The 407489-nt window shown below is 38.1% G+C and overlaps 30 protein-coding genes and 2 long non-coding RNA genes across 52 annotated transcripts; 21 read left to right on the top strand and 11 right to left on the bottom strand.

Moving 5' to 3' along the window:
• Window positions 1-22017: 22017 nt before the first annotated feature.
• rtn2b (reticulon 2b) lies at window positions 22018-31677 on the bottom strand. 2 transcript variants are annotated; one of them, XM_039688223.2, is made up of 7 exons: window positions 31513-31677; window positions 28550-28757; window positions 27764-27902; window positions 27305-27374; window positions 27111-27157; window positions 25422-25480; window positions 22018-23375 (listed from the first exon to the last, which is right to left on the bottom strand). In XM_039688223.2, exons 1-7 carry the CDS (start codon window positions 31523-31525, stop codon window positions 23285-23287), a joined length of 627 nt encoding a protein of 208 aa, XP_039544157.2. In that variant the 5' UTR covers window positions 31526-31677; the 3' UTR covers window positions 22018-23284. The 2 variants fall into 2 exon arrangements, with proteins under 2 accessions (XP_039544157.2, XP_088979873.1); XM_089123747.1 differs by lacking the exon at window positions 31513-31677 and adding an exon at window positions 31193-31498.
• A 1532-nt stretch (window positions 31678-33209) lies between these two features.
• Window positions 33210-41047, top strand: ppm1nb (protein phosphatase, Mg2+/Mn2+ dependent, 1Nb (putative)). The gene is made up of 6 exons (XM_039688222.2): window positions 33210-34614; window positions 34949-35520; window positions 37346-37463; window positions 37606-37720; window positions 39903-39966; window positions 40084-41047. Exons 1-6 carry the CDS (start codon window positions 34203-34205, stop codon window positions 40108-40110), a joined length of 1308 nt encoding a protein of 435 aa, XP_039544156.1. The 5' UTR covers window positions 33210-34202; the 3' UTR covers window positions 40111-41047.
• kcnk12l (potassium channel, subfamily K, member 12 like) lies at window positions 41037-47947 on the bottom strand. The gene is made up of 3 exons (XM_089123540.1): window positions 47814-47947; window positions 46599-47423; window positions 41037-45701 (listed from the first exon to the last, which is right to left on the bottom strand). The coding sequence occupies exons 2-3, from the start codon at window positions 46942-46944 to the stop codon at window positions 44692-44694; spliced, it is 1356 nt and encodes a 451-aa protein (XP_088979666.1). The 5' UTR covers window positions 46945-47423; window positions 47814-47947; the 3' UTR covers window positions 41037-44691.
• Window positions 47948-51616: 3669 nt separating this feature from the next.
• Window positions 51617-53767, bottom strand: LOC120490830 (uncharacterized). Its single transcript, XM_039688300.2, has 4 exons — window positions 53658-53767; window positions 53508-53553; window positions 53229-53360; window positions 51617-52086 (listed from the first exon to the last, which is right to left on the bottom strand). The coding sequence occupies exons 1-4, from the start codon at window positions 53750-53752 to the stop codon at window positions 51964-51966; spliced, it is 396 nt and encodes a 131-aa protein (XP_039544234.2). The 5' UTR covers window positions 53753-53767; the 3' UTR covers window positions 51617-51963.
• Window positions 53768-53985: 218 nt separating this feature from the next.
• On the bottom strand, window positions 53986-56231 carry sdhaf1 (succinate dehydrogenase complex assembly factor 1). Its single transcript, XM_089123619.1, has 2 exons — window positions 55536-56231; window positions 53986-54527 (listed from the first exon to the last, which is right to left on the bottom strand). The coding sequence occupies exon 2, from the start codon at window positions 54463-54465 to the stop codon at window positions 54217-54219; it is 249 nt and encodes an 82-aa protein (XP_088979745.1). The 5' UTR covers window positions 54466-54527; window positions 55536-56231; the 3' UTR covers window positions 53986-54216.
• Window positions 56232-58577: 2346 nt separating this feature from the next.
• Window positions 58578-65598, bottom strand: qpctlb (glutaminyl-peptide cyclotransferase-like b). 4 transcript variants are annotated; one of them, XM_039688296.2, is made up of 8 exons: window positions 64267-65598; window positions 63780-64029; window positions 61682-61825; window positions 61204-61497; window positions 59867-60046; window positions 59494-59593; window positions 59079-59195; window positions 58578-58966 (listed from the first exon to the last, which is right to left on the bottom strand). In XM_039688296.2, the coding sequence occupies exons 1-8, from the start codon at window positions 64338-64340 to the stop codon at window positions 58821-58823; spliced, it is 1305 nt and encodes a 434-aa protein (XP_039544230.1). In that variant the 5' UTR covers window positions 64341-65598; the 3' UTR covers window positions 58578-58820. The 4 variants fall into 4 exon arrangements, with proteins under 4 accessions (XP_039544230.1, XP_039544229.1, XP_039544232.1 ...); XM_039688295.2 differs by having other exon boundaries at window positions 61682-61828; window positions 64267-65596; XM_039688298.2 differs by having other exon boundaries at window positions 61682-61828; window positions 64390-64802.
• A 395-nt stretch (window positions 65599-65993) lies between these two features.
• rictorb (RPTOR independent companion of MTOR, complex 2b) lies at window positions 65994-93583 on the top strand. Of its 3 annotated transcripts, XM_039688104.2 has the most exons (39): window positions 65994-66106; window positions 66233-66280; window positions 67614-67711; window positions 69067-69131; window positions 69951-70082; window positions 70498-70561; window positions 71523-71649; window positions 71738-71907; window positions 72062-72129; window positions 72238-72305; window positions 72626-72708; window positions 73154-73241; window positions 73358-73448; window positions 73551-73617; window positions 73890-73970; window positions 74065-74165; window positions 74276-74441; window positions 74522-74623; window positions 75542-75588; window positions 75681-75816; window positions 75992-76191; window positions 76293-76419; window positions 76543-76707; window positions 77015-77091; window positions 78240-78318; window positions 78508-78617; window positions 78711-78798; window positions 78884-78976; window positions 79298-79404; window positions 82397-82668; window positions 84310-85345; window positions 85773-85844; window positions 87150-87327; window positions 89244-89328; window positions 89398-89601; window positions 89846-89998; window positions 90090-90213; window positions 90413-90551; window positions 90787-93583. In XM_039688104.2, exons 1-39 carry the CDS (start codon window positions 66043-66045, stop codon window positions 90865-90867), a joined length of 5256 nt encoding a protein of 1751 aa, XP_039544038.2. In that variant the 5' UTR covers window positions 65994-66042; the 3' UTR covers window positions 90868-93583. The 3 variants fall into 3 exon arrangements, with proteins under 3 accessions (XP_039544038.2, XP_039544039.2, XP_088979576.1); XM_039688105.2 differs by lacking the exon at window positions 85773-85844; XM_089123450.1 differs by lacking the exons at window positions 87150-87327; window positions 89244-89328; window positions 89398-89601; ... (2 more) ...; window positions 90413-90551; window positions 90787-93583 and adding an exon at window positions 86686-87114.
• A 439-nt stretch (window positions 93584-94022) lies between these two features.
• lifrb (LIF receptor subunit alpha b) lies at window positions 94023-105928 on the top strand. Its single transcript, XM_039687992.2, has 18 exons — window positions 94023-94194; window positions 98094-98190; window positions 98308-98483; window positions 98557-98707; window positions 98818-99066; window positions 99445-99571; window positions 99683-99807; window positions 99893-100029; window positions 100141-100294; window positions 100661-100722; window positions 100802-101012; window positions 101101-101289; window positions 101466-101567; window positions 102791-102958; window positions 103058-103171; window positions 103281-103374; window positions 103469-103532; window positions 104052-105928. Exons 2-18 carry the CDS (start codon window positions 98118-98120, stop codon window positions 104454-104456), a joined length of 2601 nt encoding a protein of 866 aa, XP_039543926.2. The 5' UTR covers window positions 94023-94194; window positions 98094-98117; the 3' UTR covers window positions 104457-105928.
• A 1207-nt stretch (window positions 105929-107135) lies between these two features.
• Window positions 107136-112453, top strand: ccdc61 (coiled-coil domain containing 61). Its single transcript, XM_039687993.2, has 13 exons — window positions 107136-107334; window positions 107974-108149; window positions 108238-108320; window positions 108979-109139; window positions 109217-109369; window positions 109722-109923; window positions 110021-110103; window positions 110210-110433; window positions 110543-110621; window positions 111025-111231; window positions 111675-111708; window positions 111825-111891; window positions 111976-112453. Exons 2-13 carry the CDS (start codon window positions 107996-107998, stop codon window positions 112068-112070), a joined length of 1542 nt encoding a protein of 513 aa, XP_039543927.2. The 5' UTR covers window positions 107136-107334; window positions 107974-107995; the 3' UTR covers window positions 112071-112453.
• Window positions 112454-113358: 905 nt separating this feature from the next.
• On the top strand, window positions 113359-121691 carry itpkca (inositol-trisphosphate 3-kinase Ca). The gene is made up of 7 exons (XM_089123449.1): window positions 113359-114068; window positions 116386-116485; window positions 116788-117001; window positions 118857-119061; window positions 119186-119287; window positions 120249-120320; window positions 120415-121691. Exons 1-7 carry the CDS (start codon window positions 113709-113711, stop codon window positions 120619-120621), a joined length of 1260 nt encoding a protein of 419 aa, XP_088979575.1. The 5' UTR covers window positions 113359-113708; the 3' UTR covers window positions 120622-121691.
• A 2899-nt stretch (window positions 121692-124590) lies between these two features.
• On the top strand, window positions 124591-136430 carry LOC120490664 (uncharacterized). 2 transcript variants are annotated; one of them, XM_039687990.2, is made up of 11 exons: window positions 124591-125086; window positions 125166-125266; window positions 125364-125476; window positions 126377-126672; window positions 127210-127728; window positions 129925-130087; window positions 130223-130361; window positions 130501-130641; window positions 131593-131713; window positions 131827-131905; window positions 131989-136430. In XM_039687990.2, the coding sequence occupies exons 1-11, from the start codon at window positions 124989-124991 to the stop codon at window positions 132133-132135; spliced, it is 1917 nt and encodes a 638-aa protein (XP_039543924.2). In that variant the 5' UTR covers window positions 124591-124988; the 3' UTR covers window positions 132136-136430. The 2 variants fall into 2 exon arrangements, with proteins under 2 accessions (XP_039543924.2, XP_039543923.2); XM_039687989.2 differs by having other exon boundaries at window positions 124593-125086; window positions 131824-131905.
• Window positions 132728-137654, bottom strand: meiosin (meiosis initiator). The gene is given in 10 exon segments (XM_089123448.1): window positions 132728-132872; window positions 132953-133042; window positions 133137-133369; window positions 134963-135045; window positions 135682-135899; window positions 136259-136358; window positions 136465-136677; window positions 137301-137490; window positions 137492-137639; window positions 137641-137654. Coding segments are annotated over 10 exon segments (1434 nt in total).
• A 3003-nt stretch (window positions 137655-140657) lies between these two features.
• On the top strand, window positions 140658-144574 carry ftsj1 (FtsJ RNA 2'-O-methyltransferase 1). Of its 3 annotated transcripts, none has more exons than XM_039688406.2 (11): window positions 140658-140775; window positions 141022-141162; window positions 141310-141379; window positions 141484-141583; window positions 142434-142512; window positions 142866-142918; window positions 143468-143521; window positions 143636-143738; window positions 143825-143908; window positions 144032-144135; window positions 144236-144574. In XM_039688406.2, the coding sequence occupies exons 2-11, from the start codon at window positions 141042-141044 to the stop codon at window positions 144437-144439; spliced, it is 972 nt and encodes a 323-aa protein (XP_039544340.2). In that variant the 5' UTR covers window positions 140658-140775; window positions 141022-141041; the 3' UTR covers window positions 144440-144574. The 3 variants fall into 3 exon arrangements, with proteins under 3 accessions (XP_039544340.2, XP_039544341.2, XP_088979876.1); XM_039688407.2 differs by having other exon boundaries at window positions 140706-140779; XM_089123750.1 differs by lacking the exon at window positions 140658-140775 and adding an exon at window positions 140915-140933.
• A 1030-nt stretch (window positions 144575-145604) lies between these two features.
• LOC120490635 (uncharacterized) lies at window positions 145605-147366 on the top strand. 2 transcript variants are annotated; one of them, XM_039687941.2, is made up of 6 exons: window positions 145605-145958; window positions 146049-146078; window positions 146296-146503; window positions 146609-146716; window positions 146864-146925; window positions 147110-147366. In XM_039687941.2, exons 2-6 carry the CDS (start codon window positions 146073-146075, stop codon window positions 147221-147223), a joined length of 498 nt encoding a protein of 165 aa, XP_039543875.2. In that variant the 5' UTR covers window positions 145605-145958; window positions 146049-146072; the 3' UTR covers window positions 147224-147366. The 2 variants fall into 2 exon arrangements, with proteins under 2 accessions (XP_039543875.2, XP_039543874.2); XM_039687940.2 differs by having other exon boundaries at window positions 145610-145958; window positions 146225-146503.
• Window positions 147367-150927: 3561 nt separating this feature from the next.
• Window positions 150928-234884, top strand: ank1b (ankyrin 1, erythrocytic b). 6 transcript variants are annotated; one of them, XM_089123789.1, is made up of 45 exons: window positions 150928-150960; window positions 151177-151709; window positions 175252-175332; window positions 181675-181776; window positions 194128-194226; window positions 195814-195912; window positions 196010-196108; window positions 196185-196370; window positions 196591-196689; window positions 196775-196873; window positions 198214-198312; window positions 198414-198611; window positions 199050-199148; window positions 199732-199830; window positions 200004-200102; window positions 200193-200390; window positions 200893-200991; window positions 201099-201197; window positions 201337-201534; window positions 201700-201798; window positions 207623-207721; window positions 207822-207920; window positions 208211-208303; window positions 208485-208557; window positions 209523-209543; window positions 211033-211156; window positions 211277-211340; window positions 212203-212315; window positions 212546-212770; window positions 213297-213451; window positions 213635-213846; window positions 214142-214346; window positions 214623-214719; window positions 215145-215373; window positions 216017-216145; window positions 218335-218454; window positions 219931-220015; window positions 221269-221343; window positions 221444-221575; window positions 222303-222461; window positions 228558-228627; window positions 229942-230227; window positions 230335-230415; window positions 231577-231668; window positions 231834-234884. In XM_089123789.1, the coding sequence occupies exons 2-44, from the start codon at window positions 151584-151586 to the stop codon at window positions 231643-231645; spliced, it is 5292 nt and encodes a 1763-aa protein (XP_088979915.1). In that variant the 5' UTR covers window positions 150928-150960; window positions 151177-151583; the 3' UTR covers window positions 231646-231668; window positions 231834-234884. The 6 variants fall into 6 exon arrangements, with proteins under 6 accessions (XP_088979915.1, XP_088979914.1, XP_088979910.1 ...); XM_089123788.1 differs by having other exon boundaries at window positions 150929-150960; window positions 227979-228627; window positions 229942-230095; XM_089123784.1 differs by having other exon boundaries at window positions 150929-150960; window positions 227979-228627.
• On the top strand, window positions 185529-190555 carry LOC148970809 (uncharacterized). Its single transcript, XM_089123982.1, has 3 exons — window positions 185529-185870; window positions 185993-190482; window positions 190547-190555. Exons 2-3 carry the CDS (start codon window positions 186631-186633, stop codon window positions 190553-190555), a joined length of 3861 nt encoding a protein of 1286 aa, XP_088980108.1. The 5' UTR covers window positions 185529-185870; window positions 185993-186630.
• Window positions 190563-192565, top strand: LOC148970808 (uncharacterized). Its single transcript, XR_016147691.1, has 2 exons — window positions 190563-192042; window positions 192165-192565. It is a non-coding gene; the product is annotated as an uncharacterized LOC148970808 (long non-coding RNA).
• Window positions 234885-236162: 1278 nt separating the features above from the next.
• eif4ebp1 (eukaryotic translation initiation factor 4E binding protein 1) lies at window positions 236163-240140 on the top strand. Its single transcript, XM_039688243.2, has 4 exons — window positions 236163-236348; window positions 236451-236652; window positions 238153-238347; window positions 239423-240140. Exons 2-4 carry the CDS (start codon window positions 236514-236516, stop codon window positions 239452-239454), a joined length of 366 nt encoding a protein of 121 aa, XP_039544177.1. The 5' UTR covers window positions 236163-236348; window positions 236451-236513; the 3' UTR covers window positions 239455-240140.
• A 110-nt stretch (window positions 240141-240250) lies between these two features.
• ndr1 (nodal-related 1) lies at window positions 240251-242931 on the bottom strand. Its single transcript, XM_039688364.2, has 3 exons — window positions 242161-242931; window positions 240686-241434; window positions 240251-240582 (listed from the first exon to the last, which is right to left on the bottom strand). Exons 1-3 carry the CDS (start codon window positions 242432-242434, stop codon window positions 240430-240432), a joined length of 1176 nt encoding a protein of 391 aa, XP_039544298.2. The 5' UTR covers window positions 242435-242931; the 3' UTR covers window positions 240251-240429.
• A 14948-nt stretch (window positions 242932-257879) lies between these two features.
• Window positions 257880-259773, top strand: LOC120490669 (uncharacterized). Of its 2 annotated transcripts, none has more exons than XM_039687996.2 (2): window positions 257880-258110; window positions 258460-259773. In XM_039687996.2, exon 2 carries the CDS (start codon window positions 258568-258570, stop codon window positions 259108-259110), a length of 543 nt encoding a protein of 180 aa, XP_039543930.1. In that variant the 5' UTR covers window positions 257880-258110; window positions 258460-258567; the 3' UTR covers window positions 259111-259773. The 2 variants fall into 2 exon arrangements, with proteins under 2 accessions (XP_039543930.1, XP_039543929.1); XM_039687995.2 differs by having other exon boundaries at window positions 257881-258110; window positions 258454-259773.
• Window positions 259774-264420: 4647 nt separating this feature from the next.
• On the bottom strand, window positions 264421-265880 carry htr1ab (5-hydroxytryptamine (serotonin) receptor 1A b). Its single transcript, XM_039688154.2, has one exon. It carries the CDS (start codon window positions 265757-265759, stop codon window positions 264518-264520), a length of 1242 nt encoding a protein of 413 aa, XP_039544088.1. The 5' UTR covers window positions 265760-265880; the 3' UTR covers window positions 264421-264517.
• On the top strand, window positions 265195-276518 carry rnf180b (ring finger protein 180b). Of its 3 annotated transcripts, XR_016147886.1 has the most exons (8): window positions 265195-265283; window positions 272191-272289; window positions 272417-272509; window positions 272614-273249; window positions 274613-274826; window positions 274914-275039; window positions 275136-275424; window positions 276383-276518. XR_016147886.1 is itself a non-coding variant. In XM_089124038.1 (7 exons), exons 1-7 carry the CDS (start codon window positions 265239-265241, stop codon window positions 275327-275329), a joined length of 1407 nt encoding a protein of 468 aa, XP_088980164.1. In that variant the 5' UTR covers window positions 265195-265238; the 3' UTR covers window positions 275330-275531. The 3 variants fall into 3 exon arrangements, 2 of the variants coding, with proteins under 2 accessions (XP_088980164.1, XP_039544087.2); XM_089124038.1 differs by lacking the exon at window positions 276383-276518 and having other exon boundaries at window positions 275136-275531; XM_039688153.2 differs by lacking the exons at window positions 265195-265283; window positions 276383-276518 and adding an exon at window positions 271599-271738 and having other exon boundaries at window positions 275136-275531.
• LOC120461488 (uncharacterized) lies at window positions 266160-267872 on the top strand. Its single transcript, XR_016147656.1, has 3 exons — window positions 266160-266359; window positions 267276-267343; window positions 267660-267872. It is a non-coding gene; the product is annotated as an uncharacterized LOC120461488 (long non-coding RNA).
• On the top strand, window positions 276510-279554 carry rgs7bpb (regulator of G protein signaling 7 binding protein b). The gene is made up of 6 exons (XM_089124039.1): window positions 276510-276775; window positions 277359-277525; window positions 277633-277763; window positions 277982-278126; window positions 278721-278791; window positions 278876-279554. Exons 1-6 carry the CDS (start codon window positions 276626-276628, stop codon window positions 278965-278967), a joined length of 756 nt encoding a protein of 251 aa, XP_088980165.1. The 5' UTR covers window positions 276510-276625; the 3' UTR covers window positions 278968-279554.
• An 842-nt stretch (window positions 279555-280396) lies between these two features.
• Window positions 280397-290432, top strand: c6.2 (complement component 6, duplicate 2). Of its 2 annotated transcripts, none has more exons than XM_089124035.1 (18): window positions 280397-280545; window positions 280977-281151; window positions 281270-281426; window positions 282894-283038; window positions 283189-283336; window positions 283464-283593; window positions 284120-284230; window positions 284334-284574; window positions 284723-284845; window positions 284943-285109; window positions 285269-285494; window positions 286173-286341; window positions 286693-286810; window positions 286900-287032; window positions 287150-287344; window positions 287491-287578; window positions 289638-289879; window positions 289993-290432. In XM_089124035.1, the coding sequence occupies exons 2-18, from the start codon at window positions 281006-281008 to the stop codon at window positions 290172-290174; spliced, it is 2721 nt and encodes a 906-aa protein (XP_088980161.1). In that variant the 5' UTR covers window positions 280397-280545; window positions 280977-281005; the 3' UTR covers window positions 290175-290432. The 2 variants fall into 2 exon arrangements, with proteins under 2 accessions (XP_088980161.1, XP_088980162.1); XM_089124036.1 differs by having other exon boundaries at window positions 280476-280568.
• A 104-nt stretch (window positions 290433-290536) lies between these two features.
• LOC120490749 (complement C7b) lies at window positions 290537-363736 on the bottom strand. The gene is made up of 18 exons (XM_089124037.1): window positions 363683-363736; window positions 363213-363262; window positions 363042-363117; window positions 362811-362952; window positions 362589-362724; window positions 361878-362016; window positions 361652-361786; window positions 360982-361225; window positions 360125-360238; window positions 359036-359202; window positions 358700-358928; window positions 292418-292589; window positions 292245-292332; window positions 291990-292122; window positions 291449-291637; window positions 291278-291371; window positions 291001-291182; window positions 290537-290822 (listed from the first exon to the last, which is right to left on the bottom strand). The coding sequence occupies exons 2-18, from the start codon at window positions 363260-363262 to the stop codon at window positions 290653-290655; spliced, it is 2460 nt and encodes an 819-aa protein (XP_088980163.1). The 5' UTR covers window positions 363683-363736; the 3' UTR covers window positions 290537-290652.
• Window positions 363737-364681: 945 nt separating this feature from the next.
• LOC120490750 (succinyl-CoA:3-ketoacid coenzyme A transferase 1, mitochondrial) lies at window positions 364682-369656 on the bottom strand. Its single transcript, XM_039688152.2, has 17 exons — window positions 369461-369656; window positions 368661-368772; window positions 368352-368442; window positions 367943-368078; window positions 367649-367798; window positions 367424-367530; window positions 367195-367255; window positions 366977-367084; window positions 366750-366864; window positions 366552-366646; window positions 366420-366468; window positions 365892-365964; window positions 365698-365773; window positions 365511-365600; window positions 365338-365418; window positions 365143-365244; window positions 364682-364848 (listed from the first exon to the last, which is right to left on the bottom strand). Exons 1-17 carry the CDS (start codon window positions 369557-369559, stop codon window positions 364813-364815), a joined length of 1581 nt encoding a protein of 526 aa, XP_039544086.2. The 5' UTR covers window positions 369560-369656; the 3' UTR covers window positions 364682-364812.
• Window positions 369657-372470: 2814 nt separating this feature from the next.
• ghrb (growth hormone receptor b) lies at window positions 372471-382198 on the top strand. 2 transcript variants are annotated; one of them, XM_039688092.2, is made up of 9 exons: window positions 372471-372827; window positions 374140-374230; window positions 377361-377496; window positions 377694-377866; window positions 378781-378965; window positions 379203-379344; window positions 379436-379526; window positions 379784-379853; window positions 379941-382198. In XM_039688092.2, exons 1-9 carry the CDS (start codon window positions 372825-372827, stop codon window positions 380802-380804), a joined length of 1755 nt encoding a protein of 584 aa, XP_039544026.2. In that variant the 5' UTR covers window positions 372471-372824; the 3' UTR covers window positions 380805-382198. The 2 variants fall into 2 exon arrangements, with proteins under 2 accessions (XP_039544026.2, XP_039544027.2); XM_039688093.2 differs by lacking the exon at window positions 372471-372827 and adding an exon at window positions 373926-373955.
• A 101-nt stretch (window positions 382199-382299) lies between these two features.
• On the top strand, window positions 382300-384970 carry ccdc152 (coiled-coil domain containing 152). The gene is made up of 8 exons (XM_039688096.2): window positions 382300-382925; window positions 383039-383144; window positions 383421-383489; window positions 383920-383984; window positions 384171-384273; window positions 384430-384557; window positions 384644-384739; window positions 384842-384970. Exons 1-8 carry the CDS (start codon window positions 382863-382865, stop codon window positions 384965-384967), a joined length of 756 nt encoding a protein of 251 aa, XP_039544030.1. The 5' UTR covers window positions 382300-382862; the 3' UTR covers window positions 384968-384970.
• A 1889-nt stretch (window positions 384971-386859) lies between these two features.
• nim1kb (NIM1 serine/threonine protein kinase) lies at window positions 386860-390964 on the top strand. The gene is made up of 3 exons (XM_089123456.1): window positions 386860-387136; window positions 388190-388458; window positions 389023-390964. The coding sequence occupies exons 1-3, from the start codon at window positions 386860-386862 to the stop codon at window positions 389776-389778; spliced, it is 1302 nt and encodes a 433-aa protein (XP_088979582.1). The 3' UTR covers window positions 389779-390964.
• Window positions 390965-391748: 784 nt separating this feature from the next.
• gadd45gb.1 (growth arrest and DNA damage inducible gamma b, tandem duplicate 1) lies at window positions 391749-393327 on the bottom strand. Its single transcript, XM_039687898.2, has 3 exons — window positions 393002-393327; window positions 392685-392892; window positions 391749-392566 (listed from the first exon to the last, which is right to left on the bottom strand). Exons 1-3 carry the CDS (start codon window positions 393142-393144, stop codon window positions 392453-392455), a joined length of 465 nt encoding a protein of 154 aa, XP_039543832.1. The 5' UTR covers window positions 393145-393327; the 3' UTR covers window positions 391749-392452.
• Window positions 393328-395559: 2232 nt separating this feature from the next.
• LOC120490601 (growth arrest and DNA damage-inducible protein GADD45 gamma) lies at window positions 395560-397271 on the top strand. The gene is made up of 3 exons (XM_039687899.2): window positions 395560-396203; window positions 396321-396522; window positions 396626-397271. Exons 1-3 carry the CDS (start codon window positions 396103-396105, stop codon window positions 396737-396739), a joined length of 417 nt encoding a protein of 138 aa, XP_039543833.1. The 5' UTR covers window positions 395560-396102; the 3' UTR covers window positions 396740-397271.
• Window positions 397272-407489: the final 10218 nt, after the last annotated feature.

Here is a 407489-nt window from a genome sequence, read left to right as displayed (position 1 = left end):
GCTTTCTCTTGTCTAGTGGCCTCTTTTAGAGACGAGAGACGAGCCCTTTTGGTTATCTGCATCATAAACATTTGCCCTTTTCAAGGACGTTTCTCCGTTTCTTTCCATTGCCCCACAGACAGTAATTCACAGTAATTAAGACTCATGGGTCGCAACAGAAACCCTTTCCGGTCCAACACAGACAAACTGCCTACCTGCACTCCAATATGGCGATCAGGTGTCAGCCAGCATTCCCCATGTAACATTTACCAGAATGCATTGTGGGGCTTCTTCCCAACCCAGCTCCTGTTATCAAATACCCGCCGAGAGTGTTGAATGAGTTACGGGCTGTCCGTGTCCGATACGACAATCTGAGACCTATAACAGTCAGCCTAGAAACACCTGATCCCTTTAATCAGGTTTAAAGATGCCTGCCACCCCTGAACCAGCTCTAAGCGAGTGTGAACTCATTTAATCCTCTGGGATCACCTCTGGGAATTTCTCCATCAGTCTCCAGGAACCTTAAATCTGCTTGGTAAACATCTTTTAGAAGGAATGGAAGCGCCTTCAAGGGATACGGTTCAAGTCTTGGCTCACCTGTGAAAGGTCTTAAGTCCAGCGGGGTTAAAGTGAGCCACCAAAATGGCATCTGAATTATGGAGAGGGCACTTTAGCAGGACAAAACAATTGAAGAGGGACCAACAGATGTTTGTGGAGGGTCGTAGAGAGAAATTAGGTCATGGATAAGGGGAAAAAAAGCTCAAAAGGGATTGTGCGGTTGTATTGACACTGACAAAGTCGACAAGTAGTCGTTCATTTAAGCCATTAGTCGGTTAATAGCAGGGTTATATTAATTTAATTATATACAGGAGGCGGAATTATAATAGCCTCGCGCTCAAGCGGCATAAAGCTTGCCGCAAAACCCTGGCAAAAGTAATGATTATAAATGTGCTGTAAATGCGCTTTAGCTTCCAAACTCCATTTGAACTCTTGGATGTGCACCTAATAGCGCAAATCTATCTAAGTTAATGTTAGAGTGGACGGACATGTAAAGTTGCTACTACGTTTCAAGTAAGTCGTATTTGAGGTCGATGGATGATAGGCGAACGTTTGGATTTCCTGCCCAACTTCCTGTGGAGTTTTTTCTTTTTCTGATACTAACCAAAAAATAACATTTTGGTTGACTAAGCCTCTTCTAGTCTACTAACGTTTAATTGATTATTAGGAGCAGCCCTACACAAAAATAACAAAAAATTGCAACACTATTTACAGTTTGCTTTTGTATAATCCAATAACCCTTATAAAAAACTAATAATAGTTATATGTGGTCGCACTTGTGGACCATGTTAAACCTTGAAATAAATAAATAATCATAAAAAAAGAAAAACTAATAATAAAAGGACACTTATGTGTACTTAAAGAGAGTATACTTTCATGATTGTTTCCACACTTACGTTTTTTTTTATCAAAGTGCACTTTGTAATGTCAAATAAAAATTTTTACTTTAAATAACATTTTAAATCATTATGTTTTAATCAAGTTTTGTCAGATTTAAAAGTACAGTTATTTTGATGTGTTGACTAAAATGCTAAAATACTTTTATTTACTATTTACTACTCTTTACTATTTTAACATTCATTTTATAGTATTACTTTATATTTTGACATTAATTAAATTTTAGATATAAAAGATATAAAAGCTGTTACTGGGGTGAAACCTTTTCAAAAAGTACACTTTTGTTCAAGTCTACATATTAGTACTAAAAAGGAATAAAAGTGTACCTTTGGAAAAAGTTACCGCTCCAGTTTACAGTTTTTGTACCTTAATTTTTTTCTGAGTGTAGCAGTACATCCGGCAGTACACTTTAACCATAATTCAAAGATGATCATGGAACTGCATAAAGAAAAGAAAAGGTAACGCTTTCTTTTACAGTCCAGTTACCCATGTACAAATGTACTTATTTTAGTAACTAATTACTGGGTAAAAAAACACTCCTAAAGTGATTAATTCTATTTAATATGAATTTAAACTATTACATTTTCATTTAATTTCAGTTAACATGCAGTTAAGTTCAAAAACTTTGCACTTAAGTAGGCTGTTATTTTTAATCTGTAATAATCACTCTTTTAAAGTGTCTTTTTTTTCCACAAGGGAAATCCTACAATTTCTTTATATGGATTTGGGGGTGAATAAATCAAATTGTCTGTTGCTTTATTACTTGTAATATGTGAGGTGAATATTGTGCAGCAAACAGACAGCTTTAACCCCTTGCTGAATTGAACTGAAATGAGGGTCTTGTGACTCACTGTGGGGGGCCCATCTGTGCTATTACACGCCAGACGGTAGAATGATCCCCTCTCTCCTGCCCCCTCCGAGCCCTGTCACCAAACCCTTGACCATTGTTCCTGTACACTGAACCACATATAATCCCAAATGAAGTTAAACCTTCAGAGATAAATATAGACATGCTGGACTGGATGCTAAAATATGTTATTATGTGATTGTTATTATCCATAGGATGCTAAATGACTGGATTTTGCCCATGAAATTTAACAGAGCAATGGTAAATGTGATCACACCTTACCATGAAGTCTAGTTCTTTATAATTATGATGACTTCTGTTTGTTGTGTGTATTTTTTATTATTATTATTTTTTTTTTTTGGTAGCTGTACAGCAATCAAAAGTATGCAATGGCTCATAACTCCTAAACCATCTTATCTAAAGTGTCTTATATCAATGGAATCCTCGGACAGAACGAACGTCTCGGAGTCAAAATGTTTGTGTATTTTTGATTTTTTGAAAAAACACAAAAATGATACATAGTACACAACAGTCTGATTGACTTGAAAACTGGCATGTGGTGTCTATGTCTAATAAGATGCCGTAATTGACTGTGAGGATATTTGCGTTTCTCAGAAAACATGAAGTTCAAGCCGCTGTCAGACAAGGTTAACAGAGTCTGATTGAAACTCACTGGGCCTGTTTGATTCAACTTTATTATTGGAGATTATTTCAAAAACCTACTTGCAAACTTTTTGGCTTGAACTCAATAACTGTTTTAAAAAGCTTTAAAACATATTTCCTTTAGTAAATTCCCTGTTTTGGTTATGAATGCCTTTTCCATCTATGGTGGAAAAACCATTTAGGTGGTTAAAGGCTTCATAAATAAAACATAATGAAAGGCCTTAAAGCATGTGGACCATGTTAATTGCCGTTTGCAGCTATATTTATTATTATTACCATTATTTTTACTATTATCTTGAGGAATATCATACAATGATGATGAACTGTATATTTAATCAATGTTTTATTTTATATTCAGTAAGTTCGGTTGTGCTGCATGCACCTGATTTGATATAAAATAAAAAATACTTTTTAAAATATTGATTAAATGGTTAAAGTTTTTTTCATTTATTTCATTAGACTTCATTTTTGATGCTTCATTTGTATTCAATGATAAAATGCAAAATAGAAAACAGAACTTTTTTTGAGGCCTTAAATGAAAAGGTAGTGCATGTATTTAGATTTGTTCTTGAGATCTAACAAACACGGATTGCATTTCCTTCCCCTTTAATGGTATAAAATATCAAATGATTGTGATAATTTTGGGCCATATCACCCAACCCTGTGATGCTAGTGGTACAAAAATTATACGCTTCACTTTTAACTCTTCACAAGCTGGAGAAGTCATATTTTTATTACACTGCCTTCTGATGCTGCCGTATGGACTTGCTGTGCAAAGATCCGTCACAAGCCTGGTAGAATCACGACTGTGCCAAACCTCCAATTCAGTGCCAAACTTTTTAATAAGACTCTCTATCCCAGCTCACATTGGCGCTTACAGTCCCCTATAGCCACAATCCCCTCTCCTCATATTCCCTCCCTGATCTCCTGACACCTTACGCCCTTGACCTCCTGCTCTCACTGTCTTTATTCCTTCACTGCCAGCTTCTCTCAGCCCCCTCATGAGCCGGACGTGTGCTCAGCAGGGCAAATATTTACCGCTTGCTACACTTAAACAATCACTATTGTATGACTTGTGACTGAACATCCTGTTCTGTTCTTCTGTGAGAGCAGAGGTGAGCTGACAGAAACACCACTGTGGTAATTATTGGGTTCTCGGCCATAAAACCTTAGGGGAAAGCACTCGATAATACAGTCAATTGATTTGTTTAAGGGGAAAAAGGACATTGTGATTCTTCTTTTTCAGCATGCCCAACATCCTCAAACTGTGGAGTTTGTTGGGTAGTATGGTGTCGTTGTTCCACACTCTTTGCCAAGAAGTCTGTTGATCATCCAAAGGGGCAAACTTTGAGTTTAATTAATCTTAATTAATGGATGTAATCCTTTTGCTGAAGTCCCGTTGTGGGGATAACAAGCTTGTGATCTCGTTGATTTTGGTGAACATGCTAAATGAAGTTGCGCAAGAGTGTGAAACTCACCGTAAAAGCGAACAAACGAGGTAGTAATGACAGAGAAAGAGAGTGGAAGGGAAAGCTGGAGGAAGGAGTGCAGCAAAGCATAAGAGCACTGCGGGGTGGGAGAGACAGTAACAGCAGGCTTTAAAGGAGGGCAGCATGAGGTCCTAATTACTGAGCCTTAGAGATGGCTGACTACAGCTTGCCCCTGCCAACCGCTGCACAACCCACCCATCCACCTGACTCTCCGTAACAACAAACCATTATTTCATACAGTCTGACTCTTGATTAACAATTAAATCCAGGACAGATGATGTGCACTTTAAAATACCAATTTAATCAATCTTTTTCTGTCTTACTTTCTGTATGTGCATTGCTATTTTTAACCCATTTTGGTCCTTTTTTAGCACATTTGAGAGTAAAAATAAATTACAATTAAGAATGGAGCTGAGAAGATGCAAGCTTGCTTTAAAAAAAGCATCAAATTACCTTTTTCCATTATTTTCACTGAAATTTACAGGTTTTTTTTTACATTGGTATAACATTTGATGATGGATCACATGAAACCAGGAACATGCACTTAGTAGTAGGGACATTTTTGATTTCATGCGGACTTTAAAAGAAGTAAAATGTACTTCAGATGCCAAATTACTATTACAGTAGCCTAAATGTATAAATAAAATAAAGTGTAACCAAAATCTCCATAGGAAGGTTGGGGGGAAAGCTTATACTTATTTTCTCAACTCAAGTCATGCAGGGCTGCATCTGAAATAAGCCTACTTACTCTGAGTATGCATTTCTTTTAAATAAGTACTGTTTAAAAGGGTATTTTCGGTCACACTTTAGAGATAATTTAGGTCTAATTTTCACTAATAATAGTTAGCAAGGTAGCTGTTTAGTTTAGGTATTGGGTTGGATTAGGGATGTAGAATATGACCATGCAGAATAAGGCTTTAATATGTGTTTTATAGAGTATTAATAAACAGCCAATATCCTTGTTATATCAATGCATGCTAATAAGCAAATTTACCCTAAACTAAAGTGTTATCGTATGTATGAATGTGATTGATTGTAATATGGATTTATTTAATTCGTCATGTGACCTACCAGTATCAGTTGCGTCACTTTACTGCATTCACAAATTCTCTCCTATGGCCTAATGGGATAGTAAAGTGTCACTTGAGAATTGCCCACTCTTTTATGAATACTGTGACATTTAACATATATTGGGGAAATTGGCTATGCAAGTTACTATCTTCATTTTGCTGTTCAAGTAAATGTATCTAGTTTTAATGATACTTTTATGTATTTGCTAAACACTTCTGACTGCATTGCTTACTCTGTCCTCACGATTGGCATTGTCGAATGTGTATTCCTTATTTAACAGAGCTGTCTTGTGGTCTCTTGCTGTTCTGTTGGTGATCTACATCAACACATGCTGAGCTTAAGTCTGTTACATACAGTTGTTAGTTGCTTTCACAGGCTGTGCTTTGCTGTTTTGTGCTTTTTGTTATAATTTGTGGCATTTAGCAGTTCTGTGCCAAGATCAGCCGTGTTTTTGTCTTGAATTGTAACACGCTGATGATAATTTTAGTGGAACTTGATGTAGCCTACCTCCAACAACGTTGGCCATGTTTATTTGGTAATTAGTTTTTCTTTTTTCTCACTGTGTTGTGGACGCCTCTCAGACATGTCTCAGAAGCAGATGACATCCTCCATGGCCATTGCTGGGGCCGTGATGGGAGCTGTGCTGGCACTCTTCCTCATCACCGTCTTCACCATCGTGCTCCTTACAGCACGCAAGGCTCCCCCAACCACATACTCAGATAAAGTGTGAGTACATGCAATATCTTCACCTATACAGATAACCTGACTTTTAACTAATAACATGCAGGATGAGAGCACAAATACATTACAGCCACAATGTGTCACAGTAAGCAACAGCAAGCACTCTCAGTGTTTTGTAAAGGTTCTCTCAACAGTACGAAGACTTGTTTCTTAAACACTTTTACCATTATTGTTTTAAATAACTAAGGGTATGTTTACACGGCAACGATGTACTAAAAATGGAAAAGCTGGCGATGTCACATTACATCATAGTTTTCACAAAAACTTGTTTTTTGTAGTTTACAAGGAGACTAGAACGGTATCATTTTCAAAAACTTGCATTTTGAAACCCGTTTTCAAAAGTTTGTGTTTTCAGGCCACCAAGACGTCATTGACGTTAAATGAATGGCTAAAACGCATACAGTAAGTTTCTGTTTTTAGTTGGTGTTTTTAAAATGGTGTTGTGTAAACTGCCCTTTAATTCATGATTTAATAAATCAACTATTTAAGTTTAATTTAATAGAAGAGTGATTCATTTTAATACTTTATTTTCTTGAATAATTTAATTATTTATTTATGTTTATTTTATTAGATTCTATTTTTGCCCAATCCTGTTTAAAATTTTGCACCTTTAGTCTTACTGATGTTTGAAACTGCACTTTTGTGGACAATATCACTCACTTAACCATTTTATATATTAACAAATACAGGGCATGTCTATAATGAAAAAACAACAACAAAGCATTTGCATAAATAAAGAAAAAAATGTCCCAAACACTTAAACCAGATGTTTTTGACTCTCCAAGAACATTCAGAAGTTGCATTTTAATAACTTGAAGAGGAAAGCATTCTTGTTTGCATGGGTACACTGTCAGACGTCTGAGATATTTTGACTCTGAGTCATTTGCCACACGTAGACCTTCAGCTGGGGCGGTGCATGTGCACTTAATGTACCTGGTGAATTATTTAACCATTAGCCTACCATGCTTCCTCAGCAACTCCCTAACCTTCCTTTGAACTTGGACTGACAGAATAAATCTTTAACTATCGTATCACCAACCTACATTTCAGTGAACTTACAGACTTGTACCAGATTTCTTAGTACCGTTTCATTGATGTGTTCATGTGTTACAGTTTTGGTCTAACATGCCAAACCGATTTACTCAGTCACATATGTTTAAAATGAGTTTATTGAAGTGAATAGTTTATTGAAGAGTTTATTTTTCCGGTCAGGCTATCATTAAGTACATTACACTCCGCTTCAGCACTGTCCGGCTCACCTGTTGGCCTGTCAGAACGAGGCATTTCACGCTACAGCACCTTTTTATGGCTTAACCTTTGCTTCATGCCCTAACTGTAATATGTTTTGTCTGGTCAATTATTACTGAGCCCAGAATCCCAGTCAAGGTGGTTTTATTTTATTTCCTGGAAAGGCAACTGCATGTCATCACAAAGAGATACTATAGCCACAATGGACTACAGTTGTGTATTTGCTTTTGCAGTACACAGAGACTACCACACGATACATCATTTTAGGATTTGTGTGGGTAAAAGAGCTTTAGATAGCTCCTTTTGACAAAGCATGTTGATTTTTCAGGGTTTTTTTCTTTCTTTTGGTTCATGCTAAAAGAGCCACTTCATTGTCCTGTCAAGAGTTTCTCTAGATGTGATTTCAGCCAACCCAGAGATATCCCTTTTCCCACAGCCTCCAAAAAGGCAGCTCTTCTCATAGACCTTCACATGGCTTTTCACGCAGCACTTAACCCCGGGTTATCATCTTTTTGATCTTGGTTTGAGGCCACTAATTAATCTCTGGTAAAGTGGCATTTCACAATTGTAGTTTTTAAAGTGTTAGCATTGCTTTTTAACCCCTGGGTAAGCACCGCTTTTATGGTGCCAAAAGTATGCAAGCATCTTACAGAGAGTTGTTTAGCAACCAATAATAATATAATATAGTATTAAACTGCCATTGTGATGGTATAAAATGAAATGGGAGGGGAAATTATATCTCTTAATTGTATCTCTTAAATAATTTGTTTTGGTAATTATTTGTGTCCCCTCAAGAAACTTTGCAATTGTTTGCAAAATGGAAATAGTATAAGGGTGAGGGGGAAAACGTATTAACTTTGGGTGAGAACTCAAATGTTTCGCGATGCAGCACAAAGTTTCACCATTGAACGCAATACTTTAGTGAGAGAATGCAAAACATTGTACACTTGTTGAAACTTTCACACGCTGTTTAGTTTCCGTAGCGGGTAGAAAAATGACTGTTGACTGCCAAACACATTGATCAAACGGTGATGCAAGCGTGTTGACCGGAGGAAATAAATTGTTACAGTATGTTGCTTTTGAAGGTTAAAGTGGCTTAAAATAGTTTGTCAATCTTGACAAGAAAGACTTATTAGCTGAGATGTGTTCATCCAATTCATGTTATTCGCCAGCCCATATAAATATGCAAATTAAAATGGTAACCCAGGTTTACAAATGTATTGTGCCCACATAAGACCCCATACATTTGTTGTAGATGTTTTTATTCTGTCAAGGACCCACCATCGTTAGTTTGCCACAGGTTTTTAGTGTTTGTGTCAGCAAAAATAACACTGAATATGGAACGTTCTTCTTGTATTCTATAAAAGAAGAAGCTAGTGTAAATAAATGAATTTAAATAGTTCAGCAAACATAGCAAAAAAATCTGTTTCTTAGAGCCATAGTGATGTATGCAGTTCTCATGAGGATGAGGTCACATCGGAGACTCGCGTGATACAGCTGTTCACAGGGAAAATTATATCGGGGAACAGGGGAAATGCATCAGGCAGACAATTCTCAGCGCTCAAACGTCTGGCCTCCATATGATTTGTGGACCTTGAAATTTGTTTCGGAATTTTCTCTTTTTCTCAAATCTTCCATTGTAGTTTCTGCTGTAATATGACCTGAGCTTGTTATCCAAACATGACAGCTAAGGATACATTCTGGAGTTAGCTGACTGTTTTGAACGTGCACAAAATGAACTTTTAGCAGATGTACACCACTATTAACACTTGTATTCAGCAAGGATGCATTCAATTTATCGAAAATGAATTTGATGCTCTAAAAAGGTGTCATGGTTTCCCCCAAAACATTAGGCTGAAACTGTTAAGCAGAATAATTTGTGAAGGTTCATGTGATAGGCTACTGAAGATTGGAGAAATGATGCTGACAATACAGCTTTGCCGTCACGGGAATAAACTACATTTTAAAATATATTAAGCTAGAAAACCATTATTTCAAATAGTAATAGTTATTTATGTTTTAACTGTATTTTTGGTTAATTAAATGCTGCCTTAGTTAGTGAGCAAGAGACTTCTTTCAAAAATGTCCTCTAAATCTTACCTCAAACTTTTGAGCAGTACTGTACACATTTAAAATTTTAATTTTCTCTCTGACTAAAATATTGTTAATATTACTAAAATATAATAAAATTTCAATTAAAACAGCTAGAAATGAATGCATCCTGTCTAGGTTTTCAAATTTGCAATTTGTTATTTATTTATTATATGTTTTTTTGCTGTGCTATCTTTATCCACTTGAAGTGAGCCCTCTCTGAAACTTCTTAGCAGTGCTGTCAGAAGCGTCACTCTCAGAAGAGGTGCAAGAGGCACTCTTATCTGTTTCGGCTGATTCCTGTTCAGCCTCTGTGTGCCTTGGCTCAGCTTTACTTTGGCTGCAGGCTGCATGCAGATCAGTGTGGTGGGACAGCTGGGTTTGGTCTGATGGATGTTGCTGCCACTGCGCTGGAGACAGCAGGGAATCTGCGAGAGATAAGCAGCATTTGGGATGCTAACACATGGCGCTTATGCATGAATGAAAGCCAAAATGTCCATATAACTCTTGACATTTAGATCTGATTGCACCCAGTAGTCAACGATTAGAAAATGTGCTTCATTCAAATGCTTTAGGTATTTATATATATATATTTCTATTTCTTTCCATTTTTCTAGCTTTCCACTTTCATTTCCGAGTCGTGATGATTTTGTGCTTGGTTTTGTTTTGATAGCTCTCATTCATCTATTGGCCTTGAATTTATCCTTCACAAGATGATGTGGCAGTCTTTAAAGTATTAGTTTGTATGTCAAGGTCTTGGCTTAAAATCAAGACAATTGGAAAATGTTCCAGGCTCTCTGAGGAGGAAAACAAACTAATCTGACCTTTAACTGTGCATTGAGTACATGAGAGGAGTTGAAAAGAGAGAAAACTACACGAGGACAATGCAATCTCATTCCCACTTTGATTCCCACTTTGATTGTTTGGTTTCTTTGGACATCCAGGTGGAACCAGTGAGAGTATCCAGGCCTGTCTGCATCTCTTCCTGCTCATGCTATACAAATGCACTCACCGTATCATCTTTCTAGTCCATGGATGACATCTCCTGCTTTTAATCCTCTATTTCGGTCATAACTTTTCATGGGAAATGCTAATGTGAGTCCATATAGACTTTAATGAGCCATAAAACACTGTTGCACACTTTTCCATCTCCGTCTGATTTAGACTTTATGTGGGGAGGGCAGGGGACACATTAGACAGAATGATAGTCCATTGAAAATCAATTACACAAAACAATGTACTACTAATGGTTGGAGATTAATGTCCACAGGAAGTGGAAAAAAACAAAGACAAAGTTGATCCCTTGAGGAATGAGGAGCTTATGGATGCATATTGGGAAAATATATGAGGAGAGGTCACAGTTGACATGTTTTCCCTAAAGGGTTTTTAACCAAGAGGTGTGAACGAACTCTGTATTTTAAGAGCTTGTTCTCATTGGCTGTCAATGCAGAGCTTTTAAAACTAGTGAAGTGAAGGCTTAAGATTCCTTATTTGTACACTAATGACTCTAGGCTATCTGACATTCAGTAGATGACCTTTATGGCACACACAGCAGTATCTAAATCCGGGGAACGAGAACAGGTATATTAGGTATTCTGGGAATTCAAGGTCAGGGCAGGGCAACCCTCTGGACCTCCCAATGCATATGGATATACAAAGCAGAAGCTAAATAGCCATTAGTCCATCAGAGCCCAAGTTAAAGGGATGTGAAATCACTCCTCTTAATTGCTAGTTATTTTAATAAGCTTGTTTTAGCACTATATATTAAATATTGTACCTTGTAGAAGTTTAGGAAATCAAACCATGATGACTTGTTTAAATGACATGATTGTTTGTTCACATTTTGTGTGTTCGTATAGAGTCATTGCAATGATTCACAAGTCAAACAAGAGGACAGAGCCATTTGTTTCCATTTCTCTCAGTTTTGTTTGGAGTTTTAAAATGGGCCCCAGTTGTATTTATGTATATCACTAATATACACCTCCACCCACATGTGTACCCACACAAAGTTACTCTAGACGGGGTCTATTGTGGCCTGCTGGTGTTTGGTTTAGAGGTCCAGAGAGCATGAGAAAGTATGTCTCAGTGTGGCCGTAGGGGCTTGAAAACATGGAGGCCATTTTGAGTGGCTGTGGATTGAGTCAAAAGTGACACCTTGCATGGGATTCATGGACTCTCAGATTCGTTTTAGCCTTAATAATTAGATTATGTTGGATATAAAACAGAACAAAATTTCCATTCCATTCCCAGAACTAAAGGAAGGTGTGGTTGTTATTGTTCCTCAGACTAAACACATGTCATACTTTTGGCTCTTGACCATTTCCTCCATCTACTGACATGAATACAAACAGTGACTCTGTAAGTTTTACCATCGAACAAACTTCTGTGAAATGTTTAGCCTGAAAACAGCTCCTAAACAGTAAAGGCTGATTTATACTTCTGCGACGGACCTACGCGTTGGTTTTCATTTATACTTTTGTGTCGTTGTCCGCGTTGACGCGCAATGACACATGCATAAGAAACGTGAAACCTGAGGGAGGGGTTCTAGCAGACCAATCACAGTGCTTGCGTCCACGTAGAATTAACGCATTGTTACATTTTTGGAGAGGTGTAGGTTAGGTTACGCCGAAGGTTTCGCACACTACACACAGCCTACGACGTAGCTACGGCGATGCAGAATTTTAAATTGGGCTTAACATCATTCATACATTATTTTATTTTGGCTTATGTATTCATATATTTTGGGGTCACTGCAAATAAGATTGCGAATCATGCAACATGTCAGTGATGTACTTATTCCAACTGTTGTTGGTTTTTGTCCCTCTACAGAATTGACCTCCCTCCAACTCACAAGCCTCCTCCCCCATATACAGAGAGCCCTCCTGTCATCCCATTGGCCTCTCAGGCCCCCCAGGTGGCCTCATTTTCTCAGGTAAACCTAACACTACTCTGTTTACACTGTGGGGGTCCCGGCTCTTTTTTCTGATTTATTTTCCTTCTGTGGTACTTTATAATAGAGCTGCATTCGAAGGATGACTACTGGCATGTTTCTTATTATTTAAGGAGTGATTATATGCTCTCTTTTAGCTCACTTTTTCCAGGGTTTTTTTTTTTCTCTCTTTGTCTTTCCTGGCGTTTTTACCCATCAAAAACATAACACTGCTGAAAAATTCACCAGCCTCAGGTGGTTTGCTGGTCTTAGCTGGTTTAAACTGGTCTCCCATCCAAACAAAGTTGGTTTATTATTAAAGTTGGTCTGACCTGATAAAAAACGCTTTTTTTCATTTATGTATTTATCCTAAATTCAATTGACAGCCCCAAAAAAACCCCACTGCATTCTATCCATCTAATCGCATTAAACACTACATTTCAGTGGAGCTGCTACTAATACTGGATATAATATGCATTGTTTATGTTCACTGTAAAAAATAATCCTGTAAAAAAAAACGGTAAACTACTGGCAGCTGTGGTTGCCAGCATCATACCGTAACAATACGGTGTGTTGCTGTTTTTGTGTTACAGCATATAGCTGTTACATTAAAAGTTGTATTCTGTAGCTGACAATACGGCGCTGTTAATTTTTAAAACAGTAACACAGCTGCCAGTAGTTTACTTTTTTTTTACAGGATTATTTTTTACAGTGTTGTGTCATTTTAAAGGCTCGTCGGATGGAGAGGCACTACGAACTGGCCGAACGGGTGCCTGGCAGAATGGCTCGGAGAGACCTCCACAGCCCCACTCACCATTCACTGTCCTATCAGGAGTGGATCTGTCATCAGAACGGGGCGGACCGAGTTTACATCAACCATAGAGAACACTACGTGTGATGACGTCCTCGTGTCAACTGCAGCCCACTGCCAGCCCCAAAGTGAAAACTGTTTACGAGAATACTGGGAGCAAAACAAAATCACCGCCATACAGTAATTAGAACATTGAACTATTACTGGTGTATATACAAGGTCTATATAATGCGCAATGAAAACCCTGGCAGTATGTATTATTATTCTGGCTTGTTTAACATTTACAGTATAGTCCAATATAAAATAAATGACATATGAGTCTCATTGTTCACTCATATTATGAATCTAGTGGTCAAGGGTGACTATGGTTGACATTACCAATACTGTAAAAAGTTTCCTATAGGGATAATTGCCTTTTGATTGTTTTACGCAAGGACTTTTTCCTCTGTAAAATCCAATTTTTATTCACTGTAGACTGGTTGTCATTTTAGGTGAGATTTTTGACAGGCTGAGATTTGTTTGCTTATGACAGATAGTGACTGCTAGAGTTCATTTGCCATAAGTTTTCTTGTTTACACTGTGATGTACAGTAGATGTGAAATGGCATCATAAGGCTCATTCTTATTTGCCCTTGCTTACAGTATGTGTGTAGATATTATGTATCATGTAAATATCTGAGCTCATAATATCAGTGTGGCTTTTTGTTTGTATACGCTCAATTAGATCATTTTTGGTTGGTTTAGTTAAACGTGAACTTTGAATTTCATAACCAAAGCAATCTGTGAATTACAGCATATTGATAATCAAATAAAGCGATGTAACCTGTACACATGAGACGCATGAGGTTTTATTGTGCAGCACATTTAAAATGACATCATTTTTCATATTGGTTTGCAAAAACATGTCTAATATAACTACAGTGCTACTTATTAAGGGTTTGAGAGTCAATATAGGTTGTAAAACCTGATGAATACCTAAAATGCTGCTCTATAGTCATCAAGACTGCTATACAAACTTCCCCCAGTCGATGATGGAAAATTTCAGACCGCAAAATGCTCTCTGGGAAGGCGCGAGAGACAGTGAATGGGGGCGGCGGGAGTGCTTGTAAGCTTTTCGGCACAGACTTCTGTCTGCATGTCAACTTATGACTTGTGTTGTAGGTAAACAAACTGGTTATCTGCTGGGCAACTGGATAGGCAAGGCCATTAAACAGCAGGCTTTTAATGAGGTGGCGGCCACCAGGGAGCAATCTATACTATTTTGGCCTCACCGTTTGGGGAAATGTCAGCCAGGGGACCCCAAAACACTCAATGAGAGCATTGTTTATTGCATCAGTGAGTTAACTCCCTGGAATGCATCCACCATCGCTATATAAAAATGTGTCAGTCCCACAATGAAGTATAAAGTTGGACTCATCCAGGATAAATCCATTTAGACTAATAAAGATTCTCAGTCCAAATCTATTACAGAGTGCACAATAACATAACAGCTCTCTCATCACCTTACACAAACCAGAGATGAGCCATGCTTTGATTTATGTATACTCTTCTACTGTTTCTTGACAGAGCTTGTATATCCTTTCATGTTTTGTCTCCTGATCACTTGTTTGAGTGTCTGACCTGTGGTGGATCTGATATTTCACCGCATTAAAAAGCCACCTGAGGGATTTGAGGTGCTGAGGTCTATAATTTTCACCTGAGAGATTTCTTATTTGTTCTGGATGAGCAAACGTTCTGTCGTTCCAGCAAAGGTCTCAGTTTTGCGAGACTCTAGACGCAATGTGGAATGTTGCATAAATATTTTTGCAATACGGAGAACGAAACCTTTGGGAGCTTTATAATATGTAGACACTGAGATTCTCGCAAAACTGGTCTGAATTATTACATGAATAGTTGAGCTGAAAGTGTATGCTAACTTACAGATTCAAAAGACTTGGTATGGCTGTAATGAGCAAGAGCTATGGACTTCTATGACACTTTCAAGTACTGGGTCACCGTGAAATCAAAATTGACCATTCTTGCTTTTTATGGAATATTGCATTATTAACAATGATTTATTCGTGTTTGATTTTACCCTCATAATCTCAAAAATAAAATAAAAAGGGATTTCTTGATTTTGTGTATTTTTAGCATTTTAATTAAGTTAATTTTATCTCAATTGATTAATAATAATGTTAATTTTAATTATACAAATAAAAATAATGTTATAATAATGATAATAATAAAAATCTGAATAACTTTAAAGTCGTTATGTGGCCACTTTGGATGTTTGTTGAGGCCCCTTATTTGAGAGCTACCGTTTTAAGATGCTTTTTTGTCATTTTTCAATCTTTAATGCTTCAATCACCAATCATTACAATTGCAATTAATTTTGATGTTTGAATTAATTAATTATACAGACCACTTTTTAGTGTCTGCATTACATTAGCCTATAATCCTGAATATCTCTGTGAATTCCAAAAATCAGCCAGGAATGCTGGAAAATTCTTTTAGTTGCCTGTGAAAAGTCATTTGTCAGTGTAGATTAACGCGGACCATCGCTGGCACAGTGCTGGGGTATAAAGTAGGGCCATAAAGTGTTATTTTAACAGCAAAGTGCATCCCAAAATCCTGTCGTGCAATTGTTATCAGGAGACTGGTTAACTTTATTATAGTGGAACAATCTGCTATGCTGTCTGTCTGCCTGCATTTCTCCTTCTCTTGCATTCTGAACCCATCATCAACGGTGACACATAATGGAGATGCAGTCAACGGCAGCCATATTGGACACCTGCCACGCTGTACGGCCATTAAACTATTAAGTCAGTCGGCCCCAGAGTGACCGTCGTGCGCAGATTTACAGCCCTAAAGGAGACAAGGGAAAAGAGGAGAGGGGGACAGTGGGGGATGGTTAGCACAGAGTCCAACATTACAGATTTATGACGAAGGGGCAGAAGGTGCTACAGGCCTCCTCCTTTTCTTCTCGTTTCTCCTTCAGAGCTAAAAGTCACCCTGATGTCTTTAAGAGACAAAGCTGACGTAAGGAACAGGGATATCTGAGGTAGCTCTGAGAGCACATGGAAGCAATTGTTCTTGACAGAAAAAATGTCAGGATAACATCAAATAAGACAAAGCGTTAAGTCTTTATTGGCACTATGTGGTAATTTTTTTTTCATTTGCCCGGTGGAAAAGCACATTTTAAAAAGAAAAAACTCAGTACGCTACATTGTCATAGATTAGCTTTTGCTTTAGAGGTTTACCATGCAATCAGATTTATTAACTTCACTGTTAATCTAAAAAAAAAAAGTATAAAAAAACTTATCTCTGTTGATAGTCATTCAAAAATACTTTAATCAACACTTCCAATATTTTTTTTTAATTATTATTATTTAATGTTTTTTTTTTTCTTTTCTAGCAGGAAAAAAATATTTTCAGTAGGCTATAAAACATGAACCTACATCAAACGTCTTGATGCGCGCTAAAATGCTGTGGTAAATCTTTCTTTTTAATACAGGCGCTGTCTGTGTGAAACGTCGGTATTAGTACTGTGCAAAACACCGCGCGAGTGTCTATGGTGTCACTTCCGGAAGCAGCAGAAATGGTCGGTTTTCAACCCGTCCTCCTCCCAATGCAAGAGGCAAAAAATCTCGCAGCCGAAGCCGAAAACACCTAGACCTAAATTGGCATTATCTTGCACAACACCTGAATTGACAGCCTTTGAAGCGAAGATGACAGCATCGGGTCGGGCCGAGCAACTTAAGAAATGAATGTGAATGCTAATGGATGGCCTTCTCCAGGTAGGCTAACGTTAATACTTCCTTGATTCAGTATGACTTACATCAACATCAGTATCAATCTCATATAGGCCTACATTTCAGTGGACAGTGAACATTCCTCATAATTGCTGAGTCATATTTTCTATTGTCTAATGAGATATCAAATGAAGATAGATGGAAAGTTATGCGTCCTTTATTCATTCCCCCATTGATTTGTGTCAGTAAATGGGACACTGTGGTTCATCATAACTTCCTAAAGAGATTATAAAAGGAACCAGAGAGCTGCAGCAGAACTTAGCAGAATCAGCCACATTTATCTCACGTCTAGATGAAAACCATCTGTTTATAAAGCCTGTCACCAGTAAGTGCCTGTTGTCTTTTGGCTATAAATATGCAATAATGGAGAGACACAATCTGCCTAAAAAAGCGCAGTGTTCTCAAGAATGTCATGAGTCAAACAATGAGGCAAATGACTCTTATGAACTAGTTATTTTAATGAGTCAATTAAAACGATACACGAAACATACTCAGTTTTGCTAATAGTGAGTCGGTTGTTGGAATCTGTGGCTGTCCCAATACCCACTTAATCACTTACGTTATATTGTGTTTGGTTCAAGTGGGTGTGAAGAACTGTCTGAGAGTCTGAGTAGAACTTTTAATTGCTTGATGGGACACGACAAACATCATAACTCTATTTACAAATTTATATTTTTAATATTTAAATGTCAGTTCAGTATTCCCTATGTTATAGATGACTTCTAATAAGAGATAAAAAGCAGCTGTTTTACAAAATACACATACTCATCTATGCACCAATAAAATACGCAACACTTGCATGCTTTATTACCAAATTAAATGTAATAGCCCATGCCCATCTAATTAATTGAACTTACATTGTAATGTTTTTCGACATTCACAATTTCAGGCACGTTATGATGAATGATGGGATACAATTTGCTAAATTGTTTAATAACATATATCCGATTGTATTTAATTGCGATTGTATTTAAAAATCCGATTGTATTTAAAAAGTGATAAAAAGCATTACCAAAGTACAAAAAGCAAAATAACTGTGAATTTTCATCAACATAACGATCACTTGAGGTGAATCAACATATGCATAATGATTGATCTGTCACGTCATATAGGCCTATGTATCTCTCATTGTTTATAAGTGATATTATGGACAGTTGCATGTGTTGCAAGGAAACACAGATACATCCTTTTGTTTATGTACATTTGCTCACCTGTCTAATGAAGTATATGCAAGAACAGTGTTGCTCCAAGTTAGTCGCAGATGTGGAGCTCTCGGCATCTCGAAAACCTCACGGCGAGAATGATCCTCATTTTAGTTCTCTTTTTTTCCCAAAGTCTGCTTGCCATGATCCATAATGATTGAAAAAAAAAAAAAACCGCGTGCCGCTAAACGTTATGCACTACATAGTTGTCCACGCCTGTCGCCATGGTTACGTTATGGCTATGGCAGTATGAACGGAAACCAACATTTTTTTCCGGTACGGCCACTTATTTAAAATTGGAATTTCTCTGAAATAAAAAAATCTTTGGAGACTTTTGGGATATTGTAAGTAACTGCAGGAAATATATTACACTGTACAAGTGATTTTTGGATATTTTATTCCAAAATTCCTACATATTGTACCTTTAACTGACTAAGATTACTAACTTCCTTTTGACAACACGTAATTAAAGATACAGATTCGTAACGTAATAACACAATGTTATAATATCTAGGAAAAACATGTAAAAACAATATTCACAAGAATATTACTGGTTATTGTTTAATAAGACAAATGGATATACAGTATATGGTACAAATACAGCCAGGATCACTAGAGTGGTAACATAAAAAGTATTATACAAATAGAAAAGCACAATATAACATGTGAGGAAAAACCTAAAGCAAAATCTGTGGAGAATCACTTCAGTATGCTATGACTTTGCTGTATATAAATCAATACAAAATGTTGCGCTTTACTGTATACCACTGCGCTGTGTCTTGCTTTCCCAGACACCCTTGTGACTTCCCTGCACTACCCTTATTGGATTGAAACTGTGAGACTGTTTCACCCAACTGCTCTTCCTTTCTAATCATTATTTATGAGTTTTTTTTTTCTTGGTTCCATTCTGGTCGTTGGAAGAGAGAGGCTTTCTTTATTCTTTAATTTTTTTTAGTATTTTTTTTATAGGAGCCCAAAAATAGCCTACATTTTTCTTTGTTAGTGGATGTCTAGGCAATTCAGGCTCGGACACAGAGATTGTGGAGAATACATCTGGTGTTATAAGGGAGAATATGTGTATGCAAGTGTTTTGTTAACACCAGGGGGATCAAGGTGCCCTACAGAGGGGGATGGTCACGTGAACAATTGATTCTGCTCAATGTCTCAATACGTCATCACCCTCTCTCTCTCTCTAACCCTCTCTCTCTCTCACTCACTTAATTTTCCTGCTATTTCTCCATTTGTCCATCCATTCCCTGAAGGTTGCCACAGCACAGGCCTCTATAGCTGTTTTTCTCTAAAACTATTTTCACAGCTTCCTCAGTTATGTGGATTGCATATCTGTGATAGTGCTCCATTTGACCTTCAGTGCAAAGAAAAGGGTATCAAACCCAAAGAAATTATATAGACAGACACTCTGGAATGATAAAAATGAGGAAAAACAGCTGCCCCATACAGCCGCAGTATGATTTAAACATTAGTGAACCTAACCTATCCATGTTGGTTGTATCCCTGTGCTTCCCTTCTCCCGACCTCTTCCTCTTGTCCAGATACCCAACCCATCCAGACTCACTCGCAGAAGTTTCCTTGAATAATTTCCCTCTCTCAGGAACAAAGGGATTCTCTCTTAGTCTGTCCCTGTGATTATCTGGGGCCATTGTGGCATTTCGCCTCAGTGAATGAGATCATTCAAGTGGCTTTCACAAAGGCAAAAGAAAAAGACTGAGAGGAGAGTTTAACTCTTAATTGAAATGGCTCGCTATAAAATTACAAGTCAAAAAGGTCAGTAGTTTGCGAACTTTATGAAAACCTCTATTTGTGTTTCACGTGTGTGTCTAAGTGAGGCGGGTAAATGTACAAGAGCTCTCAGAGGAGAGTGCACATCAATAAAGAGAGAGAAAAAAACATGGAGTGTATGATCAATGAACAAACATTTGTAGCGAGGATCCATTTAGACAATCAATAATATTAAACCAGCAATAAAAGATTGTTCTTTTTCTGAAATTAATTAGTAAAGTTATGTCATTCACTTCATTCCAGCCACTAAAAATGTGTCCATTTCTGACTTTTCTAACCTATAAAGAGATTTCTGTGACTCACCTTGCAATGATCTCTCCATGACGAAGTTCTTGCTGTGAAAGCACTTTCTCTAAAACTCAATTACCACGTCTTTGCCAGAGACAGCCTCATGTACGACTAGTGAGAATGACCTGCACTCAACTGTAGTGCACTACTTCTGCTTCTTTCCCATAATGCCACTGGGCAAATCCTGTTGTGGGATCATGTTCTTTGAGTTGAGAATACGAATACACAACTTAGTATTCTTTAATGGCTCAAGGTGCATGTATCTGTGTCTGATGCAGCTGGAATCTTGTGTTGTTTGTGTCTGATTGCTACTGGTGAATTACATGGTCAGTTTGATTCTTCGTTTGATGCCACTTTAGGGCATTTGGGGATTTCTCTTTAGTTATTTTTTTCATTTCATTGCAGATGTTTCTGCTCAAGTGTGAGATAGTATTTCACTTTTATACAACCACAATCCCAAAACGTGTTGGCAGAATCATCTGTGAGGATGTCATTTCGGACAAAATTACAGCTTATTGTCTTTCTTATTTCTTTGCTTTATGATCAGGGGGGTTGTAAAGTATTGGACCGTGTGAGTGAAGGAATGGAAATAAAATTGTTGGTGGCATTTTAATCTTAACACGCACAAGATTGTATGTGAACATTGCCAAATGCTGTGTTAAATTTCAAACTTCAGACTTTGTGCTTTCCTTATTGTTCCATTTATTATACATCACTTATCTAAGCCATAAGTTTAGTTAGAAGAAGAGAAAAAAATTTAAAAAGACTGACATATGCCTCAAGAACAAGAATGGCTTGATGATGTGAAAAATATTTGTGGGTGCTCTGTGTTGTCACTACATTGTATGTTTGTTGATCGCATGTGCTTTTATAGAACAATGAGCATTACTGTTATTTACATATGTCATCAGGTTATCTAGCTGCAGATGAAAAGTTATTGTAATTATAGTAATTTCATCATATTTCATTTTTTTTTTCAGTAAAAGGATGTTTGTTAATCTGACATGGAGCAATAATTTCCAGCTATTCGTTTAAAATTAAGAGCCAAAACAATTATTTGTTGTAACATTTTTTGTGCGTAAAAATATTTAAAGAGAAATGTTGTTGTTGTTGTTGTTGTTGTGTGTGTGTGTAAATATATTTTTTCCCATCTAAAATAATCTAAAATAAACTATATATATATATATATATATTAAGGCAAAAAGATGTTGCTATTAATAGAATATATGAAGAGTTCAGATGCAAAAGCCTCTAAGTGCCATTTGAAATTTTCTTCTTTAATGATGATTTTTATCAAACTTGTATATTTAAGTTCAGTAATTTCACTTAAATGGCAATGATAATTACCTATTAATTGTTATTTAAGTGAAATTACTGAACTTAAATATACAAGTTTGATAAAAATCATCATTAAAGAAGAAAATTTCAAATGGCATTTAGAGGCTTTTGCATCTGAACTCTTCATATATCTATTGTGATGGCACCAGTAAATATCAACAGATCAAGTACTAATCAAAGTACAAGTACAAAACTGCAAAGCCTCCCGGAAAAAAAAAAAAAGGAAAAACTTAGCCTATAGTCCTTATAAATTGAGATTCAGACAATTCAGCCATCATTCAGTCAGACAGGGAATTTAATTACATAGCCTACCGCTATTTAGAAAAGCTTAATAAAGTTTAAAAACTTCTAAATGTCAAGTTTCTTCATATTTAGAGATTTCCCACTACTATCATTTAACAAAAAAAAAAATGACACACAGTGACAATTTAAAGTTAAGTCAGTCTGAAGTAGGTTATAAAAAAAGGCAATGAATACAAAATATTCCATGAGTGCAGTTTTTCTTGACAGATGAGTACTTGGTATTCTTCCTTTTACATTGAGTGTCATCTTCTCGTAGTGTGCGAAATGTTCTTCTCGTGCTTTCTAAACAGTCCCCTCCATAAATGTTGTCATTCTACGGATGGTACAGATATTTATTAAAAGTCTGTGAAGACAATAACCATATTTTGTTTATGGAAATCCCAGCATGGAAGTATTTAATCATCAAAAGACATTCTATTTGTTTCTGTTCAGCATCAGAATGTCATCTGCAACCAGGATATAATTGAATGTTTTGAAATCGCTGTTCCTTTGGACTCTCCGTAGTCATCTCTAATCAGCTGCATCCTCAGCAGCTGCTTATTCCTGTGCAAGGTCCAAAATATATGATGAGATGTTTTGTATGTTGTCAGATGCAAAAACAGGCAAATAACATTGAAAACGCATGTTTACTGGGGTCGTGTTGCACAAAAGACGGACAAAGACATGGAAGCAAATCAACTTGTTTCATAGTGACTTATAAATTAGTTTTGAATTGCCATGTAACATTCAGTATTACATTTTAAAAACCAAATGAGAACAATCCCAGAGTGAATTGTAAACTCCAAAATTGTTAAACAAAAATTTCTTTAACATGCTGTTCCCACTGAGAACTGCTGTGATTGTGTGGTCACATTGTACCCTCTAGTGGAGAAAAACATACTGCAACTGTCACTAGGCTCAGCTGTTTCTATGAAAATCAGTAGAAAAGCCTTGTCAGGCAAAATTAACCAAGGATTATAAATATGACACAGCTTTATACAGTTACTAGTTATAAAAGACAGTTTGAATGAAATAAATGAATACAATAGGTGTACATCTAGACTTCTCTTGACTGACGTGTACTTCTTGAAGAAGCTTTTTGCTTTATTCTTTTGAGAAGACCTGGTTAAGAGTTTCCTAGCACCGTAAGAAAAGTACTGTATAACATAGCGCTCGTTCATAACCCCCTAACACGCAGGGCTGCAGCTGCAACGTAAGACATTCTTTGTTCAGTGTACTCCACATTTCTCTCTCCCTCCTCTTCATTTAGTCTTCTGCTTATTTTTTGGTGTGGAGGTGGGGGAAGGTGCTTGGGCTGGTGCAGGTTTGGCCAGGGAAACCACAAGATCAACTCTAGAAAAGAAACATGTAAAAGAAGTGGCACAGAGAACGTCTCGGTTACGTATGTAACCCTCGTCCCCTGAGTAGGGAATAGAGACGTTACGTAGGATGTCGAAGAATGGGGGTTCGCTTATAGGAAGTCTATAATTTTTGAGTATTACAAAATGAGCCAATAACAAAGTAATGGCATGGGTCTGCGGAATTTGCATGGCGCAACTCCGCGCCCACCTCATGGGTATAAAGGAGGATGCCGGCAATTTGCAGGTATATCTTCGCTGAGGAGCCAAGACTGAGCTCAGGCGATCCCCTCGGTACAGCGGAAATGGCAGGAAGACGCAACATCTCTGTTCCCTACTCCGTTCCCTACTCCAAGTTACGTCAGATGACGACGAATGGGGTTAACAGTCTAATCATGCCACCTTCACAGCTGTGCCCTGCGTTGAGATCCCTGTTGTGAGACTAGCATGGACAAAGGACGAAGGATGAGTGGAGGGGGTGTATTTCAACCCCCAGGGGTGGCAAGGTGGCTTGCGAAGGGAAAGACACGTGCTCAGAGAGGCTTACAGTGGAAATACACATGTGTGTGTGATGCCCAGAGGGGGGACCATGCACACAGATGCACCTAGCCAACGGGCAGGCAACAGACACTGGCGTCGACGTCAGCAGTGCTTGAGGAACTCAGGGTTGAGGTGGAAGCTCACCTGAGGAAAATATTGCACGTATCCAGTCCGTGGAGTGGAATGGCGAGCAAGCGAAGACACCTGAGCGGGTCCGGTACTAGCTGGTTGAAGCGAGTACATAGAGGACACTGGCTCCACTGAGGGGGATGAGAGTGGTACGGTCCGGGGACGGCGCACTGTCATCCGACTCTGAGACATTGGAGAATGAGGGGTGCACAGCCAGAGGGCGGTGCACCGTGTCGTCCGAGAACTCTGTGTGCTCAGGGGTGAGGGTATCACTTCTTTCTTTAACCACATTAGGGTGCTGCCCACCCAAAGGTGAGCAGCAGGGAGTGGAGAACAAAAGATTCTCCCCTGGCCCTCCACCGGGGGAAGAAGTGGTCCTGCTACCATCTCCTGAGAAGTGACAGTCATCCCTGAGCAGCCCGTCTCAGGAGCGCCGCTTTGGCCCGGCATTTTGGGGGCCGGGGGGGAGCTGGGGTGGGGGTTGAAGAGGGCTGGGGCGCCTTCTGCCCGGTCGGCTGGGTGGAGGCAGCAGCGGGCCGACGGGGCAGAATGTGTTTAACGAGCAGTCTGTTTTTGAGCAGTCGAAAACTGTTGGGTGAAGTCCTTGACCGCACCGCTGAAAATGCCGGCCTTGGACATGGGGGTGTCGAGCAGATGGGACCGCTCGGCATCCCGCATGTCAGCCAGGGTCAGCCTGAGATGTCTCTCCTGGACCACGGCTGTGAACATCACCAAACCCAGCAAACCTCATCCATGAGTGCTGCTCTAGTGTGATCAATGCCCAAACACACTAGAAAGTGCTCGTGCCCAATAGAGTCAGACACGAGTCTACTGCAACCAGAAGTGCACGGGCAAGGCATCTTTAAAAAGACGTGCCATGTGTAAGCTCTTTTGTGAGAGGAAACTCCAGCGGAGAAACACACTCACTGGCTGACCACTGCACTGATAAGTAGGAAGTGTGCACTTGCTGGGAATCGCCGTCACACCAACACCGGAGAATCTTGTCTTGTAAATCTGACAGTTCAGAGATGGCTGTGGAGAGAAGGATTAACTTGGCTTTGAAGCGAAAAACATGTGTCCTTTATACCCACGAGGTGGGGCAGAGTTGAGCCACGCAAATTCCGCAGACCCATGGCATTTCTTTGCCATTGGCTCGTTTTGTACTACGTTGATAGGCTTTCTAAGCGAAACCCCATTCGTTGTAATCCGACGTAACTCAGAGTGACAACAAAAGGAACATGATAAAGTCAAGAAAATAAACCATGGTTTTAGTTCATTAAAGTCATATATTGAATGTGCTGCAAGGAGATATTCAATATTAGGAATGATGTCAATTTTAAGTTGCTTGATTTTTTTTTTTCTTCTTACTTACATTTCTGTGATTTTATCCACAAGTTTTTTGATTGCTTTAACAATCTTGTCAATCCTCCCCTGTTAAAAATGGAAATAAAATTTAAGAGTCAAGTTTGAAATAGCCTGGTGTGTGAGACAAGGGGCATAAATTAGTGAGATCTAATAAAAAGTTAATTTCTAGGTAGGAAAATACTTAACACATTCAGTTTCTAAACTCTTTTTTTTTTTTTTTTTGACCTACACTCTTAAAGGGTGTTTTTGCATAATGCTATAAAAGAACCCTTTGGGTCCTCCAAAAAACCTAGAAGAAGATAGAAGAACTTTTTTTCTTATGTTCTTAAGTTTAATTATCTCAATTTACAATCGCACTTTAATTGTTTTAACCCCATCTGCTGCCCCATCCCATTCACACCAAGAACGAACTATAACGCATTGTAAAAAAAGTTGCTGCCTTAAAGTTTTAAGTATAGTCACTTTAGAGGTTTAAGGCATTTCAATTGCATTAAACTGACTTAAGAAAAATGTGTTAAATCTTCTAACTTGGAAAAAAAGTTGAAAATTGCTTAACTTATTTTGATAAGTTATGCAATTTAAAAACATGTTGTTTTAACTTATTGATCATATTTTTTTTTAATAGCGTCCTATGGCTGGATATTTAATCGCAATGAAACCACATGCGTTTTGGCAAAGGCTGCGATTATTTTATGCGCAGCTTGTCGGTGCATCACGGCTGATCAGTAGTAAATGACACCCCATCTGAACACCAGGGGGCGTCTCATGCGGATGCTCCAAATATGCCCCACCGCAGAAGTAGATAACGCGCATCATTACAGAAAATCCCTCTAGGCATCATCGCTGTAGTTGAATAAACAGAAGATTAAAACCCTTTAATTGTTTAAACATGACTAATAAACACTATGTTATTGTAAGAAGCCACATAATCTGCATATAAGCCAGATGCTCAAAGGCCATTATGAAGTCATTTTGAAGTAAAAGCATGTTATTAAATGTTGTCTTTTGTTGGACAAGAGTCTTCATAGATTCTTCTCATATTTGGAAAGATGTTTGACGTATGTTGCTTTTGCAAATGTATAGGCTAAGTGACTCAAACTCACAGTGCTTTCAGATTGAGCAGCATTTACAGAGCCGTACATCAATGACAAGCTGCGCATAAACAATAATCGCAGCCTTTGTTATTTCAAAATCGCGATAAGCCAAATCAGTTAAAGTGCGATTATATGTAAATTGCGATTATTCGTGCTGCCTTAGCGGACGATATCTTTCTGTTTTTTCGCGTGTGCTTGTCTGTCACTTTAAATGTTCAAGCTCGTTATAGTAGGATGGATTCTGATTGGCTGTCAATGTTTTTATTGTTCATCAGTTGAATAAAATCGTTCTGAAAGTGATTCCAATGATATTGTTTCTCTGTGCCGTTATCATTATAGCTGTGGCGTGAACTCTGCTATTTTTTTATATTGAGAATGATTTTTAGAACTATATCTTTATAGTTATCGTCCTTGGTGTGAAGAACATTTAAAAAATCTAAAGAACTTTTTGTGGAATGGAAAGTTTCTATGGATGTTAAAGGGTCTTCATGGAACCACTGATGCCACAAAGAGCCTTTATTTTGAGTGTATGCATATTAAGGCTTTTTTTCCAAGACTTTGAATATAGGTCTCTGTGTATAAAATCCAATTGATTCACTTACCTGTTGAAGTCTGTATAACAGTGGCAGAGAGAAGGCACATATCACACCTGTTCAGAAGTGAAAGGATTACATTAACTCCATGTAACATCAATACAGTTTTTTTTTTTTAGAATTCAGCGGTTTTGACTAATATTAGTTAAATTGTTTCAGTCATGATTTGCTTTACATTACAAATTTCAGCAGGATATCCTTACCGGTCATCACCAGCGTGAGACCATTAGCTTGGACCCCCACATATGTCAACAAATACAGGAACACAACAAACTACACAAACAAATAAAATACAGTCATTCAGATAAATACTTTAGATTTACATTTATTTATGTGCAAGATGCTTTTATCTAAAGAGATTTACAATGAAGGGAGCCTACAGTATATATTTTATGTTTTGTTGAACCAAGGGAGCTACAGGAACCTTTTGTTCTTATAATACTAAAGTTCAGCTTTTTCCCAAATATGAATTTCTTCACTTTCACATGCTTATTCTCCCAGCACCTTTGCCTTTGGGAATGAAAGTGCATGGTAACATGTAATATCAGGACTGATTACGTAAGTCAGCAGTATCCCCTGATGTAGTGAAAGTAGGTCATACATTGCAGTAAAAGCCTAAAAACTGCTCAGCTGAGGTGAGATATTTAAGATGTGTGCGAGACCTTCACTGAGTCCATGATGCTATCGATGAAGAACAGCCTCTTTATTTCGGTGACAGCCGTAGCAATCAGCAGAACGATTTGTTCCGCCATGCGGACTGTGTCCTCATCTGTCAGCGTATGGTCCTCATCCAAATATGACCTTTTTAATAAAGAAAAGTGGACCAGCTGAGAAAGATTACATGCATTAATCCCAACTTATTTTAATTTGCTTTTCCCTCCGTCAAGCTCCTGCCAATTCACTCGATTTTTCACTTTTTAAATCTGCTCAACTGTTGCACCTCAACTCAAGAATGAACATTTTAACCCATGAACAACTTGATAGTGTATCAGAGTGAACTTGTCCATTCAAAACAGCTTGAAAATGACTGGGTTTGTTGTCTGTAATTTTAAAAGCAATGTCACATGAACAAGAGTGTTTTTTCCATAGCACACCACTATTGCCATTTGCGATCCACTATTGCGAATCCATGTAAACGGGAATCGTTTTTAACTACATTGTTGCCTGTACGCCAAAATGAAACCCAAATGAAAAACTTGGGCATAGTAAGTAAGAGAACTGGGATTCAGCAACAGTGTTTGTGAAGAAATTGTTTAAGTGAATGATTAAATTACTTTTTTGGCATTTAATGAATCTGTTTTAGAACGAATCAACTCTGTTACTGTTACTCTGAACCGACTTCTGTTACTATTCCATTTACTCTTAAGTGCTACAGTAAACAGCAGTGTCAGATACACATTTGAGGTTATATTACTGTTTAAACTGTTATTGTTTTAAAGCATACTCACTGGAAGGGATGAGATCCATCGCTGAGGCGGACAATTGTCGAAGCTTTGTAAAGGAAGCGCACAGGGAGGGTGAAGGCCATAATGCCCAAACCGAGGTTGGACAGGACCGTGATGGCACTGAGCTGGAACAAACAAGCCAAACCCACAACCAAACCAGTAAACACCAGCCCGGTGGTCCCCACATCTCGCCAGTATAACAGATCCAACACTAGAGAGGGCAAGAAAAATTAATGTGTGGGACGTCAGGGAAATAAACATAAAGAGGCATAGGCAGGCTGAAATATGGAAAGCGACTGAGGGAGAAATCATGCTGTACTGCTTTGAAGTCGGGCCCCAAAAAGGGATGCAGATGTGCATGTTTACACAGTGTCTGGTGATGTGTGTGGTAAAACAGACTATCATTTTACAGATTTTTTATCCATTCTTATGGAGTGATTCCATAGTTTAGTGAATTCACTTCAGAATGAATAATTGATAAAATGTTAAAGAAATTCTCTGTCTTTTCTCTTCTAAATTCAAACCAAATCATTAGTATTATTTTGGAGAATTAAGACATTTTTGCAGAGAAGAGAGTAAGAAAATTGGCCTATACTTTACTATAGGTTCTTTTACATTTAGTAAGACTTTTAATTTGATAACAGACTAAAATTCACATTTGTTTGTATTTTTTGAACTCTAATCTTATTCCCCAAATATATGTAAAAACAAATATAGATTTATTGTTAAATAAAGCACTAATTATTACCTTATGTCCCTTAATTTTAATGTCAGCCTACGTCAAATAATGGAAGCGACATCATACATACAGTAGGAAGCTGAATCTTCTCTGTCAAGAAGGGTTCTCTCTCTATTTTTCCCCTAATGTTTAATACATGATAATTTAGGTTTGACTGAGGGAAGAAAATATAAAATGCAAAAACTGACGCCATATGTAAACACATAAACATCTATAACCTTTTTTAATTAGCAGGAAGCTTTGGCAGTGAGTGGTCATCTGTATTACTGTCAACACAACATTTGTTGAGAGTAAAATAGTTGTGATCTGGATGACATTGCAACATGTGATCATTACCAGTATTATCATTGTATTGATAATGTCATTCAGCCACCAAAGGATCCAACTTTGTTTGTGTAAAATGAGTGATCTACCAGGAATGGGATGGGAGTACATGTTGAGTATCCAAAAACAAAATATTGAATTATTCGGTCAGGCGAAACATTCTCAGTCTTCTTTGTGGAGAATTTCAGCAGTGTAAAAGCTCTCAAATAGCACAATAAAAGGATAAACAAGACTCAGTGGAATATGAAAACAACACAAAAGGACAGAAAAGAACAAGCGGAATTAAAAAGTTCACAGAAACATAAAGTAGTAGCCTGCTGAGTTTTTTTTATTTTAAAAAGGCTTTTAAAATGAAGATTTTCATTTAGCATTAATTATTGATTTTTATGACAAGCAGACATACGGGTGCACATGTTCAATTAATGCACTGACAGTCATAAGTTAATGTATGACTTTAAGAACTAAACCATTAATTAGTTATTACTTTTCAGCAATTAATCAAGCGTCTAGCACTACATATACACTGCATAAGTAACTAACCACAGACCTTTAGTGGGTATGACAAAACTCATTACCATAATGACATATTACTTTTTATTGCTATTAGTTAATAGTCAATTGCCTCAACAAGTAAAGTCATAATATAATGATAGCTTTGCAAATCATTAGCTAATAATTAATTATAGCAGACATCTGGAAGTTGAAGTGCAGAGAGTTGACTAATTGTGGTAATTAACACATTCATTTACACTATTATTTAATAGGAATTGATTTATTACTTATTAATCTATTAATCATTTAGACTCTATTTTACTCCACTTTATTAGTTGCTGATGCTGTAATAATTAACGATTTAGTTTTTCATGAGTCATACATTAACTCATGATTATCTGTACATTAGTTAAGTATTAATCAATGCATATCAGTGCACCTGTGTTATAAAGTGTTACCAGATTTTCATTTAGCATTGATTATTGATTTTTATGACAAGCAGATGTGTGATCAAGGCCGACTCCACCAGAAACACTTGATGAAACCATGACATTGTCCAGCCAAGCTTGATCACATTATACACCCCAGGCTCAAGTCTATAAACGCATTCAATTTTGTCTGCATAGGAACAGACTAATCTGAATTGTCCACTGTCCAGTTGTCCATGAGCTCATCTATCACTTATTTGCACATTATTTTGTACAACTGCTACAAATTACAGCAAATACTCTTTGAGACAAACATATGAGATAAATGGACAATAAGGCCTTGTGTCAGAGAGAGTGCATGGACACAACCCAAGTGGCAGAGCTAATGTGCATTTTCACGCCCTTTCCGCTGTAAAGCCAATAGACCCCAACAGCTGTTGTTTCCGATTATCTTTCAAACGCAGGTGCAAATCTGTGCTGTGGCGCACACTGGTGCAAAGCTGAAGAAGCCTTGTATCAGATCAATCCAAACCCTACTATAAAAGTCTTCCACGAGGCATTCACTCCTCGTTATTGCTGCCTAACATGGCCGGGTCAGATTGAATCTCTCCGGGGAGACGTATATGCCAGCGCAGCCAAAATAAGACTGAGAGAAGATCTCACCTCCTTCTTTCAGACATCAATGCTTCCTTTTCTCCCTCTGCCTGAAAATCCTAGAGTCATGCATCAGTCTACTCCTGAAAGCAGTCCATCCATCAGATTCCCATTGAGAAGCCCTGTGTGATGTGCTGACTAGTCAGTACTATACCTCTAGTGTAAACCACTCAGCTTCAATCTGATCCTCCCCCCGCCCACACATAAACACACACACTCACACACTTTCCTCAGCTTGCTCTTCGCATACCAGCACATTACACGTTTAAACAATATAGCTCAGGAGACCTCAGTCCCAGTGCTGTTTGGTTTTTGCGGAAGGCTCTCACCTTTGCTGGCCATTTCTGCTGCTTCCACACCAAACCCCCTCTCCTCCCAGAACTCCAAGAACCCTCTGGGCTTTTTTTGGCCATCCTAGCGATGTCAGCAGGAAGGGGTTGGTCTGACCTAATAATATCTCAACCACTTGGACACATCTTTACAAACACACATACACAGCTATGATCCCTCATGGGCGGTTCTGAGCTTAAGAAACCTGAGACGTCAGCATGTCTGTGTGTAGACAAGTCTTCATCTCATGGGAAATTGATAACCTGAGACAGGGGCAAATTACTCAGGGATTGTTCATGGAATCCTGTGCTTTGTTTCTTCTCACATGCTTGCAAAAGTGCTGGCCTTTAACACCCAACTGAAGATTTTGTGTGAAGATTATTCTGGTAATAGTGTGTGTACAGTTTCATATATTAATTTATATTATATATATATATATATATATATATAAATTACAGGAACCTTCTTTCTGTGTCTGTCTGTTAATCGAATATGTCTCGAACTGTTAGTCCAATTGATCTCAAACTTGACAGGTGTCTTGCTACGGGCACGAGTAAGTGCAGTGCTGTTTGGATTAGAAATGCAAAAGATATCGTTAAATATATCTGTAAAAGAAGCACACATTGAAGTTGTGGTTTAAAAATAACCATTCTGACATTAGAGAGGGAGCCCGTAGCAAGACACCGGTCAATTTGAGATCCATTGGACTAACGGTTCGAGACATATTCGATTAACAGACACACAGACAGATGTTCCTGTAATTTATAGATATATTTAATATATTCTTTTTGATTCTTTTTTGAAAATAGCGTAAAAAAAGTTATACATTTGTTAGTCTTTTTTTTACATTTAATACAATGTAATTATACGTTTATTACATTGTAATTAAATGTTTTTTACAATGTAACTATACGTTTATTACAATGTAATTATACTTTTTTTACAATGTTTAAAAATTATGTATTGAACGATGAAAAACTGTAGGACTGAAAAAGCATCGATTCTTTTTGAAAAAGTATTTATTCTTTTTTGAAAAAGTAGTGATTCACTTTCGAAAAAGTTGACATTGTTTTATGAAAAAGTAGCGATTCTTTTTTTGAAAAAGTATACTTTGAATTGAAAAAGAAGTGATTCATTTTTGAAGTAGCGATTCATTTTCAAAAAAGTAGCGATTAATTTTTTAAATAGTAGTGATTCACTTTTTGAAAAAGTAGCAATTCTTTTTAGAAAAAGTATCGATTCACTTTTGAAAAAGTATTGATTCACTTTCGAAAAAAGGAGCGATTCTTTTTTGAAAAAATAAAAAAGTAGCGATTCATATGATAATTATTTATTAAATTATAATATAAATAATACTAAAATAATATATATAAATATATATAGATATAGATATAATTTTATTTATTACTAAATTTGGTTTGGTGGAAATGAATAGGCTTGGACTTGGATCTGGTAACCCAAAGTCCAGGTGACACCAGAATAAAAATATTCATGATTCTGAATCTGAAAATACAGAATTATTTTAGACAAACATTCCTGCACTCTGTCACTAGCTAGATATATTTTAAATAAAAAAATATTAAAAACACTTTTTACTGGTAACAGGAGACATTTGTCATAATCAGGACCCACAAATATTCCCCCATTGAATTATAAATTATAGTCAACATTTATATTGCTTTGTTTAAAAGTGTTAAAAATCCTAAATAATCCCTCTATTTTTTGTGTAGTTTTTTTCATATTACTTAACCCAGCAGATGACTCTGATCCAATGATCGTTCAGCTGTCAAACACATTTATTCATGACATATTTTTATTTGCGTCATTCCATGAACACACAAGAAGAGTTACAAAGACAAAAATAGCCTGTTATGTAATCATGTGTATGAATGCATTTCTAAATGAACAAAATCCACTAATCTGCCCAAATCATCGCTTGTAAGAGTCTCCAAAATTCATATTTGAATATGTCATTCATAAATTCTGCTCAAGGCAAACCATGTTCTTTAATATGAATCACTGAATCTACCCCACATAACATTTTCTGTGTGCTCTCTTTTTATCTCTCTCCCTCTCTCGCTCTGTCTTTCTCTCTAACTGGGCTACTGTGAAAATCTCTTATTCACATTAATCTGTGCATGTTAGATAATCCACAATTATCAAATGTTCAGCACAGATGATTAACAGAGGGAGGGAGAGAGAAGAGGCGGAGGGAGAGAGCCACTGAACATGTGAAAAAGAGAGCCACTCTGCAAAAGGATTGCATGTTGGTGTGTACAAGAGGAAAGACACTGCGAGATGATTGGTACACAGAAATAGCTCAGCCAATCAGAGGGATGACAGGAAAATAACAGGCTCAGAGAGAAAGAAAGCTTAGAGAGAGAGAATATCACTGACATACAGAGGAAGAAGGCAACAAAAGTGGATCAAATTGGGAAGAGCAACTATGCCTACAGATAGATTCGATCATAGTGAGATTGTCTAGTAATGGGTCGAGTGACAGAAGGGGAAATCAACCGTTCTACAGTGGATCATTCAAGGATGCTCGAAGGTGCAGAATCAGCCTCTTGGGAGATAATGCTGTGAAGGCCCTGAGCAGAAAGGCTACACACAGCCAAACCAAAGCCAGCGAGCAACAGCACTGGGTGCCGTGAACGAATTCAAACAAGTGCGGAAAAAAAAAGACAACATGAGGACATCCAGGAAAGGAAGCGTGGAAATGCCTGCTTTTGTAAGACAGCTGGTGAAGGAAACCGAGAAAAGGGTCACCTCCTTTTTTAAAGGGGGGCGAGGGGGAGGTGCGGGGGAGCTGTCCGAAGGCGAAGAGGGAGCAGAGGAGGAAGGGGTCATCCCTAGCCCCTACTTAGATCGACCGGTTCTGGACAAGCACATGCAAGAGGGATGTGCCTCCTGGGGACTTACCTACGCCCTGGCCAGCATGCAGGGTTGGAGGGCCCACATGGAGGATTTCCACAACTGCTTCCCTCAGCTAGGAGGGGAATTGTCCCATTGGGGGTTCTTCGCCGTGTTCGATGGACACGCAGGAAGCGCGGTGGCCCAACACTGCTCCCGGAACCTGCTGGACCACATCTTGGGCACAGGTGAGCGACAAGCTGTTCTAAAAAAGGGGAAGGACTTCTGGTACCTCTTTGGCTTCTACTGATTTTGTTGAGAAACAGAATTCCCATTTGATCATCCCATCACATGGATTGTTGTTGATCTCTTTAGAGTAGATCTGAGAGGATCTCCTCCGATTGGATTAATTTCTAAACCCACTCTACATCCAGAGCCACATCAATATTATTACCTAATTAAGCCATGATCTGACAAGTTAATTTTAGTGGACAACATGTTCCGAATGTAGGAAAAGCAATTAGAAGTCACTTAATGGCGGCTTGTTGCAGTACTAGATTCGTCTGCTTTTTCTCTTTTCAGGCAAGATCCGAGCAGATGACGACGTGGAAAGGGTCACTGAGGGTATCAAGGAGGGCTTTTTTCTCATGGACAAGCACCTTCATGCCATGGCCTGCCGCGAGGGTTGGGAACGTGGAGGGACCACTGTCGTTTCCACTGCTATCACCCCACACCACATCTACTTCGTGAACTGCGGGGACTCTCGGGCCGTCTTGTGCCGTGCTGGGAGGGTTGCCTTCTCCACGGAGGACCACAAGCCCTTCAGCCCCGGTGAGAGGGAGAGGATAGAGAGCGCTGGAGGATCTGTGACTTTGCAGCGAGTGAATGGCTCGCTGGCAGTCTCTCGGGCATTGGGCGACTTTAGTTACAAGACAACCGAGTGGCGGTCGGTCACAGAACAGATGGTCTCGCCCGAGCCGGAAGTGTCGGCTGTGGAGCGCTCGCCAGCAGATGAGTTTCTGGTTCTGGCCTGCGATGGTGTATGGGACACTATCAGTAATGAAGAGCTCTGTGCCTTCGTACACAGCCGACTGCGTGTCTGCACTGACCTGAGAGAGGTCTGCTCCCAGGTCATCGACCTCTGCCTCTATAAGGTTAGTATGAAAGAATCAGTTCTCACTGATTTCGATTGTGTGGCCCAAACCGGAGTTTGATTTCTCCTCACACTCATGCAGGAAAACTATAGACGAATCCGACGAGCGTTCTGTGTAGGCTGCCATCTTGTGGCGACGCCATTACTGAGCTGTTACACAGGCATATAGACATATGCACCGGTATGTAAACAAACCTCGGTGATAACGCGAACTCACCCTCGATGACAGCTACAGCCAGGCAGAATGACTTGTTGGTTTGATCTGTGACTGCAGTGGCCTCCAGTCACAGATGAAGGTACAAACGATCTTACAGATTAACGTTATTTATGAAAATAGCTTGGCAAGCTAGCTAGGCTAACGTTTGCTAACGAGGAAACTATAAAAAGATCTGTCCATTTGGCAACAATAAATAAATGAATGAAATCAAATAAACAAATTCATGTTTTTCATTTGTGTCCATTATTTATCTCATTTTCACATTGCAACAGGCAAGGGTAAGGTAACGTTACAGCTAGAAAGTATACATAATATCGACCAATTAGTGTTTTTAAACCATGGAAAGAGGTCAATATAACAGCGGGAGAACAATTATGTCACATAACGTTACATTTAGCTCAGGAAAGCCATTTAATGACCATAGCATGTTAATTTAATAGAAAAAATAGCAAGAGAGGAGATTTTGCTGATCACTATATCACTTATTTATTATTATTTTTTTTACTTATGTCATTAAATAATTGTTATTATACGCGAATGTCCACGTCTTGTACTCGCCCAGGAAATCTGTAAACCGTACGGCACCAGACAGGGGCAGTCGACCTGGGGTATTCACAGTGTTTTCTCTTCAAAATTGAAATTTTACTGCCACCATTGAAACAATTTATAACGGAAACTGTTTACCCACTCGACATTATACAAGGGATAACGTTGTAACGTTAGTGACAGTCGTAAATCGCGGGCTGTTTATTCCAGTGGACGCAAGTTGCAACTAAAACAATAGGAGGCAATGGCGCAACGCTACCCAGCAACAGCTCAGTAATGGCGCCCCGCTTACTTCCGGTAGTTTCGCCGGATTCGTCTATAGTGGGTGAGAAAATGGCAGCTTCACTTCTTTATTTCAAAACATGCAATGGATTTACCACCAAAACTAGACTTTACATGCATGACCAACTCTCCACAAGTCCACACGCAAACTGCTCTCCGAAGTTTCAGAGACAAGCAGCTTTCAGAAATGTCTGAATTGTATTTTCAGATATATTTTGTTATACAAATGTATCATTTAGACAGAAATTATTTACATACATTATACACAAGTTTTAGTTGCATAGTCTGTTGGCTATGGATGGCATCTAAAGCTGACTTCAGCCAGGCTGCTGTATTACATAAGAGAAACACAGAATGGCCTTTAGGCTGCAGAAAAGGATGTGTGCTGACCTGAAAATGTCAGCATCTTTCTCTCTGCAGTGAGCCAAATCTCTGCTTTGTCAGGTCTGCGCTTTCATCCACCATTTCAAAGTGAGGCCGCTGTATTCTGCTGCTAAGCTGCAATAGGATAAACTACTTTTAGCCTTGGTGTTAGGAGATTACAGCATTCTGCCCAGTGTTGTGCCATGTAGGGATAGACAACCGACATCATCCCTAAGAAACGAAGGATAAGGTCTGCATTAGCATCACCAATTCCAATCTACTTAATCATCAAATGTGAGGAAGTTTCTTTCGAAGCAAAAGCCTCAAGACTGGCTAGCGTCATGCTACTGCCTGCGTTATCTAAAGAAAAATTGCACATTTAAAGATTAAATGCGCATTCCTTTTTGTTTGCTAACAGGGGAGTCTTGATAACATCAGCATCATTCTAGTCTGTTTCCCTGGCGCCCCCCAGCTGTCACCTGAAGCACTGCACCAGGAGGCTGAGCTGGAGGACTTTCTGGAGTCCAAAGTGGCTGGTAAATCTTCTGGCTTTTTTTGAAGTTGCTTTTAAGATTTATATGATTTATGTCACATGAAAATCCTTTCGATTCATGTAACGATTAGAAAAAATGGTCTGCTTACGTAATTGAACCATTGTCATGCATGTTTCTTTGGCAGAGATTTTTGAAGAGCTGAGTGCAAGAGGCGATGAGCCTGATCTGCTGTCAGTTTTGACAGTTCTGGCTTCAGCAGTGATACCTGGACTTCCACCAGGGGGCGGCCTTCAGAGCAAGTGAGTGTGTGTTTTTTTTATCATACTTTACTGCTGTTAAAACCTGCAGTCAGCACAGCAGTGATGATGAGTGAGAAAGACCTATTTCACAGACTGCAACATTCACTTCTTTAAGAAGATTTAAATGGTGTCTATACGAGATCTATAAGCTAAGCTTTCGATTAGCATTCTTTTTAATCTTGCTTCCATTTTTAAATTGTTTTTGTTTAAAAGCAGTTATTATAATAACTTATTTATTTATTTATTTATTATGATTTACACTCGCCAGTCACCAGAGATGTATAGTAACTAAGTAGAACTACTTAAGTACTGTACTTAAGTACTAAAATGCTGTATCTGTTCTCTACTACAGTACTGTTTTATTCTCATACTTCTACTTTTACTTTAGTCGATATTTTCGATGAATTTAATACTTTTCGATATTTTTTTAATGTTTTGCTAGTTACTCGTTACAATTATAAAAATTTTATGAATCATTCGTTGCAAGTTGGTTTTCATGCTGCCTAAATCACACGCCAGTTTTATAGGGTAATGGCATTGATTGACACACACATTGACCACTAATGCAGGGGTTGTCCTGCAATTACATTTTTTGGCGGCTGCCAAAGCGCCTTATTTGATTACTAGTTCAAACTTTTGACTGCTCTCTTTAATAATTGCATGACACAATACTTGTACTTTTACTTTTAGTACTTAAGTAGTGAATTTTAAAATACACTACTTGCATTACTTAAGTACAAAAAATGTTGAATACTTTAGTACTTCTACTTAAGTGTGGTGCTTAAAGAGCACTTCAACTTCTACTCAAGTCACTTTTTTTGATAGAGCACTTGTACTTTTACTCAAGTCCGGGTTTCTTGTACTTTATACATCTCTGCCAGTCACTTTATTAGGTACACATTGCTAGAACCCGGTTGGACCCACTTTTGCCCTCAGAACGGACTCAAATCTTTCAATAAGTCGCTGAAAACATTCCTCATAGATGTTGATCCATATTGACATGATATCATCACGCAGTTGCTGCAGATTTGTCAACGTCATATCCATGATGCGAATCTCCAATTATTTCCCAAAGACAAGATTTTTTTCTTTCTTTTTTTCGAACAATTCTCTGCAAACCCTGGAGATTATTGTGTATGAAAATCCCAGTGGATCAGCAGTTTCTGAAATACTCAGACCAGCCCTTCTGGCACCAAAAAAACATGTCATGGTCAAAGTCCCTTAAATCATCTTTTATCCCCATTTTGATGCTCAGTTTGAACTTTAGCACATCGTAGGCTATTGACCATGTCTACATGCCTAAATAAATTGAGTTTTAACGACATTTGCGTTAATGTGCAATTGAATGTACTTAATAAACTGGCCTGCGAGTCTATATTTAATATAATAATTGAATCATTTATTTTGTAAGTCCACCCGTTTTCGTTCACCCCCCTCCCCCTCAGACTTACTGGGGGCATAAGTTGATTTACATGGTACCATTTGCTAACAGGGGAAATTAGCATTGAGTTCACACCTTCTGAGAGCAGGAGGGTTTACCCATCCACCCTCCTTCGTGTGTATCTAAAAACTCTTAAATGCCTTATTACCTTTTGTTTGACTTATTTGGAAATGGGACACTTGTACCAGTCGCGCTTGTAGACATTTCAAATAATACTAAAGACGTGTGAAACTGTATGATATTTGTTCAAGTTAAAACCATATAGATTCTTGTGTGAATTTGGGTGATCTCTGCAAGAGTGTGGGATTCGGGGAAGAAGTGTGTGTGAGAGGTCAAATGATAATTTACGAAGGTCCTTCGTCTCATAGACCAGTGGTCTATCTCTATCTCAATAATAATTGATATAAAAGTGTTGGATCAAGTAAATGAACCATTTCATAAAATTAATGTATTCTTTCAAAATGCCTAACTGTTTTAGTAGAGGGGACACGTTTATTGCATTACATTGAATGGGACTATTTCATGGTACAGTATATAATTATGAGATGAAACCTGCTGGGATGACATATATACCCTTGTGCGGCAGAGCAACGTCCATGTTCTCAGATTCGAGTGTCTACTCAGTACACCAGAGCACCAATCAACTCCACAAGTAGAGCTCAAATGATGTGTAGGTGGGATGACTGACAAAAGAACAGAGGACTGAACTCTGAAATAACATACTTTTTTGGACATTTGCAGGCGGAACTGTATAATTTCTGCCTACTATTATCAGAAAGAGGCACGGCGATCAAGATTAGCCCAGGTAAGCTTCTATTTGATATGTCACAATAACGTGTTTATCTAATGCTAATGTATTGTCATTACTTTAAGCTAAAGTTAATATCTTAGTATTTTTAATCTGAAATCCGTATCTTTTCAGGAATTCCGTCCTACAGATGCCAATTAGAGTCTGTGTTTTATAAATGCTTAATGGATGTGCTAGATTGAGGAAGAAGTAAAGGTGATCTGTTTTCTGTCTTTCTGTCGTGAAAAATGGAAGGGATCTTCTTTTTGGACAGCAACACAAATTTTACTTCCTTCTTTTTGTACGTATCTAGAATGACGAAACTTACAAAAAGTAATGCTGTGCCACAATGCAGGACAATAATGACTGTATATAACTTTGACTCTTTAGATTGTGATACATTCAGTATTTTCCTTACCAAATGTATTCAATGAGTCTTACAGTCAACGATACTCAGGTAATGCGTGTAAGCAGTGATGACAAACTTTTAAGATTCTCTTCATTATAACTGGTCATTTTTTTAAACCGATATAAAACGTCAGAACTTAATAGTATTATTCTCTGGACTCTGAGGAATATTAAATTAGCAAAAAAGAGTATCAGTGATGTATTAAAGAAATAATTTACCCAAAAATGATTTACTTGCCTTTAGTGCTTACTCCTTTTAAAAGCATGACAGCATGTTTTGTTTTTTTCTTCATTTTTGTGTAAACTATTCCTTTAATAATTCAAATAAGGAAAACGAGAAATAATGAGATTTTAAGAAACAAATTCTATCAAATAAAATTCAAACAAGCACTTTTACATTTTGCATTATATACAAGCCCATAATATGGTCATCATTTTTGAATAGTTGTTTCCTGTAAAACTCTCTGTTTGCATGATCTGTACTGTGTTGCCTTACTGACCTCTTTGAAATTATTTCAACGTGTTCATGTTACTGAGATTTTCATCATGACTAGCAAATGAACTGATGCAGTGCTGTATCATGTTGTGTAATAATTTTTTGTGCACATTTTACAGATCTTGTGCAATATTTGTGCTAGCATAAAGGTTGAGGGGAAAAAAAGATAATAAACAGATCAAGTCATTCATGGTATTTCTGTTTATTAATGTCTGTCCTGCTACATATCCAGATGGCTTTATGGTAATTAGTCATACATTTTGTGAGTGTGTGGTTGATCTCAGATTTCAGAACAGGAGCTACAATAACAGTATGCAGTTTTAGAAGAAAAGCTTTTATATATTATAGATACTCAAAGGGTTTGGTCAGGCAATTCATATATAAACCTGTTTAGGAGTTCCGGTCATGGGATCATTTTTTACGGATTTAGTTTTAATTTATTTAATTTTATAAACATTTTATGAGTAAAAAGCTTGTCAACATATTTTATCACTAGAAAAAAAAGATTGCATATTACTTTCATGTTTAACAGGGTTTTTTTTAAAAGACATTTCTCCATAATATTACTTGGCATAAAGTGTTCTTTAAAATTGAGTTAAAACCCCGGCCTAGGGTTCTATGTAAAACAAAACTGCATTGAACCATTTTTTCTAAATAGTACACCACTGTCATCCTCAGGGGAGCAGTAGAGACTCGGACTGTGAGATGGCAAATCCAGCATGGCAAGCCATTTTGACTTTTATTCATTCCCAGGATATGAATTCTTGATATCAACAATTCAGTTTTCAGTAGTTAAAATGCTAATTCTCGATAAAAGAAATTAGATTCCTACTAGTAACAATGGATATTTTTTATGGCGAGCCGTTTTAGCTTAAATTGTACCCAGCAATACTCATTGTAATTATATTTTTACTACAGTAGTAAGAATTCAATTAGAGATCTCTACAATTCAATTCTTACTAGTAGCAATACCAATTTAGGGAGCTCTCTAATTAAATTATTACTAGGGAGAATCACAATTACAGAGCTCTCTAATTCAATTCTTAGTAACAATTCCAATTAGAGAGCTCTACAACTAATGTTTACTAGTCATATGTCTCCATTGACTTCCATTCATTTATTACAGAGCTCTACAAATTGAATTTTTACTAGTAAGAATTACAATTAAAGCATTACAATTGAATTGTTTCTAGTAAGAATGCAATTACAGAGTTCTCTAAATGAATTTTTACTAGTAAAAAAAGAGTAATTGAATTAAAGAGGACTGCAATTGCATTCTTACAAGTAACAACTGAATTAGAGAGGTCGCTAATTGTAATTTCTACTAGTAAGAATTGAATTGTAGAGCTCTCTAATTGAATTCTTACAAGTAAAAATGCAATTACACCGAGTATCGTTGGGTAAAATTTAAGCTAAAATGGCTTGCCATAATTTTTGATTTCAGGAATTACATTTCCACTAGTAAAAATGTTCATTCTTGATCTGAAATTTTATTTTCAGTACTTAAATATCACCACAGGAATTGCTACTAGAAAAAAAAAGTTACAATGTCACTAATGTTTCTGATATCATAAATGTGATTGTTACTAGTAAGAAAGCCATTTTATAGGCTATCTGAAATTACTCTCCTGATTATTGATATCAGAAATATATTTTCAGATATCAGAAATAACAAATGTAACATGTTGAAATACATATCAAGAATTAACATTTAACTAGTGAAAACTAGTCTTTAACTAGTCTTGAGGAATTTATATTCACACTAGTAACTATATAACTTGGAATTGGAACTCGTAAGAAAACAAATTTTGATATCAACCATTGAATTTGAATGGCAGCCTATGGTGACATTTAACTAGTGAGAAATACAATTTCAGATATCAAGAATTAAAGTGTTTTACTAGTTGAAATGTATGCATTTCCTTAAAAAGATTGCCAGTGTTACTAGTAATCCAATTTCTGATGTCAAGAATTAGCATTTTAAAATACAGAAAACTGAATTGCTGATATCCTGAGAAAGAATAAAAGTCGAAACGGCTTGCCATGCCAACACAGTGTTGCTGTTTGTCACTAAAAATTTTTTTTTTTTTTATTTTTAATTAGATTTTAGATTTTTTAATAAATAAACCTCTTTGAATGACAAGAGAGTGCTGTAACACAGATGTAAAAGTGTCAGTAGTTATTTCTTTTGAAACACAAATGTTGATACCAAAATAAATATTCAACAAAGCAGTAAAAATTGCTTTTACAATATACAATATCTACAGAATCTATACAGTCTATCTACAACAACAAAAAATAATTGAGATGACTTTGTCTTTTAAAAGACAAGATTATATCCATTTTGCTAAAAGTCTATTTGCACATAATTGTATTCATTTTAGATCATTCGTTTCTTAGGACACGGAGGCTTGATAGAAACGATGAAACAATGAATAACACTGACCATCTCCCTTTGATTTGACACTTGTATTTCTTCCTCCGGGGACTGTCTCTCAGTAAGTGCCGTGGCTTCATCTGCCTGGCTCTTGAAAATCAGTCTGTTTTCGTGAAGAGCCATTAAAGTATCTCTCCAGAAGCACAGTGTGATTGCTCACCACACCGGCCAATCACTTCAGCATCAAAGTGACTCTGAGAAGCGATGTTAACCATTAAAATCACATTTGTTTATAATGATTTTTTTTTTTTTAAATTGAAAGACGGCTCCTCTTAAGAACTAAGCCATTCGTAAATGCTTACATTCACCGTCCTTGTGATACATTGGTAATTGGCTATTTTAATTTGATGTACTTTTCTCTGTACTTTATATTACAATAGTAGGCTAAATGTACAATTTACATCTTTAATTCCATGGAAAAAATGCTTAAACCTCTGAGAAATTAATTTCCAGCGAACAGTAGGCTACGAGATCAGGGTTGGGAAAAATTCAGAACTGAAAAATTGTCATTCCTTTAGTCAGGTTGTGAATTATAATTGAATTATCCAAAATTCCATAGGAAGTTGAACTGGAATTTGGTATGGAATTCAAATCAAAGTAAAAAGCAAATTAATTTTGGGAAATTAAGTGGTGTCTTTCAATATTTCCTCAATAGTCCTCAATGGTTTACTAAATATGTTAAAATATATAAATGAAATACTATTTAGATTACTAATTTTATAGGTGGCATTCATCTATCTATCTATCTATCTATCTATCTATCTATCTATCTATCTATCTATCTATCTATCTATCTATCTATCTATCTATCTATCTATCTATCTATCTATCTATCTATCTATCTATCTATCTCAACCCTAAAAGACGTCCATCTTTGAAACATAAATGAAGATGTTTAATGAAACCTGAGAGATTTCTGTTCCTCCACTGAAAGTCACCAAAACTTTATTCAAAAAAATTCATAAAAACAATGATAAACATAACCCTTATGAATCGAGTGGTTTAACCAAAGTCTTCTGAAGAGACACGATAGCATTATATGATTTAATTTAATTTAGTCTTTTTTGTTCACATTGGAATAATATTCATTAAACACATTTTTATTTGTGTTTCAAAGATGAACAATAGTTTTATGCGGTTGGAAAAAAGTATGAGTAAATAACAGAATTAATTAATTTTTTGGGTGTACTATGCTTTTGTAGTTAAAAAAATGAGTCATATATAAACTAGCATCATAAACTCCTATCGTTTTAATTAAACGTATATTTCAATGACAATTTAGAATTTTAAAGCCAGTCTTAATTCAGTTCTGAATGGTACACAACCCTGAACTGAAAGTCATGATTAAATCCTGTATATGCAATTGATGTGCAATATCCAACGGCATCTTTGTCTAACCGAGTTACCTGTCGACACTTGTCTCCTGAAGGCGGTTATTCATAATAGCGAAGGCGCCCACTCCGCCAGAGAAGCCATTCTGGCGAACATGGCTCTGTCTTGGGTTACCGTGAGCGGTCTCTGAGAGTTGCTTCTGTAAAATTGCCAAAGAAACCTTGTTGGTCATAAAGTCATTGACTGAGATCATTTCTCCAGACAGTCTGCGCCCTGTCAGATAACCTCCATCTGGTCCTAAGCCAGCGTCAGTCTCACTATCACAAACTGTTTCCACTGATGCATTAGTGAAACGCTTTCCCGACGCTTCGTTGGCCGGGGCAGGGTGCACGGCGTTGCGTTTTTGAGCCCTCTGCCGGGAATTTCCGGGTGGAGGGTGGTGGTTGTGCCGTTGGTTGGCAATGCGCGGGAAGCAGCAGCAACAGCAGGCCCGACCTCGACGCCTGTACGGACGGCAACGGCAGGGACACTGAGGCCTGTTGCAGTCCAGTTTGCTGAGGATCCAGTTGAGCGTCTGCTTGATGATGATGGAAATGACATTGAACAGGGAATAAATGCAACACACACCCATGAGGATGAAGAGGCAGTTGCCGAGACGGTAGGCCTCCTGAGCTTTATAAGTTTCCCGCTGGCTGCTCACTACATCCCCGAAGCCAATGGTGCTGAAGGCCACAAAGCAGAAGTAGAAGGACTCGAAGTAGTCCCAGCCCTCCATGGCAGAGTACAAGGCGGACGCGCAGCATGCAACCAGCAGGGCTGCGATGCCCAGAATGAGCATTACGTAGTAGACGGATGGTTTCCAGCCCTCCAGACTGTCATCCTCGCTCCTGGCCTCCTCTCCTCCCACGCCGGATCGCCGCAGTTGCCGCTCGTGACACCAGCGCATGATGTAGGCCAACATCGTGATGATGCGCTCCAGGAACAGGTTGAAGAAGAGGATTGTTCCTGCACAGCCAAGGAGTCCATAGAATATCAAAAAGATCTTACCTGCAACCGTGACGGGAGTGGTCATGCCAAATCCTGGAGGGAAATAGGAAACAGGAAGTATTTTGGAAGAAAGCAAATAACGCACACACAAAACTTCATCATTTCATTTAGTCCTTCGTGTGTCACTCCAATCTGCTGTGGTTTTATCTATTCAGTGGGACACAAAGTTTAATAAAACATTTGTTTGCTTTTTAATCCAGTGAAAGTAGAGACTAAAGGCTGTTAAGCTTCAAAACAAACCAAAAAATCCAACCAAGTGTTGTGGACATTCAATTTAAGTACTTTTCAAGTGGTCATGAGAACAACAACAGCCAATAACATTTGACATAAATCACGTCAAACCAGGCAGGGCAAGACTGGGAAGTTTGAAGATTTCAGTTATGGAAAAAGGGATTTCAAGTTAAAATTTAGTTGCCACAGAAAAAAAAGAAAATGACATGGGCTCAGAGCTACAAGTGCAACTGATGATAGAATTAGCTTTTTTTAATTATTCCTTCAATGAAATTTCAAATTTCACAAAGTTGATTTGGTCAGTGGAAATATTTATAATATACATTTTTGTATTCTAGTAGCCAGACTTATTTTAGTTCCATTGATTCATTATTACAATTTTTGTTCATATTTTGAATTAGATTTAATTGTTTTTAACTTTAATTTATATTATATAGTTTATAAGTTTTAGGTTTTAATTTTCTTTTATATAGTTTTAGTTAGTTTAATACTTCAACTTTTAAAAAATAAATTAAAAAAATGTTATAAATAAGTTTAGGATTTAATACTTTAATTGATTTCAGTTTGATTATTTTTTATGGTTTTAGTTAACAATTATAACCATGCCCGTAGCTCAAGTAGTAGAGCATGGTGCTAACAATGCCACGATTATGGGTTCGGTTACCAGGGAATGCATGAACTAATTAAAAAGTAACTCACCAATAGTGGAGATTACTGTACCAACAAAGTAGAAGGCCCCTGAGAAATCCCAGCGGGGCCTAAGTTTGTCCACACGGATCCCAACCACAAAGGCCTCCTCATATTGCCTCAGCAGGACCTGCAGTGATTTCAGGTTTATGCTGTTTTGCTCAGTGAAGTTGGCCAATTGTTCATCCCAGCGCTTGTGAGCCTGCAGCTCAGAGGGATGCTCGAGAGCGGAGAACACCACCGCCCCACACAGCAGGTAGAGCACAATGAGGGCTGCCAACAAGCCAAAGCGGGCATTGTCTTCATTCATGTGCAGTGGGAGGCAACAGCTGTTGCTGACATCTCTTCCACGTGGCATGACTTGATCACCAGCAGGAAATGACAACAACAGGCAAACATGCACACAGACACTAGACGAAAACACTCTCACACACTCACTTTCAAAAGGCACACATAAACGTCACCACAATGGGCTTTAGAAGAGGTGTATAGTCACATGAAAACCATATGTTTGCAGATACAGTTCAAAAATGAAGGACGAGTGTGTATTGGACAAAGTTCTTCATGTCCATTAACATTCTGCTGGATTCATAACCGCATCACTTTCTCCAGTGGCACTGAGACAAGAGACCATCGTAAAAAGCAGGGTTATCAGGTAAAATGACACATGGTTCAGGAAATAAAACCTCAAGATACACCTTTTGGGTTAGCAGGTAACAGTAGGCAGGCAAGCGCAAGATTGTTATCTTTCCCCATCTCGCTATCCAAGTATAGCTAGTGCCACACCAGTCAGTAATAATGTTGTGGTCTTCATGTGAAATCATCCTTGAAAGCAGGCTAGAAAAAAAAAGAAAAATATTTATTGCTACTTTCGTGAAAGGTATTAGAAGGAAATTCCCTTATGTGCAGGCTGTAATGGGTTCCCTTAAACTGTAAGTGCAGGCTATTTACAAGATCCTGGCCATTTAAAATGTAAATAAAAAAATGATCAAGCACATACAGAATAGAACATTATGTTTTATTATACACATATTCTAAATCTTTTAATTGAATTATTGATTGTATTGGTTTTTAAAGGCCATTATTAAGACTACAAATATTTATTATCAACAACAAACATGGCTGCGATTATTAGGAAATGTGAGTCTCATTTTCCTGATTTAAGTGATCAGGAATAACTTGGTTATCGCAGGCATTTTTAAAGTGGTGAAATTAAAGGTTACCTACCTGACTTTATATTTATTTATTTTTTTATTAAGAGCACCGCGTTGTTGTCACCAAAGTCCTTGAAAGAATCGAAAGAGGTGGAAACGTTAAGTTTAAAACTTAAAAGGCGACGTCTATTCGTGGCAATGTGTATCCTTGGCAGTGCGTGATTGAATGATCCAGCCGAGGAGTAGTGACAAAAGAGAGAGAGAGAGAGAGAGAGAGAGAGAGAGAGAGAGAGAGAGAGAGAGAGAGAGAGAGAGAGAGAGAGAGAGAGAGAGCGGCTGAGCCTACCGGTATAGGTATCAGTTAGGGATTTTTATTCATTCCACTGAGAATCCTTCAAATCCCAAGAAGGTTCTTTCACTGATTCCTTTTTGTGGTCTTTTCTACGGAATTAGTCTTTTGTATTAAGAATCACTAAATCGTTCACTCAAGTCATTTTATAGTCTCTGACTCAACCGATTTTTGACTGAATTAAGTCATATCTTTTATTCACGTGCATGTCTACTAAAAGAAAGTGACCTGATTTTAAATGGAAGAGACGTAGGCTATCTTCATTTTAAAAATTTGTCGATTATAGTTCACTTTGAAATTCATTTTTGATGTGTTTTAGCTTACCTCAAGGTCATACAAGATGTATGTGTCTTTGTTTCCACAGTATTTTCAATTTTGATATTTTTTTGTCAAACCGTTCTTAGCTGTCAGTCATATGATGCAGGTCTATGGGGTCTTCCTCAAAGAGCGTGCACAGAGAAGTCCAAATTAAGGATGCTCAACAGTTTCCGGTTGGGGAGATTAAAGCGGAGAAAAACCAAGGAAAACGGGATTATGGCAGAGTCTTCAAAATTTACTGTCCTCCCGTCTTTGAAACGAAACGTTCATACGTTTAGATGGAATTTTATATATAGTTATGATTATTTAATATAATTTTAAAAATAAGCATAAACACAACGAGGGGTGTCTGTTTTATCTGTTTTTGTGACTAACGTTTCTTTAGTATAACCATGGAGTATAAAATTCAATATAAATTCTCAGTATTGCAATGGACTCTTAATGCTTCACCGGAAATACCGCCGTGCAAAGAGCCCATTTTCCTTCTGTTTGTGGTCGTTACTCGTTACATACTTGTTTTAATTTTATTTTATTTTTATCCATCAACGTGATTGGATCGAGTAATCGGTCTCGTGACTGTCATCAAATCAAATTAAGCATAGAAAACTTTAACCGCCTATTCCTGCTATTACTCGTGACTGCTGTGGAAGTGCATTCTTCACGCATCCAGATATCAGCGTCTTCCTCTAATAAGGTAGGCCTACATTTCACATTTCTGCTTAATATGATATTTATATAGTCTGGCCTGTCTACAGGGCAGGGCCTAACATTTGGTCTGAGTTTGGGGGTATTGCGTAACGAGTTCATAATGCGGTGAATTCCCGCTCCCATTTTTACTTCACAATCACATTAGAGACGCGCGATCTGTGCACTGCCGCGTCTCGCGCTCGCCATGCCGCCAGATTTAGAATCAGTGCACCATGCCGTTAACTTGAACTGCATTTCTTAATAAGAAATTAGCACAGCTCGTTAATAAACAGTTTTTTTTTTTTTTTGATTGATCCATTGTACGATCCCTCTTCATTTGGCAAGTGCTTGTTGCGCAAAAACATTTTTCATGTTGAACTTTTGTTTTTTTGTTTGTGGATGCTGCTGATAAAACAGCTTCGCCGAGACTTCAAAGACAAAGAGACAAAGTGTGTTTGTTTGTTTGTTTTGTAAAAGTTTCCTGATTATAACTTCCCTATTTAATGCACAATTTTCCTTACAAATTATATTATCAGCACAATGTGAGTAAATGTAGCCGTGTAAAATGTAAGGGATGATCCTTCTAGAACAATGCATTTACGTTTAAATTGTAACATATTTAATAGCATGGAATTAAAGTGTGTAATTAGTGTTGGCTTAAAAAGTGTTAGCTTTTTCAGTGCATTAGTTGAGGTAATCTGATAATATTAGTGATTCTCATTTATCAAAACACTAACATTGGTACCGTTTTGGAGAGAAATTGGGTATTTTTTAATCTCTCTATTTAACCCATCTCTTGGTGTGTGATGCTGAACTATCATATGAGTTTCTAAAGGTTTTTGAATATTGATTATGTGCAACAATAGCATGCTCAGACCCAGTGGCTTTTCGCCTAATTTTAAATGCTTTTTTTCTCCCCAAATAATATGATTTAAATGGTGATGAGTGTACAGATTTGATGCATTTTAAAAAGATGGATGATAGATATTCTTCAATCTTTCTTACAAAGAACAAAATATAATGTGAATTACAGTATGTGCAATTTTTTTTAAATGTATAAATTGTACTGCACAGTGTTTGTTATAAGGGGTAGAGTCCACACTTCAGTACTCACTACTCACTACTCATGAGTACTTTTAAATAAGCTACTTTTTTACTCTTACTCGAGTAGTTTTTTGGACAAGTACTTTTTACTCTACTCGCAATACATTTTTTGGAATGTAATGGTACTTTTACATGAGTATGTTTTTTCAGTACTCTTTCCACCACTGTATGTTGCAAATAAAAAGTAAATTGTTCACATTCGGGGCATCTTCCCCCAACTTACCCTACTAAGATCTTAGGCATCGAGCCCTCAATCACATAATCTTCAGAGAGGCAGCAACATAGACATTGGAAGGCGGACTTAATTTACATTTATTTCCATTGTAAACCAAAAATTATTATAGCAATCAACAGTTGCTGACAGAGAGGTTAATTGTAAATCTTCGACATACAAATTTAGTCTACATGGATTTTCTTTTAAATCACCTTGACTTATCATTTTACATTTTATCTATTATTCCCTTATATTCATGCAAGGCCATTAGTCATTAAATGTACTACAATAATATTTTGATAACATATATGCCATTTAAAAAAATAAGAAACAACAGTAGTGGAATGTTGATGCAAATTATGCTTACCATGGTAATTTGTTTTCCAGGACTGATGTTATGATAAATACCTAAACGCTCACAAATCACCCCTACGCCATTACAATCTCTCTGAAAATGCAACTTCAAGGACATCCAAGTACAATTTAAAAACTGGCAGACCACCATGTTGCGCTTGTTGCGTTACTGTCATTAAAATATTGTTTTGTTTGATGTTGACAGACAAAAATATAGTCGTGGTACTTTGTTTCTATTGTGAGATGTGCTTAGATGGCTGGGACGACATTGCTTTGTTCTCTCTGACCAGCCCACCCTTGCCTTTCATCTTGGTTGCCAGCTCACAAGACTGTATTCCTCCATCATTAGAGTACTGGTCATTGCTTGTAAGTGCCCAGGTGCAGTGGAGACAGACAAGCGCTATATCAAAAGAGTGTGTGGTATTTTATTCATAAACTTTGTCCTTATTGGAAGACAAGTGTTTTGGCAACTGTCGTGGCAAAACCAAAAAATACAGCCACGTCTTGCATTTGTATTATTCCAAAAGCAGCAGCGCTAATCATCGGTTTGGGCTCCGAGTGCTACACTGTCTTTAAAGTCATCAAGAGATCTGAGAAGTGTGATCTGCATAATGTAATTCATCACAGGTGCTGCGTGATGAATATAGTGATGGCTCATTATTGAGTCTGTCCTCTTATTTTTCCTCTCTCTTTTCGCTTCATCCACCTGACTGTTCTCTTTGTCTTTCTTTGTCGTCCATGTGTTAAAATCAGTGCTCTCAAAACTGGCCTTCACACTGCTGTATATGAATAAGTCATTTGTTTGATTATTTATGTATTATGCACTTTAATGACACACAATACATGATCATCAGATATGAGCGCTTTATTTCAGATTAGAACTGGAAGATTAAAATCACATCTTAACTCAACAACACAACTCAAGTTTGCGATAATAATTGATTTTCTGTATAGTGGATATCACAGTAACAGTAAATATCATAACCAGTAAAAATCAGCATTATATATCATAAAAAAAAATCCCAATAAAAATATTAAAAAAAATTAAAAAACAGATTGCCCTCATAAATAATTATTCAAGATTATAAAAAAACAAGCATCCTCAACATAACAGTTTAGATAGTCGGCTAGTTAGATTTGTTAGAATACAGAGATACAGGGAAAAAGACAAAAGGATAAAAGATATGAAGTGTATATCTATAGGGTCTGCACTCTAGAGGCAAACACCAGCACGTTCTTCTCAACCTCGGCATTGAGCTCGCGCTGAGAAGCTCTGGGATTCTTCTTCACAAAGTCAGCAATACTCAGGATGCATTCCCTCTGAGGAAGTAGAACATCACGTCACAAACGTTTGTCAGCTTTATAATGGATTGTGTTCTGTAATACATTCTGTTTTGAATTTATTATACATTTACAGTATGTTCGACTTTAATGGATCCGATTGGTTGGACTATGTTAGAATTCATAAGGAACACAGTACAAAACAACACAATTTACAGTACAACTGTGAAGAGCCTAGGCCTAAAATCATAAACAAAAAAACATATAGGTATTTGTAAATTAATTAATCATTAACAATTTATATTAGATTGAATAAATTTCACTACCAATGTCATAATTTAAAGCAGCACTATGTAACTTTTTCATCCTTTATAATACTTTTCCAAAACCCTTGTGATGGTACATCGACTTACAATAGGTTGAATGTAATTTCGGGTTTCGGGTAGGAACCCGAGCACAAAAAAGCACAGGTGAAAGTGTCTTGCCTCAGGCTATAATGCAAATCGATTTTTCAAATTTGCAGATTCATCTATGGTAGCTTGATATTATAATATTGATGATATGGCTATTACCTACCACACAAACATTGAATTGAATTAGCATATCCATTATGTAAAACAGTAAACAATAGGCTACTATAAAGACGCTGACTTGTAAACATGAGCTACGCAATCTTTTGGCGTTTAAAAAAAAAAAATTATAATATACATTTCACGCGCAACACTGGAGTCTGCCCAAGACGTGAGAACGCCTTCTGCAGAGTTCGGCGGTCTCGCTTGTCAACAAATGATACGTGTATTATACTTGCACGCGTGTATTCCCTGGTGTAACCATGACAAATTTTAAAACAGTAGTAGAAGACATTACTGTTTCCAAACTGTAGGGGGACCCCGAGAGCAAAATTCAAAAGTTACCTTATATATATACAGTATATAGGCTTTGCAGACTGCCCTACCTTTAACCAACAACATTGACAACACATTGAGAATTTAAAAAATATAGGCTTATATAGCACTACTTGTGCTCATGCAGAGAGAAAACTACTGGGCATGGGGAAAAGTGTCATCATTCTGACTTGTTTGTGACTTAAGAAATTGTGTTACAATTATTGTCCTAGGCTTAGATAATACAAACGCAGTAGTTTTTTGTAAAGACGCAAATGAAAAAGAAAATATTCTTACCCTGTATGCATCTATCTGGCTTTGCCCAGAGAGTCTGTCCAGAAGCTCACGGCCCACCTGAATCCCAGTAACAGCAGTGAGCAGATCTTTACACGGTACACTGTCGGTCTTCAGCCAGCCCAGCAGAGCCAGCTGCAACCCGAACACATTCACAATCATTCTGGTTAGAATGCAATGCATTATTTGAGTTTAAAACGCAGTAAAACATGGTTGTGGATCTCTAGTGTTAATTATTCCATGCAGAAAACATGCATGTGACCGAGTTGACGTTTGACACACCTGCTGAACCAACTGGGCATCTGTCATCCCGTTTGACTCCGCCATACTTTTGTTGAGAAGTTCAAAAAGTTATTAATGTATGCGATAATTAATTAGTAAACTATGGACTACAGCTAAAATTCCGTTCCTTGCTTTTGTGACACAACTTGCATGATCTTCCTGTTTACACCGCAGCGTGTTCTTCTTCCGCCAATGAAATCAGATTTATTTTCGCACTTGCGCCCACTTATGGACGGGCAAGTCATTACTTGAGAAACATGACAAAACATATCATCAAATCTAAATAGCACCAAAAATATAACTACTATAAATAAATAATCATAAATAAAGATAAAATAATGTATGCATGTATAAAATCAGTATTATTATCCACATTTTTTAACATAAGAGTTCAGAACGAGAAAGTTATTGTCAGTTTATGCAGAAGTAACTACAAGAAGTCAGAGAAAGTAGAAAAAAGTAGAATACTGACATAACACCAAATAATATGGGTTTAATCTGCAAATTAATGTACATAAATAACACCATAAAGATAAAACAGCAATGGGTTAATCTTGTCTAGCCAAGTCATTTGGATATTCCATTTAAATAAGGGAGGTGTTTCCCCCCCAAAAAACAATTTTGTTCTTTTCGGGTCATATTTTCGTAAAATATTTGAATACAGTACTGATTATATGACCGATTATATGTTGTTAGGCTATTTGAGTGGTCAGCTGTCCTCTTTAGACTTGCTGAATGATCCAAGCTGTTTAGTGTTTACATCTTTAAGCAGTTCAAGTTGGCGTTGGCCTCGCCGATACAGATATTCTATGTGCATGACGTCGGTCTTCTTGATGGCAGAGTTGGTACGGAATTCATCACGTATTCTCGGTAAGAAGCCCGGCTTGTCCTGTGCCGAGCGCAGAAACTGCCGATACAGAGATAAGACCTGTTTCTGTAGCTTGCTGTGGCGCACCATAGTGTGCTAGACAATAAACTGACAGCGCTGTTGTTGACAGGATTGACTGTGGTGACTTCAACCTGCGAAGGGTAGTAATGTTGTCAATGAAATATTGCATTATGATTGCCAAATTAGTGCATTTTGCAAAAATGGAAAGCATTATGTTTCAAAACATCAGATGTGTGTGGCTGCTAATGTTAGTTTGTTGTACAACAAGGGTTTACAAACAGGGGTCCAGGTACCCCCAGCGGACCGCTAGAGAGTGCGAGAGCAAAACTATTGAATAAAAAAAAGTTATAATGAACCCTTTTGGGTAAAAAAAAAAAAAAAGTCATAACAAAATGGGTTTAAATAAATAAAATGTTAAATAACTTTTTCAGATTAAAAAAGTCACCTGGTTGCCTTAAAATATTTAGTTCACTATAATTATTATCATTATTTAATTTATACAATGGAGGTTGGTTTACTAAATAGAAACTCAAAATAGTATGTTATCTGAAACACATTAATTATCTACTAAAATATTTTTAGTAACAAAAGTGTGTATGTGTATATATATACATATAAACTTAATGTAATAGAAACGAAAAAAAAAATCAAAAAATGTACACGTTAATAATAAAAATTCTTTATACATGAGAATATGTGGCTTTCTTTTAAAATTTTGAATTGGGTCCCTCATACGAGGATGATCTTATTTTGGGGTCAGTGTTACCTAAAATATTGAAAACCCCTATTGAATGTGACATTTCAAGTAGTGTATAGTGTTTTTATAAAGCTTATTTTAGCAAGATTAATATTTAAGTTTGTAAACATGTGGTAAGGTAGTGTGATCGCATATATTAATTGACTACATGGAATATTATTTTTGTCATGTCAAAAATGTATTTGTATTAAAATATGTAGGCCTAATATTCTAAAATAAACAAAAAATGTAATGTTTACATTTTTTTAGATTTATTGCATGTCACACATGTTAGGACCTTGCTAAAACTGCTTGAGATCTGACGTTAAGTAACATTAAATTTATACACGACTCTATTCAGGACATTCAAAGTAACAAGAAGAAAATAATAACAACACTCTACCTTGTCAGTGACAGCGCAAGATTTCATTGGTAATTGGTACGACCAGACTCACCACAGCTTTAAGTTATAAAACGTTTACACAAAACACTGTAACTGAATTTGCCGAAATGACCTATGTTTCCTGACTGATGCAGAGACAACAAGACACGCTGCAAGTGCCCGATACACTGCCATCTAGTGGCCAGGCTGTATTGCAACACACTGAACAATACAAGGACGAGACTCACTTCCTCCATTATATCTTATATACAGTACAGTAGTCTATATATATAAAGTATACGATCAGACTATATCAAGTTTTTGCAAACAGCAAAATACACATATTTATTCATTATTATAAAACAGACATATTCACATATTCAATTCATTAATGCAAGTCTCAAGAATTTCAAGGTCAAGTTTAAGTGAAAACTAAAGTCTGTCCTAAGTCTTGAATTATTTGTTTTAATAGATTATTATATACTACAGGTTAGTTTTTAGAGGGAAAATTCGTTTAAAAATAAATAAATGTATTTTTAGAGATTTTCTTGGATTATGCCAATAAATAAATGTATTTTTTGGGATTTTCTTGAACAATAATAATGACTATAAATAAATGTCTTTTAGGGATTTTCTTGGACAATAATACCTATCTAAAATAAAATAAGTTTGGTTTTCTTGAATCAAAAAGTCGTCTTTCATACTCTATGTGAAGATTTCCAGAGATTTTTTGTTAACAAAATCACTAAATTAAGACCTAGTGTCTGCCCGAACATAACTTTGCCCCCATTTGTGTCATCTATCAATTGTGTTTGGGAGGTTTTTGATCCTATCAACCTCCAGACACTTAAGGATGTGAGCGCCAAGCTCAAACCTTCATTTTGTCCTAATGACATCCTTCAGCCGAAATTTTTAAAGTTAATAATCGACTCTGTGGGTCCTGGTCTGGTATCCTTTATTAACAAGTGCCTCAATACGGGCTCAGTTCCAATTAATCTCAAAGTGGCTACGGTCACTCCCTTGCTCAAGAAGCCTTCACTGGATCCATCTGTTCTACAAAATTACCGACCCATCTCTGTCTTGCCTTTTATTTCCAAGGTAATGGAGAAAATAGTGTTTAATCAACTCCAGCACTTTCTTCTAAATAACTGTATTTATGATACTTTTCAATCTGGGTTCAGGGCTGCTCACAGCACTGAGTCTGCCCTTCTGCGAGTGCTAAACGACATATTAATCTCCACTGATTCTGGTGATTCTGTGGTTCTAATTCTCTTAGACCTTTCGGCTGCTTTTGACACCGTTGACCACCCTACCCTGTTGGCTAGACTTGAGACTGAGGTGGGACTAAAATCTTCTGTCTTATCATGGTTTCGGTCGTACCTTTCCGACAGAAAGTTTTTAGTTAAGATGGGCAACTTCTCCAGCTCCACGGCCCCTCTAACCTGTGGTCTTCCACAGGGCTCTGTTCTGGCTCCCTCTCTATTTTCTCTGTACATGCTTCCGTTGGGCACTATTTTAAGGAAACACAGTGTATCATTTCATCTGTATGCGGACGACACCCAAATTTACATTCCATTCAAGAAAAATGACCCTGCAGCATTAAACTGTCTTCTACTATGCCTAGAGAAAGTGAAGGCATGGCTGGCCCAAAACTTCCTCTCCTTAAATAGTGATAAGACCGAGGTCATTGTCTTCAGCCCGAGTGAAAGGTCCCAGTGCTTAAGCCCAGACTTGGGGAGCTTAGCCCCCTTTAAATCGACAGAAGTGCGAAATTTGGGTGTTCTTATTGACCAGTCGTTAAAACTTGACAAACACATATCAGGCGTCGTCAGCTCCGGTTTCTACCAATTACGTCTATTATTTAAAATCAAAGGCTTTCTTACTCCGACAACCCTGGAAATGGCAGTTCATGCTTTCATCACGTGTAGGCTCGACTATTGTAACTCACTCTATTGTGGGATATCTGCTTCTCAAATTGCCCGTCTTCAGCTGATCCAAAACGCTGCGGCTAGACTTATTTCCAACTCTCGCAAATATGACCACATCACTCCAATTCTTGAGTCTTTACACAGGCTACCTGTCCGGCAGAGAATTGATTTTAAAGTCCTACTATTTATCTTCAAATCGCTACATAGCCTAGCCCCAGCCTATCTCTCCGAACTTATTCATCCCTATAATCCATCCAGAAGCCTAAGATCCCACGACCAGGCTCTGCTGGTAGTCCCTCGTGTCAGACTCAAGCGCAGAGGGGAGCGTGCTTTTGCTGTGGCAGGGCCCCGTCTGTGGAACACCCTGCCCCTAGAGATTCGAACGGCCCCAAACCTGTCTATTTTTAAATCTTTGGTGAAAACCCACCTTTTCTCTTTAGCATACTGATCTCCTTTTAAGTATTTTATTAGGTTATAACTGGGTCCCTGACAAGGCTATTTGTAGCTTTGCTGCCTTTTATGTTTTTTTTTGTTGTTGTTTTGTTTTTAATTCTGTGTTCTGTAAAGCACTTTGGTCTGTCTGAGCGGCTGTTTAAATGTGCTATATAAATAAATGAACTTGAACTTGAACTTTCATACCATTTACTGTACTTTATTGATCATAAGAGATATAATATGTTTCCTTACTGTAAATGCCCACTAAATTAAATATTCCTTTTTATATAATTTTTGTGCATTATTCCAAAAAAACAAATTTGTAGATCTGAAGTGTCTCTAATTTAGAGTACAAGTCAGGTCTCAAGTCAATTGCTTGCCATCTAAAGCCACAAGTCAATATTTGACTTTCAATCTCTGTTATAAAATTAAATAATCTAGACTAACATGTATTGAAAATTGAGAGATTATAGACTGCTTATCTGAGAAAACTATTGCAAGACTAAATATATAAGTTCACCAGAATTGTTGTAGCATTATCAAGCTTCATTGTAGTGCATAGTGTAATTCTTTCTCATAAAGCATCAGGTTCACATCCATTCCTGAGCTTGAAGTATCTACTTTGCAGTCTATTGATTTTATTGCACAGTTATTGAACATATGAATCAAATTTTGTAAACCGCATTTTTTGGCACAGATAATAATATGATTTTGTCAATACAGTGCATTACTAGATAGCAAAACTATCTGAAGGCACAATACTGATTGATTAACAATGCAGAAACTTCAATGGAAAGCATATGTCAAAATATAGGACGGCAGCCTGAGAATATACAGTATGTTATGCATCTCTGAGTACAGTGATATCAGATATCCTAAAGCAGTGCAGCTGAGGTATAGACTGATTCGCGACCGATGTGGTTGGATGTAATATTATAGCATCCTAGAGCCGCAGATATTCCGCCAGAAAGACCACGAGGACTTTGGTGAGATTGTCCACGGTGGGACTGTGAACCTTTTCTGCCGTGTCCTCCATCGTGTGCAGGAAGGAAGGGAACGGCGTAGCAATCATGTGGAGCACTGGAACTCCTGCATTCAAAAAAGAAAGGTCCATACAGTATAGTCAATCTTACAGCAATATTTTGGCCATTTTTTTTATTTTTATAAAAAAATATTTGCTGTGACAAACACTTTCGCCTACCTCTCTGAAGGAAAGGAAGATGATCATCTTCAACCGGCCCCATGTTCAAATCCTTAATGAAATAGCTCTGCTCTTTGGCATGAGAACTAAGGAGCCCTAAATTATGAAGTCTTTTCTCTACAAAAAATGCAGAAATATAATTAGCGTCTATGACTAAATTTCATAATTATAATTTTCATAACAATCAAGACATGATCATTGTATTATCTAATCCAATATTGTGCATTCTTCACTGAACCTTACTGATAATGTTAGTTTTTTTATATCTTCAAATATAGACATAGTCAATAAATGGTATTTCCTTTTGAAGTAAGTGGCTGGTAGTTTTTACTCTAAGCCATTGCAGATCAAACATTAGTTTTAAGTGTCTTTATGGACATTAATGATTAACCGGGATTAGTCAAATCAGTCTTACCAGCAGCGACAAGGCGGTCAAACCAGCGAGCTGTGTTCTCAAAGTGATTCACAAACATGGGATCAGAGGAACCGATGAGGTCCAAAAGAACAAGGAGATCCTGCAAATATCAGCAATAACTCAATATATTTATATACTTATTCAATAGACACTTAAAGAGACAAAAAAGAAAGAAAATTTGTCCTTATTTATTCACCCTCATGTTGTTCCAAACCTGTGAGAATTTTTTTGTTCTTCTGCATTTTGGACCCCATTGATTTGTTTCAAAACATCTTCTTACAAACAGAAAGTTATACAGGTTTGGAAAGACATGAGGTAAGTGAATGAAGAACAATTTCCATACCCCTTTAAAAAGAAATGCCCACACACATACACAAGCATCTTGTCTCACCACAGCGTTCAGCAGTGTGGTTTGTTGAGAACCGGGCGGGTGAGGAGTGCGGGACATGTAGTCTGCGAGGTGCCGTGAACCATATAGCGAGTCTGTCTGAGACCACTCCTCGAAAGCCTCTCCTCCATCAAAGAAGACCAACTGCAGGGTTACCCTGGGCATCTACACACAAACACACACACACACAAAAAAAACTGTATGTGTAAAATAAAAGTAAACAATCGATCAAATGTCCCAAATTTTTAATCATGGTTCAATCATTTGTTGCGGTGCAATTCTGTTTACTAAGGATTTAGATTAAATTTAAATAATTTCTTGCACCTGGCCTATAGAGGAAGATGCCTCTTCCTCTCTCAAAATTTTTAAAAAAAAAAATTAAACACAGAGTCCCCATGGACGAGTAACCATTTTACAGCTGCTATGTAGGTTTCCTTACAAAAAAAAAATCCATTTATAAATTAATGCTTATTTTTAATGATTTAATGTATATTGAAAATATACAGAACAGTATGTGTAACTATATTGAATAATACATAAGGAATTGCCACTATTCATAATATTGGCAAATTTTTGATATATATTTACTACAATATATTTGTCGTAATGTATGTCATTTTATATTCAGTGATACACTTCATAACATATACATCCACTGTACATCATATACAATACAATACGGTACTATGTGTGTATAGTTATTATATGTAAAATCTTATTCACCCACAATGTTTTAGCTTTATGTAAACCCATACCTTAACTCATGAAAGACAAATTGATCAATAAAGCAATTACATGTAAAACTGTAGTGCAGTTTTTGTCTCTTTTTTGTCAATTTTTTTATATGTATCAAAATAAAGCCAAACATGGTCAATGCGTATACTGCAATATAGTGAAAAATAAAAACAAAAGCCTTAAGTTTCCCATTTGGAAATGTATTATAGTATATGGCTTTCTATGCATATTTCCATATATTTTTGTTTTGTAAGGGGGGTTTGTGAGGATCTTCTCTACTTATCAAAGCCCTTTCCAGTTATGCAGTGTTTTGAGGCTCTAGGCTTTATTATAAATGTTAAATAACAGAACTGAATCTGATTTCTACCGCACTGTGGCTATTCACAAGACTGGAAAAAGCTTAAGTGACCTCCTCAGAGACATGTATCGCTCTCTTTATCTCAGGACAGTAAGAACTTATGACCTAGTAATGCTATATATATATATATATATATATATATACTGTATACAAATGTAGTTTTTAAATGAACGACCTCTGAAAGCATTTTTTCTTGAAAATGAGATAAAAGAGTAACACTTTGTCTCACCATCTGCTTGTGCTTTTTGAGGTGTGGGTCCAAAGCTGTGACCAGTTCCAGCATCATAGCACAGGGAACAGCTGAATCACTAGCACCCACAAACACCTTCTGTGGGTCACCTGGATTTGATGGTATAAATTTGGAGTCATAATGACAAGCAAAAAGCAATCGTCGAGGAGCCGTCGGGTCCAAAACAGCCAGGACATTAGAGAAGCTAACAGGACCACGAGGGGTTTCAGATATGAAGGTGTCCACATCTATAGACCAGCCCGCTGAAAGAGAATCCAGTTGAGAAAAGATGTGCTACGATCACAGAAAATGGAAGACATCAGATTATAGCATATTTGGTTAGATCTGAGAGTCAATTCAATTCACATGTAATTTGTATAGTGCTTTTCACAATACATATCATTTCAAAGCAGCTGTACAGAAAATGTATGCATCTACAGACTCTGAAATCAGAGGTCCTAAATTGATTGTGTCTTACTTTTCGAACAGCTCGACTACCACGACTTCCTGGCTGTCGCTCAATGAGAATGGGTCGCAGATGGGAATACCACAGTCTTCCCCAATTCACCTGCGAGACGAGTCGCTTCACCTGGCCAACTGTGGGGTTACCTGGCTGGTGATTCTGCTATGAAAGGTTAAAGATGGTAAACATGTGAAAGGTGATCGGATGCACAGAATGAAGAGCAACATAGTAATTTGGATGCTTGGAACATTGCAGAGAAATTAGATTGGAAAAATGGGTTTTGGATTGTGATATCCATTTTCTATGGCTGGTCTCCCCTTTTAAAAATACAGGTTCCAAAAGGGGGTTGGTTTTGCAGTGATGCAACAGAATAACCATTCTGGGTTCCCCAAAGAACATTTTAATTAACAGTTCTTAAAATAACTATTTTTTTCTTAGTGAGAGGAACATTTTGATTACATAAAAAAAAAAAACTTTTCCCACAATAGAGAAACTTGTGTGCAATCTGAAACATGGCTTAAACCAAATGTCTGAATATTTAGAAGATAACGTCTGTAGACTATGGAGTGCCGCAAGGATCGGTGTTAGGCCCTCTGCTATTCTCAATACATATATTGCCAATATTATAAGAAAACATGGAATTATTTTCCTCTGTTATTCTGTAGTTATAATAGTTGCTATCACGTTGGCTTATGAGACTAATGGTGTGACAAATGTAATTATTTGCGTGATTAGTTTACATACAAAGTCAATGCAAAGATCCGAATCGAATGACGCGAATTGGGTGACGCGTTTGCCGCGAATGTCTTCTGTGCAAGTTGAAAAATTTGAACTCGAGCGGAAGATTCAAGCGTCTAACTAGACGCGATAGACGCGGATTTGACGCTCTATTCGCATTCGGTGTGAACACACCATAAGGGGCCTCTGTTGTCCCATAGGCGTTAGAGCTCATTCCACCAGAAGCAAGGGCATGGTTTCAGGAATACCAATTGAAAATATCTAAGTGGCGGCCGGCTGGGCCTCATTTGGCCTCTCTATTAGGACTCTTAACTTTAACTTAACTTTAGGACGAGGAAGAGCAGCCAAATTTTCTGGGATAATAGATGCTATCTCGCTGGCTTATGAGACTAATGGTGTGTTTACACTGAAAGCGAATTTAATTATTTGCGCGATTAGATTACATACAAAGTTAATACAAAGATCCGAATAGATGCATCATTCTCGAATGACCCGAATTGGGCACCCCGTTGCCGTGAACATCTTCCGCGCAAGTTGAAAAATTTGAACTCGAGCGGAAGATTCTCGCATCTAACTAGACGCAATAGACGCGGATTTGACGCTCTATTTGCGTTCGGTGTGAACACACCATAAGGGCCTCCGTGGTCCCATTGGCGTTAGAGCTCATTCCACCAGGGATGGCCTCATCATGGTTGCGTGGAATACCAATTGAAGATATCTAAGTGGCGGCCGGCTGGGCCTCATTTGGTCTCTATTAGGACTCTTTACTTTAACATAACTTTAGGATGAGGACGAGCAGCCAAATTTTCCGGAAGGAATCACCCCATATTTATATGAACCTCCCACAAACCAAGATGAGGTGGCTGATGGTCAAGTTCCCCCTTGCACATGCACAGACATGCAGAAATTCGAGCCAGCAGGCATGCAGACAAGGTTGTTTAGATATAGAAGAGGACGCGTCAGATACCTGTCAGTATCCCTGCTGGCTGTCAGGGATACTGACAGGTTTCTGAGAGGCGGGTCAGAAACGAGACAGACCCCAATAGCCACGCCCTCTAGTAATAGTTTTTGACCAGAAGAGAAGTCCTTTTTGAGGGGGGAGGGGAGGGTAATGTATTTGATTAAAGATTATAAGGGTACATGAATTTAAAAAAAAAAAATAATGCACAGATAAGTGCATAGATAAATCATTTATAATAAACACAACAATATTACATATAAAAATACGAATGGTAAAATTAGATTTCATGATGACTTTAAGCTAAAAAAAAAACTTTTACCAGCTAAAAAAATGGCATGTGCCAAAAAACAGCTAGGCTACAAGTAAAAGATGGATTTCCCAAGGGTTTTATTCTTGAAAATGAAGACCTCTTACCTTGTCTTTGAACAGGTCAGGAGGTCTGGGAGGCAAGTCATACTGCATCGGTTGGTGGTTCGATAGTAATAATGCCAGTGTTAATGTCACTGCCACCAGCACGCACAAACACAGCAGCAACAAACGCACAAGACAGATGCGTGGCTGCTGGTCACAGCGCGCGACAGAAAAATTCCATCTGACAGTCGCTGCTTTGTACCGTAAGCGGCTCATCTTGTGTTTAAGACAGATGCCAAAATGGGGATTAAACCTGCATGGAAGGGGAATATAGAAAACGCAGTTAAAAACCCGAACCGTAACACGAAACTGATATATTCAGCTCTAAACCAATTCTCTAACTCATATTTATAATCTGGTAGGCTAATAGAATAATGATATAGGTAAACAATCAATAACACAGACAAACATAGCTAATTAAATGACGAAGTATCTTAAGTTGTTGTTAGTGCCCACAAAAGATGGAGAGATGCAGGGCACACACACTTACTGTACCACTAGTCCGGGAATGGCACACCACTGCTCTATCAAATCCACTGCAGTCGCAGGAAATGAATAGCACATCGTGTTGAATGACGAAGAGATTTATTTTGTCAGAGGAACATTTCATTACCAACGTCGGGTTGATTCGTCCTTGATATCTTGACAATGCAGGCTGTAAATGATCGTGTTCTCAGTTCTGCAGTCGTGTTACTGAGGCATATGAAAGCTATCAGCGTAGTTCCTCGTCCCAGGGTGTCCTCGCTGTCCCCATACTTTTGGCAGTGATGTAGGGTAATAAATAGGCTGTAACATAGCCTATTCATATTCATGCATTTAGCATAACAATTGGAAAGTATACATTTTCAGTATTCAAATAGATTAAAATATTTTAACCTCTCATTGAAACGTAAAATAAAAAGGAAAATGCTTTTAGACTTTTTATTTATTTAATTTTGCACATAATTGAGGTCTGGGGTGAGGTGTTAAGATTTCTGCAATAATAACACCCACAAATGCAACTCATTATATATAGCCTAAACTTTAAAATAGACAGATGTATGTTTTGATCTCTATCATCTTCCCCTCTGTTGCTCTTCTCTTTGTCCTCATATTCACCTTCCTGATCTTTCAATTTATTTTATTTTTTTTTTTAATTAAATTTACATCTAGCGTATTTTGCCAGAACATTTTTGCCATTCTCTCTCCTTTCTGTCTGTTTTGGAGGATAAACATTGATAAATTATACCTTTTTTATTGCATCACAATTTGTTATAACGATACTGATTACAGTAATAGATTTCTATAATAAACATTGCTTTATGGATAAGTAATAATAACTTTGTGCTCTAATGCAGTGGTTCTCAACTGCTGAGGCTTATAGGCCATTTGACCAACATTTTCCCATGGACATTAAGTTTTGTTTTTTTTGGAATTTGACCTACTGTATATAAGAATATAACACATAGCCTACTGATGATGATGAATTAAAAGCTAAAGAGTCCTTTAAATGCTATTAAATTGCAGTTAAAATAAGTAAATATTCAGTAAATAGTTTTTGCTATACAAAGTGGCATTTTGAGGTTAAGGAAATAACAGTTTCCACGGTAAATAAACAAAATTAACATGAGCTTTTAATGAACATGATCACTGATCCGAATTGAATGAACACATGCATGTTAATCATTCCCAGCTAACATTTGAAGTAAGTTGCGTAATTTATTGGCACTTTTTGGTAATTCGCGCAGCGCATACCGCGTCTATGAGGGCAACAGTTTGCCCAGGTCCGGTGTTCTGGCGATTCATGCTACCAGAGCCCATGCTTTCTGTCTGTCTATGATGCTGCCCATCGAGATTTGGTACTACTTGCCGGTTATGCGCATGTGCAGACTCACAGTTTTTTTATTTATTTTTTATTTTTATTTATTTATTTATTTTTTTTACAAAAGTTACATTTTCCTGTTATAATGTATAATTTCCCTTTAAACAAATGCTTACTACCATATGAATATTTGTACGGTCAGCCAGCTGAAAAAGAATAACTGAAAGTTTCAGTTACTAGTATGAGGAAAGGTGTACTTTGACGAAGTCAAAGATGAATATTTTATGATATTTTTTACTTTTCACACGGTTTTAAAAATAAAAACAGTAGTCTACAGTATACAGTAGCAACTCATAACTTGATCAACTCATAACGTGATCAATTCGCGCTACGGTAGCATTTTTCGACAAGGCAGCAAAAAAACACCGGTTCTCGCGATATTCTTCGAGGTTTCCGGTGTTGTGAATGTGTATGGAAAAGATGGCGGTCAGCATCCGAGGCCGTCCTATCCGAAGTATACGGATGCGAGGTGAGATTAAGCAAACTCTGCCCGGCCGATTGACAGATGCTTCAGGATAATATGATGCAGTCTTCTTCAGCTACACTTGCCCCAGATGTCCTTTTCTCAGTGTTTTATTTTGTCTTACATAAACAGGTCGGAATGACAGTGGGGAGGAAAATGTACCGCTCGATCTCACAAGAGGTAAGTCAGATAAACATTGTGAACTCCCCACCTAGACAGCATTTCTGGGCATCATAGACTTGTGTGGAATGTCAGCCTCGCATGTCCTAAACCCGTCTATGATCCCCAAAAATGCTTGCGGTACTAGGTTTTGAGACACAGACCGCAGCAGCATCACACACATACATCCATATCCAATATTATATATCATATGGTCTTTTATATGGGCATAAAATACTTAAATACAGATGGTGTTAGAAGTTTCTAATGTTTTTATTATTATATCTAGTATGCATGCATGATGTGTGGATATCATACATCTCTTATTCATGTCCAACATTACAGGCTGTAGGGTCCAACGACTGTAGAGAGCAAAACACAGTGCTCTAGGCAGCATGCAATACTCACTTTTAGATAATTATTTTTAAAAATAAGCTGACGTCAGATATATTGCAATAATCTTGATTTATCAGGCTGTCACTTTTGATCAATTTAATGCCTCTTTGCTGAATTAGAAGGTTGTGCACCTGTATTTAGACAAGACCTGATCTTCACTGTTTTTGGCAACAGGGAGTGTCTCAGGTTTTGTGGTACAGATGACTGACCATATATCCTGTGTGACTGCTGGGGGAAATAAGTCGTAAAAACAAGTGCTGTGTTATTATTAGTGCCTTTGAGTGTCCCTATTTTATGTAAGATTGTTTTACACAAAATAAAAGAAGAATTTTTGATTTATTATACTACTTAGTTATTTAACTATAAATCTCTAATAGGTCTATAGGTCTCTCTCTCAGACTTTGACCTTGACTGTTCCCTGCTGGTGGAATGACCTATCTAACTCAACCAGAGTTGCTTGCTGAGTCCGTGCCGTGGCCATTTTCAAGAAACGGCTGAAGACGCATCTTTTAGTTTACATTTTAGTGGAAAAGAAGCATAAACGTGAGACTGGAATATTTGAATTCTCACAGACTTGCTCGGAATTGGTTAGTCTTCTTTTTAGGTATTCCTGTGACAAATTTATCAAAACCTATTATAATATTAGCTACATAGTTTGTTCCATCCACACTAGAACTGCAGTTTGGTGGACGTTTTACTGGATCTTGATCTTGATGTTTATATTGTAACATGCTTGTCTGGTTATTGTTTAAATAATCTTTTGTGTGCTTTGCTTTCTCTAATGTTACTATACTGTGGTTGAGTCCATCCCTAAAAGCACTTCTCTGCTTCCTGCATTTGTAGCACACCAAATGGTGTGGATTACTTTGATCTTGCTGTTCCAGGCAGAGAGTAATGTCTCTGTTCCCATCTCTGTATTCCTGATGACCTCACAGCTTTTGTCATCTTTTTCTTGTAGACCCTTCTGAGAACATGCGAGAGATCCTCCAGAATGTGGCCAAACAGCAGGGTGTCTCGAATATGCGCAAACTTGGCCACCTGAACAACTTCATCAAGGTTTGTCATCTTAAAATTGGATCAGTAATTTCAATGGAACAGGCAATGCTGGGATCAATGTTGTTAAAGTCACAATGATTTAAACATTTTGCAGTGTTTATTGTATATGATTGTATTTATTATGGACTAAATATCGTTCACAACTGACTGTAAACTGCTATTCAGATCTTCCTCCATTTAGTTAGCAACTTCCTTCGATCCAGTCAATTCCCGAAGGACGAAATCCAGTCGCGTACCCCCAAAAAAAGTTCTCACCGCAGAAGTCCTTTCACAATAGGGAAGAGAAGACTATCTCAAATTTCACTTCATGCTGACTTTAACTGCCTAAATTCCAACTTGATCAGACAGTATTCTCACTCTGATGCTACTGGATGTGCATTGTAGGGATATGCAAACTACATATGATTAGTTTTTAGGTTTAGTTCACTATCATTAAAGGGATATTTCACCCAAGATGAACATTTATTCAGCCTCATGTCGTTCCTAACATGTTTGACTTTCCTCTTTAGAACATAAAGAAGATATTTTGAAGAATGCTGGTAACTTAAAAGTTTCAAATTAACTAGTTGTTGTTTGGCGAACTAGTTGAAAATCTATCCCTAATGCATAGCAGCCTCTCCAATCTGGTACATCTGTTTAGTATTACAACACAGGAGTCCTGCATGTGTTTGGAGAAATGGAGTAAACAGAGTACTTCATGGCTTCCGCCAGTCGAGGCCTGAGGGCTTTTCTGCCCCACACTTACAGGATCTGGCCTAAAATAAGAGGATATGACCAGACCTGAGCAATTAATCAAGTCTCAGATGCTCTCAATTCAAAGCCTCATATTACTGCAGTGCTGTATCTGAATCAGTTTTGCATTTGAACATAAACAGCATAAACATAATCTTTTCCTGATCTATCAAGTTGCGATATTCTAATGCTTGCCAGCTGCACAGAACCAGTATAATACAGACAGTAACACTTTTGATGGCTCTGTGACATAACTATTACATGTCATGTGGTTTTTGCCATCCCATGGCTGTAGAATTTGTTATTTTGTTTCTAATTGGACTGTCACAGGCGGCAAACACCTTCATTCCTTCATTCAACAAGTTCATTGATAGCATGAGCTCCTTCCATCTGACAGGTTTTATTACGTCAACAATGCTATCAGTTGTGTAAATCACCTGTGGATGAAAAAAACATGCCCTCTAACTGTTTGAGCGTAAGCTTGTTTTTGCTTGTTTTTGTGTGAAATACCCTGCAGTGTTCCAGCAATTATTTGCATACTTGAGTACAAGTAGAGTCATCATCAATGTCTCTATTTGTTGCCAAGCAAAATAAATAACTTCTTGTTTGTGTCTCCAATACAGCTACTCTGCAATGTCGGGCACTCCGAGGAAAGGTTCGGCTTTACCTTTGAAGAAATTATCATATGGTGAGTTATAGAGGATTGAAGGTGTGGTGTTGAACTGATCTGAGTGGGGTCCCCCGCCTCCGTTATTTTATTTATTGTTTGTATTTAAACTGTTTATTTTTCTTTTTAAACAAGTTGATACTTTTATTCCACAGTGATTCAATAAATTGATCAAAAGTGACATTAAAGATATTTATAATGTTACAAAAGATTTCTAAATAAATGCTTTTCTTTTGAACTTTAAAAAAGTGCATCTCAGTTTCCACAAAAATATTTAGCAGCACAACTGTTTGTTTGTTTTTTTTGTTTTTTTTACATTGGTAATAATATGAAATGTTTCTTGAGCAGCAAATGAATGAGCAGTCGGCATCATGTAACACTGAAGACTGGAGTAATGGCTGCTAAAAATTCAACTTTACCATCACAGAAATAAATTACACCTAAAATATTTTAATATTTAATTTTAATATTTATTTTTTAAATATTTTATTATATTAATTGGAATCATATTTTAGAATATTACTGTTTAACTAATAAATGCAGACTTGATTATGAGACATTTTTTTAAAGGGGACTATTGGTTGCCCATAAAAACAACCATATTTATTTTCTTAATAAACATTCCAGTGCATGATTAATCAGAAGATGCTTGAGATTTGTTTTTGCAACATTTCATTTAAATGAAATGACTTTGTCCTCCTCTGTAATCACAAATGTGAGTCACCAAGTCTGCCTGAGCAGAATATTAAATATATAATCCATGATTTCTCAGTGAATGATATGTTTTACTCTGAAAGGCTTTACTGCAGGCTCAATGCATCTCTCCTGTTTCTTTGACAGCCTCAGGTTGGCTCTGCTCAATGAGGCTAAGGAAGTGCGGGCAGCTGGCTTGCGTTCTCTCCGCTACCTCATCAGAGACAGTAATATCCTTCAGAAAGTACTGCGTCTCCAGGTGGATTACTTGATTGCCAGGTCTGTATGACGTGTTTTCATAGCACTGTGTGCAGGCCAGTCATTTGAGCGGTTTAGTTTGCCAGTCAAGTCTGAGCTAGGGATTTGTGGGAACAAAAAAAAACAAGACTTGATGCTAATGTATGGTGAGTTGTGCATCATCTCTTGTTAGTTTCTCATTCTGTGTGTGTGTGTGAGAGAGAGAGAGAGGAGGAGTCTTCATGTGAAGAGCTAGTCACATCCAGTTAAGGTGATTTTGAAGCGTTGTGTGCTGTTTCCTCTGTATCCCGCTGTAGGTGTATTACTTTAGGTTCAGCTCTCGCTCTGTCCTGAACATCCAGCATGTCATATCTTGAGTAGGACAAGGATGTTATTAGGGTTTGAGGTGCATTTCACTGTTGACTGGTTAGAGTAATGTTGACCTTTTAACCTGCAGGTGCATTGACATCCAGCAGAGTAACGAGGTGGAACGCACACAAGCTCTCAGATTGGTGAGAAAGGTGAGATCTGAACACTTCCTGATGTTTAGTTGGTTTCATTCCATAATTAGAAAAAGGAAAGCCGCCCCCCTTTCTTTTGTTTTTTATGCTGAATTGGGTAACACTTTACTTGAAGGGGTGTACATAAGACTGACATGACAGCTTTATAACCATGACATGACATATGTCTTGAATATGAAGTAGGATTTATGCATGTTTATGACAACTGTCATTAAGTGTCTTTCGCTCAATAATTACATTTTAAATGCAAATATGACATTGTTTAAGATGTCTTTGTTATGACACCTTGATATAAACCATAACATCATAACCTGTCAGTGTCTTTGTCATGACAACTGGACATAAAATTAAGTTAAACTGTCATGTGGTTGGCTTTGACATTGGCTGCCATGAGGCCGTACCAACTGTACAGTGGTACTAATTGAATTTGTCATTAAATGTTATAATGGCTTCATGGCAGCCAATGTCAAAACCAACCACCTGACAGTTTAATGTAATTTTAACCAATAAAGCTAGGTGGTTTCTTAAGTTTGATAATTAATCTGCTATGTCATGGTAATGACAGGTTGTGTTGTCTTAGTTATGTCAAGTTGTCATGACAAAGACACTGACAGGTTATGATGTATTGGTTTGTCAAACAATGTCATATTTGCATTAAAAATGTCATAACCGAGCGAATGACACTTAATGACAGTTGTCACAAACATGCATAAAACGTATGTCATGATTACGAAGGTGTCATGTTAGTCTTATCCACACCCCTTCAAGTAAAGTGTTACCCTAAATTGATATTTGATTTGCAATCTGAATCTGAATTGAACCTGTTTGAATCAAAACCTTCTGAATCAGAATAGTCGCATTATGTCCCACTCAAAGAAAAATGATTTGGCCCATTTTTAACCATTTCAGTGTGTGTTTGTCATTGATGGAAGTATATCTGTGTTTTACAACAATTTTCCAGATGATCACTGTGAACGCCCTGCTCTTCCCAAGCTCAGTCGCAAACTCTCTCATTGCCGTGGGCAATGATGGACCGCAGGAGCGGGACCGTATGGTTCGGGCCTGCATTGCCATTATCTGTGAACTTGGTGGGTTCACACACTGATTAGAGAACTCTCTGTGTTAATCTGTGAAGGCTCATGTTGACCTCGCGCATGTCCATGTTTGTGCGTGCAGCACTGGAGAACCCCGAGATTGTGGCCAAGAGGGGTGGTCTCAGCACCATCCTGAAGAATGTAATCGACTGTCAGCTCAGTCGAATCAATGAGGCTCTGATCACCACCATCCTGCACCTGCTCAATCACCCACAGACACGGCAATACGTTCGCTCTGATGTGGAGCTAGAGGTATTACTTTTCATTTATTACTTATAATTAAATATTAATTAGTCTAGTTAATTTGTCTTCATCTTTACAGTTTAAATGATTATATGTATGTTTTTTTTTCTTTCTACATTTTGTAAAACCAGGTGTTCAGTAAAGCTTTATTTACTTTTTTCAGCAAATCCTGGCACCTTACACTGACTTTCACTACAGACACAATCCAGATACGGCAGAGAGTCAACTAAAGTGAGTGTGTTGTTTTTAAGGTCTTTCATAGTAGAATTTCCCATCGGAGAGACGAGCATGCAACTTTAATTGGCTGCATGTATACATGTGTGGTGTTTCTCTCTACAGAGAAGACCGGGAGGCTAGGTTTCTGGCCAGTAAGATGTCAATTGTTGCTTCACTTCGCTCTTGGTCAGGTAAACATATTACAATTAGGTATTGCCAGGGCCCCATTTTTCACATTGTCCATGCTGTCGTTAGTTTAATTAAGAACTAAACTAATTGAATTCTGGCATGGGCCCAGTTTTCAATCAATACTTTATTAAGGTTATTTGTGTAACAATGCATATCTTATAATGATGGGTCAAAAAAGATCAAAAAGTTATGAGTGCATGCATATTGTAATACGTCATACATCTTTTAAAAGGATTTTCCTCATGAGTGCACCTCATTGCAGTAGGAGTTTGTTTATTGCTGCTTAGACTGAACTTGTTGTTTTGTCCCACTGCACCTCCAGGCATCATTAATCTCTGCAAGTCAGGCAACTCTGGAATCCAGTCTCTCATTGGTCTGCTGTGTATACCAAATATGGAAGTGAGGGTATGACAAAGGACATAATTATAAAGCTTGCTTTACACATAGCATGCAAAACAAATAGCCATTTACTTTTATTTCAAAAGCTACAACACTAAATATGATGCATAATGTGTTTTTTTTTTAAATATATTAGAGCAAGTAAAGAACACTTTTGGTAGTAATTTTCAATGAGTGAGATTCACACATTTTGCTGAAACTTGATAGTTACACAAAGGCTTATTTAGTGTTCTGAGAATTTAATGCATAAAAAATAATAAGATTATTTCTTAAGATTTTATCACAATTAAATATTTTGAAGTCCTATATTATAATATACTTATAGTAATTAAATTACTGGTATTTATTATAACAACAACAACAAAATGTATATGTTGTACAATGAGATGTCCACATTTACTTAAGACTCATTATGACTCATACTCATCACAGTCTATCACTCTCTTCTCAGCGGGGTCTGCTGGAAGTGATGTATGATATATTCAGACTCCCTGTTCCCGTGGTGACACAAGATTTTCTAGAAGCTCTTCTCAGTGTGGGTGAGTGAGTGCTACCGCTGTCTGCTTGCACTGATTAACATATTCACTTCCAGACATCAACCACATCTGAAGTCAACTCACATTGACAGAAACAATCCCCTGTGTCCCCTCTTCAGACCCCAGTAGGTTTCAGGACAGCTGGAGACTGTCAGATGGCTTTGTAGCATCAGAAGCAAAAATAATACTTCCGCATAGGGCGCGCTCCAGGTAAGAGCATTTGCTGGGCTTAACTGACCCTAAAACTGAGCTAACTAATGAAACCTCATAGCTTTGTATTGACACGTGTTTGTGCTCTTTGTGTCCACCCAGACCTGATTTGATGGATAACTATCTCGCCTTGTTACTTTCTGCTTTCATCCACTGTGGACTTTTAGAGGTAATATATATTTGTGGACATTCTTGAAGAAAAGAGGCTTTTAAAGCAGTAGTCCATTTTAGCGTTCATTATGTAATCACTCTAATGTCTGACATGTAACGCAAAATGAGATATTTTGAATAATGTTAATGCTGCTTTTTTTCTATGCAATACAAGCATATAGTGACCAGAGACTGTCAAGCTTCAAAAAAATAACTAAACGAAAAACCCTGAAAGTAGTTTATGTGGCACTATATTTCAAGACTTCTGAAGTGATAGTTTCTTTCTTCCAGGGCCTGGTTGAAGTGATCACTAGCAGTGATGATAGCATTTCAGTGCGTGCAACCATCCTCTTAGGAGAGCTCCTGCATATGGTATTATACTGAAATGAATGAAAGTAACTGCAAATCTAGCATAACCTTGTACTATACCTCAAATGACCTTGAGTGATCTTCATTTTATTTTCAGGCAAACACTATTCTTCCTCACTCTCATAGTCACCATCTGCACTGCCTGCCTACACTTATGAACATGGCTGCTTCTTTTGACATTCCTCAGGAGAAAAGACTGTGAGTTAGCTGTCTTGTCCTACATAGCCGACAGCACAAATAGCACATTGTAAGAGTTATGTGATTATTATTTCGATGGTTTGAAGGTGTCAGTTTTGATTGTTTCTTAGGCGGGCTAGTGCTGCAATCAATTACTTGAAGCGATTTCATGAGAAGAAGAAACGAGGCCCCAAACCCAATAGTCTTTACTTGGACCAAATTATTCGCAAATCGCTGGCTGCTCATTGCAGTCGGGACCAGCACCTCAGGCCCCAGAGAGACATTTTTGTCATTAAGGTATGTGCTGCTGACTGGAAGAAAGCAATTCTTGGATATTTTAGCTTGGATGTGATCTACATATTTGTTGTGTTCTTTAGGACACTGAAGAGGCCCTGATGATGAACCTCAGAGACAGTCAGATTCTCAATCATAAACAGAATTTGGACTGGAACTGGGTCCTGATCAGTACCATACTCAAGGTATGCGATTTTGGATTCAAATATTTTTTTATTTTTTTTAATCAGACAAATGGCTTGACGAGAGCCTTTTTCTTCCTCTTGTTGATTAAATTGTTGGGGCATATCAAAGGTATCACCCTCCTCCTTTTTTCAAATTAGATCATAGCCATGAACCACAATTTGTGATTTTAAATGTACAAGTTTGGGGTTGATAAGATTTTTTGCGGGGATTTTTTTTTTTTTAAAAGAAGTCTGGGCTGCATTTATTTGATAAAATTGTAATTTATTCATGTGATGGCAAAGTTGAATTTTCAGCAGTCATTACTTACCAGCAGGCTCGCATACCTGTATTTACTTCCTGTTTTCGGTCGAAGTCAACAGTAGTCGATTGTCGAGTTCGCGCGTGCGATCATTGGTGTTCAACATATGATTCGGACGAACTATCCATTTGAGCTGATATTCTCAGAAAACCACACACAGCACTGTCGTTGGCTGACAGTCTGAGTCTCCACTGTTGCTTAGTTACCAATAATCACACGTGCGAACTCGACAATCGACTACTGTGGACTATAAAACGACTACTAAAACAGGAAATAAATACAGTTATGTGAGATGGCTGAATTTTTCATTTTTATTAATATCTTTCACATCTACTGCAGTCAGATTGACCATGGTCTCTCTTAATAACACCACTCACATGGATGTGCACATGTAATAACAAATCAAGGATGTTAGTCCCTTCAATGCCCCATTGAAGTCAACAGGGTGCGAATTTTAAAAAGAGCATAACACGGTGTAGGCAACACCGATTTTTGTCGTTTTTGACATTTTGTCTCCAAATGTACAAAAAAATGAGCTCAATGTTAAAATTGACCGGAGTTCTCCTTTAATGAAATGCAGTGTGGTAACTCTTCTAATTTGTTTCTAATCACGATGCAGTGGCCAAATGTCAACCTTCGAAACAACAAAGATGAACAGATGCACAAGTAAGCAGAGTTTAGTTGACTATTCTTTGAAATTTTCTTAGGACTTTTTCGTCCACCATTTATTGCTGTAAATCCTACATTTTCTTACTCAGGTTTGTGCGAAGGCTGCTGTTCTTCTACAAGCCTAGCAGCAAGCTGTATGCTAGCCTGGAGCTGGACCACAGCAAGGCCAGGCAATTAACAGCGGTGGGCTGTCAGTTCATTGAGTTCCTGCTGGAGTCAGATGAAGTGAGAGAAAATTAATTTATCAAAGAATTGAGCCTATTATCACCCATTATTTACTTCCTTCCTATTTCTCCTATTGTGTTTCACAGAAGAAAGAATGACATGATGATAGATGACAGAATTTAATTGAGCTATTCCTCTAACTTAACATTCATTTTCCACATTGGTGTCTTCTCAGGATGGGCAGGGGTATCTTGAGGACCTGGTGAAGGACATTGTGCAGTGGCTGTCCTCATCCTCTGGGCTGAAACCAGATCGTAGTCTGCAGAGCAACGGCCTCCTCACCACCGTCAGCCAGCACTACTTCCTCTTCCTCGGCACGCTCTCAGCCCACCCGCAGGGAGTTAAGATGCTTGAGAAGTGCAGTGTCTTCCAATGGTTAGTCTAGGACTTATCAGAAACGATTTACAGCAAACTAGGGATACACAATATAGGGAATCGGCCAATATTAACCCTTTTTGAAATCGTCGTTTTGACAGCCTGCTGAACTTGTGCTCCCTGAAGAACCAGGACCATCTTCTCAAGCTGATCATTTCCACACTGGACTACAGTCGGGATGGTTTGGCACGAGTCATCCTCTCAAAGATCCTCACTGCTGCCACTGACGTAAGAAACAGAACTACTGCCCTTTGACCTTTTGAGCGTGTTTGTCTTAGTGCCGTTCATTTCAACTCAGCTGTGCTTAGCAAAGCTGGATCAGTAATATAATTCTTCAACGTTTTGCCACAGAACTGCAGGCTGTACGCCACCAAGCATCTGCGGGTGTTACTCCGAGCTAACGTAGAGTTCTTCAGCAACTGGGGTATTGAACTGCTGGTGACTCAGCTACATGACCGCAACAAGGCCATCTCGGTGGAGGCTTTGGACATACTGGATGAGGCCTGTGAGGACAAGGTGATGTCAGTTAACCTTTAAGGGCATAAGGGAGGATGTTGTGAAACTAATTTGGCAGAAAGTTGTGTTAGCTGAGGCTGATCTGGGTAGAATGATAAAATATAGATTGATGTTGGAGACATTTGTGTGGTTTGATTGTTCTGTGCCAGTGGAGCTTTACTGCAGAAAACTGTCAGTAAGATCTGTAAACAGATAGCATATACAACAAGTTCTGTACCAGAGTAACAGTGATGGATTGTTATATCATGGCTTGTGAATACATGCCTATTTTCATGACTGCTGTTTTCTTATGATTGTGTGGTCTTAGGCAAACTTACACGCTCTGATTCAGATGAAGCCAGCACTAACTCACCTGGGAGACAAGGGTGTGCTGTTGCTGCTACGGTAAAGCTCAAATATTCTCTGTATAACTACACTATATAACACAGAGGTCTGACTTTAAAGGTGCGTTACTAGGGGTGTAACGGTACATGTATTCGTATTGAACCGTTTCGGTTCGAGGCTTCCGGTTCGGTACGCATACAAACCGAACGATTGCTTGGACCATTTTTCCTGCCGGCAAAGTTCGTGCTGACGCGGCCAACACAACGTTGCGCAACATCAAATGGCAAGCGTAATGAATGCAGAACGAAACTGCGCTATAAATGTGCTTCACGGATCGTTTATCAGTTCGGACCAGCAACATCTGTGCAGCGCGAGCCGATCTCGATCAAGCAACACTGTTACTACACAGCGCTAAGAGATCCGGTAAAGAAAACATTTGAATTCGCCACTGAGGTAATAACATCGCTGCGAGATCTAGTGAGATGCATTCACATTTCTCCGTTATTAACCGCAGATCTCTATTAGATCAAACAGCGCTGTCATGGAAACCAGGAGAAACATTGTGCCGTGAATGAACTTTACGTCCACAGACCAGCAACATTCACCATGGATTTAATATAGTAACACTAACTGGAACCAGTTTGGCTGGAATGGTGAAATGCTTTCAAGTACTTCACACATCTTTTACCAGCACTTCAAAATTCAAATATTATATAAATAAATATATATTTAAATGTTATTTTTAATGTGATGACCAAAACATTATTTGTTCACCCTTCAAAGATGACCCCCATTTATAAACCTGAAAGTTTCAAGATCTAGGAAAACTCACACTTATTTAAAAATATTTTTTCTTTAAACAAATAGGAAATTTCTCTGGCATTTCTTTCTTTTTGCTGTATCGAAAACGTACCGAACCGTGACTTTAAAACCGAGGTACGTACCGAACCGTGATTTTTGTGTACCGTTACACCCCTATCCGTTACATATTTGTTCCACACAAAAGATGTATACATTACCTAAATTAATAAATTTTTTCAGAAAAGTATGTAAAATGATGGGCTCTCAGATCTTAGAAAAAACCTTCAGAAATCATCAGTATCTTCTTCAGTAATCAGTGTCTCACATATAGCATCTTTGAAAAGGGTCTATTTTGCATAAGAAACGAACTGCTTCTTTTCATCTGATGATTTGGCATCCATTTGCAGGTTCTTGTCCATCCCAAAAGGGTTCTCCTATCTAAATGAGAGGGGATATGTCACTAAACAGCTGGAAAAATGGCAGAAGGTACTGTATCTTTACCATGGTTTTGCACTATTAAAGGTTTGTTGGATTGTTAGATGCACCAAAAAATGATATTCTACACATGCTATTTATTATTTGTCCGTAGATTTATAGTGTACTTGGATTAGGATAAAATATTCAAACTCAAGCTTACTTAAACCATTCTGTCAAATTACTTATGTTCCCCTGAAGGAATACAACCTCAAGTATGTGGACCTCATAGAGGAACAGCTAAATGAAGCACTCACTACTTACCGTAAGCCAGTGGATGGGGATAACTATGTGCGACGGAGCAACCAAAGGTTTTCCTGGGAATTTTACCCTTTTCTTCTAATTTATCAGTAGTTCATATCAATATTTAAAATGATGTCACCCATAACTTCTTTTTCTTACAGGTTACAAAGACCAAATGTTTTTCTTCCTGTGCATTTGTATGGGCAACTTGTACATGATAAGACAGGCTGTCATTTGCTGGAAGCTCAGGTATGTGGGATTTTTTTTAATATGATTTATTAGAGGCCCAATGGTGACTGATGACTTCATAAAATGCCTTTGCTCTCTCTTATAGAATGTAGTTTCTGATCTGAGCTACACAGTCCGCTGCCCAGCGCTGGACAAATGGGAGGGCATCAAACAGCTTAAAGCTGCTCTTTGGGCCCTGGTGAGCAGCTGTGTGTGTATGTGTGGTCCTGGGAAACCTTACGTTGTGTGAACCAAATGTAAAAAATAAATGTATAATGTACAAAAAAAATCATTACGTCTATGGAAAGTCCCCATAAAGCGTGTGTTTGAGGTTTTGATATTTTTCTTGTGAGAATAAGACATGTTGAAGCTTGTTTTCTCTACTGTCACTACAAGAGCTTCGAGCTTGGTAATAATGCCACAATTATTGTTTAAACAATTATGCAATAAAATGTGGTAATAATTGTCAGTTGCATTAGTAATATAATTTAAAGTCTAAACTCACTCTGTTTACTTCTAGGGAAACATTGGCACGTCTAACTGGGGACTGAACCTCTTACAGGAAGAGAATGTGATTCCAGATATCGTCGCTCTTGCCCATGACTGTGAGGTTCTGTCTATTAGGGGGTATGTATTCTTGATTACTGGATATGTCTGGCTGGATATGTGGACCTCACCAGCAGGAGGTGCAAGCACGTGTTATTGACGAAGACCTTGCAGGAGTTAAAGGATAATTTGAGGTATAATTGTGAGGTATCTGAAAAAATAGTTCCATTATAGCAAACAACACGGATTGAAAGCATACATTGCGCCGATATATTTGTTTTTAATCATCAACGAATACCACCAACAACTCGGTGAGTTGCACAGTTTTGAAAATGAACGTTAAAGGAACACTCCGACTTTTTGGGACTTTAGCCTATTCACCTTACCCCCCAGAGTTAGATAAGTCCATACATACCTTTTTCATCTCCGTGCGTGCTATAAGTCTGTTTGACGCACCCACCGCTAGCCTAGCTTAGCACAAAGACTGGATGTGACTGGTTGCAGCTTTCATACTAATCCAAATGAGTGGCAAAATAACGCAAACGTTTTCCTATTTACATGTTGTGATTTGTATAGTCACATAATGTACAAATAACAAAGTCAAATGAGACACAGACATCTTTTAACCGTATAAAACCTGGGAACTATTCTCTGAAGGCGAAGCACTGCTACTTTGACGGAGTAATAACCGCATCACCTGAGACACGCCGTGGTGAGGAGCGGAGAGTTCACTCAGTGTTTGGGTAATAGAGTCAGCAATTTATAAATAGTAAAAGCGTAGTTTACAGTCATGGGTTTTCGCTCTATTGTAAATAGCTGCGACTGTAAACAGGGGAGGTAACCATGTTTCACAGAATTCCAACTAAAAACGCTGACTGGATGAAGAAATGGCTAACTTAGGCTACTCTGGATATTTATCCAAACACACCTAAGATTATCAAGGGACATTATGTTTGCTCGGTACATTTCAATGAGGACGACTTTGAAAAAATGGAATTTGCCACACGGACCATAATGTGCTGAAGGATACAGCCATTCCATCGATAGCACAGACAGGACAAGTGGATCACCTGCGGCTGAGGTAAGTGTTCCGTTATGTTTTTAGATGACCTACTGTAACTGTGCCATTAGCCAGAGCTAATGTAACGTTAGTGACACTATTATATGATTAGGGTATGAATATGTTTTTATCTTGATGCGGTGCGGACGCGCTTGGGGAAAAAAACGAGCGCAATAACCGCGTTGAACTTGCACCCTGCGCGCGGCGCGCCTAGTAGCCTAAATTTGAAATAACCATGAAAATAACGAACTTGAGCGTGCAAAAGGGTACGATAGGCTGTGAGTTCATTGTGCAAAAACAATTTGTGCTATTACTTTCCCCTTATTCTATCCTATAGTAATGCAATACTGTATATTATATAGGCTACTGTTGAATACATTTGGTTCAGCTAATAAATTGCATTTAAAATATATTGATTCCTGTAATAATAATTATTTATTCATGTGATATTTATAAATCTGGGTGCGTTTTTGGTTGGAAATCAATGAAACATGGTACTGTATTACCTGGTCTCCCCTGTTTATTGTCACAGCTCATACAATAAAGCAAACACCCATGATAAACTATGCTTTTCTATCTAACGTTAGTAATTGCTGACTCTTTATTCCAACGCTGAGCGAAGCGAACTCTCTGCTCCTCGTCACGGTGCGTCTCAGGTGATTGTTATCACTCCGCCCAAGTAGCAGTGCTTCGCCTTCAGAAAATATAGTATTTATACGGTCAAAAGATGTCTGTGTCTCATATGGCCTTGATATTTGCACACTCTGTGACTATACAAACCAAAACATGTAAATAGGAAAACGTTTGCGTTATTTTGTCACTCATTTGGATTAGTATGAAAGCTGCAACCATTCACATCCAGTCTTTGTGCTAAGCTAGGCTAGCGGTGGGTGCGTCAAACAGACTTATAGCACGCACGGAGATGAAAAAGGTATGTATGGACTTATCTAACTCTGGGGGGTAAGGTGAATAGGCTAAAGTCCCAAAAAGTCGGAGTGTTCCTTTAAGGGTTGTTTTATGGACATGTTTGTGCATGCCCATAGACACCCAGTCTAAAGCTGTCACAGGCAATTCTAAAATAATCAAAAAGTCGAGACAGGACCCATTGTCAAAATTTGTCAAAAAATTTTGTCAAAAAAATCCACCACTCTATTTAATTCAAAACAAACTACAAAATAGACTCAAAATAGACCGGAATTATCCTTTAAAACAAGCCATTCATTCATATAAACTCTTTTACAGCAATTTAAGTGTATTTGTGTATATTTTGTCGTCATTATTATGATTGCTGTTTCATGATAAATTCAGTTTCTTCACGGTTAATTTCCCTGTGTAGCCTACATGCATCTTTCTCTACCGTGAACGAAATTATGTTTTGCCCCCGATGCGGATGTACAGATCCAGTTACATTTGAGGTAGACATATTTCTCTTGGTTGTTTAATTGCCTTAACTTTAATGCACATGCACATTGGCTACTATAATGGCGCTGGCTTGTAAACGGGAGCCACAAAATCTTTTGGCGTTTGAAAAAAAAAAAGACACCCATTAAAATATATTCGTATGACATGCTGAAATAGATGCCACTGTACCTGGGATGAAGACATTTCACATTTCACAACTGTAGTGTAGAAGGACCCCGAGAGCCAAATTTACATGGTGTTAATTTAAACAGCCAATATTAAAAAGTATTATATCGGAGTGGAAATTGTGCATTTTTCATTGTATGTGTGGTTCCTGTTATCAGAAGTGAAATATACAAAAGATACTGGCATTGCAACAGTCACTTGTTGCTCGCTTGTGATTATGCAATAGAGTGAAGGTATTGCACTGCTTACTCATCTGGGGTAAAACCATCACATGAGCTTATTCTTACAGTGGGGGAGGGGATGACTCATTGAATTGTCTTTATTCCTCATCTACGATTTGGCAATCTTGCATTCTAATGCTCTTACACACTTTTTGTTTCTTTTTTGCCTTACTCTCGCAATCTTTGCCTCTTCTTTTTCTCTCAGGACGTGTCTTTATGTTCTGGGGCTCATTTCTAAAACTAAGCAGGGCTGTGAGCTGCTCAAACTGCAGGGTTGGGATGCAGTCAGGCACAATCGCAGACAACTTTGGCCTGTGGTGCCGGATGATGTTGAGCAGCACCAGAACTTACAGCAGCAGCAGCAGCAGCAACAACAGCAACCCCTCATCCACCTGTCTTCAGCGCCCAGCACCCTTAGCCTGAACTCTGAGTCCACCAGTTCTAGACACAACAGCGAGAGTGACTCCACTCAGCCTAGTGAGTGCCGCTCCCATCCACTCATCCATGACTAATACTCTTTAGTGCATTTCAGAAGCGCTCCATTTCTGCTTATTTCAAGCATGTTTATCTCATATTTATCATAAGTGTTAGCTTAGAATCCACCTGCATTATGTTGTTTATGTCTAAAGGTGTCTTTAGACATGATTTCATTTTTAGATTTTTTTAGACGCGTCTCTTTAGATATGATTTCATTTTTAGATTTTTTTAGACGTGTCTCTTTAGATATGATTTCATTTTTTAGATTTTTTTTAGACGTGTCTCTTTAGATATGATTTCATTTTTAGATTTTTTTAGACATGTCTCTTTAGATATGATTTCATTTTTAGATTTTTTTAGACATGTCTCTTTAGATATGATTTCATTTTTAGATTTTTTTTAGACGTGTCTCTTTAGATATTTCATTTTTAGATTTTTTTAGACATGTCTCTTTAGACATGATTTCATTTTTAGATTTTTTTAGACATGTCTCTTTAGATATGATTTCATTTTTAGATTTTTTTTAGACGTGTCTCTTTAGATTAGATTTTTTTTAGACATGTCTCTTTAGACATGATTTCATTTTTAGATTTTTTTAGACATGTCTCTTTAGATATGATTTATTTTTTTTTTTTTATTCACTCTTTATTTCAACTATATTAATAGATTAAGTTAGTTTAATGTAGCAAAACAGTATGGCACATAACACACATAGTGCTTACATAGCACCACTATTTCTTTTTCCTTCCTGTTCTTGGCTTAAGGGAAAATTGTGTCATTTCTTTCACAATCATTATTTATTTTTGACCCTGACTTTGTCTGCTTTTCTCTGAATTTGATTGAGAAACCCGGTACAGATTTGACTGCTTGTGATGTGATTTTTATTTTCATTTATTTTTTATACATACATTTTTTAAATCTTGGAGTAATTTACTTCAAATCATTAGAAATATCAGTAACACTTTACAATAAGGTTCATTAGTTAACATTAGTAAATGCATTAACTAATATGAACTAACGATGAGCAATGCATTAGTTACAGTGTTTATTAATCTTTGTTAATGTTAGTTAATACAAATCCAGCTGTTCATTGTGTGTTCATGTTAGTTCACAGTCCATTAACTAATGTTAACTAATACAACCTTTGATTTTAATAACGTATTAGTATATGTTGGAATTAATATTAACTAAGATTAATAAATGCTGAAGAAGTATTGTTCACATATTGTACATGTTAACTAATGTAGTTAACTAATGAACCTTATTGTAAAGTGTTACCGAAATATCTTTGAATGCATTCCCAGACTTGTAGGCGACAACAAATTAGTACTTTTCTCAATTGCCCTTTCTTATCTTTATATGCTAGATTGAGCTATAAAATCTATCTTTTTCTACTTAATGGAATGGTTGGGCCTGCATTTATACACAGAGGTGCTCCAAATACATCTTAGTAAGGCATAGAAAGCCACAGATCATGATCTACCCTCAAGACTGGGTTTAGATGACTAAGCTCAGTCAGTAATTCTGACTCGCATAGAAACTGGTAAATGGAAGAAACAAACCACACACTGTGAAGATGTATTCAGTGGTTCCTTTTAAAAACATCTAAAAGTAAAATTGCCCAAATGACTTACTTTTCAGGCATGTACATCCTGGATGATGACAAGTTGGAAAGTTCCGAGCTTTCAGAGGACCAGCCACTGTACTTCAGGCCCAAACTCCTAAAAGACCGCAGCCCCTTCACCATATTGGCCTCCAGCCGGCTTGTCCGCAACCGCTTCCTCATTTCCCTCTCCGGAAAGAAAGTCCGCAGTACCAGTGACCCCAAAGGCACTGGCGGCAGCAGTAAACTCCATGGCGAGACCACCCTAGGAGGCCTCAGGAGGATACGCACGGTCACGGAGCCCTCTATATTCTCTCCAGGTCAGGGAGATGTTTTCAGCCCTGTATTTACCGACGGACGTCTGCCGAAAAGCCCAAGCATTAGTTTGGAGACCTCTTTTGTGGGCAGCAAAACTTCGGACACTCAGGGCAGTACATCTAGTATTGGGGAGCCGGAGGTACGTCAGAACAGAACTGCAGAACAGAGCTCAGGGGTTGGAGATGCCCACAGAGAGCAGACCAGTCGGGAAAGGCTGGCCGGTGATGGCTCAACCTCTGGGGGCGGGGCTCAGTTTAAAAGCCGTAGCCAGAGTTTCAACACGGACACGACCACCAGCGGCATCAGCTCCATGAGTTCCAGCCCATCCAGAGAGACTGTGGGTGGCGTGGACTCTTCCACCATTGACACGGACTGCGTCAGCCTCAATACGGTCATTAGCACTCAAACTATCAAAACACTTAACTCTCTCACGCCCCAGTCAAACCACCTGTCCCTATCCAAATCAAACTCAGTACTGCTGATGCCTCCAGGTTCTTCTCACACTTTACCCCGCAGGGCTCAGTCTCTTAAATCGCCCTCTGTCACGACCATCTCAAGCCTGACTGACTGTAGCTTCATGTACGCCAGCCCTCGGGATGCACTAGGCTACGCTACCCTCAAACGATTGCAGCAACAGCGCATCCATCCTTCCCTTTCTCATAGCGAGGCGCTCTCCTCGCCTGCCAAAGACGTGCTCTTCACTGACGCCATCACCATGAAAACTGGCAGCCTGGACTCCAGACTCACACCACGCAGGTAAAGCAGATGGATCCTGAGATGTTGCGAAACGGTTCCCCTTTTCTGTTTCTTTCGCTTACAATTTTAGACTTTTGTCACACAACATTCACAGAATTCATCCACAGACGTTTTCGTCCTGCTCCAAAGTTTCTAGGTGTGATGACTCGAAAATTGCTCCGAGAAGTCATTAGGACTGCGGATGTGATTTTTTTTAGACTTCTTTTACATTGTTCCTTTTTGTGATGCGGCTGTGAAGGATATCAGCCTGATGTTATCAATTCTAGAAATATCTGTGTTAATCAGACAAAAAATGAGCACTAGAACTCCCCATTAATTTTGCTTTGCTACCATCCATGTAATAGGGAAACCGCACACCCAAAAGCCCATTTAAAATCACTGCTCCCCTCTGGAAATAATGTGATCTGTTTCTGATGGTCCCTCTCAGGTTTACTAAAAAGCGCTTCAGATGTCTGGGCCAAGGTTCGAGCAAGCCCCATCGCAGATCACTGCTTCCACGGTGCGTGGACCATCCCCAGCGCTAACGTTCCTCTTTTTCTGTTTGAGCGTCCACTTTTAAGCCTGGTTTATACTCTTCGCACGACACAAACTATGTCATCGTGGAATTGACCAAAGTTGGTTTTGACTTGGCTAGAACCCATTTTGCGTCACGGTGTGCATGTTGTGTAACTTGAGCGAACAGTCCACGCAGCACGTATGCAGCAATGAATAATTTCAAGGCAACATTTGCTGGAAAAATGTGGAAAGAACTTATAACATCATATGCTATTTATACAGGATATATGGCAATATGTAAGCATTTTAAAGAATATTGTATATGGATTTACATGAATTCCCTACACTACCTTAAATTTTGTACATTTTAAGTGGTAGTGTAAATATACCACAGACATATTTATACTATTGGATGCTGATTCCAATATTAACTAAAACCTTTTTATGCGTTTTTATTAATTAGCTTATATATTTTATAGCTTTCAAATAAAAAATATGAAAAAAAAATTTTTATTAAAAATCCTCAATATAGGTTTCAACATTCCTTCTAAAACAATCTTTAAATCTTTCCAAGAAATGTTTGACAAAACCTAGATTGAAGTTTGACAATATGATCTGACGTTTTTCAGCCAAACTACTACTACTTCTGGAGGATTTTTTCTCCAATATGCTCCCTGTCGTTTCAATGACCGTGTTGACTATAAACCCTTCTGAAGTGCGCATGCAGTCATTGAACGGTTGCGGTGCAGTGCAAGGCAAAAGTATAAACAAGGCTTTACAATACAAAAAACCTAGCCTTTTTGACTTCTTTTTCATCGTACTTTGCCCCCTTTTTTCCATTTCAGATTAGCCCTCCTCCCACAACCCATACCTTAACCCGATTCTCTTCAACCATGACTCCTCAGTCCTTGAAATGACCTTCCCACAGTAGGACAAATTAAACTCTCTTCATTCCCCATTGATTGTAGTTCTAAAAAGACTTTCTAACCTATGACCTGTAGCAGAATTCCCTCAAGTAGTTTGCTGATGTGAACCGACTAATCGTCAGACCGATTCCCACACTAGCCGCATTCCTGCATTTGTTCCAAGAAGCATGTAGAAGTTTTTGTCCTACAGTACTTGCATGATGCAGCGAATGACAAACAGCTGCTGCCTTTCTGAAATATGAATACACTTCACCAACCTGTTTCCACATTGACAAACCTACCAATCATCTGCTAGCAAGAATCAGTACAAGTAGTTCCAAACCTCCTTTCTTACCGTTCTCTCTGCCAATGTTGTGCTTTTCTTCCCTTCTGTATGAGTACAGGTTTCTCAAGGCTCTGAGTTTTGCATCCTTGGATAAAGAGGATCTTCTGAGCCCTATCAGTCAGACCTCCCTGCAGCGCTCCTCCTCAGTGCGTTCCATGGTGTCCAGTGCCACATATGGCAACTCCGATGACTACATTGGCCTTGCTTTGCCAATGGACATCAACAGCATGTTCCAGGTCACTAACTACTCTATGATTGTGTTTACACCTTGTACTAAAATCAATCTCTGGTAATCTGATCCCATTTTTTTCAATTGGGGCAAATTGCTGTTTACACATGCCTATTTAAAATGTCTTGGTCGAATTGTCTCAAAGTGAAGTCTGAAGGTTCAAGGTTATACGCAGAGGTTAAATGGGGGCGGAGCGCACCGGAGTGCAGCTCCGCCTCCTCGGGCCCACAACACACCCTGCTGGAGCTCAGCATCAAATATATACATTTTGTTGAGTATATGAAAGTCGAATAAACTCGAATTTGGTGCTGCAATGCTTCAGCTCTCATCCGCTCGTCAATGTCAAAATGTTTGAGTCCAATCAAAGCAAGTGGGATTTATGTTCACAGAAGCGCGAATCCCAACGCGACGCTTCACGCTTCAGTTAATGGGCATACAGTAGGAGAGAATGCAAGTAGCAATTCTAAACAGCTGTTTGTCTTTTGAAGACTCAATTTAACAACAAAAGCACCGTATTAAATATATTTCCATTATTATTGTAATATATCGTATAATGTTACCGCGAATGTGTTCGACTTTTCACTGTTTTTATCACTCCGCTTGTTTGTGTTTGCGCAACTTGCATCATTAAGCCAAAAGGGGGTGACAAGTGAGTGTCTTGATGTGTGAGCAATTGAACCATTGATTAAATTAACAGATTAGCTAGTCCACAAATATTGATTAATTTAGGAAAGAAAAAGTAGCTGAAACTGATCTTTGATGCACATAGTAATTGCTCATATGCCTCTGGGCACAGAATGATTGCTTTGGCGTTTGTTTGAGATGTAACATCTACAAAATAATCCTTGAGTCATTTCCTATTTAAAGACATTCCCGTTTCAAATATGCGATCGTGTATTGTCAACAATATGCATAAACATTCAGCTTTTCCATTTTATAGTGTGGATCACTCATTGCGACATTTAAACTGATTCTCATGTTAAAGAATCTGTTATCTGACCAAATAGGCCTACTGACAAAAGCACTGACATGCTTTTAAAGCTACTGTTGTCCTTTTTTTTTTTGCCTTCAAAACACCTTAAAATGGACATGTCGAGATCAGAAAAACCAAAATTTTCTTTTATTTTGAAAAACCCCTGTCGGTGTAATTAAATCAAACAATAAACTGCCAAAGAAAATGGCCCTGATTCTTTTAAATCGACATAATTTTCTTCTTTTAAAAGATATTTGCCAACCAAAAATTTCATACATTTTCTGAGGGTGAAATCTGTTGCCTGATTTGTAAAGTATTTCTCTCTGTTTAAATAAGTACTCAACCCTATCTTACACATTAATACTGGAAAAAGAGCTGCTTTGGTGTAAAAAAACATTTAGGGGTTACTCCACTTTTTTTGGAAATAGGCTCATTTTACCACTCCCCCAGAGTTAAACAGTTGAGTTTCACCGTTTTCGAATCCATTCAGCCGATGTTCTGATATTTAGAAGAATATCAGTAACCAGACAGTTTCTGGTCTCATTGACTTCCATAGAAGGAAAAAAATAAACTATGGAAGTCAATGAGACCAGAAACTGTCTGGTTACTGATATTATTTTAAATATCAAAAAATCGGCTGAATGGATTCGAAAACGGTAAGAACCCAATTGTTTAACTCTGGGGGACTGGTAAAATGAGCCTATTTCCAAAAAAAGTGAAGTATCCCTTTAAGTAATTTTACGGTGCGATTTTGAATGATGACCATTCACCAGAAATAAGGGCCCCCCCTCCCTATAAAAGCCCACTGGTTATAATGTGCATCCTTAGACCACGTGCAAAAGGTGTCCACTTGGGACTGGATCATCCGAGAAGGATGTTACTAACTATACAGATATGCCATTTAAACTCGTATCTGAACCTTGCTTTCCTTGTTTTCGGTTGCTACCTAGATTAAAGACATACCATACTTCCAGAAGAGGACGAGTCCACCATCAGAGGACCGATCAGCAAAGTTCTTCTTGGGAGATTCGGATGGTAAAGACAAGAATGGTTATGTTTGCGCTTCACTATTCTTTCAGCTACTTAATGTTGTTCTTTTCTCAGGTTCCAGTGAAGGATCCAGGCATTCTGTTCTGCGGTCTCAGCTTAGCATCACAGAGCTGATTGCAGTGAGCCGTGCGGACCAGCATCAGCTGCTGGGTGCAGAGGAGACAGGCCTGCAGGAGCACAATGAGGAGAACTGCCTTTACTGTGCAGGGCTATGTGTGCTTGGCTGCAATTCAAACACTCCCGCACAAAGCCGCACAGGTAAGCTGCAGGTTTTGTTATGTTCCTGTTCCTGTAATTTCTCCAAATGAATATGGGAAGTAGGCTACATCATTTTAGTACCTCACTAACCATATATAAGTGACATAGGGTGACCACACGTGATTTTACGAGACCCTCCCCATTATCCATTGTAGTCATGGTCGTCTGGTTACCATATATTAGTAAATCGTTTTTTATTTATATGGCTTCCTCATGTTCTTATACACCCTCAACCCCGTTTTAGACTATCCCGATGCTCCATTCACGGAATGGTGCAACCAGTCCATACACAACCTGGAAGTCATGCCTCAGTCGAAGTTCTCAGGAGTGTCTGGCTGCAGCGACGCGGTCTCTCAGGGCTCTGGTGGAAGCACACTCAGCACAGAGCTTGTTCTTGGTGAGAAATTCTTGATGAGAAATTCAATCTGAACTGAAGTGTTTTGTACAGGTTGAGTTTTTATTTTTTATTTTTTTGTCTGTACATGCAGGGGTGAAAAACATTCCAGAGGATGCTCCAGCCTGCCGTGTTCTTCTGAGGAAGGAGGTGCTTCGGCTTGTCATCAACCTGAGCTCCTCAGTGGGGACTAAAGGGAATGAAACTGGACTCCTCACGTAAGGAGATTTCAGTTTAACAAATGCTTTCTGAGTTCATTTCCCAACAAAGGTTGCTGTAGCTGAACATTATTTGATTAGATTCTAATGCAATGGCAATGTGAAGTGAAAAATCACTTGAAAAGTACAGCTTAGTAGAGATAGGATTTTCTTTTTCTTCCCTGTTCTCTGTCAAATGAACTTTTTTCTTACCTTGCAGAATCAAGGAAAAATTTCCTTATGCGTTTGATGACATCTGTCTGTATTCTGAAGTGTCTTACTTGCTGGGTCATTGCATGTTCAGACTAGCTTCACGACGCTTCATTCAGGAACTCTTCCAAGATGTTCAATTCATTCCGGTAATAATGAAACTTAAGACTCAACAGGATTGTTTTTCTGACACTAAACTGTTTTTAACGATCTAGTTTGCACAAGTAATATGGAAAGGTTCCAGAACCTAGGTTTTCTTTCTGTAATAATAATGTTATTGGTGATTTTCATTACAAATTGTCTTGCAATTAAAGCTGAAGTGTGTAATTTCTCTGCCAGTAGTGTTTTTCTGCACTATTCATGTAACTTTTTTTGTATTTGTAGATGTACGAGGAGGCCGAGAGCATTCTGGCAATGCCCAAGAAGTCCACCACCACCACAGTAGATCTTCCATCAGAGCCGTGATCCTTTAGACGTTTTTCAGCCAATTCTCTTCCCCAGGCAGCAAGCCGTCAATCCATTTCCTTAGCCTGACGATGCTCTTATTATTAATCCGCAATAACAGTCTTGGGCTATGTGACGGACATGGGTGGATTGAGAGAGTCACACGGGATGTTTCCACAGAGAGAAAAGGCGGTACGTTAAGAGAACAAACTCTTTTTATCTGAACAAATACACTACACATATGCTCTGTAGACATCTATATTGGATGTTGTAACCAAAAAAATCCTAGTGACTGACAGTTATAAACTGTATAGCATTGAATGGAGAGTGAAACATGCAAATATTTGAACTGAGTCAATGCAAATTGTATTTCAAACACAAGCGAGCAAAATCATTCAAGACTCTCTAGGAAGTTTATTAACTTCCCTCAATTCCTTTCAGACAATTTTGTCCTTTTTTAAGGGCCATTTCGTCTGATTGCACGTACAAAAGCATTTTTTTCCCTGAGGGGATCCCTCAACACTACAACATTCCGGCTGTTTTTTCTTTGGAATCCTCTGTTATTAATTCTGGTTGTTATGAAGAAGTGGCTTTTGCAGCTAAGATAAGGGAAACGGTCTGCTTTAGTCTTGGTTTGATTTGCTATCTGAGACAATCATCATTAAGTAATAATAATGAGCAACTGCCAGTTTTTATTTCTCCTTTTGTACCTGACTCATGAAAGAGTAGTTTCTAGTAATTTTAATAAATTCTTAGCACATAGCAATCCCCGAGTAAGTGTATGTAACATGCATTTGATGGTGTTGTTACACAATCATGCAGTAGTGACTGTATTGTGTAACTTGTTAACTGACCTCCGTAACATCATCCAAAAAAACAGAAATATTAAATCAGTAAGATATTTATTTATTTATTTACTTATTTATTGTTTGGTCCAAGCAGTTTTTCTGTCCTTTTCACACCATTCTCGCTGTATATTAATTATGTCTGACAGTCAATGTAAATGTATACAATGGGCTCAAAAGAGGAAGTTAAAGTGCATTTCACCACTGCTATTTTGAAATTTTTGAAGTTATTAGTGATTAGAAGTGACTTTCTGCAGAGAATTAATAAAACTAAGACTCGCCAAATATATTTCACAAAATTTGTTATGAAAATAAAATACTTTTGTTCTTGATTCTTTAATTGGGATTGCAATTAACTCTTTTTAACCAAAATTTGGTCGGGTTATTTTAAACGGGTATAAAAACATTCGGGTTAAACCGATACGAAATGATTGATGCTGATCTTCAATCCATTGAGAAAAAAAAAAAAATAATATGGTCTGCTCAAATTTAACTGGTCGACACCTATAAAATACTATGCTTTTTAAAATCATCAATATTTATAACAGCGATTCTTAGTTTTGTGCATTGCCTTTTTGGTTTAATGAGGTAAAAAAACAACAACCTGTCTTTAGGGTTTGGATGCATCTAGTTTAAAAAATGACTAAAAATGGCTAGATACCCATTTGTAAGTATAAATTTGATATTTAAATTATTTCTATGCAATGTGCCTGTTAATTATATATGCGCAATTGACTTATTGAAAATAAGACGATCAATTCATACTCTTGGCTGGACCTTTTTTTTATTTAGGCAGCTTTAATTATTTTGCCTTAATTGTATTAGCTTTAACACTATTATAATGAATGAATTTGCCCTTTTTCTTTTTATATTTACTATAGAATTTAACAAATCTGCCTTTGTCTGCTTTGGATTTTGAATTGAGCATCAGGTTTCAACATCCATTTTTTTTTGTATTGTGGAAACGAATGAGTCTGATATGGCCAGCAATACTAGTAATTGTTACGACATTTCCTTTTAGGCTTCTCGAGGAAACGTTTAAGTGCATGAGCATTCTAATATCTGCAGTATAATGGAGAGAAATATAAGAAATATGAGAGCTGCCAGTGAGCACTGAGAGCATTGAGTGGTACATGATGCTGTTTAAGCTAAATAATAGGTTTTATACTAGCTGGACATTAGACAATAATTAATTCACTGATAAAATATGCTTTTTGAACAAAAAAAAAACCTTTGGAATTTGCCCCTAATCTATTCTGAATTGTTCTCAGAAAAATAATTTCAGCATTAATATCAGAATGTGTGGTGGAAAAGATTATTTGTGGGTCTTTTTCCACTGGTAAATTGTATTTTGTTATTTTCTTGCTGCTTTTTTCACCATGTGACCGGAAGCCAGTGTTAAATTGTTTTTAAATTGGTAATGTACTGGCGTTTATAAAACCTTTGAAATAATAATAAAAGCGCAAGATATTGGAAAGATAATTGTATTTGTGGAACAGGTTTTTCAAGTATTTGTAAGGGGTTGTTTTGTCCATCACTATTAATGGATATATTTTAAGTGTACATTTGTTCGTTGTACAACTAAAACTAATTGCAACTTTCTGTGATTTCCCCCCCCCCCCCCTCCCCCTCCTTTTTTTTAAGTGCACTCATGATTTTGCAGAGCACTAATATGAAATGTAAGCACCATTTAATAATGAAATTGCAGAGACTGATGCAAGAAGTGTTATTTATATTTTTTCCTGAAGGGAAAAACATCTAAAACTGTTGTACATATTTACAATATTTCTGTAATTATGAGCTATAATTTAATGTGTTTTTGGGGAGCTATTGGCCTTGAAAATCTAATGGAAAGGATGCATCTGTGATCAAATAAACCTCGATTTTCTTGACTATGTGTTTCATTCATGTTACTTTGCAGGTTTTTTAAATTTCCAATCCAAATCAGTAAGCATAAATATACGCTTTACAGTACACGTTTGTGTAGAATTCCACATAAAAGTTTCTGCCGCTTTCTACAGAACATCCCGTCATTCTATTCTCTTGGCCATTGTGTATTTTTTTTTTTAAACTTTCATCTACGGATGGATTGCATAACCCCTACGTAAATACATGCTTACAATATGAAATTGGAAGTTTAATTCTTATCTTTTGTCTGGTGGTGATACTCATTGGAAGTAGGCCTTCAATACGCAGGAAAATTATCGATTCTAGAGTTTAAAATCTACGGGATGGAACTAGGGAATCGTTTCAACGTGCGTTAGGGGTTAATAAACTTGTTATTCTTGATTCATTCAAGTGACGCTCAACTTCCAGCACGCTACACTGAGATCCTCCCACGTCGTAGGCTTTCTCACACTTCTGCTCATGTTCTCCAGTGTGAACTGTGAACTACGGGTGAACTTTATTGCTCTCTGTAACTCGGCTTTATGTTTTCCATTTTTGCTTTCGGATGAAAATAATAGAAGGAAAACCGAAGCTTATTCTTCTACAGTGAGGTTAGGTGGGTGTTTATTCTCCTTATTCTTTTAACTGCTCATGAAGAGACTTAATTTACATTTCTCAGTAACCATAATCAACGCTCCTATAATTATGAGTACGATTGGCATGTTTACTATTTGAATGTGTTTTATGGCGTAACTTACCTGATTGTTAATGATACAGTGAATGAGAAAGAGATGAGCAGTGAGCATGCGCCGTTTGTCTTTTCCTCACTCTCATGCGATTAGTTGTATTTTGTTTGATGTATTCTTCAGCCCTTTGGTTTGTACAGCACTTTCAAATATTCCTAAAATAAATTATAATTATTAGTAATAATTAATGACACATGCATGGTCCTGTCCTAACTTCCAACTCGAGTCTTTAGTCAAGTGATTAGCAGCTCTCAGTCACCACAGTGCAAAAAATGTAATGTGTAGATATTTTGTTGTTTTTTTAAGATATGGTGTCTAAAATCCACCAAATGAGAAAGAAAAAAAGTTACAATAGCCTACAATTGATCAAAATACTTAAAATTTTTTATAATTAAAGCTGCAGTCTGTCACTTTTTGGGGGTTAAAAATTTATCCAAAATAATTTGAGTGAGAACATAACCAGCCAGTGTTCAAAACTATCTGCTTGCCTTAGCTCGATTCAGAATAATAAGCATGTAATAATGTTTTTAATTTTCAGTGGTACTGGTGGATTTCTGCAGGAGATTCGAGCATGTCTTTGCGTCAGTACATTAGATCTGTACAATATACTGTAAAGAAGGAGTCTCGGCTTGTAGGCTATATTGCGTGTGTGAGGATGTTGGAGGTGGGAATTTATAGTCTTTTCTCACAACACTTGATATAATGAAACTTAGCAATTTGATGGTGGATCCAGAAAGGATCAAATGACAATCACCAGTGACAACTAGAGATTCCTCCACTGTAAAATGCAAAAGTCTAGTGGCTACAGGAAAAAAGAGACTGCAACCGGGCCCAACAAGGATAAAAATCGGAAGGGCAAATGTAATCACGCAATGCTGATGTTGTTAACATTAACAATTTGAAAACAAAGTAGGCTATATGCATGGTTTGACATGATATGATAAAGGATTGTTAGATTTAATCAGCACGATTTACTGCAATGCTTTTTTTCCCTTTAGTTTGTCAGAACAGAAGTAATGTTACTTTCTTGGTCAGAGGACATTTTCCAGTGAAAATTCTTATGTTGGTCATACTTCCAAAAAGTCAAATCTGTGATTCCAAATGCCAGTATCCACACCGGCGCGGTGATTCATCCATGCTGTGCCGTGCCGAGGCACAACCCACATAAGTTGATAATAAAGCAGAGGGGAAAGAGAGGGTTTCGGGTGTTTCTCGCCCCTTCCCTTGCAGTCTGCCAAGAGTGGGTGTTTCTGGCACCTGCATATACAGGTTCTCTCCATCTTCCATCTTCAAAATATAAGACAGACAATACATATTAGTCACTTCATGGTGGACTGGCTCCCTGGAAATATGGCATTCACTTTGTAAAACTACAATATAAGTAATTGCAAATTTGAAAACTCAACCTTGTACTCTGTCAAGGGTCTATGAAGGAGGACTCAAATGCAGAACGTGTGTTAACTGGTCTCTTGAGCTTAGATTTGTCAATCATATTAAAAAGTTTAACTCTTGGTTAAGGTAAACATGTTAGGATTTGAACATTTGTGCCTGTTCAGTCACCATCTGTGGTGTGTTTACCGTTTACTAATTGTATAGCTGCAGATCATATCTGATGATGATAGTCTCATTCAATAGACATTGAGCATCTATAGCTTTCCAGTAGTAATGCACAAAAAGTCAGCATTGCTTCTCTTAATGGCCTGATAATAGATGTTCAAATAGATTATTTATTCACTGCTTATCCATTTCTGGTCATATAAGCCCATCTAAGTCCAAAGGCGTGTTTGTCTTCATATTACCGCCTTTCCTCTTTGCAAAGTAATTGAATTCCATTTTAGCTTTTATCTGACTCCATTTTATCACAACCTCAAATTTAGCTTAGATTGCCAATTGGTTATTGGTCAATTATTATTGGTCATTTGATTTTTCTATTTAACTCTTTACTAATATTGTAACCGTTCATGTTAGGCGGGTCTCACGATCACAAGCTCGCCAGCTTTGTTTGGTCACTAAAACAGAGGTAGGCCTAATTGCTACCTGAGATCAGTCGCGTTCACGCTTACACAATCAAAGATACTTTGGTATACGCTTGATTTCACGCAGCCGCCATTTTGAAATCGAAAGCGAGGCTCCGGTGGGAGCAACAATAATAATGCCTTGGAGCACCAACCTGAAGCTGCTGCCGCAATTTACACAATTGGATGTTAATATCCAATATAGGATATGTATATAGTTTATTCTTGCTTCTTTTTTTTACATTCTGAATTATATATATATAAAAAATATGTTATTTTATAAATGAATTTCACAGTACATAGTCTAAAGTATGAAAGAAATGTATGTACATTTTTAGAATAACTAATTTCTACATTAAACACAACAATACGCCATCGCATTCGCAACTCTCCTATGATTAAAGGCGACACTTCCAGTTTTCTTTCCACCGGACCCATTTCAATATGGCGGCTGCATGAAATCAGCGTATAGCCCCCATGATTGCATGTACTTGAAATTAAAGTAACGTTTACTTTAGGCAGAGGTATGGCCACTACTACATAAGCCAACCAACTTTACTTCTCGTATGGATTCGTCATGCTGTGGTTTCTCACGTACACTTATCTAAAGTAACATTAAATAAAACAGAGGTAAGACCCACCCAGATTTAGATTGGTCAAGCTGAAATTTGCTGCCCTAAACGGAAATTCACTTCTTTGCAAAACAAGTAGGCCTACACTTGAATTTTAGCGCCAAATATTAGTCGTCACTAATCTGACACAAAACTTGCGGTAACATACAAATCTGTTTGATGTACTTGGGAAAACAATTTCAGAGTCAGTCGGAATAAAATCAAATGTAACAATTTATCATGTCAGGTAAATATATCATGCCAATTTCATAATCAGTTCAAAGATGATAAATACAAAACATCAAATGCTCTTGAGTAAAGAGAGAAGATGCGAACCTGACATTATAAAATACATAAAGCGGAATGTTTTGCGTATACTCCACAATCACAGGCTAATTTGAGTTACAAATCACCACGAGCCTTCTTCAGCATCTCCATAAATCAAGGCAGTTCAAACGTAAGCATCAGTTCACAGAGAGAATTTGCATTAATCACCGTCCCAGACTTAATGGGGGCAGAAGTTGATTTACATGGGGGCACACAGTCAACAAGATATCTCTAAACTCTCCACACCTTTACCTTGCTTTACTTCTGAATGAGACCTTTGTATCAGTCGCAATTGGTTGCAACACCAAACATGTATAATACTGTATGATAATTGTTCATAATTAAACCATATAGACTTTTGGGTGATTTCAGGTAGGGATGGCTGAAGGGAATGATGTGTAAATTGGGAGGTGATCAACTCAAGTGTGATTGTGTCTCGTATGAGGATGGTAATAGCAAAAACAAAATTGCTATTATATGGTATGGAGATAGTATAGCCCTCTCTTCCTTCCAGGTCTTCCAGTTTCTTATAAGGAAACATTTTGAGGGTTATATAAACATACTATTTGTACTCACAAATGATTTGGAGTGTCAAAATCCAAATAACTAAAACCATTTTGTAAACTGTACACATGGGAATTCGGGTTTGAGTCATGTCTTGATGACTCCATTATCAGTCTCTCTCCACTTTACCATCTCCCGTAAATGTCCTTTAATTTAAAACCCATTAGGGAAGACAGTTTGTTTATTTTTGTTTAATACCTTTTTAGAAGATGTTATTCAGCCATGGTTAATGTCATTTTGTTTCCTCAGCAGATCTGATTGCTAGTGGAGACACTGATGAGTTCTATAATGTCAGTCTGGCTTTTCAGTGCTTTGCTTTCTTCTCTGATTTGCACAACGGAACAGGATGGTGAGTCTTAAATGCATTCAACTATATCATTAAACTCTTAATAATACAATAGCCATTTATTTCAAATGTTATCTGAGACCCTTAATTAGAATAAATGTTCAAATTGTGTATCAACAGGGCATCCACTTTCTATAAAAGAGGTGAATGTGTATGCAGAAACAGACACCGATGATTATGGTGCATGGGTGTTGAATGTTGAATGGAGAGATGGGTTTGCTGAAAATAATGAATCCGTGGAAGTCAGCTATGAGGTGCAGGTTTATCATACTGAAAAGATGAATCTTGTTCACAATGTAAGTTGATCTTTTGAGATTCTTTGCTGGAGCAATGGAAGATATGTCTATTCAATGAGAAAAACTGTTTTAGGAAACCGTACATGTGACGCCAGACAATACAACCCATCGTCACTGGAAATGGACCTCACCTATACCATTGCAGTGCACCTCCCATTCGGTCAGACTCAGGCGTCGAGATCAGGATCACACTGGTGAATGGACACCATTATACACGTACGAAGGTTTGTAGCCACAGGTTGCTCTCATTCTGTATGCACATTTTATGCAAAAGAGAATAACAACTGAACAACAAACTGAATTTAACGCTACTTTTTTGCCTTTAAAATAACAGGAAAAGATCTTACTGCCACGGAAATGTCTGTCTATCCTCGTGATCATGTTTTTATGGTTGGGACTAACATCACATTTTGTTGCATCTTCAAGACCGCTCCATCGCTCGATTCTAAATTTCAAATCCGCATCAGTAACAGGACGTACATCACAAAACCACTTCACTGTCTCAGCCCTTCGGAACCGACTTTAGACATACCTTGTGATGACAAAGGAGGCATTGCAGGAGGCTCTTCAGTATTTATTGGCTGTAAGGTTCCCCCCCCCCCCCAACATAAAACATAAACTAACACTTATACAATTCAAAAGTCAGATTTATTTAATCAGAACATACAGTAAAGATAGTAATATTGTGAAATATTATTATGATTTAAAATAATTGTTTTCTATGTTAATATATTTTAAAATGTCATTTTTCCTGTGATGGCAAAAGAACATGATTTATATGCTTACATTTTGATCAATTTATTTGAGTAAAAGTATTTTGCTAAATTAAAGTATTCATTTCTTTCACAAATAAACAAAAATGACTGGCCCCAAACTTTGAACTGTAGTGTATACCAAATGTGTTGATTAGCTTTTAAGTTGAGTCCTGGCCTGAAATGTTTCGTTTCACTGGCTGCTGTAGATCCTCCAGATGACCACAATCTTACATGTATGACACGGGATCTCAGCTCTGTAGAATGTCACTGGAATCGTGGTCGAAAAACCTACCTGGACGGTACTAAAAAGACAATCTACTCACTTAATGGAAGGTAACCCCACAGCCAACAATATATCATCCATTAATGTACAGTGCAATGGTTACTCTTATCATTTGATCCATACCCAGTCTTCACTGATTCTAAGTGTTTTGTATTTGTCAGAGATTGTGATTTCAATAAATGTGCCCTGCCTGCGGTGCCTAATCAGGTGACAACCTGGACTCTGACTGCCAAAAATCCCCTTGGTGTGAAGACTATCACGGATACAGCTGACCCCGCACATCGGGGTATGACAAATTATTTATTTTAATATTGATGAATCTCTTCCACAGTGTTTATTTGTGAATTTAATCTTTGTTTCTTCTTGCACAGTATGGTTGAGAGCACCCAGTAAACTATCCCATGCTGCTTATGCAAGAAATGTCACTCTTCAATGGAGTTGGAACGTGAAAAATTATACTTCATTTCCGATGATTTGCCAAGCGATGCTCAACGGAAGCATTTACAATGTTGGTTTCATTAGTTATTATCTTGCATTAAAAATTGATAACTGTACTCTTTTAGCTCTCTGCTGTTAAACTTTCAAGGCCTTGCATTCTCACAAATGTCTATATTTTCAGAAAACCTTCAGTGGACTGGGACTTTCATCAATTGTCATTGGCCATCTGCAGCCCTTTGCTAATTACACAGTTAAAGTGAGATGTTGGTCTGATGAACATTTATACAAACTGGGTGACTGGAGTGAAAGTACTTTGTTCTCCACTAAAGAGGACAGTAAGTATACAGAGAATTAACTTATTAGAAAATATACTCATTCATTTATATATACAGTATATATGATTTTGTTTTTATAGTTCTACATCATTTTGTGAGTGATACTGCTTTTATACAAGACTTCAATGCAAGACGTTTATATTGAGTAACTTACAGTATGGACACAACACACATTATTTTTTTCTCCACCAACGTGAATAGTTCCTTACGAAGCTATGGCAAATTACACCATTGCACTTTTCTGAGCAACACGCAGTTACATTTCTGGATGAATTAGTGTTTTTGAACTAGTCGGGTGAGTGATGAGTCAATGACTGCCACTCGGCCAATCACGTTTAGGGAATCACACTAATAATCTCTTTTCAGTTCCAGAAGCAGTAGATGTTTGGATTCAGTATTTTGAACAAAACACATATGTTCTGTGGAAGGTAAGTGCAGTTTATATGATTTGGCTCTGTTGTGGCTCTGCATTTTGTGGCTACAATCAATTTTTCTTGTTTTATAAAGCCTCTAACACAACAACAAAGCCAAGGGACGATTACGCAATATAAACTTACCAAAGACAAGAGGAGAGAAATCATTGACATAACACCAGAAACACAAATGTGCTACAATATCTCCCCTGGGAATGAAAGAATTGATCAAAAAATCATAGTCTCAGCAAAAAACTCAGCTGGTCTTTCTCCTCCTTCTATGATCATCGTTCCCGGTTATCCTGGTGAGCATTCAAAGTATATTCAAAAGGCTTTTTAAATGGGTTGAAAAGTGTGTTTAAATTAATAAAGTTTTTAACATACTCTTCACAGACAATAAAGTCAATGTAAGCCAAATCGTTGGTAATGGTGGCTTTGAAATAGCTTGGGACGGATACTTTAATTCCACTTGTGGCTATGTTGTTGAATGGTTTCCAACCTACTATGAGTCACAATGTGCTGTGGAATGGAAGAAGATCCCAGAATGTGACAATCCCGCTTTTTGCACCTGGAAACAGAATGGTGAGTTGAGAACATAAAGAGGAGTCATTTGTCTCACTTCTGAGCTGTTATTGTTTTGATACAGAATTTGTGTAATTGTTCATCAATTGACCTGTGGCTATGTTCATAAAAAACATCTAAAATTACATTTGTTGGTGCTGGTGAACAAATTATTTCAATAATTCTATCTTTCGCAGGTATTTTTGACGATGGAGTGCAATATACTGTCTCGGTCTATGCCTGCATTAATGATAAACCAATGCTTCTGCAGAGGAGTGAGGGATATGCTATAGAGCAACGTAAGCATTCTGTATTTAATAACTGATAAAATGATGTATTGATTGCTCTTAAAAATGAAGGTTCCAAAAGGGGGTTTTCACATCCATTCCATATAGAAGAACCATTTTTGGTTCCCTGAAGAACTTGCAGTTCTTAGCCCTTTTCTATACGACCCCAATCGACTTTTATTTAAAAATGGTTCCCTTCATCTCAGTGGAATAAGATTTTGTGACTTTTCATACATTATCTATCTATACAAACACAAAAAACTGGGCTTGATTCAGTTGTTCTGAAGGTATATGTAGAAAAATGTTTACACTTCTGGTCTTCGGGGTCAATATGACCCCACATTGAAATGATTGGGAAATGTGAAAAAAAAAAAAAAAACTAAATATATTTTCTTCATGTGTCAAAAAAAAAAAAAAAAAAAAAATCTGGCATAATCTGAAAGTTTTTACACAGAAATGAAGGCCTAGTGCTAGAGCAATGTTTCATAAAAAATAATATTTCATATGCTAATGCTAAAGCTAATGGTGTAGTCGAGGAATTGTGTAGTATAGACCATTTCACAAGATGTAAACAACACTGGTCCAGAAGCACTTCCTGTTTCAGTTTGTAACTGTTTTCTGTATTTCACATGTAAAGAAAACATCTTAAAGATGTTTGTTTAACTTTTTGATTCAGTTTTAAATGTTCTGTTGGTTGTATTTTATCCCAGCTTTTATGTAGTGTTAAAAAACTGAAACAGGAAGTGCTTCTGGACCAGTGTTGTTTACATCTTGTGAAATGGTCTATATGGATACAAATATACTTTATATCTCTAAAAACACAGCAGTAATGAATAGATGAGAAGTAAACAAAAAAAATATGATATATGATTAAAAAAATGTATATTTTTTTGTACAATTACTCAATCAATTGTTGGGGTCGTATAGACCCCGAAGCCCAGAAGTGTAAACCGGAAACGAAGACCATTTTAAGGTTAAAAGAAGTCGTTTCTCCTAATTGTGAAGAACATTTTAAAAATCTAAAGAACCTTTTAATGAATGGAAAGGTTCCATCGATTTTAAAGTTTCTTCAAGGTACCATAGATGCCAATAAATAACCTGTAGTTTCGTTCTAAAATGCCACCAATGTTATTTAAGTCTGTGCAACCTAAATGTTTATTGTAGTTTTTCATAAAAATGTTTCATGTTTACCTCACATTGTCTCTATTATTGTGTTTTCTAATATCTGTTCCCAGGACCATCAGGGACAGTTCGGAATTTGAGAGGTAAACAGAATGGCATGAACCTTGAACTTTCCTGGGACGAAGTGCCCCCCCAACAGCAAAAAGGCTTCATAAAAGGATACAGAGTCATAGCATTGGATGATGATTCCAAAACACCTGTTATCACAACAAAGACACTCGGTGGGTTTACTCCCTAATAAGCACCCCCCTCCCCCTCTCCATAGACGATTGTACATTACAAATGAGTAATGTTACTCATGCTTTGTTTTTCCATTTTAGTGCCTGAAATTAGTTTGACCTTAGATTCAGGCTCCTACACCTTCAATGTTAGTGCCTTTACATCTAAAGGATTTGGTGATCCCGCTACATTCAGAATGAACGTCGAAAAAAACAGTAAGGCTAAAGATATTTAATTCTACAATATAATTGAAGCTATTGATGGTTGAACTATTTTATAATGTTCAGTAAACAAATTGTGTGCACTGTGACATATTCTTCATAGTTGAGCAGATGATTGTGGCCACTGTTTTGGGTTTGAGTTCAACTTCTCTTGTCTTCATTATCATCACAGTCCTTTGCTACAGGAAGAGAAAATGGTATGGAAACATCACGTCATACATGTATTTCAACAACCCAGTATTTTCGATTTTTCAATTTTTCAGCTGCAATTAAATCATTACTCTCCTTCAGGGTAAAGAAATTATTGTATCCAGATATTCCTGAACCAAAACTTGCAGGTGAATGGAAATCAAAGGTGAGCCATCAATGTTGATTATTATTGATACATTTCCTGACAGATTCCCCAACCCCTAATTATTATTATGATCTGCATGTATCATGATGTGGGTCACAAGCCAAAAATGGGTTGCGGGTGTGTTCTCATCATGTCTGGGACAACTTTGTATCCCAATAAAACCATATAATAAGCTGCAACAGACTATATACTTGTGCATAGTCATCATAGCAAAATGAATATGCTTAACTTCTTGTTGTTGACATCAAAGGTTGTGCGCAAATTAACCTGCCACTTGGTATAACAATAAAACCTTGAGCTTCTGCAAGGTCAAACTAAATTATAACCCAGACAACATTCAATATGGCTCACTTGTAATACAAACGCTTTTTGTGGCACACAATAATATAATAAAAAATGGGAATGTCATTTTTGTTTACTTTTATATGAAAAGCAGTTTCGCCACTTGACCCTTATCTGTGGCACACCAGTTAGAAATTATTGTCCTAAAGACTTTTAACAAATGTTTCCTGTTTTCAGGGCTTTAACTGTACCCAGATGAATGAGGGGTGGATGAAGTGTGAGATCCATGAAGTCCACAATTCAGAGCATCCTCTAACAACGGAAAGTCTGCTTGGCGCTGACCCCATCCGCTCCAACTCGACAGTGTTTCCTGCACAATATTACAACCAGGATATGTCTAAATCTCCAGTTCTCTATCCTCCTCGACAGCCCTGTGCTCAGAAACTTACCTCAATTGTTGAAAACCCTTCCTATAATATGTCCATTCTAGAACCAGTCGATGTTGCCCAGATGTCTGAGCTTACTCTGGAAATGGAGGATAGTTACCTCCCAGCTCCTAACTGTGTTCAGAATAAAGTTGCTGTTAAAGACTGCTCAGGCTACAAGCCCCAATCGACAATGCCTAAATATATAACTACATAGACCTCAGTGTTGTGCTATAATGCACACCATGTATATCTGAATTATGCCAGTGAATTGATGTTAGCTATATATATGTTGTACATACAGTGGGGACATACTGCCGATTTTGCAGGTTTTCCCACTTACAAAGCATGTAGAAGTCTGTAATTTTTGCACTCTTCAAATGTGAGTGACGGAATCTAAAACAAAAATCCTGATCACATTGTATAAAACCAGACCTTAATATTTGGTACAGAAACCTTTGTTTGCAAATACAGCGATCATATGTTTCCTGTAGGCTAGTTCTCGACCAGGTTTGCACACACTCCAGCAGGGATTCTGGCCCACTTCTCTATACAGACCTTCACCAGATCCTTCAGGTTTCGGGGCTGTCGCTGGGCAATAGGGACGTTCAGCTCCCTCCAAAGATTTTCTATTGAGTTCAGACCTCTCCAGGACTTTGAGATGCTTCTTCCGGAGCCACTCCTTAGTTGCCCTGGCCGTGTGTTTTGGGTCATTGTCATGCTGGAAGACCCAGCCATGATCAATCTTCAGTGCTCTCACTGAGGGAAGGAGGTTGTTGGCCAAAATCTTACGATACATGGCTCCATCCATCCTCCCCTCAGTACGGTGCAGTCATCCTGTCCCCTTTGCAGAAAAGCATCCACAAAGAATGATGTTTTCACCTCCATGCTTCACGGTTGGGATGGTGTTTACGGCGAGTGGAGTTTAGACAAAAAGCTTTATTTTTGTCTCATCAGACGACATGACCTTCTCCCATTCCTCCTCTGGATCATCCAGATGGTCATTGGCAAACTTCAGACGGGCCTGGACATGCGCTGGCTTGAGCAGGCGGACCTTCCTTGCGCTGCAGGATTTTAATCCATGACGGCGTGGTGTGTTACTAGTGGTTTTCTTTGAGAACGTGGTCCTAGCTCTCTTCAGGTCATTGAGGTCCTGCCATTTAGTTCTCAGTCGATCCCCCACCTTCCCCGTGATGATGCCCTACGAGGTGAGATCTTGCATGAAGCCCCAGACCGAGGGAGATTGACCATCATCTTGAACAAGATGTGAACCATTTTCTAATGATTGCGCCAACTGTTGTTAGCTTCTCGCCAAGCTGCTTGCCTATTGTCCTGTAGCCCATCCCAGCCTTGTGCAGGTCTACAATTTTAACCACTGATTGTCCTTACACAGCTCTCTGGTCTTAGCCATTGTGGAAAGGTTGGAGTCTTTCATTCGGGTAATTTTGGAGTTAATACAAAATAAAGTAATGAGTGGAGAACAGGAGGGCTTCTTGAAGAGAAACTGACAGGTCTGTGAGAGCTGGAATTCTTACTGGATGGCAAGTGATCAAATTTCTCATGTCATGCAATAAAATGCTAATGAATTAGGCACTACATAAAAATCATACAATGTGATTTTCTGGATTTTTGTGAAAATGCATTTCTTTTAATTACTGTGATGAAATAAAGCTGTGACCTTCTTTAGAACTGCCTGTAAATTTGCATTGTATTTCACTAGTATTTATTTATTATCTATATTACAAGCTGTGAATTTAACCCGTGACCTTTATGTTGATAGAGTTGTGCTCCAATAGAGTTCCCAATTGAAGACTATCAATTTAAATTTGAGTTTGCTTTTATTGACATGACAAATGTTTGACAGTTTTTCCATCAAAATAACCCACTATGAAAGTAATGCAACTTTACACAAATGTATGATAATAATAACAACACTATATAGTTTAGATGACAAATAAAAAAAATAAAAGAATTAATGGATGGAAAAAAATGAATGGAAAAAAAATAAGTATTGGGGGAAAATAATAAATAATTAGGAAGAAGAACAATAGCAAAACTGTTATAGAAACACACCATATTTATGCTAAAACACCTTTTTTATGTATTAATGCAAATATAACACACAAGAAGAAATAAACAACACACATATTCCTACATTTAATTATCAAGAAAAAGTACAATGGGAAGCAATTATATTAGAAACTAATAAAAGGTAAGAGTAACAACAAGGTATCCAACAGTAGAAACAATAAAAGGGAGAAAGGAAGAGTTTTGGTATACACAATAATGAAAAAGGAGAATGGTAAATATGTTTATAATTATTGTTATATATTGTTTTCTTCTTAATATAGTTTGAAATTGTACCAAAATACAAATTTATTTCTCGCTTAATGAAAGTGTGGTTTGTTGTGTATTTATATTTATGACCTTGTGTTTTCCCAATTTTTCCCAACAACACAAAACTTGTGTTGTCCCATTTTTTGTCATTAATGTAAAAGCCAAAAAGAATATGTCCATAAGATAAAGAAAAGTCAAATAAAACATTATTAGCCTACGGTACTCCAAAAAGACTGAACAAAAAAACAATCCCAAAGGGCCACAAAAGGAAAATGATGTTATTGTTGTTTTCATTTATTTATTTATTTATTTATTTATTTATTTATTTATTTATTTATTTATTTATTTATTTATTTTGTAATGTTTGACAGTGTTTATGTTTTATAAACAATGAACTTATAAAATCTGTATTATGGGCGTCAAGAGTTATCCGAAGGCGTTGCCAAAAATGAAACGTTTCCTTTTTTGATTGACAAGCAGAACACCCAATAGAATATCACCTTTTATACAAGTTGACCAATGTAAACAGTTGTGGGCGGGAGTTTTAAATTCCCGGTCATTGAGCCGCTGTTTCAGTTGTTCTCGAGATCTCAGCAGCTCACCAGTCAACGACCTGTTTTCTGAACATGCGCTAGCTAAATTAGCATAGAAAATACATTAATCTGCTTTCAGATTTTGCCTTCATTTCGTCGACGTCATAAATGTACGTTTTTAATCGTATGGCTCGTCCCAGCTTAAAGCATTTCCACCAATAACGGGTATGTTGCTAATGTGCTAGTAACGTTAGTTGTGTGTGGACTAGATGCATCTATCGGAACACGAACTTATGCACATTGATTTATCATCCTCTGTTGTTGCATGTTCTCCTGTAGCCTCCAAACCATGACGAATGATGTCTTTATTATTCCTACTATTGATTTTTATAGTGTTGTTATTGTGCGACTAGCCCTACGTTGGTAACGTTAGTCTTTTGGCAAATCTTTATGGTTAGCAAGTCCTTCGTCATTTTCAACAGACATGCTGAGTTGTTTATTTGTTTGCAATTTATGTTGTAAATTAATTCATGAATAAACGAGATTACAACCTCTATTTATCTAAGACACAAAGAAATTCAGTGAAGTGTAAAGATATAAGGGTGTCATTCATTGAAATGTTTCATGACCTAAATCCTGCCTGTCATGGCAGTGATGAAGTTGACATTTGTAAACGACAGTTCAGTGTGTATTTGACATTAACAGCACCAATATGAAGAATACTGACAACCTTAATGAAAACTGCATGGTTATAATGAACTGTTTCGAATAATAAGACTATCTATATATCTATCTGTAACTGTAATCAAGACATTCTGATCAGAGCATTAGGAACTGCAATGACCATGTGCAATATTCCTTTAGTTTAGGCTGTCAGTGGCACGCAATGGAGGTTGGCAGTGGCACAGTTGTGCAGGACGAAATGAAGTTTCGGGGGGCTGAATTTGCTGTCAAGGTCGAGTTGGCAGAGCGGTTACTAATCGTAGAGATTTCAGATGTTGTTTCAGCAGACCAGTGGAGAGGAGAGTTCGATCCTGCCTGTAAGTTAAGCTTTTAAAACTGACATTCACTGTTTGGTTGCTTAAAATTTTGTTTTATATCATTATCATTTTTGCCCCCTATAATTAGATATTGAGGATCTGACCCGGAAAACTGGGAATTTTAAACAGTTTCCAGTATTCTGTAGCATGCTTGAGTCTGCCGTCCACAAGGTGCGTCCATAAAAAAATTTGATTTACTGTAATGGTGTCTTAATTCTTAATGCTTGTCATGACAGTAAATGCACTAGGGCTGAACAATTTGGGGACCTCTTACCCGCTCATACGCTTTTTATTTTATTCTACATTCTGGTGTGCTGTGCTTGTTTTAGGGCTGCATTATTTGCCCCCCCCTAAAATTGGGGGGAATGAAAAATCACACAATGAATCAATTCTGCGAAAATTCTGTGTGGCCCCATAAGATTTTATTTAAAAAAATGCAGTAAGCAAACAGTTGGTTCTCATTACAAATTATAGTGGTGCATGTTCCATTCCCAAATGTATTATAAGCCACTCAAAAGTAGACCAGATGTAGAGATTGCTTTGTGTGGAGCAGAATTTACTGTGAACTGAGAAACTGAAAACACCCATTCATGAGCTAGTTGCTTGATTAACAGTGCTACTGTTCACTCTGAAACATGCTTCACAAATATTTCTGTAATTAAATCACAACCTTTGCGATTTGATATCACATCATGCCACGATTTCGGTTGGATTAAAATTGATGTGCAACCCTACTATGCACTTATTGAATTATTGCCAACAAAAAACAATGGCTATGATATCTAATTTCGATATCTAACATCTAATTTGCTTTAATTATCTATTGCAGTCCAGTGAATCAGTGACCCTTGACCTCTTGACCTATTCCGACCTTGAGCTTTTGCGGAACAGAAAGGCAGGTGTAGTTGGCCGACCTCGTGCTCAGCCGCAGTCTCCTGCTCTCAGCGCGAAACGATACCTCATCCTCATTTACACTGTGGAGTTTGACAGGTCTGTGGAGTTTAATTACTTAGTCTACTTTGATCACTTTTAAAACAGCAGTTTTCAATTTATTTCTTTTTGTTTAGGATACACTATCCTCTTCCACTTCCATATCTTGGCAAACCTGATCCTGCAGAGCTTCAGAAAGAGATAAGAGCCCTGAGGGCCGAGCTGAAAACACTGGGTCTGAGAGAAGAACACAAAGCATCAGACCAGGAAACACGCAGGCTCCGTGCAGAGTCAGTTATTTATTTATGTATTATGTAAATAAAAACCGCCTGCACACCTGGGTAGTTGCGGGCAGGTGCACAGGACAAAATCAGCACAATATCAGATAAAATTCCTTTACACTGTTATAGCTTGTAATTTTTTTTGTTAAAGACCTCAAAGTGGTAGTTCAGTCATGACAACTCTCAGAGTAGATACATTCCAACCAGATTTTTTTGGCATGGGCCATACATAGAAATATATATATATATATATATATATATATATAAAGTATTTCAACATTTTTACCCACTAAATGTAAAAACTGAATGTTGTGCTTACAAATCTTTTTCTCATGTTTTAATGTGGTTTATGTTTTGTCAGGTTGGCTTTGGTGAGAGACGAAAAGGAGGCCTTGGCCAAGGCTTTGGATCGTCTACGGATGGCAGGGGCCGGCTCTACTCCTGGGGCTCGTGGGTTCAGAGACGCAGTGCACAGTCTGGAGGAACAGCTGCTGAAGGAAAGGGCAAAAAGTCAACGGTCTGCAAGCAAGAGGAGCCAGGAACAGCGCCTCCTACTGGAACAGGTGTGTCTAATGATATTATTGTTGTTGTATGCTAATGAGATCTCACTCATGCAAAGTCATTACCCACTTGTATATTCTAATTCATTCTCGTTGGCAGTTGGAGGAACTCAAGGCTTCCGAACGGTCTCTTCGGATACGTGTTAAAAGTTTGACAACTGAGTTGGCCTTGTTACGACGTGGGTAAGCTTAACCATTTGCCATCTGTGCCCTTTTTATTGAATGTATTTCATTATTATTATTTTTTGGGGGGTACATGTTAATCGTCTCATTCGTCCTATTTTGACAGTCGGGCGACTCCAGTCATGTCTGGTCGAAGTGGGCTCAGGTGTGATGGGGAGATTCATCGGTCTTCATCCAGAGAGCGCAGTTTGACCCGTGTAGGGTTAAGAGCACGCTCAGGGTCGAGGGAGAGGATGGAGGACAGGGGTCGGAGGTCAGAGGAGAGAGTTAGGAGGGCAGACTCTTCAGGGGCTCGGAATAGTATCACAAGACCCTCACCATCTCCAACAGGTAAATGTGTGAAGATGGACACAATATCCTTGTGGTCAAAGTCTAGAAACAAATGTAGAGGCCCTTATTAGGCCCAATTTGATTCTTGTCTTGTTTTCTTTCATGATAGGGTCTCGGAGTTCTCGGTTTGACCCTACAGCCTACATCCAGGACCGACAACGGCGCCAAAAAGAGTCCGATCTGAAGAAGTAAGACCCTTTCACCTTCTCATTTGAAAGCTTTCTAATCTTTTTCCCTACACGCATTGCCCTGTCTGTAAGCAGGTATATGGTGTACTTTAAAAGGTGTAAACCATAAACTCTTTTTGTCCCTTGCATGAATCCATTTTCTCAAATTGTTGATTCTCAGTCATGAATCTTGGCACATCAATGCAAGAAAAAAAAAAGTCTGTAGAATTTCATCAGAATCAGATCGGACTGATAAGATCATGAAAGATTAATTTTTGTATGCAACTGAGCCTGTTACCTACTTTTAAAGAATTTCATCAGAATCAGATCGGACTGATAAGATCATGAAAGATGAATTTTTGTATGCAACTGAGCCTGTTACCTACTTTTAAAGATATACATGAGGGGATTTTGTTTCCGACAGTCAGAGGAAGATTAGAAGGGACATGTTGCCTTCACCGTCTCTGATGGAAAGAGGGCGTTCACGCTCCAGAGAGCCCGTACCTCAGCTGATGCGAGCAGGAAGTGCTGGCAGGGGGAGGAGTGTGTCTGTGGAGAGCAGGAGGAGTCGGTGTTCTTCTGAAGGATCAGTAGCTGAGTTTGAAGAGCTTGCTAAGCCTTTAAATAGCAGGCAAGTCAATAAACAAAAGCTTGTTGCTTTTCCAAGTACATGTTGGCCAGGTTAAATGTGACGTCAGTGATCAGTTCAAACAAGGTGCAGAGAAGCATGCACTTTTATTGATATTTTTTCCAGTTGACCTATAATATTAGTCAAGATTTCTTGTATATTATCCTCTAAATATAATTTTAAATGACAATTTTTGTGGCTTTTTTGTGAAAAAATAAAATATGCATTAAATTGATTAAAAGTGACAGTAAAAAATTGTACATTGTCACACATTTTTTTTCTAATAAATGCTGTTTTCTACTCAGACACTTGCAAAAAATGTACTGTTTTTATGTAATTTAAAAAAAATCTAAATGTATGATCAAAATGAATGTGTCGTGTATAATATTGTCTGAAATTATTGCTATTAATTTTAATTTATATTTTTAATTTATTTATTTTTGCAGAGGAAGGAAACTGGCGTATAATGGTCCAGCTGTGGTGAGTAACTATGTGAAATGTTTGTGTACGATTTTGTAAAGATTAGGCCTCAAATAATTCTATTGTTGTTTTTTTGTTGTTGTTTTTTTTGCATTGCATTGGATTGCTCCATCTAGTCCAGAGGAAGACACATAAACAAAAAACCAATGTGTAGCACCCCTGCTCAAAGGATGAGAGCGGCAGGTACCACATCATTTCCCCTTTTCTTTTTCATGTATATGCATCTATAGCCAATATATGTAAGCCATTTATATTTCTCCAATTCAGACACTTCAATTGACACGGGTGCTGACTTGTCAGAGATTGACGCTCGACTCCAAGCCCTGCAGGACTACATGCGGGACCTTGACACAGGACACTAATTAATCCCAGTGGATTCAGATGTCAATCTAGGCATTTTGCACAAAGACAGAGACTGGAAAAACTTGGACAATCATTTCTTTGAAACACTGTTTATTTTTTAATCCCTGATGTAGCTTTTGGGCTTGACTCAAAATGCAGTTATACTGGCTTTGTCAAGGGGGTTCTTGTGACTGTTGCCATATCAGACTTGTCCAAAAGTATGACCTCAGGATATACTGTTTTTTAAAAACACATTCCTGTGTACATTTTATGAATTAGTGTTTGTTGACCATTGTTGTTTTTTTTTATATGATTAGTGTGTATGTTTTTATGTCTGTTTTAGATACTTTCACATTTTGTTTTTGTGAGATTCTGACAAACAAAGCTTTTATATATAAAATGATTTTGCAGTTTGTCTATTCTTGAGAGACACTCTGGAATTATATCTTGGCACAACAGAGTGCGATATCCATTTTATTTATATTACATATATTTATAAATGTTCCCGTAACTAATGCATGGCATGGCGCTAGCAACACCAAGGTTATAGGTTTGATTCCCAGGAACCACATGTAGTGATAAAAGGTATCTTAAGGGTACGTTGCTTTAGATAAGCATCTGCCAAATGCATACATGTAAAGATGTACATGCAGCAGAAATTTTGTCTTTTGGCCTCTAACATGTGGCCATTTTGCCATTTCTCCCAAAGTCATAATGTGATTCCATCAAAATAAATCTTATAACCAGAATAACAAAAATATTAAATTTGTTTTTAGGTGTGATCACGGGGCCAGAATTTTTAAACCTTGATATAATTAAATGCCATGGTTGTCTACTCTTACAGATTAACATCTGCTATGATGTACAGTCAATTTAAGCAGGTATAAATGCTGTCATGAATATAGGCACAGCTAAATTAAGTATTTAGGGGCATTGTGCTTCTGTCTGACTCAAATTAGTTGTTAGTTCAGGAATAAAACTTGCATTCTCATAAATGCAGAGAGAAGAACTTAAGTGTACAGTATGTCAAGATCGTCATTGAATAACAACCTGCATTTTGGTCAGTTCTTCAGAACACTGGACAACTGATGAGTCTTGCATCCTTTTTTAAGTATTTTATTCTACTGCAAACGTGTCTTCTTTAAAAATATAAATGTGTTAAATGCCTTTTAATCGATTTTGACCAGAAACAAACTGTTTCATCCTGTACTGTGGACGTTAGGTTATTAGGTGGCGCTGTAAATCTGATTGAATGGATTTTTTGTGGCTCTGTTGCTTTAAAAAAAAAAGAAGGCGGGGAAAAGCAGTGCAGTGTGTTAAAGCTTTAAAGCGACGATTTGAGCATGAGCAAAAATAATACTTTGACACTGTGACATAAATACGCCTGCTCGTTGTTCGTACGTTAACACTTGTGTGTTCTTTAAATCTTTCAGGTAATTCTTATTATAATTCATTTGCAGATGGTGCGAGGGATGTGATCACAGCCTTAACGTTGATAGTGGCCCAATATTGCTTTTATTGTCCAGCTGCGCGACGCGTCACACGCATAAAAGGTGCGGCAGTGCCCGTCAGCGCGAGCCGGTTACGCCTTTGGTTTGGCCCTAATCTGGATAAACCCATCAACAACCTCAATGATTTAGTAGATCAGCAGCAGCGTGATGACTAAAACACCCGATACCCCGGGACCCTGCGCGGTTATAGGTGACGTCCACCACATCCACCCAGAGGAGCCCATGGAGCAGCTCTCCAGACGCACTCGTGTTGCTGTTCCTGAGCTGGTTGTTACCTGCGAGTGTGACCATAGCCCCCGCGGACCCTGCTCAGGCTCACATCAGCCCGACGAGGAGTCCATCTGCTCGGACAGCGGCCTCAGCGGCTCTCCCGCCTCGTCCCTGGTGCTGAGGAAGCTGTCCAACTCTTCCTCCACCGGCCTCTCGCCAGCTTCGTCTTTTGAGGAATGCGAAGAGGATTTAATGGGTTACAGTGACTATAGTCAGTTTCCAGGTGAACCGCTCACGGTAAGAATCCGTTACGATTCTAGTACGTTATTTCTTTGATAGTCATTGCTATCCCAATACACAAAATATTCCAATGTGACAAATCTGGCAGAGGTGTAAAGTAAGTTAGCTACTTAATTACTAATACTATGCTTGTGTGACGTTATTGTTTTGGCAATTTGTAGGCCTAACTGTTTTCTGTTTACTCTTTGGGGACAAAATACATTACTTCGAGTGCTACAATTTCATTTAAAGTTTAAGTACTTTATGCCACCAGGACTTAAATGTTTCCTCACTCACTTAAAAAAAAAAAAAAAAAAAACTTTTTTTTTTTTATCCAAGTGAGACTAACAAAACAATCATTTCCACGTAAGTTGAAACTTTCCTTTTATTTAAACAGCCTCTGGACTTTATTTGACAGTAAATACTGATAGGACATAATTTATTATTATTATTAAGAATAATTCATCAAAAATAAACATGTCATTATTTTCCCTCTGTCAGTGAGAGAATAGTGACTTTTGACTGGTTTCTCTACAAAGTTTTTGCACCAAATTTACAAGCATAAGAAAATCGAGTTTCTTGTCAATTAAAAAAGCTAAGCAAAGTGTTTGCCTTTGTACAATACTTACTGTACTTTACTGTACTCTACTTCTTTCTGCTATCATGATAAAACTGCAAATGTTTACACTTTTTTTTTAATTACTGTAAGTGATATTTTATCAAAATATGGTTGTCATGGTAACTTGCAGATGCATTGAATGCTAAGTGTGCACACAGGTGTATGCTGCAGATCAAAATATGCAGTTGAGTAATTCTCATGATAACTGATTAACATTATGGGCTTTGGGTCATGAGATCATGGTTGTAAATGGAGGAAAAAGTGGCCCATTGAGAAACTGCTCTATTGAAACTGAACTTATAAGCCGGTCAACAAATGATGCACCTCCAGCTCTGTATGGTGGGCCTCTCTTGCTTTGTTGTGGAGAAAGTCATTCTCGTCTGACTGGTTTTCCACTAGCCGTGAGTGAGTGTTTGAGCTTGGAGAGCAGAGAGGCTTGGAGGATAGTTGCACACGTTAGAAAGATTTTCACATTGCCTACAGTCGTTACAGCGGCATAGAGTCTTGTATAGAGTAGGGTAAAAAAGGTTGATGACACACCAGCTCAAAGGAATCTTGTAGACTGTTTTCTGACAACATCAAAACGGCGGAAAGGAAGGAATCAACAGATCAAGTCGGTCAGGAAGAGGTGTGGGTGAGCAGCAGAACTAAGAGTCAATGATGTGACGCACACTTTTATTTTTATTTTTATTCTGTCCAGATCTTTTATTTATAAAAAAAAATGTCAAATCATTTCACACACATGCATTGACCTTAATACACCTCTTGTATGATGGGCATGTTTTTAATGTCTGCTTAAAATTAATTTTATATTGAATCATATATTTTTTTTGGTGAAGTCAGAGTAATGCTACTGTTCTGATTATGATTAAAAAAAACGATTGAAAATTATTGAAAAGTTAGCCATAATCCTTTATATTTTTAATCAACTGCTACACTGGTTATTAATATTTGGATTAATTAAACATTAAAATTATGAGGAAAAAGAAAAAAAACCATTAAGAAACTTATTGACACTTAAAAAACTAGCTAAAAGTAAATGACTAAAATGTAATACATTAAAATATATTTTAACAAATAAAATTATTTTTATTTTTTGCAATATATTATTTAAGCAATGTTCCTTTTGGTTTTGAAATGTCATGTGCTGTGAATCCACAAAAACTTAATGGCATTTATGAAATATTAATTCATGATAATATTAAAAAAGGTTGTTTTTTGTTTGTTTGTTTGTTTTTACCTTAAAACCTTTTTTAAATTTAATCACTGACATTCACTCACGTGTGTTCAAGTTGTAAAGATAATGTGTTATTGTTGGTTCTGTCCACACTGGCTCCTCCATTTTATCTGGCGGCGTAACAAGTGCCTTCTGTAAATGTTTTATGAACATCCTTCTAAGATTAGCTATTTCTTAATCACAGCCTCTTGGAATTGCTTGATGACTTTGTTTAGTTTGAGATTGTCGTCAATGATTTGCCACATGGGGAAAAACTCGACCTATGGTTAATGGAGGAGATTGATTTGCACGTTGGAGTTTGAGGTCGAATGAATGCACTCAGTGCCCCAGAGCGGCTTGCTAAGTAAGAAAAAGAGAACGGGAGGCAAGACGAGAAATGACCCTTGTACAGAACCATTGCGGACAGTCGAAGTCGTAGGGTGTTAACTGACATGTCAGTCTCGTTTATGTTTGTTTCAATCCTATCTCTTCATTCAAAGGCTGATCTGTGGAAGAAGTCAAAGAATATGGTGAACTGGTCTCCCACTCCAGTGGCGGTGAAAAAGCGCTCTCCTTGGGTACAGGTGGTCGGCCATGCAGGTTTGCTTGTTCATCTGTTTATAAGTGGGTTTTTTTTGCCAATGTTTTTGTGTGTGTATATAAAGCAAATAAACATATATTAATGATTAAAGTCTCTTGATTGAATTTAAATTATTAATTTCCTGAAATTGCATTTGGATCACCTGATAGCATTTATACTTTAATGTTTGAGTCTTAATTTTTATTATTGTTTTATGGTCATGTGAATTTGCTTACACTGTAAAGCTAATGATTTTTTTTATTGCTGTTTTCGGTGATTCCCTTTTTGTCTGACGTCTGCATGTTTTTGTTTGTTTCTCCAGGAAACTTTCAGATGGGCAGTGATGGAAGGCTGCTGAAGAAGTTCTGCGAGTGCGAGCAGCAGTGTTTTCTGCAGCTCATGAGCGACTCGCTGCAGCCCTTCGTTCCTGGATACTACGGCGTGACTCAGCGTGACGAGCAGGATTACAACCTCATGGACGACCTGCTTGCTGACTTTGACTCTCCCTGCATCATGGACTGCAAAATGGGAACCCGGTGAGGATGTTTTGCTTTGTAAATTCAGTACTTATCATATTTTCTGTAAATGGATGATTTATGGGTAGATACCACAATAATAGACTGGCACACAAAAAAAATAATGTCATGGCTTTACGGATGACTGCATGAAAACACCATTAGGAAGTTAAGTGACCAACCATAATTATTACAGCCAGACCGATATATCGGCAGCTAACTATAAAGCTAGCTAATGCAACTTTCATCAGTCTGTTCTGTTGTGACAATAAATGGAACAAGTTTCTTTTTAAAATGCATTATCATATTATTTTAGTTAAAACTCATAAATAACTACAAATAACTAATGTTAGGGAAATCTGTTAATGTTTTGTTGCGAGTTTCTGAAAAAAAAAAAATCGGCCGATATATCGGATTTTAAAACCAAAAAATATTTGTATCGGTATCGGCCTTCAAAATCCTTTATCGGTCGGGCTCTAATAATTATTATTTTTTTCATTTAGACAACAACTGAATCCAAAAATGAAGTTTGAGTAATTAAAGGGATAGTTCACCCCAAAATGATTACTCACCCTCATGTAGTTGTAGCTTTGGGTCATCTCTGGAACACAAATGCAAATGCAGATTTTTGTAATGAATTCCGAGACCTATCTGACCCTCCATTGACAGGACATGATTAAATAATTTTATATGATGAAATTTTTGAATTTTAGTCTTTTATTTACATATGAACCTTAATCAGCGAACAAACAGAACCTCAACCGAACCTCTTGCAGAAGCTCAAACGTGTTGCGTAACACAAGAGAATGAACCTTGGTTCTTGCAGAAGTTCAAATGTACTGTGTAATACGAGAATGAACCTCATTGGTTCTTGCTGAAGCTTAAACGTGCCGAGTAACACAAGAATGAACCTCATTGGTTCTCGCACGTCAAGCGAACATGCTTGAGCTTCCTTTTGCCACAACTGATGTGTGAGGTGATGGCCATTTATATGTGAATAGAAGCCTAAATTCAATCTGTTCATCATTTATATCGATCATATCTCTTCAAAATATCTTAATTTTATTCCAAAAATTATGACAGAATTTTCATTTTAGTGTGAACAATATTGTGTTCATGAAATAAATACTGACACAGTCAAAATGCATCATCGGAAAAGCACTAATTAAACGTCACTGTTCCAGTAAATGATTTCGGCTCTCCAAAACGGTTTTGTCCAAAATTGAAAATGCATGGTTTTTTTTTTTGCTTTTTCTGCTAAAGATCACTAGAAATGAAGTATTATTATTATTTATTTTTTGGTTCATCCAAACTTAAATTAGTAACAAGTACTAATTATTATAGAAATAGAAAACAAAGTGGGATCTACAGTTTTGCTTTTGGGTGTCTAGTTTGTTATTGTGTTAACTAATCAATTGTTCATGTTGTTTTCCTCTATTTTTAGAGGAATGTATTTTAGGTGTTATTGTGAACAATTTATCCGTGCATTTGCGACATTTGCATCTCATAACATGAGAATAATTAGCAGGTTATCGAGATCAGACGGAATTTAAAAATCAGTGTATGTCCACTCATATCAAGTGCGTTTAAAATCAATCCTAATTTCTTTTTAAACATTATTTCCTGGCAAACTGACTCTCGATATTTGTGTTGCTGTCTGGCAATGGGTTGGAGGTTGTGATTGTTTTCACTAGTACTTCCCACTTAAGCTGACAATTATATAGGGACTTGTTCATGGGTGTGCCAGCTGAAGCCAAGACTACAACACAGTAGACAGTGGTGAAATATGATCACTGGTTGTCAGCATCTCTCAAATACAAATGACAATGTTTCCATACTAAATAATATTCCTATGCTGATGTTGACATGCTTTTAGGACTTACCTGGAGGAAGAGTTGGAGAAGGCCCGGGAGTGTCCTCAGCCTCGCAAAGACATGTATGAAAAAATGATAGCTGTGGAACCGAACGCCCCCACTGCGGATGAGCGAGCCAGGCAAGCAGTACTCAAAACCAGATACATGCAGTGGAGAGAAACCCTCAGCTCAACGGCTACGCTGGGCTTTCGCATCGAGGGTATCAAGGTAGATATGATTCAGGACCCCTCTGAATTTATGTTTGGAAATGCTTAGTTTTTCTTGTGATGGCTTAGTTTTGTTTTAGTCTTCAGGACAGTATATTGTCTTGACCAATTTCATCTGTCTTCAGAAATCGGATGGCACTTGTAACACTAACTTCAAGAGAACAAAGTACAAAGAGGAGGTGATCCAAACCCTGGAGGACTTTGTGGACAACAACATGCTAATTTTGGTATGATTTTGTCAATTTTTGTGCGATACATCAAATATTTACAATATATTCAATACTCTGTATCAATTCATCAGTATCTGTCAATAATGTATTTTCAATTGTTCTCATTTTCTGATTTTTTTACATTTGCCATCATCAAATGATTACTTAAAAGTTAATTTGTTAGAACACTAATATTTTTTAATAACATTGTTAAGTTTATTTTTTTCATACTAGACTTATATATATATATATATATTCACTTATTTTTATATATATATATGTATATTATTTTGTGATGTATGTATAATATATATGTGCGTGTATAAACTATTATTTGTTAATTGTAATTATGAAGGTAAACTATTTTGAAAAGTTTATATATATATATATATATATATATATATATATATATTCATTTATATATATATATATATATATGTATATTATTTTGAGATGTATGTATAATATATATATGTGCGTGTATAAACTATTATTTGTTAATTGTAATTATGAAGGTAAACTATTTTGAAAAGTTTATATATATATATATATATATTCATTTTTATATATATATATATATATATATATGTATATTATTTTGAGATGTATGTATAATATATATGTGCGTGTATAAACTATTATTTGTTAATTGTAATTATGAAGGTAAACTATTTTGAAAAGTTTAAACTATTTTATTCTTTTAAATTACATGCACAGATTTTTTTCATGTTAAATCTGTTTTGGTAAAAATATAAGCAGGTAAATGTAATTATATTGTTATAGTTGTGCATATAAATTAATTACCGGTATTGTAGTTTTTTTATTCTTTTTTGCTTTTAATCATTTCAAATCTAGTTTTTAATAATAATTCCTGTATGGTTAAAATAATGGTTCCTATGCCTGTGTGTCTTTTAACCAATAATCCATTTGAAAAAACTATTATATAAAAAAGTTCATTGTTAGGCTATTCTGTTCACAGAGAAGCTACCAACAACGGTTGAAGGAACTCCGAGACGTGCTGGAAAAGTCTGATTTCTTCAAAGCACATGAGGTGAGATGCATCTTCATTTGGTTCTTCTTCATTCTACACTGCTGATGTAAAATACAGACTTTAATACGGACGGTCTTGCTCTGTTTGCCTGTAGGTGGTGGGCAGCTCCTTATTATTTGTCCATGACCTCACTGGCAAGGCTGGAATCTGGATGATAGACTTTGGAAAGACTGTGCCCTTGCCGCCCCCTCTCACCCTGGACCATCGCAGCCCGTGGGTGGAAGGCAACAGAGAGGACGGGTACCTCTGGGGCCTGGACAATTTTATTGACATTCTGACCAACATGCTTTCAGAGAAATGAAGGGCATTGTGGATCTACACAATTGTCATTTTCTGCACAGACGGTCTAATTCCACTCTGTTTTGTCTACGTGGAGAATAGGTGAAGGTTGGAGAGAAATGAAACGATGGAATGGACTGACTGGCCTCAACGTTTAATACAAGTCCTGTGAATTTACCTGCTGATGTTGTAAGCCCCTCCCTATTTAATCGTTTTCACTACTTTGGAACGGCTGTATGTATTTTGACACTGTAAATAGAGTTTTATTTAAGCAGTTTGCCCTGATGGGTTGGTGAGTAAAAGATTAGCTTTGTTTTAGGAACATTAACCTTGCAGATGAAAATCATTACAGTGATGTTGTTTTGGCTGGTGCGTGTGAAGATCCATAAAACAGGAGTGCTTTTGATTTACTAATCAACCACCATAGTCTGTTTGTGATAGTTGCCAGATATTTTCCCTTCGTTTTATTTTATATTTGTGACCAAATGGCTGTTTTTTTTGGCAGTTTTTTTTAGCTTCAGTTCGATAAACTGAAGCTAAATGGAATCGCAGAACAACAAAGACCTCTTGTGCATCGTTGCATAGCTCCCAAAGTAATGAAAACGTGGAAAAAGTGTTTTGTATTTCTTTGTCTTGATCAAGCACCATTTTAATTCACATCAAGCACGGTGAGTTAAGCTAGTTATGTCTCACATTCCCGTTGTGTGATATTTGCATGCACACATGAGCTACGAAAGGGGGATACAGTAGTACGTCATTCTTTAAGCAGCTAAATTGCCAACGTTAATATATCAAATAGACTGCCAATTCGACTTGAGAATGGTGTCTGGGATATTTGAGCCAGTACTCCTTATGCACAAAATCACTGTTTGCACTTAATTTGATCTCGCGTTATTGAGATTTTGTACTGTATAATAAGTACACGATTGTGGTCGTTTATGTTGGGAGCTTTGTTAACTTGGCTGTATCGGTTTTGCAGTTCTGTTTTCTGGGTTGCTTTGATAACTACAGAATCTTTTTTTTTTTTTTTCATGCGGGGTAATTTTGTAAAGGTTTTTGAATGTCAGAACAATAAACATGAACATGATTTAATTTTCTTTTTTTTTTCCTCGTCTTTCAAAACCATAGAAAAGCTTTGATCAGATGATATCATATTGGTGCGCTATGCACACAGGCGCACACATAATACATTTTAGTACAATTTAGAATTGTTTTTATGTTGCTTGTCTGGTTATTTTATTCCCTTTAGGCTTTTATAGATGCTTGACTCTGCTATGAAATGATCCAACCCTCCACAATTTGGCTTTATGCACAGCTGCACTACTTCCTGAACTTCAGCTAGCTCCTTGTTTCCTGTCTGCCATTATTGGACAAACTTGATTAATTCAGGTGTGCCTGATTATTGTTGTGACTACTAAGGTCAGACACACCTGGATTAATCAGTTTGGCTAATAAGGGAAGATGGGAAACAAGGAGCTGGCTGAACTTCAGGAATTAGTGGAGCTGTGCGTTAAGCCAATTGTCAAGTTTAGAGAGCTGCTCTATTCCGATGCTAAGAATGTTACGTGCCACCTTTTCAAATAGATGTTTACCTTGGCTGTTGTAGGTAGAGGACTTTTGGCAGTCGTGGAGGTGAAATACTGTAACTTGAGATCAGCATAGGACATTACCCTCATGCTTCGGGTCTGCTGCAGCAATTATGCAATCCATACAGTGCATCCGGAAAGTATTGATAGCGCTACACTTTTCGCTAACATGTTACAGCCTTATTGCAAAATGGATTAAATTAGTTATTTACCTCAGAATTCTACAAACAATACCCCATAATGACAACGTTGAATGAAGTTTGTTTGAAATCTTTGCACATTTATTTAAAAAAAAAAAAATCACGTTCTTAAGTTCACAGCCTTTGCTCAATAAGCACCTTTTGGCACCAATTACACCCTCAAGTCTTTTTTGAGTATGATGCTACAAGCTTGGCACACCTATTTTTGGTCCGTTTCTCCCATTTTCTTTGCAGAACATCAAGCTCCATCAGGTTGGATGGGGAGTGTCGAAGCACAGCCATTTTCGGATCTCTCCAGAGATGTCCAAGTCTGGGCACTGGCTGGGCCCACTCAAGGACATTCACACAGTTGTCCCGTAGCCACTCCTTTGTTTTCTTGGCTGTGTGCTTAAGGTCCAGAGCGCTCTGAGGTTTTCATCAAGGAATGTTTCTGTACATTGCTGTGTTCATCTTTCCCTCGATCCTGACTAGTCTCCCAGTTCTTGCCTCTGAAAAACATTGCACACTGAGCTGTGGCTGGTTTCCTCCAGGCATGATGCTTTCCATTCAGGCCAAAGAGTTCAATCTGTGTTTCATCAGACCAGAGAATTTAGTTTCTCATGGTCTGAGAGTCCTTCAGGTGCCTTTTGGCAAACTTAAGGTGGGCTGTCGTGCCTTTTTACTGATTGGCTTCCTTCTGGCCATACAAGCCTGATTGGTGGAGTGCTAAAGAGATGGTTGTCCCTCTGGAAGGTTCTCCTCTCTCCACAGAGAAACACTGGTGCTCTGTCAGAGTGACCATCGGGTTCTTGGTCACCTCCCTGACTAAGGCCCTTCTCCCCCAGACGCTCAATTTGGCGGGGTGGGCAGCTCTAGGAAGAGTCCTGGTGGTTCCAAACTTAGATGAGCCACTGTGCTCATTGTGCTCAATACTGCAGATCTGTGCCTCGGAGGTCTACAGACAATTCCTTGACTCATGTCATGACAAAGGCTGTGAATACTTGTGTACTTTTAATAATTTTGCAAATATTTCAAATAAACTTCTTTTACATTGTCATTATGGGTATTGTTTGTAGAATTTTGAGGAAAATAATGAATTGAATCCATTTTGGAATAAGGCTGTAATATAACAAAATGTGGAAAAAGTGAAGCACTGTGAAATACTTTCTGGATGCACTGAACATGTATTCTACAGGCTATAAGGTAACTAGCTACATAAGTCATTACGGTGAATGTGATTTCACCAAGTACTAAGGCTGTCAAACGATTAATCGCGATTAATCGCATCCAAAATAAAAGTTTGTGTTTACATAATATATGTGGGTGCACTGTGTATAATTGTTTTATATATATATACACACACACACATGCATGTATATTTAAGAAATCTATATACAGTATATACATGAAAATATTTCTTAAATATGTACAAGCATGTGTGTGTATTTTTATATATATATATATATATATATATATATACTGTATATTATACATTTTTATTTTGGATGCGATTAATCGTTTGACAGCCCTACCAAGTACAACATTCTCCTGGATCAATATTGCAACCAATCAATCAGATTTGAGGGGCAAGTTTACAGTTTAAGTTTGCTCAAGTTTAGGCATGTTTTCATAACTAAATTTAGGGGGCGTTCACAGCAGCTTTTTCAACACATTTTTTTTTTTCCGTTTTGGTCGTTCATTTACACAACAATAGTGTTTTGGGGGCCTGAAAACGAAACCATTATCGTGCATATGTAAACATCAAAAATGCGTGTTCGTGAAACCGGTGATGTCATGTGCATACATATTACATGTTCAGTCTATAGCTACTTAACTGGCATGAATGGATCCGTGTGAACAGGGATCATTTTGACAATGTTGTCTGTACGCGAAAAACGCAAAGGAAAAACTTTTTAGTTTTTAGTGTACGTCTTTGTAGTGTAAACGTACCCTTAATACACATGTCTAAATTGGCAAAATCATGGGTGACCGTAACTACTAAATTTAGTTTTGTAAATTGAATTATTGAATCTTCAAAATGAGCTTCCTTGGACTCTGATGCTGTGTACACATTTATTATTAATGTAAATAGGATAAAATGTTTATTAGGAAATAAAAAGGCACTTAACAATGTGGGGGTACAGTGGGGCTCAAAAGTCTAGTAGTGAAATACTGCTGTTTAGATTTGTTTTTAATTGTATGTTATAAAAATGTGTTTATTTAGATACATGTGTTGAGTATGATGTGTATATGCTGGAAGCCGCGTACTGAATGTTAATCTTTTTTTCTTCATTTATTGTAGTGCACACAGCAGCATCATGTTGCCTGGAGCAAACAAGCACAGTGCTAACAACAGCCAACAGACCAGTTAACACAATCCCATCCTCTGTTCCATTCAGCTGCTGAAGAGCCCACACAGCTCTTTCCCTGCTTTCTGCGCTAGCTCAGTTGAATTGGAGCCGCCTGTACCATCATTTGTCCCTCCCAATCTATAAACACTTTTCAGATGACTTCAGGAAGGGTGTCTTAAATGAAAATTATTAAGTTTGGACATCATCTTGGCTGCTGCATATATCTTGGTTTCATTTATAAGGATATTGAGGAAAAACTTGGAATCCAGTAAGATGGCTGCATTGTTCGGGGATTTGGATTGCGCTACAACTCCTCCTCAGACACCACCTCTACACTTCAATTCTGAGTTCAGGCATACCAGCCTTGTGAGGTGAGATCTAGGCTAATCTTTTACCATATTTGATAATCATTACAATTTGACCTGGTGAAAATGACCTCATCTTTTTCAGTTCCTATGATCGTTCACCAATGCAAAACAGCTTAGATTGGCCTTCAAGTGGGCAAGTGGAGTTCACAAGATTAAACCGCTCCAGAACCAAAGACAATACAGGTCTGATAGCTGGTTCTGAGTGCTTTTATTAGTGATAAGATTCAGTCAGTATTTAATTTCACTTAGGGCAACTTGCCTCTGCAATTTCATATTTCAGAAGGAGAATGGCATATGGTAACAGCCACTCGCTCATTGCTTGGCAGGGAAAGAAGAGGCCAGAGGGATTGTCTGCAGGACCAGCAGAATGCGACTTACAACAGCTTGCCAAGAGTGAGTTTGAATTCTATTTTTTATGTGATGTGATGTTTTTTGTTATGTTATGTTATATTTTATTACAAAACAACAACATAACAAATAACATAACATATAACATGTTGTTTTTTGTAATTATTATGTTCGGTTTTGTTTTGTTATTACGGAGGCGTATTGCAATCACTTGAAGAAAAAAATCTACTCTGTTTTTCTTAATTAACGAGTTAATTTTTCATGTGAAAAAAAATTGCTCTGTTTTTCTGAATTAATGAGTTAATTTTTCATGGAAATTTTTTTTTTTGCTGTGTTTTTCTGAATTAATGAGTTAATTTTTCATGAGAAAAAAATATTTTTCTCTGTTTTTCTGAATGAATGAGTTAATTTTTCATGAGAAAAAAAATATTTGGCTCTGTTTTTCTAAATTAACTCATTCATTCAGAAAAACAGAGCAAAAAATTTTTTCCTCATGAAAAATTTACTCATTAATTCAGAAAACAGAGCAAAAACTTTTTTTCTCATGAAAAATTAACTCATTAATTCAGAAAAACAGAGTAGATTTTTTTTCTTCAAGTGAATGCAATACGCCTCCGTATGTTATAACTAGTTGTTATGTTTTTGTTATATGTTGTTATGTTTTTGTTGTGTATTTTTTTTTTGTTGTTGTTATGTTTTTTTTTTTTTTGTTATGTTTTGGAATGAAGTAAAAATTCCCATAAAAATAAAACGTTATAAAGTAAAGAGGGCTTACTTGAAAAATGTGTGAGTGAAATTACTTTACTTTATTACTGTTTACCATTACTTTTGAATCTTGACAAATCAAGGATACAGCACTTGAAAGATAACTAACAAATCGGTTCATTTGGGCCATTTTTTTAATGGTAATTTATCATTAACTAATTTTTTTGTTTTGTTTCGTAGGCTCATTTTCTCCAGCCAAATAGAGAATCAAGTGCTTTTTCACCCTATGCTAATGACGTCTGGTTGAATGGCAAAGATGCCAAGAACAATGCTGAGGCCCTCAGAAACGGTCGTAAGCAGCACCCGCTGACACAGCCGGGCTTCTATAGTCCAAAAATCCAACGATCGAAGCACTGGGAAGCTGCACAATCCACAGAAAAGTCTTTAAAAGGATCTGCTTCCACAAACAACTTGAAGGAGTTCTGTGCTCTCTCGTTGCCTCTTCCATGCTCCAAAACTTCTGTTCTCAAACCCAGGTGAGATGCGTAAATCTTGTCAAATTTAATAGTTGTATAATGTTTTATACAATTCCTGAGGAAAAGGCGAGATTAAACCAGTATGAATTCCTATGATGGCTCACAATGGGTTTTTAATCCAGGACACAACGATTGATTCAATAATGTAATATTCTTACGCCTCCGGACCCCTCCTTCCCAGCTTCCACCCATGAGATCCCACGGGGGAGGGGTGGGACAGTGAGTAAAAAGTGGGACATTCCCACCACATTGTATATAGTTGTTCCCTGACCCTAAATTCAGTCTATACCTTCCATTCACCGTCTTTCACTAAAGTTCTGAGTCAGATTTTCTGTATTGCTATAGAGTAAACGAACAATGTCACAGAGAAAAAAAAAGGACATTCGAAATAGAATGAAATGACTTTTACATTCTTAAAATGGCTCCGTCTTTAAGCTTGCTGTACTTTTGCAATGTATGCACCGTTTACCTCATTCTTTGTTTTTATGTTTCTACAATATGTGTGTGTCTGTGGACTTTTTGTTTTATTTTTGCCAGCCCTTTGTTTTCCAAACCGCAAGAGGTTAAAACTTCTGTGGTGAAAAAGCCTCCTTTGATGAGAGCTGTGGTTTCTCAATCTTCACCAACCTCGAACCAACCTGGCAAGGAGCATTTCAGCCAACTCCAGCTGAGAGAGGACCATCTCATCAAGACCCAGGACTGCATTTTGTTCAATCTGCAGAAACCCAATATAAAACCTCCCAGAAATGAGCAACTTGCGTGGAATTCATTCACTGAGGATTCTTCTACCAATGATTACACACTACATCTCTTCCCTGGACGACAGTCTAGAGCAGACCAGCCTGCAACTCTCTGTCCAAAACTGGAAAAGGCAAGTCATGAGGGTGTTGCCACTGGCATTAAACCATCTCAAGGTGACCCTGACTGGTCATGTCAAGTTCAAGCCAGCCAGACTCAACCTGCCTACAGCCCAAAACAAAAGAAGATGCAGTACGAGTACACACTACATAGAGAAAGCGGTGTTGTCAGAAACGGTAACCACAACCATATAAAAAGGTAAGCAGATATCTTTATGGGATATATAGATATACTTAATATAATTATTTAATGTACCATTATCATAACAATAGCTTATTGTATCGTATAGTAGTGTAGCAATTATTACACTTTACAATAAGGTTTATTTTGTCAGTATAGGGTATTACACAGCTCTCTGACATAAATATTTGATTTTAATTAGTCAGATATTTCCTAATATCCATGTTGTCTGTGACAACCAGAGGTGGACAGTAACGGATTACATTTACTTGATTTTTGAGGATCTGTACTTTACTTAGTTAGTATATATAATAAATAACTTGAGTTATTTTATCTGGAAACGTATGACATTAATTTCACTACATTTCAAAGACAAATATCATACTTTTTACTCCAATACATTTCTACCAAGGTCCTTCAAAGTCATTATACACTCACCTAAAGGATAATTAGGAACACCATTCTAATACTGTGTTTGACCCCCTTTCGCCTTCAGAACTGGCATTGATTCAACAAGGTGCTGAAAGCATTCTTTGGAAATGTTGGCCCATTTTGATAGGAGAGCATCTTACAGTTGATGGAGATTTTGGGGATGCACATTTAGGGCATGAAGCTCCCGTTCCACCACATCCTAAAGATGCTCTATTGGATTGAGATCTGGTGACTGTGGGGGCCATTTTTGTACAGTGAACTCATTGTCATGTTGAAGAAACCAATTTGAAATGATTCGAGCTTTGTGACATGGTTCATTATCCTGCTGGAAGTAGACATCAGAGAATGGGTACATGGTGGCCATAAAGGGATGGACATGGTCAGAAACAATGCTGAGGTAGGCTGTGGCATTTAAACGATGCCCAATTGGCACTAAGGGGCCTAAAGTGTGCCAAGAAAACATCCCCCACACCATTACACCACCACCACCAGCCTGCACAGTGGTAACAAGGCATGATGGATCCATGTTCTTATTCTGTTTATGCCAAATTCTGACTCTACCATCTGAATATCTCAACAGAAATCGAGACTCATCAGACCAGGCAACATTTTTCCAGTCTTCAACTGTCCAATTTTGCAAATTGTAGCCTCTTTTTCTTATTTGTAGTGGAGATGAGTGGTACCCGGTGGGTTCTTCTGCTGTTGTAGCCCATCCGCCTCAAGGTTGTGTGTTGTGGCTTCACAAATGATTTGCTGCATACCTCGGTTGTAACGAGTGTTTATTTCATTCAAAGTTGCACTTCAATCAGCTTGAATCAGTCGGCCCATTCTCCTCTGACCTCTAGCATCAACAAGGCATTTTCGCCCACTGGACTGCCGCATACTGGATGTTTTTCACTCCATTCTTTGTAAACCCTAGAAATGGTTGTGCGTGAAAATCCCAGTAACTGAGCAGATTGTGAAATACTCAGACCGGCCCGTCTGGCACCAACAACCATGCCACGCTCAAAATTGCTTAAATCACCTTTCTTTCCCATTCTGACATTCAGTTTGGAGTTCAGGAGATTGCCTTGACCAGGACCACACCCCTAAATGCATTGAAGCAACTGCCATGTGAATGGTTGATTAGATAACGGAATTAATGAGAAATTGAACGGGTGTTCCTAATAATCCTTTAGGTGAGTGTACTGTATGGAGCAGCTTTAAAAGTCAGTGGAGGATTTTGTGAACACTGATCAGTTGATTGCAAAAGGTAAGAAGACGGTTCCTGCGCAGTGCTATGCCATGGCCATACTTTAAGTATGTTTGAGTTTTTTTTTAAATATATTAAATATATATTGTTTTTTAGTCAAAAAGGTTGAGAAACACTGGTCTAGAGGCACATTTTGAGTGCTGCTTTATTAGAACAATGTATCATGAGTGAGACTGCAAAATATGCAAGCGCAATAGTCAAAGATGTCCACATAGCGAGTGTTTGCACACAAAAAAACAAAACAAAAAATGCTGTGTAGTGGAATGCAAACTGAATAGCCCCTTATTTGTCTTTGGAAGATATAAAATACACCGGTAAAATAATAAAATAATTTCAACTCAGATCAATGTTTAATGTCAAAGGTGTTTATTATCTCTTAATGAAGTAATGCTGTAAAAATACGTTATTGTACCTAACTCTTTGACTAATGATAAACCTTATTGTAAAGTGTTGCCCAAAAACCAAAAAGAATCAATAATATAGTAATTATCAGAATTGTATTAGTAGTTGGCTTAACATATATTTCTCAGTCAGGTGGATGTGAACTCAAAGAATGTGTTTGGTAAGCCTCGAGTGTTCGCATCACTGCGAGCAGCATGTTCCCCGCGACCCGTTCGCAAGAGCACAGTGGTGGAGGACTTGAAAAAACTCATTGTGATGGATGACACCGAGGACAGCGCTCAGGGCGATTCAGTACGTGATGTATTCGGTTTAGTATGACCTTAAACAGCCTAGGACAATAATGTGGAAAAAGTAGGTATTGTTCTGCTGTGCATTGGAATGTGAGCAGTGTTGTTATGTTGCAATGTGTTTACTGTCTCTTTCTAGTCACCACCTCAACAAAATGAGTCAGGGCTTTGCAGAAGTTTATGTGCCAGTCCGTCGCTATTCGGTCCTGCTCAGCGATCATATCCAGAGACTCCCATGCACACACCTGTCCATTTTCACCTGCAAACACGTCGAACAGGCAAGATTAAAATAATATTTATCATACTGTTGCGGTTTGCATATATTCTAATGCTTCAACTAATATTATCTTGTCTTAAAGAGTTTTTTTGGAGGATCTTTATTGTATACAAAAGCACTCATTGGTCGTCTTGTCTTAGAATGTGTGGAATTGCCTGAGCAGACTGAATCTAACCTTTGGGACAGAGGCCAACATCCTAATCCTCAACTCATGCCCCTTCCAAGCACAGCCTATGATCTTGACTGGAATAGTTTAGTTCAAGCAGCCCAAGAGTATGAGAGTAAGTAAAAATTAATATCTTGAGTTAAAATTGTTCATCATACAGTGGTACCAAACGTTTCTGACACTTATACATTTATTAATCCCATTGCATTAGATATAAAATATCAAATTATGAGTCATGTGCAAACAAATAATGCTAAACCTTTTCTCAAAATTAACTTGACTTTTTTTGACTAATATATAAACCCAGTGCCATTAGTGGATGTGTGAAGCAAGTTTCCTTCAAGTTTTCGAAGTTTAAAGGGTTAGTTCACCCAAAAATGAGAATTCTGTCAGTATTTACTCACCCTCATGTTGTTCCAAACCTCTATGTGTTTATTTGTTCTGCTGAACACAAAGGAAGATATTTGGAAGAATGTTTTAATCAAACAGATCTCATTCCCCATTGACTACCAGACTACAAGTTTATTGCAATTCGCAGTGCTTCATAGGAGTGGGTGGAAGAGATATTTTGGGTTGTGTTGCTTTTTTTTTTTTTCCCCACTCTTCGGTTGGCCATTTTCTGCACAGTGTCATGGGTAAAGTCGTTTTTCACTAGGAATTTTGATAATATAAGCTAATGCGGGCTGACAGCTTCAGCAGAAGCATATACAATGGATTAACAACCTCTTAGCTCACAGTAGGTCTGTCTTTTATTTTGATTAAAGGTTACGAAGCCACATGAATTAAAAAAACTAAATTATCATGTGAACAGATAAATCATTAATAAATACTGGTGGTGGTTATGGCGCAGTGGATAAGACGCATACCTTTGGTGTAAGAGACCCGGGTTCGAATCCACTGTGATACACCAATGTCTGTAAATGTGAATACTGCACTATTCCTGCACAAAAAAATAACAATTGTTTTAATTTCATGGTGATTCATAATTTGTTTAATCTAATGACTTGCTATTATTAGTGGTAATATTAGCATTAAAATGAATGACTCCATGGTTATATATTTACAGCACAAAGGATGGCAAGCCTTTTGTCAGAAATGAGTCCTGTATCAAGCAGGCCAGATACACCATCCAGTGAAACCTACAAGATCCACCATTCCAGTGCTTATTGCAGTGGAGAAGATATGGAGTGAGTGGAGCATCTTTTCTAATCTCCATTTTAAGTTATTGACATGTAAGTTCTTTCTTTATATATATTACACTGTATGAATATTAATAGACTTGCATGGTTATTTTTAGCAGTGACGTATTCATTGAATTCCCCGACCAACTCTCTCACCTGGAAGGGATGCTTAGGCGACTGAGTTGTGACTTGCTGAAGGTGAGGCTTATTTAGCGGTGTGAAATATGTGCTCTCATAGAGGACAAACTGGCTCCAATGTGTTCCTCTGTCCTCCGATTCAGGAGAAGAGAGACAAGGTGGGACTACTGGCAGAAGTGTTGAAGCTTCGTATTAGCAACCAGCATCTGAGAGAAGAGTCCTTCAGTGCAGTTGCACAATTACACAAAATCAGCAACATTTTAAACACAACACCTGAAGGGGTGGAGTAATTCAGGGTTGGAAGCAAAGACTACAAATTACTACTACACAGAAAAGCCAAACAAACTGAACTCAGTCCAGGTTTAATAACAGCACAGTATGTACAAACCAGAACAACTTACATAAGGTTGATAACTCTCTTGGGAAACATTACAGCTCCCCTAAGGCTTCTTAAGAGAATAATTAGGTTAAGACTGTAAAAAAAGCTATAAAACATTATAATAAATATATAAATATATATACAAAGATAGATACTTAACAATTGTCATTTATTATAAATAAGTAATAAAAGTCAGAATATGCTTTATCAAACAATGTATAGTCACAATGAAAAATGCTGAAAACAGCATATAAAAACACTAAAAATTTAAATATGCTCTGTGATGGTTAAAGACATTAGAACAATAAAAAATATACTTAACACAATAAATAAGTTATTCTAAAATGCCTGAGATGTAATTCTGTTTAAGCACAAAAGTCATTAACCTTTAAAAAACGGTATCGAACTATAAAACGCAGTTGTTTAAAGATCGGCTTGGCTTGCCTTTCTTAGACCGCTCGAGCATATTCTCAGTGCCGTGGGCAACTGAGGTGTGAAGACCTTCATTTGACAGCTTTATGCACTTCTCTGTAGGCCAGTAACATGTGCAGTGGACTGGGCACAGAGCGTTCTGCCTTCATTTCGGTCTCGTGTTCTTGATCGCGCACATTGCGGTTCTCCTGCCGACTGAAGCTCCAGGCTTTCAGGCTGAAATGGATAGAGGTTTATATGAAATTGCAATGCAACAGATAAACCTGTATGAAGTTTGGAGAATTCAGAGAGCCTACCAGTACAAACGTCTCTCCTTCTTGGGCAAGATGTGCCAGAGATTGGCTAACTCTTTGGTGACTGTCGTGGATGGGATGCCAGGATAGGATCTGTTCCCCAATAATATCAACACTGTGTGTCATTTAAAGGGTTATATATTCAAATATATTTCGATTTGGTCTAATGGTAGTATGGTATACACACCTGATATATAATTTTCTGTTCATTCGGCAGAACATAATGAAGCCATTTACACATTTCTTCTTGGGGATTGTCTGAGTTGTAACGCGTCCTGCTCTTGAAGTGCGCCTGCGTGAACATTGTTTTCTCGCTCTTTTCAGAGGAATGAGTTGTTCTGGGGTCTCGTCTTCTGAACTTTTGTTCTTTTCCTCGCTTTTCAAGGACAGATAGTTGCTGTTTCCAGCACTCGTGAAAGTCTGCCAATTTGAAATGCAGAGAAGATACCATGAATGGAAAGCTCACTGTAAAACAATATCTCATTAAACTAACATACAACAGGGTCCAAAATTCCACTTGTAAAAATGCTTCTATTTTGCATTTTTCTAATTACAATTTTGTCCAATTTTGTCCAATTTTCAGGAGCACCCTCTAAAATGACAAATTATCAATGTCACAAAGTAGCTTATTTGTAGTGCAGAATGTTTTATTAATCTATAATTATTTTCATTTTATCATGTGTAAAGTTTCTAGATTTTACACTTTTGAAAACCCTGTTTTATGCGTGAAACAGTTTAACCCCCAGAGACCCAAGCTTATTCACAATGTATTTATTTATTTATTTGTGTCCACATTAATGTCTTTAGGATACCAATGGTTAACCCTCTGATGGTCCTCGGTCACTTCTGACCCAATAATTTTCTGTTTTTGAATTATTAAAAATCACAGCTTCATCGGAATGTTACGAAACTTGGTGACATTTCTGGCATTAGGTATGTGAACACAAAAAAATTGAGTTCATGATCCGAGCATGCTAAGTGGTCGTAAAATAATTAGTCACGATTTTGGTCTTTGGTCAAAAATGACCCCCATAGGAAATGAATGGGAAACTGTCAAAAACAGTTTTTTTTTTTTTTTTTTTACAATTTTTTTAATAAGAAATAGTTTATGAGATTGTTTCAATTATATATTAAAATCCACAAAAAAAAAATGTGTTTACAAACAGCTGGGGAATTCACATGCCTCTCCATAGAGAGCTGTACATGCCATCTAGTGGTTACACCATGATTCTACGCTTTTTCTCTATACTGTAACTAGATGGTGGTAATTTTCTTCAAAAAATCTTTTTTCTGAAGGCCTAGACTCAAACAAAAATACTGCATTAATAATTAAAAAATAATAATTTTTTAATTGCATGTGTTTTCTTCAGTTGCAGTGTGTTGAGCTCCCTCGGCCACCGTATCTAATAATAATAATAATTGAAAAAATAGACCATAAATATTGCATAAATATTAATAAATTCAATCAAATTGTCTCAAAATACTAAATTAAAAAGAATAAATATTATAGAATAAAAATAAATTGTATTGGTTTTACTGGGATGGAAGAAGTTTCATTTTTAGGCCTCCGGTCACTTTTGACAGGGAAGGCCCAGGACGTGACTCATAAAGGAAGACCATCAGAGGGTTAACATACCATTGGAAAAATATTGCAGAATTGCATTTTTTGCAGTTTTTTGATACAGTAAGTGAAAGTAAATTCACTATTTAAAAACAACTATATCCAACTTGTAACAATCTCCAAAAACACTAGAATGTTTGAATAGGCTCCATTATATGAGAACAATATTAAAAAGTGATTCACTTAGAATTGTCTCATACTTTTCACACCACTACACACCGTTATGTGTAGATTTTACCCATATAAAGTTATGGATTATTTCATTGCATTACATAAATATTGCAAATCTGCTTTGCTGGGTCTCTGACCCCAGATTTTCATTGTGGTCTCAGACTTTTAGACCCCACTGTATATACACAGGCAAAAAAAAGGATCACAAAGGTTGGCCTTACTGAGTCATTTGCAAAACTGCCATGCAAACTCGGACTATTTAAGACGGTAGATTCTGGGGTGACCCACACGTCCTCGAATAATGCTGTTATGGTAAAAAATATTGGTCAGTCAGCATTCCAGCAACACTGTCTTGTTTGTAATTTCACACTGTCAGTAATATGCACATTTGGCTCTATGTACAGTACGGTGGCCGAGAGAGTTCAACACACAGCAACTGAAGAGCATTACACATGCTGCAAATACTCACAATGCAACCATATACAGAAACATGCTGCAAATAGCACAGACCACAATGGAAATATTTCAAGGAGACCCCAACAAGCGAGGAACCTGGCTGGGACATGATTACTGCTCAAACTGGTCTGAAAGGAGAGTTTGTTTATTTTAACATTGTGGTCATATCTGCATTGTATTTGCTGCACGTTTCTGTATCTGGTTACGTTGTGAGTATTTGCAGCACATGTGTTGTCAAACTGAAAAGATGTTTTCTTAATTTGGTGGTGTGTTTTCTAGTTGCATGTGTTTTCTTCAGTTGCAGTGTGTTGAGCTCCCTCGGCCACCGTATCTAAGTCTATTTAACTGTTTTTGTTCCATTTATATTGTACATAGTATATTATTCATAAAACAACTAATGCATCGATTTCATAGTATACATGCTAGTCTATAGTAGTACATATAATACACATCTATTATGTGTGAAGGCATGTATGGCTCATACTTTGTAGCACTTCTCGCCCTTCGGGATGGAGAGAACGGCTGAGACCTTGAGAAGGAGACGTGAGCAGAGAGGGGTTGAGGATCAGGCTGTCTGCTTCCCCCAGGGGTGGCCGCAGAGGCAGTACTGGTGTTTTTGGCAGCGGGGGGCTGAAAGGAAAATGCATTTTCCAAGCAGCTGGAAAAGCTCCAAGCATGGGGTCTTTAAGAAGAATTCCTGATCTGAAGATTTAGTAAAACATAAAAATGAGTTACAAGCTTGCACTCAGGTACATCTTAAATGGATAGTTCGCCCAAAAATGTAATTTATTTGCCCTCAAGTTGTTCCAAACCTGTATGAATTTCTTTCTTAGCTGAACACAAAAGAAGATATTTTGAAGAATGTCAGTTACAGTTACTGACATTCTTCAAAATATCTTCTTTTGTGTTCATCAGAACAAAGAAATACATATTGGCTTGGAACAACTTGAGGGTAAGGAAATAATTTTCTAAATTGTGACTAAATTATTTGGTGATCTATCAATTTTAGATGTATTTTTTCTGCTATTCACAAATATAAATTAAATATCCAATATACAAACCCTGATGGAGGTGTATCCAACAACTCTCTCCCTGGGCTTCCATCCTCACTTCCTGTTTGGTCTCCACAGATACTACAGGTACATTCAGTCTCGGTGCTCCCTGATAACAAAAAATATCCCCAGGGATCATTTATGTTTAAGTATGTGGATTTAATTGATGTCTAACACCAAATATATATATATATATATATATATATATTTTTCACCTGTATTGTAAGAGGAACTTGTGGAGTTGGAGTCTATTGAGCTTTGTGATGGCTGGCTATCATCAACAGACCACGACTCATCTGTAGTTGGGACTTCTGATGAATCGCTTTGTCCGTCACACACCAGCTGGACTTCTTGTTCCTCAACAGCATTTATGATAAATCTCTCAGAGTCTTTACTCTGAAGGCCCCACTTTTTGCCACTATATTGTACTGTTTATAAATGTAAACGTATAGTGTAAATTAAAGGAGTAGTTCACTTTTGAAAAAACTTTTGCTGATAATTTACTCACCCCCATGTCATCCAAGATGTCCATGCCTTTCTTTCTTCAGTCGAAAAGAAATTAAGGTTTTTCATGAAAACATTCCAGCATTTTTCTCCATATAATGCACTTCAATGGGAACCATACGGTTCAAGGTCCAAAAGACACTTTCAGTACAAACTGCAAACTGTTTAAAGGGCTTTAAACGATTCCAGACGATGAATCGAAACGATCGCTCATTTAATAAATAAATAACAAAGTTAAAGTTTAAAAGTCACTAAAAGTGTCTTTTGGACCTTGAACCATTTGGTTCCCAATAAAGTGTATTATATGGAGAAAGTCCTACAATGTTTTCATTAAAAACCTTGATTTCTTTTCGACTGAAGAAAGAATAACATGGACATCTTGGATGACATGGGGGTGAGTAAATTATCAGCAAAAGTTTTTTCAAAAGTGAAATATTCCTTAAATACCATTAATACAAGAAAGTGAAAATAAATACCATTTTGTATAATAAAATACACGTTTTTTTTCTTTCTTTAATATCTTATTCTTTAAAAACATATACTTTACCTGTATACTTGTTTATGCCACTGTAGGTGTACATTTTCTTGGTTTTTAGGAATTGTGGTGGTGGGCTTGATGATGGAGTGTCCTCATTCTCTGACTCTGCAGACACACACAGGTCATAGACTTTAGTCAATATCACAAGCCCCCTTCCATATTTCAAAACAAATGCATAAAAATACTTGAATTGAGCATAAACAATAAAGAAACGTACTTTTCTCATTGTTTTTGGGGAGACCGTGTGGGGGAACATGACTCTTCAGACTATGAATGTGGCTGTGTTGGATGTCAATGGACTGCAGCATGTTTATCAGGGTCTCCTGTCGACACAAAACAGAGTCAATAACATTGTTTTATCATTATTTTTAGTTGTGTATTAAAGTCATTCGGGCCATGAAACAAATTGAAAAGTATTTTTATTATGTTTGATTGACTGGTTTTAACGCCTAGAAAAAGTATGCTCCAGATATAGCAGATATAGTGCCTTAAAATCAGTGTTGGGTGAAAGGCATTACTATGTAATTAATACATTTCCCCTTAAAAAAGTAAGGAATTACTCTTAATTTAATTTAGTTACTTCTGATGTAATTGCATTAAATTATGTATAGTATAGACTATAGAACAATTCTATATTAGGGCTGTGCAAAGATTAATTGTGATTAATCGCACCCAAAATAAAAGTTTGTGTTTACATTGTGTGTGCTGTGTATAGTTATATTGTATATATAAATACACACACATGCATGTATATATTTAAGAAAATTTGTTATTCATATATAAAATATTCATATTTATATATAATAAAGATTATGTATATATATATATACAGATAGATAGATAGATAGATAGATAGATAGATAGATAGATAGATAGATAGATAGATAGATAGATAGATAGATAGATAGATAGATAGATAGATAAATATATATAGATAGTATGTACATGCAAATAATTCTTAAATATATACATGCATACATATGTATTTATATATACAGAATAACTATACACAGCACACACATTTATTATGTAACCATAAACTTTTATTTTGGATGTGATTAATCGCAATAAATCTTTGTACAGCCCGATTCTATATAAAAAGAATAGTGGATTTAACATTAACTTTAAATGTTAAAGTATATGTTTTAATGTAACCACCTCCATTTAAATACTTTTTGTCAGTTCAAGAATAATTTATTCAATTTTATATTATTTATTTGGAAGAAATAAAAGAGCAGTTTGATGTCTATCCTTGTATTGTTCAACTGATCGAGGTTGATATGGGATATAGAAAGTAATCAGCAATAATAAGTAATGAAATATTTTTTAGAGAGAGTAATAAGTTGCAGTAATCTAGTTACAATGTTGAAGATGTAATTAGTAACAACTAATTACTTTTTAGATTAATTTACCATAAACTGCTTACACTGAGCACCATATCTTATTCTTAATTCTACATAATAATATTCTAATAATATGGTTTTGAGAAATATAGTTTAAGAATAATCGTAGTCATTTTTTCACAGCTGACTGAGTATCAATGTGTTTCGCGCTTTATTCAAACTATATTATTTTAAAATACTTTAGAATAGACCCTAGATTCTGCTGTCTTGTAAATAGTTTTGCATAATTCTTTCATCACTAATACGTCTCTTTTATTTTCATGTTTTTATTGTTTTTAATGATTCCTATTTTCTTGTGTAGATGTAGTTGCCTTACCTGAATTACACTCTTCGGGGTCTAACATGCAACAGTATATTGCGTATACTCAGTAAATTAAATCTCGACCAACATAGAGCTTCTTAAAATGACATTGGAAAAGAAAAGAGCCAATCAGCTTCAGCCCTCACGAGGATTGGCTAACAAGAAGCATCAGGCTTTCTCCAATAGGCCCTTTACACAGACCTCGTGACAATTGGTTACTGGGCGTGTATCTTTTTAAATGTCAAAATACCATTAAATAAGTCATGCTGATTTCCTTACAAAAACGTGAAAACCCCGACACTGTCATCAGTTGTTTGAGCTTGAAGAAGCGTGGGCCTACGTGAGCGAACTTTTAGTGTAAATTGTGTGCAATTCCTTTGGGTGACACCAGGTGTGCGAGTTGGACCACGGTATTTTTTTTTATATTCAAAAATAAAAATTCAAGCTAGCTTTCTGAATAATTAATTAGCCGTTTACCACCTCGTATGTTTGCAATTCGTGTCACTGCCAGAAGATGGCCTGAGCTGTAGTTGGCGTGTTGTGAGGCGATTACGTTTACGAGTTGATTAAATAATAGAGTGCCGAAGTGATGACGTCACTTTGTAGGACAACTCGGAAGCATAGCTCGGAAGCTAGCGGCGCATGGGTTCCCTCGGTCGACTTTTGGAAAATCGCAAAAAAAAAAAAAAAAAAAAAAAAAGATCTGTGTTTAACAAAGGGTTGTGACCCTTAAACGTTTTGTCTAGCAAGATAATCTTTACAAGTTAATCCAAAATGTATACATTTTGAAGCCTATATAAAGATTTTAAAAAACACAATCAGACACAATAAAGTTTAAAAAACCACAAGCAGGTTATAACTGTGTGTTCTATGTCATAGATCAAAACGTGAAAATATCTAGAGGCTTTGTTCACCAAAGACCTTATTTCAGGCGATTTAGCAAAAATCTAATGCTAAAATTCTAACTCACTTCCGCGTTTTGGCTACAGTGACGTCGTCGACAGACAGTAGACACTCTTTCAATACAAAAAAGGGCTTTAAAAGATTGTGAGCTTTGCAAAGTATTTATTTGTTATTTTTATACTATACCTGATTTATTCATAGGCTACATATTATTTTATATTCAATATACTAGCACTTTATATATATATATATATATATATATATATATATATATATATATATATATATATATATATATATATATAGGCCTATTTGTTTTAGTAGTTGTTTGTCTGTTGTTGTTTTTTAAATTATTATATGCAAAATTGTATAATGTTTAGGCTAATATTATGTTTAGCAATTAAATGGTGATGTTTACTCAGAAACATGTGAGTAGCTACTGCAGTATTTTGTGAAATAAAATAATAATAAAAAGTTGTTTATCTATACAGTTTTTAATTTGTTTGTCCAGTGAGCATTGGTCACAAAATGGCATTTTATCAGACTTTCTTTCTTTCTTTGTTTAGTGCTGAACGAGTGTTGACCAAGTTATGAAGGCTAGATTGAGAAGTTTAAATCTCATCTGTCAAATACTACATGGTTATAATTCTAATCACAATGCTTGTAATTTGTGTTTAAATGTGTAATGTCCAAAAACAAACTGCAAGTATACGATGAAATTAAGCACAGCCATCATGTGTAATAGTACCTCATCCCCAGTAGGTGTCGGTGTTTTCTCGTGTTTATCTGACTGACTGCAACAACGCGAGAAGAAGAAGAAGAAGTGTCACGTTGCGTCGAAATTTCGAAAACATCGCTCATTCCGCTGTGATCCTATGTAGGTACATTTAATGGAATTACAGTTTATTACACTTTCATGAAATTTCGTTGATGGGCATTATGGTTTTGCGTATAACCGTTAGTTAGCATTAATATTCGTTACTAACTATAAAGATGCTGTTGACGAACAGAATGAGTTAAATCATCTGTTCTACTGTGAGATAGCCAGTACATATTTTTATAGACAGATATTCATTATTAAACTTGACTGGTTTAGTAAAATTGTATCATTATTTGTCTACAGATTAAGTGAGTGAAGGTAAAATGGGGCGTTCTTCTAAAGACAAGCGAGATATATACTACAGGCTGGCGAAGGAAGAGGGCTGGAGAGCGAGAAGTGCCTTCAAACTCCTGCAACTGGATGAGGAGTTCAACCTTTTTAAAGGCAAGATCTTCGTTTTGCTTCAGTCTGCACTGGATAGTGAATGATGAGTCATGAGCTATGTCTCAAAAGCTCGTAAACTGCCCACACAGACAACATCAACACAGACTTTTATATATACACTAATGTCTGTGTATGTTCTGCCTGCAGGTGTGAGTCGTGCTGTGGACCTGTGTGCAGCACCTGGGAGCTGGAGTCAAGTCCTGAGCCGCAAACTACGGTCAGTTCAATGCAAAAACACTTGATCTATTGTTTGTGATAGTGTACACAACACATAGATATACTATTCAATTAAATTTTCAACTCTTTTCTGTCCTGTTGTAGAGGAAAAGACAAGAGTGAAGATGTCAAAATTGTGGCAGTTGATCTGCAAGCCATGGCTCCTTTGCCAGGTGTCACACAAATTCAAGGAGATATCACCAAGGTAGTAGCAGGACATTTAAACTTAATTTCAATAATAACAGCATTCTGGTCTTGACAATGGACTCTTTTCACATTTCTGGGGTTCTCAGAATTGGATTTTTTCATAGAATGGAAGATGGATGCTACAACAAATATAATTTGTGTTCCTATTTGCACAAATAGCTAAAGAGAAAATAAATCCACAACAGTTGTTCCTATGACTTTCCAAAAGAGTAAGAAACAATATTTTCTTTTCGGAAACTCACAGGTCCCAATATTTCTCATTTATTTGCATTAGTAGTGTGTTAAAGCTTGTGGTTATGGCTAGGCTAGGGTGTGCCATTGTCAAAACACAATAAAATGGTTGACCAATCACAACACACTGATCCAGCTGACCAATCAGAGCTCATTGCGCTTTTTGGAAGTAGGGGTTTCGTAGTGACAGGAGGAACTAAACTGAGCTTTTCTGACAGACGGGGAAGAGAGGTGCTGCAACAATGTCAAATATGTGAAAACAAAATGTTTTTGAAAATTCAAGCATCAAGACTTTTTAATAGGGCATAATAGGTCCAAGCAGTTTTCTGTAAATCAATGGCAAGTTAAGAAAGCGCGTATTAAAAATTTAGGAAGATTTCAAATAATAAAAACCTCACAGTCTGTGAAAAGAGTCCATTTTATTTTTACCATTACATTATCTTTTTTTTAAAGCAAGTAAGTATAGCATTTTATTCTATAATGTGTAATTAAAGCTTTAATCTCTAAATTTTTTGAATCTGTTAATATTTGTATTGCTTTTAGTATTTTTTATTTATTTATTTTTGAGTCAAATAAAGTAGATATTCCACTATACCAATTATATGATTGTGCCATAGATTTCTACAGCTCAGGAGATTATTCGACATTTTGAAGGACAGTCTGCAGACTTGGTTGTGTGTGATGGTGCCCCTGATGGTGAGAAATACACTTTTATTGTATTGAACATATAGGCCTGATTTCACAAACAGGGCTTAGATCAAGTCTGGTTTAGGCCTGGCTTAGCCATCCGTTCAATTAGGATATTTAAGTGTCTTTTATAAATGTGCCTTAGAAAAAACATTAATGGTGTGCATCTGCCAATTGTGCCAAATCAATGGCAGATGCCAATGCAAGCTGATTTAATTTAAAACGGCTCAAACATGCATTTTAGTCTGTTACTAGCTTAAGCCTTGTCTGTGAACCCGGGGGATGATGTCCCTCTCTAGCTGTTCTAGACTATTTTCGCTTTACCCAAGTATTAAAGGTTTTTCATCTGTTTCTCTTTATAGTTACAGGACTTCATGATGTAGATGAGTACATTCAGGCACAGCTCTTGTTGGCGGTATGTATTGCTATACTTTGCCTTTAATTGTCCTTATAGAAACGTGTTATCAAAATAATAACAATAGTTAACATTTAATTAATTAATTAACTCACAATAAGCAATACAAATTGTTACAGTAATTATTCATCTTTTTTAATATTGGTTAATACAACTTCATTGTCCATGTTAGTTCAGGTCCATTAAATAATATTTAACTTTATATATATATAATTTATTAATAAATGTTGAAATTAACATTTTAACTAAGATTAATTAATGCTTTACAAGTATTTTTTATTGTTCATGTTAACTAATGATAGCAAATGATCCTTACTTTAAAGTGTTACCATTATTTTATTATTACTTTTTACATAGTAAATTGTGTTTATATAGTAAAGTCAGTACTTTGCTCTGTTAAGACCATCAAAAGTTTCTTTTTTCAATATGTGTTTTTAAGTAACGTATAGTAAATATAATTTTATGTTTGATTTTTTTATTTATTTATTTTTATTGTGACTCCTAGACTGATCTTGCTTGATCCTCATCTAAGGTTTTCTGTTTTCACAGGCTCTCAATATCACCACACATGTTCTCAAACCAGGTGGCAACTTTGTTGCAAAAGTAAGCTGTCTCATTGTCATGTATTTATGTATATTTATGTTGTCAGTTCAAGATTATGATATCCATGAAATGTTTTATTTCAGTATCGCATTTCAATGTCTCATTTCTACATAGATCTTCAGGGGAAAAGATGTGACCCTTCTGTACTCCCAGCTCAAGATCTTCTTCAGCTCTGTAACCTGTGCCAAACCACGCAGCAGCCGCAACTCTAGCATAGGTGAGAGTACAATATCATGACCTGTTTTGGCAATATTATGCCTTTTCAGAAATGAAACCAGTGTGGTTTTGTGTTTTCACCTTCAGAGGCATTTGTGGTATGTCAGAATTACTCTCCACCTGAGGGTTATGTGCCCAACATGTCCAACCCTTTACTGGATCACTCTTATGGTAACTTGCTCCTCTATCTTGTGTTCACCTATACATGAAAATTGTGCTCATTTCATCTTGTAAATATCTGTTTTTTCCCACGTCTTCCTCCTCACAATTGAAATGCAATTTTTTTCCATCCAGATGTCGACTTTAACCAGTTAGAGGGACCAAACCGAATAATAGTTCCTTTCCTTGCTTGTGGAGATCTCAGTGCCTTTGATTCAGACAGAACTTATCCACTTCAGGTGCTGATCAGCTTCTTTCAAATCACAAATGTATGACCATGAATTCTATTACTTTGGGAGTAGTCTGCTGATATGCATGTTTTGCTTTATTCTCAAACAGCTTGATTCTAGTAAAGAGTATCAGTATTTACCACCTACCCAGCCTCCGATTCGGCCTCCCTACCAGCAAGCCTGTCAGCTCCGCAAGAATAACCTGTTAGCCAAAGAGGACTCGCCCTCTGGCCCGCTTGATGATGCCCTGTCTGCTTTACATCTCAGCACAAGTCCGGACACGACCTCGGCCACATCAGGAACCTCAGACTAATGCACGTTATTGATTTGTACAGCTTCTGTTTAAATCTTTTTATTGTTTTATCATGATTGACCAACATTTATTTTTTCAGTTTTAACAAAAAAAAAAAAAAAGCTTGTCACTGGGACATCTTTACAGAGCCCAGCATATGACATACGAAAAAAATACATTGTGGCTGTGAGTTAAGAATTTCTTGTTTTAGTAAATCGTGGCCACGCTGTACATATTTCTTTCCTCGTTTTAGTTAAATTATGGCCATGAATTAAGAATTTATTCTCATGACTTAATTCGTTCCCTTCATTTAGTAAATTGTGGGCGCTTTGTACTAATTGGTTCTCTTGCTTTGATTGAACTAAAACAAGAGAACAAATTATTACAAAGTGGCTACGATTACTGTTTATGATTAGTAAAACGAGGGAAAGAAGTATTATGCTCATGATTTAGTAAAACGAGAAAACGCATTAGTAAAATGTGCTGACGTACAGTATTGGTAAGTTGTGGACACGATTTATATATTTTTCCCCCCGCATGTCATTTACACACACAAAAAAAAGGCCCATAGTTGTACCTTAAGCTTATTACTACTTTTTTACAATTACTACTAATTATTACTACCGATATGTACCTTTTTAGGGGTAGATGGGTACAGCGTTGTCCCTATTAAGGGTACTGTCCCAGGGTTGTACCCCTAAAAGCTCTTTTTTTAATTATCATGTAAATGATCTTTTATGTATTTAATTGTTTCTGTGACTTATTACTCTCAAAATCCAAAAAGATTCTCCCTTGTGAATGTTTCTACGTACAAGTCGTAGAAACTACCTGATTGAATTTGAACTTTTAATTGCAGTTCTACACTTTAATAAAACATAATTATATCTACCTTAATGCAGAGTTTGTTGTTTTTATTTGTAGATACACTGTTTCAAATTAATTTTAAATTAATTCATTCTATTTTTAATTTGGCTCTGAAAGCAATTTAAGATTATTTAAAATAGCCTTTTTTTTAAATCTCAGATTTAAACTAAGCAGATTTGACTAATGCAGATTTTTCTGTTTTTGTAAAAGTTTTTGAAAAGTTAAAAAAAGCCATCTCAAGCGTGCAAGTTAAAAGATCTACCATCTGTTTCCTTTTTATTCACTTGCTCAATGGTCCATGGCGTAATACGTAATTCTTATCTGTAGTATTTGTCACAGTCTGCGTATAGCATAACCTTTTTTATTTACCTGCATTCTGCTTGAGCCTGATGAGGTCTGTTCTAAATTATGCTTTAATATTGTCATATTTAGTTGTAAGTAATTTAAATACAAGTGGAGTTGTTAGATGGTCATAGATGATAGGCCACAAGAAATCAGTCATGCAGAGAACCTTTACAGTGTTGGAGTGGGGGCGAAGCTGTACGCAAAATGATCAATCATGCATCCTGTTCGTCAGCATTGACATGCTAGATATTATATGAAGACCTGATAGTCTTAACAGGTGGAGCTGTATCCGCTTGAACACATGAAATTATGATCCAGCTGTTAATATTCTGTAAGTACATTTTAATTGTACATGTATTGAGTATTAGTCTGATTGACATCTGTGTTGCCTCGCACTGACTAACAGCTGCTTATTTTTCAGTGAGTCTTACTGCCAAATCATCAAATGCAGGTATGTGGCAAATCTTGTGTTCATTTATATTCAATTAAAATGATGGTTTAATTATGCAAGGATGATTCAAATGGCATCAACTTTTACAGAAACAGTATGTATGTTTTTCATATTTGTAATATGTATCATTCAACCCCCATTTACAGATCTCTCTGTTAGTCTTGGAGAGATAACTCTCAGTGGCTGGACTGATCTGACATGCTGTGACTTCGAACAGGCTATACCACAGTGCTTTTTCTACGCTGGATCAAGAATCATTGGCCATCGAAATTCCTCTGAGCATTGCTGTAAGCTCACTGTCAGTGGAGAAGAACTGTTACTGGGAAAAGCTGGCGAAGAGCTCCAAACGACAATTATCATCCACTGTAAAAGCAAACCTGAAGACAAAATGAGCCAAAATGTCACCATTACAGTGTGGAGCCTATGTAAATTGCATTTAAACCATTTTATGCTGCACATAAAATGACTTTGTGGACTCAGGGAACATTTTTATCAATTTAAACTGCTTTTCTTTTTGTTTCCATCTTTAGCTTTTTTTCGCTTTGTTTTTCTGGTTCTGGGGACACTGATTGTGCTCTCTTTGCTCATCATCTTCATCATCATATTCATATGTATTCTCTACATGACCAAAAAACAAGGTAAGTCATGTTCTACTGTATGTTTACTTCTGGTTATGATTTTACACCAAATATTTTAGATGCATAGGTTTTTATATAGACAATGGGCCAATCTAAATACCATTTTATTACTGCTCGATGTCTTCAGTAAAGTTGTTCTTTCTTTAGGGTATGGACAAAACCAAATTGCAAATTCTGGTGCTGTTGAAGTGCAGGCAGAGAAAACAGAGGTATGTAATTAATGTCATTATTATTTTTTAAAGAATCATTAAAACCCTGTAGGAAGTCATAAAAATATACATTTACTTTGAATGATTTCATGTAACAATATCTGTAAAAAAAAATATATATATTTAAATGAAAAATTTGGGATGATGCATTTTAACAGAAACTTTTAACTTTTTTTCCCCACAGATAGTAGAGGATGAGCTATTGTACGCCACAGTGAATCATTCAGGTGCTAGTGAAAAGTTTGCTGCAGTGAAGTATGAATCAGGAACTGACTACGCCACAGTGGTCATACACTGAATTACCTGCAACACAGGATGAAAAAAGTATTTTTGAGGATTTAAATCACCATTAAAAACAGCATGCCGTGAACAAATTTGCCACAACACAATTTTAGATGTAACTTGCGTATAAGATGTTAAATAAACTTGCATGAAAGAAAATGTTCATTCCGAATGTTTAATACAAATCAAGAGAATGAATTAGCAGTGGACTTGACATGTTTGCTACAACTCCACTCTTTCCAGCAGGGAAGTGTATTTTACTTGAAACTCTTCTACCATTTTGTAGATTGAATCCCCACAAAAATCATACTGTAGGTAATAGGATAGGTTAGGATACAAAACAAAAAATACTTATACCCCCGGTTTCACAGACAAGGCTTATTCCCAGACTAAAATGCTTATTTGAGCTGTTTAAACTGAAAGAAATTTGCACTAACACGTCAGTGCTATTGTTTTGTCTCAAGATGCACCAGTCCAGTAATGTTTTTATATGAGGCTATATAAGGCACGTTTATAAAAGCTATAAACTAACCCTAATCCTGGTTTAATCTAAGCCCTGTCTGTGAAACCGGGCAATATTATGAAGCTGCAGACTCGGAGCCTGCATCTACAGTCCCCCACCGAGAGTCCCGCATTCTCAGACCCCTCGTTTTTCGAACACAGCGCCTCCTGCTGTTCAAAAGGTCGAATAATACCCACACACAGAGTACAGCGTACGATTATCCAAATGCAATTAAAAACAATAGGATGCAATATTACGGTCTCCAAATAAATTATCCAATAAATATTTGCGTTCCCTATGTGCAGAAAAAAACTAATTGTTACTGATGGAAGGGATACAATTACAGATTGAACTATCTTCAGAAAAATAGTATGTGATATTATATTGTTTTTTTAAATATTTTTTTATTCAAATTCCAATTTTTCTTTCAGTTCAACCTATAATGGTCTAATTAACATTACGATGCTGAGATTACAAAATCTGTTTTTTGATATTTTGAATGCGAAGCAAAACAAATCAGAATAGACAAAACACCAATAAAATAAACAACTACTTTATTTAAGATAATGATCACCTAAACATCATCTTGCTGTAAAGAAAAAAGGAAGAACAAACTGTGTTCGTGACTTTACTTTTCGTCTTCAATTGCATTAAAAAACTCATTTATAAGTCGCTTTGCATAATCCTAAAATGATGTTGCTGGGTTAGGCAGGGCCAACTCCATCGATGCATGGTGTACCCTGCCTACAACATAGGACGATAGCACATGTCTTATGATGTTTCAAAGCTAAATTATAAACGTTAGCTATCTAAATATTTTCGGGGGGAAAGGGCGAAAAAACATAGCCTACATTAACGGCTCAAATCTTGTTACAAACTAACTTTACAAATATTCAATGGACTATTCATATGTTGTATCGATGAGCTAAATTAGTTTTATTAAAAAAATGAATCAAACGAGTAGGCTACTACGATTCGCTAAATAAAATTGAAGATAGCCTACTCACGTTTATAATCCGATACAATTTGATAGGAGGCGCTGTCTCGAAAAACGAGGGGTCTGAGAATGCGGGACTCTGGGTGCAGGGGGACTGTAGATGCAGGTCTCCGAGTCTGCAGCTTCATACTACTCAAACCGGGCCATATCATTTCAGGAAACCAGACATATTCATTTCACATGTGTCAATAGACACGCATGCACATACACACATATAATGTTGATGTTCTATCAGTTAATTTAAGCCTAAACAATTAAAATGTGTTACAAGAGTGTAGGGAAATGTTCTCATTATGTCCTCGTCGATCAATTGTCTGACTGTGGTAATTGAAAACGTGCAGTGTTGCCGAGAGTCCACTAGATGGCGAAATCTGCTGTTAGCAAACCAAGATTGAGCTCCACTGACTGACGAAATGCAAAGAAGCCGACTAAATGTGTTAAAAACAAAAAACAACAGGCTATGCAGTGGTGAATGCGTTTTGTATAACTATGATTAAAACTAGAACAGTGTGATATTATCAGGCTTTTCTAATTACTGCGCAGAAGTTACAGAATATGCCATTATAACAATGGAACGTGTAGCTAACGATAAAGTTGGCAGTGGCATCCTAAATTAATTAAAACATTTTTAAAAAAATAGCCCACGAACATCCCTGGAGAACTTGAACGCACCATAATTGTGAATTTTACTTCAGACTGAACGTACATCCAGTACAGAAAAAGAGCGGGTTGTACACTAGCTACAAAGATCACGCTGCATTTTGAACTAACAATTTCTACGCTTAATGTTGCACGCAGTATGTTTTACAGAGAAGATACAAATCATATCAGTGGCCTCCAAAATTATATTTATTTTTCATGCAGCAAGTGGTCTCATGGTGGCAGCCATGTTAGCTACTCGCTTTACTGCAGGTGTGTCCAAACCATAGACTGTAAGGTCCAAACTCGCCCCCAACTTTCCTGCAGAGTAGCTCCAAACTGTCTCAACACACCTGCCTGGAAGTTTCTAGAATGCGACCTTGAGTTGGTTGTTCAGGTGTGTTTAGTTGGGGTTGGAGCTGGAGCTGAACTCTGCAGGATAGTGGCCCTCCATGAGTAGGATAGGACACCCCTGCTTTAGTGGGATAAACCTAATTATAGATTTACCTATAAACCTAATTTACCTATATTACCGATAAACCTAATTATAGATATTGCAATAACTCTAGTTGATAACTGAAAACTTTGGCTTTTGTGAGAAATGACATTCTCACCATTAGGTGTCTGTATAACTTCAATTGTCAAAAAACAACGTATATATTGTCCAGCGCAACAGAAACCCATGAGGTGTATGACCCCTCAAGAAAGCTTTCGGTTTGCTTCCCAATTCACCAGTGCGGGCTGCGCTTTAAAATCTGCCAGCTATGCACACACTTCGGGTTGTAGTTGTTTATGTGTTTATGTTTTATCTATCTGAGCTGTAAATTCTATGTTAATCACTCCGAATCCAGAGTGTGACTTAATCATCTAAAATTAACCCAATTACCAGATTTCCAAGAATGTGATACCATATTATACAACCTATGCTACATTTCTTACCATATATGTAATGCAAACAATTCATACGACTTTCACTGTAATCCCAAAAGTTTCCCCATTCCTGAAGGAAATCAGTGGATCATACTAATTAGAGGAATGGAAATCAAGCAGATGAAGGATAATGTACAGCCTTGTGTCATGACAAGCATAAATAAATATGACTGATCCGTCTGAGGTCACATGACTCAGCCATGATTCTCAAAGGCAAACGCTTGCGCCGGCATTTCACTTCAGATGGGCTCCGAATTGTAATGCACTGGCTCCTTTTTACATAACTGCTATTCCGCAAGCCCACATTTTGCACAGTATTGTAACATAAACGGAAATAATTAGCACACTGTACCCCGCTTGTTCACCAGTAACATGCAAACATTTATCAGTATGAATTACAATAAAGGCTACAAGAGAAGAACAACATGTGAGCTCTGGGAGGCATCCAGATTATTCCATAAGGTATACCTCAGTGCAAAAAAAAACAAGTGACTTTTCAGCCTATCTTTCTCTCTTTGTCATATACGCACCCTCACGTTGTCTTTCCCCATACTATGCAGATGTAAATGGAGCGAGTTACTGCATAAACAACAATGCATGAACCCATTCTCATGGAAAACCAGTCTGATGAGAGAGAGAGAGAGAGAGAGAGAGAGAGAGAGACTGTACATGCAGTTTTTATGAGGTAAGCTGTAATAGCTCCAAACCATTTTCATTCTTAGCAATCAGAGGGGAACCTGCCTTCGACTAGAACCAGAAAATGAATCTAATGCTGTAGTTGGTGGTGCGAGAGGCAAATATACAGTTAATGATCAAACAAAGATGGGTTTCTCCTTTCAGTCTGTGTGGAAACAAATCATTAAAATGTGAACTTGTGATTTATGTGATTTACATTCTGCAGATCTGCACAAAGAAGACGACAAAACCAACAGACGTGCGGTAAACAGTTGGCTGAGAAAAATGGGAGACTGTGAGTGAGAAGGAGAAACGGAGGGAGAAATATCGAGCTGCTGCAGTATCCTTACACTGTTGAGCCTTGGACTGCGTGACTGACTGGTGTGTGGTGAGAGAGAGAGAGAGAGAAGAAGGGAGGGGGGATGGGAAGGATCTGGCTTGGATGAGGAGCAAGCAGTCAGGCAAGCAGCAGCATCATCTCTTTTGTGGCGTGCTGCTGAGGGAACTGGCCGCCCAGAGCCGTGTAGGGCGCTTACTCCTCGCAGGCGCGCACAGCGCCACCGCCTCTCCCGCACTGGCCGCCGCAGGGACAGCCTCCTTCACAGGCGTAGCACCGCTTGTTGCAGCGGCACCATGGCGCAAGCCGCTAAGCAGCTCCGCAAGAACAAGGACCTACAGGAGCTCGCAGCCCAAGAGCTGCGAGAGAAGGAGGAGGAGAAGAACAAGAAGAGGAACCGATCGAGAGACCGCAGACGAAAGGTAAAAAAAAAAAACCCCATCCTGCTCGCTCCTTCCTCTTTTTTCCCTAGTGAAGGGAATACGCACACACCTTTACACATATCACTGACTCATTGTGTTAACCAGTCAGCTAGAACTGGTCGTTCACAGATTATGTTTAAGGAAGGTGCTCGTCTGGTGGGGTGGACGATGGGGGGGGGGGGGGGGGGTCATGACTGAGATGATTGGTTAAGTAGCCCCTCGATCCTCAGGGAACATCCCGTTTGATCGATTTACAACGTTGTTTTTGAAATGAGGCTGCATCAAAGCAGACCTGATTGCTTTATTTATTCAGATGCCGCTCCATTGTTTATCGCGTTCCACCGCGTATTACACCACCTAGTGAATGCACATATCAATGCCGTAAGCGTGAACTTTGGCAGAACGTGAGCGTAATGTCTACACCTGCCTCTGCCGCCCATTCTCATTACAGTTTGTGTGAGGGAGCTGAAGTGCACTATGGGAGCTCTGCTGCTTTGTGCCCTCTGGCTGCCTACTTACTTACCTTACCTTCGACAAATGTGCATGTGATGATGTATGGTCGCATGCATGCAGGTTTTGGGTTTACACGTGACCGAAGATCAGCAGAGACCGGGGTGATGACTCTACTCCCGTCTGCTCACCAAGGCTCATAAAACCTGTCAGCTTCGCATTTATCAGCGTGCTCGTGTAACTACGCGATCGGGCAGAGATATGTGGCCGGCGGTGGTAGAATGTCAGCATAGCGCCAATTAACAGAAGAACCGAGATGCTGAGGCGCAAGCAGTGACACTGAGAGCGGAAAAAAAAAGATACCGGAGTCTAAAGATCACTCTGAGGGCTGTCCTTGAGGGTTGGCTGTTTAATCTTCAGTGGGACGTCTGATGAAGCATTTGTCAAGGCTGTCAGTGACCTCTTGAGATTAGGGGTCTGAGAAATTGAAGTCGGGACGTGTTTTGATTTGATTGAAATAGCGTTGGTTTTAATAACCGGTTTAGGACTCACTCTTGAGTATTTTGTGCAAGCCTTGAACTTCTTTCATAATCATGTAATTAGACATAATTATGTTTTGCTGGGGTGATTTAAATCAAAAACTCAAAATGCAGATGTTTATATTTGTTTGCTAGGGCCTAATATTGTGTGATTTTATAGTAAAGCTAATGTGTGATGCAAATGTTTGTATGAGCTTTACTGATAATTGTGCAGCAGCTGGCATAAACTAATGCACATGTGTGCAACTATTGGTACGCAGAAAGGTAAACAATTGGCACACATGTAAAAACAGGAATATGATTAGAATTGTGCTGTTTATTTTAGAAATGTTCAGAATTCCATTACTAAATAAAACATTACAATATGAGTCAAACTTTAAGAATCGAATTATACTCCGTCTTGCGATTCAAATTCAAATTGAGCGATTTAGCGGAAGTAGCAACAGATCTTTTCTTCCGTAGTGAAATAAACATATTTAAAAAGAAAAAAAACTGCTAGGCAGGGGCTTTGGGTCCTGGGATCGGTTGTTGATTAGATTTTGAGATGTTGGCGTTGCACTTAAAGATTTAGCCTATGTTAACTTGCTGTGTTGATTGTGGAAGGGTGGGGTTTAATTTCTTTCATCATTTACTCACCTTCAAGTTGTTTACTCACCAGAATTTGCTGAACACAAAATAATATTTTGAAGAATATGGGTAACCAAACAGTTGCTGGACCCTATTGACTTCCATTGTAGTCAAGTCAGTACTGACATTCTTCAAGATATCTTCTTTTGTGTTCAGCAGAAAAAAGCAACTCATACAGGTTTGGAAAAACTTGAACGTGAGTAAACGAAAGAAATTTCATTTTTGGCTGTGTTGTCCCTTTAAGTGAACTAAATGGTTGCCGCATATCACCACAGAGAAGTTTGTCGCTTTCACTGGAAGTTTTAGTTAAGACATTTATTTTAATTAAACATTACGAGATTAAATGTAAGAAGGAAAAAAAAAAGAAACGTACACATACAGGATGAATTTATTCACCATTTACAAAGTAGATTGGTTTGCTTGTTCACCCTCTAGAAAGTCAATATAGCGCAGTGATTGCTATTAAAAATGACACTTCATGAATTGTGTCACAAGGATTGCTCTATTTGGTGTCATTGAAAACGTCTCAGTTTCGCTGAGGCCTAAAAGTGTTTTGGACGGCTCGTGGCCTTGTGAGATTTCAGCGGTTGGTGGACAAACAGTAGTGTTGGGATTTTTACACCTCCCTGAGGTGGAGGTCCAGAGAAAAAATGATGTTCACAGTGTGAGATGCAGAGAAACTGGCTGTGTTTCGACTGCATACTGCACAGTATACTGCATTCTGGAAAATCAGTCACAACAACAAAAAAAAAACCCTGCAACATTTAATACGCTTTATTTTTGACACATGGCCTTATAGATTTTATGTCACATTTTAATTTTAACTTGCTGTTAATTCATCACACTGGAAATGTACTGGTAAAGTTATTATAGTATCTAGCTCAGTGTCTGTATACTACACATTTTAGCATAGGTCATGACTCATGTTGGTATACCATTTAGTTTTCTGTACACAGCATGCATACTGCAGAAAAGTAACAGTACAGTAGTATGCTACTCTTAACATATCATTGGCTAAAGGCAGAAACAGATGGATCAAATTGCCTTATATTGGTTATTTAACTCTTAATGGTCTATAGTGCATAATTTAGTAGCTGCATTGGTGCTTTGTATCCTTCTTACTTATAAAAGATAAGATGGTATCTAAAGTAGAGCTGCTTTTAACAACATAGCAGTGCCTCTTTGCTGATCTTGCTTTGTGTATAAGATCTTATGTATCACATTCATATGTCTTACACACAGCCTGGCCCAGATTCCCATACATCAGAGAGCATGCATTTTGTCTTGTTACCTAATAGGAAAAGGCAGGAGAAGGTGAAGTCACACGTGTCCGTGAGTACCTTCAGTCACATGCTGTATTTATTCCGTGCCTGAGTCCCTACCAATCTGTCCGTGATCCTGCCAACTTGAAGGGATGCATTGCCCAGGATTCTGGAAGGTTCAGTTGTGATATATGGGGAGATGCTTTTGTGTTGGCATGTTTACACCACTAGAGGCAGCAGACTGGGAGAGAGAGGTGAAATATAGCAGCATAATGTCAGAGATCAGGGTTAGCCCAAGTGCATTATAATTAAATACCTTCTGTGGACGTAATATGATATGACCACATTTACCATTAAAGCCGCACTGCTTATCTTTAATATATCTATTGCTGATAAAGGCCTAAATGTCTCTGGATGCTTACCTAGACCAAAAATAATTAAATACCCATATACCTGTGTGTGATCGAATATTACTGGACGGTAATACGGAGAAATCAAATTGATTTGGACTTCAAAAGTCAAATTTCTTTGTCCTTGCTACATTTTCGCTTTAGCTGTATTAGAATGGTAATGTTAGGAAAATTTTACACAAAAGTATCTGAATGATTTCTATTACAAACCATTTTTTTATCATTCTCTTTCATCAAGATATCAGTAATGTGCACTGTTAACATTGAGGAATACATACTGTAGTGTTTCACAACCCTATAAAAGTTACAATACACTGGAAATTCACTATTTAAAAGATCTATGATGCTCTCAGAAAAAAAGTTCATTTGTATTCTCATGAAATGATTTGGTACAGTCAAGGCACTCAAATAGCTATTTGTCATTGAAGCTTCTCAATTTTTTATTATTATTTTTTTCTGCTGGCATAATTGCTTTGAAATAGATCTCCTAAAAAAATTAAATATTAAAGCTAATGCTGAATCATTTTTGTCCTGACTGTATTTCACATTTTGCTCGTTGAATAATGAACTTTGAGACTAGATTTTTGTCTCAAAATTACAATACCAGTGTCTCCCATAAATTTAAATGCACAAAGTTTGATAAGATTGACTTAAAATCTCTCAAAAACACATTGTAAATAAAAACGTTTGAGGCTTCTCAGCTTTTGACAAATCTGTTTTGCCAAATATGATATTATTATACAGTAGTATCAACTGAGGATGTTCTTGCTGTCGTTCGAGGGTGCTTAACACCCCTGTAGAACTGAGCCTGACTAGGACCATAGTGTTGAATTGTATGTAAATGTATATATAGCTTTTCTTACTCTCTTTTAGAGAACATTATAATCAGTCAAAATAACAAAATATGTATTACAGTGAGGATAAACTGTCCTTTTAAAAGAAATCAGATGTGTTCCTGATTTGTTTATACATTTCTCTTGGTTGCATGAGTATATTTATTCCCGTTCGATACATTGTTCGACCTTATTTGATACTACATCATGCTGACACTCATAGTATATAATACAAGGGGCTTGTTTCCTTTTTCCGAACCACTGTCTCTTACATAGACATTGCAGATTCAGTTTGATGAGATGCATGAGCACGTTTTCTTTTTTAAACCTTTAACAGGTTAGAAGGATTATTTCTATATATCTGTGTTTGACATTTTTTTCTGACCCCAGCATCAAGTAGTAGGCACATGACAAACTAATAAATTACATGGCCACCATTTCAACCAATTATATTTCCTCACTTTCCTTATGTACACTTCCCTGCATGAAATCCGATTCAGTTCAAACTTCTTCCTTGCTTTTTTTTCTATTGCATGTATGCTCTTAATTCTTGATGGATATGTCCCTGAGCTTGCCGGTCCCAGTTCCAGTCATAATGCGCAGAAATATTGACGTTCCTTGCACATGTCAGAGCAGCATCCATTAGACTCAAAGTGCTTTGTCTCTCACATTATAGGCAAGGAGCCCATAAGCCTAATTACACAACCCTGATTAAATTGACACCGGTTCTGGAGATATGCAATGGCCACTGGTCTATATAACGCTATAAAACGATCCTCACATATTGTCCCTAATGGACGACATGGATGAAATAGCTTACCAATAATGTCCTTGCAGGCACAACGGAGAAGAAGAGAGCATGAGATGTGCTCCCTACACGTGCTGCCTGCTTGCATGCATGCATACTCAGCATCTAGGCTTTGTAGCAGTGTTATCGACAGATGTGGGTGGGGCAATTCTCGTCTGTCTTCCACTTGAAGATGAAACAACTCGAGCAGCTCCGTTACTCTGCTCCTAACCTATTTATCATGCACAGAGTCTCCCCAGCTGCCATTTCCTTCTTGCACTTTATGCAATGCATGTTATCGCTTATTGGATCACTCCGTCATCCAAATGCTGCAAACTTGTATTCTTGGATGCAACAGATGATCTTTGAGGTTTCGAGAGAATTGTGTTGATGATCACAATATGCATCGCAGTATTGAACGATTCATTTTGAGAGTAATTCACATGTTCTCAGCACCCAGTTGTCCCAGCAATAATTGTATGAGGAGTAATGAATGAAAATGAATTTCAGTAATTAAAGCAGAATTTTTTTTAGTAGTGTACCCGAATAATTTACATAATTTACGTTTCTATGCTCACAAGCTAATTGTTGTTGTTTCAGTAACTCTCAAGACTTATTTAACATTTTTGAAGCGTTTATACACAACCACAAATCATTTTGGCTTTTCTTGTATTCATTATCAAACCTAATCTATGTAAAATGAATACGTAATCGTAGTATTCAACTAAATCCTTTAAACTTGTTCATATACAGTGCATGACTAAGTACATTGACTTATACAACAGATTTCAGATTTTTTTTCTTCATATAAGCTAATTTACAGTTACACTACCATTCAAGTACAAGTATAGGGTCAGTCAGTTTCTTTCTTTGTAAAATATATTCTTTTTCAAATAAATCTTTTTCTTTTAAATGTTCTATTCATTAAAGAACCCTGAAAATGAACATAAAACATTATATTAGAATGGTTTTCAAATAAACATTAAAAATATGTTCATATAGAACAGCACTTTTAAAGGGATACTCCACTTTTTTGGAAATAGGCTAATTTTACAACTCCTCCAGAGTTAAACAGTTGAGTTTTACCGTTTTTGAATCCATTCAGCCGATTTTAAGATATTTAGAAGAATATCAGTAACCAGACAGTTTCTGGTCTCATTAACTTCCATAGTAGGGAAAAAAATATACTATGGAAGTCAATGAGACCAGAAACTGTCTGGTTACTGATAATCTTCTACTGTAAATATCACAAAATCGGCTGAATGGATTCGAAAACGGTAAAACTCAACTGTTTAACTCTGGTGGAGTGGTAAAAAAAGTGGAGTATCCCTTTAAGTTCTAAAATTATTTCACAACATCTCAAAACAATATTTTTTGTTTTGTTTTTTTACTGTAGTTTTGGTTCAAGTAAATTCAGCCTTGAAAAGATAATTCATTCAAAAACATTCTAACAATATTACCAACCTCAAATTTTTTAATGGTAGAGTAAAGTAGGTAAAATGTATTTTAACATGAAATAAGTACGTACTTCAGTTTGAACCTTTTTAAAGTGTGCAATTTATGCAGTCACATAGCATTTAGGCTTTTCTTGCATTCATAGTCAACTGCAAATATGTGAAGTTTGAATACTAAATAGATGTTGTATACAACTAAACCTTAAATCCATTGAGTTATCATACTTGATGAATGTAGTATGAACATGTTTAGTAGTAGGATATAATTTTTTTGATCAGTGTAGTATGTATATAGCTCAATAATATGCACTGCTAAGGTCCTATGTATAGATTTATTCATTGATATAGTATGCATACTACACAGTTTTATTTTGAATTTGGTGTGCAGAAAAATCAAGCTGAGCCTTGGATATGTAATATTTACGACAATTGCCTAGTGCTATCCTTAGATTGTGACATCCACTGAGGCCTGGTCCTAATCCACACAAATTAACAGTTTCTTTTCACATTACCGATTAATGTCATATGTCTTGCAGAATTATACTAATCTCTGTAGGTCTGTCTTGATATGTTAGACGCGACTTGACCTTTCCTTTCTTTGCGGCTCAAATCTTGTCATAAACCGAATGACCTTCCTCTTCGTTGTGACACATTGTCGTTCTCAAAACAGCCCGTTTCAGCAAAATTACAATCTGTGGATGTTGTTCAAACGACGTATGCAATCTTAGCACTGAGCACAGACAGGGTAAACATAATATTTCCACCGGCTATTTATGACCTCGGTTAGATACAATGGCTTAAATTCCCTCCGTCCTCTCTCTGTTCCATTATCAAAGACTGGAAATGTCTCGTGCGTGTATATGTCGATATCTGATGTGTATGTATGAGTGTGTGTGTAACTCCATTACCAAAGGCAGCATTTGTGCATGAGTGTGTGTGCACATATGAGAGAGGGAGAAGCAGAGTAAAAAAAAGAGGAAGAAGGTAATCACTAATGGAGGGAAAGTGAAGTTCAAAGAGCAGTCTTTTTTCCTTTCTTCCCATCCTCAGTTTAAAATTGAATCAGCGATGAAGTATTTATACGAGCATGGTTTGGCTTTTCCAGTCCAGTGCCTCAGTGTAGCGTGGAGGGAGAGAGAGAAAAGATCTGTAATATTGCCAGTGCTGTTGCTGCTACGCTGTTGTGTTCCCGATATGCCTGTGTGTTATAGGCCGCAGATATAATAACAAGAGCACAACCTGACAGTAGTAGTTGATTACAAGCAATAAGCAGGTCTTGTGGGAGAGATGGAGGGCAGCGTCATGTGTTTCTTGGGCTCTGATGATGAATTCACCTTCACTGCCTGTAATGATGTCCTTTTTAGAGTGTGTTCACTTGTGGTGTGATTTTATGAGGCCTTTGTTGGATATTGACTTTTTGTATGTTTTACTGTGCGATTAAATGTACTGTGAATTCCTTCAATATCAGCCATATTAAAGTAGGATGAGCATGATTTCATCAAAAAATGCTTCTAGATATTTTATGGACATTCTTGTCTGGTTTAGTCCTAATTCTAAAATCTGATTGGTTGGTCGTTGTTGTTGTTCCAGGTCCAACAAGGAGTTTGCCATTTGAGGTTAGTGCAGCAATGTTTTCTTGTCGCTGCTGATAAGACGAGTATGCTAATCCAGACTGGTTTATGCTGGTTAGTGATGGTTTAATATAACCGTGACAGTCCACCAGCAAAACAGTGCTAGTCACACTACTGTGAAGTTTGTTGACTATGAAAGGCCCTGTTTACACGAGAACGCTCGCGGGTGAAAACTTACAAATATTTTATCGGATGTACCTTTCGTTTACACGGCGACAGTGTTTTTGGGGCTTAAAAAACGCAAAAAACTGAAACCACCCTCCAGAGTGGAAATCTTAAAAACGCTCCACCGCCGCGTTCCCGTGTAAAGGGTAAAAACGCAAAAGTCTGCTAGACAGTGAAGGTTGTATGCAGGCGCGCGGATTTGGTGTTGTTGTAGTATGCACTCCTAGCCGCCTGAAGTGCATACTACATTGAATTTCACACACTTTCACACGCGTTACCATCTGCACGCGGATTTCCCACCCAAAACGCATCGTCTAAACGCAGAATAAAAAGTGATAACGCAACGCCACTTTTGCGTTTTCTCTTCAGAATCGTTTCCGTTTAAACATAGCCTAAGTCTTGCTTGTTAATCTAATCAGTGTTGAAATACCAGCACCCCATGCTGAAGATTAGCAACCAAAAACACTAGAGAGAGACCTTAGTAAGCATTGAGAGACATGTTTTTTTATTTTTTATGGATGAAAGACAGAAAGAGAGAAAAACGCATAGATAGAGAGTGAGATTGTAAGAGGGACATTGTGATTTAAAATATTGCGTAACTACATAAGAGTGTAGCCAGCAGGTTCAAAGTAAAAATCCCATTAGTTTTCTTCATAATGGATTTTTAACCATAACTTTTGCAGACATACCTGATATTACCTAACACATTCTTTTTTTAAACTTATGTTAAATGTTTAATTTCAGAATTCCTATTGGGGAACTACCATAATTATTGGATTAACATGAAAACAAGAACTGTACCAAGACCTGAGTAGCAAACTCACACTTTGCGAGCAATAACTTATATACACAGTATAATCTGATATTACATTTACAATCAATGTCTATAAGTCAATCATTTTATATTGTACCATAATATTTTATTCAATTATGTCTTTCATGAGATGATTGCACGACGGTGGGAGTTTGATGTAGGCCTACATAATCTCTTTCTCACATTTTCAGAAACTTTTAGCTTGAAATCAAAGCTTGAATGTTGTTAAAAAAATTGTGAAAATCCAATGATCCATCAATTATTTCTTACCTTAAAGAAACTTGCAGTTCCATAATGAACACCAGAAACATAACCTGGTATATTGTTAAGCATTTTGTTGTTTAATTCCTGCTGTCAGGGTTGGTAGATCTTCCTCTGAATGACCTTCTGGTGCATCTGCATGTTCCTTTACCTCTCTTGTTCCCTCCCTCCCACTGGCCTTCCACCCTCCCATCAATCTCCTGACATTGCATCTATTAGAGATTATTGATGCTCCCAGCTGACAGTATTATGCAGTGTGACTTACAGAGCTCTTACTTTATGGGCCGTCTCATTTGCCACAGCATTGGTGTCATCTGGCCGAGAGCTTCACGCACAAGGATGCAACGCAGAGCTGCAAGCAATTGCGCCAGCATCAGACTGCCCCTGTAGTATTTCTTATGGTGTCAAGGCAAAAACATACTCACGCACACACCCAAACACACTTTTATGCAGCAAAGGATGCACGCACATGCTTACACAATCTATCTTCGCATCTCTGACTCAGCTGTTTTTGGCAGTGAGGGCAGTACAGAGGGTACAGTGGGTCCTTGAGGGAAAACAGGAAGGTTAAAGCGACAAACACTAGCCTCAAGTGTTCCAACACTTCAGAAACCTCCTCACTACCCTTTCTCGGGTGAGGGAAGGAAACACACTTAGTGCATGAAATGAATAAGGGGATATACAGAATCTACAAATCGACTTAGGAACTAGAAGTTTACTGTCGAGATGATGCCTTTTCTTTGGTTTGTGTCTGGATTTGGATTAGCTGGTTTGTGTTTTTCTTGCAGGGCTTCTGGTCTGAATGGAAGTGCATTTCCGTCCTTATAAAAAAAAAAAATTGTGACTTTATATCGCACAAATGCAAATTGATATAACTCATATTTCTTAAGTTTTTTTTTCTTCTTTGTGGCTTCATACATTATTTCACGAAAATCTTGCGGGAGCAGGCGGTTTTACCTTTGCAGCAGGTGGGAGTGTGCGGTCAAAGATGGGCTTATGGAGTCCAAATTAAGTTGAGAAGAAAATTAAAAGCGGCTTGAATTTTTGCACGCTGATAAATTGCATTAACTGCAAAGCCATTGAGACAACACTCAATGACAGAATATGTTTTGTTAGGTTGATAATGTATTTGCAGTTGGTGTGTTTCTCTTGGCGAGACTCAAATAAGTTTTGTGTAATAAATCGCATAGAGGAAAAGACTGTACAACGTAAGTAGATATTTAAAAATCAGGAAGTTTAATGGAAGTTTTTGGACCTGAATTTGTAATTATGAACTCGTTTTGTAAATGTTTACTGTATGACGCAAGTTTTCGATTTGATCAAGAGTGTAATGCTAACGTTGTTTGTTTATAGCCAGTTCGATGCTATTTTGTGTGTATAAGACAACACCCCTCCGAGAAGATGTATTTTGAATGTACTGTAAATTAGGACTAAAGTCTCTTTTTAAAGGATCAGTGCAGATCATTATGAACTACTAGACTTGTTTGGTGGCTAGTGCTGGTTTAGCTGGTGGACTCGTATAACCATGGGGTTCAAGCAAATATTATACGAGCACCATCTAAAATAGTGTTCTTTATAGACCCTTTTACAGTTGGTAAACATGGTGACGTTTTTTTGTGGGCGGAGCTTAGGTGGAGGCAGAAAGATCCCTCTGGCCGTTTCACTAACTCTAGTTAGCAAGGATTGTTAGCTTGTTTTTTAACAATTACTGGAGAAAATCACTCAGTCACTCGGTGTCCAGGACCGCAATTGCTATTTCTAAAAGTAATTTTTAACGGACGGAACCAGATTGGCCGCCTCCAGTTTTCACTTTGTTTTGCCTCCAGCTAGCGTCGTGACGTAACTGTGATGTCGGCGCAAAATGGGTCTATAGCTTGAGGGATTCACTGTACACTTGCGATTGTTGGCAATTGTTTTTTCAGATACCTTTCTAGCGTTCATGACATCTATGTGGTTTTCATGTGGATCCATTCCGGATCATTTCAGCTTAGTGTCTCACTAAACTCTTATCTGTCAGAGCTCTCATTCCCATGCACGAATGTGGCTGGCACAGTAGGCCTGGGGTGTTTGGCAGTTGTTGTGAGTCCTGTTGTAGGATAATGATTGTGTATCTGGCTCAGGTCTCACTCAGCATTCCTCTCGTGCTCTGACTCAACCAGAGCTTCTTCGCTGATCCTATGGCCTTTTCACTAAGCTCCCTGCCTTCAGCGAGCCACTAATTCCCTCAAATTTTCTTTCATATTAAACTTGTGCTTTATCTAATATAGCCCATGACCATGGTAGCCTGGGGGGGGGGTGGGGGGTGGGGGGGGGGTCTCCTTACGAGAAGAGAGTGTAATGAAGGAAAATAGAGTAATATAATAGAGTTCCAGCGCTAGGGTCTGAAGGAGTGAGATATTGCAGAGGATGTTTATATGGTGCTGATAGTGTGTCTGGGTCAGATTATGATGACCATGTCAGCTAATGTGACATGGCTTGTTAACTTGTTAAAGATTGCATAACTACTTATATAGTGGTGTCCAGAAGTCTGAGATCATAAGTGAAATTATTATTTTAATTAAATATGATTAGTGTATTTACTTGAGTAAAAAGTTTACATTTAACATATTTCTGAAAATTAAAATCTCTTGCGTAATACTTATGATGATAATTATGATGATGTTCTCCAACACAATTTGAGACAATCCATTCAAAAGAGCATCTTGAGTTTCGGTTGAAGAAATGTTGACCTTTTGTACAAGTGGTCACATCAATGTAACAAATGTGTTAATTGATTAATGACCTTTAAAAGGTTAAATATTATACAATAATGTTTCTTTTTGTTTTGAAATGGTCTAAATTCTATTTTTAATTAATATCCAGATTTAAATTAGATTTTGGATCCCAAATTTTTTAGTGTTAAAAAACACAATATATAATATTTACACTAAAATATAATCTGCATGTCTGCAAGGTTACCTCATTATTTTTATGTAATCTCCTCATTCATCAAATACATTTATGATCTGTTGGTTTCTTAATGAATCGATTTACTGAAAATGAACAAATGCTCAATGCTGTTATGCGTCTGAGACCGAGCCATAGTTTTTGATGAGTAAACTCTTAAAATCTGTCATTTAAACATGCACAAGCCTGATTCAGAGTGCGAATGTGGCATTTGTGTGACCTGTGTTGCTCTGTGTGACTGTGACCTCTGACTGGAGTGACACGATCCCCTGCAAGCAGCATCTGAATCCCACTGAGGTTTTAGTGGTGACCCGCTGGCATTGCCTCATATACAGACAGTGAGCGATACTGTGTTTCTCCACTGATCCTGTCCTTTCATCTCTCACAAAGTACCGTGCCGAACAATTGACAACTGCATCATGGCTTTTGAATCAAACTGAGTTAGATTACTGCTCTTAATTTGAGGTTTTGACTTCTGGGCATGGGTTATATTTAAACTAAAGGTGAAGTGTGTAGCGTTAAAATACTAGGAAAGTATAAATAAGCCACACACACACATACTCTGTCCCCATCCATCAGGCCGAGCTGCACCTTCATCTTGTGCTGCTAGCTCATTTCTGAAGGCACTAACAAGTCTATCATTCTCCAAGCAGAGGCGTTCTCGCCACCTACTGGCAAACGCACATTTATGTTACGATTACACGATTGACATAGTGCATCCAATCACACAACAACTATCTGGCATGTAATTTACACCTAAAAAACACCATCTTTTGTATATTAAATCTGGCGACGTCCTGGCAAGATCCTTGATTAGTTTACTGGGTTTCGTTGCTACAGAACGACGTTCTTGCCCGCCAGCCAGTATTTGTGACGTCACATGCAAAGTATGAATTGCAGTTTAAAAGTAAGGATGTAGAAATATTTAATTTCAAAGAAATTCATATACAACATTCAAAATTTTTGTTTGGACTATGCTAGTCCTTTTAGCAGGTCTTCACACACTTCTGATCTCTGTAGTGTGTGTAGGTGGCGTTGTGTCTTTGTAGCTGAGTGAAATGATTCTGTACAACGTCGCTTCTCTTTATTTGTGTGGGTATGTGGGAGTGTAAAGTCTACATTTCTACATTCTGTTGGGAAAGCAGTCATGCCGTGTGAGACATATGTCATACACTCACTCTGCATGCTGACAGAGGGACTGGGAATGATGCAAGCACATTTCTGTGTGTGTGTGAGCCTCTGCTCTTGATAATAATGCGTGGTTGCATTTATGGTTGCTGTGATTATTTATCTGAAACAATTAACTGGAACGTTTTTGCTTTCTAGTGTTTCTAGTGTGTGTGTATTGTGTGTCTGTGTGGTTCAGTTATGCGGACAAAATGTCCCCACAAAGATGGCAATATCCAAAAATCTTGTCCCCATAAAATGCAAAACCCTAATGTGTGTGTGTGTGTGGTATTGAAATTGCTTACGTGTGTGACAGTTTAATAGCTCCTACAGTCCTGATTCATGACAGGGCACATTTGGGAGTCAGTCATTCAATGTCAAGACAGAAGAGGACAGTGTCCACAAATTTTCCTCGTCTCTCCAACACATATTATGACTCATAGAAGTTGATTTCGCAATTTCAGCACATTCTTGCTGGTTTTACTAATATTACTTGCAACACCCTATACATTAAAATATATCATTACTATTTGAAATATATCATATTTCTTAGGTAATGTATAGCTGGTGCATTTTTGCAGGTTTATGTATTGGCTGGGAAACAACATCAAGACATTCAAGGAACGCAATCACTTTTAGCACTTGTTTTAGCAATGTTGTTTCCCTGAAGAGCACTTGTAATGCTAGTAAAAACATGTATGGCCATTTCCTTTAGATATCCTACCCTACTTACTGTACCTTTAAGTCTTTGTATGTAATATTTAAATGAACTTTAGGATTGGCTAATCTAAGTGCTCAAGTGTAAATCAACAGCAGTCTTAAACTCTAAAAGCAGATCTCTTATTTCTCATGATTATGACGAAAACATGAAAAAAATAGTCTTTATTCTCATAATCTGTAAACCAGTAAAGATTTTGTATGCAAAATAATATGGGACTAGAATGTGTATTCAATTACATTAATTATTGATTTATCACAAGTATAATTTTATATGAAATGTTTTATGTATTATATAAATTATTTAAATGTATAAAAAAACAAATTTGTAATTTTCAATAAATGTTTTATCAAATAAATATTATATGTAATGAAACAAGACAAAAATAACTTTAAAAATGTTTTTTATCTGTAAGAAGATTGATGTGTTTATGCCTTTATTCATGTAGGCCTATGTTGTCTAGTTTTTGATGGGTATGAATGTCCCAGTATTCAATATAGGGGATCATAAATAGTCACATGTAAAAGAAAACGGAAGGCAGTAAAATTGTAAAGCAATGTCATACATGACAATATGGTGGATTTTTTGTGATGAAATGCTTCACTCGTTCCTCCATTATTTATGTGTGGCACATCCCAAACCCATAGGTTCACACACTCATCCTTTCCTTTCCCCTCACCATAAACGTCAAACAAGGCCGCAGAAATGACTTGCACAAAAGAAAGATAAAATTAAAATTGCCTTGAGATGTTGCTGCCATTAGACTCTTAGAACGGCTCATATGTCCTCTGGATGTTTTTATTTTCACGAATTCACTCAGAGACTCTCTGTGGTGAAATGGCCTTTCAGGGCAAAAAGGAGCTCCAAAGAGAGTGACAAAAAAAAGCATACTCCATGCTTTGAAATGGAGAAACTGTTTGCAACTGAGCCTATTTGTGCTCTGAACAGCAAGGTCTACTGATCTAAAAAACTGAAATTTTGGTCTAAAATAATTTAGAGGAATTTTCATGAATCAATTATTCATATTTGAAAGTGTTTTTCCGGACTACCTTGAGCTGTGTTGTGTCTTTTGTGCTAGACTAGTGCAGCAGTCCTGAGAGAGTTATTATTCATATACTGTAGATATTATGTTTATTTAGATATTTATTGCATAGAGTTTTACGTATTAGAGCGGGTTGAGTGTTCACTTCGGGATATTGACACAAGATCTGTATCAGTGAATAAGGTTTTGAGCCAAAACTACAATTACGCAGATGTGTGTTAGCTCTAGCAGTGGCTTTGTTGGTTTCAAATAACAGATTTGTGACTAAAAGTACAATATCACATTTTTGTGAAAGCTGTTTGGTGAACACAGTAGAACTGCATTACTGTTCAAAAGTTTGGGGTTGGTAAAAAGGTTTTAAGTTTTTTATGCTCACTCATTATTGTATTGTAAAATGTTATTAAAATATATAATTATTTTCAAATTTTTTTTTTTTAAATATCTTTTTTTTCCTATGATGGTACAGTAATTACTTCAGTCTTCAGTGTCATATGACCCTTCAGAAAACATTCTAATATGTTGATTTAATGTTAAAGAAGCGTTTCTTATTATTAGCGATGAAAATGGTTGTGCTGCTTATTGTTTTTGTGGAAAACCGTGATACATTTTTTTCAGGATTCTTTGATGAATAGCATTTATTGGAAATTCAAAATCTAATTTATACATTTGTAACATTATAAATGCCTTTTAATGTCACTTATAATGAATCTAATGCATCGTTGCTGAATAAAATGTTAATTTCTTTCAAAACAAATCTCACTGATCCAAACTTTTGGTCATTAGTGTTCTTTCTTCCATCTTTAATATTGGAAATGCCACCCATTTGTATAGTAGTTCATCTATAAACCGGAATCTGGTCTCTCTAAGCATCACCCATATTATCTCCATTCTGCATACAATTATAGTATGTCTAGTATGCTTTCATTGTCTGCTTCAGTTTGCGCAGGTGTGTGTGTGTTGCAGACTGCCACCCCCTGTCGCTGCTTTCCTGGTCCCCTGGAAAGGGATTGGCCCTGGAGAAGTAGGCGGAGTCACTGGCCATGTGCTGGCGTCTTACATGCGATTCACTGACACTTAGACATCTCTCCTTCTGTCCTTCTCACTCAGTCTATTTTCATTTCTCCCTCATTCTCTTTTAATCACTCATTTTCTCTCCTGCGTCAATGTGCATGAGAAGCAAAACACACACACACACACACAAAGAGATGACAAGATTATAATGAGAATGCTGCATGGGAAATTAGGCATTAATAGTGTGATTATGTGCATAAGGATTTTGTGTGAGTGATGAGATGTACGTTCATAGCCAGGACTAATATTCAGGGATAAAACAGAGGTGGATGTCAGCACAATAAGGGTGATGTAATTAGGAGACTCTGAGGGGCTCTACCCAGCGTGCTTTGCAGTCAGGCCTTCTGCAGTCCTCATGAATATTGAAGAGGAAGCGCTGGGCGCTGCAATGTGTTGTGACTGAGAAGATCTGCAGCTCCTGTAGGAGGACATAGAGAAAGAGAGAATGAAATAGAGATGCTTAACAAGAGGGAGTGCACTGAGAGGAGAAGATAGAAATAAAAAGGAGTGATTTGTTGAATGGAGGGATGGGATACAATTGATGTTTTTTATTATTGTGTTACTAAACAGATACTTACAACTCTCACGTCTGATTTGGTTGGCATCCATAAAAGCCTACTATTATAATTATTATTTAACGCATCCAAATATCAACAAGCTAATGGTTATTATATTGCTATATTTAAATAATACATTATTTTAATGCAGTCATTCATTACTTTAATTAAGTCCCCAATATTTCCTATGTTTACTAATGTAATGTATTTAAATAGTTGCAACAAAAATAAGACGCCAATGTTCAATAAGGCAGTATTGTTATTATTATAAACATTTACATTTATATTGCTATTATATATATACACATTGTTAGGTCATTATTAATATTAATGATACAGAGTAAAGAGTTTTATTATATTATATTGCTGTTGCCGCTTTTTATATATAAATAAAAAGCAATTATTACTTCACTAAACAGCAAATATGTTTTTTTTAAATGAAAACATGAATAACTGACACTGTATTGAAACAATTTAGCATTGTGGTCTGACTGTCAGCTTTTTGACATTTGGATGTGCGTTTTTGGATGTCGCCGAATTTAGAAATGGACATCAGATCATCTTTCAGTGTGAGCAATAGTGGAGTCAGTACCTGGAACTGAGATCTGTGTCTTTGAGATCAAAGTTTCTTTGCACTCTAAAAAAATGCTGGGTTGTTTTAACCCAATTTTGGGTCAAATATGGACAAACCCGAAATGTTGGGTTAAAAATGTAATGTAAAAATTTAACCCAACGGCTGGGTTAGTCCATATTTGACCCAAAGTTGGGTTAAAACAACCCAGCATTTTTTAGAGTGTGTGTTGGTTTTTGTCTTTATCTCTGTGTTTTAGTAATTTATGTTGGAGGATAAATCTAAGAGAAAGTCTGTTTTGTTTTTAATGGATTGCAGACACAGCAGCCTCACATACACATGAATATTTCAGTTGTTCCATTTTAGCAGGGTAAAGAAACAGGAAGTTGCTTATACTGATGATGGTTATCATTAGTTCCTTCTTAAAGGATTTCATTTTCTTACATCTTAAATGTGAGTATGAGATATGTCAGTCTTGATTTCAATGGCTGAATTGTTTCATTTAAGAGTCATTGTGATTCATTAATGATTGTTTTGTTTTAGAGACATGAAAGCAGCTCTTGGTGCAGTCATTTATGTTGAGGCTACACAAGAGTATGTTCCAAGAAATAATACAAGCATACAAAACAAGAATACTATGAACACTGAGTGTCTATCAATATTTGATCAACTCCCACTTAAGCGTAGTCTTTGGTCTGTTTATTGATTTTGCATTCTCTAGGTCACGACTGGATCTGTTCGGCTGCCAGTGTTTTCAGGGAAATTGTTGTGTATGAAAAGAGAAACGGCCTTGTTTTCCAAAAGCTGTTTTGTGATGAACAAGCAACATGCCCCCGTTAATGTGTACAGTCTATTATTCAAAGTAAGTGTACCAAAATGTCAGTAGTCTATACCAAAAGAAATATTTCTTGATTCCATAGCAAAAACTAATATCTATGGTACAGACTTTTAAAGTTTTAAACAACTAATAACATTTTAAAATTAAGTTGTTCACCTCGCAAAACTTTCAGAAGACTTAAATGTAATTTTTTTTATTTATTTCTGAGCTTGATGGCCCCAATCCACTTCCATTATATTGAAAAGAGCAATCAGAATAGTCTTCAAAAAAATCATCTTTAAAATTTTTAATAATACTATTAATTCATATTTAAAATATTTTTTTTATAGGTTTTATAGTTTTTTATAGTTTATTTCATTTTACTTTTCACCTTTTCTGCCCCACAGACAGGGGCGTAGCCAGGACATTATTTCTGGGGGGGCCAGCTTGTGCCAGTCTTTTATTTGGGGTGGCACTTGATTGTCAAAAACTACTACTAAAACTCACACGCGGCTCGTCAGGCCATAAACAATGGATTGAACTCCCTTATGACACTAATAATGTCTAATTGATAAATGTGCGAGTGCAATGTGTCATCATTATGTGAGGGGTTAGGGACCTTAACATGAGACAGGGATGTTTTTAGTGCAAATGACAGAAAGACACAATATGAATTGTCATATTAGGCGATAATTTATTTAGGTAAACCATTGCATTTTAAGTGCAACATCCAATTTATTTGTGATAATACAACAAGTTACAACGGTTGCACAAATCATGATCATGTAGTAACACTTGAGTCATTAGTTAGTTCCAATGATCTTCACTTTATAATACGGATAGTAATTCCCACAGAAGTATCTAGTAACACTTTCATCTGTGAGCTATTACTTACTAATTATTTGGATCTGTATTATAAAGTGAAGATCATTGGAACTAACTAGTAATGACTCAAGTGTTACTACATGATCTAGTCATGATTTGTGCAACCGTTTGAGATTTTTGGTGAACTTTAGTATACTTTTAGAAAATGTCTTTAGTAACACTTGAGTCATTACTAGTTAGTTCCAATGATCTTCACTTTATAATACGAATCCAAATAATTAGTAATTCCCACAGAAGTATCTAGTAACACTTTCATCTGTGAGCTATTACTTACTAATTCGTTAATAAGAGTTTATTTTAGTTAATAGTTACTAGATTGTTAATAAACTTTTTCAGTAGTTCTCTGCTCTGGGAAGTATTAAAAAAATAGAAGTTATTGATTACTTAATAGTGAACTACCACTTTCATCTGTGCACTATTACTTACTAGTTTGTTAATCAGAGTTTCTTGGTAGTTAATAATAGTTACAAGATCGTTAATATTGTGTTACTCATTAGTTCTTGTGTAGTTATTCATTAACGAAGGAACCGTATTCTAAAGTGTTACCCTGAAATGTTCTGTTCGCTTTGTGTCTGCTGTAACAATTACACTCTTAGAAGAAAAGGTTCAATATAGAACCTTAAAAGGTTCTAAAGCGTTACGTATTTGGAACCCTTAAAATGCAATGCATGTGAATGATCACAAAATTCAATATATGGTGGTTAAAAAATGTAATTAATCAATATCAGACGAAGAGTGCCATTTCACTTTTTATCCTCTAAAAATCTGCATGATTAAAATGTGATATTAAGTTACTACAACAGTTTAATAAACAATAATTTAATAACAACTACAAATGTTGCAGAATAATGTAATATATTAATGAATAATAGCCTTTAAAAAACCTTTGAGCCAAAAGGGTTCTTTCTTGTCAGTTTTGAACCTTTTTTAGCATAAAATGTTCTTCGGAGTTGATTAAAGAACCCTATGGGCCGTTTACACCTGGCCACTTCATGCGTTTTCTGTGATCGGATAGCTATCAGATCGTGAAAAGACCTGGTGTAAATGCCCCCCGAAACGCATTCGAGACGGATTTGAATCCGATCACTCAAACCACTTCAGGAGGTGGTCTGGGCCGCATTCCAGACGAAACTGGACAAGTGTAAATGCATCTTGTTCTTGAAACCACATATGTAAATGTTAATACTCCCCAAAATGCTAAAAAAAAAAAAAAGAAAAGAAAGAAACGCGTGAGAGCGTGTTACAGGCTACATGTCATGCTATTTTAGTCAGATATGACGACGCTACTGCGACGCGCATCATCACCTCAGATCAGATGAGCGGCTGAACGCAAGCCAACGCGCCGCAATCTATCGCAAATCAAAGTGAAAGTAAGTCGCAGACGATTAACACTACCATCTTCATTAAAAGTAAAGAAACGAAATGATCTTACCAGTTCTGTTGCCGCTCTCTCTTATCACCGTCTTTGCTGATTTTGAAATTAGCCGATGATCAATAAAATCCAACTCATATCTGTTGCTTTCGGTGACGTGCACTTCATTAAATCTGTATATAACGCGGGAATTGAAGATCGGATTTATATCCATTTTGCAAAAACACATTTATGTGACCAGGTGGAATCGTTTTGATAAATCAGATAGCTATCCGATCTGAGAAAACGCGAAGTGGCCAGGTGTAAACAGCCCAAGCGCTGTCAGAATGCAGGCATGTCTCGCACTGTTGATGGGGGCGAGACCCAACAAGTGACAAATCAATGACTTGATTACAAAATGCATACATTTCAGCTTCCTTTTTAGACCGTTACTGGAGTTTTTATTTTTATTTTTTATTATTATTAAATTTATTTTCCCGTGAGGTTGGGAGGGGGGGCCGGCAGGGGGGCCGAGCCTTGACCAATGGTGGCCGTGGCCCCCCCTGGCCACCATGTAGCTCCGCCCCTGCCCACAGAGGAGTGAAAGTGGGAAAATTTTTGGTGGGTGAACTGCCCCTTTAAGAGATGAACAGCTTTAAGAAAAATTTAATTGTAAAACTGTAATTACAACTATTTATTTGAATCTGCTCTGTAATGGATTGTAGCATTGTCATAGTCATGTTAGCCGATAATAATAGTGTGCAGTAATTATAGATCTTTATTTATAGATCTGCAGAACGCTGTGACCTTCTAGGATTGTTTTACTAGGCTTTATATTTCTGCTTTCTGACGTTGCATGTATAAAGTGGCTGTTGCACTGGCACTGCCTGACCATTCAATCAAACCAAAAGTATTGAGATCTAACATTTTGTGTGTTTGTTTAAGTGTGCAACTGTGCGTGAAAGTCACAGTTGCATGTGTGAGTGTGTGTTATAAATGGCTACCCTAGCACCACTATGTAGGTTTCTCTTTCTGTAGAAGTGGGTCTCAAAGCAAACCCTGGAGGGTTCTTTACTGCGATTCATCATTCTCAGCCTACTGGTGTCGAGCTCCAAATGACGTCTTTGTCACTATTTTTAGCGAGTGTGTGAGAATGTAAAGGTGTGCATGTGAGAAGCCAGACAGGTCGTAAAATGTGACCATGACCCTTTTCTATTCACTGGTTATATATCCCTCATAATTACACATTCAGATGATGTCATCACTTAACTTTCCGAACTGCATGTTAATCTAAATCTGCCCTCGTGATACATGAGGGATTATGCTAAATTAATTAATTGACTGATCTTGTACTTCACATAGATGGGAAATGTGACGTTACACTGACAGTTGCCAAGAGGAACTCAATTCTATATGTGTGTCTGGGTTTTGCTCGCCTCTCCTTCACAATAGAGTCGTCTGGATTTCGTCCTCTGAGGCTAGGCCTAGTGCTTAATTGCTTTGTCATAACTAAATGATGATCAGTTCCACTGATGTGTGTCATCTAAATTCCCGATTTAATATACAAACGTCATTTCGAACAAAATCAGGCCAAAACAAAGTTCATTTGGTGTTTGTTTCAGGAGTTTGAAACAGCTAACCAAGTTAGCTCTGGCTGGTTAACACCTTCATTCAAACTACCATTAGTCTATTTGGTAGTATTGAAGCGATGTGCATATAGTATTCCTCATGCAGAATCAGCTTTATGTTGGTCAACTCAATGTTGTGAAATCTGAATGGTGAAATCTTTCACCCTCTCTCAAGCAAAATTTCCATTCTCATGGATTCCTGTTTAAATGATTGGATTTCATCCAGCTTTTTTTAGTAGCCGCTCATACTCTGCAGCGGTGTCTGACTCTGAGGTGTGAAATAACTGCACTCTCATTGGTTGTTGCAGCACTATGTCACAGCTTATTTGCATATTAAGCACAATTAAACTCAACTGAATGATGTCTAGTTGCTTAAGATATATATTAGGGCTGGGTAACAATTAATCGCCATTTATCGCATCCAAAATAAAAGTTTGTATTTACATAATATATAATTGTACATAATGTATAATTATTTTGTATAAAAAAATTCACACACATATGTGTATATATTTAAGAAAAATGCGTTGCTAATATATACAATATTAATATTTATATTTAATATAAATCATGTAAAGATATATGTCAAGTATATACATGCAAAAATTTCTTAAATATATAGATGCATGTGTGTGTATTTATATATATATATATACAAAATAATTATACACACTAGTACACACACATATATTATGTAAACGCAAACTTTTATTTTGCATACGATTAATCGTGATTAATCATTGCCCCAGCCCTAAATATATATGCTGTATATTTTCCTCAAAGAAATGGTTTTAAGCCAGTTATTTATATATTTTGTTGTAGTGTCTCAGTAGGAAATATCAGTTTACATTTCCAGACATTAATTGCGCCATTAATCCTGTAAAATTTTTGAATGCACAAGGATTCTGGAATGTACAATTAATGTCTGGAAATGTAAACTGATATTTCCTACTGAAAAATATATAAATAACATCCTACAACAAAATATATAAATAACTGGCTTAAAAGCATTTCTTTGAGGCGAAAATACTAGTGTGCCTAAGACTTCTGCACAGTGCTGTATGCTTAGAGTCAACATGTTCCCTGCATCAGTAGTTGTCACACTCGTAGTCGTATGCTTTTGAGAATGTTTAAAATGATGTCATCGTTCTCCTAGCAATTGCTAAGCAACCAGTCTTGGAGTGCGCCAAGAGCTGGAATCCCTTTAATGCGACTGGGTTTCTGCATTCACCCTCTCAAGACTGAAATGAAAATATGGCATTGTTTTGTAATTCTCACTCTTTTCCCTGGGCCTTTGCAAAGGTCAATAGCCGGTTTCTTGTTATAGCACAATTTCTTGTTGCATTCAAATGATTTAAGAAAATTGAAAACATTTTCAGGTGGCCATAGTCATCCTTGAAGTTTAACATTATTCATTTAACGGAGCAGCATTTCATGATCTGTTTGTTTTACCATTGCTTCCACAGTTTCGGTGTTTTCACCTGCCCATATGTGTCTCCATGTGTGCGTCTGTGTGTATTAACATGCTCTGTCTTTGTGGTGTTGGTGTCTTCTAGGCTCATGTGGTTCAGCGCTGGCTTGTGCATCAGGACAGTAGTTTGAGTGGAGAGGGTTCGTCGGAGCCTCAAGGTGGAAGAGTAAATATCTTAGAACTGTCTCTCAACACTTCCCTCTTTCTGGAAAATCTTGTGTGTTGGTGTGGCTTCCTAAACGTTTCTGTCTGTGGTTCTCATGTGGTTGTGTAGCTGGTGGAAGTTCTTGTGTTTGAATGTTGTGACGTGGCTAATAACTTTAGTTAGCTTCGCTGGTGTTCCTGTAGTGTCTCTATCTTCCTCCCATTCTAAATAGCTCTTTTTGTGTTTTGTGTATGACTGTTTATATTGCTAATATGAGATTCTGTGTGTGATTAAGTGGGTGGGTGTTTGTTTAGATGTGTGGGTTTTTTGTGTATCAGATGGTGTTTGCTGTAAAAGCTAGAGTGTCCTCCTGCTGTTTCTTCTGATTGCTGATATCTGTCAGAATGTCACTTACGCAACAGATGTACTATAGATGTTACTATGGGATCATGTAGACTAATGTAGACTTGTCAATTACAATGAGCCATTGCCAAATAATAGAAAGCATGCAAACTGATATATACATTTTTATTAAAACATATTAAGTAAATTCACTGTGTGAGGGCCAAGCTTCAGCTACTGTGTAAAAGAAAAAATCGACCCGCTAAAATTGAAAACTTGCGTTTAATTGCTGCCTAATTTTTTAAGGACAAAGATTTGGTTATAAAAATAGTAAATGTAATATAATATCAAATTAAAGGGATAGTTCACTTTGAAATTAATTTTTGATATGTTTTAGCTTACCTCAAGGGCATCCAAGATGTAGGTGTCTTTGTTTCCACAGTATTTTTTTTAATTTTGACATTTTTTGGTCAAACCGTTATTGTCTGTCAGTCCTATAATGCAGTTTTAGGGGGTCCACCTCAAAGAGCATGCACAGAGAAGTAAAAATTAAACATGATTTAATGACTTGTGAATGTAAGGACACACTGATGGCCTAAGACACGAAACGAGCGGTTTGTGCGAGAAAACGAACAGTGTTTATATAGTTTTTACCTCGTGTTAACAGCCGTCGAACTGATCTGAATCAGATGTCCAACTGAACCGAACTAGAAAACCAGATGTTATGAGTGAAGTGATCTCTCGCGAGTCTACATCACGCATTGTTTACACAGAGTAGGGATGGGACGGTATGAAAATTTCATATCACGATTATAGTGTCCAAAATAATCGTGATTATCAATATTATCACGGTTTTGTTAAAAATTTATGAAAGTGCTCAAAAAGAACTGATGCTCACACTGAAAACATTTCAACAAGTTTTATAATTGAAAATCAACAAACAACAAATAAAACAAGCCTCTCTATGCAGTTTTTTTAAGCAAGATTCTATTCTATGGCATTTGCTTCTTTATAATGCCCGTCGTCAATAGCAACGCATTATTACACAGCGCACATCCATATCACAACGGACGCGCGCTCTTGTTTCATTCAAATACAACTTGCCATCTTGCGTCTCTGTTTTTTGATTGTATTGCAAAAATGAAATAAGAGTTGATTTATTGCTTACAGAGTTTGATAATATTGGTGAGATATATCTTGTCTGGACGATTGTTTTACAAAATGAATTCATAAATAGGTAAGATTTAAAACATTAGCTAATCTCATTATCAATTCAATATGTCCCCGTAATTATGTGGTAAAAAAAAAATCGGTTTAATACGTGATGTGTCTATACTTTACTATCCCTTAAAATATCACTCTTAATAATAGTCTTGTTTGAAGTTGTTCGTTCGTCTTTAGCTCAAATCCACTTGCTACGAACTTTTCTTCGCGGAAGCTTCACGTCTATTTCAAGTGAGTGACATAAAATGTTTCAACTCAAAACAACATTTCGTGCCCAATTGTTTCCCAGACGTAGTTTTGGTATTAAGGTCAAAGTTAACTTGCCTTGCGTTCGGGTGATGATCACACAAGACGACTCGGCAGATTTGAAGTGTTTCTATTGCATTGACTTTTTGTTCGGCAGACAGGGTGACCATTCCTCGATCAAGTTTCCCTCAGGACTTTTGTAAAACCCAAAATATGACCACACCTCAGATTTGGTCCTTTTAAAAGGCTGAAAAATCTCCTGAGCACAGTCACTGCCTTCCACCATTCCTTCTCGAATAGTAATTAAAAAAAATATTGTGTGCTGCGCGCCTGCGTCAGACTGGCCGACAGGATTCAGTGAGTTATTAAAATCACGATAATCAAACACGGTTTTAATGATAATTAAATTTTAAACGATAATACTAACCGTCAGTACATTTTATCACGGTTTATCGTGAAACCGGTTATCGTCCCATCCCTAACACAGAGATTTCGGAAGTTTTACCTTTCACTAAATATATTTAGATATATCGAAGTCGATATATCGATCTTCCATTGCGATTTCCCATATATCTAAATATGTTTAGTACAAGTACAGGCCATCAGTGTGTACTTACATTCACAAGTCATTAAATTATGTTTAATTTTGACTTCTCTGTGCATGCTCTTTGAGGTGGACCCCATATACCTGCATAATAGGACTGACAGACAAGAACGGTTTGACCAAAAAATGTCAAAATTGAAAATGCTGTGGAAACAAAGACACCTACATCTTGGATGCCCTTGAGGTAAGCTAAACATATCAAAAATTAATTTCAAAGTGAACTATCCCTTTAATGTGTGTATGTGTATATATACATTACCATTGAAAACTTTGTGGTCAGAAAGATTTTTTTATTAAAAATTTTTTAGAGATTTTTATTCATCAAGGATGCATTAAATTAATCAACATTCAAAATATTTATATGTCAAATAAATTCATCAAAAAATCCTGAAAAGAAAATTTGATCACGGTTTCTGAAAAAAATATTTAGCACCACAACTGTTTATCATTAAGGGGATACGTAAAGATGGCTGGCACTATGTGTACATTCTGTGAGTGAGATCTCACCCTCTATGGGTGGGTTGAGAACATGCGGGACAGCCCCTACTACTGACTTTAGTCTTTAGCCTCGGGCCAAAAAATCCTCTGATGATGCAAAATGACGATTTTTGCGTCATCAGAGGATTTTTTTCAGACAAAAAATACATAAATCTCTTGTCTCAGGGGGATATGAGGGTGGAAAGCATAGTAATTTGAAAATACTACAGGTTTCCTACTAATACAAAGCTTAATGCTAAATCCTGAAGTATCCCTTTAATAATAAAAAGAAATGTCTCTCAACATTAAATCAGCATAGATCATGTGAAACTGAAGACTGGAGTAATTGCTGCTGAAAATTCAGATTTTCCATCACAGGAATGAATTGCATTTTAAAATAAAATAGTAGCTTTAAATAATAGTTCACAATATTTTCCTTGGTGCGCATAAGAGACTTATTTCAAAAAATCATACTGACCCCAGACTTTGAGAGTGTGTGTATGTGTGTCACATTCAGTCCATTCTCTAAGTATTTGCTTTGTTAACTTGTTTACCAGGTACTAAAAATATATTCACATTGTCATGCTTGAAGAAGGCTGTGTCATGATCATGGGTGCTGTGCCAATTTCATGCTAATGACAATTTGCTGCCAAGTCAATGACAAGATCAACCAGCATGTCCTTTTCAATACACCTCAAAGACAAGTCAATCCATCAAAATTATCTTTGAGGTGAACATTCATTTTTCAGGATGAAAATGACCCAAAACACATCTCAAAGTTGTTCAAGAACTATCAAATAAGTTAGGTGAATAGAACTCTGTATACCAAGCATCAACTCAACACCATAAAACACTACAGAATGTGTTAGTGGCCCACTTAATATAGCCGCTTTTCCACCGTCGGGTTGAACAGTTATATTTCCACTAGAGCTTGGTTTATTGTTCTCGGCCTGGTATTCTCGGCATGGTTGTTTAACCATGCCATACTGTGCTGGTAGAATGCATGTAGTGACTTCGTCATTCCCGGTTGGTCACTTGTCTGTTGCCTGGCTGCCAGTTTCTCTTTAGCCTGGTTACTATTTACATCTCATATTATCTGTAAACTCTTGCTTTACCAAGGTAACGACCAACGCATTTGTATTACATTTCAAAGAGCTCTGTTATCAGCCCCACAGTGGAAAATGAAACCATATCTGTACTGGCTGGGCCAGATCGGCACAGAATGGAAAGGTTAAGTAATGAGACCGGTTTGTCCCGATGGTGAAAAAGCGGCTAATGTGTGAGCAAGTGCTCTGGGAATTGCTACAGGATCAGAAAGGCCATACAGACCATTTCCAGCTCAAATATGTTAACCGAATGCTTGAACCAAAAAAACTTGTTTGTTTTGTATGTGTGAAAACGGATGGATGAGTTAAAGAATATGTCAATCACATGTGAAAAAAATCTGCAGGCTGATTGTGGATAATGATCGCTAAAGAGTGGCTTTTCAAGAAGAGGAAAAGAAATTTTAGTCACAACAAATATTAGATTCTAAAGTGATTGTTTTCAGTAAGATATGATGGCGCACACTCACACTATTACTGCACTGTCATGTTGACGGATACGTTTTTGCTATGATGTCACCTGAAGACTTGAAAATGACTTCTTACGCCTCAGTGACTCAGTATTCCATCCACAGTTTTGATTGGGGTGGGAGGGGGGACTTGCCTGTCAATCATCCCTTCTAAATAACAGAGCAGAGACGATCTACAATATCTAGACTGCAGAGTATCTGACAAATCAATTCAAGGAGTCAATATAACTGTGACCACATCAGAGCAAATTGCATTAGTCATCGCGTTGGAAAACCGCAAAATATCACTCATGGATTTCTATACAGAGCAGCAGGATAAATTCTTGTTTTTGATATATTACAGTGCAGAAGGGAATCTGAAAACTCTAGTACAAGATTCTACAAGACATTTTCACCTGGCTATACCTAATGTTTAGATATGTTGTGTTATTTATGCAAATTAGTACATACATAATTAGATTATGCACCGTTTGACCATGTTAACAAATAATTAAAAAAAAACATATGATACATTTTTGTTTGTCTTGATGTAAGTAATCAACTCAGTAATTTTCATGATGATATCGAAAGGTTCAAATCTTTACCCTATTCACGTGAGAAAAAGAATGAATAGGCGAATGAATAGTCTATATTTGGGTCTTTTTCGAAACTTTCTCCTAATATGGTTCTTCTGGGCTTTTCGAGGATACAAAATCAGTTGAGTCTGCTTCTGTTGCAATTTGTTCTAGGTTGACCCCCATTTTGGCTTAAATGACTGGACTAAAAGAGGGTAGCCTGTGTGCGTGACGTCACCGTCGGCCTGAGTGACTGCCGTTACTCCAGGCAGCGAAAGGTGGATTTGCCGTTATCATATTGTGTCAATACACTAAATTTAGGGGTAAAATCATACTCTGTATATTGTATTGTTATATATTGTATTGACAACTCATCAGTTCAATATTTATATATATTCTGCATGATTCGATTCGTGGTTGCATGTCAGTATTTATGGCTCACTGGATCTTTGGTAAGTTGTAAGGAACACTATATGAAGAGTTCAGATGCAAAAGCCTCTAAATGCCATTTGAAATTTTCTTCTTTAATGATGATTTTTATCAAACTTGTATATTTAAGTTCAGTAGTGAAATTACTGAACTTAAATATACAAGTTTGATAAAAATCATCATTAAAGAAGAAAATTTCAAATGGCATTTAGAGGCTTTTGCATCTGAACTCTTCATATCAAGTCACACACTCTTTTGCCACTCAGTCTGGCGTGTTCCCGGAGGGAAAATGTTGTCAATGCATACCCTCTAATATACTGGGGTGTTAGGACCCACACAGACCACAGGGTGAGACCCCTTGCTGGCCTCACTAACACCTCTTCCAGCAGCAACATTTTTTCCCAGGAGGTCTCTCATCCAGGTACTGACCAGGCTCAGCCCTGCTTAGCTTCAGTGGCCAACCACTCTTGGGCTACAGGGTGATATTGCTGCTGATTCAATGTTACTATGATGGGATGGTCGAGATGTTGAAATGTTTTGATAGCTCACTGCAAACTGCTTACTTTGTCTCTACAAAATAAGCTGGGATACAAGAACACACTTCAGCCTTGTGTCTTTAGGAGCAAAACCATCCCTAAATATAACTTCACACTTCATAACTTTGGAAAATGAGATGATTTAAAAAAACTAATTCTGTAACTGTTGGGATGCTGTTATGTGGCCCTTGAGCCAGTTTAAACCACATACTCAATACAATACAGAATGAATCTCTAATTAGTGCTGTACACTGTATCACTGATGTTTTATCGAGTGCTAAACATCTGGAACCCTTGTGCAAGAATGATGACAATTTAACAAAACCTTTTTCTATTCAGATTTGCATTTATTTTTACTTTCTTCTCTCTCTCCCTCAGGCGGATACAACAACCAGTTTTCTCCGTGCTGCACGCTCAGGTAATCTGGAAAAGGCTCTGGACCATATCAAAAATGGAATAGACATCAACATAGCCAATCAGGTGAGAGAAAAAAACATCCTGCAATGTCAAGCATCAAGCGTGTGTGTGAATGTATGTGTAAGTATTACCCTTAGGGTTTAATGTTTAAAATAATTGGTAACACTGAACATTATTTAATAAAAATGTACATATAAGTTTACAGTGCAGTAACTGTTAACAAACAGATACAATAAATGCAGTAGAAGTATTGCTTTGTTCATTCATAATGTTAAAGTCCCCCTGCAGTCAATAATTGTATCATTTAATCTCATCTTTGATAATCACAATGACATATTAAAATGTTTTTTCCTGTGAAAATTATTTCTTCGTGCCTTAAAATAGTTAAACTGTAACTACACCCTTGCTTCATTTAGAATACGTAGGTCCATGAATATGTAAATTAGTACCCTCCTCAACTCACTCACACCAGTTTCCCAATTCACTTGTTCAACTGTAGTAAACACTACACAATGGCAAGTGGAAACCAGCCATATATGTTTGAACCTTAAGCTGATTCAGAAAAAGAGTAAATTATCAGGCCCAATTCTAGTACGGTGTGCTTGAGGATGCTAAACACCCTCAAATGACAGCAAGAGCACCTTCAGTTGATACTGTAAGTGTTTCATATTAACGAAACAGATTTGGTAAACACTCCAGTCCATATTTGTGTTCTGGAGAGCGTTCTTTGTGTTTTGGTGAAACATTTTTACACTTAAAAATATTGATTAAATTTGAATCAATTACATATACCATATGAACTGAGTAAATGCAATAAAAAATAATTAAATAGATTAATTGTAATTGTATTTGGTACATTAACAAAATTGAGTAGAAATAATTAAGGAAAACTAAACATTTATGAGTAATATTAATTATTTTTATTTTTGAGTAATATTAACTTTTAATTCCCTGTAAACCTTTGTTAAATACTCCACACAACCACATACTGTTATACATGACATTGGCCTTTAATTGCCAATGAGTACAGCAATACAGTATATTTTATACTGTTTTAACATTTATACACCATTAAACTCATAAAACAAAAATAAGTAGATACGTAAAAACTAAAAATTTAAAAAGTAATTCAAGTGTAATCAACCGGTCTGGTATCCAATTTCCACCGTATCAGTGCTGGTTCTCGTGCTTGAGATCGACTCGCTCTCTGCGGAGGAACTTGGACTTCAAACACACACACACACCTAAATTTCACAGAGCCAATTTCACAAATCGAATTTTACAAATACTAAATTGTTTTAGTCAAAAAAACTTAAATATAACTGTAAATTTTAGACAAAATGAATTACTGTATTTTTAGTCAATTATTTTGGTATGTTAAACTCAAACAATCAAGTAAATGAAATTCGGAGTTTTTATTAAGTTAATAAAGTTAATTATTACTGTGATATTTACTAAGCCAATATATTATTTTTTCACTGAGTGTTCACTGACATGTTTGTTTAAATTAGTCAGAATCCATTAGTCAAAATGCCAGAGTTTTTGTTCACACTGAGTTCAGCATGCTCACGAATCCCGTCATTAACAAAGTTTAGACACATTGTTAGTAAGATATTCATTGTGCAGTATAGACAACTTTATTGATTAAAATGGAACTTTTAGTGAGATTGCAAACTAAGATGAGTGACAGCTTTTTAGTGACTGTAAAGGGTGTGCTCTTTGCATGCCTTCTATGCTATATGTAATATTTTCAGAATTTGAATAAAAGTTGACACATAAAGGTAATTGATATGATTAGCCTTTGGTTTGACTACGTTATCTATCATCTAATAATGTGTTGCTAATGTTAAACAAATCATGTTCCCTTTCACCATCTCAGAGTCAGACAGCTGCCATCTAAAAATCTGCATTCTTAGAAATAATGATAGGAAAAGCCCCGCCCGCACATTGACGGGATTGGTTACAAGTTTGTGACATAGAAATAAGGTTAAGCGCGGTTTCAGTGTTTTGAGACTTTCTTTGGTTCACTGCTGTTTAAAGAAGAAAATATTCAGCAATGGTGTTGATATATAAATTTCCACACGATTTGTCTTAAAGTGTATTAAAAACACCATATCGACAGATAAAGACAACAACATAAACCTTTCAAAAGACTTTTTAAAAGAATGCCACCACAGGGTGTCTTTAACACATGAGACCTTATTGTAAAGTGTTACCAAATTACTATTATTACAGATATGAATGGTGTATTAAAGCACAAATCATGAAATTTGTTAAGAAAATACCACAATTTTCAATTCTGTGATCTATAAAACACCTAAAAGAATCATTAATATATTTTGGAGTCAAAACCACCTAACAACCACACAAAACACCCTAGCAACTCCATAGCAACATGCTTGAAATATATAAGAACCGTTTAGCAACTGCATGAGTCATGACAACACCAGTCTCACATCCACGCCTTGAAAGCCCAAAGTAACTTTGAAGCCCATTTATAGTACTGGCTAAATTCAGAAATTGCTATTTAGAGCTATAAATTCATCATATTGTAGATTAGGATCCACATCTCTCTGTGTGTGTATGTTTGTTTGCTTTTGCCAGTTTGTGTTTTCGAGTCTGTATTAACCCCCCAATGCTCCTGTGGTCGGACAGTACAGCTGTGTTTACAGTGTTCAATCCCTAATCAGTAAATTGCCATAATTAATCAAGCCAGCATGTCTTCCTCCTCTAACCCCCTCACCGGTCATGCTTTTGCAAGCAGTTGCATCATAACACTTGCTTACCTGCTTTAAATAGCATATTGTGATATTTGCAGGAGAGCTATGTTTGGTTCTCAGAGACGGGTTAGTGAATGGACTTGAGCAGTTGGCTGGCTTCCTGCATTGAAAAGCTCTGAAAATGAACGCCCACTCTGTATGCCTGCATCCTGAATTCTCTCTCTCTTTCTCTCTCGCTCTCGCACACACACACACGTTGACTACTACACCACCTTATAACATCATTCACCAACAGGATTCCATCTGGAACCTGTCACGGCCTACGATATGCAACCTAGACTAAATTTCAATGCGTCTTGGAGGTTTTTATAGTTACGTCTTTGGGTAAACTGAAGTAACGGTATACTTCCCGTTTGTGATGCTGATATCAGAGCGTGAATGTCTCTGTGCTGTCGCAACACATTCTGTGAGGTGCTTAGACTGGTTTTGACAGTGAGGCGGCAAATGCTTTGGGACTTGAGAAAATTCTGAAAAACAGAAAAACCGCATTTTTAAAGCTCAGAGCGTGTGATTATTTTCCACCTCAGCTTAAAGCAATTATTGTTAATGACATTTTTAGACAATTTATGGTCTTTTCATTGTTTGTCTTTTTTTTATAGGTGATGAACTAACAGCTGTAAATAGCCTTAATGTTATTAGCCATTTTATCTAAAACATCTAATGATTTTATAGCCAAAAAATAATCTAAGAATCAGAAAAAATTACAAATTGTTTTGTTTTCTCATGTTTTTACAACCCCGTAAGACTTTCGTTCATCTTCGGAACACAAATTAAGATATTTTTGATGAAATCTGAGAGCTGGATCACTCCTAAATACTAGTCCATAGGCTTCTTAAGGGATTGAAACTTGCCGGCCTCGAAAAGTTATTAAAGACATCGTTAAAATAGTCCAAGTGGCTTCAGTGGCTCAATCTTAACTTTATCAAGCGACGAGAACACTTTTTGTGCGCAAAAACAACAAAAATAATGACTTTATTTCAACTATTCATGTCCTTCTCTCTTGGCCTAGAGTCAGGTTACTTGTTTAACAGCGTTGTGACGAACATGATTCTCTGAGTCACATGATGTTCTCAGTCACATGATGTTCTCAGTCACATGATGTTCTCAGTCACATGATTCACTGAGTCACATGATGTGTGGAGCACATGGCTTAAAAGAGTAGGAAGATGGCAGTTTGAGTAGACCTTGTGCAGTGGAAAGATGTGGGAAGTTAATCCCTACAAAAACCCTGTGAGGTAAAAGGAACATTTTGTTGATTTGCCTTGGGATTTATGGTTCTTTTGGATGTTCCTGGATGTTCAAAGATACTACTAATGGTTCAAACAACAATGGAGGACTGATCATTTCGCTAACTGACTGACTGGACAAACCAACCAAGTATTGTTTTTTCTTTTCTCTTTTTTCATATTCTTATGTTGGATTTGCCAGTTGAGACTTTTTTGGCATGAGACTTTGTGACTGTGGTTTAAAGTGCTGAGAACTCTTTTTCAACTGCACAGTGGACTGGTTGCTCAGTGCTGGCCTGAATGGACTCTGAAAGGTCTAAGTACATGTACAAAAACTATGCTGAATTGAGAACTTGGTCAAGAGCTGTTAATGTGAACTGTGAAACTGTTGGTGTTTACACCCTCAATGAGTTGAAAGGAAAATAATCTGACTTTGAATGAGCAGATCTGATTTTGTTTGAATACTTGTCATGGTAAATGAACTAAATGAACCCCAGACTTGGGAATTGAGTATTTGAGTTGTTGGAGAACTTTTGAAGAACTTGAAGAACTTTTGGTTTCTGATTTAGTTTTTGTTTGTTTGTTTTTTTGCCTTTGTGAAACATTAATGTTATTTTTTTCTCACTGAATGTTATCTTGATCAACAAAAACTAATAACAGTTTATATGAATTGAGCCTATTGCTGCTGTTGTTAATTCTTCATCCACATATTAAGGGTTCTACTTTATTTGTTTTTTTAAATGTCTGAATCCTTTGTAAGGTTGACTGACTAAACAAAATATAGTAGGTTTAAAAACCTGCTTGGCACCCCAGTCAATTAGGTCAATCCGTTACATAAAAAATGGCACCCCAGATGGGACTTAAATTGGATGAAGGTTTTTTTTAAGCTATTATTTTTTTTGTGAATTCAAATGGAGGTCTCAGACATTTCTACTACCCCTTCTGTCATAAGGGATGTTATTCCTACATTGCAAGATGACCATATATTACCAGTACTGGATACTGGGTTCATTCCAGAAATGAATTCAGATGTTGAGGATGTTTCCTTATTGAATGTACCACAGATTTCTAGTCCTCTTCAAGACCCCCCACCCTCTTCAATTAACCTTACAACTCGTTCCTTAATTGATATGGAATTGTGTGATGACGTTGCACTTTCCCCTCGCTTACTACCAAGCTTTGTGGACCTTCCTAAACACAGAGAAGTCTATGTCAGGGATTTTGATGAGTCCAATATTATATCCAATCAAGCTAAACTCCAGAAACTCCTTGCTGAAACCTTCACAAAAATGAAAGAGGAACAACAAAACGTCAAAGGAGAGCTTATGAATACCTTAACAACAATCAATCAAGATTTGAGACTGTTGTATGTTGACGGGCAGAAGGATTTGCAAAAAGAAATGATAAAGCAATTGGAGTATCATCAAACTCAGAATTCTGCTAACATCAATTGGCGATTGGAACGTTTCCAGAACCAAGTTTTAAAGGATATTGACGCCATTATTCTGCCCCTAAGGACAGCTATTGACGATCTTCGGACTGAATTTAAAGCTCAAACTCAGCAAGTGAACGCTGTGTCTCAGGACTTGGCTTCATTGAAGTCCAGCATGCAAGCCCATGGGAATACTTCTCAAGTAGCATCTTCCCCTCAACCTTCCCCTGTGACTAATGTACACGATGTTACAAAGAAATCGTATCCTTTTCAGTCCACCATGCAAACCGGGCTTCCTGACAGGAGTTCAAGGGGGCTCACAGACACACTGTTACCCGGAGACATCAGTCGACGATATGTGGGAAATAGTCCTATTAAGCTAGAATTCCCTGTCTTCGGTCGGAAAGAGGATGACCCAGATCCTTTAACTTACACTGAAAAGTGTCAAGATTTTCTAGCAATGTTTCCTCTATCAAATGAAGAACTGATGGCCACCCTTCGAAATGTACTGCACGGGACTGCCAGAGATTGGTGGGATGTAGCTCGAGGGTCCATTCATACATGGACTGAGTTTGAAACTAGCTTTCTTTCAGCTTTTTTGTCTGAAGATTATGGGGATGAATTGGCAGAAAGAGTTCGTAATAGAATACAAGGAGAAAATGAAAGTATAAGAGACTTTGCATACATGTATCGTTCTCTTTGCAGACGGTGGAAGCCTGAAATTGATGATGAAGAAGTGATCAAACTCATCCTGAAAAACATCAATCCCCGCATGGCAAGTCAGCTTCGACATAGAGTTTCTTCTGTGGAGGAATTGGTTCGTCTAGGACAACAATTAGAAAAGGATAAAGACAATCAACAACAATATGAACAACGTAAACGTTTCACCAACAAGGTTAACCAAACGTTTCACCAAGGTTCCAAACCAGACACCCAGAGCCAGCAAAATTCAGGTAAACCTGAACAAGATAGAACGCGACAATTGTTCTGTTGGAAATGCAAAGGGGCCCATTCACCAGCTACCTGTCGTCACCCTAATGCCCAAAGGAATAAGGAATTTTCGAAAGGTCCAAATGCTGTTGTTAGGGATGCACCTGTTCCTCAAAATCATCCTACTGTAAGTACCGTAACACCTAAAAGAGATACCAAAGACCCTAATACTGAATTTTATAGAACCCCTGTATTGGCCACTGGAAATTCAAGTCCTCACCAACTAGTTGTTCCCTTAACGTTACGTCAGTGGAAAGGAACTGCTATTGTGGATACAGGCTCTTCTTTTACTCTTCTTTCTGAAAAACTTTGGAAAACTCTAAAAAACCCAGAGGAAGAACTGAACGTTTGGAAGGAAGGACCATTGTACTTGGCAGATGGGGAAGCAAAGCAACCACTTGGGTGGACTGAGATGGAGTTCCAGCTACACAGTCGTCACTGGGTGTTGCCTACCGTAGTGTTGTCTGATAAAATGTTTGCCTTTGCTGCTGTTCTGGGACTTGATTTTCTGTTTCTGAGTGGGTTACAGATTGATGTATCTACCAATACCTATTGGTTCAAACCCTATAAAAAAGACAGATTTACCTTCGATAGTGACATTCCAAAACTGCATGACTGGGGACCAGAACGGCAAGTTGCCTTAATTACAACTATAGCCCCAACACTATTGTCTCCAAATCCTTCTGAGGAAGTAATATTACAAGCAGTCAAAAATGCTCAGTTGGAAGAAAATGAAAAACTGACATTCAAGGAACAGCTGAAACAAAATTTGGATGTGTGTACAACAAAACTGGGCCGGACCAAGTTGTTGAACCATACAATTTTCCTTACCCATGATATGCCTGTGAAGCAGAAGCCTTACAGAGTTTCACCTACTAAGCAGAGGATCATGAAGGAACTAATTGATGAGATGTTGGCTACGGGAGTGATTGAGCCCTCCTCTTCCGCTTGGGCTTCACCAGTAGTTCTGATCCCAAAGAAATCAGGAGGCTTGCGATTCTGTGTTGATTACAGAAAGTTAAATGCTGTTACTTACAGTGATGCCTATCCTTTACCCACAATTCAGGAAATTCTAGAATCTTTAGCAGGCACTGGCATTTTCACTACTCTTGATTTAAACAGTGGCTATTGGCAAGTTGAAATGGATCCAGAAAGTCGAGACAAAACAGCCTTTGTGTGCTCTTATGGGCTATTTCATTTTAAGGTAATGCCATTTGGGCTTAGAAATGCTCCTGCCACGTTCCAACGGCTGATGGAGACTGTGTTAGGAGATCTCAGAGGCAAGACCTGTTTTGTTTATCTGGATGACATTATTGTTTTTTCTCCTTCAAAAGAACAGCATTTCCATGATCTTCAAGTTGTCCTGGATACACTGAGAAATGCAGGACTCACTGTGAATATGAAAAAAAGTAATTTCTTTCAAGAGACCTTGAAATTCCTTGGCCATGTGGTTTCTTCTGAAGGCATTCAAGTAAATTCTGAAAAGACTCAAGCCATTAAAAACTTTCCTGTCCCATCTAATCTGAAATCCCTTCAACGTTTCTTAGGAATGGCAGGGTGGTATCACCGGTTTGTACCTGACTTCTCAAAAACAGCAGAGCCTCTCACTGCCTTGAAACGAAAAGGAGCTAGATTTAAATGGACATCTGAATGCCAAACTGCTTTTGACACCCTTAAGGAGCATTTGGTGAAGCCACCAATCTTAGGACATCCTAATTTTGACTTACCATTTGTGGTATACACTGATGCTAGTGACATTGGCCTGGGAGCGGTACTTGTCCAGCAGAGAGGTTTAGGATCTGAAGAAGTTCTGGCCTTCGCCAGTCGGACTCTAAACAAGGCAGAACGTAATTACTCTACAACAGAACAAGAATGTCTTGCTGTAGTTTGGGCCCTGGAGAAGTGGCGGTACTACCTGGAAGGTCGTTATTTCACAGTGGTAACTGACCATGCATCACTAGCTTGGGTATTTAAGACCAACAAACCTAGCACACGACTTATGCGCTGGGCATTACGTTTGCAGGAATTCACCTTTGCTGTCGAATACAGGAAAGGAAAATACAATACAGTTCCAGATGCCCTTTCTCGTGCTCCATTAGACCAACCTTTCCTGTCAACCTGTGCCACAGTGTTAAAATCCACCAAAAAGAAGGAGGTGCCTGTCTTTCCTTGTACGGATGATGAGGTATGGAAAGCCCAACAAGAGGATGCAGAAGTGCAAGCATTGTATCAGTCTATTCTGGAAGATGGAAAGAAAAGAGTTAATTCCTCTATCACTCTGACCATCATTGAGGACAAAGTCTATCGTATAGTTCAGCTCCCACACCGTACCATCTACCAGGTGTGGATACCCAGTTCTTTACGTGCTAGACTTTTGAGTTTCTTTCATGACGATCCTCTTTTAGGTCATCTAGGCAGATACAAAACCTATAGGAGATTACAGTCTCTTGTTTACTGGCCAAATATGAGTTTGGATGTCAGGAACTATGTCCAGAATTGTTCAGTTTGTCAACGCTACAAACCAGAAGCTAAGAAACCAGCAGGCAAGTTACAGCAAACTCTAGTTTCAAAGTCTTGGGAAATGCTTGGTGTGGATCTAATGGGACCTTTTCCCGTAAGTTCCCAGCTAAATTCTTACCTACTGGTCTTTGTTGACTATTACTCCAGATGGGTGGAACTTTTTCCCTTGCGGAAAGCTACAGCTCTGTCGGTATCACGAATACTGGTTAAAGAAATCATTACTCGTTGGGGAGTCCCTGAGTACATTCTGTCTGACCAAGGACCTCAATTTGTGTCAGAAATCTTTGCAGAGACTTGTAAGGCTTGGAACTTGACCCACAAGTTAACCACTGCCTACCACCCCCAAACAAATTTCACTGAAAGGATTAATCGGACACTGAAAACTATGATTGCTTCCTATGTAGGAAGCCAACACAGCCATTGGGACCAGCATCTTCATCAGTTCCGTTTTGCTCTTAATTCAGCAGTACAAGAGTCTACTGGTGTTACACCTGCTGAGCTTAATCTCAGTAGACCACTCAGAGGTCCCTTAGACCTTTTGTTACAACCACAAACCGTTCTTCCTGACTCACCAGCATATGGTACCCTTGCTCAGCTCAACGACTTGAAAGAACTTGTCTCGAAAAATTTGTCCAAAGCTCGTCTGAGACAACAAAGGAATTATGATAAGAAGAGACGCAACCTTGAATTCAAAAACAATGATAGGGTTTGGCTACGTTCTCATCCCCTTTCTAAAGCAGAGAAGAAGTTTTCAGCCAAGCTTGCACCAAGGTGGCAAGGTCCTTATAGGATCATACGTCGGATGGGTCCTTTAAATTACCAGGTTGTAATGGAAGAAACAGGAGAGGATTTACGTACCATACATGTATGTCAACTAAAACCATGTTATCCCACAGCAAAAGACCTAGAGGAAATGCAGCGCGTAAAATTAATGGATCTGTTCCAAGAGGATACCGATGAAGAGGAATTCCTTGGATTTTCAGACCTCAACAATAAGCCTGTCACCTAATTGTTTTGCTTTTTACAAGGGAAAGGGAGTGTGACGAACATGATTCTCTGAGTCACATGATGTTCTCAGTCACATGATGTTCTCAGTCACATGATGTTCTCAGTCACATGATTCACTGAGTCACATGATGTGTGGAGCACATGGCTTAAAAGAGTAGGAAGATGGCAGTTTGAGTAGACCTTGTGCAGTGGAAAGATGTGGGAAGTTAATCCCTACAAAAACCCTGTGAGGTAAAAGGAACATTTTGTTGATTTGCCTTGGGATTTATGGTTCTTTTGGATGTTCCTGGATGTTCAAAGATACTACTAATGGTTCAAACAACAATGGAGGACTGATCATTTCGCTAACTGACTGACTGGACAAACCAACCAAGTATTGTTTTTTCTTTTCTCTTTTTTCATATTCTTATGTTGGATTTGCCAGTTGAGACTTTTTTGGCATGAGACTTTGTGACTGTGGTTTAAAGTGCTGAGAACTCTTTTTCAACTGCACAGTGGACTGGTTGCTCAGTGCTGGCCTGAATGGACTCTGAAAGGTCTAAGTACATGTACAAAAACTATGCTGAATTGAGAACTTGGTCAAGAGCTGTTAATGTGAACTGTGAAACTGTTGGTGTTTACACCCTCAATGAGTTGAAAGGAAAATAATCTGACTTTGAATGAGCAGATCTGATTTTGTTTGAATACTTGTCATGGTAAATGAACTAAATGAACCCCAGACTTGGGAATTGAGTATTTGAGTTGTTGGAGAACTTTTGAAGAACTTGAAGAACTTTTGGTTTCTGATTTAGTTTTTGTTTGTTTGTTTTTTTGCCTTTGTGAAACATTAATGTTATTTTTTTCTCACTGAATGTTATCTTGATCAACAAAAACTAATAACAGTTTATATGAATTGAGCCTATTGCTGCTGTTGTTAATTCTTCATCCACATATTAAGGGTTCTACTTTATTTGTTTTTTTAAATGTCTGAATCCTTTGTAAGGTTGACTGACTAAACAAAATATAGTAGGTTTAAAAACCTGCTTGGCACCCCAGTCAATTAGGTCAATCCGTTACAGCGTATGATCTGTTGTTGTACGTCACACACATCACACACATGACACACAGCGTCGGCCAATAGTGAGCCTACGTGTGATGTAGCTCTACACAATCACACTAGTTTAACTGACTAGAGGCCCACAGAGAAGGAAGTGAATCGTTGAAATAAAGTCATTATTTTTGCTTGTTTTTGCGCACAAAAAGTATTCTCGTCGCTTGATAAAGTTAAGATTGAGCCACGATGTCTTTAATAACTTTTTGAGGCCGGCAAGTTTCAACTCCTCAAGAAGCCTATGGACTAGTATGCAGGAGTGATCCAGCTCTCAGATTTCATCAAAAAGATCTTAATTCGTGTTCTGAAGATGAACAAAGATCTTATGGGGTTGGAACAACATGAGGGTGAGTTACGTAAATACTGACAGAAATGTAATTTTTGTGTGAACTATCCCTTTAAAATAGCATGTGAATGTATGCGCAACGCGCCACTGACTTTAGACTAGGTTTTTTTCTGGTCAGTGGCACAATTGTTTTCTGGAACTGCAAAATAGCAGTAGGGATTGTTTGCGCCAAAACACGCCTCCTTTTTTGCGCTGAACTACCCAGGTAGCGCAAGTTCATTCCCTAGTTTGCCGGCGTGCAAAATACGAATCATACATGTGTCGGTGTACAAAGTCAATTGCGCTGGGTGCAAGATAGGGCCCCATATATTTGACCAAAAATACGGTAAAAACAGAAATATTGTATTACTATAATTTAAAAAAGAACTTTTCTATTTGAATACATTTTAGATGACTGAAAGATTCAGTTCTTGTGATCTATGCACTTTTGATATCACACAAATACTGTGTTATTCCCTAAAACATCATGAAGCACAGCTAGAGAATATTAATGTCAAGTGGGCACGTGTGGCAGTTTTCATCAGGGCCCCTCCCCACCGTCTGTAAGCACCCCTCCTTCTCCATTCTGTCTTCCTCTCCTCTGCGCATGCACTGTGCAGCTGCAGTAGCAGCTCATTAGAGATGAGTGACACTGCAGTATGAAGGGGATTCCAGTCAGACCAGCAGAGCAGAGCCCCCCTATGGCCAAATCTGGCTAAACACCTTGCTTGCATCCCTTCAAAAGCACACACTGTACCATTTGCCGTTCTCCGATCAGCCTTTACCTCGCCCGGCCTTTTTGTCGGTTTCCTCCGCTGTTCTATTTCCAAGCCCTGTTTACTGAGAGCTTCACAGATCTGTAGATTTCTCAGTCAGTGCTTCACTGTGTTATTTTTAGGCTGCCCTACACTCTGCTAGTCATTTGACAGGTAGATGGGGGAGATAAAGAGATAGACTTGAGATGTGTCAGGGTGGGGTTTTTTTTGTTGTTGTTTTTTTAGACTGACTTTTTCAGCACCTAATGTTTTCTCTTGTATTCACAGAATGGGCTTAACGGGTTGCACTTGGCCTCCAAAGAAGGTCATGTTAAGATGGTGCTGGAGCTGCTGCACAATGGCATTGATCTGGAGACTAACACAAAGGTAAATCTACTTTCTTCAGTCATTCAGGCTTCCTCTGGCAAGCCAAAAACAGGTTTATAAATGAGATAGTTCTGACTCTAAAGTTGTGTCATAAATGACACACTGTGCACTAAGCACTTATAATGCGCTATGTACTCAACTCAATCATGCAGTGTATGCATTTTATAAGGTTATTCTGTCTTTCAACATCAGAGTCTGATAGCCCCTCCCCCTCTGTAATTTAATTAAAGCTGTGACAGTTGAGCGCATGGAGTGTTCAATATTCCACTTTTAATGTGTATCATGTGTTAAGTGCATCATCCGGGTATGTAAAGTGTACTTTTTCTAATTTTCAGTGCGAACACACTAATCGCAATATTAAAATGTCATAGAATAGTGCATAGTAAGTATGCAAATTGGGACGCACCTTAAATTCTGATTGGCTGAGTTGCTACAATATGTGCTTGGCAACCTAAAATAGTCATTAGCCTATAGTTAAAGGGTTAGTTCACCCAAAAATTAAAATTATATCATTAATGACTCACCCTCTTGTCATTCCAAGCCCGTAAGACCTCTGTTCATCTTCAGAACACAGTTTAAGGTATTTTAGATTTAGTCCGAGTGCTTTTTGACCCTCCATTGAAAATGTATATATGTTATACTGTCCTTGTCCAGAAAGGAAATAAAGACATCATCAAAGTAGTCCATGTGACATCAGTGGTTTAGTTTTGAAGCATCGAAAATACATTTTGGTCCAAAAATAAAAAAAATTATGACTTTATTAAACATTGTATTGTCTTCTGGTTCCGTCCGCAGTGACGCTGGTGACGTAAGACGCTGTTGGTTACCAGAGAACACGTCACCAGCGTCACTGCGGACTCGTGAACGCGGAACCGGAAGTCTTTGTTAAGGTTTTTGATATTTTTGGACCAAAATGTGTTTTCGATTCTTCAAAACTAACCCACTGGTGTCACATGGACTACTTTGATGATGTCTTTATTTCCTTTCTGGACAAGGACAATATACCGTACATACATTTGCACATCAATGCAGGGTCAAAAAGCTTTCTGACTAAATATAAAATATTTTAAACTGTGTTCCAAAGATGAACAGAGGTCTTACTGGTTTGGGAAGACATGAGGGTGAGTCATTAATAATGTCATAATTTTCATTTTTGGGATCATATTGTATATTTAATAAAGACAAGTAATTCAAAAAATTGATAACATTAACATTGTACAAATTTGCGGATTTAAAATTTGCAGTTTCCTCTAGGAAAATGAGTCAAAAATATTGATCTCAACTTTCTTTATAATTTTTTTTTTTTTTTTTTTGTCCAATGAAATATTCTGGAGAATGAGAAAGTCCCCCCCCCCCCCCCCACTGACTAACAATAGCAGGTAGCAAATAATAATACTTTTATTAAATAAATATTTATAATAAATCATAATGCAGTTTATTTCAATAGCTCATTTTACATAAAATGGAGGTAAAAATGCTTCACTGTCAAAATTATGTATTAGACATTTTAGATGAAAAAAGACTGAAAAAGATTAAAATAAATCACACACAAAAAAAAAAATATTAACATGACTATTATTTTTGCAGAAAGGGAATACCGCCCTTCATATTGCTGCTCTGGCCGGTCAAGAGAAAGTGGTTGCAGAACTGATAAATTATGGTGCCAACGTCAATGCCCAGTCTCAGGTTGGTCTGAGCCTCAAGACATGAATCAGCAAACATAGAATTGTGTAGATGAAAAGCTCAATTCATTTGTTCTTTGTTGTTATGTTGTGTTTTGCAGAAAGGTTTCAGCCCCTTGTACATGGCAGCGCAGGAGAACCACCTGGAAGTGGTGAAATATCTACTTGAACATGGAGCCAATCAGAGTCTTCCAACCGAGGTGAGTGACACATTGAAATCAAACTCAGCAGAAATAAAACCCAAATGAACCTACAACTCTCCATTTCATCCCCCAGGATGGCTTTACTCCTTTGGCAGTAGCTCTTCAACAGGGTCACGAGAACGTGGTGGCCCTCCTTATAAACTACGGCACCAAGGGCAAAGTGCGTCTCCCTGCCCTGCACATCGCAGCACGCAATGACGACACGCGCACTGCTGCCGTACTGCTGCAGAACGACCCAAACCCAGACGTCCTCAGCAAAGTATGTGCGTTTGTACACAACTGAAAGGTTTTATCTCACCATGAGCGGGATTACGCATCATGACTCACGGAGCTCAGTGCAACCGCTCTTGGCTTGTAATTGCAGAGATGACTATGTGACAAGATAAACAGTACTGAGTTTGTTTAAAAATCAGTCAGCGTAGGTGTTACTGTTTTATACATATACTGAATCAATGAAATGTTACACTCTTTTCTCGTAGACCGGCTTTACTCCCCTCCACATCGCAGCCCATTATGAGAATCTCAGTGTCGCACAGCTTTTGTTAAACAGAGGAGCCAACGTGAACTTCACGCCGAAGGTCAGTTCAACTCTCATGTGAAATGCCGCTTCCTGCTACATAAAAGATCACATGAATTTAAATTTTTACTCATTTTCTCTTGCAGAATGGCATCACGCCAATACATATCGCTTCCAGGAGGGGAAATGTTATTATGGTGCGACTTCTGTTGGACAGAGGAGCTCAGATAGATGCCAAGACAAAGGTACAGTACCATTAGGGATGTGCAAAATATTTTCATAATCGCATGGTCTGCAGTTTGCAGTGTTGTTATTGTTGACTGAAACTAAAGCTATTTTAATGTCATTTTCATGAACTGAAATGAAGCTTAATTAAAGGAGTAGTTCACTTTTGAAAAAAACTTTTGCTGATAATTTACTCACCCCCATGTCATCCAAGATGTCTTTCTTTCTTCAGTCGAAAAGAAATTAAGGTTTTTGATGAAAACATTCCAGCATTTTTCTCCATGTAATGGACTTTAATGGGAACCAAACGGTTCAAGGTCCAAAAGACACTTTCAGTACAAACTGCAAACTGTTCAAAGGGCTTTAAACGATTTCCAGACGATGAATAAGGGTTTTATCAAGCGAAACGATCACTCATTTAAAAACAAAATAACAAAGTTTAAGTTTTATAAACTCATATGCTCTTCTTGCTCTGTTACTCTCCTGTTCGAACTCGTTCATCAAAATGAATGAATCTTTTTCAGAGTCAATTCGTTCATTTCGTTCGTTGAATGAACCAAATGACTCGGAAAAAGATTTGTTCATTTTTCTGAAAGTTTCTTTTGAACCTTGAACCGTTTGGTTCCCATTGAAGTCCATTATATGGAGAAAAATGCTGGAATGTTTTCATCAAAAACCTTAATTTCTTTTCGACTGAAGAAAGAAAGACATGGACATCTTGGATGACATGGGGGTGAATGAATTATCAGCAAAAGTTTTTTGAAAAGTGAACTACTCCTTTAAGTTGAAGTACTAAAATAAATTAAAGCTAAATAGAAATAATTAAATATGAATAAATCAATAACTAGAATATTACAAATAGTAAATACATTTATATATATAGTATATATGAGAGAGAGAGAGGGGGAGAGAGGCAAGAATATAAGTAAGGCAAGATTATAATATAGAGAGGCAAGAATATAATATAAACAGAGCGCAAGTGTCTCAATATATGTTCGTAAAAAAAATACATATTTCATAAAATGCAGCAGCGCTTAACAGGTCAGAATATAGACCTGTATAATCTAATAGTCAACCCTCTTGTATCCAGCCATAATCACATCTCACAATGACATTATTTGCTGGCGAAGATGAAAAATCACTCTGCTGAGACTCCTGAATCCGACTTATTTAATTCTAGAATGACCTATTTTACTTCCTCATGGTAAAAACAGGTGTTTTTCTCTTTGTGACCACTTGCTGTTTTAATAGTATACTGTAATGCGTTCATGAATAAGGACAGAAAATGCAGCTCATGTAGGATACATTAAAACATGGCTGGTAAAGTTCCAGAAATGCGTATTCTTTGCGTCATCTGCAGGATGAGCTGACGCCACTGCATTGTGCAGCCAGGAACGGTCATGTACGTGTGGTGGAGATCCTGCTAGACCAGGGCGCTCCCATTCAGGCCAAGACCAAGGTGGCCAAACTATATTACTAAGAGGGACTGTAACAGATTTTTAGCATTACTGATGGTGTAATCATGCTTATCAGGTGATAATAATGTGTCCCCCCTTGCAGAATGGTCTATCTCCCATCCACATGGCAGCACAGGGCGATCACATGGACTGCGTGAGGCAGCTGCTGCAATACAACGCAGAGATCGATGACATCACCCTCGACCACCTGACCCCGCTGCATGTTGCAGCACACTGTGGGCACCACCGCATGGTCAAGGTGCTGTTGGACAAGGGGGCAAAAGCTAATGCCCGCGCTCTGGTTAGTGCATCAGTCTTTTTCTCTTCTTTCTGCTTTTTTCCACCCTGTCTTTTACTTGTAACAACAACCCTGATTACCATCCGTAAAACAAATAGCTGAATTGAATAAATAGCCAATAAGATATGAAGAGTTCAGATGCAAAAGCCTCTAAGTGCCATTTGAAATTTTCTTCTAAAATGATCCTTTTTATCAAGCTTGTATATTTAAGTTCAGTAATTTGACTTAAATGGCAATGAAGATGACCTATTAATTGTCATTTAAGTGAAATTACTGAACTTAAATATACATGCTTGATAAAAATGGTCATTTTAGAAGAAAATTTTAAATGACATTTAGAGGCTTTTGCATCTGAACTCTTCATATATATATAATATATTTAGTGCAGTATTAATTGTAGAGGTGCACACTGTGAATGTATTACTTGATGTATCATTTTAGAATGGATTCACTCCATTGCACATTGCCTGCAAGAAGAACCACATGCGGTCCATGGACCTTCTGCTGAAGCACTCGGCATCTCTGGAGGCCGTGACTGAGGTCAGTTTACTCTCTGGCTGTCACTTTGATGGATAACCTCTGTTCACTTTGCACCTTCTACTCCTTTATCTTGACCCTTGTAGAAAATAGAAAGACTATGAAGGAATGAGCAATGACTTTTTCACGATTACTTTTGGACAAGAATATATTAACATTATACACTACTGTTAAAAAGTTTCAGGTTATGATTATTTAAAAAAAAACAAACATATATATATATATATATCAAAGAATCCTGAAAAGAAATGGATCATGGTTTCCACGAAAATATCAAGCAGTTGTTTTCAACATTTAAATAAATAAAAATGTTTCTTGAGCACTAAAGCTGCATATTAGAATGATTTCTGAAGGTTCATGTGACACCGAGCACTGGAGTAATGGCTGCTATAAATTTAGCTTTGCCATCACAGGAATAAATTTCATTTGAAGATATATTTAAATAAGTCAAGTCAAGTCAAGTCAAGTTAAATAAGAGTAATTATTTAAAAAAAAGTTATTTTAAATTGTAAAATCTTTCAATTGAATAACAGAACCCTTAAACACACTTAAAGTCTTTGTGAAAATGCATGTTCTTGTCTCTTAGTCGGGTCTGACTCCACTTCATGTGGCTGCATTCATGGGGCATCTCAACATAGTGAAGAGTCTTCTTCAGAGAGGAGCTTCACCCAACGCTTCTAATGTGGTAAGAACAGTGTATTTGTTTGATACCTCAGATATAATGAACATTTGAATCCCCAAAGCACTGCTGTTCTGCTTTACAAACCGGCTAATGTCTTTAGCAGCGATGGGAGCAGTAATCACAGTTTTCTTTTCAGAACTAAATGTGTGTGACTGTATTAAAATGTGCCATTGTAGAAAGTGGAAACCCCTTTGCACATGGCTGCCAGAGCGGGGCACTGTGAGGTGGCTCAGTTCCTGCTACAGAACAATGCACAGGTGGATGCCAAAGCGAAGGTATGCCAATCATACAATCAATCATACTGTTTTATCTTCATTTATCTTTTGTTCTAAAATCTCATGTTTCTTCTCTCTTTCCTTTCACAGGATGATCAAACCCCCTTGCACTGTGCCGCTCGAATGGGACATAAGGAGTTGGTGAAGCAGCTCTTGGAACATAAGGCCAATCCAGACTCGGCCACCACGGCAGGCCACACCCCTTTGCACATCGCTGCCCGCGAGGGACACGCCCAAACCACACGCATCCTGCTCGACGGGAATGCCCAACAAACCAAAATGACCAAGGTTCTCTCCTCTCAATTAACCCTTTACTAAGTCAGCATGAAACGGAAGTTGCAATAGTCTTTTCTTCCCTATTGTGACATATCTCTGTGTGAAACTGCTTCTCAAAGACGAAAATGTAGGGCGGGACTTGATTTTGTGTATTGATTGGATTGCTGGATCGTTATGGTTTGCTATTGATGTGCTCTCATGTCAGTGACAGGTTGTCCCGCCCTCACTTCAGTAAACAAGCTATTAGAGAAGAGGTGAGATTTCATTGCAAGAGTGAGGGGACGTTATTTTGATTAAAGATTACGAAGGCACATAAAATAATGATGTGCACGGATAAATTGTTTGAAAAATATTGACAAAAATAATTGTTCATTTTGATTTCAAGGAGACTTTAAAATGCTACCGACCAACCATACTTTAGAAACTCTTGGTGTCCTTTGAAGTCTGTGTGTTTTATAGAAATTATTAAAAAAATATGGTAGCTCTCATTATGTTTATCTGTGTTTTCTTACAGAAAGGATTTACCCCTCTTCATGTAGCATGTAAATATGGGAAAGTGGATGTGGCGGAGCTGCTTTTGGAAAGAGGGGCCAATCCCAATGCAGCCGGGAAGGTAATTCATCAAGACGAGCATCTGATATCTCAGTACTCGTCTTCTAATATCAGATGACAGTCAGTGGTAGCTGACTGAGGCCATGTGCTTCCTCTCTCCCCTCTCAGAATGGCTTGACCCCTCTGCACGTGGCCGTCCATCACAACAACCTTGATGTTGTCAAGCTGCTGGTCAGCAAGGGCGGCTCTCCACACAGCACGGCGAGAGTAAGATACACATACACACTTTACTCTTAGAAGATCTTGGCGGGTGACTATTCTGAGCTGTGACGCTAGGGGTAGCAGTCTATTTCAGTCTTTTAAAAGCAGTTTAAGAAAGAAAAGGTCACTTTTACTTTTCCTCCAGAACGGCTACACAGCCCTGCATATTGCAGCCAAACAGAACCAACTGGAAGTGGCGAGCAGTCTGCTGCAGTATGGAGCTAATGCCAACTCAGAGTCACTACAGGGCATCACCCCGCTTCACCTGGCGTCACAGGAAGGTCAACCTGACATGGTGGCTCTTCTCATTTCGAAGCAAGCCAATGTGAACCTGGGCAACAAGGTGATACAGTGTTTAAGCTTTGATCAATAGGTATTTGGTATAGTTCTTTGAGAAAAAAATAAATAGAAAGCTATAAAAGATTGAGACGTGGAATGAAACGAGGAATGGGAAGAAATGCATTTAATATCTATCTGACATCCTTTGTGTTTGTGTGTGTGTGTGCAGAATGGACTGACACCTCTGCACCTGGTTGCTCAGGAAGGGCATGTGGGCATTGCAGACATGCTGGTGAAGCAGGGTGCTTCGGTCTATGCAGCTTCAAGGGTAAGACACTTCAATGCACACACACACACAGCAGTGCCATCTGTAGAATGTCCTAGAATTTAGACCCCAATGCCCTGTGTAAAGTAGAGCTAAATCGACAAACAAAACCAAATCTTCACATTATCTGAAGAAAATATGAGTGGGTTTTGCCAGTACAAACCTTGTCACCCCATGCTATGATTTGGCTAGTTTTTAGGGTCATGCTATGTGGAGGCTAAGATGTTCTGAGTGTTTTAGGGTTGTTTCTATAGAGTTGTTTAGTGTTTTTGACATGGTTAAGTAGTTGCTATGGTTTTCTGATAGTTTTTTAAAGGTTGCTAATATGCAATTGTAGCCTTGTTAAAACCAGACCATTCTCAGTTGTAACATAGACAAATCATTTCCAGAGATGAAGGAGATGACGTATATAGAGCGGCGGCCGAGTGTTGTTCTTTGCTCGGTTTTTAACAGAAAGGAAACGTTCAAATCGCTTAAAACAGACGCGATAGCTGATTCGAACGAGTGATGTTCGACGGCGGCATCCATCTTTGTAATGTAGGCTACAAAATCTGCTTCGTCGTCATCGCGTAAAGCCCGCCCCAACATTTCTGATTGGTGCCGCGATTTCGACGGATTGGAAATGGGCTTGAATGAGCTCTTTGCCAGACTAACTTTCAGAGCAAATCTAAATTTGCCGGAAGTTGTCTGGGTTTTCCCAGGCTAATGCAATTACCAAAGTGTTATGAGAATTTTAGGGTCTTGCTGTGCAATTAATGAAGTGTCCTGATTTTCTAGGGTGTTGTTATGCAATCACTAAGGTGTTGTTATACGGTCACTAAGGTGGTCCAGTCAGTGTATGATGTCCTTCCTAGCCCTGCCAATCTGTTCACCTGGGGCCTGGTGGACTCACCTGCTTGCCAACTCTGCCAGAAAAGGGGATCATTAGAGCATATCCTCAGCTGCTGCCCGAAAGCCTTGGGAGATGGGCGTTACCGTTGGCGCCATGACCAGATCCTGAGGGCAGTAGCAGACGCCATCTGCATTGGCATTAACATCAGCAAGCAGCACCATCCAACCAAGTCTGCAATTGCCTTTGTTCGAGCAGGAGAGAAGCCGCAGCCCCCTAGAAAGACCCAAGGGGGCGTGCTGGCAACAGCAAGAGACTGGCACCTCCTGGTGGACCTGGGGACGCAATTGAGGTTCCCAGACACAATTGCAGTCACAACACTACGACCGGATATGGTCTTGATGTCCGCAGCAAGCAAGCAGGTGGTGTTACTTGAACTAACGGTCCCCTGGGAAGAGAGAATGGAGGAAGCCCAGGAAAGAAAGAGGGCCAAGTACGCTGATCTGGTAGCGGAGTGTCGGAGGAATGGGTGGAAAGCCCGCTGTGAGCCGGTTGAAGTGGGCTGTAGGGGCTTCGCTGGCCAGTCTCTACACCGGGTCCTGGGACTCTTAGGGATTTGTGGACTGCACAGGCAAAGAGCCATCAAGAACATTCTGGAAGCCGCTGAAAAGGCAGCACGATGGCTCTGGTTAAGGAGGGGGGACGCGTGGCATAGAGCGCTACCTGGACACAAGTCGGGGCTTGATCACCCCCGGCTGGGTCGCCCGGGTGAGGGTGTCTGATGTAAGACCCGAAACACCCTATGACCCCGGGAGCATTACTGACGATGTGTCCAGGTTGCACCACAAGGTGTATTCAAATACTAAGCTAGCATGGCACCGCCATTGACTTCCAGGAAAAGGCTGGATGACGACCTTGAAAGTGTGGTGACAGCTGGAGAGACAGCGGACAGCGCGGAGAGACGGCAACAGGGGCAGGGCAGGTTAGCACCCCAAACTGCAGCTCCCGAGAGGGAGCACCCAAATCACGCTACGGAAAACCCTAAGGAGAAATACCCCCAGGGGCGCCCGAGAGGGGGGGAGAATGAGCGCCCCAAACGGACTGTTTTTCTGGCAACGACGAATGCAAATGGACAATCGACTATGAGTGCAGTCTGCAAATGTGGCAAGGTCTGCAAAAACGCAACTGGTCTAAAAATACACCAGACCAAGATGGGCTGCCTAATGAAGCTTGTGACGCAACGCACAGTGCCAGTACCTAGTACAGCACCTGGTGAGACGGAGGAGGAACCAGGCCCGGACACATACCACAGTGCCCAGAGCCTCCAAGCACCACAAGCCACACCCCAAAGCAGACCATCAGAGCGGCGCCGGTTTTTGTGGCCTGCTGCCAACAAAGAGTCAGTGTGGCGACAGTTTGATGAGGATGTTAATGCAGCCCTTGAAGTAACAGCCAAGGGTGGTGTGGACCAGAGGCTCCAAACCATGAGCACGTTCATAATCAGCATCGCTTCAGAAAGGTTTGGCGCCAAGGAACAACGCGCCACCAAGACGTCTACTGCGGCACCAATTCCGAACCGACGAGAGGTCAAGATTTCCCAACACAGACAAGAGCTAAGGACACTCAGGAGACAGTACCGAAAGGCAAGCGAGGAGGAGAAGGTAGCCCTGGCAGAACTTAGGGGTGTGGTAAGGAAAAGGCTAATCACCCTTCGGCGGGCTGAGTGGCACAGGAAGAGGGGCAAGGAGAGGGCCCGTAGGCGCAGTGCCTTCATTGCAGATCCATTTGGTTTTACAAGGAAGCTACTGGGAGAGAAACGCAGTGGTCGACTCTCATGTCCGGAGGAGGATATCAACCGTTATATCCGCAACACCTACAGCGATGGCATGAGGGAGCACGACCTTGGTCACTGTGGAGCCCTTATATGCCCACCTGAGCCGAGCACCCCCTTTAACATCAACGAACCCACCCTAAAAGAAGTCAAAGAGGTTATCAAAGCGGCCAGAACATCGTCAGCACCGGGCCCAAGTGGAGTTCCATACAAGGTCTTCAAACATTGCCCCAGGCTTCTGGAACGTCTTTGGAAGATTCTAAGAACCATCTGGAGAAGAGGGAAAGTACCTCAGCAGTGGAGATATGCAGAAGGCGTGTGGATTCCCAAAGAGGAGAATGCAAGTAACATCGAGCAGTTTAGGACAATCTCCCTCCTCAGTGTTGAATGCAAAACCTTCTTCAAGATTGTTTCCAATCGTCTGATGGGATTTCTCCTTAAGAACACCTACATAGACACCTCGGTGCAGAAAGGAGGAATCCCAGGGGTCCCAGGGTGTATTGAACACACAGGGGTGGTGACTCAGCTGATCAGGGAGGCACGAGAAGGCAAAGGGGACTTGGCAGTGCTGTGGCTGGACCTTGCCAATGCTTACGGTTCGATACCACATAGATTGGTGGAATTGGCCCTGAGCAGATACCACGTCCCAGAGAAGATTCAAAATCTCATCCTGGACTACTACAACAACTTCAGTCTTAGGGTGTCCTCTGGGACTTTAATATCGGAGTGGCAGCGTCTGGAGAAGGGCATCATTACAGGCTGCACAATCTCTGTGTCTCTGTTCGCACTGGCCATGAATATGCTCGTGAAGTCTGCAGAAGTGGAATGTAGAGGTCCACTGTCCAGAACTGGCACCCGACAACCCCCGATTAGAGCATTTATGGACGATCTCACGGTCACCACAACCACTGTGCCCGGATGCAGGTGGCTTCTGCGAGGCCTCGAACAGCTCATCACTTGGGCAAGGATGAGCTTCAAGCCCGCGAAATCCAGGTCCTTGGTTTTGAGGAAAGGAAAAGTTGCTGATCAGTTCCGCTTCATGTTGGGGGACACCAGAATTCCATCAGTGTCAGAAAAGCCAGTGAAGAGCCTGGGCAAGCTCTTCACCCACAACCTAAAGGACACCGCTGCACGGAAGGGAACCAGCGATGACTTCGACACATGGCTCTTGGTAGTGGACAAGTCAGGGCTTCCTGGTAGGTTTAAGGCCTGGATCTACCAACATGGCATCCTCCCTCGTCTCCTCTGGCCACTGCTGATATATGAAGTCCCAATTACCACCGTGGAGGGCTTTGAGCGGAAGGTCAGCCGATTTCTGCGCAGGTGGTTGGGCCTGCCACGGAGCCTAAGCAGCATTGCATTCTTTGGCCATAACACCAAGCTACAGCTTCCCTTGAGTAGTCTGGCAGAGGAGTTCAAGGTCACCCGAGCCAGAGAAGTCCTGCTCTACCGAGACTCAGTTGACACCAAGGTCTCTTCAGCAGGGGTAGAGGTCAGAACAGGAAGGAAGTGGCGCGCCCAGGATGCAGTGGAACGGGCGGAGGCAAGGCTGCGGCATAGCACCCTGGTGGGTACGGTGGCAACTGGGCGGGCCGGGTTTGGTAGTAATCCCAAGCCATGCTACAGCAAAGCCAGAGGAAAGGAGAAGCGGAAGCTTATCCAGGAGGAGGTACGAGCCGAGGTGGAGGAAGCTCGCTTCAGCAGAGTGGTGGGCATGTTTAAGCAGGGGGCCTGGACAAAGTGGGAGCAAACAGCTGGCCGTAAGATCACTTGGGCAGAACTTTGGAAGGCGGAACCACACCATTTCAAGTTCTTGGTCCAGTCAGTGTATGATGTCCTTCCTAGCCCTGCCAATCTGTTCACCTGGGGCCTGGTGGACTCACCTGCTTGCCAACTCTGCCAGAAAAGGGGATCATTAGAGCATATCCTCAGCTGCTGCCCGAAAGCCTTGGGAGATGGGCGTTACCGTTGGCGCCATGACCAGATCCTGAGGGCAGTAGCAGACGCCATCTGCATTGGCATTAACATCAGCAAGCAGCACCATCCAACCAAGTCTGCAATTGCCTTTGTTCGAGCAGGAGAGAAGCCGCAGCCCCCTAGAAAGACCCAAGGGGGCGTGCTGGCAACAGCAAGAGACTGGCACCTCCTGGTGGACCTGGGGACGCAATTGAGGTTCCCAGACACAATTGCAGTCACAACACTACGACCGGATATGGTCTTGATGTCCGCAGCAAGCAAGCAGGTGGTGTTACTTGAACTAACGGTCCCCTGGGAAGAGAGAATGGAGGAAGCCCAGGAAAGAAAGAGGGCCAAGTACGCTGATCTGGTAGCGGAGTGTCGGAGGAATGGGTGGAAAGCCCGCTGTGAGCCGGTTGAAGTGGGCTGTAGGGGCTTCGCTGGCCAGTCTCTACACCGGGTCCTGGGACTCTTAGGGATTTGTGGACTGCACAGGCAAAGAGCCATCAAGAACATTCTGGAAGCCGCTGAAAAGGCAGCACGATGGCTCTGGTTAAGGAGGGGGGACGCGTGGCATAGAGCGCTACCTGGACACAAGTCGGGGCTTGATCACCCCCGGCTGGGTCGCCCGGGTGAGGGTGTCTGATGTAAGACCCGAAACACCCTATGACCCCGGGAGCATTACTGACGATGTGTCCAGGTTGCACCACAAGGTGTATTCAAATACTAAGGTGTTTTTACTGTTGTTTTGCAGTTCTGAGGTTTTTTTTTTAATGTTGCTATCCAGTTGCTAAGATGCTCAGAGAGTTTTGTTACCAGAGCGGGTCAGATAAGCCCAACCTCAAGTCTTTTTGATATTCTGATACTTCTGCTAAGCTTTAGGTGTCATTTGTATATGTAGCGTTACTATATGTGGTTTGTCTGAAAAAATGAAACCCCTAACCGTATCAGCAATAGTAATAATAATGCTTGTTTAGCAAACACACTAACTAAATATTGTGATGTGTGCTGAAATTCACAGTGAGTGACTTAAACCTTTTCCTAATCCATTCTTTACCCCATTAAATCATTCTGGCTCTAAATATAAGGGCTTGAAGTATTGTAATGTTACCTGGCATTGATCATCTATGTGCACTAGAACCTTCCCATTTAGCTGTTCACTTGCTTTTTCTTTTCTTTCTCACCCTTTTTAATCTCTATCTCTCTCTCAGATGGGCTACACACCTTTACATGTGGCGTGCCACTATGGGAATATAAAGATGGTGAAGTTCTTACTCCAGCTGCAAGCACACGTTAACAGCAAGACCAGGGTAAGTGCTACATCTGGATATACTGTACACAGGCCTCTTTTTGTACTCTTTTCACTGTTTTCACTTTGTACTCTCATTCTCCTCCATCTTTCTTTTCCAGTTGGGATACACTCCTTTACATCAAGCAGCCCAGCAGGGTCATACAGACATCGTCACCCTGCTGTTGAAACATGGAGCACTACCTAATGAGATCACCACTGTGAGCTGACCCCCTACCCCCATATTGGAAATATGACAATTCTTCTCAAGAAATTTACTGCTGAATAGAGCAGCATGGCTAGCATACAGTGGCCCTAAAAAAGTATATTTAGTACTATATTATATTATATATTGTTTATGTAATATTTTCTATAATGATTGTTTACATTGCATTACTTATATTTTTTATGCTGTATATATACTATATTCCTTTCGCACCACATCAGAGGGATACAATATTATCATATATAGATGTGAGATTTGGTGACCTGACTGTGTTATCGTTGGCAGAATGGGACGTCACCCCTGGGTATCGCTAAGAGGCTAGGCTACATCTCTGTCATTGATGTGCTCAAACTGGTGACTGAGGAATCTGTATCTGTGGTGAGAGTCGTTTGTGTCCTCATGAACTTTATCTTATCTCAGTATGAGATTTTAATCTTCAAAGCTTGATTTGTGTCTTTTATTACGTCATCTTTCATCTCTTGTAAGTCTGGTCGTCTTCTGTGAATTGTACTACATTTGCCATCTTGACTTGTTCATATATTCCCTCTCTATCCCTCAGATCACCACTGAGAAGCATCGCATGAGTTTCCCAGAGACGGTGGATGAAATACTGGATGTGTCGGAAGATGAAGGTGCGTACGTGTGGCACATATTGGATTTAGCCTGAAGGATCATACTGCAGTAAATACCACATTTAAACGCTGATTCTCAGATGCTGTGACAAGGTCTCAGTACCATGAGGTTGGTGCTAGACTCTCAATTAAAAACATGAGCCAGTTGGCAGATGGGTTGGTGGGTCATATCCCAAAAGTTACAGTCTGAAGTGAACTAGAGATTAGAGATGATATCACACTCAAAGATAACTTACTTGACTGCACCATGTAATTTACACATGAAGGATCAGTTGTGTAAATTAAATTAAATGTCATCATTTACACACCCCATGTCTTTTGAGGCTTATTGACTTATTAAGCAGTTATTTAGCAGGATCCAAGCTGCTCTTTTCCATAAAAAGAAAGGGAATGTTGACCAGGTTATTATCATGAACTAAAACCATTAAAAAAACACATATTTACATATTTGTTTAAACTGCGCTCTCATCAGTGTGGACTTTGGGATGTTTGGGAAGTATTTCAAACTTATTTTTATCCATAAGCAAAACTGATAAAGATCCTTATTCGTTATTAACTGATGTTTACTGTGCATTTAGGCTCTGTATAAGGTTTGTAACTTACTTGACAGCCATATGTCGATTGGTCTCTATCCAATTTCAATGTTAGGAAAAGAACAGCTTGGACATTCTGCTGAACATTTCCTTGTGTGTTTTAAGGATATAGAACAAATAAAGTTTGGAAAGAATGATTAAAAGATGACAGAACTTCCTTTTTTTTTATTGATCTATCCCCTTAAGCTTCATTGGCTCTTATCATTATATGTGTTTGTTTCTTCTGATAGATGATTGATAAATTTCCATTTATTTAGGACTTTAATGGAATGAAAAAGCAAAAGCAAGTATTTCATGATATTCTAAACCTACTGTAAATCTACTACGGTAGCATCGCCAGCCTGAAATGTTCCTTCTTCCTTCCTGCTGTAGGAGTTGCTCAGCTAACATTAGGTAGGAGTGTCTCCCACTTTCTGGCTTGGTTGTCCGGTACTCAGTGGTTCATGAAACGTGTGCCTCCATTTCAAGCACTCTCATCTTGTCTCTGACCCTCAAGTCTCTTTAACTGCTCTCTATTTTTAACATTTCGCTTTGTCTTACTACGGTGTTGGCCCTTCATTATCGTGTGGTCATGATGTTTCTTTTCCTTTACTGACAGTAACGTGTTTGTGGATCCATCATTAACAGGACTGCATCTGAAATTACTTATACACTGTTTGTGCCAGGGTGTTTCTTCAACTATGGGTATTTTTGGCTGAAAACATACTTTTCACAACAATTTCCAAAAGAGAATAGACTGGCATCACAGGAGAATTCAGTTCAATTCAGTCAGTTTCCATCACAATTATATTATATTATATTATATTATATTATATTATATTATATTATAGATTAATTTATATCATTTAACATGTTTATTTGTGTATCCGTTGTTTTTTGTACTGATATTTTGAGACACCAGTCTCATATTAAGATTGTATTATTATTTTATTCATTTGTTATTAACATTTTTATATTTTGTGTTTGTGTATATGAAGAGTTCAGATGCAAAAGCCTCTAAATGCCATTTGAAATTTTCTTCTTTAATGAGGATTTTTATCAAACTTGTATATTTAAGTTCAGTAATTTCACTTAAATAACAATTAATAGGTAATTATCATTGCCATTTAAGTGAAATCACTGAACTTAAATATACAAGCTTGATAAAAATGATCATTCTAGAAGAAAATTTCAAATGGCACTTAGAGGCTTTTGCATCTGAACTCTTCATATACTGTATATATATATATAGATATATAGATATATAGATAGATAGATAGATATAGATATAGATATATAGATAGATACATATACATACAGGATTTTCACATACATGTATATAAAAAGTATTGGGAAACTAAAATTTTGTTTTGTTTTCGATAAAAATCAACCGCTGGGACCCGTAGAGCCTGTAGTTGAAGGGACACCCATAGATGAGGTTCTCTTTATCCAAACACTAAGGGAGTCACACTGGGAGTGAATAATTTTACTAATTGATGATGATTATTTGACTCAGCAGAGGGCTCCAAAATGACACAGTGTATGTTTTACGCGTCTCTGAACACCTGTGATAAAGCCCCTACTACAATAACATCAAATAACCTCTCCCATGCAGATTAAGTGTGATCTTCTCTGCACTACCGGGCATGTCCACCTCAGTAACCAATACCATGAAATCTTACCGAATTTCTTGATTTCTTCGTTTTCCATTGGCTCTCTGTGTGTATGACTTCATTGCTTGGACTTGGTGAATGAGTGAAGGTTCTTGTTTGTGCTCGACCGGGAATGATGGATTGTGAATGCTGAAATGACTTCTGAGCTCTCCTTCCTTTCTCTTAATCAGACTTTTTTTCCTGCAAACCTCCTACATCATCGTCTGTGACATATTTTGTGCTGTATGTAGGTGATGAACTTCTCGGGATGGATGGGGCTCGCTATTTGAAGCTGGATGACCTAAAAGACCAGGATGATGATTTTCTGTCCCCCAAGAAAACCCTGAGGGATTTTGAGAGCGGGATGGGCACAACGTAGGTCACAAGAGCACAATGCAAAGATTGTGTCATTTGGCTAAGATGCTAGAACAGAATACATTTTTTTACTTTGAAATAAAGTAGTCAGATTACAACTATTTCCTTCATTCTCTCTAGACCTTACTCACCCGCAATTCCCAGAATTCCATGTGTGTCACCTGAAACTGTCATGTTGGACCAGGTATTGTACTTTTCTGCTTTATGTGTTGAAATAAGAAATGTTCCTTGCTGAAAAATCCAGAACTTGTGTTATCTAAATGGTCAAAGATTTGTATTTGTTAGTCTAAGCCAGCAGTTCTCAACCTATTTGACTCCAAGGGCCCCTATAGTCCACAACAATCTATTGGCACTTCTTGTTTCTGTTAATTAGAACGAACATTTAAATAGTAAAAATGTTTAAAAATGATTATAATGGGTTCTGTGTGCTTTTGACTCAATGCAACACACACTCACATACAGTGTATGCCAATGTCAGCTCTTAAGCGAGTGAATTCAAGTGGGCGAGCCTATGGTGCGATGATATATAACTATTCATTAATGTCTTGCTCTGGAGGCCATGTGATATAACAAATCCCACAATATCCAAATGATCCATTTTTGGAGGTTGGTTGAATAAATGCTTTGTTCATAATGAGAATAATGTTTTATTTTAAGCTACGAAACTTACAGGATGTTTAATGCTACAAAGACCTCAGTCTTATATGTCAAAAAATCAAGGCAAATTTGATTTCTCATGTCATGACGCATTTAAGCAATTTTAAGGCCCACCTCAAAGTTTTCTGGTTGAGAAGCACTTGTCTAACCTGGTAAACCTTTTTTTTTTTTTTTAAAGCTGGTTAGGACTGGTAAACCAGCTTGGCTAAGCTGGAAGAAGCTTGAGTTAATGAACTCTATTTCTAAACAGTTTGACCAGCTGCTATGACCTGGTTATCCGAGCAGCGTTGACCTTTTCTCTCTTTTCCGCTCATAAAGCTGTCATTGTACCTCTGTTTGTGTGTGTCTTTTGCGTTTGTGTGGTCTGTGCTACTCCTGTGTGTCTGCAGCACACACCTGTCCCTTTGCCAAAGGAGTATGACGAGGACTCTCTAATCCCAAGTAGTCCAGCCACAGAGACCTCAGACAACGTTAGCCCAGTGGCCAGCCCCATCCACACTGGGTCAGTGCACATGATTCACATTCATCCTAAACAAATCCAGTAAACAGACGTTACGGACACTTCTCACCGCTTTTATCTCCGTATTTATCTGTTGGTCATAAATGCTTATTTTTATACCTGTCTTCACTGTCATCTTGTGTCTAGGAGTAGGCTTATAGATTTAAACTGGGCTTCCGGTTGTTTTGAAAATTCATTGTGCCTGATTTGCTCACCGACTGGTTGTTTGACAGGTTTCTGGTCAGTTTCATGGTGGATGCGAGAGGCGGGTCCATGCGGGGCAGCAGGCATAATGGTCTGCGTGTGATCATCCCGCCACGCACCTGCGCTGCACCCACACGCATCACGTGTCGTCTGGTCAAACCACAGAAACTCACCACCCCACCTCCTCTAGTGGAGGGAGAGGGACTCGCATCTCGTATTATCTCTCTAGGGCCTTCCAGTATGCAGTTTCTAGGGTAAGTGTGTGTGCTTGTGCAATAAGGATGGCAATTGCTTGCTATTCTAGTTGTGATACCATGAATGATTCTTTTAGTAGGACTGAGGCTACGCCTACATTAATCCGGATATATTTAAAAATGCATCTTTTTCTATAAGTCTATAAGGCAAAACTTGAGGGCAATTGCAATTTAGACCATGCATGGAATAGAGATTTTGAGTATGACCTGGATGCACCAGTAAGTGGTGGAATATTTTCCTAATAAAACATCTAGTTTTATAGTAGCTTGTAGAATAACTTAATTTTGTCTTTATTTTGTCTGTACTTATGCATTAAGATGATTTAATTATTTTCTGATGTTTCAGTGTGGACGAACAACTTTTGTGTGCAGGTTTTTTAAACTAAAACCCCATTTTCAAAAGTATCTGGATTCATGTAGATGTAGCCTGAGAAAGACAGAATTGAGAAAGTGAATTAATCATTCATGTTGTCAAATAAAGATATTTTCAACTAAAGCTTTTGTACTTTCCCATCATTCACTTCAGGCCAGTGATAGTGGAGATCCCTCATTTTGCTTCCTTGAGCCGAGGTGATCGGGAACTAGTGGTTCTGCGAAGTGAGAATGGCTCCGTATGGAAAGAGCATCGGAATCGCTATGGCGATGATGTTCTGGAGACTATCCTAAATGGAATGGATGAAGGTAAGTTTTATGTTTCACTAAGAGGAATTTCCATACGCCCAAAGAGAAAAGAGTTTTATTTTCTCTTTCAGTAATGTAGCAGGAGGTACTAGAAGACAGATTACCTATCACTTTACATTTCCTCTACAATTATTTCGGTAAGACTGACCTTATGACCTTGTTTTCTCTGGGTGCCTTCATCAGATCTGGAAAATCAGGAGGAGCTGGAGAAGAAAAGAATCCGGCGCATAATCTCCACAGACTTCCCTCTTTACTTTGCTGTGGTGTCACGTGTCCAACAGGAGAGCGATCTTATTGGCCCAGAGGGAGGTCAGCTGATGAGTAAGCTGGTGCCTCAGGTCCAGGCCATTTTCCCCGACACGGCGGTCACTAAGAGGGTCCGTCTTGGCCTACAGGTGAGTTTTCAAAATGTAGAGAGATTGACAGTAAAGCTGATATTGATTATGAGTGCAACTTTTTTTCTTTTTTACCTTTGATAATGAAGTTGACAATTATGTATTGCAGGGGAAAACGTTTATTTAAAATGGTGTACACATTGTCAAAATGTATAAAATTAATAATACAAAATTATTATTATCAATATATTAATTAAAAATATAGTTTCAAGGTTGGTGCATAAATTCAGAGGAGAATGACTGAAAGTGATCTCAGGAATAACTGATTTATTTTTCTGCTCTTGTCTCTATCCAGGCCCAGCCAATCCCTGATGAGCTCCTGACTCGGCAATTAGGAAACCAGGCCACATTCAGTCCTGTTGTGACAGTAGAGCCTCGTCGGCGCAAATTCCATCGACCAATTGGGCTGCGTATCCCTTTACCTCCATCTTGGAGAGAGAGTGCACGTGATGCCGGCGAAGGAGACACTACTAGCCTCCGCCTCCTCTGCAGTGTTATTGGTACAGTCCAGTTCGGATATATTTAAAAGAAAACATTTTCTGAAATTGATATTTGTGTTTGGGAGAAAGGAAGATTGTCTTGAACGCCAGTCTTTTCCAGCCTCGGCCAGATTTGATGTAGCTGTCCTGCCAGGCTGCTTGGAAAAGGCTGAAACAGACTGGTGTCCTGCCTGGAGAGGGACACTGGGATAAAGATAGACTCAGCAAGTTCATTCCAGATGGTGTTGGTTGAAAAAAAAAAAAGGATTTTATAAAAAAAATGTGAACCTTCTGCAGGTGGCACCGCTCCAGCTCAGTGGGAAGACATCACTGGCACTACCAAGCTCATGTATTCCCACAACTGTGCCAACTTCACCACCAACGTGTCTGCAAGGTGAGACACAAAAGCATTCAAGGATAAAGCATCTAGGAGCGAATGTATTTCTATACAAAAAGATGCGTCTTATTTATTAAACACCTATATCTGTTTTAAGCAGTCACTAAATGTGTTAAAATAGCACTGTACTGTACTATAAATAATATAAAGTCATTCCCATTCTTTTCATCGCTAACATACCTCATTTTACTGTAAATTCGGCTCATTCTAAATTGTGCTTTATTCAAAAGCCTCAGCACTATTTTCCTTGCACAATTAACGTTGAAAGCAATTTATTCTTGGTGAATTCCCCCGTCAAGGTCCTGGCAGCTGCCATTACATTCCATTTATTATATTTATACATATTTACATGTAAAGATTGTCTCTTGTGAGCCTATTTCCCCCCTCTATTGTACGTGTGTCTGTCCCCTGTTTCGCTACAGGTTCTGGCTGGCGGACTGTCCACGAACGGCAGAGGCCGTGACCTTCGCCAACCTGCTGTACCGTGAGCTGATGTCAGTTCCATACATGGCCAAATTTGTTGTATTTGCTAAGATGAACGATGCCAGAGAGGGCCGCCTGCGCTGTTACTGCATGACTGATGACAAAATAGACAAAACCCTTGAGTTGCACGAGAACTTCTCCGAGGTGGCCCGCAGCAGGGACATTGAGGTTAGCTGACATAAAAGCATATGTATATGTCATATATATTTTTCTGATGTACACTAAAAAAAAAAATCAGAAAAATAAATAAGATCAATTTTCTTTTAGCATTGTTTTTTTAACACCAGTGTCTTTTCTGAATGTGAAGGAGACAGTAGAGAAAGAAACCTCTGATGACCGAGGCACTCCTTAATTTAAATGTCTTTATTAAACAAATAAAGACATTTTAATTAAGGAGTGCCTCGGTCACCAGAGATTTCTTTCTCTACTGTCTCCTTGATGTCCTACCTTGGACCGAAGAGCACCCAGGTTAAACTTTTTTAAAAGGAATTGAGCACGCCACTCATCTTGAATCCATACAGTCTTTTCTGAATGTGTTTGATGTGCATTTTGCAATGCATGATGTGTCTTGCCTCATTTAAATTGTTCTCAAAGTTTTAATTTCTAGGATTCTGTTCTTACAATGCAGTTTAGATCTCATTTGAACTAATTTTTCAGCTTTTTCAAAGGGAATAAGTATTAAAATGCAAGTTTATGATGATGCAGCTGTGTACTGTACATTATCACGTCGACTCGCTACATTAACGCTAAGTGTCTGACTCATTCTGAATCACTGCTCTCCTTGTGTTTCTCCTTCATTTTCCTCCCACAGGTGATGGAGGGGATGCCGCTCCACTTAGAATGTTCTGGAAATCTGGTGCCCGTGAGGAAAGCAACCCAGCAGCCTCGTAGCTTCAGTTTCCAGGCCTTCAGAGACAACCGGCTACCTGTCTCTGTAAAGGTCTGTACATCGTTCTTTCCCTATCTATTTCTGTCTTAGGAAATATAGGCTGATAAGTTCATGTCGGCTTCCCTTGTTTTAAAAATGTTATTTTTTCAGTCAACCTACACATATTTGTGTCATTGAGTGTCATCTTGTGTGTGTTTGTTAGTGTGTGTTAGCATTGTCAATTTTATGTACTCCCTAATGTCTTCAGTAGGGCTGCACATGTATTCAAAGTAAAATGGCCTAGTGTGAACCCAGAGCGTTCAATTAAAGCTTGCACTGCACTTTCTTTATAGTCACCATTGTGTGTGTAAAGTGCTTCTTGTTAACTATATTTTCACAAGAATGCAATTTCAAACATTTTGTCATTATAGAAGTTATTAAAATCTAATAAGCTGACACTGGGTTAAAGCTAAAAATTATGACAGGAATATTACAGATGCTGATTATGGCTATTGTATAATATATTATTATTTTTATTGTTACAAACTGCTCCGAGACTAGGGTTGGAGATCCAAATGCAGTTCTATTAGGACAGTCCAGAATCATAACAATTCAAACATAAAACAAGGTCCAAGAAACACAGGCAAACAGGGTAATCCAGAGCAACGGGCAGAGAATCAAAAACCAAGACGCAGAAAACTAGTATATCGCTCAGAATGGCAGTGTAACATAAATATACTACTTTGCAATGAATAACTGAAAACACTGGGCTTTTACTGGATAGGCAAAGCTAACCAGATAATGACACACAGCTGAATGTAATCACACAGGCAATGGATACTGGGAAATGGAGTTCATGATGAGATTGCACAAGAGACTGAAGGAGTGCCCTCTGGAGGAGATCATGGGCACTCCAGCTGGCTGATGTGACATTATTATTCCAGATAATATTAATAAATAATATTCTAATATCAAATTATTATTTATCATTTATTATGCCAAGTTATTATACTATTTTATAAAAATATGCTATTCTTATATTCAAGATCATATTAATAAATCACATTAATAAATCACATTCTAAATATGACATTATTATTTTATTTTTTCCAATTATGATATATTTTATAATAAATTCTGTTGTATTAATATGGTATGTAATATTAATAACTAGTATTATAATATTAAATTATGTAGTAGGAGTATTTTTATTATTAGAATAATGATAATAATGTTGAAGTGGTGTTTTTTTGCTTTTTTTTTTTTTTTTAATGTGTGAGTGGAAAGTTGACAAAACTGTACAAAAGATATAAAGATATTTGTTTCCTCTTTCAAGTCCTCTTCCAGTGTAAATCCAAACAGAACTGGGTACTTTTTTTTTAATCCTGGTTCACTTTCGGATCATTTTCTTTTTAAGAGGACTTTAATAGTAACATTTATTTTTTACTGGCAGTAGAGCGTGGATAAAACAATGCTAAAACGACGGATTTTGAACCAAAAGGCATTGTTTGCCTTGTCTTTGAGAGCTTCTGTTTCCATGTAATGTTTTGCTATTTGGTTCTTTAAGTAAGCAATATGAGATGTTACATCTTTATCATATCGCAGCTGGAATCAATATTTGTCAATATTTTTGGTCCAAATCGTGCAGCCCTTGTCTTCAGTATCTCCTATTTTTCCCAGTGCTGTCTTTCTCTCTTCACTTGTCTCCCTCCCTCCATTTTGGTGTCTGTCATTGTGGCTTACACTCTGCATCTCTTTCTGTGATTGGTCAGCCACAGACGAGCTGCTCTGTGTTGTATTTTTGGCTCTGTGGCGTAGTGGTTCACCTCGTAACTATTGTATTAGTGACGTGAGCATGCCCTTAACTCTTTCACCTTCTAGCCTGCCTGCCTGCCTGTCTGTATGTCTGTCTCACTGTCTCTCTCTCTCTCTCTCACGGTCACTCACTTTCTGTCTGATCTCACAGACGGCCAGGTAAAAGTAAAGGTAAATCTCTCTGTCTCTCGCCTGCCTATGGACTGCCTCCATCCCCTTCCCCACCTCCGTCAACCTGTATGAGTCACAGCCGGGCAGCTGCTCTGTCTAACACCTTTAATCTCTCTTTCTCTACCTCTCTCTTTCTTCTCTTTCTCCCTTTATTCATCTTCCCCCTCTCTTTTGTTTTTATTTGACCTTCGCCTCATTTTCCCCCATCTGTTTCATCCTGTTCTCCTCTCTCCATTTGTTTTGTCCCTCCCTCATCATTTCCCCTGGTTCATCAGGTGAGAGACGGCAATAAGGAAGCCACCGGGTTCCTGTCCTTCCTGCGCAAGTCCACCAAGTACGAGGACACGCAACACGTGCTGTGCAACCTCAACATCACCATGCCTCCCTGTGTCAAGGTGCTGTCGCTTTTCCAACATTAAAACAAGATTAAAATAAAATATTGTACTTCAAAATAATAACTAACTAATTAACTACCTAAATAAATAATATGTAAAACATATCAATAAATGCTTATCATTTTAACCCTAAAACCGTATTGTGGACAAATGTGGGCAAAATAGTTTTGATTTATTTTTAAAAAATATTTCCCTTGATCTGAGCGGTACAAGACCTGGCTACTTTTCCTAAGTTTGCCTCCTGAACACACTTTTTTTGACTCAATTCTACAATGTTAAGTGGGTGAAAAAAACTCCTTAATCTTGTATTTGGGTCAGAAATGGTCACCCATAGAAATGAATGGGAAAAACTGTAATTTAGAGCATTCTAAAATAAGCCAAAATAAGACACCAGGTGACAGCAAAGTCAATATATCTTTAGGTTTTAGCTCTAAGAACTTATTGGAATGATATTTTAATGTAGTTAAAACAATTTAAAAAAATAAAACATAAAAATAAGCATAATTTAAGCAAAACATGGTACTTTTTGAAGTAAATAAATTCAAAAATTCCCCCAAAATAAAAAAACACCATAAATGGGTAGACAAAACTTTATCAAAGACAGTGATATAACATTTATAATAAATAAAAAATAGAATCACACTCTATCACACATAGAGTCCTCTGTGCCCACATTTGTCCACAATTACAGGATTAAGGGCTATAAAGTGAATACGGTTTGAGGGCTACAAAAATATATTATTTATAAATAAATGTTATTTCAAAATCTGTCTGTAAATACTTTAGTGTTAAATTAGTGTTTGGAAAACTAATCCTGTCTAAAAGTATTTTTTATGACCTTCCAAACTCAAATGACATTCAAATGAATTTGTTCAAAGTAACTAATCTCCAGCACATAAGAGTTACTACACTCTAACTTTAACTCAAAAATTGTCGTTCTTTTTTGTGAACATGACATATAGAGATATCTCAAGATATTCTTTAAAGGTACATATATTGTTCAGACTACATAAATAGTTGTCATTCCAGTTAAATCTACTTAAATGGATTCAAATTGAATGAGAAATTAGAGCCATGCCACCATGAAGGTTTGAGCTTGACCTATCCTCATTCCCTCTGTCCTCAATGTGTTTCTGTGACTATATTTCTGGGAAAAAATGATGCACATTAAAGACATTAAAGTGTATGTAATGTATTGCACAATTCATCTTGGTTTTATCCTATCCTCACATCAAATGCTCGTCAAATGTGAAAATAAAAAAGTTTGAAAAATTCAAAAATGGAAATAAAAGGAGTTGGTACAGTTTCAGATGTAATATTGTCTTCAGATTCTCTTCCTGTGTATTACAACAACTTCAAGCTATTTTTATACATGAGCACTTTGCCTTGATGTGCATAGAGCTACATGCTCCAAAAAAATACTGTAGGAAAGACAAAACTGCTGTAGCACTGTACATAATAATTTTTTTCTCTTAGGTGGTGGGTAGCGATGAGCGGCGGAGAACGTTGACCCCTCTTGCCCTGAGGGAGAGGTACAGCGCCCTGAACGAGTCCAGCCTGGGTAAGACATAACGTCCCCTTAACTGTGGAGGAGGGGGGCTTCTGAATGCTGTACCCATATCCTTGCTTCTATACCTGCCCAATCTCTCATGCATGGCTGTGACTGGGCATTGGATGCTGAGCACTGTCCTCTTTTATGAGGGTGATGCTGGGATTGCACTCAAAGGGGCCACATGTAACACAAACAATTCAGAGAAACGGGTGGCCCTTACATTTACTGAGCGAATGAGCAGTAATGAAACGCATGGTGCTGGTTTGATTCCAGAGTAAATACTCCTAGCATGGCAAACTCTAGCTTTGAGAATGAGCTTTAAAGGGAAAGGACTGCTAAAAGTTGCCTGTTTAGACGTGTAGAAGGTGGAGCAGTGATTATAGAGGGGGTTCGGGAGGTTCAAGGTGGCTTTGCCGTCCGAAACACATCACATCTTCATTGTTCTTGAAGCGGATGAAGCCAACTAATGTATGTAGTGTGCAGATTTTGACAAGTTCTTGGTAAGTATCGATCAACGTTATAGTTTCGGTCATCGCTTATAACTAATCTAAGTTCATTTTTACAGGATGTTTTACCATACAGTATAGTGGCTTTAATGTCATTACATTGATTTCATATATAGTTCTCAATATAATATATGGATGCCTTTCAAGAAGAGGCCGTTTTCATTACATTCCTGTTTTTCATGTCTTTATTGACAAAATCTTTACTGAACATTTTCATTATTCATATATATATATATATATACAGTATATATATTTATATATGACTGATAAGACCATATATTAACCAACTCAAGGATATGGTTATATACGCCTTATTCACGGCAGCGCCATCTTTGATTTTTAATGAGAATGAAAGCGAGGCTGTGAGGGATAGACTTGCATCTCTTCAATGGGCTGTACTGTTATTACAGTGTTTTCGGGTTGTTCTGTTCATGAAACACTGGAAAAATATCTTTCAAAGAAATGTCAGTTGACAAAAAACTCCCGACAATGTAAGCTGTGGAAAACTGTAAGTAATCTAGCCGCTTTATTCAGCTTTTTACAGCGGATGCCATTGGAAACATGGTAAGTCTATCCCTCTCAGCCTGTCATGGCGCTGCTCTGAATAAGGTCTATTGTGATCTATAGCGTTTATTATATTAAGTCTCCTGGGTTTTTCAGGAAAAGCCACATAAAGTTGTAAGCTGGGTATGTTATTAAAGTGTTTCATCATTGGACCATCTGTGAAAACTGTGGAATATTTTGTCTTTGATTCAGCCACTGTAAATGTCATGGAGAGAACCGAGCTAAAGATCACAGTAATAGCAGAACAGCTTGGACTGAGCTGGACCGGTAAGAGCTTTTTCCTCTTGTATCTCGTTTCATTACCTTTCAGTCTTTTTCCCCTCAACTCACATTCTATAATCGCTTCCATTTTCTGTTTTCGTTGTAGAACTTGGGAGGGAATTACAGTTCAGTGTGGATGACATTAACCGGATGAGAGTGGAGAATCCCAACTCTCTCCTGGACCAGAGTTTGGCTCTGCTCAACCTGTGGGTTAGTCGAGAGGGCAAGAAAGCCAAGAGTGAGGATCCGTTATAAAACACTCTTACCACTTTGTGACTTTATTCACCTTCCCTAGTGAAAAATAAATATACTAAAATGTAATTGAAATACATTTATTTTATGCTACAAATACATTTACATGTTTATGTACTTTTTAAAAACTAAAACTATTATTTATGTACTATTTAAAACTATTTTTGATCTAAAACATACTAACATTATAAGGGCAACCCATGACACATAATAAAATAACCCCATGTCAGGGGACCTTTAAAATACATTTTGGCATAGGTTTTTTTTGGGGGGGTTATTTTGGGAGACTTCTGACTCATTAGCTAGAGGGATAGTAACCAGATGAGTATCAAAGATGAATAAAACAGTCAAACTATTTGCTCTACTTACCACCGTTTCGTAATGGACTGTTTTTGTTCAGTCAAAATAAAGCAGATGAGACCAGAAGCATTGCACATTTAAGTTACAAATGGCCACATCCACTCTTGTGTTAAAAATATGGTGGATACATCAGTATTATTATTATAAACTAAGCAAGACCTATTGCCATAAAAAGTTGTCATAGCCAGAAACAGAACATTTATGAACTGAACTGAACTAAAACTGAACTGAAATTAAAAGCACAAAACTATAACATAGAATTATTTCATTTACAGAACCTCATTTTACTCTTTATGACAGTTTCATTGTCTCTGCATGCTACTATAACACTTCTACCATCATCATATCTTTAGTGGAGAACCTTTATGGAGCGTTGAAGAACATTGACCGGGCAGATATTGTGAAGTGTCTGGAGGCTCAGGCTCCACAGGGTCTTCCCGAGGCGGTGGAGGAAGGAGCCTGCAGGCTGGATGATCGGGACTCCACTCTGCTTTCACCAAGTGTCATCAATGGTAAGAACAGACTGCAGCTTGCACTGATCTTCGTTTACCAATGAACTGACATTAGACTCCATGTAAAGCAAGGCTTAGATGTTTGAAGCTGCATGGGTTGGCCGCTAATTGCATACTAGCTCTAGTCTCCCAAAATCTAGAGCATGAAATTTGGGTACGAGACAGGATTTAATGAGATTCTTTTTTTTTATTATTATTTATCTCTTTTTTTCCCCACTGATTAATCGGGCATGCCATGGCAATGCCACCATTTTCAGCCTTTTCCATTCATTATTACTAAAACCTCTCAGTAGGGAAAAACTATTATCACGTGATGGCATTACTTGACAAATATGAGATTTGTTTCAGTGCAACAGGTACATATAACAAATGCAAATACAAATTTGTATAGCAATATATATATAAGTCGAAGTAATTATGATAATGGGAACATTGGAGTTGGAGTGTGTGTGTGTATGAAATGTTATACAGTTTATATCCTTTATTAAAAATGTTCCCATTACCATTATATTTATATACTGTATATATGTTTTTCTCATATTTTCTCGTCCAAACTTACAAAAAGGTTCAATGCAATTGCAATACACATAGCATAATAGTATAATTATGGTGAAATGCAATTGGCAAATACTATGCAAATTTCAATAAAGGTTTATATAGAAAAATGACATTGGGAAAACATATCATCCCCTGGTTTCACAGGCAATACTTACACCTAGTCCTATACTATAATGCATGTTTGAGTTGTTTTAACTGAAAGCAACTTGCACTGATATATCTTACAATATGTCAGTGCTATTATATCTCAAGATGTGTTTGTAAAAGCTACGTAAATGTCCTAATTTAACTAAGGCCTAATCCTGGCTTAATTTAAACCCTGTCTGTGAAACCAGGCCCATATATTTATATTTTAAAGCATGCAAATAGGGCATAGGACGAAGCAGTTGTGTATGTAAATAGCGAGAGTGATATTGTAGCAGTTATGCTCCAGAAAACAAATCGAATGTGTTTTGGGGTGTGTTTTTAAAAATAATGCCAGTGAGGCACAGATAGGAGTATGATGATTACTTAAAGAGAAGAAAACAGGCCTCCATACTTGTGTCTGCACCTCTCCTTCTCTCTCTTTTCCTCCTCCTCTCTTTCTCCAAACATGTCATCTGCAGCCCAGCCGCCCTACTCTTCCTCCTCACTGCTCTCCTCTTCGACCTCCGACCTCATAATGACCTCCTCTGGGCCTCCTCTTTTCCTGTCATTCTAGTTTTTGTTTTGTTTCGTTTTCTAATTCCTATTCTGTGTGGGACCTGTGATGTGTCTTTTCGCATGCGCATGCTGCTTGACGTGCTCTCTTTTTGTCTTTTCTGGGGGTAAAGGTATTTGTTGGGCCTTCAAGTAAAACGAGGCCTTCGTTTATGTTGCTCTATAACAAACTTGTGTATGCATGGCATGCTTTCAACGTATGGGTTTCTTCCTGTTTCTATTTTTACTGAGTGGCGCTTGAACTCCTGAATTTCAGTAACTCTTCTTCTAATCTTTGGTGAATATATTGATGTTGTTGTTGTTTTAGTGTTTTAGGCCCTGCTGTTCTGTTGTCAACAGTTTACATAATGCTCTGGAAAATGGATCTGTGACCATATCATGTTGCAGAAGCATTTTTGGGAATGTTATGTTTTTAACTGATATATTGCTGTCGTTGGTGTTTTTCCAGCGTGTTTGTGTGTCACGCAATGATTGTGTGACACCATTTTCAACTGCAGGGCTCTGTGATGTTGCTGATGTCATGGACTGTATTCACAAAAAAATGAAATTGTGTAGCCATTAGGGCCCCCTAGTGGCTAAAAACGGAATCGGTCACGTATAACATTTCACTTGTATAACCTTTTTATACCTGGTTAATCTTTAAAGATTAAAATCTAAGAGATCTGGCTAAAATGGTTGCATAGAAGTATTAAAAAATAGAAACAACGTTTGCAAAATATTCACAATATTATTCAAATATAAAGATGTGAATGCAGTCCTAATCGTGTGTGTGTGTGAGAAAAATCTAACCTCTCTGTCAGGCCATAATCAGATCACTCAGAATGATGTTGTTTGTGTGAAATCAAGATGTTTCAGAGCCATAATTTTGTGTTGTGCGTTATATTGTGGGTTTTGCTGTAATGTGACGTGTGTTTGAGTGTGTTTACATTTATTTGCACGCGTACCTGTGTGTTTAGGTGTATGTCTTCGTATGTGGCTTTTGTACGATCAAGGAAGCTTTTACACATTTGCCACATGTTGTGTTGCTTTTTTTGTATTTGAGTGACCGTAGATGAATTGTGTCTCAATGTGTGCACCGTGTGTGTCTGAGTCACGTGTGTGTTTTCTCATTACTGGGGGCACAGTGAAGGTCTCCATTAAGTCATCACTATAAATCATCCTCATTCTCTTCTTCAATATTTCTTCATTTCTTCTTTTCATTATCATTTCCTTAAAATAGTGGAACATTAACCATCCATGCATCCATTCACCTACATACAGCTCTACAACATTTGCTCATATGATGCCAGTTGTTTGATAAAGGAATACAGTTAATAATAGCTTAATGCTACAAGAAAACAATTGACGAGGAATCAGTTTTCGATCACGTTATATCATCATCATACATGTTTTATCTCTGCATAGTTTGTTTATATGCTTACATTGTGAAGCTAAAAAAAAAAAATTGAAATACACACTCAGAAATTGAACAAGAACAAGTATCTGTCAGTTGATTTTTGACAGATATTTGTTTTTGTTCTAACCATAAAATCATGTTCACAAGATTTTTTTATCTTAAGTAATTTTGCTTCTCAAGTAAATGTATCATAATCTTTTAAATATTTACACCAGAAAACAAGACAAAACTACTTAAAAGAACATCACTTTTTTTCCCAGTGTGATCAGAAGGTAGTTATCCAATATTTATCCATATTCTAGTGTATGTGAGCAGAGCTATTCAAACTTTAAGTTATAAATAATAATTAAAAAGTAATTGAGATCTGTTGGAAATTGTATTTTCAAACTTTGAAGTGCTGCTAATACAACTCATTGTGTTCTTCCTAGACATTTACATTTAGAGAACCTATTGATTTTCCTTAATTGGTCTAAAAAGGTCTTAAATGTATGTTTATAAAGCCTACAGAAACCCTGAAGATGCAGAATGTCTCTTTAATACTCTTGTGTGTTCGTAATAATCATGCATACTATTGCACACATCATGCAAATACAAATCAGTTATATATTTATTGCAATTCCATGTTCATTTGAACACTTCCAGGAATGTATATCCTACATTCTGACCATACATACAAGAGAAAAGCCATTGCTGCATACTCATTAAGCTGGTCATGTACACAACTTTCATACATATTTGAGAAAGAAAGATCAGACATGAGTCAATCCTGAAACCGAGCGTATTAGTGTGTACAGTATGTGGGAGGGGGAAGGTATATTAAAGGAATATTCTGGGTTTTCAACATATTGATATATTTTAAACGTCCCTCATTGTTTGGAAATGTTTTGGGAACATTTCAGTTAACTTTAAAGCTGCAGTCCGTAGCTTTTTTGGGGGTTAAAAATGATCCAAAATACATATTTGATAAAATACATAACCAGCCAGTGTTCAAAACTATCTGCTTGGCTTGGTTTGATTTAAAACGGTAAGCTTGTAATAATGTTTTTAATTCCAGTGGTACTGGTGGATTTCAGCGGGAGATTCGAGCATGTCTTTGCGTCATTATGTCACATCTGCACAAATAAAGGAGGAGTCTCGCTAGTAGGCTATATTGCATGTGAAGATGCTGGAGGTGGAGATTTATAGCCTTTTCTTACAACACTTGATATAATTAAACTTAGCAATTTGATGGCGGATCCAGAAAGGTTAAAACAACAATCACCAGTGACAACAGATTCACCCGATGTAAAATGCAAAAGACTTCGTTCGGACTTTGGAGTGGCTACAGAAAGAAAAAAAACTACAACTTTTACAGTCTATGACTGCAACCGGACCCATGGGAAAACAAGGATACATGTCGGAAGGACATTACATGTAGTCACGCAATGCTGAGGTTATTAAAATTTACAATTTGAGAACAAAGTTTAATTTTCACGGTTTTGCGTGATATGATAACTTATAAGTAAATGTTAGATTTAATCAGCGCAATGTTATTTACTGCAATGTAATTTTCCGATGAAAATTCTTATGTTGGTCATACTTCCAAAAAGAATAATCTGTGATTCTGAATGCCAGTATCCACACCAGCGGTGATGACAGCCTCACAGTCTCAAACATTGTGTTCATCCACGCTGTGTTGTCGAACTACAACTCACGTCCGCGAATGATTGCAAATTGCAAATTTCAAACAGAGATGGCGACAAAGAGGAAAAACTCTGGACTGCAGCTTTAAAATAACATTTTTAATTTTTTTATATTGCTGTATAGCGTAATGTATAAATAATGTATAAATAATACATTAAAGTTGGCCTGAAATAAAAATTCACCCTATATATATATATATATATATATATATATATAAGTTATTCTGAACGGTTCATCCATGCATTTTCTTTTTTAAGTTATTTTTTTAGCGGCTTTTTGCCTTTATTTAGATAGGATATTAGGAGAAGAGACCGGAAATAATGGGAGGGAAGGGAGAGGAATTGGACCAGGAAAGAACCTTGAGTCTGGACTCGAACTCGGTTCGGCGAAGTGCAACCGCAATAGATGTGAGAGCACTTGCCCACACGGCTATGGCTAATTAACATGTCATAACTCAATCTTCTCCAATCATTTCATCAGCATAAGCCCCACCCATTTATTACAATCAACGCAAGCTCCATCTAGTCTACTACTGATGGCTTGAACAAAGACCCAGACCCTGGCTTTCTAGCGTTCTGAACCCTGCTTTTAACCCTGAGGTTAGCACCGCATTTTAACTGTGGTTATTAAACCCTGCTCTGGAGTAGTATGAAATAATGTGAAGTTAGAATGTTATGGCAACATACACCTAATTGTGAGTGTCATATTCACCTGCGTTGGTCAATCACGGACACAGCGCATTGTTTCAGCGTTTGAGAGGGAAAATGAAAAATGGTGATGGTAAACGGATGAATTGGAGTGAAGAAACAACAGTTTTATTCTCATCTTTATAGTGAGAAAAATTTATTCAGGAAAAACAGGGCTGTATATAATTTGAGGATGCAGTATGCTAAGACATTATTTAAAGTGTCATTTTTCATATCCCCCCAGGTTGAAAACCCCAGAATATTCTTTTAAAGTGGATGGCTTGTTGTGAGAGAACAAGAATGATCTGCAGAATGACCTTTCTGTGGCCTTGGTATAATGCTAATGTTAAACTCACGTCTCCTTGCACATCGACTTTGAGTGCACTCCGAGCACTGTGTTCTGCATGACCTTTCTAAGAGGGTCAGGACACCCCACATACCCCCACTGTGTCTGTGTGGTGTTAGCGTTGCCTTTCTTGTCTGGCCATCCCTCAGGTTACGGGCTGGTGCAGGAGGAGCTGCTCTCCCCCGCTTCTATGCAGTACAGCCTACCCTCCCCGCTCGGCACGGAGCCCTACTGGCAGGAGGTGTCAAGCCTGGAGTGCGCGCCCATAGCCACCACTGAGGAGGACACCATGATGGAGATGTCTGATGTACAGGTGTGGCCGGCGGGGGTCAGTCCGTCCCTGGTGACTGTGGAGGACTCATCCCTGGACGGCAGCAGCCGTGCAGACGACTCCGAGGCCAACACGTTGAGCCTGCCCTGCAGTAGTTTGGGGAGGCCCAGCAGCGGAGCCAGCGGGGCCAGCGGCTCCATCATGGAGCTGGAAGAGGAGGAGGAGGAAGAGGAGCTTGAGGAAGATGACGTACAGCACGAGCCAGTGTCTGCAAGTGCGGAAAAGGCACGGGCTAGCGGCGCCGTCCCAAAGGCTAACAACGGGCAGGCTGGAGGTCAGAGGTCGGAGGGCAAGAGGACAGAGTGGGCGGCAGGCGGCAGTGTGATGGGTGTAGCTAGAGGAGGAGGAAAGGGTGGAAAAGGGGCAAGTTCAGAGGAAAAGTTTTCTGTTCTTACAGGGCAACAGCTCTACGCTCAGTTATGCGAGAGAACTGGACTGACCCGAGCGCTAGAACACAACGGGGACAGGTATGGATTACTTTAGTATCCCTTTTTACTCCACAAGTATATTAAGGGCACACCAATAATGCTAACTGTGTTGGCATCCACAAAAACACAAAACAACGCTTTAAATGCTCAAGTTGTTTAAACTCGGGTGGATTCTGATTGGCTGTAAATGTTTTTGAAAAAAATCGTTCTGAAAGTGATGCCAACAATATCGTTCCTCGGTGTCATTATCGTTATAGTTGTGATGTGGACTTCCTTATTCCCATAGAATTACTCGATATCCAACGCATTCTCATCCCAAGGCGTCATCTAACTGACACTTTTGACCATGCGTCAACATCCGACGCTTTAGGCACCCTTTAGCGTCAGTTAGATGACGCGGGTAGGTTTAGGTCTGGGGTAGGGTTAGGGTTAGACCATTATGATAGCATCATATAACTGACACTACTAAAGGGTGCCTAAAGTGTCGGATGTTGACGCATGGTCAAAAGACGCCTTGGGATGAGAATGGGCTGCGATATCAGCCATGGATCTTAAATCTGATGATTTGTAAAGGCCTAATAGTACCTAATTCGATGATGTTGAGTTAGAAAATATAAATAAAAACTTTAAATCCTTTATATTTTTTTTTCACAAAATAAGAATGAATGTTTTTCAATAGCCATCAAATGTCAAACATTTTTTTTTATTTAACTTATAATCTTTAAAGGAGTGGACAAATATGTTAGTAAATACTCCAGTTAATATTAAGGAAAATTTCATAAACATCATTTCTTTCACAAAATCTGTATTTTTTCGCACAATTTTCTGTCGCTGTTTGGATGTGGTTAACACCCAGAGATGTAGCAGAAAACCTCAGGGTCATGTTTGCATTTTCTTCTATCACTGGCCATAATTTTAACCTTGAAATCATGATTAGGCATTAAATAATGTCATGCATGTAAAAAAAAAATCGGCTGAGAATTTAGTTCTTCCTTGGCTCAGATAAAGATGAACCATGTCTTGAGAAACATGTCTTTCTGGCTGTTTTTTTTTCCGGTGATTAAAGAATAATAAACGTCTTCTTGACCTAACAAAATGCTTGTTGAAAGCAAACATGCCGCGAAATGCACTTTATATTTTGTGAGAAGGTTTGAGTTCCTAGAGCAAAACAGGCACTATTTTTGGGATCAGCACTCCAAAATTAGTTAGAAAACAAGTATTGGATTTCATTCAGCAAATATGATGCAGGGTGGTGTTATTAACATTTTAACGTTATAGATATCAAGTTTTTGGTGTGAATGGCCCTTTAGACGGATAGCATTTACTCCATCTTTTTCTTTCCCTCCTCCGCAGGCTCGGGGGCGGCGCCTTCCAGCCTTACTCGCAGGAGAAAGACCCCCTCCAAAGCTGGTCTCAACCCAAAGCCAGGCCGACCATGGAGGCCATGATGTCATCGTCCCAGGACCACAATCAGTCCCGTGTAGCACAGGAGGCCCTGCTTACACCGGTATGTGATACAGGCCATTCGGAGGTCCTGCGGGGGCGTCTGCTGGGCACTCAGCCCTTTGATAAAGGGCTGGGCTTCTCCCGTCATGAGGGGGATTTACGGGCATGGGACCAGGACAGGCGGAAGGCACAGGTGTGTGTCCTGGGCCTGTCCAGTCTGAGCAAAGAGCATGTTGTCGGACACAGTCTTGACTTCCATTAGTCAATTATGATATTTGAACTATTATTCCCTCCTTGCAGAAAGATGATCCGATAGAGATTACCAGTGATCATCTACTTGAAGAGCAGTTCACTGATGAGCATGGGAATGTCGTGACCAAGGTGGGTCCTCAGTTTTCTTTCATGTTTATAATAGTATTGAAGCCAATATATTGATTGATCTGGCTGATTATATTTCACCTTTTTGAGATTATCCTCACAATTTTTGATGGGTAATATAGTTTCTGTTTTCTAATATTTCATATATTATTTTAATAATTGTTTAACTTGTTCCTTTTTTGTCTACAACTACAGTATTTCTATATATACTTCCTTTCAAAAGTTTTGGACTGTTTTGTAATGTTTTTTTTTAAATAAGGCTGCATTTATTTGATCAAAAACACAGTAAAATCAGTATTATTGTGGAATATTTTATTACAATTTAAAATAACTGATATATGAATCGAATTTTGAATTTATTTTAAAATGTCATTTATTCCTGTGTTTGCAAAGCTCAATTTTCAGCATCATTACTTCCGTCTTTCAGAGTCACATGATCCGTCAGAAATATGCTGATTTGCTGCTCAAGAAACATTTCTTGTTAATATCAAAGTTATTAAAATTGTATTTTTGGTGGAAACTGGTACATTTTATCAGGATTATTCGATGAATATAAAGTTTAAAAAACAGCATTATTTTAATTTTTTTTTTTTTATAATATTATAAATCACTACTTACACTTATGATGAAGAATGATGGATGTATATTTCTTTACAAAATTTGCAGTAAATTTTTAGGTTATTTTACGAGACATTTCTTTCAGTATGTCTATATTTTTATTGGCTGTCCTGTAGTGGTGGCTTTTGGCTTTTGAACCCATTCGCCAAGATTTGCTCAGATTCGTTCAATGTTTTGTTCAGTTGCTCCTTGTGTAGGTTACACTGTTACGCCAGTAGGTGTATGTTTAGTCTTTATTAAGATTTTTTTGTCTACAAATATTTTAACAAAGGTGTAAAGAGTACCAGAAAACCATAGTTGACTAAAAGTAGAGATATCTCTAAGTTAAAAGTTACAAGTCGCCAATTCCAATATGACTCGAGTAAAAGTCTTAGAAAGTGTCCGATTTTAACAGAACACAAGAATTTTACTTATACTGAAAGTGGGCTCAAGACAATGAGACATGCCAGGGAAAACAAGAAACAGTTTATTTGTGAGGATATCTAAGGTCATGAAATTTGTTCAAACTCAATTTGGTTACATTTTTTTCTCCCTCCTTTTCTCCAGTTGGGTGTGGATGTGAAGAGGGATGTCCAGACTGTGAAGCGCTCCAGTCTGCGAAGATTAAAGCACTGAAATAAACACAAACTGTCCTGAAGGTACGGGACAGGAATTGGTACATTTACATAAGGAACAACTTAAAACCCATGGGGCAAGCTAGCTTTGCTAAACTTGAACGATACAGACATCAATTTTATGTTTTAGCTAGAGTGACTTTGCTTCAGACAATGGAGCTATTTGTTCATGAAGGATTGCTCTTCCAGGGTCGAACATCCACTGCCAAACCAACCATCCTTCACCTACACACGAGTGGAAGACATGGAGCGATGAAAAAAAAAACATGCAGCAAAAGAACAACACATCGCACCCAAGTCCTACAGTCAAGCAACCACGGAGTGTCACTGGAAAACAAGGACGAGGCGTTCTCTACCTGTAGTTTTGTAACATTTTTAACAGAAGAAGATCATACAACTAGCATAGGGCATGAACTTTTTATACAAAAAACATGAAGAAAACCACCAAAAAAAGCAACAAAAAGTGCTTCCTGTCAACTGTAAACGCATGACTGACTGCTGGTGCATGACCTATGAGCTGTCATTATCTAAAAAACTGAAGGGGTACAAGGTAAAGGGCCGTTCCAGGACTGGCAGTGGGAAGGGGGAAACACTTGGACCTTTGAAAATGAGAGACTCTTGGGGTCTTGGGAACACAACAGCCCAAAAAAAAAAAAAAAAAAGCAACAGTTCTTTATTTTGTCAAACAGATTGTCATTACACAGCAGCATAGTGTATGCTAAGCCCGTCACGTCATTTCCCACAGGCCCTTTATCCTGTTCTTCAATGTGATATATGCACTCTAATGCTATGTGAATGTGCGTCGGTGTGTGTGCGTGTGTGTGTCGGTATCTAACGCATGTGTACTCGCTTCTGGCTTGGTACTGAGCTGTTTTTTTCCGGATCGGTCAGAGCTCATTTGGTGTTTGCCATGGGAATGACAACAAGCCACTGTGCTCTCCTACTCGTGAGCGTCCGCGTGTGTTTATTTCCACTTTGTTAAGCGTATCCGTGTTCCTTTAACCAGCCACCTTTTACTTTTAAATCTCGTTTTAAATTCAAATCCGAAACCGATTCGTTTGTTGGAGGTTGCGTAGCTTTGTATGTACAACCCCCAAATGGCAACCTATGGAGGGCACGTGCTTTCTCTGTCTGACAGTTCACAACTTTAACCTCCGACCTACCGACCATCCATTCGCCCTCATGTGTAGCTCAGCTGCTCAACTAAAACCGTCACGGCAGACCATTTCCAGAGACTAATGTAGCATTGCATGCAGGCTAACTCCGCTTTTCATGCTGTTCTCTCGGGCCCGCACTCGGCCCGGACATTTTTATTGATTTTATATTATTAATCAAGCTGTGCTGGTGAAAAAAATACAAAACAAAAAAAACCTCGATTGTAGCTGTGACGTGTGGGGCTTGGGGACTATCTCTGAGTAACTGCCTTTGTAATGTTTGGGATTTCAGATTGAGTTATGCGACAAGGAAGCGTTTTAAACTTTGATGATGCTTTTCGATTTATTCGTTTTGTTTTGTTTTTTCATTTAGATGTACAGTTAAAAATAGACCGATAAATATACAGACAGCACTGTGAAAGTCCACCTTAAAATTGACCCCTGAACTGTGAACTCACAACTGTCTGTCTCACTCTTTGGCTTCTGATGTCTCACAACACACACCAACAAGGTTTTATTGTAACAATGGGAAGCTTAAACTGCAACTTCATGTTACCGGTTCCCTATTAACGTCATTCGCATGTGCATTTTCACCGTTCTTCTTTTTTTATTTTACTATGAAAGAGCCCAAACATACACAAAAACTCTTGAAGTATAGTCTACCAAAGCAATAATATCAAACGTGCTGCAACAGTTGGAATACTGCGTTGTCGTCGGTGTGCGTGCGCGTGTGTTTTTCGGTCTTCGAGCGCCTGTGTGTTCAGTGTATACTCTATTAACCCGACATTTTAGTAGCATTTGTAAGACGTATACGATTCAAGAGATATAACAGCATGCATGAGTATCTCACACCGTATGCAATTACGTGATCTACATGCCAACTCGAGTTCACTGAACGGTAGCTGTTTCACTTTAATGGACAAGGTTTTATTGAACGGCTGGCAAGCATAATGAAATCAGGTATGGTGCTCAGCATTTAATCACAGCACAGTAGCTTACATAGTCACGAGCACACCGTGATATACTGACTCGTGTAGTTTAATTCGATGGATGTCAATGAGTGAGTGAGCGAGTGAGTGGATGAATGAACTTATCCTCCAAACTACAAACAAATATTTATGGAATGCATGGACAATTGGACGAATGACAATGATTGTACTTTCATATTTAAGAAAACAAGTGTTTAATCAGATCCTAGTGTTTTTGTTTAGTCAATGAAATGAGTGTGCTTTGTGAGACTGCACACTTCCCTTCTCACCAACGCATTAAAACACTTATGAGTTCTGCCTCACTGTATATTGTTTTCTACTGTTCACTCAGGTTTGTGTTGACAGATGATTTCTCTTCCATGATTCTTAACAGTAAATCGTGTGTCCACTCAAGGAGTGTAAGGATTATCATGGGTGTTGGGAAGTGCGTAATGAAGGACATAGATAGCCTACCTGTTCAATATCTTGTCGCTGCTGTAAATGTTGACCAAGACAAAATTCCTAAAAAAACAAAGGGGGTAACGGAAGAGAATGTTTCATTCATTTATTTTTGGTTTAAGGAACAAAACGATTTGACATTGCAATCATTATGTATTAAAAAAAGAGTTTATGTACAATGTTTAACTGTTGCAAAAATCTAGACTTCACCTATACTCCTTTAGAATGGATTAATGACATTATAAACGCAATATCATATTACTCTGTACTAAGGAATGCAACTGCGCACATGCACAGAAAAAGATGTTTTTAATAAAGAATATATGTATAAATATATGACGAATTATATTTAATTAGAATGCTATGCACCCTTATTAGAGTTGTTATGGCTGTACTTTAAGTAAATTAGTTAGAATCCAGTAATACGAACATGCCCGTGTCATGGGGAATGTAGAGGCTTTGTTGCTATTTAAACATGTTTTCATTTCCTTTTTTTTTATTTTTTTTATTATTATTGTAATGGAGAGAGGAAATACGAACATTGAATATGTACACAAGCCTTTTATTCAGAATCATTCTAATATGAACAAATGTATAGACCATTTATCCTGCACACCAGCTCAGATCATTTACAAAAGTTAATAAAGAAAGATGTGACATATTGTGACACTGTGTGCGTATGTAAGAGAATTTGCCAAATATTTTTGGTGTATACAAATGTAGTTTTAACTTCAAAGGATGAATGAATAGAACTAAAGGATGGAATATGTAAACTTATTTTCACCTCCATCGATTGAATTGTTACACAAAAAAATCACAGTCCAAAAAACCACAGTCACACAAAAAATATTATTGTTGACAAAATTTGTTATTTAGCTTATTATATGCTAAATGAATGCAGTAGCTTAGGATATCTGAAGGGTTTTTAAAATCAGATGTAAGACCTGCACAAATAAATAATAGCATGAACGAGGTAGGACATTGTCGATTACGTCCAAACCATTAAAATGACTGTAAAAACGAATAATTCAACAGCTTTATAGTTCAAATTATACGTCCTGACAAAAACAAAAAGTTTTATAAACTACTAAACCTCATTAATCCATTAACATTTTAAGCAGTCATTGACTAAATGCATAAACAGATCAAAGCAATCGCTTGGCATTATGTGTCGGTAACGTTATTCATTGTGAATTGCTCTGAAACCGTGAGACCTGTAGAACGAACACGTGCTTTTACGTTGAAACAGCTCGTTTAATCATTACCTTTTGTTGACGATTAATCGCTTTACCTCTTAAAATGATAATTAAGCCTTTTCTTATACCCTTAAGATAATTAATACTTTTCATGGCGCATGAATTTAAAAGGATAGTTCACCCCAAAATGAAAAATTTGTCAATATTTACTCACCCTCATGTTGTTCCAAACCTGTAAGTATGAGTTTATTTGTTCTGTTGAACACAAAAGAAGATATTTTGAAGAATGTTGGTAGTCAAACAGTTGACGGTAGGCCTAACCATTCCATTCCAATATATATATATATATATATATATTTTTGCGTTCAGCGATAGAAGAAAAACGAATAGGTTTGGAACAACATGAGGGAGAGTAAATGATGACAAAAAATCTGCAGGTACCCCAATTTGTTATTCTGATGCTGTCGTCTTAAAATAAGGATCAGATATACTGATAAAGAGAAAATCAATCTATCTAGCGAATGTCTTGACAACCGCATTCTAGTGATCACCTCTGATTGATTTCAAATGTTGCAATTAAAAAAAAAAAACAATGAATGAAGTAGTTTTTTTTATCGGTATAACGGAAACAGCTCCTGTAAAAATCTGAAAAACTACACTTCCCATCGCTCTTTTGCAGTACTTACGCATACCAGTGGGGGCGCCGTTGTATCAATTCTCCGTTTTAAATAGCCCTTTCCTGCTCATGTTTTGTTGAGTGCGTGGTGTTGTGAGTGCATGAGGGAGTGAGAGAGAAAACGTGGTCGCGGATAAGCCTAGCATTTAGCTAGTTTGCGAGTGTGAGTGTGTGAATGAAGTGTAATACAGGCTCAGATATTTAGTAGTATTTATTTTTGTATGTAGTCAAGTTTGCCACAAACGGACAAGGTAAATAATTAGAGAAAATAACTTGACGGTAAACTGCTGCTAACATATATTAATATGTCCCAGTAAAATGTGTTCTAACTTGTATTATTCATTTACTTTAAGGTGCAAAGACACTATTTGATAAAGGCAGCTGGCTGAGTTTGTGGTTGCAATAGTGTTGAAAAAATGTCCATGAGCAGTCAGAAGACCACCACCAGTCAGGCAATTCCGACCACCAGACGAGTCATAATCAACGATGCGGCCCATATGCCTCATGATTACTCTACAACTCCCGGAGGGACCCTTTTTAGCACGACTCCTGGAGGTAAATTTCACGAATTTGCAGTTTGGAAGCGTTCGTAGCTGTCGCAGTGCAGGCATTGTTTTTGTTTTGATCGCGACATAGCGATGCATCTCGGAGCTCGCGCACCGCTCGCATTGTCTTTGTGCTTGACAGACTGCGGTGCGCGTGCTCAAAATGCTTCAGCTTGTTTGTCTTGTATTTTTTGCCTTTTAACTGTAGCCGTGAACAGGTAATAAATGCTGGAATGTTAGCGTCACGATAAGAAAAACATTGTTTTATATTGACTAGATTGCATCGTGCATTTGTCTTTGCTAAACAATGTTCTGCAGGTTTGCTAAGACATTAGAATTGCAGAAATATTGGTATTAATATGTTGAAACATAAAATTTTGAACGTAGAAACACGGGGTGATTAATTTTAAATATCAATTAAAAAATATAAATTGTGGAAAGGGACAATAATTAAATAACCTCCTTATTTGAAATTTTGTCAAATTAAACCGTTTCATTTCTGAGTAAACATCATGGCCTTGAACGACCTTCAAGTGGATTTTGGATATGCTGACTTGGGGTTTGAGGCTCTTAAAAACTGAAGTTTTAAATCCATGTTCTATAATGTTTATATGTGTATATATGTTTGTTTGTTTGTTTTTACTTGACAGAGATTGAGATTTAGTAAACAGCCCACAAATGACGATGTGACAGCACCCGAAGCATGTGACTTTGTTGGTTTCCCAATGTACACCACACTTCTGCTTTTCTAGCTCATAAGGGCAAATGTTCTTATTATTGTAAACAGTGTATCAATAGCTGCTTGTTTGTCCAGATCATCATTTCAGCCATGATGTAACTCTCTATACATCATGGGGCAAATTTGGTGTGTGTTATATTGCCCTGAGGAATTTTTGTCATGTGACTTTTATTGGCTAAATAGTGTCATGTTTATCACTTGTGTTTTCATTGGTGTACAAGCTTCTGTACACCATGTTTCTGGGTGCTGCTGTAATGCACTCTTTTGCGCTACCTCACTGAGTGAATGTAGTTCAAGGATATTTGTGTGTGTGTGTGTGTGTGTGTGTGTGTGTGTGGGTGTGTGTGTGTGTGTGTGTGTGTGTGTGTGAAGGTTCACAGTGGGTTCAACAGGACTGATATGAGTAGAGCTGATAGTGTGTTCTCACTGCTCCATTTCAGCCTGTTGTGTTCTGCTTTTCTCCTAACACTTCTGATTAGAACAAATTGTGAGAAAGCAGTTTGTCAAACATTGATGCTTTACAAAGCTCAACCCTTTAATGACGTAACTGTTGAATGTTGTAAAATGCACCGTCATAAGGACATGTTTAGACATGCTGGGATTGAATGCTGCTCGCAACATTATAATGGCACCGCCCAAACGCACCTGGCTGGCCTCCATGTTTTCACAGGCTTGTCGGTCAACTCTGCTCTTGTACCATGATATAAGACCATTGTTTCCTTAACATAGCTTAACCTCAGCTGTATTTTATTTGATTACTAAATTATATAGGCACCCGGATCATCTATGATCGAAAGTTCCTGCTGGAGTGTCGCAGCTCCCCGTTGGCCCGCACGCCGCCCTGCTGCCTTCCCGACATTCCGGGGGTGACCAGTCCTCCTTCGGTCTCCATTAAAAACGACAAGGCCCACCCCAAACAGACGGTCAATAATAACAGCATCAGCCCCCTAGCGGACAAGAGCGCAGGTAAAAGCAACTTTCAAATGTGCACTGAAGCTAAAAGTTATTAAACCTGTGAACACTGACATAAATGATAATATGAAGAGAGAAATAAGTGAAATGGAGCTTTTTTTTTAACCTTTAGACCGTCTTTAAGAAAAACATTTGCGTGCATGCTTTTTGTTGAGTTTCTTATTTGATACATCCGGCTTTAATGGCTCGTATAGTGTGATAAATGAAAATATGGACCTCATATTTCATGTTCCGTTCAGAAGCCCAAACTGCAAAATGTAATTTTGTGTTATTGCTGTTGTTTGTATTCTCAAAAAGTGCGATGAAATTCTGATAGCTTGTAATGTAAATCGATGCGCTCTTTATTACAGTATAGCAAACGGCTTACATAAGGTGCATTTAAATATCTTCCAATATGATTTTGTAAAGTGATTTTTAAATGCATAGCTTTATGATCAAAGCTGTAGTTTGTATTTTGAAGGGCAAAACATATAATGCCTTGCCAAGCTATACAATGATAATACAGAAATTTTTCAGTTGTTTAAATATTCCTAATTCATAATTTAATTTTAACATGACTTTTCAAAAAACAGAAACAAAAGATAATTAAGTAAACCTAAGTTTTTTTAGTCCAGTAAGTGTTCATTTTGAAATAGTATGAACAATATAAAAGTTATTCTTCTGTTTACTTCATAAAAATCTTTAAAGATTTCACAGCAAAAAAAAGATGTGTACCACAGCCTAAAGGTGAAGTTTTATTACTATAGACCATTTCACAAGATGTAAACAACACTGGTCCAGAAGCACTTCCTGTTTCAGTTTGTAACTGTTTTCTTTATTTCACATGTAAAGAAAACATCTTAAAGATGTTTGTTTAACTTTTTGATTCAGTTTTAAATGTTCTGTTGGTTGTATTTTATCCCAGCTTTTGTGTAGTGTTAAAAATCTGAAACAGGAAGTGCTTCTGGACCAGTGTTGTTTACATCTTGTGAAATGGTCTATACTACAAGGCATTTTGCTTTCTAAAAAAGTAATCACATGTGAAATCACATATGTTCAATAAATATGAATTTTGTTCTGTGGTTTCAAGGGGAGGATGCCCAGTTTGAAATGGATATCTAACTACAATAGAGGACCTGCCACACGAAGGAGGCGACGACTGTAATGAATATTACTGTGATGACAACTGTTCCCTGAGAGGATAAATGCACAGAAGACTTCTCCTTCCATATCATGTCTTTCTTTTTCTTTCATTTATCTACTGTCCAAATGACATTTTCCTTTTCTGTATGGATGCTGTCGCTCCAGACACGCACAAAGCCTTTACTTTAGATTCTCAACATCAGCTAACACTGTTGTGCCTGAAAGAGCCACTATCTCAGAAGTCAGATAGTGCATCCCAAGCGCTATACATCTGCCTAAGATATGGGGGACATCCAACTGGCCGCCATGTGACATTGTTTATTTGATACAGATTTGTTTGTGCAGTTTTGCAGAATGATCAGTAGGGGGAGCAACAGTCTCAACTATAGTCATGTGGAGGAAAATCCAGATTGCCAAACTCCTATAAATTTAGCATACCACAATACTTTCCATCTGGCATTGGTACTTTTTGTAATGGTAAAATCTAATTTGTGTTTATCCTGAAGATAAATTCGTATTCTCACCTAAAGTGTCATTTAACAGAATGTAAAATGCCTTTTTTGTTTTTGTTTTTGTTTTGGGCTGTGGAGTTATCTTAACTTCCCTGATTATACTGAAGAGACATTTAAGCATAAAAAAAAAATCAATAAACACCAGAGAATTTACGTGCGTTTTGCTTATTCATTTGCTGCTGCTGATTTTCAGACACATAGCACTCAATGCATAACCATTATGAAAACATTTTATTACATTTGCTAATTTACATAATCTACTATTTACAAATTAGGTAAACACACAAAGCTTTCAAAAAGTAATCCAGATGCCTTGATTAATTCAAGTGAATATACTGTACAAATGAAAACAATTTAGATTTGTGCTTAAATATGTTTTTTTGTCCGGGTTTGAGGAGCATATCCAAAGTGCTAGTGTTGAGTTCATTTGGGATTTGGAGACTCAGTGGCAGCCACATTCTGCTACAACCATCCCTTCATGGTGTCTCATGACCATCTTGCCGTTCTCATAGTAGAGCATGGAGAGAGGAGCCAGACGGGTGGGTACGCAGGACAAGCATGGGACGCGGTCTGAGTGGTGCAGCTTCAAAAGACTCTGCAAATGACAAGACAACAAATGTTAGTCAGTTAATCTAGCAAACAGAAAAGTTTTTAAAGCAATAATCACATCTATATCAAAGGTTTAAAAAGATTTGTACCTGCATGTAGGCATGGTTGGTTGGAGTAAAGGTCTCGTCAACGGGTGTAGGGCAGTTACCTTCACATCGAAAGGCATTGTAGCGCTTTGGATAAACGATCCAGTCGCTCCAGCCTATCTTATCAAAGTCCACCCACATGTCTACCTTCTTGCAGAGAGGTTTCTTCTCCCCTTCTTGCGAAACACCTGGATTCATGCTAGCTGCTGCGTCTCGCACTCTGTCGCCAGCCCTGTGGTTCCTCCTGTGCCGCCGAGGCACAGGTTCACTTCCACCACCGGTCCGGTCTAGAGCGACATACTTTGAGTGCTCCGCAGTCTGGATGAGGGTGGACGTCTTTGCCTGGTTCTGCTTGGAGTAAACCACCATCATGACCCTGTTGGCTGTAAGATGCTGGAAACTCTGGTGCCCCTCTTTCTCAGCACTTGAAGACATCTGGACGGGTTCCTCCGAGGGAACGCTCTCACCCTGGTGCAACCAGTACTTGAGGAGTGCTGTGATGTTGAAGATCCTCCAAGAGGAATGGGAGGTTTGGTCACTTGGGTTGGCTTTCACACTGCCCAGGTGAAGGCGTACTTCGTCACAGGGGCTTCGTTCACACTCTTGTTTGGATTCATGATAGATATCCACCGCAATCTCAGAGGTGAATTCTGGAAGGCGAATGCGAAGTTCAGACCGCCGGACGTCGTCGCTTGCTGATATGGAGGACATGTCAAATGTCACGGCTAATTTGTCACCAACCTGATGGCACCCTGAAAAATATTTGGACAAGAAATTAGTTACCAGTCGAGGGACAGTTAGTTAAACAGTCTAGAAAGGATAAGTGTGGTGCTTAATTATCTTAAAGGATGTTTTCACACATGGGTATATTCGGGACAAGCAATTAATAAAGCAGAATGTTCTTATTGTTGAGATGTGTATTGCTGCCCAAGCCACTTTGAAACAGACGTCTTGCAGCTAATACACACGCAAACTAATAAACATAGGCTACGTGACTTGGCTATAGCTTAGAACCAGCTAAACTACTACCTATCAAATTATTGTCCCCGGGGGTCTTGTAGGCTATTAACCTGAAGAGATTTGTTTTGCGATAATGACCGGCGGCTAACTTTACATATAGGCTAACTTACACGGCTACTTACGAAATAAATGTGCTATTTTTTCCCACATTGTTTTATTATTATTATTTTACTGGTATCACACTTGTTCTGTAAGAAGCATTTAAAAAAATTCCGTTTGGCGATACGTAAATGTTTTGATCGCGAATGCAGTAGCCTGTCGCTATATTTCATCTTTGTTTATAGAAAATTGTTTTTTCAATTTATTATATGTCTGAAACATCTAAAAATTAGGGGGAAATATGGGCATTGACTACCCTATTGAAAAAGCCTAATGTAGGCTACAAAATGTTTCAAATTAATTTAGCCTAAAGATAAAAAAAAGAAAAAAAAGAAAAATAAAATGTATTGGGTACTCACTTTTGGCGAAGAGACTCAAGACCGAATCGGACTCGTAAAGAGCTGGGTTTTCGTGGCTGGTTTGTTTGTCGTCTCCGGTCAGAAAGGTCCGGTAGAGGTGCATCATGTAGAGCGGATACCTGCTGGTGTGTCGGCTCTGACCCGCCTGACCTCCGCCGCTCGTCCCAGGTGCTCGCATCCTATTCCTCAACGCTTCGTGGAATCCGGGAAAGGACACAGTGGAGTTCACCAGCGTGAGAACTGCGCTCAGGACCCCGCAGATAAACCACCTCATGTCAAATCTAGCTTAAGATCCACCACGCAGAGGAATAGCCTGTCTCTGAGATCCTGCTCCTTCACCGTCCCCTGGAAAGTGAGTGTCATGAGTGCTGCCAGGCCATCTTAATTTACTTATAGAAACTTGAAGTCTTTTGATGGTCTGTGAGGTCCTTTGGGTCTTTGAAGTGTCCTTGTGATCCATAAATGTCCCTGGGTCGTCGTGTATCGAAACCAGCAGTCTTTTGTGCGTCAACGGGTGTGAAAACATTAATTCTTCTCCTCAACCGCTGTGTATTGAAGGTCCTTTTGAAAGTGTACTTAAACAATAATATTAGTGGACTACATTTTGTTCATCAATGTCCATTTGATTAAAAGGAGAAAAACACCCCAAATACTGAATTATTTATTAGTTTAAATGAAATAGAGGAAGCAATGTCTCTTTCCATGCTGAAGAACATAGTATGTCATTGGGAATTTAGTGTGGCCAAAATAGCCTAGGCAATCTTTTAGATAGGCTATCTTTTTATATAGCTAGGTAGCTATATGGTATTTATAAATTATTATTATTATTATTATTATTTTTTTGTAGCCTATTCATAGACATTATTCATATTCGTAACTTTATAGCCATTACCATATGACCAAAGAAATGTTAAATGCATTACCAAAAGAAATCTGACTGAACCGAATATTTCCTGCCAATATTTGATAACCAGCCGAATGTTTGATAAGCACCATAGAACCCCACAGACAATTCTTTCTTTCTTTCTTTCTTTCTTTCTTTCTTTCTTTCTTTCTTTCTTTCTTTCTTTCTTTCTTTCTTTCTTTCTTTCTTTCTTTCTTTCTTTCTTTCTTTCTTTCTTTCTTTCTTTCTTTCTTTCTTTCCAGATGTATTGAAGCATCTTATACAACAGGGGGCGCTACCTTCAAAGTCTTTTTCTACCTTCCTTGACTTTCGAAAATGATTTGCCAAATCGTTAACAAAGTGATAAAGCTCAAAGATTTTCTCTGTAGGGTACTAAAATATCGACTGTTCATCCTTGCGTCACTAATTTCTCCTGACACTACCCGTGTGATTTGTTGACAAGCTTTGTGCTAATTCTGAGCGCTCAGGTGAGATTCATATGACGACACACACACACACACACACACACACACACACACACACACACACACACACACACACACACATTATTTTTCGTCACAGAATTGAAGCAGACCAGCTGTGAATGTCAGTGGCAATCTCACACATTGTAACACTGATAATAAGCACGACAGAAATTGGCACTGGGCCTTCCTCCCACATATTTAGCCATTTGATGCTAATAAGTGTCAGATCGCATAGCATTGCAAATTTTGTGAAATTGTGGTTAATTTTTGTGTATCGTGTGTCTTAATATCATCTGTCTGTCTGTCTGTCTGCCTGTATATAGCTTTCTAGCATGCTCTTTTTCTGCCATGCATTTGAACCATAATAATCCATCCATCCATATCTGTCTGTCTAGTCGACTATCTATCTTTTCTGCCTTCTATCTTATCTATCTGTCTGTCCGTCCGTCCATCCATTCATCCATCCATCAAGTTTGTCTGTCTTTCTGTCTGCCTGTCTGTCTAAGGTAGCTGTTTAGTGGTCTATTGCTCATTTTTGCCATATATCAAGATCAATATGTTTGCTATTGATTGCTTGTGTACGTGTGGTATAATATGGTAGAACTATTGGTGATGCTGACCTGTTGTGACAGACATGCCTTGCTTTGGGCAGACAGCCTAATTAATCGCCAGAGACCCTGATTGCTGTGAATCGGTTTGCAAAACAGAGACCTCAGGACTCTCCGGTAGGGGAAAAAAGGGAGCATCGAGAAGGAAAACAGAATCAAGCCTTTTGTGTGGCACTGGAAGAAAAGTGCTCACTTGCGTTAGGGATGGCAACAAAAAACAAAAAGGCCATGAAATATGAAAGGGCCTGCCTTTGTGTCATTTGAATAATGGGGATAATTACCCTCTGTCCAGCGAAGCACCTGCATTTGAAATAAGCCTTTGATACCAACTTAAATGCAGTGAGATGGTGCTATTTGATTAAGATTCAGGCAGATGCTGTCTCTGTCTTTACAGCAGCTGGAGAGATCACTCTGTCAACAGACTGACTGCACCTTTGAATGCATATACCATGATAAATAGGTGGTGATGGTTAGTGTAACTAATGCTTTGCTGCAAAGAATTTTTTTTTTTTTTTTTTGTGGTTTAATAAACTCCTCATTATCAAAGAGCAGATAATATGAGTCTTTATTATTATTATTTACTAATTCTTGCCAGACCTGGCACTTTCAAAGCTGGCTGGATGTCATGCGTCTCACATATCTCAGTATAGGAGATAAACAGATAGTCTTTAAGCACCTTCAAAGCTATCTCTTTTTAATTTGGTTGCACTGCCAGGAATCCATAGATGAATCAGCGTCTCTCATTAAACCTCAGTCCTGACATTGTTCGCTAGGAATGGCTTTTTTTATCAGTCTGATAGCAGAAATTGCAGGGACACGAAAGCACAGAAATAGCTCAGAAAGTACGCTTTTCTTTATACTTTTTGTCCTAGCAACATTGGAGGCAGGACTATATGCTGACAAAGATCATTGTTGTTAGGGGCTTGAATCCCACACCACAATGTGCTCCAATACGGACACTTTGATTTCATTTTAACCATGGACAGGTCAATATGACTTCAGGTTCACAATCCATGTACCGTACCTTTAACTCTTCCTGAAAAAGCACAAAAGATATTTAAGTTTTCGTTTATTATTATATTAGCTACATTTCCAACCGTTTACAGAATCCACTTTCATGCATCTTTATTGTTGGTGTGGGTCATAGATGATCCTTTATCAATGCTTTTATTAGAAAAGCTGAGTAAATGCTTTTCTTTAGTTTGCACTATTATGGTCAGGAATCTTGTCATTTTCTCTGTATTACAGCCAGCCATGTGCCACTCTGAATTTGCCGGGTAAACATCAAGATTTTCACGGCAGCTGGAATTGACAGAAATAGAGTATTTGCCTCTGGGACAGTATTATGAGTGTTTATTTATTTGATTTTACAAATTTGACCAAAATGCTCACTTCTAAACACTTGCTGCTGCATTTCAGTGCTGTTCCGTGATTCAGAGACTCAAATGAAGTATCATAGATCAAAATGTCCAAACTGTTTTTGGAAAAATTGCCATTGTTGTGAGGATCAAAAATAAATTCTGTTGGAAAAAGGAGGGGATGTCAATGGAAAGGTTCTAAATATAATATAAAAATATAAATAAATTGTCATTGTCAAATTAAATTTTTTAATTATAAATATTTATAACATTGACTGTATATTAAGAACAGTTTTCTCCTCAGGTTTACATCTAACAGTACTCTCATGAAGGGCAAAGAAAGATTCAGTGGCAACTTAATACAAAGTAAATATTTTACAGATATTGTTTTAAGCGCTTTTATAATCTTTTCTCTCTTTTTTTACTGTATGCATTACTGTTAAAATGTGTGCGGGCAGTAGAAAATGTTAATGGTTTAAAGAGATCTATTATGCTCACCAAGGCTGATAAATTGTTTCAGGATTCTTTGATTAATAGAAAGTTCAAAAGAACAGCATTTATTTGAAATAGAAATGTTTTGTTACAGTGTAAAAGCCTTTACTGTCACTTTTGATTTATTTAATGCATCTTTGTGGATTAAAAGCAAAGTATATTTAAAAAAAACTGACCCCAAACATTTGGCCGGTATTTATGTTTGATGAAAATATAGATGAAAATGTATATCTATCTTTATGTTTTAGGAAGGGGGTCCCTTGCAAAAGGGCTCGTCCTAAATTGGGACCGGTGGCAATAAAAGGTTTGAAAACCCCTGAACTAGAATTGTCAGCTTTCTCAAAAGATCCCGCAATCTGAAACCGATTGGTCATTTCATAACAGTTAGCTTTGAGTTACAGAAATTGGTGACATGTGTAAACAAAGGTTGCATCCCATAGATGAAAGTGATTGGGTTATTTTTAAGATCAAAGGCATTTCCTTTCATTTAAAAGGTGTACATCTCCACAAATTGGAACTCTTCTCCAACCTTCCTATGATGTTTTAAATCAAAGATTTCAAGAACCCTTATGTCACGTCCAGACAAATATCTTTAGTCCCAGTGCGTAAATTGAGGTTACTTTTCTGTACTCAAAAAGCGGCATGAATGTTCGGCAGATAACAGGGTTTACTTTCTGAAGGTTGAAGTGTGTTTGTGATGTGTGTGTGCACCACAGAAGTGGGTGATGCATCAGCACAGCGCCTTATCTCTTATTTTGCACCACCACACCGCAGCTTTGGATAGAAATATTTCTACTGTTGAATGTGGGAATAAATATAGAAATAAACATTCTTTTGAGCGGAAGAGGCTTAGGAGATATGAATTAGGCTTTCTTGGATAAACTGTCAGTCTGGTTTATCATGCTGCAGAGCTGTATCCATTTCTCCTTGTCAACAAATTTTGATCTGATTGGCGTTGACAGTCTTAAATTTAGAGTTAAATCCAAGAAAGACTCTTGTCCTCAAGTTGGGCAATGCTTACGTCAAATGCTGAAAATACAACATGTTTGAAAAGCCTGCTGAGAAATGACACAGAAATCTTCATTTAAGATTTTTTTCTGATTGAACAATCTGACTGCGTATTGTTTCCCAAAGGTTTTCCGCTGTCTATTTTACTTTTATAATTTGTGGAGGAGACTGTGGAACAGCAATTGAGAAATAATCAAAAAAGAAATACCGCTTTGTTGTAATACACTGACATCCTTTTTTCTGAGAATTTTTAACTTATTTTAATACTAGGTCATTTAAAAATGTTTTACTTTAAAAAGGTCATTTTTGACTACATGATTGCATATTGCAATTGAGAAAAGTATCTTGTTGATAAAGGCAATAGAAAAATAGCATTTATACATTCCTGTCTGTTTTCTTCCAATACACAGGACACATTGCTGCAGCCGATGGAAATGGATAATGTGAATATCTGAAGTTATTTAGTTGGCATTCATTATCATCGTCTGCGATGACATCAATCAGCCGAGGGGCAAGGTAAGAGCATCCTTAGCGGCTGGAAATGACAGATCTTCTCTCAGTTTGATTGCAGTCATCTCATAACCTCCCCAATAACAGCTGTGTGCGCCACGTCTGTCACTGAGAAAATGATCTCTGTTGTAGGAAATCTCGGGATTAGCTCTTTTACCTCAGAGACAGGGAATGTCATTTTAATAACTAATCAAAAAGAGGAATCGGGAATCACCTACAAATTATAAAATTATCCGTAAGTAAATAAGTTGGCAATGTTCTGTATGAATGATTGGATGCAACAAACAATTTTACTATCAATAATCAATCACAAGAATTATGATGAAATATTAATATGTCAATTGTCTAAAATAGATAGATTGTCAGGATAATCTATTATGATCGAATCATTTGCTTGTCCCGCAAACCTGACCATTCGTTCTCCATCAAAACCTCACAAAATTATCCTCCTTTATAGACTTTCAAGAGAAGCTATTCCTCTGGCCACGAGAATGAACTTTTCTGTTCCATAACAATGCCCTTAATCAATACATTTGTAAAGCAGGTAGCTTTGATCGCAACATTAAAGGGACTTTGAAATGTGCACGAGACAGTCACTCAAATAAATATGATGTATTTATTAAAGGAGTACACTATGTATACATGGAATAAATGTGTATATACAAACAGACTAATACAACACAACACTACCAGACTGAAAGTGAAAGAAACAGGAAGTGAGTGAGAGATCCCGAATGAGAGTGGCAATTACAGCCCTGTGCCAATGCATTGATGAAGTAAACAGTTGGATGTGCCAAAACTTTCTCCAGTTAAACAAAGACAAAATTGAAGTCATTGCATTTGGAAACAAAGATGAAGTTCTTAAGGTGAACGCATACCTTCCCTCTAGCGGTCTAATAACTAAAAATCAGGAATCTTGGTGTCTCTAGAGTCAGACCTTAGTTTTCAGTAGTCATGTCAAAGCAATAACTAAATCAGCATACTATCATATGAAAAATATTGCAAGAATTAGATGCTTTGTTTCCAGTCAAGACTTAGAGAAACTTGGGCATGCTTTTACCAGCAGGGTGGATTATTGTAATGGACTTCCTAAAAAGACCATAAGACAGTTGCATCTCACACAGAACGCAGCTGCCAGGATTCTGAGCAGGACCAGAAAATATGAACATATCACACCAGTCCTCAGGTCTTTACACTGGCTCCCAGGATTGATTTTAAAGTATTATTACTTTTATATAAATCATTCAATGGGCTAGGACCTCAATTTATTGCAGATATGCTCACTGAATATAAACCCAACAGATCGCTCAGATCATTAAGATCACATCAGCTAGAAATACCAAGGGTTCACTCTAAGCACGGAGAGTCTGCTTTTAGCGATTATGCCAGCCGCAGCTGGAACCAGCTTCCAGAAGAGATCAGATATGCTCCAATAGTCACATTCAAATCCAGACTGAAAACACATCTGTTTAGCATTTACTGAATGAGAGCTGTGCCACTAGTTTGTCCGACTGTTTTTACTGTACTGTACTTTATTTTATTTTTTTATTCTAATCTATTTTTTAATTATTATTTGTTTTGATTGTTTTAATTTATTCTATGTAAAGCACTGAATTACCAATTTGCTATATAAATAAACCTTGCAGAACCTCCTTTAAAACAGAGGGAGAAAAACAGAAATTCTCAAGAAAATGAATGGCTATATATCAAATGGATTTCACTAGCATTGTGCAATATATCTGGTCAACCCAACGAACTTGTGCTCGAGTCAAAAGACAGCAACTGAATCCTGTCTTCTTTCAACCTCATGGGGATTTCTGGGTTTACGCTTGATCTGGCAAGACATTGATGATGCTGGTCAATCTCAGCGTGTCAAGCTGTTTGCGCTAGTTTATGGTCCCGTGATCACTCAAACACTCTGTACACCCACCTTAAAAATACACCTGAAAAAATTCACCAGAGGAAAAGAACAATTACATGGTTTGTGAGAATATTTATCCCAGTGACTTCAACAGTTTGTTGGAGTTGGCTGGTACACAATAGCTCTTTATATTACGAGTATATCAAAACATTTCAAGAATCAGGTTACTCAAGCTTGACTTTAAGTGATATTGAAAGTATGGTTTGGTAAACAAAACTGATAAAATCCTCTCAGGATGTGTGAACTTCTTTCATTTTAGACTTTCAATGTGTCATGATGAATTGGTTTTGTTAGAGGCAGGACTACTTCGCTCAGAAATGTGTTTTGTGCCCTTATTTTGTTTAATGGCCCTTTCAAGCACCAATATCAGTTCTACAATATGAATAATCACGGTCAAATTGTGATTTTTGCAGCTGCCTGTTGCTAACAAGTACATGAAGACAAAACTGCTTCATTTAAAACAAACTGCTTGAAAATTCACATTTGATCAATGCTGTAGAACAAAACATGAAAGTTGGACATTCCTGATGGAAAAAATTAGCCTTCTAGATTTAGATTGAAGTTAGGATTGTAGAGCTGAGAGCTCAATGATAAATACATCGCTTTACTGCCAAGTATAGCCTAATCATTCTCCTAACAGCGGGAGTTTATGGTTGCCAAGCATCAGCTTGGTGCGTTAATGAACGTATGGTCACAGGTGTGAACGGATCTGCATGTTACTGCTTCGAACACGGCTCAGAATTTAGAGTCGGGATTATCCATGTTATAATAACTATTTCAAAATGACAACACTATTTTAAATGCCATCTATATTGTTCTGTTTTGCCTTCATATTTGTTTTTTTATTTTATGTTTAGAAGAAGAAGAGTTCAGCCTAAGTGAAATTGGTGTGTTTGACTCTCTTCTGTGAGTGGATATCAGATTTAGCTACTCTTTCTTCCAGGCCAATGAACAGGCTGATAGAAGTGTTATAATTATCTTGAAACTGATTCGGTGATGAGCAGTTACCATGTTAGTCATTCCATTTACATTTTTCAGTGTTTCTTTGGGCAGCCAATTAGGAGAGTTGCAAATTAGGTGCATAATAAGCCGCCAATCAAGAAGAATTGTCATTTGCTTAATGGGAAGAATGATTTTAGTATTGCAGGTCTTTCACCTTGATATATAATTGCTGATCACAATGTGCAAACATGCCAAACATCACACTTGTGAACATTCAGTGTCAAATACGCTTAGACAGATTGGCCTATGCATATGTGGCTCGGCTCCATTATAAAAGTTTCTTTAGTCTGTGAAATAATAGCATAATTGTTTTGCACTTGTTAATCATTACAGTGTTTGTGCTAAAGCGAGGCATGGGGTTACGTGTGTTGGGCAAGCTAAATGTCAAACTCTCATGGCGATTGACAAAATGATTTGTATTGTTGTGTATCTGTTGACCTGTGAGCCATAATTGGTGTTTTGGTAGTAATTGGCACATGTGTTTTAACAGGTCAAATTTTATTATTATCTCCAACAAAAGTGCATTACAATTATAATTTAATAGACTATTTTGCCCTTTTTATTTTCTAAAGTATTCTCTTTTCTTAAAAATGTCTCATTTTAAAGGTATTACTGTTGGATGAAATGTCAATGTGTGAACTCTTGCCTCTGTGACACAGGACATCTCCAGAGAGGTTTAGAGTGTGACCTTTGGGCATAAGTTCTGAATATGGAAATTGCTTTCCTTTTTAGGCCCGGATTAAGTGGCCTTCCACACAGCATTCTATGCCTATTAAGTATTTAATATCTGTTTAATGAATGCTCTTATTAAATACCTCTGATGAGTTCTGAAACCTCATAAAGAATTTGACATGGTGTCCATGAGCTTCTGCGAAAATGATCCATTTGCTCTAATGTCTGATTATCATCCATTACATGTCCAGCTGTGTTTAGAGGAACTGACCTGTGAATAAGTTAGGCAAATTCGATGGATTTTGGACTTTGTGTGAAGGATTTAAATGCAGTGGATTTGTTTGGTGCATCATTTTAAGGGTGTTTCCATATACAGTCAAACCAAAAATTATTCAGACATCAGATAAAAAAAAAATTATAGTGGGTGCAGGACACTATAGTTAATTTGTGTAAGTGAGGATATATACCAAAATAAAGTAATCTGTGACATATTTTACCCAAAAAGTCTTCTTACATTCGACTAACAGTAACATTTCTAAAAAATTGGGGCCAAAAATTATTCTGACACTTTGACCTGGCCATGTTTTTCTTCTTTAATGGCTAATGCAACCTTTTTGCACCATAGACTGAACAATTGGTATTGAACCTTCTTGTCATATTTTATTACCATTTTCTAAACTATAGCAAATAAACTGTTATAATGTGAGAAATGTTGAAGTTGTGTAATTGTTGTCTTAAACTTAAGTTCACCCAAATATTTTAATGATCCCATAATTTACGTGTTAAGTTAGATGTATGTGACTTTTTTTTTCTTTTCATCCAAACACATTCAGAGTTATATTTTAAAAAAATATCCTGCTTATTGCAACTTTTATATTGGGAGTGGATGCTAGATTTTGAAGCCCAAACAAGCACATCCCTCCATTATAAAATATATTCGTATGACTCCAGTCGGTTAATAAAGGCCTTCTGAAGTGAAGCGATGGGTTTTTGTAAGAAAAATAATCATATTTATAACTTTATAAACTGTAATCGGCTTCCGGTAACAGATGGATGTGAGTCAAGATCCAGTGGAAGATTGACCAAAAATGAAGCCCTTGATTAGCTGCATGAGACAACACATCTCTGTTGTTTCTCTGTTGAGAAAGCTAGTATATTTAAGTTCAGTTATTTCACTTAAATGAAAATTAATAGGTAATTTTATTGTCATTTAAGTGAAATTACTGAACTTAAATATACAAGCGCAATAAAAATGATCATTCTAAAAGAAAATTTCTGAATTCTTCATAAGATACATAATCTAAATCTAAAAGTCATGCAATCTGTTGCTTTTGTAAAGTTTTACAAACCCCTTTTCATGACATGTGTCTTGAATATGAAGTAAGGTTTATGACAACTGTCATTAAGTGTCATTCGCTCTAATGACATTTTGAATGTAAAGATGACATTGTTTAAGATGTCTTTGTTATGACATCACATAAACCATAACATCATAAACTGTCAGTGTCTTTGTCATGACATCTTGACATAAAATTAAGTTAAACTGTCATGTGGTTGGCTTTGACATTGGCTGTCATGAGGCCATTATAACTGTGTCATAAATATTTTTCGTGACCTCAACTACAGTGGTACTAATTGAACTTGATTAGCTGCATGAGATGTGCATGAGACAACACCTGTTTTGCAGATTCGAGCTGTTGTGAGGGATTCTTTTCAGGGAGTTGAATCATTCTGAGAATGCAGAAGTCATTGAAAGTTGCATTTTCAGTTGAATTTGGGGGAACCACTTGAAACATTTGTTGTGTCGAGCCATTTCAATTACTTTTGTATGATTTGTTCATTGCCAACAGCTGAAATTCTGTACATTTTGCTAATAAACCTGATTTGGAATGGGGGTTGAATAATTTCGATTACAACTGCAGATATTGATATACAGATGTATCATTTCTTTTGTGACATTGACCAAAAATATGAAATTAGGAAAAATGCTAAATAGACATATTTTCACTGGTGGTTTCAGATTTTTGGACCCCACTGTACATGCAATTAATGATTATAGTATTGTAATATTCTCAGTATTTAGGTTGTATTTGCAATAAGAAATTTCACACATACATTTTGATGGCATTACAGTAGTTTGGAGGTCAGAAATCACTTCTCTACTCAATTTTTAAATGACAAAAGTTGAGAACTGCTCTCTCTCTCTCTCTCACACACACACCACCATTTCTATTTGACTTACAAAGGACATAATGATAGTGAGAAAATCCTTTTGTCACTGATGAGATAAATATTTATGAGCGGGTGCGTGGAGGCGATTGAACCAGCTTTCTTTGGACCAGGGGCTTCATTAAACGCCAGGGCAAATCACTGAGGTCATGCGACTGAGTGAGATCCACGTCTGCAGTTCACGGCTTGGGCTCTCTGAAGTGCCCATCAGTGGGCTGCTATGTAGACATGTCCAAAAAAAAAATCTCCACATGCTGGTATCTTCATATCAAAGAGAGCTGATTACCACCAAATATTTCAAATTGCACTTCCCTCTTTCCCTCTTCAGCATCAAGAGTCCCTTCAATCTCATAGCGGCCTCTTTTCTCTTATTCTTCACTGACAAGTCCGTGTACGGGGGCCTCAAGAACGTACCATGAATTGCATCAAATGAAGTACACATCTGTAGGTTCGCTGCAGTGTTGGTAAAATGACAGTTGTCATGACAAAGACACTGACAGGTTATGATGTATCGGTTTATGTTAAGATAACAAAGACATCTCAAACAATGTCATATTTGCATTAAAAATGTCCTTATTGAGCGAAAGACACTTAATGACAGTTGTCATAAACATGCATAAAACTTATGTCAAGGTGTCATGTTAGTCTTATGCACACCCCTTCAAGTAAAGTGTTACTCACCTTTTTTTACAGTGTGTGCTGACTTGAGCATACAGAATCACTGCAAAGTTTTCCAGTCTTTCCCCTCAGTTTGTGTCTTGTGACCATACGTCAATATCCGCCTTTTTAGGGTACCCTTAAACGTCGGTTAGATGACGTTATCGGATCCTAACCCTACTCTAGACCTAAACCTACCCCTAAAGCTACCCCGTCGCCTAACCGACGTTAAAGGTAAAGCGTCAGTTGTATGACGGCCCGGGATCGTCATGTAACCGACGTTTAAGGGTACCCTAAAGGCGGATGTTTACGTATGGTCAAAAGACGTCAGTTATATGACTTCTTGGGATGAGACTGTGTTAGAGTGAGTTCCTCTCTGTGTTGTAAAGGTTGTGAATGTTGCTCATGTGGTTTGAGTTGCTGGGAAAAGGCAGGCATTTTTTTTTTTTTCAAACAGCCTGTGCCGACGGGTTAGCCTGTGTCTAGAGGTGATATCTGGATGACATTTGTCCTGACCATCTCTGTGTATTAAGATGATCTGACAGATAACTCCCATGAGCCCCTGGGCATATGCTGCTTCATAGCACTCCAGCCTTGACAACACCATGTTGTTCTGAGTATATCCATCTTCTCCTTGGGATGAAATCTTGCTCAGCTGAACTATAAAAAATGCATGAGGAGAGTTGTTTGGATGTGAAGTGACATCTCAATACTGCAACCACCACTGATCAAAACGCTATTCTTTACACACACTCGCAGTGATAATGGATTTATGATGTCCAACACTTAAAAACTCTGATGGGTGTAGTTTTAAGTGAAATGTTCTCTTGCATACATTTGTAAACCTACACTATGATACACAAATTGTAATGTTCCGCATGGTTTGTGATGAACTGGTCACAACTTACTTTCTGAAGAAGGACGGAGAGCTTGGAATTAGTGTCGGTCTGTGATAAGAGACATGATGTGCGTCAGTCAGAGCAGAGAGCATCAGCTCAAGCACCATTGTTCAGGCATCACATGCTTCACTAGAAGATACACTGAGGTCCAGAGGTCTGATAGCTCTACAATCTCACGGGAATTCGTACAAATTTTACGAGGTGGCTAATTCGTAACAATTCATACGACCTCAATATTTTACGAATTAGCCAATTCGTATGAATTCGTACAAATGACCTACCCCTGACCCCGCCCCTAAACATAACCGTCACGTGGGTTTAGACAAATCGTACAAATTCGTACGAGTGAGGTCGTATGAATTAGTACGAATTAGCCACTTTTGAATCACTCGTACGAATTCGTACGAATTGGTCGTGAGATAGGGTAGGTGAAAACGCTTCCATTTAAGCATTTTTCTGATTACACGTCGAATTCAATTTTCAGAATAATAACGTTTTACGCTTTTTAAAATAAACGTTCCAAAAGGGGCGTTTTACAGCGATGCCATATAGATTTACCATTTTTGCATTCTTAAAGAAGTTTTTTTTAATTTTCTGAAGAACAGTTGTCCACTATAAAGAAGCTTTTGTGCAATCGAACTGTTCCATGAATGTTAAAGCTTCTTCATTGAACCATCAATGCCAATAAAGAACCTTTATTATTTCATGTATGTCTATGTGTGCAATTTAAATGATTTTTTATTGTCTTAGTATTCAGTATGTTCCACTTTTCAGGGCTTATATCGAACAATTAAACGTGCGATAATTTAAAATCCAGTTGAAAAGTTGTGCGGTTTTAATCAGATATAATTTTGTTAGGCCATGTACCAGTGTTATCCGCAGGCAATCACGTCCAATTCACGTAAAATGACTCTGGTTAACAGGTTTCTATTTAAGTCCGTCGAAAATATTCAAAAATTAGCAACATTCTTTCAACCTCACAATGAGTGAATGAATTCAACGCACAACTGAATTCCCTCACTGATCTTCCAGTTATGTCCATTTGAAAATTAGAATTACATCAGTCTATTTGATGTATGACGTAATAATATTATTTTATAATATAAGTTAGGATCACTTGAAAGTATGAAATGTTCATTGTCATGGTCATTGTGACAAATTTGCTTACTACAGACCTACACTGTAAAAAAAACATCCTGTAAAAAACGGTAAACTACTGGCAGCTGTGGTTGCCAGCATCATACCGTTACTATACCGTGTGTTACTGTTTTTGTGTTAGAGCATATAGCTAAATTAAAGTTGTATACTGTAGCTGACATTGACCTTACGGTATTTAGCTGTTAATTTCACAAACAGTAACACACCGTATTTTTACGGTAAAAACTGCAGCTGCCAGTGTTTTACCGTTTTTTTACAGGATTATTTTTTACAGTAGTTCTAAATCATCAATATTTTTTATCCTAATGTTTCTTTGTTTTACATGTTTTCAAATTCTAAAACTTTACTTATAGTTTTATTTATTATCCACTTACAAGTAACCATTCAATTTTCCTCTTTATTTATTTGAAAGATTGGATTCTGTGTCAAGAGCTATAGCATCTTCTCCACAGCAATTTAGACAAACAACTCAATCTTGCTTCACTTTCATAGCAGGAAAAAACAATTATTCTTCTGGGCAACATCTAAATGGTTTCACGCAAGGACCTGTTTTTGTCCCCTAAAATAAATACCCCTTGTGGCTAAATGGAAATTTGTAGGTTAGTAATGTGAAGTGACAAGATTAGATTGAGCACACTGTCATAGATGTAATGAAATAAAACGATCTCGTCTTTATATCTCCAAATGGACTTTATTTCTCCCAATTGCAAGTTTTTAGACTCTGCTGTGATACTGACATGCGCTTACTGAGTCCTGCAGCACCTACGTAACTCTGGTAACCCGCAGTGGCCTCTGAGAGCTTTTTTTTATTATTGTTGGGTTCATACTAACCCACCTGTCCATCAGGGAACACACGAGTGATTGTAAAGTGGCTTTAATCTGTCTCGCAGTGCTGTGCCTGAGGAGAGCTCCAGGTGGCTGAGACCACAGAGGAGCCAATGCCAACTGCACACTGCTTCCTACACAAAGCCTTTAGAGCTGCACCTCATCCTCAACTGAGCTGTGCATTTTTCAATAGCCGAATTGCATAAGAGTCCTTTGATTAACTATGATTTTTCTGTCTGTCCCTTCACATTACTGTACTCAAACAAATATTGATTTTCATCAGAGATGTCTCTTCATCCACACATGAAAAGAAAAGTGGGCGATGGATAATTAAAATATTATTGATTCTATCTATTTTTTTAATATAGATTTTTTTCATTTATGATTTCTTGAATTCTAATTTTGCCTTTGAGTTGAAAGGAAATGCTTTGAGGAAAAAAAGTATCTTATGCTCTCCTTCATTTATTCAATCAAAATACAGTAAAAACAGTAATGTTGTGAAATATTATTACAATTTTTAAATAGCTGTTTTCCATTTGAACTTTTTTTCAATGTAATTCATTTCCGAAAGCTGGATTTTCAGCATCATTACTCCAGTCTTCAGTGTCACATGATCCTTCAGAAATTATTCGAATATGCTGATTTGTTGCATTAGAAGAAACATTTCTCATTATTATCAATGCTGTAAGCAGTTGTAATAGTTCACACAAAAATGAAAAACTTACTCACCCTCATGTCGTCCCAAACCCGTTAGACCAACTAACCTTTTAATAGTTTTTAATGAATAGAAAGTTCAAAACAACATTTATTTGAAATAGATTTTATGTTATATGTCAAAAGATTTTTCATTTCTCAATTCAGTAACCTTTTAGCTTTTAGACCTGAGACACTTCTTTGCTTTTATTCGACTTTAAAATAATACTTGAGTTGAAGTCACAAAAAGTAAACAGCACTGTAAAGCTGTCAACAACATTTAATGGGTTTCACATGTATATGTGACTCAGTTTTACAAGGACTCGGGCAAGAGTCTGTTCTTTCCTCTCACGTAAGAATTCCTCTGCAATACAGACCAACATCCTTTGCCTGTTTCCTGTAACCATAGAGATAATGAGTTCAGCCAATCCCCAGTCAGGCCTGCGTGGAATGTTTTCCTGAACTCTCTTTGAATTTCCTTCCATGACAAATGCTTTTCAGAGCGCAACTCTCAGTCATTATACTTGGCGTCAATGGAATGCTGTAAAAAGTAAGTTTTTAATCCATTTAACCTTTCATTTCTGCACAAATATTTAATTTCCACAGTGTTATAAGTTATGCAAACCTCATAATACGGAATGATTAGACTGTGTTGCAAAGTCTGTAGATATAACACAACGGCTCAACTGCCTCACAAATGGTTTCAATATTGGCTCAGCCTCATCAGCTCTCTAGTGTGCAAGACTCACTGAAGCCTTTGATTAAATTCTATATTAGACCTTAGATCTCCACAGGATGGCCAGCTCACTAGACTGATCTCAGCAGGTTAACCACGTATATATTTCAGTCAGTCACACAAAGGTTCATTCTGTTCCATTGCTGTTTTAATTGAGCACTAGGAGTCGACATTCTCCAGAACAGATGTTCTGTCGACTGCATTCGCCACTGCCCGGACACTTCTCACAGCAGGTGTGGTTGAGAAACACGTGCCTGGAGTGACGGGAGCTATGCCCACTGAAAGTACCGACAGAACCCTGATTGTTTTGGCTGATGTCCCTCTCAGGAAGCCATCATCTGTGAATCAATCCGCCGTGGCCTGTGGGATCTCGACTCTGCCCCGTGTTTGCTGGGACTCTGAGCTCGGTTTGGCTGTGCTGTGGGTGGTCTTGGCTGGGCTTTTGATCTTGGCATTGCTGTATCGGGTGCTCCTGCTGCGCCACAGGCTCCGCGTCGCTCAGGCCGGGAATGCTCTGGAATACTTCGGCTTCTACCACATGGCTCAGTATGATCTAAAAGAGCCCAGCCTGCCTGTAGTGACCCCCTCTCTTCCCTCCCCACCTCCACCTGTTCTCCGCCACACTCCTCCACCTCCACCGCCAGTGTTTTACGTGCCTCCCCCCATCATCCACACCACCCCACCCAGCCCTCACCCATCATGTGGAGCCAGCTCGGATGCAGAGGTGTACTCGCGGATCGGAGTCCTGCGACCCTCCAGACTCTCCAGTGTGAGTCAGACGCAGGTGATCCTGTTTGAACACTCTGCTCTTTGACAATGCTTTCAAGTACAAGCACAGCTGTTTTCACTTTGTGTGCTTATTTTTGGGCTGTTCAGACAATCTCCCGCTTTCTAAGTACTGTCCTGTTTGAATTTTCATTGGACATTTTTTAATGCGTTTATGCATTTTTTTGTATCATTATTTAAATGTTTTTATGCATTTAAATGCTTTGAAATGTGTTTCCTATGTTAGGAAATGTAACAGGAAAATACAGGGTTGTCTTTTTCCTGAATCTGCCTTTGTAATTTCCTTTTAAAGGGTGGGATTTCCTGAGGAGACTTTCCATTGCTTTTTTTCCTCTCTGTCCTCTTTGGATTTCAGAGTTATTTCTCTTTCACTGTAATAATGATGTATTAAAAAACACATTATAAAATAAATATAAATAAATATACTTCTATTCAAAAGTTAGGGGTCGGTAAAATGTCTCACCAATTGGCTCACAAATGCTGCTTGTGACATACACCTAGTGGGTGCTTTCTTCCGTTACCTTGTGGGTAACTGTAGCCTTCTGCCAGGAGCAGATGTCGTCAGGTGGTACACAACCTTCACTGGGTGTTTCGGCCCTCAACCAAAGATTAATTAAGAACTCTTTATTTTAAATTGCCAACATTGAAGACAGCTGATGTTAACAAGCAGAATCACTGAAGGACAAAACCGTATTTAAAAAAAAAAAAAACACCGATCACCATAATGGTGACTTAAATTTATGTTTTTTTGGTTGTTGTTGTAAGTTTTACTTATTTTAAATGGTTAACTTTTAAGGAATTAATTTGATTAATTATAACTCAATTCTAATTTGTTAAATGTAATTAATAATATTGCTTGTAATCTGTTGCCACATTTTTTTGATTAGATAAAGCATTCATTTTTACAGTGCATATTTTTAAATGTAATTTATCAAATATCAGCTGATGTTTTAGCATCATTACTCCAGTCTTCAGTGTCACATGATATGAAACGATTCTAATTTGCTGATTTGCTCAAGATTTTATTCATTTTTAAAACAGCTGCTTATTATTTATCTGAAAACCATGAAATCCCCCCCAAAATGAATACTTTGATGAATGGAAAGTTTAAAATAACAATTAGAAATGTCTTTAATTTCACTTTTGATCAATTTAATGTATCCTTCCTTATTATTAATTTCTATTTTAAAAAAAGTACTTACCACATACTTTTGAATGGTAGGGTATACATTTTAAAAATTAATATATGTATAGAAATTGCATTTTTTTTTTTTTACATTTTATATTAGGCCTATACATAATTATTTGTATATAGTGTAAAACTGTGGACTGAGTGAATACTTGCCTCTGAGTTGAGTGAATTACAGCACACTGCATCTGTGTCTTTGTTTCTGTCTAAAATGCATAGTCCATTCATGTACAAACATTCAAAGCTATATCTGAATAATTGATAACTCTTCCACTTCGCTTTCTGATAATGTATAATTTAGCATTTTCAAACAGCTGCAGGAGGAATATGATAATCGTGAAGCAAAAGTTCACAACCTTTTTATGAACTCAAAACTCGCCATGGAATTTATATTTTACTCTGAACTTTAGTATAACTTGTCTAAATCACATTTTCCATAACTGATGTATTCAAATCAATGATTGTAACAAAAACATTGTATTCAGCTACTAAAATGTGACTGAATTATTCAGTCACAGTCAATGTATTGACGCACAAAGCACTTTCTGGTCAGATGTATAAGCTCTATAATCACTGTATAGGTCTGCCTGAAAGAAATGATCAAAGAAAGCTGTCTTTTTATAGCTTGATATATATAATAAACCCCCTTATAGAATTATACTTTAATTTTCAATATTACTGTTGAAACCTTTTTTGCTTTTGAGCATTGCATCAGATAAGAAAATAACATATCTCTGTGGCATTTAATGTTCAGTTGATCTCATTAAGCAAAATAAATTTGTCACTTGAAGAGCGAATTTGGATGTTTGTTGAAATGAAGCTAAAATTTTTCAACACTGAAATTGTTTTTTTACGGATGATATCACATTAAGGAGTCTGTCAAATTAATGTTTCTCCGAATTGTGACTTTGAATTGTAAAGTAATTATTCTATTTTGAAAACAAGCAAGAACCATTAACCATCCTTGCAAATATTTGATGTGCCTGACTGCATGTGTTTCTGTCTTGTTGTCACAAGTCAATTGTCTTCCTTTGTTCTGTTTTCCCGCCACTCATCTGTTTCCATGGTTACTGTAATTTATTTCATCTGCATCACCTTTAGTTAATTATCAGCATCTGTTTCACCTGTGTTCTGTCAATCAACGTACATCTGTGTTTGTATTTATTTCCCTTCTGTTCAATCCGTCTTTTCCTGTTCTCTGTTTTGTGTGTGTGAACTGAATTCTGCATGTAGCAGTTTATGTTATATTGTATACGTAAACGCTTTGCAACTTTGAACTCCTCATCTCCTTCAGACTGCATGTTTGTCCTTTAGAACATGCCATGTTGATAACAGGAGACAAGAGAATGAAATGAACATGCACTATAGTGGAAATATAGCGCATTATATCAGAGTCGTAGCCATGTAGTAAATACTTTGATTATAGTGTCGTCCCACTCTCCTTCATTTCCTGTCTTCTCTCATCCGTCTCTTTCATTAAATGAAATTCTCTAAAATTCAAACAAATTCTCTCTATATATCAAGACACTTGTTGTTCTGTGCTGATTTTGAATGAAGTGTGGAAATATTAGTTTTCATATGCCCTTTAACTGAAGTTGAATACTAGCACCTGCCACCTTTGGGAAAGCTTTCATTGACACACAATCAAGCTACCTTGTGTGAAACACAATTCTTTTTAGTTTTTTACAAGTGCTGTGCAGATCACCCACCCAAAAAGGATGTTTTTGTGTGTCTTGCCCACTATGAAGAACGGCCACTTGAGAATCAGTGTTCAACTGTCTGGATTACGTTGGAATTTCCAGAATCTCTACTTTTGACTTTGCATCTGCACTCTTAAAAATGCTGGGTTGTTTTAACCCAATTTTGGGTCAAATATGGACAAACCCAAAATGCTGGGTTAAAAATGTAATGTAAAAATTTAACCCAACGGCTGGGTTAGTCCATATTTGACCCAAAGTTGGGTTAAAACAACCCAGCATTTTTTAGAGTGTGCCTCTGATTATTTTTGGTTGAATGACTGCGAAATATTATTAATTTATGGATCTCATTAACAGCCTGTTTATGAATTTTCTTGTCACTTTATCCCCATTTAATTTCCTGACATTTAGTTTGATGCTGTCAATATAACACCAAATTATTAAAATACAAGCATGGGCTTAACCTTGTGCCCACCATATTCATTTTTTTTTCAACTGCTCAACAGTACTCACTGACTACCATCCATTCATTGGATATACAGACCTCAATTTTGGCCTTTTCCGAGCTCACACAAAACTAATGAATGGGTTTAAATGATTACACTCTAAAAAATGCTGGGTTGTTTCAACCCAAATTTGGGTAAAATATGGACAAACCCAAATGTTGGGTTAAAAAAAGTAATTCAAAAAATTTACAAGTGAAAGTGAGAGTTAAAGTTGGGTTAATTTTTAACCCAACATTTGGGTTTGTCCGTATTTGACCCACATTTGTCAACCCAGCATTGTTTAGAGTGTATTGTGCTGTGTAACCCTACCCCAGACCTATACCTGCGTCATAAATGACGCTTTCCTTTAGCGTCAGTTAGATGACGCCGTAGGATCGCGTCATAAAACTGGCGCTAAAGGGCGCCTAAAGTGTCAGATATTGAAGTATGGTCAAATGCTTCCCAAGGCGCCCTGGGGGTGAGAATGGGCTGGCTGTGTGGAAACATTGATTTCCTAAATGCTTATCACTGTCAGAGCTCAAAAGACCCAGTAATGGGTTAAAGTTTATTTGTAATCCAATTTCAAATGGTATTTATTATACATTTGTTAGTAAACTCTCAAGCTGTTCTGCCAGAGCTCAAACTCAAACAATCATGGTCATGTTTGTTGAGTGATCAGCAATGTTTCTCTGGAGGTTTCTCATTGGTAATAAATAGCTGTGGATCCACAGGTCGCTAAATCATGCCAGCTGTGGGTGTGCACGTGGGCTCTGTCTATTGTCCTAGGCCTTTGATCAGATAATTGCACCTCAGAACCAGAGTTTGAGACACCTGAGTGTCGCTATGGTGACCAGCACCCCTGTGTCTGCTGTTGAGTGGCTTTTAGTGATTCAAACTGGATGGCAGGGTTGTTGTAGCAACTTTTGAGACTACGATCCAACTGCAATCCTCCAAAAAAAAACAAATGATCCGGTAGATTGCCTGCTTTAATGGGAAACAAATGATTTCGTTTTAAAAAATGTTTCACCTTTTTTTAATTTTGGAAACAAAATTGCAGTTTGTTCCATAAAAATTCATTAGTTGACATAAAAAGCGCCTACTGGAGACTTGTTAATATAATTCATTGGCAAAAATTGCACTGGCACATTCTTGATCGTATAAAAACCTTGAGATTTTTGTCATCAGAAGTAAAAAGAGATGTGTGGTGAAGCATCTTGTTGTGAAAACATTCTTTTATGAATGGAATTAAGAGGATATTTTCGTCCTCCTTTGTATCCATTGTTCCACGTTTACACTGTTCCATGGGTGATGAAGGCGCAAGTCAAGATTAATGGGTTTTGCCAGGCAAAGAGGAAAAGTACAAAGAGGGGTTTAAATGATGGACTGAGAGTGACACATCAATAAATATATACCTGTCTCTAGAGAGAGAGAGAGAGAAAATATTGAAAACGCACTTTGAGTAAGTGTCAGCATGAGACACCTCCTGTAATTAGCTTGTTAAAATCCTTGATCTGTGAAATATTAAATGCTGTCATGTGGCAGACAGACACATTGGGAAAAAAACAGGTTTACATTCTTTTATGTGCACTTCTCTCCATCCAAGAAATGAACATGTTAATATCTTCAAGTCAAACGTTAAAAGCAAGTTGTTCTATTCTGGATTTAATTTGTCAGGCATTGTTAGAATATAATATTCCTTTTTTTATTATTTAATTCAATAATTTTTAGCATTTCTCAATGCCATCTATCATGTGATCTTATTCACAAACAAACCTGTTCATGACACATTTTGTCTGTGCATGCTATTTACATAAAAAAAAAACAAGGACAAAACCACGTAGGACTTTTTTATTTTATTTTCACATCATGGACATGAAAACATTTTTAGTACACATTATGTAAACTGATATCATTATTATAGCATATATGATATATAAAATCAGAGTAAATAATGTATATTTAAACTCGATCTCTGGGCTGTTAAAATACACCATTCTTTTTCTGAGCAATCAATATTGGTTAAACGCGTGTTTCTGATAATATACAACTGAAATTGCAGTATGTTTATGGTCTGCAAAAATGGCATTTAATGATTTTCTTGAACGCGCTCTGAAAGTCTTTATTAAAATAAGCGTAAATTATGGGATTCAAAAGGGAGTTGGAATACCCTAGCCAATCAATGACATCTTTGAGCCACAAAGGCATATGACAAGATGGACAAAAAGGCATCACGAGCGCTTTGATGAAGAATGGCAGCCAACACAAAATGAAAGTGCCCATTATGATGCCCAGAGTCTTCACTGTCTTGCGCTCGCGCGCCATGGCGAGCTTCCTCTTCGCCTCGGTGTTCTTCTCGTGTTTGTTCTCCAGCAGAGGGACAGAGTTTGGCGTGTTGGGCAACGGCAAGTTGTTTTTGGAATTGCTGTGAACCTCGATGATCTCCAGAGAATCGCCGTCCTCCGCGTGCTTAATCGCGCCGTTTACGCACGCGGCGGGCTTGGGTTCGACTGCGCTTTTCCAGTTTTTGCCCAACTCTCCGTTCGTTCGCTTAAAAAGCGCGGGCGACACAGTCAAACATTTCACCCTCTTTTTCTCAGGTTTTCTAACGGTTTTGCGAATGCGAAATCTTGCCGCTTTAAATATGCGTCCATACAAGACCAGCATGAGAATCAGAGGGATGTAAAATGCGCAAAAGGTGGAATAAATGGTGTACCACGGGTCGTGGCTGATCATGCAAGCTTCAGGATTGGCCATGTCTTCTGCTTTACTCTTGGGCTGAGATTTCATGATCAGCATGGGTGGAATTGAAATCGAAAAGCCGACAAACCAGGTAACGGTTATTAAAAGAGCTGCACGCTTTAATGTCCTTTTCTTCATGTAGTCTATGGGGTCGGTGATCGCCCAGTATCTATCCAAAGCTATAGCGCACAGGTGCAGAATGGAAGATGTGCAACATAAAATGTCTAAAGAAATAAAAATATCACAAGTTACCTGTCCAAGTGTCCACTTGTCTAAAACTTGATAAAGAGCCGCCATGGGCAACACAAGCACCGACACCATGAGGTCCGTGACGGCAAGTGATCCGATCAGGTAGTTTGCAACATTTTGCAGGGATCTTTCCAAAGCGATAGCCGCCACGACACACGCGTTTCCAAATATGGAACATAGAATGAGCACGCCGATCAGCAAAGACGTGGAGATCTGATAACTCAGAGGAACCTTCACAGGTAAAGTCACATTGTCAATTTGGTGATCGAAACCACTGTCGTTCTGAAATGATAAGGACGTGGCGTTGTATTCTTCCATGTCGTGTAGAGCATACAATTCACAAAAGCTTCAGTAGACAGCACTACTCCATTTAGAGGAGCTCGTACACTTCTAGTCGATGCCAACCATTAACATTATTACTGACGACTTGTGACGACGCAGCTCCATTTATATAGTAAGCAGCAGTGGTTCACTGACGCGTCAGTTACCTACGCAGGTGTGTCGGGTGCTCTCCACATTCAACATGCGCTTTTCCAGAATGTCCAGAGATCAGGCTATCAGTGGCAGGATTTTTTCATAGGGGTGGCCGGGCAGGGGCCAGTGTGATAGCCATAGGCTAGTGGACATTATGTTGGCTATATACACTCTAAAAAATGCTGGGTTATTTAATCAACCCAACCGCTGGGTTATGAAATGTTTAACCTATTATGGGTTATTTATATGGATTTTGACTCAACACATGAGTTGGAAAAAATAACCCATCTACCCAACATACACCGTTGACCCAGCACGTGGGTTGTTTGTGCTTCGAACGTCATCACATCATCACAAGAAGAGTCCACCATACCGGATCCACCACACACCGAGCGATCTTCAAAGAGAACTTCACTTTTCATCGAGCGAGGGAAATAAACTAAGGTAAAGTACTCTACATGTCATTTCTAATATATAAGACATATATTTTAACAACTAAGTTATAAGCTGGGTTGGTCGGAAGAGGGTGAGGCAAAGATGACACGTATTGATGCAATGGCCGTGAAGTGTTTATTTATAGAAATTGCGGTAAACGGTCTAACTTAGTGTCCGGAATACAGTGAGTCTACTTTAACGTTACCTTTCTAAAGTAATATCTTTATATTGTCGAGGCTAGTTGGTTGGTTTGTCTGGCTTGTTTGGCTAGCGTTAGCCATTATCATTGAAGCACTGGCTATTTTGAGCGCGCTAATTTTTCCCTGGAGCATTTAATGTGAACACAGTGTTAGACTGATTAAAGTATGTATAAACAGTGAGATAACCTGATATGCCAGACTAAATGCATGTATGTGCATTTATTTAAGTAATATGGTAACCCGCGATAGATAAGAAAACATTTCTTATATAAAATGGCGGCCTGGCTAGCAGGCTAACTTACATTATTTTAAGTTAACTGGATATAAATGAGCGCGCTTTTTGCCCTCAAATCTTTTAATGTGAAATGCGAAGGTATAACACAGTGTAAGACTTATTAAAGTATGTAAAAACAGTGAGATAACCTGATATGCCAGACTAAATGCATGCATGTGCATTTATTTAAGTAATATGGTGACCCGCGATAGATAACACAGTGTTAGACTTATTAAAGTATGTAAAAACATTGAAGTAACATAAAATGTCTGAATGTAAAATACATGTAATTTGAATTGTATAGGGAGAGAGGGTCTCTCTATTTTGGCTGTTATCTTCACATTGGATTACATTCTGCTGCTAGTCTGCATTGCATTTGCATGGTGACATCTGAATAGTTAATACAATAGTAATTGTATATTTCCTTAACCTCATTTTGTGTTTGTTTCAGATCAATGGTCAGCTTTGTCATTGACACAACAGAGTGGCAGCTGACAGACCTTGTTGAAAGATTTCAAGGTAAGAAATATTTGTTTTCACATCCACAGCATATCAAGTCTGCATTGCTACTCAAGCCCTTTTCAGACATTAATTCTTATGAAATATAATTTTCTCTTTTTTTTTTCAATAGCTTCCATGTAATGTGTCAAAGTGACTCCAATAGATGAATAGGGCACATGTCTTTTGTAGACTTTCAGTGATTTATTCTATTTTGTAATAACAAATGATGGAATATGCATGTTTATCTTCCATTTAATTACCTATATATTTTAGTTTTGTACTCCTCAGTTGTAAACACAGATTTCTTTGTGTTTTGTATTTTTTTGTCTTTTAGAGGAGGGGACTGATGAGGAGAGTTTTCTTCTTTTAGATGAGGCTACCATCAACAGTTGATCCCAAGAGCTGGCCCTGGGCTGAAGTTCTTCAAAAAATTAGAGGACTTGTAAGATCAACATTAGAGGCACACACAGTTATTATTTCTAAATATTAAAAGGAATAGTTTACTTTGAAATTAATTTTCGATATGTTTTAGCTCACCTCAAGGGCATGTAGATGTAGGTGTCTTTGTTTCCACAGTATTTTCAATTTTATTTTGTTTTTTCGGTTAAACCGTTGTTGTCTATCAGTCATACACTGGAGGTTTAGGGGGTCCTCCCTCGGTTCACCTCAAAGAGCATGCACAGAGAAGTCAAAATTAAACATGATTTAATGACTCGTAAATGTAAGTACACATCGATGGCCTAAGACAATAAACGAGCGGTTTGTGTGAAAAAACGAACAGTATTTATATAGTTTTTTACCTTGTGTAACTCAGCCATTGGCAACTGATCTGACGGCAGAGGCGTTTCAGTCTGTGTATGCGCCGGAAGTGATCACTTGCGTCTGTACGTCACTCATTGTTTACACAGAGTTTTGGAAGTTTTACCTTTCACTGTGAAGATCTAAACATATTTATATATACAGGAAATCGCAATGGAAGAAGATTTCGATATATCTAAATGTTTAGTGAAAGGTTAAACTCCCAAAATCTCTCTGTAAACAATGAGTGACATATACGCGCAAGCGATCACTTCTGGCGCATGCACAGACTGAAGCGCCCCTGCCGTCAGATCAGTTGCCAATGGCTGAGTTACACGAGGTAAAAACGATATAAATACTGTTCGTTTTCTCACACAAACCGCTCGTTTCGTGCCTTAGGCCATCACTGTGTACTTACATTTACGAGTCATTCAATCATGTTTAATTTGGACTTCTCTGTGCATGCTCTTTGACATTAACCGGGGGAGGACCCCCTAAACCTCCATTATATGACTGATTGACAACAATGGTTTGACCGAAAGATATCAAAATTTAAAATACTGTGGAAACAAAGACACCTACATCTTGGATGCCCTTGAGGTAAGATAAAACATATCAAAAATTAAATTCAAAGTGAACTATCCCTTTAATAGTTTCTTTGGGAAGATACCAGAATACTTGCTTGCAAGTAGAGCTAATGGCTCCCGTTGACTGTTGGCCTGTTAAATGTTCAGCCAGTTCATTCATAATTGAATGTTTTCCTACTTCAGTGATATTAACTGCAGTTCCACTAATATTGTTGATATTAAAGTAATAAAATAATTTTTCAAAGATTCCATTGTTGTTTTGTTTTTGTATTGTTTAAGTGTTTATTGCATAATCTATGCATACATCTAGCATGTATTCTGTTCTAGGTTTGTAGTGTAACAGTTTTATAGCTATGAGTAGTCCATTGCCTTTTTTTTCTTTAATTGTACTGTAATGTGCTAGAATTAGTCTGGCATATGGGTTAATTTGACCCAGCATTTGGGTACACTATATAACAAATATGTAGTTGAATCAACCCAGAATTGTAATTAATTTGACCCAGCATTTGGGTACGCTATATAACAAATTTGTAGTTAAATCAACCCAGAATTTTATTTAATTTGACCCAGCATTTGAGTAGAAATGAACAACTCATCTGTTGGGTTAAAAATGACCGACCCATCTTGCTGGGTCAAATTAACTACTGCTGGGCTGGTGCAATATTGATCCAGCAGTTGGGTTATACAACAAACCAAGTTGGGTTATTTTTAACCCATCATTTTTTAGAGTGTAGTGTCTCTTTTCAAATGCATTAAATAATTAGTAAATATTGTTTTATAATGTTGTTTAAATGCTTGTTTGTGCTTTTTAAAAAAGGAAAAGTATATGTTAATTTATTAAATTAATTATTTTCGCTCGGTATACCAGAGTGATGACGTCATCGCACGCCCTAGAACCGCGCGCGCCCATGATGTGCTTTTTTTCAGAGTAAATCAATCCTTTACTTCTTCAGGTTACTAAAATACCTCAGTTTTGAGTATAAACATTTGTTAATCAAATACTGATGAGTTGTAGCACTTTGGTTGTTGTTTTTTTTTTTATTAAACGAATAGTGTGTCATGAGTTTGGTGCTGCCTGCACATGGTTAGCATGGGTGTTTTGCGCTATATCATTTATGTCAATAATATTTGAGTATTTAAAAGTTCATGATGTTATTTCAGTTTCTGAGTTATTTTAAACTTGCAAATTTGGGAAATAAATTCCATGTCTGTGAATTAAGTTATGGATTGCATTAGTCTTCATCAGTGTATGTGACTTTATGGTAGAAAATATATCAAAGACAATGTCTGATTAATATCTCAGCTGCATTGTTATCAATTCATACTGTCAATTAGAGGTTAAGTAGATATTCAGTCTTACAAAATAAAACATTTTCAGAGTATGAGTTTTGAGTGTCAATTCTTGTGTTATAGGACATGCTTAAAGTCACTCATTTACAACCAGTCATTACTGTGAAAGTGATACATACACTGATAATATAATGTATTTGTTACATGTATGCTTTTATTAATTAATTCAGAGTAAATACAATGAAACCATCACTGCAGCTATACTTCTTCAGGGGTATTACACCAGCAAACAGTCTGGGGTTGCACATAAATCTTAAATATTTTAACATAATAATTAGTTTAAATATTGTATTGGACTGTTCCTACACAATTGAATGCAGTTCTTTTTTTATTATTATTATTAGCTTCTGGCCACCTCAAGTCTATCCTCATTTGATTAAAAAAAAAAAAAAAAGCATTAGAAATCTTTTGTAACAATATCGTTCTAAAGTTTGGGGTCAGTAATATTTTTTTCTTTTTTTGAATGAAATTTACTTTTATTCAGAAAGGATGTGTTAAATTGATTAAAAAGTGATAGTAGCCTATTTATGTTGTTAGAAAAGTTTTCAATTTTGAATAAATGCTGTTCTTTTTAACTTATCATTCATCAATGAATGGAAAAGTATCACGAGTTCCAAAAAATATTGAGCAGCACAACTTAAAAATATTAAGCAGCACAATTTAATAATAATAAGGATTATGTGACACTGAAGACTGGAGTCATATCAATTATATTTAAGGCGAGACTACAGGCAAAAACAGTGTTTTTTTCATGCATCTGTCAATTTTGAGATTTTGGGCTTTTCATAAAGTGTCTTTTCTTTTTATCTTTAAAGACTGTTTTCTCAAAATGAGTTTTCCTCCTACATTGAGCCAGAAGTCTCCACTTTAGTAACACTTATACACCTTAACTTTACAGTTTTACTCTTATCTATAATCTTAAGGTTTTTACAGAGGGGTATGTTCATATTTTCCTGATTTTATACCTTTTTATCTTATTCCTTTAAAAAATGGTGAAAATGAATTCATTTTTGGCTGTTGACACTATTTCCTATGGAGTGATAGCTATCCAAAATGAAACATGAATTATGAACCTGACTTTATCCAATGTTCAGATTTTTTGTTCTATGGATTTATACAAATTAGTGCATATTTAATTAGATAACGACCATTTTGCATATGTCAACAACATTAGAAAACTTGTAATACAAAAAATGTTTACAATTAATGCAATATGTTTGCAATTATTGTAATATTGTGATATTTATCAGTTATTCTTTTTTTAAAAAGTATTTTAAAATAGAAAAACATTATTTTGAATTGTAATAACTTCTCAATATTACAGTTTTGTTTCTGTATATTTGATCAAATAAATGCAGGTTTGATAAGCATAAGGTACTTAAAAAAAAAAAACATTAAAAATAGTAATGTTTCCAAATTTTTGACCGGTACTGTAAATGTGGTTTAGGTTGGGAGATCTTGAATGATTGAATAAATAAGCGAATTATATTGTGTATGAACGTTGTAACAGGTCAATGATTTTATCCGAGACGTTTTTGTCCCTCGGCGGCTTCCGTAGTGAAGAGAGAGTTGGACGAGCAGTACATAGGCAGCCAGTCTGTTGTTTTTAGCCTTTTAGCCAAACATCTTGAGGAACGCTTCAGAAATTCCGTCGAAGAAAATGGCTACTTCTTTCGTGGTACGTGAACCAAATGTTGAAATAAATCAAACAGAAAGTATTTGCATAATAATGACTAACGTTAGAAAACACCGGCCAGTACAGGAACTGTATCGCTGTTGATTCTTTATAGAGAGAAGTAAGTTGCACTGTTTACGTCTTTACGTTACAAACTGGACGTAAAATTGAGTGTGAAGTTGGATACTAAATGCAGCAACTATTATTTAAGTTGTACAAATGTTGGTGTTGTTTGTGGCAACGAGATTGTAGTGGCCTATTTCATGGTCAAGCAAAAGTTTTCTAATATGCAGAAAAAGGCATATTATAAAGCCATACATTGATGACAATGTATGATATTACATTAGAACAATCAACTCTTAATGCATGCGTTGTGTTGCATGCGGTAGCCTACTCATCTACCTGAGGATGTGTAGAAGTATAAAATATGGTTTTCTACTGCACATTTCAAACAGAATGAAGAACAGGATAAATTAAGGACACTAGAAGATTCAACAAACCTGCGCTGCAGAAAGTGCCGTAGATGTCTAATAGACTCAACCAGTCTCCTCAAGGTGGGTGAATTATGATCTAAAACTAGGGGGTAAATGCTTTATATCTCAATTTGAGAATGGTTAAATATCTTCATTTATGTAAGTGACATATATTGTTGTTTATATGAGTGATCTATTGTTATTATAGGCGGTAATATCAAGAGAGGCTGCAGCCACATGCAATGTGTGGCATTTAAATGTTGAATCTTTGCCAGATTGGATTTTGTCAAGTGTTGGTCAGGTACAGAGTTTGCATGTATTTGTTTTTAATTTGTGCAATTTTGGCTATTGACAATCACCTGGTAAGGGAATTATCTATTCTGATAAAATGTACCCTTCTCACAGGTCAATTGGACTGTTGGGAAATTAAACTGCCAGTACTGTGGAGCTCGCTTGGGAGGCTTTAATTTTGTAAATTGTTCCAAATGCACCTGTGGACATGAAACAACTGTGCATCTCAGTAAAAGTCGCGTTGATCAGGATCTAAAACCTCTAGTAATTTTAACAAGACCAGGAAGGTCTAGAGAACATACTAGGAGGAACAATGTGGAGGAGTCTCTCCTTCAGACAATGAGTTTAGCTCCTTCTCCTTCCTCAACCCTCAACTTCTCCTATCCTGTATTTCATGTAGTCTCTGCTGAAACTCCACTTGAGGTTGAGTCAAGTGAAGAACCACAAATTCTTGACAATGTTGAGAGGGGCAGAGATGTTCATTTACCTCCTGAATTGCCGCTACAGCTGAATGATTATCGGGAGAGTTTAGAGGAACAGCATGTGGGTTCTGCTTCCCAGAGTAGGACTTCTCTGGACACAACAGTTGATCCAGAGGGCGTCAGACTGATGGAGGAGCCATCCAGAAACATTTTACTCAATGTAGAGCCAAAGCTTAGCAAGAGAGAGAAAAACCGCTTGAAAAGCCTAAGAAGGAAGCAAAGGAAGAAGGAACGCTGGATTCAGAGACAGCAGGAGGCAACAGATTTGGTGAGATTTTTTTAAAGTCAAGGCGAGTGCCAAAGTCTGACTTGCTTTTTTCCTATTTGTGAATTTACTAACTATCTTGCAAGTCTGGGCAATATTCAGAGTTTAGGAATTGGCTTTGTTAAATTAATTTTAATCAATAGGGCTCTCCGAAAGGTTTAGTGAAATTTATTTAATTGTGTTCAAAGAAATTCAATACATAGTCATACAAATGTTTAATTGTCCACAAGTTTTGTGACAAAACATAATTCACTTTGAATAATTATGCTAATTTGTTCCCTGATATACATTTCTTCTCAAATGATTAGGCATGTTTCTCTGAAAACAGACATAACTATTATTCTTTTTTTGAAAGAAGACATTAAGTAAACATAACATATATACACCACAATTGTATGGGCAATCAACTGAAAATGTATTATTAAAAAGGACACCAATAATGTTTTACATTTTGCTCCATTTTAAAGGCCTATTTACACCAAGAACGATGAATGTAAAATTACTGTAAATTATAACTACATTAGCATCCACACCAATGCCCAATAATGTTCTGTTTATTATAAGCTAATGCTGCAATTATGTCATTTACTTTTCTAAATTCTCAAAATCGTAAAAAAGTCAGGTGGATTCCAATTGAAAAAAAAAAAACATTCTGAAAGTTATCTGTGGTGTTATCATTATAATTGTGGTGTGGTGTTCCCTATTCTCATTAGTTATATTTGCATTTATGCATTTGTCAGTTGTGTTTATCCAAAGTGATTCACATTACATTTAATGTAAACATTTCATCAGTTCATGCATTCCTTGGAAATCAAACCCATGACCTTGGGAGGCATTGCTAGCACCATGCTCTACTGTAACATCACATAGTTGTAGTCCTTGGTGTGGGCAGTCCTTTAATCTATTTAATGTTTTTGTTCTTGTAACATTTGAATCACAAGTATGCATCCTGTTTGCTTTCTTTATTCTGAATGGCACACAGCGCTAGTTTGTTTAATGCATGATAAGTGTCAGAGTCAGACAAGCAAGAAATGAATGTGGGCTATTGAACCAGGAGCTGGTTTGTACTGACGATTTCTGGCAAAATGTCAATAGTACATCCATGGATCAAGACGAGCATAAATCCACATAATAGGCTGCTGCAAGAATCCTGAGGATGTTAATAAGCCATTCACGGCTGCACATGGCTCTTGCAGCAGGTGTCATGTTATTGGATAATTTTTCTTTTTTTTATAGTTTTGATAACCAGTGGGACATCTTTTACACAGAGAATGAATTGAATGTCTCTTTTATTATTATAAACATAATTTATCTTTTCTTCTGAGATGTTTTATTTGTGTCTTCTTGTGTTACGTCTACCTATCAGGCTATGAAGTGGGACCTAACAGGCAGCGATGATGAGGAGAGAGAGGGATACACATGTGCCGTGTGTTTAGACATATATTACAGCCCCTACAAGTGCCATCCTTGCAGTCATGTGTTCTGTGAGCCCTGTTTGAGAACTCTGGCCAAGAATCGGCCTAGCAATACCCCGTGTCCCCTCTGTAGGACCCTTATATCCCATGTTCTCTTTCAGGAAGGTGAGTGGAACCGATAAAGTCCATTTGTTCTCTCAGTGCATCTAAACTTTGTCTAACCACCTAATACTTTTTGTTTGTTTGTTTCAGAGCTTAATCAAACTACAAAGTCGTGCTTCCCAAAAGTATATCGCTCAAGACATGAGACTTTTCAGAAGGTCAACTATTCGAAATGGCCCTTGCCCAACTGTCCAAAGCGTTTTCGCATCTTTTGGGGTTGGTCATATGTCGTTTGCATAAGCATGTCTTCAAGACCCAGGGATTTTAAATTACAAGTTGCCCACTTATTTCCTTTTGTCTTTGTTTTTTCAGGGTTTCCGAGACACGGAGGCCCTGCCAGTCGCTGGCAGTTTCCCCACAGAGCATTTGGCCTGGATGCTTTGGATCTGGGTGACATGTGGGGTTGGCCATTTGACATTGACTTTGTGATTATCTCTGTCTACTCTCTGCACTGGGTGATGGCGTTCATCATCGTCTGTGGCCTCTGCTACTTCCTCCTCATCTAATGAATGGAGGATTAGATTTCACTTTGCTGTTGCTTGACAAATGAATGTTGTTGACGGTGGACATCTCATCAAGTGCCTCATACTTTTAATTTAATGTAGGTACAATTATGATGAAAAATTATTAAGGTTTTTTTCTTGCTGTGTTTTTATTTATAAGGTTTAGGTCTTTCAGGGTTTGTGCAATAAATAGATATCACGTGTAGCTGTTCCCTAATATCATCTGCCTACTTGACCTCTAAACAGTATTATAATGCATTAGAAAACAAAACAAGCAATAATTCTGGGAAAATGCTTAGTCTCTTTGTTCAGTTTTATAAGTTACCTTTATTTCTGTTGCTATTAGTTGGAGCCATTTAGATGCTTGCTTAATGCTAGAAACAGGGTTTCTTCCACTAACAAAAATGCTGTACAATATTTTAATGGCTTCTTTTTACACAGTAATGGGTTTGAGAACTTTAGTTGTAGTCAATTTAATCTATGGGAATTATATTATTTAATTTGACAATGGCCTAGAATGACAGCCCATTCCTATATCTCAAAGCAGAGTTTGGGAATGTTTTTTTTTTCTTTCTTTCTTTTCATTTGGGGGTAACCAGATCCAAACATTGTAAAAGCATTCAATCTTTTTTTTTTTTTTTTTTTTTTTTTTTACCATAAACTCGTTCTCAGAATGTTACAGGGAAGTTTTGTGTTACAACACGTAGTGTTTTATATTCATTATTCAAATAATTTAATTAGCCTATTATCATAACATTTCAAAGATGTTTTTTGCAACAACTTACACATTTACCGAAATAATGTTTTCTAGCTGTCTTGAAAGAATTTAAACAAAATATTAACTTCCCCAAAACGTTTCAGATAGTTTTTCTGATTTTTTTTAATTTTTTTTTAATGACAGCCGTTCTGTTGACATGAATATAAATTAGCAAAGATATGTTTGAGACGTCGCTTGCTAATAAAATATTGAAAATCTCCATGAATAAGCGTGAATCTCCTTTCCATCAAACTAATCAATTGTGTTTGTTCGGCGAACTCGTCTATCCGTGATCGAAGCCCGCAGCTGTGTGGAGTTAAAGCCGCTCTTGGCCCTCGACAGAGGTGAAGGTGACTCGCCTGTTGGTGCGGAGATGCAGAGGAAGCGTCGCGGACTCTCTCTCGGCTTTGTCACATCACTCTAATCATCGACGGCAGAGAAACAACAATCCTCATTCAAGGATCGACCTCACCCTTGAATCGAGGACAGACTGATTAAAGACATTTTCTCAGTGAGGTGGTTTTATTCGTGGATGCGTATGCATGTGTTCTGCACCGAACGGGCGAAAGAACCGCCCCAGATCCGCTTCCAACATCTTTCAAATCGGCAAGTCTTCGATGAGGGATCCGGAGCGCCGGGAGAGCACAGAGAGCTCACGCAGAGCTCAGCGGGCGATGGATGACTGTAGAACGGTGAGCCTACGGTAGAACAACCGCTGTCTCTTCTGCGGGTGCTATTTTTGGATTGTCTTTTATTGTCAATTCTATGCAAGGTAACCGGCTGTTTGTCCCTACGGATTATTACAGTGTAGCCTACAGCCCATAGGATAACTATATTTGGCTTCTGTACGCATGTGATGCATTGATACATGAATAATTATCTGTTTGTGAATTGATTATAGGATAAATTATTGGTTTTATAATGATTATCACTCGCAGTTTGTGTTTTCATATTGCACCATTATTTAGAAATGACATCCTCAAATCCCATGTGTTGCTATGTGGCATCTAGATAATGCAGCTAAACTCGTGTTTACCCTGCTGGAAAATCCAAAGCTGCCAGCCGTGCTTTGGAACATGGCTGGATTCTCTCTAGTCAAAAATGATCAACCAGCTACCATGTTCCAAATGCCATCTTAAGATGGTCCAAGATGGTCAACCAACCAAACCAGCTATGTTCCAAAACACAGACGGCTGCTTAATCATAGTTTTCCAGAAGGAATATACATATCCACTTTCTAAAAATAGACTCAGAAGGATTTGTCTACATTTTCAGACCGTTCAGGAGTTCAACACTTTTGTGGCCCTCCATCGTGAGCAGGTCATCTCCATAGGGGAGAATACAGTCGACTGTCCTTCTTTAAGGGCGCAGATGCACAAGACTCGAATCAAAGGATGCGCCGTAGCCCAGGCTGCCTATCAAAACCTTGTTGCAATCTTTGGGTAAGCATTTATTTTAGATATAGCCATGTAGTTTTGAAGATGTGGCTGTAGGATGTCATGAAGCTCAGCTGATATGGATTCTTTTTTTCTCTCTATGCTTGTTTTAGGCCAGAGGATGGTGAAATCCATCCAGAAATTTGCAGGTTGTTCATCCAGCTTCAGTGCTGCCTTGAGATGTACATTACAGAGATGCTCAAGTCTATGTGTCTGTTGGGTGTTCTGCAGCTCCACAGGAAAGGTGTTGTGTCAATGACAGCCAGCAGAGGACAGCAGATTCTTTACATAAGCAGACATGAGTATATAATGCTAATGTATACTGCTTGACGAAATATAGTCTGACGGTGGCGGGGATGGCACAATAAATACATAAAACAGCTTATTTGACACTTCATCTGGTTGTTCTATTAACAAAACTAAGTATAACTATCTTGCACTGTTTTGTTTCACTCACTTAAGGAAATGATGTGTGCCCTGAAGCAAACATGGACTGCAGGGTAGACGAAAGCTCTGATGTGCCGATGCTGGAAGATCGTTCATCATCACCTGTAGATTTTCCACAGGAATCTTGGGTTGTGTGCACAGACATTGAGAACATAGAGAGGTAAGACAGCATGAAAGAATTTTTTCTATTCATTTTCTCCACTGGGATTTGAAACAATTTTTCAGGAAGGAGTTGTAAGCAATGAAGCAAAGCAACCAGCTCGGAGATAAATCGCATGACAAACTTATTTGAAAACGTATTTGAAAATCTTAGAAAAAGACTGAAGGGAATGAGCTAAAATTCCAATATGTATTTAAAAAAGGAAAAGAATAATGACTCAATTTAAAAATAATTATTAATTAAAGGTGTAATAACAATATTGAACATTTTTACTGAATAATCACTTAAAATTTGTAGCATACATATACTGTTCAAAGGTTTAGGGTCAGTAAGATTTAAACTTTTATTCATCAAGGATGCATTAAATGGACAAAAATGATAGTAAAGGCATTAATAATATTACAAAAGATTTCAAATTTCTGTTCTTCTGAACTTTTTATTCATCAAAGAACCCTGAAAGTAGTGTATATAAAATGCTGCTTGTCAACCAATTTGGGGTATTAATGGGGTAAAATGGGGTTAAAGCCTAAATGAAGTCTTTAAATACTGTGTGACTGTGATCTCTAATGTCCTGTGTTGTAAAATTTCTTCCAGTGATATGCGAGAAATGAGAAACCTTCTAAGCAAACTCAGGGAGACAATGCCTTTGCCGCTGAAAAATCAAGGTGAGTCTCAAACAGATTTATTCTAGTACTGGAATGGATTCTTAAATAGCTAGAAATGTATTTATGTATTTTTTCTGCATGTAGATGACAGCAGTCTGCTAAATCTTACTCCTTATCCACTGGTGAGGCAGAGGAAGAGGCGATTCTCCGGGCTTTGTTGCCTTGTGTCTGGCTAAACCTTCAATACTCTCAAGTCTTCTTTTCTGATCATTGATCAATTAGCGCTTCACTTGTCTCCTTTCACGTTTCGCTAATGTAACTTGTCCCTGGACAGTGTCAAAACTACTTAATCAATTGTTGAAGGACAGAATTCCCTTGAGTCAAAACCCTGCCTGTTTTTAAGCAAAATCGGTTGTCAATTTTTTAGTTACCGAAAGGTTCATTCTTTGTCATGTGTTGTGAAACCATATGATTGTATAAAAAAGCAAGTGAATGAAGTAAAATAATAGCAACTAATTTTGATTTTCTTTTATCATAGTAAGAGTTTGTTGTCAGTGAAAGGGCACGTTTAGTTATAGGATTGGTGTTTTTCATCTACTTGCGTTTTCTTCTTTTATATAAATTTAGCCACTGTGCAATGCTTTTAATTTAGTCTTCCATAAAGGGATAATGTTGTAAAAAATTACATCAGTCATTTTGTAAGGGCACAAGAGTGCTCTGCACTAAAGCCATTGCTATTTCATTCTAAGCTTGAAATAAGTAAAATCACAATGTACATAATACATATAATTGTAAATAAAACATTGTATTTATTATAAATGATTTTAATGATTTATTTTTCATTTATAAATTCAAGACATCAGGTTTGTGTGAATGCATATCCCAGTTTTATGAGAGTTTGGATTTTGATTTTTTGCTCTTTATTAGATATGCATCAATTTATAATCATAATAAATTTTTTTACTGTTTTGTCCGTCCAGAGAATTTGGCTCACCCATTAGAAAATGAGCTAGGATGTACGAAGCGCGATTCGAGTTTTTCCTCGAGAGATATCATGCCTTGCAAACGAGCGAAGCATGGCAGTTGATCAGAATAGATCTAAATACTTTAAAAACTTCTCACGATTTTTTAATCTCTAAAGCTGTAATAGTAAAAACGTATAATAGCTGTAGTAAAAGTAATCGAGAGAGTTTCACATGTAATATGTAGCTATTTCATATGCAAGCATATCAGCCAATCACAGCAGTGGTCGGTTACACTGAATCCCACACAGCCACGCCCCTTCAAACAGAGCTCACAAGTCAGAGGCTAAACCCGAGCTAGGAAAAATGGCTTTTATTTATAAATGATGACTACTTTTGATCTAAAAACATACTAACATTATAATGGTAACCAAGGAAACATAAAATAATAAAATAACCTTTCTTTAAGATCTTTAAGAAATTCTTAGAGACCTAAATTATGTTTAAAAAGTGATGCTTATTATGATATGAATTATGAAAAAAAAAGTACAAAATCAACCTCTATTTAAGCATGGAGAAAGGCAATAACTCTCCTGTAATCACATGTTATCGTACTCTCTGCCCACATTCCCATGGTCTAAAGCAGAAGCCAAAATGTCAAAGTGAAAACTTGCAGCTGCAAGGATTTACTGGAAGCAAAGGGGGATGGAAGTTCTGAAGAGCGTTGAGAGAGAATGCTGAAAGAAAATTCAACCAGGTCATATTGATATTTACTCGTATTGCGGACAGACACAGACAATAAATTTGGACGTGATAGTGTGCTTATGCTTTTTGGAGGAGTCTGAAATTGATGTGAGTATTTCCCACAAGTTCAGGTACTATTAGGTTTCTGCAACTTCTCAAGAAACTGTTTGTGGCGAGATCTTGATTTAATTGTTGGATTTATTTTAAATCACTTTTTAATATTCAAATTTGTAAGACTAGATTTTTTTACATAATTGCTTTTCATTATATACATGTCATGTACACTTTTATCACTATTTTTGAGCACTTTTACTCAATATATTAAAAATGGTCCATATAGCATTCCATACTTCAAATCAAACCTCTGATCTGCTTACATAAAACTAAAGATAAAGTTCTTTCAGAATACCTTATTTGTGTTCATTAATTTATGTACATGATATGCACTGAGCAAATGAAAAAAAAATCATTATAGAAATAAACAAATCAGCTGTGCATGTGTAATGTGATTGGCTTATAACTTTCTCCCTTACCTTAAGCTATCAAGTTCTGACAGGCCACCTTCTCTATGGATCGTACTTCCATTCCCCTTGTCCTACTCTGCAGCCTGGCTTCGTTTACCACTGTTACGGGATGTTTCTGTAACCACTACCCATGGAGTTCATGGTCCTTTTGCACCAAAACCTGTGACACTGGAACCCAAGCACGTACAAGGTAACCTAACATGATTTATTTATTTATTGTTTGGAAGGTTGAATCTAACATGACATTTCTGATAAAGTTTATTCAAGTTTATCATGGTAATATGTGGACTGTGCATTTGTTGTTGCAGAGCTGTGCGCTATGATGAGCACTGGACCAAAAACAATTGTTTCCAGCTGTGTCAGACACATGAGACTAGAGCGTGTAATGTTGAGGCCTGTTCTATACATTGCCAGCTGACCGAGTTTGGACCCTGGTCAGAGTGCTCGCCTTGTGCCAAAAAATCTGTAAGTAAAACACACGAAGCTATTAGGATATTTACGGTAAGCAAAAGTTAGTTAGTGTCCTTGAATCTGACTGGTCAAGCAGCGTTCCAAAATATATAATATCAGATGTAATGCGGTGGCAGCACAACAGCATTGGGACTTTTCATTTCCATTTATAGCCTACACATCAATAAATTGTTCAGAAATGTCACAATGAAATTATAATGGACAATTCTTAATTTTTATGGAATATTGGTGGTAATTCATATGCTCTTGTAATCTTCTTCTCGTAATCAAAATAGCCATCCATTTTAGGTTCCCAGAACGTTCGTTTTTGGGTCTCATGGTGCGTTCACGGATGGAAAATATGATATTTTCCACTTGTGAAACGGGTTTTTACCAGTGTGTTGCGTTCAAGTGCTTTTGTTGTCGAAATGCGGTAAAATGATGGAGATCCAGACCTGTTATTTTGCTAAAACTATTTTAGATTGCTTCAGTTATCTGCTACAGCAAGAAAATGATTTATCAAAACTCAAATGGTTAATAATATGCTGTATATTTTCTAGATCATGAATGGTACATATTTTTAGATGACTCTCGCGTTCCTCTCTGCCATTTTGAAAAGGTCAAAGGTTATCTCATCTTGGCAACTCGTGCATCAAAATATTCTACGAGCTGCCCAGTGGAAAATACCACATGAGGGGGTGTTCATGTGCGTTTTCCACATCGGCTTTTGGTATTTACCATAATTACCATAGCACATGAACGCACCATCAGAGAACATTCTTTTTAGAGGTTTGTTAGCCATGGAAAGTTTTCTTAACTGAAATTGAATGTTAGTTTTTGGTTTGTAGAACGTTACCCTAACTTTATTCTTAGGGTATTCTAACACTATTCTAACAATCCCAGAATGTTTCCCCAAAAATGTTTCTAACATTATTCTAATATTTCCAGAAAATTCCCCTGTCGTCATTCTAATGCTATTCTATGTGGTGCTGCAGTTTTCCAGTACCTCATTGCAGTACATGAGGTCCAGGGGGCGGAGTTGGATCCAGATAAAGGGTGGAGATGGCTAGGATTAGGGGTGGGGTTAGTAATCAGGGGGCGGTTTAGGTAAATGTAAGGTAGGAGGAGTTGGATCTGGATCCAACTCCTCCCCCTGGATTTCATGTTCTCCAGTGAGGAGGACCATCTCCAGTTTTCACAAAAGACAAGAGTTATTGACTCTCTCATTCATTCAGTCGATTTGTTATAAATGTGATTAATTAAATGTTCGAAATTAAATGGCAATATTATATCTAAAATGTGTGTTACTGAATATTAACTAAATAAAAGCAATAGCACATGCACAAAACGTAGTTTTTCGAAATATCAGCATGGCTGGGACTACCTGCAGCCTTATTTACAGCTGAGAACAACAACATTCTTGAAATTCCTCAAATATGGTCTACTGCTGTAGTAAGTGTGTGTATACTGTGTGTGATTTAGTTCAGAATCAGGTCTGTTTTGAGGCCGGCTCAGTTTGGAGGGCAAGAGTGCAGTCCATTGCTTACAGAGGAGAGACTCTGTCATCCGTCCAAGGAATGTCGGATTGAGCCTGTCGACTGTAAAGAGAAGTTCACCTGTGACAGTGGTAAATATCTTCACAACAACACATGATATTAGATTTAATGATACATGGTCTATTGATTTTTATAATTTAGCAAATATATACAGTCTTTAAATGCTTGCTCTAGTCTAGACAACAAGTGCACGATCACCAACTTGCTTTATTGCCTTAAAGGTAGATGTATACATGCTGCTCTGCAGTGTAACAATCAGAATGACTGCGGGGACAACTCTGACGAGAGAGACTGTGCGCGAATCAAAAAAGTTTGTGCAAGTGAACGGAGATTTGCTTTCATTCCTGGAGCAGACCTGATTGGTTATGGGTGAGTTACAGATAAAGAACATTTGCTTTCTGAGATTGCAAAACAACTTAATGGACATGGTAATCGTCTAGATATGTTGTCATGTTGTCAGCAAAATAAATCTGAGCTTGACCTTTAATTAAATTAGATTTGATGCTGCGGCAGAGCAGATGAGAGGCGCTGTTCTGGACAACTCATTCATGGGGGGTGAATGCACTATAGAAAAACTAAAGAAGTACTACCGAATCCCTGCCAACATTGAGAAATATGAAATCAAGGTGGGAAAAAATCAAAGTTTTGTCTGTTTTTGCTTATAGTACCTTACTTGTTAAATGGAATAATTTAAAAAAAATCTATATCCAAATAACACCCAAAGAACATAGGGATGCACAATAGGCATCATATACAGTTTCTCAAAAAAAAGAAAACATTTTAGTAAAGTATATCTACTTAAGGCACAATAGTATAGAAATTAAACTTGAATATATTTTAGAGTAGTCAATGTGCTGCTTGTTTAGGAGTATGTATTTACCGTCCTCTGAAAAAAACTCAACATACAGCCACTATTGTCAAAATAGCTGGCAACAAAAATGAGTATACTATATTTATATTCTTCCATTATTGGGAAAGACAATAATTATTGACTTCTCAGTATTGCCCAGAATTTCAACATTGGTGTATCACTAAAATATCAAATAACTCATAATGTGAGGTGCTATTTATTGTTTTATCTTCCAATCACACAAAAACGCATGGATCAATGATTAGATTTTGAAATTTTAATATTATTTGATTTCATTCCAGGTTGAAAATCTTGAAGATTTTCAAGTGAAAGAAGTCAACCTCCAAAAAGTCATCTTGGCCAAAGAATCACATACTTTTTTTAAAGAGGCAATCAAAGCATCTCAACAAAAGGTAATAGATTTTAAACTTTTATTTCATTATTTCTATCCCTAACAGCACACAAACTTGTCTTTATATCTGAATTGAACACGTTGTTCACATTATTTTTTTGCAGGACTCTGAGTTTTACAGGGTGCATCAGGTTGTTGCCACATCAACATTTAGAATGAAATCGTCTGACCTCTACTTGTCAGACCCATTCCTTCAGTTTCTAAACAGTCTACCACTGGAATACAACTATGCCCTTTATAGACAGATCTTCCAGCTGTTTGGGACACATTATTTCAGCTCTGGAACATTAGGGGGAAAGTATGATCTCCTTTTCCAATATGATCGAGAAGAACTGAAAACCTATGGTAAGTGGCCTGCGGACATCTGGTTGTAAAAACATTGGCACAACATTTGAGACCTTGATCATGTGAAGCTCACGTCACTTTATCTCTCATTTCTAAAATACATTGCAACTGTGCTCTCTAATCAGTGGCATCTCCTTACAATTCCCAGGATTGACAGAAGCAGAAATGAACAGTTGCTTTAGTCAGGATTCCTCCATCATAGCTATATTCTATAATAGAATTTCACATAGCTCCACCTGTGGGAAAAATACATTAAAAACAGAATATGAAGGTAATACAAACACAAATGTGCTGCTATCACATGACTAAAGGCTTATGTTTCAGATTATATAAACTTCATTTTAAATGTTGGCTGTTGTCCATTTCAGGGTCAATCGTAAAAGCATCAGAGAAGTGTATCACATCTGTGCAAGGAGGTAGAGCTGAATACACCGCAGCCCTGGCCTGGGAGAAGAGGGGTGTATTGCCAGACAGCACTACATACCAGAACTGGATCAAATCTACTATAGACAATCCAACTGTTATAGATTATAAGGTTAGGATGAGAAACAAACATTTATGTCATTTGAACATTTTCATATATTAACCTGTCAAATAATCTGGGGTGTAGAAAAAAACCTTTTATTTCGAAAGAAATGCAAATAAACTGAAAACAGGAACACACGGTTAATGTATATTTGTCAATATTTTATAGCTTTTGCCTCTTGTGAATTTGGTGCGGGGCTTCCCTTGTGCTGTGACAAAGAGACGACATCTTCATAGGGCGCTGATGGAGTACCAGACTGAATTTGACTCCTGTAAATGTGCCCCCTGCCCCAACAATGCCCGGCCAGCTCTTTCTGGAACAGAGTGCATTTGTATTTGCCAGACCGGGACATATGGACCAAACTGTGAGAAACGAGCTCCAGACTACACTGCAGGTTCACAAGAATTCCTATAAATATTTGTATGTACTAATGGAGAGAAAACATATGTATACAGGCATACTACAGAGCCCCCATGTTCCCACTTTGTCCAAACAAATTAATTATAACCATCTCTTGGCCTCAAGATAGTATGCATACTCATATACTTAGTAATCAAACAAACATGTATACTGCTGAATGCTCAAAAATACATACAGTATGAAATGCACAACGACACACCTAAAGTCGCTCACGCACGTACACGCAAACTCTACACACACGAGATGCGCGGAACTCTCCTTGCACATACTCATATGAGAAATGCGCACACGCAAACTCTCCATGCACATACTCGTAGAAGAGACATGCTCTCACAGTACATTATGCATATGATTCTCAGTGTGCACTTGCACAAAACTCACACAAACTCAATGAGGCCACAGGTACTATCTTGAGGCCATGAGATAGGCCAAAGTGGGACCAGGGGGGGCTCCGTAACATACAGATATTTCTAAGACTATTTAATATATATATAATATTAATATATAATATAAATAAAATAAAAATATTATATATATATATATATATATGTAGAATGACTAATCCCTAATTATATATATTATTAGTTATATAAAAAAAAATAATAAAAATAATAAAATCATGCAGTAATAAAATTCTGTCTACATCCCACAGATGAAGTTGATGGGCGCTGGAGCTGCTGGAGCTCTTGGAGTACTTGTGACGCCAACTTGAAGAAGCATCGTTCGCGTACCTGTAACAACCCTGCACCCCAGCGGGGTGGCACACCTTGCCAAGGCCCTGAGAAGCAGGTGGAGGAGTGTACCATCTCTATTTTCCAGGAGTAAGTGCCCTTTCTTATCTGTAGACTACAGAAGAAGTATCTGTCAGGTCAGAATGTGGTCACTGGCATGTATTCACAAATATCATATAATTTGGGTATTTATGTGTGCAGATAAAGTACTCATACAAAGTTCTTAGATTATTCTGCATTTACAAATAAATTTCTTCTTTAATGTTTTTAATTTTTTTTTAATTAAGGAGCGTGCACCTTGCTTACAATCTCACCTCTCTGTCTCTCACCTCTTCTCATTTGCGCTCTCTTGCACACACTCTCACCTGTATATCACCCCTTCAATATGCATGGTTAATTAATATGACATGTGAGACATTCTTGTTTTTCTGCCTTTCACAGGCAAAATGTGTGCATTAATGATGATGACTTTGTGACTGAAGGGTCTCGTGAGAGTCAGCTGCCCCCTGGAGCTTCTGGCTGTCCAAAACCCCGTCCACCTGCCAATAGCCACCTGAGAGTGAGGGGACACAAGAGCTGAAACTTTTACGTCACATCTTCATTCCTCCTTCCTTCCACTAACGTCCAACTCTTTCCTTCTAATTCCAGATCAATAAGCGCCAATATGATTATGGAGATCACGAGGAGTTTGTTTGCTTCACTGGTTTTGAGCTGCATGGATACCAGCTCATTCATTGTTTGCAGGATGGCACTTGGGAGAAACCCAAAGGACACTGCATTAGTAAGCCATAGAAATGCTGATATAATATCAAAACAAAACAGTTTATGATCTGAAAGCTTATTTTGACCCTTTGAAAGTTTGAAAGTTTTCACTCCAGATGTTCTCTTGTCATTCCAGAAAAGGTTTGCGTCAAACCCACAGTGCCTGTTGGCATGAAGATATACCCAGACAAAGTGGAGTATAAAGTAGGAAGTGACATCATGCTGGCCTGCTTAGAAAGTGCCATGAGTCCATCAGGGCGTCTGTCTTACTCGTGTGGGAAGAGTCTTGTCTGGGAGCCAAGCATTCCACAGGACATACACTGCAAGATTGGTACTTTCACAGAATAAAAATGCTTTTTGAAATAATTCATATGATTCACAAATCTTGCCGCTTACTTTGAGTATAAAGTGCCATTCATTAATCTTAACAACTTTAGCTCCTTAAATGCAAACATGGTTAAACATATTTTTCCACAGATAAACCCTTTGTACCAGACCGCAGCTGTAAACTTGGAGAGATGCATGATGGGACTAAATGCATCTGCATGTCCAAAGAAAGTTGCAGGTATGAACGTTTCCCTATTTGTGACGGTTTTAATTTTGTCATGCGTTTCAATGCTGCGTTCCACTGACACAGCATTGAAATGTCAGAGTTTGGTCACACCAGAGTTGCCTGCATTCCAGTCCAGTAAATGAGTCCTAAGATGGACTTAAAAACATAAAAAAGCAAGTTTTTTTCATAGACAGTATAAGAAGTGGACAGAGCCATCTCATTGGAACTCGGTTGAGAAAAGTAAAGCCCATTTTTAGTGATTTTTTTTAGCACTTCCGTTCCTGACGCGCTGACTCAAACCGACTCAAACAGAGTTTGACGACGTAGATGTGACGCGAGCAACCCGTCTGTCTTCTAGTGGCTGTGGCATGAGAAATCTGAATCATTCCCTTCCGAAACATGCAGAGGCGAAGAGTGTGAGTAGGAGCTGTCCATGAGCTAGGAGCAGGAGAAACTTTTGCTAGGTATTCTTATTAATTATTTTGTCATTTTGCCTCAATGTTTCCCCGATTCACCTTTGGCTAAGCCCAGCCCCCCTTAGTTACTGTTGCTACATCCGTCAAACATCATCTGCGCTCTGCATGGCTTTTGCTGTGACAGCTGTTCCTGCTGAAATGTTATCAAACTTTTATGAAGCAGCAAACAAAGTGTCCGATAGAAGTGGGCAAAAGGGGCTGCAATATGCGTTCGAAGGCTATATTCAAGACATACAGGTGAAACGAAAGAAACAACAAGGCATCCAAATAGGCTAGAGGCAAAAGCATAACGTTACCGGTCACAGTCAAAAAATGAACCACCGCATATCCTAATCGAGACGCAGGCTGGTACTAACAATATCAGGGAGCAACACTGTTCATGCCAAGCTGGTTCGGTCTCTATTCACTTCTATAATCGTTATTACAAAGCAAACGGACTACACGAGTATAACTTTGTATTTATTAGCAGCGTGTGCTAGCGTATCAACAACCGGTATGAGAACCGAAATCATAACCTAAAACATTATAAAACGGTCTAACTAGTATAACTTCACAGTAAGGTTAGAAGTAAAAAAGATGTGCTTGTTGATGTTTGAGGGGTTTAGCTGACTGAGGAGGACGTCCATACAGTTTAATCCAAGGATGACACTTGTCAGGATTTGACCGGTTTTGGGAAGGGAAAAAACGGACATTCCCCTCCAACCTCTCTTGGTAACGCGTATCTGTGTTGCAAATGCCAGAGGCACAACGTTTAACCATATTTTTGATAAAACTACGACGGTATTAGCCTGCCGAGACCAAAAATATGAGACGCCTGTGTTGAAAGTCAATGGCGCGCTGTGAAAAAGTGTCTCCTCCTGTCCATACTTTAATCTTTCTACTGTTCGACAGAGTCGCGTGGTTATGACACAATCGTTAGCGTACTTTTTGAAAAACTGCTTCTACGGGGCCATAACATAAGCTACAAGGTAATGGGGCATTTTATACATTGTCGTGTTTCTTTAGAAATAAATAATGGACAAATGGGGTCTTCAAACACCTCAGATGTAAAGTTATTCGCTGTCAAAGTGACACCAAAATGAATGGGAGTCAATGGAAATGCTAATGCAAGTGAAGTTCTGCTACAAGCTGGCGGCACCCGGCCGGCTTCAACTTCCGGTCGATGGATTACCCCCTTGGTTTTTTTGCACAGATAATGCCGGTGTATCATGTCCGCTAATAGAGGTTGGATAATACTACATGCACCACTGAGTTTAGGCAAATAGTAATGTTAATAAACAATATATTACAACTATATATCAGTACGGTAGATGCGCTAAGCAGCCATATATTGGATTATGAAATAAGGGTTATTGTGCTTCCTCCGACTTGAGGGAGAGTTCCAGTTAAAAGGTCCTACTGGGAACTAAAGTCGAAATAAGTTCCTGGCACAAATAGTTCCGGGTAATTTCGGTGGAGACGTGGCTTAAGACTTTCGCACTTCAGAGGACAAATGCACAAGATTTGTGAATAAATAATAATTATTTGTATGTATTAATGCTGTGGCCTGTTGGGAAATTTGACCATTAAATACCATGTATTTGTGTATCCTGCAGAAATTATAGAACAGACTTGTGCATTTTCGACGCAGACAAGGAGAGTGCCATTATGATGTCCTTCTGTGCTTTTCATGCCGACCGTTGTCATGGAGACAGATTATACTTTATGAATAATGGACCGTGCAAAAATGACGCAGGCAGTCTGGACTGGGCCAAATTCAGGGCCAGTGTATCCGAGCGGAGCTCAGTGCAGGAGCCCTGTGGTTCAGACACCTGTTACGAGTGGGAGACCTGCTCAGGTGCAGATTTTATTACGAACCCTTGTGTTATATATCCTTTCAGCTGGCAACACATTTTTGATTTGTATTCAATTGAAATAATTCAACACTTTTTCAATGTTTTTTCTTCTTAGTGTCAACTACATGTGAGTGCAAAATCCCCAGAGATTGTTCAAAGGATGGGAAGCACATGTACTGCCTGAAAATTGTGAGAATGCAAAGCACACGGAGCATGAGTCTGTGCTTCATGGCTGCCATGAAGTGCAGCGAGATAGAGTTTGAACTTCTGCATGAAGGTCCTTGCGTAAGTTCTTAATTGTGCACCAATCTTGCTGTAGAAATGTTCACCGTTGAAATGCTCACATATTTGCTCCATTATTGATTTGTACAGAAAACGCATTGATGTTTTATAGTCACTCACAGCATGCTATATGCAGCAATCTGTATAATGATGTGGAACCACACAATGAAATGTCATCACACATTCAGAAGTTCTTGTATTTAAATTTAAATGCTCTTTCATCTGAAGTGAATATATTTTTCAAACATTAAAATAACTTCTTCATTCTCAGAATGTCTCTGCAATTTTTGTATGTTGATTTCCCTGAAAACCCGTCACTGTGGCTTTGCTCTGTTTGTCACATTGCCAACAATTTAAGACAAATTTAGTAACAAATGTGCACTAATTTACAATATTTATTTGCAAACTAAAAACATGATTTTTATACATTATATATTACTACACACAACAGTAAAAACATACAGTTGGAAAAAGCAATTGAAAAAAAAGTCGTTTATGCCTGACAGTCTCCAATGCTGAGTACTGTGATCTCTTTCCCTTGGCATCTCCAAGCTCCCACCTCACACTCTGACATCATCTCAGGAGTCCCGCCCTTTAGAGAGACACACAGGTGGGCGGAGTCATCTGGGCAGTCCTCAGGGTCTATGCATTCACATTTAAAACCTGGGGATACATTTACACATACAGATGTATATGTATGCATTTGGCAGACAATTTATCCAAAGCAACTTTTTTCAGACCAATGAAAAAAAATACATATATTGAAGACCTGGAATATGATTAGAACTGCATGTCAGTGACCCATGTTTAAAAAGGTTTTGATGTTTTATAGAGAGCCTACCGTCACATGTTTCCCACTGATGGCAGTCCTGACAGGATGTGAATTTGGTTTCTGGCCAACCACATGCACTATCCTGTTTTAAAGAAAACGTTTGGCCTAGACACTGTAAGGCCCCAAGCTGGCAGACACTTATTCTGTTCACCCGGCCAGGACGAACAGAGGCACAAATGAGGAGTGAATTCCTGGTCAATGTCACACAACGCAGCTTGCATTAATGTCAAATCTCTATATTTTCATTATTACTTTTTATATTTAATACCATAACTAGTAAACTTACTTGCATTCATAAGGCATTTTGCAAACACACTGATCCTTTGACTGGTTTTCCCATGGTTTGCAGAGTACACTTGGTTGGGTGGGCACTGCTTCCACTATTCAGAAAAAAATTATGTAAGCAATAATTAAAACCAAGTACCTGATTGGTGTTTAATAGGAAGCTACGGCATACCTGGGTTGCATCGGACAGTCTCAGAAGCTGGATACCAGCTGAGGCCAAGGCGGCACATGATTTCTGCTTCGCCTTCTTTCTGCATCCCACTTGGGCATGACAGGGTCACACTCTCCCCGATCAGATAAGCTTGTTTTGTGGGTGTGGCAATGACATTACTCAGAACAGCTGGAGGATCACATGCTGTTTCTGGTGAATACACAATGAGAAGAAAAATACTTCATTGTAATTCTCTAATATAATGCTAAAACTGATGAAAAAATAACCCAGACATACATTAAACAAGAGAACTCAAGCCATTTAGACAGCTAGTGATCTCCACGCTCCACCCCAGACAGCTTCATAGTGTCTGCCCAGATCTGGCCCACATCTGGTACACGTGGAATCCACAAATACCAGATGTGGGCCGGATCTGAGGAGACACTTATGAAGCTGTCTGAGATCTTAACAACAAAATTGCAATGTTTTGGCAACCACGCAGAAAACTTTATAATTACTATAATTTTGCACATTTTCTTTGATGTATAGTTTAATGAATTACTTTTGCACTCCATGGGTGACCTCCTCCAGGTCAGGTTCTCTGTACATTCAGCAATTGGATCACCAAAGTGATCATGTCCATCTGCACAGCTGTACTCAATCTTTCTGCCCACTGGATAGATGTCTTTTGGGTCCTGAATCACAATGTATTTGATTTGAAACACATGCCTGGGGTAAGTATTGTGAATTGAAAGAGTTTTAATTAATGCGCATATTCCCCCGCCCCTCGATTTCCCCTGATTATGAAGACACTTACCAAAACAAATCCATTTGCCAAAGGAGGTGGAGTTTTACATGTCTTAACTGGTGTCAATGAGGGATCAAAACATTGGGGCTCCATCATTCTAGAGTATGAAAAAATGCCATGAGTCTAAGTGAGCACAAAATATAAATGAATAAAGGGATAAATCCTCAAATTCTCATTCTCACTTGAGGTGTTCAAAATCAGGCTCTTCACAGCTTTTGCGCTCTATGGTCCCTCCTATGCAATTCCTGCCTCGGTTTCTTGGAGCAGGATTATTACATGAACGAGTCCTTGACTTTTGACCATGAGAGCAGCTACTCCAGGCAGACCAACAGCTCCAGCCTCCTTCAATCACTCCTATAAAGCAAGATCAGTTCGACATATTTGAGACAAGATGAACAAGCTTGTTACAAATTAAGTTTAAGGTGCGCCGACTTTCATATTTTGACTCGTTTAACCCATTCAGACCCTATGTGGAGAAACATATTTTTTCGCACCAAAAGGGGTACCACTGTCGTTTTTTTTTTGGTGCGAAATTTTGAGTTTCGATATCTCAGCTCTGGAAGGGTCTAGAGCCTCCATTTTTGCACTCAGGTGTAAGTCTCATGGCCCTCTATCAGAATCCAGAGTTTTGAGAAGATTGGGGATACTTAATTTTTTGCCCCCAAAAAAAAACAAAAAACGTAAGGAGTAACACTGTCGTTTTTTTTTTCTGGTCAAAATTTTGAGTTTCGACATCTCAGCTCTGGAAGGGTCTAGAGCCTCCATTTTTGCACTCAGGTGTAGGTCTCATGGCCCTCTATCAGAATCCAGAGTTTTGAGAAGATTGGGGATACTTAATTTTTCGCCCCAAAAAAAAAAAACGTAAGGGGTAACACTGTCGTTTTTTTTTCTGGTCGAAATTTTGAATTTCGATATCTCAGCTCTGGAAAGGTCTAGAGCCTCCATTTTTGCACTCAGGTGTAAGTCTCATGGCCCTCTATCAGAATCCAGAGTTTTGAGAAGATTGGGGATACTTAATTTTTCACCCCCCCAAAAAAAACGTAAGGGGTAACACTGTCGTTTTTTTTTCTGGTCGAAATTTTGAATTTCGATATCTCAGCTCTGGAAGGGTCTAGAGCCTCCATTGTTGCACTCAGGTCTAAGTCTCATGGCCCTCTATCAGAATCCAGAGTTTTGAGAAGATTGGGGATACTTAATTTTTCGCCCAAAAAAAAAAAACGTAAGGGGTAACACTGTCGTTTTTTTTTTCGGGTCGAAATTTTGAGTTTCGATATCTCAGCAATGGAAGGGTCTAGAGCCTACATTGTTGCACTCAGGTCTATGTCTCATGGCCCTCTATCAGAATCCAGAGTTTTGAGAAGATTGGGGATACTTAATTTTTCGCCCCAAAAAAAAACACGTAAGGGGTAACACTGTCGTTTTTTTTTCGGGTCGAAATTTTGAGTTTCGATATCTCAGCTCTGGAAGGGTCTAGAGCCTCCATTTTTGCACTCAGGTGTAAGTCTCATGGCCCTCTATCAGAATCCAGAGTTTTGAGAAGATTGGGGATACTTAATTTTTTGCCCCCCCAAAAAAAACGTAAGGGGTAACACTGTCGTTTTTTTTTCTGGTCAAAATTTTGAATTTCGATATCTCAGCTCTGGAAGGGTCTAGAGCCTCCATTTTTGCACTCAGGTGTAAGTCTCATGGCCCTCTATCAGAATCCAGAGTTTTGAGAAGATTGGGGATACTTAATTTTTCGCCCAAAAAAAAAAAACGTAAGGGGTAACACTGTCGTTTTTTTTTCTGGTCAAAATTTTGAATTTCGATATCTCAGCTCTGGAAGGGTCTAGAGCCTCCATTTTTGCACTCAGGTGTAAGTCTCATGGCCCTCTATCAGAATCCAGAGTTTTGAGAAGATTGGGGATACTTAATTTTTCGCCCAAAAAAAAAAACGTAAGGGGTAACACTGTCGTTTTTTTTTTCTGGTCAAAATTTTGAATCTCGATATCTCAGCTCTGGAAGGGTCTAGAGCCTCCATTGTTGCACTCAGGTCTAAGTCTCATGGCCCTCTATCAGAATCCAGAGTTTTGAGAAGATTGGGGATACTTAATTTTTCACCCCCCCAAAAAAAACGTAAGGGGTAACACTGTTGTTTTTTTTTCGGGTCGAAATTTTGAGTTTCGATATCTCAGCTCTGGAAGGGTCTAAAGCCTCCATTGTTGCACTCAGGTGTAAGTCTCATGGCCCTCTATCAGAATCCAGAGTTTTGAGAAGATTGGGGATACTTAATTTTTCGCCCAAAAAAAAAACGTAAGGGGTAACACTGTCGTTTTTTTTTCTGGTCAAAATTTTGAATTTCGATATCTCAGCTCTGGAAGGGTCTAGAGCTTCCATTGTTGCACTCAGGTCTAAGTCTCATGGCCCTCTATCAGAATCCAGAGTTTTGAGAAGATTGGTGATACTTAATTTTTCGCCCAAAAAAAAAAAAAACGTAAGGGGTAACACTGTCGTTTTTTTTTTCTGGTCAAAATTTTGAATCTCGATATCTCAGCTCTGGAAGGGTCTAGAGCCTCCATTGTTGCACTCAGGTCTAAGTCTCATGGCCCTCTATCAGAATCCAGAGTTTTGAGAAGATTGGGGATACTTAATTTTTCGCACCCCCCCCCTCCCCCCCCCCCAAGAAACGTAAGGGGTAACACTGTTGTTTTTTTTTCGGGTCGAATTTTTGAGTTTCGATATCTCAGCTCTGGAAGGGTCTAAAGCCTCAATTTTTGCACTCAGGTCTAAGTCTCATGGCCCTCTATCAGAATCCAGAGTTTTGAGAAGATTGGTGATACTTTATTTTTCACCCCCCCCCAAAAAACGTAAGGGGTAACACTGTCGTTTTTTTTTCTGGTCAAAATTTTGAGTTTCGATATCTCAGCTCTGGAAGGGTCTAGAGCCTCCATTTTTGCACTCAGGTGTAAGTCTCATGGCCCTCTATCAGAATCCAGAGTTTTGAGAAGATTGGGGATACTTAATTTTTTGCCCCAAAAAAAAAAAAAACGTAAGGGGTAACACTGTCGTTTTTTTTTCTGGTCAAAAGTTTGAATTTCGATATCTCAGCTCTGGAAGGGTCTAGAGCCTCCATTTTTGCACTCAGGTGTAAGTCTCATGGCCCTCTATCAGAATCCAGAGTTTTGAGAAGATTGGTGATACTTAATTTTTCGCCCAAAAAAAAAAACGTAAGGGGTAACACTGTCGTTTTTTTTTCTGGTCAAAATTTTGAATTTCGATATCTCAGCTCTGGAAGGGTCTAGAGCCTCCATTTTTGCACTCAGGTGTAAGTCTCATGGCCCTCTATCAGAATCTAGAGTTTTGAGAAGATTGGGGATACTTAATTTTTCACCCCCCCAAAAAAAACGTAAGGGGTAACACTGTCGTTTTTTTTTCTGGTCAAAATTTTGAATTTCGATATCTCAGCTCTGGAAGGGTCTAGAGCCTCCATTTTTGCACTCAGGTGTAAGTCTCATGGCCCTCTATCAGAATCCAGAGTTTTGAGAAGATTGGGGATACTTAATTTTTCGCCCAAAAAAAAAAAACGTAAGGGGTAACACTGTCGTTTTTTTTTCTGGTCAAAATTTTGAATTTCGATATCTCAGCTCTGGAAGGGTCTAGAGCCTCCATTTTTGCACTCAGGTGTAAGTCTCATGGCCCTCTATCAGAATCCAGAGTTTTGAGAAGATTGGGGATACTTAATTTTTCGCCCAAAAAAAAAAACCGTAAGGGGTAACACTGTCGTTTTTTTTTCTGGTCGAAATTTTGATTTTCGATATCTCAGCTCTGGAAGGGTCTAGAGCCTCCATTGTTGCACTCAGGTCTAAGTCTCATGGCCCTCTATCAGAATCCAGAGTTTTGAGAAGATTGGTGATATTTAATTTTTCGCCCAAAAAAAAAAAACGTAAGGGGTAACACTGTCGTTTTTTTTTTCTGGTCAAAATTTTGAATCTCGATATCTCAGCTCTGGAAGGGTCTAGAGCCTCCATTGTTGCACTCAGGTCTAAGTCTCATGGCCCTCTATCAGAATCCAGAGTTTTGAGAAGATTGGGGATACTTAATTTTTCGCACCCCCCCCCCTCCCCCAAGAAACGTAAGGGGTAACACTGTTGTTTTTTTTTCGGGTCGAAATTTTGAGTTTCGATATCTCAGCTCTGGAAGGGTCTAAAGCCTCCATTTTTGCACTCAGGTCTAAGTCTCATGGCCCTCTATCAGAATCCAGAGTTTTGAGAAGATTGGTGATACTTTATTTTTCACCCCCCCAAAAAAAAAACGTAAGGGGTAACACTGTCGTTTTTTTTTCTGGTCAAAATTTTGAGTTTCGATATCTCAGCTCTGGAAGGGTCTAGAGCCTCCATTTTTGCACTCAGGTGTAAGTCTCATGGCCCTCTATCAGAATCCAGAGTTTTGAGAAGATTGGGGATACTTAATTTTTTGCCCCAAAAAAAAAACGTAAGGGGTAACACTGTCGTTTTTTTTTCTGGTCAAAAGTTTGAATTTCGATATCTCAGCTCTGGAAGGGTCTAGAGCCTCCATTTTTGCACTCAGGTGTAAGTCTCATGGCCCTCTATCAGAATCCAGAGTTTTGAGAAGATTGGTGATACTTAATTTTTCGCCAAAAAAAAAACGTAAGGGGTAACACTGTCGTTTTTTTTCTGGTCAAAATTTTTAATTTCGATATCTCAGCTCTGGAAGGGTCTAGAGCCTCCATTGTTGCACTCAGGTGTAAGTCTCATGGCCCTCTATCAGAATCCAGAGTTTTGAGAAGATTGGGGATACTTAATTTTTCGCCCAAAAAAAAAAAACATAAGGGGTAACACTGTCATTTTTTTTTCTGGTCAAAATTTTGAATTTCGATATCTCAGCTCTGGAAGGGTCTAGAGCCTCCATTGTTGCACTCAGGTCTAAGTCTCATGGCCCTCTATCAGAATCCAGAGTTTTGAGAAGATTGGGGATACTTAATTTTTCACCCCCCCCAAAAAAACGTAAGGGGTAACACTGTCGTTTTTTTTTTCTGGTCAAAATTTTGAATTTCGATATCTCAGCTCTGGAAGGGTCTAGAGCCTCCATTTTTGCACTCAGGTGTAAGTCTCATGGCCCTCTATCAGAATCCAGAGTTTTGAGAAGATTGGGGATACTTAATTTTTCGCCCAAAAAAAAAACGTAAGGGGTAACACTGTCGTTTTTTTTCTGGTCAAAATTTTGAATTTCGATATCTCAGCTCTGGAAGGGTCTAGAGCCTCCATTGTTGCACTCAGGTCTAAGTCTCATGGCCCTCTATCAGAATCCAGAGTTTTGAGAAGATTGGTGATACTTAATTTTTCGCCCAAAAAAAAAAAACGTAAGGGGTAACACTGTCGTTTTTTTTTTCTGGTCAAAATTTTGAATCTCGATATCTCAGCTCTGGAAGGGTCTAGAGCCTCCATTGTTGCACTCAGGTCTAAGTCTCATGGCCCTCTATCAGAATCCAGAGTTTTGAGAAGATTGGGGATACTTAATTTTTCGCACCCCCCCCCCCCCCAAGAAACGTAAGGGGTAACACTGTTGTTGTTTTTTCGGGTCGAAATTTTGAGTTTCGATATCTCAGCTCTGGAAGGGTCTAAAGCCTCCATTTTTGCACTCAGGTCTAAGTCTCATGGCCCTCTATCAGAATCCAGAGTTTTGAGATGATTGGTGATACTTTATTTTTCACCCCCCCCCCAAAAAAACGTAAGGGGTAACACTGTCGTTTTTTTTTCTGGTCAAAATTTTGAATTTCGATATCTCAGCTCTGGAAGGGTCTAGAGCCTCCATTTTTGCACTCAGGTGTAAGTCTCATGGCCCTCTATCAGAATCCAGAGTTTTGAGAAGATTGGGGATACTTAATTTTTCGCCCCAAAAAAAAAAACATAAGGGGTAACACTGTCGTTTTTTTTTCTGGTCAAAATTTTGAATTTCGATATCTCAGCTCTGGAAGGGTCTAGAGCCTCCATTGTTGCACTCAGGTCTAAGTCTCATGGCCCTCTATCAGAATCCCGAGTTTTGAGAAGATTGGGGATACTTAATTTCCCCCCCCCCCAAAAAAAAACGTAAGGGGTAACACTGTCGTTTTTTTTTCTGGTCGAAATTTTGAATTTCGATATCTCAGCTCTGGAAGGGTCTAGAGCCTCCATTGTTGCACTCAGGTCTAAGTCTCATGGCCCTCTATCAGAATCCAGAGTTTTGAGAAGATTGGGGATACTTAATTTTTCACCCCCCCAAAAAAAACGTAAGGGGTAACACTGTCGTTTTTTTTTACTGGTCAAAATTTTGAATTTCGATATCTCAGCTCTGGAAGGGTCTAGAGCCTCCATTTTTGCACTCAGGTGTAAGTCTCATGGCCCTCTATCAGAATCCAGAGTTTTGAGAAGATTGGGGATACTTAATTTTTCGCCCAAAAAAAAAAACGTAAGGGGTAACACTGTCGTTTTTTTTTCTGGTCAAAATTTTGAATTTCGATATCTCAGCTCTGGAAGGGTCTAGAGCCTCCATTTTTGCACTCAGGTGTAAGTCTCATGGCCCTCTATCAGAATCCAGAGTTTTGAGAAGATTGGGGATACTTAATTTTTTGCCCCAAAAAAAAAAAACGTAAGGGGTAACACTGTCGTTTTTTTTTCTGGTCAAAAGTTTGAATTTCGATATCTCAGCTCTGGAAGGGTCTAGAGCCTCCATTTTTGCACTCAGGTGTAAGTCTCATGGCCCTCTATCAGAATCCAGAGTTTTGAGAAGATTGGTGATACTTAATTTTTCGCCCAAAAAAAAAAAAAACGTAAGGGGTAACACTGTCGTTTTTTTTTCTGGTCAAAATTTTGAATCTCGATATCTCAGCTCTGGAAGGGTCTAGAGCCTCCATTGTTGCACTCAGGTCTAAGTCTCATGGCCCTCTATCAGAATCCAGAGTTTTGAGAAGATTGGGGATACTTTATTTTTCACCCCCCCAAAAAAAACGTAAGGGGTAACACTGTCGTTTTTTTTTCTGGTCAAAATTTTGAATTTCGATATCTCAGCTCTGGAAGGGTCTAGAGCCTCCATTTTTGCACTCAGGTGTAAGTCTCATGGCCCTCTATCAGAATCCAGAGTTTTGAGAAGATTGGGGATACTTAATTTTTCGCCCCAAAAAAAAAACATAAGGGGTAACACTGTCGTTTTTTATTCTGGTCAAAATTTTGAATTTCGATATCTCAGCTCTGGAAGGGTCTAGAGCCTCCATTGTTGCACTCAGGTCTAAGTCTCATGGCCCTCTATCAGAATCCAGAGTTTTGAGAAGATTGGGGATACTTAATTTTTCACCCCCCCAAAAAAAACGTAAGGGGTAACACTGTCGTTTTTTTTCTGGTCAAAATTTTGAATTTCGATATCTCAGCTCTGGAAGGGTCTAGAGCCTCCATTTTTGCACTCAGGTGTAAGTCTCATGGCCCTCTATCAGAATCCAGAGTTTTGAGAAGATTGGGGATACTTAATTTTTCGCCCAAAAAAAAAAAACGTAAGGGGTAACACTGTCGTTTTTTTTTTCTGGTCAAAATTTTGAATCTCGATATCTCAGCTCTGGAAGGGTCTAGAGCCTCCATTGTTGCACTCAGGTCTAAGTCTCATGGCCCTCTATCAGAATCCAGAGTTTTGAGAAGATTGGGGATACTTAATTTTTCGCACCCCCCCCCCCCCCCCAAGAAACGTAAGGGGTAACACTGTTGTTGTTTTTTCGGGTCGAAATTTTGAGTTTCGATATCTCAGCTCTGGAAGGGTCTAAAGCCTCCATTTTTGCACTCAGGTCTAAGTCTCATGGCCCTCTATCAGAATCCAGAGTTTTGAGATGATTGGTGATACTTTATTTTTCACCCCCCCCCCCCAAAAAAACGTAAGGGGTAACACTGTCGTTTTTTTTTCTGGTCAAAATTTTGAATTTCGATATCTCAGCTCTGGAAGGGTCTAGAGCCTCCATTTTTGCACTCAGGTGTAAGTCTCATGGCCCTCTATCAGAATCCAGAGTTTTGAGAAGATTGGGGATACTTAATTTTTCGCCCCAAAAAAAAAAACATAAGGGGTAACACTGTCGTTTTTTTTTCTGGTCAAAATTTTGAATTTCGATATCTCAGCTCTGGAAGGGTCTAGAGCCTCCATTGTTGCACTCAGGTCTAAAGCTGTGTCTGAAATCGCTCCCTATCCACTATATAGTGCACTATATCGGGTGTCGGCCATTTTGTAGTGGTGTCCGAATTCTGAGTGAACGACATCATTCCCTACATTCATTCACTACTTTTACCCACAATCCTCTCTGAATTCGAGTGTACATTCGATGTACACTTCCTGAAGCCCTATTTCCCACAATCCAATGCGGAGAGAACTGAGCGCGCATGAAACATTACATCCAGTGGAGGATTTGAAAAATATCCGTTAATCGTCGTTTTGAACATAATAACGGTCGCCGGAGGGCGCTCGACGACACGTCATCTGTGAACGTGAGAGTTAATGTACAATTTCAGTCGATGAAACTACAAAGCTGGCACGGAGGTATAATTACAAAATAAAGTCATTATGGTTGTTATTGTTGTTAATATTATTTTATAAAGTAGGTAATGTAAGATAAAAGGAGTTTTATCAGTACGCGTGACGAAGCCTTTTCTGCGACAGCTCCAACTCTCCGACGCACAGTGTAAACGTCAGCGTCCGAATTCACTCACTTCATCTTATTCACTCCTTGCAGATATAGTGCACTCAAATGCCATACACTGTATAGGGATTAGTGAATGAGTGAACGAGTGAGCGGTTTCAGACACAGCTAAAGTCTCATGGCCCTCTATCAGAATCCAGAGTTTTGAGAAGATTGGGGATACTTAATTCCCCCCCCCCCCCAAAAAAAACGTAAGGGGTAACACTGTCGTTTTTTTTTCTGGTCGAAATTTTGAATTTCGATATCTCAGCTCTGGAAGGGTCTAGAGCCTCCATTGTTGCACTCAGGTCTAAGTCTCATGGCCCTCTATCAGAATCCAGAGTTTTGAGAAGATTGGGGATACTTAATTTTTCACCCCCCCAAAAAAAACGTAAGGGGTAACACTGTCGTTTTTTTTTACTGGTCAAAATTTTGAATTTCGATATCTCAGCTCTGGAAGGGTCTAGAGCCTCCATTTTTGCACTCAGGTGTAAGTCTCATGGCCCTCTATCAGAATCCAGAGTTTTGAGAAGATTGGGGATACTTAATTTTTCGCCCAAAAAAAAAAACGTAAGGGGTAACACTGTCGTTTTTTTTTCTGGTCAAAATTTTGAATTTCGATATCTCAGCTCTGGAAGGGTCTAGAGCCTCCATTTTTGCACTCAGGTGTAAGTCTCATGGCCCTCTATCAGAATCCAGAGTTTTGAGAAGATTGGGGATACTTAATTTTTTGCCCCAAAAAAAAAAACGTAAGGGGTAACACTGTCGTTTTTTTTTCTGGTCAAAAGTTTGAATTTCGATATCTCAGCTCTGGAAGGGTCTAGAGCCTCCATTTTTGCACTCAGGTGTAAGTCTCATGGCCCTCTATCAGAATCCAGAGTTTTGAGAAGATTGGTGATACTTAATTTTTCGCCCAAAAAAAAAAAAACGTAAGGGGTAACACTGTCGGTTTTTTTTCTGGTCAAAATTTTGAATCTCGATATCTCAGCTCTGGAAGGGTCTAGAGCCTCCATTGTTGCACTCAGGTCTAAGTCTCATGGCCCTCTATCAGAATCCAGAGTTTTGAGAAGATTGGGGATACTTTATTTTTCACCCCCCCAAAAAAAACGTAAGGGGTAACACTGTCGTTTTTTTTTCTGGTCAAAATTTTGAATTTCGATATCTCAGCTCTGGAAGGGTCTAGAGCCTCCATTTTTGCACTCAGGTGTAAGTCTCATGGCCCTCTATCAGAATCCAGAGTTTTGAGAAGATTGGGGATACTTAATTTTTCGCCCCAAAAAAAAAAACATAAGGGGTAACACTGTCGTTTTTTATTCTGGTCAAAATTTTGAATTTCCATATCTCAGCTCTGGAAGGGTCTAGAGCCTCCATTGTTGCACTCAGGTCTAAGTCTCATGGCCCTCTATCAGAATCCAGAGTTTTGAGAAGATTGGGGATACTTAATTTTTCACCCCCCCAAAAAAAACGTAAGGGGTAACACTGTCGTTTTTTTTCTGGTCAAAATTTTGAATTTCGATATCTCAGCTCTGGAAGGGTCTAGAGCCTCCATTTTTGCACTCAGGTGTAAGTCTCGTGGCCCTCTATCAGAATCCAGAGTTTTGAGAAGATTGGGGATACTTAATTTTTCGCCCAAAAAAAAAAAACGTAAGGGGTAACACTGTCGTTTTTTTTTCTGGTCAAAATTTTGAATTTCGATATCTCAGCTCTGGAAGGGTCTAGAGCCTCCATTTTTGCACTCAGGTGTAAGTCTCATGGCCCTCTATCAGAATCCAGAGTTTTGAGAAGATTGGGGATACTTAATTTTTTGCCCCCCAAAAAAAACGTAAGGGGTAACACTGTCGGTTTTTTTTTCTGGTCAAAAGTTTGAATTTCGATATCTCAGCTCTGGAAGGGTCTAGAGCCTCCATTTTTGCACTCAGGTGTAAGTCTCATGGCCCTCTATCAGAATCCAGAGTTTTGAGAAGATTGGTGATACTTAATTTTTCGGCCAAAAAAAAAAACGTAAGGGGTAACACTGTTGTTTTTTTTTTCTAGTCAAAATTTTGAATCTCGATATCTCAGCTCTGGAAGGGTCTAGAGCCTCCATTGTTGCACTCAGGTCTAAGTCTCATGGCCCTCTATCAGAATCCAGAGTTTTGAGAAGATTGGGGATACTTAATTTTTCGCCCAAAAAAAAAAAACGTAATGGGTAACACTGTCGTTTTTTTTTCTGGTCAAAATTTTGAATTTCGATATCTCAGCTCTGGAAGGGTCTAGAGCCTCCATTTTTGCACTCAGGTGTAAGTCTCATGGCCCTCTATCAGAATCCAGAGTTTTGAGAAGATTGGGGATACTTAATTTTTTGCCCCAAAAAAAAAAACGTAAGGGGTAACACTGTCGTTTTTTTTTTCTGGTCAAAAGTTTGAATTTCGATATCTCAGCTCTGGAAGGGTCTAGAGCCTCCATTTTTGCACTCAGGTGTAAGTCTCATGGCCCTCTATCAGAATCCAGAGTTTTGAGAAGATTGGTGATACTTAATTTTTCGCCCAAAAAAAAAAAACGTAAGGGGTAACACTGTCGTTTTTTTTTTCTGGTCAAAATTTTGAATTTCGATATCTCAGCTCTGGAAGGGTCTAGAGCCTCCATTTTTGCACTCAGGTGTAAGTATCATGGCCCTCTATCAGAATCCAGAGTTTTGAGAAGATTGGGGATACTTAATTTTTCGCACCCCCCCCCCCCCCCCCCCCAAGAAATGTAAGGGGTAACACTGTTGTTGTTTTTTCGGGTCGAAATTTTGAGTTTCGATATCTCAGCTCTGGAAGGGTCTAAAGCCTCCATTTTTGCACTCAGGTCTAAGTCTCATGGCCCTCTATCAGAATCCAGAGTTTTGAGAAGATTGGTGATACTTTATTTTTCACCCCCCCAAAAAAAACGTAAGGGGTAACACTGTCGTTTTTTTTTTTGGTCAAAATTTTGAATTTCGATATCTCAGCTCTGGAAGGGTCTAGAGCCTCCATTGTTGCACTCAGGTCTAAGTCTCATGGCCCTCTATCAGAATCCAGAGTTTTGAGAAGATTGGGGATACTTAATTTTTTGCCCAAAAAAAAAAAAACGTAAGGGGTAACACTGTCGTTTTTTTTTCTGGTCAAAATTTTGAGTTTCGATATCTCAGCTCTGGAAGGGTCTAGAGCCTCCATTGTTGCACTCAGGTCTATGTCTCATGGCCCTCTATCAGAATCCAGAGTTTTGAGAAGATTGGGGATACTTATTTTTTCGCCCAAAAAAAAAAAACACGTAAGGGGTACCACTGTCGTTTTTTTTTCGGGTCGAAATTTTGAATTTCGATATCTCAGCTCTGGAAGGGTCTAGAGCCTCCATTTTTGCACTCAGGTGTAAGTCTCATGGCCCTCTATCAGAATCCAGAGTTTTGAGAAGATTGGGGATACTTAATTTTTTGCCCCAAAAAAAAAAAACGTAAGGGGTAACACTGTCGTTTTTTTTTCTGGTCAAAAGTTTGAATTTCGATATCTCAGCTCTGGAAGGGTCTAGAGCCTCCATTTTTGCACTCAGGTGTAAGTCTCATGGCCCTCTATCAGAATCCAGAGTTTTGAGAAGATTGGGGATACTTAATTTTTCGCCCCAAAAAAAAAACATAAGGGGTAACACTGTTGTTGTTTTTTTCTGGTCAAAATTTTGAATTTCGATATCTCAGCTCTGGAAGGGTCTAGAGCCTCCATTTTTGCACTCAGGTGTAAGTCTCATGGCCCTCTATCAGAATCCAGAGTTTTGAGAAGATTGGTGATACTTAATTTTTCGCCCAAAAAAAAAAACGTAAGGGGTAACACTGTTGTTTTTTTTTCTGGTCAAAATTTTGAATTTCGATATCTCAGCTCTGGAAGGGTCTAGAGCCTCCATTGTTGCACTCAGGTCTAAGTCTCATGGCCCTCTATCAGAATCCAGAGTTTTGAGAAGATTGGGGATACTTAATTTTTCGCCCAAAAAAAAAAAACGTAAGGGGTAACACTGTCGTTTTTTTTTCTGGTCAAAATTTTGAATTTCGATATCTCAGCTCTGGAAGGGTCTAGAGCCTCCATTTTTGCACTCAGGTGTAAGTCTCATGGCCCTCTATCAGAATCCAGAGTTTTGAGAAGATTGGGGATACTTAATTTTTCGCCCAAAAAAAAAAAACGTAAGGGGTAACACTGTCGTTTTTTTTTCTGGTCAAAATTTTGAATTTCGATATCTCAGCTCTGGAAGGGTCTAGAGCCTCCATTTTTGCACTCAGGTGTAAGTCTCATGGCCCTCTATCAGAATCCAGAGTTTTGAGAAGATTGGGGATACTTAATTTTTTGCCCCAAAAAAAAAAACGTAAGGGGTAACACTGTCGTTTTTTTTTCTGGTCAAAAGTTTGAATTTCGATATCTCAGCTCTGGAAGGGTCTAGAGCCTCCATTTTTGCACTCAGGTGTAAGTCTCATGGCCCTCTATCAGAATCCAGAGTTTTGAGAAGATTGGTGATACTTAATTTTTCGCCCAAAAAAAAAAACGTAAGGGGTAACACTGTTGTTTTTTTTTCTGGTCAAAATTTTGAATTTCGATATCTCAGCTCTGGAAGGGTCTAGAGCCTCCATTTTTGCACTCAGGTGTAAGTCTCATGGCCCTCTATCAGAATCCAGAGTTTTGAGAAGATTGGGGATACTTAATTTTTCTCCCAAAAAAAAAAACATAAGCACTGTCGTTTTTTTTTTCTGGTCACAATTTTGAATTTCAATATCTCAGCTCTGGAAGGGTCTAGAGCCTCCATTGTTGCACTCAGGTCTAAGTCTCATGGCCCTCTATCAGAATCCAGAGTTTTGAGAAGATTGGGGATACTTAATTTTTCACCCCCCCAAAAAAAACGTAAGGGGTAACACTGTCGTTTTTTTTTCTGGTCAAAATTTTGAATTTCGATATCTCAGCTCTGGAAGGGTCTAGAGCCTCCATTTTTGCACTCAGGTCTAAGTCTCATGGCCCTCTATCAGAATCCAGAGTTTTGAGAAGATTGGGGATACTTAATTTTTCGCCCAAAAAAAAAACGTAAGGGGTAACACTGTCGTTTTTTTTTCTGGTCAAAATTTTGAATTTCGATATCTCAGCTCTGGAAGGGTCTAGAGCCTCCATTTTTGCACTCAGGTGTAAGTCTCATGGCCCTCTATCAGAATCCAGAGTTTTGAGAAGATTGGGGATACTTAATTTTTCGCCCAAAAAAAAAAAACGTAAGGGGTAACACTGTCGTTTTTTTTTCTGGTCGAAATTTTGATTTTCGATATCTCAGCTCTGGAAGGGTCTAGAGCCTCAATGTTGCACTTAGGTCTAATTCTCATGGCCCTCTATCAGAATCCAGAGTTTTGAGAAGATTGGTGATACTTAATTTTTCGCCCAAAAAAAAAACGTAAGGGGTAACACTGTCGTTTTATTTTTCTGGTCAAAATTTTGAATCTCGATATCTCATCTCTGGAAGGGTCTAGAGCCTCCATTGTTGCACTCAGGTCTATGTCTCATGGCCCTCTATCAGAATCCAGAGTTTTGAGAAGATTGGGGATACTTAATTTTTCGCCCAAAAAAAAAAAACACGTAAGGGGTACCACTGTCGTTTTTTTTTCGGGTCGAAATTTTGAATTTCGATATCTCAGCTCTGGAAGGGTCTAGAGCCTCCATTTTTGCACTCAGGTGTAAGTCTCATGGCCCTCTATCAGAATCCAGAGTTTTGAGAAGATTGGGGATACTTAATTTTTTGCCCCAAAAAAAAAAACGTAAGGGGTAACACTGTCGTTTTTTTTTCTGGTCAAAAGTTTGAATTTCGATATCTCAGCTCTGGAAGGGTCTAGAGCCTCCATTTTTGCACTCAGGTGTAAGTCTCATGGCCCTCTATCAGAATCCAGAGTTTTGAGAAGATTGGGGATACTTAATTTTTTGCCCCAAAAAAAAAAACGTAAGGGGTAACACTGTCGTTTTTTTTTCTGGTCAAAAGTTTGAATTTCGATATCTCAGCTCTGGAAGGGTCTAGAGCCTCCATTTTTGCACTCAGGTGTAAGTCTCATGGCCCTCTATCAGAATCCAGAGTTTTGAGAAGATTGGTGATACTTAATTTTTCGCCCAAAAAAAAAACGTAAGGGGTAACACTGTTGTTTTTTTTTCTGGTCAAAATTTTGAATTTCGATATCTCAGCTCTGGAAGGGTCTAGAGCCTCCATTTTTGCACTCAGGTGTAAGTCTCATGGCCCTCTATCAGAATCCAGAGTTTTGAGAAGATTGGGGATACTTAATTTTTCTCCCAAAAAAAAAAACATAAGGGGTAACACTGTCGTTTTTTTTTTCTGGTCACAATTTTGAATTTCGATATCTCAGCTCTGGAAGGGTCTAGAGCCTCCATTGTTGCACTCAGGTCTAAGTCTCATGGCCCTCTATCAGAATCCAGAGTTTTGAGAAGATTGGGGATACTTAATTTTTCACCCCCCAAAAAAAAACGTAAGGGGTAACACTGTCGTTTTTTTTTCTGGTCAAAATTTTGAATTTCGATATCTCAGCTCTGGAAGGGTCTAGAGCCTCCATTTTTGCACTCAGGTCTAAGTCTCATGGCCCTCTATCAGAATCCAGAGTTTTGAGAAGATTGGGGATACTTAATTTTTCGCCCAAAAAAAAAAACGTAAGGGGTAACACTGTCGTTTTTTTTTCTGGTCAAAATTTTGAATTTCGATATCTCAGCTCTGGAAGGGTCTAGAGCCTCCATTTTTGCACTCAGGTGTAAGTCTCATGGCCCTCTATCAGAATCCAGAGTTTTGAGAAGATTGGGGATACTTAATTTTTCGCCCAAAAAAAAAAAACGTAAGGGGTAACACTGTCGTTTTTTTTTCTGGTCGAAATTTTGATTTTCGATATCTCAGCTCTGGAAGGGTCTAGAGCCTCCATTGTTGCACTCAGGTCTAAGTCTCATGGCCCTCTATCAGAATCCAGAGTTTTGAGAAGATTGGTGATACTTAATTTTTCGCCCAAAAAAAAAACGTAAGGGGTAACACTGTCGTTTTATTTTTCTGGTCAAAATTTTGAATCTCGATATCTCATCTCTGGAAGGGTCTAGAGCCTCCATTGTTGCACTCAGGTCTATGTCTCATGGCCCTCTATCAGAATCCAGAGTTTTGAGAAGATTGGGGATACTTAATTTTTCGCCCAAAAAAAAAAAACACGTAAGGGGTACCACTGTCGTTTTTTTTTCGGGTCGAAATTTTGAATTTCGATATCTCAGCTCTGGAAGGGTCTAGAGCCTCCATTTTTGCACTCAGGTGTAAGTCTCATGGCCCTCTATCAGAATCCAGAGTTTTGAGAAGATTGGGGATACTTAATTTTTTGCCCCAAAAAAAAAAAACGTAAGGGGTAACACTGTCGTTTTTTTTTCTGGTCAAAAGTTTGAATTTCGATATCTCAGCTCTGGAAGGGTCTAGAGCCTCCATTTTTGCACTCAGGTGTAAGTCTCATGGCCCTCTATCAGAATCCAGAGTTTTGAGAAGATTGGGGATACTTAATTTTTTGCCCCAAAAAAAAAAACGTAAGGGGTAACACTGTCGTTTTTTTTTCTGGTCAAAAGTTTGAATTTCGATATCTCAGCTCTGGAAGGGTCTAGAGCCTCCATTTTTGCACTCAGGTGTAAGTCTCATGGCCCTCTATCAGAATCCAGAGTTTTGAGAAGATTGGTGATACTTAATTTTTCGCCCAAAAAAAAAAACGTAAGGGGTAACACTGTTGTTGTTTTTTTCTGGTCAAAATTTTGAATTTCGATATCTCAGCTCTGGAAGGGTCTAGAGCCTCCATTGTTGCACTCAGGTCTAAGTCTCATGGCCCTCTATCAGAATCCAGAGTTTTGAGAAGATTGGGGATACTTAATTTTTCGCCCAAAAAAAAAAAACGTAAGGGGTAACACTGTCGTTTTTTTTTCTGGTCAAAATTTTGAATTTCGATATCTCAGCTCTGGAAGGGTCTAGAGCCTCCATTTTTGCACTCAGGTGTAAGTCTCATGGCCCTCTATCAGAATCCAGAGTTTTGAGAAGATTGGGGATACTTAATTTTTTGCCCCAAAAAAAAAAACGTAAGGGGTAACACTGTCGTTTTTTTTTCTGGTCAAAAGTTTGAATTTCGATATCTCAGCTCTGGAAGGGTCTAGAGCCTCCATTTTTGCACTCAGGTGTAAGTCTCATGGCCCTCTATCAGAATCCAGAGTTTTGAGAAGATTGGTGATACTTAATTTTTCGCCCAAAAAAAAAAACGTAAGGGGTAACACTGTTGTTTTTTTTTCTGGTCAAAATTTTGAATTTCGATATCTCAGCTCTGGAAGGGTCTAGAGCCTCCATTTTTGCACTCAGGTGTAAGTCTCATGGCCCTCTATCAGAATCCAGAGTTTTGAGAAGATTGGGGATACTTAATTTTTCGCCCAAAAAAAAAAACATAAGGGGTAACACTGTCGTTTTTTTTTTCTGGTCACAATTTTGAATTTCGATATCTCAGCTCTGGAAGGGTCTAGAGCCTCCATTGTTGCACTCAGGTCTAAGTCTCATGGCCCTCTATCAGAATCCAGAGTTTTGAGAAGATTGGGGATACTTAATTTTTCACCCCCCAAAAAAAAACGTAAGGGGTAACACTGTCGTTTTTTTTTCTGGTCAAAATTTTGAATTTCGATATCTCAGCTCTGGAAGGGTCTAGAGCCTCCATTTTTGCACTCAGGTCTAAGTCTCATGGCCCTCTATCAGAATCCAGAGTTTTGAGAAGATTGGGGATACTTAATTTTTCGCCCAAAAAAAAAAACGTAAGGGGTAACACTGTCGTTTTTTTTTCTGGTCAAAATTTTGAATTTCGATATCTCAGCTCTGGAAGGGTCTAGAGCCTCCATTTTTGCACTCAGGTGTAAGTCTCATGGCCCTCTATCAGAATCCAGAGTTTTGAGAAGATTGGGGATACTTAATTTTTCGCCCAAAAAAAAAAAACGTAAGGGGTAACACTGTCGTTTTTTTTTCTGGTCGAAATTTTGATTTTCGATATCTCAGCTCTGGAAGGGTCTAGAGCCTCCATTGTTGCACTCAGGTCTAAGTCTCATGGCCCTCTATCAGAATCCAGAGTTTTGAGAAGATTGGTGATACTTAATTTTTCGCCCAAAAAAAAAACGTAAGGGGTAACACTGTCGTTTTATTTTTCTGGTCAAAATTTTGAATCTCGATATCTCATCTCTGGAAGGGTCTAGAGCCTCCATTGTTGCACTCAGGTCTATGTCTCATGGCCCTCTATCAGAATCCAGAGTTTTGAGAAGATTGGGGATACTTAATTTTTCGCCCAAAAAAAAAAAACACGTAAGGGGTACCACTGTCGTTTTTTTTTCGGGTCGAAATTTTGAATTTCGATATCTCAGCTCTGGAAGGGTCTAGAGCCTCCATTTTTGCACTCAGGTGTAAGTCTCATGGCCCTCTATCAGAATCCAGAGTTTTGAGAAGATTGGGGATACTTAATTTTTTGCCCCAAAAAAAAAAAACGTAAGGGGTAACACTGTCGTTTTTTTTTCTGGTCAAAAGTTTGAATTTCGATATCTCAGCTCTGGAAGGGTCTAGAGCCTCCATTTTTGCACTCAGGTGTAAGTCTCATGGCCCTCTATCAGAATCCAGAGTTTTGAGAAGATTGGGGATACTTAATTTTTTGCCCCAAAAAAAAAAACGTAAGGGGTAACACTGTCGTTTTTTTTTTCTGGTCAAAAGTTTGAATTTCGATATCTCAGCTCTGGAAGGGTCTAGAGCCTCCATTTTTGCACTCAGGTGTAAGTCTCATGGCCCTCTATCAGAATCCAGAGTTTTGAGAAGATTGGTGATACTTAATTTTTCGCCCAAAAAAAAAAAACGTAAGGGGTAACACTGTTGTTTTTTTTTTCTGGTCAAAATTTTGAATTTCGATATCTCAGCTCTGGAAGGGTCTAGAGCCTCCATTGTTGCACTCAGGTCTAAGTCTCATGGCCCTCTATCAGAATCCAGAGTTTTGAGAAGATTGGGGATACTTAATTTTTCGCCCAAAAAAAAAAACGTAAGGGGTAACACTGTCGTTTTTTTTTCTGGTCAAAATTTTGAATTTCGATATCTCAGCTCTGGAAGGGTCTAGAGCCTCCATTTTTGCACTCAGGTGTAAGTCTCATGGCCCTCTATCAGAATCCAGAGTTTTGAGAAGATTGGGGATACTTAATTTTTTGCCCCAAAAAAAAAAACGTAAGGGGTAACACTGTCGTTTTTTTTTCTGGTCAAAAGTTTGAATTTCGATATCTCAGCTCTGGAAGGGTCTAGAGCCTCCATTTTTGCACTCAGGTGTAAGTCTCATGACCCTCTATCAGAATCCAGAGTTTTGAGAAGATTGGTGATACTTAATTTTTCGCCCAAAAAAAAAAACGTAAGGGGTAACACTGTTGTTTTTTTTTCTGGTCAAAATTTTGAATTTCGATATCTCAGCTCTGGAAGGGTCTAGAGCCTCCATTTTTGCACTCAGGTGTAAGTCTCATGGCCCTCTATCAGAATCCAGAGTTTTGAGAAGATTGGGGATACTTAATTTTTCGCCCAAAAAAAAAAACATAAGGGGTAACACTGTCGTTTTTTTTTTCTGGTCAAAATTTTGAATTTCGATATCTCAGCTCTGGAAGGGTCTAGAGCCTCCATTGTTGCACTCAGGTCTAAGTCTCATGGCCCTCTATCAGAATCCAGAGTTTTGAGAAGATTGGGGATACTTAATTTTTCACCCCCCCAAAAAAAACGTAAGGGGTAACACTGTCGTTTTTTTTTCTGGTCAAAATTTTGAATTTCGATATCTCAGCTCTGGAAGGGTCTAGAGCCTCCATTTTTGCACTCAGGTGTAAGTCTCATGGCCCTCTATCAGAATCCAGAGTTTTGAGAAGATTGGGGATACTTAATTTTTCGCCCAAAAAAAAAAACTTAAGGGGTAACACTGTCGTTTTTTTTTCTGGTCAAAATTTTGAATTTCGATATCTCAGCTCTGGAAGGGTCTAGAGCCTCCATTTTTGCACTCAGGTGTAAGTCTCATGGCCCTCTATCAGAATCCAGAGTTTTGAGAAGATTGGGGATACTTAATTTTTCGCCCAAAAAAAAAAACGTAAGGGGTAACACTGTCGTTTTTTTTTCTGGTCGAAATTTTGATTTTCGATATCTCAGCTCTGGAAGGGTCTAGAGCCTCCATTGTTGCACTCAGGTCTAAGTCTCATGGCCCTCTATCAGAATCCAGAGTTTTGAGAAGATTGGTGATACTTAATTTTTCGCCCAAAAAAAAAACGTAAGGGGTAACACTGTCGTTTTATTTTTCTGGTCAAAATTTTGAATCTCGATATCTCATCTCTGGAAGGGTCTAGAGCCTCCATTGTTGCACTCAGGTCTATGTCTCATGGCCCTCTATCAGAATCCAGAGTTTTGAGAAGATTGGGGATACTTAATTTTTCGCCCAAAAAAAAAAAACACGTAAGGGGTACCACTGTCGTTTTTTTTTCGGGTCGAAATTTTGAATTTCGATATCTCAGCTCTGGAAGGGTCTAGAGCCTCCATTTTTGCACTCAGGTGTAAGTCTCATGGCCCTCTATCAGAATCCAGAGTTTTGAGAAGATTGGGGATACTTAATTTTTTGCCCCAAAAAAAAAAAACGTAAGGGGTAACACTGTCGTTTTTTTTTCTGGTCAAAAGTTTGAATTTCGATATCTCAGCTCTGGAAGGGTCTAGAGCCTCCATTTTTGCACTCAGGTGTAAGTCTCATGGCCCTCTATCAGAATCCAGAGTTTTGAGAAGATTGGGGATACTTAATTTTTTGCCCCCCAAAAAAAAACGTAAGGGGTAACACTGTCGTTTTTTTTTCTGGTCAAAAGTTTGAATTTCGATATCTCAGCTCTGGAAGGGTCTAGAGCCTCCATTTTTGCACTCAGGTGTAAGTCTCATGGCCCTCTATCAGAATCCAGAGTTTTGAGAAGATTGGTGATACTTAATTTTTCGCCCAAAAAAAAAAACGTAAGGGGTAACACTGTTGTTTTTTTTTTCTGGTCAAAATTTTGAATTTCGATATCTCAGCTCTGGAAGGGTCTAGAGCCTCCATTGTTGCACTCAGGTCTAAGTCTCATGGCCCTCTATCAGAATCCAGAGTTTTGAGAAGATTGGGGATACTTAATTTTTCGCCCAAAAAAAAAAAACGTAATGGGTAACACTGTCGTTTTTTTTTCTGGTCAAAATTTTGAATTTCGATATCTCAGCTCTGGAAGGGTCTAGAGCCTCCATTTTTGCACTCAGGTGTAAGTCTCATGGCCCTCTATCAGAATCCAGAGTTTTGAGAAGATTGGGGATACTTAATTTTTTGCCCCAAAAAAAAAAACGTAAGGGGTAACACTGTCGTTTTTTTTTCTGGTCAAAAGTTTGAATTTCGATATCTCAGCTCTGGAAGGGTCTAGAGCCTCCATTTTTGCACTCAGGTGTAAGTCTCATGGCCCTCTATCAGAATCCAGAGTTTTGAGAAGATTGGTGATACTTAATTTTTCGCCCAAAAAAAAAAACGTAAGGGGTAACACTGTTGTTTTTTTTTCTGGTCAAAATTTTGAATTTCGATATCTCAGCTCTGGAAGGGTCTAGAGCCTCCATTTTTGCACTCAGGTGTAAGTCTCATGGCCCTCTATCAGAATCCAGAGTTTTGAGAAGATTGGGGATACTTAATTTTTCGCCCAAAAAAAAAAACATAAGGGGTAACACTGTCGTTTTTTTTTTCTGGTCACAATTTTGAATTTCGATATCTCAGCTCTGGAAGGGTCTAGAGCCTCCATTGTTGCACTCAGGTCTAAGTCTCATGGCCCTCTATCAGAATCCAGAGTTTTGAGAAGATTGGGGATACTTAATTTTTCACCCCCCAAAAAAAAACGTAAGGGGTAACACTGTCGTTTTTTTTTCTGGTCAAAATTTTGAATTTCGATATCTCAGCTCTGGAAGGGTCTAGAGCCTCCATTTTTGCACTCAGGTCTAAGTCTCATGGCCCTCTATCAGAATCCAGAGTTTTGAGAAGATTGGGGATACTTAATTTTTCGCCCAAAAAAAAAAACGTAAGGGGTAACACTGTCGTTTTTTTTTCTGGTCAAAATTTTGAATTTCGATATCTCAGCTCTGGAAGGGTCTAGAGCCTCCATTTTTGCACTCAGGTGTAAGTCTCATGGCCCTCTATCAGAATCCAGAGTTTTGAGAAGATTGGGGATACTTAATTTTTCGCCCAAAAAAAAAAAACGTAAGGGGTAACACTGTCGTTTTTTTTTCTGGTCGAAATTTTGATTTTCGATATCTCAGCTCTGGAAGGGTCTAGAGCCTCCATTGTTGCACTCAGGTCTAAGTCTCATGGCCCTCTATCAGAATCCAGAGTTTTGAGAAGATTGGTGATACTTAATTTTTCGCCCAAAAAAAAAACGTAAGGGGTAACACTGTCGTTTTATTTTTCTGGTCAAAATTTTGAATCTCGATATCTCATCTCTGGAAGGGTCTAGAGCCTCCATTGTTGCACTCAGGTCTATGTCTCATGGCCCTCTATCAGAATCCAGAGTTTTGAGAAGATTGGGGATACTTAATTTTTCGCCCAAAAAAAAAAAACACGTAAGGGGTACCACTGTCGTTTTTTTTTCGGGTCGAAATTTTGAATTTCGATATCTCAGCTCTGGAAGGGTCTAGAGCCTCCATTTTTGCACTCAGGTGTAAGTCTCATGGCCCTCTATCAGAATCCAGAGTTTTGAGAAGATTGGGGATACTTAATTTTTTGCCCCAAAAAAAAAAAACGTAAGGGGTAACACTGTCGTTTTTTTTTCTGGTCAAAAGTTTGAATTTCGATATCTCAGCTCTGGAAGGGTCTAGAGCCTCCATTTTTGCACTCAGGTGTAAGTCTCATGGCCCTCTATCAGAATCCAGAGTTTTGAGAAGATTGGGGATACTTAATTTTTTGCCCCAAAAAAAAAAACGTAAGGGGTAACACTGTCGTTTTTTTTTTCTGGTCAAAAGTTTGAATTTCGATATCTCAGCTCTGGAAGGGTCTAGAGCCTCCATTTTTGCACTCAGGTGTAAGTCTCATGGCCCTCTATCAGAATCCAGAGTTTTGAGAAGATTGGTGATACTTAATTTTTCGCCCAAAAAAAAAAACGTAAGGGGTAACACTGTTGTTTTTTTTTTCTGGTCAAAATTTTGAATTTCGATATCTCAGCTCTGGAAGGGTCTAGAGCCTCCATTGTTGCACTCAGGTCTAAGTCTCATGGCCCTCTATCAGAATCCAGAGTTTTGAGAAGATTGGGGATACTTAATTTTTCGCCCAAAAAAAAAAAACGTAAGGGGTAACACTGTCGTTTTTTTTTCTGGTCAAAATTTTGAATTTCGATATCTCAGCTCTGGAAGGGTCTAGAGCCTCCATTTTTGCACTCAGGTGTAAGTCTCATGGCCCTCTATCAGAATCCAGAGTTTTGAGAAGATTGGGGATACTTAATTTTTTGCCCCAAAAAAAAAAACGTAAGGGGTAACACTGTCGTTTTTTTTTCTGGTCAAAAGTTTGAATTTCGATATCTCAGCTCTGGAAGGGTCTAGAGCCTCCATTTTTGCACTCAGGTGTAAGTCTCATGACCCTCTATCAGAATCCAGAGTTTTGAGAAGATTGGTGATACTTAATTTTTCGCCCAAAAAAAAAAAACGTAAGGGGTAACACTGTTGTTTTTTTTTCTGGTCAAAATTTTGAATTTCGATATCTCAGCTCTGGAAGGGTCTAGAGCCTCCATTTTTGCACTCAGGTGTAAGTCTCATGGCCCTCTATCAGAATCCAGAGTTTTGAGAAGATTGGGGATACTTAATTTTTCGCCCAAAAAAAAAAACATAAGGGGTAACACTGTCGTTTTTTTTTTCTGGTCAAAATTTTGAATTTCGATATCTCAGCTCTGGAAGGGTCTAGAGCCTCCATTGTTGCACTCAGGTCTAAGTCTCATGGCCCTCTATCAGAATCCAGAGTTTTGAGAAGATTGGGGATACTTAATTTTTCACCCCCCCAAAAAAAACGTAAGGGGTAACACTGTCGTTTTTTTTTCTGGTCAAAATTTTGAATTTCGATATCTCAGCTCTGGAAGGGTCTAGAGCCTCCATTTTTGCACTCAGGTGTAAGTCTCATGGCCCTCTATCAGAATCCAGAGTTTTGAGAAGATTGGGGATACTTAATTTTTCGCCCAAAAAAAAAAACTTAAGGGGTAACACTGTCGTTTTTTTTCTGGTCAAAATTTTGAATTTCGATATCTCAGCTCTGGAAGGGTCTAGAGCCTCCATTTTTGCACTCAGGTGTAAGTCTCATGGCCCTCTATCAGAATCCAGAGTTTTGAGAAGATTGGGGATACTTAATTTTTCGCCCAAAAAAAAAAAACGTAAGGGGTAACACTGTCGTTTTTTTTTCTGGTCGAAATTTTGATTTTCGATATCTCAGCTCTGGAAGGGTCTAGAGCCTCCATTGTTGCACTCAGGTCTAAGTCTCATGGCCCTCTATCAGAATCCAGAGTTTTGAGAAGATTGGTGATACTTAATTTTTCGCCCAAAAAAAAAAAACGTAAGGGGTAACACTGTCGTTTTATTTTTCTGGTCAAAATTTTGAATCTCGATATCTCATCTCTGGAAGGGTCTAGAGCCTCCATTGTTGCACTCAGGTCTAAGTCTCATGGCCCTCTATCAGAATCCAGATTTTTGAGAAGATTGGGGATACTTAATTTTTCGCCCAAAAAAAAAAACATAAGGGGTAACACTGTCGTTTTTTTTTTCTGGTCAAAATTTTGAATTTCGATATCTCAGCTCTGGAAGGGTCTAGAGCCTCCATTGTTGCACTCAGGTCTAAGTCTCATGGCCCTCTATCAGAATCCAGAGTTTTGAGAAGATTGGGGATACTTAATTTTTCACCCCCCAAAAAAAAACGTAAGGGGTAACACTGTCGTTTTTTTTTCTGGTCAAAATTTTGAATTTCGATATCTCAGCTCTGGAAGGGTCTAGAGCCTCCATTTTTGCACTCAGGTGTAAGTCTCATGGCCCTCTATCAGAATCCAGAGTTTTGAGAAGATTGGGGATACTTAATTTTTTGCCCAAAAAAAAAAACTTAAGGGGTAACACTGTCGTTTTTTTTTCTGGTCAAAATTTTGAATTTCGATATCTCAGCTCTGGAAGGGTCTAGAGCCTCCATTTTTGCACTCAGGTGTAAGTCTCATGGCCCTCTATCAGAATCCAGAGTTTTGAGAAGATTGGGGATACTTAATTTTTCGCCCAAAAAAAAAAAACGTAAGGGGTAACACTGTCGTTTTTTTTTCTGGTCGAAATTTTGATTTTCGATATCTCAGCTCTGGAAGGGTCTAGAGCCTCCATTGTTGCACTCAGGTCTAAGTCTCATGGCCCTCTATCAGAATCCAGAGTTTTGAGAAGATTGGTGATACTTAATTTTTCGCCCAAAAAAAAAAAACGTAAGGGGTAACACTGTCGTTTTATTTTTCTGGTCAAAATTTTGAATCTCGATATCTCATCTCTGGAAGGGTCTAGAGCCTCCATTGTTGCACTCAGGTCTAAGTCTCATGGCCCTCTATCAGAATCCAGATTTTTGAGAAGATTGGGGATACTTAATTTTTCGCACCCCCCCCCCCCCCCCAAGAAACGTAAGGGGTAACACTGTTGTTTTTTTTTCGGGTCGAAATTTTGAGTTTCGATATCTCAGCTCTGGAAGGGTCTAAAGCCTCCATTTTTGCACTCAGGTCTAAGTCTCATGGCCCTCTATCAGAATCCAGAGTTTTGAGAAGATTGGTGATACTTTATTTTTCACCCCCCCAAAAAAAACGTAAGGGGTAACACTGTCGTTTTTTTTTCTGGTCAAAATTTTGAATTTCGATATCTCAGCTCTGGAAGGGTCTAGAGCCTCCATTTTTGCACTCAGGTGTAAGTCTCATGGCCCTCTATCAGAATCCAGAGTTTTGAGAAGATCGGGGATACTTAATTTTTCGCCCAAAAAAAAACCATAAGGGGTAACACTGTCGTTTTTTTTCTGGTCAAAATTTTTAATTTCGATATCTCAGCTCTGGAAGGGTCTAGAGCCTCCATTGTTGCACTCAGGTCTAAGTCTCATGGCCCTCTATCAGAATCCAGAGCTTTGAGAAGATTGGGGATACTTAATTTTTCACCCCCCCCCAAAAAAACGTAAGGGGTAACACTGTCGTTTTTTTTTCTGGTCGAAATTTTGAATTTCGATATCTCAGCTCTGGAAGGGTCTAGAGCCTCCATTGTTGCACTCAGGTCTAAGTCTCATGGCCCTCTATCAGAATCCAGAGTTTTGAGAAGATTGGGGATACTTAATTTTTCACCCCCCCAAAAAAAACGTAAGGGGTAACACTGTCGTTTTTTTTTTACTGGTCAAAATTTTGAATTTCGATATCTCAGCTCTGGAAGGGTCTAGAGCCTCCATTTTTGCACTCAGGTGTAAGTCTCATGGCCCTCTATCAGAATCCAGAGTTTTGAGAAGATTGGGGATACTTAATTTTTCGCCCCAAAAAAAAAAACGTAAGGGGTAACACTGTCGTTTTTTTTCTGGTCAAAATTTTGAATTTCGATATCTCAGCTCTGGAAGGGTCTAGAGCCTCCATTTTTGCACTCAGGTGTAAGTCTCATGGCCCTCTATCAGAATCCAGAGTTTTGAGAAGATTGGGGATACTTAATTTTTTGCCCCCAAAAAAAAAACGTAAGGGGTAACACTGTCGTTTTTTTTTCGGGTCGAAATTTTGAGTTTCGATATCTCAGCTCTGGAAGGGTCTAAAGCCTCCATTTTTGCACTCAGGTCTAAGTCTCATGGCCCTCTATCAGAATCCAGAGTTTTGAGAAGATTGGTGATACTTTATTTTTCACCCCCCCAAAAAAAACGTAAGGGGTAACACTGTCGTTTTTTTTTTTGGTCAAAATTTTGAATTTCGATATCTCAGCTCTGGAAGGGTCTAGAGCCTCTATTGTTGCACTCAGGTCTAAGTCTCATGGCCCTCTATCAGAATCCAGAGTTTTGAGAAGATTGGGGATACTTAATTTTTTGCCCAAAAAAAAAAAAACGTAAGGGGTAACACTGTCGTTTTTTTTTCTGGTCAAAATTTTGAGTTTCGATATCTCAGCTCTGGAAGGGTCTAGAGCCTCCATTGTTGCACTCAGGTCTATGTCTCATGGCCCTCTATCAGAATCCAGAGTTTTGAGAAGATTGGGGATACTTATTTTTTCGCCCAAAAAAAAAAACACGTAAGGGGTACCACTTTCGTTTTTTTTTCGGGTCGAAATTTTGAATTTCGATATCTCAGCTCTGGAAGGGTCTAGAGCCTCCATTTTTGCACTCAGGTGTAAGTCTCATGGCCCTCTATCAGAATCCAGAGTTTTGAGAAGATTGGGGATACTTAATTTTTTGCCCCAAAAAAAAAAACGTAAGGGGTAACACTGTCGTTTTTTTTTCTGGTCAAAAGTTTGAATTTCGATATCTCAGCTCTGGAAGGGTCTAGAGCCTCCATTTTTGCACTCAGGTGTAAGTCTCATGGCCCTCTATCAGAATCCAGAGTTTTGAGAAGATTGGGGATACTTAATTTTTTGCCCCCAAAAAAAAACGTAAGGGGTAACACTGTCGTTTTTTTTTTTCTGGTCAAAAGTTTGAATTTCGATATCTCAGCTCTGGAAGGGTCTAGAGCCTCCATTTTTGCACTCAGGTGTAAGTCTCATGGCCCTCTATCAGAATCCAGAGTTTTGAGAAGATTGGTGATACTTAATTTTTCGCCCAAAAAAAAAAACGTAAGGGGTAACACTGTTGTTTTTTTTTTCTGGTCAAAATTTTGAATTTCGATATCTCAGCTCTGGAAGGGTCTAGAGCCTCCATTGTTGCACTCAGGTCTAAGTCTCATGGCCCTCTATCAGAATCCAGAGTTTTGAGAAGATTGGGGATACTTAATTTTTCGCCCAAAAAAAAAAACGTAAGGGGTAACACTGTCGTTTTTTTTTCTGGTCAAAATTTTGAATTTCGATATCTCAGCTCTGGAAGGGTCTAGAGCCTCCATTTTTGCACTCAGGTGTAAGTCTCATGGCCCTCTATCAGAATCCAGAGTTTTGAGAAGATTGGGGATACTTAATTTTTTGCCCCAAAAAAAAAAACGTAAGGGGTAACACTGTCGTTTTTTTTTCTGGTCAAAAGTTTGAATTTCGATATCTCAGCTCTGGAAGGGTCTAGAGCCTCCATTTTTGCACTCAGGTGTAAGTCTCATGACCCTCTATCAGAATCCAGAGTTTTGAGAAGATTGGTGATACTTAATTTTTCGCCCAAAAAAAAAAAACGTAAGGGGTAACACTGTTGTTTTTTTTTCTGGTCAAAATTTTGAATTTCGATATCTCAGCTCTGGAAGGGTCTAGAGCCTCCATTTTTGCACTCAGGTGTAAGTCTCATGGCCCTCTATCAGAATCCAGAGTTTTGAGAAGATTGGGGATACTTAATTTTTCGCCCAAAAAAAAAAACATAAGGGGTAACACTGTCGTTTTTTTTTTCTGGTCAAAATTTTGAATTTCGATATCTCAGCTCTGGAAGGGTCTAGAGCCTCCATTGTTGCACTCAGGTCTAAGTCTCATGGCCCTCTATCAGAATCCAGAGTTTTGAGAAGATTGGGGATACTTAATTTTTCACCCCCCCAAAAAAAACGTAAGGGGTAACACTGTCGTTTTTTTTTCTGGTCAAAATTTTGAATTTCGATATCTCAGCTCTGGAAGGGTCTAGAGCCTCCATTTTTGCACTCAGGTGTAAGTCTCATGGCCCTCTATCAGAATCCAGAGTTTTGAGAAGATTGGGGATACTTAATTTTTCGCCCAAAAAAAAAAACTTAAGGGGTAACACTGTCGTTTTTTTTTCTGGTCAAAATTTTGAATTTCGATATCTCAGCTCTGGAAGGGTCTAGAGCCTCCATTTTTGCACTCAGGTGTAAGTCTCATGGCCCTCTATCAGAATCCAGAGTTTTGAGAAGATTGGGGATACTTAATTTTTCGCCCAAAAAAAAAAAACGTAAGGGGTAACACTGTCGTTTTTTTTTCTGGTCGAAATTTTGATTTTCGATATCTCAGCTCTGGAAGGGTCTAGAGCCTCCATTGTTGCACTCAGGTCTAAGTCTCATGGCCCTCTATCAGAATCCAGAGTTTTGAGAAGATTGGTGATACTTAATTTTTCGCCCAAAAAAAAAAAACGTAAGGGGTAACACTGTCGTTTTATTTTTCTGGTCAAAATTTTGAATCTCGATATCTCATCTCTGGAAGGGTCTAGAGCCTCCATTGTTGCACTCAGGTCTAAGTCTCATGGCCCTCTATCAGAATCCAGATTTTTGAGAAGATTGGGGATACTTAATTTTTCGCCCAAAAAAAAAAACATAAGGGGTAACACTGTCGTTTTTTTTTTCTGGTCAAAATTTTGAATTTCGATATCTCAGCTCTGGAAGGGTCTAGAGCCTCCATTGTTGCACTCAGGTCTAAGTCTCATGGCCCTCTATCAGAATCCAGAGTTTTGAGAAGATTGGGGATACTTAATTTTTCACCCCCCAAAAAAAAACGTAAGGGGTAACACTGTCGTTTTTTTTTCTGGTCAAAATTTTGAATTTCGATATCTCAGCTCTGGAAGGGTCTAGAGCCTCCATTTTTGCACTCAGGTGTAAGTCTCATGGCCCTCTATCAGAATCCAGAGTTTTGAGAAGATTGGGGATACTTAATTTTTTGCCCAAAAAAAAAAACTTAAGGGGTAACACTGTCGTTTTTTTTTCTGGTCAAAATTTTGAATTTCGATATCTCAGCTCTGGAAGGGTCTAGAGCCTCCATTTTTGCACTCAGGTGTAAGTCTCATGGCCCTCTATCAGAATCCAGAGTTTTGAGAAGATTGGGGATACTTAATTTTTCGCCCAAAAAAAAAAAACGTAAGGGGTAACACTGTCGTTTTTTTTTCTGGTCGAAATTTTGATTTTCGATATCTCAGCTCTGGAAGGGTCTAGAGCCTCCATTGTTGCACTCAGGTCTAAGTCTCATGGCCCTCTATCAGAATCCAGAGTTTTGAGAAGATTGGTGATACTTAATTTTTCGCCCAAAAAAAAAAAACGTAAGGGGTAACACTGTCGTTTTATTTTTCTGGTCAAAATTTTGAATCTCGATATCTCATCTCTGGAAGGGTCTAGAGCCTCCATTGTTGCACTCAGGTCTAAGTCTCATGGCCCTCTATCAGAATCCAGATTTTTGAGAAGATTGGGGATACTTAATTTTTCGCACCCCCCCCCCCCCCCCCAAGAAACGTAAGGGGTAACACTGTTGTTTTTTTTTCGGGTCGAAATTTTGAGTTTCGATATCTCAGCTCTGGAAGGGTCTAAAGCCTCCATTTTTGCACTCAGGTCTAAGTCTCATGGCCCTCTATCAGAATCCAGAGTTTTGAGAAGATTGGTGATACTTTATTTTTCACCCCCCCAAAAAAAACGTAAGGGGTAACACTGTCGTTTTTTTTTCTGGTCAAAATTTTGAATTTCGATATCTCAGCTCTGGAAGGGTCTAGAGCCTCCATTTTTGCACTCAGGTGTAAGTCTCATGGCCCTCTATCAGAATCCAGAGTTTTGAGAAGATCGGGGATACTTAATTTTTCGCCCAAAAAAAAACCATAAGGGGTAACACTGTCGTTTTTTTTCTGGTCAAAATTTTTAATTTCGATATCTCAGCTCTGGAAGGGTCTAGAGCCTCCATTGTTGCACTCAGGTCTAAGTCTCATGGCCCTCTATCAGAATCCAGAGCTTTGAGAAGATTGGGGATACTTAATTTTTCACCCCCCCCCAAAAAAACGTAAGGGGTAACACTGTCGTTTTTTTTTCTGGTCGAAATTTTGAATTTCGATATCTCAGCTCTGGAAGGGTCTAGAGCCTCCATTGTTGCACTCAGGTCTAAGTCTCATGGCCCTCTATCAGAATCCAGAGTTTTGAGAAGATTGGGGATACTTAATTTTTCACCCCCCCAAAAAAAACGTAAGGGGTAACACTGTCGTTTTTTTTTTACTGGTCAAAATTTTGAATTTCGATATCTCAGCTCTGGAAGGGTCTAGAGCCTCCATTTTTGCACTCAGGTGTAAGTCTCATGGCCCTCTATCAGAATCCAGAGTTTTGAGAAGATTGGGGATACTTAATTTTTCGCCCCAAAAAAAAAAACGTAAGGGGTAACACTGTCGTTTTTTTTCTGGTCAAAATTTTGAATTTCGATATCTCAGCTCTGGAAGGGTCTAGAGCCTCCATTTTTGCACTCAGGTGTAAGTCTCATGGCCCTCTATCAGAATCCAGAGTTTTGAGAAGATTGGGGATACTTAATTTTTTGCCCCCAAAAAAAAAACGTAAGGGGTAACACTGTCGTTTTTTTTTCGGGTCGAAATTTTGAGTTTCGATATCTCAGCTCTGGAAGGGTCTAAAGCCTCCATTTTTGCACTCAGGTCTAAGTCTCATGGCCCTCTATCAGAATCCAGAGTTTTGAGAAGATTGGTGATACTTTATTTTTCACCCCCCCAAAAAAAACGTAAGGGGTAACACTGTCGTTTTTTTTTTTGGTCAAAATTTTGAATTTCGATATCTCAGCTCTGGAAGGGTCTAGAGCCTCTATTGTTGCACTCAGGTCTAAGTCTCATGGCCCTCTATCAGAATCCAGAGTTTTGAGAAGATTGGGGATACTTAATTTTTTGCCCAAAAAAAAAAAAACGTAAGGGGTAACACTGTCGTTTTTTTTTCTGGTCAAAATTTTGAGTTTCGATATCTCAGCTCTGGAAGGGTCTAGAGCCTCCATTGTTGCACTCAGGTCTATGTCTCATGGCCCTCTATCAGAATCCAGAGTTTTGAGAAGATTGGGGATACTTATTTTTTCGCCCAAAAAAAAAAACACGTAAGGGGTACCACTTTCGTTTTTTTTTCGGGTCGAAATTTTGAATTTCGATATCTCAGCTCTGGAAGGGTCTAGAGCCTCCATTTTTGCACTCAGGTGTAAGTCTCATGGCCCTCTATCAGAATCCAGAGTTTTGAGAAGATTGGGGATACTTAATTTTTTGCCCCAAAAAAAAAAACGTAAGGGGTAACACTGTCGTTTTTTTTTCTGGTCAAAAGTTTGAATTTCGATATCTCAGCTCTGGAAGGGTCTAGAGCCTCCATTTTTGCACTCAGGTGTAAGTCTCATGGCCCTCTATCAGAATCCAGAGTTTTGAGAAGATTGGGGATACTTAATTTTTTGCCCCCAAAAAAAAACGTAAGGGGTAACACTGTCGTTTTTTTTTTTCTGGTCAAAAGTTTGAATTTCGATATCTCAGCTCTGGAAGGGTCTAGAGCCTCCATTTTTGCACTCAGGTGTAAGTCTCATGGCCCTCTATCAGAATCCAGAGTTTTGAGAAGATTGGTGATACTTAATTTTTCGCCCAAAAAAAAAAACGTAAGGGGTAACACTGTTGTTTTTTTTTTCTGGTCAAAATTTTGAATTTCGATATCTCAGCTCTGGAAGGGTCTAGAGCCTCCATTGTTGCACTCAGGTCTAAGTCTCATGGCCCTCTATCAGAATCCAGAGTTTTGAGAAGATTGGGGATACTTAATTTTTCGCCCAAAAAAAAAAACGTAAGGGGTAACACTGTCGTTTTTTTTTCTGGTCAAAATTTTGAATTTCGATATCTCAGCTCTGGAAGGGTCTAGAGCCTCCATTTTTGCACTCAGGTGTAAGTCTCATGGCCCTCTATCAGAATCCAGAGTTTTGAGAAGATTGGGGATACTTAATTTTTTGCCCCAAAAAAAAAACGTAAGGGGTAACACTGTCGTTTTTTTTTCTGGTCAAAAGTTTGAATTTCGATATCTCAGCTCTGGAAGGGTCTAGAGCCTCCATTTTTGCACTCAGGTGTAAGTCTCATGGCCCTCTATCAGAATCCAGAGTTTTGAGAAGATTGGTGATACTTAATTTTTCGCCCAAAAAAAAAAACGTAAGGGGTAACACTGTCGTTTTTTTTTCTGGTCAAAATTTTGAATTTCGATATCTCAGCTCTGGAAGGGTCTAGAGCCTCCATTTTTGCACTCAGGTGTAAGTCTCATGGCCCTCTATCAGAATCCAGAGTTTTGAGAAGATTGGGGATACTTAATTTTTCGCCCAAAAAAAAAAAACGTAAGGGGTAACACTGTCGTTTTTTTTTCTGGTCGAAATTTTGATTTTCGATATCTCAGCTCTGGAAGGGTCTAGAGCCTCCATTGTTGCACTCAGGTCTAAGTCTCATGGCCCTCTATCAGAATCCAGAGTTTTGAGAAGATTGGTGATACTTAATTTTTCACCCAAAAAAAAAAAACGTTAGGGGTAACACTGTCGTTTTTTTTTTCTGGTCAAAATTTTGAATCTCGATATCTCAGCTCTGGAAGGGTCTAGAGCCTCCATTGTTGCACTCAGGTCTAAGTCTCATGGCCCTCTATCAGAATCCAGAGTTTTGAGAAGATTGGGGATACTTAATTTTTCGCACCCCCCCCCCCCCCCAAGAAACGTAAGGGGTAACACTGTTGTTTTTTTTTCGGGTCGAAATTTTGAGTTTCGATATCTCAGCTCTGGAAGGGTCTAAAGCCTCCATTTTTGCACTCAGGTCTAAGTCTCATGGCCCTCTATCAGAATCCAGAGTTTTGAGAAGATTGGTGATACTTTATTTTTCACCCCCCCCAAAAAAACGTAAGGGGTAACACTGTCGTTTTTTTTTTCTGGTCAAAATTTTGAATTTCGATATCTCAGCTCTGGAAGGGTCTAGAGCCTCCATTTTTGCACTCAGGTGTAAGTCTCATGGCCCTCTATCAGAATCCAGAGTTTTGAGAAGATTGGGGATACTTAATTTTTCGCCCCAAAAAAAACCATAAGGGGTAACACTGTCGTTTTTTTTTCTGGTCAAAATTTTTAATTTCGATATCTCAGCTCTGGAAGGGTCTAGAGCCTCCATTGTTGCACTCAGGTCTAAGTCTCATGGCCCTCTATCAGAATCCAGAGTTTTGAGAAGATTGGGGATACTTAATTTTTCACCCCCCCCAAAAAAAACGTAAGGGGTAACACTGTCGTTTTTTTTTCTGGTCGAAATTTTGAATTTCGATATCTCAGCTCTGGAAGGGTCTAGAGCCTCCATTGTTGCACTCAGGTCTAAGTCTCATGGCCCTCTATCAGAATCCACAGTTTTGAGAAGATTGGGGATACTTAATTTTTTACCCCCCCAAAAAAAACGTAAGGGGTAACACTGTCGTTTTTTTTTTTACTGCTGAAAATTTTGAATTTCGATATCTCAGCTCTGGAAGGGTCTAGAGCCTCCATTTTTGCACTCAGGTGTAAGTCTCATGGCCCTCTATCAGAATCCAGAGTTTTGAGAAGATTGGGGATACTTAATTTTTCGCCCCAAAAAAAAAAACGTAAGGGGTAACACTGTCGTTTTTTTTTCTGGTCAAAATTTTGAATTTCGATATCTCAGCTCTGGAAGGGTCTAGAGCCTCCATTTTTGCACTCAGGTGTAAGTCTCATGGCCCTCTATCAGAATCCAGAGTTTTGAGAAGATTGGGGATACTTAATTTTTTGCCCCAAAAAAAAAAACGTAAGGGGTAACACTGTCGTTTTTTTTTCTGGTCAAAAGTTTGAATTTCGATATCTCAGCTCTGGAAGGGTCTAGAGCCTCCATTTCTCCACACTCAGGTGTAAGTCTCATGGCCCTCTATCAGAATCCAGCGTTTTGAGAAGATTGGTGATACTTAATTTTTCGCCCAAAAAAAAAACGTAAGAGGTAACACTGTTGTTTTTTTTTTCTGGTCAAAATTTTGAATCTCGATATCTCAGCTCTGGAAGGGTCTAGAGCCTCCATTGTTGCACTCAGGTCTAAGTCTCATGGCCCTCTATCAGAATCCAGAGTTTTGAGAAGATTGGGGATACTTTATTTTTCACCCCCCCAAAAAAAACGTAAGGGGTAACACTGTCGTTTTTTTTTCTGGTCAAAATTTTGAATTTCGATATCTCAGCTCTGGAAGGGTCTAGAGCCTCCATTTTTGCACTCAGGTGTAAGTCTCATGGCCCTCTATCAGAATCCAGAGTTTTGAGAAGATTGGGGATACTTAATTTTTCGCCCAAAAAAAAAAACATAAGGGGTAACACTGTCGTTTTTTTTTCTGGTCAAAATTTTGAATTTCGATATCTCAGCTCTGGAAGGGTCTAGAGCCTCCATTGTTGCACTCAGGTCTAAGTCTCATGGCCCTCTATCAGAATCCAGAGTTTTGAGAAGATTGGGGATACTTAATTTTTCACCCCCCCCAAAAAAAACGTAAGGGGTAACACTGTCGTTTTTTTTTCTGGTCAAAATTTTGAATTTCGATATCTCAGCTCTGGAAGGGTCTAGAGCCTCCATTTTTGCACTCAGGTGTAAGTCTCATGGCCCTCTATCAGAATCCAGAGTTTTGAGAAGATTGGTGATACTTAATTTTTCGCCCAAAAAAAAAAACGTAAGGGGTAACACTGTTGTTTTTTTTTCTGGTCGAAATTTTGAATTTCGATATCTCAGCTCTGGAAGGGTCTAGAGCCTCCATTGTTGCACTCAGGTCTAAGTCTCATGGCCCTCTATCAGAATCCAGAGTTTTGAGAAGATTGGGGATACTTAATTTTTCGCCCAAAAAAAAAAAACGTAAGGGGTAACACTGTCGTTTTTTTTTCTGGTCAAAATTTTGAATTTCGATATCTCAGCTCTGGAAGGGTCTAGAGCCTCCATTTTTGCACTCAGGTGTAAGTCTCATGGCCCTCTATCAGAATCCAGAGTTTTGAGAAGATTGGGGATACTTAATTTTTTGCCCCAAAAAAAAAAACGTAAGGGGTAACACTGTCGTTTTTTTTTTCTGGTCAAAAGTTTGAATTTCGATATCTCAGCTCTGGAAGGGTCTAGAGCCTCCATTTTTGCACTCAGGTGTAAGTCTCATGGCCCTCTATCAGAATCCAGAGTTTTGAGAAGATTGGTGATACTTAATTTTTCGCCCAAAAAAAAAAACGTAAGGGGTAACACTGTCGTTTTTTTTTCTGGTCAAAATTTTGAATTTCGATATCTCAGCTCTGGAAGGGTCTAGAGCCTCCATTTTTGCACTCAGGTGTAAGTCTCATGGCCCTCTATCAGAATCCAGAGTTTTGAGAAGATTGGGGATACTTAATTTTTCGCCCAAAAAAAAAAACATAAGGGGTAACACTGTCGTTTTTTTTTTCTGGTCAAAATTTTGAATTTCGATATCTCAGCTCTGGAAGGGTCTAGAGCCTCCATTGTTGCACTCAGGTCTAAGTCTCATGGCCCTCTATCAGAATCCAGAGTTTTGAGAAGATTGGGGATACTTAATTTTTCACCCCCCCAAAAAAAACGTAAGGGGTAACACTGTCGTTTTTTTTTCTGGTCAAAATTTTGAATTTCGATATCTCAGCTCTGGAAGGGTCTAGAGCCTCCATTTTTGCACTCAGGTGTAAGTCTCATGGCCCTCTATCAGAATCCAGAGTTTTGAGAAGATTGGGGATACTTAATTTTTCGCCCAAAAAAAAAAACGTAAGGGGTAACACTGTCGTTTTTTTTTCTGGTCAAAATTTTGAATTTCGATATCTCAGCTCTGGAAGGGTCTAGAGCCTCCATTTTTGCACTCAGGTGTAAGTCTCATGGCCCTCTATCAGAATCCAGAGTTTTGAGAAGATTGGGGATACTTAATTTTTCGCCCAAAAAAAAAAAACGTAAGGGGTAACACTGTCGTTTTTTTTTCTGGTCGAAATTTTGATTTTCGATATCTCAGCTCTGGAAGGGTCTAGAGCCTCCATTGTTGCACTCAGGTCTAAGTCTCATGGCCCTCTATCAGAATCCAGAGTTTTGAGAAGATTGGTGATACTTAATTTTTCGCCCAAAAAAAAAAAACGTTAGGGGTAACACTGTCGTTTTTTTTTTCTGGTCAAAATTTTGAATCTCGATATCTCAGCTCTGGAAGGGTCTAGAGCCTCCATTGTTGCACTCAGGTCTAAGTCTCATGGCCCTCTATCAGAATCCAGAGTTTTGAGAAGATTGGGGATACTTAATTTTTCGCACCCCCCCCCCCCCCCAAGAAACGTAAGGGGTAACACTGTTGTTTTTTTTTCGGGTCGAAATTTTGAGTTTCGATATCTCAGCTCTGGAAGGGTCTAAAGCCTCCATTTTTGCACTCAGGTCTAAGTCTCATGGCCCTCTATCAGAATCCAGAGTTTTGAGAAGATTGGTGATACTTTATTTTTCACCCCCCCAAAAAAAACGTAAGGGGTAACACTGTCGTTTTTTTTTCTGGTCAAAATTTTGAATTTCGATATCTCAGCTCTGGAAGGGTCTAGAGCCTCCATTTTTGCACTCAGGTGTAAGTCTCATGGCCCTCTATCAGAATCCAGAGTTTTGAGAAGATTGGGGATACTTAATTTTTCGCCCAAAAAAAAACCATAAGGGGTAACACTGTCGTTTTTTTTTCTGGTCAAAATTTTTAATTTCGATATCTCAGCTCTGGAAGGGTCTAGAGCCTCCATTGTTGCACTCAGGTCTAAGTCTCATGGCCCTCTATCAGAATCCAGAGTTTTGAGAAGATTGGGGATACTTAATTTTTCACCCCCCCCCCAAAAAAACGTAAGGGGTAACACTGTCGTTTTTTTTTCTGGTCGAAATTTTGAATTTCGATATCTCAGCTCTGGAAGGGTCTAGAGCCTCCATTGTTGCACTCAGGTCTAAGTCTCATGGCCCCTTTATCAGAATCCAGAGTTTTGAGAAGATTGGGGATACTTAATTTTTCACCCCCCCCAAAAAAACGTAAGGGGTAACACTGTCGTTTTTTTTTTACTGCTCAAAATTTTGAATTTCGATATCTCAGCTCTGGAAGGGTCTAGAGCCTCCATTTTTGCACTCAGGTGTAAGTCTCATGGCCCTCTATCAGAATCCAGAGTTTTGAGAAGATTGGTGATACTTAATTTTTCGCCCAAAAAAAAAAACGTAAGGGGTAACACTCTTGTTTTTTTTTTCTGGTCAAAATTTTGAATCTCGATATCTCAGCTCTGGAAGGGTCTAGAGCCTCCATTGTTGCACTCAGGTCTAAGTCTCATGGCCCTCTATCAGAATCCAGAGTTTTGAGAAGATTGGGGATACTTTATTTTTCACCCCCCCAAAAAAAACGTAAGGGGTAACACTGTCGTTTTTTTTTCTGGTCAAAATTTTGAATTTCGATATCTCAGCTCTGGAAGGGTCTAGAGCCTCCATTTTTGCACTCAGGTGTAAGTCTCATGGCCCTCTATCAGAATCCAGAGTTTTGAGAAGATTGGGGATACTTAATTTTTCGCCCAAAAAAAAAAACATAAGGGGTAACACTGTCGTTTTTTTTCTGGTCAAAATTTTGAATTTCGATATCTCAGCTCTGGAAGGGTCTAGAGCCTCCATTGTTGCACTCAGGTCTAAGTCTCATGGCCCTCTATCAGAATCCAGAGTTTTGAGAAGATTGGGGATACTTAATTTTTCACCCCCCAAAAAAAAACGTAAGGGGTAACACTGTCGTTTTTTTTTCTGGTCAAAATTTTGAATTTCGATATCTCAGCTCTGGAAGGGTCTAGAGCCTCCATTTTTGCACTCAGGTGTAAGTCTCATGGCCCTCTATCAGAATCCAGAGTTTTGAGAAGATTGGGGATACTTAATTTTTCGCCCAAAAAAAAAAAAAAACGTAAGGGGTAACACTGTCGTTTTTTTTTCTGGTCGAAATTTTGATTTTCGATATCTCAGCTCTGGAAGGGTCTAGAGCCTCCATTGTTGCACTCAGGTCTAAGTCTCATGGCCCTCTATCAGAATCCAGAGTTTTGAGAAGATTGGGGATACTTAATTTTTTGCCCAAAAAAAAAAAAACGTAAGGGGTAACACTGTCGTTTTTTTTTCTGGTCAAAATTTTGAGTTTCGATATCTCAGCTCTGGAAGGGTCTAGAGCCTCCATTGTTGCACTCAGGTCTATGTCTCATGGCCCTCTATCAGAATCCAGAGTTTTGAGAAGATTGGGGATACTTATTTTTTCGCCCAAAAAAAAAACACGTAAGGGGTACCACTGTCGTTTTTTTTTCGGGTCGAAATTTTGAGTTTCGATATCTTAGCTCTGGAAGGGTCTAGAGCCTCCATTGTTGCACTCAGGTCTATGTCTCATGGCCCTCTATCAGAATCCAGAGTTTTGAGAAGATTGGGGATACTTAATTTTTCACCCCCCCAAAAAAAACGTAAGGGGTAACACTGTCGTTTTTTTTTCTGGTCAAAATTTTGAATTTCGATATCTCAGCTCTGGAAGGGTCTAGAGCCTCCATTATTGCACTCAGGTGTAAGTCTCATGGCCCTCTATCAGAATCCAGAGTTTTGAGAAGATTGGGGATACTTAATTTTTCGCCCAAAAAAAAAAACGTAAGGGGTAACACTGTCGTTTTTTTTTCTGGTCAAAATTTTGAATTTCGATATCTCAGCTCTGGAAGGGTCTAGAGCCTCCATTGTTGCACTCAGGTCTAAGTCTCATGGCCCTCTATCAGAATCCAGAGTTTTGAGAAGATTGGGGATACTTAATTTTTCACCCCCCAAAAAAAAACGTAAGGGGTAACACTGTCGTTTTTTTTTCTGGTCAAAATTTTGAATTTCGATATCTCAGCTCTGGAAGGGTCTAGAGCCTCCATTTTTGCACTCAGGTGTAAGTCTCATGGCCCTCTATCAGAATCCAGAGTTTTGAGAAGATTGGGGATACTTAATTTTTCGCCCAAAAAAAAAACGTAAGGGGTAACACTGTCGTTTTTTTTTCTGGTCAAAATTTTGAATTTCGATATCTCAGCTCTGGAAGGGTCTAGAGCCTCCATTGTTGCACTCAGGTGTAAGTCTCATGGCCCTCTATCAGAATCCAGAGTTTTGAGAAGATTGGGGATACTTAATTTTTCACCCCCCCCAAAAAAACGTAAGGGGTAACACTGTCGTTTTTTTTTTTTCTGGTCGAAATTTTGAATTTCGATATCTCAGCTCTGGAAGGGTCTAGAGCCTCCATTGTTGCACTCAGGTCTAAGTCTCATGGCCCTCTATCAGAATCCAGAGTTTTTAGAAGATTGGGGATACTTAATTTTTTGCCCAAAAAAAAAAAAAAAACGTAAGGGGTAACACTGTCGTTTTTTTTCTGGTCAAAATTTTGAATTTCGATATCTCAGCTCTGGAAGGGTCTAGAGCCTCCATTTTTGCACTCAGGTCTATGTCTCATGGCCCTCTATCAGAATCCAGAGTTTTGAGAAGATTGGGGATACTTAATTTTTCGCCCAAAAAAAAAAACGTAAGGGGTAACACTGTCGTTTTTTTTTCTGGTCGAAATTTTGAATTTCGATATCTCAGCTCTGGAAGGGTCTAGAGCCTCCATTGTTGCACTCAGGTGTAAGTCTCATGGCCCTCTATCAGAATCCAGAGTTTTGAGAAGATTGGTGATACTTAATTTTTCACCCCCCCAAAAAAAAACGTAAGGGGTAACACTGTCGTTTTTTTTTCTGGTCAAAATTTTGATTTTCGATATCTCAGCTCTGGAAGGGTCTAGAGCCTCCATTGTTGCACTCAGGTCTAAGTCTCATGGCCCTCTATCAGAATCCAGAGTTTTGAGAAGATTGGTGATACTTAATTTTTCGCCCAAAAAAAAAAAACGTTAGGGGTAACACTGTCGTTTTTTTTTTCTGGTCAAAATTTTGAATCTCGATATCTCAGCTCTGGAAGGGTCTAGAGCCTCCATTGTTGCACTCAGGTCTAAGTCTCATGGCCCTCTATCAGAATCCAGAGTTTTGAGAAGATTGGGGATACTTAATTTTTCGCACCCCCCCCCCCCCCCCCAAGAAACGTAAGGGGTAACACTGTTGTTTTTTTTTCGGGTCGAAATTTTGAGTTTCGATATCTCAGCTCTGGAAGGGTCTAAAGCCTCCATTTTTGCACTCAGGTCTAAGTCTCATGGCCCTCTATCAGAATCCAGAGTTTTGAGAAGATTGGTGATACTTTATTTTTCACCCCCCCAAAAAAAACGTAAGGGGTAACACTGTCGTTTTTTTTTCTGGTCAAAATTTTGAATTTCGATATCTCAGCTCTGGAAGGGTCTAGAGCCTCCATTTTTGCACTCAGGTGTAAGTCTCATGGCCCTCTATCAGAATCCAGAGTTTTGAGAAGATTGGGGATACTTAATTTTTCGCCCAAAAAAAACCCATAAGGGGTAACACTGTCGTTTTTTTTTCTGGTCAAAATTTTTAATTTCGATATCTCAGCTCTGGAAGGGTCTAGAGCCTCCATTGTTGCACTCAGGTCTAAGTCTCATGGCCCTCTATCAGAATCCAGAGTTTTGAGAAGATTGGGGATACTTAATTTTTCACCCCCCCCCCCCAAAAAAACGTAAGGGGTAACACTGTCGTTTTTTTTTCTGGTCGAAATTTTGAATTTCGATATCTCAGCTCTGGAAGGGTCTAGAGCCTCCATTGTTGCACTCAGGTCTAAGTCTCATGGCCCCTTTATCAGAATCCAGAGTTTTGAGAAGATTGGGGATACTTAATTTTTCACCCCCCCAAAAAAACGTAAGGGGTAACACTGTCGTTTTTTTTTTACTGCTCAAAATTTTGAATTTCGATATCTCAGCTCTGGAAGGGTCTAGAGCCTCCATTTTTGCACTCAGGTGTAAGTCTCATGGCCCTCTATCAGAATCCAGAGTTTTGAGAAGATTGGGGATACTTAATTTTTCGCCCCAAAAAAAAAAACGTAAGGGGTAACACTGTCGTTTTTTTTTCTGGTCAAAATTTTGAATTTCGATATCTCAGCTCTGGAAGGGTCTAGAGCCTCCATTTTTGCACTCAGGTGTAAGTCTCATGGCCCTCTATCAGAATCAAGAGTTTTGAGAAGATTGGGGATACTTAATTTTTTGCCCCAAAAAAAAAAACGTCAGGGGTAACACTGTCGTTTTTTTTTCTGGTCAAAAGTTTGAATTTCGATATCTCAGCTCTGGAAGGGTCTAGAGCCTCCATTTTTGCACTCAGGTGTAAGTCTCATGGCCCTCTATCAGAATCCAGAGTTTTGAGAAGATTGGTGATACTTAATTTTTCGCCCAAAAAAAAAAACGTAAGGGGTAACACTCTTGTTTTTTTTTTCTGGTCAAAATTTTGAATCTCGATATCTCAGCTCTGGAAGGGTCTAGAGCCTCCATTGTTGCACTCAGGTCTAAGTCTCATGGCCCTCTATCAGAATCCAGAGTTTTGAGAAGATTGGGGATACTTTATTTTTCACCCCCCCAAAAAAAACGTAAGGGGTAACACTGTCGTTTTTTTTTCTGGTCAAAATTTTGAATTTCGATATCTCAGCTCTGGAAGGGTCTAGAGCCTCCATTTTTGCACTCAGGTGTAAGTCTCATGGCCCTCTATCAGAATCCAGAGTTTTGAGAAGATTGGGGATACTTAATTTTTCGCCCAAAAAAAAAAACATAAGGGGTAACACTGTCGTTTTTTTTTCTGGTCAAAATTTTGAATTTCGATATCTCAGCTCTGGAAGGGTCTAGAGCCTCCATTGTTGCACTCAGGTCTAAGTCTCATGGCCCTCTATCAGAATCCAGAGTTTTGAGAAGATTGGGGATACTTAATTTTTCACCCCCCAAAAAAAAACGTAAGGGGTAACACTGTCGTTTTTTTTTCTGGTCAAAATTTTGAATTTCGATATCTCAGCTCTGGAAGGGTCTAGAGCCTCCATTTTTGCACTCAGGTGTAAGTCTCATGGCCCTCTATCAGAATCCAGAGTTTTGAGAAGATTGGGGATACTTAATTTTTCGCCCAAAAAAAAAAAAAAACGTAAGGGGTAACACTGTCGTTTTTTTTTCTGGTCGAAATTTTGATTTTCGATATCTCAGCTCTGGAAGGGTCTAGAGCCTCCATTGTTGCACTCAGGTCTAAGTCTCATGGCCCTCTATCAGAATCCAGAGTTTTGAGAAGATTGGGGATACTTAATTTTTTGCCCAAAAAAAAAAAACGTAAGGGGTAACACTGTCGTTTTTTTTTCTGGTCAAAATTTTGAGTTTCGATATCTCAGCTCTGGAAGGGTCTAGAGCCTCCATTGTTGCACTCAGGTCTATGTCTCATGGCCCTCTATCAGAATCCAGAGTTTTGAGAAGATTGGGGATACTTATTTTTTCGCCCAAAAAAAAAACACGTAAGGGGTACCACTGTCGTTTTTTTTTCGGGTCGAAATTTTGAGTTTCGATATCTTAGCTCTGGAAGGGTCTAGAGCCTCCATTGTTGCACTCAGGTCTATGTCTCATGGCCCTCTATCAGAATCCAGAGTTTTGAGAAGATTGGGGATACTTAATTTTTCACCCCCCCAAAAAAAACGTAAGGGGTAACACTGTCGTTTTTTTTTCTGGTCAAAATTTTGAATTTCGATATCTCAGCTCTGGAAGGGTCTAGAGCCTCCATTATTGCACTCAGGTGTAAGTCTCATGGCCCTCTATCAGAATCCAGAGTTTTGAGAAGATTGGGGATACTTAATTTTTCGCCCAAAAAAAAAAACGTAAGGGGTAACACTGTCGTTTTTTTTTCTGGTCAAAATTTTGAATTTCGATATCTCAGCTCTGGAAGGGTCTAGAGCCTCCATTGTTGCACTCAGGTCTAAGTCTCATGGCCCTCTATCAGAATCCAGAGTTTTGAGAAGATTGGGGATACTTAATTTTTCACCCCCCAAAAAAAAACGTAAGGGGTAACACTGTCGTTTTTTTTTCTGGTCAAAATTTTGAATTTCGATATCTCAGCTCTGGAAGGGTCTAGAGCCTCCATTTTTGCACTCAGGTGTAAGTCTCATGGCCCTCTATCAGAATCCAGAGTTTTGAGAAGATTGGGGATACTTAATTTTTCGCCCAAAAAAAAAACGTAAGGGGTAACACTGTCGTTTTTTTTTCTGGTCAAAATTTTGAATTTCGATATCTCAGCTCTGGAAGGGTCTAGAGCCTCCATTGTTGCACTCAGGTGTAAGTCTCATGGCCCTCTATCAGAATCCAGAGTTTTGAGAAGATTGGGGATACTTAATTTTTCACCCCCCCCAAAAAAACGTAAGGGGTAACACTGTCGTTTTTTTTTTTTCTGGTCGAAATTTTGAATTTCGATATCTCAGCTCTGGAAGGGTCTAGAGCCTCCATTGTTGCACTCAGGTCTAAGTCTCATGGCCCTCTATCAGAATCCAGAGTTTTTAGAAGATTGGGGATACTTAATTTTTTGCCCAAAAAAAAAAAAAACGTAAGGGGTAACACTGTCGTTTTTTTTCTGGTCAAAATTTTGAATTTCGATATCTCAGCTCTGGAAGGGTCTAGAGCCTCCATTTTTGCACTCAGGTCTATGTCTCATGGCCCTCTATCAGAATCCAGAGTTTTGAGAAGATTGGGGATACTTAATTTTTCGCCCAAAAAAAAAAACGTAAGGGGTAACACTGTCGTTTTTTTTTCTGGTCGAAATTTTGAATTTCGATATCTCAGCTCTGGAAGGGTCTAGAGCCTCCATTGTTGCACTCAGGTGTAAGTCTCATGGCCCTCTATCAGAATCCAGAGTTTTGAGAAGATTGGTGATACTTAATTTTTCACCCCCCCCAAAAAAAACGTAAGGGGTAACACTGTCGTTTTTTTTTCTGGTCAAAATTTTGAATTTCGATATCTCAGCTCTGGAAGGGTCTAGAGCCTCCATTTTTGCACTCATGTGTAAGTCTCATGGCCCTCTATCAGAATCCAGAGTTTTGAGAAGATTGGGGATACTTAATTTTTTGCCCAAAAAAAAAAACGTAAGGGGTAACACTGTCGTTTTTTTTTCTGGTCAAAATTTTGAATTTCGATATCTCAGCTCTGGAAGGGTCTAGAACCTCCATTGTTGCACTCAGGTCTAAGTCTCATGGCCCTCTATCAGAATCCAGAGTTTTGAGAAGATTGGGGATACTTAATTTTTCACCCCCCCCCCAAAAAAACGTAAGGGGTAACAATGTCGTTTTTTTTTCTGGTCGAAATTTTGAATTTCGATATCTCAGCTCTGGAAGGGTCTAGAGCCTCCATTTTTGCACTCAGGTGTAAGTCTCATGGCCCTCTATCAGAATCCAGAGTTTTGAGAAGATTGGGGATACTTAATTTTTCGCCCAAAAAAAAAAACGTAAGGGGTAACACTGTCGTTTTTTTTTCTGGTCGAAATTTTGAATTTCGATATCTCAGCTCTGGAAGGGTCTAGAGCCTCCATTGTTGCACTCAGGTGTAAGTCTCATGGCCCTCTATCAGAATCCAGAGTTTTGAGAAGATTGGGGATACTTAATTTTTCGCCCAAAAAAAAAAAAACATAAGGGGTAACACTGTCGTTTTTTTTTCTGGTCAAAATTTTGAATTTCGATATCTCAGCTCTGGAAGGGTCTAGAGCCTCCATTGTTGCACTCAGGTCTAAGTCTCATGGCCCTCTATCAGAATCCAGAGTTTTGAGAAGATTGGGGATACTTAATTTTTCACCCCCCAAAAAAAAACGTAAGGGGTAACACTGTCGTTTTTTTTTCTGGTCAAAATTTTGAATTTCGATATCTCAGCTCTGGAAGGGTCTAGAGCCTCCATTTTTGCACTCAGGTGTAAGTCTCATGGCCCTCTATCAGAATCCAGAGTTTTGAGAAGATTGGGGATACTTAATTTTTCGCCCAAAAAAAAAAACGTAAGGGGTAACACTGTCGTTTTTTTTTCTGGTCGAAATTTTGAATTTCGATATCTCAGCTCTGGAAGGGTCTAGAGCCTCCATTGTTGCACTCAGGTGTAAGTCTCATGGCCCTCTATCAGAATCCAGAGTTTTGAGAAGATTGGGGATACTTAATTTTTCGCCCAAAAAAAAAAAACATAAGGGGTAACACTGTCGTTTTTTTTTCTGGTCAAAATTTTGAATTTCGATATCTCAGCTCTGGAAGGGTCTAGAGCCTCCATTGTTGCACTCAGGTCTAAGTCTCATGGCCCTCTATCAGAATCCAGAGTTTTGAGAAGATTGGGGATACTTAATTTTTCACCCCCCAAAAAAAAACGTAAGGGGTAACACTGTCGTTTTTTTTTCTGGTCAAAATTTTGAATTTCGATATCTCAGCTCTGGAAGGGTCTAGAGCCTCCATTTTTGCACTCAGGTGTAAGTCTCATGGCCCTCTATCAGAATCCAGAGTTTTGAGAAGATTGGGGATACTTAATTTTTCGCCCAAAAAAAAAAAAAAAACGTAAGGGGTAACACTGTCGTTTTTTTTTCTGGTCGAAATTTTGATTTTCGATATCTCAGCTCTGGAAGGGTCTAGAGCCTCCATTGTTGCACTCAGGTCTAAGTCTCATGGCCCTCTATCAGAATCCAGAGTTTTGAGAAGATTGGGGATACTTAATTTTTTGCCCAAAAAAAAAAAAACGTAAGGGGGAACACTGTCGTTTTTTTTTCTGGTCAAAATTTTGAGTTTCGATATCTCAGCTCTGGAAGGGTCTAGAGCCTCCATTGTTGCACTCAGGTCTATGTCTCATGGCCCTCTATCAGAATCCAGAGTTTTGAGAAGATTGGGGATACTTATTTTTTCGCCCAAAAAAAAAAACACGTAAGGGGTACCACTGTCGTTTTTTTTTCGGGTCGAAATTTTGAGTTTCGATATCTTAGCTCTGGAAGGGTCTAGAGCCTCCATTGTTGCACTCAGGTCTATGTCTCATGGCCCTCTATCAGAATCCAGAGTTTTGAGAAGATTGGGGATACTTAATTTTTCACCCCCCCCAAAAAAAACGTAAGGGGTAACACTGTCGTTTTTTTTTCTGGTCAAAATTTTGAATTTCGATATCTCAGCTCTGGAAGGGTCTAGAGCCTCCATTATTGCACTCAGGTGTAAGTCTCATGGCCCTCTATCAGAATCCAGAGTTTTGAGAAGATTGGGGATACTTAATTTTTCGCCCAAAAAAAAAAACGTAAGGGGTAACACTGTCGTTTTTTTTTCTGGTCAAAATTTTGAATTTCGATATCTCAGCTCTGGAAGGGTCTAGAGCCTCCATTGTTGCACTCAGGTCTAAGTCTCATGGCCCTCTATCAGAATCCAGAGATTTGAGAAGATTGGGGATACTTAATTTTTCACCCCCCCAAAAAAAACGTAAGGGGTAACACTGTCGTTTTTTTTTCTGGTCAAAATTTTGAATTTCGATATCTCAGCTCTGGAAGGGTCTAGAGCCTCCATTATTGCACTCAGGTGTAAGTCTCATGGCCCTCTATCAGAATCCAGAGTTTTGAGAAGATTGGGGATACTTAATTTTTCGCCCAAAAAAAAAAACGTAAGGGGTAACACTGTCGTTTTTTTTTCTGGTCAAAATTTTGAATTTCGATATCTCAGCTCTGGAAGGGTCTAGAGCCTCCATTGTTGCACTCAGGTCTAAGTCTCATGGCCCTCTATCAGAATCCAGAGTTTTGAGAAGATTGGGGATACTTAATTTTTCACCCCCCCAAAAAAAACGTAAGGGGTAACACTGTCGTTTTTTTTTTTCTGGTCGAAATTTTGAATTTCGATATCTCAGCTCTGGAAGGGTCTAGAGCCTCCATTGTTGCACTCAGGTCTAAGTCTCATGGCCCTCTGTCAGAATCCAGAGTTTTTAGAAGATTGGGGATACTTAATTTTTTGCCCAAAAAAAAAAAAAACGTAAGGGGTAACACTGTCGTTTTTTTTTCTGGTCAAAATTTTGAATTTCGATATCTCAGCTCTGGAAGGGTCTAGAGCCTCCATTTTTGCACTCAGGTGTAAGTCTCATGGCCCTCTATCAGAATCCAGAGTTTTGAGAAGATTGGGGATACTTAATTTTTCGCCCAAAAAAAAAAACATAAGGGGTAACACTGTCGTTTTTTTTTCTGGTCAAAATTTTGAATTTCGATATCTCAGCTCTGGAAGGGTCTAGAGCCTCCATTGTTGCACTCAGGTCTAAGTCTCATGGCCCTCTATCAGAATCCAGAGTTTTGAGAAGATTGGGGATACTTAATTTTTCACCCCCCAAAAAAAAACGTAAGGGGTAACACTGTCGTTTTTTTTTTCTGGTCAAAATTTTGAATTTCGATATCTCAGCTCTGGAAGGGTCTAGAGCCTCCATTTTTGCACTCAGGTGTAAGTCTCATGGCCCTCTATCAGAATCCAGAGTTTTGAGAAGATTGGGGATACTTAATTTTTCGCCCAAAAAAAAAAACGTAAGGGGTAACACTGTCGTTTTTTTTTCTGGTCGAAATTTTGAATTTCGATATCTCAGCTCTGGAAGGGTCTAGAGCCTCCATTGTTGCACTCAGGTGTAAGTCTCATGGCCCTCTATCAGAATCCAGAGTTTTGAGAAGATTGGGGATACTTAATTTTTCGCCCAAAAAAAAAAAACATAAGGGGTAACACTGTCGTTTTTTTTTCTGGTCAAAATTTTGAATTTCGATATCTCAGCTCTGGAAGGGTCTAGAGCCTCCATTGTTGCACTCAGGTCTAAGTCTCATGGCCCTCTATCAGAATCCAGAGTTTTGAGAAGATTGGGGATACTTAATTTTTCACCCCCCCAAAAAAAACGTAAGGGGTAACACTGTCGTTTTTTTTTCTGGTCAAAATTTTGAATTTCGATATCTCAGCTCTGGAAGGGTCTAGAGCCTCCATTTTTGCACTCAGGTGTAAGTCTCATGGCCCTCTATCAGAATCCAGAGTTTTGAGAAGATTGGGGATACTTAATTTTTCGCCCAAAAAAAAAACAAAAACGTAAGGGGTAACACTGTCGTTTTTTTTTCTGGTCGAAATTTTGATTTTCGATATCTCAGCTCTGGAAGGGTCTAGAGCCTCCATTGTTGCACTCAGGTCTAAGTCTCATGGCCCTCTATCAGAATCCAGAGTTTTGAGAAGATTGGGGATACTTAATTTTTTGCCCAAAAAAAAAAAAACGTAAGGGGGAACACTGTCGTTTTTTTTTCTGGTCAAAATTTTGAGTTTCGATATCTCAGCTCTGGAAGGGTCTAGAGCCTCCATTGTTGCACTCAGGTCTATGTCTCATGGCCCTCTATCAGAATCCAGAGTTTTGAGAAGATTGGGGATACTTATTTTTTCGCCCAAAAAAAAAACACGTAAGGGGTACCACTGTCGTTTTTTTTTCGGGTCGAAATTTTGAGTTTCGATATCTTAGCTCTGGAAGGGTCTAGAGCCTCCATTGTTGCACTCAGGTCTATGTCTCATGGCCCTCTATCAGAATCCAGAGTTTTGAGAAGATTGGGGATACTTAATTTTTCACCCCCCCCAAAAAAAACGTAAGGGGTAACACTGTCGTTTTTTTTTCTGGTCAAAATTTTGAATTTCGATATCTCAGCTCTGGAAGGGTCTAGAGCCTCCATTATTGCACTCAGGTGTAAGTCTCATGGCCCTCTATCAGAATCCAGAGTTTTGAGAAGATTGGGGATACTTAATTTTTCGCCCAAAAAAAAAAACGTAAGGGGTAACACTGTCGTTTTTTTTTCTGGTCAAAATTTTGAATTTCGATATCTCAGCTCTGGAAGGGTCTAGAGCCTCCATTGTTGCACTCAGGTCTAAGTCTCATGGCCCTCTATCAGAATCCAGAGATTTGAGAAGATTGGGGATACTTAATTTTTCACCCCCCCAAAAAAAACGTAAGGGGTAACACTGTCGTTTTTTTTTCTGGTCAAAATTTTGAATTTCGATATCTCAGCTCTGGAAGGGTCTAGAGCCTCCATTATTGCACTCAGGTGTAAGTCTCATGGCCCTCTATCAGAATCCAGAGTTTTGAGAAGATTGGGGATACTTAATTTTTCGCCCAAAAAAAAAAACGTAAGGGGTAACACTGTCGTTTTTTTTTCTGGTCAAAATTTTGAATTTCGATATCTCAGCTCTGGAAGGGTCTAGAGCCTCCATTGTTGCACTCAGGTCTAAGTCTCATGGCCCTCTATCAGAATCCAGAGTTTTGAGAAGATTGGGGATACTTAATTTTTCACCCCCCCAAAAAAAACGTAAGGGGTAACACTGTCGTTTTTTTTTTCTGGTCGAAATTTTGAATTTCGATATCTCAGCTCTGGAAGGGTCTAGAGCCTCCATTGTTGCACTCAGGTCTAAGTCTCATGGCCCTCTGTCAGAATCCAGAGTTTTTAGAAGATTGGGGATACTTAATTTTTTGCCCAAAAAAAAAAAAACGTAAGGGGTAACACTGTCGTTTTTTTTCTGGTCAAAATTTTGAATTTCGATATCTCAGCTCTGGAAGGGTCTAGAGCCTCCATTTTTGCACTCAGGTGTAAGTCTCATGGCCCTCTATCAGAATCCAGAGTTTTGAGAAGATTGGGGATACTTAATTTTTTGCCCAAAAAAAAAAACGTAAGGGGTAACACTGTCGTTTTTTTTTCTGGTCAAAATTTTGAATTTCGATATCTCAGCTCTGGAAGGGTCTAGAACCTCCATTGTTGCACTCAGGTCTAAGTCTCATGGCCCTCTATCAGAATCCAGAGTTTTGAGAAGATTGGGGATACTTAATTTTTTGCCCCCAAAAAAAAAAACGTAAGGGGTAACACTGTCGTTTTTTTTTCTGGTCAAAAGTTTGAATTTCGATATCTCAGCTCTGGAAGGGTCTAGAGCCTCCATTTTTGCACTCAGGTGTAAGTCTCATGGCCCTCTATCAGAATCCAGAGTTTTGAGAAGATTGGTGATACTTAATTTTTCGCCCAAAAAAAAAAACGTAAGGGGTAACACTGTCGTTTTTTTTTTCTGGTCAAAATTTTGAATTTCGATATCTCAGCTCTGGAAGGGTCTAGAGCCTCCATTTTTGCACTCAGGTGTAAGTCTCATGGCCCTCTATCAGAATCCAGAGTTTTGAGAAGATTGGGGATACTTAATTTTTCGCCCAAAAAAAAAAACATAAGGGGTAACACTGTCGTTTTTATTTTTCTGGTCAAAATTTTGAATTTCGATATCTCAGCTCTGGAAGGGTCTAGAGCCTCCATTGTTGCACTCAGGTCTAAGTCTCATGGCCCTCTATCAGAATCCAGAGTTTTGAGAAGATTGGGGATACTTAATTTTTCACCCCCCCAAAAAAAACGTAAGGGGTAACACTGTCGTTTTTTTTTCTGGTCAAAATTTTGAATTTCGATATCTCAGCTCTGGAAGGGTCTAGAGCCTCCATTTTTGCACTCAGGTGTAAGTCTCATGGCCCTCTATCAGAATCCAGAGTTTTGAGAAGATTGGGGATACTTAATTTTTCGCCCAAAAAAAAAAACGTAAGGGGTAACACTGTCGTTTTTTTTTCTGGTCAAAATTTTGAATTTCGATATCTCAGCTCTGGAAGGGTCTAGAGCCTCCATTTTTGCACTCAGGTGTAAGTCTCATGGCCCTCTATCAGAATCCAGAGTTTTGAGAAGATTGGGGATACTTAATTTTTCGCCCAAAAAAAAAAAACGTAAGGGGTAACACTGTCGTTTTTTTTTTCTGGTCGAAATTTTGATTTTCGATATCTCAGCTCTGGAAGGGTCTAGAGCCTCCATTGTTGCACTCAGGTCTAAGTCTCATGGCCCTCTATCAGAATCCAGAGTTTTGAGAAGATTGGTGATACTTAATTTTTCGCCCAAAAAAAAAAACGTAAGGGGTAACACTGTCGTTTTTTTTTTTCTGGTCAAAATTTTGAATCTCGATATCTCAGCTCTGGAAGGGTCTAGAGCCTCCATTGTTGCACTAAGGTCTAAGTCTCATGGCCCTCTATCAGAATCCAGAGTTTTGAGAAGATTGGGGATACTTAATTTTTCGCACCCCCCCCCCCCCCCCCCAAAGAAACGTAAGGGGTAATACTGTTGTTTTTTTTCGGGTAGAAATTTTGAGTTTCGATATCTCAGCTCTGGAAGGGTCTAGAGCCTCCATTTTTGCACTCAGGTGTAAGTCTCATGGCCCTCTATCAGAATCCAGAGTTTTGAGAAGATTGGTGATACTTAATTTTTCGCCCCAAAAAAAAAAACGTAAGGGGTAACACTGTCGTTTTTTTTTCTGGTCAAAAGTTTGAATTTCGATATCTCAGCTCTGGAAGGGTCTAGAGCCTCCATTTTTGCACTCAGGTGTAAGTCTCATGGCCCTCTATCAGAATCCAGAGTTTTGAGAAGATTGGTGATACTTAATTTTTCACCCCCCCAAAAAAAACGTAAGGGGTAACACTGTCGTTTTTTTTTCTGGTCAAAATTTTGAATTTCGATATCTCAGCTCTGGAAGGGTCTAGAGCCTCCATTTTTGCACTCAGGTGTAAGTCTCATGGCCCTCTATCAGAATCCAGAGTTTTGAGAAGATTGGGGATACTTAATTTTTCGGCCAAAAAAAAAAAACGTAAGGGGTAACACTGTCGTTTTTTTTTCTGGTCAAAATTTTGAATTTCGATATCTCAGCTCTGGAAGGGTCTAGAGCCTCCATTTTTGCACTCAGGTGTAAGTCTCATGGCCCTCTATCAGAATCCAGAGTTTTGAGAAGATTGGGGATACTTAATTTTTCGCCCAAAAAAAAAAAACGTAAGGGGTAACACTGTCGTTTTTTTTTCTGGTCGAAATTTTGATTTTCGATATCTCAGCTCTGGAAGGGTCTAGAGCCTCCATTGTTGCACTCAGGTCTAAGTCTCATGGCCCTCTATCAGAATCCAGAGTTTTGAGAAGATTGGTGACACTTAATTTTTCGCCCAAAAAAAAAAACGTAAGGGGTAACACTGTCGTTTTTTTTTTCTGGTCAAAATTTTGAATCTCGATATCTCAGCTCTGGAAGGGTCTAGAGCCTCCATTGTTGCACTCAGGTCTAAGTCTCATGGCCCTCTATCAGAATCCAGAGTTTTGAGTAGATTGGGGATACTTAATTTTTCGCACCCCCCCCCCCCCCCCCCCCAAGAAACGTAAGGGGTAACACTGTTGTTTTTTTTTCGGGTCGAAATTTTGAGTTTCGATATCTCAGCTCTGGAAGGGTCTAAAGCCTCCATTTTTGCACTCAGGTCTAAGTCTCATGGCCCTCTATCAGAATCCAGAGTTTTGAGAAGATTGGTGATACTTTATTTTTTGCCCAAAAAAAAAAAAACCGTAAGGGGTAACACTGTCGTTTTTTTTTCTGGTCGAAATTTTGAATTTCGATATCTCAGCTCTGGAAGGGTCTAGAGCCTCCATTGCTGCACTCAGGTCTATGTCTCATGGCCCTCTATCAGAATCCAGAGTTTTGAGAAGATTGGGGATACTTAATTTTTCACCCCCCCAAAAAAAACGTAAGGGGTAATACTGTCGTTTTTTTTTCTGGTCGAAATTTTGAATTTCGATATCTCAGCTCTGGAAGGGTCTAGAGCCTCCATTTTTGCACTCAGGTGTAAGTCTCATGGCCCTCTATCAGAATCCAGAGTTTTGAGAAGATTGGGGATACTTAATTTTTCGCCCAAAAAAAAAACGTAAGGGGTAACACTGTCGTTTTTTTTTCTGGTCGAAATTTTGAATTTCGATATCTCAGCTCTGGAAGGGTCTAGAGCCTCCATTGTTGCACTCAGGTCTAAGTCTCATGGCCCTCTATCAGAATCCAGAGTTTTGAGAAGATTGGGGATACTTAATTTTTTGCCCCAAAAAAAAAACCGTGAGGGGTAACACTGTCGTTTTTTTTTCTGGTCAAAATTTTGAATTTCGATATCTCAGCTCTGGAAGGGTTTAGAGCCTCCATTTTTGCACTCAGGTGTAAGTCTCATGGCCCTCTATCAGAATCCAGAGTTTTGAAAAGATTGGGGATACTTAATTTTTCACCCAAAAAAAAAAAAACGTAAGGGGTAACACTGTCGTTTTTTTTTCTGGTCAAAATTTTGAATTTCGATATCTCAGCTCTGGAAGGGTCTAGAGCCTCAATTTTTGCACTCAGGTGTAAGTCTCATGGCCCTCTATCAGAATCCAGAGTTTTGAGAAGATTGGGGATACTTAATGTTTCACCCCCCCCTAAAAAAACGTAAGGGGTAACACTGTCGTTTTTTTTTCTGGTCAAAATTTTGAATTTCAATATCTCAGCTCTGGAAGGTTCTAGAGCCTCCATTGTTGCACTCAGGTCTAAGTCTCATGGCCCTCTATCAGAATCCAGAGTTTTGAGAAGATTGGGGATACTTAATTTTTCACCCCCCCCCCAAAAAAACGTAAAGGGGTAACACTGTCGTTTTTTTTTCTGGTCGAAATTTTGAATTTCGATATCTCAGCTCTGGAAGGGTCTAGAGCCTCCATTGTTGCACTCAGGTGTAAGTCTCATGGCCCTCTATCAGAATCCAGAGTTTTGAGAAGATTGGGGATACTTAATTTTTTGCCAAAAAAAAAAACGTAAGGGGTAACACTGTCGTTTTTTTTTCTGGTCGAAATTTTGAATTTCGATATCTCAGCTCTGGAAGGGTCTAGAGCCTTCATTGTTGCACTCAGGTCTAAGTCTCATGGCCCTCTATCAGAATCCAGAATTTTGAGAAGATTGGGGATACTTAATTTTTTGCCCAAAAAAAAAAACACGTAAGGGGTAACACTGTCGTTTTTTTTTTCTGGTCAAAATTTTGAATTTCGATATCTCAGCTCTGGAAGGGTCTAGAGCCTCCATTTTTGCACTCAGGTGTAAGTCTCATGGCCCTCTATCAGAATCCAGAGTTTTGAGAAGATTGGGGATACTTAATTTTTCGCCCCCCCAAAAAAAACGTAAGGGGTAACACTGTCGGTTTATTTTCTGGTCGAAATTTTGAATTTCGATATCTCAGCTCTGGAAGGGTCTAGAGCCTCCATTGTTGCACTCAGGTCTAAGTCTCATGGCCCTCTATCAGAATCCAGAGTTTTGAGAAGATTGGGGATACTTAATTTTTCGCCCAAAAAAAAAAACCGTAAGGGGTAACACTGTCGTTTTTTTTTTCTGGTCGAAATTTTGAATTTCGATATCTCAGCTCTGGAAGGGTCTAGAGCCTCCATTGTTGCACTCAGGTCTAAGTCTCATGGCCCTCTATCAGAATCCAGAGTTTTGAGAAGATTGGGGATACTTAATTTTTTGCCCAAAAAAAAAACGTAAGGGGTAACACTGTCGTTTTTTTTTCTGGTCAAAATTTTGAATTTCGATATCTCAGCTCTGGAAGGGTCTAGAGCCTCCATTTTTGCACTCAGGTGTAAGTCTCATTGCCCTCTATCAGAATCCAGAGTTTTGAGAAGATTGGGGATACTTAATTTTTCGCCCCAAAAAAAAAACGTAAGGGGTAACACTGTCGTTTTTTTGTTCTGGTCAAAATTTTGAATTTCGATATCTCAGCTCTGGAAGGGTCTAGAGCCTCCATTTTTGCACTCAGGTGTAAGTCTCATGGCCCTCTATCAGAATCCAGAGTTTTGAGAAGATTGGGGATACTTAATTTTTTGCCCCAAAAAAAAAAACGTAAGGGGTAACACTGTCGTTTTTTTTTTCTGGTCAAAAGTTTGAATTTCGATATCTCAGCTCTGGAAGGGTCTAGAGCCTCCATTTTTGCACTCAGGTGTAAGTCTCATGGCCCTCTATCAGAATCCAGAGTTTTGAGAAGATTGGGGATACTTAATTTTTCGCCCAAAAAAAAAAAACGTAAGGGGTAACACTGTCGTTTTTTTTTCTGGTCAAAATTTTGAATTTCGATATCTCAGCTCTGGAAGGGTCTAGAGCCTCCATTTTTGCACTCAGGTGTAAGTCTCATGGCCCTCTATCAGAATCCAGAGTTTTGAGAAGATTGGGGATACTTAATTTTTCGCCCCAAAAAAAAAAACGTAAGGGGTAACACTGTCGTTTTTTTTTCTGGTCAAAAGTTTGAATTTCGATATCTCAGCTCTGGAAGGGTCTAGAGCCTCCATTTTTGCACTCAGGTGTAAGTCTCATGGCCCTCTATCAGAATCCAGAGTTTTGAGAAGATTGGTGATACTTAATTTTTCGCCCAAAAAAAAAAAACGTAAGGGGTAACACTGTCGTTTTTTTTTCTGGTCAAAATTTTGAATTTCGATATCTCAGCTCTGGAAGGGTCTAGAGCCTCCATTTTTGCACTCAGGTGTAAGTCTCATGGCCCTCTATCAGAATCCAGAGTTTTGAGAAGATTGGGGATACTTAATTTTTCGCCCAAAAAAAAAAACATAAGGGGTAACACTGTCGTTTTTTTTTTCTGGTCAAAATTTTGAATTTCGATATCTCAGCTCTGGAAGGGTCTAGAGCCTCCATTGTTGCACTCAGGTCTAAGTCTCATGGCCCTCTATCAGAATCCAGAGTTTTGAGAAGATTGGGGATACTTAATTTTTCACCCCCCCAAAAAAAACGTAAGGGGTAACACTGTCGTTTTTTTTTCTGGTCAAAATTTTGAATTTCGATATCTCAGCTCTGGAAGGGTCTAGAGCCTCCATTTTTGCACTCAGGTGTAAGTCTCATGGCCCTCTATCAGAATCCAGAGTTTTGAGAAGATTGGGGATACTTAATTTTTCGGCCAAAAAAAAAAAACGTAAGGGGTAACACTGTCGTTTTTTTTTCTGGTCAAAATTTTGAATTTCGATATCTCAGCTCTGGAAGGGTCTAGAGCCTCCATTTTTGCACTCAGGTGTAAGTCTCATGGCCCTCTATCAGAATCCAGAGTTTTGAGAAGATTGGGGATACTTAATTTTTCGCCCAAAAAAAAAAAACGTAAGGGGTAACACTGTCGTTTTTTTTTCTGGTCGAAATTTTGATTTTCGATATCTCAGCTCTGGAAGGGTCTAGAGCCTCCATTGTTGCACTCAGGTCTAAGTCTCATGGCCCTCTATCAGAATCCAGAGTTTTGAGAAGATTGGGGATACTTAATTTTTCGCACCCTCCCCCCCCCCCCAAGAAACGTAAGGGGTAACACTGTTGTTGTTTTTTCGGGTCGAAATTTTGAGTTTCGATATCTCAGCTCTGGAAGGGTCTAAAGCCTCCATTTTTGCACTCAGGTCTAAGTCTCATGGCCCTCTATCAGAATCCAGAGTTTTGAGAAGATTGGTGATACTTTATTTTTTGCCCAAAAAAAAAAAAACCGTAAGGGGTAACACTGTCGTTTTTTTTTCTGGTCGAAATTTTGAATTTCGATATCTCAGCTCTGGAAGGGTCTAGAGCCTCCATTGCTGCACTCAGGTCTATGTCTCATGGCCCTCTATCAGAATCCAGAGTTTTGAGAAGATTGGGGATACTTAATTTTTCACCCCCCCAAAAAAAACGTAAGGGGTAATACTGTCGTTTTTTTTTCTGGTCGAAATTTTGAATTTCGATATCTCAGCTCTGGAAGGGTCTAGAGCCTCCATTTTTGCACTCAGGTGTAAGTCTCATGGCCCTCTATCAGAATCCAGAGTTTTGAGAAGATTGGGGATACTTAATTTTTCGCCCAAAAAAAAAACGTAAGGGGTAACACTGTCGTTTTTTTTTCTGGTCGAAATTTTGAATTTCGATATCTCAGCTCTGGAAGGGTCTAGAGCCTCCATTGTTGCACTCAGGTCTAAGTCTCATGGCCCTCTATCAGAATCCAGAGTTTTGAGAAGATTGGGGATACTTAATTTTTCGCCCAAAAAAAAAAACGTAAGGGGTAACACTGTCGTTTTTTTTTCGGGTCGAAATTTTGAGTTTCGATATCTCAGCAATGGAAGGGTCTAGAGCCTACATTGTTGCACTCAGGTCTATGTCTCATGGCCCTCTATCAGAATCCAGAGTTTTGAGAAGATTGGGGATACTTAATTTTTCGCCCCCAAAAAAAAAACACGTAAGGGGTAATCCTGTCGTTTTTTTTTCTGGTCAAAATTTTGAATTTCGATATCTCAGCTCTGGAAGGGTCTAGAGCCTCCATTGTTGCACTCAGGTCTAAGTCTCATGGCCCTCTATCAGAATCCAGAGTTTTGAGAAGATTGGTGATACTTTATTTTTTGCCCAAAAAAAAAAAAACCGTAAGGGGTAACACTGTCGTTTTTTTTTCTGGTCGAAATTTTGAATTTCGATATCTCAGCTCTGGAAGGGTCTAGAGCCTCCATTGCTGCACTCAGGTCTATGTCTCATGGCCCTCTATCAGAATCCAGAGTTTTGAGAAGATTGGGGATACTTAATTTTTCACCCCCCCAAAAAAAACGTAAGGGGTAATACTGTCGTTTTTTTTTCTGGTCGAAATTTTGAATTTCGATATCTCAGCTCTGGAAGGGTCTAGAGCCTCCATTTTTGCACTCAGGTGTAAGTCTCATGGCCCTCTATCAGAATCCAGAGTTTTGAGAAGATTGGGGATACTTAATTTTTCGCCCAAAAAAAAAACGTAAGGGGTAACACTGTCGTTTTTTTTTCTGGTCGAAATTTTGAATTTCGATATCTCAGCTCTGGAAGGGTCTAGAGCCTCCATTGTTGCACTCAGGTCTAAGTCTCATGGCCCTCTATCAGAATCCAGAGTTTTGAGAAGATTGGGGATACTTAATTTTTTGCCCCAAAAAAAAAACCGTGAGGGGTAACACTGTCGTTTTTTTTTCTGGTCAAAATTTTGAATTTCGATATCTCAGCTCTGGAAGGGTTTAGAGCCTCCATTTTTGCACTCAGGTGTAAGTCTCATGGCCCTCTATCAGAATCCAGAGTTTTGAAAAGATTGGGGATACTTAATTTTTCACCCAAAAAAAAAAAAACGTAAGGGGTAACACTGTCGTTTTTTTTTCTGGTCAAAATTTTGAATTTCGATATCTCAGCTCTGGAAGGGTCTAGAGCCTCAATTTTTGCACTCAGGTGTAAGTCTCATGGCCCTCTATCAGAATCCAGAGTTTTGAGAAGATTGGGGATACTTAATGTTTCACCCCCCCCTAAAAAAACGTAAGGGGTAACACTGTCGTTTTTTTTTCTGGTCAAAATTTTGAATTTCAATATCTCAGCTCTGGAAGGTTCTAGAGCCTCCATTGTTGCACTCAGGTCTAAGTCTCATGGCCCTCTATCAGAATCCAGAGTTTTGAGAAGATTGGGGATACTTAATTTTTCACCCCCCCCCCAAAAAAACGTAAAGGGGTAACACTGTCGTTTTTTTTTCTGGTCGAAATTTTGAATTTCGATATCTCAGCTCTGGAAGGGTCTAGAGCCTCCATTGTTGCACTCAGGTGTAAGTCTCATGGCCCTCTATCAGAATCCAGAGTTTTGAGAAGATTGGGGATACTTAATTTTTTGCCAAAAAAAAAACGTAAGGGGTAACACTGTCGTTTTTTTTTCTGGTCGAAATTTTGAATTTCGATATCTCAGCTCTGGAAGGGTCTAGAGCCTTCATTGTTGCACTCAGGTCTAAGTCTCATGGCCCTCTATCAGAATCCAGAATTTTGAGAAGATTGGGGATACTTAATTTTTTGCCCAAAAAAAAAAACACGTAAGGGGTAACACTGTCGTTTTTTTTTTCTGGTCAAAATTTTGAATTTCGATATCTCAGCTCTGGAAGGGTCTAGAGCCTCCATTTTTGCACTCAGGTGTAAGTCTCATGGCCCTCTATCAGAATCCAGAGTTTTGAGAAGATTGGGGATACTTAATTTTTCGCCCCCCCAAAAAAAACGTAAGGGGTAACACTGTCGGTTTATTTTCTGGTCGAAATTTTGAATTTCGATATCTCAGCTCTGGAAGGGTCTAGAGCCTCCATTGTTGCACTCAGGTCTAAGTCTCATGGCCCTCTATCAGAATCCAGAGTTTTGAGAAGATTGGGGATACTTAATTTTTCGCCCAAAAAAAAAAAACCGTAAGGGGTAACACTGTCGTTTTTTTTTTCTGGTCGAAATTTTGAATTTCGATATCTCAGCTCTGGAAGGGTCTAGAGCCTCCATTGTTGCACTCAGGTCTAAGTCTCATGGCCCTCTATCAGAATCCAGAGTTTTGAGAAGATTGGGGATACTTAATTTTTTGCCCAAAAAAAAAACGTAAGGGGTAACACTGTCGTTTTTTTTTCTGGTCAAAATTTTGAATTTCGATATCTCAGCTCTGGAAGGGTCTAGAGCCTCCATTTTTGCACTCAGGTGTAAGTCTCATTGCCCTCTATCAGAATCCAGAGTTTTGAGAAGATTGGGGATACTTAATTTTTCGCCCCAAAAAAAAAACGTAAGGGGTAACACTGTCGTTTTTTTGTTCTGGTCAAAATTTTGAATTTCGATATCTCAGCTCTGGAAGGGTCTAGAGCCTCCATTTTTGCACTCAGGTGTAAGTCTCATGGCCCTCTATCAGAATCCAGAGTTTTGAGAAGATTGGGGATACTTAATTTTTTGCCCCAAAAAAAAAAACGTAAGGGGTAACACTGTCGTTTTTTTTTTCTGGTCAAAAGTTTGAATTTCGATATCTCAGCTCTGGAAGGGTCTAGAGCCTCCATTTTTGCACTCAGGTGTAAGTCTCATGGCCCTCTATCAGAATCCAGAGTTTTGAGAAGATTGGGGATACTTAATTTTTCGCCCAAAAAAAAAAAACGTAAGGGGTAACACTGTCGTTTTTTTTTCTGGTCAAAATTTTGAATTTCGATATCTCAGCTCTGGAAGGGTCTAGAGCCTCCATTTTTGCACTCAGGTGTAAGTCTCATGGCCCTCTATCAGAATCCAGAGTTTTGAGAAGATTGGGGATACTTAATTTTTCGCCCCAAAAAAAAAAACGTAAGGGGTAACACTGTCGTTTTTTTTTCTGGTCAAAAGTTTGAATTTCGATATCTCAGCTCTGGAAGGGTCTAGAGCCTCCATTTTTGCACTCAGGTGTAAGTCTCATGGCCCTCTATCAGAATCCAGAGTTTTGAGAAGATTGGTGATACTTAATTTTTCGCCCAAAAAAAAAAAACGTAAGGGGTAACACTGTCGTTTTTTTTTCTGGTCAAAATTTTGAATTTCGATATCTCAGCTCTGGAAGGGTCTAGAGCCTCCATTTTTGCACTCAGGTGTAAGTCTCATGGCCCTCTATCAGAATCCAGAGTTTTGAGAAGATTGGGGATACTTAATTTTTCGCCCAAAAAAAAAAACATAAGGGGTAACACTGTCGTTTTTTTTTTCTGGTCAAAATTTTGAATTTCGATATCTCAGCTCTGGAAGGGTCTAGAGCCTCCATTGTTGCACTCAGGTCTAAGTCTCATGGCCCTCTATCAGAATCCAGAGTTTTGAGAAGATTGGGGATACTTAATTTTTCACCCCCCCAAAAAAAACGTAAGGGGTAACACTGTCGTTTTTTTTTCTGGTCAAAATTTTGAATTTCGATATCTCAGCTCTGGAAGGGTCTAGAGCCTCCATTTTTGCACTCAGGTGTAAGTCTCATGGCCCTCTATCAGAATCCAGAGTTTTGAGAAGATTGGGGATACTTAATTTTTCGGCCAAAAAAAAAAAACGTAAGGGGTAACACTGTCGTTTTTTTTTCTGGTCAAAATTTTGAATTTCGATATCTCAGCTCTGGAAGGGTCTAGAGCCTCCATTTTTGCACTCAGGTGTAAGTCTCATGGCCCTCTATCAGAATCCAGAGTTTTGAGAAGATTGGGGATACTTAATTTTTCGCCCAAAAAAAAAAAACGTAAGGGGTAACACTGTCGTTTTTTTTTCTGGTCGAAATTTTGATTTTCGATATCTCAGCTCTGGAAGGGTCTAGAGCCTCCATTGTTGCACTCAGGTCTAAGTCTCATGGCCCTCTATCAGAATCCAGAGTTTTGAGAAGATTGGGGATACTTAATTTTTCGCACCCTCCCCCCCCCCCCCAAGAAACGTAAGGGGTAACACTGTTGTTGTTTTTTCGGGTCGAAATTTTGAGTTTCGATATCTCAGCTCTGGAAGGGTCTAAAGCCTCCATTTTTGCACTCAGGTCTAAGTCTCATGGCCCTCTATCAGAATCCAGAGTTTTGAGAAGATTGGTGATACTTTATTTTTTGCCCAAAAAAAAAAAAACCGTAAGGGGTAACACTGTCGTTTTTTTTTCTGGTCGAAATTTTGAATTTCGATATCTCAGCTCTGGAAGGGTCTAGAGCCTCCATTGCTGCACTCAGGTCTATGTCTCATGGCCCTCTATCAGAATCCAGAGTTTTGAGAAGATTGGGGATACTTAATTTTTCACCCCCCCAAAAAAAACGTAAGGGGTAATACTGTCGTTTTTTTTTCTGGTCGAAATTTTGAATTTCGATATCTCAGCTCTGGAAGGGTCTAGAGCCTCCATTTTTGCACTCAGGTGTAAGTCTCATGGCCCTCTATCAGAATCCAGAGTTTTGAGAAGATTGGGGATACTTAATTTTTCGCCCAAAAAAAAAACGTAAGGGGTAACACTGTCGTTTTTTTTTCTGGTCGAAATTTTGAATTTCGATATCTCAGCTCTGGAAGGGTCTAGAGCCTCCATTGTTGCACTCAGGTCTAAGTCTCATGGCCCTCTATCAGAATCCAGAGTTTTGAGAAGATTGGGGATACTTAATTTTTCGCCCAAAAAAAAAAACGTAAGGGGTAACACTGTCGTTTTTTTTTCGGGTCGAAATTTTGAGTTTCGATATCTCAGCAATGGAAGGGTCTAGAGCCTACATTGTTGCACTCAGGTCTATGTCTCATGGCCCTCTATCAGAATCCAGAGTTTTGAGAAGATTGGGGATACTTAATTTTTCGCCCCCAAAAAAAAAACACGTAAGGGGTAATCCTGTCGTTTTTTTTTCTGGTCAAAATTTTGAATTTCGATATCTCAGCTCTGGAAGGGTCTAGAGCCTCCATTGTTGCACTCAGGTCTAAGTCTCATGGCCCTCTATCAGAATCCAGAGTTTTGAGAAGATTGGGGATACTTAATTTTTTGCCCCCAAAAAAAAACCGTGAGGGGTAACACTGTCGTTTTTTTTTCTGGTCAAAATTTTGAATTTCGATATCTCAGCTCTGGAAGGGTTTAGAGCCTCCATTTTTGCACTCAGGTGTAAGTCTCATGGCCCTCTATCAGAATCCAGAGTTTTGAAAAGATTGGGGATACTTAATTTTTCACCCAAAAAAAAAAAACGTAAGGGGTAACACTGTCGTTTTTTTTTCTGGTCAAAATTTTGAATTTCGATATCTCAGCTCTGGAAGGGTCTAGAGCCTCAATTTTTGCACTCAGGTGTAAGTCTCATGGCCCTCTATCAGAATCTAGAGTTTTGAGAAGATTGGGGATACTTAATGTTTCACCCCCCCCTAAAAAAACGTAAGGGGTAACACTGTCGTTTTTTTTTCTGGTCAAAATTTTGAATTTCAATATCTCAGCTCTGGAAGGGTCTAGAGCCTCCATTGTTGCACTCAGGTCTAAGTCTCATGGCCCTCTATCAGAATCCAGAGTTTTGAGAAGATTGGGGATACTTAATTTTTCACCCCCCCCAAAAAAAACGTAAAGGGGTAACACTGTCGTTTTTTTTTTCTGGTCGAAATTTTGAATTTCGATATCTCAGCTCTGGAAGGGTCTAGAGCCTCCATTGTTGCACTCAGGTGTAAGTCTCATGGCCCTCTATCAGAATCCAGAGTTTTGAGAAGATTGGGGATACTTAATTTTTTGCCAAAAAAAAAAAAACGTAAGGGGTAACACTGTCGTTTTTTTTCTGGTCGAAATTTTGAATTTCGATATCTCAGCTCTGGAAGGGTCTAGAGCCTTCATTGTTGCACTCAGGTCTAAGTCTCATGGCCCTCTATCAGAATCCAGAATTTTGAGAAGATTGGGGATACTTAATTTTTTGCCCAAAAAAAAAACACGTAAGGGGTAACACTGTCGTTTTTTTTTTCTGGTCAAAATTTTGAATTTCGATATCTCAGCTCTGGAAGGGTCTAGAGCCTCCATTTTTGCACTCAGGTGTAAGTCTCATGGCCCTCTATCAGAATCCAGAGTTTTGAGAAGATTGGGGATACTTAATTTTTCGCCCCCCCAAAAAAAACGTAAGGGGTAACACTGTCGGTTTATTTTCTGGTCGAAATTTTGAATTTCGATATCTCAGCTCTGGAAGGGTCTAGAGCCTCCATTGTTGCACTCAGGTCTAAGTCTCATGGCCCTCTATCAGAATCCAGAGTTTTGAGAAGATTGGGGATACTTAATTTTTCGCCCAAAAAAAAAAAACCGTAAGGGGTAACACTGTCGTTTTTTTTTCTGGTCGAAATTTTGAATTTCGATATCTCAGCTCTGGAAGGGTCTAGAGCCTCCATTGTTGCACTCAGGTCTAAGTCTCATGGCCCTCTATCAGAATCCAGAGTTTTGAGAAGATTGGGGATACTTAATTTTTTGCCCAAAAAAAAAAACGTAAGGGGTAACACTGTCGTTTTTTTTTTTCTGGTCAAAATTTTGAATTTCGATATCTCAGCTCTGGAAGGGTCTAGAGCCTCCATTTTTGCACTCAGGTGTAAGTCTCATGGCCCTCTATCAGAATCCAGAGTTTTGAGAAGATTGGGGATACTTAATTTTTCGCCCCAAAAAAAAAACGTAAGGGGTAACACTGTCGTTTTTTTGTTCTGGTCAAAATTTTGAATTTCGATATCTCAGCTCTGGAAGGGTCTAGAGCCTCCATTTTTGCACTCAGGTGTAAGTCTCATTGCCCTCTATCAGAATCCAGAGTTTTGAGAAGATTGGGGATACTTAATTTTTCGCCCCAAAAAAAAAACGTAAGGGGTAACACTGTCGTTTTTTTGTTCTGGTCAAAATTTTGAATTTCGATATCTCAGCTCTGGAAGGGTCTAGAGCCTCCATTTTTGCACTCAGGTGTAAGTCTCATGGCCCTCTATCAGAATCCAGAGTTTTGAGAAGATTGGGGATACTTAATTTTTCGCCCCAAAAAAAAAACGTAAGGGGTAACACTGTCGTTTTTTTGTTTCTGGTTGAAATTTTGAGTTTCGATATCTCAGCTCGGGAAGGGTCTAAAGCCTCCATTTTTGCACTCAGGTGTAAGTCTCATGGCCCTCTATCAGAATCCAGAGTTTTGAGAAGATTGGGGATACTTAATTTTTCGCCCAAAAAAAACACGTAAGGGGTACCACTGTCGTTTTTTTTTCAGGTCGAAATTTTGAATTTCGATATCTCAGCTCTGGAAGGGTCTAGAGCCTCCATTGTTTCACTCAGGTCTAAGTCTCATGGCCCTCTATCAGAATCCAGAGTTTTGAGAAGATTGGGGATACTTAATTTTTTGCCCAAAAAAAAAACCGTAAGGGGTAACACTGTCGTTTTTTTTTTCTGGTCGAAATTTTGAATTTCGATATCTCAGCTCTGGAAGGGTCTAGAGCCTCCATTGTTGCACTCAGGTGTAAGTCTCATGGCCCTCTATCAGAATCCAGAGTTTTGAGAAGATTGGGGATACTTAATTTTTCGCCCAAAAAAAAAAACCGTAAGGGGTAACACTGTCGGTTTTTTTTTCGGGTCGAAATTTTGAGTTTCGATATCTCAGCTCTGGAAGGGTCTAGAGCCTCCACTGTTGCACTCAGGTCTATGTCTCATGGCCCTCTATCAGAATCCAGAGTTTTGAGAAGATTGGGGATAGTTAATTTTTCGCCCGAAAAAAAAAAAAATGAAAGGGGCCCTCTATCAGAATCCAGAGTTTCAAGAAGATCAGAGCAACTCAAAATTTCGACCCGCAAAAAAAACCCCACAGTGGTACCCCTGTCGTTTTTTTTTTTGGTGTGAAAAAATAAGTTTCTCCAATCTTCTTGAAACTCTGGATTCTGATAGAGGGCCATGAGACTTAGACCTGAGTGCAAAAATGGAGGCTCTAGACCCTTCCAGAGCTGAGATATTGAGATATTTATAATGGCATACATGCTACGAGGGATGTCAATATCTCAGCTCTGGAAGGGTCTAGAGCCTCCATTTTTGCACTCAGGTCTAAGTTTCATGGCCCTCTCTCAGAATCCAGAGTTTCAAGAAGATTGGAGAAACTTATTTTTTCGCACCAAAAAAAAAAAAAAAAACGACAGGGGTACCAGTTCTTTTTAGTGAACATACAAACAGTGTAGTTTGATATATTAAAGGGATAGTCCATCCAAAAATGAAATGGGTTTCTTTCTTCTGTTGAACACAAAGGAAGATATTCTGAAGAATGATTGGAACCAAACAGTTGTTTGGCACCATTAACAATGGTGCCAAAGTTCCAATCATTCTTCAGAATATCTATCTTTGTGTTCAGCAGAAGAAACTCATACAGGTTTGCAGCAACTTGAGGGTGAGTAAATGATGACAGAATTTGCTTTTTTTGGGTGGAGTATCCCTTTAAAGAATGACTTTTGGTCTGGTTCTTTTAAGCGAATCAAAAAACACACAGCATGACTGGCATAGTCTAACACAGGTAAAGGAATGATTCTCATGAGACGATTCTTTTTAGTGAACCAAAAACATACAGTGTGATCATTGGTGCGTCCCTAGCTTCTAAGGTCGTGAATCAGTATATCATGTACATGACAAGATACTCAAGTCGAACAAATTACTTTTATGAGCTGATTTTTTTTTTCTCTAGTGAATCAAAAACACTCTCATATGCTTTCAAATTGCTTTCGCTGTATTTTTAACATGGTACACCAATCGGTCAGCACAGAATCATTTAATGTCGAACACACCCGAATACCTATACTGAACTGGATCTACATCTAACTCACTTACTGAACTGCACGTTTGTATCTTAAATTCAGAGATTTCCGTAGCAAACATGCTTGCCCGTTGCATTACTGACTGATCTTTCGTATTACAACGATACACTTTTGAATGTTTATTTAATAAATGAACAAATACCTGGTTGTTCTCCGAGGACATGACCATTCTGGCAGGCGTTACCACTGGTGCCTGGCCTGCAAACACAGGTGCACAGACCCTCAGAGAGCACAGCCATACCGTTGTTCTGACAAGGACTGCATTGACAGGGGCTCTGCTCCTCCAGATAGGCCTCCAGTGCCCTCTTTAGGTGGAGTTTCTTCAGCCCGGCACATGGCACCTCTTTGACCAGTTCATACTGTGGTCTCAACTAGGAATATGACACCATGCTGTAAATGCTTCTCTTTACTTTCTCTATATGTTTAAGTACATCTCTGTTTCTGCATTTATGCATCTGATATCTTGATTCTGACATACCTTCTGTTTGATTACATTAGGGAACTCCTTCACTGATCCGGCCCATTTGGAATACATCTGTTTGTTATTGTCAGGGTTTTCCAAGTCTAAGAGACTAAGACCCGCAATATAAGCAGTATGTCCTCCAATAATGTCTGTTTTTACTGGCATCTTATGAATTTTGTTCTCTGTAAAACATTTAAAAGGGTGTGCAGCAAGGTTTATCAGGTCATAAGAAGCAAAGCTGATACTTAACAATCAACCGGGTATCACGACAAGACGTGAAATAATCAAGTTGGTCCACTTTGGAAAACGTGTAGATGTCACGGTTTTACCCCTCAAACGTGAAACTTACACGTTTGCGTTAACACGTTCCAGTGGAGAGATACCCGGATGTTGACCTATTCTACACGTAATCGCCTCTGCCATAACGACCTAAATTGGTTTTCATTAAACCAAGAAAAATGGAATTTTGTTTTATTGACGATCACTGAGAAATGCTCTATTATTTAAAATGCAAAAAACATTTATTATTTTCAAGGTGAAAAGGATTCATTTGCCTACGGTTAACGTGGTTTAACGTCGATACGTTGTTCTAGCGTACCCTCTGCTTAAACGAGGAGCTGGGGGACGCCAGAAAAATAGACGTTTTACTCATTAGGCTACTTCATTAAAAACGTGACATTTAGACTTTTTTTTCGGCGTGGATCAAGGCAAATTAATCATTTTCACCTAAAAGATAATAAATGGGTTTTTTTGCATTTTAAATAATAGAACATTTCTCAGTGATCGTCAATAAAACAAAATTCCATTTTTCTCTGTTTAATGAAAACCAATAGGTCGTTATGGCAGAGGCGATTGCGTGTAGAATAGGTCAACATCCGGGTATCTCTCCACTGGAACGCGTTAACGCAAACGTGTAAGTTTCACGTTTGAGGGGGTTAAACTTACTATGGGTTAAACCGTGACATTTACACGTTTTCCAAAGTGGACCAACGTGATTATTTCACGTCTTGTCGTGATACCGGGTTGTAACAATACATTTAGAGACAAATACTTAATAAATAAAATGAAAAATGAAAAATGAAATAACCAGTCATTTAGACTAACCACTGAAACTCTCAATTGTCTTCATCAGTTTCACACACTTGGTTGTTTTCTTTTTATAGAAGAGACGTCGCTTCACACGTGTAATACACTGGTGGAAATCAATGTCTGTTTTACCTGCGTTAAAAAGAAAATATATTAAACTAAATGAAACACAAATGCCCCATATATAAGGAGCATAACCAGAACCCTATAAATCCAGATTTTTTTTTTTAATGGAATCATTTATTAAACCTTCTGACACAGGTTTAGCAACAGTATTGAAGACTAGTTACATGTACAGCATAAATATCAGTTGTCACTCTTTATATCCCAATGTTAGTAAGATGATATTTAAATGGGATGAGAAAATTGGATCTTGAAATATTACTAACAATATAAAAGTTATTTTTTATGTTTACTTCTTAAAAGCTATTAAACATTGCACAGCAAAAAGACAGTGTACCACAGCCTGAAGGCGGACATTTTTCAATGACACTAAAAGGTCTCTGACTTTAAAAAGTATACACTATTAATTAAACAAGTTAGTTAAAGAAGTTGTTTAAGAATTAGAATTAACTACAGATTTTTCAGCAAAAGTTTTAGGCATTTTTTAGGCAAATTTGCATATAATATATGATACAGTAGGCTTTAAAGGGTTAAATATGGATTTTGGTAGAGGGGACATTTTTTAATTGATATTGATTCTGGTATCCATCAAACAAAACCTGAGCAAGGGATGGACTGGACTGGCAAAGAAACTTGTTTGGACTGGAGATTGTTAAAGATCATTCTGGCACAATTGAACCCCTTCCTCATATAGTTTATGCCCTTGAATATCACAATTAAATGTTGACAGAGAAAGGGGAAAATTAACATACTCATCTGCATCATATAATCTGCATCCAGCTCAAGCAGGGCCCGATACTGGCCACCCAGAGAGCCCTCTTCCATGTAGTGGGTACCATAACGCTGTATAAAGAATTGATAAGCTGATAGGTCATATGTGCTGGGCAAGGCCAACAGATCCTTCCAGAAGTCTTCAGAAAGAGGGAGGTACTCAGGAGCATTGTTCTGGAACTGAGCCACCTCTACCTCATTTTTTATTATCAGGAGGTGATAGGTCTGTCAGACAGAAATGATAGAAATTAAAATATAATATAATTAGGGCTGTCAAACGCTTAATTGCGATTAATCGCATCCAAAATAAAAGTTTGTGTTTACATAATACATGTGGGTGCACTGTGTATAATTATTTTGTATATATATAATTACACACACATGCATGTATATTTAAGAAAAAAAGTATTATTTATATATAAAATATTTCTATTTATTTATAATATAAATTATATATAAATCTATGTAAGTATACATGAAAATATTTCTAAAATATACAAGCATGTGTGTGTCTTTATATATATAAAATAATTATACACAGTGCTCCCACATATATTATGTAAACACAAACTTTTATTTTGGATGTGATTAATCGTTTGACAGCCCTAAATATAATCAAATATTTTTTGCATGTACTGAATCTATCATTACCTTGTCTTGTTTCAGTTTGTTATGAAAGGTTTTATGATCGTGACCTCCTCTAATTCTCTTTTTCTCCTCTTCATGCCTCATGTAAGACCAGGAACTGTCATAGTACTCATCACTGAAATCATTTTCTACCCTGACCTGAAAGGAAATGATAGAAACTGTTAATTTATATTAAACCAGCCTAGATATCATTATAACATCAGACATTGGCCAAAAATGAACATTGTACTTGAAAACTATATCTGAGTAGACTTTGCGGAAGTCTGTAGAAATCTCTATGGTCTCCACTGAAGACTTTCCTGCATTGCCCACCAAAGCTACGAGTGTTAATGACACCGGCTTTCAGCTCACCCGTCAACACATCAAACCTATTGGAGCCGAAGCAAATATTAGTTTGCTGTATTGTATTATTCCACTAATATTATACAAAGTAATTGTACTATAGGGGTGCTTCTCAATCGGAAGGCTGCATCCTAGTAAGGCTGCATATCTTGGCAGCCACATCATCAATTTTTGTCAAAGGGCATCTCAATAAATCCTTTGAAAGCAGCCTTTGTTTTGTCTTTCATTTGGCCTGTTTTGAAGGATGCATCAAGTATCTTTTGTGTCCTCCAATTGACTTTGGAGATAAAGGCTTTATATTTTTTTGTTTTAAATGAATTAGCCTAAATAATGTAAAACCACTGGGAGACCACAGATGGTTGTCATTAGTACTGCATTATATTGTATTTTTTGCGTCGAAGCCATATGCGCAGCGCACTTAATGCTTTAATGTAACGTTAATGACGTTTAATGCACAGAAGGACTAAGTTAGCCTACAAAGCTCCTGGACTTAGACTAGGACTTAGAATTAGACTAGGAAGAATGGATACGGCCTCACTATGCAGCCTTTCGCTTGAGAAGCACCCTAGATTATACTGTTAGGTGTAGGCTGTTGTACCCTCTTCCTGTGAGGTCAGAGTTGGGCGGAGGCTTTTGCTCATTACATACTATAGTTCCACTACAGCGCTGCTCATCTAAACCATCTTCACAGTCATGATCTCCATTGCACACCAGAGATGGATTGATGCACTGACCTATAAACAAACCAACAATGAAAGCGGTAAAATGACTGGATATTTGTATTTAAACAAATTCAATATCCCAGATAGAAGTGATTTACCAGATGTGCAGCGAAATCTGTTTCCGCACCCAGTCTGAAGGGGGCAGCGTTTCTTTGGAAAACAGGATTGTTTTTGCAAGGCATCGCCTGTACAAGTGCTGCCTCCAAACTGAGGGAATGTGTCTACATGACGCAATCGAACCTTAGAGAAAACACCACGAGGAGGTCACTAGCCACAACTGAGGTCATTCAGTTGTGGCTAGTGTTAATGCTGCTTTAAAGCTGTGTTACCTGTGTCTTGGTACAGCCGTCACACTCTGACCAGTCTCCATACGGTCCCCACCTGCAGTTTATCGGCTGCTCACACCTTCCGTAACAAACGCATATGGCGAGTTAATAGATGCAAAATGTCCAGCATTACTTAATATCATCTGTAACATCTAGGATTCATGCAGCACTCACCAAATATAAGGCAGAAACGTGACCAGAACTAATAACATGGCTGGGCACATCTGAAAGCATAATTGAAATTAATATTTTGAATATATAATGTTTTATATATATATATATATATATATATATATATATATATATATATATATATATATATATATATATATATATATATATATATATTTCCGTTTTTAATTTAATTATAAGTTAAACATTTTTTGTTTAGATTTATTTTTTCCTTTATTTCAGTTAGTTGCAGCATTCTCATATTTTAGTTTTCTTATTTATAATTTATTTTGTTTCAGCTTTATTTACCAAAATTGTTTTAGTTTTATTTTTACTAGCTTTAGTAAACAATAACGTTGGACAAACATAATCCAGCTATGACTACAGTGCCATATTTACTATGCTTTACATCTGCGAATCATTTCTGTACCTTTTTTTTTTATTATTAGATTTTTTTTACTAAAACTCCTTACCTTAATGCTGTTGACTAGACAGATTGTGGGCTGTGGCAGGTACAGAAATGGGTCCTGCTCATATAAAGGGGCTCTTTATGACATCATCCTGCCCTGGTCAGGAATTCCCAGCATGACTCGGCATGTAGGACATTCAGTGCTGGCTCATTTTCCCTCTCCCTGACTTTGCCAGTCTATGTTTCCTCTCTGGGATTAATGTCACAATTTCACAATCTAGTCTTTAAATCTGTAAATTTCAGTAAACAATGTGTGCATGTTGTTTCTGTGTCTTTAATTTTGAAAAAATGGATGGGATTCGTTTTGCATTGTTAGGAGTGTGGTGAAATAGTGTTCTGTTCCAAACCCTGTGGAACACTCAGACCTATGTCTTCGGATAGTTGTGCAATCTTTGTTGTTCAGGTCGATGACCAATCAGAGAGTGACACTAGGGTCAAAAACTTCCACTGAGCTGAAATCTAGTGGTCTGCTATGTCTCACTGTGTTAATTAATTTGGACTTTTTACAGAATGTCAACAGGATGCCTGTTTACAGTATATTATGTTACATATTTAAGTAATAAAATGACTGCTGACAAAACATTTTTTTTTTTTAAAAAACTAACGTTACGCCCAACATTATTTATTTCAAATTGTGGCAAGAATAAATGATTCAGTATAAAGTGGCGGTGGCACAGCTTCATTATTTAGAGCTGATTAGCTTAAACTGACATATAAAGATATGAAGTTACCACCCACAAACATTAAAATACGATTAAAATAAGTTTCAGTGCATACTAATATTTAAAAATACTAATTCTAAAATATGCAATGTTATATCTATTTGGATTCTATTGACTCCATCACTTCAGTTCAAATGACAATGCAATTTCAGACACATTTTAGCTTGGCAATGTCTTCAACCTTACCTTAAAAGATGATGTTTTAACTCTTGGACAGTTACTGTGTTCTAGTTCTATATTTCTAACAGCAAGTCTAGTCTTAATTAATAAGGAGAATCATGCATGTTTAATACTGAAATCTGTATTTATTCCACATCCAAATAAAACTGTTGATATGAATGGAATTCTCTTGCTCTGGTCCTGTCTCAGCATACTGGCAGAAGGACATTGTCAATAAATCCTTGGTATTACCTCATATCTGTTTCATTGGTTGTAAGTGTAGAGACACCTGAAAAATAGCAAAACGACTTAAATCTTTCCCCCCAAATACTAGATCTAAATAAAAGTGTGGGAGGATCATGTTAATCTAATCCTGTCAGTCAAAACTAGTTGATTTCTAAAAACAAGATAGTTGCAGACACATTTCATATACACAGATTTTTACAAAGAGACCAAGAGGGTTACAAAGCACTATGTTTCAACAGCACATATTGTTTGCCTGGATGAATCATTTTTAATTGCATATAACTTTATCACAGCCACTACTGAACCAATTCAACAAGTTTGGTTCTGTCAGTCTTACCTCAAACTCTGTCCCAGTGCATGCTCTGATGTCATCTGGTGTCAGTCCTTCCCAAATCTCAATGAGAGTTAAACCCTTGCTCTTATCTACATCAAACACTGCCTAAAACAAGAGACAACACACATCCCATGTCCTTGAAAGGATCCAAGATATGTCCAAATACTATTCTGTCTCTTAAATACTTTACATACTGACCTTTTCCGTGATTATACGGTCAACACACTGTTTTCCAGTCAGAGGAAGTGTGCACTTGTCTAGGATTTTATGCTTTCCACCCTTTAAATTGAAGGTCAGAATATTACAAAGAGTGATGATACATTAAAGCGTAATGACTGTAAATGAGAGAGTAAGGGTTCAGGGCATTGTACCTTGGCAGAATGTTCCATAGTGATCACTACTTTTGTGGCATCACTAGACACCAGGTCCATCGCTCCGCCCATACCCTTCACCATTTTACCCTGAGAGAAACACATGGTACATGTCAAACCAAGCAAGTAAAAACATACGGCTTGTTTATCAGTGATGAGACAATACAATATAGCATAAAAACCATACTGGAATCATCCAGTTGGCCAGATCTCCATACTTGGAAACCTGCATTGCTCCCAGCATGGTCAGATCAATGTGACCACTAAAGTAAAAGGGTACAAAAGGTGAAGTTAAAGTGAAAGAGAAATATGGGAAAACATTTGCTCATTTCAAGTACAGTTTAGTTTAATCATAGATGACTGATGCATTCAGACACTAACCCCCTGATCATGGCAAAGGATTCATCGCTGGAGAAGTAGGCAGCTCCTGGATAAACTGTTACTGTCTCCTTACCTGAACACACAGGCAATGATCTGAGTGACAAAGAAGGACTTCATTTTGTTATTATATTATATTATATTTAATTATATTATATTGCAATCTGTCTCAAACACACACTTTCGGCTTCTCCTATAACTGGCCGCCACAGTGGGACATCCGCATAGTTATTTGTCACAGATTTTATGTCTGATATTTTGTAATAGTTATGTTTTAATCTCACACACACACACACACACACACACACACTTTCCGGTGCTCCTGTTACAGGTTAACACAATGGACCAACCGCATATTTTCACAGGTCACAGGTTTTATGTGAGATTATTATATTATATTATATAGAATTTATTATTTTAACCCAATATTTTCACTCACTGTTACACTTGTTTATATATGGTGTTGTGACATTTAATTGTTGTCATTTAATTTAACAGATGATTGAGTAAAAATAAGAGAGGTCACTGCACCAGCATTGATTAAATCAGGATCCACTTCACTCTCTGTTGGATAGGGACCCTAAATGGACAAAAATAAAACAGTGTATTGGAAGTGAAAAATAGTTGGGAAATTACTCCGGTTATTAAATAACAAAAACTCACCAGTCCCAAAATTCCATTCTCACTCTGCAAGTGGACAACGATTTCAGGACTTATGTAATTGCTGGCCAACATAGGGATTCCAATGCCAAGATTTGCTGGGAAGGATGTCAAGGTATATTTGGGAATAAGACTGTTAACAATTATAACTTTTGTTAGCATGTTGGCAGTGATATCTGTGGTCAAGCTACTGAAGGATACCATACATGCCGTCCTGAAACTCCAGTGCAGCTCGCCGGATGATTCTCTCCCGGGTTATATCTGATTCCTGTTTGATTTTAGGTTTCTCTTCCTTACTAGACTGAACCATCCTTTTCTATAAATAAAAAGAAGTCCTCAGCATGACTTACACAATCTTGTAAAGTTAAATTTGTACTAAATTGAACAATATAATGAAATAAACAGTAATGTTCATCTGTCTTTCTCGCCTCAATTCGTTTTTCATAGCTGGCTCCTTTCACTACCCGGTCTACATAGATGCCGGGGATGTGAATGTCTTCTGCCGCAAAACTTCCAATATCAACAATCTCCTCAACCTGTGAACCAAAGTAGGATATTTTCAACACACATAGGCAAATACCTCAAACACGATATTCCAGCAAATATCAAAGCCACAAAGATTATCACAAATTGAAAGGTCACAAACCTCCACTATGGTCACTTTGGCTGCTTTACACATAGGCTGGTTGAAATTACGAGTTGTTTTCCTGTTTAAAAATGATCGTGGAAAAAAGTTTAGTAATAATGTGATTTACAATTATTCAAACAAAGAGGTTCCTTAGATTGATATTACACAGATAAAGTCTGACATCTAGTGGACAATCTAAGTATTTATGCACAGAGGTAAAATATCATGAATGCAGAAATATCTTAACCTGAAAATAAGATTTCCTGCTTTGTCACATTTCCAAGCCTTTATCAAAGCAAAGTCACCAGTGATGGCTTTTTCCATGACATAATGTTTGCCATTAAACTCTCGAACCTGGACCAAACAATCAAAACACAAGAACTTGATCCACACAAGTATTTTTTTTTTCTGAAAGTGAAAAATTTAAAAATATGTTTTGGACTATTTTTGACAGTGATTTGCATCACCACACCTCTCTGCTTTCGCTTGCAATAGCAACGCTGCCATCTTTGTTATATTTTATGGGCGAGCCGCCCTCCTGGATGAGAGTGCCGTAGCCTGTGGGAGTGAAAAACGCTGGGATACCTGCACCACCAGCTCGTATCCTCTCTGCTAGTGTGCCCTGGGACAGAATCAAATCAATCAAATAGCCAAGTATTGAAGGTCAACGCATGAATTGTTATTTTACTTCCTTGATGTAGTGAGGGAAAAAAGTTGGATTTTGCTTGATTCTGCATGGAGAATGTAAATAAGTTAAATGTTCTACCTGAGGGGTAAGCTCTAATTCCAGCTCGCCTGATAGATATTGTCTCTCAAACTCTGCATTTTCCCCAACGTATGAAGATATCATGCGATGTATCTGTTTGGTTTTCAGAAGCATGCCCAGGCCAAAGTTATCCACCCTGACATCAAACAATTACTTAGTTATTTAGACACACATGAAATCACATCATGCAGTGGTCTTGCTTTAAAGCCTTGATTCCTGAGGGCCCACTTCCCTTTTTCCCTCTTTCTTGTCCCTTGACCCTATCAGATTATTTCACAGTCTTTTTTGTGTTTAAAAATACATGACAGGAACCCCATGTAATTTAACATCCCAGTGTTGGTTACGTTAGGAAATTCCTTGGAAACAATCATGTCCTTTTGCTGACATTTTAATTAGAAATCTCTCTCACCCAGCATTGTTGCTCACGGCCGTGATGCCTTTTACTCCTGTTTTCAACAGGCCGCTGATTAAATTCTCCGGGATCCCACACAAGCCAAAGCCTGGGACAGAAAAGGGGGAAATTGAACACAAACAATAACGCTTGGGGACTCATTATGTTCTATCTACAACAAAGGATATCAGTGGAGGAAATACCACTTAGCTGTACAAACAACTTATCAGATACAGTAGGACTGCATCCATGTGCAGAAATATATATAGGCCACATGCAGCGCGCACATGTATGGATGTGGCATAAGCATTCAGTTCCTCCTTTTACCTCCAACAAGAAGCGTGGAGCCATGAGGAATGTCTCTGACGATCTCTGTGGGGTCCGTATAAAAACATGCACTCCACGACTGAGAGGTTGAGAAACGTGAGATGTTGAATTCCTGTGGGGTAATATGACAGGGAGAGCATGGCACACTTTTAGGCACAATTAAAGTGAAAATGCAAGTGCTGTCGCTTTGAACCTCTGTTGATTTGTACGGTTGTCTGAATCAGGCAAAACTTCAGTTCTTCGAAAAGTATACCGTAAATAATGTAGCATTAGAAGTTAATTAGGCTATATCAGGCTCATTTAGCTTTTATAAACAGCTGCATTTATAAAAATGGAGAAAAATCAACACATTTTGTGATTTTATTTAGGCAAGATGAAATGTGCTGAGTGTGCCAAGGTTCATACATCACGAACAACCTGACAGTGCAACATGGACATGTGGACATGCTGATACTGTGTGCAAACACATCATTGCTGTTCAAACAGTAAATCAATACAGCAGAATTAGTTTATTTTAAACTTTATTTGAATCTGTTCCTCCGTATATGCAAAATATATAGCTAACTTCACAAAGTGCATTGTTTGGATGTTTGATTTGCATCAATATCTCTAACTGATTAAAGGGATATGCTTAACTCTTTAGATAAAAAGATTATTCAGGGATTGCCATATATTGACATCTATCCCTTAAAACTTATTACAATAAATGCATAAATAAACATCAAAGAAAATGTATGAAAACAAATATTTACCTTTATTTAAATATTAGTGTTCTCAGCAGTTCAACTTCTGTTACTTACCTTACCATGATGAATATAAATACATCCCTGAGCTCTTAATGAAATTAGTCTTCCTCTGAGAAGAGAATCGGACCTAGATAGTAATCTCTGAAATGACATTTTCAAAATAACTTAACTTAAACTTTTTACAGGAAAGCAATCACTGTCTACAACAGGACCTGGATCCTGCAGTTTTAAAATAGGGCAAAGGGAAGGTTTTCAGGGGGTTTAGGCACTGTTTGAAGTGTACTTTTGTACTGTCATTTTAGATCAATGAACCCCCCCTCCCTCCTGCATACACCAACTGAAACTATTATAAATGATACAACATCATTAACCGCTGTTTCCATTAACTTCCATTAAATTCTTTATATAAAATCTGTAGCATTTATTGACAAACACTGTCTCTGAACAAATAAATAGAAGATTCAACTTCAACACAAGCTTAGCTCTCTGTACAAAGACAATGGTCATAGTTTATTCCCTTATTTTCCCCTGAGATGGGAGAAATAATTATTTAAGTGTTTTACTTACTGCTTATTATGACGTTAAAATCGTTATTTTGCGTCATAATAAGCAGGAAGTCATATTTCATTAAAATGTGTTGAGACTACAAACATTAGCTCATTATTATTCAAGGGTGTGAGACCCACTCACCCTACAGACCTATGACAGATCAGTGGGTGGGACTTCACTTGCAGCTATTGAATCAATATATCAGCCATTTTGTTTGGAGGATTTTGAAATTCTGCTGCTCGAATCCGATGTTCATGGCTGTCTTTACGAGTCGCAGTATAGTGAAGAGCAGCTGAGGCTGATGGAGGAACCGGAGGCGGCTGCCTGTCGCAGTCAAGGAGCCCGGACTGGCTGGAGCTGGGCGGACTGCTGGTCTGCAATTGGCTGATGGCAATTTCTCCTGAACGAAATCTCTGAATCAGAAGAGGACACAGACGTTTGTGTTGTGATGTGAACCATCCTAGTTTCGCCTGACCGAACATCCAGGTATCATGCAGTAATTCACCATATAGAAATAAATACAAACGAGGAGTAATTCACAAATGAGTTTGCTAATATAACGTTAACAGGGTTTGTTGTTGTGGGAAGAAGGAGGTGGGAACCGGCGAACATTTAAACATTTTAATAGTAAAATGAACAAATACAAAACGAAATTAGGCCAATAAGCCTCTCTCGATCTGCCATCATCGCTCCTCATTTTATGCTTTCGCTACTCCATGAGACGTGAGACCGGCGCGCGGTGTCTCTCATTATCACTCACGCCACCGGCCTAGCGCCGTCCTCTTACGTCCCTTGCCCTCGATCGTCCTGCTCGCCACAGCCAACTAACTAGAAATTTTGTGTGAAATGAATTTCAAACTCTGGTGACGGCTAACGTTAGCCTTCTAGATGGAAGAGTGATTTCTCTGTGTGCGCAGTTTCGGATTAGTGGGTGTGACTTGCGGAGCTGTGCATTGTGGGAGTTGTTGCACCTTTCGGTTATTTTCTGTCTTTTCTCGGTCAAGAGGGCACCAAATTCAAAAATTATTTCACATTTCCACTACATATATGATACACTTTCAATAGAGATTAATTTTGAAATGGGTGAAATGCTCCTTTAACGATCCACAAACAATCTAAATCAAAGAAGCCAGTCATCTTCTGCACAATGTTCCTCACTACTCATGGGGAGGAAGCTAAATGCTATTAGAGCACACTTATTTACAACACCATGCAAAAGCACTGAAGACCAAGGTTAAAGGTTAGTCCCTTTTAAGACGTTTGACAGCTGTTGAGAAATGTCCAGACTACCACAACAACACCACACAGGAACAGTGTTGTTTGTTGAGTTGGTTGCTGTGTTTGTTTGTCATATGAGATTTACAAGAGACTTTCCTTTAATGTAGATCAAGAGACTTTCCATACAGATCAAGAGACTTTCCTTTAAGTTTATGATGGTTAAAATGTCCATACAGATCAAGAGACTTTCCTTTAAGTTTATGATGGTTAAAATGACCTGTTTTGTGATATAAACATTCAACAACAGACATGAAGAATGGGTTTGTGTGTTTTAATAAACTCGAGATAAGCCTGAATGAGATTTATAATACACTTTTAAACGTTTTATTTGCCATGTAGGCTAAATATGAATGTTATCTTAACCTCAATCATTTGCATGTTGGGATCAAACTATTAAATTGAAATATTAAATAAAAATATTTTCTGTTGAATTAGAAGTATTTTTTTTTCTTTTAAATCTAAAATTCCAATAGGATTCCAAGAGCAAAAAGAACAAAAAAGATGTTAATGTAGTTTTCAACAGAAAGGCTTATTTTTCACAAGTTAGGCAAGTCACGATTTATAAGATGTAATTTATAAAATGTGTCTTCTTTGGTATTTCATAATTATTTTACTGTTGTGGATAAATAAATGAATAAATAAAAAAAAATATTTATTAGCTTTTAGTCAGAACAAAGAGATACAGAGATTAACTTAGATAAATATTCACAGTTTCTCACACAAAAATGTGCCAACTAAAGCTTGACTGAACGCCTTACTTTTAAATCTTCCACTTTGCCACACAAACTTTTCTACTACATGCGTCTGGCCTGGTTGAGTCTTTAACCATGGTCTAAACTCTAGATGGTACTGCAGGACCCCTCAAACACGTGTCCCAGTACAGTCACGTGTACCGTTACAACCCTGCATTGTTTATCATGTGTAAAGCACCTATGGAGAGCACAACACCACAAAACCTCCAATAATAGCCATTGGGGATGAATAAGGCTATGTCTAAGTGTGTAAACCTAATTACACAGACAGCTGTGATTCTGAGAATGACTGTCAATGTTTGCAGCTTTAGAGGGAAGCTCAGGAAATTAATATCTGACCACAATGCACGATTGATGTATTCCGCTGTATTTTTATAATATAAAAATCAACACAGTGAGAATTAAATAACGCGCGTGGCATTCCCCACCCTTAGCCCAGTTGTGGGAAAACACTGTGACGCTTTAGGGCGGAGTTCCGTGAACAACATTTATTTTTCCCATGCGAAAATCTAACGTGTATGCAGTAAACCAGCAAAGTGTCCCGCTGTATAAGGATTTACTTTACAAACTTCATATGCAGGGTGCTTCAAAGAAAACTGGCGCCGTTCTTCGAATGCCTTAGAGAAAAAACTATAGTAAGATACGGATGCTGGAGCCAGATGACCAGAGAGAGTAGCAGCCTGGTTCAGTCTGTCAGAACCACAGGACACGTTTTAGGCAAGCGGCAGAAGAGTTCTAAACAATTGATTGATTTAACCAAGCTGTCATACAAAGAATTCAAGTTTCCCCGAGGAATACTTTCATAGAAGTACAGAATAAATCTGAAATCACTCTTGGAAATGGTGAGTTCATTGTAAGGAGACAAACGTGGGATTTATTATTTTATTACAGTGATTGCGGATGCTGAAATATAAATTTTAAGGCAAAACAAAACAGATGTATTATGTAAAGTTGTTTTAACTGCATTCTGTGTCGTCTGGAACACTTGTTTAGGCTATGTTTATCATGTTTACGTGAATGGTTTACGTCATGTCCAGATGTGGATGACAGGCTATACAATACGTTTTTAACTAAGCAACATTACTGGAGTAAATATAAATATCAGCATGCATCAGTTCTGTCTTTGGCATGATTGCAATTTTAATATTTCTTAACAGTTCAATGAAATATTTCAGTGTTTTTTTTTGGCCAGTAATTTGTATATTTCATCTTGAACTAAGAAAAGTCCTAAAAGAAGCCAAAAACTCAATCTTTTTGTGTCACCAAGCAACTGGCAAACTAAAAGCCGGACTGAAACACTTGAGGGGAGCGGAGCGACAGAGATGTCAATTTCCTTTCTGAAGCTCTGATGAAGCTTTGATTTTTAAAAACTCACTCCTCCTTGCTGGAGTGAGTTACATATCTTCACTTTATTTGTGTGAGTAAAACACAAACCATTACCTCACATATTTCTCGCTCAGGGCTGGCTAACTACACTCTCCCCTCACAAACTCTTCTGTTAAATGTCCTGGGGTACAGATTTTTGTGCTACTTCTTTACAATGTTTTGATATATAGTCATTTGTGGTATTGTCATGTCAAATAAGAAAGGTGCACAGAGACTATTTCAGACTTCTTTCAGGAAACTCCATATCAAACATACAGTGGTTATCAACTTCCTAATTATACACTTTGGCATTGTAGAACAGGCTGTACCCATTTTATCAAGGACCAGCCCTTGACCCTCAGTGAGAGTTTGTTATCTCTGTACTGCTGCACTGAGTGTAAAGACCATTTTAATCTCAAAGAGAGGAGCTGAGATCCACATGCAGCTGTAGTGCAGAGTCAATACGGATTTCTGAGAAGATGTTTTTCAGAAGCAGATTGGAGCAAAGCCATGTTGTCGTGAGGATATATTTCATAACCGCTGGCTAGAGCCTTTGGTTTCAAATGGATGGCAGAGAGGACTGTTTACTGTGATTTCGAAATCCTGTCAGTATCATGCTGATTGAATTCTGCAATGAAATAAATTTAAAAAAATTGACCTAACTGTGTTTGAATTGAAGTAAAGATGACAAACGAAGACTTTTAGGACTATTAGCTGGTGCTAGCTTCCATTACTCTCAATGTAGGCTGTTGACAGATTTCATATTTGACTTTATTTTGGTCTTCACAGGGACTATACTGTAACATGGAGACCACCCTTCTCATCTGTATCTTATTTACCGGTGCTGTGGCAACACAAAGTGTGCCTCCTACAATACAAGGTTAGCAGTTTATACAGTCTTTTGGCCTAGCCCATTGTGACATGTCTTGCTTGAGGCGTTTCAATTTGGAACATTCAGAGAAAACAACACAAATAATTGCCACTTTCAGCAACTTTTCCCCCCCTTAAAGAGCCATGTTGTTCAACAGTGTAGCTAAACAACAAGAAAACAGGATGTTTTCTTTAGCAACCCACCCATTGTGAAACACTGAGGTAGCTGTTTGGCTTTCTGCAAATAGGACCTCTGCATACTGATTGGATTTTACATAATAAATAAAATAAATCCTTAAGTTTAACATATTTTCAGGACTCCAAATGCAGGCTGCAGAAAAACTGTAGTTAAGCAAATTAAACCAATCTGAGCCGGAATCAGGATTTTTCCATGGCTCAGGGGGAAATTAATGAACTACACTACAAAGTTCTCTTTCAGCTGTTTCCCATTGCCCATTATGAATTCTATCAAATATAATGTTTTCTGAATGAAAATGGCAGCGGTAAGTGGGAGGATATGCATGTTGCTTTATGAAATGGATGGTTAACTTAGCTTGACAATCACACTGCAGGTGCTATTTTTGCTATACATTAGTTTCTATGGGAACATATTCTACTGAAATGGCAGCTCTGATTAATTATTATCCTTTATCAGGCATATTAGTTCAGAGTATTAGTTTACAAACAATTTACATTAAAAATGATGTACATACAGTAAGCTGCATTATGGTAATTTGCTTGTCAACGTTTAAAATTAGATTTTTTTTTTTTTGAGAGTCTGAGTGTAATCACAAGATGCAAACCAGAATCAAACTCACAAACATGAGAATACATGATTGCAAATCTTTTACATCATCAAGCAAGACATTTTGATGTAAAATTACATCAAAATTACTTGATGTAATTACCCCAATAGCCCCAAACCAGCTGGGCAGCATGACGATATATATTGTGGAGATGGTATAAAATACCTATCGTTACAGATTTTGCCATATCCTCCTGTATATTGTAGTAGGTAAATATAGGCTACACGTGTAGCATAGCACTAATGACACTTGGAGTGATAAAACGCACGTGTCACGGTTCACGAATCACAATCCCTGTGTGTGTTGTTATGGACTTTTATTTTGAAGTTTGACTCTTGTTTTGTGCTTTGTTCACCTCATGTTTCCTTGCTGCTCTGTTCCCTGTTTGTTGCCATGGACACTCATTTGACCACACCCAATCTCCTCCTCAGTTTCCATAGTAACTCATTAGTTTATAGCCCTCAATGCTGATTTCTTCTATGTAAAGCACTTTGAATTACCATTGTGTATGAAATGTGCTATATATAAAAAATAAACTTGCCTGTTCTCCTTGTCGGAGAGACCCATTAGTGGTCTGGCGTTCTGTTACGATGGCTGTTTAAAAGAGGAACGAGTCCATGATAACAAACGTAGGTTCAGTTCTTATTGCTTGAATGGTCGAATTCACACTTACAGTAATTATGTCAAAACGCCCATCGTGTGGAGTATTCATGTAAACATAGATGGTTATGTCTCAAGTGAAAGTAAACAGTTGGTTGTAAACCGGATGTGTTAATCAGTATATTGGATCGGCATTCGGTCATAAAGTCACAGCAACCTGATAAACCTCCTGCTCTCTGTGTCATTAATCTTTATCAAACAAAAGAGATAAAAATGCACTGCTCTTGACTGAATAATAACTTTTGTAGCTTTAATAATAATAATTAATTCTATAACTAATTAATTATTATATAACTAATTTATAACTAATTTATTATTAATTCATACGGGGAAGACTATGCAGCATTTGATTATTCAATTTCTGTACTTTTTCTTCCTACAAACCTATTGTACCTGAACAATTAATTTAATTAATATTTTTGAATAAAAAATAAAATATTATAATTAGGGCTGTCAAATGATTAATCGCGATTAATCGCATCCAAAATAATAGTTTGTGTTTACATAATGTATATTTAAGAATAAAATATTATTTATATATAAAATACTTATATTTATATATAATATAAATTATATATATAAATCTATATACAGTATATTCATGAAAATATTTCTTAAATATATGCAAACATGTGTGTATTTATATATATAAAATAATTATACACAGTGCACCCACATATATTATGTTAACACAAACTTTTATTTTGGATGCGATTAATCGTTTGACAGCCCTAATTATAATGTAATAATAAAAATGAAATAATATGTCTACATCATGATATATATTGATATTGTGAAATAAGAGTTTGGTCATATCGCCCACCCCTGCCCTAAACAGACAAACTCAAACATGTCCAGTTCACAAGCCAAGCTAGCATGATGGCTTTTAATTATAATTCCTCTGTTTTTCCTGAGGGGGGAAACTACAAAATATGAGATGATGAAGAATAATATTTTGCATAAAAACATCTGCTAAATGATTAAACGTAATGTAAATAAATGAACTGAAAAAAGCACTGGGAGTGTACTGTAAATAACCAGACCAAACAGATGTTGTGGCCTAAATTCATTTTTTCTATTATACACTACTTTGAGATGAATCGTACCATTGGGAACCATGTTTACATTTAGCTATTACCTCAAATTGTCAATTAGTTTTAATAAGTGTTAATAAGTTTTATCAGAATTGTTGTCTAAGGTCGAGGAGAGTTTTTTAAAGAGCTTGCAGGCAATAACTGCTGTGCTGCCACTCATATTCTTCTTCATGTGAAAAATGCCAGAACACATTTCCTGGAAAACACAGCTGACAGTTATAGCCCAACTGGGATTTATGTTACATCCTGTTAGTCCTAAACTGGTTTAAACTGAAGGACATTCACTGATTTTTTTGCCCCTTTTCAGAATATTATTTTAGCTATAAAAACTTTGATCATTCTCAGCTGTGCTTGATGGCACATATTTTAAACTTTTACATAAAAAAATAACCTTATTCCTTATTGAATTGCCAAAAAAAAAAAAAAATCATTAGAATATAGAACTTCATTATTGATGACATGTTTATATATCTTTTGAAATATTTATTTTCTCTGTCTGTATAGAAAACTATGACATTCCTGTTATTTATTTCTTGCCTTAGAGCAATTATGTTCAAGTATGTTTTTCCTCTCTTTGCAGGTCAAACTTCTACTTTGCCTCATCTGACTGGATGCTTTTCTCGAGAGCTGATGACTTTCCGTTGTCAGTGGGAGACTGCATCCTTACAGAACAGCAAAGAACTTGACGATCTGAGGCTATTCTACATCTTAGAAAAGTAATTAGTAATCATAGTACACTATAGAATAAAATGCAGTATTAATATATATAAAAAAACTGCATGATAATTGGTATTATTTGGTAACATAACTCTCTTGCTCCTACAAGTAAAAGAGAATTAATGCTATAGCAGTCAGTCGATAGACAAATAACTGTTCTTCTAATAATGATCACCAATTTCCCACATGTCTGCAGGGATTCTAAGAATGAGAGAAAATGGAGAGAATGTCCAAGTTACAGCTCCTTGAGGAATGAATGCTACTTTAATTCCAGTAATACTGTCATATGGTACACTTATGTGATTCAGCTGCGTTCACGCTCTCTTGATGTTGTTTATGACGAAATATCTTTCAACGTGGAGGACATTGGTAAGGCATGCTTTCAAGTATATAACCCGTGGTGGCAAAAATATTTGCTATTTTTAGCACATATATTTACATATGCATACATATAGGTTTTTATAAATGTATTTTCAATAAGTTTTAGTTACTTATTTGTTAATTTTTTATGTACATTTTATAAATAAATTAGGGCAGTCAAACGATTAATCGCGATTAATCGCATCCAAAATAAAAGTTTGTGTTTACATAATATATGTGGCTGCATTGTGTATATCTATTTTATTTATATAAAGTACACACACATGCTTGTATATATTTAAGAAATATTTTCATGTATATACTGTATTTAGATTTATATATAATTTATATTATATATAAATATTTATATATAATATTTTTTTTCTTAAATATACATGCATGTGTGTGTATTTATATATATATATATATATACAAAATAATTATACACAGTGCACCCACATATATTATGTAAACACAAACTTATATTTTGGATGCCATTAATCGCTTGACAGCCCTACTATAACTTACTATTAACTCTTGACTTTTGCCTCAATAAACTCTAGTAAGGTAGTTGTATAGTTTAGGTATTGGGAATGGAATAAGGGATGTAGAGTATGGTCAGGCAGAATAAGGCTTTATATGTGCTTTATAAGAACTAATAAACAGCCAATATCGTAGTAATATGCATGCAAATAAGCTAGTTAATAGTGAGAACCGGACCCTAAACTAAAGTGTTACCAGATATATTCATATTGTCCAAAATATACTTTCAATAAAACATTCTTAGGAGTTGATGATGCTCTTTTAACTAAACATTCCCACCAGTCTTGTTTTGCTCCTTGCAGATAACTAACCCCCCCTTTTTTCATTGCATTAAAAGAAGAAAAAAAAATACCTGCAAACATGTTCCATTATTTTCTCAGTGTTTCCAGATCCACCTGTAGGACTAAACTGGACTCTTTTGAGTATAAGCTCAACTGGCTTAATCTGTGATGTGGTTGTGAGATGGGATCCTCCTCCGTCTGCTGCAGAGAATGTGAAGACAGGATGGATGTTGCTGCTATACGAGACACAGTACAGAAAGAATGGTTCAGGCCAGTGGATCTCAGTGAGTCATGACTGTGCATTCGTCAAATCCAGATTTCTAATCTGCTCCTAATAAGGAACAGACTTGAAGTCAAATGTGTTTCTTGAGGAGTTCCTCTGAAGCTTAATTAAAAGTAATTTGCATTTGATTCACCATGGTAAAGACTATGACCTGGATTTTGCAGACATAATTAGACCATGTTTGGAACACAATATCTTCAAGGCTTCGAGGTTATGACGTGTCTTTGTCTCTCTACAGCTGGAGAATGGCAAAGAGACACAGGCGTATGTCTATGGTCTCTGCAGCAACACTGAATATGAAGTCAGAGTCAGGTCAAAAATGAGAGGCTACAATTTTGGTGTCTTCAGTGACTCCATCTTCATACTCATTTCTAACAAAGGTCAGATTAAAGATCTACCGGTTTTTAGGTTTTGGAAGGAAGGAATTTTTTTTTTTTTTGTGATGTTTTGAATGTCTCCTTTCATTTTCAGAATCAAGATTTCCTATTACAGCTGTGCTTGCCTTCTCTACTGTTGGTGTCATAATTATCTTGATGCTGATTGTAGTTTCACATCAACAAAAGTAAGTACACGCTCTGTTATATAACAGTGCAAAGGAAATCTGACAGCATTATGTATGAATACAATGATTTACTGTGGCATTCCTATCTAAAGACTTAGTTTATTTCATTGCATTACAACTAAAACACAATAAATCACAACTGAATTCCACTGAACCACATTCAAGACCCCAATATAGGCAAATTCAAAGTCAGGCAAGACAGATTCTCATTTATAACACAAAGCTTTAACTTAACTGTGGCCTGATTTCTGTTGTAGGCTAATGGTGATTTTCCTGCCGCCAGTCCCCGGACCAAAAATCAAAGGGATTGACCCTGTGCTTTTACAGGTGTGCGACTTCACATTCACATTTCATTTTGTAGAACGTTTAGGGGCTACAAATTAAAGCTTTTCTGTTTGCTTCATTTCTCCACAGAAAAGTCAGCTGAGTGAATTCACATCAATCTTAAGTACCCACCCGGGCTTGCGGCCAGAACTCTACAGCAGTGATCCTTGGGTAGAGTTCATAGAGGTGGACATTGACGAACCACACAAGAACGAAGAAGAGCTCCTTATGGACTCTCCGGTTTCTGACTCACCTCAAATGTCCAGTGGTTTCAGGGATGATGACTCCGGACGGGCTAGCTGCTGCGATCCGGACCTGTCAGATCACGATCAAACGGATCTACATCACCCTTCAACCAGTTGCCACGACGGTTTCCACCCGTTGTCCCGTACACACTCTGGGCCGCCGCAACCTGCAGCCGCCTCTCCACAAGACACAACCTGGTCTAGCAGCCTTTACTCACAAGTGAGTGATGTCACCCAGCGTGGTGAAGCTGTGCTTTCTCTGGAAGAGCAAGAAAGGATGAACACCTGTCATGATGAAACTCAGAAGGATAAAGACAACAATAAGAGAAAAGAAATCCAACAGTTGGTGGTGATCCCTGACGAAAGAGGCTACACCTCCGAGCTTGTTGCCAGTGTAATCAGCGCCCACCTCGATAAGCCAAACCCACCTATTACAGACCAATCACCGAGTCAAGAACAACACAGTGGATTCAGAGACATTCAAAACCTGAGCACTGAGACGAACACGTCCTCTCCGTCTACTGCATTTCCCATCCTCGCAAAGCCCACCAGTCCAGAGTACACTATGGTAGATGGGGTGGATTGGAAAAACGGTCTCTTCCTGAAACCAAATACTCCAACCACCCCACAGAAGGCAGCGGTGAAGAATTTGCCAACTCCTGAAGGATACTTGACTCCTGACCTACTCGACAACATTACCCCTAACTAAAAGTGGAGTACGTTTGCTCTTTGTGCATGTGGCGTCTGACATGGTTAGCCAACATCGAACAAGACACGGATCCATGATCCAAGCCTTCTCCAGGGGAATGTGTGTCATCTTTTGGCAAGCTACTAGTGGGCTGTATAAAGGCCTGGAATCTTTTATTCTTCTAATTTTAAAGGTTACCAGCTTCAGAAGTTATTTTGAGCAGACATGAAGCAGAAATATTTAATTCAATTCAAATTATTTCTATAGCGCTTTTCACAATGCATATTGTTTCAAAGCAGCTTTACAGAAAGTGCATTTCAAAGTGCAGATAGTTAATCATGTATTAATTTGGGGCATAACATATCGCCGGCATTGAGTCGTCTCTTCACAGGCGTTTAGTCATCTATACAAATATACATTACATTATACATTATCTTTTACTGGCAGTTGTATAATAGTAATATTGATGTATCATGTTATACCACCACTATGTGCTTACTTAAGATTTTATCATCAGTGTTAAAAAGCAATCTTGTGTTTATGTGAACTGTTACAGGCTTTTGTCCTCAGTGCCACAATAATGTATCAATATTGTTTCACGACTAGCCAACTTTGCTGAAAAAACAACAAACAAACTAAAACAGAGTAAACCAGGCTGATCTGGTTTCCTGGTCTATCAGTTTGATGTTAGATTGTTTTTGGGCACTTTTCAAGGGAGACAGACTAAGTTTTCCGAGCAGCTAAAAAACAGCTTGGCCAGGCTGAAAGGCCATAAACCAGCTAAAACTATAGTTGTTTAAAAGGGGTCTTTGGATGCAAAATTCACTTTTATATGGTGTTTGCATACACAACCACCATACAATAATAAAAAAAAATCCATTCACTCCATTCATTCATTTTTTTATCCTCAAAAAAAGTCTCAACACTCTCAATAATCAAGCCGTTTGGATTATCTGAGCAATATGATGTCATGTTTCTCATACTCTTCCCACGACCGCTGACTGTCCTGTATTAGCATATTTCCTCGTCAGCTATTTGTATAGTGTATATTTGTGACACGTGTAAACATGCCTCATGGAAGAGAGGGGTGGGGTAAGAAGTTGCTCATTATCATTTAAAGAGACTTGAACAGAGCTGTTTTTGAGGAGGTAAAAGGGCGTTTTAACCAAAGTATTGAGGAATTTTTACCACAGTATGCTACAAATTTTACATGAAGACCCTAAAGAATCATACCAACTTGTGGAAAATGGGCATCCGATGACCTCTTTAAGATGTGTTTTTTTTCTAGCATGGTGTGTACTCAGTGCTGCTATTTGGGCCTTGGTTCAGTATTGGTTATCATTTCAAAAGAGATGTTTTTAACTTTGTAATATAAGCTGTATCTCGAAATAAAAGGACAGCAATGAACTAAGAAATACTGGTTTTGCACTCTGTGACCTACTACAACTCCCGTTATACTCCCAGCTTACACAAGTGGACTAATGCCAAAAGAGTAACTCTATGATGTAGGATGTAAAGTTTGGTGCCTCTTGTGATTTAGACAAACAGGGTTTCAAGGGTTACGTCTTTTGGTGTAAGTCGTAGTCCGTCTGCTGGAAGCTAGTTATTTTAATTGATGAAGTTTTACAAATGGATATTTTTCTTACAAGATCACTTCGCTGCAGAAGGCCTTTATTTACCCCCGGAGATGCGTGGAGCTCTTTAATCATGAATGGATGCTTTTTGATGGACTTTAAAAGACATAATAACACACCTCATTATAAAACTTGGAAGAGCCAGGTAATTTTTTTAATATAACTTGGATTGTTTTCATCTGAATGGCATGTACACCTAAGATGGCTTCAGGGTGAGTAAATCATGGGCTTTGCCCAAAAATGAAAATTATCCCTTTAAGACTTTTTTCTGTAGTACTCCCACTGTCCCAGGGATCACGTGGTTAATAATTCGAAGGCACAACATTTCACCTTTCTTTTACTGTCTATGCATTTCACACACCATTTACTATAATTTGTCCTCAAAGTGACGACTAAGCGTCGGATATTTATTTGCTGCCATTGCTGCTGTTAAACGCCGGCCAAGATGAAAAAGCTTACTCCCGTCGACTTGACTAAACTTGTGAAAGATTTCATCCAACTGGAGAATGTAAGGCCTCTAAATGTATATAAGATATTAAAGTAACCTTTGTGAAGAATGTTGTTATAAACGCTCTGTGAATGCGCTTATGAGGTAAATTACCTGAGTTTTGTGTGATTAAGAAAATTACGGAGATGAAAGGGGAAAATGCTACTCTTGAAACCCAACTGGACGAAACTACCAGATTTCTAAAACTCTCACAAAACAAGGAGAAACATTTAACTGAAGGTAAGACGATACATATATGTGGATATAAAATAAGATATTCGCCAAAGATTTGGGGGAAAATTGATTTCTGCTGCCACCTGGCGGTGTAACGATAACAACGTTTTTCAGTTAACGTTGTGTGTGTGAATTTTTGGGTTTACATTTCTATCCCCATACTTCCCATCCCCATACCCCATACTACCCCATATCACTCTTTCTACTTAAAGTTATACCGTTAATTAATGCAGTATATAATATAATAACACCTTATTTGACATGGTTTACTTTCTTCTACAGAGAGAGATGGACTTTTGGAAACTGTCAAAGGTCTACAACACACCTTACAACAACAGTGCGACCTCAGAGGTAGTGAATCATCTTAACTCTTAGGCTAGCTACTGTTCTCTTAAAGGGATAGTTCACCCCAAAATGAAATAATCATTTACTCACCCTCAAGTTTTTTCAAACCTTTATACATTTCTTTACTCGACTGAACACAAAAGAAGATGAAAAATGTCAGTAACCAAACAGTTGTGGGCCCCATTGACTTCTATAGTATTTGTTTCCCCATACTATGCCAGTCAATGGGGTCCATTAACCTTTTGGTAACCCACATTGTTCAAAATATATTCTTTTGTGCTCAGAAGACGAAAGAAACTCAATTGGAACAACTTATGGGTGAGTAAATGATGACATCATTTTCATTTTGGGGTGAACTGTCCCTTTAATATAACACTACAGTTAATTTCATTACAATCCAAATTTAAAATGAATGAATGATCACAACACTTTCTAGTTGAAAATGAAAGGCTGAAAAATGAAGCTCTTCAGATGAAGAAAGAAAATGAAGCTCAAATAGAGGTAAGATGGGGCTCTATTCAATTACTGCTGGCACAAGCATAAAATTGCAAAACATATTTTTTTAACCTCATAGCATATTTGCCTAAGTCATTTAGTGTTTTCTCTTGTTGGACTAATGACTAATTATGCTATGAGGATAGTGATTTGTGTTTGTTTGAGCTTGATTCTACCCCTGTTTGGTTGTAGGAAAGCAAGGCTCAGCTTCAAAGACTGGCAGCTGAAATGAAAGCGCTGCAAGATCAACACCAGAGGGAGTTGGAAGACTGTGAAAAAGAAGCGCAAAGGAAATGTGAGTGAAAATCAGACAACTTTTTGTCTATAATCCTTACAGTATCAACAGTAATAAAACAGATAAGACATCTAGTATAGCTACTGTTCATTACACAGTTTTAAAAAATTGCAGGATTATACATTCAAAAAGGAAACATTTATCTTGTTTTCTAAGTGGATGCTAAAGATACTGACCTGAAAGTGGCTCATGAGAGAAATGAATGCGCTTTGGAGGAGATGAGAAGGCAGATGAGGGAGAAGGAGAAAGAACAGCAAAGCCAAACCATTAAGCTTCAAATGGAGGTAGTTTTAATACACTATTAATGCATATACCTTATTTAATGTTTGTTTTAGTTTTATGGCTGTAAAAATGTTTCATCCATTTGCAGTTCGGTGCTAAGCTTGCAAGGGCCCAGAGCATGTCTGCAAAGAGTCATCCACAGACACAAGCCTCTGCTCCTCAACCACAAAACATCTTTAAAAGAGTGAGTCACACTGCATAACACCTCATTGCATTTTGGAAAGCAAGGTTTATGATTACACCTTATTTCTACCTATTTTTTCTATCGTTGTTTTTGTGACTTCAGAAGCTCCAGTTCATTCAGAATGAGAAAAACAAAGAGATCGAGGCTCTGCGTCAGAGGGTGAGAGAGCTGGAACAGCAGAGCCTTTACAGCTTGATGGACCCTCGCCTGAAGAGGAAGAAAAACTGAGACCTGTTATGATCTGTCCATTGTAACGTGAGGGCCAACCTAATTTTGTTTCACAGTTGTATTTATTTGAAAATGCATTTCGCTTAGAAAATATGCTAAATCTTTTCAACTACGTTCTGTGTTATGTTCTTAATTTAATAAATGAGTATTTATCAACATATAGCTGTGAAGAATGTTATATGAGAGGTCCTTCAAAAGGGGTGCAGTGGCAGGTGACACTGATTTCAGGGAGATTAAGGCCTGTAAATGTTGTCCGCACACCTGTAAACACAACGGCCATGTTCCAGATAAAGCTTGTAATCTCATTAATAGAGACGTTGGCAATTAAGTGCCTTCCTCATGCACACAGACGTGTGCGCGCAAATACACAAAGGAAGTGCCTTCCTTGTGACATCAAATACCAGGAAAATGCTGGTTCATTCAAAGAATCAGACTGCTGAAATAAATGACTTAGGGAAAATTTCAAATCTAATGCATTGAGAATAATGAAGACATTATTACATGCAACATAATCTGTGGAATTGTGGTAATAGTAATTCATTTTTAGTTCTTTTGTCATTGTCAATATTTAAAAAAAATAGTTTTAGTCCAGTTTTAGTTAGTATTTTTAGTTACGTCATGACAACTCTTGGAGTGTTGTAATGGATATGCCCTGTTGATATGTTCAATCTTCTTCTAAGTTGCTGCTGTGAGCAAGACATGCTGCTGCACAATATAGCATACATGATAATATAATATGCACAGATATTATACACCAAAGAAAACACAACACATATCAGCCCGCAGATGCTTTCTTCCAATCACGAGCGGCACACGCGCTCTCAAAAATGAGAAACTGAAGCCTCGTCATTCACATTGAGAGGCTGGCGGACTAGTAATAATCATATTATCGGCCAAACCCCTTCTGTCAAGGAGAGCCTGCAGTAATCTCATCAGTAATGCTGTTGCGTAACGTTTGTGCAGTCAAAGATCAGCCTCATTAAGACCAATGACAATCACATTTAGGTTCTCCTGACCTCCTGTATGATCGTATCCCACCTGCACAAACATGACGAAATGCCATAAGTGCTTCAAAAGAATCAGTGATGTATATGTTTGCCAGTTATTCACCCTCCTTTCGCAGTGGTTCTTGCCTTTTGTTTATCACAGGCATCTTTCACAGACAGCAGAGAGGATTAAGGTAGCTCTAAATAAACCTGGCAGATTAGGAAACATGATACCAGGATGTTCTGTTTCACTTTGACAACATGATGGACAGAGAGAGCTGAAGACTTCAATGAAGACAGGAAGACTATTGAGGAGAAACCACATCAGTGATTTTTTTTTTTTTGTGACCTTAACAATAACTTAATGTGACTATTTTTTTTAACCTGCAAACGAAGTTCAATATTACTCTGACTTATTTAGATCAGATCTTAAAGTATAAACGTGGAGATATTCTTTAGCTTCTGATCTTATGAAAAAGAAAAGCAGCCATGCATTGGTCTACTGAGAGCACAACGGTAAGATAAATGATTGTACATGTTCTAATGTTGTGCAGTGTTCTAATCAATAAAGGTTTTCAACATGCTTGTTAACTTTTTAAATGTTCTTGAAGTGTATTCAATGCATTTAGTGCTGAAATGAGTCTATTTGATTAGTGTTAGCATAGGCTGCAGTTACATGTTCATGCCAGCTATACATTTTGATTCTGTTTGTTAAAGAACAATTTCACAGAATTCACTGCTTTATGGCTTATATGTATTTATCTTACTGTAGAACAAGAAGATTAGATGTATTTTTTATGCATCGCACATTCATTTCTAAGCATGGAAGCAAATATTGTGCGCTGTAACTAATTTGCTTCTTGGTTACTCTTGGTTCCTGTTTTTTTAGCATTAAGCTGCTGCTAAATGCCTGCAAGCCCAATTCAGGTGTCGCCACAGGCGCATCGGCATAATCTTTACACTCTGACAGACAGCTCAGAATGTGGGTCAGAGAATGAGGAAGACGAAGACCCTTCCAAGCGCCTGACACCCCTGGAAAAATTAACGCTGGAAATGTGCAAAGACCAAGACACCATAAAGGAGCTAGCGGTGGGCAGAAGGGTGGGCTTCTACAAAGTCCGTGGTCAGATCGGCTGTGGGAACTTTTCGAAGGTCAAACTGGCCATCCACGCCCTCACCAAAGGTATGAGATTTTTGGCTTTATATTACAGGACAGAATTTACAGTGTAACTTTAAGGGTAAAGTTTGGGGAATAAAGGGGTAACCAGGAGAATTAAAAAATATATTTATACTGTAAGTATTATAGAACTAAGGGGTACTTATTCTATCATTATGATACAACAATCTTACATTTGGGAGCAATTTAGCGAGAACATACACGGCATACCTTTTTGTAATAATTGTGTACCAATACATATTATAGGCTTTTTTTTTTTTAAATGACAGGGTACATATATAGGTATTTATACAATTCTTTATTTATTTTTTTGATAGCAAAAGTGCAGATGTTTAAGTTTGGGCTAACATGTTTTAAGGCAAGAAAAGGTAAGACTATTGCAATTTTTTTTAAATACTGGGAAATATATCTTGTCTGATGTGGTTACAAGTGGTGCTTGTATAATAAATAAAGGTTTCCAAGTCAGTGATATAAAACTGTTTATGCATTTTTATTGTACTTACCCTGTAACTACATGGAACAAGGGGGTAACAAGCACCACTACATGAAACAAAAATATCTTTCCCCAATATTTAAGCAAAAGTTGCAATAATTTTCAGTGCACTTTTGTAAAAAAAAATTGACCCTGTAATTTACAGTGTGTATTGGTTCACCATTATTTCAAAAAGGTATATGCAGTGTATGTTCTTGCTAAATTGCTCCCAAATGTAAGATTGTTATATCATAATAGTAGGAAAAGCATCCTTTAGTTCTTTAATACTTACAGTATAAATAATTGTTTCATTCCCCTGGTTTTTACCCCTTTATTCCCCAAACTTAAAATATTGTTCCCTTATACTTACATTGTGAGGACGTTATAGGTACACTATAATTACCGAAGGTTAAATCGCTTTAATTACGCAGTACTTTCCGGGCTATAATCTAATTTTTAATTATCAAAGTGGTTGTAAACAAACACTTTGTCTTTAGGAAATGGTGAAAGTAGGTCAGATTTAAGAAAGTAACAGGATTAATGTGCAATGACGTTATTCAGATTTGACTCTGCACGCATTTCCTTAGACAAGGTTGCCATTAAGATCATGGATAAGATGAGGCTCGATCTGCAGACCCAGAGGATGCTGTCCAGAGAGGTCTCCAACATGGAGAGCTTGTATCACCCAAACGTATTGCAGCTCTATGAGGTTCTGGAGACGCCAAGTCGGTTGTACCTGGTTCTTGAGTTCGCTGGAGGAGGAGACCTCCACACCAGAATCAGCTCTGGAGGAAAACTCTCTGACCGAGACAGCAAGATTGTATTCGCCCAAGTCCTGTCAGCAGTCAAATACATGGTCAGACTCAAATACATTGTCCTCTATATTTTAGAAAACACATCAATAGTAAGTCATAATAAGTAAAGTAAACCTATTAAATGGGCTCATTTTGGTCCACTTTGGACCAAATTTAAATACACCTCTCCTATGAACAGCATGTCTAACATTTCTGCATTCAAATTAATTTTGATATTTGAATGTCAAAACAATCATAAGGAAACAAACTCAACTCTGAAAAAGTAGTCTGAAGTAGTTTAGCATGATCTTTTATTATAATGTCTCAGAAAAAAAAATCTTGTATGTTAATATTTAGATTTTTTTCAAATTTAATTGACATTTATAATAATTCATGATGTGTATATCAAAATGATGTTATTTTAAGCATTGAAATAATTTTTTTCTTTAAAAAGCTTTTCAAAATAATATAGAACTAATATGAGACTACTTCTAAAATATTTTTAAATTGTTTTTTTTTCCATTTCAATATTGTGTAGAGTATGTCATCGAACCGAATCATTTTAGTCACTGCGTGATAATGTTGAATTTCTTGAATTTATATATTTGCATGTGTGTTCATTTCAGCACGAGAAAAACATCATCCATCGAGACCTGAAGGCTGAAAATGTTCTTTATACAACTAACTCCTGCATTAAAGTGGCCGACTTTGGCTTCAGCAAGAGAGTGAACAATCGCAACCAAGCCCTAGACACGTTTTGCGGCTCTCCTCCTTACGCAGCTCCGGAGCTCTTCAAAGACGAATCTTACATCGGGCCACCTGTGGATGTGTGGGCAATGGGCGTCCTTCTCTTTTTCATGGTTACTGGCACCTTGCCATTCCGTGCTGACACTGTGGCCAAGTTGCGCCAAAGTGTGCTGGACGGAGCCTATGTCCTGCCAATCTGGGTATCTGCTCCTTGTCAGCGGCTGATCCGAGGGATACTGAAGCCAGAACCATTAGAGCGATGCGCACTGGACCAGATGTTGGGCTGCGAGTGGCTGTTGCCAGTGGAACTCTTCCGCCCGATTCCTCCCTTTTACCAGCTCAACCCCATTCATCTGGTCGAGGCCGGTCCAGGGGAGTTAGATGGAGATCAGGAGGAGGTAAAAGGTATCCTGGAGAAACTGGGAGTCACTCAGGAACATATTATTAATAACCAAGGAAAGCGCATTCGCAGTCCCATTATAGGGGTTTACCGCATACTCTTGCACAGAGTTAAGAGAAACAGGGGAGCGGAGTTTGTGCCTACAATCAGTGGAGTCGTCAAAGATCCTAAAAGAGACAGTCTTTATGCATACAGGAATCTACGGCACTCCTCAAAACTTTGCGTTCTTTCTTAAAGGTGCAGTAAGCGATCTGATGCATTTGCCACACTGGAAACACTTCAGGTGTTTAGATGTGTGTGTTGCGTTCTTTAACCGTCCGCCTGGAAACAAAGCCGTCATGATGCCAAACCTCCTCATGGAAAAAGAAAGCCGACGTGTTTACAACTGTAACAAGGAGCGCTTACCGGGATCAACTAAATGCTGGGTTTTCAAAAGTATGTGAAGTTCGAGGCTCAATTGTTGCAGTAAACTTGCATTACGTTCTTGATTAATAACAAGACCGGTCTGTTGTTGTAGGCAAGGCACATCGACTTTACATTTTCAGGCCCCTAAACATGACGCGTAACAAAACAAACTGATTGGTTGCATTACATGTCAGTTAGACAGCCTCTTGGGCAGACTTTGTCCAATGAAAGTTGCGATGGAGTCCAGTCAGTCTGGAGGTCTGGCTACGCAAGACTCGGAAGGACTCGGAACGTCTAGACCTCCTCCACTGCCCGTGTCAATATCGGCTCTCAAAGTGAGATAACATACTCCTAATATGTTTTTTTTTCTTTTGGTTCCCTTTTTGATTGCTATAACCCCTTAATCTTGTCGCGTTTGTAAAATATTAGTTATCAAAGGAGTAGAGGAGCTAAATAACAATGAGACATTCAACCAGAGTTATTATAGTAATACAAATTGCTTTAACTTGTTGATGACATCATACCCTTGGGCAGAAGGCACAGTAGGTTTCGCCATAGTTGTCTCGTATGTGAATGTGAGGCATCAAAATTGGGGTGTGATCTTTTTGAGTAGGGCCATGTTTGTTTTTGGTGATCTAAATTAAAATATCAACAGCCTTTACAGGAAATTGCTTACTGCACCTTTAAATGGATAGGTTTTTTTTTTTTTTTTTTTGTCCAAACAATGAAAGTCAATTGGGTCCAAAACAATACTGGAGCCAATTGACATTAATTGTTATGGATAAAATAACTAACATTTTTAAAAATATCCTGTGTTTCAAAGAATAAAGTTGTGCAGATGTGGAACAACATGAGGCTATATAGCCTATATATATATATATATATATATATATATATATATATATATATATATATATAATCCTCTGCCTAAATGTGTGGGAGTTGCTTTGTAATTAACTGTTATAAGCTTATATGGCATACGTCAATTTATGTTTCAGTCAGCCAGCTGTTTTCTATTTTTGCGAATAAAAATGTATAAAACGTCTGTCAGCCCTTACTGCTTTTTCTCCATTTTGTGTACAAACTTTCACTAAATAGCCCCACATAGTCAGTTTGCAGCTCATTTGTGCTTTCATTGAAGCCCCTCTCTCAACACTGAGAGGCGCAGCAATCCGTGCAGAAGCTGGGCGGTTTGTAAACAATACAGCAACTGACAGGGAGCCATAGGATTGGCAGCCCAACACTCACCCCGCGACACCGCCTTTACCTCCCATCTGCGCTGCTTGGCAGATGGAGTAGCGTCGTGCCTCAGACATCTGCCGAGGTAACAATGAGTTCCTTGTGCTGTGGCCCCCAATTTAATGGGACAGCGCGCTGCTATTGTGCTGTAGCTTTACACATGCAGATCACCAGCGGCTGCAGATGGCAGCTGACACTATATACTGCCCCCAATCCAGAGTTATACTTCCAAAAAGAAAACTTTGTGAACTGACATATTTTAACTACAGAAGCCATTGTTTTTCGCTAATAAAAATGAGCCCGACGAATAAGCGTGCAGTGAAGTTCATGTTGGCCTATACTATTTTAACACATTAACACAGCCTGACTATTTTGTCTAGGAAATTGGTGTGTTTTTCAATAGGCTACCGTCTCAGTTGAACAAGACCCGATAGGCCTATTTCATAATCTTCAAAACTTATGAACGGACTGAACGCACCGCCTCGTTTTTATTTACGAAATATAGGCCATATCAAATATGGTGTGTGAGTGTGTTGAGAATGCAGTCATTTGCTGAAGAGAACACATGACACAATTATTCATTTGAACATCATTTATTGTTTTTATGCTCTATTATTTCTACAATGCAAAGCTTTGAAACAGCATATTTAAATATTTTTCTTCACTTCTATATCAAATATTTATAAACCTTTTGGGATTTTTAAGTTAATTTATCTTTTTCTTTTTTTCTTTTCTTTTTTTTTTGTTTTTGTCACATTAATATTTCTAAAGTGAAACCTTTAGAGAATAAGACAATTCTGGAAAGTGGAAAGCACATTGCCGACAATAAGGCACGTTATATTGTGCAGCAATTTCATTTTTAAAAACGTCCGAGATGTTAAAGTCAATTTTTAAAAACGTTGCTTCGACGCACCGCCGCGTCCCCTGCGTGTCCAACGCATGCGATATTTGCTCTGTGTAACAGAGGCAAAACTCGCTTCTCCTTTCTCTCCAAACCTCATCCGCACAAAGAATGAGGGCCATTGTGTCGCTCTCGTGGCATACCTGACCTCATTCACATAAAGAATGAGGATCATCTTGGCATGGACGGGACGAGGAACGACGTAACCGCGAGGGCCACTCGGGCCTGCCTCGCGCTGCCTGGACGGTTCAGCCTCCTCAGGAGCATCCAGGGATGTGGAAACATCAACATCCTTGCTTCAAAGGATGAGTAGAGTATTCCTCAAGGTTTACAGCATCTCAACAGAGAAGAGTAAAGGTCCAGATCAACGCTCGGGGAGAGTGATCTCAGGAACCCACTCGTTATAACTGCGACTTTCTTCACAGAACAGGTGAAGCTTCTCCAGAGCTGGATCCTCCCATGAGTCCTCAGCTGGCTTCTGTTGTGATGATAATAAAATGCAATTTAGCATTACACCAAACACGTTGCGAATGCATAGGCTATAGTTTCTGCTTTTGCCAAAGTGAGTAAATTGTTTAGGCTACTTCTATACATACCGTGATGAGCACGCAGTGAGCATCCTCAAATTGTTCAGGCTTGTCACCAACAATCTCAGAAAGACGCTGCATGTCATTCACTCTGACGATGCTGATGTCGTTGTCAAAACAGAAGGCTTGGATGAGAGTGAAATGGATTTGGAGAGCGATGTCACACTCAAAATTCTCATCCATTGCCAGGACGCAGAAAGACACACTGTCCGGGTCACTGAAATACAAGGAAAAGGCTAATTATTATCACGTGTAGGCAACTAAATCAGTCGAAGTGCTTTATTAAAGAAGGAAGCATGAAAGAAGCAAATGGACAGCATACTCACACATTCATAATTTTGGCCGATTCGTAAACGCCAATGGTAAGGTTTTCGTTTGCTTTGGCAGAAAGCAAAACCTCTTCCAGTGCTTGTCCAGTGCACTGAGCTCTCTCGCTGGTTTTCTGGATGAGCACTTCCTCAAAAGTCATGATGATGCTGGTTGTAATTCCACAAGGAGCAGACAGCAGAACTGAAGTTGGATGTAATCCGAAAGGATTGGTGCTCTAACGGAGCGTGCTCGCTGCCTTTATACCGTTCGGCTCGTGGTGGCTATGAAAGAAGCGTCTTCTGATTGGTTCGTCTGAATGGTGCATTGGTATGCTAATGTTATTGTCACACTCCGGCTCGTGGCAGATTGATGAAAGCTATAATGTTACTTTGTGAAGCTTGCTGCAGACTTCAACTAATTATTTCGATTATTTTAGCATCTTATAAAACCAAATGCATTAGGCTAATTATGTTTTATTATCAATCACATATATCTGTAAATTCGTTTTGCTTGATTTATGCGTTTAGATGTTTTAAAAGGTGCTCTATTATCTCCCGACAAACTGTTTACACGAACAAAAATCTAATATCTCACCTCACTCTCTTCAAAAGATTCAAATAACTTTGTTATAGCTACTTTGCCTACATTTCTCTTTAAGAGCTTATCAATCAGGTATTTAGCAATGCTTTAAAGTGAAATATTACAGAGGATCAAATTACACTAATACAAACAATTAATTGAATGTTATGTGAACTTTAGTAAAGGGTATATTTTAGCAGAGAATGTATCAGTGAAAGTTGGCAAATGTGGATAAGAGATCGCATGCATCCCCCTCCCTCAGCGCAAAAGACAGGTGGGGTGTGTGGCCATCTGTGGACACACTGAAACGGCCCTATTGTTAGTTCAGAACTTCTATTATTAGACGCCTTTACAAATGCAAATAGGATGCGCGTGCCATGACGCCCCGCTGCCCAATCTGGCCTGCTAGGACCAACCCAGACCACGTAAGCAGCTTTCCAAATGTAGGCCACTCTGAAAATTCAGCAATATTTATATTATTGTATTCTCCATTTGCAAAAAAAAAAAATAATAATAATAATAACGCATTTAATGATGTGTGAATAAACCACTCGTTTCATATGCATTGAAATTTTAATCATTTTGTGCACAGGTGGTTTTAAAGCTGCATATAAATCATTAGAGAGAGAGGGAAAAAAACATCCTGATATATATACTGAATCATGTCAGTGTCAAAAACCTCAGAATCACAGATCGTTACTGAATGCAAACGTATGCAGCGAACGAAAGAAGTGTTTTTGGTTATTTGAGAGGCTCAAGATAACATGTTGACGATGACTGATGCAGGCCTATTGTTACCCTGCAGAAGAGGAGCAGATGGAGAGGCCACATTTAGGATGCCCCCACTGGCCCCTCGCATCACAGTAGCACATGACTATTGTCTGCAAGTTTTTTTATGTCTACTTCAAAATGGAGCATGAACATATTCAGTTGAAATGTTGTGAAGCTGCAGCAGGAAAAACAAACAGAATGGGTGTAATGTTTTCCCGATATTTTGCGGGTTGAGTTGAGTTTCATTCATGCAAACAATATAAATGATAACATAAAAATCTCTTTAACCACTGGCAAAAAAACAAAACAAAAAAAAAAGCCTAGGCTACATCCCACAGAGGTTTGTAGCCTACTTTATACAGGCATGCAAAGCAAATAAGTAAAAAGAAAATGCGCAACGGATTTTGCAAAAGACTTTTCCAACAAACTTGCAACGGATCGGATGCATTGTTCTAGTATCACATCTGCAGTCCGGGCATCCCGTTCCGACCCCCCTTAGTGCGTGCGCGAGAGTGACAGGTGTTCCAAGACAAACCTGCTCGAGCGCAAAGCAGACTAATCGAACAATTGCTTTTACTTAGTCCCTCCCGCAGCTGCAGTCAGATAAGCACAGTCATCTGTTGCAAACCCACTTCATTTTCTATAGGCTATGATCAGGCAAAAGTTTGTTCATGCGTTCAAGACGATTTAAAAAAAAAATCCAAACACGCAAAGCTACAGCACACAGTCAACAAACCAATGGTTTTAAATGCAGTTAAGAAAATGTATATCACGTTTATTATTTAAAGACACCATAAAAAGTGTTGTGCCTGCATGGAGGCATAAATAGGTAGGCTATAAGTCCAAATACAGCTGAACTTTGCTCAGCTGATCCTTTATCTTCCCCCATCAGCAGATGGGGAGTGTTTCCATAGCAAAAGAGAAGCACGTCCAGATGCCACGCGCCGTAAGTCAGGCTATGCAAATTAGCCACGCGTATGTGAAGGCTATCTCCAATATCTTCGGTATTAAATAACTTTCAACATGTCAAATCAGCAGCAAACGTCTGATAAAATCACCAATTTGTAATACGTCGCCATAATTCACATTTATAAATTTTATGGAAAAACTGATGTAGATACCAACATGTTGATTAGTTCACTTTTTAATTGTTTTTGATAGTTTTGTTTAACGTCAATATAGAGGCTATAAATTTGTTTTACACGCATGTAGGCTAATAAGGGAGTTTATCGTTCTGAAATTGTAGATTGAAGTTTTTCCCACTAATTAGCTCTTTTTTTCAGTCACTAGGCCTAGTTAATTTGAAAATGTACAATATTCCATGAACGATAATTATAACAGCAAAAAGCTGTTTAAAAAAGTTTGATGGAATAATATAATGTCATACCGCAGCTAGAACATGTAAACTTTTAGTCACATATCAATCACCCATGCAACACGCGTGCATTACTTTTCAGCTAGTTGAATTATGCCATGTCTTTTGAGTTGAAAAGATGATCGGTTTAATTAAGGGCAAAAGTGAAAGGATCAGAGTTTGATCCTTTCTTACAGTTCTATAGATGTCATGCATCTCTAAAGGCACGCGCCTTGGATATGTCCGTTTCTTTATTGTTCTGAACAGCCAATCAGAACGCGCGGTGAAAACGCGTGCCACTATCCCACTATAAGTACGGGTCGCGTGCCAGGTGGAAACTCACTTATCTCGCTCAGCTCGAGCCATTACTGACTGTACTCCAAGCAGCTACTGCATACTTCAATCCAAACCAAGATGATTAATGAAGGAAAATCCCTGTCCGAAGCCCTGCTGTCTGCCAAGGCGGAGGGTCGCCTCACTGTTGGCGTCTACGAGTGCGCAAAAACAATGAACGAGTAAGTTTGGAGGAACTCTTCCATGCGATAATAGGCTAACCCATGTCTTGCACATTCATCCGTATTATGCTAGACTGTGCGGATTAACTCATTTCAACCACATTTTTGTGTTCACAGGGACCCTGATAGTGTGTCTTTCTGCCTTTTGGCCACTGATGACTTTGAGTGTGACATCGCTCTCCAGATTCACTTCACTCTGATCCAAGCGTTTTGCTTTGATAACGACATCAGCATCGTCAGAGTAAACGACCTGAAACGTCTCAACGCTCTTGTCGGTGCCAAGGGTCAACTCGAGGACGCTCATTGTGTCCTTATAACGGTGAGATTGAGAATATGTTCAAAAGCAACATTTAAGTGCAATATCAAGCTAAGTATTTGTCCCAAAACTTGGTTTTTAAAACTCTTCCGCTCTATTTTAACAGAAGCCAGCTGAGGACTCATGGGAGGATCCAGCTCTGGAGAAGCTTCACCTGTTCTGTGAAGAAAGTCGCAGTTATAACGAGTGGGTTCCTGAGATCACTCTCCCCGAGCGTTGATCTGGACCTTTACTCTTCTCTGTTGAGATGCTGTAAACCTTGAGGAATACTCTACTCATCCTTTGAAGCAAGGATGTTGATGTTTCCACATCCCTGGATGCTCCTGAGGAGGCTGAACCGTCCAGGCAGCGCGAGGCAGGCCCGAGTGGCCCTCGCGGTTACGTCGTTCCTCGTCCCGTCCATGCCAAGATGATCCTCATTCTTTATGTGAATGAGGTCAGGTATGCCACGAGAGCGACACAATGGCCCTCATTCTTTGTGCGGATGAGGTTTGGAGAGAAAGGAGAAGCGAGTTTTGCCTCTGTTACACAGAGCAAATATCGCATGCGTTGGACACGCAGGGGACGCGGCGGTGCGTCGAAGCAACGTTTTTAAAAATTGACTTTAACATCTCGGACGTTTTTAAAAATGAAATTGCTGCACAATATAACGTGCCTTATTGTCGGCAATGTGCTTTCCACTTTCCAGAATTGTCTTATTCTCTAAAGGTTTCACTTTAGAAATATAAATATGACAAAAAGTGAAAATAATAATAATAATAATAACGTAACTCTTTCTAAAGGTTTAACTTTAGATTTTTTTTTATTTAAAAAATGAAGAAAGAAATATTTAAAAATGCTGATAATTTTTGTAGACAAAGGGAAATGAAAAAAAAGTGTGAACCTGATTAATTTTGCCTATATGAATTCACTTAACATATTTTGTATGAGACAAAAAAAATGTATACAAATAAAAGATAGTTTAAATTCATCTTGTTTGTGCAGCAGCTTATTTTTGTATATTTGTACTACTGACTTATCAGGAAACTGTGAAACAATGACTTTTATCCCTCATTTTTACTTGAATTCCTGGGTAACCTGAATAAGCATTTGATTTGTCATATCAACACAAACATTACACTCTCTAAAAAAATGCTGGGTTCTTTTAACCCAACTTTGGGTCAAATATGGACAAACCCAGGGTTACATTTTTGGGTTGGGTTGACCCAAAGTTGGGTTTGACCCAGATTCACTTCACTCTGACTCAAAAGTTGACCCAACTTTTGGGTTAAAACATCCCAGCATTTTGAGTGTATGCAGTAAACTGAATGCATTATGTGCATTCACAGTTCTTGTAAGTTGAGTTCCATACTAAAACTTGACAGAGCCACCCAAAGGCGTGCAAAATTGTTATGCCTGTCCATTTATCTCTAAATAAGACTGATTGCTATGCAAGTTGAGTGATGAGTGAAATTGACATCTCCTATATGACCTGAACCAATCACATTTAGATCTTAAAATGAACGTTTTTTTATACATATTGCTCAGCAGAAGCACAGGCCAAAACCAATCATGAGGCTCAGCCAATGCGGGACAACCCTGATCTCACCAATGAAGATGTAGCTAATCAGTCCAAACTAACTCCCAAAACATTTAGATTATAGAATTATGAATGGATAGCCTGGTTCAACCAGACTCTAGTACATTTCATTTAAATGAAATTGAGCGGAAGTGTGTAGGAGGGCGCAGCCAGGCTAATGAATGCATGCAATAAAGAAAAAAACAACAACATTTAGTTCAATTAGCAGATTGCCAATGTTGGACACACCTAAATAACAACACTGCTGACCATGACTTAACTGAAAATGACCACTTCATATCTCTCTCTCTCTCTCTCTCTCTCTCTCTCTCTCTCTCTCTCTCTCTCTCTCTCTCTCTCTCTCTCTCTCTCTCTCGCTCTCTCTCTCTCTCTCTCTCTCTCTCTCTCTCTCTCTCTCTCTCTCTCTCTCTCTCTCTCTCTCTCTCTCTCTCTCTCTGCTAATGGATGGCCAAAACATGAGACATGCAAGTGTTTGTTAGTTCTATCTGTCGTTGATGTTTGTTGTAAAAGTCTGCAAGAAAGAAAAATTGGAACAAGAGTAAACAGCAGATTTTGCAGCATTAGACATGTAAAGAAATGTTTGTTTTCTCAATTCAGTTTAGATTACAAAGGAAAAATAACAGCATTTTATGCAAATATGAGTTGGCTATTGCATCTAGTCACTTATTGAAGATTGCATTTGATGAAAACCTTTACAAGTGTTGAGAAAGGTTTTTACATCAATGCTTGCTACACATATTTCTTTTTAAAATTCAACATGGATGTTAAGTGTTGTCCATTTATAAAATTATCAAATATAATCGATTCTACATACAATTTTACACATTATTAAAGTATATTACTGAATCACATTGTGAGACAGAAAATGTTTAAATTTCAACAGAAATGTAATTTTTCTTTTCCACAATTGTGCAAGTTACAATTTTAACTTTTCCACAATTGCGATAGATCAAGAATATTTGGTGAAGATGACTAACTACATCTATTTTTGTACTAGCCTCAAATGAAATCTGATTAAAGAAAAAAATAGCATGACCTTAAATTAAATTTCAGCATTAGTTCAATAAAACCTCTAATACGACTGTACTCCTTGCTTATATTTGTGAAGTGTGATTTCCTCTGCTTGGCTCATATGACAGAACCTTCCTAACAACAGCATCTGATTGGTTTAGAAAGTGCCATCTGGTCACCCTCCCACACTTCCCCATACAATCTCAAACTTTTGATTATGTTTTGAAACAGAAGGAAACAATTCAGTATTTATTTTCAGTGTCCACAGACTTACGAAATTAAAAAAATATATATTTTTAAATCAATGATTCCACGAAGTATCTCAATTCATGTATAGCAAAAGCTGCAGCATGTAAAATAAATGTGAAATTTGAGCAATTCTGTTTGAAATAGTTTTAAATAAAGCATAGCATGACTTAAAAAGTAAAGGCATACTCTTATTCTATCTACACATTAAAAATACATGTGCATGATTGCAGAAGTTATATAAGATATAACAAAACGTACAAACAACTCCTTCACTAAACTACTCATCTCATTGGAACAGAAAGACGTTGCATTACCCCTGTGACTCGCTCTTTGTTGTTTTAAACTACCAAAAGCATAAAGAAGCAATCAAATAATCCCCTGCAGAACAATACGTCAGCATGCAGGCGAGCTCCATTGTGCTCTTTCAGACAGCCAGCGCCTGCAGAATACAAATAAAGCCAAGCCCTAAAACCTAAAACCTACCCAGAGACTATAGGCCACTAAAACGGGCTCCATCTGCTCTTGTGCATAATGAGCCGGATTGAAGGTGCCTAGCAGTGGGAGGAGAGGAAGCGGGACAGGGCCGCCCTGTGCCTGGCACAAGCCAGTCCCTATACAACCATTCCCCCCTGGGTTATCTGCCACTCAGCCCCCACTACTGAGTGGCCCTCACAAAGACCCCCAATAGGGGAGTGTTCTACTGATGGGCCACTTTCGAGGACTGAGGGAGGGCCTACACATGTCCAGGAGTTGAGGTCTGCTGTCACGTCCAGATACTGATTGATATAGGAGCAAGCTGTCTGTATGGACGAGCACTGCACTACACCCCCCTTTCAGCCAGCCCTCATCCCCTCCTCCCAAAGTGGAGTCACCCCAGGAACAGCAGCAGATGGTGGTGAAGGGTGAATCGGGAAGGGCTCTCCTGTTGCCGAGGATACCGCCATTGGTATTTCTGTTGTCCCAACAAACATCTTATCAAGAACCAGCCCTAGGGTGTTACAAAACGACGAGGGAACAAGCAACGAAGGAATGTTTTAATTGTGATGTGACACGTTTTTTTTTTAAATGTTTGTAAACACTACAGTGCACTTCTAGTACACTAGAAACATTTTTTTACTTAGAAATTGCAAGTAAATTTCACAAATAAATCAAGTATTTTGACTTTTGAGTATTATAAAATGAGATGTTTTGAGATTTAAGAAGTTGAAGTAAATGTACAAATTCAACAACAATATAGACTGGATTCAGTTGATTGTGGTTGTGTGTTGCCTCATTGCCCTGGCAGGCTGTAAAGCAGGCCTGAAGATTATAGTGTGTGGTAAGAGAGGCTCCAGTCTGCAGTGTATGGTAATAACTCATTATGTGAGGCAGCTGTCTTAATGAACCGGGTCAGAGGGTCAGCCCTCCTGCCTAATGCACAGTCCTGCACGAGCACCAGGGCCTCCACATCACCTGCTCAAACATTCAACATGGAGCTTTACTCTCGATAAAGCTCATTTTGATTTAGCAGACAACTTAAAGTCTTAGCTTGGCGAAAGATGATGCAAATATCAAAGTTTAGCATTTCATTTTTAGTAGTTGAAAACAAATTATGATGGGACTGGATGGCTAATTCCAAACTTGTGGGCAAAAAAAGGTCGATTATCTATAGTGTAGTGATGAATGAGGCCAGCTACAGAACTTATTTTCAAACTAAGCAGCTTTCTGTGGGTCAACATGGTGAATTTAAGTGACCAAATTAAATATAAGTGAAATATTATCGGGAAATTCGATTGCATGGATTCCTCTTAAAATTTCCCAACAACAGTAAATGTGCTTTAGTGACCTTAAGTGTAAAAAGGTAGATATTATTAGACTGAGTATATAGTGGTACTGTTCAAGTATAAATAGCAAATATTGCAGCACTGCATCTTGTTGACATGAAGTTAAATGATCGAGGCTGTTTATCAAATGTATAATTAGAGTAATATGCAATTTTTAGAAAAGGTGGTATATTTGAGCAACAGTGTCGATTTAATGAAAAACAATTGCAGTTAAAGCTTTAGCTTGCTAAAAATAGTTTTAAAAAATTATCCAAAGACATGTGGATAATCTATCAAAGCTGTATTACATTCCTTTTTTCCGTGGAACATAAATTCAAATCAATAATTTGAAAAATGTTGGTTTTGTCCATATCATGAATGTCAATGCGGTTCAATTTTGAATTCCAATCCTTTCATGGCATAAGCAAACACAGTTAAAACATCCTTCCTTTTCATTTTTATTTTGTGTCCTGCATGATAGAGTTTGTCTAATTAAATGATCAGAGAATTTTTATTATTAGGTGACCTGTCCCTTTATCAGGTGTTGATCACTAGGTTGCGTCTACACTTGCACTGCTAAGAAAGCATGCGTGTATGTGTATACGCAATATATTGTCTCGTAACAGAAGTGTCAGCCTCATATCAGTGCCAGATCAAAGGTTTGCAGAGTTGTTCTATGCAAGCAACTGTTGACACAATGCAGCTCTATCAGCCAGACATTGTTATGGCTCTTGAAGATTGCTGGAGGCTTACCACCCATCACAGTCTCTCTTGATGGTGTTAGACTAGGCTGGATCGGTTGTGGTCTTTCGTGCATGTTAGGGGGTCTGGGTCAGGGAGTTTGTCTGTATTGGCCAGCTGTGCCGTGGCTCTGCTGTCGGGCTCAGCTTGGGCCCTGAGGGGTGCAGAGGACCCGTATCAGATGGTTGAAAGGAGTAGCTGCAGAGCGGCTCCCCCCCCATCCATGAGCAAGACAAAAGCTCCAGCCTCCTCTCCTGCTCCTAAACTCAAAGACTCAAAGTGTATGGGGGTGGTGTTAAAACACAAAAGTGCACAGAGCCCCCTGTCAAAAGGAAAAAGGGGAGAAAACACTCCCCTCCCTTTGTTGAACTTCTGAAAGAACGGCGTGGTCGCGGTGGCAGCTGCTGCGCCTGCACAGGACATTTGAGATGCCCCCTTTTCAGAATACAAAGTCTGGAACCGGTGGGGGTGTGTAGGGGACAAGGGGAATTGAGGATTTGTGTTCAAAACGAAAGGCACACTTTGGAGATAGGACCATCTCGTGGCAGTAAAGGAAGGCGGGGAGGGAAGGGGGAAGGTGTGGTGGCCTGCAAGGAAAAAAAAAAAACTTTTAAAGATGACAGCCTTTAACGTTACGGGAGTATATCCATCACTCCACAAAAGAGTCCCACAGGGCAGCCATATGGGCAGAGGATCCTCGTCTTTTGTCTGGAAATCACCGGTACCTTTTATCACAGCTTAAACAACCACTAAGAATTCAGCAAACAAGAGTTTGCTTTTTCATATTTAGCTTTAGGGCTTTTTATTTCCCTTCAAAGCGAGACACGTGCAAGATAAAAATGGATGCAACTGTGAATACGGTAGTTTTCTTTGATGTTCTTAGGGGTGGAAGTTATTTAGCTTTAAAAGACTTCTTTATAACATAAACTGCATTTTTTTTTTTAATCCTTGAACTGTCTGCAGTACATTTATTATGCATGCAATTTCTTTGTTTTGGAGAGTGCATGCGTGAGAAAGATCTAAATAAATAAATAAAAAGTTCCAAGAGGCCCAAAATAATTAATCTGCTTTGAAGAGGCACGTCAGATCTCGTGTGCAACTAATTCATATATTACGGCGCCCTCTTGTGGTACTTTTGTAAAATACAGGTCTGTTAAAATATGCAACTATAGTTAAATAATACAAGCAACTGTCTCACAAAAATTTAAGGTTTTCTGTACTGTGTATATAAATATCTAATATAAATTGTATACATGAGTCTTTTAATTCAGATTTGATTAATTAATAGCCTAAATTTCAAGCTTCATACTATAAAATCTTTAAATCTATCTAAATAACGATAATTTTGGATGCATTCTATCATGATTTTCCTGTGGACCCCTTTTATTAGTGTTTCATATAATAAAATAATAGATTAATATTTTTTTGCTTTAGATGTGTTGATGTTGGCAGTCTACACAGCATGTGTTGATGTCTCCACCTAGTGGTTATTTAGGCCACGTACAGATAAACTCCATCAATGCAGTACCTCGTGGTTATCTTATGGTCATAACAGGCTGTGTGGTCAAGCTAGCCTGAATGATTGCATGGTAGTCAAACTTAACTACAGGCTTTATTATAGGCCAATATATATATAAAAAAACACATTGCAGCTAACCACAGTTGCCTTGTGACTGCCATATTAGAAACAACATGTGTGATTTGACATCATAGAGGTATCCTACACTGTTATTATTATTTTTTTTAAATTAAGAATTTGATATAAAATCTCTTTGCTAATGCCACCAGTTCATTTGATCACTAAAAAAAGAAGAAAGGGGGAATAGCTTATAATTCGACATGAAATGGAAGTTGCGATAGTGTGACATCATAAATCGCCAAAAATTATCCCTTATTCAGAGCAGCGCCATGACAGGTGATAGCGAGTCAGGCTTGACATGTTTTCAATGGAACTTGCTGTATAAAGCTGCATAAAGCTCCAAGATCACTGATAATTTTCCACAGCTCTTGTTGCCTGTAATTTCTACAGTGTTTTGTTAACAGAACTATCCACATTAAATAAAAATACAAGACCAGTCCATTTTGATTTCATGATGATTTTACAACAGCTATCAAAACTGCACGTTCAGTCCTTTGGAGAGCATACAGAAGATATAAACAAGAGCTTGCATCTGTGATTTGTGGTATCAACAGTACAGCGGTGGAGGGAAAAAGTAGTAGATTTGCTAAGATTTTTGTTAACAACGGTTGCTTCTTTTTAACCAACTAACTCAAGAATCCTGTCAGGACTGGCCGTGATCCAACCCAAAATCCCTTACCAGCACAGAGAGCCGGGATCAGACTCGCTCCGAGGAGCAGGAGATCAAATGAATTCTTGCGGCGTGCCGTATTGAAGTTCAGTGTGGGAGTACACATGGACCACAGCTATCGTACCACTGCTGCCTGGTGAAAATTATCATCTTTCATTTCTGGATGACGAAGTCAGCATAAAAAGCAAATTTGGCGGTAAAACTATGTTTGCAGGGCAGTGGATCAGAAGGAAACAATGATGCGTGTCCAGATATGTGTGAGTGTGACATCATAAATTAAGGTCTTGGCATTTCAAATATGTTGCATGAGTATATATTTTCATTATTTTTTCATGCATATATATTATTTTGCTTTCATCTTAGCATGTTATTAAAAATACAGTTTCCCTCTGCATGTTGTCTTGTCTCATGACATTTACTTTTGAACAAAAGCTTAAGGCTGAAAGTACCACCTACATCAATGAGACATTGGGCCTCTGTTGCATCACTGAAGGTTATTTTTCTCAAATATATCAAAAGCAGTCTTAAATAAGTAAAGCCTTAAAGGAACATTCCAGCTTCAACACTAGTTAAACTCAACAGCATTTGTGGCATAAAGTTGATTACCACAACAACAAAAATACCCCCAAAAAAACTATTTTTATTTTTCTATATTTCTTACAGTGTAAGAGGTACTTTATTCAGAGGATTTAAAGCAGAAATATGGAGCTTATTATTTTATATAAACAATTATAACAGCTAAAATAATATAGATGTTTTGTATTCATGTGGCAATAAAGATGTAAAACTGGATTCACACTAAAATCATGTAATGGTTAAAACAGAGTATTTTTTAGATCGGTTTGGCTCCATTCACTTTAATTGTAACTTGGGCTGTCAAACGATTAATCGCGTTTAATCGCATCCAAAATAAAAGTTTGTGTTTACATAATATATGTGTGTGCACTGTGTATAATTATTTTATATACATAAATACACACACACATGCATGTATATTTAAGAAAATATTATTTATATATAAAATATTTATATTTATATATAATATAAAGTATATATAAATCTATATTCATGAAAATATTTCTTAAATATATACAAGCATGTGTGTGTATTTATATATATATAAAATAATTATACACAGTGCACCCACATATAATATGTAAACACAAACTTTTATTTTGGATGCAATTAATAGCAATTAATCGTTTGACAGCCCTAATTGTAACTTGTAAATGCCCCACTGTTGCCCAGATTTTTTTAAATTTTTTAAAGGAGGAACAACTCGAAATTAATAATCAATATTATGCCACAAGTCAATAGTACCTGTAACACAGAGGCTACTTACCTTTAGCAAAGCATGTCGTCACACTTGCATCCCCTACTGTGACAAAACACCAGAGACTTCTGTTGTTTAAATGATAAATTTGATCTGAAATCATAAAATCCTGTGATCTACATCCATACAAGTGCATGTTACACATAATCAAACAAATTAGCCCACAAGCGCGGCCATTGTTTCATTGCCAGAGAATGATTATGCACATAATGTGAGCTAATAATGTTACCAGCAAATTATGCAAAGAGAGGGCTGGGAAAGCATCCACTTCCTAAATGATGAAATAAATAAAGCCCTGAGTTCTTTCTGTCCTGAAGCGAGCGTCTGACATCACAGAGGTCAGGTTGTCTAATGAGGCAGCCAAAACGGCAGCGGTTAGAAGCTTGATTAGAGACATTTAAGAGTCAATGGTTCTGAACTGCAAGGAAAACTTTGATGAATGTTAATTTGATTTTCACAAGAGGCTTTTAGAAAATATGTTTGAAGTGCAGAGAGAGAGAGAGAGAGAGAGAGAGAGAGAGAGAGAGAGAGAGAGAGAGAGAGAGAGAGAGAGAGAGAGAGAGAGAGAGAGAGAGAGAGAGAGAGCGAGAGAGCGAGAGAGAGAGAGAGAGAGAGATTTGACCTGTTGTATAATCTTCAAATATTTTATGTAGCTTTAAAATTCAACATTGGAGGAAACTAATAAAGAGAAACTTAATAGCCTCGTTTGTTTTTATGTGCTTGGTAAAATGATTCTCTATCAAACTTGCATAGCACATCGATTCTATTGCCAGCTGAATTGCAACAATTCTGTTTTATCATCTTGTTTCTCCCAATTCATCAGTGTGCATTCAACACTCAGTTTGCCTGCGGAGTCAAGCATTAAAAACGCATTGCCATTATTCCCAACATTTTTGCTTTGTTAATATATTCAAGAGCTCCAAGTGCCACAATTTGTCGTCGGTGACAAATGGAAGCAAAACAAATGCGAACTTGTTGCATATTTCATATTCTGATAAAAGATATGCTGATGGTCCATTATTACCGTGCTGAAACGCAGCCGTTCATTTACAATGAGGAATGTTTTTAAACCCTGGGCATCATAAATTACACACGTTCACACGCACATGCATGGGGGTGCATGCAGAACGGCTGTAATAAAATCCCAAATATGAGTTTTTTTAGTCTTAAATTACATCATAATTCTTTGGAGGAGACCCTTTAGGCAATAAAGTGTGAGTGTGAAATTTATTACAGCTCAAATTAAGTACATGTGAACATCTGTAAAATAGAGAATGTGAAGCAATTAGATATTTTTTTGACAGGCTAATGATGCAAAAGGTGAAATTACATGGCAAAGCTGTAAAGACATACAATTATACATGACAGGGATAATTTATCAATGATCATGTAAGGATTTTTAACAAGTCTTTGGTGAAGAGTTTTAAGTTTGTTCAAAGTATTAAAAAATTGATGAAAGACAGTGATACAAGGGAAAGAACAATAATCCCATGAAGCACTGCAAATGACAAGGTAATTAAAAACTTAGTTGTGTATAAAGAAACATTTTATGTTTATTGCAAAATATGCACACACACACACACACACACACACACACACACACACACACACACACACACACACACACACTTCATAAGTCCTTCATACAAAAGTTCTTTACAAACACAAATTATGTTTCATCCTGGTTTACATGTCGTAACTTGAGTTAAGAGATACTGTAACTTTACACAGACTGTAGTTCTATCATATCTGTCTCATGTTAACACTATCTTTAAGTCCTTCATTTTGGTGCAGTTTGCTTATTTCATTTTTCTGAATAGTGGAGATTTTTCTGCAGAATCATGGGTGTATATTTTAAATTTTTTTGATAACAGGTGTCCTTGTTACATATTACAAGTAGTTACTATAGTATTTACTATAAATTGTGCATAATTACATGCAACTAA

Source organism: Pimephales promelas, chromosome 19 (genome assembly GCF_988280905.1).
Source record: "Pimephales promelas chromosome 19, fPimPro1.hap1.1, whole genome shotgun sequence".
Classification (NCBI taxonomy): domain Eukaryota; kingdom Metazoa; phylum Chordata; class Actinopteri; order Cypriniformes; family Leuciscidae; genus Pimephales; species Pimephales promelas.
The sequence above is the reverse complement of the archived record's forward strand: the minus strand, read 5'-3'. Positions and strand labels throughout refer to the sequence as shown.

Coding starts and splice junctions, on each gene's coding strand:
- rtn2b (XM_039688223.2), bottom strand. Junction 27,903..28,549: donor GATGGATCTCATCCCTTCCA/GTGAGTATGCTT, acceptor TTTATTAAAAAG/GTCATATTTGGATGAGGACC. Junction 23,376..25,421: donor GTGGATAAAATCACAGAAAT/GTAAGTAAGAAG, acceptor TTTCTTTTCTAG/AGTTGATCTTGTGGTTTCCC.
- ppm1nb (XM_039688222.2), top strand. CDS start 34,203: ATGAGGACATCCAGGAAAGGAAGCGTGGAAATGCCTGCTTTTGTAAGA. Junction 34,615..34,948: donor GGACCACATCTTGGGCACAG/GTGAGCGACAAG, acceptor TTCTCTTTTCAG/GCAAGATCCGAGCAGATGAC. Junction 37,721..39,902: donor GGGGGCGGCCTTCAGAGCAA/GTGAGTGTGTGT, acceptor GGACATTTGCAG/GCGGAACTGTATAATTTCTG.
- kcnk12l (XM_089123540.1), bottom strand. CDS start 46,944: ATGCCACGTGGAAGAGATGTCAGCAACAGCTGTTGCCTCCCACTGCAC. Junction 45,702..46,598: donor TACAGTAATCTCCACTATTG/GTGAGTTACTTT, acceptor ATTTCCCTCCAG/GATTTGGCATGACCACTCCC.
- LOC120490830 (XM_039688300.2), bottom strand. CDS start 53,752: ATGACTTGCCCGTCCATAAGTGGGCGCAAGTGCGAAAATAAATCTGAT. Junction 53,554..53,657: donor GGTGTAAACAGGAAGATCAT/GCAAGTTGTGTC, acceptor TCTCAACAAAAG/TATGGCGGAGTCAAACGGGA. Junction 53,361..53,507: donor ATGCCCAGTTGGTTCAGCAG/GTGTGTCAAACG, acceptor TTCGGGTTGCAG/CTGGCTCTGCTGGGCTGGCT.
- sdhaf1 (XM_089123619.1), bottom strand. CDS start 54,465: ATGGTGCGCCACAGCAAGCTACAGAAACAGGTCTTATCTCTGTATCGG.
- qpctlb (XM_039688295.2), bottom strand. CDS start 64,340: ATGTGCTATTCATTTCCTGCGACTGCAGTGGATTTGATAGAGCAGTGG. Junction 61,829..63,779: donor CTGACCTGTTCAAAGACAAG/GTAAGAGGTCTT, acceptor AACCTTTCATAG/CAGAATCACCAGCCAGGTAA. Junction 61,498..61,681: donor GTAGTCGAGCTGTTCGAAAA/GTAAGACACAAT, acceptor CTGTGATCGTAG/CACATCTTTTCTCAACTGGA.
- rictorb (XM_039688104.2), top strand. CDS start 66,043: ATGTGTATGGAAAAGATGGCGGTCAGCATCCGAGGCCGTCCTATCCGA. Junction 72,130..72,237: donor ACGGCAGAGAGTCAACTAAA/GTGAGTGTGTTG, acceptor TTCTCTCTACAG/AGAAGACCGGGAGGCTAGGT. Junction 76,192..76,292: donor AAGTGCAGTGTCTTCCAATG/GTTAGTCTAGGA, acceptor TCGTTTTGACAG/CCTGCTGAACTTGTGCTCCC.
- lifrb (XM_039687992.2), top strand. CDS start 98,118: ATGAGTTCTATAATGTCAGTCTGGCTTTTCAGTGCTTTGCTTTCTTCT. Junction 98,484..98,556: donor AGATGAATCTTGTTCACAAT/GTAAGTTGATCT, acceptor AAACTGTTTTAG/GAAACCGTACATGTGACGCC. Junction 102,959..103,057: donor TATCACAACAAAGACACTCG/GTGGGTTTACTC, acceptor TTTCCATTTTAG/TGCCTGAAATTAGTTTGACC.
- ccdc61 (XM_039687993.2), top strand. CDS start 107,996: ATGGAGGTTGGCAGTGGCACAGTTGTGCAGGACGAAATGAAGTTTCGG. Junction 109,140..109,216: donor TACACTGTGGAGTTTGACAG/GTCTGTGGAGTT, acceptor CTTTTTGTTTAG/GATACACTATCCTCTTCCAC. Junction 110,622..111,024: donor AAAGAGTCCGATCTGAAGAA/GTAAGACCCTTT, acceptor TGTTTCCGACAG/TCAGAGGAAGATTAGAAGGG.
- itpkca (XM_089123449.1), top strand. CDS start 113,709: ATGACTAAAACACCCGATACCCCGGGACCCTGCGCGGTTATAGGTGAC. Junction 119,062..119,185: donor TTCGCATCGAGGGTATCAAG/GTAGATATGATT, acceptor ATCTGTCTTCAG/AAATCGGATGGCACTTGTAA. Junction 120,321..120,414: donor ATTTCTTCAAAGCACATGAG/GTGAGATGCATC, acceptor GTTTGCCTGTAG/GTGGTGGGCAGCTCCTTATT.
- LOC120490664 (XM_039687989.2), top strand. CDS start 124,989: ATGGCTGCATTGTTCGGGGATTTGGATTGCGCTACAACTCCTCCTCAG. Junction 125,267..125,363: donor CAGAACCAAAGACAATACAG/GTCTGATAGCTG, acceptor TTCATATTTCAG/AAGGAGAATGGCATATGGTA. Junction 130,362..130,500: donor CCTGCAAACACGTCGAACAG/GCAAGATTAAAA, acceptor GTCTTGTCTTAG/AATGTGTGGAATTGCCTGAG.
- ftsj1 (XM_039688406.2), top strand. CDS start 141,042: ATGGGGCGTTCTTCTAAAGACAAGCGAGATATATACTACAGGCTGGCG. Junction 143,522..143,635: donor GTGGCAACTTTGTTGCAAAA/GTAAGCTGTCTC, acceptor ATTTCTACATAG/ATCTTCAGGGGAAAAGATGT. Junction 143,739..143,824: donor CAGCCGCAACTCTAGCATAG/GTGAGAGTACAA, acceptor TTTCACCTTCAG/AGGCATTTGTGGTATGTCAG.
- LOC120490635 (XM_039687940.2), top strand. CDS start 145,937: ATGATCCAGCTGTTAATATTCT. Junction 146,079..146,224: donor TGCCAAATCATCAAATGCAG/GTATGTGGCAAA, acceptor CCCCATTTACAG/ATCTCTCTGTTAGTCTTGGA. Junction 146,504..146,608: donor CATTACAGTGTGGAGCCTAT/GTAAATTGCATT, acceptor TTCCATCTTTAG/CTTTTTTTCGCTTTGTTTTT.
- ank1b (XM_089123784.1), top strand. CDS start 151,584: ATGGCGCAAGCCGCTAAGCAGCTCCGCAAGAACAAGGACCTACAGGAG. Junction 200,391..200,892: donor AACAAACCAAAATGACCAAG/GTTCTCTCCTCT, acceptor GTTTTCTTACAG/AAAGGATTTACCCCTCTTCA. Junction 214,720..215,144: donor ACCACCAACGTGTCTGCAAG/GTGAGACACAAA, acceptor GTTTCGCTACAG/GTTCTGGCTGGCGGACTGTC.
- LOC148970809 (XM_089123982.1), top strand. CDS start 186,631: ATGGAGGTCTCAGACATTTCTACTACCCCTTCTGTCATAAGGGATGTT.
- eif4ebp1 (XM_039688243.2), top strand. CDS start 236,514: ATGTCCATGAGCAGTCAGAAGACCACCACCAGTCAGGCAATTCCGACC. Junction 236,653..238,152: donor TTTTAGCACGACTCCTGGAG/GTAAATTTCACG, acceptor TAAATTATATAG/GCACCCGGATCATCTATGAT. Junction 238,348..239,422: donor CCTAGCGGACAAGAGCGCAG/GTAAAAGCAACT, acceptor TGTGGTTTCAAG/GGGAGGATGCCCAGTTTGAA.
- ndr1 (XM_039688364.2), bottom strand. CDS start 242,434: ATGAGGTGGTTTATCTGCGGGGTCCTGAGCGCAGTTCTCACGCTGGTG. Junction 241,435..242,160: donor CTTGAGTCTCTTCGCCAAAA/GTGAGTACCCAA, acceptor AATATTTTTCAG/GGTGCCATCAGGTTGGTGAC. Junction 240,583..240,685: donor CCAACCATGCCTACATGCAG/GTACAAATCTTT, acceptor TGTCATTTGCAG/AGTCTTTTGAAGCTGCACCA.
- LOC120490669 (XM_039687996.2), top strand. CDS start 258,568: ATGCCCACTGAAAGTACCGACAGAACCCTGATTGTTTTGGCTGATGTC.
- rnf180b (XM_089124038.1), top strand. CDS start 265,239: ATGATCAGCATGGGTGGAATTGAAATCGAAAAGCCGACAAACCAG. Junction 273,250..274,612: donor AGCAGGAGGCAACAGATTTG/GTGAGATTTTTT, acceptor TCTACCTATCAG/GCTATGAAGTGGGACCTAAC. Junction 274,827..274,913: donor CCATGTTCTCTTTCAGGAAG/GTGAGTGGAACC, acceptor TGTTTGTTTCAG/AGCTTAATCAAACTACAAAG.
- htr1ab (XM_039688154.2), bottom strand. CDS start 265,759: ATGGAAGAATACAACGCCACGTCCTTATCATTTCAGAACGACAGTGGT.
- rgs7bpb (XM_089124039.1), top strand. CDS start 276,626: ATGTGTTCTGCACCGAACGGGCGAAAGAACCGCCCCAGATCCGCTTCC. Junction 276,776..277,358: donor CGATGGATGACTGTAGAACG/GTGAGCCTACGG, acceptor CTACATTTTCAG/ACCGTTCAGGAGTTCAACAC. Junction 277,764..277,981: donor TCTGCAGCTCCACAGGAAAG/GTGTTGTGTCAA, acceptor CACTCACTTAAG/GAAATGATGTGTGCCCTGAA.
- c6.2 (XM_089124035.1), top strand. CDS start 281,006: ATGGATCGTACTTCCATTCCCCTTGTCCTACTCTGCAGCCTGGCTTCG. Junction 283,039..283,188: donor GAAGTTCACCTGTGACAGTG/GTAAATATCTTC, acceptor ATTGCCTTAAAG/GTAGATGTATACATGCTGCT. Junction 287,579..289,637: donor ATGTCCAAAGAAAGTTGCAG/GTATGAACGTTT, acceptor TGTATCCTGCAG/AAATTATAGAACAGACTTGT.
- LOC120490749 (XM_089124037.1), bottom strand. CDS start 363,262: ATGTGCCCAGCCATGTTATTAGTTCTGGTCACGTTTCTGCCTTATATT. Junction 360,239..360,981: donor AGATTATATGATGCAGATGA/GTATGTTAATTT, acceptor TTTTTAACGCAG/GTAAAACAGACATTGATTTC. Junction 359,203..360,124: donor GACAATTGAGAGTTTCAGTG/GTTAGTCTAAAT, acceptor AATGTTTTACAG/AGAACAAAATTCATAAGATG.
- LOC120490750 (XM_039688152.2), bottom strand. CDS start 369,559: ATGTCATTTCAGAGATTACTATCTAGGTCCGATTCTCTTCTCAGAGGA. Junction 365,774..365,891: donor TCCTTTGCCATGATCAGGGG/GTTAGTGTCTGA, acceptor CTTTTACTTTAG/TGGTCACATTGATCTGACCA. Junction 365,419..365,510: donor CTATGGAACATTCTGCCAAG/GTACAATGCCCT, acceptor TTCAATTTAAAG/GGTGGAAAGCATAAAATCCT.
- ghrb (XM_039688092.2), top strand. Junction 374,231..377,360: donor TGTGCCTCCTACAATACAAG/GTTAGCAGTTTA, acceptor CTCTCTTTGCAG/GTCAAACTTCTACTTTGCCT. Junction 377,867..378,780: donor TTTCAACGTGGAGGACATTG/GTAAGGCATGCT, acceptor TTATTTTCTCAG/TGTTTCCAGATCCACCTGTA.
- ccdc152 (XM_039688096.2), top strand. CDS start 382,863: ATGAAAAAGCTTACTCCCGTCGACTTGACTAAACTTGTGAAAGATTTC. Junction 383,985..384,170: donor AAAATGAAGCTCAAATAGAG/GTAAGATGGGGC, acceptor GTTTGGTTGTAG/GAAAGCAAGGCTCAGCTTCA. Junction 384,558..384,643: donor CCATTAAGCTTCAAATGGAG/GTAGTTTTAATA, acceptor ATCCATTTGCAG/TTCGGTGCTAAGCTTGCAAG.
- nim1kb (XM_089123456.1), top strand. CDS start 386,860: ATGCCTGCAAGCCCAATTCAGGTGTCGCCACAGGCGCATCGGCATAAT. Junction 387,137..388,189: donor CATCCACGCCCTCACCAAAG/GTATGAGATTTT, acceptor GCATTTCCTTAG/ACAAGGTTGCCATTAAGATC. Junction 388,459..389,022: donor TGTCAGCAGTCAAATACATG/GTCAGACTCAAA, acceptor TGTTCATTTCAG/CACGAGAAAAACATCATCCA.
- gadd45gb.1 (XM_039687898.2), bottom strand. CDS start 393,144: ATGACTTTTGAGGAAGTGCTCATCCAGAAAACCAGCGAGAGAGCTCAG. Junction 392,893..393,001: donor TCGGCCAAAATTATGAATGT/GTGAGTATGCTG, acceptor CTTGTATTTCAG/TGACCCGGACAGTGTGTCTT. Junction 392,567..392,684: donor CTCACTGCGTGCTCATCACG/GTATGTATAGAA, acceptor TCATCACAACAG/AAGCCAGCTGAGGACTCATG.
- LOC120490601 (XM_039687899.2), top strand. CDS start 396,103: ATGATTAATGAAGGAAAATCCCTGTCCGAAGCCCTGCTGTCTGCCAAG. Junction 396,204..396,320: donor TGCGCAAAAACAATGAACGA/GTAAGTTTGGAG, acceptor TTGTGTTCACAG/GGACCCTGATAGTGTGTCTT. Junction 396,523..396,625: donor CTCATTGTGTCCTTATAACG/GTGAGATTGAGA, acceptor CTATTTTAACAG/AAGCCAGCTGAGGACTCATG.